At 44.5% G+C, this 576,716-nt stretch overlaps 2 protein-coding genes across 7 annotated transcripts in view; both read right to left on the bottom strand.

The window, feature by feature from the left end:
* Positions 1-20,884: 20,884 nt before the first annotated feature.
* MAP2K4 (mitogen-activated protein kinase kinase 4) lies at positions 20,885-410,206 on the bottom strand. 3 transcript variants are annotated; one of them, XR_003856494.1, is made up of 13 exons: positions 409,962-410,206; positions 347,980-348,082; positions 316,063-316,176; positions 270,050-270,224; positions 217,492-217,611; positions 199,494-199,613; positions 136,148-136,199; positions 111,415-111,542; positions 92,147-92,224; positions 73,113-73,261; positions 31,713-31,771; positions 31,219-31,264; positions 23,755-23,848 (listed from the first exon to the last, which is right to left on the bottom strand). XR_003856494.1 is itself a non-coding variant. In XM_029600228.1 (12 exons), exons 1-12 carry the CDS (start codon positions 410,059-410,061, stop codon positions 23,735-23,737), a joined length of 1,299 nt encoding a protein of 432 aa, XP_029456088.1. In that variant the 5' UTR covers positions 410,062-410,206; the 3' UTR covers positions 20,885-23,734. The 3 variants fall into 3 exon arrangements, 2 of the variants coding, with proteins under 2 accessions (XP_029456088.1, XP_029456089.1); XM_029600228.1 differs by lacking the exon at positions 31,713-31,771 and having other exon boundaries at positions 20,885-23,848; XM_029600229.1 differs by lacking the exons at positions 31,713-31,771; positions 199,494-199,613 and having other exon boundaries at positions 20,885-23,848.
* Positions 410,207-471,788: 61,582 nt separating this feature from the next.
* Positions 471,789-576,716, bottom strand: part of MYOCD (myocardin) — a 332,840-nt gene continuing 227,912 nt past the window's right edge. For 3 of the 4 annotated variants that reach the window (XM_029600231.1, XM_029600233.1, XM_029600230.1), the window contains 4 exons: positions 543,217-543,360; positions 514,973-515,101; positions 493,421-493,478; positions 471,789-476,314 (listed from right to left, as the gene is read on the bottom strand). In XM_029600231.1, the coding sequence (XP_029456091.1) occupies positions 475,788-476,314; positions 493,421-493,478; positions 514,973-515,101; positions 543,217-543,360 (858 nt within the window). In that variant the 3' untranslated portion in view covers positions 471,789-475,787. The remainder of the gene's footprint in view (positions 476,315-493,420; positions 493,479-514,972; positions 515,102-543,216; positions 543,361-576,716) is intronic. The other variant, XM_029600232.1, reaches the window with a different exon arrangement.

Here is a 576,716-nt window from a genome sequence, read left to right on the forward strand (position 1 = left end):
CCCACTGATAGGGGATCCGGGTACGATTGTAAACGAGGGAAGCGTTCAACGCATTAAACTCGTGCTGGGACATTTCCTTCACCTCCCAGGGCCACTGCTCGCCCATATTGGTGCCCCCGCACACATAGCAATTGGTGACGTTAAGAGTGAGTGCAATGTTTTCAGCAAGGTTCAGGAACATGTTTTTCGCCTGGGCTGAGACTGAGAAAGCAGAAATAATTTCCAGAATGACCTCAATCTCATCATATACTTCCTGATAGCCTAGAACAGTAGAAGGGGGCATTTCTAATGTCTGTTGAATGGTCAGGTAGGTGGAAGGATCTCATCCAGTGCCATCAATACCAAAAGACCAGGATTTAATCCACGGCTGGTTCTGATGTTTAATGCGCCACACGAGGGAAACCAAATTGCCTGTCCTGCGGGTTAGGCCAGTGATGCCTCCCGAGCAGTCATAAAACCCCTCACCCCCTCCGGTGTACATGCATACACTACTCCAGCCCCGGCCCTGGCAGGGCCACCAGGGTTGTAACTCTGCAGGGGGTTATAGATAATGCTCACACATCCACTTGTGGTTAGACTTGTATGCTTGTTTCCAGGCAGCTGAGCCACAGGTCCTTGCCATGGGATGGAGGAAGATGACAGTGAAAGCATCAAACCAGAAAGTGCAGGTGTTCGGGCCTCCCACCATTAATCGCGTGGAATTGACATAAAAGAGTTTGCCGTCCCCCTTGCACAAAGGGGCCAGCCGACGTTCGTGCCAGCCCAGCGTATATGGTGATGTTGTAGTATTTGGGGCTTGAGGGGGTGTGACAAATAAATTATTACTTACCTGCTAATTTTCGTTCCTGTAGTACCATGGATCAGTCCAGACAGTGGGTTATGTCCCCAATCCAGCAGATGGAGTCAGTCAAAGCTTCGAGGGGGCGTCACCATGAGTACTACTACCCCCTCTGCAGGAGTTCAGTATCGAGAATATCAAAGCCCGAGTAAGCAAAGAACCCCCAAATTGGATCAAGTTTAAAGTAACGGCAACCATAAGCCGCATAATATAAGCAACTAAACCGAGCCCGTCCCACCAACGGGTGGGAGGTCGGAAGGTCAGCGTGCCAACCCCAAAACGGAACTGTGACAAACAGTGAAAACTGAGAAATCGTGAGAGACAGAAGGCACTACCGTCCCATAGAGAAAAGACAGTCGAGCAGGAATAGGACCCAAATGTGATGGGCGTCTGGACTGATCCATGGTACTACAGGAACGAAAATTAGCAGGTAAGTAATAATTTTCTTTTTCCTGTACGTACCTGGATCAGTCTAGACAGTGGGATGTACCCAAGCTTCCCTAAACCGGGTGGGGTCCTGCGAGACCCGCTCGTAAGACCTGCTCCCCAAAGTGTCCGGAGACCGATGAAGCAAGGTGTAGACGATAGTGTCTCGAGAACGTGTGTAACGACTTCCAGGTGGCCGCTCTACAGATTTCTTGAGAGGAGACCGAGCGAGTCTCCGCCCAAGAGGCCGCCTGAGATCGTGTAGAATGAGCTACGATACCGGGCGGGGGAGTCCGCCCCACCCCAATGTAAGAAGCGGCAATGCCGGCCTTCAACCATCTGGCAATGGTCGTCTTCGAGGCCTGAGATCCTTTCCGAGGGCCGGACCAAAGGACGAAGAGATGGTCAGAAGTCCGAAAATCATTCATAGCCTCCAGATAGAGGCGCAGGGTGCGCTTGACGTCCAGTAGCCGGAGAGACCTCGGCTCCGAAGAGGAAAAGGAAGGAAGTTCCACCGTCTGATTCACATGGAACGCGGACACCACCTTCGGAAGAAAGGAGGGAACAGTGCGAATCGAAACCCCGGAATCCGAGAACCGGAGATAGGGCTCTCTGCACGACAGGGCCTGCAGCTCCGAGATGCGCCGAGCGGAACAGATAGCCACCAGAAACACCGCCTTAAGAGTGAGATCCTTGAGTGTCGCATTCCGCAGTGGTTCAAACGGAGGTACGGACATGGCCCGTAGCACAAGGTTGAGGCTCCAGGAGGGACAAGGATTCCGCAACGGCGGCCACAAGTGCTTGACACCCTTGAGAAAACGAAGAATGTCCGGGTGTTGTAGCAGAGAACTCCCGTCCCGCAGGAGCGACCCAAGGGCGGCCACCTGAACCCGGAGTGAGTTGTAGGCAAGCCCCTTGTCCACCCCCGCTTGCAGGAACTGAAGGATCTGAGGAACCGAAGCCTCCGTGGGACTCGTGTTCAGTCCGGCACACCACAGCTCGAACACCTTCCAGACACGCACGTAGGCCACCGACGTCGAAGTCTTTCGAGAACGCAGCAGCGTTGACACTACCGCCTCCTGGTAGCCCCGGCGGCGGAGGCGGTGCTTCTCAAAAGCCAGGCCGCAAGACAGAAGAGTTCTGCCTGGTCGAAAAATACCGGGCCTTGGTGAAGGAGGCGGGGGAGATGTCCCAGACGGATGGGTCTGTCGATCACCAGTTGAAGCAGGTCCGCAAACCAAGGTCGTCTTGGCCACTCCGGAGCGACGCAGATCACAGGTCCCTTGGTGGGCCTCTACGCGGCGGAGTAGTCTTCCTACCAGTGGCCACGGGGGAAACGTGTAAAGCAGCAGGTCGGTCGGCCATGGGAGCACGAGAGCGTCCACGCCCTCCGCCCCTCGCTCTCTCCGGCGGCTGAAGAACCGGGGCGCCTTGGTGTTTCGTGCGGACGCCATGAGATCCAGGTGGGGGGATCCCCACCGCCGGACGAGCAGCTGCATTGCCTCGTCGGAGAGGGACCATTCCCCGGGATCCAAAAGCTGACGGCTGAGGAAATCCGCCTGTACATTGTCCATGCCCGCGATGTGCGAAGCCGCCAGGCGGGCCAGATGTCGTTCCGCCCACTGCATCAACATCTCTGCCTCGAGCGCGACCTGCGGACTGCGGGTACCCCCCTGTCGGTTGATATAGGCCACCGTCGTTGCGTTGTCCAATAGGATCCTGACCTCCCGGTTCCGAAGGAGTGGCAGGAAGTGCTGGAGCGCTAGTCTGACCGCTCTGGTCTCCAGTCGATTGATGGACCACTTCGATTCCGCCGCGGACCACGTCCCCTGCGTGGTGCTGCGGTCGCAGACCGCTCCCCAGCCCAGGCGTCGGTGGTTACCACGACCCAATTTGGGAGATCGAGAGACATGCCGCGGGCCAACTTCTCCGGATCCATCCACCAGGTTAGACTGTTCCTGGCAAACTGCGGTAGAGGGAGGAGCACCTGATAGTCCTGCGAGAGCGGTTTCCACCGGGATAGCAGTGCCCTCTGTAGAGGCCTGAGGCGCGCAAAAGCCCAAGGGACCATGTCGATGGTGGAACCCATCACCCCCAGGAGCTGCAGATAGTCCCAGGAGGTGGGAACCGATAACGCAGAGAACCGTTGTATGTGTTCCCGCAGTGCCTGCGCCTTGTCCTGACGTAGGAAAACTGCGCCAAGACGGGTGTCGAAGGTCGCCCCCAGGAAATCCAAGCGCTGCGAGGGTACCAGGGAGCTCTTGGAGAAGTTCACCACCCATCCCAGGGACTGCAGAAACTCTATGGCCACAGCCGCTTGCCCCTGGCGAAAAGACTTCGCTCGGATGAGCCAATCGTCCAGGTAAGGATGAACTAGAATCCCCTCCTTCCGCAAGGCAGCCGCTACCACCACCATGATCTTGGTGAAAGTACGCGGCGCCGTTGCGAGCCCGAACGGGAGAGCCACAAACTGGAAATGTTGATCTAGGATCTTGAATCGTAGAAGACAATGATGCTCCTGGCGAATGGGGATGTGTAGGTAGGCCTCCGTCAGGTCCAAGGAGGCCAGGAATTCCCCCCGATGCACCGCCGCGAGCACCGACCGCAGCGTTTCCATGCGGAACCAAACTACCCAGAGTGATTTGTTGACTTCCTTCAAGTCCAGGATGGGGCGGTAGGATCCGTCCTTCTTTGGTACCACGAAGTAGATTGAATAATGGCCCGAGCCCACCTCTCCGAAGGGCACGGGCGCAATAGCGCCTATCTCCCAGAGCCTGTCCAGAGTCGACTGCACCGCCCTTCGCTTGGTGTCCGAGCCGCAAGGGGAGAATATGAACCGTCCCCTTGGAGCGCGGGCAAATTCCAACGCGTAACCTTGCCCGCGAAAGGAGCGAGACCAGGGTTGAGACCTGGGGGCCGAGGACCTGGCGGCCGCCGGTCTGTAGCTCCAGTAGCGCCGTTGCGCCCTGGCTCTGGTCCGAGAGGAGGAAAACGCCCTGGTGGAGCGATATCTGTCTTCCGGCAGGCGATGAACCGCGTTTTCCCCCAGCGACTTGATGATTTGATCCAGATCCTCCCCGAACAGAAACTTGCCCCTGAATGGCAGGGATCCCAGACTCGACTTGGAGGACGTGTCCGCCGCCCAGTTGCGGAGCCATAGGAGTCGGCGTGCTGCTACCACCGAGGCCATGGTGCGGGCGAGGACCCGAAACAGGTCATAGGAGGCATCAGCCCCATATGCAACCGCCGCTTCCAACCTATCCGCCTGGGCGGCCTCCCCGGCCGGTAGAACCTGGGAGGTGAGCAGCTGTTGCACCCAGAGAAGGCTGGCCCGCTGTGCCAGCGAACTACACATCACCGCCCGCAACCCTACCGCGGAGACCTCGAAGACCCGCTTGAGGAAGACTTCCAGCTTGCGATCCTGCGTGTCTCTTAAGGCCGCTCTCCCCGTCACTGGGATGGTCGTCCTCTTCGTGACCGCTGTCACCGCGGTGTCCACTTTAGGTACCTTGATGAGATCTAGGAAATCTTCCGGCAGCGGATACAGCTTCTCCATGGCTCGGCTGCCCTTAAGTGAAGCTTCCGGGGCATCCCATTCCCTGGTGAGGAGCTGAAGGAAAGACTCATGAATGGGAAAAGCCCGAGCTCTCGGTCTCAGGGCTGCCAAGACTGGATCCCCCTTCTTTGAGGAAGTGACCACAGAGGGCGCTACGGGAGCAGGCGGCTCCGGCAGTGGATCGAGGTCCAATTCCTTAATAATTTGTGGGAGTAGGTCATCCAGCTCTTCCCGCTGGAACAGACGCAGCGTGCGCGGATCATCACCCTCGGAAGTGGAGTCCCCTTGACCCGGATCCGCCGGGTCCGATCCAGGGGAACCTGGTCCTGTGGCCGCTGCCCCCGAGCCCACCGGGAGCCGGGCGCGAGCGGGGGGTAGGGGGGCCCCCACGCCCGCCGGAGCGGGGGGGGCCGGGGAAGGTAGCGAGGGCCGCGGTATCTTATTTGGAGGAGGTCCCGTGGGAGCCTCCAGGCCCTGCAGATATGCAGTGTGCATCAAAAGAATAAATTCCGGGGAAAACCCCGGTCTACCCGAGGGGACCTCTGAGGGAGGGGACCTCCGAGGGGGGGGCCCCGGGGAACCCTGCCCCCGCGTGACCGTCTCCGGGTCCGATTCCGGAAGCAAGCGTGGAGGAGAATCCTCTGCATCCCCGGCCCCCAGCGCTGCCTGTTCCCCTTCAGGGCGCATAGCATGTAAAATGGCCGCCGTTCCCGCCAGGAATGGGGGAGGGGCCGGCCCACGCCGCCCGGGCAAGCCTGCCATCCGAGGGAAATCGTTGAGGGGCCCCGAGGTGCCTTCCCCCCCGGGGAGACACCTCGCACAGATGCCCTCCCTAGAAATCCGCGAGCCGGGCTCGCCGCAGGCCGAGCAGCGCGCTGGCCGCAGCATCGGAGCCGTCAGAAAGCACAGCCCCGGCAGGCAAACGAAAAACCACCCGGCAGAGCCTCGGGGGGGGGGGGGGGCGGGGGAGGGGCCGAGAGAGAAAGCGCCGCCGCGGGGGGGCCCGGACGGCCTGCACAACCCGCCGAAAAATGGAGCGGCACCGCGGGGGGGCCTTCCTGGCCGCGTGACCCACCGACGACGATCTCCCTGCCTGCCTCTGCAGCCCACGAGGAGCCGCGAAAATGGCCGCGGGCAAGGGAGAGAACGCGGCGAGGCCGGTCCTACTGGCCTCCGCGAGTCCCTCTGTCGACGAAAAGCTGCAGGGAAAAAGCAAACCAAAAATACTGCACTTACCCCGCTCACAATAGAGAAGAAGTAGAGAGCAAACAAACACAGAGGGAAGCCACGCCTCCCAATTAGAACCCTCTAACCTCTATTTTTTTTTTTTTTTTGTCAAACAAACTTGATCCAACAAGAAGTAGGCAGAGGAAAACAAAACCAGATAAGAAGTACCAGAAATACAAGAAATGCCTAAGGTAATCGGGAGCAACCCGAATTCACTACTCGCATCTGCTGGAGTCAGAAGATACTGGACTCCTGCAGAGGGGGTAGTAGTACTCATGGTGACGCCCCCTCGAAGCTTTGACTGACTCCATCTGCTGGATTGGGGACATAACCCACTGTCTGGACTGATCCAGGTACGTACAGGGAATGGGAGCATATAAGTTACATAGAATAATCTTGACGCGATAGAGTTCCGTTACCAGAATAATATACCGTCCCAAGGGGTCTTTAAGTTCAGCATGTATTTTACATATAATAATCTTGACGCGATAGAGTTCCGTTACCAGAATAATATACCGTCCCAAGGGGTCTTTAAGTTCAGCATGTATTTTACATATAATAATCTTGACGCGATAGAGTTCCGTTACCAGAATAATATACCGTCCCAAGGGGTCTTTAAGTTCAGCATGTATTTTACATATAATAATCTTGACGCGATAGAGTTCCGTTACCAGAATAATATACCGTCCCAAGGGGTCTTTAAGTTCAGCATGTATTTTACATATAATAATCTTGACGCGATAGAGTTCCTTTACCAGAATAATATACCGTCCCAAGGGGTCTTTAAGTTCAGCATGTATTTTACATATAATAATCTTGACGCGATAGAGTTCCGTTACCAGAATAATATACCGTCCCAAGGGGTCTTTAAGTTCAGCATGTATTTTACATATAATAATCTTGACGCGATAGAGTTCCGTTACCAGAATAATATACCGTCCCAAGGGGTCTTTAAGTTCAGCATGTATTTTACATATAATAATCTTGACGCGATAGAGTTCCGTTACCGTCCCAAGGGGTCTTTAAGTTCAGCATGTATTTTACATAGAATAATCTTGACGCGATAGAGTTCCGTTACCATCCCAAGGGGTCTTTAAGTTCAGCATGTATTTTACATAGAATAATCTTGACGCGATAGAGTTCCGTTACCGTCCCAAGGGGTCTTTAAGTTCAGCATGTATTTTACATAGAATAATCTTGACGCGATAGAGTTCCGTTACCGTCCCAAGGGGTCTTTAAGTTCAGCATGTATTTTGAGCGGCAGGTCCTTGGCAACCAAGATGGCTATCCCCGCTGAATGAGTAGTAGCTGAAGCATAGTATACAACCCCTCCCCAATAGCGACGCAGTTTGTCATATTCCCTGTCATTAAGATGAATTTCTTGGAGAAACGCTATGTTCACTTTTTCTTTTCAAAAACGACAGAATTTTTGCTCTCTTAACGGGAGAATTAATCCCACAAACATTCCAAGTGATTAATCTCGTCCCAGATTTAGCCATAGAAACCAGAACATACATCAATGAGAAAGATACAATGCAGTAAATGGAGTGAGAGCCCTCCCAGCCCAGGCTTCCACCCACAAAACTGAAGACCCCGGGGAATGTCCACACCCAAATAACAGTATAGATTGGAACACAAAACATACCCTCCCCCACCCTCCTTTCGCGCCCCCCCCCCCCTTGCTATTCCTCAAATCCCCTCCCATACCTAGTAATGAGAACACTACCATGCTGGACACGCCCCCCCCCCCCCCCCCCCCCCATCCAGTCCCCATCCATACCTCAAGAACACCATGACAGTAACAAAAATCAAAATTAGGGAAATACAAACATGTTATCATCCATTTGCAGCGTCCCAGCTAACACCAGTAATGATTGGAACATGCAATCTAAGCTGTTCAGGATAGATATTATTTAGGGCAATATAACCAATCATAGTACCCAAAGCCAAAGGACCATCTGCTATAGCCAGCCATAAAAATAAAAACCCAGGACAAGCTAAGCCTCAGGACCAATAGCAATAGCCAGCCATATACAAAAAAACCATGGCTGAATACCCAGTAAGGCCGGCGGCAGTACGCGACCATAGAGCAAAAGAAACCATATCTGCAAAAAGGAACAAGCCAGTGACTGCCAATAGAAAAATCAGGCATTTGGCTCCGAGAAAAAAAAAACAAAACTCACCACAAAAAGAACCCCCCCGTGGGCCTACACCACCAATCCCTGCCAAAAATTTAAAAAAGCCGAACCGCTACAAGTAAGCAGGTTGAAGGGAAAGAACCAACTGCAAACAACCTTCAGCGGCTCAGTCTATGCAGGTAGGTATGGCAGACGTGCAGTCCCAGCCGTGGCAGAACACTAACCCGCTAGGGGAATTAAAACACGGGAGCTACCCCGGCTCTGAAACCTGGCAACATAGTTAGCCATATAAAAAAAACCCATGGCTGCGAAACCAATGGGGCCAACAACCGATCATAGTCAAATAAAAAACACCCATGACTACCAGAAGACGACTGCTTATCAGGTCTGATTAGCGCTCATGCACTGAGTTCAGGGGAGAACCCCGACCTTACACCCAGTCACAGCACTCCGAAGTCAATCAGGCATCTTGCAGACATAGAGCTCAGGGTGTCGATCCATAAGGGCGAAAGGAAGTGTAAAATAAAGAGAAAAAGAGAAACTGTCTTTGCACCCGTCAAACCGGAGAGAGATTTCAGTTACCTTACTGGAAATAAGTTTAATATCCGGGCCCAGAGCCTAGAGAACCGCAGATTTTATGTCCGCAAGGCCCGTGCCCGAGGGGGAATCAGGCAGGCTGGCTGCTGGCAGCCAACACTGTGACTTCTGAGGGTTTCTGGTGGTCCTTTCCCTTATCTTTGCGGATGATACGAGAGGACATTCCGGGCCAGATCGCCATTCTCAAGGAAGAGCAAGAAGTTGCTGAATTAGCAGTGTCCCTAATTTATCATTTAAGGTGCACATGGGGTCCAATGCAGAAGGCCTGGCGCCGGAAGAGAGAATCACATCCTCTTCCCTCACTGCATCACGTTCATTTATGAACATATTAAACAGCATAAATTCCAGTATAGACCCCGGCGAACTCCATTACTGACCTTTCTCTATTTGGAAAACTGATTATTTAGGTCTACTCTCCTTGGTTCCTGTTTTTAACCAGTTACCAATCCACATCCTATCCCATGACTTTTTAATTTTCTGAGGAGGCTCTCACAGGGAGCTTTGTCAAATGCTTTCTGAAAATCCAAATACATTATATCACTGGCTCACCTTTATCAAAATTATTTACACCTTCAAAAAAATATAATAGATTTCTAAGGCAAGATTCCCATTTTCTAAAACCATGTTGCATCTACCCATTAAACCAGATCTATCTATATGGCCAACAATTGTGTTCAATAATAGCTTTAAACATTTTACCTAGTATCAATGTCAAGCTCACCGGTCTGTAGTTTCTTGGATCAACCAGAGCCCTTTTTAAAAACTGCCATTACACTGGCCACTCTCCAGTCTACAGAAATTGTGGTTGTTTTAAATGATAGGTTACAGATTATTAGTAACAGGTCTGCAATTTCATGTTTGAGCTCTCTCAGAACTATGGGGTGAATGCCACTAGTCCCCGTGATTTGTTACATTTTAGTTTGTGAATTTGATCTATCACATCTTCCATTATCACAGAGATTTGTTTTAATTGCCATTATCATAAAAAAAATGTTTTTGGTGTAGGTATATTCCTAACCTCCTCCTCAGTAACGACTGAAGCAAAAAATTGATTCAGTTTTTCTGATATTTCTTCAGCATAACTTTGCTGAAGCACACAATAGATAATGCTGGTGTTTCATATTGTATTGGTCTATCATTGCGCAGAGACATGGCCTTAAAGACTCGAAAATGTGGTTCTGTCAATTTAAATTTGCATAGTGATGGTTTTAAAAATGAAACATCTATTATGATTTGGATTTTAGATTTAATTACTTGCCTTTTGAAACCCAAGCTCAAGGTGAGTTACATTCAGATACACTAATTATTTCCTTGCCCAGTGGGCTTACAATCTAAGGGCTTCATTTACTATGGCTTTTACCCCATTTTGTCTATGGGGAAAAAAGCTTAGTAAGTAAGGCTCCAAGGGGGAGATTTACAAAGCCATTGTTAAGGTGGCTGGCCACAAACCTCCGCGGCCGGCCTCCTCCATTGCCCGCTACGGGACTCACCCAGTGTTGCTTCTGGCCCTCCGACAACACTGCTCCTCGAGCATGTGGCAGGGAGCCGCCGCCGCTCCTCCTGACACCACCATCATCATCAACCCCGGCTGGCCCCCCTAGGCAAGCACGTATGTCCTGCCCCAATTTAAAGGGCCAGCGGCGGGGAAATGCTCCCGGCATCCCTGCCTGCCGATCTGGGCAGGGACATATTTAAACCCAGCTGTGATGCTCCCTCTTCATCTCAGCAACAGGTCCCACTCAGCCTTGAGAGAGAGTTGTACCTGGTCTTCATCCTTGCTCCAGCTCCGTGATCCTGTTCCTGGTTCCCATTCCTGCTCCAGCTGTGTTCCTGCTCTTGCCCCCTTTCCAGCTCCTTGTCTCTTGGCTTGCTTTCTGGTTTCTGACTCGGTTCGCCCCTGGATTCTGCTCCGTCCGCTGCCTGCCTTGACCTCTGGCCTGCTCACCATCTCTTTGTCCTAGCCGCCTGCCCCAACCTCCAGCCTGTTCCTGGACTCGGTTGCCGACCCTGACCTCTGGTACATCTGAATATGCCTCTGCCCTCCTCCTTCGTCTGGATACCCGCATCTAAGTCCTGCCTGCCCCGGTACCCAAGAGCTCAACCTGCGGGGAACGAGGCTGCACTTGCCTACCGACTACAAGGACTTATAGAGGGTCCACTCCCCTAAGAAGTTGCTGAGGCTATGGACCCGGTGGACCTTCCCGGATTGTAGGCCATCCCAAGCCTAACCCAAAAAATTCAGCAACAGCAGCATTGCCTAGAGATGCTGGCCAGCACTATGGAGCGTCTGGCGGCTTGGCTGGATGCCTCTACCTCCACGGCTTCTGCCAGCTCTGCTTCACTGTCGCCACTTCCCCCAGCTGCCGCACCCACGACTCTCTGTCTACTGGCTCTGCCACGTTATGCAGGAGATCCAAAGCAGTGTCGAGGCTTCCTCAACCAATGCTTTATGCATTTCTCTCTCCAGCTGGCTCAATTTCCCAGTGACATGGTCAAGACCACATTCATCCTCTTCCCTGCTCAATGGGAGGGCCTTGGCCTGGGCATCCCTTTTGTGGGAACGAGGAGACCCCCCCCCCTCCCGTTGGAAGATACACAACTCTTCGTACAGACCTTCAAGCAGGTTTTTGACGAACAGGGTCACCAAACCACTGCAGGCTCCAACTCACTTCACCTCCGGCAGGGCTCAAGGCCTTTAGCGGACTTCGCCATAGAATTCTGCACCCTTGCTACTGAACTAGGTTGGTGGGAGAATAGCCTCCGAAGCATTTTCCTTGAGGGTCTTTCTCCATGGATCAAGGATGAGTTGATAGTGCGGGAGCTCCCGGAGGACTTGGATGCCTTGATAGACCTTTCAGGCAGAATTGATCGCCGCCTGCAACAACGGCTTCGGGATACCCAAGTACCTCGCCGACGAATAGCCCTTACGCCTTCCTTTTCATGACCCTTGGCACCTAGCCCTCCTGTGGAGTCTGGGCTTCCACGTTCTGAAGAGCCCATGCAGGTGGGATATAGCCACCTTACACCCGAAGAGACACAGTGGAGATGCACGATGGGACCTTTGTCTGTACTGTGCCAGGAAGGGCCACCTACTGGTGAGGTGTCCAGAGAGGAAGGCAAACCACCCAGCCTAGGTGTCAGCGGACAGATGACCCCAGGCTGTACCACGCCAGCTCCCCAATGTACAGTTCCTGTAACCATCGTCCTACGTCAATGTACCTTCACCACCTTGGCATTCAAAGATTCCGGCGCCGGGGAAAAATTAATCCTGAAGGACCTGGTGACCCAGCTGGGCCAGTCTATGTCACCCCAAATCCTTCCTTTACTCATCTCTTCGATCCAAGGGGATCCTCTTCCGGGCTGGATCACACAAGCCACTACCCCTTTGTGCCTATGGACCGGCATCCTGCATCAAGAACTCATCAGCTTTTATGTCAGAGAAATCCGTGCATCCTTTTGTACTCGGGCTACCTTGGCTCCAGCTACACTCCCCCAGCATTGATTGGGAAACGCTGCAGATCACCTCTTGGGGACCCCATTGTCGGTCCACTTGTATCTTCCCAGTTCATCGGCCGGCAGTTCCTCTGGCTACTACCTCACTGAATCTGCCCTCTCAGTACGTAGACTTTGAGGATGTCTTCTCAAAGAAGATGGTGGAGACTCTGCCGGATCACAGACCGTTCAATTGTACTATCGACCTCTTATCTGGTACCACGCCACCCCATGGTCGTGTGTATCCACTAACCCTTCAGGAGACCAGAGCCATGTCCCAATATATTCAGGAGAACTTGGAGAGGGGCTTTATTCGGCCATCCACTTCCCCGGCAGGAGCAGTTTTTTCTTCGTGGCCAAAAAGGACAGCTCCATAAGACCCTGCATCTACTACCGAGGCCTGAATGCCATCACAAAAAGGGACTGATACCCCTTGCCCCTTATTCCGGAGCTTTTGGACAGACTGCAGGGAGCCAAAATTGTCACTAAATTGGACCTGCGGGGTGCGTACAACTTGGTCCGAATCCGTCCCGGAGACGAATGGAAGACTGCGTTCAACACCAGGGTCAGCCACTACAAATATCTGGTCATGCCTTTTGGCCTCTAATGCCCCCGCAGTGTTTCAGCACATGATGAATGAAGTCCTCTGAGATTTATTACATACAAGTGTGGTTGTGTACCTTGACGATGTTCTTATTTATTCCAAGCATCTTCCCTCTAATCGGCGGGATGTCAGACGAGTACTTAAACGGCTACGAAGCCATAAACTATATGCTAAGCTTGAAAAGTGTCTCTTCAAGCACAAATTACTGCCCTTCCTGGGCTATATTATTTCCAGTTCTGGATTTTACATGGACCCAGAGAAAGTCTCATGCATTCAAAAGTGGCCCCAGCCGTCGGGCCTCTGTTCCCTGAAGCACTTCTGGGATTCGCAAACTTTTACAGGCATTTCATCCCACACTACTCTCGTCTGGTTGCTCCTTACCGCCCTCACCAGGAAAGCAGCCAACCCCAAGAAGCAGACCCCTGAAGCAGTAACAGCCTTTAATGACCTAAAGCAGGCCTTCCTACGAGACACTTGCTTGTGCCATCCAGATCCTTCATGACCATTTATCCTAGAGATGCCTCTTCTAGTGTGGTACTGAGCCAGTGCTTTGACAAGGGGAACTTATGACCCTGCTCCTCCTCCTCCTGGAAGTTCTCCCAGGCCGAAAAACTATGGCATTGGGGACAAGGAGTTACTGGCCATCAAGATGGCATTTGAAGAGTGGCGACAGTGGCTGGAGGGCACCCAGCATACCATCACGGTATACACTGATCACAAAAACTTAGAGTACTTGCGCCACGCCCAGCTTCTGAACGCCCACCAGGCCCGCTGGTCTATTTTTCAGTTGCTTTGATTTCATCCTCTGCTACCGCCCAGCCTCCAAGAATGTTCGGGCCGACGCACTCTCATGGGCCTTTGACTCTGAAGACACGCCCAACTCCCCAGGTTACATTACTGACCCGGCGCGGATACTCCTAGCTGCAGCACTACCGGCACCCCTCAGGAAGACCGTAGTTCTCTTGCGGCATCGCCAAAAGGTTTTGAGATGGGCCCATGACTCGCGCATCGCAGGTCACCCTGGGAGGTTCCGAACTCTGGAACTCCTGTGATGATACTACTGGTGACCGCACATGGAAAGGGATGTGAAAGCCTATGTGGACTCTTGTCTGGTCTGCATCCAGCAAAAGCAGTTGATTGGATGCCCTTGGGGGTTTTTACAGCCACTGCCGGCTCCCAAGGAACCATGGACTCACCTGTCCACCGATTTTGTGGTGGACTTCCCCCTCTCTCAAGCTGCTGCCATATCATTTGGGTCGTCATCGACCATTTTTCGAAGATGGTCCACTTCACTGCTCTCCCTAGCCTACCTTTGGCCCTGGAGCTGGCGAAGCTCTTTACCACTCACATATTTCGGCTGCACGGCCTGCCACAGCACATTACCTTGGATCAGGGAATACAGTTCCAACATTAAAGTTTTGGCGCTCACTATGTCGTAAGTTCAACATTCAGTTAGATTTCTCCACGGCATACCACCTACAGGCAAATGGCCAAGCGGAGCGAACTAACCGCACCTTAAAGACATTCCTTCACTCGTTCATCAATGATCACCAGGACAAGTGGGCCTCTCTCCTCTCAGAACTCTCACCTCAACTCGGCCACAGGCTCCTCGCCATTCCTCTTAGTGTATGGGAAACAGCCCATGCCACCACAGCCAATACCACTGGTAGTACCTATCCCCGCAACTCAGTTATCTGCCCAGGCACTCCAGGACCTTTGGCTCCAAACCCAATGTATGATCCAGGAGGCGGCTTGTAGGGCGAAAGAAACAGCAGATAAGCTCCGATGAGCAGCGCCCCAATTCAACCCAGGACACACAGAGTGTGGCTTAGCACCTGCCACATCAGACTTAAGAGTACTGTCCATTAGACTGGCCCCCCACTATATTGGGCCTTTTTCAATCGTCAAGCATATCGGTCCAGTCACATATCAGCTACGGCTCCCTTTGTTGTTGAAAATTCACAATAGCTTCCACATTTCCTTGCTTAAGCCTCTGGTCCTGTCATGGCCTCGCCAGAAGCTCCTGTATCCTCAAGATTTATGATCTGAGGATCAAATTTACCAAGTAAAGGAAATCCTGGATGTCAGGTGGCATCACAAAGAATGGGAATACCTGATTTCCTGGGAGGGCTTTGGGCTTGAGGAGAACACCTGGGAACTTGCCTCCAACACTTTGGATAAACATTTGTTCAGAGACTTCCATAGCACACATCCCAGGAGACACATGCCTCCAGGAAGGGGGCGTAGAGGAGGGGTACTGTTACGGTGGCCGGCCGCAAACCGCCGTGGCTGGCCTCCTCCACTGCCTGCTTCAGGACTCACCCCTTGTTGCCTCCGGCCCTTCGATGACTCCGCTCCTCGAGTGTGTGGCAAGGAGCCGCCACCGCTCCTCCTGACACCAACACCATCAACCCCGACTGGCCCCCCCCTAGGCATGTGCTCATGTCCCGCCCCGATTTAAAGGGCCAGCGGCAGGGAAATGCTCCTGGTGTCCCTGCCTGCCGATCTGGGCAACAACATATTTAAGCCCAGCTGTGTTGTTCCCTCTTTGCTTCAGCAACAGGTCCCACTCAGCCTTGAGAGAGAGTTGCTCTTGGTTCTCTATCCTTGCTTCAGCTCTGTGATCCTGTTCCTGGTTCCCCGTTCCTGCTCCAGCTCCGTGATCCTGCTCCTGCCCCCTTTCGGCTTGCTTTCAGGTTTCTGACTCAGTTCGCCCCTGGATTCTGCTCCGTCCGCCGCCTGCCCCAACCTCCGGCCTGTTCCTGGACTCCGTTGCTGGCTGCTGACCCTGACCTCCTGGTACGTCCGACTATGCCTCTGCCCTGCTCCTTCAAGGGATTGCCTTCGTCTGGAGACCCGCACCTAAGTCCTGCCGGCCCCGGTACCCAAGGGCTCAATCTATGGGGAACGAGGGTTGGTATAGGTGAAGGTCCAGTTGGATCTCCACTTCGCCTGCACCCGCCTACAAATGACAAGGACCTATAGGGGGCTTCCTCCTATAGGTGGCACCAACCTCGTCCCTGTTCAGGGGTCCACTCCCCTAACAGCCATGATATTGTATCATGGTAGCATTCCTGTGATATTTAGCCCTTCCCTGACAAAATATCGAGGTAGGTTCCCAGTGATATTTTATCTTATGGATGGCGGCCCACTTTGCACAGGGCCGCCATCATATTAAAGGACTACATGCCCAAAATCCATCCCCTGAAATTGTCAAAAACACTCCTGGGAGGGGTCTAAGACCCCCACCCACCCTCTTGCTGCCTGTTGAGGTGGCACAGACCCTAAAAATAAATGCACAAAGTCAAGTGGTGACACTCCACCCTTCACAAACCCTTCCCCTTTGTCAGAAGCCCTTCCATCTGGCCCAACAAATTATCCCCTTCAAACCTCCCCCAGCATCTGTCTCCAACCAGTCCCCCTTCACAAAATATACACAATCCCTTGTGCCTAGTAGGGGCCCTACCCCCTCCTTACATAAAGAAGGGCCTAGAGGTCTAAGGGGACTCCTGTGGACTTCCTTACCTAAAAAAAGGGTCATTAGTGGTATAGGGTTGGCCTGGAGTGCTCCATGTCAGGGTCAGTTGATGCCATCTTCCATAATAGCCTCAGCTGACCTTTGCCCCAAGGGAAGGGGGAGGGGTATCATGCAACTGTGCCCCCCCCCCTTTTTTTTTTAATTTTGAGGGTTGTGGTGCCTCGACAGATGGTGGGGTCTTAATGGACCCCCCCCCCCCAGGGCCATTCTTACTGGTTTGTGAAGGGCGTAATTTAGGCCTTGGTGCCCTATTGGGAACCGCACTAGCATCCCGATGCTCCCATGGTAAATTATCTACACCTCCTTCAAATGCAATAATATAACAGGGCTGATTTTTTCCTGTCAGTCACATTATTTTATTTGCATAGAATTAGTTATGCATGGACTACTTTGCAGGAATTTGTAAAGCAGCCAATTGTAATAGGGGCATGTCTGGGGAAAACTATCAAACTAAAAGCTGCAAAAAGCAACTGATTTAAGTTTAATATCTCTAAATGGAAAAATCAAAGCAAAGTGATAATACTTTGAAACAATTAAGGGCTAATGCAGACAAAGAAACCGAGAGCAAAAATGAGGAGATTTGCCAAGAAGCACCAGAAAAGGCATGCCATAAGAGTCAAGGAACACCAAAATAAAGGTTCTGGAACAGTCAGATTAATTGGAGGAAGTAACGGGTGTTAATCCATTGAATGAGAATGATGAAACACATGACATTAAAAGCAATGTAAAACATACCAGGAAGTAGAATTAAGAGACAGGAATTACAGAGACCAGGCGATTGAGGAAATGGCAGTTGAGCTCCTGGTCCATGTGCAAATGGATATGTATGCTGGTGTCCAGGAGGGAAAGACTATACCCAAAGTAAAAAGCAAAAGTAAGATCAAGAAGGCCATAATCTGCATAAAGGGACCATCTATTGATATCACAGAAATCAAATATAATATTGTGCAGCGAAAATCAGACAATCCTACCAAAAAGGACACAAAAAAGGAGAAATATCTCCTTGGAACATTGGTATTTCGAGAACTTAAGATGCCAAAAATGAGAAAAATTTACAATTTCAAGCCGAAACATGATGCACTGATAGAAGATCTTAAATTCATATACTTCAAAAACAAATTTAAAATAACAGCAAAAACACAAAAGCTGTTGAGATATGAAGAAAACAGAAATGAAAGACAGAGCAAAACATTTAGCTAGATTCCATAGCAGTACTACAGGAAACTGGGAAAGAACATTGGTGCAGTAAAAACACCACCAACCAAAGCCAAAACAGAGAAGTTTTGGAGAAATTTATGCAAGGATCCCAAAGAACACAATAAAGTAGTAAAATGACAGCATACAAAAGAACATGGAAAAAGTGATTATCCAACTATGGAATGGCCCGCAACAACAAAAGAACTAGAAACCAGATTAAAGAGAGCCCCACCTAATTTTGGTTCAAACAGTTAACCTCTCTCCATTAGGCCCTAGCAAACCACAAAAATAAATTAAACAGCCAGAACACTACAATGGCTAATAAGAGGAAGAATATTTTTTCTTCCAAATAGATACCTAAGTAACATCCTCAAAAATTGACCAATAACATACCTATCTACAATCTACAAGCTGTTCACTGCACTAATAAAATCATAACATAACAGAAAGGCAACAACAGAGGAACATATGGAGCCAAAGATCAGCTGATGCTGAATAAAGGCATCATGCCTATCTGTAAGAGCCATGCATCTGCAAGGAAAGAAGAATATCCTTGCAGATAACTCACGAATGGTCTCTGGACAGGAGAATAGCAAACTGGATATTCCATGAGTGGGGTATATTCATGATGCATCTGTTTGTCTCCCCTAAACAAAAAAGTATCAGTTTTGCTCAAAGAGAGGGTCACAGGGCTAACTAGCTTTGGATGTCTTCTCCCTTTCTGTATGCATATCCTCCAATCCTGCTAGTAGCAGAAACTTTGTTAAAACTCAGAAGATATTGAGGGACTATGATCTTCATAGCTCTCTACAGGCTGAGACAAGTTTGGTTTCTGCTTCTTCTGCACTTGTCATTCAGGGAAGAACCTTGGTTGGGGAAGTCTCTAACTTTCATCGCACAGAATCAAGTAACATTACTCCATTCCAACTTCAGGTGCTTAGCCCTCGCAGCTTGGATGTTGAGAAGGCATTTAATTTCTTGAATCTGCCTAATGTCGTCTTATATTCTTCTGGCCTATAGGAAACATTTAACTTGAAGGTCATATGGTTTCAAATGGATGTGGTCTGCCTTCTGCTAAAAGGAAAAAGCCTTAAATCATTTCTCATGGCCCCTCCCCTCAAAAGCTACTTGATTACCTTCTACATCTATTGGAGTCAAATCTAAAGATTAACTCGTTAGGGTTCATTTCATGCAAGCGGTGCTTATTAACATACAGAAGATAAACCCATCTTTGTACAGCCTTTAGCTGTCAGCTTTGTGTATGGTTTGTTGCAATAGAAGTCTCCCAGTGAGTCCCCCATTGTGTCTCAGGAATTCAGCGTGGTTTTAAACCAGTTGATGAATGTTCGTTTTGAACATTAAACTTGTGAGCTAAAGTACTTGACCATGTTTTGGTGGTGGTCACTTCAGCTTGCAGGGTTAGTGACTCATCTGTAGTTTTTTTTCTTTGGTGGTTCTGTGCACACATCCCAAGTTCATGCCTAATGTGGAATCAGATTTCCACCGTAATCCATCAGTCGTCCTTCCAGCATTTTACAGACCTCATGTCCACAAAGATTAACAAGCTATACACACTGCGGATGCAAAAGAGCCTTAGCCTTCTATCTGGAGCACAATGGAGCACTTAGAAAGCCCACTCAGCTTTTTGTTTCTTTTAGCCACAATAGATCTTGCATAATTGTAGACAATGCATACTGTCTAATTGGAAAACAGACTGCATCTCTTTTTGTAATGCCCAGGCTTTGGAAGGGCATGGCAAGGCTCAGTGTCAGAGCCATGGAGGTGTCTGTGGTCCACCTAAGATCAACCTCCATGAAGGTCAGTTACATCCCATTATGATTTGGATAGTGACTCCCTATGCAATGGGCTTGGTTAACCTATCTTGTAAGGTTTTTGAGGTTTAGAATCCAAATCCATTGTAGGGCCCATTTTTCTTTTCTTTTTTTTATTTACAGGTTAATTTCTAATACATACATACATACATACACATATACACACACACAAGCAAAGTAGAAAATGGCTTGTTGTCAACAAAATCAAATTGTTTGCCTGTTGGGAATATTTTCTGGTTTACACCCCTTTTCAGTTGAAGGCAACCTGTAGCTAAAGATTCCTGTGTGTGAGGACTGCTATCTTGCTTGTCCTTAGAGAGAGGCAGAGTAACTTACCTGTAACAGGAATTCTCTGAGGAAGTAGGATATCAATCCTCACAAAACACTTCAACCACACTAAAGATTTGGATTTTCCAGAACTAAGAGGGACCCTGTATGACCACCGTGATGCGGGATGTCCTGCACATGTTAAGCAGAGCATATTAGAAAGCTTTGGAAGCTTATCAGTCACTTCTCCGGCCAGGTTCTGTCCAATGACATCACCCATGTGTGAGGACTTATATCCTGTTTTCCTCGAGGAAAGCATCTTTGCTTTACTTGACTATACTGCCCTGTAAAGATAAGCATTCTTCTTTGCTTCATGTGAAAGAAAGGATGGACAGGGTTACAGTAAGAATACAATGTCAGCTTCAGCATAATCCAGGAAAGGCTAACAAGGATAGGAAGTCCTGACTTTCAACTGTCGTAGTCCAATCAGTTTATTTAGATTACTAAAGGGCGTGCCAACTAGTCCCATTCAAATTGCCTACGTAAATGAATGGCATCTTATAGAAAAGTCCTTTCTTTGAGTTCAACTACCCATCCCATTACTCTCCCATAGACTAAAGGAGAAAGGTGAGAAGCAAAAATTGCTTGGTGGAACAAGTGAGAGCGATCTTCCTTTCTGCAATATTTAGTTTCATTTGTTTTCAAAAAGATCTTTCATTAACAAGAACAAGAAATTCTTATACCTAATTGTAATAAACTCAGTTGAATTTGTGATTCATTCAATATACCAGATACACCAATTGTGTGCACAAGTTTCATACAGATGCTTAGATCCAGAATATTGCTCAAATGATGCAATTCTATTGAGGTTTAGGTGAAGTACGTTGAAAGCGGTTTTTGCTTCAGTTCTACATAGAACATCAGGTGGTTTTGTTGTTTTATGTTATGTAGCATTAAAGAGATGTTATGTAGTTATGTAGCATTAAAGAGATGTTCCAGACTTTATATTCAGAACAGAACCATATGCAATATCAATACATGAAGAAAATTGGAAAGCTGAAAACTGGTGCACAAAATTAACACAAGTATCAATGAGGAATACCTATAAAAATCACTGAATTGAACTGGCTAGCCCATGATGTGTATGACCTTAGGAAATACACATAACAAGATCACAGTTACATCCTAGTTTTATTACAACTGACCTGCAGGCAAAAGTATAGAACCATTACATAAACACTTAGATTCCATGTATAATATCTTAAATATAGGAGAATGTCAAATCAAAATAAAAGGCTAAAATACCCTAGAGCTAAAACCCTTCCAGCCAGATGTTATGTTTCAAAGCTTCATTTTTACAGAATAAGGCAATATCCCTGCACATCAGTGGTTTTATCATTTTTATACATTCGTCTATGGTACAAGAAAAAATACTCCGCAGATCTCACACTGTACACTTCTTACACTATTTTCACAGCTTGTGAACATTATACACCTTTTTTTGTTTTTGTAGTTTTTTTTTAATAAAGATACAGTGTATTAAACACCTCATCCATAATAGTTTATAATAATCTATGATTAATATTCTATTAAATTGGCATCCTGTACAGTCATCTGCATTATGGGAAAGTCCGAGGACCATCCTTCTCTTATTTAACATTCTGTTCTGCATTAAAAGTCCCATTTCCGTTTTCCCAACTGCAGAACTCAAAAAGTCCTTAAGATGCTAAAAATATAAAGGAAAGCAAAGACTTCCTGGTCCCAGACAGTACCCCTCCCCCCAATTTTGCCCAGATCTGGTTGACAGCATGGCTTTAAATCAGTGGTTCCCAAACCTGTCCTGGAGCACCTCCAGCCAGTCCGGTTTTCAGGATATCCATAATGAATACGCATGAGATAAATTTGCATTCACTGCCTCCATAGCATGCAAATTTTACCTCATGCATATTCATTGTGGATATCCTGAAAATCGGACTGACTGGGGGACCTCCAGGACAGGTTTGGAAACCTCTGCATTGGATGATTATTTTTCTATAAATGTGCCATACCTACTCTGGGAATCACTCAATGCATAGCAAATAAACCCATACTGAGAAGAGAGAGAGGGGTAAAATGATTTTGAAAGCAAAATAAAAATGAAAGCAGCAAACCATAATGGCTCTTTTTCAGGTATTAAATAAAATCAAAAAGCGGGAAAAATGAGCAAATAGAAAAAAGCCTGTATGTGTCAGTGCAGATCATGCCTGGAGTTTCTGCATGAATACTACTTCTGCTGAGAACCCGGGATTTCAACTGTTAGGGCTGATTTGTTCTGCCATGAATTGGTGGCAGTGGCGAACAGGTTTATTCCTTCATGCAGAACTATCATAGTGTGTGTGAGAGGATGGATGCTGACTAATACTACAGTAGTGCTATGTTTGTGTTACTCAGGATGCCTATCACAGGGGAACAAGCCAGCTACTGTGGTCATGACCTGTATTCCAATATCTGGTATACTAATTAACCAGTAGGTTCTGTAGTTTTACTCTACTGGCCAAATGATGGCTAGTGCAAGCCTGGGTAGAAAGGACAGTCTATCAGGGTCTTAGATATCTTTGGCCTGAACATCTGGCAGTGAGGCAGTTATATAGATAAATTGCATCTCTCAAACTGTGATGGAAAATGGCCATGTAGGAAACTGTCAGTATTGGTGTAAGTTGTCAAACTTCATAACCTCAACATTCTGCCCTGCACATGCAGTTCCCAGTAAGACCAACACATTTGTAGGCCTTGAAAGGGGAAATAAATATGTTGGTTTTTTTTTAAATAAACTACTGGAGATGTTGAGCTGAGTATAAGTTACAGCAATGAGTGTTCAGAAAAGACCCAGGAGCACTGCGAGGCTTAGCTATTGTGGCTGGGGGAGCACTGCTTTCAGATGTGTGTGGGCAGCTGTCTGTGTATATAAGTATGTGTCTGTATCAGTCAATATGTCTGTTCTGGAGAGGGGATACACTTTTACCGCAGAAGATATTTTACTCTGTAACAAGATGTTGAGCTGCATTTGTTAAACCATCTAAAGGAGATTGTTTGGGAGGTAGGAAAGGGAAGTTAAAATCAAAACCAGACAATTACTGAAGAAATAGATATGAAATACTCTAGAAGAGTGGGTATTATTGAAAATCTGTTTCCAGGCAAATAAAATATCTGGCATTTAAAAAATATAACTGTGCACATACAACTAGCTGAAGAGTGCACAATTCCAGACCTGATCGCATAAATTCCAGGGCTGAGAATCAGAGCAGGCAGAAGGGCTCCATCTGCAGAGCCAACAGGCATTGCAAGGACTAGCTCAGCCGACAAAGGACAGGATGCATTAGGTCACATCTCTTAATAATTTAATATTAGCCTCTTTCAACTCAACATATTTTTGGTAACGGCATATTCGCTATAGTTAAGAACATGATGAAGATACTTTTCTCTAAAAAGGAAACTGAATGGAGCACATTGTCCCAGGAACACAGCGAGAGTGCAGGAAGGGGGAGTATCTATTGCACTTTGTGAAGAGAGAACACATCCTCCCGAGCCGTGCTGCACTGGTACTGGGAAGCAAAGGCAACGGGTCCATGTGCACTCCCATGCATGGGACCTGACTGATCTCTGGGAAGAGTCCGACAGCAGGAGTATTCCGGTAAATCACATGACAGCCTCTGTAATTTTCCATTTTAAAGTCTAGAAATACATTCTGGGTGCCATCCAAAATGGATGAACACACTGAGCTGTACTTACTTGTACGTTTCATGAATCTGTGCATGAAGGAGCAAGCTGTGGCCTGTTCCTCCTGACTGTTACTAACACTGTGTGATGGGGTATTAGGGATGTGCTTCCTAGATGAGAAGAGTATACAGACATGATGGGAAAGAACACCAATCTTATTGCACATGGTGTCTGGGCGAGCATTAAAAACACTGCAAGAGGTGCTGACACTTGTGTAGGTCTTGTTTTCTTCTCAGCCCTTTTCCTGGAGTTTTGTGTAGCAGCACTTAGTCCACATACATGGGGGAGCTGGGTGTTACAGGCATTTGATCGAGGATTTTGCATACGTATCCCGCGACATCTACAGCACGCTCCTCATACATCAGGATGAAGGGGTGTTTCTGCATTAGAATAACAAAACACAGCAAAGATTTCCTATTATTTATATGGTTCAATTTGTGCATAACATGAAATGTTATTTCCTTAATAAAGTAATAACCATACATTTAAAATATATGATAGCCCCTGCTGCAAGGGCTGTGGTAGAAAAGAAATATTTCCACTATCAGCACCTTGTGGCCCTGTACAATGCATACACTAATTGGCAACACACTATAATAGCAAGTATAACAGCATTTCATAGAATGCACCATCAAAGGCCTCCACTCATTGTGAAGTATAGGAAGGGCTGCCACCTAATCCAGGTCAAGCTAAAAAAAACTGAGCCATTATTAGTTTTGCCTTATTACATCTCTAGACTTATAGCTCAAATTTCTTTACGAAAAGCAGGACTATCCACAGATGTAATGGGGCAAAATGAGGGCCAGCTCAGCACTGCTGGTGTCATCCCTATATGCATGCAGGCCATTTGACGTTACCTCTGGGCCAAAGTTAAGCACTACAAGCTACTTTTGTTGACTTTTTGTAAAGTCTAATGGCAATTCAGGTCTTCAAACATCCTTGAATAACCATCAAGACATAAGAAGGGACTTAGACAAGGGCACCAGCTCTCTGATAGACCTTCTAGACTTCTCAGCAGCCTTCGACACTGTGGACCTCAACATCCTAATCTCTCGACTAGAGTTCCTTAGCATTGAATGTAACGTTAAAAATGGTTCCAGTCATTTCTCAAAGACAGATCACAATGGATATAGGTGGATACCAACTTCTCTAGGCAGGTCTCACATGCCATTTTTAAGCAGAAGACATACAGATCCCACTGCAGACTTGAGCAATGTTGTACAGAAATCCTAGACAAACAGCTAGCTGCAAGAAGATCATAGCTGGATGAGAAAAAAACAAGCTATGTCTAAACTCAGCCAAAACAGAACTACTCTGGATAACCAAACCAACTCTCAAACTCTACATTCCTGAAACTGACAGCAAGACCTTACTCATTAGCAAAGACGCTAAAATCCTAGGGGGGTCGTCAACTCATGCTTACTTAAATCTCCTTCATGGTTTAAGCATCCTTCCTGAGCTACGTAAAAGTTCCTATCTTACTGGACCTTATCAATACAAACAAACCTGATTTTTTCCTAATCACCGAATCTTGGTTAACTAACTCCGATATAGTTACAGTAAATAACCTAACTCCTACAGGATACACCACTATATCAGAACCCAGAGCAAACCGTAGGGGGTGGAGGTTTATTAGCTATCATCAAATCCTCCTTGAAACCAGTAAAAAAAAACAGATGTCACCTCTGGCTCCTTTGAAATACTATTTAGCTCCACTACAATACTAAATATAGGTATTATTTACTGCCCACCCGGATGTCTCAATTCAGAGCTTTCCAATTTCCTAGAAACCATTGCTACACTTCCTATAGACCTAAATAAAACTATTTTACTTGGCGATTTTAACATACACATTTCCAGCCCCTCTGTAATTACAAACTCTTTCCTCGATTCTATGACTGGCCTTGGGTGGGAACAACTTATCAAGACCCCTACTCACATAAAAGGCCAAATACTAGATAATATTATAGTTGGTCCGATCATTACAGAATTCATTTTTCTTTTAACATAGATCATAACAAACACACACTCATAAATAAACAACCTACAATATATAAAAGGAAATTCATTAACAGACTCATTCGTAGAGACAGTTACACCTAACCCTGCCTACTACTACATTATCCAATATTGAAGACATAGTAGTATCTTGGAATTCAGCAATTACATCTACATTAGACACTATCGCCCCTCTCAAACAATTTCAGCAAACAATAAAAAGAAACCCAGCGCTCCTTGGTACACCAAATCCCTACATACCTTTAAAACCTTCCTTAGAAAATTAGAACGAAAATGGCATAGCAATAGAACCATTGAATCAAATAATGCATATCGCTGTACACTACCCCGCTATAATAAGAAATAAGTCAAGCCAAAAAACTTTACTATGCAAACATAATCTCTAAAGCTAATGGTAATCCCAATACATTGTTTAATATAGTAAAAACATTAATCACCCCTCATAACGAAAATTTCATAGATCATGATATTAATTTCTGCAATAAAATTGCCAACCATTTTAAAACAAAAGTAACCAATATCTTCATGGAATTCTCGAACCTACCCTACCCCACATGTGAAAAAAAAAGATCCCAGTTACTTATGGTCCGAATTCACCCCTGTATTAGAAAGTTCCATCTTAACCATCATAAACAAGCATAAGCCTTCTAACTCACCCTACAACCCCTGTTCGGGAATCTTCTTTAAAGCTGCAGTCTCCGGCTGCGGGGGGAGAGGGTGAGTACCTTCACCGCCGCTCTCGAGGAGGTGCACCCGCTGCCTCTAGGCCACGCCCGAACTTGTCTCGCTCGGGGGCCAAGTCCACGCCAGGACCGAGGCTGCCTCTAGGCTGCGCCCGAGCCCTTCTCGCTCGGGGGCAGGTCCCTGCCGCGAGTTGGCCACCGGACCGAGGCACTTACCTCCGAGGGACCACGGAAGTTCCCTCGTGAAACTCAACTGGGGGAGGGACTGACTGGTATCACCGCAGGAGTGCGGGGCTCGTCTAGGAATTTAGTCGTTAGAATTTGGAAGAACGCTCAGTGAGCGTGAAGGAGCTCCAAACTGCTTTGGAGACAGAAATTACTGAATTGCTTCACTTCCTGTGGGGGTATATGTACCCGTGCTGACGTCAGATCCGTCTCCAACTGCTAGCACGAGCACACTATACCCACTTGTTTTGAGTCCATCTGCTACACGCTAGGAACTACGACTTTTAAAACACCTCCGTCCATTACTCTTTTACCGCGACCAGAGAACTATTCTTCAGTCTTTAATCTTTTCTGGTCTAGACTATTGTAATGCCCTCTATTTAGGATTACCAGACTCCTCACTCTATTCCCTACAACTGGTTCAAAACAGTGCAGCCCGGATATTATCCGGGATCTCCCCATGTAACCATATCACCCCCACCTTGCAATCTTTACACTGGTTACCCATAAAATTCAGAATAAAATATAAAATACTCTCCATTATTCATGGTTTAATTTACAATTCTTCATCCACCTGGCTTTGTTTTCTACTACGTATTTACAAACCAACTCAACACTTAAGATCACTTACTCAAAACCTTCTAGATATTCCATTACCCAAACAGGCTAGATTAGATATCACCAGAAAGAGAGCGTTCTCTGTAGCTGGACCATTACTTTGGAATTCTTTATCAAATCCTCTACGACTAATATCAAACCCTCTTCACTTTAAAAAATCGCTCAAAACCTACCTTTTTCAACTTGCCTTCAATATTCCATCTAATCAGTCTATCTCCAATACTTAATCTCCTCTCCCTCACCAATTACATTCATAATTGAATTTTAAATTTACACTCACCCCGGGTGCCCCCCCCGAATCACCAGAGGACCGTTCAAAAAGCTAGTCCCAACTTACCATCTCTCCAGGACTCAGCCAGCACTGACGATCCTCTCACCCAGCACGCTAAAGGCAAGCTCCGCAGGAGCTTCACAGAAGGCAGATCACTATCGCAGCTTTCGCTGCTGCCTGAATTGAAGGAACACGCGGGACGCCCCTCCCCCCACCTGATCACAGCAGGCGACAAGGAAATACTCAAGGCCTACCAGAAAGGCCTCTGATCGGCAACTACACCACCTGACCTGCAGCTAAGCCAGCCCTCTGACGTCACCGGAGGGGCCGGGTGAGTGAATTTGAAATTTACACTCACCCCAGGCACCGCGCGCCGAAGTTGCGAGCCCAATGGAGCAGGCCCCTTTGCGTGTCCCTTTGCGCGCAGCCCATAATTCTTACCCACCCCAAACTCCTACCTTCCTCTTCCCGCTCCTTCCAAACGCTAAAAAAATAAAAATAAAAATTTAAGATGAACAAGATCTCTTCTCCAATCAACCCTCCCACTTCTTCTAAGGAACTCTCAACACAAAAAAAACATTCTTCTTCGAAACCTCTACACAATGTAAAAAAGCCAACCTCCATCAAAAACAACACACACCTTCAACTCTCAAGCTATATGCTTCTCAATACTCGCTCAATAATTAAAAAAGTCCCTCTATTCAATGACCTACTCAGCGACTGCAAACCAGATTTCATTGCAATCACGGAAACCTGGCTAAAAAACACAGATCCCATCCTAATAAACCAACTATCCAACCAGGACTACAACATCTCATCAATTCCCAGAAAAAATAAAAAAGGAGGAGGCTTAATGCTTATATCTAAAAAAAACCTTCAACTAAAACTTCGTCCATCTACTATTCCTCCACCGTTTGAAATTGCCTTATATGACTCACCAAAACTTCAGATATGCATAGTTTACTCTCCACCAGGAACACTTGAGAAAAACTGCTCACCTCTAATTGAATTTCTCATAAACAACATCTCCCTCAACAAGCCCATCATCTTACTTGGCGACTTCAATATACACTTCAACTTACCCTTCCAATCAAAAACCTGCCAAATGATCATTGATGCACTATCAGCTCTAAATCTTGAACAAATAATCCAATCTCCAACTCACAAAGCAGGCCACACAATTGACCTCATCTTTATCAACACTGAAATTTGGAAATCAATCTCTACTCACACTACAGAAATACCATGGTCTGACCATCACCTAAACTACTCACCAACCTCAACGTAAAAACACTTCAAAGCACCCCAAAAATAATATCTTACCTTCCACCATTTAACACAGATCTCCTACAAAAAACTCTTCAATCAGAACTAAAAAACATCAACCTATCTAACGCAGATAATGCTATCTTATCATGGCTGAATATCACAAAAAAAGTAGCAGACAACATCAATCCCATCATTACAAAATATAAACAACAGTCCAAACACTGGATGAATTTCCCCATCCTAGATGGAGTAAGCATCGGCTTCATCATCCATGCGAGCTGGGTCCCTATCAGCGTGACCCGTAGTAGGTTAGACCGTACTCTGACACTTACCCACAGCATCAGGCATGTGGGAATCCACAGCCTGCAATCCTGAACAGCACTGATACAAGTTAGAGGGGATGTCAGGCTGTGATTCCTGAATATGGCAAGCAGCACAAAGGGTAAGGCGCTTAGGCTTCTTTGCAACTGGCGCCATGGATAAACACCTGGTACCACTATGCTCCCAAAAGTATCTGATAACTGTGCACAGCTGTGCGGCCACCTGGACAGGGCACCCAAAAACAAGCTCTGTCCAAATCAGCACACATTACGGATGCCCAACATGTAGGCGCCCAAATCGCAGTTCAGGTAGTTGCCCACCTGAGCATCCACTTGCGCGCACACCCAGGCGGGCAAGCGCGAACTGACATCAGACACTGATTCACAGCAGCCTTGTGCACAGAAAAAAAGAGAAGGGCAGTTAATTTTAGGGATTCCATACCCTTTTTGGTCTCTGAGCTCAGCACGATGATCTGATTTCCATTTCTGTCTCTGGGGGTGCTTCGGGAGTTGTGATAGCTTGGCGGGTTGAGCAGTCTTTTTTGCTAGGCCCTACTCTCTGTCTTTGCTTAGACTCCTTGTGGTAGGCTGTGGCAGCATTCACGTGCTTTTCTGTGCACAAGGCTGCTGTGAATCAGTGTCTGATGTCAGTTTACCTGAGCTCAGCCCGTCCTGGCCAAGAATAGAGTCGGTCTCTGGCTGCAGGGGAAGAGGGCAAAGGCCTTCACTGCTACGCTCGGCTTCCTGCAACCGCTAGCTTCTTAACTGTTTGTCTCTCTACAGCTAAGTCCACGCCGGAAAACCAGCTACCGGACTGAGGCACTCTTCTGAGGGAGGGATCCGCAGATATCACCTCAGAAAAGTCGACTGAGGGAGCAACCATAAGGTATCACCAAAGGAGAGCGGGGTGAATTAATTTCCTTCTTTTCTCCTTCTAGAAATTTTTATTTTTTAAGCAATCCCCAGTAGAGAGATGCACGACCACCATCTGCTGAAGATGGAGAATACTGGCGGGCTGTCAGTGCAGGGGTATATATACACCGTGAAGTCAGCTTTGCTCCATCTCCATCTGCTGGTAGAGGTGCATAACCCACTGGTATGAATTAACCTGTCTGAATGCTAAGAAATTGCAAGACCCCCATGAGAAGCAGCTCCTGCAGAATCAAAGCTCATGCCATAGCAGCTGAATACAGAAAGAAATTAACTATGACCTTCAGGCTCAGCAGAAAAGATAAGGGGGTCTGAATGGATGTGGTGATGTGGTTCAGGCTGTACATGCCTAATAAGGTATGTCAAGACTTTCTAGAAATTTTGAAGTAAAACATCCATGCCAGGCTCCATCTGATGATGTTACTCGTATGAGGGCTGCCATCCCTGCCTGTCCTTAGAAACATTTTGATAGGATAGCTCCTAATTTACAGGAGCTGCACTGGCTTCTGTTAAAATATAGAGCAGAGCTTAAGAATTTGGATTTGATTAATCATCTTTTCAAATTCAAACTCAAAGCGAATTACAAATTCAGGGTTTACAATCTAAATTTCTATTTGAGGCAATGGAGGGTGAAGTTAATTTACCCAAAGTCACAAGAAGTGTTTTCAGGAAAAGTGGGATTGAACTCTGGATTTCCTGGTTCTCTTCCATGATGCTCTAACCATGAGGCTGCTCCTTAAATGACACCAGACTTTTTTTTATATCAAAAATGGTCAGTGCCCTACATCCCCTTCTTGCTGTTTGTGCTCAGCCAATGAGACTTTCCTCATAGTATTCTCATTATTTACTTTCAGATTAGTGCAAATGGGGGCTAGGGCTATGTCAATAGCTATTAGTTTTTCATATTTTGTATGGTTATTTTTATTCTATAATTATCATGTTTTTGTCTTATATTGTCTTAATTTTATAATTGCATGTAATATGTTTTTTTTTTTTACTGTGTAGTTTTCTATTTTGCTATTAACATTTTTTGAGCATTTTCTCTACGGAAAAGAGAGTAAAAAAATAAGAATGATGAAAGAAGTCACAGGAAATGTTCCAATTGCGGGAGGGGGTGTTACTGGAAGAGCCAAAATTAGAATACCGAAGTTCTGGCTCTTAGCACTGGGCTCTAATCACTTGCTTGCAGTGTTGACAGGCAAAGTGTATGATTTTATCTGTAGAACTAATCAAAAGATTGCAGAGGCAGCGAGATGTAGAATGAGTTTATTCTAAAGCCATCCTTTTGTCCAAACAGTTCCTTTAAGAAGCATGCTCAAGACTGCAGAACTATTTTATATCATGCAACATACATAGCACTAGAAACCTGAGCTCCAGCACAGTAATCCAGTCTGACAGAAGCACCTCTGACTTACCAGAAGCTCCTTATACTTTGGCCTTTTGGACTCATCCTTCGTAAGGCTGAAATGCAAGAAAACAGAGGTATCAAGAAATGTTCAGTGTAAAGAGATCTTATGTAAATAGACATGCACAGTGCCAAGATACCTCATCATGCTCAGAGGGGAAAACACACTGTGCCTAGATCTCACCACTTTGGAGGGCCATACATACAGTGCCCAAATACCTCATCACCTAGGGAGGGGCACACATATATATACACATGATACCAGGATCCCTCACCACCTTTGGAGGGATATATATATATATATACACACACACACAATGCTCTGGATATCTGGTCACCTTTATAGGGAAACAAACATGGTCCAGATAACTCATCACTCTTAGAAGCATACACACTTATGGTGCCCAAATAGCTCATCACAACCAGAGGGGTGAAAACAATGTGCCTAGACACCTTGCCACCTGCAGAGGGACACACACACAGTGAGTGCTGGAATCTTGGTACCTGCGTTCAAAGAGCTACTGACATGCTGAGATCTTCAGATTGTATGTTCAGGTCACTCCCTATAAAGAGTTTTTATGTAGATGGGAATATGTTAAAAGAAATTTCAAAGGACTCACTTGATGAAATCTTAAGTAACTTCAAATTTTGCTGCTCTGAATTCTTGAAAATTTAAAGTGGCAGTGCTAACAATGTAAAGTAATTCAGTCAAGTAACGAAAATAAAATAAAAAATGTCTTTTTTTACTTTCAGATTATTTAATTCTATGGATTACAGTAGTTTTATAAAAAAAACAAAAAAAAAATCATGGCTGGTGAAACGTTTGGAAATCCTCTAGTTTATACCCAAGCCCCAGGCAGGTTCCACTGCAACTGTGTTATCCCAGACAGATGTTTGTCTACCCTGCTCTGAAAACCCAAAAAACTTCAAATGAATTATGTTAATGGCTCTGTCACTTTCAATGCTGGCAAGTCCATCTAACATGAATATCCTTCAAAATCCCTGCCTGTAGCTATCACAACTCTGTCGACACCTGGTCCTAGCATTAAAATTGTCTATTGTACTTGAAGACTGGAGAGTGGCCAATGTATTGCCAATCATTAAGAAGGATTCTAGGGTGATCCCGGAAACTACAGACCACTGAGCCTGTCAGTGCTGGGAAAAAGCGTAGAAACTGTTCTAAAGAACAAAATTACAGAACATAATGTTTTAATGGGACAGTCAACATGGATTTGCCCAAGGGAAGTCTTGCTTCACCAATCTGTTACATTTTTGAAGGAGTTAATAAAAATGTGAATAATAATAATGAGCTGGTCTAACTAGTCACTTTTCTCAATGAAGAAAGGTAAGTAGTGGAGGACCTCCAGGAATCTGTACTAGAATTGGTGCTTTTTAATATATTTATAAATAATCTGGAAAAGGGAACAGCATGCGAGGTGATCAGATTTGCAGACACAAAATTATTCTAAGTCAGGTCATACGTGGATTGTGAGAAATTGCAGGAGGATCTTTTAAGAGTGGGCATCCAAATGGCAGATAAAATTTAATGTGAAAAAGTTCAAACTGATGCACATAAGGAAAAGTAATCCAAACTGTCTTTAAACAATGTCAGGTTTAATATTAGGCATCACCACCCAGCAAAAGCATCTAGGCATCATCGTGGACAATATGTTGAAATCTTCAATTCAGTGTGCGGCGATGGTCAAAAAGGCAAACAATGTTAGAAATTATTAGAAAAGAAATGTAGAATAAAACACCACTGTATCGTTCCATCGTCTGACCACATCTAGAGTCCTGTGTGCAATTCTGGTTGCCTCGTCTCAAAAGATATAGCGGAAATGGAAAAGGTTCAGAGAAGGCAATTGAAATGACAAAAGAAATGGAATGGTTTCTCTAAGAGGAAGGCTAAAGAGGTTAAGACTCTTCAGCTTGGAGAAGAGACTGCTGATGGGAGATATGATATAGATCTATAAAATCATGAGTGGAATGGAAGGGTAAATGTAAATCAGCTGTTTACTCTTTCAAAAAGATTAAAAAAAACTAGGGTACACACCAAGGAATTAAGCAGCACATTTAAAACAAAATGAGTAAAAAAGTACTTTCTTCAAACACAATTAAGTGCTGGAATTCATTGCTGGAGGAGGTAGTAAAACAGAGTTGCTTACCTGTTCTCCTAGGACAGCAGGATGTTAGTCCTCATAGATAGGTGAAATCTTCAGATGGAGCCCTGCACGGAAAATGTTTCTCAAATGGTACACTGAGCATGCTCAGCATGCCACTATCCACGCAGCCACATGGGCAAAAGAATAAAATTACAAACCGATTGAGAATCCAACTCCGCAGGGTAGCGGGCATGTTTCCTGAGGATTAATATCCTGCTGTCCTAGGAGAACACAGATGGGTGAATACCAAGCTATTGGCGGCCCCCGGCAATAACAGAACCCACAACACTTAACCATGTGCCAACGGGCACAACAGAAGTGCTGAGGGTAAGAATGGGAGGCAGCACGAAACAGACACTGGGCTCTAGGAGGGAGAATTGGGTTCTTATGCTTAGAACAGACTACGGAGGACAGATTGACCAAAGGTACTGTCATGTTGACCATCCTTGTTCAAACAGTAACGGTCTGTGAACGTGTTCAGGAAGCTCAACGTCGCAGCCTTGCAATTCTCAGCGATGGGGACCGCACAAAAGTGTGCCAAAGCAGCTGCCATGGCCCTGAGTGCGCCTTGATGTGGCCTCCAAGCGGAAAGCCTACCTGCTCGAAGCAGAAGGATATACAGTCCACCAACCGTTGGACAGGGTCTGCTTGCCCACTGCAACCCCAAGTCTGTTCTTATCAAAGGAGACAAAGAGTTGCGTTGACTGCCTATGGGCTGCCGTGTGCTCAAGATAAAAAGCAAGAGCACGTTTGCAGTCCAGGCTGTGCAGAGCCCGCTCCCCCTAGTGAGGATGGGGCCTCAGAAAGAAGGTGGACAAAATGATAGATTGATTGAGATGGAAATCAGTCACCATCTTAGGTAGAAATTTAGGGTGAGTGCTTAGATCCACCATGTCATGAAAGAATTTCAAATAGGGTGGATACATCATTAACATCTGAAGCTCACTGACCCTACAAGCGGAGGTGACCGCTACCAGGAAAATTACTTTCCAGGTGAGATGTTTAAGCTCGCAGGAGCACATACTCATAGGCTCGAAAGGAGGCTGCATGAGCTGTGCCAAAACCACGTTGACATCCCAGGACTGCAGGAGGCTGCAGGGGGGGTTTTAGTTGCAACAGGCCCCTCATGAAGCAGCCCTCCAAGGGCTGCACAGAAAGGGATGCACCACTTATCCCCTGATGATAAGTGCTGACAGCACTCAGGTGGACTGATTGAGGTGGTCTGCAGCCCAGACTCTGAGAGGAACCACAAATAGTCCAACAGTCATGGAGTGGGGCACGAGAAAGGGTCTAGGCCCTTCGCCCCACACCAGACTGAGAACTTCCTCCACTTCAACCAGTAAGACTTCCTGGTGGAAGGCTTTCGGGAAGCTACCAGTACCTGCGACATTATCAAAGAAGGTCGAGGGACTGCAAGACTACCCTTTCAACATCCAGTGAGGGCCAGCGACTGGAGTTTCGGGTGGCGCAATCTGCCCTGATCCTGCGTGATCAGGTCGGGGGAGGTGCCCAGGTGTATGGGCTCCCGGATCGATAGGTCGCACAGGATTGGGAACCAGACTCGTCGTGGGCAGTATGGGGTAACCAGAATCATGATGCCCCTGTCTTGCTGGAGCTTCACGAGTGTCTTCCCCACCAGTGGGAGTGGAGGATATGCATACAGCAGGTCCTTGCCCCAAAATTGGGCAAAGGCATCCGGAGGCTGGTTCCCCATTCTCCCTGTACAGGGAGCAGAAGTGGGGGGGGAGGGTGGGGGAGGCAAAGAGGTCCACATCCAAAATGACCCACAGGTGGAGGATTCTGTCCACAACTGTCAGGTTGAGTGACCATTCATGGGGGTGGAATGTCTGACTCAGGCAGTCTGCCACCACATTTTCCGTCCCTGCAAGGTAAACTGCTCTCAAGAGCATGTCCTTGGGCAGGGCCCAGGCCCAAATCTGTACCACCTCCTAGCAAAGTAGGAAGGAGCCCGTGCCTCCCTGCTTGTTTATGTACCTCACCGCAACTTGATTGTCGGTCTGGATCAAAACCACTTTGTGGGCAGGTGATCCTGGAACGCTGAGTGGGTGTACTGGATTGCTCGCAGCTCCAGGAAATTTGACAACTTGCCTCCTGCTCTGACCACATGCCTTGTTTGTGGATATTGCCTATATGTGCACCCCAGCCCAAGGTGGAGGCATTGGTGGTCAGCACCACCTGAGGGGATGGCGCTTGGAAGGGAAGGCCTCTTTCCAAGTTGGCCAGACTCTCCCACCAGGAGAGGGAGGCGCGAAGTGGCAAGGTGATCTGCACCGGTGCTGAGAGTTCTTGGGTGACCTGGAGCCACTGAGAGTGGAGTGTCCACTGCGCCACCCACATAGTTAGCTGGGTAAGTGGAGTGACGAACTGATGATGCCATGTGGTCCAGCAAGCGGAGCAGTACCAGGGCAGAAACCATCCGACTCCGGCGAATAGATTGCGCCATTGACACCAGGGTCTGGGCACGGTCCTGGGGAAGAAATGCTTTGGCCAGAGTTGTGTCCAACACAGCCCCAATGAAGACTAGCTGCTTGGACAAGCTGAGATGGGATTTTATTTATTTATTTATTTATTTATTTAAGGTTTTTATATATCGGCATTCATGATACAATCACATCATGCCGGTTTACAGTTGATCAAAGGGTGCAGAAAACAAAAACTGGAACTAGTGCAGAGGAAATAGTAGTTACAAAAAACAAGGAGTATCAAACTTGGGAGAGAAGCGAAATACAAAGTGGATACAGAAGTGATTTAACATCATGTAGAGTTATTTACAGATGGCTGGAGTGGCTGCATTCTTGAAGTGGAGAGGAGGCCTTTAGGATAGGTCCGGAAAAGCTTGTTTAAATAGCCACGTCTTAAGTCTTTTTCGGAATGTTGGGAGGCAAGACTCCTGCCGGAGATTCGGTGGGATGGAGTTCCAGAGTGAAGGTCCAGCTGTTGAGAAGGACCTGTCTCTAAAACTTATATGCCGAGTGAATTTAGTGTGAGGTACCTGGAGGGATCCTCTGTATGCTGCTCTGGTCGGCCTAGAGGTGATATGTTGGCCGAGCGGGAATTGTAGGTCGAGTCTGGTAAGGTGGTGGATGGTTTTATATATAATGGTGATGGACCTGAAGATAATTCTGAAGTGAATAGGGAGCCAATGTAGGTTTTTTAGGATGGGGGATATGTGGTCTCTTCTCCTGGTATTGGTGAGGATTCTTGCTGCCGCATTTTGGACCATCTGTAGAGGTTTGGTGTACGAGGATGGGAGACCTAGTAGGATAGCGTTGCAATAATCTAACTTAGAGAAGATTATTGCTTGTAGTATCGTTCTGAAATCATGAAAGTGGAAGAGTGGTTTTGTCCTTTTCAGCACTTGGAGTTTGTAGAAACAGTCCTTGGTTGTACGGTTGACAAATGCTTTCAAATTGATCCTGTTATCTATTATAACTCCTAAGTCTCTCACTTGGGTGGAGAGTGGGTAGGCAGGAAGAGTATTGATGGTGTTGCTGTTTTCTGGGGAGATAAGTAGTAGTTCGGTTTTGGCAGCATTTAACACGAGGTTTAGGCTAGCAAGAAGGTCGTTGATTTTTTGAAGGCAGGATTCCCAGTGTTCGAGGGTTTTGGAGAAGGATTCTTTGAGCGGGATCACTATCTGGACATCGTCCGCGTAGAGAAAGTGTTTGAGTTTTAGCTTGGTTAGAAGCTGGCACAGCGGCAGGAGGTATATGTTGAAGAGGGTGGGTGATAAGGCGGATCCCTGTGGGTCTCCTACAGGTGAGTTATGGTGGGGAGATTCTTTGTTGTGGATTTAGGGAGATTGAGCATGAACCCTAGTGACTGTAGCACTTTGGTTGTCAAGCGGAGGGAGCTTAGAGCGCCTTCCTGTGTGGTGCTCCTGATGAGCCAATTGTCCAGGTAGGGGGAACAAGTGCACCCCACTGCAATGCAGGTGTGCCCCTACCACTGCCAGACATTTCGTAAAGACCTGCGGGGCTGAGGCAAGGCCGAATGGCTGCACCAGGTATTGGAAATGTTTGTGGCCAACTATGAAGTGGAGATACTTCCTGTGAGGCGGGAATATCGCTATGTGGGTGTAAGCGCCCTTCATATTGAGAGAGCACAGCCAATCTCATAAGGAGAGGAATCAGGGTGCCCAAGGAGACCATTCTTGAAACGTTCTTGCTGCAAGAACCTGTTTAAGACTCTGAGGTCAAGAATGGGCCAAAGGCCACCTATTTTCTTTGGTATCAGAAAATATCTCGAGTAGAACTCCTGGCCCTGCTGAATGCGGGGCATGAGTTCTACAACCCTGGCCCTCAACCAGGCCGAGAGCTCCAACTCAAGAGTTTCCTGATGCCCCAACCGGTCCCACATTGCGAGTGGTGGAGAATCCGCCAGGACTGTTCTGAAATTCAGGTGGTAACTGTGTTGTAAGATGGCCAGAACCCAGCAGTCGGTGGTAATAGGAGGCCAGCGGTCTGTGAACAGACACAGCCGGTCCCTGACTGGTGGGCAAGGACCCGTAGGCACCAGAAGCTGGCATCCGCTCTCTCGCCGCCAGTCAAAAGCCTGCAGCTGGGCTGTGTTGTGGCTTGGGTTGGAGGCATGCTGTTGGCGAGGCCGGCCCCTGGTCGTGGCATGTGATGCCCTGGTACATGAAGCCGGAGGGTAATATCTCCTCTGGCGATAAAAGGGCTTGCGAGGTCCCTGACACGGGGGCACAGTCGGGAGACTGTGGACCTAAGGTGTTGGCTGATATCTGCTGCAAGTTTTCATGGTGGTCCTTGAGCTGAGCAACTGCGTCTCTGACCTTGTCGCCGAAGAGATTTTCTCAGGTACAGAGCAGGTCTGCCAGCCTTTCCTGAACTTCCGGCCGAAGGTTAGAGGCCCGCAGCAGGCCATGCGTCGGTCGCTAACACCTGCAGCTGATATTCTGGCCGCCATCTCGAAGATGTCGTAGCTTGCCCTTACCTCATGCTTCCCAGCTTCCAGGCCCTTTTATACCACTGCCTCCAGTGCATCTTGCTCCTACTGAGGCAGGTACTCTGCCAACTCTTGAACCTGTTTCTACAGGTTCCTGTTGTACTGAGACATGAACAAATAGTAGGAAGCGATAGAGGCTATGAGCATTGCCCCTTGAAAGACCCTCCTTCCAAGAGCATCTAGGGCCGTGTTCTTGGCCTTGAGAGGCAGAGGAATGGGTATGAGATCTCTTGGCTTTTTTTAAGGACTCCATGACCACAGATTGGTGGGGGAGCTGTCATTTTTGGAAGCCTAGGGCTTGTTGGACTAGATAGAAGACATCTATCTTCCGGTTAATAGGGGGAATAGACCCCGGGTGCTCCCAGATCCTGTAGAGAAGGTCCAGGAGAATTTCATGGATGGGGATGGCTACCACCTCCTCCGGGACATCCACAAACTGGAGCACCTTCAGCATTTTGTGGCAGGTGTCCTCCTCTGTGAGGAGTTGAAAGGGAACGGCTTCCGCCATAGCCCTGAAAAAAGGAAAGAAGGATTGGTCTTCTGGGGGAGAACAACGCTTCTCATCTGGCGGGGAAGGCTTGGATGGCAAATTGCAAGAGTCCGCAGAAGAGGACTCCGATGAATCATCACCCCAGGGATCGTATGGGGCATCCTGCTCACTGACATCACCAGGAGGATGGTGAGGGAGGCCAGCGCCCATTCCCTTTGGTAGCGGCATTGAGGGTTGTCTGGGCAACCTTGGTGCCAAGGGCCTCAAGGGCATCTATGGAGCCAGAAGCCCAGAGGGCCCCAAGGGAACTAACAGCCCTGGCACTCCCAATGGCCCAGGAATGGGCTCGGGAAGTGCGAGCACCTTCAGGGGCCTCAGGCACGGCTGCATATCTTCCTCCTCGGAGGATCCTATAATTGGTATCACTCTGTAGGGGGACTTCGGTGGCCGATGGGGAACCGAAGCAGCCCTGGGTTGCATCAGAAGAACGCCCAACAAGACGTCGAGATGCTCAAGCAAGGGTGCTAGCAGTGCTGGCTCTGGTGTTGGTATGGGGCTGGCGCTGGGGGCGGTTCAATGCTCCGGAGGGCTCAGAGTACAGCCTGTTGCATCCTGTGGTCCAATGCCTCCTGAAAGTCGGCGATGAGAACTCGGACCATTGAAGAGGAGGAGGACGAGGCATCATCAGAGCCTCCAAGGGGGGGGGGGGGGGGGCGGCACTGCACTCGGGGAACGCCTGGGACTCCTGGGCATGGAAGAGGTTGGGGCCTCTTCACCACGGGGTCTCTTCGGGGAAGGCTTGGCATGGGCCAATGCTCCACCGGCATCAGCACCGGTGCTGTGCGACGACGACTGCCGATGCCAGTGTTGATGTTTCCTTCAGTGCTTGGCCCGGTCCTTCTCCAGCGCCAAGGAAGCTGCAGATCCAGATTGCCTTGGAACAGTCAGACGACAGAGATGGCCGATCCTACGAGCCCTTCTCTTCGTGAGGAGGGATCGGACGGGACGTAAAGGTCGATGCCGAGTTGGAGAGGTCACTGCGACCCTTCAGTGTTGAAGTCCCCAATGCCAGAGTCGATGGAGCAGACTTTTCGGTGCCAAAAAGCTGCTCCATCTTGTCCAGCCAGGAACAATGGCCCCTTGGAGGTCATCTGAGCACAGTCGGGGGAAGCCCCCAGGCAGAGGATCAAACCTCGTGCAGATCCATGAGAGACATGGTCCGCGGGCACTTACGAAAACTGGACGCCGTGAAAATAAGCCGGTGAGAGGTCGATGGCCAGCGGCCCCTGGGAGGCGACAGGCTTGGGGATCGACTGCAAGAATGAGAGCAACACCTACTGAGACGCTGGGGGAACCAATCACAAAGAGGGACCCCGCGCGGAGGAAAAAATGGAGAAGAAATACTCGATGAAGAGAAAAATTTTGAAAACTTTGGAGAGAGCCCCGAGAACCGCGAGGCAACTGATTCACGGAAAAAATGAGACTGAAGAGTGACCCTGTGTGGCCGCGCGGATAGTGGCATGCTGGGCAAGCTCAGTGCCGGGCTCATCTGATGATGTCACCCATCTGTGAGGACTACCATCCTGCTTGTCCTAGGAGAAAGGCAGTTAACACAGCTGGGTGTAAAAAAGGTATGGACAAGTTTCTGGATGTAAAGTCCATAAAATACTAATCAGGTAGACCTGAGAAAAACCATTGCTTATCCCTGGATGTAAGCAACATGGAATCATTCTTTTTGGGATCCTGCCAGGTACTTGTGACTTGGATTAGCTACTATTCAGAGGTGTACCAAGGATCTCTGGCACCTGGGGACCAATGCATTTGTGTTTCCTCACCTGTTCTCCCCTGCCCCTACCATCTTCCTTATAGAAATGCTTGTGGTCCCAGAAATTCATACTAATACAAACCCCAGAAAAGAAAACCTGACAGACTGGGCAAAAGCTCCCCTGCCTGTAAACAGGCCACCAATAGAGTTTCCTTTGCCCCTTCCCTCTGTGGTACGGCAAAAAAAAACAAAAACAGCCTCTGATAAAGAATGAGAGAGTGAGTCAAGGACGCTGATGTAAAATTTCTAAATTCTTCCAAAATTTCCAATTTTTCCACTTTGACCATCAGGGAAAAAACATTCCAAATTTACCCTTTTTCCATACCTGCACACTTCACTACAGCATGCTGTCTGTCCCTTTACCAAATACAGAATAAGTGACTACAAATTAGAAACAGAAACATAGAAACAAAAGCTGATCTGGAAACACAAAAAGCCAGATTCTGCCTGCAGTATAATACTAGAGGAATACATAAAAATTGCATTTTCCTGTATTGTAAAAAAAAAAATATATAGAAATATTCAGATGCACATTTCCTAAAAACGACACAGAGAAAATCAAATTTGTCCACTTCCCATCTCAGAGAAACAGAAGCAATAGCAGTCTCAGTCTCCTGCCCCTTCCAGTTCCCAGCAGTCTTGCTCCCTCTCTCCTTTCCCAGTCCTGGCTCCTCAGGCCTTCTCCTCACCCAGACCTCCTAGCTACTCATGCAGTGCAATAACACAAAAACAGAAACATCTCCAGTCCTTAAAACGAAATCAAGAAATATAAATCAATCATAATAGTAAACTATACTAATAACACAGTATTTGAAAACAAATAACATTAGAGCATCTAAATAAGAACAATAAGGATAAACATTTCCAAAACAACAATAAAATATTTCAAAACAATAAAACTAATAAGGAAAAAAAATTTCCCTCTCCTTATCTAGGAACTTTTGATTTTCAGTCCCCATAAGATTGTTGAGATTTAGTGGAGATGAGGTGGGGGAGGAGCAGGGAACATAAAAACCTTCTCCTCTCTCATATACACACAAGTTCATTCATACACACAAACACAAAACTCTTCTACCCTCTCTTCTTTTTATTCTCTTTTACCTCCTGACTCCTGTTTTCCCTTCCTTCTCACTCACCCCCTTCTTCCTTTCCCTCCCAGCCACTCAATCCCCTTTCCCTCATTCTCACCTCCTTTCCATCTCAGTCACTCACCCCTCCCTTCCCACTGACCCCTCTCCATCCCTCTCAGCCACTCCCTCCTTCCCCTCACTCATAAGAAATGCCATGCTGGATCAGAGCATGGTCCTTCAAGCCCTTCATCTTTGTCTCTAGCAATGCCAGTTCACAGATTCCACAAAGTAAATAATCTGGAAACACATGTAAATCTCCTCTTTCTCCCCCATCATCCCCAGAGGCCACACCCAACCTCTCTCTCTATTCTCTACTCTCCTTATTCCCAACAGTCACACACTTTCTCAATTCCCCTCATTTTCAGCACTCACAATATCTCCCACACCCCCATTACTCACTATATTGCCCTTATCCTCAGCACTGACTCTCTATCAAACCCCCTAAAGCCCAGCAGCCACTATTCTTTCAATCTCTCTCAATGCCACTCATCCCAGTAGTCACTATCTCCTTTATCCCCAGACATTCTCTCTATCCCCCTCATCCCCAGCAATCACACTATATCAATCAATCATCTCTCTATACCCACAACTCTCTAACTCTCTCCATACCCCGTCCTCAACAGTCAAGCACTCTCTTTCTTCTCCATTATCAGCAGCCACTCTCTTTCTCTCCCCCTCTGTCCTAAACGATTACTCTCTCCCAGCTCTGGCAAAAGTTTAGGAACCGTAAATCAAATATTTAAAAATGACCAGAAGAAAGCAGAGTTGCTTACCTGTAACAGGTGTTCTCTTAGGACAGCAGAATGTTAGTCCTCACATATGGGTGACATCATTGTATGGAGCCAGGCATGGAAAACTTATGTCAAGGTTTCTAGAACTTTGACTGGGTACACTGAGCATGCCCTATATCACACGTCCATGTAGGGTCCCTCTTCAGTCTTGTAACACAGAATTACGATAAAAATAAAATAATGACTCATAGGAAAAACCTACCTCTGTGGGGTGGCGGGTGGGTTTCGTGAGGACTAACATCCTGCTATTCTAGGAGAACACCTGTTAAAGGTAAGCAGCTCTGCTTTCTTCTAGGACAAGCAGGATGGTAGTCCTCACACATGGGTGAATTCCTAGTTACAGGCTGCTCCCCAACACAAAAAAAAGAGATCAACAGAGACCAACCAGGTGCCAACTGACAACAACCACAGTGCTGTTGGTAACAGATGGGGAGACAGCCTGAACCCAAACAATGGGCCCTACGCAAGGAGAGTTGTGTTCTACATGTCAAAGAGATTCCAGAGGACAGAGTGGCCGAACCTACTGTCACGTCAGTCATCCCAATCCAGAAAGTAGTGTAATGTGAATGTGTGGAGAGAACTCCATGTCGCAGTCTTGCATCTCCTCCACAGGAACTACTCGCAAGTGGGCCACCGTCGTTGCCATAGTTCTGACAGAATGAGCCTTGACATGACCCCCAAGATGCAGTCCCACCTAGGCTTAACAGCAGGAGAAGCAATGTTAGCCAACTGGCTAGTATCTGCTTGGCAATAGATTGGCAATGGCAACTGCCAATCTATTCCTGCCAAAAAAAATGAAAAATTGGGTGGACTGTCTATGGGCTTCTGTCCACTTCAGATAGAAGTCTAAGGCTCTCTTGCAATCCAAATTGTGCTGTGCTTGTTCACCTTGGTGCGAATGGGGCCTAGGAAAGAATGTTGATAGGACGATTGACTGGTTAAGATGGAAACCAGTCACGACCTTAGGATGCGTATGCCAGGACCACCCTGTCATGATAAAACTCAGTGTAAGATGGAGAAGTCATTAAGGCCTGGAGCTTGCTGACCATGTGTGCTGAGGTGACCACCACCAAAAATATGACCTTTCGAGTAAGGTACTTCAGGTCAAAGGTGCGCAGCTGAGCGAGCACCATGTTGAGGTCCCAAGACATAGCGGGAGGCCTTAGGGGAAGCTTCAATTGAAGCAGGCCCACAAGAAACATACAATTATAGGCTGTACAGAGATGGGCGAACCATCCACACTTTGGTGGTATGCACCAACTGCACTTAGATGAACTCTGACGGAGTTGGTTTTTAGGCAAGCATCTGAAAGGTATAGAAGGTAATCAAGCAGTTTTTGTGTGGGGCAGGAGAAAGTTTCTAGGGCCTTTTGCTCACACCACACGGAAAATCTCCTCCACTTCAGTCCAAAGGACTTTCGAGTGGAAGGCTTTCTAGAAGCCACTAGGACATGAGAGATCTTTGGAAAGATCAAGTGGCTGCAGGATTATCCTCTTAACATCCAGGATCTGAGCAACAGGGCCTGGAGGTTGGGATGCCACAGCCTGCCCTGATCTTGCATGATGAGATCTGGGGAAGTCCCCAGACTGATCGATTTCCAGAAGGACAATTTCCGAAGGAGTGGAAACCAAACCTGTCTCGGCCAATGGAGGGCTATGAGAATCGTAGTCCCCCTGTCCTCTCTGAGCTTCAGTAGAGTCTTCATGACTAGAGGAATCAGAGGATATGCATATAGAAGACCCTTCTCCCAATGGCAGGCAGAGGTGTGTGAGGCTGGTTTGTTGTCTGACCTATACAGGGAGCAGAAATGAGTCACCTTCCTGTTGCAGGGGGATGCAAACAAGTCCACATCTGGGCTTCCCCAGAGTTGGAAGATCAGGTTCGCCACCCCCTGGTTCAGGGACCACTCGTGAGGTCTGAAGGCTCGACTCAGTCTGTCCTCTATCACGTTCTCTTTTCTGGCCAGATACCTGGCCCAGAGCACCATTCCGTGGGACAGAGCCCAGGACCAGATCTGGACAGCTTCCTGACACAGGAGGTATGACCCCATGCCTCCCTGCTTGTTGACATACCACATTGCTACTTGGTTGTCTGTCTGGATCTGGACAACTTTGTTGGACAGCTGATTTATGAAAGCCCACAGAGCATACCTGATCGCCTGGAGCTCCAGGAAGTTGATTTGACATTGTGCTTCCTGGGAGGACCACAGACACTGAGTGTGGACCCCATTCACATAAGCACCCCACCCCAGGGTGGACACATCTGAAGTAAGGACAATTTGGGTAGGGGGAGTTTGGAAAGATTTCTCTGTTCCAAATTTGAGAGAACCCGCCACCAGGACAAGGAGTCCAATTGAGATGGAGTGATGCGGATGCGAGCCTGGATGTTCTGGGTGGCCTGGCGCCACTGCAACCTTAAGGTTCATTGGGCTTTGCTCATGTGTAAATGTGCCAAGGGAGTAACATGGATGGTTGCAGCCATGTGGCCCAACAGCCTCAACATGTGCCAAGCTGGTACCTGCTGGCTCTGTTGAATCACCTCCGCTATGGACACCAAAGTGATCGCCCTAGAGCGTGGCAGAAATGCTTTTGCCTGAGCCGTGTCTAGCAGGGCTCCTATGAAGTCCAACTGAGGTGATGAGCTGAGATGGGACTTCGGGTAGTTGATGACGAACTCTAGTGACTCCAACACCGGATGGTCAAGAGCAAGGACTGATCTGCACCCGCCTGTGAGGTGCTCTTGCCTCAGTAACTGCGAAGTGAAAGCTCCATGGAAAAAAAAGACTGAAGAGGGTTCTCGCGTGGATGTGTGGAATGGGGCATGCTCAGTGTATCCAAAGTTCTAGAAACTTTGACATAAGTTTTCCCTGCCAGGCTCCATTCGATGATGCACCCATGTGTGAGGACTACCATCCAGATTGTCAGGAGAATCACTAGATAAATCAAGTAAAAATGGAAATAGGTGACCCTCACTTATGTGAATGAAACAGATCATACCTCTCATCTAAAAATCAATTACACCTGTATTATTAAGAAGCAATCATATCTGTAATGGTGTATAAATCAGAACATGAGCCTAGTGTCACCAAAGAATATAATCAGAGTTCCCAGAGCCTTTTAAAGTCATGAAATGCTTACACAGCCGTTGCTCTCAAGCTCAAAAATGTACATATAAACAATATTTTACTGTTATCATGTTTACAAGAGTATAATGTGTGCAGACGGACACAAAAAAGATGGATCTCATAATTCAACTATGGCAATGAAAAACATACATACTGGTGACATTGCTGCAAACTTTCACTTGTGAAGTATTTTTTTTCATTGCCGCAGTTAAATTATAACAGCTTGTCTAAGCAATCACAGCAGCTGAAATGCAGCGACAGTGAGGCTTCTATAAATGTATGCATACCAAGTCTCCCATTTTGGCTATCAATTTCCCATTTACAGTCAGGAAACACCAACAAAGTACTTTAACCTCCAGACCACCAGTCTGGATCCAGATTTAAACTGTTTGCATGGCTTTTCCCTACACAAGTATAACCTGCAGACACTGCTTCATAGACTTTCTTTCAAAAAGGTGGGTGCTGATGCTCTTCCCTTCCCGCTTGATCACAACCCGCCATGAGCCATATGACTCACACTTCTCCCCTGGTGGTCCTCATCTTCTTCTTCCTGCCAGCCAGGTGCGGGAAGCCCGCCGGCAGGTCACCATCTGGTCCATTGTTAGGCACCCACAGCCGCCATGTGGGGCCTTACCTTGCTGGTAGGGGATGGGAACCCCCATCAATGCATCACCACATAGTACCACTGTGCAGGGTCTCATCTCACTTAGGAGAGGTGGGAACCCTGCCAGCTCATTACCACAGGGCGCCGCTTCACAAGGCCAGTGCTAGCTTTTCTGCTGCGCTGTGTGAACAATTACTGTGCTGGCCCCCTTCTCATTCTCATTCTCTTTTTTTTTTTTTTTTTTTTAAACATTTAATTTGTATTCTTTTTTCAAATCAGGGCCAGAGCAAGGTATTAGGCACCCTACGAGAATCTTACAGCTTTGTGCCCAGCCCTCCCCCCACCATGGCCCTTTCTCCATACATAATTTAAAATTATGCATTTATAACAAAACACTTTACATGACAAAGGATACTCAAAGTACAGACTTTTGAAGTAAAAATATCACAACAGTATGCATATTATATTTTCTTGCACTGCTGTGGCATCAACCAGAAAACCCTGCACAAAATGGAACAGCCACTGCAGGTGCCATCTCCACAGCCCTCAGGTGTGTCCATAATCAGTCAAGAAGCTGCAAGGGCTTGAGGAGTTTGAAAATCATTTCTCCCCACCATGGAAGTTCGTACCATCGGGTATGACAGCAGTGTACTTTGTAAAGCATATGAGCGAGAGGTAGCCAAATCACTCCACACTATTACCCTAAGTGAGACCAACGCAATAGAAAAATGGACTGAACCTTTGGAAACTAAGTCAGCTGGATATCCCCATTGACTGGGATCTGGCATCTGGGATCTGGCATCTGGGATCTTCTATATGCATATCCTCTGATTCCTCTAGTCATGAAGACTCTACTGAAGCTCAGAGAGGACAGGGGGACTACGATTCTCATAGCCCTCCATTGGCCGAGACAGGTTTGGTTTCCACTCCTTCGGAAATTGTCCTTCTGGAAATCGATCAGTCTGGGGACTTCCCCAGATCTCATCATGCAAGATCAGGGCAGGCTGTGGCATCCCAACCTCCAGGCCCTGTTGCTCAGATCCTGGATGTTAAGAGGATAATCCTGCAGCCACTTGATCTTTCCAAAGATCTCTCATGTCCTAGTGGCTTCTAGAAAGCCTTCCACTCGAAAGTCCTTTGGACTGAAGTGGAGGAGATTTTCCGTGTGGTGTGTATCAACTGAGGGAGACGAAGAAAACAATCAAGTTGGCAAAAAATCAAGCAGAAGAGAGGATTGCCAAGGAGATAAAAAATGGTGACAAAACATTTTTCAGATACATCAGCGAAAAGAGAAAGGTCCAAAGTGGTATAGTGAAATTGAAAGGTGGTAAGGATCAATGTGTGGAGACAGACGAAGAAATGGCAGAAATATTAAACGAATACTTCAGCTCTGTGTTCACTAAAGAAGACCCTGGAGAAGGACCATCTCTACACAACAAGAAACTGGAGGGAAGTGGAATAGATGAAAATCCTTTTACAGTAGAAAATGTGTGGGAAGAGCTAAAGAACCTGAAAGTGGACAAAGCCATGGGGCCTGATGGGATTCATCCAAGGATATTGAGGGAGCTCAGAGATGTTCTGGCGGGTCCGCTGTGTGACCTGTTCAATAGATCCCTAGAAACGGGAGTGGTGCCGAGAGACTGGAGAAGAGCGGTGGTGGTCCCGCTTCACAAGAGTGGGAACAGGGAGGAGGCTGGCAACTACAGGCCGGTTAGCCTCACTTCGGTGGTGGGAAAAGTAATGGAGTCTCTGCTGAAAGAGAGAATAGTGAACTATCTACAGTCCGGAGAATTGATGGACCAGAGGCAACATGGATTCACCAGGGGAAGATCCTGTCAGACAAATCTGATTGACTTTTTTGACTGGGTAACCAAGGAATTGGACCAAGGAAGAGCGCTCGATGTCATATACTTGGATTTCAGCAAAGCTTTTGATACGGTTCCGCACAGGAGACTGGTGAATAAAACGAGAAGCTTGGGAGTGAGTGACAAGGTGGTGACCTGGATTGCAAATTGGTTGACGGACAGAAGACAATGTGTGATGGTAAACGGAACCTTCTCTGAAGAGAGAGCGGTTTAAAGTGGTGTACCGCAAGGATCGGTGTTGGGACCGGTCCTGTTCAATATCTTTGTGAGCGACATTGCGGACGGGATAGAAGGTAAGGTTTGTCTTTTTGCGGATGACACTAAGATCTGCAACAGAGTGGACACGCCGGAAGGAGTGGAGAGAATGAGACGGGATCTAAGGAAACTGGAAGAGTGGTCGAAGATATGGCAGCTGAGATTCAATGCCAAGAAGTGCAAAGTCATGCATATGGGGAGCGGAAATCCGAATGAACTGTATTCGATGGGGGGGGGAAAGGCTGACGTGCACGGAGCAGGAGAGGGACCTTGGGTGATAGTGTCTAATGATATGAAGTCTGCGAAACAATGCGACAAGGCGATAGCAAAAGCCAGAAGAATGCTGGGCTGCATAGAGAGAGGAATATCGAGTAAGAAAAGGGAAGTGATTATTCCCTTGTACAGGTCCTTGGTGAGGCCTCACCTGGAGTACTGTGTTCAGTTCTGGAGACCGTATCTACAAAAAGACAAAGACAAGATGGAAGCGGTACAGAGAAGGGCGACCAGGAAGGTGGAGGATCTTCATCGCATGACGTACGAGGAGAGATTGAAGAATCTAAATATGTACACCCTGGAGGAAAGGAGGAGCAGAGGTGATATGATACAGACTTTCAGATACTTGAAAGGTTTTAATGATCCAAAGGCAACAACAAACCTTTACCATAAGAAAAAAATCAGCAGAACCAGGGGTCACGATTTGAAGCTCCAGGGAGGAAGATTCAGAACCCATGTCAGGAAGTATTTCTTCACGGAGAGGGTGGTGGATGCCTGGAATGCCCTTCCGGAGGAAGTGGTGAAGACCAGAACTGTGAAGGACTTCAAAGGGGCGTGGGATAAACACTGTGGATCCATAAAGTCAAGAGGCCGCCAATGAAGAGTGGGTGACTCGCCAGAATGATGGCTACTGCCTGGAGACAATACCCTTATTCAATAAACATACACATGGTTACTGTGACTCCAACATCACTCTAAGCTTCAACAGCAAGAGGAAATGTGGAAAAAAGGATTTGCACTCACAAAGACGGGAGTAGCTGGCTTGTTACGGCGGTTACTACCCCAAACCAAATATCCAAATTACTACCTCCACCTTCCTCTATTCCTGATGCCTTTCAACTAGCTTGATCACTCCATTCTTATACTTCACTTTCAATGCATATCCAGCATAGTTTCTCTGCTTCAACAGCAGGGGAAAAGAAAAACTGTTACTTCACACATCCAGCAGAGCTCTCTGCTTAAACGGCAGGGGAGAAGAAAAAAGGGTTCGCACTCACAAAGCGGGGAGTAGCTGGCTTGTTACGGCGGTTACTACCCCAAACCAAATGTACCTGATACTTCACTCTCGAAGCATATCCAGCATGGCTCTCTGCTTCAACGGCATGGGAGAAAGACTGATACATCACGAATTTCCAGCATAGCTCTCTGCTTAAACGGCAGGGGAGAAGAAAAAAGGGTTCGCACTCACAAAGCGGGGAGTAGCTGGCTTGTTACGGCGGTTACTACCCCAAACCAAATGTGCCTGATACTTCACTTTCGATGCATATCCAGCATAGCTCTCTGCTTCAACGGCAGGGGAGAAGAAAAAACTGATACCTCACGCATATCCAGCATAGCTCCCTGCTTCAACGGCAGGGGAGAAGATAAACAACCAATAAGGGCTGTATAACATAATCTGGGTAAAAACAAATAAGCATGGGTGTAGCTTGCTTATTGCGGCGGTTACTACCCCTACTACCTCTAACTAATCAAGCTAGATATTTCACTTGGATGCAGCTCCATCACCGCTCTCTACATTAATGGCGGGGGTGGAAGGGAATTAGAACCAAGAGCTAAGAGAAACAGATAAGTATGAGAGAAGAAATGAGGGAAGCTTGCTGGGCAGACTGGATGGGCCATTTGGTCTTCTTCTGCCGTCATTTCTATGTTTCTATGTTTCTATATGATGGGTATATGTGGAAGGAGCTGCCTTTCTTGCCACTGAAGCCAGACAATCTCCAGGAATATCTGCACTTGGCCAAAGAGCCTAGGTGCAGCCTTTTTTCATCTGAGGTCAGTGAAGGGAGTGGAAGCCATAGCTTCCAAGGTACCTTTTCTCCTGGAGCAGGCAGAGATAAATCAGCTTTTGGAACACCCAGTCCTGAGGTCCTTAATGAACTGTCTTCTCTGCTAGAAGTAGACTACACATCTGTGCCCGTTCCCAAGGTGTGGAGTGATGGGTACTTGGTCATCCCGGGGAACTCCCCCCGCATAATGAAAACCTCATCCGGCACTCTCAGGCTGAGCGGGTGGTCAGAAAGCAAGTGCAATGTGTCTTTTGTATCCATTACCCATATGACCCTATGAACATTATGGACTATGTGGAGCGATGGAGGGATGAGTGGGTATGGGAGCACACAAATTAAAATCCTTAAGGACAAAATGCACAAGAAGTATACTTGCACACATCCAATGTTTCAGCAGACCACTGAGAGAAAGGTGGAACAGGTGAAAAGCGGTAGAAATGTCCATAAGCATTATGTCATGTATGTGTTACCTGGGACAGGGAGAAGGTACAAATATGAAGAAAAACTTTCCTTGATGGTACCTAGTATGAATACTCCAAACTAGACATTATCTGGCATATTAAAAGAATATTCCTACTTTAAGGACTGGAATTCTAACATTTAATGCCAGTCTGATATCATGTTTACTGTGCACTGCTCTCTTCTGCTTTGTTACAGGTCCTGTATAAAGGTGATCCCTGGAGATTAATATGTCCTGAAATTTCATGTAAAGGTCCTATACAGAGGAGACTGAATTAAGAGTTGACTAAGTTTTCCACCACTGGTCTGGACAATACCTACCATATTTATGGGACTTATTGCTATGCACCTGCTGATAGGATCTCAATTACTGAGTAGAAAAATCATTGCTAAAAAGTTCTTGATTTTTTTATGCCAGTCTGTTTGGGAATGATGCGTTGAAAGAAAATTGTTTTATATGCTGAAGGGAGGTATACTGATTTTGGGAAGTGTTTGAAGGGAAAAACACTGTTGGAAAATGTTGTTGAAAAAAACCACTTTGCTATAAAAATAACATTTCCATAAAATGATTTCTGACTTTCTTACATCTCATATTAAAGTGTATATAGCCATAACTTTGTGTTCCATTGCAGGTGTATGGACTTGGCAGTGACTGGACCTGGTTTGAAGAAATATTTTGACTAGAGACAATACTAATTGATTTAATTTTTTTCCTTTTCCCTCTGTCTTCTAGTATTACTAGCCGTTAAGCCCGTAACAACGGGCTCGGTCCGTTTCCTTCCCACTCCCTCCCCCTCATTCTCCCTCCTCCTTCACTCTCTCACCCCTCCCTCTCACCTTCCCCCTCCCTCCCTCTCACCCCCTCCCCTCCTCCCTCTCGCCCCCTCCCTCCCTCCCCCTCTCCGCCCTCTCACCCTCCCCCTCCCTCTCCTCTCACCCTCTCCCCCTCACCCCCCTCTCCTCCCTCCCTCACCTCCCTTCCCCTCTCTCTCAGCTCCCTCTCTCCCTCCCTCACCTCCCTCCCTCTCTCACCTTCCCTCCCTCCCTCCCTCACCTCCCTCCTCTCTCTCTCTCTCACCTTCCCTCTCACCACCTTCTCCTCCTGCCGGCAGATCTCGGGGGGGGGGGGGGGGGGGGTGTCACTTCCACGCGCGGCGCTGCTTCTCCTGCCGCTCCTGCCGGCAGATCTCGGGGGGGGGGGGGGGTGTCGCGCGCGGCGCTGCTTCTCCTGCCGGCAGATCTTGGGGGGGGTGTCACTCGCGCGCGGCGCCTCTGCTCCTCCTCCTCCCCGCTCCTGCTTCGCGGCCCCACCGCCATGTTTTTTGTTTCGGGCACGCACGGCTCTGACCAACGTGCTGGCCCGCACATGCATGGTAGAGCTGCTCTCTACTGCGCATTTGCGGGCCGTCGGTCAGAGCCCATTTATAAGGTAGATTATTTTCTCTTGTTAAAAATACTTGGATATTGGAAGTTATGTAACTGGAAGTTGGAAATTTTAGAAACGAAGGAACAGATGGTCTGGAGTGATAGTCTCAATGAATTTAGAATTCTAAAAATTTAAAAGTGTAAAATGAGTAAAGGATATATTGTGGTGATATTTTATTGTGCACTCCTCAGTCACAGGTGTGTTCAGTGGAGTACTGAGCATGGTAAACATGAATGGATTTCTAAGGCAATGAAATTGTGCTGCAGTAAAGTGAAGTGGTGGGTTTTCTTTGTGTTTCAGAAGAGGAGTGTTTCCGTTGAATGGCCACAATGAGAGATATTCTGCAACCTGGTGTATCCTGAAGATTTAAGTAGGAGTGGACCTCTTTACAGAAAAGAGAAGCTTTATATTTCTGATGTGCTTTGTTCCATTTTCAGGTAACAGTTGGAACAAATGTGATGTGTGCATAAGTGATCTTAAGCCAAAGGATGGTGAGGAAATCCTGATGAAACTGGATTGTGGCAGAATCCATCTATAACCTAGCAGTGAGAGTGCTTCATATTAATGCATGTTTTCCAGTGTACCATGATTACTGGATGGTGATCGGAGTTCAAACTGTGCCATTAATCTGTGCAGTGGTCATCACACGTATCAATGGGACATGTTTGGAGAAGGTTATGGGGTAAACCTTTTTCCTTAAAGGAACTGACAGTAGTCCTAGATATTTATAGGTGTGACATCCTGGGACCTGTTGGTACAATTTGGGGTTTCATTGACACAGGGAGAATGTGGAAAGTTAGAGTATTCAATCTGTATCTTCATAACTAAAGCTTTACAATGTATTGGAGAAGAATCTGTGAAATAGAGTGCCTATACCAGGTGTAGAGCCTATTGTGATTGATGCGCACAATCAGGATAGAAATGATTATTATGCTCTTCATGTGTATATTACTGTGTAATATTGGTTTCTATAGTAAATTTGTGACAACTAGTAGTCCCAAATTTGAAAAAATGGAAGGAAGAGATGTAGGGAACTTTGGTTTCCCTAACTAAAAGGAGTGTACCAATTGATTGGGGAGATTCTATGTAGAAATTAGTGAGAGAGGTTTGGTTTTGCTCCCCCATGTGGGAACAGTAGATGGTGTGACTTAGCTGTTTATCATTCCAAAGCACCATCTATCCCCATTGATTTTTACAGTTTCAAGCTGAAAGGAACCCTCTGTCTCATGCTTGCTAATTTTTCCTTAATTTATGGGAAAGGAGTAAGGAAATTTCCCAATTTAGGGGTCAGCCACCCTTTGACTTGTTTATCCAGCCATTAAACTTGCTTTTGACTTTTTAAGCCAATTTTTGATAATTTCCAGTGAGAGCTAATCCCCCTTGTTGCAGTGGATTGTGGTGTCCTTGTATTCAAGGCTGGATTTGGGGTAAGGAAGACCTGCAGTTAGCTTTATCTCCTTCAGCATATAGACCTAACAGTGGCCTGATATAGAGGAAGCATATTTTGAAATAAGAAATTACTACTTTGAAATAAGAAATTACTACTACCACCCAGTTTTAGCATCCTGTTTTATTGTAACTTCAGAGTTTTTCTTCATTACACTTGTTACAGTTCTGTTTAGTTATTTATATTACACCCCCTTGTTTAATGTAAATCAGCATGATGTGATACTAATCTTGAATGCCGGTATAGAAAAACGCTTAAATAAATAAATACTTACCTGATAATTTCATTTTCTTTTTGACAGTCAGATGAATCAAGAACAAATAGTTATGCACTTCTACCAGCTGTTAGAGACAGAGCAAACTGACATCACAGTATATATATATATATATATATCCCTGCAGTGATATCAGCCTGCCGGTATTTTCTTCAAAAGCAACTGTGGACAGACTAGCAAAACTTGATTAAACAGATAACCATCTCAATACTCAGCCAACAGGCAACACTGAGCTCAGGCAAGAATGAATTAACACTAGTCTAGGGACTGGACAAATACTTACCAGTAATACCTGTAACAGGTAGCCATGGAGGAGGACGACCATAATACAACCATTTGGCAGCCAAGGAAGGGAAGCTGGATTCATTTGACTGTCCTAAAAGAAAAGAAAATTATCAGGTAAGAAGTAATTTCTCATTTCTTGGAGTCCAGTCAGATGAATCCAGAACAAGTGGGATGTACCCATTCTACTCCTGAATAGGGTGGGAGGCTACCTGTGTTCCAGTCAAAACCGCATGTGCAAAGGCAGTGTCCTCCAGGGTTTGCACATCCAGATGATAATATCTAGAAAAGGTGTGTAACGAGGACCACCCTGCAGCTTGGCAAATGTCAACGAGAGACAACAATTTCACTTCCGCCCTTGACACTGCTTGAGCTCTAGTGGAATGAGGCTTCTCCTGGGTAGGTAATGGCTTCCCAGCATGAACGTATGCCACCGTGATTACCTCCATAATCCAGTAAGTTATGGTAGCCCGCAAGATCAGCTTTCCCTGCATAGAACCGCCGTAAAGGACAAAGAGGTGATTCATCTTCCGTAAAAGCTTAGTAACCTCCAGATACCGGACAATATGTCCCTTGACATCCAAGGGTCGCAACAGACGATACTCCTCTACATCTTTCTCTCTGTCCAGAGGGAGCAAGGAGATGGACTGATTCCCGTGAAAGTCCGTGACCACCTTTGGTAGAAAAGAAGGAACAGTACTCAGCTGTACCACCCCTGGAGTCACATGGGGCAATGACTCCTGGCACCATTTTCAAGGTCAGTAACCGCAAGTTCAGGTTACGCATCGGTCTAAACGTAAGGGCCCGCTAAGAAATCCAAAACCAAATTAAGACTCCATAAGGGCACCAGTCTAAACGTAAGGGCCCGCTAAGAAATCCAAAACCAAATTAAGACTCCATAAGGGCACCAGAGACTGCAAAGGTCGAAGATGATGTTTCACCCCTTTCAGGAAATGGGTCACATCAGGATGAGCCAACAAGGATCCACCATTCACCTGACCTCAAACTGGTGAGAGCTGCTACTTGTACCTTTAAGGAATTAAGTGCCAAGCCTTCTTTCAAGTCATCCTGCAAAATTTCCAAAATGAGCGGAATCTTTACCAAATAAGGAAGAGTACCTCGATCCTCATACCAGGCCTCAAATACTCACCAAACCCACACATAGGCCAAGGAAGTGGAGAACTTTCTAGCTTTCAGCAAGGTGGAAATCACTGCCGCAGAGTATCCAAGTTTCAGCAGCAAGCCCTTTCAAGGGCCATACCGTAAGACAAAATCGAGTCGGATTTTCGTGAAGAAAAGGACCCTGCCGCAACAGATCCCTGTGTGCCAGAAGCCGAAGGGGCGATACCACCAAGAAACACTGCAGAATCGCATACCATGGTCTCCTGGGCCAATTTGGAGCAATCAAGCGCACTATCCTCCTGTGGTACTCGATTCTTCGGACTAATCTGCCCAACAGGGGTCATAGAGAAAAAGTGTACAGCAATTTGTCTTCTGGCCACTCCTGCACCAAGGAATCTGTCCCCAACAACTTTGGATCTCTCCTGCGACTGAAGTATTGCAGAACTTTCGCACTGTGAGAAGTAGCCAGCAGGTCTAGAAATGGGAGACCCCTAGCAATCAGAATCAGTTGAAATGCCTCATTTGATAGAGCCCATTCCCTGCTGAGAAAGTCTGCTCTGACATTGTCTTTTCCTGCTATATGCGAGGCTAAGATCATCTGGAGATATAGTTCAGCCGATTCCATAAGTTGATCTATCTCCTGCGACACTTGTTGGCTCTTGGTTCCTCCCTGCCGATTTTTGTAAGTCACAGTCATTGCGTTGTCCAACATTATCTGGACCGCTCGACCCTGCAGCCTGTCGCTGCACTGCAAACATGCCAGCTGGATTGCCCTGACTTCCAAACAACTGATGTTCCAGAGAGACTTTTGTATCCCAGCGCCCTTGTACTGTCAGCTCCTGATAGTGAGCTCCTCAACCATGGAGGCTCGCATGTATATTCAGTATCAGCCATTCTGGTGGTGCTAGGGAAATTCCCTTCCTTAGATGATCCAACTATAGACCTCCATTGGCAGACAGAGCCAAATTAAGAACATAAGAAGAACATGCCCATACTGGGTCAGACCAAGGGGTCCATTAAGCCCAGCATCCTGTTTCCAACAGTGGCCAATCCAGGCCAGAACCACCTAGCAAGTACCCAAAAACTAAGTCTATTCTAAGCTACTGTTGCTAGTAATAGCAGTGACTATTTTCTAAGTCAACTTAGTTAATAGCAGGTAATGGACTTCTCCTCCAAGAACTTATCCAATCCTTTTTTAAACACAGTTATACTAACTGCACTAACCACATTCTCTGGAAACAAATTCCAGAGTTTAATTGTGTGTTGAGTGAAAAAGAACTTTCTCCGATTAGTTTTAAATGTGCCACATGCTAACTTCATGGAGTGCCCCCTAGTCTTTCTATCATCCAAAAGAGTAACTGATTCACATTAACCCGTTCTAAACCTCTCCAAGCTGAAAAGTCCTAACCTCTTTAGTCTTTCCTCACAGGGGAGCTGTTCCATTCCCTTTATCATTTTGGTCGCCCTTCTCTGTACCTTCTCCATCGCAACTATATCTTTTTTGAGATGTGGCGACCAGAATTGTACACAGTATTCAAGGTGCGGACTCACCATGGAACGATATAGAGGCATTATGACATTTTCCGTTTCATTCACCATTCCCTTTTTAATAATTCCCAACATTTTGTTTGCTTTTTTGACTGCTGCAGCACACTGAACCAATGATTTCAATGTGTTATCCACTATGATGCCTAGATCTCTTTCCTGGGTGGTAGCTCCTAATATGGAACCTGATATTGTGTAACTATAGCATGGGTTATTTTTCCCTATATGCATCACCTTGCCCTTATCCACATTAAATTTCATCTGCCATTTGGATGCCCAATTTTCCAGTCTCAGAAGATCTTCCTGCAATTTATCACAATCTGCTTGTGATTTAACTACTCTGAACAATTTTGTATCATCTGCAAATTTGATTACCTCACTTGTATTTCTTTCCAGATCATTTATAAATATATTGAAAAGTATGGGTCCCAATACAGATCCCTGAGGCACTCCACTGCCCATTCACTTCCACTGAGAAAATTGACCATTTAATCCTACTCTCTGTTTCATGTCTTTTAGCCAGTTTGTAACCCACGAAAGGACATCGCCACCTATCCCATGACTTTTTACTTTTCCTAGAAGCCTCTCATGAGGAACTTTTTCAACGCCTTCTGAAAATCCAAATATACTAAATCTACCGGTTCACCTTTATCTACATGTTTATTAACTCCTTCAAAAAAGTGAAGCAGATTTGTGAGGCAAGACTTGTCCTGGGTAAAGCCATGCTGACTTTGTTCCATTAAACCATGTCTTTCTATGTGTTCTGTGATTTTGACATTTAGAACACTTTCCACTATTTTTCCTGGCACTGAAGTCAGGCTAACTGGCCTGTAGTTTCCAGGATCGCCCCTGGAGCCCTTTTTAAATATTGGAGTTACATTAGCCACCCTTCAGTCTTCAGGTACAATGGATGATTTTAATGATAGTTTACAAATGTTTACTAATAGGTCTGAAATTTCATTTTTGAGTTCCTTCAGAACCCTGGGGTGCATACCATCCGGTCCAAGTGATTTACTACTCTTCAGTTTGTCAATCAAGCCTACCACATAATCCAGAGACTGCAGGTTCCACCGAGACAACAGGGAGTGCTGAAGAGAACGCATATGTGCTCTCGCCCACAGTATCACTTCCACGGTTGCTGCCATTAAACCAATTACCTGCAGTTAGGACCATACGATAGAATGCAGAGTGTTTATCAATAAATGTAGCTGTGCCATCAACTTCTGAATACGGGCTTCTGGCAGGAAGTTCATGTTGAACCGAACTCCAAGGTATTCCAATGACTGAGCAGGCTCGAGACTGCTCTTTCCCAGGTCCACCACCCAGCCAAGCTCCATCTTGTGTATCAGCCACTCATCCAAATACGGGTGTACTAGGATCCCATCCTCTCTCAATTCTGCCACGACTACCACCATTACTTTGGAAAAGGTCCTGGGATCAGTGGCCAGACCAAAAGGCAGTGCCAAAAATTGATAATGGCATTCCAGAACTGTGAACCGCAGAAAGCGCTGATGCTCTAGTTGAATGGGAATGTGAAGATACGCTTCGGACAGGTTCAAAGAGGTCAGAAATTCCCTCGACTGCACGGCCATTATCACCGAGCGCAAGGTCTCCATGCAAAAATATGTTACTCGCAGATGACAGTTGACTCTGAGATCCAGGATGGAACGAAATGATCCCTCTTTCTTGGGCACAACAAAATAAATTGAATATCGTCCCGTATTTTCTTGAGACTTGGGCACCGGAATCACAGCCCTCAGACTGAAGAGCCTTGCCAATGTATCCTCCACTGCCTGCTTCTTCTGCGGGGAGTGACAGGGAGTGACCATGAACACGTCCTGAGGAATACTGCGAATCTCCAGCGCATATCCTTCTCTATCACCTCAAGGACCCATTGATTCGATGTGATCTTGACCCACCTCTGATAGAAGAGAGAGAGAGAGGCGTCCCCCAATCTCCTGTTCCCAAGAGTGGGTCGGCAAACCTTCATTGGGAGGCTTGAGAGGATCTGCTACCTGAGCTTGCGCCCCTTCTGGGCTGACTGGGATAAAAGGACTGAGACCTACCAAAGTTCAAGTTATCTGAAAAGTCACTCCTCTATAGGGTCAAACACACTTGGATCCCCTAGCACGAACTCTCATGCTAAAGGAGTGTGGCATCTGCTTCTTACCCTCTGGTAATCGAGGAAGCGGTGATTCACCCCACCTACTGGCCAGTTTCTCCAACTTGCTCCAAAACAAGAGCAAGCCTTTAAAGAGCAATTTTGTGAGGTTAGCATCGGCTGACCAATTTCTAAGCCATAACTGACGCTATTACCAAAGCCACCCCCTTTGGCTGAGGTGTGGACCAAATCGCAGCCTGCATCTGCCAAGAAGGTGGACGCTGGTTCCATAACTGCCCTGAAATTCACCCCAGAGTCATCAACCACTTGAGAAAGAAGTAAACAAGAGTGAGCCATCAGGGAACAAGAAGCTATTTGCAAAGTCATTGCCACTGCTTCAAATGCCTGCTTAAGGATAGTTTCAATCCTTCCATCATGTAAATCCTTCAAGGCTGCTTCTCCCTCCAGGGGGATAGTCATCCGCTTGCAGACTGTACATACAAGTGCATCCACCTTCAGAAAACGTAAACGCTCTATCACCGCCAGATCCAGAGGGTATTGGCCTTCCAAAACCCGACCTCCTTTGAAATTAGCACCTGGGGCACCCCACTCAAGATCAATCAATACTTGAATGGTCTCCATCACAGGGGGAAAAAACAAGAGGCTTTATGCAGAGAAACAAAATTGCTTTTTTTTCTTTGGCTCAGATATGGAATCTGCCCCAGATATTCCCAGCATTTTCAAGGTCTGGGAAATCAGGGCCGGCAGTTCATCTCTATGGAAGAACCGTAGCATAATCCTATACAGTTCTAATCCTGGAGGAAACTCACCATCCTCAAGAGAGTCAGGATCAGCATTATTATCTGTGCCATCGGATCTCTATCAGGTAGTCCTGCTGCTGCTCGAGGAGTACTCCGGCACTTACCAGTAGATCCAGGCAAGGTTTGCACCTGCGACTCTGCCCTGGGAGCATAGGACATGGCTGTGGACTGTGTCTAAGAAAGGATTGCAATCCTTGGAAAAATTCTACCCATGAAAATGTAGAAGTATCCAAACCAGGAGGTAACTGAGGCATCATCACTGAGCTGCCTTCCCCTGCTGAAGAACCAGTTAGGGAAGTTCCAAAATCAGGCGCCCCACCTGAAAAGTCTTTACCCAGACCTGCATCTGGATGGGAAGTACCATGCTTAGTGAAATCAGAGGAAGATAATTCTCCCTGAGTCTCCAAACAGCGCTGGCACAAGTCAGTGGGCACACCTGGTTGAGATGCCCGAACATGACAGGCAGTGCAAAGAGAAAGGCGCGAGTCCACTGGTATGGTCAGGAAGTTGAGATGGTAACCTTGAGACACTACAGAGAGTACCCACTGATCTGTAGTGATCGTGATCCAGGTGTTGGTGAAGTGGCACAAACGGCCTCCTTCGGGTACTGATGGTAGAGGAGGTTGGCAAATGTTCTCTAGCGGGAAGTCAAAATCCCGAAGCTGGGCCAGGTTGTGGAGGTGGCTGGGTCTTTTGAGGCCTGGATTGGCGGGTATGACCCGTCTGGTAAGGCCTGGATGGGCGACCATGAGTCGCAGGAGGATAATATCTACGCGGCTTGTAGGATGGCCTCTTAGATTCTCTCCTGAACGGCCACTTAGAGGTGGAAGGAAAATCTGAAGGCACAGAAGAAAGCTGACGTAATGTTTCGTGGTGATCCTTGAGCTGTGCTACAGTTTCCTGGAACTTGTCCCCGAAAAGATTATCGCTAGCACAGGGGAGGTCAGCCAACCTTTCCTGGACTTCTAGTCTCAAATCGGAGGACTTCAGCCAGGCCCACCTTTAAGCACTAATCTCCGCTGCAGACACCCTAGAGGCTGTGTCAAAAATATCATACGCAGCACGGACCTCATGCTTGCCAGCATCTAGGCCCTTCTGGACCAGAGAGTTGAGTTGGTCTTGGAATTGCTCAGGTAAGGAGTCCGAAAAATCTTGAATCTTTTTGAAAAGGTTCTGGGTGTACTGTGTCATATATAATTGATATGAAGCAATGCGGGAAATAAGCATAGAACCATGAAAAACACGACGCACAAAAGCATCCAGAAACATTTTCTCCTTCCATGGAGGTGTTGAGGAATAAGGCTTAGAACGCCTTGTCTTCTTTTGGGCCGACTCAACCACCACATATTGATGGGAAAGCTGTGTTTCCTGGAATCCAGGGGCTGTCTGTACCAGGAAGGTAGCATCTGTTTTATGATTTACTGGCGGTACAGAACCTGGATGCTCCCAGTTTATTTATTTATTTTATTTATAATTTTTATAAACCGACATTTGATCAGAGACATCACATCGGTTTACATTCAGGTACTGTAGGTATTTCCCTATCCCAGTGGTACGCTGGAGCAGGACAAGAAGGACTTCATGAACAGGTATGGACATGATCTCCTTAGGTGCGTCTACAAACTGGAGCACCTCCAGCATTTTGTGCCTGGAGTTCTCTTCTGTCTGAAGTTGGAAAGGAATAGCCTCAGACATTTCCTTAATGAAACTTATAAAGGACAGGTCCTCTGGAGGAGAACGTCTTCTCTCCTCAGGAGGAGATGGCTCTGAAGGAATATCATCTAAATCCTAAGACTAAGAGGAATCATCTGTCCAGGGCTGGGACTGGTCACCAGCTCCGATGGGATCTCCAGATGGTAGAAAAGGTGCTATTCCTGTGGGATCAGGTCGGAGCATTGAAGGCATCAATGGTGGCACTGACCAAGGATGATGCGGCATAGACGATGGATCTGGAGATCTCGGTGGATGGCTTGGTGGCAGGACTCCAAACGGCCCCAGAATCAGCTCTGGCTTCGGAGCATCTTTGCCCTCTGATAAGGAAATCAGAGTCGAAGGAGTAGGACATACCGGTGTCTTTGGTCCCACCGGTGGAAGGGCACTGATCAATGTGTCCAACCTGTCCAGCAACGGCGCGAGTACTGTGGGCATCAGGTCGGTAACTGGAGCCAGAATCGGTGCTGGAGTTGATGGAGGCTGAAGACCTTGGAGCCCTTTAATGATGGTCTCTTGAACCATCTGGTCCAATTCCTCACAGAAGCCTGGGGTTTGGAACCCGAGTCCTGGAGTAGGAGGCAGCGCTGGCATAGCCGGAGGGTCCATAGGTGACAGTGGAGTCACGGCTCCCGGCACACCAATGAAGATGGGGAATGCCTCGGTGACCCAGTCTCAGAGGAGGATGGGGGCTTCTCTGGATGGGATTTCTTCCTAGGAGCTCTATCGACACCAATGCCGAGGGCTTGCCTGGATCAGCGGACTGAGCCTTCCGATGGCGATGCCGGTGTTTCTCCCAATGCTCGGCCCGGCGCCGAGGAAGATGATGTGGACAACTTCAGAGTAGCCATGGTCGGAGGAAGTACCGGTGTCCAACTGTTGACAAGAGGTGGATGGTGCCGGCTCCGATGACATCGAGGCTTTCGATGGAGTCTGTTGCATCGCCTGGAAAAGAAACTCCATCTTTTCTGACCAAGCCTTACGGCCCTTTGGCGTCATTTGGGCACATTTGGTACATGTAAGAACGTCGTGGTCCACCCCTAAACACAAACCCGATGTGGGTCTGTGATGGATATTGTCTGGGGACAATTGGGGCATCGACAAAAACCCGATGCCAACGCTCCAAAAAAACATTTAGCTGCGGTGCAGTTGATGGCTGGTAGGCCTTGGAAAGAAAACCAATGGGAATCAACCGCAACGGGAGGTAAAACCTTACCTACACGTCCACGGGTATGGAATCGATAGGGGGACCCCGGATGGGGTATGGTTTGTCAAACTTTGAAAAGAAATTCTGTGAGGTAAATTCCTGTCAGTAATATCAAGAGAGCTCCTTAACCCGCGTGGCTATTGCTGCATGGAAAAAAAAGAGACTGAAGGGGGGTCCCTGCTGGACGTAGGGTTAACGGCATGCTGGGCATGCCCAGTGGTGCCAGTCAAAGTTCTAGAAACTTTGACAAAAGCGTTCCGTGATTGGGCTCTATTCTGATGATATCACCCATATGTGAGGAGTACCATTCTGCTTGTCCTGTGAGAAAAAATATTTCAAAACAGAATACACAACAAACAACACCAGATTAATTAAAATCAATAAGGATTCAAAAAAATCACTCGCTCTCCATACCTGGGAACTTTTGATTTAATATCACCCTGATATTGCCGAGGATTAGTGGGAGGTGAAGGGAGATGCACAAACTTCCTCCTCACATATGAACACATATTCATCCTCATGTTCACACAGACACACACAAAAGCTCTTTCAAAATTCACACATGCTCACAGACACAAGCTGGCTCCCTCCCTCTCAGAAGCACATACACCCACACTAGCTCCCTCTTTTTCAGGTATGCGCACACACACACACACACACACACAACGGTTCCCTCTCTCTCGGGTGCACACATGGGCTCCCTCTCTCAGGAATACACACATATAGGCTTCCTCTCTCTCTGGCGCACACTCACACTGGGGCTTCCTCTCAGGCACACACACACAGGCTCTCTCTCTCTCTGGCACGCATATACACGGGCTCCCTCTCTCTCTAGGGTGCACACACACATACACATGGGCTCCCTCTCTGGCACACACACACATGGGCTCCCTTTCTCTGGCACACACCACACAGGCTCCCTCTCTCTTTGGCGCACCACACACACCGGACTCCCTCTCTCTTTGGCACACACATACACACACCTGGTTCCCTCTTTTTGTACATGCATATACACACTGCCTCCCTCCTCTTCCACCAGCTGGAACGCGATCCCCCCGTGGCTTTGCAGTCTCAAGTTGGGCTGCCAGGCAGGAACGGGATATCTCTGTGGCCTCAGGCCATTCTTGAGTTGGGCCGCCGGATGGGAGGAGATCCCCTGGTGGATGTGGGTTCTCTCATCATCCTCCACAAAAAGGGTTCCAGGTGCCCCCTACAGCCAGGCGGCTTGGAATCCTTTGCCCCTTCCCTCGGTACACCACTGCCACTGTTCGAAACAGGATACTGGGGCTTGATGTACCCTTAGTCTGACCAGTATGGCAGTCCTTAAGAACATCGCAATAGAACAATGTGTGGCACAAATTATACTGAACAATAACAGTTCATCACCAAAGATTTTTTTTATTTTACATATGCACACGCTGTGCACGAAACAGATTAAATGACATGGTAAACATTAAAGTATAACCGGGGAACCCCGACATTGCCGTGTTTTGTGTCAGGGCTGCGTCAGGGGGACCGGAGGATTCACAAGTTTCTGTTCTGTAATTTGCCTGCTGTTTCCTCAAAATTTTAGATGCAGCTCAAGGTAAAGGGTAGAGAGAACAGGGCGAGAATCAAGGGCCACAAAGGTGGCCGTGACGTCAAACCAGTAGATTATCTTTCTATAAATGAAGTGTGATGAGATATTCAAAACTTTTAACCCATTGTGTAGGGCTAGACACGGAAGCTGGAGCCATCGTGGAGAAATTTTTTCAACCGGTAAAATCGGCTAACTTCTCAGCCGGGGTGCAACAGAAGCTTGACAAGGGGCTTTTTGTTGAGCTGAACCGGGTGCCGAAGTCTCAAAATGAAGAATGCTGGCTTTATTTAATTGTAAATATAGACTGAGTAGGTCTCCAAATGAGAAGGTCATTTAATCTGTTTCGTGCACAGTGACTGTGTGCATATGTCAAATAAAAAAAATCTTTGGTTATGAGCTGTTATTGTTCAGTATAATTTGTGCCACACATTGTTCTATTGCGATTTATTTATATGTGTGTGCTTTTCACTCTGCCCTTCTCTTGTGCTTTAGTCCTTAAGAACATGCCATGCTGGGTCAGACCAAGGGTCCATCAAGCCCAGCATCCTGTTTCCAACAGTGGCCAATACAGGCCATAAGAACCTGGCAAGTTCCCAAAAACTAAGTCTATTCCTTGTTACTGTTGCTAGTAATAGCAGTGGATATTTTCTAAATCAACTTAATTAATAGCAGGTAATGGATTTTTCCTCCAAAAACTTATTCAATCCTTTTTTAAACCCAGCTACACTAACTGCACTAACCACATCTCCTGGCAACAAATTCCAGAGTTTAATTGTGCGTTGAGTGAAAAAGAACTTTCTCCGATTAGTTTTAAATGTGCCACAGCCTTGCAGGTTACAGTTCTTTCTTATACCACTAGGTGGCAGCAAAGAGTCAATTTGAAGCAATCAAAACTGTTTCACTGCATTAAAGGCATTTGCATAAAACTACATTTTCAAGAGTTTGGTTAAAGGAGCAGAAGCAGAGAAACTTGTTTGAATAGAAGACCCATAGATTAATAAAGAAATGGCTTTAGTAACTTCAGGATGCCTTGAGATCTTAATTTTCAGTTATTTTATTTTTCCTGAGAATTTCAATGTTATAACAAAAAATATCAGTGGAAAAATGACAAACAGGAGAAAAATCAATAGGAAAAGATTTTTCCTACTGACTTTTGTGTTAGTACATTGCAATTCCCAGGAAAAATAAAATAAAAATTGAAAATGAAGGTTAATGTATATGCCAAGCCGGAGCTTTCCATAAAGCTATTTTAAATGGTAAATCGCGGAGTCAGGCATTCCACTCATCCAGCACTTTGGGGCTGATGCAATATCACATGCATAAAAATGTGCATCTAAACTGTCCACCCATTTTTTCAATGCGTGCATATCCACCTCTCTTGGGCGCACGACGTATATTCTAATGAGCTGCCACACTAAAAATGACGCACTAGGGATAAAGCAAGAGTTGCTTACCTGTAACAGGTGTTCTCACAGGACAGCAGGATGTTAGTTCTCACATATGGGTGACGTCAGTGGACGGAGCACTGCTACAGAAAACTTTTCTGTTAAAGTTTCTATAAAGCTTTGACTGACGCTGGCACACTGCGTGCACTGAGCATGCTCAGCCTGCAATTATCCCAGTGACCACAGGTGTCTCCCCTCAGTCTCGTCTTATTGCAAAAAGCGCAAGCGAAATTAAAATAAAACGTATGTATACCCAATTCCGCGGGGTGGTGGGTGGGTTTCGTGAGGACTAACATCCTGCTGTCCGGTGAGAACACCTGTTACAGGTAAGCAACACTTGCTTTCTCACAAGTCAAGCAGGATGGTAGTCCTCACATAGGGGTGAGTACCGAGCTGAGGATGCCCGAGAGTGTACCCAATGCACCCAAGACGTGCAAAAGGCGCAACGCCGGGGGTGAAATTTGGTAAGGAGGGCACCCTGAAACCCTTAACGGGTTGGTGGAAGGATGTTGGGTAGTTAAACCGAACAGAAGAGGAGAAGGACTGGTCAAACATGGAAGCATGCCAGCCAGTCTTATCTAAGCGATAATGGGCTGCGAAGGGATGGAGAGAGCTCCAGGTCACAGCTTTACAAATATGTACAAGCGGCACTGGCCGAAGATGAGTTATTGAGGCTGGTATGGCCCTAACAGAGTGTGGTTACACACAGTGTTGTAGTGAAATGCCTGCTTGTTAGTAGGAAAAGAAGATATAGACTGTCAATTAGGAGGAATAGGTCTGCTTGCCCACTGGAACTCGCAGCTCGGCTTTTGCCACATGAGGAAAGAGTTAGGTGTAATTCCTGTGGAGTGTAGTGCGGTCTGGATAGAATACAAGTGCACTTTCACGGAAAAAGTGGGCAGAGTATATTCTGAGTAAGGTGAGATGCTGCCTCTACCTTAAGAACGATATGTAGTTGAGTATGTAAAACCACTCGGTCACGGAGGGTCGGGTGAGTATGTAACAAGGTGTGGAACTCACTGACCCTGTTGGCAGAAGTGATGACTACGAGGGAAAGAATTTCCCATTGCAGACTGTTATGTGAGAGGAATGGCAAGGCTCGAACGGGGAACACATGAGTCTTGTAAGCACTAATATATATGCCCCATTCCGTAACCAGTAAAAATAGAGGTGGCTTAATCAGTGGATAACCCATGGTAAGCTGACTCTGAAGGGGTTGAACCGTTAATCGGGTATCCCCACTCTCAAGTGGTACGCCAATTGGAATCGAGGCGTACCCATGTAGAGGATGTCTGGGGAGCAGAATCTGAGGGAGTAAGAGAAAAGAGTGGTGTAAAAATAAAGGGGGTAAAAACACTTTTTTTTTTTTTTTTTTTTTTTTAACGACACGTGGTAAATCATGCCATTTTGAATGGTAAGATTTATGTGTAGGTGTTTTTGAGACGCTACCAGTACCTGAGAACATCAGTGAGTCATGATACGAGACTGACCTGTGAGAAGGCGAATTGGTTATTGGTGTGATAGATTGAGAAGTATGGGAAAGCATACTGGTCTCGGTCAGGACGTGGGTCTGAGAACAGTGAACCCTGTCCCAGTGCAGCATAATAAGGGTGCTGGCTATGAAAGGCATCGAAAGAGACACATATAAGAGGCCTTTGTTGCAGCAAAGGCATCCATGGGAACACATTGGAGACATGTGTAGGGAGTAGAATCTGTCCACCGTATGGTTTGATTCAGACGCAGAGGGCAAGTTTGGTTGACCTCAGCGCTAGAAGATATTCCTCGCTACACATATAATCCAAGACCATCCGAGAGGATGGAAACTTATGTGGAGAAGGTCTGCTAGTGCATTCAGTAAGTCTGTTAGTAAGTCTGATACTTCACTTTCAATGCATATCCAGCATAGCTCTCTACTTCAACGGCAAGGGAGAAAGCAGATACTTCACGCATATCCAGCATAGCTCTCTGCTTCAACGGCAGGGGGGATGAAGAAAAGTGGATCTATATACAGACAACAACCAACAAGGACTGAATTACATTGTCTGGGTAAACAAATAAGCATGGGTGTAGCTTGCTTATTGCGGCAGTTACTACCCCTAACTAATTAAGCTAGATATTTCACTTAGATGCAGTTCCAACACTGCTCTCTACATTAATGGTGGGGGTGGAAGGGAAATAGAACCAAAAGGTTACTAAGAGCCAAGAGAAACAGATAAGTATGAGAAGAAAAAAAAAAGTGCGAAGCTTGCTGGGCAGACTGGATGGGCTGTTTGGTCTTCTTCTGCCGACATTTCTATGTTTCTATGTTAGATAAGTGGCCCGGAGATGCATGGAGTGAGCAAGGGCCAAGAGTAGAGCTGCACAGCTTCCTAGCAGAGCAGCTAAGAGGTTGTGCGTGCTTGCGTGTTGGAAATACCACAATGTCACTATGCTGTCTGTTTGCACAAAGGTTTGCTGCATAGGCAGTATTGTAAGGCATAAAGGCATAACTCATGGCTCAAAATTCGTTGTGACTGTGGTGTCCAGAAGTGTGCTATATGGGATTTATGGTAGTGAACAGCAATTCCAGGTAGTAGATTTATAGTGAGTCATGAAGAAGGTAGAGCTCCTTGCTTGGGTTGACTGTTGTTATGCAGCTGTCCATGCAAAGAAAAGAGTGAATGATGTTTTACTCCGTAAAGAAACAGCAGTCACTGCTAGTGATTTAACGAAATACCCAAGTTGCCGAAGCTGGTGCAACCGGCAGAGCTTGGGATTGTAATATCGTTGACTCACCATGAAGCACACGAAAGAATAGAGGAGAGAGGCAACCTACTTACTGCGGTATGGAAGCATGGTGACGAGAGATACCATTTTACCTGCACCTTCTGAAGAAAGTTGATATTTCTGAGGTCCAGGATGAGCAGAGAGTAACTACTTTCTGTTGAAAGAAAGAATAGTGAAATTAAAACTCCCCCCCCCCTTCTGCGCTTTGTAGCATCTGGGGGACTGTACCCTGAACCTTGGTACAAAGTGGGGTGGCCGCTCTGATATCAGGCAAGTTGAGAGACCAGGAGGTGTCCAACTGGCGGGGCTGACGTAATCAGGATATCATGTAATCTCCCACGGGAGCATGAGCGGTAAAAGTCATACCCGCATTTCTGTGTGCTATACAAGAAAACGTCGAGACCTGTCGCCAGGTCTCGAGGTGGAATTGCAATTGAGACAGTGTTTGCTGAATCTTGTGTTTAGCAGATCAGCGAATGCATCTGGAATTTCGGTCCTTAATTAGGAACCAGAAACCAGAGTATTAATCAGTACAGAGTCGCGTTGCTAACAACGGGAAGATGTCCTGAAATAATCCCAACTGATTGGTAGAGAGGTTCTCTTGGTATTGTGTCCGACATAGCTGGCAACAGCGATATGCGACACTAATACGGTTCTTGGAAGGCCAGACGACCTAGAAATAGGTCTCAATGGTATTGTCGCTGAAGCGGGATTAGAGTAGAGTACTTACCATCTGTAGTGGATCGCAGAAGGACGAGCCGACGAAGATTGATGGCTCCGTGGAGTTTAGGAGTCATCGAGGGATAGCCTGAAGGTCGTACACGTCCGACTCAACTCTGTAACCTGGTATGGTAGCGCAGGTACAGAGAAGGCAGGCTGAGCGTGTCTGGCGCTACCACAGTAATTTGTGGGGGGGTCAGAACCCTGCACCGGTGTCTGTGGGGAACGCCTCGGGTACAGGGGAGCCATGACTCATGAACCCGGCTCGGGTACAGGGGAGCCATTATGACTCATGAACCCAGCCCTCTTTGCAGCGGCTCGATGTATCGTGACGCCAGTGCAGAATTCCGCGGAACTCGGTCCGGTCATTCTGGAGCACAGAGGACTGCCAGCGTTTTGTGGAACAGTGGCGGTGGTAGTAGTGATATTGCTCGGCCAGGGCATTCTCCAACACAGAGTAGGATAGCACAGATATGCTGGATGGCATCGGTGGCGGACGGTCACCATGCTGGTGACAATAAGTGCCACGGTGCTTGGCCCGGTCTTTCCCCAGCGCCGAGGTGGATGCCCTCGCTGTCCTGGATGGCGAATGACGATGGACTGTCAGCATGCCTGCACTGCTCCTGGCACTATGTAGTGTCGTAGGCTGATACGGGGCTTTAGTAAAAACCCCAAGCATGAAGCACTGTGTTTAGGCAAGGGCATTGCGTGTAGGTGCTATGTCAGTATTGATGGTATCGATGGCGGCATGGAGCGGCCTTGAGGGTATCGTCAAAATATATATGAAAAAATGTCGATGGCCGAGGCAGAGCAACGATAACAATGACGGAGGCATCGGCGACATCGGGAAATTGATACCGGCATCGACGGAATCGATGGCTGCATCGATAGGAACAATGAGGACACCGATGGAAAAAACGTGGGCGTCGATGGCCTCGTCAAGGGCACCGACCAGGGCGCTGATGGCACCGACCCGGGCATCGATGGCAGTGACTGCACTGACGACACCGAGGTATGCATCGATGGCACCGATGGAAAAATCAGCACCATGGATGAAAACATTGATGGCACTGAAAGAATCGATGCGGGGATCAATTGCATCGATGGACCGCCGGGGGAGGGGTTTCGATGGTGTCGAAAAAGGCAGGATGGCCTAGAAGGGGGTACCGACTGTAGCGATGGTCGCATCGACTGCACGAAGGTACCGAGGTATGAATTTGACAGGGGGCCCTGGCGGCAACAGTAACCGTGGAAGTCCCTATCCCACTAGCGCTAATAACCAGGCAGAGGGTCACAGGACGACACTCGCAGGCTATGTGGGGCTAACTGTGAAAACATAGGGGAGAGGGAAGGCCGCAGTTCGGTTGGTAGGCCAGGGAAATCGTAGTGAGGTGACAGGAACCGACCAAAAAACAGGGCATAGTACTCACCGAGCGTCGATTAAACGTACGCGAGGGGAGACCCGCACAGGGAAAAAGCGTTTGTGAAGTAAAAGTTTAAGTGTTTCTGTGAGGAAAAGTTGTAAGATTTTCTCACAGAGCTCCTAACCGCTATGCCTACTGCAGAGCGGAAAAAAGAAGACTGAGGGGAGACACCTGTGGTCACAGGGATAATTGCAGGCTGAGCATGCTCAGTGCACTCAGTGTGCCAGCATCAGTCAAAGCTTTGAGTGCGTTGAGTAAAAAAGAACTTTCTCCGATTACCGTATTTTTCGCTCCATAAGACGCACTTTTTTTTCCCCAAAAGTGGGGGGAAAATGTCTGTGCGTCTTATGGAGCGAATATAAAAAAAAGCAACAACTAAATAACTAACTACAACCCCCCCACCCTCCTGACCCCCCCCCCCCCCCCCCCAAGACCTGCCAAAAGTCCCTGGTGGTCCAGCGGGGGTCCGGGAGCAATCTCCTGCACTTGGGCCGTCGGCTGCCAGTAATCAAAATGGCGCCGATGGCCCCTGTGACATAGTAAGGGCAAAGGGCCATCGGCCCCATTTTGATTACTGGCAGCCGATGGCCCAAGTGCAGGAGATCGCTCCCGGACCCCCACTGGACCACCAGAGACTTTTGGCAGGTCTTGGGGGGGGGGGGGGTCAGGAGGGTGGGGGGCTGTAGTTAATTAAATGTAAAGAGTTGGGATGGAGGGGAGTGGTTCCCACAGAAAGAGAACTATAAACGTTTTCTGATCTGGGGAGTGGACCGAAATGGCCCTCCCCAGACCTTAAAACTAAATGGGGACATAAAAATTTTTAAAACCAGCTCTGAACTACATCTCTACCACCCTAGCTGTGTTACGCGTGCCGTCCGCGGCAGACCCACGGCATGGCCCTCTTACCTTTCCACAAGGACTCCAGCCTCTGGTTCCTCCTCGCTGGCGGCGGTGGGCCGCCAGCTCCATCCTCGTGCCTCCCCCAGTGCCTCTGGCCCTGCTACAGTCTCCAGCGTTCCCGGTCCTGATGCCACTACTCGTCGGGCCTCTCCGCGTGGCTTGCGGAGAGACGCCACCACTTGCGCCGTGCCCCTCCCTATGCGCACGCGCATTGCTGATCCTTATGAAGGGACAGCGGTGGGAACCTAGCCAGGGCCCCGGATGCTGACGTCAAACTATTCATAGTATTTAAGCTCAGGCTCCACTCCATAGCGTTGCCTTTGGAACAGGTCTCCTCGCTGATCGAGTACTCATTTCTACTAGAGATTCGTCTCTTCCCTGCGCTCCTGATTCCTGTTTCCTTGTTCCTGCTCAGCTTATGCTTCGGATTAACTACACAGACTTTGACTCTGCGTCGCCTGACCACGCTCCAGCCTATCTCCAGACCCAGACCCCTGCGTCGCCTGACCACGCTCCAGCCTATCTCCAGACCCAGACCCCTGCGTCGCCTGACCATGCTCCAGCCTATCTCCAGACCCAGACCCCTGCGTCGCCTGACCATGCTCCAGCCTATCTCCAGCCCAGACCTTCGCTTTGTCCGACTACGCTATTGACCATCTCCGTGCTCAGACCTCAGCTTTGCTTGACTACGCTATTGACCATCTCCGTGATCAGACCTCAGCCTTGCTTCCCATTGCCTCTGGAATGCCGCCAGCCCTGACTCAAGCTTACCATTGGATGCCTCTTCTGTCTACTTCCTGGACGTGGATTCATCAGGCTTCGGCCTACCTTTTGCTCGAGCGCCCTCTGTCTGCCTTCATTCCATTGGCGCCCAAGTTTCCAGGACATTATCCAGCCCAAAGTAGAACTGTACCTTTCCTTGCCTGTCTCTGGGCTGAATCCTCTTTTCCTACGACTATACACAGAGGCCCACCTAAGTCCTGCCGGCCCCGGCACCCAAAGACTCAACCCGCGGGGAACGAGGGCTGGTATAGGTGAAGCTCCAGCGGCCTCTGCCTTTCAGCCCATTCCACCTGCCGACGGTGGGGACCATTAGGTCTTTACCTACGGGTTGCGGCAACCCCACCTCGGCCCAAGGGTCCACCTCAGATGCAACAGTATGTGCTCCTGTATGATTCTTTTTAACAAAGACATCCAGTAATTGGCAATTCCAGTATTGGCATTTATGTTTCTTGCAGATCTCAATGAAAAATCATGTAAATATAAAAACTAGAGAGGTACATAGTAGCAAATGCTAGGCTCGAATTTGAAAGTAGTAGTATAGCAAGTTTTGGAGGTTGGATGGAGGGGGGGTGGGGTGGGGGAGTATCTCAGTACTTACCACAAGTTGACAAAGTTGATGAAGCTTGGGGAGAACTCTCTTTCCTCTGAGTTATTCAACTGGGGTGGGTCTCCTTTTACCACCTGTGTCAATTGATCAAATACACTGTTCCATTTTGGGTATGGGAATCGCCCTGTGGCCAGCTCATACTGAAAGAATATTAAAAAAAAAAGTATAGGAATTAAACACTGACAATAATAGACTTTTTCCTAGGATTGCAAAAACAGAGCTGAGTATCTCATTGTTTTACTATCATCTGACAAGTTGAGGGAGATTATAGATATGTGCACAGAAAAACATTTTGGTTGGTTGGTTCATTCATTCAGTTTGTTTGGCTCGTGAATATTTTGTTGGGTTTAGGTCCCAAAATGGGTTTACTTCATCAAAACCTTCAGAAAACATTTAAAAACATGGTTATTCAAACAGGCATACAACAAAGAGAAAGGAGAGTAGAACACTGGGGAAAAAGAAAAGCGATTGGCAGCACACCCTAAACACACTACCCAAATCAGCACGGGTACATATTCTATTTTAATCATTAATCTCAAATATCTAGAATAAGATGACATAGTTTCTCTTTTATTCCTGCTCAAAATAAAACAGATATAACATAACACATCCATTTATGAGTTTTATTACTACTTTGTTACCGTAAAGTCTTGGCACATGTATAATAGAATTCATAATCTTTTCCAATATTAATATTTGTGCCTTATTGTAAACCGTTACGATGGTACCTAACTTAGTGACGGTATAGAAAAGTTTTTTAAATAAAAAATAAAATAAAAATTCATTTGGTCATTCGTTTTTTAGAAAAGGCAATGGAGGAGGTAATGCATCCTGAGTGGGCTCTACCATAGGTGTTTTTTTATTCACGTTTAATAAAGCTTACAGACAGGCATGAGCAACAGAGGGAAGAGCACTCCAGGACACCAAGAGTTAGGTAAAGTGGCACAAATAACCCAAGGCACTGTGACAACAGCAAAGCAGCACCAGTGACAAGAACAACCCAAGGCTCCTAAGGAAGGGAAAGGTGGTAACAACACTAGTATGAACATTCTAAGGCACTGTAATGGCACCAACAATAGTGGAATGAACATTTATTTATTTATTTTATTTATTTATTTTATTTTATATACCGACAGCCGTTTGCACATCGTGCCGGTTTACAAGTAACTTACAACCATAAGATATATAGGCAGAAGCCTTTACAAATAACAGTATGTAACATAAATGCAGTAACAGAGCAAGAAACTAATGCAGAAACAGAGCAAGAAACTAAATAACTTAGGGAGGGAGGGGTAGGGGTAGTCATGACAAAGGGGGGGGCGGGGGGGAGGGTGAGGACAGACACATGGGGATAAGATATGTACAAGGGATTCAAGCAATAAATTGATATGTATAATGGTTTTATACAAAGTTGTATAGACGTGAAAACAAAAGTCATTGGGGTGAGGTGGTAAGTGTGACTTGTACTAAGTAACATGTTTTAAAAGCAGGAAGTTAAGTGAGAGGTTTGTAATTCCTTAATTAGTTTGAGGGGTAGGTGTGGGGTGTAGGTCATGATGGGGGGTGTTAGTGAGAGAAGATGAACGGGTAAGGTTATTGGAAGGTGAGGAAGCTGATTGGGGGTAAGCTTGGTGGAAGAGCCTGGTTTTGAGTTTCTTTTTGAAAGTGGATGTGGAGGTTTCGGTACGAAGGTCAAGAGGCATAGAGTTCCAAAGGGAGGGGCCTGCGAGGGAAAGGGCTCTATTGGTGGTGGAGATGAGTCTTGTGGATTTTATGGAAGGAGGAATAAGAGTTCCACGGAGGGAGGAACGGGTGGGTCTTGTGGAGGTACGAGGGAGGAAAGGTGGGTTTATCCAATTGTAATGTTCGTTAGTAATACTTTTGTGGATGAGGGTGAGGGTCTTGTAAATGATTCGTGAGTGTATGGGGAGCCAGTGAAGATCAATGAGGGTGGGAGTGATGTGGTCTTTCTTGTTGGCATTAGTGAGGATGCGTGCAGTGGCGTTTTGAAGGAGTTGTAGGGGTTTGATGTGGGTAGCAGGGAGTCCAAGTAGAAGAGCGTTACAGTAATCAATTTTTGAAAAAATTATAGATTGGAGTATAGTACGAAAATCGGAGAAGTAGAGAAGGGGTTTGAGTTTTTTGAGAGTTTGGAGTTTGAAATAGCAGCTGCTGAGGATAGATTTGATATATGGTTTGAAGGTTAGTTGATTATCAAGGATAACACCGAGGTTTCTTGTGTCAGAGAGGAAGTTGGGGGGGGTGGGGAGTGGAGGGAATGGGTATGGATGCATGTCTAGAGGAGATGAGGAGGAGTTCAGTTTTTTGCGGATTGAGGGCTAGGTGCATGTCAGTGAGGAGCTGGTTTATGGAGGTGAGAATGGTGCTCCAGTTTTGGAGTGCGGTGAGTACAGAGTTAGTGAAGGAGATGAGGATTTGCACATCATCCGCATAGATGAAGTGTGTAATCCCAAGGTTGGAGAGGAGGTTTGTAAGAGGGAGCATATAGATATTAAATAGGGTGGAAGAGAGGGAGGATCCTTGGGGAACGCCACAGTCGAGATTAACAGGGGGGGATGTAAAGTTGTCGGTGAGGACTGTGTAAGTACGGTTTTGGAGGAAGGACTTTATCCATGAAAGAGCAGTACCTGAGATTCCTATGTTAATGAGGATATTATGATTTACGGTATCAAAAGCGGCGGAAATATCTAGCATGGCAATGAGATAGGAGTTACCAGCATCCATTCCTTTGATGATGGTGTCTGTAAGGGAGAGGAGTAGGGATTCTGTACTGAGGTGTTTTCGGAAACCATATTGTGTTGGACGGAGAATGTTGGATTGTTCTAGGTGTTCAGAGAGGCGGGAGTTTACTAGTTTCTCAATGACTTTGGAGGGGAAAGGGAGATTGGAGATGGGACGGAGGTTAGATAGATTGGAGGGATCAAGGGAGGGTTTTTTTAGGATGGGTTTGACCACAGCTTGTTTCAGGGAGTTAGGGACTAGGCCGTCTTAAGGAATCATGAGAGGAGCAAAACAGCACCAATAATGGCAAGAACCCAAAGCATAGATGGAGGGATGAAGAAGTAAGAAGAGTGGCACTGCCATCCCAAGGCATTGTGGGAGGAACAAAGTAGTACAAAGAATGGCAGGACATCCTTGTGGAATCATAAGGAAAGCAGAAGCAGAATACCACTACAAGGTGTTGAACAAGTGGAGAGGCAGGGTGGGATGAGAAGGCTTATTTTTTTAAAAATCTTTTGCTTTGGGGGCTAAAACACCCCAGTATAACCAAGAAACAGGCAGGTCGGAAGGAGCAAGTGGACAGTAATAGTTGCAGAGTAACACAGAAAGGTGCTGAACCAGGAGAGAAGCAGGGTTGGACGAGTAAGCAGGGCAGCAGAAGCAAGAGTAGCAACTGACAACAATGCGGCAAGGCACTGAGGGCAAAAATGTGGGCAGCATTAGTTTACTGAAGCTGTGCCCTCAGTCCTCCTGTCACTTGCATGGAAAGGTTTATTTTAAGGAAGACCAACTTTGGTGCCAGTTATGAACAATATTAACTCATGTTTATTAGAATATCTGTTCACAAGGTAATCTGATTGGTGGCCAGGACTGGCCAGAACATGGTCTTGTGTGCCTAAGTATGCCAACAGGTCTGTGTTCATGTCCTTAATAAGCTCTGCGAGATAGTATGACTGAAATTTGTGCAAGAATCTCCAGTGCTGGGGTTGGGGGGAGATATATAGAAACATAGAAATGACGGCAGAAGAAGACCAATCGGCCCATCCAGTCTGCCCAGCAAGCTTCACACTTCTTTCCTTTCATACTTATCTGTTTCTCTTGGCTCTTAGCAACCCTTGGTTCTATTTCCCTTTCACCCCCACCATTAATGCAGAGAGTAGTGATGGAGCTGCATCCAAGTGAAATATCAAGCTTGATTAGTTAGGGGTAGTAACTGCCGCAATAAGCAAGCTACACCCAATCTTATTTGTTTACCCAGACTATGTTATTCAGCCCTTATTGGTTGTTTTTCTTCTCCCCTGCCGTTGAAGCAGAGAGCTATGCTGGATATGTATATACACTGGTCTCTGATGCCAACCACTGTAAGTATGGCTTGTAATAAAGTATGTTCAGCGATAACCATAGGGGTGGGGGGTGAGGTGCTCTTTGGCAGATAAATCTGGGGGAGTACGTAGAAACTGACAGGATGCTGTTCATTCTGAGAGAACTGTGTGGGGTGCCCACTCTTAACTCCACTGACCCTCTGCCTCTGACGCTCCTGTTCCCACAATCTACCCATCAGCTTCTCCTTCCAGTGAATCTGACTGCTGGAGTAGATACTCCCTTTTACTTGTGGATCACACAGCTTCCCCGAGGGGGGGGGGGTTTAGAGATATACTTCCCCTTTTCTCTGGCTTTTCTATGATAAACACGGTACCCAGACTACTGATGGCCTCCCCTGAAACCAATGCTAAAAGGTGTGGTTTTTGTATTACTACATACCACTGTTTGAAAGATGGCCCAGTAGCATAGTACATAATAGCAGATGAAGACCAAATGTTTTTATTCAGTCTGCCCAGCAAGGTGTTGAATGTTGTAACTACTGCTTCATTTAGGTTACCCAGATTCACAAAAATTACCTCATTTTATTCCAGTGCTTCATTTCTATCCTCTTGCCACTAGGGATCCTCTGTTTATCCTACACCCTTTTGAATTCTGTCACTATTCTTATCTTCTCCACCATCTCTGGGACAGCATTCCAGGCATCCATCACCCCTTCCATGAAAAAATATTTCCTGATGATGTTCTTGAGCCTACAACCCAAGAATTTCATGTCATGACTCCTAATTCTAGAGCTTCCTTTCTATTGGAAAAGGTTTCCTGTGCATTTTTAATAGCTTTCAGATATTTAAAAGTCTGTATCATACGTCTCTGCTGTACTTTAGAGTATATATATTTAGGTAGGTCCTCTGGTCTCCTCTCATTGACTCTGCACCATTTTACCTTTCCTCTACTGATGGCCTTCTTACAAAACGCTGGCCCTCCACAACTGTAAAGTGCTTCCACATTTCTGTCTTGCGGTTCCCCTCTCCTTCTTGGTTGCTGCTGCTGGGACTAGTATTGGGGCAGACTGGGAAGGAAAAAGCCAGGGACATCTCTTACACTCTCTATTACCTATTCTTTCTGGGGGATCCTCTTGGACCCAGCAATACCACATGCTGCCTCCTGTGGCTGTTCCCTGGTGGATATTTTGCTAGTAACTAAATTGCCCAAATCCTTCTGAGCTACAAGTTCTTCAATCTCCTTTTACTCAAAAATCCTGGACCTGATTCATCTCAATTGGTAGTTCCTCAGAAGATTTCCTGCACAGTGCTCAGGAGAAAACAGGGGTCAGTGTTCTACTTGTTTTCTTTTTCCAATGATCCCCCACTGCTGATGGCACTCTCCAATGACTCTTCTTTTGTCCCTACTCCATAAGAACATTGGGGAGGGAAGTTAGCAGCTGCTTTTGCAACTTCTTACTCAACCCTATCAGTGCCTCTCTAGCTGCTGGTTTCCTCCTCCTAAAAAAAATCTGTCTTGAACTCCTGGTCACTACTATCATCAGTAGTGCTACTTGTGTTTGCTCTAGGTCCCTGTGGAGGGAAAGCCTTGCCTCTTTTTCTGCTATTGTTCCTAGTGCTACATCTACCCATAGGTCCCAAACTGTATGATGGAATATGAAACACTCAGTCACTAATAGTGGCTAAGGATTTTTTGTGTTACATTGTACCTAAGAACATAAAATACCATGCTGGGTCACTATCTCTGATAGTGGCCAGTCTGGGTTGAAAGTACCTGTCAGATACCATAAAGTTTGATCTCTTTCCTGTTATTTATTTCCAGGGAGAGAAATTGCTTTCTTTAATGTCCCTGGCTCATACTGTTTTATGGATTACACCTAGTATGGACACACAAGGAGAACAGAACAAAATTACTTTTGTTACAAAGTGTGCTACATACTGGAGCAGATGTAATAAACTGCATAAAACCTGCCATAGGCTTTTGGGCATGTAATTGCATGGATTTTCCCGTGCTGATCTTACGTGTGTATATAACATGTTCAACAAGGAAAAACCATGCGCACAAACCCATGCAAAAAAAGCATGGCGGTATTGTGTGAGTGCATGCAAATGGCATGTAAAGGAAGCAATTATCCATTCACGGGTTATGCAGGGAGCTATGCTAGCAGAGAGAACAGTTCATGTGGGTATTTTTAAGTGGGTTTTTTAGTGCCCGAGTCAGGGCAGGAGTTAAGTGAAAGTGCCTGTCTGGAGGTGCCCAGGGCTTGCTGCTCACAATCACTTCTACCGCTGTGGTGACTTTTGGTCTCAGTCCTAGTGATGCTGTGGCTCCAGGTGAGTTGGCATTTATGTGCAGACCCTAGTGATCACCGGTCCGTTCATCTTGATTCTTGCACTCTGCTGGCAGAGCTGATCCATGCAGAGCAGCTCCGAGTGCCTGGCAAGGAAAAGGCTGCACCGACACACAACCAACTAACACCAGCAATGTGCAAATGGCCAAAGTGGTAAGAGCTGAAATTTTATTTTAAAATAGTAGCAACTTGAAATAGTTAGAAATGAGTCTGCAAACTTTTTACATTAGTTCCTATTTTAGTGCCTGTTTTTCCCACAGCTTTCTGGTATTGGTGCGTGTATTAGGTATTCTGTGGGTTTTTTTGCATGCAATCCCATTATTACATCCCACAGAAGCATTTGCTTTTGCAATGCACGCAAAAAAATAAAAAAAATTATATATATATATATATATATATATATATATATATATATATATATATATATATATATATATGTATATGTATATGCAGAAAAACTGCACCGATTTCAGGGTTTAGTGCATCGACCAGTCTGCTTGCTATGTAAACTTACACTGGTAGGTTATTAAGTGAGACAGTTTGTGGATGAGTCAAACACACATTGTACACAACACTGACTCCTTTTTTCACATACAGAGAGTCAAAGAAAAGGCGCCTGTACCTGTACTGCAATTATTCTGTCAGTCACAGAATCATTGCAGTTATATGCCACTGCTGAGAAACACAGATTTAACTGTGTTGCAGACAGACAGACCCTGTTGAATGATATAGTAACTCTGTAATAGACAACAAGGATATTACAAAGTCTCCTCTAATATAGTGACAAGAGGCAATAGCTCACCACTTTTCTCCTACATTTTCTAAACGCTTTTTTTTCCTCTTAGACAGTGGCGTAGCCAGTATTGACGTTTTGGCAGGGCCTGAGGTTAACATGTGTGGGCATTGGCCACACACCCAATGCTCACCCCATCAGCAGTCTCTTTATTTAGAGTGACACAAACAGTGGTGGGGAGAAAGGCACTGAGAGAGACTACAGGGAACAAGGTGAAGCATGGGGAGAAGACTCATAGCCATGCTCCACCCTGTCCCATGTTGCTTCTCTCTCTCAACCCCCTTATAGTTTATAGTTATAGTTTATTTGGTTTTATATACAGTTACATCAGTTGTTAGACCATCACAACGGTGTACATTAACATAATTCAATACATACAGTTAACTATATAATAAAATTAAATACATCATTTTAGATAGTTTCCTAAACTCAATGACATCTTAAAAACCTCAGAAATAATAAAACTTAAAACTTAACTACTATACTGTCAAATAACAAAAATTAAATATGCTAAACTAAAATTAACTATGAAATAAAACATCGGTATAAAACAATAATAAATCTTAAAATATTATTGTATCATGGATATAACAGTAGTATACTGTTTGGATCTCATGTTTCTGTGTATGCACACGTAAAGAGCCATGTCTTTAAGTCTGTTTTAAATTTCTTAGTGTCTGTCTGCTGTCTTAAGGTAGCTGGTAATGTGTTCTACAGTTTAGGACCCGCGATGGATATTGCTCTGTCCCGAACTGCGCTGAGTTTTGCAGATTTAACAGTTGGAATAGATAGAAGACCTTTATTACTGGAACGGAGTTCTCTATGTGGTACATGTAAACGTATTGAAGAGTTCAACCAGTCAATGTTATTTCCATATAAAATTTTATGTAAAATACATGCAACTTTGTACTGTATGCGATAAGTTATGGGTAACCAGTGTAGCGTTATCAGAACTGGGGTTATATGCTCACATTTTTTTTGTTCCTGTCAAAACGCGCGCTGCGGCATTTTGCAATACCTGTAGGGGGCGAGTGGTGCTGTTTGGGAGACCGAGTAGTAAGGCGTTACAATAATCTAAACTTGAAAAAATTAGTGATTGTAAAACAGATCTAAAATCTGATAAAGCCAGCAATGGTTTTAATTTTCTGCGAGTCAGTAATTTAAAGTATCCTTCTCTTACTTTTAATGTTATGTGTTTTTTCATTGCCAGTTCCGTATCTATTGTTACTCCAAGATCTCTAACAAAAGTGCAAGGTTGAATCTTTATGGAATTTTTGTACGAAATAGGGGATAGGTCTGCTGTTGTAGCTTTTCGTTCTAATAATACTACTTCAGTTTTGTTGGTGTTCAGAATTAGTTTCAAGGGAACTAGCAATTGATTTATCATTTCTAAGTACATAGCTACAGTTTTTTTGTTTGATCAATTGTATCATTGATAGGGACAAGAAACTGAATATCATCTGCATATATATGAAAGGTTAAGCCCAAACCTGACAAGAAATGGCAAATAGGTAAGAGATAAATATTAAATAAGGTTGCGGATAAAGTGGAGCCCTGATGTACACCCGTTTTTAAGGAGATGATGTTAGAAGATGAATTTTTTATTTTTACTTGGAAGCTTCGATTGGATAAAAAAAGAAGTAAACCAATTTAAAACTGAGTTTTTTATGCCTATTTCTCTGAGACGAGTTAATAAAATCCTATGATCAACTGTATCAAACGCAGCGGATAAATCTAATAAAACTAGAAAATAATTTTGACCAGAATCAAAGCCCCTTAAAATAGTATCGGATAGAGAGCTTAAAAGCAATTCAGTATTAAAATTTTTTCTAAATCCGAATTGATTCGGAAATAAGATATTGTTTGTTTCCAAGTAGATATCTAGTTGTCGTTGGACAACTTTTTCTAGCAGTTTTGCTATAAAAGGTAGATTAGATATCGGTCTGTAATTATTTACTTGAGTGGGGTCTAACTTGAAGTTTTTTAATATTGGTTTAATCAGGGCATTCTTAAGTGTGTCTGGGTAAAGACCTTCTGATAATGATAGGTTAATTATTTCTGCTATAGGTTTCGCTATGGTGTTTGCAATCGTTTTTAAAATGGTTATAGGAATTTGATCGAGTGGATGTTTTGCGATATTTAGCCTATTGATTAAAGATTCAATTTCTAATGAGGAAATTGCCTCAAAGGAGGACCAAATAATGTCCGCTTTTGCTGGCATCACCACATTTTGGTTGTTGTGAGCTGGGAGGGAGTTTATAAGTGTATCAATTTTATTTTGAAAGAATTGAGCAACTTCATTTGATCTATTTTCACTGAGCTCAGAAGTAATTTGACAGTTATCTTTAGTTAAATTCTTGACAATGGAAAATAAAATTTTTGGGTTGTGGTAATATTGTTCCATTCTACTTTTAAAATAATCCTTTTTTGCTTTATCTATACTTTTTTTGTATCGGTTAAGTGCTATTCTATAGTTACCTAGAGTGTGGGAATTTTTATTCCGTCTCCATGTTATTTCTAGTTTTTTTAAGGTTTTCTTTTCCTGTTTTAAATTAGTTGTGTACCATGGATTTTTTAAACTAAGTGGGTTAAGTTTCTTTGTTTTGATTGGGCATAGTTTTTCAGCTATTATTGAAGATTTTTTTAACCATGCATTAGTTGCGTCGGTACAATTTAAATTTTTTATTTCATCATGAAAGGATGAAAATTCTTTAATGAGATCGTCTACATTAGGTTGATTTTGAAAGGTGGTATATATTGGTTCTATTGGTTTTTGTTTATTAGGCAATGTGTATTCTGTTTTCACATGAATTAGTGCATGGTCTGACCAAGGTACCTGGGATATGGTCAGAGATGGATTATTATTAAAATGTGTATTCATAAAAATTAAATCTAATGCATGTCCTGCCCTATGGGTAGGTTTACTTGATATTAACTGATATCCAAGCGCTTCTAAAGAATCTATTAGAACTGAATATGGATTATCTAATGGAGTAACATCTATATGTAAGTTAAAGTCTCCTAAAACTATAGATGGTTTATCAGGATTTAATGAAATAGTAAATAATTCGATAAGAGGTGAAATATTGTGATCAAGTAGTTTTGGTGGACAGTATACTAAACAGATTTGTAATGATTCAGACTCTAACAGCATTACTTCATAAGGTGGGCAGATGGAAATTGGTAAAGGTTTAAGATTGAATTGCTTTTTTGAGATTTATAATAGCCCGCCACCCTTGCGTTGTGCACGAGGGGCTGAGAAAACATCATAGTTTGTATTACCTAGTTGATTCAGTAGAACATTATCGGTTGTCCCCAGTAGTCTGTCTCTCTCTAGTTTCAGCACCCAGCCCCTGTCTCCTGCAGTCTCTCTGATCTCCCACCCTGTCCCCAGTAGTCTTTTAGTCTCCTTCTCAAATCATCAATCTTCTCCCAAGCAATCACTCTATTAAACAACCTCCCTTCCTGTCTCTCTCTTAACTGAACATGCTGCCAGGTTCTCCCAGAAGCATTGCTAGGTAGTTAAAAGACTTAGGGCTCGGACCCATAGGCACCTACCAAAATTGTGATAACAATGGAACCACTCATGATTCCCCTTTCCCAATAATGTTCCTGTAAGTACATACAATTGGACATTATGCTTTTAAATATAAAACTTTAAAAAATTTCAAATTCTGGAGTTGCTTCAGTAACAGGAACACAAACTGCCTCCACTGTTAGGCACTCAACACGAATCCCTGCAAAAAAAGTCACTCAAGACCTAAACATCAAATCTACTGGATCAAAACAATCCTAACTCTCAGAACTCACATGCAAGGACCACCTTGCTTGACTCAGTCAGTTATAAAGGGAAATATGAAGCTCTGAAATCAAATTCAAATTACCTATGAAAAGACAGCATTGCAAATATTGCAAAAGGTCCAGAACACAATATACCTCCTATTGGGAAAACAGAATATGCTAGACTGTTTCATTTCCCTACACAGGAATTGCATGCTAGCAGAATCCCTCACCTTGGTCACATGCAGAATAAGGTACCATAAATTAGAAAAATAAATATGTAGACAACATATAAACTGGAAACCAGCAGATTCATAGGCAGTGCAACACTGGAAAAAAACCAGAAATGCATTTCTTTCTGTACTGTAGAAAATATAGATATCAGAGATGCACATTCCCAAAACTGACATTTTCCTATTGCTATGTTGAAAATAAAATGCTTTTTCTACCTCTGTCTGGGCATTTTATTGTTCTAATAGTATTCGTCCCAGTCTGTCTCATTTTCCTCTGGTCATTCTTCAAACATTTTTCACAGTCTCTCTTCCATTTTTTTCTTGCTTTCATTTCCTCTCCTCATCTTTCACACATTGATCTTTTCCTTTCATGTCTTTTCTCTTCTCTGCCTTTCTATCCATTCAGAACTAGATTTCTCACCATTTTCGTTTTTAGCTCTCACCTATCCAGCTTTCCATCACACTCTCTCACTTTCTTCTAGCCCTTCTCGCCACGCTCACCACCTACCCAGCCTTTTCATTTCCCCCACCCCCATCTCTCACTCCTTCCCTATCCTCTTATCTCCCTTGTCTTTCACCCATTCCTAATCCCAGCCTTGGTAGCCTTGCCGAGAGCTTAATCTGACATCTATCATATGTGCGTTGCCCCAGGAACAAATAACCTATCTGGAGAGGCACATCCAGGCATTTCATGATGAAAACAGAGAAGCTGGAAGTCCTCCTCTTGGGCTGAGCTTTCAAGTGCTGGTGGTCAGCAAGGCATAAGGAATGGGGAAGCCCCCAAGACAAACAAGAAGCTAGAAGCCTGGAACAGAGCAGAACATTGGAGCACTGCAGGAAACCAGGGACACGGAAGTCAAGCAGGAATGTCAAAGAAGAAACCGGAGACAAAGTCTTCTGGATTTAGACAACAAGGACAGAGCCAGAGTACAAGGACCAGGAAAGTAGGACCAAGCTCTGGCAACTGAGTCTGAGTGAAATACAGATCTAGGCAGAAAACAAAATGGCACTAGGGGGAAGTGAGGGCACAGAACTGGGAGGACTGGATAAACAGTCCAAGCAGCTGTCAGGGTCTAAACGAAAAGACAATAGCTGCGTTTTTAATTGATGTTTTAATGCAAGAAGACAAAAGATAAAAAACCCAAAACATGGCTCCCTGATTTATAGCTTGCAGGGAAACAACCAAAGTAATGCAGAAGATAAAGTCTCCCTTATAGAGTAATCCGAGGAAAGAGACCCAATTCAGCTCACTTTACTTCAGTACAGCATTGTTCAGACCCGGCAAAGAAAACTCAGGGTACATTGTGCCAGCAAAGAACTCTCTACTGGCTGTGCTTAAGAACCGCTGGATGAACATGGTGATTTTATCTATAGCAAATGGAAGCCTAGCTGAGCATAGCCCACCCCACAGTACCTAGGAAAGTAATAACTCTACAGCTTCCCCAATTCCTCACGGGTAGGATAACTTTCTCTGAAAAGCTCAAGTCTACCACTTCCATCACCAGCAGTTCAAACCCCAACCGACCAAACAGCAGCCTACAGCACAACCTGTAGGCCAGAGGTAAATTTGGCAATGGATCCTTACACTTACTGGTCTGGAGGGCATGTATAAGGATAGCTTTTCACTCAAGTAGGAAGACCCAACTCAAAGCCTTGAATACCAGTGCCAAAGTTTTGAATTTTGTTCTGTATGGCACTGGTGTAGGATGGGTGTGATGTGTTCATGTGATTTGCATTCTTCTATCGGTCATGCAATGGAGTATTATATTATCTGGAGTTTGTGGATGGCCATATCTGGTGGACGCTTGTAAAGCATATTACAGCAGTCCAGCCATGTGGTTACCTTAGAAAAAAACCACTAAGTTTGACCTCTTGATGAGTGAGCTCAAGCTTAAGTTTTGTAATTGAAAATGGCAGCTCTTTACTGCAGGCTGGATTTGTCATAGCATGGTACGTTCTGAATCCAATAGGACTCCAAGGTTTTAATGGGTTCTGAAGGGGATTTTCCAGTTGGAAACGTGCCTATGCATGTTTTGTATGCAAAGAATCTCCATTTTATTGGGATTCAGACCTGCTGACATAAAAGTCTACTTCTAAGGACATCATTCACATAGAAGTAGACTTTTATGTCAACGGTTTGGATCAGCTGTGCCAGTGGTTTGCAGCACATGCTCAAGAGCACTGGTGACAGTATGGTGCCTTGGAGGACCAGAGTGCTGTTATGGTGTCAGCAAAATGTACACATTCTTGCCTATCTGACAGAAAGGAACTGAAGCAGGTTAGGACCTTGTACTTCAGCTAACACAATATTATAATCTACAATGTTTGATGTAATTTTGATGTAAACCACATTGAACAATTATATTGTATAAGGTGGTATATAAATGATATAAAGAAATAAAATACTTTATTAACATTCCTATTTCAACTGCCTAAAAAAGAAACACTAAAGTCAGTCTTGGAATAGTGTGCAGATAAGAACCAGAGTGGAAAGTGCAGCGGTGAACATTTCCAATTACATATAATATGAGGGACAGTTGTTCACTATAATCATCTTATTGACACCTCTTATACCTGTTGAGGTTAAAAGAAAACCATCAAGTTCATCCCTTTTCTGATTGCCTAACCAGGGAAGGCACCCATTCTTGGGTAAGTACCAAAACAACTACAACTGCATGGGGTGCTCTCTTGATAAAATGTTGCCTCCTCCAATGTCCGTCATTGATTGCTTGGAGGAGGTGTCATCCAACAAGATTATGGTTTCTATACAGGAGGTGTTCTCCTAATATAAAGTGGTGCATCATGAAATCAGCAGAGCAAATGGACTAGACTTTCGGTAAGAATGCTTTTGTGTACCACATGGTGTCAGGGGTTGCCAACCCTTGGCCTAACAGCTCTTTCTGCATAGACATTCAGGGGAAGCAAAAAAAAAAAAAAAAATCCCACTAAATCTCTAGCCAATTCTGAAACAGTGAAAAAAAAAATACTTACTGTCTCCAAACAGGCAGTTGTTTTAAAATTTTAGTGTAAGTGCTTTTCCTCACTGAGCAGTTGTATCACCAAATCTATCAATATCTTTTTGTTTATAATTTTTTTTACAATTTATTGATGGCTGCAAACAGAGAACAGAACCTGAGCATCTTTCAGAGAAAAAATAAGTAAAGCCTTGGAGGCCCAATGTGTTGATTCTCTCCATATTATCACAGACTTCTGGAAGGGCTCAGCATTTGGACTTGTTTCCTCTTAAGAACATAAGATATTCCATACTGAGTCAGACCAAGGATGCATCAAGCTCAATATCCTGTTTCCATCAGTGGCAAATCCAAGTCGCAAGTACCCAAACATTAAATAGATCCCATGCTATTGTTCCTTATTGATTAATAAAAGTATATTGACTTTACCTCCAGGAACTTATACAAACCTTTTTTAAACCCAGCTACATTAAATGCCATAACCACATTCTCTAGCAATGAATTCCAGAGCTTAACTGTGCAATGAGTGTAAAAATAATTTTCTCTGATTTGTTTTAAATGTACTACTTGCTAACCCTCTTGGAGTGCCCCCTAGTCCTTGTATTATCCGAAAGGGCAAATAAGCAATTCACATTTACCCATTCAAGTCCTTTCATGATTTTGAAGACCTCTATGTGCTAACCTCTTTAGCCCTTCCTCATAGGGGAGCTGTTTCATGCCCTTTATCATTTTGGTCGCTCTTCTCTGTACTTTCTCCAGTGCAACTATGACCTTTTTGAGATGCGGCGACCAGAATTGTACACAGTATTCAAAGTGCAGTCTCACCAAGAAGTAATACAGAGGCATTATGACGACATCCGTTTTATTTGCCATTCCCGTCCTAATAATGCCTAACATTCTTTTTGCTTTTTTGATCACCACAGCATACTGAGCCAATATCAATGTAAAATAAACTATGATGCTCAGATCTTTTTCCTGGATGGTAGCTCCTAAAATGGAACCTAACACTAACTAAAGCATGGGTTATTTTTCCATATATGCATCACCATCCACATTAAATTTCTTCTGCCATTTGGACGCCCAATCGTCCAGTCTCACAAGGTACAACTACAATTTATCACAATCTGCTTATGATTTAACTATTCTGAATAATTTTGTATCATCTGCAAATTTGATCACTTCACTTGTCGTACCCCTTTCCAGATCATATCCAAATATATTAAAAATCACCGGTCCTAGTACAGATCCCTGAGCATTCCATTGTTTACCTTTTTCCACTGTGAAAACAGACCATTTAATCCTATTCTCTGTTTTCCATCTTTTAACCAGTGTGCAATCCACAAAAGGACATTGCCTCCTATCTCTTGACTTTTTATTTTTTTAGTTTTCTTAGAAACCTCTCATGAGGGACTTTTGTCGAATGCCTTCTGAAAATCCAAATATACCACATCTACCGGTTCACCTTTGTCCACATGTTTATTCACCCCTTCATAAAAATGTAGATTTGTGAGGAAAGACTTCTCATTGGGTAAATCCATGCTGGCTGTTTCCTATTAAATGTCTATCAACATGGTCAGTGATTTTATTCTTTATAATAATTTCCACAATTTTTCCCGGCACTGAAGTAAGGCTCACCGGTCTATATTTTCCTGGATCACCTCTGGAGCCCTTTTTAAATTTCAGGGTTACATTTGCCATCTTCCAGTCTTCAGGTACAATGGATGATTTTAATGATAATTTAAAAATTAATTGTAATAGCTCTGAAATTTTATTTTTGAGTTTTTCCGGAACCCTAGAGTGTATACCATCTGGTCCAGGTGATTTGCTACTCTTCAGTTTGTCAATCTGGCCTACTAAACTTTCCAGGTTCACAATGATTTGGATCAGTTCATCTGAATCAGCACCTTTGAAAAATGTCTCTGGAAGGGGTATCTCCCCAACATCTTCATTAGAAAATTGAAGCAAAGAATTCACGTAGTATTCCTGCAATGGCCTCATCTTCCCTAAGTGCCGTTTTAACCCCCTCCATCATCTAAAAGTCCAACCAAAGTACAGTTTTCAGAGATAAATATAATTTACCACATGTATATTATATTTACATGCACTGCTGTGGTGGCAGCCTGAAAACCCTGCAAAAAAGACACTTGGAACCCATTAGGCCTAATGTAAAGCACTTTGGATGTGGGCTTGGCCCTCAGAAAGTCACAAGTAAACAGAATTACCACTACAATACAGTAAACCTCCCATACTAAAACAGACCTGTCAGCATTCAAACAGTAACAATCCTATGAAAAGGAAACACTACAAATATTACACCAGGTCCTATAACACCAATACACCTCTTATTAGGGAAACAGAACAAGTCAGGCTGCCATAGATCCCTAAATAGAAACTATAAGCTAGCAGAATTCTTTACGTCAATTACACATGTGGAAAACAGACAGACCCTCGCCAAATACAGAATAAAGAAGAGCATAGTAGAAATAAAAATGTGCAGACAAAAATTAAACTGGAAATCACGACAAGCAAAACTCTGTATGCAGTGCAAAAATGCAAAAGCAGAAACATCTCCATTCCTGATAAAACAAAATCAAGAAATATAAAATATCAATCATTTCAGTAAAATTATATTAACAAAAATACATATTTCAAAACAGCTGAGGAACAGCACATCCAATAATTCTACTCATAGGCTGTATAGTGGACAAGCTATCCGGCTAAAGTTAGCCGTATACCTTATCACATATATTCAGCAGGATAAACGTCCCACTGAATATACCATCCTAAAGTTATCCTGCTACCTTTAGCCGAATAACAAAAAAACTAACCGGCTGTGGCCTCGTGTGGCTGGATAACGTGCTACTTAATCAGATGATATTAAAAGATATCCGGCTAAGTAGAGCTATCATTAAAGACAAATCAAAATACATAAATGGGCCAGTAGCCCAATCCCCTCCCTCCACCCCAAAATAACTTATAAAAGCCCTATCGGACCTTGCTCTGCTCATCACTAAAAAACATAAAATATAGACCCCCCCCCCCCCCCATCCTGGTGAATTATAAAATTATATATCAGCTTACCTCCCCCCTTCCCTCCCACCCCCCTGCAAGGATTCAAAACATTGCGGCGACCCCACTTTCTATCCGACCCTCCCAATCCCCCCCCTCCACGATACCACTTCATCCATTGCTAGCAGCAAGGGAACCTTCTTTGCCTTTCTCCCTGAGCCTCCAGTGCTGCCTCAGGCTCCCTGGCTAGAGGCAGCACTGGAAGCAAAATGTGATGTAAGCTTTCTCTCTCTTACAGCAGTGCTGGAGGTGCTGGGAGCGGAGGCGAGTCAGTCCTTCTATATTTTATGGTTTTTAGAGGTGAGCGGAGTATGACCCGATAAGGCCTTTATAAGTTATTTTTGGTGGGGAGGGGATTGAGCTGCTGGCCCATTTATGTATTTCGATATTTCTTTAATGACAGCACTACTTAGCCAGATATCTTTTAAAGATATCTGATTAACTGGCACAGTATCTGGCCACACAAGGCCAGACACCTTTAGACCTGTTCAGTAGCAGGTCTAAAGTTATCTGGTTAATATAGCTGGATATACCTGATATTCTGCTAGGTTAACTGGATAACTCAATCCCTCCCAGGAACACCCCTGAAAAGCCCTTTTTTATCCAGCTATAATTTATCTGGATAAGTGGCTGAATATGCCACATTAGCCATTTAGATGGATAACTTCTGAGTTACCCGTCTAAATGGCTTTTGAATATCTATATAATTTTTTTTTTAATTTCCCAAAAAGCAATAAAATATTTAAAAACAGCAGACACAGCAAACACCACCTAATAATTAAAACTATTAAAGGATAAAAAAAAATTCTCCACTTTCCATACCTGGGAAATTTTGATTTCCAGATGGTCAAATTGTCATGGAAGGGAGAGGAGGGGCGTAGTTACTCTCAAGCTTTCTCCTATTTTTCTCTCTCTCACAGACACACACAGAGAAACGCATGCTCAATCAAAGGAATATGCTCTCTCACACACACAGTCAATCACAAGGACATTCTCTGTCTCTCTCTCACACACATGCTCTTTCCCCCTTACACACACACTATCTCTCCCTCTTTCACACACACTCAGGTTCTCACATACATGTTCTCAAACACATACTCTTATCTCTCCAACACATATACAGGCTCTCACACACATGATCACAAATACACACACATATATACATACACTGTGTCACATATATACTCATACACATTCTCATGCATGCAAACACACACACCTATACACACAGGCTCTCACACATACCCTCTTTTCTCCCTCTCATATACACGCATAGGCTCTCACAAACACCCTAACAAACACTCCCTCACACACAGGCTCTCTCCCCCCTCCACTTACTCCTACAGGCATGCTTCTCTCACACACACACACTATCAAGGCATCTTCTTTCTTCTGGGCCTTTTGAGGGCCCGCCAAGTCTTGGGGTCTTCTCGGGTTGCAGCCCTGCCAAGCCTTGGGCTCTTCTCGGGCTGAGGCAGAATGGACTCCACTGTCTTCTTGGGCTACAGTGGGATGTTTGCCTGTGCCATAAGGGTTCTCCCTACCTAGAACTGGCTACATCACCTTATGAAGCACCCACACATCAGTTCAAACAACCAAGAAGAAATCATACTTCATGTTAAAAAGTTGTTTATCCACTTCCCTGCTTCTGCCCCACTGTTTCCTTAACAGGAGACACTGATTTTCCTGCTTTATAAAGGGGGAATGAGTCCACACTCAGTCACATAATGCCAACAAAGCATGAAAATAAGAGGGGAACTCACCAGCGTGATTCCCAAGCTCCAGACATCAGAGCGCACGTCATAACCTTGTCTTGATGCACTAGGGTCTATCCTTTCTGGCTGCAAGAAAAGGTGAAACCACTGTCAGTCACAGTACCACATTAGATTGTCAGTTTGGTTAGCAGGGTTATATTCCAGCTGTGCTGCTGGTTGTGATTGGTTCTAAGTTTATAGACCACAAGTGATCACAACTAGCAAACAATATTACACTGGTGATAGGAGACATTCACTATAGAAAGTGAAACAACTGTTTTCAAATTTAAAGGTACAGCTTAGTTCAGTCTTCAGGAAGGATTATACAAAAGAATGCTTTACAGCTGGAAACTTGCAAATAACCCTTTCAGTGTGGGGGTTTTTTCTCTCTTCTTATAGGTATTGATTACAGGATGTCTGGATCTATCATTTATAGCACCTTATTAATAGAAATAAAACTAAACATTCCTAACAATCCTTCACTGAATCAGCCCTGGAAGTAGTGCAAGGATTTTTATAATTGAATTTTTATAGTTGATTTGTAACTTTTGTCTCTACATTACTTGGGTTGATGACAATGTAGACACTGAGAAGATTGTCCTTCAGTATTTAATTAATTTATATATTCTTCAAAAGTTTGCTGAGGAGACAGTTTCAGAGCATCTAATGATTGGTGCTTTCTTTTGTTCATTTGATATCGAGTATAAGTAGGATATGCAGCTCTACAATCAAACCACTAGGTGGCTCAGATAAATTTAAACTAATTAGAACGTTTTTCATGAGATATGAGGTAAAGCCCTGCAACCCCACCTATGAGAAACCTGATTGGTCCTCCGGGCTTATAAAATACAGGGGGTGGGGGGAAACCAGATTGGTCCCCCGGGCTCATAAAGGGGCAGGGGGAGGAGCTCTGAGAATAATACTTTGTTCCCAGCAATTCAAGGGATGTTGGGTCATTTGTGGGAGGACCTGGTGGGAGATTCAAAGAAACATAGATCATGGAAGATAAAAACCATATGACCCATCCATATCTTCTATTCAGCTTAATAGTCCCTTCCTCTCCCCTTAGAAAGCCTCTGTGCTTGTCCCATGTTTTCTTCAATTGTGATATGGTCCTCCCTTCACAGGGAGGGTGTTCCTTTCTTTAAATAAATATGTCCTTATATTACTCCTGACACTACCCCCCCTTTCACCCTCATTCTATGACATTTCGTTCCAGAGCCTCCTTTCCATTGAAAGAGGCCTATCTCCTGTGCATTTATTTCTTGAAAGTATTTAAATGTCTCTATCATTATTATCCCTTTCTCTCCAGTGTACACATGTTTAACCTTTATGTCTAACCTCATTTGGTAATACCTGTTAGTTAAGTAAGTTTCTGTGTGTTGGACTGATTTCCTGGAAATCTCAACTTGGACTGAACCTGCCAACTGGACTTTTTATATGGCTGCTTAAAACTGTAACCCTTAGGGATGAATTTTCATAACTTACATGCATATAGGCACATAAGTAGCCTCTACTCACATATTCTCTTTTTTATACAAGTCAAAATTACGTTTGTATTTTCACTTTTGCGTGCACATATACAAATGTAAAAAAAGGGTAGTTGAGAAGCATTCCAGGGTGGGGCCAACACTTACGCAAGCAAGTTTTGCTAACTTACTTGCATAATTTTAACTTGCTTTTTATCTGGCATAAATTATATTTAAAGTGTTTATTGTGTAGTTCAGAGTGGGTAGGAGATCTGGGTGAACAAGGGAAAGTTCAATCTGAAGAATCAGGAGGGTCTTGATGACCTGGAGAAGTACTGGGCGAATTGGTGGACTAACTGGTAAAATTGGTAGTTTCCTTGACAAGCGCATGTTTTAAAATACACCAACTTATGCGCATAAATCCCGATTTACAAAAGTAAGCCCTACTTTATTTTCACGTGTAAAATACATGCATGTTTTTAAAATAGGTAGGAAAAGTATGCACGGTCAATGCATTGATATATGTTTTCACTGCATTGCATTTATTCGTGTGTATTACTACATAAGCATGTATGCTGTGGGGTAGAGATACGTGGATTTTATAGAATATGTTATACCATACGTACAATTTATAAAATACTAGCATAGATCTGCTCACAGTCATATACGCGTGTATATGCTGCCGCACACATTTGTTTAAAAGTTATCCTCCCTTTTTGTAAATGTCTTTGGAAGCAAAGTTACTGTCTTGTAAGCTAGGATATCATTGTTATGTTACCATTCTGAATGAAGACAAGCTTGAACTCTACAATCTTGTGGCTTGCAAATGCAGAGGCTCAACACTGGACAATTTTGCTGGGAATCCAGTACTCTGCTTACAGTTTTTGCAGCTGGCCAGAGTTGTTTTTTTAAAAACCAAGTCAGAGGATACAGAGCTGGAGAATAAAATAAATAATTATGTAAATTTGCTGGCATTTAACCTGCAGTGGTTGAAGTGTTTTTTTTTACTTCTTTTCAAAGCTAAAAGGCTTATCTTTGCCTTGTGTCAGAGAGGGAAAAGTAAACAGAGTTTCTTACCTGTAACAGATGTTCTCTGAGGACAGCATAATGTTAGTCCTCACACATGGGTGACATCATTAGATGGAGCCCCGACACGGATGTTTCTAGAACTTGGCACATTGAGCATGCCCTATACCACACATCCACGTGGGGTTCCTTTTCAATCTTATAACACAGAATTATATATAAATCAAGAAATAGGAGAAACCCAACTCTGTGGGGTGGTGGGCGGGTTTCATGAGGACGATCATCCTGCTGTCCTTGGAGAACACCTATTACAGTTAAGCAACTCTGCTTTCTCCGAGGAAAAGCAGGATGGTAGTCCTCACACATGAGTGAATTCCTAGCTACAGGCTGCTCCCCAACATAAAAGGGGACCAACAGACACCTAAACCAGGTGCCAATGGGCACAACATTGGTGCTATTGGTAATGGAAGGGGAGACAGCCTGAACCCAGGCAACGGGCCCTAGGCGAGAGAGAGATGGGCTCAACACTTCAAACAGATTCTGAAGGACAGATTTGGCCAAGCCTGCTATCACATCGGCCATCCCTATCCAAGCAATAATTAGATGTGTACATGTGGCGAGAACTCCACATCGCAACCTTGCAGATCTCCTCCATGGGAACTTCTCGCAAGTGGGCCCTTGGCTCTGACAGGATAAGCCTTGACATGACCCCCCCCCCCCAAGATGCAGCCATGCCTGGGCATAACAGAAGGAGATGCAATTTGCTAGCCAATTAGAAAGTGTCTGTTTGGCAATGGCAATACCCAACCTATTCTTATCAAAACAAAAATTTTGGTGGATTGTTTATGAGCTTCTGTCAGCTCCAGATAGAAGGCTAAGGCTCACTTGCAGTCCAAACTGTACAGTGATCATTGGTGCGAATGTAGTCTTGGGAAAGAATGTTGGCAAGCGATGGACTAGTTAAAATGGAAGTCCGTCACCACCTTTGGCAGGAACTTAGGAAGCGTGCATAAGACCACCCTGTCACAATAAAATTTAGTGTAAGGTGGATAAATCACTAAGGCCTGGAGCTTGCTGACCCTGCGTGCTGAGGTTATTGCCACCAAAAATATGACCTTCAAGATCAGGTACTTTAGGTCACAGGAGTGCAGCGGCTCAAAAGGAGCTTTCATCAGCTGAGTTAATACCATGCTGAGGTCCGAAGACACAGAGGGAGGCCTTAGGGGAGGCTTCAAATGAAGCAGGCTCTGAATGAATCATACAATGATAGGCTGTACAAAGGTGGGTGCACCATCTATACCATGGTGGTATGAGCCAATTGCACTGAGATGAACTCTAAAGGAGTTGGTTTTTAAGCCAGCTTCTGATAGGTGTAGAAGGTAATCAAGCAGTTTTTGTGTGTGGAAGGAGAACAGATTTAGGGCCTTCTGCTCACACCACACGGAAAACCTCCTCCACTTCAGTCCATTGGACTTTCTAGTGGAAGGCTTTCTAGAAGTCACCAGGACCAGAGAGACATCCTCTGACAGATCAAGCGGTTGCAGGATTAACCTTTCAACATCCAGTTTGTTAGCATCAGGGCCTGGAGATTGGGATGTGGCAACCTGCCTCAATCTTGCATGAAGAGATCTGGGAAAGTCCCTAGACTGATTGGTCTCTGCATGGACAACTACCGTAGGAGTGGAAACCAGACCTTCTCAACCAATAAGGGACTATGAGGATCATAGTTCTCTTGTCCTCGCAAAGCTTCAAGAGAGTCTTCACCACTAAGGGAATCGGAGGATATCTGTACAGAAGACCCTTGCCCTAATGATGGGCAAGGGCATCCGAGGCTGGTTTGCTGTCTGATTTGTACAGGGAGCAGAACAGAGGCATCTTCCTGTTGCAAGGGGACACGAATAGATGTATATCCACGTTGCCCCAGAGGCGGAATATACGACTTACCACCCCCAGGTTCAGGGACCACTCGTAGGGTCAGAAGGCACAACTCAGTCTATCCGTTACCATGTTCTCTGTCCCAGCCAGGTACATGGCCCTGAACACCATCCTGTAGGACAGGGCCCATGACCAGATCTGAACCACTTCCTAACACAGGAGGTATAATCGCGTACCCCCCTGCTTGCTGACATACCATATTGCTACCTAGTTGTCGGTTTGGATCAGGACAACTTTGTTGGACAGCTGATTTCTGAAAGCCCATAGTGTGTACCTGATCACACGAAGCTCCAGAAAGTTGACTTGATAACAGCTTTCCTGAGCAGACCAGAGACCCTGGGTGCTGAGCCCATCTACATGTGCTCCCCAGCCCAGGGTAGACACATCCGTGGTGAGGATAATTGGATAGGACTTCGAAAAGAGATTTCTCGTTCCAGATTTGAAAGTACCTGTCACCAGGACAATGAGATCCAGAGGGACAGGGTGATTCAGATGCAATCCTGGAGGTTCTGCGTAGCCCACTGTGACCTCAGGGTCCACTGGGCTCTGCACATGTGTAATTGTGCCAATGAGTGACATGGACGGGTGTGGCCATATGGCTCAACAGTCTCAACATGTGCCAGGCTAACACCTGCCTGCTCTGAACATTTGTCGCAATGGTCGTCAAACTGTTGGTCCTTTGATGAAGCAGGAAGGCCTTGGCCTGAGCCGTGTCTTGCAGGGTTCCTATGAAGTCCAGCTGAAATGGGACTTCAGGTAGTTGATGACGAATGCTAGCAACTCCAGCACTCGTATGGTCAAGCACATGGACCTGACGGCCCTTGCCCAAGATATGCTCTTGAGCAGCCAATTGTCCAGATAAGGGAAAACATGCACCCCCAGCCTGCGGAGATGCACTGTTACCATGGCCAGACATTTTATGAATATGCATGGCACTGACGCTAGCCCGAATGGCACCTGGTACTGGCAGTGCTGTTTTCCAACCACAAATCTGAGATGTTTCCTAAGACTGGGGAAGATCTCAATGTGAGTGCACACATCATTTAGACTGAGGGAGAATAGACAGTCCCCTTTTTGCAAAAGGGGGATCAAGGTGCCTTGGGAAACCATCTTGAACTTTTGCTTTTTGAGAAATTTGTTCAAGGCCCTTAGGTCTAGAATGGAATACAGTCCTCCTGTTTTCTTTGGAATGAGGAAGAACCTGGAATAAAATCCTCACCTCTTTGCCCTGGTGGGACAGGCTCGACCGCTCTGGCCATTAAGAGGGAAGAGAGCTCCGTTGGCAGTAACTGCTGATGTGCTACCGGCCCCCAAAATGGGCTCGGAGGGCAATATGGCGGAACACCCAATAGATTCAATTGGTACCCTTGATGGACGATGGAAAGAGCCCACTGGTCCGAGGTTATAAGACCGCTGGTTTGCGAAGAAGTACAGCCTGCCCCTACTGGAAGATCCAACATCCCGGGTACAGATGACTGGCCTATGCTCCCTACGACCCAGTCAAAACCCCATCCCTGGAGTTGACTGAGGCGCTAGCTGGTGCTTGGGGGCTCTCTGCTGCCTGGGATTGCTGCGGGAGCCTTGATGCAAGAGGGCAGAGAATAGTACTTCCTCTGGTGAAAAAGACATCCTCTGCTCTGATCTTACCGTCCTCCTAGAGGAGGAGGACAGGTCCAGAGTGCTCGCAGAGAGTTGTGGAGGGTTTCATGGTGGTCCCAGAGCTGGGCCACTGCATCTCTCACCCTATCTTCGAAGAGATTCGCCTCAGTAAAGGGCATGTCAGAGTCGTTCCAGTACCTCTGGTCAAAGATCCGAGGCCCGTGCTAATTCCCACTGCAGAGATCCTCAATGCAGTCTCAAAAACATTGTAGGTCACTCTGACCTTGTGTTTTCCGCACTCCAGGTCCTTATGCAACAGTGACATGGAGGTATCTTGCTGCTGCTAAGGCAGCTGCTTGGCCACCTCCTGCACCTGCTTCCAGATGTCCCGTGAATACTGGCTCATGTGGCTGAAATGTGTAAAGAGAGATGAATCAATTATTGTGATAGCATGTATGTTTGCATCTTTTGTTGTTGTATTGAAAGCAATTGTTCATAAAGGAAAGAAAACCCATACTCAAACTTAATTATCTGGAAAATAAATTCATAATGAAGAAAAATCAGTTATTCCCTGTTACAGGTGTTCTCTGTAGACAGCTGGACAAATTGGCCATACAAGTGGGTGATGTCATCCAAGGGCACTGAGACAGATAGCTCTGTTAGAGCCCAGAAAGATCATAAAAAGTGGCTGTTCCCATGTGAGTCTCCTCAGTCTTTACTGCAAGATGACCTTCAAATTTAAGGGGATTAAGGAGGGATTACACATTGCTGATTTGTCTTGTCTACAGAGAATACTTGTTTACAGGTGATCAATTTTTCTTCTCTATGGATAAACAGGCAAGGATCAGCCACACAGGTGGAGACTCCCAAGCTAAAGGTTGCATGAAAATAATTATTACACTTTATTCTGCCAGAGGCTGAAGGAAAGTTAAAGGAATCAATTAAATAAGTTCTTTAGAGTAGCCTGTCCAAAGCTGCTGTTTTGATGCAAAGTATTCTCTATGTATTTATTTATTTTAAGATATTTTTATACTGCCATATAACTTGTAGCTTTATGTGGCTTACAAAAGATAAAACATTCATAATCAAAACAAAAAAAATCTACAAAAAATAAAACAGAATTATACATCTAAACACAGGAACAATCTGATTAACTAACCAGAGTCAACAAATGCCAGCTGAAATACAAAGGACTTCAGCATTTTCTTAAATGTTTTTGGACAAGATGACAATCATATAAAGGTTTAAGTTGGGCACCTATTTTCAGCCAAACGTAGGATCCCAAGTTTTCAGCTGAAAATTCATATAAATTTAGGTGCCTAAAATTTAGGATTCTAAGTTTAGACCTGCTATTCATTTGTGTAGATTTAGGTTCCTAAATTAGGCACCTAGTTCTGAAAATCAGTGCTAAGCTCCTAACTTTATTTCCATGCCCTAACTCTGGCACTGTAGTCACATTCACATTTTAGGAGCCTAATGAAACTAGGAGTCTAAATTTTGATACTCAGTCCTAGTAAATTTTCAAAAGGGCCAATTCAGGAGACTAACTCCAAAAGTCTGAAAATTGCTGGCTGCTATTGAGATAGCAAATGCTGTAGATTTGCTTCTTTGGTAGTCAAAAGATTTTTTTTCCGTCTCCTGGTCATATTTACTAGGACCTTAAAGCAAATATACTTATGAATGGTATTGTTTCTGAAGAATTCTCCTTGCTGTGGAACCCAGCAGGGATATTCCCTATAGACTTTTCTTTTTAACTTTTTTTTTTTTTTTAAACTATTTTTGTAAACTTTTCTTGGCATACAATTTACTGCAACAAGTACACAACATAGTACATCAAGTACATATGGTTTGCAACACACAAATAATATTAAGGTATAATACAAACAAATTGATAATACTTCAGGTCAGTTAACAATAGCGTACAACAAGAAAGAAATGCACGTGTAGGCTTGAGGGACAGGAGGAGGAAGCTGTAAATGCAAAAACCAAAATTAATCCACATCAGTATGATAATACTGATGGTAAATTCCTCATACATTGTTAAATTTAAATCTAGGATGTCAGCTATTTCCCAAGACACCCTGCTCCAAAAGCACCTCACTCCCAGGCAGTACCACCACATATGAATATAAATACATTCTCTCTGCTCTCCCTCCAGATGCCAGGTAAATTTTTGAATAGAAGACAGGAGTGCAGTACATCCTATGTAATAGTCTGACCATCAATTATTTACAACGCATATACAGAGAGTTACAATGAGCGGTCCATATATGCACCAAGTTTTACCCTCAAGGGTTACCTCCAAATCGATATTCCATCTTTCCATCAATGATATCGGGGTCATCCGCCCAAATTTTACCGAAAGAATACCCCAATAAATAGCCTGGTTACCCTTAAAATTCAAGTCATGGTCTCCCATATAATTCGCTATCCCATTCAGAGGTCTTCCTGAGCTGGAGAGAACTGTTATATCAGATACAGCTCAACACAGCTGTACATAAGCATGCATTTGTTGCAGGAGGTCAAATTCTTCCCTAAGGGATGAAAAATGTTTATTTATTTATTTAGCATTTTTCTATACCGACCTTCATAGTTAAATACCATATCAGATCGGTTTACATCGAACGGGGATAGACAACTGTAACAAACGGAACAACATTTTTTTATAATCAGAAGGAAAAAACAAAGTTACATTAAACAAGGACTATAAACTTGGAAGCTTGGACAGCTGGAAAATAAAGGCCCGAGTAGGGCGATAACTTAAAACAGGTGAGTCATAATGGAGTCCGGGCTAGTGCAAGCTAGATTATTAGCGAAGGTACTAATGTATATGAAGTAAATAGAGGAGGAGCGCAGTTCCATAGCTCGTGAAACAGGTTGATCGTCTAATGTGTATCCGAAGGATGCGGGAAGGCTTGTCGGAACAGCCAAGTCTTAAGTTTTTTCTTAAATGTTAGGAGGCAAGCTTCCAACCTGAGATCTGCGGGGAGGTTGTTCCAGATGGCTGGGCCTGCTATTGAAAAAGCTCGGTCCCTGGTCGAGATGAGGCGAGTGGCTTTGGTTGGAGGGGCTTGTAGCGCTCCTTTGTAGATTTCTCTAATCGGTCTGTTGGAAGTATGGAGTTTGAAAGGGATTTCAAGGTCAAGATGAAGATGGTTATGGATGGACTTGTGTATCAGGGTGAGTGATTTGTGAAGGACTCTATGGTAGACTGGTAACCAGTGTAGGTTTTGGAGAATGGGAGTAATATGTTCTCTCCGGTTGGTGTTGGTTAAAATTCTGGCCGTGGTGTTTTTGTTTTCATCTGTAGTGGCTTGGTGGTTGAGCTGGGTAGGCCTATGACTAGAGCGCTACAGTAGTCTATTTTAGCAAATATTAAGGATTGAAGAACTGTCCTGAAGTCGTGGAAGTATAGGAGAGGTTTGAGTCTTTTCAACACCTGTAGTCTGTGGAAGCAACCTTTGGTTATAGTGTTGATCATATTCTTTAGATTAAGGCGGTTGTCGAGAATTACCCCCAGATCTCTTACTTGAGTGTGGGTGTGCAGGTAGTTGTGGTGGGACTGTGGAGGGTGGTTGTCTTGGTTGGAGGAGATGAATAGTAGTTCGGTCTTAGCAGCATTGAGGACCAGGTTTAGACTGTTGAGGAGACTGGTGATAGATTGTAGGCAGTTGTTCCAGAGCGATAGAGTTTTGGTGATGGATTCTGTTATGGGAATCAGAATCTGAACATCGTCAGCATAGATGTAGTGAATGAGATTGAGACTTGTTAACAGATGGCAAAGGGGGAGGAGGTAGATATTGAAAAGGGTCAGATTAAATACAATGTCTGAAAAGACCCCTCCTCCCACAACTGAGCCAGTCTCTAAAGGCCGGTGAGAACGTGTGACCCGAAATTCTAGAGTTCCATTAGACAGAGGCCAGAGGGGATAATGTCTCATCTCCCAGACCCAGGTAACTCAAGACCTGGCTCCAAAGTCTAAGTTTATATGCCAAAATAGCATTAGCCCATGTGATCTGCTGTGTAATAGGCAAAATAAATGATAGCATCAAGAGATCTACAATTTCTCCTTGAAGCCGTTCCATCTGAAGCCACGGCACATCAATATATCCAAACCAATACTTTAGACAGGTAAGACAAGTCACCCAATTCTGTGCATTTGCCTACCCATGTGAAAGCCAGTGATCTCAGGATCCTGCCTAATAATCACTGCCAGAGTCTCTATGGCTAAATCAAACAGAAGAGGGGATGGAGGTCAGCTCTGGCGGGTACCAAGTGCAATATTGAAGAATGTTGAGAGAGACCCATTAATTAAGAGATGGGCTCTCAGTGCAGCATACATAGATTTATTGCCTGGATAATAGGCCATAAATCTATCAGAATGACTCACATTAAGAAGTGCAGTAAACAAAAAAGGCCAGGAGAAGCAATCAAAGGACTTTTCCATGTCTAAGGAAAAAAAAAACATTACTTCCACAGTGCTTAGAGAAATGGATGTTATTAAAGAGTCTACACGTAGTTGATGTTGAAAACAGACACTTTACAAGTCTTAACTACAAGATCTTAGCAAATATTTTCAGATCTGAATTTAAGAAACTGGACGATAGGAACTACTGTCCAAAATATCTTTCTCCTTCTTAGGAGTCAATGAAATAGTTGCATCCCCCAGAGTCCCCAATGAGTTATCAGAAAGCCCAGCTGCATAATAGAGTGAAAGCAAAAAAAGGTGAGAAGAATTTTTTTTTTTTAAGAATGTCCACAAGATATCCATCAGGTCCCGGGCATTTCACCCCTGGAAGTTGCTTAACCTCCATTTGGATCTCTAACAAGGCCGCTAGCCTTTCATCTTGATCTCCAGGAAGACGTGGTAGGTTAAGCCAGGTAAGAAAACTCTGAATATCAGGTAAAGATGCAGGAGAGGGATCAGAGTACAGCACAGAAAAATAGTCTAGGAAAAAAACACATTTCATCTCCTCGAGATTAGCCATACAATTACCAGTGGGCACTCGGATGGATGCAGTATGAGATTTACAGGCTTTTTTTTTTTTTTTTTTAATAATTTGATTGTCCCTGGCTCAGAAGATCCAAAACTCAGACCTTTGAAAGATGATCCTAATAAAAAAAAGAGGTAGTTAAAATTAAACCTTTTGCTAATATGCTATCCCTTCTTTCAAAGCTGATAGCCTCGAGTGGGCGTGTCAAGATGGTATGCTGATCAGATGTGCGAATTCTGCCAGGAAAAATAGTGGAAAGTGTTCTAAATATCAAAATCAAAGAACATATAGAAAGACATGGTTTAATGGCACAAAGTCAGCATGGTTTTACCCAAGGCAAGTCTTACCTCACAAATCTGCTTCACTTTTTTGAAGGAGTTAATAAACATGTAGATAAAGGAGAACAGTTGATGTAGTGTACTTGGATTTTCAGAAGGCATATGACAAAGTTCCTCATGAGAGACTTCTACGAAAAGTAAAAAGTGTTATGCCTGTCGGTCGCAGACAGCTGCGACCTCTCATGCTCACCTCTTTTTTCCCCGCTACATCAAGTCTGGGAAGAATGGCAGTTTCTGTCAATCCCCGCCGACGTCTCCGGCACTCCTGGGACAGCGTGGGCGAGCCGACCGCCATCTTGGACCCGGAATTACCTAGGCGTGCGCATGCAAGGGCCTCCTTTGAACATGTCATGGCGGGAACCTCGGGGGTGTCCCCTCCCGATGACGTCAACCCGCTAGTGTATTTAATCTGACCAGCCCTTGCCTTCTTTGAGTTAGCAAGGACTTCCGTCTTGCTGAATCCTCCTCATTCAAGATGGACTTCCTGTTCCTGACTTGGTCTTGGCACCTAAACGCTCCGAGTACCCACTCCTCGGGGGATCACCTGCGTTCCCGGCTATCTGCTCCTCGGAGGGCCTACATGTCTGACTGCTACTAGACCTGCTTTCTCAGGTTTCTCTCTCTCTACTGACTTCTACTACATGAACTACACTGTGTATTCCAGGCGGTGTACCTCGAACCTCTGGCAACTACTGCCTTTCTTCAGTAGAAGCCATTCAGCTTTCCTGCACTGCAGAATATCTACACACCAACCACAGGAGCCACTTCTGGGTTCTGGCATCTCTACCAGTTCTTCAACATCTACTGTACAAACATCCTCGGCATACCCCGCTCCGCAGGCCACTACCGGATCTTCTCAGCTGTGGCCTCACTCTGGATATTCCCCATTGCTCAGGGCTGTACTACTACAACTCCAATTCTGTGGACATTACTTTTCCCTTCCTTCATAATAAAGTCTCTACTTCTAGCTGTGTTCCATGCCACTGAGACTGCACCTGCTAATGGTGAGGCTCACAGGGCTCCTCCCTGTCAGCGGAGACACCTCTCATCTCAGCCCAGAGTTCACATTCTTACATAAACATAACAGATTGCTAACTCCATGGACCCGGCTCAGCTCTCAGCCCTTCAGGCCATCCCTGGTCTGGCCCAGCATCTGGCTGAACAGCAAAGGACATTGGAGACACTGGCTAATGCCTTCAATCAGCTAAGTTCTCGACTGAACACTACATCTCTGCCTGACAAGGCTACTGCCTCTTCACCTGCTGGACCTGTAAGACTTTCTGTGCCCTCGCCTGCACCCACTCATTTTACAGGTGATCCCCTATTATGCAGAGGCTTCCTGAACCACTGCTGTATGCACTTCTCCTTACAGCCTACCTATTTCCCAGACATAGTGTCCAAAACTATGTACATCCTGTCTCTTTTAGACGGGAAAGCCCTGGCCTGGGCTTCACCTCTCAGAGTGTAATGATCCTATCCTCAGTGATTTGATGGGTTTTCTTACCCTATTTCGTTCAGTGTTTGACAATCCCGCTCGTAAGACAGTCGCTGGATCTGCATTCCTACACCTTCAACAAGGTGCCAAACCTCTGACTGACTATGTTATTGAGTTTTAAACCTTGTCTTCCGAGTTACTTTGGGACCTGGGTTGTCTGCGGACTATTTTTCTGGAAGGTCTTAACTATCGCATCAAAGACAAATTAGCAGCCTGTGAGCTCCCTGATACCTTGGACTCCCTCATTGATCTTGCAGGACGAATTGATAGTCGTCTGCGTGAGCGCTCGCAAGAGATAAAGGATCCTAATAAGATGACACCAGGAGTTCCATGCTCTTGTCCTGCTCTGGTTACACAGACCACTTCCATACCCAATATCGAGGAGGAAAACCCATGCAATTAGGCTGCAGCCACCTAACAGCCAAGGAGAGGCGTTATCGTAAAAGATTAGGCCTCTGCATATATTGTGGGCAACCTGGCCATGCAGTCCTCTCCTGTCCTATCTGTCCGGGAAACTCGCAGATCTAGGATCCGCCGGAGGACTCCTCCTAGGGTCTAACTTCTCCATCTCCTCCACTGACTCTTCCAGTCTCCATCATTTTGAATACACTCGAATTCCACACATTAGCCCTAGTGGACTCCGGAGCAGGGGGAAACTTCATACTTAGATAACTCGTAGAGCACCTACAAATTCCCACCGTCCGGACACCTATGCCACTGCTATCATCCATACCCGGCGAGCCACTTCCTGGTGAGGTCACTTATTCTACTCAACCTATTCGTCTCTGCACGGGGTCGCTCCACTCGGAGACCATCTCCTTCCTGGTCTTGGATAAAGCTATACACCCGGTAGTACTTGGAATTCCCTGGTTACAGATGCACTCACCCCACTTTGATTGGAACACTTTGTAACTATCCCAAAGGGGAAGAGACTGCCATGGGAAATGTCTACAAGTAGTCACTCCCATGCCGTGCCTAACCACTGCCACCTCCCTTCCGGGCGTACCTCAGTAATATTCATCCTACCAGGACATTATCTATTGACTGCACCATCAATTTAGTACCTAATTCTGAACCTCCCAGAGGAAGGGTGTACCCACTTTCTTTGTCAGAGGCTCAGGCTATGTCAGCCTATATTCAAGAGAACTTGGTGAAGGGCTTCATTAGGCCTTCTAAATCTCCAGCCGGGGCCGGATTCTTTTTTGTGGGTAAGAAGGATGGATCCTTTCGCCCACGTATAGACTACCACAGATTAAATGAGATCACCATGAAGGACCACTACCCATTGCCACTGACCTCTGAACTCTTTGATGGCTCCAAGGGGCCAAAATATTCACAGAGCTGGACCTCAGAGGGGCAAATAACTTGGTCCGCATACGCCAGGGTGATAAATGGAAAACAGCATTTAATACCTGCGATGGCCATTTTGAATATTTAGTCATGCCCTTCGGCCTTTGCAACGCCCCAGCTGTATTTCAAAACATGATGAATGAAATTTTCAGGGACATGTTGTACAGTTGTGTAGTAGTATATCTTGACGACATACTGGTCTTCTCCCAAAACCTACAGAGCCATCAAGTAGACATTGCCAACGTCCTCCAAAGACTCAGGGATAACCACCTATACGCCAAATTAGAGAAATGTTTTTTCCATCAGGTATCCATTCCATTTCCTGGCTATGTGGTATCCAGCCAGGGACTCCTAATGGACCCGCAAAAGACCAAAAGCATCCGGGACTGGCCCCAACCTACTGGTCTTAAGGCTTTGCGGAGATTTCTCGGATTCACGAACTACTACAGGTCCTTCATTCATCACTATTCCACCTTGACCGCGTGCCTCTTCCAACCACTGCCCGCTCCTAGTGAACCATGGAAACACACTGCCATGGACTTTATAGTTGATTTGCCTTTGTCCAACGGTAATAATACCATCTGGGTCACCATAGACCACTTTTCTAAAAGGGCACATTTTGTGGCACTGCCCGGCTTACCGTCTGCCCCGGAATTAGCAAGGTTGTTCAACCGTTACATATCCTCTCGGACAGAGAGTTTCAGTTTACGGCTAGGTTTTGGAGATCCCTGTGCAAGAAATTTGACATCTCAATGGGTCTTAACATCAGCTTACCACCCACAAGCCAACGGACAGACGGAGAGAACGAACCGCACACTAAAACAATTCCTCCGGGCTTATGTTAATTCCAGACAAAGCGACCGGTCTGAATTGCTCTCCTGGGCTGAATTTGCACTGAATTCACATCAGTCTGCTTCAACTGGGTCATCACCTTTTCAATTAGTTTACGGATGTCAGCTGTTACCTCCACTACCAATACCATTATCCGTAGCTTCTCCTGCAGCCCAGGCATCGGCGCAAGAATTACATCAGTTGTGGGAACACACAAAAGAACTTCTCCAGAAGGCTGGACAACAGGCCAAGAAGTTCTATGATGCCCATCACAGAGCCGCACCACAGTTACAACCCGGCCACAAGGTATGGCCTAGTACCCGCTTCATCCGCCTTAAACTGCCATCAGTTCGATTTGCGCAAAGGTACATAGGACCCTTTTCAGTTCTCCGGTGCCTGGGTCCAGTCACGTACAGTTTGAAGCTACCATCAGCACTCAGAATACATAATGCATTCCATATCTCCTTTCTGAAGCCACTCATCCTGTCAAAATTCTCCAGGAAAACACCGGAACACCAGCCTCTCTCTGCCGAAGAAGACATGTATTCAAGTGGAAGACATCCTTGATTTAAGAAAACACGGCAGACGATGGAAGTATCTTATTTCCTGGGAAGGATTTGGCCCTGAGGAAAATAGTTGGGAGCCTGCATGTAACATCCTCAACAAGGAGTTGATCCAACAGTTCCACAGGTCACATCCTAGGAGGCCGAAACCCCCGGGGAGGGGCCCTAAGAAGGGGGGTACTGTTACACCTGTCACCTCTCATGCTCAGATCTTTTTTTCCCGCTGCATTAAGTCTGGGAAGAGTGGTGGTCTCTGCCAATCCCTGCTGACCTCTCTGGCATTCCTGGGACAGCGTGGGCGATGCTGACCGCCATCTTGGACCCGGAATTACCTAGGCGCGCGCAAGGGCCTCCTCGGACAGGAGGCGGTAACCTCAGGGGCATCCCCTCCCGATGACGTCAACCCACTAATGTATTTAATATGACCAGCCCTTGCCTTCTAATGAGTTAGCAAGGAGTTCCGTCTTGCTGAATCCTCCTCATTCAAGGACTTCCTGTTCCTGACTTGGTCTTGGCATCTAAACGCTCTGAGTACCCGCTCCTTGGGGGGTCTCCTGCATTCCCGGCTACCATCTCCTCGGAGGGCCTACCTGCCTGACTGCTACTAGACCTGCTTCTCAGTTCTCTCTCTCTCCAGGAACCATATATTGTGAGTACCTCTACTGACTTCTACTATACAAACTGTATTGTGGATTCTACGCAGTGTATCTCGAACCTCGGGCCACTACCGCCTTTTTTCAGTAGAAGCCATTCAGCTTTCCTGCACTGCAGAATATCTACACACCAACCACAGGAGCCACTTCTAGGTTCCAGCATCTCTACCAGTTCTTTAACATCTACTGTACAGACATCCTCAGCATACCCCGCTCCACGTGCCACTACCGGATCTGTATTCCTGAGGTGCCTACACTCGTCAAAGGGGATCCCTGGCGTACCCTGCTCCACGGGCCACTACCGGATCTTCTCAGCTGTGGCCTCACTCTGGGTAGTTCCCATTGCTCAGGACTGTACTACTACATCTCCAATTCTGTAGACATTACTTTTCCCTTCCTTCATAATAAAGTCTCTGCTTCTAGCTGTGTTCCACGCCACTGAGATTGTGCCTGCTGATGGTGAGGCTCACAAGGCTCCTCTCCCTGTGGGCGGAGACACCTCTCATCTCAGCCCAGGGTCACATTCTTACATAAACATAACAAAAAGTCATGGGATAGGTGGTGATGTCCTTTCGTGGATTACAAACTGGCAAAAAGACAGGAAACAGAGAGTAGGATTAAATGGACAATTTTCTCAGTGGAAGGGAGTGGGCAGTGGAGTGCCTCAGGGATCTGTATTGGGATCTGTGCTTTTCAATATGTTTATAAATGATCTGGAAAGGAATACGACGAGGGAGGTAATCAAATTTGCAGATTTTCGTCTTGCTAGCTCACCTTCATTGTTTGGATTGGGTTTTTTCCTTCCTATAATTTTGTGGTTTTGGAGCAGGGTGCACACCAAAGATACTGGTGATATTGGGGTTGATACAATTTATTTTCCTTTGAGTACTCAAGGGTAAAAATACCCTTCAAATGTTTGTCTGCTTAACTGCTCTCCCACACATATCTCGGACTTCATATTCCAATATAATCTATTAAAGTACATTGGTTTCAGTGCCAACAATCCATTACCATTGTTGGTCTTGCATTGCTTGATTTAATAGAGGAAAACTGCAAGTTTATTGTTATGTGAAATATTACATCATTTGTTGGTATCCTATGTTCACTAATTTGTTTTTCTCTTTCACTATTCTGGCTGGATTTACTGCCTACTTACAGAATACTAATAAAGGGTTATTTACTGTTTTATTCTAGTGTGATGATTGTATCTGGTCTGTTGTGCCAAAAGTGCAAGGTTATTTGGGAAGGGCACTGGATGTGGTATCAGGGTGACAGGGACATTGTCTCTGCCTCACTCAAGTAAACAAACCCAAAGATAAATCACACTGGTAAATATATCTTTTCATGCAGTACCCCAAACCCTAAACATATGGTTAACTCATAATCTGGACAAAGGGTAGGGGAATCACATATATAATTACTATTAGCAAGAAAGTTTGCTGCTGCATCCTTGACTTGTTGCAGACTCTTTAGCTTTGTTTGAAGTAGTCTAACATATAAAGCATTGCAGTAATCTATAGGAGATACTACTAATGCCTGTATCAGGGTAGCTAAATCAATTGAGTGAAGTAGAGAGGACCCTAAATTGTGAATGGAAAGTTATAGATTAACTAGAATCTATGGTATTGCATAAAAAGCAGACTGGATGGGTCCCCACCATCATATTCTGTGTTTCTGCGTGATAGAATATTCATGATAACCATGTCTGAAAAGAGTGGCACGTACTATACCACATATGGTATTATATTTCATGTACAGTTTGAAACACTTTGGGCTTGATTTATCAAGGGTTTACTTAAAGAAACAGAATGGACGAAAACCTTTTTTCTTTTAAGTAACATTCTTCAGTTGATTAATGAACAAAAGATAAACAAAGAATCTGACAGAAAACAACAAGTACAAAGCCCATCTACTCTTTCCTTTTCTAGTACCTATTCCAAAACTGCATATCCAATTTGCTCTACAACGTTACAATCTTTCCTCCACCAGTAAGATCCTCTGTGCTTGTCCCATATTTTCTTAATTCTGATAGTGTTTTAACTTTTCTACATTTTATAAGGCTGTTCCATGCATCTTTGATCCTATGAAGAAATGCTAGTTAGTATATATCAACAAGTCGATGCACTCAAGCGGAAGTTAGTTTTCCAATGACTTCTGTTTCCAGCAAGACATCTATACATTTAGGAATAGGAATAATTCCTAATACCATGTTTGAGTTAGACGTTGTCTTTTGGCTATCTATTTTTATTTCTTCTTCCTTTATAAAGGCTATTTAAAAGTTTTATTTAAAACATTAAGACATTTAGACATTTATAACTCAGTGTATTTGTCTAATATATTTCTCTATTTAACTTTTGTTTAAAAAGTTCTATTTATCTGTTTGTTCAAAAAGTTATTTGTTATATGTAATTGCTCCCAAGCAAATCTTTCAATAGTTCTCTGTAAACCGATTTGATTTGCATATAATGTAAGAAGACCGGTATATAAAAAAAACATAAATAAAAAAAAAACATAAATATATGACTAACTATATCACTTCAACCTTATTTCATGATCCCTTGTTCTAGAATTTCCTTTCCTCTGAAAAATGTTTACATCTTATTGATTATTTAAATCAGCAGTATCTGAAAGTTTCTTATAATCGCTCAGGTTGCCCCTCTTCTCTGAAATATACATATGAAGACCCTTAACTCTCACCTCATATTAATATAACAGTAATACCATACTAAATAAGCATGAGCTTTTTCTCCCCCTGTATAGATACTGCAAGCATTTCTATACTTGCCTAAACTTATTGCTTTATCTTTTTTTTTTTTTTGAGTCCGTGAATCCTATCTTTTAATTCACTGCTTGCTAATTTTGAAAGGTCCTTCATTATCAAGACAGTTGTAAAATAAATAATCACATAAAGGTTTATTAGTGATATTTAATTGTATACCAAGCATAAATCATATTTTCCTGATGTGGTTCATCTCCAGTGTACAGTAATGTCAATTTATTTCAAGCTTTACACTTCTGACTTACAGCCATGTATGGTCTACAGCCCGCATCTCTAGTCTTGGCAATGGAATCCACCAGTTGTCCACTAATGCCAAAGTCACATAGTTTGATATTTCCATTCCTGTCCAGAAGAATATTGGAAGGTTTGATGTCTGTAAGAAAAGATGATTTGGTAGGTGTTAATAATAATAGTCCAAAATTACAATTCTATGGCACTCAGGTATGGATAGCTCAAAAATATCTTACAAAAACTCTTACTTGCTAAAGCCTTAAAATTAATCTGCTTTCAGTTTGCTAAAACTGTTACACTCCACCTTAGCTGAAATTAGGGGATTTTATTAAATATTCACCCACTTAAATTTAAGTGCTTTATATTACTTCCAAACATTCATCAGGGTGTGACCAATGAGACTTCAAATGTAATGAAGATTAGCGTGCTAGTGACTGTCAATAACAGTAATTGTTAAGTAGGGCTACAGGACACAAACACAGTTCTCGTCTGTATTTCAATGCAAGGGTTTTTATTCACTGGCATATTATTTCTATATTTAAAAGCACAGGTTTCTTTTATCTTCAACTTAAACATAGCACTAAATGTGAATACGTAGCGCTAAACATGAACAGAATTATATTTCAGTGATACTGAGTAGAATATAAAGTGGCAGGAGGTAAGGGTGTGGCTTTGAAATAGCAAGCTTTCAAGAGTAAGCTGCTGATTAATATTGATCATAAGGTCTCCAGTATAGAGATAGATATGTTATTTAGTTGACTGGGAGGTGGGGAGGTGGGGAGAGGGTAAGAATAAATGTTCTCTAATACCAGATCATTTAGAAATAAATCTCAGATCAGCCAAGATTAAATAAGTAATTCCATATCTTTAAACTGCTGCCTGGATAGGGATGCTGTTTTCCACTATACTTTAAAGATCCAAAAATTAAGGGCACTGGACTTGAAAAATCAGCATTTTCCTTTTGCAATCACTTTAAAGAAAATAGTGGTAGACTGTGGGGAAACAGCCTTACCAATAAAGATATTCAAAAGCAAGACAGTGTGAAAGCCAATCAGCATACAGTCTATAATTTTATTTTTTATCAGAAGTTTTTGGCCAATTGGAAATGGAGAATAAATGCTAAGAACAAGCATTTCCTCCAATTGGGAGGGAGATAATAGAAGGAGAGAAGAGTGTTCATCAAGCACTGGACAGAGGGAGCTGGGAGGAAAAGGGAGAATGGAACCGCATAGAAATTACAGTGTTCTAAGTGCAATAAACAGCTTCTGAGAAAGAAGCCAGCATTGCTACTCTCCAGTAACAGTATTAAAGAACCCTAAGTTCAGGAGGACCAGCTTGATAAGGCTCCCAATTGACTGGAATAAATGGTGGTGTATTTTTTTGGTTCCCCAGAAGCACAACTAAAGGAAGAATGAATGAAGTAGTGTCTAGAAAGGTCTAACTTCCCCATCAGGATTTACGGTGTCTATCTGTAAAGCTCAATTAGCTTCAATGAAGAAAGGCTCATCCTCTTTACAATATTCAGGAATTAATTCCCCATTATCACAGAAAAACCAAAAGTCAAGGATAAAGAGATTTACAGTGGGCTCAGGCAGGATAAGACCTGTGACTCACAGGTCTTATCCTGCCTGACAGCTGTGCAACTCACAAGTCTACCCCCCGCCCCCCATTCACACAGGGCATTAAGGAAATCAAACTCAATAAACAACAAGATTACAGAGGGCTCTGGTAGAATTGAACCTCTGATGCAGAGACACACACTGTATCAAGTGCAACAAGTACAAAAAGCCTTCTCTGTATTAAATACTGAAGAGGTTCTTGAGAAAAAGATTGAAGTGTTATCTGAAAAGAAAGAAGAAACCCAATGCATACAGGAATTCCAGATCAGTAACCAAAGGAAAAAGCTCATTGTGCTGGATGAATCTGTCAAAGGCACTAATCTTTTCCCTTGCACAAATGCAAAGGGAAAGGGAGAAGTGGATAACAAAACTCAAGTAAAGTCACAAAAGGAGTCAAGAACAGCAGTAACCTGAACGAGGAAAGCTGGAAAGCTATGAGCACAAATGCTCATAGTCTGGGCAATAAAATCCCAGATCTGCAAGCCCTAATGGTGGAGACGGACTTGGACACTGTTGCTGTCACGGAGACTTGGTTCACGGAATCTCATGACTGGAATACGGCAATACCGGGGTATAACTTGTTAAAGAAGGACAGAGAGGATAGGAAAGGGGGAGGAGTGGCTCTTTATATCAGAAACAATATCCAAGTATCTGAGCTGCAAGGAAGATGGGGCAATGAAGAAGCACTATTGGTCAACCCAAAAAAAGATGGGACATCTATTTTTATTGGAGTGGTTTACAGGCCTCCAAACCTAAAGGAAGAGCCTGACAGAGATCTGGTTGAAGACATCCAAAAGATGGGAAAGAAGGGAGAAGTGGTGATTGTTGGAGACTTTAATTTGCCGGATGTAGACTGGAGAATCCCATCTGCAGAATCTAACAATAGTAGAGAAACAGTGGATGCTCTGCAAGGAGCTTTGTTCAAATAAATGGTAACGGAACCCACAAGAGAGGGAGCTATACTAGATTTAGTGCTCACTAATGGAGATAATGTCTCTGATGTCCAGGTGGGCGCCCACCTCAGCACCAGTGATCATCAAACGGTATGGATTAATATCACAAAAAGGATACGGAAAAGAAGCACAGGGACCCAAGTTTTGCAGTTCAAAAACACAGACTTTGATGAAACGGGGAAGTACCTGGAGGAAGAACTAGTAGGCTAGGAGAACGAGAGAGATGTGGAACAGTGGACCAAACTAAAAGGATTGATAAAGCAACAAGGAAGGCTGTCTAACCAAGCCGTGGAGGCAACAAGCACAACAATAGTGCCAGTCAATGTGCCAGTCAATGTTGTGCTGTAGTCAGTTAACAATATTCCTTGTTATAAGTTACTTGTAAACAATATTCCTTGTTATAAGTTACTTGTAAACCGGCACGATGTGCAAACGGTTGCCGGTATATAAAATAAAATAAATAAATAAAATAAATAAATAAAATAAATATTCACGGCAATATTGTTAACTGACTACAGCACAACATTGACTGGCACTATGATCCAGAGACCATCCGATGCCTCTCATTTACATTCTATCTGAACATTCAAGAATTTTTATTTGATGAAGTTGAGCCCCTGACGCAGCCCCATTGTAAGAGGGCGAAACTCGGCCTGAGTCGGACTTTTTTTTAAAGATATTTGTTTCCACAATAAAGAATCCAAAATTTGGACATTTTGGCTTCTAATTCTCAACTTGTTGCTAAACTAAAAGGAGCAATTACCAAGGCAACTAATCTATATGTTAGAAAAGTAAAGAAACGCAAAAGAAAAATGAACCTATCTGGTTCTCCAAGGAGGTGGCTGACAAAATAAAGGCTAAAAGAACAGCATTCAAGAAATATAAAGGATCCCAAAGGGAGGAGCACAAAGAAGAATATCTGGTAGAACTGAGGAAGACAAAAAGTAATCAAGACAGCAAAAAGTCAAGCGGAAGAAAGGATTGCTAAAGAGGTAAAGAGAGGTGACAAAACATTTTTCAGATACATCAGTGAAAGGAGAAAAGTTCAAAGTGGTATAGTGAAATTGAAAGGTGAAAAGGATCAATGTGTGGAGGGAGACGAAGAAATGGCAGAAATATTAAACGAATACTTCAGTTCTGTGTTCACTAAAGACGACCCTGGAGAAGGACCGTCGCTAGTTAACAAGAAACTAGAGGGGAATGGAGTAGATGTAACTCCATTTACAGTAGAGAATGTATGGGAAGAGCTGGGGAAACTGAAAGTGGACAAAGCCATGGGGGGGCCTGATGAGGTTCATCCCAGGATACTGAGGGACCTCAGAGATGTGCTGGCGGGTCCACTGTGTGACCTGTTCAATAGATCCCTAGAAACGGGAGTGGTGCCGAGTGACTGGAGAAGAGCGGTAATGATCCCGCTTCACAAGAGTGGAAACAGAGAAGAGGCTGGTAACTACAGACCGGTTAGCCTCACCTCGGTGGTGGGAAAAGTAAGAGAGTCGCTGTTAAAAGAAGGAATAGTGAACTATCTACAGTCGGGAGAATTGCTGGACCAGAGGCAGCATGGATTCACCAGGGGAAGATCCTGTCAGACAAATCTGATAGGCTTTTTTGACTGGGTAACCAAGGAATTGGATCAAGGAAGAGCACTCAATGTCATCTACTTGGACTTCAGCAAAGCTTTTGATACGGTTCCGCACAGAAGACTGGTGAATAAAATAAGAAGCTTAGGAGTGAGTGCCAAGGTGGTGGCCTGGATTGTAAACTGGTTGACGGACAGAAGACAATGTGTGATGGTAAATGGAACTTACTTTGAAGAGAGTGGTGTTGAGCGGAGTGCCGCAAGGGTCGGTGTTGGGACAGGTCCTGTTCAATATCTTTGTGAGCAACATTGCGGACGGGATAGAAGGTAAGGTTTGTCTTTTTGCGGATGACACTAAGTTCTGCAACAGAGTGGACAAGCCGGAAGGAGTGGAGAGAATGAGACGGAATTTAAGGAAACTGGAAGAGTGGTCGAAGATATGGCAGCTGAGATTCAATGCCAAGAAGTGCAGAATCATGCATATGGGGTGTAGAAATCCGAATGAACTGTATTCGATGGGGGGGAGAAGGGCTGATGTACCCAGGGCAGGAGAGAGACCTTGGGGTAATAGTGTCTAATGATCTGAAGTCGGCGAAACAATGTGACAAGGCGATAGCTAAAGCCAGAACAATGCTGGGCTGCATAGAGAGAGGAATATAGAGTAAGAAAAGGGAAGTGATTATCCCCTTGTACAGGTCCTTGGTGAGACCTCACCTGGAGTACTGTGTTCAGTTCTGGAGACCGTATCTCTGAAGGGACAGAGACAGGATGGAGGCGGTCCAGAGAAGGGCAACCAAAAAGGTGGAGGGTCTTCATCAAATGACTTATGAGGAGAGATTGAAGAATCTAAATATGTACACCCTGGAGGAAAGAAGGGGCAGGGGTGATATGATACAGACTTTCAGATACTTGAAAGGTTTTAATGATTCAAAGAAATGACAAACCTTTTCCGTTGCAAAAAATCAGCAGAACCAGGGGTCACGATTTAAAACTCCAGGGAGGAAGACTCAGAACCAATGTCAGGAAGTATTTCTTCACGGAGAGGGTGGTGGATGCTTGGAATGCCCTTCCGGAGGAAGTGGTGAAGACCAAAACTGTGAAGGATTTCAAAGGGGCGTGGGATAAATACTGTGGATCAATAAAGTCTAGAGGATGTGAATGAAGAGAAGAGGCATGGGGGTGGCTTGCAGGAATGACGACTACTACCTGGAGATGAATATCCTTAATCAATAAACATACACACGGTTAATGTGACTCCAACATTATTCTATGCTTCAATGGCAAGAGGAAATGTGGAAAAAAGGATTTGCATCCTCATAAAAGCAGGGGAGTAGCTTGCTTGTTACGGTGGTTACTAATTCAAACCAAAAATGCATGACACTTCACTTTCAATCATATCCAGCATAGCTCTCTGCTTCAACTGCAGGGGGAATGAAGAAAAGATGTTTTATATTCAGACACCTACCAACAAGGACTGAATTACATAGTCTGCGTAAAACAAATAAGCATGGGTGTAGCTTGCTTGTTACGGCGATTACTACCCCAAATCAAGCCTGATACTTGACTTTGAATACATATCCAGCGCAGCTCACTGCTTCAATGGCAGGGGGAATGAAAGGAGGATTTATATTCAAACAACCACAAAGACTGAATTCACAGGCTGGATAAACAAGCGTAGGAGTAGCTGGCTTATTACAGCGGTTACTACCCCAAACCAATTAGCTGGATACTTCACTCAGATGCAACTCCAGCACTGCTATCTACGATGGCGGAGATGGAAGGAAAATAGAACCAAAAAAGTTATTTAAAGGGACAAGAGTAACAGAAAAGTATGAAAGAAAAAAAAGTATGAAAGCTTGCTGGGCAGACTGGATGGACCATTTGGTCTTCTTCTACCGTCATTTTTATGTTTCTATGTACTTCCCTGCCAGCTAAAATGCCCCAGGATTCATGGGACTGAAACAAACTAAAGAATTAAAACAGGATAGCTCCTAAGAGGGAGCACATATTACGTGAACTCTTTAAGACAGCTTTCACCATATATTTGAGAACTTTTAACACGCAATAAAAGAAACAAAATAACCTATAAGTGCACTACAGAAATAAATCTCCAACATTTAATTTTTTTCCATTTTTGGGTTTTGTTTTCCCACAAAGTTTTTCAACTCGTATTATTTATGATTTGAATTTTAAAAAAATATTTTCTTACCAGAGACTATTATATTTACTTAGATATTTTGCTGTATATATGAAACAGACTGCTGTTGATGGTATTGATATGACTGATACTGATTCAGTAAAGTTGTTGAGTTTTCCCACCTTTAAGAGTTCCTTGATCTTTTATTTTTGGAAAGGCAGGGAGGTGGGAGGAAATACCTGAATGCGTATATTGATTATTGGTGTGACTGGTGTAAATAAAACAGAACATATGTGAAAGGTGAATCCCTGAGGATCTGGACAGAAGGATGGACCTAACGATGTGTTTAGTTTCTTCTGACAAAGAATATATGTTGTCTGCTATACTTGCAATATATATTTTATGTAATTCATTTTTGCATCTGATCCCCCTCATATGCAGCCTTTATACCAGGAATGAGGGTTACTTTAATCTCTATATTACTGATACCTGTCTTCAGGAGGAGAGGAATTGTTAGGGTTTAACTTTGCCTCCCTGACTATCCATAAATTCAATAGATGAGGGTATATCTGGTCTGGTAAGAGGTGTGGGCATTGTTTTTCATGTGAGTCTGGCATTGAGGGATTTACATATTAGACAAGTGGGGGATTGTGAAGGTTTACATATTTAAATTGTAAATTGTAATAAGGAGTAATCGTATTGCTAATGTTCTCTGAGTTCACTTACTCTTTTATGTAATGGTTGTTGATAATGTAAACCGGAGTGAAGGCAGCTAGCTATACCTCGGTATAAAAAAAGCTTTAAATAAATAAATAAATAAATAAATAAATAAATAAATAAATAAAATAAATATGGTTTCTGATTTATTACATTTGGTTACTGTGCCCTAATTTTGGAGGTGGTGCAACATGTCTTGAGTATTAAATGAAGGTGATTTTGACTTATTTTATTTATTTGTCGTGTTTTGTATACCGTCATTTGGTTTCGTCATCAGAACGGTTTACAGCGTTTGGTTAGTGAATTAGTTAAATAACATTACAGCATATTTTTATTACATCAGTTTACAGTTTCGTGATAAGTTGTGGGTTAGTTGCTATAACATGTGCTAATACACGTAGGGTGGGGTTACAGGGTGAGGCAATTAGGTAGGAAAGTAACTGGGATAAGTCAAACAAGTAGGTTAGTGAAACAGGCTTTCAAGGTTAAGGCGTTTAAGAAAGCACTGAAGACTTGGCTCTTCGAGCAGGCCTACACAGACCATTTAGAGGAAAGAAGTAGTTAGAACGAATAAGCGATTATTCTTAAGTTGTTTTTTTTTTATTTGTCCTTTTATTAATTTTATTTTGTTTAAATATCTTATTGTATTTTAACTACCAGAATTTATTGTTGCTTTTATGATTCTATAATTCTATGATGTGAACCGTTGTGATGTTTCTTGCGAATGAAGGTATACAAAAGTTTTAAATAAATAAAATAAATGTTGTTGGATATGCGTTTTGGGTTAGTTAAAATCAATGTTTGAGGTTCGAGTGGTCGTAGGTATGTTGTTGATCATGGGATGGACGGTTGTTTCTTGATGCTGGTGTGCGTCGGTGTCTGGCAGTGCGGTTGATGGTGTGAGTTTGCGTAGGCTTGAGTTCTTATTTTGGTTGGGTGTGAGTTCCATAGTGAGGGGGTGGCAATGGATATAGCTCTCTCACGGGTTGTAATTCTCTCACGGCATGAAGATAACAGCAATGCTGGTTTGGTTAGAGAATTCGAATTTATGGAGATTTTGGTTTTAGAGCAATTAATAACTATCCCCTACTCATGCAGCAGAGCACACATTGAACTTGATTTTTGTTGGCCCAAGATCTGAACAGGTTAGGGCTATGAAACCCTCTCCTAGTCTGATCATTTTTAATTAACTTTATAATGAAGAATAACACAATCAGGAATGTGAGAGACCAGAGGGCCCGTTCTGATGCTTTAATAAAGGTGGATTATTTTTAGGGATGTGCAGGGAAAAAAAATTGTTTTTGTTTTTCGGTTAGTTTTAGGGAGGTTTTTTTCCCCACTGATTTCTGGATGTGGATTGCTTGATTTGTTTCATTTGGAAAAAACAAATCAAGCAAAAAAACAAAAAACCAAACCAAACCCACAAAACCCTCAAATGGCCAAAAAACAAAAACCCTCCCACCCTCCCAGAAAAATGCCAAAGCCAGGATTCCCCCTCACCTGCACTTACCTGGTTTGGTGGGGATCTGCAGGCTCAGACTAGGCCAAAGCCTTGGATTCACAAAACAAGATGGTAAACAGTCCAGAAAAGCCACGGAAATGGAGAAACAAATACTAGACCGATGCCTTGGAAAAGATGAATTCATTTATTGTTGAACATGCAATAAATGAATTAATCTTTTCCAAGGCATCGGTCTAGTTTTTGTTTCTCCATTTCCAAAGCCTTGGATTTGCATAAGAAAAAGTTGCAGCAAATAGATGCATAGGCTGAGGCTACAGATCGCTGTAGCCTTGGCCTACGCAAGGCCAAAGCTTTGGCCTAGTCCTAAGCTCGATGTCTGGGCCTTGGCTGGAGCCTGGACCCAAGCCCGACTCCTCAGCCTGGCCCTGGAACCTCAGCTGGACTCAGGTTCATCGCTGCAACCCGAATGAGAAGCTGGATACTGACACCAAGGCCTTGGCTGTGGACTGGACCCAGAGCGGAGACTGTGACCCAAACTGGAGGCCTGGTCATGATGCCGGGGCCTAGGTCCGGACTGAGGCCCAATGCCGTGACCTGACCCCAACACCGGGGCCTCGGCCTAAGCCAGAGTATATGCCCAGACCTGACCCGGACGCAGATTCCTGATGCCTGGGCCTCGGCCCCCAGGCCTGGGAGCTCCTCTTCACACATTCTCTTCTTTTTTTGTTCGCAAGCACAATGATGGCTGGGGTCTCCTGGGGTCATGCCGGAGTTAATTAACTCTGGTGCATTCACCCAGTGGACGTGCCATTTTGAAGTACGGCAACAATTGCTGGTGCAAACCCAGTAGACACCATTATTGTGCTTGCGAGCGAAGAAAGAAGAGGACGCATAAAGAGGAGCTCCAAGGTCTGGGCTGAAGCCTAGGCATTGGGACCCAGCCTCCAGTCGGGTCGTAGCATCAAGCCTGGGTCTGGGCCTTGGCATTGGGACCCTTGGTGTTGGGTCACTGTGTCAAGCCTGGGTCGAGGCCCTGGCTTTGGAACCTAGCCTCCGGGTTCAGTCACAGCATTGGGCCTAGGTCCAGGCCCTGGCGTTGGAGCTCGATGGATCAGGTAAGGTTTTTTTTTGTTTTGTTTTTTTTTTTAATTTTCAATGGTCTCAGCCAAGGCCCCGGCTTCGGGCTTCTGCCAAGACCCTGGTGTTGCGCTCCCATGCTCGAGTGTAACGCCTTGGCCCGAAGCCAGGGTCTTGCCTAGGGCATAAGCCGCAGCTCCTGCTTTGGGCCTAGGCCTATGCTGTAGGCAAGGCTCTGGCTTTGGGCCTAGACCTAAGCCCAACGCACGTGTTTAAAATGAAACAAATACGTTTTGTTTCATTTGGGGAGCCCCCGATTCGGTTCAGGACCGCCCAAATGAAATGAATTATTCGTTACATTTTGAACTTTCATTTTACAATAATGCATATCCCTAATGATTTTATCAAAGGGGGGAATGATTTTTTATTTTTTGGTTGCACTTTGGAATAAAATTGCAGGAAAGCATCAATAGTAGAGATGATTACCTGTAATTGGTATTCTCCGCTGACAGCAGAAAAAGTTAGTCACACAAATGGGTGGTATATCCTGACAGCGCCAGGATGGAGCACTCTCTCATATTGCTCAGAGAAACTTTAAAATTTTCTGAGCATATGCAAAATTTCCCACGCTGCCGACACCATGCAAATCTTTTAAACTCCTTTACAGCTTCAAATAAACGGGGAGCAGGGAAGAGGGACATATTGTGTGGCTGATTTGTTCTTCTGTCCATGGTATACACTCATTACAAGAAAGCAATTTCACTTTCTCCGTGGACAAGCAAACAGTTACACAAGTGGGGGCTTCCAAGCTCAGGGACACATAACAGAAAGAAAAACTAAGCAATGTAAGTTTTGTAGCCTGTTAAAGGATTGTGTGTTAGTTGAAACTATTACTTTAACAAGTTGTGTAATACTGCCATCCGAAACTACACTATGAGAATCTTCATCCAAACATTATGCAGCCATAGATACAATCTTCCAATCTTACTTTCACACCACTTGTCCTAGTCACTGGGCAGGGGAGTCTTCTGGAAAAATAATCTCTTGCCACTTGGGATAATAGTCTCAGAACTGCAGAGTCCAGTAATGGTGTTCAAATTAAAAGTTAACTTGCGCTTGAAAACAAGGATCCAAGCAAAGATAGAAAAAATTAGAAATATCAGCAGAATCAAAACAAAAAACATCATAGCCTATTTATCCATGGTAAAAGCCCTGAAAAGTCTCCTCATACCTGCACCAGCATCCACCTACAAAATTCCTTCCCCTTGGAGGGTAGGATAGTCTCTGTAGTTCCAGCATGAACAAGGGCTGTAAAAAAGGTGACAAAAACTCCTTGTTCAAAATGATATTCCAAGATAGTTCTCAAAAAGGGACAACTCAAAAATCCTTCTTCCACAGTCTCAAAGTCTTCACTAGTAGCAAAGATTAAAAAAAAAAAAATCTCAGACCCAGATACCAGAGTTAGCCCTTCCTTCAGAATCTGAAGGTCTAGAAAACAAACAAATCTTTCACCTTCTCTTCTGGTCAATCCACTCTACAAGCAGCAAAGACCACCTCGATCACTCTCTCTTGGGGAGAAACAATGACTCAGATCACATTTTCGGGGGGGGGGAGAATTTTATCCCTCAACCATATCACACAAAAAGGTGGGAATAAAGCAAGGAGAGTACACCACAAATGCAAAACTTCTCTGGAATAAAATATAGGGAAAAATATTAGTGAAGACAAAGCTGGGTCACATATACATTTTAATACTGCCTGTAATTCCTCTGAAACTTGAGATTCCTCTGAAAGTTTAATAGAAAGCATCTCTGACACTTTTTGTAAAAGAGAACATAAGAAATTGCCATGCTGGGTCAGACCAAGGATCCATCAAGCCCCGTATCCTGTTTCCAACAGAGGCCAAACCAGGCCACAAGAACCTAGCATGAACCCAAATACTAAAAAGATCCCATGCTACTGATGCCAGTAATAGCAGAGGCCATTCCCTAAGTCAACTTGATTAATAGCAGTTTATGAATTTCTCCTCCAAGAACTTATTGAAACCTTTTTTTAAACCCAGCTACACTAACTGCATTAACCACATCCTCTGGCAACAAATTCCAGAGCTTAACTGTGCGTTGAGTGAAAAAGAATTTTCTCCGATTGGTCTTAAATGTGCTACTTGCTAACTTCATGAAGTGCCCCCTAGTCCTTCTATTATCCGAAAGTGTAAAAAACTGATTCACATCTATTTGTTCAAGACCTTTCATTATTTTAAAGATCTCTATCATATCCCCCTCAGCCATCTCTTCTCCAAGCTGAACAGCCCTAATCTCTTCAGCCTTTCCTCATAGGGGAGCTGTTCCATCCCCTTTATCATTTTGGTTGCCGTTCTCTGTACCTTCTCTATCACAACTATATCTTTTTTGAGGTGCAGCGACCAAAATTGTGTTGGCTGTTGCCAGCCAAGGTGTGGACCCTTAGCCGAGGTGGGGTTAGTACTACCTGCCGGGATGTTCCACAGGCTCCTGCCATCGGTAGGCGTCACTGGTGGAGCAGGAACCTGAGTTGGACCCTCACCTGTACCACCCTCGTTCCCCACAGGTTGTGCCCTTGAGTGCAGGGGCAGGCAGGAATTAGGTGGGGTTCCTGATGAAGAAGATCCCTCGAAGTCAGACGAAGAAGAGGGTGGCCACATACTAAGTGGGTAGAGTCCAGGAACGTACCGAGGTCAGAGGTGGGCAGCAAGCAGGCAGAATCCAGGGGCGTTCCGAGGTCAGGACCAAGACAAACCGGACAGGAGAAGGGAAGCAGGGCAGGAACACAGAGGCAGACAGGCTGGTAAAGGAACACGGAGGCAGGAAGCAAGGCAGGGGCAGAAAGCAGGAACTCAGGCGTAGGCTCAATAGACAGCTGCTCACCAGGAGGAGCCTGTTGCAAGGCAAAGCAGTCTGCCTGGGTCAATCCCTAAACAAGATGCCAGTCCTGACGTCACTTCCCGAAGGTAAGGCACTCCCTGGTCCCAGGTCCCTTTAAGAGGAGGGGCGAGCACCTGGAGTCCCGCCCGCGCATGGGTCTGTTACGTCGGAGCCCTGAGCGGAGGAGGTGTACAGGGAGCGACGCCGGGGAAATCGCTGCCGAGGGACCAGTTGTGCCTGTAAGTGAAGATGGTGACGTGGCTGTGCGGCTGGCCAGCGCAACAATTGTACACAGTATTCAAGGTGCGGTCTCACCATGGAGTAATACAGAGGCATGACATTTTCCATTATGTTAATCATCCCGTCCTTAATTCCTAACATTCTGTTTGATTTTTTTGACTGCTGCAGCACACTGAGCTGACGATTTCAAAGAATTATCCACTATGATGCTTAGATCTTTTTCCTGGGTGGTAGCTCCTAATATGGAACTTAACATTGTATAACTATAGCAATGGTTATTTTTCCCTATGTGCAACACCTTGCACTTGTCCACATTAAATTTCATCTGCCATTTGGATGCCCAATCTTCCAGTCTTGCAAAATCCTCCTGCAATGTATCACAATCCGCTTGTGATTTAACTATTCTGAATAATTTTGTATCATCTGCAAATTTGTAACCTCACTCGTCATATTCCTTTCCAGATCATTTATAGATATATTGAAAAGCACCGGTCCAAGTACAGATCCCTGAGGCACTCCACTGTTTACCCTTTTCCACTGAGAAAATTTACCATTTAATCCTACTCTCTGTTTCCTGTCTTTTAGCCAGTTTGTAATCCACGAAAGGACATCACCACCTATCCCATGACTTTTTGTTATGTTTATGTAAAAATGTGAACCCTGGGCTGAGACGAGAGGTGTCTCTGCCCACAGGGAGGAGCCCTGTGAGCCTCACCATCACAGGGAGGAGCCCTGTGAGCCTCACCATCAGCAGGCGAAAGGAAGGATCAGAAGGATATGACAAAAGCATTCAAATATCTAGCAGGTTACAATAAAGTACAAGATGGTAACATTTTCCATAGGAAAAGAAACTCAAGATATGAGATCATGATATGAAGTTGGAAGGAGTCTCATAATATGATAGTGTACATAATCACAGAGCAGAACCAGATGACTGGAAGAGCCTACCAGCAGAGCTGATAGTAACCAAAGCCATGAGAGAACTCAAATAATTCAAGATAACAGAAGTGGTGGTTAGGCCAGGAGAGAGATAGGGAAAAGAAATTGGTTTAGACCTAATAGGAATGACAAAGGGTTAAACAGGAAAGAAAAAACAGCTGACTTGTCAGAGTAACATTTTGGCTTAGTTAAGCTCCAACAGTTAGGGTGGCAAGGTGGACCACCACAGAACAGTACTAAGGCTTTGATATCCTTTCAAGAATAATTGGGGGGAGGTGGGCAAGTCACTTAGTATAGATAGCAGGATGGCTTGGCTACACTTCCCCTTAAATACAAGGATACAATGTAACCACTGGCTGACAGCTGCCAGATCTCCTTAGCAGTGGTAAGGGCAAGGAAGGGTGATAACCATAAGAAATTCCATGCTGGGTCAAACCAATATCTGAGTCCAGTATCCTGTCTCTGACATGGCCAGTTCAGGTCACAAGTATGCAGTAGATCCCAAAAAGTAGAGCCTAGGGAAGAGTGATGGTTTTCCCTGGTCTTCCTGGCTATGAACTGTTTATGTACTTTTCCTCGAAGAACTTGTCCAAACCTCTTTTACACTCACTATGCTAGTCACCTTAACCATGTTCTTCAGTAATAGATTCCGAGCTTGATTGGGCATGAAGTTAAAAAATACTTTAATTAATTTAAAATGTGCTATTTATTAGCTTCAAGGCATGCTCCCTTGTTTAATTATTATTTGAAAGGGTAAATAACCATACCCCTATTTGCCCATTCCACCCCTTTCATGATTTTATAAACCCCTATTATATTTCCTCTCAGTCTTCTCTTTTCCAGGCTGAAGAGCTATAACCTGTTTAGCTTTTCTTCATAAGGGAGCCATTCCATCCTTATATTTGTTGCCCTCCTCTGTATTTTCTTGTTCTGCCATGTCTTTTTTGAGCTAGCGTAACCAGAACTGCAAAAAATACTCGAGTTGCAGTCACACCATCCATCAATACAGAGGCATGATATTCTCCATTTTGCTTTTCTTTCCTCTCTAAATCCCTAACATTGCATTTGATTTTTTGACCACCGCTAAATACAGAGCAGAGGATTTTAATGCATTGCCCATAAAGAGTCTGAAGTCCTTTTTCTGGATGGTGATTTCTAATATGGAATGTAGCATTGTGTATCTGTAGCTGGAATTATTTTTCCTTATGTTTAGCAGAAGTTGCTTACCTGTAACAGGTGTTCTCACAGTATAGCAGGATGTTAGTGGTCACATATGGGTGACATCATAGTATGGAGCCCAATCAAGGAACACTTTTGTCAAAGTTTCTAGAACTTTGACTGGCACCTACTGGGCATGCCCAGGATGGCACTAACCCTGCAACCAGCAGGGGTCCCCCTTCAGTCTTGTTTAAAAGCTATAGTAAGTGCCAAAAAATAAAATAAGAAAACGTAACGAACCCAACACCGCGGGGTGGCGGGCAGGTTTCGTGAGGACTAACATCCTGCTGTCCTGTGAGAACACCTGTTACAGGTAAGCAACTTCTGATTTCTCACAGGACAAGCAGGATGGTAGACCTCACATATGGTAGACCTCACATAACATCGCTTCTTAATAGATATTGAATTTATTGTTACATTATTTTATTTATATTTGCAAAGCTTGTTCTTAACATTTATTGTTATATTTCCTCTTTATACCCCTCCTCTTTCCTCCTCTCCTCTCTCGTTCTAATGTTAACATGTTATAACAGTTCGATATAATTATGTTAGATGTAAAACGCCTTCCCAGGCGTCTGTTTGCGTTACACTGTGAACCGATGTGATATCACTTGATGAATGTCGGTATATAAAAATTTTAAATAAATAAATAAATAAATACATATGGGTGAGTACTGAGCTGAGGATGTCCGAGAAATGCACCAAATGTACCCAAGATGTGCAATAGGCAAAAGGACTGGGGCGGAATTTGGTAGAGGGCATCCTGAACCATAACGGGAAGGCAGAAGGGTGTTGGTACATCAAGTTGCAAATAGGTTGCGCAAGCAGACTGGGCTGCAAAGGTATGGAGAGAACTCCAGGTAGCAGACCTGCAAATATCAGGAAGCGGTACCGAGCATAGGTGCGCTACTAAAGTTGCCATGGCCCTGACAGATTGATCTTTAATACGGTTTTGAAGTGGAATGCCTGTTTGCTGATAGCAAAAGGAATGCAGTCGGCTAACCAGGAGGAGAGAGTCTGCTTACCTACAGGTTGACCCAATCTGATGGGATGGAAAGAAAAACAGTTGGGTTGATTTTCTGTGGGTAGCTGTACGGTCTAGATAGAATGCTAGAGCCCGTTTACAGTCAAGGGTATACAGAGCCTGTTCTCCTGGATTGGAATGGGACCTGGGAAAGAATGTGGGTAGTATAATGGATTGATTAATGTGAAACTCAGATAATACCTTAGGCAAAAAACGTAGGGTGAGTGCGGAGTACTACCGTATCATGCAGAAGTTTAGTATAAGGTGGATAGGTGACTAAGGCCTGTAATTCACTAACTCTGCGAGCGGATGTGATTGCCAAAAGAAAAATCACTTTCCATGTGAGATAGTGAAGATCACAAGATTGGAGAGGCTCAAATGGTGGTTTCATGAGCCGACCCAAAACCAGGTTGAGGTCCCAAGAAGGGGCCGGAGGGCGCAGTGGAGGTTTCAGGAGGAGCAAGCCCTTCAGAAAACATGTTACAAGGGGTTGTACTGAAATGGGAACATCCCCAACACCTTTATATGGAAGGCAGCTACCGCACTGACATGCATCGTGATGGAAGAAGTTTTTAGACCTGATTCTGACAAGTGCCACAGATAGTCTAGAAACTTCGTGGTGGAACAAGTGAATGGATCAAGGGACAGTGAGGAACACCATGACTTAAACCTGTTCCATTTGTAATTAGATTTTCTCGTGGAAGGCTTTCGTGAAGCAATCAGGAAACTGGTTCCAAAAGGTTGAGTGGCTGAAGAATTAACCTTTCAACATCCAGGCAGTCAGGGACAAGGCCTGAAGACTGGCATGGCGTAGGCTCCCATCGTTTTGAGTGATCAGAAGAGGGTCCTTCCCCAGGGGAATGTGCCTGCGAATGGAGAGGTCCTGAAGAATCGGAAACCACACTTGGTGTGGCCAGTGAGGGGCTATCAGGATCATGCTTCCCTTGTCCTGACGTAACTTCACGAGAGTTTTTGAGAGAAGTGGAAGTGGAGGGAATGCATATAGGAGACCGGTTGCCCATGAGAGGGAGAATGCATCTCTTGGTAGTGAGTGTTGGCTGTGAGTGAGAGTGCAAACGTTCTCTACTTTGTGGTTTTGAGGTGACGCAAGACCGGTTGCCCATGAGAGGGAGAATGCATCTCTTGGTAGTGAGTGTTGGCTGTGAGTGAGAGTGCAAACATTCTCTACTTTGTGGTTTTGAGGTAACGCAAGGAGGTCTATGTGAGGGTAACCCCAATGTTGGAATATTGAGTCCACTACTGAGGGGTTGAGGGACCACTCGTGCGGCTGAAAGGTGAGACTCAGCTTGTCTGCCAACACATTGTCCACTCCCAGCAAGTAGCTGGCCTTGAGGTACATCGAGTGGGAAAGGGCCTCCGCCATATCTGTGCAGCTTCCTGACACAGGAGTTAGGAGCCCGTTCCTCCTTGTTTATTGATGTACCACATGGCCACCTGGTTGTCTGTCTGAATCAGGATGACCTGGTTGGAAAGGCAATCCTGAAACACCCTGAGAGCATATCTGATTGCTCTTAGTTCCAGGAAATTTATTTGGTGTTTGGCTTCCTCTGGAGACCAGGTGCCTTGAGTTTGCAAATTGGCAACATGTGCTCCCCAGCCGAGGTTGGAGGCATCGGTTGTAAGGGTTATTTGAGGATCTGGAGCCTGGAAAGGAAGGCCTTGGAGCAGATTGGACTGATTCTTCCACCAAGCCAGAGAAAAGCGAAGTGGGTTGGTGATGTGGACAATGGCTGACAGTGATTGAGATGATTGTATCCACTGAGACCTTAGAGTCCACTGCATGACTCTCATGGCAAGACGAGCCATTGGAGTGACGTGTACCGAGGGTGCCATGTGTCCTAGCAACACTAGGAAGTGACGTGCAGTTGAGCGTTTTCGAGACTGCAGTTGATGGGTGAGAGAAGTGAGAGTGAGAGCTCGTTCTTGAGGAAGAAATGCTTTTGCTTTGAAGGTGTCCAAGTCTACTCCTATGGGTTTGTGATGGGACTAAATTGGACTTTGGGTAATTGATGAGAAACCCTAGGGAGATCAGGGTATGCAAGGTGAGACGTAGGGACATCAGAGCAGCTTGCTGGGTGGGAGCCCTGATCAACCAGTCGTCGAGATAGGGGTAGACATGGACACCTTGAGTCCTGAGGAATGCTGCTACTACTACGAGGCACTTAATGAAGACTCGTGGTGCACATGCAAGGCCGAATGGTAGCACTTGGTATTGATAGTGCTTTGGGCCTACCAGGAATCACAGAAATTTGTGATGAGATGAAGTTATTGCGATGTGTGTGTAAGCATCCTGGAGGTCTAGAGAGCAGAGCCAGTCTTCCCTTTGCAGAAGGGGAAGGAGGGAACCCAAGGTTACCATCTTGAACTTTTCTCTTTGTAGGTACTTGTTTAAGGCACGAAGGTCTAGTATCGGGCGAACGCCACCTAACTTTTTTGGGATTAGAAAGTACCAGGAATAGAAGCAGAGGCCCTGTTGAGAGTAGGGCACTGGTTCGATTGCTCTGGATCGAAGGAGGAGGGAGCCTTCCTGATCCAGGAGTGGTGAGTGATCGGATGTTCCCCGCGTCAGCCGAGGTGAGGAGTCCGGCGGAATGGCGAGAAAGTTGAGGTGATAACCTTGAATGATTATGGCAAGAACCCACTGGTCTGAGGTGATTGTGTGCCAGGTGTTGCTGAAGTGGCACAATCGACCTCCCATTGGTATATGCAGTAGTGGAGGCTGAATGCTGCTCTCTAGGAAAGAGTCAAAAACCAGATGCTGGGCCTGGCTGAGGGGGTGTTTTTTTTTACCTGCGAGGTTGCCTGGTCTGGCCTTTCTGGTAAGGCTTAGTAGAGCGACCTTTGGACGGTGGAGGATAAGATTTCCTTTGGCGGTAGAAAGACTTTTTGGGATCCTTTCAGAATGTTTGCTTAGCAGGATATTCAGAAGGCCACAAGGAGAGTTGGCAAAGAGTCATGGTGATCTTTGAGCTGTGCCACTGCTTGTTGTATCTATTCACCAAAAAGATTGTCACCAGTGCAAGGCAAGTCAGATAGTCTGTCCTGGACCTCAGGTCGTAGGTCTGAAGTCTTTAGCCAGGCCCACCTCCTCGCAGAAATAGCTGTTGTTGATACCCTGGAAGAGGTGTCAAAAATATCATATGCTGATCTTATTTCATGCTTGCCTGCTTCTAATCCTTTTTGAGCCAGGGCATGTAATTGCTCTTGGGACTGCTGAGGCAGGGACTCAGCAAAGTCCTGTATTTGTTTAAAGAGGATCCTGTTATACTGGGTCATATAGAGTTGGTAAGAGGCAATGCGGGATTATAAGCATTGACCCCCGAAAGACAAGCCGACCTATGGCATCCAGGAACTTTTGCTCCTTCCCTGGAGGGAAAGAAGAGTGAGGCTTGGAGTGTTGGGCTTTCTTTTGGGCTGACTCAACAACCACTGAATAGTGATTCAATTGGGTTTTTTAGAAACCTGGAGTTGACTGGACTAGGTATGTGGTGTCCGCTTTTCGGTTAACTGGTGCCACCGAACCAGGATGCTCCCAATTCCTCTTCAGAAGATCCAAGAGGACATCATGGATAGGGATAGAGGTGATTTCTTTAGGAGCATCCAGAAATTGCAGAAGTTCTATCATCTGGTGCCTATCATCCTGTTCTGTGAAGTTGGAATGGTACCAATTCAGACATTTCCTTCACAAAATTAATGAAGGACAAGTCCTCTGGAGGAGAACACTTCTTGCTTTCAGTAGGAGAGGGTGGTGATGGTAAGTCATCGGTATCCTGGGATGAGTCATCGGTCCATGTATCATAGGGTTCATCACCAGCACCCCTAGGATCCTTAGAGGGATGGAATGTTGGTATTCCTGAAGGTCCTGGTTGAGGCACCGAGGGCAGCACCGAGGGCATCGATGGACGGATCGGCGGCACCGATGGTAACAAAGACGCTATCTGCGACATCGATGGCTGAGGCATCGGTAGGACTCCCGATGGAGGAAGTAACTGTGTTTCTCCTTCTTCAGTCGATGAAAGAGGAATTGGGGAGGAGGGCACCGGGCCCCTTGGTGCCCCTGGATCCATCGGAGGAAAAGCGGCGAGCAGCACTTCCATCCTCGTTAGTAGTGGTGCCAGCGCTACAGGAATGGGATCGGTAGCCGGTTGAGGAATCGGCACCGGCATCAGAGGAATCTTGACGCCTTGCATCGCTCTGCCGATGGCCTCTTGAATCATCTGATCCAATTCCTCTCGGAAACCTGGAGCCCCGATGCCGGAGGAGGAGGTGGAGGCGTAGCCGAAGGGACCACCGTTGGAGGTGGAATTGCGGCTACTATCACCGGTCCCGGTGAAGGTTGCCTCGGTGACCCGGAGCCAGATAGGGACGGTGCCTTTTCTGGACGGGCTTTCTTCGGCGGTGGCTCAGACAGTGGTGACATCGAGGGCTTGCCTGCGTCAATGGTCTGAGACCTACGGTGTCGATGTCTATGCATTTCTCGACGATCTCCTCAGTCCTTATATGCTGAGGAGGAACAGAGGGTGTCGATGGCCGTGGAGTCATCGATGCCGGTCGGACATCGGTCGGTGCACGATACTGGTGCGACGTAGATGGTGTTGGCTCAGATGACATCGAGGCTATGGACGGCGTCGGAGTTCGTGACCGAAAGAGAAATTCCATCTTCTCCATTCTAGCCTTGCGACCTCTTTTGGTGTCATAAGGGCACATTTGGTGCAAGTAAGGACACCATGCTTGCTCCCTAAACACATTACACAGATCTTGTGAGGGTCAGTAATGGACATTGTGCGAGTGCAGTTGGGGCATTGACGGAACCCCGACGCCATGGCCTCAAGAAATTTAGCCTCAGTGCGGTCGATGGCCAGTAGGCCGCGAGGGCTGAACTCGATGGGAATCGACCGGAATCGGGTAAAAAAAACAACTTACCAGAACACAGAGGAAGCAAAAATTGAATAGGGGGACCCCTGTAGGGTATTAAATTATGAAGTAATTCCGTGAGGAAAATTCCTGTCAGGAATCTCTGTAGAGCTCCATAACCCGCGTGGCTACTGCTGTGCAGAAAAAAAGAAGACTGAAGAGGACCCCTGCTGCTTGCAGGGTTAGTGCCATCCTGGGCATGCCCAATAGGTGCCAGTCAAAGTTCTAGAAACTTTGACAAAAGTGTTCCGTGACTGGGCTCCATCCTGTGATGTCACCCATATGTGAGGACTACCATCCTGCTTGTCCTGTGAGAAATCACTTTACATTTGTCCACATACAATTTAATATACTATTTGGATGCCTACTCTCCTAGTCTTGAAGAGGGATCCATATTTAAAAGCATTTAGCCGAATAACTCAGAAGGTATCCAGTTAAATGAAGATTTGGGCACTTATCCAGTTAAATTTATTTATTTATTTATTTATTTATTTAACTTTTAATATACCGACATTCATAGGGCATATCATGCCGGTTTACAAAAAACTGAAGCAGGTAGAAAATACAATGAACAAGGGTAGGGGAGAAGGGGAGCAGGCAAGAAAAAGGTGAGAGGTGGGCAGGGGAAGAGCAGCAAGAAAGAATAGGGCAGAAGGAGAGAGAGGAACAAACAACTTGATAAATATAATAAAAGGAACATAATTGTAACTGTTTTAAAATTATAAATTAAGGCGAAGTATTCATTTACAATAGATCAGTTGTATGATTAATTGATTGAAGGGGGAGGGGGGGAGAGGGAGGCGGAAGAAGAAGGAAGAGGTGGGAGGGGGAGATAGGGGGGCAGGGAGGGTGGGCTAGGGAGGTAAGGGGAGGCTGGGGGGTGAAGGGGGGGAGGACGGTGATGGAAGGGGTAGGGAGTGGGCTAGGTTTGATTGGCTTCTGGGTAGGCTTGCCTGAACAGCCAGGTCTTGATGCCTTTTTTGAAAGACTGTAAGGAGGGCTCAAGTCGAAGGTAATGGGGGAAGTGAGTTCCAAAGGGTGGGGCCAGCTATGGTAAACGCTCTTTCTCTCGTGTTGGAGAGGTGTGCGGTTTTGAGAGGTGGGGTGTGTAGGGTGCCTGCGAGGGCATTTCTAGTAGGACGGTTAGAGGTACGGAAGTGAGGCATGTTTTTAAGCCAGGCGGGGTTGTTTTTATGAAGGGCGTTGTGCAGGATGGTGAGGGTTTTATATTTAATGCGGTATGGTATGGGAAGCCAGTGCAGGTCCTTTAGGATGGGGGTTATGTGTTCAGTCTTACGGGTATTGGTGGTGATTCTTGCCATCGCATTTTGAAGGATTTGTAGGGGTTTGATCGTGGAAGTAGGGAGGCCTAACAGGAGGGAATTGCAGTAATCTAGTTTGGAGAGGATAGTGGACTGCAGAACTAAACGGAAGTCATGTGCATGAAGGAGTGGTTTCAGTTTTTTAAGAATGTGAAGTTTGTAGAAGCCTCCTTTTATTAGGGACTTGATGTGTGGCTTGAAATTAAGGTGTTGATCAAGTAGGATTCCTAGGTCTCTTACATTAGATGTAGGTGAGTGGGTTATAGTATTCTATAGTATTATAGAAATTCTAGCCGGATAAGTTATCCGGCTAGAATTTAACCAGATAAGTTAGGGTCGTTCCTGGGGCAGAACCGGGAGGAGTTGAGTTAGCTGGCTAAGATATCTGGCTAATTCCGATAAACAAGGTTGCCAGATAACTTATCCAATTAGGTTTGGTAAGGTGAAAAAGCTGTCCTAAAGTTAGCCAGCTAACTTTAAGATAGCCAGTTACACTCAATAGTGTGGCTGCATTTTTGATAAGTTTATCCGGCTAACTTTGCTGAATATGGACCTACTAATATCCTTCTGCATTTTATAACAATCTGTTGCTGCTTTAACAACTATAAATAATTTTGTATCTTCTGCAAATATGATCACCTTACTCATTGCTTCCTTTTCCATGAAATCAATGAATGTGTTAAATAGCACATGTCCTAATACAGATCCCTGGGGTATTCCATTATTAACCTTGCTTCATATGGAAAACTATCAATTTAGTCCTACTCTCTGTTTCCTGTCTTTTAACCAGTTACCAATCCATAATAGTACACTGTTTCAGACTTTTAAATTTCATGAGGAGACTCATGAGGCACTTTGCCAAATACACTATAATCAACTGGCTTACCTTTATACACGTTTATTTAAACCCTCAAAAGATATAATAGATTGGTAAAGCAAGACCTTCCTTTTACCAAAAATTGTTGACTCTTCCCCATTAAGCCTGGTCTAGCTATATGGCCAGTAAGCTTGTTTTTAAGAATAGTTTTTATCAATTCGCCCAGCAAAGACATCAGGGTCACAATATAGTTTCCCCGTATCAATCCTAGCGCCCTTTAAAAAAAAAAAAAATCAGTGTTACACTAGCCACCCTTCAGTCTTTAAGTACTGTGGCTGTTTTAAGTGACTGCTAGTATCATGTCTGCAATTTCAAATTTCAATTCTTTCAAAACTCAGAGCAAATACCATCTGGTCCTGGTGATCTTAGTTTGTCAATCTGATCAATTATATCTTTCAGTTTCACTGTGATATACTTTAGTTGATCAGAATTATCATAATCAAAGAATGTTTCTGGTATGGGCATGTCCCCAGCATCCTGCTTAGAAGAGACAGCAAAAAAAACTAAATGCATTATTATTTTCTATCTCCTTGCCTATCTTTAGCATCCCTTTTACCACTAGTCATCTAGGGGTACAACTGACCCCCTCACAGGCTTTTTGTTTTAATTGCACTTCAACTTTTTTTTTTTTTTATTAGGTTCCCAACCTCTCTTCGAATTCTTTCTAGGCATGCCTTATTACTGTTTTACATCTAACTTGACAGTACTTATGCCCTTCTCTATTTTCCTCATTTTTGTCTCCTTTCCATTTTTTTTTTTTTTAAAAGACACCATTTTAGATATGTTTCTTTCGCCTCACCATTAAACAACTCTGGCAGATATTTAGTCTTCTTTTAACCTTTTCTAATGCAAGGAATACATTTTGTCTGAGCTTCCAAGAGTGTACTCTGTCATGCCTCATGTAAATGTTTAACTTTGGAAACCACTCCTTTTATTTTTTTTTTCTAGTTAATTTCCTCATTCAATCATAGTCTTTCTACAGCAGAAATTTTACTTAATGCACTCCCTCCAGTGATTATGTCAATTTTAATTCCATTATGATCGCTAGTCCCAAGCAGATCTATACTCCTTGCCCCAAGTCCTGTGTTCCACTGAAAACTAGATCTAAAGCTGTTTCCCCCCTCATTGGTTCCAAAAAAACAATCATTTATTGAATCTAGGAATTATCTCCCTAAATTGGGTAAATGTCATGATGTGACATTTACCCAATCATTACTGGGGGTAACTGAAATCTACCATTATTATTATGTTGCCAATTTTATTAGCCTGTTCAATCCCTGTTACAATTTTACAATCTGTTTCCAAATTCTGGCCAGGCAGACGGTAACATTCCCCTACTATTGTACTCTACCCATCATACTTGGAATTTTTATTCATAAGGATTCCAGAGTGCAGTCTGCTTCCTCAGAATTTTTATCCTGTTGGACTATATGCCTTCCTTATCATAGTGCCATTCCTCCACCAGAGTTATAGTAGTGTAGGTAGGTCTAAACTGGGAACTTAGGAGGTCAAATAGTCCTTAGCTGCAAATACTGTGGCTTGCTACTATGTTTTATGTTAACAATGGTTTATCACAAATACTTGAATATTAGGAAGGGGGGGGGAAGAAGAAAACAATGGAAAGAGTATGGGAGTATGGAGGAGCAAGTGACAAAATGTAAGAAGATAGTAAGATAACGCAAAAAGAAAGTAGGCAAAGAAAAAGTATAAAAAGTAAACAATGGGAAGAGAGGCAAAGGCAAACATACCTCTGTGAATTATTTTCAAGTTTTCTTTTAAGTGGTTTAGTGCTTTCACAGTCTGAAAAAAAAGAAGCAGAAATTTCAAACAGAAAAAGTGTGACAAGTTGAATAGATCACATGTTCTGATTTTCTAAAATGGATTAAATAACAAATATCAGCATATTTTGAGATGTTCCTATTTTCATCTTTTATTCTGGGACTTGTAGTCTTCATGTTCCCAATCACAAAAAGAAATAAGAGTAACTACAGAATACTTTGGGACAGTAGTTGGATACCAATGCCACTGTATTCATGAAAAAAAAAACCCCACACACAGACACTCCTTGAAAACAATGGAAAAGGTAAAAATTGTAAGAAAAAGGACATAAGAACATGCCATACTGGGTCAGACCAAGGGTCCATCAAGACCAGCATCCTGTTTCCAACAGTGGCCAATCCAGGCCATAAGAACCTGGCAAGTACCCAAAAGCTAAGTCTATTCCATGTTACCATTGCTAGTAATAGCGGTGGTTATTATCTAAGTCAACTTAATTAATAGCAGACAGATAGTTTGATTCCAGAGAATGAATGGAAGTTTGCTTACCGTAAACAGAATTCTCTGTAGACAGCAAGATGAATTAGCAATAACACATGGGTGACATCCTCAAATAGCACTCAGACTATTCTCTCCTATTTCAGAGCTTTTTCTCTACTGAGCATGCACGAGAGTTCCTGCACATGCACTGCTTTGTGAGCCCATCAGTTAATTGTAAAGCTTAGCTTTAGTTAGGTAGTTGACTCTCCAGGGACACAGACAGGAATTAAGCATGGTTAGCTTCTCCATTGTCAAGCAGAGCTGAATTAGCCATAACACATGAGAAGTCCCAGGTTGAGGAATGCAGCAGAGCAGTTACTGAAACAGTACTCGTACACCCCTGTTGGAGAGAGGACTACTGGATGAACATGCTGTGCAAAACAGCTTGTCCAAAGTTACAATGATTTCTTGATAGATTGTACAGACAGTAATGGGACATGAAAGTGTGACATGAAGGTCTTCAATTGACATAACTCTTAGGTGAACCTCTGAGGAAGCTCTCATTTGATGAGCCTTGACAGAGTCTGTGATCTGGAAGCCAGAAAGAGCATAGCAATGAGCAATGCAGTCTGCTAGCTAGTTGTAAACATTTGCTTGGCAACTGCTATTCCCAGTCATTTAGGATTGTAAAAGACAAGCAGTTTGAGAAGTCTGACAATGTGGCCGAGTTCCCTTCAGATAATATATCAGGGCCCAGTGAATTGAGGCCTTTCTCCCTTTTATGTGGATTAGGTCTTAGAAAGAAGGTGGGCAAAACAATGGCTTGATTCAGATGAAAAGCTCAAACTTTTTTTCTGCAGAAACATGGGATATATGAGGAGTACCAATCTGTAGTGGAAAAATTGCATGTATGGTGAGTATGATTCTTCTAGCTGATGTGATGGTGATTAGGAACACAACTTTACAAGGCAGGAACTTTAAGGAAGCTGACTAATGGTTTTTAAGATTGTCATTACTTGTGCCAATATGATATCATGGCACTGGTGGCTTGATGACTGAAGGTTTTGTATGCCTCAAGCCTTTCATGAACTTCTACACTAAAGGATTTATGGATATCGGTTGAACATGGTAAAATCCAATGGCACTGTAATGCACTTTGACAGATGACGACCTGAGGCAGAGAGAGAACAACTCCTTTGGTTTGCAGGTAAACAGGTTCAGAGAGTTTGCTTGACACCAAAATGAAAATCTTTTCCTTTTAAAACCGAAAGCTCTTTTATTGAAGGCTTCCTGGCAGAAATTATAATATACTCAACTTCCTTGGGCAGTGACAGCAATTAGACTAGTAAATGTTTAACATCCATGCCGACAAGCTGAGAAATGGAAGGTTTGAATGACAGATGACGGAGTAAGCAATGTTGAATTGGATCCGAGGGTTTAGAGGGATAATTAACAATCTGACAAGGTAAGAGAACCACACTTGTCTGGGCCACACTGTAGCAATGTGGATCAGGTGCATCCAGTCCTTGAGTGCCTTCTGCACCATTCTCACCATCAATGGAAGTTGTGGAAAAGCATACAACAGATCTGCATCTCACTTGAGCAAAAAAGCATCTTGAGCAGATCTGAGCTTTTGCACAATAGAGTAGAATTTTTCTACTTTTCTGTTGACCTCTAATGCAAACAAGTTAATCAACAGGAGACACCTTAGACCGAACAACCTGTCAGCAACTGCTTGATCCAGAGACCACTGGGAAGGTAGGTTGCTGGTAGGAAGGCTCTGTGGCTGCAAGCATGCTCCCAAATTCTTAGGAATTCCTGGTAGGGGTTCCATGACCCTATGCCCCCTTGCTTCTTCACATACTTGAAGAGGTATATCTCAGAGCACCTTAAAGGGCCGGCTCCAGAGATCTGGCCCAGTCCACCTTAAACCTAGTAATATCAGGGAATTCTGGTTCTGGGGCAGTTCCCTAGGGAAGGGGAATAATTAGCCAGGGCAGAAGAGGGAAGAGAGGCCCCAGAGTAGAGAAGGAAACCTAGAAAAGGCTAGCACTGCTCAAATTTGAAGTGCACTGCGAACTTTGCTTTGATTTTTCTGTCTGTAATCAATACATTTTCTGATAATTGCCAGAGTGCAGCCTGGTCATGTCCTATAGCAGCCAAAGACTGCTCACTGTGCCACATATAGTATCAGTTCATGGATTTCTGCACTAAGCTTGGCACAGGCAGAGAACCATGCCAAAAGAGGAAAAGAGAAGACTTTTTCTGCGGCCCTAGGTGCAGTAGTGGCTGAGAAATTAATTCACAGTAGACAAAGGAGAGTAGCTTCGTCTGGAGAGAGGGACCTTTATATGAGTTAGAATCTTTTCCTAATGTAAAGGGAGAGTTTGTTGTCAAGAGTGTTCTGCAACAGGCACAGCTTCCAAAGAAAACCCTATACTACCAGAGCTCAGTAAGCTGACATGGAGTGAATAATGCAAACCCTCAAAGGGCAGCAGCAACCTCGGAGAGGGGTTCAAACCCTACTCTAAATACTGAACCAGCAACAGGGGTCGCTGACACAGTTGGTCCAACTGCTATAACACAGACAAGCCCCTTGCCTTATGTTTGTTTAAGATGAAGTCTGGTAAATTTAAATTTAAACATTTTTTGAAAGAACCAGCCTGCATGACATGCTGCCCAGAAACCACATGGGCCTGGCAAACTTACTTACTGGCAAAAGCCAAACAACCTTTCGGGCTGCCAGTCCTGATGGGAGATCCAACTATTCCAATATCAAAACTGTCATGCTGGAAAGAGTGGGTTACATGACAGAAATATAACAGCAACATTGCCAAGGAGTGCCATACAATCTGGGGAGACTCCACATAGCCTTTTTCATAGGCTTAAAGATGCTGGATGGAAATGGCTACAGCCAGAGGTGAAGACATGCCTCGTGGTGGCCAATCAGGTCCTCCTGGAGCAGTTCTTAGATGGACTAGCCTGGCCCATGCAGAATTGGGTATGTCAGAAAGCAGGGCTCACCCTAGAGAAAGCACTGGCAGTGGCATACGCCTTCCATCAGGCTCTTCTGATGCTAAAATTAGTGAAGCTAGAAATTAACCCGCGAAGACTCTGTGATGGCATGAGAGTGCAGGACCCCAACCACGGTCCTTGGAGCAGGACAGCTCTCCTTCTATACTCAGGTCCCAATCACCAGGCCCCTCAGCTATGGGTGTCTGCATCGGTGGCACCGCGGCACCAGAAACATCAAGGGAATCGGAGGGCTCACTGGCACCTTCCTCATCGGAGGAATCTGCCACCAGAACAACCTCCAGTACAGGATGCTTCAGTGCCCTGTGAGGCATCGAGGTCAGCTGGGGCACCGGGATGGGCTACATCAGCAAGGCACAGAGCAGTAAATCCAGTCATTCTAGCAACGGTGCGAGCATCTATGGAGCCGGCTCCGGTGACGGCCCCTAAGGAGCAGACGGCTCAATAACTTGTAGGGTTCTGCCAACTGCACACAGCGCTCCAACTCTTTCTCGAATGCTGATGAGAGGACAGTTTGAGAAGGAGGCGGAACTGAATCCCCGGATCCCCAAGGGGGATCAGTGACTATCACCGAAACCGGTGGATATTGCCTTAGGCCCTCAGTCTTGATGGAGAGTGGAGCCTCCTCAGACCGGGGCCGCTTCGGGGGTAAACTCTGTCAGTGCCGATGCCTTCTCAAGTCTGGACCCATGGGAAGATGGTGATCAATGGCAATGCTTATAGGGCCTAGGAAAAAAGAAAAGCAATATGATGGATTGATAGATAAGGAGAGAGCACAGACTACCCGTTGGTAAAAATTTTAGCTAAGTATAGAGAACCATCCTCTTATGGAAGAATTTCATGTAAGAAGGATAGCGGATAAGAGCTTGGAGTTTGCTGGCTCTTTTGGCTAAAGTCATTGCAACAAGGAACACCATTTTCCATGTCAAATACTTTAGAGAAACTGAATCCAATGGCTCAAAGGGAAGCTTCATTAGTTGGGAAAGGACCACATTCAGGTCAAACAGAATAGGTTGTTTTTGTACTAGGGGCTTGACCTGCCACAGATCTTTCACGCAATGAGATATCAGTGGATGAATAAAGATTGGTTTATCATCCAGTTGAGTATGGTAAGCCACTATAGCACAATGGTGTACTCGCACCAAAAAGGTGGTGAGATCCGAGTACAGGAGCAAGTATTTCAGCAGATGCGTAGGCAGACAAGAAAATGGGTCAAAAGCATTCTGTTGGCACCATTTGGAGTACCTATTCCATTTAAAGGCATAATTGCTTCTAGTTTAAGGCTTTCTAGATGAAACTGGTATGTTCACAATCTGTGGTTAAATCGAGATACATGATCACTGAGCGTTCAACATTCAAGTTGTGAGGTTGAGAGTTGAAAGGTTGGGATGATACAATATCCCGTCTTCCTTAGTTAATGACGCAGGATCTGCTCCCAGATATATGCAAGGACTGCTGGAAAGTTATACAAGATACATACCAGGTCTGTCTGGGCAATGCTGTGGCTATTATGATCAGCCATACACTGTCCTGAAGAAACTTGTGCATTGTTCTGATGATCAGCAATAATGGTGGAAAAGCGTACATGAGGTTTTGTCTCCAATCGATGAGAAAGCACCCTGGGCTAGTCTGTAATCGCTTGGCAGAAGTGAGCAAAATTGATTTAGTTTTGTGTTCAGTTGTGATCTACCAATGGTAAGTCCCATACGCTGAAGAGTTCATCGGCTGATTGCTGTAGTTGAAAAAGCTTGCTAATCAGTCTGGCAATGTTCTGGAAATACCAGGTAGATAGGTTACCTGTAGAACAGCTTGATTTCTTTCCACCCATTTCCCGTTTTTTAGGGCTTCCTGGCATAAGAATATAAGAACATAAGATATGCCATACTGGGTCAGACCAAGGGTCCATCAAGTCCAGCATCCTGTTTCCAACAGTGGCCAATCCAAGTCACAAGTACCTGGCATGTACCCAAACATTAAATAGATCTCAAGCTACTATTGCTTACTGATTAATAGCAGTTTATGGATTTTTCCTCCAGGAACTTATCCAAACCTTTCTGAAACCCAGTTACACTAAATGCCGTAACACACATCCTCTGGCAATGAATTCCAGAACTTAACTATGTGAAAAAGAATTTTCTTTGATGTGTTTTAAATGGGCTACCTGCTAACTTCATGGAGTGCCCCATAGTCCTTTTATTAACTGAGAGAGTAAATAACCGTTTACATTAACCTGTTCAAGTCCTTTCATGATTCTGTAGACCTTTATCATATCCCACCTCAGTTGTCTCTTCTCCAAATTGAACAGCCCTAACCTCTTTAGCCTTTCCTCACAGGTGAGCCGTTCCATGCCCCTTATTTTGATCGCCATTCTCTGCACTTACTCCAATGCAACCATATCTTTTTTGAGATGTGGCAACCAGAATTGCACACAGTATTCAAAGTGCAGTCTCACCAAGGAGCAATACAGAGCATTATGACATCCAATGTTTTATTTGCCATTCCTTCCTAATAATTCTTAAATTTCTGTTTGCTTTTTTGACCGCCACAGCACACTGAACAGACGATTCCAATGTATTATCCACTATGACACCTAGATCTCTTTCCTGGGTGATAATTCCTAAGCTAGAACCTAACTGTTTAACTAGAGCAAGGGTTATTTTTCCTTACATGCATCACCTTGCACTTATCTACATTAAATTTAATCTGGCATTTGGAAGTCCAACCTTCCAGTCTCACAAGGTCTCCCTGCAATTTATCACAATCTGCTTGTGATTTAACTACTCTGAATAATTTTGTAACATCTGCAAACCTGATTACTTCACTTGTATTTCTTTCCAGATCATTTATAAATATATTGAAAAGTATGGGTCCCAATACAGAGTCCAATCTTCCAGTCTCACAAGGTCCTCCTGCAATTAATCGTAATTCGCTTGAGCTTTAACTACTCTGCATAATTTTGTCCACAAATTTGATCACCTCACTTGTCATACCCTTTTTCCAGATCATTTATAAATATTAAAAAGTACCACTCGAAGTACAGATCCCTGAGGCACTCCACTGTTTATCTTTTTCTACTGTGAAAACAGACCATTTACTCCTACATGTTTCCTGTATTTTAACCAGTTTGCAATCCACAAGAGTACATTGCCTCCTATCCCCTGACTCTTTTAGTTTTCTTAGAAACCTCTCATGAGGGACTTTTATCGAATGCCTTCTGAAAATCCAAATATACCACATCTACTAGTTCACCTTTGTCCACATGTTATTCACTCCTTCAAAAAAAATGTAGGAGATTTGTGAGGCAACACTTCCCTTGGGTAAATCCATGCTGGCGGTGTCCCATTAAACCATGTCTATCTAAATGTTTAGACTCACCAGCCTCACCAGTCTATAGTGTCCCAGATCACCCCTGGATCCCTTTTTAAACATTGGAGTTACATTGGCCACCTTCCAATCTTCAGGTACAACAAATGATTTTAATGATAGCTTACAAATTAATTATAATAGGTCTGAAATTTAATTTTTTAGTTCTTTCAGAACCCTGGGGTGCATACCATCTGGTCTATACGATTTACTACTCTTCAATTTGTCAATCTGGCCTACCACATTTTCCAGGTTCATCATGATTTGGTTCAGTTCATATGAATCGTCACCTTGAAAATCAGCTCCAGATCGGGGATCTCCCCAACATCCTCTTCAGTAAACACCGAAGCAAAAAAGTTTTTTAGTCTTTCTGCGATGGTCTTATTTTCCCTAAGTGCTCCTTTAACCCCCTCAATCATCTAACGGTCCAACTGACTCCGTCGCAGGTTTTCTGTTTCGGATATATTTTTAAAAGTTTTTATTATGAGTTTTTGCCTCTATGGCCAACATCTTTTCAAATTCTCTCTTATCCTGTCTTATCAATGTCTTACGTTTAACTTGCCAAACTTTATGCTTTATCCTATTTTCTTCAGATGGATCCTTCTTCCAATTTTTGAATGAAGATCTTTTGGCTAAAATAGCCTCTTTCACCATGCCGGTAAACGTCTGACCTTCCCTTCCACCTTTCTTAATGCACGGAATAATTTTGGACTGCACTTCTAAGATTTTTTTTTTTTTTTTAAACAATGTTCACGCTTGTTGCACACAAACTTTATAGCTATACCTTTCAATTTTTTTTTTTTTAACTATTTTTCTCATTTTATCAAAGTTTCCCTTTTGAAAGTTTAGTGCTAGAGCCATTGATTTACTTACTGCCCCCCTTCCAGTCATTAATACAAATTTGATCATATTACGATCATCTGATGTTACACATATCCAGTCAATATTAGGGTAACTGAAATCTCCCATTATTACTACACTACCAATTTGGTTAGCTTCCCTAATTTCTCTTAGCATTTCATTGTCTGTCTAATCATTTTGGCCAAGTGGATGGCAGTATACTATCGCTATACTCTTCCCTAATACACAAGGGATTTCTACCCATAAAGATTAAATTGTGCATTTAGTCTCTTGCAGGATCTTTATCCTGTTGGACTCTATGCCATCCCGGACATAAAGCGCCATCCTGTCACCAAGTTGCTCCTCTCTATCATTGTGATATAATTTATTCCCTGGTATAGCACTATCCCATTGATTGTACTCTTCCCTCCATGTCTCTGAGATACCAATTAAGTCTAAATCATCATTCACCGCTATACACTCTGACTCTCCTATCTTACTTTTTAGACATCTGGCATTAGCATACAGACATTTCAAAGTGTGTTTTTGTTTGTATTAATGTTCTGCTTTTTAACTGAGAGGAATAAATTGAAATCTTTTAGTTAAGGTGAATCTTTAATTATAGGCACATGGACTACTTTTCTTATTATTGGAACCTCTCTGTTGGGATACCCTAACTCTAATGCTTCATTAGTATCCTTTGAAGATACCTCCCTCCGAACCATGTGCTGCTGAGCGACTGTCAGCTTTCCCCTTGATTTAGTTTAAAAGATGTTCTCTCTCCTTTTTAAAAGGTTAGCACCAGCAGCCAGGTTCCACCCTGGTTAAGATGGAGTCCATTCCTTCAGAAAAGACTCCCCATGTCCCCAAAAGGTTCCCCAGTGCCTTACAATACTGAATTATTCTTTCTTGCACCAGCATCTCATCCACACATTGGGCTTCTGTAGCTCTGCCTGCCTCTGGGGACCTGCATATGGAAAAGGAAGCATTTCAGAGAATACTACCCTGGGGGTTCTGGATTTCAGCTTTCTACCTAAGAGCCTATATTTGGCTTCAAGAACTTCTCTTCCACATTTGCCATGTCGTTGATGCCCACATGTACCACCACAGTTGGCTCCTCCCCAGCACTGTCTAAAATCCAATCTAGGTGATGTGTGAGATCCACTACCTTCGCACCAGGTAGGCATATTACCAGGCGATCCTCATGCCCATAAGCCACCCAGCTGTCTACATTCCTAATAATTGAATCACCAACTATGACTGCCAACCTAACCCTTCCCTCCTGGTCAGTAGCCCTGGGAGACACATCCTCGGTGCGAGAAGACAATGCATCAACTGTAGAGCAGGTCATTGTTACAGGATCATTTCCTGCTGCACCAGGTTGATGGTCTCTGACCAGGAGACCTTCCTCCTCCAGGGCAGACAATCTGACTCATTCTGAGACAGGGGTTCTTTTGCACCTGGTGCACACATACCTCTCACCAGTGAGTAAAAAAAAAATCATACTTTTGACGGTTGATGCAAAAGACTGGGAGGCCCCCTCTTGCTGCTGGACTGCTGCCTTCAGCCTAATTTTGTTCACATTCCTAGTTAAGCTTAGGTTGCTATGGGAATAAGAATGCATACAATTAGGGTCCTTTAAATGTATTAGCGTACTCACTATTTATCTGGTAGTGACCTACAAGGGGTTGATTAAACTCTTGATAAGGCATGGGGAATTTCTGAATTTAAGTTAAAAGGCTGATTTTTTTTTTTTTTTTTTTAGTGTGAAAGCGTCACCTGCCTATAAATCAAATGAGCTGGCATGGGTGGGAGAGGAGTGGGAGGGAGGAAGAGACAAACATACAAACTCCTGGTTTTTGCCTGCCCTCTGACTAGCTGTTTATTATAGACACACTAAAGAATATACCCAATAGTTTACTTCTCCCCAAAACATTTAAGTTCTAAAATTTCCCCAAGCAGTACTTACAGATTCTCTTCAGCCACCAGTAAGGTGATCCTCTGTCCTCTCAGTGCTCCCACTGGCAGAGAGGTCATGATCCCATTCCTCCATGCTTGTTGACATAAAACATGGCAACTTGGCTATCAGTTTGAATTAGGCTGCTCTTTCCCTGAAGATGATGTGCAAACATTTGATACAGCATGGCTGATTGCTCTCAAGTCCAGTAGACTGATTTGACAACAGCTCTCCTGAAGAGATCAGATGCCCTGTGTGAATGGTCCCAGTGTGTTCTCCCCACCCTTTGATGGAGGCATCTATTGCCTGTGCCACTTGATAGGGGAGCAAACGAAGAGGGGCTCCTTCCTGGAGAATTTAGGGGAGTAGCCACAAATGCAACTCCCATTTCATTGTCACTTATTTGCACTGGAGATGAAAGCAGTTGAGCTGGTTGATTCCACTGGGTACCAAAGACCTCTTTGGAGGTATCAGATATGAAGACAGATCAGCGAAACCACATGGACGGCCTCTGACATATGACCAAGGACATCGAGGAGCACTTCTGTCCTTCGAGCATAGAGAAGTCAGTGGCTTGTGGATGAGCGATGTCATGGTATGTGCTTGGTCGGGAGGCATGATCTCTTGTAGCAAATCTATCAAAGCTGCAATGAACCTGAGTCTTTGAGTGTATTCCAGGCTTGACTTCTCAAAGTTGACCAGAAAACCTAAGTGGTATGGAAAAGATACTGCTGTGCACAGGGAGCAGAGCACTTCCTTTGTGATTTCGCTGTGATGTCTTGTCTTTCTATATGTAAAAGAGAATTGTGCTGAGGAACTTCATTTAGATTTTCTCTCCGAGAATATAATTATTCAGTTGTGTCAAGACCAGAATGGGCCACAATCTTCCCATTTTCTTAGGGATAAAGAAATATCAGGAATAGAAATCCTGCATACGTTGATATGCTGGGACTGGTTCTATTGCTTGCTGTTGGAGAACCAATTGGACTTCCAGAGAAAACTGCGGCAGATGAGATGGATCCAGATGGAGAGCCAAACAAAGTGGAAGGCATGGTGGCCAGGAGAAATGCAAACAGTATCCAGACTGCATGCTTTGGAGGACCCAGGGGTCCTTGGAGATTTGACACCATTCTTCCATTAAAAGCTGTATTCTTCCCCCTGTTGAAAGAGTAGGGAATGGATTTGTTCACAGGGATCAAAAACTAAGCCCCCATTTGGGCTGGGCCTGTTGTGTGGATTTCAGCTGACAGCATTCTCTTTGTTGAGGCTGAAGTGGCTGTTAACACTGGGCTGGAAGGGGCAGCATATGGTACTGTTGAAAAATATATTCATTTGTATGGATAGAAATAGTGTCTCAATGTTGAGGACTGTTCAGGAGCTGTCATGGGAGATTGCACTGTCACAGTCTAGTCTGTGCAACCATCTTCTGGAGTTTTTTGCCAAAAAGATTGTCCCCCAGGCAATGGGAATCTGCCAGTTTCTCATGGACATCCTTGCGAATGTTTCTTGCTCAAAGCCATGCCATGTGTCTAGCTCCAATGGAGGCTGAGGAGGTAAATGAAATAGAATCAAATGTTTCTTAGACTGTTCAGAGTAGGTGGCAGATGCCCTCCTCCACATCCAGCTATGGTTGGGGATAGTAGTTGCCTTGCTCACTAGCAGCTAGGAAAGGCTTCATTTTCTGAATGCAGTCATGAATATACTGTATCATGTAGAACTGGTGGATAGATATGTGAGCAAAAAGCATTGCACTTTGAAAGGTTTTCTTGCCAAAGTTATCTAGAAGTTTGTGGTCTTTTTCTAAGGAAGAATTTGAATGAAATCATGTCTTCTTTGCCTTTTATGTTTGTTTGTTTTTTTATAGCAGACTTAACCATTATAGACTGGTGAGGCAGTTGGATGAAACCAAAGCCTGGTTATTGCTGGACTGTGTATTTGAAGTCAAGCTTTCTAGCTGTAGAAGTATCTGAAATGAGTTTCCCCACATTCTCATTTGTAGAACACTGAGGATATTGTGAACTGGTAGGGACACAGGTTCAGCTGAAATATCCAGTAGCTAAAGGCCAATGAGCTCGTCAGGGGTCTTTGTCTTTGGGGATATGGACATCCAGTGGGGAACTCCACTTTACCATGAATTTAGAATAGGTGAGCTCTTCTGGAGGCAAGGTGTGGTCCAGATGATCCAGAAGTGGGTTGGAGGGTATCCCAGTAGAATCTTCATCTTAACACGGTTCACTCCAATGACAAAGAGCAAATGACAAAGAGCAATGACAAAGAGCAAACCGGGAGGGGCTTCCGGGTGACTCGGAAGAAGAGTGGCCTGTTCTGCCACCTCTGATCTATTGGATTTCACTACAACAGACGAACCACCCCTTATTAAAGATTCTGATGATAAACTCACCCTATAGGCGAAATTGGGACTCCAGTCTGTGGTATCACCATAGCGATGGTAGAAAGGAGAGACTGGAATGTTTCTTCCGTCTCCTTGGTCAGAGAGGTAAAGAAACTAGTTATCAAATCTGTGATTTAGTCGACTGATTGGTGGTGGGACATGCTCTGAGACCAGGATAAGCTGGGAATGGTGAATAAAACGGAAAATGTCATAATGCCTCTGTATCGCTCCATGATGAGACCACACCTTGAATACTGTGTACAATTCTGGTAGCCGCATCTCAAAAAAGATATAAGATATAATTGCGATGGAAAAGGTACAGAAAAGGGCGACCAAAATAAGGGGACTGGAACAGCTCCCCTATGAGGAAAGACTAAAGAGGTTAGGACTTTTCAGCTTGGAGAAAAGATGGCTGAGGGGGGATATGATAGAGGTGTTTAAAATCATGAGAGGTCTAGAATGGGTAGATGTGAATCGGTTATTTACTCTTTCAGATAATAGAAAGACTAGGGGGCACTCCATGAAATTAGCATGTGGCACATTTAAAACTAATCGGAGAAAGTTCTTTTTCACTCAAAGCACAATTAAACTCTAGAATTTGTTGCCAGGGGATGTGGTTAGTGCAGTTGGTGTAGCTGTGTTTAAAAATGGATTAGATACGTTCTTGGAGGAGAAGTCCATTACCTGCTATTAATTAAGTTGACTTAGAAAATAACCACTGCTATTACTAGCAACAGTAGCATGGAATAGACTTAGTGTTTGGGTACTTGCAGGTTCTTATGGCCTGGATTGGCCACTGTTGGAAACAGGATGCTGGGCTTGATGGACCCTTGGTCTGACCCAGTATGGCATGTTCTTATGTTCTTATTAGAATGGGTGGTCTCTTGGAGATGAGCAGGACTATGAAGTATACCAGCTCCGTAGTCTCCAGTGAAATCTTTCTGCCACTAGTATAAGCAGAGTGAGCACCCTGGTTATTGAAGAGGGCAGCGGAAACTGGACTCCTACCCCTACAGATCTAAGATTGGCTAGGTACAGCTCTACTGACAAAGCAGCATGATAAAGCAATCTGAGGTGGATGCATTGGTAGCTTTGATGGGGTACAAAGGCAGCCGAATTGTGGGAGTGCAGCTGAGTATTTTCCATTCTTTGTCATTTAACAGGCATGAGGAAAGAAAAAGAGGCAATCCAGGCTTTGTTTTATCTCTTAGTCCTGTTATCTCTAGGACTTGGCTCTGCAGAGTTGAATTGAAACACTCCAAGTTAGATTGTCCAGTGTGTGAGCTCTCTATTTAAAAATGTTGTAAGCCGCTGATCCACAATTCTTAGTGAGTGACGGTACAATACTCATAATAAAATAAACACAACATGACATCTACTAACATGATACAAGCTACACCCAGACTATCTGTATACCGATCAAATCTCATCAACAACCCAGAGGCCAAGGAAATTACCTCTACCTAAAGGTAGATTAAATGCAGAGGAAAAAAGAAAGGCCTTTAATAATTTCCTGAAACACAGGTAATCAGTTTCTAACTTCAAGGATTCAGGAAGCTCATTCCATAAAGTTGGACCCACTACTTGAAACATTCTCTTGGGTCTCTTTTAACCAGAACTGCTTGTGTGTGGGCACAGCCAGAAGATGTTTAGAGGAAGATTGTAGCAAGCATACTGAGCTGTATCTTGGCAATCCTGGAAAAGAACGAGGCAATGAATCATGAATCGATTTTAAAACTGTCAAAATTTTGAATTTGATTCACCAGGAAATCGGGAGCCAATGTAGTTCTACCAATGCAGGTGTTATATGGTCGCATTTAGAATAACTGGAGATGAGATGAGCTGCAGAGTTTTGTATTAGCTAGTGAGTCTTTAGAGGTTTCTGGAAGCCCACATAAAGAGAGTTGAGAATAAAAGCTTGAGTGACAATCAGTCTGTACTATTCAAGAAGGGTTTTAAGGATCACAATAAGTATAGTTTGAAAAACAAGTTTGAACAACTGATTGAATCTGGGGATGGAATGATAGAAAAGCATCAATCTTGACCCCTAAATCCCAGGAGCAAGACTTAATAGGAATAAGAGAGCCTTCAAAATGTCACTGATCAGGAATGTTGCATAGCTCCTTAGGGGAGAATACCATAATCTCAGTTTTGCTTAAGTTGAGTATCAGACTGTTCTAAGTAAGCCAAGTTTTTACCCATGAAAGGATTAAAGATTTGAAAATAAGCAGAACTATAAGAGTATGCAGTAGTCTAGCTGAAAGGCAGCTGAATTTTGTTTTTATTTTCAGAACTCTGAGATTAAGTGTGCTCTGACTGACCAACCAATGGATAAGTCTGTGCTTTTTCTTAATTTGGGGGGAGGGGTGTGTGGCAAATTAAATTTTTGTACCTGTGTGCTTTTAAGGAGTATAGTATAAAATAATTAACAGAGAAAATTAGGTAAAAACTTGGGAAGAAACTTCCTGGGCCTCTGTCTTTTAGAGAAATGCTACATTTAATTCTTACCCTATGTTTTTCTGCTACAAATATCAACTATTGTATCTGCACCAACTCCCAGAGAAGGATCATAAGCCCAGAAACAAATGCATTATAGTGGGCTCTGGAAGGATTAGACCAGTGGACCAGAGGCACCCACTTTCCCCAGTTGTGTGGCATTCAAAATCTCTGCCTCCACTCCCATAGAGGATTTGGAAACCCAGGGAAAAATGGATTACAGTGGGCTCTGGAAGGGTAAGACCAGTGACAGACACCCAGTCTTCCAAATGATACCAATACAGAACACCTTTTCTGCACTGGAAAATGAAGATGCTCCAGAAATGGAAACTGAGGTGGGATCGGAAAGGAAAGAAGCCTAATGCACATGGAAACCCCTAAATACTTTCAAACATAAGAGACCCCTTCAACTGCGAGGCAATGTAAGCAGTGTTCCACAGAACCCTCAAAATACTACCAAACAGCATAATAGAAAATGCCTTCTGCTGAGAGGCAATGCAATGCTAAGAAGCATTTTGAAGGGCAATGCAAACCAGACTGTCACTTCCATTAAAGAAAGCAAGGACAATAAAATTGATGTTGTCATCCATTTTAGGACCAAAGACATAGCTAGACACAGCATCCAAGCAGAACAGAGAGATTGTCAGACTCTGGGGAAGAAGTTTGGGCACATGACAAAAACCATTGCCTTTCCAGAAGTGTTACCTGTTCACAGAAGGGGGAAGGGAAAAGCTAAGCCATATTGACAACTTCAACACATGGATTTGGATATACTGGGACTATGCATGGAATAATAAAACATTATACAGTAAAGATGACCCACATCTGTCTGGCAGGGAAAAGGATCCTAAGTGAGAAACTCAGAACATGTTTCATCATTTAAATTAGAGGATGGGAAGATCTCTCCCAACATACCCAGGAAGAAGGTGGAGAAAATAACAAATTATTATAATTTCAAGTAGAAAGAAAAAAACACTACCCATGAAGAGCAGCAAAACAAAGAAGAAAAGCTGGAAAGCTATGTGCAAAAATGCTCATAGTCTGAGCAACAGATTTATAGGCCCTAATGGTGGATGCAGACTTGGACAGACATGGCTCAACAAGCCTCATGCATGAGTTTTGGCCAACCCAGAGTATAACCTGTTGAGGAAAGATAGAGATTTCAGAAAAGGGGAATGAGTAGCTCTTTATGTCAAAAATGATATTCTGGTAACAGAAATGCAGGGAGTGTAGGGAAAGGAAAAAGCACTGCGAGCTGACTTGGAAAAAGAAAATGGCACTTCCATTTACACTGGTGTGGTCTACATGCCTCCAAACCAGACAGAAGACTTTGACAGAGACCTAGCTGAAGACTTCCAAAAGGTGGGAAGGAAGGAAGGAAGCGTTGCTTGTTTGAGATTTTAATCTACCAGATGTGGACTAGAGTTACCTGCTGCAGAATCTATAAGTAGCAAGATTGTGAATGCCCTTCAAAGTATTCTGCTTAGACAAATGGTGATGGAACCCATGAGGGGAGAAGCAATATTAGACCTGGTGCTCACAAATGGAGTTGGTATCTTTAATTTCCAGGTAGGTACCCAACTGAGCACCAGTGACCCATCAGACAGTATGGTTTGATATAACAGCCAAGATGGAGAGAAATTACATGAAGATCAAAGTCCTAGATTTCTAAAACACAGACTTTGTTGAAATGGCGAAGTACCTTGAGGAAGAACTAGAAGACCGAGTGAAAATGGATGAAGTCTAACAGCAGAGGATCAAATTAAAAAGAGCTATAATAGCAACAAACCTTTATGTAAGAAAAATGAATAAAATTAAGAGGAAAAGAAAACAGATATGGTTCTCCAAAGAGGTGGCTGAAAAAGTAAAGGCAAAAAAGAGTAGCATTCAAAAAGTACAAAGGAACTTAACAAGAGGAACATAGGAAGTGAAGTTGAAAGAGACAAGGATGGTGAAAGCTTGAGTAGAAGAAAGGATTGTCAATGAGGAAAGAGAAGTGATAAGACATTTTTCAGATATATCAGAGAAATAAGGAAGACAAGAGGTGGTAATGTAAGACTGAAAGGAGACAAAGGTTATTGTGTGGAGAAAAGACTAGGCTTGAAGACTTGAACAAGGTGAGGTTACTTGGAACTCAAACAAAACGAGGACACTTGGGACTTGGAACTCAGATGCAAGATGCTCAGACGTGGAAGGAAATCAGACGTGGACTGAGGAGAGGATTCTGGTTACTCAGACGAGGACTCTTGGAACTTAGAAGGGCTCAGACGAGGACTTGGAACTCGGATGAGACGAGGATTCTTGGAACTTGGAAGGGACAAGGACTCAGGATACTCTGAGACTTAGATAGGCACTGCCCCTCAGGATGCCCTACACAGCCGACGAGGGCTGGTCGCAGAGCACCCTGTCCCACTGCGCGCCCTACACATCCTAAAGAGGCTGGTCACGGACCATGCAGAGAGTGGGACATGCGCAGGACTGAGGCTCAGGACGAAGGAGGTATCTGGGCAGTGCTCGAAGACTGATCCAACCGGAAGAGGGCTCCAGCCACCAGACACGGACCGATGCATATTTACTCCCAGGGAAGGTCAGCTAGAGACTAGGTCCGGAGTGAGGGGAAGCTGAACCCGGAGCTAGGAACTGATGGTACTTCAGGATCGGACTGGACAAGGACATCAGGATCGAGATGTGGAACTTGGAACTCGGAACATCAAGATCAGGATTTGGAACATCAGGACTGGAACACAAGGCATCAGATACAAGAGGACACCAGTACCTCGGGACTTCAGGACATCAAGGCGTCTGGATATCTATGGCATCTGGACATCGGGGACCTCAAGAATGACTGGAACATGACGGACGAAGACATCGGAGGATGAATGCATCTGGACATGCGGAGACAAGGGGACGTCTGCACATCCGGAGACAAGGAGATGTCTGGACATCTGGAGACAAGAAGAGCTGGACATCTGAAAACACGGAGACGAAATCAGACAAGAGACCAGGACATGGAACGAAGATCAAGACGAAGGTTCAGGAACCATGGACGAAGACAAGGAACACCTTCAAGGCAATCTGTTCCTCGTTGAAGTGAAGAAGGATCACTGAGGACTCCTGGAATGAAGAGCTGGAACTGAAGATCCAGGAGTAGTCCGACTCCATGACCAACTCCTTGCGAAGGCAAAGACTAGGTGAAGGAAGGCCCTCTTTATAGAGCTGAAGAGGAAATGCCTAGAGGACATCAGCAGGAGGAGCCCAGGAAGACAGCCCACTGTTGGCTCTTTATTTATTTATTTTTATTTATAGTTTTAAGGTAACAGGATACAACAAAGAAATATCTCTGCTTAAGTGCAGTGCTATACAATAAGAACTATCAGAAAAAAGATATACAGCACTGTTAACGTTCGTACATTCACATGGAGTCTCTAATGTACAATAAAACTTCTAAGTTCCATTACTAAAACATGTTTTGTCATTTTATTAATCCCCTACTGTATCCCCTCACCTCCCTAACCCATAAGCTGTACAGTTCCTGGTTTCTGAGTTTGCCATGTTTTCCAGGGTTCCCAACGAACAGGAAAGTTCAATAGTTGGTTATGCTGACAGCAGTAAGCTTATTCAAATAACATACATTATTCAATCTCTGATGTACCCGAATAGATGGTGGCTCCACCTGTTTCCAATGCTATGCTATCTCAATTCTCGCTGCCAATATCATTTGGTGGATAAGATAGCTATGAAGGTAGGTTACCGGTACTAATGCAATATCGAGAAGAAAAAACGTTGGATCTCTACTAATTCGTACCCCTACCACATCAGATGTCAACTGTACCACAGTGTCCCAACAGTGAGCAAGTCTAGTGCACTCCCACCATATATGTAGATAAGTCCCATCTCCCCACATGCTCTCCACCATCGATCTGATATTCTTTTATAAAACCGATGGAGTTTAACCGGAGCGATATACAACCTGTAGAGCATCTTGTATCCATGCTCTATCAAGGAGGCCAAAACTGAGCAGTGCCTATCGGAGAAGAAACATTTCCTCAACTGTGCCGGAGACAAGGTTGTCCAAAGATCCTCTTCCCAATCCCTAATAAGTGGCGGTGTGATTTGTAAGCCTCCGTTTAGAAGTGTATAAATCCAGGAAATGATCCGTTAAATTTTTCAAGCATGATCACAAAACCCCTCAGAGTTCTTCACTTACTCTAATCCTCCTTAACAATCTTCTGAGAAATGTAAGACCTTATCTGACAGTAAAAGAAATATTCAGAAGATGGTAAATTATATTTCTGCATAAGTTCTGGGAATTCGTGCACCTTGCCCCTATTCCATATATGCTCTAATCTAAAACAACCCTGACCTTCCCACCTTGTTGCCCTAGTCTTAGAAACCCCCGGAGTGAAGTCAAGGTTGAAAAATATCGTACTATGATAGTATTTCCTATCACCCACCAGCATAACTTTCCAATGGTCGCATATTTTGAGAGTGAGCTCTACTGAAGGAATGCTTTTAGACGTTACCTGTCTATCCTTGCTCAATAACCAGACCTGAGAAGCTGGGGCTATCCCAAACATAAGGTCCTTTTCTAATTGAACCCACCTTTTGCTGGGATCTTTAGTATGCCAATCAATTATAGGACGCAATTGTGAAGCGACATAGTACCATTGGAGACATGGTACCCCTAAGCCTCCTCTTTCCTTATGGAGGTACATGACTGAACATCTGATTCGTGGGGGCCTTCTTTTCCAGATAAACTGAAAGTTTCCTCTGCCAGTTCTGTAGAGCCGCAACGGGATCTTGATAGACAGGGTTTGAAATAGATATCCCAGTCTGGGAAGCACATTCATTTTAATAGTGGATACTCGACCCAGCCAAGACAAGTCTGTGCGTTCCCACGTTTGAAGATCCGCTAAGATCTTTCCCTAGAGGCCCTCGTAGTTAATCCAATACAGTTCATTTAAATTAGAACTAATTATGACCCCCAAATATTTCAATGCTGTATGGACTATTTTAAAAGTATACTTCATTTTTACATAACATAGAAACATATAGTAATATAGAAGTGACGGCAGAAGAAAACTATACGGCCCAACCAGTCTGCCCAGCAAGCTTTCACAGTTATTTTTCTCATACTTATCTGTTACTTTGACCGCTGAGGTCAGGGCCCTTTATTGGTAACTTTTTGGTTCTAATTTTCCTTCCACCCCTGCCATTGATGTAGAGAGCAGTGCTGGAGCTGCATAAAAGTGAAGTATCAAGCCTAATTGGTTAGGGGTAGTAACGTGATGCAATTGAGTGGCATTAACAGTAATATTCAACAGTTCAGATTTATTCATGTTCATTTTATATCCTGCAACTGTGCTGAAATTCTGGAACTTCTCAATCAATGGCGTCAGTGAGCTATCAGGCTGTGCTATAGTAAATAAAATGTCATCTGCAAACATTGAATGTTTATATTCCTGACCACCCACCTGGACCCCTTTAATCTCCTGGATCTTTATGGCTAAAGGCTCCAAGTATGGAGCAAAAAGGAGCAGGGATAGAGGACAACCCTGCCTAGTTCCACGCTCTATTCCAAGCGATTTTGAGTAGCTCCCATTCACCTTAATACAAGTGCTTGGATTGTCGCCTAGCTTTTTAATCCATGTAAAAAAGTTCCCTCCCAATCCATGTTGTCTAAGACTGAGAATAAATAATCCCAATGGATCAGATCAAATGCTTTTTCTGCGTCTACTGTAAATAGTATCATAGGTAATTGCGATGAGTGTGCATACCAAATAATGTCTACCACCCTCCTCACACTGTCAGCGGCTAGCCGCCCAGGTACAAAGCCTGTTTGGTCTGGGTGGATCAGATGTGTAGCTACTTGGCTAAGGCGCGTTGCCAGTATTTTTGCTAAGATTTTTTTAAATCCAAATTTATTAGAGACTCATTACAGGCGCCTCCTGCAAAAACCTTTAACCATAGGACTCTCAGAGACAGGGCTTTCTCTACAGCAGGACCTACCTTGTGGAATTCTATACCACCAGAACTGAGACAGGAACCTTGCCTCCCCACTTTCAGAAAAAGACTTAAAACCTGGCTATTCTTGAAAGCCTTTCCAGACACCAACTGAACCCACTCTCAACTTAAGCAACTAAGAACTCCCGTCAGAGTAATCAACAACCTTTGACAACTCAATAATGTTCTCTCTTTTTTAATGAGGCAGGTTTATTTACCTTGGTTCTATTTACCTTGGTCATTCTTTTGTTATCTCAGTGTTAATCTCTCTTTTGCCTTCTCTTCATTCCAAGTTGCATTTTATCCCTGTTTTATTGTAACTGCTACCTTATTCTTCTATCACATGTTAATGTTTTTAAGTTATTAAGTATTTATTCTGTTGTCACACCTTGTTATTTGTAAACCGGCATGATGAGACTCCCATCGCGAATGCCGGTATATAAGAAATTTAAATAAATAAATAAATAAAATATTAGGGAAATTGGCCTATAAGATCCGCACCGAGTTATCCCTGCCTGGCTTAGCTAAGATAGTAATACCGGCTTTGTTGGTGTGGATTGTAAAGCAATCTTCACCCAGTAAGCTATTAAAGGCCTCCACCAAGGGCTGTGAAATTACCGTTCTCAATTTTTTTTTTATAGAAACCCGCAGAGAATCCTTCAATTCCGGGAGCTTTTCCCAATTTCAAGCCTTTTATAGCCTGATTTACTTCCAGCTCAGTGATTGTATGATTAAGACTTTCCATATGGGATTCTTCTAGATGCAGTAAGGGAATGTCCGCTAGATATTCATTTATCGCAGTCTGGGGAATATCCGACCTGCTAGTGTATAACTGTTGATAGAACTGTGTGAATTGATGTCGGATACCCTCATTGTCCATAACTAACTCCTCCTGGGCACTGCGTATTTTCAAGATTTGGTTGTGGGCTGCCAGAGCTTTAAGTTTCCGAGCTAATTGTTGCATGCCTTATTGCCCCCCTCGAAAAACTCTTGTTTAGCTTTATCCAACTGAAAGGCTGGTTCTTTTATAGATAATTGCTTCAATTCTCTACATAATTGTTCTAGTTGTGCACTTAAGCTAGGATCAGGTCCCCTTTTATGTTTGATTTCTAGCTTGCTGATCAGCTGGAGTAACTCTACCCTTTTTAAATTCTCTTTACTTAAGTAGGAGGCTCGCACAATCAGCTTACCTTGGGCTAGTGCCTTAAAGCATTCCCAAACCACAGTAGCAAAGACCTCCCCAGTGTTATTCTCTAGCAAATATTGAGCCATTTTTTGTTCAAAGAGTGTACAATAATCCTGATTGTTTAATAAACTCTCATTCAATCTCCAAAATTTCTCCCCCGTCTGCAGTCCTAATCCTTTTAAGATAACCCAAATGGCTGCGTGATCAGACCATGTAATTGGAGCTATCCCAACATCCTGGACTTTGTTAATCAGAGCTTTAACTAAAAAGAAGTCAATCTGTGAGTATGACTGATGTACCTCAGAATAGAAAGTATAATTGTGGGCCGTGGGATTTAGCAATCTCCAGACATCAATAAGGTTCCATTCCTGCAGAAATAGTTTTAATCCTTTCCTATTAGATCCTGAGCAACCACCACTACCACCCACTGGAATCCAAGAAGGGATATCTGGTCATATTAAAATCCCCCCCCCCCCCCCCCATGATGAGTGTCCTTTCCGCCCATTGTTTCATAGTTGTCGATAGTTTTCCCAAAAATTGTCCCTGTCCGGAATTTGACACAAACATTTACCAGAGTGTATAAAGATTTGTCCAATTTGAGGATGATATACCTCCCTTCAGTATCTTGCACAACAGAGAGTATATTAACTGTAATAGACTTCGAGAAAAGAATCCCCACCCCACCATACTTATCGTATGTAGCAGCTTAGAAATACTGAGTGGGAAAATGATTGGAAATCATCAGTTTCTCATATCTTCTCTTCAAGTGGGTTTCTCGACAGAGAAGTATGTCCACTTTGTCCTTAATAGCATCTTGTAATAGACACACTCTCTTAAAGCCTGTATTCAGCCCCTTGACATTCAAGGAGCATATTTTAAGATCACCCATTTTTATTTCTGAACACCAGTGCCATGCTCCTCCCTTTCCAGACAAAGACTAGCCTCTGATGCTCAACCCAGTATTGGGCTATAGGTAACCATCGTTGATCATACGTGCCCCCTCCCAACCATAACACAACCAGCATAACAGATGCTCTTGGTACTTCCCAGGTAAATTTCCCTTATCAATTTCCCATCCACTGCTGGCCCTTTAAATGGAGAGGAGGCGCAGCCGCGCGCCTAGGAAGAGGCAGGACCATGGAGAGTGACGTCCTACTGCAGGAAGCAAGGCCTTGATGACGGCAGCTCCCTGCCGTGAAGCAGGAAGATGATGGCGGCCTCCAGGCTGCATGAAGAGGAGCTCTGGGGCGGTCTCATGGCCACAGAAGAGGAAGTGGACGGCAGTGGCCTCCTTGCCACGTGGAGAAGAACTTCGGGGAAGAGGAAAGCTGACGGCGGCCTAGCCGCAAAGAGATGAAAGAGGCCGCAGGAAAGCAGTGGGGTCGACGGCGGTCTCCAGGCTGCAAAGAGGGTAATTGCCAGGTTCTTGTGGCCTGGTTTTTGGCCTCTGTTGGAAACAGAGGTGCTGGGCTTGATGGATCCTTGGTCTGTCCCAGCATGGCAATTTCTTATGTTCTTATGTTCTTAACTTCAGCGGCGGCCTCCTGGGCACAAAGGGATGGCGCTGGCAACAGCCTAAGGCGGCAGGAGGCCTGGTCAGCGGCAGCTCGTGCTGCCTGGGGACCATGGTGTTGGCAGCGGCCTCCAGGCCGTGGATGAACAGGGCAGTCTCCGGACCATGGGACTGGACGGTGGTCCGACCGCCGGATAGGCAGCAGAGGTGAGAGGCTGCTTGTGGGCCTATACCACAAGCAGAATCGTAACACTTCTAAGCTGTGCACGTGTATGTGTACTTGCACACAGGTTGTACACCCCATGCATAATGCAAAACATAGCACGCCACAACAAATTCTGATATTTGCATTATACTGGCTCGTAGCATACAAATTTGAATTCAACTTAAAAAAACATTATACTAAAGAAATTTTTTGCGTATGTAGCCTTTTGAAAACTAGAGGGAACATTAGTGATGGATGGCTTCTTGGTAAGACCCTTACACACTATTTCCTTGCTATCTCTACTTAATGTTTTTCTGGCATATGGCTTGAAGAAAAGTGACAACCACGGAACAGTGCATCTATCATATTTTGTGCCAATTGACACTATCTCTCTGCATCCCCTTCACTGCTTGATCCTACCATATATCTTTGCTAGTTATGAGTAGAGGCATTTGAGGGAGACCACAGAGAGATGGCAAACATATTGGGAAGACAACTTGTTAGGCCTTACTGCTGAGTATCCCTCTCACAGTGTTACCAATATGAAATATGCTTTTATTTATTTTTGTATACCAACATTCGATTCAAGATATCACATCGGTTTACATTGAAACAGATTAAATAAGACATAGGTTTCTTATTTTTACAGAGTAACTTATTGGAAAAATAAAACAGGATTTACATCATTATGTAGCTATACAAAATAACTTAATAATAAAAACGGTATATAATAGTATACGAGTTTGTAATGCATAATAGGTGGATCTTCACTACGTGGTAAGCTCTATGAAGAAGGAATTTTCAAACATATTTCAGCACAGAGCTCCCACTGCCAGGAGATTGTAGGCCCTGCTCCTTCTGATGACATCACCACTGCAGGGCCTGAAATAGAATGCAGTGATGTCAGAAAGACAATCAGCCTGACTGCCTGGCTTACCATTACCCAGTGCCTTTCACCATCAACACTGTGCCATTCCTGCCTGTCTCCCATCTGGGCTTCAGCTATCAGCCTCCTCTTTCCTTTAGCCAGGAGATTATAGCCCTGCCCCTTCTGATGACAAACCACTTCAGGGCATAAAATAGACTGCGGCAACACTGGAAATACATTAATGAGCCTGTCTGGTTTACCATCATCAAGCACCTTTCACCATCAACGCTGTGCTGTTCCTGCCTGTCTCCATCTGGGCTTCAGCTATTAGCCTCCTCCTTCCTGTGATCATAGGCCCCACCCCTTCTCATATCACCACTGCGGGGGCTGAAAGACCATGGCGACATACATCAGTGGATGTGTGACTTGTTGCATGCGCTCCTGTGGGGGCAGTAGTTTCTTTTTGCTCTAGCACGTCATTGAAAGATGGCAGCTAATTACATTGACCCTGAATGTAAGCTGATTCTTGTAATCACTGGACATGGGCATTATGGGGATCTTATGACCCTTCATCGCACTTCATGTAAATGAACTGCAGAGTTAACTGCTGTTTCCAGATCACTAAATGTTCTATAAGTTACTGTTCTGATGCCCCTTCTACTCCTTAATATCCAATCTGTTTCTAAGTTTTTTCCCGAGCTTAGACCTAATAGATGTGGGGGTGGTTTAATGATTATTAGTAAGAGTTTTCTCAATCCAACACAAATTCAGGTTGACTGTATTTCTCCTTTAGAGATAATGCTGGTCTCTATTGCAAATTGTTGTTTGGTTTATTGTCCTCCAGGCTCTTTACAACACTACATTTCCTTGTTGATTGGAATGCTATTGTCTCTCAGTGTCAACCCAGAACATACCATCATTTTGGGTGATTTCAATATACATATGGACCAAATTCCACTCCCCCTACTGCTAACTCCTTTTTAACCACCACGTCAGGCCCAGGATGGGAACAATTTGACTAGTCTACTCACAAACTTGGTCACACCTTAGACCTAATTTTTGCTAATGAGAAGATTCTTATAAATAACACCATCCAATTGAACACCAAAAACTTCCTTGGTCAGATCATTATCTGATTGCGTTTTCTGCTACACTCTACTTTTCATTCTCTACCTGTTATGCTCCCCGTCCGTGGCCGTCCCTCGCACAGGTCTGCTCAACTTCACTGTCCAATAGCAGGTCCCGGGTTTGCCTCCCTAGCGGTAGTTGCCAGCTCCTCTAGGCCCCGGTTTCCCACAGCGGTTGCCTGGCATTCCCCTGCACGTGCCACGCCTCACACCGAGGGCTCAGCGTCCTCAGCAATGTTGGCCACGCCCCCATGCACGCGCGGACTGCTCGGCCTCTTGATATAAGGAAGTTCCTGACTATATTTCCTTGCCTTGGCACGTGGCGCAGTGCCTAAGGTGAAGAGACCTGGATCCTAAGGTTGTAGGTTCAAGCCCCACTCTGGCACTGCCAAGAATTAATTCCAAGCTCGTGGGTCCTAGCCCACACATCCTTGATTCCAAGAACACTTGTTTCCAAGCTCATGGTTCAAGCTCCCACTTCAAGAATTCTAAGAACATCTACCTAGACTGGAACTGGAATATCTCTGCCTTGTTCAGCTGCTCACCCTGGACTTTGCTCCTGTCGATCGGTTCTAACCCTGTCCAGTCTTCCCACCGATGGCCGGAGACATGGCCCGGCAGGAAGAAGCACACTGCTTCGGGTCTGCTCCTTGCTAGATTGTCACTGCATTTGTACCTTGTTCCAGTCTCATTCCAGGATCCTTCTGTTCGTCTTGTTCCTGCATCCTAGTACTCCAGCGTCATTCTGTGTCTGTCCGTCTTCCCCAGGTAGTACCTCCGGACTTGTTTCTGGTACCGACCTCTGCTTGCTGCCTGCCTGTGACCTCGGGAACCTGACCTCTGCTTTGCAGACGACTCCTGGACTTTGACCTCTGCCTGCTTGACCACGTCTCTAGATTCTGGCTCTGTTCCTAGCCTTGTCATCACCTACGCTGTCTTGGTCCTCCTTGTTCCAGCTGACCTCCAGTCTCGAACCCGATCATGCTCTCCCTATGTCTGTGGGCACGCTGGATTTCTACTCTCCCAGGAGACCCTGTGAGGCCCACCTAAGTCCAAGCAGCCCGGGTCCCCCTGGGGGCAGTTGCCTTCTGTTCCCTATCAGGAGGTGTCTCTCCACTGCCCCAGGACAAGGGTCCACCTCCGAGCACAACACTACCAGTATGAAATTGTCTTCAGTTATTTCCAAGTATGGTTAAATTGCACCTGATTTTTTAAAGAAAGCTTTGCTTCCCCAAATATCTAATTTGGATAGATCAGATATTGCATCAGCTGTGAATTCATGGTTATGGAATTCATCCATAACTAACATTCTTGATCAAATTGCTCCTAAAAGGGAGACAAAATGGCCACCTGTTGAACGCCACGCGAACGCTCTGCTCTAGCTCTCAAGTTGGTTTCTTCATGGAAATATTTCCTATTTTTTGACTAAGATGCTATATACAAAAAGAAAAGCAAAGTTAAAGCTTACTTCAATTACCTCAACAGTGGATACAATGCAGAGGCGCATTACGGAGTGTTTTGCTGTGCCCCCAACTACATGTGAAGACCACTGAGGGCAGGGACCTGGAGCGAGGTCTCGACCTCCAGGTCTGAGATCTCACTAAGCCTGGGAGCGCCGGGTATGCTGTCTCCCCCCCCCCCCCGTTACTGGAGAAATGACTCCAGGGCAAGAGCCAGGGAATACTCGAAAGACTGCCATTGATTCAGTGGACCTTCGGAATGCAAGGGGAGAGGATGCCCGGAGCGTGGAGAAGGATTCTGGTTGGCAGGCAATGCTAAAGAAGCCTGCCACCGGGGCCTTTGGATTACCTCCCCTAACACCAATGGTGGCTAGTACGCCGATTTCGAAGGACACGGATCTGAAAATCTGCATGAATCCGGGGCAAACCTAAGAATACAGGTCAGTGAAACTGTAATTATCAAACCTCCAGTAATTACTTTAGAAACTCTATGGAATTTAATCGTTAGATTGGATTCTTCAATTTCCACATTGACTCATGCAGTCACAGAAACAAATTCCACCTTAAAATTAACTCAATCTTTAAAGAAGCAAGAAGGATTAACTGAGAGTTTGGATAATTGGCTATTACAAGTTGAAAAAATCCAATTTCAACAAATAAAAGCAGAGAGAGAAACTTCAAGAAAAATGGAATATTTTGAAAATATATGGGCATTAAACTTGAGAATATTAAATTTCCAATAATAAAGCAGATGAGCTCTGTGGAATTGTTCAAGAATTATATATTACAAGTTTTGAAAATGCCATCAGGATACATGCCTGTGATAAGCAAAGCCTACTATATTCCTCGGAAGAGAGAACAAATGCAAGGTGATGAAAATGAGAGAGAAGAATTACCACCATTAGATGTTTCACTGAATTTATCTGAATTCCTCCAAAACTCTCAAGATTGAGATTAAACAAAGAGGGATTCTTATTGTGAACTTTTCTTTCTTAACAGACAAAGAAAATGTATTAAGGTTTTTCTTTAGGTCTAGATCTGTTACTTTTTATGGTCAGAAAGTCTGGATCTATCCAGATCTGGCCAGAAACACCCAGCTGCGTAGTAAAACTTTTTAGTATATAAACAAGAAGAACTTGATAAAGGGGGCAATTCCTGTTTAAATACCCATGCAGATATTTAGTCAAATACAACAATGAAAAATACATTTTCACAGACCCGGATCAAATTAAAGGGCTCTTGGGTTTGTAATTAGAGCATCAGACAAATATTAAGTTGGAGTAGTTCAAGAGATACCTTGTTTGGTTTTGAATATTACCTTTTGATCGCTCATAGTTTCAATGTCTCTCCCCCCAATTTCCTTTTGCTAAATTTGGTGGCTGTATAGCTATTCTTTTTCTTTGAAATATGTTAAATGTTTTATTGTAATGAGTACTTGCTGTATGCACCAAAAATTGCTGGAACAAGGAAGTTCTTGTAGATGTTAAAATGAAATAAAAATAAAAATTGCTCCTAAGAGAATTCTTCAGACTAGGCATAGCAAATCTGCACCATGGTATTCTACAACTTTAAAATCCATGAAACAACTGTTGAGATACCATGAACAAAAATGAAAAAAAATCCATCAATTGAAAATAAGACACTATTATCAAAAATTAGCCTACTATCATGCAAAAATGTATAATGCAGGACAGCTTTTTTTTTTTTTTTTAATATAATTTTTATTAAATTTTTCCAATAACAACAACAACCAACAAAAAACAACAACTAGAACATATTATTATCTTTGCAAGGAAGTCAACCCCCCCCCCCTCCCTCCCTCCCACTCACCCACAGTTTGCCGTGTAGGGTTGAAAGCTAGGGGAAGGTACTGTTACTCATACGGAAGCGAATGACAGGACCTGCGGTGAGCATGGGCTCTACAATGCAGAGGGTACTGCGGGCAGAAACTACTGCGCCCCCCCGAGCACTTCGTCCTCCGGGACTGCGCGCCAGATAGCCGGCATAGGACCTATATGTGGCCCTAAATACTCGGTAAAAGCCACCCAGGTGTGCGAGGTCTGTATAAGCTTCTTTGGCGTGGCCGTCGTAACCAGGGCGTATTCCATAGAACAGAGGTTCACCAAACGTCTGAACCATTGCTCATAGCTAGGGCGGTGCGCTTGAAGCCACTCCGCCAAAATCAGTCTTTTGCCTATCAGGCCCGCTTTAACCACAAAAAGGCGCCGGGGGCCGGATAGGGGGACCACAGCTGAGGTGTCCGCTCCGAATAACCAAAGATGAGGGTGGAGCGGCAGCTTAACTTTCAGAACAGCAGAACAGGCGGCACAAATCTCCCTCCAAAAATGGAGTATCACCGGGCAGTCCCAAAAACAGTGAAAATAGGAGGCCGGGTCCTTAGCGCACTTGGGACATTGGGAGGAGGTGGTTATTTTCATTTGCTTCGCCCTTTGTGGCGTAATATAACATTGCCAAAGAAACTTATACTGAGACTCCTGCAATATGATATTATCAGACACATTAGATAAATCCTGGAAACATTGCTTGAATTCCGACAATGTGAGGGAGAAAAGATCCCAGGCTGCCCATTTCTCATAAAGGGAGTCTACCGTGTGAGGGTCAACTAAGCACAGGGTTTCCTTATAATAATAGGAGATAGCAGGTTTCCCCCCCGCCTCACCTGAACAACATCTCGGAGGCGTCGAGCCGCTGGTATGTCTGCGAGCAAGGCCTGTCTAGACTTAATAAAATGTGTGATTTGGTAGTATGCATAAAGGTCGGTGACCGGTAAGTCAAAACGGCTTTGAAGCGAAGCAAAGGACGAGAGGGTTCCATCCGGCCCCTCATATAAGTCATAAATGTAGGTAAGGCCTTTGCGTTTCCATCGCCCAAAAGTACTCACCGTGGATCCAGGGGGGAACATATTGTGGCCGGTGATAGTGAGAGCAGAAGTGAGGATGCCCCGCAACCCCCCACGGTTGCATAGCAGCCTCCAGGCCTCCCGACAAGTGCTCAAAATAGCCTGTGGTTTGACATGGGCGGGGAGGGCCTGTGTAGGCATTTGTAACAACGGATTTAAAGAGGGCACTGCGAACCATTCTAAGAGACAGAGGTGTGGGGAAAAAGTCGCCGTCGAAAAAAGCCAGTCCCGAACGTAACGTAAGGCGCAGGCTAAGTTGTATAAAGACAGGCTGGGGCAGCCCAACCCCCCCCACTCCCAAGGGCTGATGAGAACCGCCATAGGTATTCGAGCTTTTTTGCCACGCCACAGAAACTTTTGAAGGACCCGATTAAGTATCCTGGATCTCGTGCCTTAATCCACAGAGGGGCCATTTGGATAGTATAGAGCCACTTGGGGAGAAGAACCATTTTAAAGAGGTGGACACGGCCCATCAGCGACAACGGGAGCGAAGCCCACCCCTGTAACTTATCCGTCGTGTGCTTCAAAAGAGGGGTTATGTTAACCTTGTAAAAATCAGATAGACGCACCGGAATTCGGATGCCGAGATATTTGAGGTTATCAGACACCCACCGCAGGGGAAAATCCCCCACCCACGCGCCACGAAGAGTCCCAGTAATATCTAACGCCTCCGACTTATCATGGTTAATGCGCAAGCCCGCAATAGAGCCAAAATCTTGCATAAGCTCTAGAATCACTGGGAGCAAACGTTGCGGTTGAGTAACAAACATTAACAAGTCATCGGCAAACGCCGCAATTTTGAAGGTGTGATGGGGCCCACCAAAACCCCTCACTGGTCTACAGGCATCAATTTTCCTTAGTAAAGGGTCGATGGACAGTATATACAATAAGGGGGAGAGTGGGCATCCCTGACGAACCCCCCGCCGGATAGCCACAGATCCCGATATACTGCCATTTGTAAAAATATAGGAGGAGGGGTTGTCATATAGGAGCAAAATATAGCGTAAGAAATCCCCACCTATGCCAAAACGTTGTAACACGGAGAACAAGTAAGACCACGCCACGCGGTCAAAGGCCTTTTCCGAATCGAATCCGATGGCTAGGGCAGGGATAGCCTGAGTTTGGCAGATAGTCGCAGCGGTGAGGAGTTTGATGATGTTAACCTGAGGTTTACGGCCTCTAATAAAACCAGTTTGGTGGGGTGACACCAAATGTGGGAGAAAGACACTTAACCGCAAAGCCAGAACCTTAGCCAATATCTTTTGGTCACAATTTAATAGGGATATTGGTCTATAGGAAGAAGGGTTGGTCGGGTCTCTACCTGGTTTGGGAAGGACTATAATATGAGCGTCAGTGAATCTAGGGGAAAAGCCCTGGCTGGCTAGCCCATCTGTAAAATACCGGGTCAGTGGGGTCCCGATGGAGAGAAGAAGTATCTTGTAAAACTCATACGGAAACCCATCGGGCCCGGGAGATCGTCCAGTCGGAGCCGCTTCAATGACCTGTGTTACTTCGTAGGTTTGTAGGGGGCGATTCAGGAATTCGCGTTGGGCAGCTGTCAGCGTAGGAAGGCGTAAATCCCCAAAGAAACTGTCTTCGTCCGCCCGCCCCCCCGAGGGTTCCGCAGCATATAAATCAGTGTAAAACTGCCGGAACACCTCACAGATCTCCGATGCTGTGCTAGCCCGGCCGCCAGAAGGGGTATTCAGGGTAGGGATGGTGGATTTGGGTTTCTGCGTCCGCACTAAGTTAGCGAGGAGTCTACTAGGTTTATTCCCATATTGAAAAAGGTGTTGTTGACCTTTTTGAAGATAATGCTTAGTGCGGAGGTCCAAAAGGGTATTCAAACGGCCCAACACACTGTAATAGGTAGCCCTAGTGTCCGTCGTATTTGAGCGAGTTAGCGCTGTTTTGGCCTGTTTCAGTTGGGTATCAAGGTGTAGGATGTCCCTGTTTAAGAGTTTGGTGCGGCTATGAACATAGGCTATAATATCGCCTCGTAGCACCGCTTTACCCGCCTCCCAATATAACTGAGGGTGATCGACATGTTGGCTATTGTGGAGCGCGTAGTCTGCCCATTTGGCTTTCAAGAATTTTTTAAAATGGATATCATCTTTGAGGTAAGCAGGGAATCGCCAAAGCCTCGTTGTGCGCGAGGCCGTTGAAGTGGCCAACGTAATGGACACTGGGGCATGGTCAGATACCGCCTGGGTTTCGATAACCGCCGTGGTCACCTGGAAAAACGCCTCTTGAGATAGAAGAATGTAATCGATACGGGCCATTGACCCGTGGGCTCTCGATATATGGGTATAGTCCCGTTCAGTAGTGTGTAAGGTACGCCACACATCCAGTAACCCCAGGTGGTGGCATAAGTATGCGACCCCCTTCCGTTTCTTTCCCTGGGTCAATGTAGAGGCGGGACTTCGGTCCTGGACCGGATCGTGGACACAATTCAGGTCCCCTGCCACATACAAAGTTCCCCGGGTATATGCATGAAGTTTGTTAGTCAAATCCTCAAAAAACGAGTGCGTGTAATCGTTTGGAGCGTACACATTGCATATGGTGACTGGCTTCTGATTCCAGCTCCCCTGCAATATAATGAATCGGCCTCCCGGGTCAAGGATGGTATGGGAGACAACAAAGTCCAGTGTCTTACGAATAAGGATAGCTACTCCCGCCTTCCTGTGTACCGCCGGTGCGTACACACAAGTGCCCACCCAATCTCTACGGAGCTTTGCGCACTCAGTGTCTATGAGGTGCGTTTCCTGTATACAGGCTATGTCAGTCTTCAACCGTTGGAGATGGGACAATACTTTTTTCCATTTTATCGGTGATCCCAAGCCATTGACATTCCATGAGATAAGTTTAGCCATCCTGAATTGGCCAGGGCAATAAGGAATCGGACAGGTAGTCTCCCCAAGGGGCAGGAGGGGCCCCCCAGCTCAGCCCCCTCCCACCATACCCCCATGCTCTTCCCAAGGGATAAAGCCTCCCCCTGAAATATAGTATGCGCCTATCCAGCAAACATAGCAACCCCTGTGCAGTAAAAAGAACAACAGACCGCTTAAACCCCAACAGGCAAATCTCCTCGGCCACCCCCCTCCTCCCCCTCGTGCCAACATCTCGCCCGCTGCCCTTCCCCAAGAACTCCCCTGTTTCTATTCCCCCCCATCCCCTTGTTCCGCACCCCCCTGCCCTCCCTTTCCACCCTCACTCACTCCCCCAAATCCCCCACACATTCAACCCAACTCCCCCACTCAACACCCAGTCCACTAACAGTCCTCCTCGCTCCTGGCGAAGAGGTAGGGTCCGTCTGGAATGTACGGACACCCCGCCGCTCTTGTCGCTCTGTCTCGGCTGGCATCCGAGCTCAGACTCCTAGTCCAGAAGCACGCTCGCACCGGGCCGCTCCACCCCCTGGTCTCTCCGACGGGGGTTAAGATTAGAAGGTCCACTGGTAGGCACGCGCCACCAACGCCTAGCGCGCCTGTCCCATTCGAGCCCTTGCCAGCAACAATCGGTCGCGGTGCGCCATGACTCACTCCGGCTGAGCCAGCGACAGTCTCAACATAAATTTTTTTTTTTTTTTTTAACTTATGTAGCTCATACATGTAGAAACTTTGGGAACTGTGACCCATATCGGCCAAAAGGAAATACAGATTCCAAACCACCACTCGCACAAGAGTGCTCCGCCTACGTGTCCCAGCAAGCCCCAGGGTTACCTGTAGCCTAACAAAGGATCAGGTAGAGAAAAGTTTTTGGGCTTCCTCCGGGGTATGAAAGGTCTGAACAGTCCCGTCCATCCACACTTTCAATAGCGCCGGGAACTGGAGCGCAAACTTGATATTCCTGTCTACTAATTTGGAACAAATCGGCGAAAATTGGCGTCGCTGCTGTGTCACCCGGGCCGAGTAATCTTGGGTAAGACGTATTTTGTGGTTGTGATAAATCAGCTCTTTCTTGGCCCGGAAAGCCATCCAGATCTTCTGCTGGTGCGCCGCATTTAGTACCTTAGCGATGGCAATTCTCGGGCGCTGATCTGTGGCTCTCTTCGGCCCTATTCTATGGGCTCGTTCCACGTGAAAAATGCCCTTAAGGTCCGAGAGCCCCACCGCCTCCGGAAGCCATTCCTCAAGGAAGGGACCCAACCCCTTCTCATCGACTGCCTCGGGGAGTCCCAGAAACCTCAGGTTCGCCCTCCTTGACCTGTTTTCCAGGTCATCCAGTTTGTCGCGGAGGTCCGTGATCGCCGCCTCATGTTTCCGGATCATTGCCTGGGCCGCCGCCATTTCGTCCTCTGCCGCCGATATCCGGCTCTCCACATGATCGAGTCTCGGACTGACCTCCGATATCACCGCGCTCACCTCCGCCAATTTCGAGTGAATGCTGGCAAGTTTTTCATCTAAAGTGCCGGCAATAGTCTCCCGCAAGAGCTCGACGGTGAGTGGAAGAGGGGGGCCTGGGTCCGGGTCGCTGGTTACCGCCGCCATCTTAGGTTCCCCCGGCTTGCTCTTCTCTTTCTCTTTATCCTTCTTAGTGCTCCTGGAGGCCATCGGAAGCGGAGATCTGTGCATATAACGCACTATCGACATAAGCCGATGCTCTGTAGTGCAAATAAGTGGTGGTTCGCAACGATTAAAATCGGTTTTTACGGTGTGTGAGCAGCGGGATGGCCGGAGCTGGCGAGAAGCACGTCCCCGTCAGCACATCACCCCACGTGACCTCAGGACAGCTTTTTATACTAAAAAGATTAAGGCTCAGGAAACAACCCATTTGCACTAATTCAAACAGTCAAAACTTTGAACACAACTCGCCAAAATCTGTCTGACTTAACTGAAAATACAAGTGAACATTGTAATGAATTTTCAGTCTTTTTCCAACAAAAAAAAATAACTGAGGACATCTGAGCTAGATTTATTTTATCAGACTCACAATGGAATACTTTGATTCTGTTTCTAGGATTTCAAATGAACAAATTCTTACTAAGATGAACCCTGCTTCATGCAACCTCAACCCTTGACCAACTGGTTTGATCAAGCTTCTTAGGAAATAACTCAGTCACTTAGTTGTCGATATTGTAAATCTCTTAATTCTGGTAATCTCCCAGCTGTTTTAAAACAAGCATCAATTTGGCCTTGCATCAAAAAAGTCAACCCAGACCCTTTAATTCTCGCCAATTACAAACCTATTTCATCACTTCCAGATCTCACTAAGATAATCAAAACAGTCGTTTTGTCACAACTCAATGACTACATTTACTGAGCATGTAATCATCGGCAAATACCAATTCGGTTTTCAGAGGCTACATAGCACCAGAACATTACTATTTTCTAGCTTATACACCCTCAGAGGTTTTGATGGTGGGACTGAGTACTTATTAGTATTCCTCGACATCTCTGCGGTTTTTGACACCGTGGACCATCATTCTAACCAGACTTACATTCCTTGGAATTTAAGATATCATCCTTAAATGGTTTACTTCTTTATCTACAAAATCATAGCAAGTGAGATTGGGTGATAATTGTTTCAACTGGATTGTAATTAACAGTGGAGTTCCACAAGGTTCTATCCTGTCTGCACCCTTGTTCAATATCTACCGCGCCTCCCTTTGTAACATATTGGCATGTATAGGCATAAGCTATGTTTACGGAGACAACATCCAATTCTTCATTCTGAAATCATCATCTTGGTCTGAGGCAATAAAACTGGTCTCCCTTTGTTTGAATTCTGTAAATCACTAGTTATTTCATAACAAGTTGCTTCTCAATATTGAAAAAACAGATTGTAGTGAGTAAATTTCCATTACGTAACATTCCAACCTCACTTAAATTCGAGAACTACACAATACCCATAATTCATCAGGCATGTAATTTGAGAGTCATACTCAACTCTAGTTTGTCCTTTTCTCCACATATTAAGTCAATGGTTAAGGCATCTTTCTTTAAATTAAGAATGATGAAAAGATTGCGTCCTCTCTTTGAACCCCCATGATTTCTGTATGGTACTTCAGATCTTGGAATTGACATGGCTCGATTACTGCAATGAATTATATTACTGGTCTACCTGCAAGTACATTACACTCATTACAACTCATGCAGAATGCTGCTGCTTGCATATTTACTCAAACTTCTTTTCGAGAACATATTACACCCACTCTTTATTCAGAGTCCAATATCAATTGGCCTTCCTGATTTATCATGTCTTACATGGAGACCCTGATTGCTGGATCAGTACTGTACTACGACGGACAAACTATCACAAATTTTGAGATCTGCAAAGGCCCAATGTTATGGAACATTCTACCCATGCAGATCAGGACAGCTGATAGCCACAGTACATTTAAGAAACTGCTAAAAACATACCTTTTTAAACAGGCCAATGAGCTGGACTGACAGCCTTTTTTCATTTAATAATTCTGTTTGAAGAATGGCTTAGTTTTGGGGTTTTTATTCACATGTGTATGACATGATGTGATTTCTTTTTATGTTATATTTTCTTCCATAATTTTGTTTTCTCCTTATTACGTATGCTTTTATTACTTTATAAGCTGCCTCGAACTCTGATGTGAAAAGTGCAGAATATACATTTTTAATAAATGCTAAAAAAACCCCCAAACAACAAAATGCTAAATTTGCAATAGAGAAATGAGGAATAATACAGATATTAGAAGGCATAGGAACTTTCCATACATACAGGATAGCTTTCAAGACTACCTCACATGACACATGCAAGGTCAGGTTGAAGTCTGCATCAATCACCAATACCTACTTGTTAATGCTAGGTGTACTACATTTGACAGAGCTTTCAATATGTACTCTGTGATATATCATCTCAGTCACTATTCACTCTTGTTGGTGATTTAGTTGGGTGCCATGTCATCCCCAGGTTGCCTTATCAGCTTGATCCACCTCCAGGTTTTGCCCCATTGCAGTTCTCCTTGTCCTATGGATGTCACTTAGACAGAATTATAACTTCAGATATAAAGCAGGCGAAAACATGGAATGGGTAAACCCGGAAAGTCACTCTGGGGTGAGATTGTAAAACTATTTATTGTATGTTTGTGAACTGCTTTGGATTGGATTATGTCTAAGGAAGGCGGTATACAAATTTAACAAAATAACCCAGGTATGTAAATGAAGGCCATCTTATGGTGAGGTTTCTAGCATTTGCATGTATGAAGGTAAACTCTTCCAATCATGTAAATACAAGCCGTTAAGCCCACTAAAACGGGCTACATTAAATTTTTTTCAGTCCATTTTCGAACACAGCACCCTTCTACACTTTTTCTCCCTCACTCCCCCCCTTCCCCTCATTCACTCCCCCCCTTCCCTCCACTCAGTCTTACTCACCCCTCTGTCTCCCACTGCCTCTCTCCCCTCACTCTCACCTCCCTCTCTCAATCCCATCCCCTCTCCCTCAGCCCTCCTTCACTCCCTTTTTCTCTGCTCCACAACTTCTTACCCTTCCACTTACTCACATCCCTCTGTCTCTCACCCCCCTCATTCTCCCCCCTTCCCCCTCATTCTCCCTCTCCCCTCACTCCTCCCCACCTCTCCCACCCCCTACCTACTCCTCCCTCTCCCACCCACTCCTCCCTCTCACTCTCTCCTTCCTCGCTACTGGCCGCCGCTCGTCGCCGCCATGTTGATATCCAGCTGACACTCGCTGAGACCAACGTGCTTGCCCGTACATGCGCAGTAGAGCTGCTCTCTACTGCGCATTTGCGGCACATCAGTCAAGCTTCGTTTATTAGGTTGATGACTATGACTTACACAGAAATATTATTTTCCCTGAGTCCTACATATAGTAACATAGTAATGACAGCAGAAAAAGACCAAAATGGTCAATCTAGTTTGCCCAGCAAGCAGACCTGCCTATTAGGGGTTAAGCAAACATATCTTTGAAGGTTTGTTTGGATCTTTAACCTCTGTCCACTATGCAGTTAATGAGCTGAAACAACTGATCTCCACGTATGTAGCTTTTTCTTTTCTGTGATAATATGGCCCATGTCCATAGTAGAAACATGAGTCACAGTGGTAGCACATTGCTACACAAAGGGAGTGGATGGCTCATGGAGGGTTTTTAAGCCAGTGTTTCCCAACCATTGTGCCATGGCACACTGGTCAGCCTTCAGACCTGATCATGTGTGCCAAGGAAAAGTCACCATCTGATACTGTGATCCAGGCCAGCTTCTGGACTGTCATCTCAGCACCTCACAGCAACACGAAACACCAGGGAAGGGTCGGTGCAAGAGAATTTGGCACCCTAGGTGAACCTTTGATCAAGCAACCCCCTACCCTCTGGCAGTTCCAGCACAACACTCTCTTTGGCAGTATTGGCTTTCTTCCTCTGGGCCTCATTTGGATAATATTTTACTGCCCCGAAAATGTGTGTGTTCTAGGTGACCGTCTAGTTTGCCTAATGGAAACACTGACCCTAACACCAGAGAGGATTCTTAATCATGTAAGAGCTTCTTTCTGAGAACATGTATAGTCATGTATACCTCTCCTTCCTAGCTAAAGCATGAGTCCTGGCATGAGAGAATTAACAAGCAGCATGCAAGGTATGAATAGCAGAGCCTTATTTGTGCAGCACACAACAGTGCACATAGCACTTTCTTATCTTCCCCATCTTGATGCATTTAGATGTTTATTGAGAAGTAACAGCTCTTTCTTCTGTGAGCTCTGGGCAGCTGGAATAGTCTTCGATATAGGCCATTCTATTTCAAGTTACCCTGTCAGCTGGTCTACTGTTACCTCATTAGGAGGTTAACTATCGCTTGGATAGCTACTGCGCTGTGTGTCTATCTTCCCTTTGTTTTCTTTCCCACGTTAGTGGGGAAGGGAGCAGGGGTGTCTGTGAGAGCGAAAGCCTGCAGAATGTGCATTTTGCATAACCCATGCCTGCAGCGTCAGTGATGTGCTTGCAAGATTAGAAGTAAAAGAGAATTGACCGAAGCCAAGTTTGTCGCTGTATGGTAAGCATTTGTGGCTGTATGATAAGAATTGTGGAGGACTGAATTTGAGAATCTCGGCAAAACAAAATTTCTATTTAGGCTATAGACATGAGCCAGGGGCTATAAAGCTGATAGTCACCCCACTAACTGTGGCACAGTTAGATCCAAGAGGAAATGTTTCAGGGGACATACTCTGCTACCCTATTCCCAAAGAGAGGCAGACATCTTTAGGGCAAACTAACTTCCTCAGAAAGTAGTAGAGTGCATGGTGAAAGGACATGATTCACATGGAATGGAAGTGAGTGCAATGTTTGAGTAAAGGCAGCTAAGCAGAGACTCAGTAAAAGAGAGAATCCAAAAACCAAAAGCATGGTTAACTTGACACCTTAGCACTCAAGTTAAAAAAAAACAAAAAACCACCAGACCAGAGAATAGAGTGAAAAAATATAATCTTTTTATTGGCATCAAAATTTATTTTTTTTTATCAGACCAAATACTTTTTCATTTGTTCTTTGCAGATAAAGGACAAATGACAAAAGCCAAGATATGTATTAAGCTTTCAATTTGAAGCCATAGATAACAGGCAACCATAAGCCCACAGAGCAATTACCTAGCCAACATCTTATCTTACCCTTGATCACACAGGTGAACATAAAGAAAATAGAAAATTAAGCAGAAGTAGCATCTCCATCTAATAGAACACATGAACTATGACTAGATGATGATACTAGTCCATAGGCCAGAATATCTAAGCCCAATAAAGTCAATCTAGTCATTGTCCAGAAGTATGGGGCAGGCAGTCAAGTGCAGATGAGGCAGATGTATAGGGGAAAGCACTTGGAAAAGACGAGACCCTACAGAGACTAAGAAGCCAGATACTGGAGACCAGAGGCAGGAGATTGAAAATAGGACAGATGGGAGTTTTGTACAGAGCGCTTCCACTATCACCAGCTTGAAGGAGGCCTGTACACTCAGAAGGATAGTGGTTTGTGGCAGCTATTGCCCATCACACACACGGTATACAGTCCTTCAGTCATTATACTGTCAGCTTCTCTGTCAGTAGAAGCACAGACAGCATATGTTTGGCCAGGTCGAGCAAAATCCAGAAGGCAGCACACTGCAACCTTCTTTTGGATGCCACTGGAATGACTTAAGGACAGATATCCAAACACCCAGGCATAGGGACTTCAGACAGGGTAAGCACAGCAGGCAACCTTCCATCATCTCTGACTGAAGGAATTTTCTCTCTAAATATTTGATACCATGCAGTCATCCATGTTAAGCTAAAAGCTAGTTCATTTAAAATAAAGAAGCAATAGACAATGGTATGCTCTCCCTGACATGCACATGCATTGACGATGTAAACCTGGCTACAACAAAGTAAGGTAGCCAAAAGATTCACCAGCTAGCCATCAATGACGACAATGCCCTCAGGATCAACATGGTCATCACTGAGATTCCTGTTGCAAGTTCATGGCTGAAAAGTCCGTAAAACTTTATTAGCCATGTAAAATCAAGAATGCTCACTGCTTTTCCCTAGCTATAAACAAGAAGGATTGGATCTATTCTTTGGGATTGGCCAATGCTGGAGACAGGATGCTGGGATTAATAGAACTTTGATATGAGCCAGCACAGCATTTCTTAAGCTCATTCTTGACTTCTCCAGTGTCTGAATAAATAAGTTTATCTGATACTGCTCTGGCAGACTATAAGATGTTCCACTCAGAATGTATCCAGTACTCTAGAAGAACAGTCACATTAGTGCATAAAAGTGTGTTGCACACCATTGAGAAAGCAAAGGTTTACAACAGAAGGAGATAGGAGATAGTGTAGGGGAAGATTCAATATGGATCTACTGACACTAATTTGAGTATTGTCCCCATTCAATATAAACTTTACGCAAGAGTTGTTGGAAATGATGGATGAAATCAGCAAAGGTGTGGTTTTTATGGCTGGAGATTTTAATGTGGCCCTAAACTCTGCTAAGGGCAGGTTTCAGATCAACAAAGATAATCATGAACATATACAGTATTTAAGATGTATACTGTGATCTAGGCAAGAAAGCTAGGGGGATCTTCAATGCATTAGACAGCAGTGGAAAAGAGGGAAGACTCATGAAAGATGAAGAATGGGACAACATGTTGGCTTTAAGGAAGGACATGTTGACTTCAAGAAAGGAAATGATTATCTCTGCAAGGTATCAGTTAACACAGCTCAAGCAATTACAAACAGTATTATATACTCTGCCCTGGCAATTTAAAATCAGAATACTGCTATCTTTGATATGTGGTTGATGTAAAGGGCAAGAAGAACTCTGTTACACATGCTATGGACCTATGCAAATTATTACTGGCTAGAGATACTAGCAACATTAGCAAGATTCAATGGTAAAGACAGAAGTGGAAGCAAGAGAATTGATTGTGTATATACTGGGAATTGTACGAGAGCAGAGAAGCAGAGACAGGGATGGAGACTTATCCAACAGTACCTAAATTTGTAACTCACCTTGAGTTCAGATTTTGAAAGGCAAGTAATTAAAACTAAAATCAAAATCAACTGAGAATGGTTTATGTAACTTTACTACCAGCCAGGAAGCTAGCTGTTATTAAATGGAAGGAGTTGCCCTGAATAGAAGAGAGATATTAAAAACATATTTCCCATTGAAAAACAAAGGATGAGGAATATGAGAGAAGGTAACAGAGTGAGGGTAGTGAGCCCTTAGGCTGCTATTAAGTTGGTACTGCCTATCTTGTGCAAGCACAAGATAGGCATTAGTAGGGGGCAGCCGATACACCACAAGACAATATCTTTTGCCTGATCAGCCATCTCCCCTTTGGGTTGAGCCTGCAGGTTTTGGTGGCCAGCGGGGCTTTCCAGGATGGATAGAAGAAACAAAGTCTGTGGCCGAGCTAAGGTCGAGGCTGGCAGAGAGCAAAGTGGAGTCTAGGTTCAGGCTTAGGTCAAGGCAGGTGGAGTGCAAAGCGAAGTCAAGGTCCAGGCTAAGGTCAAGGTAACGAGAAATCAGGTCAGGGGAGAAACACAACAAGACAGACAGGAGAGGGCAAGGCTGGAACAAGGCAGGACAGGAACACACAAACCAGGAACAAAATAGGTACACAGAAATATGCTGTAGCAACTTACATGCAAAATGAACAGGAAACCTGATGTGAAGGCACTGGAAAGTTGTTCTGAGCTTCCTTTTGTACTAGGCAGAGTGTGATGTCATCTATTTGTGTCACAGGCTGTCCTGCCGGCAGGCCCTTATAAAAGGGCTCTGGAACTACAGGAAGTTTAGCCATGTTCCTGGGATGCAGCATGCCACCAGAGGCTACGCTGCAGATGCTTCAGACTAGAAATGAGGGGCATTAGACACAATTTTAAAAAATATGGTATAATTCATATTTTACATGGATATTAATTGTAATGATCGTATGAAAAATGATACACACTGTAAAGGGCATGGAAATAGAAATGTAAGTTAAGCATCCATGAGTTTTTTTTGCCACACGTTCCAGTACTTGTGGCAAAACTTAAATGTTATAACATCTGATGTTTAAGATGTTATGTAATGTTGAGGATTCTATTTTTCTCCAAGTTCTTTAGCACGTACTAACTAACTTGGTACAAGAGCCTCACCTAACCAAATTTGGTTTTCAGGTTATCCAAAATGAACATGCCATACTGGGTCGGACCAAGGGTCCATCAAGCCCAGCACCCTGTTTCCAACAGTGGCCAATCCAGGCCATAAGAACCTGGCAAGTACCCAAACACAGTCTATTCCATGCTACTGTTGCTTGTAATAGCAGTGGCTATTTTCTAAGTCAACTTAATTAATAGAAGGTAATGGACTTCTCCTCCAAGAACTTATCCAATCCTTTTTTAAACACAACTACACCAACTGCACTAACCACATCCTCTAGTAACAAATTCCAGAGTTTAATTGTGCGTTGAGTGAAAAAGAACTTTCTCCAATTAGTTTTAAACGTGCCATATGCTAACTTCATGGAGTGCCCCCTAGTCTTTCTATTATCCGAAAGAGTAAATAACTGTTTCACATAAACCCATTCTAGACCTCTCATGATTTTAAACACCTCTATCTTATCCCCCCTCATCTGTCTCTTCTTCAAGCTGAAAAGTCCTAACCTCTTTATAGTCTTTCCTCATAGGGGAGCTGTTCCATTCCCTTTATCATTTTGGTCGACCTTCTCTGTACCTTCTCCATCGCAACTATATCTTTTTTGAGATGCGGCGACCAGAACTGTACACATGTATGCATGAGATGCCTGTAAGTGTTGAAAACCCAGTGTATAAAAATCTCATATACATATTCATCATGGCTGCATCAGGCTTCCAAGAAAGCTGGGATAATCTGCAAGAAAAGACCATGGCTAAAACCCAAACATCAATAAGCATGGAGAGATTGGATGTTTTTGGAGAGCAGCCTCGCTAATTTTGGTGGCTCTATAGATGATGAATAAGTATCAGTATCCTACAGTCATCAAATAAGAAAATGGTGCTGGCTGGTCCTGAGACCAGCGCCATTTTGGTGCCACACTCAGGGCCAGTTGCCATTTTTTTTAAAATTATCTTTATTGAATTTTTAAACATAAAAGGGGCAGATTTTCAAAGGCTATGTGCATAACCCGAGAAAATTTGCCCCTGCGCGCGCTGAGCCTAATTTGCATAGGCTCGGTGGCACACGCAAGCCGTGGGACGCGCGTACGTCCCTGGGCTTGTAAAAAGGGGCGGGCCGGGGCATGGCAGCAGATCGGGGAGGTCCGGGGGCGGGGTCAAGTGCTCCAGCACAGCGGCCTATGCCGGGGCATGGCGCGCCTGCACAAGTTATGCCTTGGGTAGACGTAACTTTTTCAACAAAGGTAGGGGGGCCGGAGAAAAAGTTCCCTCCAGGGCCGCTCCGATTTTGGAGCGGCCTTGGAGGGAACAGGGAAAACCATCGGGGCTCCCTTCGGGCTCAGCGCGCGCAAGGTGCACATGTGTGCACCCCCTTGTGTGCGCCAACCCTGGAATTTATAACATGTGCACAGTAGCGCACGCATGTTATAAAATCGGGCGTAGATTTGTTTGCGCCAGGCTGCGCGAACAAATCTACGCCCGCGCATAAGTTTTAAAATCTGGCCCAAAGAGAGGATATAATAAAAAAGAAAAACATAGCATATTCACTAAGATAAAATGCATTAAGATAGTTACAAAGGCAACAGCAATCTGTCTTGAATATTGCTAAACATTAGACCATATAATGGGGAGACAATTTCAGAGCAAAATTAATATAAGAAACACAAGGATACTAAGAGACCTATCCTCTTTGAGTCAAAACCAGTTGCAGAAGTGGAAACAGATTACCTGTCCTGCAAAAACGTTTCCAAATGAAGCAGATCAGAAAATACAAACTTTTTGCCTTGATATTTAATTAGGTAACTTCAAGGGAATCTTAAAAGAAAAGTTGCACCAAGATCCAAGACTCTAAGCTTTTTCAAAAGAGAAACTTTACGTCTAGCTTGAGGTTCCCTTGTCACATCTATAACGCAATTTTCTGTCCCAAAACACAAACATTTTTAACCTGATAGAAAGTCCATTGTTTATCAGACCTATCCTTTACTACTGTTTGTGCAGCTTTCCAGAACATCTGCAAGATCTAAGCTATCAGAATCCAATTCAATCTTACTTTCATTACTCCCAGATTACTTCTATTCTTAATAGGCAAATAATAAACCTTACATAATGCTGGAATCAAGGATGCCATTAGCTGGCCTGTTCTGAGTTCAAATGTCAATGCCCTGAGTCTAAACTCCTGCTAAGGGGAAAACTGCTGAGGCTCACACGGAAAGAAAGGTGGTGCAGCTGTATCTGCAGGGACCACGCAACCCAAGGAGGCTGCAGTTCTATCAGCCAGCCTGTGTGGGGAAAGAAAGATTCCTGTATCTGCCAGGTCCACACGGACCAAGGAGATGGCTGCTGTATCTGCGGGGCTGAAGAAAGAAGATCGCTGCTGCCTACCACACCTGTATGCTCTGGGAAGACCGGGGGGGGGGGGGGGGGGGGGGGTGAGTGATAGATGCTGAGCGGGTCTAAGGAGGAAGCTCTTGTCTATATGTTCCAGAAAGAGAGAGCGAGCATGTGAAGGAGTATGTATGTGCATGAGACAGAAAGCATGAGGGTTTGCGTGTTTGTGATAATGTGCGCGAGTGAGAAAGATGCTGAGTCCAAGGAGGAGGCTGCTGTTGTCTGTATGCTCTGGAGACAGAGCATGTAAAGGAGCATATGCGCGTGTGCAGCATTAGAAAGAGTATATAAGAGAAAAAGAGCACGGGTGAATAAGTGAGTGTATGTGTGTGTGTGTGCTGGAGAATGTGTGTATGTGAGAGAGGGAGAGAAGAAAGTTTGTGCACATCCTTCCCCACTAATCCATGACAATCTAAGGGTGACTTGAAATCAAAAGTTCCCAGGTATGAGAGTGAGGAAATTTTTAAAATCCTTATTTGTTTATTATTGTTTGTTGTGTCTGCCGTTTTGAAATATTTTATTGGTGTTTGGGAAATCTTTTAAAATGTTTATGAGTTATTAATTATAGGATATTCTTCTCATCAGTTATTTTGAAATACTTATTCTTTCTATGAATATGGTTTTACTAATATGATATTTTATATTTCCTGGTTTTGTTTGTTTTATATGGATGATAATGTTTCTGTTTTTCCATCGTTGCACTGTATACAGAATCTGGCTTGTTGCGGTTCAAGTTGAGTTTGTCTGCATGTTTCTATTTATATTCTATGGTCTCTTTAGTCTGTGTTTGGTGAGGGTTTGTCTGTATTTTGCATGTGTGATCAAGATGAGGTAATCTTTTACCATGTAGTTTCTGTGTAGGGATCTATAGAAGCTTGGCTTGTTCTAGTTTCCTGATAGGATGTGTACTGGTGTTGTAGAGTCTAGAATAATATTTGCAGTGTTGCCTTTTCATAGGTAGGATTGTTATTATTTAAGTTCTGGCAGTTAGTGCTGTTTTGGTATGGAAGGTTTACTATATTGTAATTCACTTTTTTCAGAGGATTCATTGCATTTTGTTTTCAGCACCAAATTAAAGACAGCACAGTACTGTAACCCAAAGGCTGAATTTAAATGATGGCTTTGTGCTATGCTGGGTCTCTCAGCCAGTTATGAGTGCCCCTTGAAAAGAGATCAGTGAAGGATAAGGTGATTGATGCATTCATAATATTGGAAAAAATGATTAGTGCAGCCATAATACACATGTGCATACACAATTCATGGAGTGAATGCATCTATAGAGATTATACTCCATCATTCTTATGGTATTTCATTTCGATTCTTTAGTGCATCACTAATCATTTAGTCCTAGGGGAATTCTGCACTACTGCGGAGCACAGAATTTGTGCAGAATTCCCCCCTGTGCAGAATTGCCAAATTCTGCACATAAAATGGCATAGGAGACCACGGGATGCCATGTACAGCGCACACTCCATTCGTGGTGAAGATGAAGGCCCCAGCGTGCCGTGAATGGAGCGTGCGCAGTTTGCAGCGAAGATGAAGGCCCCCGTGTGCCGGGTATGCTCCGCTTACGGTGTAGATGAAGGCCCCGGTGAGAGTGAATGTGTGTAGAGAAGTGTGTGTGTCGGGGAGGGGTGTGAGGGAGCGAGAAGGGAAGAGACGGTGAGAGAGAGCAGGGGGTGAGCAGGAGGATGAGAGAGAGCAGGGGGGTGAGAGAGAAACCATGGAAGTTAAGCATGGGACTGTGAGAGAGAGAGAGGGGGGGAGGGTGTGTGTGCTTGAGTGTGAGTGCCAGAGAGGGAGTCTATATGAAGAGATTGTGAAGGAGTGTGTATGTGTGAGAGAGATTGGGAGCTGGTATATATGAAAAAGGGATCGTGTATGTGAGGGTGCTAGCCTGTGTGAAGGGATTATGTATGTGTAAGAGAGCCTATGTGAAGGGGTGTGTGAGAGAGCATAAGTAGCCTGTGTGAGGGTGTATGCATGAGAGAGAAAGGGAGCTTGTGTGGGTGTGTGTGCAAGAGAGAAAGGGACCCTGTATAAGGGAATGTGTGTGCGTGCACGAGAGAGTGAGGGAACTTGTATGAGGGTGTGTGTATATGCACTAGACAGAGGGAACATGTGTGTGTGAGAGAGAGAGGGACAGAGGGAGCCTGTGTGAGGAGCAGTACTGAGAACAGTGTCAAATTCTGAGAGTGACAATACAATGGAAGGGGTTGAGCCTAGAGGTGGAGGGGAGATACTGGCAGGTAGAGGAGCTGGGGCCTGAGAGGGCAAAGTGGCCAGGGGGGGGGTAGGGAGAGCAAGTGGAAGGGACACTCTTACAGTTAATTTCTAGGGAAATTCTGCTGAAAATATTTAAAATTCTGCATCTAAGTAATATCTTTTCTGTATTAATTTAAAATGGAGGAGATCACGTGATGCAGTGAGGGGAGCGGATGTAATTCTCCCTTCTCGGCTCCCTGTCTGGACATCCAGCCCCATCCGAAGCAGCCAACGCCACTTTTTGGGACAGTGAGGACAGGTTTTGATTTCTCCTGCGCTGCTGTTCACCCCAACAGCCGTTATGTCGACCCGCACTGCCAAAAAGGACAAAGAGAAAGACAGGGAAAGGCTGTGGCCTACAGATACGCCGTCCAATGATGACGCAGGGGCAGCAGAGCTGCATGTGCCCGTGAATTGGGCTGACATAAAAACCACCATAGTAGAAGCCCTGGAGCCAGAATTTAAAAAAATTTCCAGCCAACTAACTGATCTTACCACTTTCATCGCAGGCTATGAGAGGTGTTTTACCGACCTTGAACAGAGGGTTTCGGATGTTCAAGATGGCCTCCACATCTCGCAATCTGAGCTGGCCGCACTGAAAACTGCCATCGCCCAGCACACGGACCATCTGGAGGACCTGGAGAACAGGTCCTGACGGTCGAACCTCCGCTTTGTGGGCCTACTTGAAACACTGGATGAAAGGGAGCTCCCTAGCCTGTTGGAGGCCTGGCTTACCCAGGAACTCAATATCTCACAAACATGGTACCCTCTGCACATCGAATCAGCAGGATCGACCATGAGTTGTAATCGCCAAGATATTAAACTTCTCTCAAATCTGAAATTTTACAGGCGGTACAATCGGGGAAGTCCCTCACGTACGACAACAAAAAAATCCTTGTATTTCAAGATTTGTCCACGACTATCTGCGCAATGGCATGTGCTTTCCCCATATTGCGCCAAACTGCACACATTGGGGTAGATTTTTAAAAAATGCGCGTTCGCGTACTTTTGTTGGCGCACCAGTCGCAAACAAAAGTATGCTGGATTTTAGTAGATACGCGCGTATCAGCTAAAATCCAGGATCGGCGCGCGCAAGGCTGCCGATTTTGGGCAGCCGGCACGCGCCGCGCAGCCTGCCTCCGTTCCCTCCGAGGCCGCTCCGAAATCGGAGCGGCCTCGGAGGGAACTCTCTTTTGCCCTCCCCTCACCTTCCCCTCCCTTCCTCTACCTAACCCCCCCCCCCCCCACCTTTGTCCGCGGATTTACGCCTCCCGGAGGGAGAAGTAAATCCGCGCGCGCTAGTGGGCCGCTGGCGCGCCGAGACGCAACCCGGGGGGCGGTTCCGGAGGGCGCGGCCATGCCCCTGGACCACCCCGGGCTGAAACCACGCCCCCGGGCCCGCCTCCGAAACGCCGCGTCCCGCCCCCAAAACGCCGCGTCAATCGGCCCCGCCCCCGACAAAAAACCCCGGGACTTACACGAGTCCCGGGGCTCTGCGCGCGCCGGCAGGCCTATGGAAAATAGGCGCGCCAGCGCGCAAGGCCCTGCTCACGTAAATCCGGGCGGATTTACGCGAGCAGGGCTTTTAAAATCCGCCCCATTGAGCCTGCGTGCTATGATAGTGTACCCAGCTAGAATCCGAGTGGCGGCTCCTGGAGGCCCGGCGCTGGTTCACGGATGTAGTAGAGATCCAGAACTACACCAATACGTTGGATGGGCCATCGTTAAGCTCTTGTAAGGCAGATGGAAACCGCGGCAGATGAACGTGGGCTGGAGCCCTTGGTAAACTTGGATACACTGCAGTGGGGAGGAAGCTGCAATCCGCACAGTTTTTTTTTGTTCCCTGACAGCTGTTTTTTTTTCTGAGCCACTACACGGTTTATGGGTGCCACCACCAGATCTTGTTGTGTAGCTGGGACCATGTACTTAACTGACTGCCCCATTTCTGTGATTTTTTGAGAATGAGAGGCTAGCCTTGCGCACTGTCCGAGGGGTTCGCTTTGTGCATTGTTACTCAGTCTGGTTATGCACTAAAAAGTTGTAGTTTGGTTTTTTTTTGCATACCTGTTCCATGTTTCACTGATGGATGGGGCTGGAGGGACAGAGTGGGAGCTGGTTGCATCTTAGTGTTCTCAGTTAATGGGGTTAAGAGGGGATGGAGAGGAGGAAAGGGGGGGGGGGCGGGAGTATGGGTAGCTGTTGAGCCTTTTGTGAATGTGCTGTGTGTGTGCTCCTTATTAGTTATTGTATTGGCTGATGCTGAACAGATTCAATCTGGGGGGCGGTTTATGCTGGGAGGACCTCCACTCTTTATTATGCTTATGAACCATCGGTTAAAGCTTCCCTTGGCTGCTCCTGATGGTTAGCTGAGGTGCTCACATTTTTTCCTGGAAAGTTTGTGACATTAATTCCCCTATCAAATGATCCAAGATACTTTACACTTTTAAAAAAGTCAGTGGATCTGGCCTTCCTACAGGAACTCATCTGACAGACATAGAACATGCCAAGCTACGTCAAAATTGGGTGGGATCAGTACACTACACATCAGCCAATACTAGGTCAGCAGGGGTAGCTATTTTAATTCGAAAGCATCTACCAATCACGATTAAGACTGAAATCAAAGACCCTCATGGTCGTTATCTGATTTGGGTGGTAGAGTTTAACCATGCTACCCTGGTTTTGTGCAATCTCTAAGCCCCGAATATTTACAGTGTGAATTTCTTCCAGACCATCCACAAGTTGCTCTTCCCCTACCTAGATCGGGATGTAGTTGCTGGAGGTGATTTTAATGCGGTCCGTGACCCACAGTGGGATAAGTCCTCTGTGTCCCAGCACGATTGTGCCTACAGTAAAGGGATCCAGCTTTTGGAAAATATTTTACATTTAGTGGATGCCTGGAGAACGTTGCACCCTCTAGACAGAGATTTTACTCACTTATCCAGAACCCATGCAACACACTCTAGATTAGATTACCTTCTGGTGAGCGCCCACTATTTCTCCAAAATATCCGAAGCGGGGACAGGGCACATTGTCATTTCTGATCATGCGCCGATTTGGATAGAGTTGTCACAGTCACCTCTGGAGTCCTCATACTTTCATTGGCCCTATCCCTATTTTTTAGCAGATGATGCCCCATTCCAGGACTATCTCCGAGAGAAGTGGGAGGACTTTTACAAACTGAACGCCCAACATAGTGGGGATCCAATATTATTCTGGAATACGGCAAACAGTGTTGCGAGGAGATATCTCCTTTTTGGCGCACCAGAAGAAAGCCCTTGATAAACATTTACTATCTCTCAGCACTCAGCTCCAACGAGCCAATCGTGCTCTAGTAAGTTCTAACTCCAGGGCGAATAGGGAGTCCTACCTCACTCTGCAAACAGCGATTACAGTGGACCCTTGACTTATGAACTCAATTCGTTCCAGAGGGCTGGTTGTAACTCAAGACTATTTTTTCCATAAGAAATAATGGAAATACCCATAGGGGTAGATTTTAAAAGAAGCGCGATCAGCCTACTTTTGCTTGCGCATCAGACTCAAGCAAAAGTACGCTGGATTTTAGTAGATACGCGCGGAGCCGCGCGTATCCACTAAAATCCTGGATCGGCGCGCGCAAGGCTATCGATTTTGTATAGCCTGCGCGCGCCGACTCCCCCCATTCCCTTCAAGGCCGCTCTGAAATCGGAGCGGCCTCGGAGGGAACTTTCCTTTGCCCTCCCCTCACCTTACCCTCCCTTCCCCTACCTAACCCACCCACCCGGCCCTGTCTACACCCCCCCCTTACCTTTGTCGGGGGATTTACGCCTCCCGGAGGGAGACGTAAATCCCCGCGCGCCAGCGGGCCTGCTGCGCGCCGGGCCGCGACCTGGGGGCGGGTACGGAGGGCGCGGCCACGCCCCCGGGCCGTAGCCACGCCCCCGTACCCGCCCCCAAAACGCTCCCGACACGCCCCCGAAACGCCGCGACGACCGGGCCCGCCCCCCGACACGCCCCCGCCACGCCCCCCCTCCGAACACCCCGGGACGTACGCGAGTCCCGGGGTCTGCGCGCGCCGGTAGGCCTATGTAAAATAGACTTACCGGTGCGCAGGGCCCTGCTCGCGTAAATCCGGGCGGATTTACGCGAGCAGTGCTCTTAAAATCCGCCCCATAATGTGTTCCGAACCTCCCAAAGCCCCCCTTACCTAACATTTTCATAATAAAAAAGGGTTGTATAATGTTTGTAATTACCAGAAACACCTATAATTTTCCTAGTGTACTCTCCAAAAAGTTATAAAATGTGCCTAGCCTACCAGAAACAACAAGTTCATACTGTACTCACCATTCAAGTTGACATCTTTGGCTTGCAGGAAGGGAGGAGGGGAAGATTCCCCCCTTCCCACCCCCTCAGAGCACATCTCTGGCCCCCAAACACTCATTTCCCCCTCTCAGCATATTCATTCCTCCCCTCCTGATACCTTACTGTAGCCAGCTGAGTGCTACACTCCCTTTCTGCTGCTGCACAGAAGCTTCCTTGGTCACCAATGATGGTGTTGCTTGCTGCAATGCCGTGCCAGGTCTGCCTTTGTGCTCCTGTGAACATTTGCAGCTCTGGGTGCGCCTGAGATGGACAGGGCTCATTGGCAGCAGCCAATCACTGCAACAGCAGAGCAGAAGCCCCACCCACCAAGCCCAAAAAAACGTGATTGACAAGAAAACACGCCCAATTAGAAGCAACCGCACGCACGAGCGGATACACATGGCCTTGGCCAGCATTCAGGTTGTAACTCATGACTTTGGTTGTAACCCAAGTTGTTTGTAAGTCAAGCCTGTTTTAACTCAAGGGTCCACTGTAATTCCCTTCTGCACCAGTGGGCCAAGAAGAGTCTTTTATACTATCAGCTTAAGCTTTACAGATTTGGGAATAAAGCTGGGAAGCTGATGGCCAACTTGATTAAATCCTCTCGAGGGTCCTGATACATACCAGCTCTCCGCTTATCTGGTGCCAGTTTGTTAATGATACTCCTATTCTGAAATGTTTCCTCAAATACTACTCTGACTGCTATACCTGAAGGTTGGAACCAAGAACATTGGGACCGTTTTTGTGAAAGTCTTCACCTCCCCCATATTACCCCAGACCAGGGGAGGCATTTAAACGAGCCAATTTCAGAGGATGAGGTGCATCTGCATTCGCCACAGACTTAAGGTTCCTGGCCCAGATGGATATAGCACAGAGTTTTATAAATGTCTCATAGAACCTCTTACACAGCTCCTTCCACAAGTGTTTAATGCCCTGATACATACGGGTACTTACCCTGCACGTGGGAATGTGGCTCATATAACCTTCATACCCAAGCCGGGGAAGGATTCTTTACTCCCTGCATCCTATTGCCCAATTTCCCTGCTAAATTTGGACCATAAACTCTTGGCTAAGATACTTGCGGAACATTTAGCAGCTATTCTGCCACCCCTGATCAGACCAGGGCAGGTAGGCTGTGTTAGGAAACGTTATGCCCTCACAAACATTCGGCTGGTGGCTACTGCCATGGTGCTCTATAGTTGGATAGACACCCCATATTTGGTTGTCAGTTTTGACACGGAGAAAGCCTTCGATAGAGTAGATTGGGGATACATGTTTCACCTAATCCGATCTATGGGAACTGGAGAGTTTGTTGGGTTTTTTTTTTTTACAGTGCCATCCAGTTGCTCTATCATGACCTGACTGCCTCTATTTTAGTTAATGGTTCTCATTCCGACCCTTTCCTTGTTAACAGAGGCACTCGACAGGGATGCCCTGTCTCCTCTCCTTTTCCTTTTTACCCTAGAACCCATGTTGTTGGCTATTCAGGAGTCTGCTGCAATACGAGGCATACAATTACACTCCCTGACTCAAAGCGAGATATTCAAATATGCAGCTTTTGAGGATGATATTTTAGTTTTCCTTACGGACCCTCAGCGTTCGCTTCCTGCATTGCTCTCTCCGTTTACCTCCTTTGGTGCCTTCTCGGGGTTGCGGTTCAATTGGGACAAATCAGAAGCCCTAGTTTTCCCGGAGGCACTCAAGGAGAGGTGGGACAAAGCATTTCCGCTGCGTTGGGCTGCTGCCTCTATTAGATATTTAGGAATTAGTTTGTCTACTGACTTAGCTGCTATTTATAGTCTCAATATACCAGGTCTGCTAACGCTCACCCAGGACAAACCCCGTGCTTGGCAGGATTTACCATTGTCTCTTGAAGGCCATATTAACCTTTTTTAAATGGTAATCCTGCCTAAGTGGCTCTATATCTTACAAAAGTTTCCACTCTCGCTTAAACACCATGACATTCTGTGTTTTGACAAAGCACTTCTTTTTTTCTTGTGGCGGGGTAAGAAGGCTCGTGTTCCCTTGCTCTGGCTGAAATTGAGGTGGGGAGCGGGAGATTGGGGTGTCCCAGATCTTGTCCACTATAACGTATCAGCCAATCTTCGCCTTGTGCAAGGCTGGATATTGGGGGGGGGGGGGGGGGGGGGAGGGGGGGAGTCAAACTTTGTGAATATTCTGGCAGAGAAAACACTGGTGGACCCTCTGGACCTGCGATTTGTTCTACAAGCTCCCCTGGCAGCCCTACCCCCTTTGTTATCTCACAACACACTGATTACACCACTTTGGAGGGCTTGGATATTTTTAACTAAGCAACTGGGGGTGCCTAGAGTCTGTTCTTATCTCCTGCCCATTTTGATGAATCAGGAGTTTCTTCCAGGATCTCACACTTCCTGTTTCCGCAGTTGGGTGCAGAAGGGAATTACACAATTGGGACACTTGCTGGACGTGGAGGGTAAATTACTCCCCTTTGCCAAACTGAAAACCTTGTATGGACTAACTGATGTTCACTTTTTTGCATACCTGCAAATTCATCATTATGTCCACTCCCTTTCAGAACCTGTCAGGCAGCTGTCTGTTTTTCATACTTTGCTGTTTTTCAAACAGAAAAAAAGCATCCAAACACTCATTTTGTCCGTATACTACAAAGGGTTACTCAGGCGTCTCATAATTGATACATACCGCACCACAGTAGCGAGATGGAATCAGGATGGGTTTTTTTTGGTGACTGTAGATATTTTCTCTGTTTGTATGAAGCATATAGCAACCATTACTGGTAACATGTACTATAGGCAAATGCAATATAAATTTCTCCGGAGAGCCTATATTTCCCCCCAAGTCGCGTGTACAACTCCAAACTTACATCGACAGCTTTATGTCCATGCTGTCACACGACGACACTATCCTATTCCTTTTGGGCATGCCCTCCAATCAAAAATTTTGGAAAAAGATTGTGGGGGACCTTCTGGATATTCAAATCCCGATCTCTCCGCAATTGTTCTTATTTGATTGCATTCCCCCTTTGCTCATTCGGGGTATGGGACCTCGTTTATTTTTTTAAGAAGGCGTGTGCGGTGGGGAAAAAAGTAATTCTATTGTTTTGGAGGGAGGCGAATGTTCCTTCTTTTTGGGTTTGGCGTAATCATCTACACCATATGATGCAGATGGACAATCTGGACTCAAGAGATACACTGCAACATTGTCGTAACTTTTTATTGACCTGGGTCACCTATCGGCAAGTATTGCCACATTGTTCCAGGAGTTTGGTTCTTAATGGCTGATTTATCTGTGCTGGATGCACATCCGGAGATGTGGAATACCACTGCACCACTTATGTGAACTTCACGGACTTTTTCACAAAAGAAAGCAAAGGGGGGGGGAGGGGAGGCGGAGGGAGGTATAACGGGGAAATGGGGTGGGGGACTATCCATGCATTATTGTGTGTTCATACATTTCTTGTTGCTACTTGGAGCTGCATAAGAAACCCTGCACCTCAGGTTCAGTTTTTCTGTCCATGTGTGCTTTTCTAATAACACGTTTGCACTAAAATGGAATTCCCTAAGTACTGTTATGTAAATTGTATTCTAACCAATATAAAATATGCAGAATTTTAAGTTTTTGTGCGCAGAATTTTAATTTTTTTTTTGCGAGAATTCCCCCACGAGTAATCATTGTTAGCTGTTGGTTCTGTTGATCCATTGGTAGACTGTTCATTGTAACTGTCCTGAGGATGCTAGAATAGAAGGAATAGAGGGAAAGAAGATTCAGGGGCAGTGGTGGCACATTTATGCAAATAAGGGGTCAGATGTCTCCTCTTCCCGGTCCTCAAGGGTCTAGTCCAGATCGGTGCAAAAGATAGCAATTCTGGGGGAAAGAGAAGAAAAGGACCTATAGGCCCATGCCATGGATCTTTGAAGTACCTAGTAATACCCCTTGCTGGAAACATTTCCTTTAATGCCTTTAAAAATTCAAGACAGAAGTTCCTTAGCATGCCTAGTGGGCATTGAGGAAAATTTAGAAATTTTAAATTTAAACATAGAATAGTTCTCAATATTTTCCATCTTTAAATGGAGAAATTGGTTTACTCTACGCAAGATAGCATGAGATTCATGGAGATTAGAAATGTTTTCCCCTAAATCAGTCAGTTTTCCACCATAATCTTGATATAAACGCTCATGTTCATTCACTTGTTAATCCATGCAGAATGCTGAAAACCATGCCAATACAGGTATTACGTTTTTGCAGGTCCATAATCGCAGACCACACCAATTCTAAAGCAACCATAGCAGGCTTTAATTGCAAGGTTGATTACGATACTAAAGTTCATCTAGAAGTAAACACAGAAATATATAAATGACATCAGAAAAAGAACCAATAGTCCATCCAGTCTGCCCAGCAGACTTCTCATGGTAATATCTACCGCACCATGCAGGTTACCCCCATGTATCAGTCAGTGCTGCTTGACATGCTTTGCTTATGGACTTGGCCATAGAAGCAGTCCTTTGTTTTTTCTTTAATGTCTGCACTTCAGTACCCCAAACTGTTTAAAAAAAGTCATAGCTCGTGTTGGTTTGTCTCTGAATCCAAATTCCTCTTTCTTCAACCCCCCCCCCCCCTCCTTTGAAGCAGAGAGTGATGTTGCAGTTGCATTAAAAGCCTCAAAGCATACTGGTTAAGGGCAGTAATCTCTATGCCTTCTAAGGGTAATAACTGCCATGCCAGCACATTACCCCCCCCCCCCTGCACGCTTATCTCATTTCCATCCTCTAGCCTGTAGAGATCCACAGTGTTTATCCCATATTCTTTGAATTCTTTGTTTTCTAGGATTATATTCTCCAGAGGACAGCAAATCCCTACCACTGAGAAGATTAGAAGTGGAGGCTGTGCCAACACATTGTCAGCCTTGATGCCATTCAAAGTCAATGTATCTACTTGCAATTTGAATGGACTTTCAGGGTTCAAAGAAACAGGTAAAAGGGTTTATGAAGTGGTTTAATGCATAATGTATTTTTTTGTAAAACCCAATAAATAGATTAAGAAAAAAAAAAGATACAGGTAATACACTCTGAATGGACCCAAGTTCACTTGGCCCTAAATTACCTTAATTGGGGGGGGGGGGGGGAGTGTCAGCTGGAGTGAAGGGGGGGGGGTGTAGAAGGCATAGGTGGAGGCCTGGGACATTGTCTTTCCTCTTCTTACCAATATTATAGCTTAAGGTCTTAAAAAAATGAAGAGAATCTATCCATATCTGCACAGATGGGAGTATCTCTTAGATGTGCAGCTTTGGCGTGCCACTAGAGTAAGGGCTTAAATAAGGGCAGGACCACCAATATAATGTCATGAGGGACTCTCCGGTGTTGGGTCACATCAGGGAGCTGAGCCCCAGTTGCCATTTTTAAAGAGTTGTAATGGTAAATGAGAAAGTGGGGATTGCTACTGCTCTTTTCTTCTACTACGAACCAGACAAGAACCACCACAAACGGGGGTAAAATAGGAGCCAGGCAGCCAGTTCCAGTAAATTTCATGGGGAAAGGAGGCACTGGATTCTGAGGAGCTTGGAGAGGCTATTGGCTGGGCTTGACTTTAGTTTGTTTTTTCCCCCCTCCGGAAATACCACACGATATTTGCTAATAGCACACACTATTTCCTGAAACAAAAACACCCAAAACTTCTAGGAATTTCATGGGGACAGTGCATTCATTTCAGTGATAATCTGCAACCTTATCTTGAATACACCGTGTCCATGTACTATTTTTGGTGGGTTTTTATATGTTGAGAGAAATCAGGTGAATAGAGAAGTATCCATATGTAACATTCAACCACCTATCGCCCTAAAATAAGCAATATAAAACTAGACCATATCACAATCTGTTCTCTTGGTTGCAGCTACCTCCATTTGTTCCTCAAGCTTCAAAATATTGCCAGTTTGTTAGGAAGAGAAAAAGCACTGCAAGACGTGTTCTCCAGCTACCTCAGCATAGCTGGCTTCATTGCACCAACATCACTTCCTGATAGTTTAAAATCAGTGACGGTATCTCAAGTGAACGCTTGTTATTTAGCAGTTAAATACCAATTAAAAAACAGGCCCAAATATCACACCGAAATGTAAATATGGTTTATACTACACGCCATGAGGACAATAATCAAACTGCCTTCATTAGTGAAATTATTGAGGGTAGTTTTTACTGTGGGGTTTGCATCAAACAAATCATGTATAGTTTTGCTTTGATTATTGCTATGGGAAAATGTTACCACAGAGATTTGCTCCTGCTTTTATAACATAAGAACATACGATAGACCCTTGGCCTGACCCAGTATGGCATATCAAGCCTAGTATCTTGTCTCCAGCAGTGGCCAATCCAAGTATCTGGCTAGCAGCCAAACATTAAATAAATCCCATGCCACTAATGCCGGCAGCAATCAGTGGGTATTCCCTATTGCTTAATAGCAGTTTATGGACTTCTCCACGAGGAACTTATCCAACCCTTTTTTAAACCCAGCTACACTAGCTGCCTTAACCACATCCTCTGGCAACAAATTCCAGAGCTAAATTGTGCATTGAGTGAAAAGAATTTTCTCTGATTTGTTCAAATGTGCTACTTGCTAACTTCATGGAGTACCCTCTAGTCATTTATTATCTAAAAGCATAAATAACTATTTCACATTTACCCGTTCAAGTCCTTTTGTGATTTTTTAGACCTATTATATCCCTCTCAGCTGTCTCTTCTCCAAGCTGAACAGCTTGAAACTCTTTATCCTTTCCTCATAGGGAGCCATTCCATCCCCTTTATCATTTTGGCTGCTCTTCTCTGTACCTTCTCCAGAGCAACTATATCTTTTTTGAGTTGCAGCGACTAGAATCGCACACAGTATTCAAGGTGCAGTCTAACCATTGAGCAATAGAGGCATTATGATATTCTCTGTTATATTTGCCATTCCTTTCCTAATAATCCCTAACATTGTTTGCTTTTTTTGACCGCCACAGCAAACTGAGCAGACAATTTCAATGTAATAACTATGACGCTCAGATCTTTTTCCTGAGTGGTAACTCCTAAACTGGAACCAAACATCGTGTAGCTACAGCATGGTTTATTTTTTCCTATATGCATCATCTTGCACTTCTCCACATTAAATGTAATCTGCCATATGGATGCCTAATCTTCCAGCCTCACAAGTTCCCCTGAAATTTATCACAATCCGCTTGTGATTTAACTATTCTGAATAATTGTGTCATATGCAAATTTAATCTCACTGGTCAACCCTATTTCCAGATTATTTATAAATATATTAAAAAGCACAGGTCCAAGCAGAAATCCCTGAGACACTACAGTTTACCTTTTTCCACTGTAAGAACAGAACATTTAATACTACTCTGTTTCCTGTCTTTTAACCAGATTGCAATCCACAAAAGGACATCTCCTTCTATCCCATGACTTTTTAGTTTTTTCTCATGAGGGACTTTGTCAAATGCCTTCTGAAAATCCAAATACACCACATCTACTGGTTCACCTTTATCCACATGCTTATTCACCCCTTCAAAAAAAAAAAAATGTAGAAGATTTGTGAGGCAAGACTTCCCTTGGGTAAATCCATGTTGACAATGTCCCAGTAAATCATGTCTATCTATATGTTCTGTGATTTTATTCTTTATAATTTCCATGATTTTTCCTGGCACTGAAGTTAGGCTCACCTCTGGAGTCCTTTTTATATATTGGGTTATATTGGCCACCTTCTAGTCTTTAGGCATAACAGATGATTATAATGACAGGTTACAAATTACTTGCAATAGATCTAAAATTTCATTTTTGAGTTCGTTCAGAACCCTGGGATGTATACCATCCAGTCAAGGTGCTTTGCTAATTTTCAGATTGTCAATCTGGACTACTACATCTTCCAGGTTCACCGTGATTTGGGTCAGTTGGAAAACCGTCTCCAGAATGGGTCTCTCTCCAACATCCTCCTTGGAGAACACCAAAGCGAAGAATTAATTTAGTCTCTCCGTAATGGCCTTATCTTCCCTAAATGCCCCTTTAACCTCTCAATCATCTAACAGTCCCACTGACTCCCTCACATACTTCCTGCTTCAGATATATTAAAAAAAAGGTTTTGAGTTTTTGCATCTACAGCCAAATTCTTTTCAAATTCTTTTATCCTGTCTTAATGTTATACATTTAGGGGCGGATTTTAAAAGCCCTGCTCGCGTAAATCCGCCCGGATTTACGCGAGCAGGGCCTTGCGCGCCAGCGCGCCTATTTTCCATAGGCCCGCCGGCGCGCGCAGAGCCCCAGGACTCGCGTAAGTCCCGGGGTTTTTCGAGGGGGCGTGTCGGGGCGGGGCCGATCGGCACAGCATTTTGGGGGCGGGCCCGGGGGCGTGGTTTCAGGCCGGGGCGTGGCCGCGCCCTCTGGAACCGCCCCCGGATCGCGTCTCCGCGCGCCAGCAGCCCACTGGCGCGCGTGGATTTACGTCTCTCTCCGGGAGGCGTAAATCCAGGGATAAAGGTAGGGGGGGGGGTTTAGATAGGGCCGGGGGGGTGGGTTAGGTAGAGGAAGGGAGGGGAAGGTGAGGGGAGGGCGAAAGGGAGTTCCCTCCGAGGCCGCTCCAATTTCGGAGCGGCCTCGGAGGGAATGGAGACAGGCTGCGCGGCTCGGCGCGCGCCAGCTGCCCAAAATTGGCAGCCTTGCGCGCGCCGATCCAGGATTTTAGCGGCTACGCGCGTATCTACTAAAATCCAGCGTACTTTTGTTTGCGCCTGGTGCGCCAACAAAAGTACGCGCTCGCGCTGTTTTATAAAATCTACCCCTTAACTTGCCAATACTTACATTTTTTCCCATTTTCTTCAGATGGATCCTTCTTCCAATTTTTGAAGGAAGATCTTTTGGCTTAAATAGCCTCTTACACCTCACCTTTTAACTATACCAGCAATCGTTAGGCCTTCCTTCCACCTTTTTTAATGCATGGAATACAACTGGACTGCGCTTCTAAGATGGTATTTCTTTAGCAATGTCTACACCTTTTGTACACACGTAACCTTTGCAGCTAAATCTTTTCGTTTTTTTCTATTTTTCTCATTTTATCAAAATTTCCTTTTTGAAAGTGTAGTGCTAGAACCGTGGATTTACTTATTGACCACCTTCCAGTCACTAATTCAAATTTGATCATGTTATGATCACTATTGCCAAGCGGCCACCCCAGAGTTACCTCTCACCAAATCCTGTGCTCCACTAACAATTAGATCTAAAATAGCTCCCTCTCTCGTCAGTTCCTGAACCAATTGCTCCATAAAGCTGTCATTTATTCCATCAAGGAACTTTCTCTCTAGCATGTCCCTATGTTACATTTACCCAGTCAATATTGGGTGATTGAAATCTCCATTACTGCACTGCCAATTTGGTTAGCTTTCCTAATTTCTCTTAGCATTTCATCATCCATCTCATCATTTTGGCCAGGTGGACGGTAGTATACTCCTATCGCCATACTCTTTCCTTACAGACATGGAATTTCTACTCAAAGATTCTATTGTACATTTAGTCTCTTGTAGGATGCTTATCCTGTTGGACTCTATGCCATCCCAGACAAAGCGCCACCTCCCCATCACCACCACCAAATTGCTCCTCCTTATCATTGCAATATAATTTGTACCCTGGTATGGGACTATCCCCTTGGTTATCCTCCTTCCACCATGTCTCTGAGATGCCAATTAAGTCTCTCTCATCATTCACTGCTATACACTTTAATGTTCCCATCTTAATTCTTACACTTCTGGCACTGGCATACAGATAGTACAAACAAAAAGCACATTTTGAAATAACAGCCTGCTTTTTCAGTTGACAGGAATAATATGGAATCTTTTAGCTCAGGCGATTCTTTACTTATAGGCACATGGACTACTTTTGCTTTTATTGGAACCTCTGTTGTAATACCCTAACTCTCCTGCTTCATTAATATCTTTCAAACATACCTCCCTCTGAACCATGCACTGCTGGGTGACTGTCAGCTTTCCCCTTTGTTCTAGTTTAAAAGCTGCTCTCTCTCCTTTTTAAAGTTTAGCACCAGCAGCCTGGTTCCACCCTGGTTAAGGTGGAGCCCATCCCTTCAGAAAAGACTCCCCCTTCCCCAAAAAGTTCCCCAGTTTTTTACAAAACTGAATCCCTCTTCCCTGCACCATCATCTCATCCACGCATTGAGACTCCTGAGCTCTGCCTGCCTCTGGGGACCTGCACGTGAAATAGGAAACATTTCAGAGAATGCTAACCTGGAGTTCTGGATTTCAACTTTCTACCTAAGAGCCTAAATTTGGCTTCCAGAACCTCCTTCCCACATTTTCTTATATCATTGGTGCCCACATCTATTATGACAGCCAGCTCCTCCCCAGCACTGTCTAAAATCCTATCTAGGTGATGCATGAGGTCCTCTACCTTCTCACCAGGCAGGCATGTTACCAGGTGATTCTTAAGCCCACCAGCCACCCGGTTATCTACATTCCTAATAATGGAATCACCAATTATGTTGGTCGACCTAACACTTCCCCTTCTGGGCAGTAGCCCTGAGAGACATATACTCTGTGTAAGACGACAATGCATTACCTGGAGAGCAGGTCCTTGCTTCAGGATCACTTCCTGCTGCACCAGGTTGATGCTCTCCAACCAAGAGACCTTAATCCTCTAAGGAAGCACCAGGGCTGCCAGACTTGAATTGGGATTTGGGCTACTATGACCCTGAAGACCTCATCTATAAACCTCTGTCTGCCTCAGCTCCTCCAGGTCTGCCACTCTACTTCTGGCTCTCAGAGGAGTCTGATCTCTGGAGGCTAAACTGCGTGAAGGTTTGAAAATTCAAAACTACTGATATTTTTGCCTCCTGAATCCTGATTCTATCTGTGGGAATGTCTCCACAATATATGTGTGAAGGTGTGCACACTGTTCATGTTTTATCCATATAGAAGGCGGGACATTTTAAAAAGCACATTTTTGCAGGTAAAATACTTTTTTTTTCTCTTTTAACCACCTTCCAACAAAGAATTCAGTGATACATATATATCACTCAAAATAATACAAAATTAACATGGGAGACTAATGTTCAAATAGCCCACAGACTAGCCAGAATTTTCAAAGAGAATAAATCCACCTTGAAAATTCCCTGCTGAGCACGGAGCCGCACACAGCACGCACCCAAAGTTACACCTGCTCAAAAGCAGGTGTAACTTTCTGCGTGTGGATTTATATGCATGCTGTCATTCGAAAATAGGTATGTAAATCCTGCTCCTGCCTGAACTTCACCCAGTCTCATGCTCATTTAATATGCACATAAAAGTATTCCTGAAATTATACTCCACACATACTTTTATACACACAGCCACAGGGGCTATTTTTAAAGAGCTATTTGCATGCATAGAATCAGGTTTTGTGTGTATAAGGCCTTTGAAAATCCTCTCCAACAATTCAATCTAAAATTCTCCCTGTGAGTAGCATTTTCGTCTGTCAGAGTGCTTCTGCAAATGTCAGCATTCATACCAAAAGTAGTGCTGAAGTTTGTGATTGTGATGACTTGTTAAAGATGATCTACTGCAGCATTATATCCTGTAACTAGAGCAGTGCTCAATGTCGCATAATAAGCGGTTAGACTATTGGGCTGGGAACGAGGAGACTACAGGTCAAATCCTGCTTTTTCCACTAAAACTCCTGTTGATGTTGGGCAAATTACTTTATCTCCGATTGTCCTAGGTACCCATACAGATTATAAATTCTTTGGAAGTATTCAGCCCTATATAAAAAAACACTAATTGTCCCACCACAGAAATATTTGGTCACAGAGCACTTACTCATCATGCTGCTGCTGACAAGAGAATGAGAACCTGTATTAAAATAGGATGGGAATAAAAAAGAAAACACTTACAGCTAAAGTGATTTTTCCTAAAATTTCTTCTGGAATAACATCATCTAATACACTATATACATATTTGTAAAACTTGTCAAACGAGGTAGACATAAGTTCCATACAGATCCAGCAGTCACCCTGAAAAAGAAGAAAAATGACACTGCTCAGAAAGTAAAACAGCAGGAAGCACAGAGACCTATTTAATGGCCATGATCAAAAGAGTCATTCATATGCTTGGCAATGTTATGTCTTTGAGGAAGTTGAAGTGATGGAAAGCAGAGTTACTTACCTGTAACAGGTGCTCTCTTAGGACAACAGGATGTTAGTCCTCACAGATGAGTGACATCATCAGATGGAGCCCAGCCCGGAACACTGTCAAAGTTTCTAGAACTTTGACTGACACACTGAACATGCTCAGCATGCCACTATCCACGTGTCCACCTTCAGTCTCATAACAAGCAAAAAAAAAAAACACGCAGGAGAACCCAACCCCACGGAGTGGTGGGCAGGTTTCCTGAGGACTAATATCCTGCTGTCCTAGGAGAACATCTGTTACAGGTAAGCAACTCTGCTTTTTCCTAGTACAAGCAGGATGGTAGTCCTCACACATGGGTGAATACCTAGTTGTAGGCTTCTCCTGACAACAACCATAACCAATGGGCACCAAACCAGGTGCCAGACACAATAACTAAAGTGCTGTTGGTTAGGGAGATAGCCTGATCTCAACTAAAGGGCCTTAGGTAGGGAGAGTTGGGTTTAAGTCTAGAAGAGATTGCGAAGGACAAGCTGGCTGAAGCTACTGTCTCATCAACCATCCTTGTCTAAGCAGTAGTGGGCCACGAATATATGCAGAGAATTCCACGACACTGCCCTACAGATTTTGGCGATGGGAACCGCTCATAAGTGGGCCACAGATGCCACCATAGTCCTCACAGAGTAAGCCTAGACTCAGCCCCCAGCTGAAGGCCCAATTGCGAGTAGCAGAAAGAGATGGAATCTGCTAGCCAGTTGGACAGAGTCTGTTTACCCACCGCAACTCCCAATCTATTCTTATCACAAGAGATGAAAAGCTGAGTCAATTGCTTGTGGCCTGCTGTGCATACTAGACAGAAAGCCAGCGTTCTCTTACAATCTAATGTGTGTAGAGCCTGATCCCCGTGGTGTGAAGGGGGTCTCGGAAAAAAGGTGGGCAATGGACTGATTGATTTGAAAGTCAGTCACTACCTTGGGTAGGAACTTGGGTTGCTTAAGCAGGACCACATGATCATGAAAGAATTTCGTGTAAGGCGGGTACGTAACCAAGGCCTGAAGCTTACTAACCCTACGAGCTGAAGAAATCGCCACCAGGAACAGGAACTTCCAGGTAAGGAACTTCAGATCGCAGGAGCACATAAGGCTCAAAAGGAGGGCTATTGAGCCGTATTAACACAATGATGAGATCCCAGGACACAACAAGCGAAGTAGCCTAGTGGCTAGAGTAGGGGCTATGAAACAGGGTTCAAGTCCCACTTCGCTCCTTGTGTCCTTGGGCAAATCACTTTACCCTCCATTGTCTCAGGTACAAACAGATTGTAAGCCCTCCGAGAATAGGGAAATACCTAGAGTACCTGAATGTAATCCGCTTTGCAGTGCTGAAAAAAGTGCGAAAAGCGAAAAATAAATAAATAAATAAACAGGAGGCTGGAGGGGGGTGGCTTCAATTGAAACAGACCCTGCATAAAGCGACCCATTATGGGCTGAACAGAGATGGGTGCGCCAGCGACTCCTCAATGGTATGCACTGACTGCGCTCAAGGTGGTTTTAAGCCATGCTCCACTTCAATGGGTAAGACTTCTTGGTGGAAGGCTTCCTGGAAGCTACAAGCACCTGAGACACATTGTCAGATAGGTGTAGGTGCTGAAGGACTAGATGCTCAACATCCAGGCCATCAAGGCTAATGTCCGTAGGGTTTAGATGGCGCAGTGCGCATTGATCCACGAGAATCATTGTCCTCCGGTCCTGCTGGAGCTTCAAGAGAGTCTTCATGATTAGCGGAAGAAGAGGATACTTGTACAGGAGACCTGTGCCACAATGAAGGGCAAAGGCGTCAGAGGCTGGACGTCCATCCGTCCTGAATAGGGAGCAAATGTTGCTCACCTTGCAATTGCACGGGGAGGCAAAGAGATCCACATCCGGAATTTCTCACAGGTGGAAAACCTGGGTCGCTACTGCTGGATTCCATGACCACTTGTGCGGCTGGAAGGAATGGCTTAGGCGGTCTGCCAGCACATTCAGTGCTCCAGTCAGTTATGTCGCTCGCAGAAACATGCCCTGTGACAGAGTCCAAGACCAGATCTGCACCGCCTTTTGACAGAGGAGAAACAACCCCGTGCCTCCTTGTTTGTTGATGTACCATGTTGCTACCTGATTGTCTCTCCACAAAGCATAACGAATTGCCCGAAGCTCCAGGAGGTTGCCCACATGGGCCCCCCAACGGCCAGGGGAGGCATCGGTGTTAAGTATTATCTGAGACTAGGCAGCTTGAAATGGTATCTCCTGCACCAGGACAGGGAGACCCTCAAAGGCAGCGTGATTGACAGGCTTTGAGGTCCTGGGATGCCTGTTGCCAATGTGACCGAAATGTCAACTGCGCCCTGCACATGCAAAGGCGGGCCAATAGGGTGACATGGACAGAGGCCACCATGTGCCCCAGCAGGCGAAGCAGCAGACAAACAGGAACTTACTGACTGATGTGCACTAAGTCCGCCGGTGAGGACGGGGTGAGGCAAAAATGCTTTTGCCTGAGTTGTGGGGAGTGTGGGGGGTGGGGGGGAGACACGGGCAGAGGTGGGATTTTGGGTAGCTGACAAACCCCAGAGATGGTAGCACCTGTATGGTCAGGATTGAGGCACTTTTGACCAACCAATCGTCCAGGCAAGGGGAACACATGTACCCCCTGACGCCTGAGGTGCGCTGCCACGCACTTGGTAAAGACTAGAGGGGCTGAGGCCAAACCAAACGGCAGTACCGGGTACTGGTAGTGAGCCTGCCCAACCACAAAGCGAAGATACTTCCTGTTGCTCAGGAAGATTGCAATGTGGGCATAGGCATCCTTAAGACTGAGGGAGCACAGACAGTCTCTTCTCTTGAGGAGTAGGATCAGAGTGACCAGAAAGACCATTTTGAATTTTTCCCTTTGAAGGGATTTGTTCAAGGCCCTGAGATCAAGAATGGAACTTAGGCCCCCAGTTCTCTTTGGTATCAAGAAATACCTCAAATAGAACCCGGCCTTGCTGGCGTTGGGGAACAGGTTCTACTGCTCCTACCGTTAGAAGGAATGAGAGCTCTGTTAAAAGTATTTCCTGGGAGTGGATGAACCTCATGATGGACATGGAGGAAAGTCCGCTGGGACTTCTCTGAAATTCAGTCGATACCCCTGGCGGACAATAGCAAGACCCTGCTGGTCCGACATGACGAGCGACCAATGGTGGGTGAAGCAAAGAAGTCTGCCCCCTACCAGGGGATTATGCACCGGGGATATGGCATGCTGACTCACGCTCCCTCACCTCCAGTCAAAACCCTGTAGCAGGGATCTGCTAGGGGGCTGGCTGTATACTGGGGGTGCGCTGCCTGCGAAAGCGACCCCTGGAACCAGCACAGGTGTGCAAGCCCAGGAGGCAGGAGGGTAATACTTCTGCTGCTGATAAACGGATTTCCTCAAACTTGGTCGAGAGGACTTCCTGACAGAGGGCGGTGGATTAGAAGCACTAGCTGACAGCTGTTGAAAGGTCTCATGGTGATCTTTCAATTGGGATACTGCATCCCTGACTTTGTCCCCAAAGAGATTCTCTCCTGAACAGGGCAGGTCAGCCAGTTTCTCCTGGACTTCTGGTCGAAGATCCAAGGCACGGAGCCAGGCCATCCTACAGGCGCCACTCTAGCCGCTGTCTCAAAAACATCGTAGGTGGACCTCACCTCGTGTTTTCCCGCCTCTAGACCCTGTTGTACAACTTGCTTCCACAGGTCCTGGTTGTATTGGGTCATATATAATTGGTAGGAGGCGATACGGGCAATGAGCATAGCGTCCTGAAACATCTTCCTAAGGGCATCTAGTTCCCTGTGATCTCGGCCCAGAGGGGCAGAAGCATGGGTGCAGGAATGCTTGGCCTTTTTGAGAGCTGACTCCACTACCACCGATTGATGAGGGAGATGGAATCTCTCAAAACCCAAAGCCTGGTGCACCAAATAGATGGCATCTGCCTTCCTATTTACCAGAGGAAGAGACACTGAATGTTCCCATATCCTAAGGAGAAGCTCCTTAAAGATATTGTGGACAGGGACAGCCACTATCTCCTTTGTGGCATTAACAAACTGGAGAACTACCAGTATCTTATGTCGAGCCTGGGCACCAGCAGCACTGGTGGCCTCGACGGTGGCAAAGGCACCAATGGCCGTGAGAATCCCTATGTCCCAAGCACGGGTTCGAGGAACTGTGACCTCTGGACCAATGTACCCAATGGTGCCTGAGGCTGCTGCGTATCTTCCTCCTCCTCAAATACGATGATGGGAATCACTCCGGAGGAGGGCATTGGTGGTTGCTGGGAAACAGAGGGTCCCCCTGGGCAGTGGTTGCATCAGAAGGATACTGAGCAGGACGTCCAGATGCTCAAGCAGGGGCACCAGGAGATGGCATAGGCTCTGGCATTGGTATGGGGGCTGGTGACAGGGGCAGTTCAAAGCCCCGCAGGGCTTGGAGCACCGCACTCTGTACCCTGCGGTCCAACTCCTCCTGGAAGTACAGTGTGGACAGGACTGATGGAGGGGGACAAGGCAACAATGGAGCCTCCTCGTAGCCCTGAGGAGGCTCGATGCCCGGCCCCAATATCAGTGGGGAACCCTTGGGACTCCTGGGTCTGTCAGAGGGTGGGGCCTCCTCATTGCCGGTGCTGCACCAGAACTGGAGCTATGCGCCAACACCAACTGGTATTGGTGTTTACAGGATTTCCCATGGTGCTTGGCTCGGTCTTTCCCCAGTCCCAAGGAGGCTGAGGATCCCAATGTCTTTGAGAGTGTCGACATCGGGGAGGGCCTTTCACCGGCTCCTCGCTCCCTGGATGATTCTGTCAGGTGTGTAGAGAGGGACAGCTTATCCAGCGATTCCCCTTGACCCCCAGGCATTGATGACTGACGACGGCATGGATGGAGTAGACATTTTGGGGCCAAAAAGCTTGTCCATTTTATCGGGCCGAGCACGACTCCCTTTGAGGGTTATCTGATTGCACAGCTGACACCCTTGGATGTCATGCGATCCCCCCAGCCAGAGGATACAAACCTAATGCGGATCAGCGATGGACATGATCCGCAGGCCCTGAAAGCACTGAAGAAAGCACTGTGGTCACCAGCCTCCTCCGGTGACCACAGAGGAGCAACTCACTGGGAATCGACCGCAGAGAAGGTAGAAAATAAACTTACCGCACCATAAAGAAGGGAGAAGGGGGGACCTAATGTTAAGACGGGAAAAAAAATCTTTTATTTCCTGAAGAAAAAAAAGACTTGTAGAGCAGAGCTCCAAAACCACGAGGCAACTAACACCATAGAAAAAAAAAAAAGAGACTGAAGGGGGACCCCGCGTGGATTTGCAGATAGTGGCATGCTGGGCATGCTCAGTGTGCCAAAGTTCTAGAAACTGACAAACGTTTTCCATTCTGGGCTCCATCTGATAATGTCACTCATCTGTGACGACTACCATCCTGTTTGTCCTAGGAGAAAGATTCTGACACAAGAATATATAGAAAGGATAAAAATAATGCTTTGTGAACATTATACACAGTAACAGTTACAGCAAATGAGTCTACCCTCATCCTTAGCTAAGTTCCACTTCAAGTGGATTTTCAGAAGGCGTTTGACAAAGTCCCTCATGAGAGGCTTCTATGAAAACTAAAAAGTCATGGGATAGGAGGAGATGTCCTTTCGTGGATTACAAACTGGCTAAAAGACAGGAAACAGAGTAGGATTAAATGGTCAAGGATTAAATGGTCAATATTCTCAGTGGAAAAGGGTAAACAGTGGAGTACCTCAGGGATCTGTATTGGGACCGGTGCTTTTCAATATATTTATAAATGATCTGGAAAGGAATACGACGAGTGAGGTTATCAAATTTGCGGATGATACAAAATTATTCAGAGTAGTTAAATCACAGGCAGACTGTGATACATTACAGGAGGACCTTGCAAGACTGGAAGATTGGGCATCCAAATGGCAGATGAAATTTAATGTGGACAAGTGCAAGGTGATGCACATAGGGAAAAATAACCCTTGCTGTAGTTACACGATGTTAGGTTCCATGTTAGGAGCTACCACCCAGGAAAAAGATCTAGGCATCATAGTGGATAATACTTTAAAATCGTCGGCTCAGTGTGCTGCAGCAGTCAAAAAAGCAAATAGAATGTTAGGAATTATTAGGAAGGGAATGGTTAATAGAACGGAAAATGTCATAATGCCTCTGTATCGCTCCATGGTGAGACCGCACCTTGAATACTGTGTACAATTCTGGTCGCCGCATCTCAAAAAAGATATAGTTGCGATGGAGAAGGTACAGAGAAGGGCAACCAAAATGATAAAGGGGATGGAACAGCTCCCCTATGAGGAAAGGCTGAAGAGGTTAGGACTGTTCAGCTTGGAGAAGAGACGGCTGAGGGGGGATATGATAGAGGTCTTTAAGATCATGAGAGGTCTTGAACGAGTAGATGTGACTCTGTTATTTACACTTTCGAATAATAGAAGAACTAGGGGGCATTCCATGAAGTTAGCAAGTAGCACATTTAAGACTAATCGGAGAAAATTCTTTTTCACTCAACGCCCAATAAAGCTCTGGAATTTGTTGCCAGAGAAGGTAGTTAGTGCAGTTAGTGTAGCTGGGTTCAAAAAAGGTTTGGATAAGTTCTTGGAGAAGTCCATTAATGGCTATTAATCAATTATACTTAGGGAATAGCCACTGCTATTAATTGCATCAGTAGCATGGGTTCTTCTTAGTGTTTGGGTAATTGCCAGGTTCTTGTGGCCTGGTTTTTGGCCTCTGTTGGAAACAGGATGCTGGGCTTGATGGACCCTTGGTCTGTCCCAGCATGGCAATTTCTTATGTTGTTATGAAACCCATACTGTTTTAAATGTACTTAATGGCTAGTAGATTACTATACTTGCAGTGTTTGATCACAGAAGACAAAATGTGAATCTTCTAATTTTCTACTCTCTTACATATAGGTCTATTTACTCTGGCATGAAATCTCATTGGCACTGCTTGTTTTATTTAACATTTTCTATATACTGCATTGCTCAATGGGGGTAGATTGAAGCGGTTTCCAAAAACACATACATAATAAAAATAAAGACTTATAAAATCATTTTGCCTTCATCATTCCTTTTCTTCATTTCATTTATTTAAAATTTATTTAGTGCATACTCCCATGATTGCAGCAGTTTACAAATAAAATGTACATAAAAATCTCAGTCGTTACTGACAAGTCATTCAACAATATTATACAAAAGCTACTTGTGCAGTTTTGGCAATATATAAAAATAAAATTTTGCTCTCTTCCTCTGAGCCAATATATTGTTATGCTTGTTACTAGAAGCAAGCCCAAAACGTATTAAGATCTTGCTGTCCATATGAGAACACAGTCATCATCATCTTAAGCTGTTCCTTTCTGAGTTTGATGACAATCTGCTCTGCCATAGCAGTAATGTTCACCTTCTACACCTAAAATGTAACAATTTATTGCTTTGACTCTGGAAGCTTGTTGGAAGAGCCAAGACTTTAATGTTTTTAAAAGCACCTGACTCTCTCATTGTTCTTAATCATTCAGGCATAATATATTCCAAATGATGGAGCCCGGAAAAAAAAAAAAAAAGAGGCCCAATCCTTCACTTCTCACAAGTGAGCCTCATGTACCATTGGAACTACCAACAATCCCTTATTTGCTGAGCGAAAAATTCAAGCTGGAGTATAAACATGAAATAATGATCTTATCATTGTGCATTTGATGCATTAATTTGTGAATATCTTATATTTAATTCTCCACTGGATAGGTAACCAGTGTAGATATGATAAAACCGGTATAATATGGTCTGGTTCATATAGAGGCTGCCAAATTTTGAAGGATTTACATTGACCTCAGAATACTGTCGGAGAGCTAATCGATCCCAGAAAATGTCTGAAGGACTGTCCAAAAGTCTTCAGGCTCAAAGAAAGGACTTAATTTCCTAAGCATACACAGTTTGAAGTACCCTGTTTTTATCAGGTTCCATAGGGTTGAACTTCATCAATAATCTCAGATCAAGCATTACAAAAGGGGCAACAGATATCTGCCCACCAAATTTGAACTGTGGTGCATTTTCTGTGCTCAAATGTCTAGACAGCAACATGATTTCTGTTTTGTTGATATTTACAGATAATCTGTTATTTGACAACCATTTTTGAATTGCAATAAAATAAATGTCTAGTTGAAATGTAAACGACAACGAATTACACATTGCATATCAGTGTAAATTCAGAAATTTAAGTCCAATCCAGTTAGTTTACAAAGCAGCACTAAATAAACATTAAATAATGTTCCTTAGAGCACCAACCCTTGTGGCACACCAGTCCTTCTTTCAAACTAATCAGATGTATTATTTCCCATTTAGATCTGCTTACGGTCGGATAAGAAGGACCTGAACCACTGCAACACTACTCCTGTAATCCCAAACTCCTCAAGCCACATACTATTTTATGATCAATGATGTCAAATGTGGCTGATATATCAATTAACACTTGTGTATCATTGACCACAATCAAAGCCATGCCACACTGTGTCAAATAAGGATGGGAATAGTGTTTCAATGCTAAAATAATGCTAAATTCAAATTAGTAGGGACTTAAAGAATTAGTTGGTTAAGTACAGAATTTTCAACTTTTGCTAGAAATGACAATGATTATAATGGTCGATAACTGACCAGGAGACATGGAACGGCAGTATGGCTCTTTATTATTGGATGATCTGAGGCTTTCTTGATCAGGCCAGGATGGTATCATTCTGTCAGTAATAAATCTAATACCCCTGTTGAAATGGAATTTAAAGCACAGTACAATAGGTTCAACTTAGATATTTGGCTGGACCTCAATATTTGACACGTGCAAAATGATCCCAATTCGAAGCAGCCTTAAGAGAAACCTGAGCCCATCTACGTAAGCTCCCCATCCCAGGGTGGATGCATTCATGGTTAAGACAATTTGGGTAGGAGGACTTTGTAAAGAGATCTCCTGTTCCAAATTTGAAAGTACCTGCCACCAGGACAGAGTGTCCCAGAGAGGCAGGGTGACTTGGATGCAGTCCTGGAGGTTCTGCGTGGCCTAGCATCACTGCAACCTCAGGGTCCATTGGACTCTGCGCATGTGTAATCATGCCAAGGGATTGACATGGACGGTTGCGGCCATAAGGCCCAAGAGTCTAAACATGTGGCAGGCTGATACCTGCTGGCTTCTTCTGAATCTCTGCCATAATGGTAGTCAGATGACCCTTTGATCAGGCAGAAAAGCCTTGGCTTGAGCCTTGTCTAGTGCATGGACCCAATGGCTTCTGCATGAGATGTGCTCTTGACCAGCCAATCATCCAGAAAGGGCAAAACAGGCACCTCCAGCCATAGAGGTGCACTGCTACCACAGCCAGGCATTTTGTAAAGACTCGTGGGCATGATGGATGATGGAAAGAACCCATGGTCCAAGGTTATACTGGGCCACTGGCTCATGAAGAACTACAGCCTGCCCCCAATCAGTGGGTCCAACATCCTGGGTACTGGAGACTGGCTTTTGCTCCCTAAGACCCAGTCAAAACCTCGTCCCTGGAGTTGACTGAGATGCCAGCTAGGGCTTGGGGACTCTCTGCTGCCTGGGACAGCCACTGGAGCCCTGATGCTGTTGACGGGAGCGAGAGGGCGGAGGATAGTTCATCTGACTTCCTAGGATCTGTTCTCACTGGCCTCCTAGAAGAGGAGGACGAGTCCAGAGTGCTGATGGAGAATTGTTCGAGGGTTTCATGGTGGTCCCGGAGCTGGGCGACCACGTCACTCATTCTATCTCCAAAGAGATTCTCTCAAGTACAAGGCACACTGGCGAGTCATTCCTGTATCTCCGATCTGAGGCAAACAGCCATGACATTCTACGAGTGCCAATTCCTGCTGCAGGGACCCTCGATGCTGTCTCAAAAACATTGAAGGTTGCTTGGACCTCGTGTTTCCCACACTCCAGGCCCTTATGCACAAGTTAATGAGTGTGTCTTGCTGCTATTGAGGCAGTTGATCTGCCACCTCCTGCACCTGCTTCCAGATGTCCCCTGTAAAGCTGGTAGGAAGCAATGCAGGCAATGAGCATGGCCCCCAGAACACCTTCCTCCCAAAAGCATCCGTTGGTTCTGTGGTCCTTTCCCGGGGGCACAGAGGAATGGGTCCGAGAATGCTTGGCACACTTGAGAGTGGATTTGATCACCACCAATTGGTGAGGAAGCTGACGCTCATCGACTCCGGCAGCATTCTGGACTAGGTAGAGCCAGTCAGTCTTCTTGTTAATGGGAGGCACTGTGAGGGGGGGGGGTGTTCCCATATCCTTAGCAGCAGCTCCTTAAGGATCTCATTTACTGGGACTGCCATGACCTCCTTAGGAGCTTCCACGAACTGGAGGATCTCAAGCATTTTGTGTCTGACATCCTCCTCCTCCTCCATCAGCAATTGAAATGGGATGGCTTCCGCCATCACCCTCACAAACCCTGCGAAGGTTAAGTCTTCAGGTGGAGACTTCTTTCTCTTCTCTGGAGGAGAAGAGTCTGAGGGGAAACCCTCAGAGCCTTTGGAGGAGGTATCATATCATCCTCCCAGGGATCAGAGGACCATTCATCTTCACTGTAAGCTACAGGGAATGGGGCCCAAAGCTGGACAGGCGGCTATAGGCCTTGGCATCTCTGCCAGCATAGGTGGAGTTTAAGAACATGCCATACTAGGTCAGACCAAGGTTCCATCAAGCCCAGCATCCTGTTTCAAACAGTGGCCAATCCAAGCCATAAGAACCTGGCAAGCACCCAAAAACTAAGTCTATTCCATGTTACCATTGCTAGTAATAGCAGTGGCTATTTTCTAAGTCAACTTAATTAATAGCAGGTAATGGACTTTTCCTCCAAGAACTTATCCAATCCTTTTTTAAACACAGCTATACTAACTGCACTAACCACATCCTCTGGCAACAAATTCCAGAGTTTAATTGTGCATTGAGTAAAAAAGAACTTTCTCCGATTAGTTTAAATGTGCCACATGCTAACTTCATGGAGTGCCCCCTAGTCTTTCTATTATCCGAAAGAGCAAATAACCGATTCACATCTACCCATTCTAGACCTCTCATGATTTTAAACACCTCTATCATATTGCCCCTCAGCCATCTCTTCTCCAAGCTGAAAAGTCCTAACCTCTTTAGTCTTTCCTCATACGGGAGTTGTTCCATTCCCCTTATTTTGGTTGCCTTTCTCTGTACCTTCTCCATCGCAATTATATTTTTTTTGAGATGCGGCGACCAGAATTGTACACAGTATTCAAGGTGTGGTCTCATCATGGAGCGATAAAGAGGCATTATGACATTTTCTGTTTTATTCACCATTCCCAACATTCTGTTTGCTTTTTTGACTGCCACAGCACACTGAACAGACGATTTCAATGTGTTATCCACTAGGACGCCTAGATCTCTTTCTTGGGTTGTAGCACCTAATATGGAACCTAACATTGTGTAACTATAGCATGGGTTATTTTTCCCTATATGCATCACCTTGCACTTAGCCACATTAAATTTCATCTGCCATTTGGATGCCCAATTTTCCAGTCTCACAAGGTCTTCCGCAATTTATCACAATCTGCTTGTGTCATCTGCAAATTTGATTATCTCACTTGTCTTATTTCTTTCCAGATCATTTATAAATATATTGAAAAGTAAGGGTCCCAATACAGATCTCTGAGGCACTCCATTGCCCACTCCCTTCCACTGAGAAAATTGTCCATTTAATCATACTCTGTTTCCTGTCTTTTAGCCAGTTTGCAATCCACAAAAGGACATCGCCACCTATCCCATGACTTTTTCTTTTCCTAGAAGCCTCTCATGAGGAACTTTGTCAAACGCTTTCTGAAAATCCAAGTATACTACATCTACCGGTTCACCTTTATCCACGTTTATTAACTCCTTCAAAAAAGTGAAGCAGATTTGTGAGGCAAGTCTTGCCTTGGGTAAAGCCATGCTGACTTTGTTCCATTAAACCATGTCTTTCTATATGTTCTATGATTTTGATGTTTAGAACACTTTCCACTATTTTTCCTGGCACTGAAGTCAGGCTAACCGGTCTGTAGTTTCCCGGATCGCCTCTGGAGCCCTTTTTAAATATTGGGGTTACATTAGCTATCCTCCAGTCTTCAGGTACAATGGATGATTTAATGATAAGTTACAAACTTTTACTAATAGGTCTGAAATTTCATTTTTTAGTTACTTCAGAACTCTGGGGTGTATACCATCCGGTCCAGGTGATTTACTACTCTTCAGTTTGTCAATCAGGTCTACCACATCTTCTAGGTTCACCGCGATTTGAATCAGTCCATCTGAATCATTACCCATGAAAACCTTCTCCAGTACGGGTACCTCCCCAACATCCTCTTCAGTAAACACCAAAGCAAAAAAATCATTTAATCTTTCTGCGATGGCCTTATCTTCTCTAAATGCCCCTTTAACCTCTCGATCATCTAACGGTCCAACTGACTCTCTCACAGGCTGTTTCAGATATATTTTAAAAAGTTTTTACTGCGAGTTTTTGCCTCTACGGCCAACTTCTTTTCAAATTCTCTTAGCCTGTCTTATCAGCTAAGGGAGAATGGGATCCGCCCACTATGACATCACCACGCTCAGCGTTAGAGCCGGTAAACGACGCCGGGCCACCAGGCGTCGTGCGCCGGGCGCCGAAGGGGCGCAACAAAGGGGCTTTCCCCTTTGTGCTCCCCTTCGTGCTAACCTTTGTGCTCCTTTTAAAATAATTGTATTTGTTTTATTTGTAAATTTAACCTTTATTAATGTTGTTTAGCTTTTTGCTTTGTTTTCAATTATCTCGTTATAGATGTTCAATGTATTAGACTAAGGAATTTTATTTCCTGCTTATTCTGTTTCATTGTAAACCGGTTTGATTTGCATTTGATGCAAGAAAATGGGTATATAAAAATTATAAATAAATAAATAAATATTTAACTTGCCAACGTTTATGCATTATCCTATTTTCTTCTGTTGGATCCTTCTTCCAATTTTTGAATGAAGATCTTTTGTCTAAAATAGCTTCTTTCACCTCCCCTTTTAACCATGCTGGTAATCGTTTTGCCTTCTTTCCAATTTTCTTAATGTGTGGAATACATCTGGACTGTGCTTCTAGAATGGTATTTTTTAAGAATGACCACGCCTCTTGCACACTTTTTACTTTTGTAGCTGCTCCTTTCAGTTTTGTTTTTTTGTTTTGTTTTTTTTAACAATTTTTCTCATTTTATCAAAGTTTCTCTTTTGAAAGTTTAGCACAAGAGCCGTGGATTTGCATAATGATCCTCTTCCAGTCGTTAATTCAAATTTGATCATATTATGATCACTATTGCCAAGCGGCCCCACCACTATTGCCAAGCGGCCCCACCACCGTTACCTCTTCCTCAGAAGAACTGGCAACAACCACCGTATCAGTAAGAGGAGGCATAGGTGCCCCACTGGGCACTAATGCCATCCCGGGAACAGATGCCAGCTGGGTCGGTAATGCACTGATGAGCGCATTGAACTAGCAGCAGTTCCAGGACAGACGTTACCGGCTCCAGTGCTGTTGGTGTCAAAGGATCAATGCCCTGCAGTGCCCATTCCACTGCCAGCTGGACTCGCTGCTCCAGCTCCTCCTTGCTCACTGCCAATGCCAACACAGACTGGAAGGGAGGAAGGGTGGCCAGATCCTCTTCAGACTCGCGAAGCGGATCAGTGACAAGCATCAGGACCAGTGGAGACCATCATGGACCCCCAGTATCTATGGAGGACTGGGGCGCCTCGCCACATACCGGCTCATGCCACGATGCCTCGCCTCCAGGGGCATCGTGGCATGAGCCGGTATATCCATTGATTCTGAAGAGTTTAAGGTGGCCAGTGTAACCCCGATATTTAAAAAGGGCTCCAGGGATGATCCGGAAAACTATAGACCGGTAAACCTGACTTCAGTGCCAGGAAAAATTGTGGAAACTGTTATAAAGAATAAAATCACAAAACATTTAGATAGAAATGGTTTAATGGGACACAGCCATTTTTTTTTTGAAGGGGTGAATACACATGTGGACAAAGGTGAATATGCAGATGTGGTGTATTTGGATTTTCAGAAGGAGTTTGACAAAGTCCATCATGAAAGGCTTCTAAGAAAACTAAAAAGTCATGGGATAGGAGATATCCTTTTGTGGGTTGCAAAGCGGTTAAAAGACAGGAAAGAGTAGGATTAAATGGTCTGTTTTCACAGTGGAGAAAGTAGACAGTGGAGTGCCTCAGGGATCTGTACTTGGACGCGCACTTTTTAATATATTTATAAATATCTGGAAAGAGTTACGACAAGTGAGGTGATCAAATTTGTGGATGACAAAATTATGTAGAGTAGTTAAATCTCAAGCAGATTGTCATAAATTGCAGGAGGACCTTGTAAGACTGGGCTGCCAAATGGCAGATGAAAGTTAATGTGGACAATGCATATAGGGAAAAATAACTTTGCTGTAGTTACACAATGCTAGATTCTATCTTAGGAGTTACCAACCAGGAAAGAGATCTTGGCTTCATAGTAGAAACTACATTGAAATAGTAAAAAAAGCAAACAATTTAAGGAATTATTAGGAACGGAATGGGAAATAAAATGCTGTTTGACATAATGCCTCTATCATTCCATGATAAGACCACACCTTGAATACTGTGTGCAATTCTGGTCGCCACATCTCAAAAAAGATATAGTTGCACTGGAGAAAGTGCAGAGAAAGGTGACCAAAATGATAAGGGGCATGGAATGGCTCATCTGTGAGGAAAGGCTAAAGAGGTTAGGGCTGTTCAGTTTGAAGACGATAGAGGTCTAACAAAATCATGAAAGGACTTGAACAGGTTAATATAAATTGGCTAAGAGGTTAATGTAAATTGGCTAAGAGGCACTCCATGAAGGCACTCCATGAAGTTATCAGTAGCATTTAAAACAAATTGAAGAAAATTCATTTTCACTCAGCACGTAATTAAGCTCTGGAATTCACTGCCAGAAGATGTGGTTATGGGCGTTAGTATAACTGGGTTTAAAAAAGGTTTGGATAAGCTCCTAGAGGAAAAATCCATAAACTACTATTAATCAATAAGGAATAGTAGCTTGAGATCTATTTAATATTTGGATAATTGCCAGGTACATGTGACTTGGATTGGCCACCGTTGGAAACAGGATGCTGGGTTTGATGGACTCTTGGTCTGACCCAATATGGCATATCTTATTTTCTTATCCCTGGTGTCCAGCACCATGCATCAACGGGGACTGGTGCCGATACTTCTTCGGCTTCCCTCAATGCTCGGCCCGGTCCTTCCCCGGTGCCGAGGACCTCGATGTCCTTGGCTTGGATGAGATCAATACTGGTCTGTCTTAGGCGCCCCTATCCATCGACGGCACAGACAGTCCCGCCGATGTCGATGATATGGTGAACCTCTGAGCTGCACCGATGGACATTGATACCAATGGCTCGGTCTTCTTCAGCCCGAAGAGCTGCTCCATCTTGTCGAGCCGAAGGAGGCATCCCTTCTGGGTCATCTGTGCACATAGGGCTAGATTTTAAAAGCCCTGCACGCGTAAATCCTCCTGGATTTACGTGCGCAGGGCACTCGCGTGCCGGCGCGCCTATTTTGCATAGGCCGCCGGCACGCACAAAACCCCAGGACGCATGTAAGTCCCGGGGCTTCGTAAAAGGGGCAGGAGGGGGCGTGTCGACGGTTCGGGGGTGAGCGGTCCCGAGACCCCCGGCACTGCGGCCTGTGCCGGGGGATGCCGAGGCGGCGCGCGTAAGTTACGCCTGCTTCAAGCAGGTGTAACTTGCCCAACAAAGGGTGGGGGGGGGGATGCGTAAGGAATCTGAGCGGCCTCGGAGAGAACGGAGGCAGGCTGTGCGGCTCGGCGCGCGCACGCTACCGATTCTGCGCAGCCTTGCGCGCGCCGACCCCGGATTTTATAGGCTACGCACGTATCTTATAAAATCCGGTGGCGTGAACAAAAGTACGCGCGCGCGTATGTTTTTAAGATCTACCTCATAAGCAGCAACCCCAGAGGTCACACAAAGCCCCCAGGCAGAGGACTAATATCTCATGGGGTCCGTAATAGACATGGTCCTCAGGCACCAGGGGTATTGGCGAAAACCAGACGATCATGATGGGATGAAATAAAAGGGACGCAAAATCAAAATCTATGATGGCCGGTGTCAATGGCCAGTGGATAATCGACCACGAAAGGAAACTTACCAGATACATCAAAAACCTTGACTAGAAACACTACGAGGAAGGACAGAGGGACCCAGCGAAGGGAAAAAAGAACCCAAACCATGGCAACAAGGAATATGAGAAAAAAAAGAAGTTTTCTAAAAGGCCAAAGTGCGCTCACTCACACCAAGATGCTTACAGCTCTGAGAAAAGAGAGAGACTGGAGAGGGACCCCCTGTGGCTAGATGGTATAGAGCATGCTGGGCATGCTCAGTGTGCCAAGTCAAAGTTCTAGAAACTTTGATATAAGTTTTCCTTGTCAGGCCTCCATAGCACCTATGTGTGAGGACTACCATCCTGCTTGTTCTTGGAGAAAAAGATCAGACAGCAATCTGACATCTATTTTTTTATGAAAGTGAAAAAACTCAGGGACTGCAACAGGTTTTTATGCCAAGCAGGGCATTGAAAACCTGAAGTGATTGTGTGTGTGTGGCAGGGAAAAGTCAAATCCATAGTCCAATGGGACAAATAGTTCTACTTTTTCATTTGAAGACCATGAAAAATTCCAAAATTCTTGTCAGTTTTTTCTAGTGTTCCTATTGGTATTCAATATTATTATCCCATTAGTTATGTTAAACAGTAGGAAACATCAATGTAATCAATGTAAGAATGAAATGTGGGCAATCACCATGTCCCACCTATCTGAAGAGAGCACCGTAAAACTTAATACTAAAATTTACTTCCCTGGAAGGTTCTCTAAAGAACAATAAATGGGTAGTATAATAACTTCACTGAAGATTGCTTAATAGAACAAGAATACAAGGGCAGTTCTATGTAGAGAAGTCACTAACATAGCTAAAAAACACTCCATGGAACTAAGCAGTATACAGGGCAGTATCCAGTACTGAACAGTTTTCCATGGAATCAGATATAAAGGCAATATTCTATCATCAGGAAAAGTGCACCACAGAAAGGCACTTGGGCAGTATTTCACTATCATGAAAAGAATTCCATAGAATTGAACAATATGGGGGTAAAATTCTTTAACTGCCTGCACTGCTGCATTTAATGCCTGCTGGATTTTGTACCAGTTCTTCAAGTGAAAGTATATGCATACTCTCAATTTGAAAATTATCCCAGGAAAACTACCCGCACATATTTACAACCTGCAAAGCTGTACAGGTGTTTTTTCTGAGAAAAGTTGCGCACACACTTTTGAATTTTCAAAAGTATGCATGTAAGTGCAACCCTCCTCCTAAACCCACCCTCAGGAATCTCTCTTCATAGTAGGGGTAAAGTTACATGTTGAATGGCACTATGCACATAAGTTTATCTGCACACAGAGAAGGCAATTTTCTAAAAGCCCATTTCCATAAGTAAAGCACAACTTTACCCACAAAAATAACTTTGAAAATTATCCTCTGTAACAGCATTTCAGCTTTCTATAGAGCATTACATAGAAATGAATGAAAAAAAAAAAAAAAAAAAGAGTCATCTCACCTCTCTGAAGAGTGCTCCATAGAACTGAACAATATAAGGGCAGTCACTACTCCTCATTACCACGTCTAAGTCCATAAGAAGTTGCTTCTGTTCTTTTTCATCTACTGTTGATCTAATCCTCTGTTAAAATAAAAAATGACAATATATATCAATAAACTATCAGCAGTAAAACATTGCTTTCACTATTAAGCATCATAGAGCAAAATGTTGGACCATTAGATTAGCTGATAGGCCCATTTGCTATTTGTATCTCTTCAGAGTTGAAATTGAACTATCCCAAAATGCAACAGAAAGACTTTTTTCTATAGCATTCTTATTAAAATTAATAGAAATTACAAATCACCTAATCATGTGAGATTCAAAGGTAACATACAGCCTGGCTGCATGCCTCAGGTGTGCAGTAAGAAAACTTAAAAAGCACAGAATAAGTTTTATAACCAAACAGCCAAAAATGTGCTATATTTTTAAAATGTCCAGTTTTAATTTCTTTTTTTGGGGGGGGGGGGGGGAGCAAGGGGGGGGGCACTGAGAACAGTGCGATATCTGTCTCACAGTTTGCTCTGCTCAAACAGAACCAGTCTCTATTGAGCAATGGTGCCAACAGTCTGTATTTACAATTACTCAAGGTTTTTCCCCATTATTTTTATATTCCTCAACCAATTCAGTCCAGTTATCATAAAGCCAGTCCTCTTGAAATCAGCTAATGTTCATCCCAAATCTGGACTCTTAAGTGTTGCCACTGAGCAAAGACCAGAACTCCTTCCCCACAGAAGTTCTAAATACAACTTCTGCAGCATCCCCAACTGGTCCATAGAGCATAAGCCTAATCCAGAATTTAAACCCAGGATTTATTTATAAAATGTATAACCCGCTCATCCTTAAATCTCAGCAAGGCACAAAAGCACATGCATAATAACTATTACAATAAATCAATGAGACAGTAACATATCAAACATTAAAATAACAAAAATAAATTAAAACATTGCATAATCACTATTAGACAGTACACCTGATGCTAGACATATCTGTTCACCTCTAGGATCTACCTCCGAAAAGATTCCCATATAGCAGTGCTACCACCAAGACCCAGGGGCCAATTCTTAAATTTTTTTTTAAACTACATTTTCTCTGTCAAATAAAAATGTAATTTATTAAAATCAATAAGGCTGTGAATAGGATAATCAAGGGTTAAGATTTAAAAGCAGCCCCAATAAGGTGGGTTTTTAGACTGGATTTGAATAAGGCCAGAGTAAGAGCATGACACCAACTCAGGTAGTCTATTCCAAGCATACAGTGAAGCAAAGGGGAAAGCACAAAGTAAGGAGCTGGGAAAGAGAAGGGCATAGAAAAGAGTGACTTGCCTGTTTGGTGAAATTCACAAGGAACGTGTAAAAGGTGCTAAGCTGCAGAGAGAAGGCTCTTGCAGGTGAGTAAGAGGAGCTTGAACTGCATGCAGAAGTGAATAGGAACAAATGTAGTGACTTGATAAGAAAAGGTTATGGGATGTAGTGACTTTGGCAAAAAAAAGTCATACAGCTGAATTTTGGATAGAATATAGAGGAGAGAAAAAAGGTCCTATGTCCTCTTCACAGATACTCAAGAACTTCAAGCCCTAAAACAAGAAAGGAAATGACCAAAACACTCCTTGAAGAGGACAGACTGCAATATCAGTTACACATGATCACATATTATAAGGCCATAACAAAGGCCCAGAAGGAAAGTTTGCTATTGTAAATGGGGTTCTCCATAGGCAGCAGGATAAATTAGCCACAACATGTGAAGTGATGTTATCTGACAGCACCAAATGGACTTCTCTGTTGTAGCTTTTAAGCTTGAGCTCTACTGGGCATATGCAGGAGTTCCTGCACGAGCACTACTTCATAAGTCCCTCAGTTGGTTAAAAGCTTAGCTTTAGATTGTCAACTTTCTAGGGCGGCAGGAAGGCAGGTATTACCCATGGCTGGTTTATGCTGCTGTCTACGGAGGTAAGCAAACTTGTTTTCTCCATCGACCAGCATGGATTAATTAGCTATGGCATGGGAGGAGTCCCATCTGAGGGTTACAGCATAGCACTTACTGAAAAGTAACCTGGAACACGACCCCCCCCCCCTGTGGAGGATGGACTACTGGCTGAACAAAACCGATTGCCCAAAGTTACTGTCACTTCTTTATAGATTGTCCAGACAGTAATGGGACATGATGTGTGAACTGATGACCAAGTTGCAGCCTTGCAAATGTCTTCAATAGGCATAGCATAAAAATCATTCACTGAGGTAACCATGGCTCTTAATTGATGAGCTTTGACAAAGTCTGATCTGGAGACCAGCCAGAGAATAGCAATGTGCGATACAGTCCACCAGCCAGTTGGATAATTGCACTTTACAACTGCTATTCCAAGTCTATTAGGAACAGAAAAGATTAAAAGTTGAGAAGTCCGATGATGTGGTTAAGTTCTATTCAGATATGTCAAGGCCCTTTTGCAATTAAGAGAATGGAAATCCTCCTATTCTTCATATGCATCACATCTTGCAAACAACATGGGCAATACAATGCTTGATTCAGGTGGAAAGCTGAAACTTCTTTTGGCATAAATTTGGGATGAGTGAAGACTACCACTCTGTGGTGGAAGTGAGTAATGAACCAATACCTGAAGCTCACTGACTCTTCTAGCTAACATGATGGCAACTAGGAACACTACTTTTAGGTGAGGAACTTTAAGGAAGCTAACAATTCATGAGGTGGTTTCACTAGTTATGATAATACAACATTGAGATTCCAGGGCACCAGTGGCTTGGTGAACAAGCACAACATCACGATTGATTGATATTAGTATTGGAGATTCTGCTCATTCCTGGTTTATTTCATATTTATCAGGTCAGCAGCATCACATTTTTCTACCTTGCAACCAGATTCCCACAAAGCTCTTTCAGCTAGCCCTTTTTAATTACTATTTGGCTCTCTTGTGTTGACTCCTGTTAGCACTAGGTATAACATACAAACCGTATACTAATGACATACAGTTTTTCTTTTCAGTTACAGCATCATGGCCTTCTATGTGTAAATTTCTTTCCATTTGCATGTCTGCCAAATAGAATGATTCTTGATAAAACAAATGTTCCCTTCTTATGCACTGACAAGCCCAAAGGATCCTGCAAAGGGCTTACAGACTCTTATTCATGGCACTTCCACAGTTTGCTTGACTGACAGAACAGCAGATCTGGGAACCAGCTCCACAGTAACAGGGGCTTTAGCTGAGGAGCTCCTGCTCAACTCAGCATGGAGGAAGTTCAACGAGGCCCTGTTCTGAGAGAGGAGGAATGACTCCAGCTTTTCACTGACCTACAAAATTCCTCCTTCATCCAGGCCCTATTTCTCTGGGACTTGGCTACAATAGTAGCAGTTAATTACGTTGTGGTCTGGCCCCAGACATTTATAACAAATGCTGTGATCATTGGTTATGGACATCCTTAGGCCACATAGGGGGTCTTGGAAGGTGCTGGGTGCAGTTTTCCTGGAGCCGGACAGGACAACTTTATCCTTTATTTTTTTCTAGGGAGCACTTTAAAGTCCTGTTGAGGGTATTCAGTGGTAGTGACACAACTCAAAGGGAGTTATAGATCAAAACTTAGAAATGAGTGAGAGAGAACACATCTGAAAAAAGACTTGGGGGATCACGAGGCAACTCCCACACATGCTCTGTACAATATGTGTCATGGCCAATTCTGCCCTGCTTGTTAATGGAGAAAACGTATTTCTCCCTTTGCATTGCACAAGCCCCAAACCCAAACAAATACCCAAAATAGTAATGAGTTTGAGCAAACCACCACAATGGATTTTTAATTCTACTCTGAAATAAACAGAGAACAGAATTACCTCATCCTTTTGAGAACAAAATCAAGGATCTCTATTGCCACCAAGACATCTCTCATCAAGAGCTAAAGAAAAGATTGGCGGAGTTAAACATAGCAGAACTATGGGAAAGTCTCAGGAAGATGCTTACCATGCTACGTCCAACCACTTGATCCATATCCATCCAAATTAGTAAAGGTAGTAAGTGAGGGATTGCTCCCACACTGAAGAATTGGCTCCCTACAGATCTAAAAAAAGCTGTCGTACAGACACTAATAAAAAAAACAAACCTGGATCCAGACAAACCTGAAAACTACTACCCTGTGTCTAATAGGGGTGTGCATCCGTTTTCGACGTATTGGCGATCCGCAACGTATTTTGTCCTATCCGTTAAATACGTGGGGAGGCAAAACGCATCGCGACTCCCCACGTATTTAACGTATTTTCTGTTTAATTTGGTGTGCCCAGCGGCGCGCGCTTTTCTTCGCCCCCATTAGCTACTTACTATCTACGATTTGCACAAAATGGCAGCGCCCCTGCGGTAACCATGCCAACCTGTCTGACCCTTTCCTGTGAGTCACAGGGACTCACAGGAAAGGGTCGGACAAGTCGGCATGGATACCGGAATGCAGCGTATCCGTGCTGACATTTTCTGAGCTGCACTGAATGCAGCCAATAGCGCTGTCATTCAGTGCTCTCTGTCGATTTTACTGATGAGCCAGCACTATATAAACATCAGCACGAGGAGCCACGCACTTATTTCCAGCGATGCTGTGGGGAGGTGGGCTGGGTGGAAGAGAGAGGAGGCTGAACTAAGAGAGATAGACTACTAGTAAAGTAAAGAAAATTATTCTTTGTTTTGCTGCAGTGCCAGGGTCAGCTACAGCTAGTCCTGTTTCTTTCAAGCTGTTTATTTTGGTCATCTCTGACTGAGAAGAGAAGCTGTGCTAGGTCAGCTAGCACTGACCACCATTTAAGGGTGTTGGGCTGGCTTGGAGAGATATATTATTTTCAGTTTCATCCATTTTTCTGGAGTGACAAAAATTCCTGCTTTAATTCCAATTACTTAGTCTCTCAGTGCACTGGGCTTCACTGGGCAGTTTAACAGGCTGGGTCTGTGCAGTCAAGTGCCCAGGGAGTCTGCCTCTTTTGTGCTTACAAGCAAGCAGCTTCTGTGTGCACGCCACACACATTAGTGCACAGCCAGGCACCGTGACAGTGGGCAGTGTTACTACTCAGTCACATTAAATCCATAATGTCAGGGAAAGAGAGATGTAATCGTGTGATTGGGACTGGCAGAGGAGGCACCTCAAAAGACACTAGTGCAACACCACCAGTACAGCTAAAAAGGCAACTGTCGCACTCTAAACTCTTTGTAGGGGATGGCAGTTCCATGCCAAAAAAAAAAATGAAATCTGACCATGATACATTGCCACCACTTGTTTCTGGCCCTGTAGTTTTGGAGGTGAGGGAAGGGGAGGCAGAGTCATGCCAAACAAAATGTAGACACCCAAAAGCAGCAGAGGGACAGAAGTCTCGACTAACACTTAGGGGTAGATTTTATAATTTTGCGCAAGCGCGAACAAAAGTACGCTGGATTTTATAAGATACGCGCGTAGTCGCGCGTATCTTATAAAATCCGGGGTCGGCGCGCACAAGGGGGTGCACATTTGGCAACCTGCGCGCGCGCCGAGCCCAGCGCACGCTGCCTGTTCCCTCCGAGGCCGCTCCGATTTCAGAGCGGCCTCGGAGGGAACTTTCCTTCGCCCTCCCCCCACCTTCCCCTACCTAACCCACCCCCCCCGGCCCTATCTAAACCCCCCCTTACCTTTGTTGCACGATTTACGCCTGCTAAAAGCAGACGTAAATCTGCGTGCGCCAGCGGGCTGCTGGCGCGCCATCACCCGACCCGGGGGCTGGTCCGGAGGCCTCGACCACACCCCCGGGCCGGCACCACGCCCCCAGGCCCACCCCCGAAACGCTGTGCCCTTTTAGGACACGCCCCCGACACGCCCCTTTTACAAAGCCCCGGGGCTCTGCGCGCGCCGGCGGCCTATGCAAAATAGGCGCGCGCAGGGCATTTAAAATCCGGCCCTTAGCATTGATAAGGTAGCACAGTCACTGTTTGCTTCTGATTCAGATGAAGAATCTTCTTGTGTGGGATTCTCATCAGGAACGGAAGAAGTAATAGCTGACGAATCTTCGGTAGAATCAGTTAGTCCTGTCTTAGCCTCCACAAATGTGCAGCAGGGGAGAGATGACAGTGATAACGAGGAGGAGGAAGAGCAGTCAGTACAGGCACAGAGGGTGACTGATGCCCCCTCTGGCATTGCTTCTCAGGATGCACCCACTACCTCAACTCCAGTGCCAGCATCCACCCCCAAGGTGTTAGAGAGGGGAGGATCACGAAAGACATCTCCGATCTGGAAACACTTTAAAGTGAAGGAAGACCCGCGTTATGCTCGGTGTAATTACTGTGCCAGGGATATTAGCAGAGGCAAGCAAATGGGACATCTATCTAACTTTGGCATGAACCATCATATGAAGAGGCAACACCCAACAAGATTACTGCCATCTGGGGATGGTGGCAGTTCCAGTCGGGGGACCCCTTCCAACCAGTGTGCAGTGGTAGGAAAGCAGCAGAGTCAGCCCACGCCCTCATCCCCTTCTAGCAGTCAGGCGGCAGGCCAGCAACCCCCTGACATGTGGCGGAAGCGACAATCCACCATGGAGGAAATGGGGTGGAGTGCGGTAACGCTATCCCGGGGTAGGAGGCAGGCAGCCTCAAAAGTTGTAACCAGGACCATTGGGGAAATGATTGCCCTTGATGACCAGCCCTTGCAGCTAGTGCAGAATGTGGGTTTCAAGCATTTTTTGAAGGTCGTACTTCCAAATTACAAAATCCCGTGCAGAACCACATTTACTAGAAAGGTCATCCCCAGCCTGTACAAGCTGTGTCGCAGTCGCATGCAAGCACTGCTAGCTAAGGCAGATGGAAGAGTGCATTTCACCTGCGATATCTGGACTGCCATGAATGCTGCACACTCTTACCTCTCTCTGACAGCACACTGGTGGGACATGGCTGAGGCAGGGGCAGCCAGCAGCTCTATTACTGTAGAAGTATCAGGGTGGAGGTGGGCTTTACTGCACACCCACCTGACGGACCAGGCCCATACCGCAGCCAATATTTTAGCATGCATCAGACAGATGCTGGAGGGCTGGCAACTACACCAGCGAGATAGGAAAACGCAGGCAGGGTTCTTTGTCACAGACAATGGTGCAAACATTTATTTATTTATCTTCAATTAACAGGATTAATTATCACTACGGTTTACATTACAACCATTAAAAAAAACAACAGTGACACAGTCTCGTCTTACATAGAATAGGGTAGAGAAACCTGGATAACATAACTAGGGTGAAAGCAGGTATAGCAACATGGGTAGACATAACTTGGGCGAAAGCTGGGAACTTATGTTGGGAGAACTATGCTAATCTCCTTATGGAGACAGTAACATGATGATCTGGACTGAAACCATGGCGGAAAGGAGTGGTTATGGGAAAGCTTGGTCAAATAACAAAGTCTTAAAGTCTCTTCTTGAAGGTGATTGGACATTGTTAAAGTCTTAGTTCGGGAGGAAGCAGGTTCCATTGCTTGGGGCCCGAAGCGGACATAGCTCTTTTTCTGAAGGAAGTCTTGATGGTAGGTGCTTGCAGAGTGCCTCTCTGGGCTAGTCTTAGAGGGCGGGTGGAGGTGTGGAGTTGCAAAGGTATTGTAAGATCCAGTGGTGTGGTGTTGTGTATGGCCTTGTGAGTGACTGTTAATAGTTTGTGAAGGATTCTAAACTTAATTGGGAGCCAGGGTAATTTCTTTAAAATTGGAGTAATATGATCCCTCTTGTTGGATTTTGTGAGAATCCTAGCAGTTGCGTTCTGTAACAACTGGAGGGGCTTGAGTGAGATATCAGGCAGGCCGTGAAGAAGTGTGTTGCAATAGTCAATTTTTGAGAAAATGATGGATTGTAGGACTGACCTGAAATCGTGGAAATGGAGGAGGGGTCTTAGTCTTTTTAGAACTTGGAGTTTAAAGTAACACTCCTTTACCATGTTGTTGAAGCCTGTAAAGGTCATTTGGCTGTCCAAGATTACCCCGAGGTTCCTGACCTTAGGTGAGAATGAAGGGAACACTGAAAGTTGCAGGTTGTTTAGCGGTAAGCTACCATCTTGTGTGATAAGTAGGAACTCTGTTTTGTCTGTGTTGAGTAACAAATTGAGCTTTGAGAGGAGGTTGTTAATGTGGATAAGACAGGCGTTCCAATGGAGGATGGTTTTTTGCAGCAAGTCGGTGATTGGTATCAGGATTTGGACATCGTCTGCATATATATAGTGGGTAAGTTTCAGCTCAGAAAGAAGTTTGCAAAGAGGGAGAAGATAGATGTTGAATAGAGTGGGGGATAACGATGATCCTTGTGGAACTCCTTGGGTAGAAATGAAAGGGGGGATTCTATGCTGTTAATCTTGACTCTGTAATGCCTATTCTGAAGGAAGGATTTGAACCAGTTTAGGGCAGTATTATTGATGCCGATCTCCGCTAGCCTTTCAATGAGACACTGATGGTTCACTGTATCGAATGCAGCCGATAAGTCTAGAAGGATGAGCAGGCAGGGCTGTTTCTTTTCTAGGTTCATGGGGATGTTGTCTGAAAGAGAAATAAGGAGGGATTCCGTGTTTCTAGCTTTACGAAATCCAAGTTGAGCTGGAGAGAGGATATTGTTATAGTCCAAGAATTCGGAGAGTTGTTTGTTGACTATTCTTTCTAGGATCTTGGCAATGATGGGAAGGTTTGCAATCGGACGAAAGTTTGCTGGGTTGTCTGTGGAGAGGTTTGTTTTTTTTTTAGGAGGGGTTTTAAGATAGCCAGTTTGAGAGGGTCAGGGACATGACCTTGTGCTAAGGAGGCATTGATGATTAGCGAGATGTGCTTCTGAAGTTTCCAAACCTATGTTATAAGAAGATTCGCTGGGATCGTATCAAAAGGGCGGGAGGATGGTTTTAGTTTCCTCAGTAGTGATTCTATTTTCTAGGGAGGAAGTGGATTTGAATTCTTCCAGGCATGCCGTATAAGGCGAAGAGGCAGTGGGAGGTTGATTGGTCTTATAGCTAGAAGGCGCTGCCGCGGGGAGAGGACATGATTGGCCAGGGGAGGTTAAAGTTGTGCGGAAGGCCAGTAAGTTAGCTATTTTGTCTTTGAAATAGTTGGCGAGTTCAATGGACTTGATAGCTGCTTTGTCATCTGGGATGGCCGGAGCTGGTGGTTTGGTGAGAGAAGAGACCAGGGAGAAAAGGGCTTTTGGATCGAAGATGAAATTGTGGATTTTCTGGGAGTAGAAATCTTTTTTTTGTCTGAAGAATTGTGATCCTGTACTGGTGCATGAGCGATTTAAATGATGATAGGTTAGAGGAAGAAGGATTCCTACGCCAGATCTGTTCTCTTTTTCTGAGTTCACGTTTCATGGATTTTAATTCTGGAGAGAACCAAGGTTTTTTCTTGTCCTTGTTAGAGATGATAACCTTGGTTTTGAGGGGGCAGGTCGAGTCAGCCACTTTACTTGTGATTTTGGACTATGAGGATAAGGCCGTGTCTGCGTCAGTAAGGTCCAAGAGGTTAAGCTCTGGAGAGAGGTGAGAGATTAGGGTCTCCTGATTGCATAATTTTCTGAATTGTATTGTAGCTTTCTGTGAGGGACAAGGCGAAGAGAGTTGGTTAAGGAATGACGTGGAGATAAGTTTGTGGTCTGACCAGGGAATTGGCTGACAGACAATGTGGGATGCTTGGGTTAGGCTTTGGTTAATGAAAATTAGATCCAAGGTGTGCCCTGCTTTGTGAGTGGGTTCATTTAAGAGTTGTTTGAAACCCATGCAGGATAGAGTGTATTAAGGAAGGATTCACAGTTGGAGGGAAGAGGGGTGGTGTCCACATGAAGATTGAAGTCACCTAACAGAATGGCTGGGGCGTCAGAGTTGATGTATTTAGCTATACCTTCTATTAAAGGAGATGGGTCGGAGTCTAGGTGTCCTGGTGGGGCGTAAGTAAGGCCAATTTGAAGTTGAGCAGATTTGAAAACTGCGAATTCCACGGAATGGGTAGAAGTGGTCGAATGAAGTGTCAGCCCCAGATTTTTTTTTGCAGCAAGGAGCAGACCGCCTCCTCTTTTCTTTTGTCTGGGAATGGAGAATATGTCAAATGTGTGAAGAGGGAGTTGATTTAGAAGTACAGTGTCTTCAGGTTTGAGCCAGGTTTCTGTGACTGCACATAGGTCTGGCGATTCGTCCATAAGGTAGTCGTATAGTAGATGGGTTTTTTTTGTGAGTGATTGGGCATTTAACAGAGTTAGGGAGAACAGGGTAAGACCTAGTACTTGGTTCAATGGTGAGAGCATGATGGGGATAAGTCTTTTTTGTTGTTGATGATGTTTGGTGGTTGATAGGTCAGGATTGGTTGCAGCTGGTCTCCGGAGATATGGAATGATAGGAATGGTGTGGAAGGGCATGGTGGTTATTTGAGTTCTAAGTAGAAAGGGAGTTTGGTCAGTGTAGGAAGCAAGAGGAGAGATGAACTTTGCTGCGGAGGGAGGCTGTAAATGAGAACTATGGCTTGCTGCTGAAGGAAGATTTTGCAGACAGTTAGGACTGCAGGGTCTGGGTGCAGGAGCTGTACAAAGCGCGCGACGTTGGGGGTGAGAGCCCGAAAATTTAAAGGGCTCACCTGGCTTCCTTCACGATAGTGGTCGTAACTTCTTTTTTTTTGTTTTTAGTTTTTTTTTCTTTTGAAATTTGAAATTTGCGCGGTTTCAGGCCTCTGCCTTCTGGCTTCTGATAGGCAGGTGAGGTCCCACGTGGTCGGCCGTCGGGAGAGCAGCTTTAGCTTCAGTTTGGCGGGGCTTGGGTCCCGGTCGGGGCGGCGCCGATTTGAGAGCTTGGTGAGCGTTGGGTAAGAAGGTGATGATTGGGGGGTGGTGGTTTCCTGTTTGAAGAGGTCTGGAGCGAGGTACTCTGTGAGGAATAGTGCTTGCAGTGCCGGGATGGTGAGCGGCTTCTCTCCGGGGCTGCACGAAGGGGCGCACAAAAGGGCTGGCCCCTTTGTCGTGCACCTTCGGCGCACGACGCCTAGGGGAGCGGTTGGGATTTAAATCCCCTGCTTACCTCGTCTGCTGACGTGGATGTCGGGCCTATCCCTGATAGGCTGCTTCATTGGGGGAGGAGCGCCGGGACGAGCCGCGTGGCTGGAGCTGGAGCCCCGGAGGTGAGTGCTTTTAATTAGGCCTTGCCCCAACGGGCTTTAGCGCCAGCTGCGCAGGCCTGCAGCTGGGATCTGGGTCGTGTGGCGCGGTTTCGGCGGTCGCGGCGAAAATGGTGGACGGAGGAGCGGCTGGGATTTAAAACATGGTTAAGGCAATAACCGATGGGCGGTTTAAGAACATCCGATGTTTTGCACACACTCTGCACCTGGTAGTGAAGTCAGCTCTGGGCTTGGAGTCCAATGACAAAGAGAATGAATACCTGCATAGGTTAATACAAAAGTGAAGGAACATAGCAGCACACTTCCACAGAAGTGTCAAGGCGGGGCAGGTTCTCCGACAAAAGCAGACTGATTTGGATATGCCTCACAAGCGTCTCATTCAAGACATTGCCACCCGGTGGAATTCCATCTTTATGATGCTGGAGAGGTTACTGGAGATGCAGACACCCCTTCATGAACTTTCTGGTACAATGGACATAGGTGTGCAGAATCCCCTAGGGCATCATGATTGGTTAGTCATGAGTCAGCTGGTAAAAATCCTGCAGCCCTTCAAGGATGTCACGGACGAGCTGAGTTCCAGAAGTGCCACCTTGGCTGACATCATCCCTATAGTTAATTTCCTGCATGAACTTTGGAGGCCTTTAAACAGGAAGAGGGAATGACTGCTGAGGTGCTGCAGTGTCTGGACGTTTTGCAGCAGCAGGTGAAAGACAGATTAAGGCCTTTAACAGACGACCGCACATACATGCTCGCCTCTATCTGTGATCCCCGTGTGAAAGGTAAACTTGCCCTACAGTCCAATTGTCTGTCATTTGTGAAGGAGCTGCTGTAAGCAAAGGTCCGTGAACAGGAGCGCCATAGGTGGAGAGGGATTACGCTTGAAGCAGAGGTGGAAACAGCAGGCACGTCAGAGAGTTGTGCTGCTAGCCCAAGCAGGAGCAGCACTGTGTCAGCGACAGATAGTACCTCCTCCTCCACGTCAGAACGCCCAAGGCATGTTGCCCATAAAGATTCATCAGTTGTGCAACGGGCGAGAGAGAAAGCAGCTGGATTGAGTGACTCTGAGCCCGCCCAAGCACAGGAGACAGCAGCACAGCTGTCAGTGGCATGGCATCTCTGAGAGCCGATAGAGAAAATGCAGAAAGATCCGCTGGCATATTGGGCACACAAGTCCACTGTCTGGCCACACCTAGCCAAAGTGGCTCAGCGATATCTGTCATGTCCACCAACCAGTGTGCCCAGTGAATGTGTCTTTTCAATGACAGGGGATATCATGAGCCTCACCGCTCAAGGCTGGCACCAGAGTTGATGGAAATGCTAGTGTTTTTGAAAGTAAACCTGCCTTTGCTTGGGTTTCCAAATTTTCCCTGTGAATGGCAAGATGAATAAAAGCAATTCAAAGCCTTGCAGCAGCTCCAATTGCCTCCTATGCTCCAGATAATATAAGCAGTGCAGCACATGTACCTGACATGAAACGCTGTGCCTGACCATCAACTGTCCAGGCCTTATGTTCCTATCAGTGTTTGACCTCGACTGCTTTGCCCGTCAGTCCGGGCCTTGTGTTCCTACAAGTGTTTGACCTTGATTGCTGTGCCCGTCAGTCCAGGCCTTATGTCCCTAGGTGGGATTGACTTCTGTCCTCGACTGCTTTGCCTGTCAGTCCAGGCCTTGTGTTCCTACAAGTGTTTGACCTCGATTGCTGTGTCTGTTCATCCAGGCCTTATGACCCTAGGTGGGATTGACTTCTGTCCTCGACTGCTTTGCCTGTCATTCCAGGCCTTGTGTTCCTACAAGTGTTTGACCTCGATTGCTGTGCCTGTTCATCCAGGCCTTGTGTCCCTTCAAGTGTTTGACCTCTATTGCTGTGCCTGTTCATCCAGGCCTTGTGTCCCTAGGTGGGATTGACCTCTGTCCTCGATTGCTTTGCCCGTCAGTCCGGGCCTTGTGTTCCTTCAAGTGTTTGACCTCGATTGCTGTGCCTGTTCATCCAGGCCTTGTGTTCCTTCAAGTGTTTGACCTCGATTGCTGTGCCTGTTCATCCAGGCCTTGTGCCCCTTCAAGTGTTTGACCTCGATTGCTGTGCCTGTTCATCCAGGCCTTGTGTCCCTAGGTGGGATTGACCTCTGTCCTCAACTGCTTTGCCTGTCAGTCCAGGCCTTGTGTTCCTTCAAGTGTTTGACCTCGATTGCTGTGCCTGTTCATCCAGGCCTTATGTCCCTACCAGAGCTCAACCTCTAACGCTGTGCCTGTCTGTCCAGCTTGGAGCTAGGATATAGTTTTCATGACCTTCATAATACGGGCCAATTTCCCAAGCTGTTTCTTTGTTGCTACATTAATGTTTCTAGTACTATAGAAAACTGGTGGTAGTTGTACTCTAGTTCATCCTCTGTGTTCCCATTGTTTACAGAGGCACTGTACGGTACAAAGTCAACATAGGTTGATATTGCAGATTTGGACTTGAGTAGCAGTATTCTTATTTCTGAGAGCTCTTCAAGTTCCTTTGTCATCAGCTAAAGTGCGTAAGTACAGTCGGCATACACTAGACGCCAACGGAAACACCCCACTCTAGAGGTGAACCCGTTCTAGGGAGTCCTTTCCTGCACAAAGGAAAGGGAACTCTCTCCTGGGCCAGCCTGTCTTTCCCCTATCAAAACCACAGGGACCAGACTACCTCCACTCTGCCAGCCTGTCTTGCCCCTATCAGCTTTCTGCCACTCTGCTTTGCTGCCATACACCAGATGACTCACTTAACTCCTTGTGGTGTTCTTGCCACTCTCATGGTTCCTAGTCTATCTGCTTGCTATGTTCCCCCTTCATTGTGCTGTTGAATGTCAATGCCACTTGTTTTGCCGCTTTGCCTGTCGTGCTGCCTTTGATGGTTCATGCATCTGCTATCTGTGTTCTCTTTTGAAGCTGTGGTGTGTTTTTGACATTCTCACTGCTGCTTTGTGCCTCTGTTAAAGCACTCTTGCCACTTCTGGTACCCCTTTGCACCTTTTACAGTGCCTTAGGCTATTCATGCCACTTTGCCACAGTCTAAGTACCTTGGAGCTCTTTTATTGTTGTGATGATTGCTCCCCAGAAGTTTCATGAAAATTGATCATAAAACCCCAATTCTGCAGCCAAAAATAGGCTGGAAATCCTTTCCCCATTGACTAATGGGAACCAGAAAACAAATTCACATATCGACGTATCGGATTCTCCATACTTCCGAATGTAACGGAAATGACCCCCGATGAATACGTATCACGAATGCAACAATATTTTTTTGGCTGCACATCCCTAGTGTCTAATATCCTTTTCTAATACATCAGTAAGAGTCCAACTGAATGAATGGCTAGCAGAAAAAATACTGGCTAGATCCATGCCAATCTGGATTCAGAAAAGGCCACAGAACAAAGAAGTACCAGTCACCCTGCTAGATAATAATCTTAGATATGACAGAAGCCAAGCAGCCTTGCTATATGATTTTTCAGCAGCTTTTAACACCATAGACCACAATATCAAGTTACCTCGTCTAGAAATATTTCACCTAAATGGAAAGGTCTTTATTTATTTATTTAGAATTTTTATATACCGGCATTCTTGATAAAAAAATATCAAATCATATCGGCTTCCATTGAACAGAACAATCGCAGTTGTGGCGTTACATAGAACAAGTCGTCAAAAACATTAAAAACCTTAAAAACATTTAAAAAAACCCAAAAACATTATATAACAGGTGGAAGTAGATAAATTATAAGTAATTATAAGTAAGCAATTCAAAATACATCACTGTAACTGTTATAACTAACAGTTAATTAAAAGTAATAAAATAAAATAAACATGTCGTCTAGAAACAAATAACTATTGAGCGTGTATTACTGACTGCATATTGCTGAACGCCTATTGAGAACCATAGTGCGTGTATTGCTTCTGGCATATTGCTGAGTGCATATTGCATACATTTGGGCTGTTTTCTTGGCCGCCTATTGCTGTGAACATATTGCGCCTATTGCTGCCGCATGTTATTATTATTGTGCGCCTGTTGTATTAAGCGCCTATTGCCTCTTTAGGGAAAAACCGCCTCATGGTTCTATATGGCTCAATCCCTGGGGGAAGGTCCCCCTCGTCCGGGAGTTCGGACTCATCCGGTGAGACCTCCTGGTCTGACTGATCTGGACTGTCCAGCGGCGGGAGGACCCGCTCGCGATAAGGGCGTGAGGGTCCAGGAACGGGATCCGCAGGAGCCGCCACCGCAGCAGCCGCCGCAGCAGCCGCCACCGCAGGAACCACAGGAACAGCAGGAACCGCAGGGCCTGGATGGGAAGCCGTTTGCATCTGTACGAAGGCATGAATCCCCTTAAATAGATCCACCCAGGAAATTGAAGCAGCCTCTAAGCGCCAGGGTACAAGATCCCCCGGGATTCCAGATTGGTCGAGACTGCCCCCTAAATCCGGGGTAGCCCCTGGGGAACTGTCCACAAATCGTGGCTGAGACCGGTCCTGGCCTAAGGGTCCCACGGCCTCCTCACATTAGGCACATAGGGAGTCTGGTTCTTCACTAAGCTGGCATGCAGAGCAGAGGCCAAGGGCTTTAATGCCTGAAGCCGGCGGCGCCGTCACTGAAGATGCTGCCGCGTTCTGATCCATTGAGAAATATGCGCCGAATGCTTAATACAACAGGCGCGCAATAAGAACAATATGCGGCAGCAATAGGCGCTTAATACGACAGGCGCACAATAATAATAATATGCGGCAGCAATAGGCGCTTAATACGACAGGCGCACAATAATAATAATATGCGGCAGCAATAGGCGCTTAATACGACAGGCGCACAATAAGAATAATGGGCACAGATGGGCTCATCTAAAACTCCCATTTGAAACCTATGAACTCCCATTAAAGACACAGGTCAGAAGCTTCAGAGTCTTACTAGACTAGGAACTTACTTAGCTGCCACAAATTCAGGCAACAGTAAAGAGCTACCACTTTCAATTACAAAGAATGCACCTTTTTTTTTTTTTTTTTTTTTTTTTAAATCGAGAAGAAAATCCTACTCACAGTTGTTCATGCCATAGTAACCACTGGGCAGGATTACTACAGAATACTGTACAAGGGTTTAACAGATAAGTCCCATCACAAACTCCAGAAAACATAGAAAGTTGCTGCATGACTGATAAAAGGATGTAAACCATGTGACCATATCACACCCGCCCTACACAAATTACATTGGCTACCAAGGAAATTCAAAATTCTGACACAGATATATAAAGCCTTAAGAGGAGATGAGTCTATCTACCTAAGCAAAAGGCTATCATTATTTATTGCACTTTATGTACCGCCTATATTCATGCCATCAAGATCACTAAGATCTTCATTTGGTTGTTTAATATCAATTCCACCATCAAAAGAAATCAAAGTACCTACAACAGATCCTTTACAGAAACAGCACCTGTCCTCTGGAACTGCATCCCAGAAGAGCCTGACAAACATAACGACTTCTACTTCAGGAAGCAAATAAAAGATTAGCTCTTCCTCTAAGCTTTTAATACTCAATACGGAACAGTAAGATGTTAAATTGACTATGAGAAACTGGCTAGCATCACCTCAAATACCTTAAATGTATTGCCACAAACAGGAAGGATACCTTTGAAATATGCATGCCCATATACACGTGTATATAGACGTATAAAAATCTACTCCTGTATTTTATAATGTTTGTGTATATAATATAGGCAGGTTATAAAATACATATAAATGCACCCTGCAACATGTGCATATGTAAAAATAACATGTGAATACATATTGCACTTATTTGGATAAATTCCAATTTATCCAGCTAAGCAGCAGCAAAATTTTGAAAGTGCCACTTACCTGGACTAATTTGACTTATACTGCTAAGTAGCGACACTTATCCAGACAAGTTCCCATTTATCCAGCTAAGTAGCAGCAAACCTGCTACTTAGCCGCATAAGTCTTAAAATGCCACTTATCTAGCTAATCAGATAGCGGGATAAATCTAAAAAGCACTACTTATCCAGCTACATCAGATAGTCATATAAGTAGCGCTATTAGACTCATTTGGCTATCTGCTTAGCTAGATAATTGCATTTTAAGACTTATTCAGCTAAGTAGCAGATTTGCTGCTACTTAGCTGGATAAATGAGAACTTGTCTGGATAAGTGTTGTTACTTAGCCGTATAAGTCAAATTAGTCCAGGTAAGTGAAGTTTACAAAATTTAGCCAGATAAATTGGCATTTATCCTGGATGAGTAGCACGCAACTGCTATACTCGCATATTTTCACTTCTAGCTTTAAAAAAAATGTAAAACTTTTATATACCGCACTACTGTATAAAATGAAGCAGTTTACAAAATAAACATAACTGAAATACATAAATAGGACAAATAAAAATAAATAGAACAAAAACAAATATAATAATGAGCTGCAACGAACATTTATATGCATGGAGATTTTACTTGTGTAATTTACACAAATTTATCCCTTGTAAGACAGCTTTTACATGTGTAAGTTGGGAGATTTTCTAACATGCACGCAGCAATGAAGTTAACGTTTTTGTCAAGTAGTCTACTAGCTTGCTCAGACCATCTGCAGATCAAGATCCTCCTGGTTCTCCAGCTTGGGCTCCCCCTTTTCACCAGGACCCTTCACCCAGTCAATATTTCATTTTTAAGACATATAATCATTTATTCCAGATATAGAGCAGGTATAAATATACAAAAGTAGGCTGCCAAATTAACATTCCTAAATTGCTTATAAAATAACTACTTACTCGCGTGAATGTTGGCCCCGTTCAACAACGCCCCTGGCCTGCCCTCTTTTTTTTTTTTTTTTACATGCACAAATTTACTCACATACTTTTACTTACACATGTATTTTGAGGTTTATAAAATAGCATATATGCACATATATGCTATTTTTATGCATACATGTTAATTATAACACGCAGAGCACTTTAAAAATTCATATGTAAGGTTTCTGATACGGTGTTACTTAGAGATAGTCACCTGTATTCCTGCTGTGCCGCTGGTAGAGTTTTCTCAGTATTTTTATTTTATTTTATTTGGATTTGGCTCATGCCTTTTTGTTGGCAGATCAGGGAGAGTTACATTCATGTACAATATTTGTTGATTTAGATAAAGTTAGTCTTAAGGTTCACTTTTATATGCCAATGTTTTAAATTTATTTTTTGCTGCTCTTTTAATTTGTAATACTCTTATTGTAAAGCTGCAATAGACCTCTTTTTATATGCTATTCTAATTTGCTGTAAACCGCTCAGAGTAAATTTTGTATTCAGAAAAGCAGGCAATAAATCCAAGTAATAAATAAATAAATATAATTAAAGAAATTAGCATCAAAACTAAATGGAACAATTCACAGAATTCTACCAACTACATAAAATGACATACATGCATATTAATTTCATTAAACCTATAGTTAAAGGAGGTTTTCAAATTTGAGCTAAGAAACAATGTGACTTAGCCTCCTTTTATTGAGCACTGGCAGCTAGCTCAAGTACCTACTGCACGAATGGCCAACTCCAGTCCCCAAGAGCCACAAACGGGCCAGAGTTTCAAGATATCCATTATAAATATGCATGAGATAGATTTGCATGAATTGCCTCCATTGTATGCAAACCTCACATGTATATTCTTTGCGAATATCCTGAAAACCAGGCCTGTTTGTGGCTCTCGAGGAACAGAGTTGGCTACCCCTTACGTAGTGCAAGAGCTTTTTGATCCTACAATATATGTAAGACTTCTATTTTTAGATGTTTATAAGTTGTAAATTTAGATGTTTATTTTCCAGCTAATTTGAGAGTACAAAAATTGGTGTTTATCAGTATAATTGCAGGCAACTTTTAACAGCCAAATCAAATACATACATATATTCCATAACACAAGACAGCCATAAGAAACCAATAAGTTTCCCTGGGTAACCAGTACCAGCGCTCACTTTCCCTCAGCCACCAGCACATGCCAAACCCCCCCCAGATATATGTAGCCTCACCTATTTTTCCTCTACAGAAAACCAGCCCTACCACTCTCTCTTCTTACCAGCCTGTCCTCAACTTTCTCACCACTACATAAGAAATGCCATGCTTGGTCAAAACAGAGGTCCATCAAGCCCTGAAACCTCTGACAATAGCCAATCCAGGCCCCAAGAACCTGACAGGATCCCATAGAATAAATCCAATCTTTCTTGCTCATAACCAGGGATATGCTTCCCGAGTGGTTTTCCCAAGCCTACACAGTTTATGATGGTTTATGGACTTTTCCTCTAGGAACTTGTCTAAACCTTTTTTTGAACCCAGCTACACTGTTTTCACTGCACAAGAATATAACAACTGCCATACTGGGTCAGACCAAAGGTTTACAACAGTGACCAATCCAGGTCACAAGTACCTGGCAAGATCCCAAAGTATTGTTTGCCACTGTTAAGAATTGTGCAAGTTGGTTGAGTGGGGTGGACTGGGGGAACCAAGATGGCCGCACTGACTCGCTGCTCGTGAGATGCCAGACGGAACCCGGTTGTTTATTGCCTCAAAATGCCCCACTCTGGCAGGAAAAGAAGAGCTAGAGAGTGGGGCTTACTTTTACAATTACTGATGGTAGATACTCTGGGTCCAATGGATCCTCACGTTTGCCGTAAAGAACTTCAGCCGGGAATGAGCTCGCTGGAGCAGAGCTGGCAAGCGGAGGAAGCCGGTTTGCTCCCTGAGCTGTCAATCACCCTGTCCCCGGAGGAGCGGTGTCCCCCCTCTAACCTTGCTAAAGCACATGCTATGGGCATGCCCGAAGAAGAGCATGCCGAGAGAGACCAGGAAGACACTGCTGTGCTGCCAGACTCAGCGTTTTTACATACAACACTGGATCTGAATGCAGGAAGGGAGGAGGCTTCTTCTGCCGACGGAGAGATCAAGCAAACAGGCCGATACAGAAAAACGTGCAGGAGAGCGGGCGAGTGCCCGCTCTCCCAGCGCGCATACAGGCCACTGTCCTGGGCACGTGATTTAGGAGGGTGGCCTATGTAAATTAGGGCCCGCAGTAAAAGGAGGCGCTAGGGACACTAGCGCTTCCCTAGCGTCTCCTTTTTGACAGGAGCAGCAGCTGTCAGCGGGTTTGACAGCAGACGCTCAATTTTTCCGGCGTCTGCTCTCAAACCCGCTGACAGCCACGGGTTCGGAAAACGGATGCCGGCATACTTGAGCGTCCGTTTTCTGACCCGCAGGCCAATTTTACATTTTTTTTTTTTTTACTTTTGGGGCCTCCGACTTAATATCGCTATGATATTAAGTCGGAGGGTGTACAGAAAAGAGGTTTCTTTCTGCTTTTCTGTACACTTCCCCGGTGCCGGCCGAAATTAATGCCAGCCTTTGGGCTCTACTGGAGCGCACTGTACTGTATCAGCCTGAAAGAGAGGAATTATTGGCTCTTCAGGCCACTTGTCAGCCCATAGATTTGGTAAGACCTACTTCCATCACATTGGATGGAAGTAGGTTAATAAAACAGAAAATGTCATAATGCCTCTATATCGCTCCATGGTGAGACCACACCTTAAATACTGTGTACAATTCTGGTCGCCGTATCTCAAAAAAGATATAGTTGCGATGGAGAAGGTATAGAAAAGGGCAACCAAAATGATAAAGGGGATGGAACAGCTCCCCTATGAGGAAAGGCTGAAGAGGTTAGGGCTTTTCAGCTTGGAGAAGAGACGGCTGAGGGGGGATATGATAGAGGTCTTTAAGATCATGAGAGGTCTTGAACGAGTAGATGTGACTCTGTTATTTACACTTTCGAATAATAGAAGGACTAGGGGGCATTCCATGAAGTTAGCAAGTAGCACATTTAAGACTAATCGGAGAAAATTCTTTTTCACTCAACACACAATAAAGCTCTGGAATTTGTTGCCAGAGGATGTGGTTAGTGCAGTTAGTGTAGCTGGGTTTCAAAAAGGTTTGGATAAGTTCTTGGAAGAGAAGTCCATTAACTGCTATTAATCAAGTTTACTTAGGGAATAGCCACTGCTATTAATTGCATCAGTAGCATGGGATCTTCTTGGTGTTTGGGTAATTGCCAGGTTCTTGTGGCCTGGTTTGGCCTCTGTTGGAAACAGGGTGCTGGGCTTGATGGACCCTTGGTGTGACCCAGCATGGCAATTTCTTATGTTCTTATGACTCTTTATGGGAAGCTATTCAGGTTTTAAATCTGAATTTGGTTTCTCAGTTTAAATTTACCTCAAATACTTTCTCTACATTGGATGATCATGTTAAATCTGTGGAGACTGAAATGGTAGATATAAAGAAGAAATCTGAACTTAATGAAATTTAGACAGGAAAAGTGTTAAATTTACAAATACATTTAATGAAATAAAACCAAATGCTCGCATCTAGGTTGGAAAACAGAGAACCAACATAGGGAAAAAAAAGCTTACGTTTTATAAATTTCCACAGGGATCCAACAGTAACTTCCATAGAAATGTGGAGGAAATATTTAATTATTTAATGATACCAGAGAAAGCGGTTCCATCTGTATCAAGTATATATTATATTCCCTTTTTCAAAAAGAAGGGTATTCTAGAAATGGATGAAGTTGTGGAAATATCTCCTATTGCCAGCTCCCCGCTGGATGTAACAGCTTTGTTGGAAACTACTCAAAAAGATCTGGTAAAACCTGCCACATTACTAGTTTCCTTTCTACTGGAGTCGGATAAGGACTAGGTCCTAAGAATGTACTTCCGCCATAGACAGGAGCTCTTCCTGAGTATGAAGGTCTCGGTATTTCCAGACTTTTCAAAGCAAACCCAAAAAAGGAGAAACAAATTCCTGCTTTTGAAACCAAAGATCCTGGAAGTGGGTACCTGTTTTATACTTAAGTTTCCCTGTAAATGTATAGGGAAATTCCAGAATGCCTCTTATGTCTTCTATCAATCTCATCAATTGTCTAGTTTTCTGACGAGTAAAATAGTTTATACTCCATTGCAAGGGCAGAATGAAAGACTGCCCATAGTATAATGTCCTTTATTAAATCAGTATAACCTTAAATTAATAATAATTTACTGTTTCTGTAAGTTGTGATATTGATATCTCCTTTATAGTGGACTTGGGAGTGGCGATTTTTGTATCATATTATTCTTTGTGTAATATTTTTTCCTTTTGTGCCACAGAATTTCAAATCAAGTGTAATTGAAAATGCATAAATAAAAAATTTAAAAAAAAGAGTTGTGCAAGTTTAGAGATAGGCTTTGAGCTAATTATGTGAGTTTGTATAAATTAGTATTTGTTCACAAGTATTAGAATTGTGAGCTTGCAAAGGTCACTTACTTAATCGAAAAGGTGAGAGTAGAGGTACCTGGGCAACTAGTTGCTAGTTTTTGATGTGAAAATGTTTTTAAGGGAACTAATATTAGAAACAGGAAAGGAAATTAGCTAAGGTGGCCAATTGTTAATCTGCTTGCAGTGTGAATCCCTCAGAGGTCATTGTTGCTTGAAGTAATTGCATTAGAAGCACAGATATACAGGAAAGCAAAAACTGAGTAAATCTCAGTCCAGAAGGCATGCTGCTAGTAGTAAATTGTTCTTCCTGGGAAAGAAGGCCACCCGCTTGCTTGGAGAAGCGCCGCGCGACACCAGAAAGGCGTCCCTGGGTGGCTGAGAAAAACTCTAAGGCGTAGTCGACGTGGTTCACTTGAAGCACCCATTGAGCTGATGTGTTCTTGGCCCACTCCTCGTAATACTGGGACAGCCGTCCTCCCACCGCACTGGCTGAGGAGAGGTTGCCCCTCAATTCATTGGGAGGATTTTCTGGCTCCTCCCTGGGCAGAGCTACTCCGGGCTGTTCTGCCGGATCCTCAACCAGAATGCTGAGAATCCAGAGGCCGACTTCTTGGGACACAGGCTTTACGGAACGGTTTCCAATCGTCCTGCAGCTTGTTGTCGTTTGAGTCGCCCAGGGACTTAACCAGCTGGTCCAGCTTCTTTCCAAAAAGAGCTTCCCTCGGCAGGGTAGATTACACAAATGGGCTTTGGAGGAAGGATACGCCGACCAATTTCTGAGCCACAACAACCGTCGTGCCGCCGACAAAACCATGGATCGCAGCGAAGATCGTACAGGGCATCCGCCACATACGCCACTCCTGCCTCTATCCGGGCTGCCGGAGCCTGGGTCATTACCCCTGAGGGGGCTGGGTCTTGGGCCTGTTGGATCCAACAAAGACAGGCTCGCTAACTTGCGCGGCTGACCCAGCCATGGGAATGGTCCGTCTTTCGGGTGATGGCGGCCACCGCCGCGTCCATCTTTGGTGCTCATAGGGGCTCCAAGTGCTCCTCCAGCAGCAGATAGAGCTTGGAAATGGCCCGACCCACCTGAAGACCAGCTTCCGGGGAATCCCAATCTTGGCTAATCAGCTTCTGAATCTTCTTCGGAATAGGAAAAGCCGTGGGCGGCCCTTGAAGTCCCTCCAAAACAGGGTTGATCCCCTCTTTCAGAATCCTCCTGGGACAATTTGAGACCACACTTTGAATATTGAGTGCAATTCTGATCACCGCATCTCAAAAAAAAAAAAAATAGCTGAATTAGAAAAAATACAAAGAAAGACGACCAAAATGATAAAGAGAATGGAACGATTGCCCATGAGGAAAGGCTAGAGAGGTTAGAGCTCTTCAGCTTGAAATAGAATCACCTGAGCAGAGATATGATAGAGGTCTATAAAATAATGAGTTTAGAAGAACAGGTAAACACGAACCAGTTATTTACACTTTAAAAAAGTACAAAGACTAGGGGACACACAATAGAGTTACTATAGAGTAAATTCAAGACATAGTTGAAAATATTTTTTTACTTGATGCATAATTATACTCAAACTCATTGCCAGAGAATGTAGTAAAAGCTGTTTAGTGTAACTGGGTTCAAAAAAAAGATATAGATACGGTCCTGGAAAACAAAAAGCCTATATCTTTGATGGATTTGGGGAAATCTACTGCTTATCCCTGGGATAAACATCAAGGAATCTAACTACCTTTTGGGATCCTGCCAGATACTTGTGACCTGGACTTGCCACTGTTAAAAACAGAATACTGGGATTGATGGATCTTTGGTCTGACTCAGTATGGCAAATTTTATATTCTTATGTTCATAAGAATATAAAATTTGCCATACTGAGTCAGACCAATGCTAATATCCCCAAGCTCTCGAATATGTAACAGGAGATGACTGTGCCATGGAATGCACTGGCATGATCCACACTGATGAAATGGATAGCACCAGAATTGGGTATCTTCTGCACCAGGAAGGCCAAGGGGACCTGTGCCAAAGCTGCTTCTCTTCTAGCTATCAAGGACAGTTCTACCCAGCAGAACACCACACCATCAGCACTGACATCTTTTGTGCCAAAAGACAGGCCTCAGAGTATCATTTGCACTGTTTAGGCACACTCTTGGCACCTCTTCCAGCACCTTCTGTTTCTGTTTCACTCACAACTGAGCTGTGATGGTTCTGGGAGCTGGCATCACAAGCAAGGGAGCTTTCCCAGCAGACTTGTAGAAGTATGAGAAAGTGTCCGTGCAACTGGTGCATTTTATAGTATCAAAAATTCAAAGAGGCTTCGTTCAGAGGAGTAGCTCAGCTACCTGCTCTCACACAGAGGCTTTAGATCTTGCCTAGGAGCATCTTCTACAAGGTTTCCATCTTCCAGACACATTACAGCTGTAAACGTGGCGACATCCGACCACAACTGGAGCAACTGGGTGCATCATGATCCAGACCCAGCTGCGAAAACAAACAGCATGAGTGTTGTTCTGGACAAGCAATGCCCATACCTGCAGGCCTTAAACCCACTGACTACATGGTTTCTTAGCTTTCAATTTGTTTTGTATTTTTTTTAAACAGATTAAAAGTTCTGTTTACAGGATTGCAAAAGTAGCACTGAAAAGAAGGATTTGCAAACTTGCAAATCTAAGGCAACAAGCACATAGCCAAAAAACCTGGTAAACACATCTATGCAGTAGCTTGAAGAAAACCAAGGGGCTCAAGAGGCAGTAACTGCATGTAGGAACTCCAATGCATGCACAGAAAGACTTCTCAGCTCTGAGAGCTCTGTCCATCTTTCTGCTACTGACTGCTTTAATCCTTCTCAAGCAATTCTGCTTTCTTCATTGATAACAAATATTTCTGTTTAGTGTTCATCAGGAAAGGATTTAGAGTAGGATCAAAGAAAACTGCCATAAATAGAAATGGCCTTTGACATGGTTCAGCAAAGGCAACTCAAACTGAGTATCTTAGATATGGGCACCCTAGAGTGACAGACAGCAGTGTAAACTGGTCAAATGCGAAGCAACAAAGAGTAGTGGTAAACTGAGTTTGAACTGAGGACAGAAAGGTTACCAGTGGTGTGCTACAGGGATTGGTCTTCAATCTGGTTCTGTTCAACATTTTTGTAAGTGATACTGTGGTAGGGGTATCAGGAAAAGTTTGCCTTTTTCAGAAGATTTTAACGAGGTAAATGTCAGTAGATAAATACCAAAATGTTCCATTCAGTCTGCCCAGCAATTTTTATTTGTGCAATAACTACCGCTCCATGCAGGTTGCCCTCAAGTAGAAATGTAAACTTTAGATGTAACAGAAGTTACCCCATTTCTTCATTTTTATTCTCAAGCCAGTAGGGAGCCTCTATGTTTGAATTATGCCCTTTTGAATTCCATTACTGTTCTCGTCCTCACCACCAATTTCAGGCGGCCATTCCATGCATTTACCACATTTTTTTCATGAAAAAATATTTCCTGACATTGTTCCTAAATCTTCCCTTTGAAGTTTTATATTCTGACCCCTAGTTCTACAACTTTCTTTCCATCAGAAAATATTTGATTTTTATGCATAATTAATTCATTTCAGGTATTTGAAAGCCTTATCTTATCTCCTCTCTCTCTCCTATCCTCCAGGGTATACATATTTAGGTTCTTCAGTCTCATCTCATATGACTTTCTATGCAGACCTCACTATTTTGGTAGCCTTTTTCTGGCCTGCTTCAATTCTGTCCTTATCCTTTTTGAAATGCATTCTCCACAACTGAACATAGTATTCCAGGTGAGGTCCCACTAAGGGCCTTTACAAGGGCATTACCACATCCTTTTCTGCTGGTTATGTCTCTCTCTATGCAGCTTAACATCCCTCTGGCCTTAGCCACTGCCTTGGCATTTTGCTTCATGTCCATCAAATCATCAGACAATATCACCCTGAGGTCTCTCTTCCAGTTCATGTACATCAGTCTTTCGCCCCCAATCATGTTTAACCCCTTTGAAGTGCCATACACCAAATACATGATTCTGTACTTCTAAGCATTGAATCCCAGCTACCAAGCCTTTGACCACTACTCAAGCTTTTTTAGGTCATTTCTCATTCTCTCCACTTCTAAAGAAGATCTACAAGATCTACAAGAATTGGACATACCTGAAGGTCCAATTCTTGTAGATCTTAGTGTCATCTGCAAAAAGACACTATTTTCTTATCAATCTGCAATACTGCTATCTAAGATATTGAACAGAACCAACCCCAGAACCAATCCTTAAGGAACTCCACTTCTTCTTTCTTCAGAACAGGATTCATTTACAACTATTCACTTGATGTTTGTCACTCATTCCACTAGCTTGGGACCTACTCCCAGGTTTCTCATTTTATTCATTAACCTCCTATGCAGGACCATATCAAATGTCTTGCTGAAAACCAAATAAACCAGTGTTCTTCCTTGATCCAATTCTCTAGTCATCCAATAAAAAAAAACACAATCAAATTTGTTTGACAGGACCTTCCACTGGTAAAACGATGTTGCCTTGGAGACCTGTAACCCATTTCTTTTAGCAGTCTCTCTGTTTATTTCCTCACCATTGAGGTAAGGCTAACTGGCTTGTAGTTTCCAACCTCCTTCTTGCTACCACTTTTGTGAAGTGGGACCACAACTGCCCTTATCTGATCCTGCAACATTACTCCAAGTCTCCAAGGATCATAAGAACATAAGACTTGCCAAACTGGGTCAGACCAAAGGTACATCAAGCTCAGTATCCTGTTTCCAACAGTGGCCAATCCAGGTCACAAGTACCTGGTCTAATGAACAGATCCTTCAGCAGATCCAAGAGAACATCTCTGAGCTCCCCTCAATATAGCCTGGGATGTATCTCATCCGGCCCCATGGTCTTGTCCACTTTTAGTTTTGCTAGTTCCACTCAAACATTCCTTTCTGCAGATGGGGATATCTCTGCTCAACTCTCATCCATACTCTTGTTAACCAACAATCCTTCTCCACAATCTACCTTAAATGAAAACAACTGAAGGAGTTGTTTAATATTTCTGCTATTTTTTCATCTTTCTTCACACCTTGCTCCTTGACTGAACTGGGGAACATTGTATCAATGTCACCAGGTACTTTGATGGCACCAATCATGCTGATGGAACAGTTTGGAACTTCTTCAGCCCTGATGAGCCTCAAGATGCCAATTAGGCTCAGGAGTGCCACGCAAAGCAGCCAGGCTCTGGCACTTGACACTTCTGGAACCCGGTGCTATCGGAGCAGCACTACTCTGGGATTACGAAATGCTCCTTTTCTCCCTTTTCTTACACTATCTTCCAGGCATGGTTCCGCTGGGTTTTTGGGGACATCTGCCCATAGTCATAATAGTTCACTGAGTCATGATCAAGACCCAGGAACTTGTAGCAGATGACATGACCATCGGTAATGGACATCTTTCAGACACAGTCACAGTCCTTGAAGCCACTAGGAATGTCCCTCCTGGAACCAGACACCTTTGATCAAACTTTTTTTTTTTCTGTAGTAGCACTGAAAAATGCTGTTGAGGGGCTGCTGAAGCAGTGAGGCAACAATATAAATTTTGATATAGACCAGCAGAGGCAGAGAAAAATTAAGAAAAATGAGAAAGAGGATACATGTCTGTGCAGTAGTGTGGACAAAAGGAGACTGAGGGGCTCATGAGGCAGCCAGCATACAGGAATGCCTACACATGCTCAAACTAGAGAGCAAGAGAAGTTCGGTGCCATCACAAGACATTGCCCCTGCTTGTCGACAGACAACAGGATCTGGGGGTGACCAAACAGGTAGATAAAGTGATGGCAAAAGCCAAAAGAATGCTTGGGTGCACAGGGAAAGGAATGGCCATCAGGAAAAAAGATGTGATATTGCCTTTATACAAGTCTCTAGCGAGAATCATTTGGAGCACTGTGTACAGTTCTTAAGAACACACCTCCAAAAGGAAATAAACTGAATGGAGTCAGTCCAGAGGGCAGTTACTAAAACGTTCGATGGTCATCATAAAATGGGGACAGACTTAAAGGCTAAAAACATTTATACCCTGAAGGAAAGGAGGTATAATAGAAAAATTTTAATATCTCCAAGGAATAAATGCACAGGAAGCAGGCCTTTCTCAACAGAAAGGAGGTCCTAGAATGAGGGTGGACATTGGATGTGGTAGAGACAAGAACAGTATCAGAATTCAAGAAAGCATGGGACACACACAGAGAAAAGATTGTAGTGCTGAGCAGGTAGTGTGGATGGGCAGACTGGCCGTCTTTATATTCTGCATATCCAAAGCAGAGAAGTTCTAAGTGGATTACATCATCAAGTGCATAAAATATACACAAACAAAAAACACTACTTTAACACAAAACGTACATAACACTATAGCTAAAAAAACCAATTATGATCCCCAAACATCTGAGCAAAACAGGCTTTCACTTTCTTCCAATAAGTTTGAGTAGTTGGCCTCTAAGTGTTTGGGAGGGCATTCCAAGCTTCAGTTCTGTGTTTGAGCCAAGTGTCTTTTTAAAATAGGGAATGAACAATAATGCTTTCCAAAAGAACACAGTTGGCAAGTGATCAAATGTATCCTCAAGACTCCTTAAGGTAGCTAGGGCCCTCTTCATTGATTGCTTTGAAAACGCACACAACTACCTTAAATCTGATCCTCAAAACAAATGGAAGCAAACGAAGGCTCTGCATTGAAATCATCGGTTCAGTGTGCTGCAGCAGTCAAAAAAGCATACAATGTTAGGTATTATTAGAAAGGGAATGGTGAATAATAACAGAAAGTCATAATGCCTCTGTATTGTTCCATGATGAGACCGCACCTCGAGTACTGTGTACAATTCTGGTCGCTGCATCTCAAAAAATATATAGTTGCACTAGAGAAGGGCAACAAAAATGATAAAGCGAATGGAATGGTGCCCCTATGAGGAAGATTAAAGAGGTTAGGGCTGTTCAGCCTGGAGAAGAGATGCCTGAGGGGGTTATATGACAGAGGTCAAAAAATCATGAGAGGCCTAGAAGAGGTAAATGTAATTCGGTTATTTACTCTTTTGGATAACAGAAGGACTGGGGAACACTCCATGAAGTTAGCTAGTAGCACATTTAAAACAAATTGTAGAAAATTATTTTTCACTCAACATACAAATAAGCTCTAGAATTTGTTGCCAGAGAATGTGGTTAATGCAGTTAGTATAGCTGGGTTTAAAAAAGGTTTGGAGAAGTTCTTGGAGAAGTCTATTAACTGCTACTGATAAAGTTGACTTAGGGAATAGCCACTATTACTGGCATTAGTAACATGGGATCTACTTAATGTTTGGGTACTTGCCAGGTACTTGTAACCTGGATTGGCCACTGTTGGAAACAGGATGCTGGGCTTGATGAACCCTTGGTCTGACCCAGTATGGCAACTTATGTTCTTAGGTGTGGAATGATATGATCTCATGAGCCACATCTCATAATCAGCTGGGCTGCAGCATTCTTTTTATTTGACACTTTATCGCCTGATCTCTACTCCAAGTAATGAGTACAAATTAAAACCAAATACAAATATCAAAATAAAATAAAAATTTAAATACAAAGTAAATAAAATCATAAAATAAAAAACATTAAATTCCAACTCACAAACAGATATAATTGGAACTTCTCCCCGACTAGCACAATATAATCACTTCAAATTTTCTAAGCAAAAATATACTCAGAAAATTCTGAAAAATATTCTAATATTACAATTAAGGACAAACTGAAACAGATGCGTTTTCAAAATCTGACTGAACTAAAATGGTTTTTATAGTCACAACTCTTTAGGCAAAGAATTCCAAACAACTGGTGCAACATAAGTAAAAGCCCACATTTTTGCTAGCTTACAATCTTTAATCAACTGCCTGCCTGGAACATATCTATACAGTTTCTCAATAAGTTATGCAGGAGCCTACCTAAGATATAGAATTCTAAATTAAGATCTATGAAAAGGAGAAATCCATAGCAATTTGGTCCATATTTATTTATTTATTTATTTGAAGAGTTTTATATACCGTTATTCGGGAAGCCATCATAACGGTTTACAAAGTGAATAAAATTTATTTTTTTTTAAATTTTTTATTTATTGAATTTTTCAAATATTCAAAACATTGAAACTTTAGCAAGTAAATAGGGAGAAAACAAGTACACCATTTTCAAGTAACACATTTCCCAAAAAGCAAAAATTCCCAAATTATAAGTAAATGGGAGACCCAGGAAAATATAGCGGTGTAAAGGAAATTTCCAAATAATATAAACACACGGTTATTTGCTGAATATACTACTTCAAGCTAACACTTCGGGATATTAATCAGAGTGAGAATCTAGATATACACGTAATTGTTCCAATTCAGTAAATACATATCTATTATTATTGTGTACCAAAATACACCGACAGGGATATTTCAAAAAGAATTTTGCTCCCCTAGCCACTATTTCATTCCTCAAAAATATGAAGGCTTTCCTTTTTTCTTGAATTTTTCTAGTAACATCCGGGAATACTCTAACTTGATATCCATAAAACAACTCAGTCTGTTTCTTAAAGGATCTCCTCAAAACTTCATCTCTATCTGACATTTGTAGGAAGGTTAAAGAGCTAGTTGCACGCTCGGTAATTCTTGCTTCATAAGATTTTTCAATAAAATCTGTTAAGTTACCAGGGGAAATAATTTCTTCCGACAGGGCTTCTTGAAGTGAATAAATTTTAACAAAGAGGTTTTGAGATATCATAACATGTTGTAATTACAATAATAAACATAACCAAGTAAGTCTCTGAAGATATAAGGTTGAATGAGGAGGGAGGTTATTTAGGAAGATAATTAAGGTTATGAGTTCATTTGAGAGTTGGTCTGTGTAGAAGATTGTGGATCCATGAAGAATTTACGAAACAGTAAGGTTTTTAGGTCTTTTTTGAAGGTTTTGACATTGTGTTGAGATCTTAGATCTTCAGGTAGTGTGTTCCAAAGATTAGGGGAGGCGATGGAGAAGGCTCTCTCTCTTGTTGTTAGATGAGCATCTTTGACAGTGGGGATAGATAAGAGGTTTGAATTGCTGGATCGTAGGTTTCTTGGGGAGTTTTGAAGAGTTATGTTAAGGGTGTTAAGTCCTTGATGATCATTGTTCATATTGATCATATTGCATAGTTTCATAATAATGATGGCGAATAGGACCAAATGGTCCATCCAGTCTGCCCAACAAGTTTCTTATGGTATCATCTACTGCACAAATTACCCCCATGTTTCTCTTATGGGTAGCAACTGCTGCTCTGTGCAGTTATCTCAAGCCTTATATCATCCCAAAAAAATTTACTGCTAGCAATGTTTTTACTGGGTGATGAGTCTTCTTGAAAATTCAGACGGTGCTGCTTGCTATGCTTTGCTTTTGGACTTAGCCGTAAAAAACAGCCCTGTACTTTTTCCCTTATGTCTGTATATCACTACCCCAGACCATTAAAGTCAGGGCCGGTGTTGGTTGTCATCTGAATCCAATTCATCCATCCCCCACCATCAAAGCGGAGAGCAATGTTGAGATTACTTACCTGGTAATCTTCTTTTCCTTAGTGTAGACAGATGGACTCAGAACCAATGGGATAGTATCCGCGTGCTAGCAGTTGGAGACGGATCTGACGTCAGCACGGGGTATATAGCCCCACAGGAAGCGAAGCGATTCAGTAATCTTCCTTGCAAAAGCTGTTATGGATGTGTGTACTGACGCTCAGTGAAAAAGTGAAAAGTGAAAACAGGATTCCCCTGACCGATTGACATTGGCTGGAGACAGCCAGCATTTACAACCGGAAGGCGTTGACACTGGTAGAGTGTATGCTCGTATGTAAACAAATACCATGGCTTACCTGGAATCGGTGAAACCCATGTACACAGGCAGCTGGGCGGGATGCTGAGTCCATCTGTCTACACTAAGGAAAAGAAGATTACCAGGTAAGTAATCTCAACATTTCCTGGCGTGTAGCCAGATGGACTCAGAACCAATGGGATGTACAAAAGCTTTACTCCCTGCCTGGGCGGGAGGCTGCCTGAGGACCATGTAGGACCGCCTTCGCAAAAGCCGAGTCCTCCCTGGCCTGGACATCCAGACGGTAGAACCTGGAAAAGGTATGGAGGGAGGACCACGTCGCCGCTTTACATATTTCTGCAGGCGACAACATCCTGGATTCAGCCCAGGATGCCGCTTGTGCTCTGGTAGAATGAGCCTTAACTTGCAGAGATGGAGACTTCCCCGCCTCCACGTAAGCTGCTCTGATAACTTCTTTAATCCAGCGGGCGATGGTGGGCCGAGAGGCCGCTTCCCCTTGTCTGTTCCCGCTGTGCAGGACGAACAGGTGGTCCGTCTTTCGCAGGACTTGTGTCATGTCCAGATACCTGGGCAGCAATCTGCCGATGTCGAGATGGCGTAATAAACGGCCTTCTTCAGATTTCTTCAAACCTACCGTAGTAGGCAAAGATATGGTTTGGTTAAGATGAAACTGTGAAACCACTTTAGGGAGAAAAAAGAGAAAAAAATTAAAGTAGTCTTGGAAAGCACGCTGAACCAGTGTGCAGGCACTCCAAACTGCTTTGGAGACGGAAATTACTGAATCGCTTCGCTTCCTGTGGGGCTATATACCCCGTGCTGACATCAGATCCGTCTCCAACTGCTAGCACGTGGATACTATCCCATTGGTTCTGAGTCCATCTGGCTACACGCCAGGAAATGTTGCAGTTATGTCAAAAGCATCAAGGCTAACTGCCCAAGGGTAGTATTCTCATGTCTTCTATTAAGGGTAGTAACTGCTTCACCGTGCTGGTTACCCCCATGCTTATCAGTTCCCCAGATCATAAAAATCAGGGCCCTCGATTATTGTCTGAATTCAATTCCCCTTTTCCTCCTGCTGTTGAAACAGAGAGCAATATTGCAGTTGTATCAAAAGCATCAAAGCTTATTGGTTAAGGGTAGTAACCGCCGCACCAGCAAGTTACCCCCATGCACCCTTTTCTTTATTTCTATCCCCTAGCGATCCACAGAGTTTAGCCCATGCCCCTTTGAATTCTTTGACTGTTCAACCCATTTTTGTTTGTGGAGCTACATCTACTTTTCTCCCATCTCTACGGACCTCCCCTATCTCCAAAGAATTTGTTTTTAAAAGTGTTGCCCGCGCAAAAACACCCACATATGCATGCATGGGGGCCATACATGAGCAACATGGATTTTAAAGAGTGTGATTTATACGCATATATACCCGTGCATGTGCCAAAAAGAAGGGGGAGGAAAAGGGGCAGGCCCAACCTTTACATGCATAACTCCGTATTTTAAAACCAGAGGCTGCAGTGTGCAGTGGCTTGTTATCGGTGTAACTTACTGCTGCTTCAGATAAGGAGCAAGTCTGCAGATCTTGTGTTTTAGGGCTTACAGGACAGGGTGAGGGCTCCCGGACAACTGGGGGGGGGGGGGGAGAGACAGGGCATACAGATGAAGAACCAGAGGGGTCTGGAAGGCCTTAATATTGATTGGGCAAACTGGTGGACTAATTGGAAAAACTGGGTCCCCCAAGCAAGCATGTTTTAAAATCCGCTTACATACACGCATTAAAGCCAGCAAAGTCCTATGGAAGATATGGAATAGGTTTGTTCGAATAATCTCTTAAAATTAGGAGCATACTTACATGCAGTAGGCGTATTTTAAATCATGCACATGCAACTGCTTGCATAGTTTAAAATTCCACTGTTTCTCTGCTTATGTGCCAATACGCAAGCGTATTGGCATATGTGCGCTAATTTTAAAATTGGCCTGAAATTGATTAGGGATATGAGAGGTACAGTCGGCATCTATACAGTACACAGTATACGATGGCAAAGATTAAGCAAACATTCCAGTCTGCCTAATTATCTCCGTTTGCACTGTTAAGGTATATTCCAGATGCCAATCAGAGCCAGACTGTAAAATCTCTCTTCCTAACCAGGACAATTTTTTCTTTCTTCTTAGCATTCTGTCATCTTGGTTGGATAAGCATAGAAGATCCCCTATTTAGTTTATACCCAGTATCCCCTCACTTATGTCTTGTCAAACCACAAAGCTGTTGCCTGAAAATCCATCCTCTAAGATCCTCTGCATAGCCTGCTAGGCATACCTAGTTATGTAAATGCTTGAATTTCCACTAGCACTTCTAATTATTATTGTACTTATAGCCTGCCAGACAGATCCAGATGTTAATTTAATACTAGAAATGCAGCCTACATGTATGCTCTGTGCACAGATTTAGATACTTTCTAATCTATCCATTTTCTTTCTAATCTATCCATTTTCTTCCCGACTCCATCATTTTTATACCCTTTTCATTTTTCTATATCCTTGTCAGGATAATTGATTAATTCAAGCTTAGAGGGGCTAAAGTTGTTATCCCAGTCTTTTCCTACTATGAACTCAAATCCCTTTCAGATCACAAAGTTGTTGCTTCCTAGTTAAATCGGAATTAGATGCAGAGGGGGTGAACTTCTCCCATCTATACTAAAGCTTGTATCAAATGATCCTTCAAATTCTATGTTTCCCATCTAATGCATGTATACCCCTTTTGGTTCTACTTCTAAATGTTCTTACATCTCCTCTCTACAGATTGCTTCTTGGCTCAAAACACAGAAGTGGTTGCAGAGCCAAACGATTCACTAGCCTGCCATGTCCTGGTTAGCTTTCTGATTTTAGCAACTACCCTGTCACCATCAACCCATTATACTGAACCGGCCAATCTTTGGAGAGTATTAACCTGTAGTTCTTCCTTGAGCTGCTTCAGTATTCTATGGTGTTCTCCATCAGGTCACAATTTTATCTATTCTTAGTGGGGCATTAACCCTTTCCACCCAATAATAATGATTCTGCTATACACATTGTATCCTATTTATTTTGCTTTATTTATCTCCCTTTCAGAATAAGAAATTAACTCAAGGCATAGCACAACATTTTAGAAAGGCAATATACAATCTGAGACCAGTAGGTTATAGCAGCTTACAGTTTTAGTCTAGTCTACTTTAGTCTAGTAGGGATTAAGCTTGAATAAGTCAGCTATAGGATCAAATTGAACACATATTAGCTCACATAGCATCTCAGCAAAATACACATCTCAGTGGTTGTTGTAGCATGTTCACAGCACCCATGATGTAGGCAGTTTACAGCACTCTATTGAAATACAGTCATCAATTGCTTATGTGTTTTGTAAATCAAGAGTGTCTCAATGATATTTATCAATATTTTATTTAAGAAATTTGTACCCTGCCTATCTACCATTCTAGGCAGATAGATAACCTTTATAAAAAAAAAGGCAATTAAAACATTTTCAACATAAAACTCTGCTCTAATACAGATACAGAAGAGGATGTAAATTTATCAATGATATTTATCAAAGCACTCTGATTTTTTGGGTCCAGCAGTTTCCTCTCACTTCTTGGGTTTTCAGCTCAAAAACAATCAGCATCCTTTTGGATTACTGCATCATGAGCTTTTATTCACAGTTTTCGTGGGTTTTCACCCCCTATTTTATATCCCCACCCAACTCACTTAGTCCAACCACTGCAGTAATAGTCCTTGACCAGGGCCACAGACAGCAGGCCTCCCTTGAACACAGAAATATCAACCCAAAGTCTGGAAACTAGGTTTTTGTTGTTTAGTGATAGCTGAGAATCACTCCAGCTGCAGCATCCCCAGCCCTGATCAATCAAGGCAGCAGAGTTCTAGCCAGGTAATCAAACCCATGTGCTCATGTGGCAACACCAGGCTAGCCACAGAGCACTCTTTTTTGAACAATTGACTTAGTTGGCGTTGCAATTCTCACACTGATAGGCCAATGCAATATCAGCGCACGGAAAACAGGATGCTCATGATTGAGCGCTCGCTCTCCTAAATGCGCCGATTGCCCTCTCTGGGGCGACCGATTTAATATTTAAATCGGCTGCTGAGGTAAAAAGGAGGCGCATTTGCGCCCCTAGAACCTCCTTCAGCAGTGGGTACCCAAGGAAAGGTGGCTATCAGTGGGTTAGAAAAAGGGACACTTGAAAAACTGAGCGTCCCTTTTCCTAACCTGACTTCTTGGGTAGGCGTAATTTTGGACAGTAAAAACATGCATGTCGAGCGCATTTTTTTTTTTTTTTGCATTGGGGGCAATAGCTATTAGCTTCATCAATATGAACTTACATGCGATGAGCGCTATTAGCTTAGCGTTTTGGATGTGCTAATCCCCTTATAGCATAAGGGATTGTGGGCACATGTCCAAAATGCACATCCAATCATGGGTTAACCAGTGCGCTCAGCTGAGTGCATTGTATTGCATCGCTCATGAGAAGGCAAGTGCAACAGTACTCTTATGAATGTTAAAAACATTTTTAATACCATTACTCAAATAACGGACACAAAGTGGATGTTGCTAGTAGATACTCACATGCATAAGGAGGGCAATTTTCAAGCCATTTACCCAGGTAGATAGCTATCTGAAAACTGCCCACCCTGGGAAAGGGTAAAAGCATCATGAAGAGATCAACACATGCTTTTTAACCATAGGAAACTTATGTGGGATCAAAGTTGGGGTTAGGCCAGGGGAAGTACGAATTCACATACAAGCAGACGCAATATCCACGTGGGAAAAACAAACGCTTATGATTAAGTGCCGACATTCCTAAAGCATGCCCTTCTACCTCTCTTTCCCCAGCGCACGATGGCAGTAGGCTAATGAGCCGCTGAGTTAAAAAGGAGGCGCTAGGGGAAATTGTGTGCACTAGCGCCTCCTCGGTATCGGGTGCCCAGGGGAAGTGGCTGTGCACGGTTTATGAAAACCAATGCTCTATTTTACGAGAAATAGAGCATAAATTGAGCATCCATTTTCCTAACCTGACCGCCGGCAAGACTTTTTTCACGCTGCTGCTCTCTATGGTTCGTCCAACTTAATATTGCATAATATTAAGTCAGAGGAACCACAGAAAAACAGTATTTTCTGCTTTTCTGTAAACTTTTGAGGCTCCTCAAGACTTAATGCCAGTTCAGGGCTGGCAATTTTTGAGGATAAAAATGTGCACATCGAGTGCACATTTATTTTTTACTTAAGGGAGTAGTAGCTAATAGCCTCATCAACATGGCATTTACACATGATGAGCGCTATTAACTATGCGCTGGTTTGGACGCGCATTTTGGACGCATTAATCCCTTACTGCATAAGGGGTTATGGACGCATATCCAAAACATGTAGCCAATTGCAGGTTATGCATCAGCCTAATAGTTTCGGATTTTCAAAACTATGCACATGGTTTTCCGGAAAAGAATATCAACGAAAAAACAGCTGCACATCTCTGTGGGTGCTTTTTCCCTAGCAGTTTTAAAAAGGAAAGTATGCTTGTGCAGTCCCTTTGAGAACTGAAGCAAAGACCACAAGTAAAAGTTCCTGTGGACTTTGCAACAACCTGCAGAGTTTTGAAAATTGCCCCAAAAAATGTACTGTGAGATACAATGCTGAATGTTGAACATTCAGTCACTTGAAAAATGCTGATATCGTATTAACATGTCCACCTTAAATGACCTTATTGCTATTATAAAACGATTACTTTAAGAGTCATTTTACAGTGTTAAGATTTATCCTGTGGAATCAGCAGTCAACCATAAAAAGGCATTCTTCCTACTATTTCATAATGGAGAAATTACTTACCTGATAATTTCGTTTTCCTTCGTGTAGACAGATGGACACAGGACCAATGGGTATTGTGCTCTCCTGATAGCAGATGGGAGACTGAGTCAGATTTCAAAGCTGTCAGCCTATATGTACCCATGCAGCATGCTTAGCTCTTCTATATTATATATAAAATCAGTTGAACCTATTCAAAGTTAATCAAGTATACTCAAGTGTAATCAAGCTATATACATACACACACACACATATACATACATATATAAACTTTTTGGCACTGGAGACCACCGGTGCACTGAAACAAATGCAGACACCTAGGTAACTGCAGGTGTCTTAATATAGAAACATAGAAACATAGAAATGACGGCAGAAGAAGACCAAACGGCCCATCCAGTCTGCCCAGCAAGCTTCACACATTTTTTCTCATACTTATCTGTTTCTCTTAGCTCTTTGGTTCTATTTCCCTTCCACCCCCACCATTAATGTAGAGAGCAGTGATGGAGCTGCATCCAAGTGAAATATCAAGCTTGATTAGTTAGGGGTAGTAGGGGAAGTAACCGCCGCAATAAGCAAGCTACACCCATGCTTATTTGTTTTACCCAGACTATGTTATTCAGCCCTTATTGGTTGTTTTTCTTCTCCCCTGCCGTTGAAGCAGGGAGCTATGCTGGATATGCGTGTAGTATCAGTTTTTCTTCTCCCCTGCAGTTGAAGCAGAGAGCTATGCTGGATATGCGTGAAGTATCAGTTTTTCTTCTCCCCTGCCGTTGAAGCAGAGAGCTATGCTGGATGCGTGAAGTATCAGTTTTTCTTCTCCCCTGCCGTTGAAGCAGAGAGCTATGCTGGATATGCGTGAAGTATCAGTTTTTCTTCTCCCCTGCCGTTGAAGCAGAGAGCTATGCTGGATATGGGTTGAAAGTGAAGTATCAGGCTTATTTGGTTTGGGGTAGTAACCGCCGTAACAAGCCAGCTACTCCCCGCTTTGTGAGTGCGAATCCTTTTTTCCACATTTCCTCTTGCTGTTGTAGCTTAGAGCGATGTTGGAGTCACAGTAACCATGTGTATGTTTATTGAATAAGGGTATTATCTCCAGGCAGTAGCCGTCATTCTGGCGAGCCACCCACTCTTTATTGACGGCCTCTTGATTTTATGGATCCACCGTGTTTATCCCACGCCCCTTTGAAGTCCTTCACAGTTCTGGTCTTCACCACTTCCTCCGGAAGGGCATTCCAGGCATCCACCACTCTCTCCGTGAAGAAATACTTCCTGACATTGGTTCTGAATCTTCCTCCCTGGAGCTTCAAATCGTGACCCCTGGTTCTGCTGATTTTTTTCCTACGGAAAAGGTTTGTCGTCTTTGGATCATTAAAACCTTTCAAGTATCTGAAAGTCTGTATCATATCACCTCTGCTCCTCCTTTCCTCCAGGGTGTACATATTTAGATTCTTCAATCTCTCCTCATAAGTCATTTGATGAAGACCTTCCACCTTTTTGGTCGCCCTTCTCTGGACCGCCTCCATCTTGTCTCTACGGAGATACGGTCTCCAGAACTGAACACAATACTCCAGGTGAGGTCTCACCAAGGACCTGTACAAGGGGATAATCACTTCCCTTGTCTTACTCGATATTCCTCTCTCTATGCAGCCCAGCATTCTTCTGGCTTTAGCTATCGCCTTGTCACATTGTTTCGCCGACTTCAGATCATTAGACACCATCACCCCAAGGTCTCTCTCCTGCTCCGTGCACATCAGCCTTTCTCCCCCCATCGAATACAGTTCATTTGGATTTCCACTCCCCATATGCATGACTCTGCACTTCTTGGCATTGAATGTCAGCTGCCATATCTTCGACCACTCTTCCATCTTCCTTAAATCCCGTCTCATTCTCTCCACTCCTTCCGGCGTGTCCACTCTGTTGCAGATCTTAGTCTCATCCGCAAAAAGACATACCTTACCTTCTATCCCTTCCGCAATGTCGCTCACGAAGATATTGAAAAGGACCGGTCCCAACACCGATCCCTGCGGTACACCGCTTAAAACCGCTCTCTCTTCAGAGAGAGTTCCATTTACCATCACACATTGTCTTCTGTCCGTCAACCAGTTTGCAATCCAGGCCACCATCTTGGCACCCACTCCTAAGCTTCTCATTTTATTTACCAGTCTCCTGTGCGGGACAGTGTCAAAAGCTTTGCTGAAGTCCAACTAGATGACATCGAGCGCTCTTCCTTGATCCAATTCCTTGGTTACCCAGTCAAAAAAGTCAATCAGATTTGTCTGACAGGATCTTCCAATGGTGAATCCATGCTGCCTCTGGTCCAGCAATTCTCCCGACTGTAGATAGTTCACTATTCTCTCTTTCAACAGTGACTCCATTACTTTTCCCACCACCGAAGTGAGGCTAACCGGTCTGTAGTTACCAGCCTATTCTCTGTTCCCACTCTTGTGAAGCGGGACCACCACCGCTCTCCTCCAATCATTCGGCACCACTCCCGTTTCTAGGGATCTATTGAACAGGTCACACAGAGGACCCGCCAGCACATCTCTGAGCTCCCTCAGTATTCTGGGATGAACTTCATCAGGCCCCATGGCTTTGTCCACTTTCAGTTTCATCAGCTCTTCCCATACATTTTCTACTGTAAATGGAGTTACATCTACTCCATTCCCCTCCAGTTTCTTGTTAACTAGTGACGGCAATCCTCTCTTCCGTTTGACTTTTTGCCATCTTGATTAATTTCTTCGTCTCCCTCAGTTCTACCAGATATTCTTCTTTGTGCTCCTCCTTTTGGGATCTTTTATATTTCTTGAACGCTGTTCTTTTAGCCTTTATTTTGTCAGCCACCTCCTTTGAGAACCAGATAGGTTTCATTTTTCTTTTGCTTTTCTTTACTTTTCTAACATATAGATTAGTTGCCTTGGTAATTGCTCCTTTTAGATTGGTCCACTGTTGATCCACATCTCTCTCGTTTTCCCAGCCTTTTAGTTCTTCCTCCAGGTACTTCCCCATTTCATCAAAGTCTGTGTTTTTGAACATCAAAACTTGGGTTTTTGTGCTTCTTTTCCGTGTCCTTTTTGTGATATTAAACCATACCGTTTGATGATCACTGGTGCTGAGGTGGGCACCCACCTGGACGTCTGAGACATTATCTCCATTAGTGAGCACTAAGTCGAGTATAGCTCCTTCTCTCGTGGGTTCCATTACCATTTGTTTGAACAAAGCTACTTGCAGGGCATCTACTATTTCTCTACTATTATTAGATTCTGCAGATGGGATTCTCCAGTCTACATCTGGCATATTAAAGTCTCCAACGATCACCACTTCTCCTTTCTTTGCTATCCTGTGGATGTCTTCAACCAGATCTCTGTCCAGCTCTTCCTTTTGGTTTGGAGGCCTGTAAACCACTCCAATAAAAATGGATGCCCCATCTTTTTTTAAGTCGGCCCATAGTGCTTCTTCTTTGCCCCATCTTCCTTGCTGCTCAGATGCTTGGATATTGTTTCTAAAAAAAACCGGATATCACCTCACTACAATATTTTGGAACAATTATTGTGAACTTTATGCTGAGAAAAAATCTCTAGAACCATTCTAATGAGTACAATATAAATATATATTATCCACCATCACAGTGGAAATATTTATGGGAAGGGTGAGGAAGGTTTCATACAACTTTGTAACATCGCATCCAGCGACGTATAATGGTTTTAATCACAAACCAACCTCCACCAACCCGTGAGTTTTTTTGTATTTTTTGAGTGATCAATTTTCATGAACTAAAGTGACTTAAAAAACGAATTCTTTTTAATTTAATTGCAATTACTCAACCCCAAAGGGGTAAATGTTACGCAAGTCCCAGAACAAGTTTGTATGAACACCGAGAAGAGACTTATCAGCTGATTTAACCACTTGTACTTCTTTATGGTTCATTCGCTGTTATTCACCATAAAACTGGTTCCTTAATTTTTTAAATAGACTCCCACCAGCTGTTCATGTAACTTCATAAAATTTCCTGCATTCACCACATGCTCGTCTAGAACTTTTTATAAATATTTTTCTAAACAATTTTATATGGAAGGGATCGGAAGAACGTTTGAATTTGTTTAATGAATGGATCAATATACAGAATGTAAATTTGCGGTTCACCGCCCAATGGTCCAAGACTCACATTACATTTTTGGATGTTTTAATAACACGCGACAAAGCAGCATTAAGAACTACTGTATATCGGAAAACATCAGATCGTAACAATCTACTGAGGTTCCACAGTCATCATGCTTACTCTTTTAAATGTGGATTGCCTATCAGTCAATTCTTTCGTATACGCAGAATTTGTTCGACATCCGCGGAATTTGAAAGTCAAGCGAATCTTTTAAAGGAAAGGTTTTTGGCTCGTGGATATCCCTTGAAGATTGTGAAAAGAGCGTATAAAAGGGCAAAATATTCTGACAGACAATCACTGTTTGAATATAGACCGAAAAAGCAAGAACCAAGTCTAGTGTGTGTTTTAAAACAAACTACAGCCTTTCAGGCAATTGCTAAATCAATTAGAACACACTGGCATATTTTGGGAATTCACGATATATTCCAAGAGCCATCTTTAATTGTAACGTCCAGGGGCAATAATATTAAAGACCAATTAGTACACGCTCAGTCTATTCAACCTGTGGGTTACGATAGTACTGGTCATTTCAAATGTAAGCATTGCAGTCATTGTGACACATGTATAGAGGGACAAGAATGGCAAGACCCTGTGTCTGGCTATAAAATCAAAAGAAAAACCTTGACGAATTGTAACTCGAGTTATGTAGTATATGCTTTAACTTGCAATTGCCCTAAAATATACATTGGACATACAACTCGTAATATAAAAATCAGATTAAATGAACATAAATCTCGTATACAAATGCAAGTATTGACTGCGCCGATAGTGTCCCATTGTGTACAGCAGAATCATCTGTTTTCTCAAATAAGATGGACTATTGTGGATCAGGTTACCATCTCACCGCGTGGCGGGGACCGCAAACATTTGCTAGATCTTAGAGAAGCTTACTGGATTTTTACGTTGACGCCGCAATCCCCTGCGGGATTGAATGAAGAATTGGAATGGAACACCTTGTTGTAAGATCGGGTTCTTCCGTAGAATTGACGTAAGCACGTTACAACGGGGATCACCAGTGATTGGCTGAATTTGAAGAAGTGTGGCGCGAATATAAAGAGACGCTACCTGTGGTTGGATTATTCAACAATGGCGACCATGTATTTGGCGACTGGAAGATGGTGACAACGCCGTGAAGTTCTCAATGCAGAGGATGAAAAAGACTGTCCCCTGATGAAGAATCTTTTGATTCGAAACGAGGCCTTGTTGGGATAAGGACACGGAGTCAAGAATCTTACCGCGGAGAGATAAGTAATGGGGTGTTCCCCCTCATAACATCTTAAAGATTCAAGTATCGGCGTTTCATGGAGAATTGTGCGTTATTGGAAAGTGTGAAGTGGCGCACGTATGAAGGAAATTGTTTAGAAAAATATTTATAAAAAGTTCTAGACGAGCATGTGGTGAATGCAGGAAATTTTATGAAGTTACATGAACAGCTGGTGGGAGTCGATTTAAAAAATTAAGGAACCAGTTTTATGGTGAATAACAGCGAATGAACCATAAAGAAGTACAAGTGGTTAAATCAGCTGATAAGTCTCTTCTCGGCGTTCATACAAACTTGTTCTGGGACTTGCGTAACATTTACCCCGTTGGGGTTGAGTAATTGCAATTCAATTAAAAAGAATTCGTTTTTTAAGTCACTTTAGTTCATGAAAATTGATCATGCAAAAATACAAAAAAACTCACGGGTTGGTGGAGGTTGGTTTGTGATTAAAACCATTATACGTCGCTGGATGCGATGTTACAAAGTTGTATGAAACCTTCCTCACCCTTCCCATAAATTTTTCCACTGTGATGGTGGATAATATATATTTATATTGTACTCATTAGAATGGTTCTAGAGATTTTTTCTCAGCATAAAGTTCACAATAATTGTTCCAAAATATTGTAGTGAGGTGATATCCGGTTTTTTTGATATTCAATTTATATCCCTCAGGAAACATTGTGCTTATTGTTGTTGGTGGATATTGTTTCTGACATAAAGAGCCACTCCTCCCCCTTTCCTATCCTCTCTGTCCTTCCTTAACAAGTTATAGCCTGGTATTGGCGTATCCCAGTCATGAGATTCCGTAAACCACGTTTCCGTGACAGCAACAACGTCCAAGTCCGCCTCCACCATTAGGGCTTGCAGAACTTGGATTTTATTACCCAAACTACGAGCATTTGTGCTCATAGCTTTCCAGCTTTCTGTGTTCAGGTTACTGCTGTTCCTGGACTCCTTTTGTGACCTATTTAGTTGAGTTTTGTTATCCACTTTTCTCTTTGCATTTGTGCAAGGGAAGAGATTAATGCCTCTGATGACAGAGTCATCCATCACTGTGAGCTTTTTCCTTTGGTTTCTGATCTGGAATTTCTGTATGCATTGGGTTTTTTCTCTCTTTTCCGATAACATTTCAATCTTTTTCTCAAGGACTTCTTCAGAATTCAATACGGCATTTTGTACTTGTTGCACTTGATACAGTGTGTGTCTACGGAACACAGGTCTTATTCTACCAGAGCCCACTGTAATACTTTTTAAGTTCCTTAATGGCCTGTGTGAGTGGGGGGATAGAGTTGTGGGCTGCATAGAGTTGTGGGCTGCACAGCTTTCAGTAATGGGTGTCTGTGGGTTACAGGTCTTATCCTACCTGAGCCCACAGTAAATCTCTTTTTTCTTGAGTTTTGGTTATTCAGTGGTAAGTGGAAATTATTTCCTGAATAATGTACCGTGGCTGAGACTCTCTTTATTGAAGCTAATTCAGCTTTAAAGTCATCCAGCTCCTTTTCCAAGGTAGAGAGTTTTGAACAAAAGGGGCAAGCCTTAAGTTTCCATATGATTACCCTCAATATAAAGGCTCCACAGCAGTTGCATTGAATAGCACTCATTTAGGTAAGTTATTTGATTGGTACACCTAAGGAATAATCAATTTACTAATTTATCTGGTTGCCTATTATGAAGTTAGGATGACTACATTAGAAATACAAACCTAGGGGTGGGTGGGAGTTAAACAGTTTATACCTAGGTCAAGCTGGGTAGGGCAAGACACTTTCTGAAAGTTTACTTGTCCTTTAGCTAGTCAATGATCCCACAGAAACAGATTATAATGACAGCTATATAATTAGAGAGATACTGGGAATTTATTTATTTATTTATTTTGTGTGGGGGTTTTTTGAATTTTACAATAATCTAATATCAAGAAACCAAACAGATTAGTATACAGTATAATCAAGAAACCAAACAGATTAGTATACAGTACTGGAATAGAAAGGGATTTGAAATCACAGAGCAGTTTTCTACACAGAAGCAAACCAATAGCAAGGAACCACAGATTAATATACAATACTAGAATAAAAAGGGATTATGAAACACAGAGCAGTATTTCCAAAAACTAGTATCTTATCTGCACTGAAACAGTTGGCCCCTCTCCTGGGCTGTGCACAGTCTGTATTGTTTCTGCTGGCTCACAAGTTAGCTACCTCTAGCCACTGAGTGAGCCACACCCAAACTGGCTATACCTGGACTCTTCTGGAACTGGTCCTCTAGCTAGTAAATGTAAAAGATCCCACAGCACTTATAATCCCAAAATGAAACAGTTTATACCTAGGTCAAGCTAGGTAGGGCAAGACACTTTCTGAAAGTTTACTTGTCCTTTAGCTAAGCCTTGGCCTACCTTTAACATAAAGGTAGGCCAAGGCTTACCTGTACAGTCTCGAGATTGATATCTGAGGTTCTCTATTTCTGGAGCAGCCTTGGGCAGGATGCAGAGCCCATCTGTCTACACTAAGGAAAACGAAATCAGGTAAGAAATTTCTCCATTTCCTAGCATGTAGCCAGATGGACTCAGGACCAATGGGATGTACAAAAGCTACTCCCCTACCGGCTGCGAGACTGCCCGTGGCCCACTTAGTGCTGCCCTTGCGAAGGCTGTATCCTCCCTGGCCTGGACATCCAGGCGGTAGAATTTGGAGAAGGTGTGTAGGGAGGACCATGTCGCCGCCCGATAGATCTCAGCTGGTGAAAGCAGCCTGGTTTCAGCTCAGGAGACTGCCTGAGCCCTTGTAGAATGCGCCTTGACCTGTAAAAGTAGTGGTTTTCCTGCCTCTATGTAGGCAGCATTATTGGCTTCTATTATCCAGCGGGCTATGGTCGCCTGTGATGTCACTTCCCCTTGTTTCTTCCTGCTGTGAAGAATGAAAAGGTGATCAGCTTTGCGCAAGGATTCCGATCTCGAGATATCGGTCTAGGATTCTGCCGACATTCAGGTGGCAAAGGAGGCGTGAGTCTTCCGAATCTATGTTCATCTGATGATGGTAAGGATATGGTCTGGTTCATATGGAACAGGGAAACCACTTTCGGAAGGAAGGATGGTACCGTATGCAGCTGTATGGTGCCTGGAGTGAACCTGAGGAACGGTTCTCTACAGGATAATGCTTGAGGTTCGGAGATGCGCCAAGCTGAGCATATTGCCATCAAGAATGTAGTCTTTAAGGTCAGGAGGCATAGGGACAGGCCGCATGTTGGTCTGAAGGACTCCCCTGCTAGGAAGTCTAGTACTAGGTTGAGGTTCCATAGAGGCACCAGCCACTTTAGAGGTGGCCGGAGTTGTTTAACTCCTTTCAGGAAGCGACACACATCAGGATGAGTTGATAGTCTGATGCCGTCCACTTTGGACCTGAAAAAGGCCAGTGCAGCGACTTGAACCTTGAGGGAGTTGAGAGACAACCCCTTCTGCATGCCATCCTGTAGGAATTCTAGGATCGTGGGAATCTTGGCTGTCCTCGGAAGGAGGGCGCAGTCTTCACACCAGGCTTCAAATACTCTCCAGATCCGTATGTAAGACATAGATGTGGAAAACTTGCGTGCTCGGAGAAGGGTGTCAATCATGGCTTTTCAGTAGCTGCGCTTCTTTAGGTTAGTCCTCTCAAGGGCTATACCATAAGAGAGCATTGAGCCGGGTCTTCATGGGAGATCGGTCCCTGCTGAAGAGGATCCTTGCATGGCGGTAGACGCAGAGGATTCCCCGCCAATAGTCTTCGCATGTCCGTGTACCATGGCCTTCTTGGCCAATCCGGGGCGACTAGTAGGACTAGTCCCTTGTGGAGCTCTGTTTTGTGAATAACCCTACCCAGTAGCAGCCAGGGAGGGAAGGCATACAGGTGGTCTTCCTCTGGCCAGTTCTGGACGAGAGCATCGATTCCTTGAGACTGTGGTTCTCGTCTGTGGCTGAAGAATCTGGGGAGTTGGGCATTGTGACGAGTTTCTAGGAGGTCCATGGCTGGGGGATCCCATCGACTCACTATCTGGAAGGCTGTGTCCGCCAGTGACCATTTCCCTGGGTCTAGGCTCTCTCTTCTGAGATAACCCGCTGAGATGTCTTTTCACGTGATATGGGAGACCGAAATCCCTTGCAGGTTTGTTTCTGCCCACTCCATGAGAGGGTCTATTTCCAGAGACACCTGCTGGCTCCTGGTTCTTCCCTGGCGGCTGATGTAGGCCACGGTTGTGGCGTAGTCCGACATGACTCGGACAGACTCACCTCGGAGTCTGTGGCTGAATCGCAGGCAGGCTAGCCTGACCGCTTGAGCTTCCAGGCGGTTTATGTTCCATTTCGAATCTTCTTTGTTCCATTGTCCCTGGGCTGTTAGTTCCTGAAAGTGGGCTTCCTACCCTTGCAGACTCGCGTCCGTAGTGAGCAAGATCCACTTCAGTGCAGATAGGTTTACGACTCTGCTTAGGTGTTCTTCTTGTAGCCACCATTGAAGCTGATGCCGAACCTCTGTCGGTAGCTGGAGGCGAATTGAGTAGTTCTGGGACACTGGAATCCATCGTGACAATAGGAAGCGTTGTAGTTGTCGCATATGGGCCCTTGCCCACGGAACAACGTCCAGAGTTGAGGTCATGAGGCCAAGGACTTGAAGGTAGTCCCATACCTTGGGGCGAACAGAGTTCAACATGTTTCGTAATTGACCCATCAGTTTCCTTCTCCTTGGAGGGGGAAGGTAGACCTTGTCCAGCTTGGTATTTAACCAGACTCCCAGGTATTCTAGTGACTGGGAGGGCTGTAGGCAGCTCTTGGCTGTGTTCACGACCCACCTGAGTTCTTGACACTGGTGGTCGCGTGGCGACTCCCTTCTGGAGACTTTGCTCTGATCAGTCAATCGTCCAAGTAAGCATGTACCAGAACTCCTCCTTTCCTCAGTGCAGCCGCTACTACCACCATAATTTTGGTGAAGGTTCTTGGAGCGGTGGCTAGTCCGAAGGGTAGCACTCTTAATTGGTAATGATTGCCCAGTATCGCAAAGCACAGGAAGCATTGGTGGACCTGATGGACCGAGATGTGAAGGCTATTCGAACAAGCCTTCCAAGAGTCTTAACTAAATGATTATATACCCCCTTTATTATATATAGTTAGTTATGTATATTATCTCTGCTCTTTCTTTTCTGCATCTTTAACTAATTACATTTTTTAGTAATTCTACTATTTTGTTTTTATTAGTTTATTATGAAACTCTGTATTTACTTCTTTCATTTTAATTTTGGAAATGCAAATATTTTTAAATGAATATTTGTTAACTAATGTAAACCGGTGTGATGTGTTCTCATGAAACATCGGTATATAAAGGTAGATAGATAGATAGGCTTCGGATAGGTTCAGGGAGGTTAAGAATTCTCCAGGTTGCACTGCCATTATAACTGAGTGTAGGGTTTCCATGCGGAAGTGTGGTACCTTCAGGTAACGGTTGATGGCCTTGAGGTCCAGGATGGGTCGGAATGTTCCTTCTTTCTTGGGAACGATAAAATAGATGAAATAGTGACCAGTATTTTGTTGAGACATAGGCACCGGAGTTATTGCCTTCAGGCTGAGTAGTCTTGCTAGCGTCGTTTCCACTGTTAGTCTCTTGGAGTGGCACGTGATCTCAAATTTGTCTGGGGGGATGCTTTGGAATTCCAGGGCGTACCCCTCTCGAATGATAGTTAGGACACACTTGTTCTATGTTACTTCGACCCATCTTTGGTAGAAGAGGGTAAGTCTGCCCCCTATGTCTTCTTCCTGTGGAAGAGTCTGAGTCTTCTCATTGTGGGGCACAGCCGGAGCCTGCCCCTGAGCTTGCTCCTCTCTTAATGTGCTTGTTCTGAAAGGACTGAAACCATCCTGAATTACGAGGTGTTTGGGACTGTGTGCTCCTGTAAGGTTTAAAATGCTGCAATCCTCTACCCTTGGTTCTTCGGGGGGAGGAGTGCTGATCTGTTCTTTTGTTCCTGTCTTCAGGTAATCGGGGTACTGGGGATTCGCCCCATTTGATGGCTAACTTCTCCAGTTCACTTTCGAACAGGAGGGATCCTGTAAAAGGCATTTTTGTGAGATTCGCCTTGGAAGATGCATCAGCCAACCAGTTTTGGAGCCATAAATGTCTTCTGGCCGCCACTGCGGCGGTGACACCCCTGGATGATGTGCGCACGATGTCAGCGGTAGCATCGGTGAAGAAGAAGGTCACAGGTTCTTTCACTTCTCAGGGCGTGGTAGTGTCTCTGGAGAGGATCAAACAGGAACGTGCCACCAAGGCGCAGCAGGAGGCAATTTGTAGCGTCATTGCTGAGACAAAGGAATGCTTAAGGATGGCTTCCAGCCTTCTGTCTTGGGCGCCCTTCAGTGCCGCTCCTCCCTCCACAGGGATTGTGGTGCGTTTTGAGACACCGCAGATCACAGCATTCAATTTAGGGAAGCATAGAAAGTTCCTTGGCCGTGGGTTCCAGCGGGTATAGGGCTTCTAGTACCCATCCCCCTTTAAAACTGGCCTCTGCAGCATTCCATTCCAGGTCAGTTTCTTGATGGGCTCCAATATAGGAAAATAGCATGAGGCTTTAACGGAGGTACACCAACATGGGATTCTTTTTAGGTTCCAATGTAGGGTCCGTGCCTGGGAGACCCAGTGTCTTCATAGTTTGGGACACGAGGGCTGGTAGTTCGTCTTTGTGGAAGAATCGGAGCATGGTCCGGTACGGCTCCATCCCTGGGGGGATTTCCCCTTCTTCCAGGGAGTCTGTTTCCTCCTCTGAGGTGTCTGGCTCCCCATCTGGGATGATCTTGGATAGGAGAGGCATGTCTCTACAGCCTCGGGAGGTGCTGGGAAGTGCTTGTGCTTCCAGCAGAGTTTGAAGCAAGTGGGCAGCCGGGGCTGGTTGTGCCTGGACAAAGGTTTGCAGCCCTTACAAAAATTCCACCCAGGAGAAGGTTCCTGGGTCCATGTTGATGCCAGGAGGGATTGTAGTGGTAGCCCCGGAGGAACTTTCCTGTGGGGGCGCCAAGTTGGACATAGTTAGGTCCGGGGTGCCATCATCAGTGGTTCTGGATCCCACTCCTGGCTCTGGGAGGTCTTGATTGGGCTCTCTCTGGTTCTGTTCGCACTGCTGGCAGAGAAGGGATTCTAATTCAGGCTGCGCAGCTCTCAAGTGGCAGGCTAGGCAAAGGAAGGGTCATTTGGCCTTCTTGGATGGTGGTGCCATTGATTGTGCGCGTGTAGGGCTTAAAAATTAGTCCGTGCGAGTGTTATGCGCGCGGATGCTCTTAGTTGTGCGCGTTGGGAGCGCAGAAGTTATGTGCAGTATGTATGCACAAGTTATGTGTGCAGGTGGCGGATTTTGTGCGCGTGGCACAGTTATGCACAGTTGTGCGTGCGGCCTAGTTGTGCGCGCCGCTGTGGCGCGCACAACTAGGCCGCACGCACAACTGAAGTTAGGCGCCTCGGGCCTGTGGCCTGCTCGGCATGTACCGACGGCGAGAGAGGAAGATGGTGCCAACGACCCCGGCAACAAGATGGAGATCCCCCCGTAGGGTCTCCACGTGTGTGGACCCTCGACCAGATCGGGGCCTAGCCAGAGGAAGGCTGCTCAACCCGATTTAAACCTCGGAGGAAGGTCAGTACAGCTGTTCAAGCCTTGGAGACCGGAGACTTAGAAGAAAAGGTTTCTACCTTACCTGGTCTTGGCGCTTACCGGTCACATGCCGGGCAGTCTCCAGCTGTGAGGGGAGAGGGAAAAACCTTCACCGCCGCGCTCAAATCTGCACCCACTGCCTTTCAGCCACTCTGGGGGCAAAGTCCACGCCGGGAATCGGCAGACGGACTAAAGCTCACCTCTGAGGGATATCGAATTGACCTCAGGAAGTCTCGACTGGGGGAGGGACCGCTAGGTTTCACCGCAGGAGAAGCGGTGTTCTCTTCTTAAAGGTAAATTCTTTTTTTTGTAAATTTTACACTATTCTTTTGGATAGTGTCCGCATCTGCTATGGGAGACGGAGAAATACTGAAGAGCTAAGCATGCTGAAATCTGACTCCATCTCCCATCTACTATCAGGAGAGCACAATACCCATTGGTCCTGAGTCCATCTGGCTACACGCTAGGAAATTCATATTATACAACAGGTTCTTGTACTAAAGAATTCTAGATCAAGTATATGTACTTTATTTATGAACATTTTTATATTGTTTGCCGCCTAGAGCTGTGGATGTAGGTGGCATATACATTTGTTAAATAAATAATTAAATACAATAGATCATGTTTCAGTCTATTTTGTAGGGAACCTTTTTAGATCTTACAATGTTGCACAATTGCATCTGTGGACATCTTTGTTGATTCTTTATCGAGTATCATAATTTTTAACAGCAGTGGTTTCCAAGAAAGGACTGTAATAGCTTGCAGAGAGCAGTAGTTACGACCCAAACAGTGCCTAGACAGCATTAGGCTTCTGGAGTAACCTGCATGGAAGGACCATAGTTAAAACTAAATGTCAATGAGCATTGAGAGGCCAAATGTTTTGAATAGTGGCTTCATTAGCCTTTGTAGCTGTGTGGATTATTAGAAAACTTAGAAATAAGACATGGAAGGGGGATCTAGGTGGTGTATTTAGTGCTGATCTTTTAAGAATTATAGAGGAAAAGAACAAGGTATGAAATTCATACTAGTAGAGGAGATTCTGGGTATGCTTGGGACTGATGCAGTAGACAGTGGTAGGAAAAGGATTGAAAGATTAGGTAAAAGACATGCGTGGGTGAGAAGCTGGTGTTGGGTTGAGTATTGGAATTTATATGCTTATTTCCAAAGTGTAGGACTCTCAGCTGGGCAGACTGGCTGGACCAATTTGGTCTTTTTCTGCCATCATTTACTATGTTACTAATGCTTTGAAACATGTTTTTTGCAAGGCCTAATTTTGAGTACATAACAACCAAGTAGTATTGCTACCTTCTTACAAATAGACTCTCTATTGCATCAGAACCAATCACAAGTGCAGTCCTACTCAACACCTACTTTGACTGCCATAATTTGCCCGCTGGGTTTATGGATCATATTGTTGACAGAACCATAAGCGCCTCGTCCAATCTCCCCAAGATCCTTCAGGTCCTCAGCAGTGAAATCCCAGTGCTGTTCCGGGGAGAGCTTTAACTTTCCTGATGATTCAATGCTATGTGTTCGCAGCCTCTCTCTGTTTAAGAAAACAAGAGAGACAGAGAGCGAGAGAGAGAACAAAAAAGAAGCAGTTATTCCCAGTACTATTTTTCACCATTTGCATTAACACTTAAAGGCTATGGCTTTCTCACTGATGAAGGTGAGGAAGAATGATCTTTTGGGAGGAGAGGGAAGAGCTGAGGAGTTGCAATTGTAGGAGTGGGCATTTCAGAAAAGAGAAAACGTAAGAAAAGACATTGTGAATTAAAGAAGAGTAGCATTCTGGGGGAATATGAAGGGCAGCATTTTGCTTTAATTAAATCTGCTTCATAAACGGTTTCCCTTTAAGGCAAATCTTTTGCAATTTTACCCCTTCTACAGCTGTGCTCTAGCAATAAGACATGACAAGGCATGTATTCACGCCTCAATTCCATTTGTCATGCATGTTTTGAGGCATAACGTTATCTAAATGGAGCCTCCTGAGAAGTAACATGATCAAGTAAAGCACCTGCACCTCTGGAAACTGCCAGGATGAAAGGAGCATCTTACATATTATGAGACTCTGGATTTGAATAATAAATATTGACAGAATGTCAAACTGCATTACTGACACTGCATGGATCAACTGAATCCAGCATATCTTTGATATCGTCTGTAATATTCTTGCTAATAAGTTGCTAGACTCTGAGGAACTGTAGCATCATACTACCTTGGCCAGGCAAAAGAAGGTGGAAAACATTAAAATCATATATTTTTTTTAAATTCAGTCATTGTGAACTGCTGCCAAGATTTCAGTTCTCAAGCTTTGCTTCAAACACAGAGTCACAACTACATGACATATTACTTCAGCTGACATGATGCATTTCCATCATGTTCATAAGACGATTGAATGGTTATGTATTAAGAAATAATAAAGCTCTGATAAGTGACTGTTTAACACTTAAATAAATATAGCAAATACAGAAGCAAAGAAATGTGAGCCAAATAAATAGTTTCCAACATTAAATAAATGTCTGTGTGTCAAGGTGAGGGATTTTTTTTTTTTTTTTTTTAGTTTCTATGATACTGAACAGCTCATTTGAGATAAAGCAATTTTGCTTACTATAAATGGTGTTTTCCATAGACAGCGGAATGAATTTAACCATGACACATGGGTGACGTCATAAGACAGTACCAAACAGACTTCTCACTCTCAGTAGAGTTTTTACTACTGAGCATCTGTGGGAAGTCGTGTGCTGCCTTGTGAGCCCTTCAGTCAATTGTAGAGCTTAGCTGTAGCTAGGTAGGCAATTCTTCAAGGAATAGGGCAGATATTAAGCATAGCTAATTCATCCTGCTGTCTACGGAGAACCTTATTTTTTATGGTAAGTAAATTTGCTTTCTCCATTGACAAGCAGTGCTGAATTACGCAGGGAGTCCCAAGCAGAGGACTACAGAAGAGCACTTACTGAAAAAGCAACACAACTCCTCCCCCCCCCCCGCCCGATGGAGAGTCCAGACAATAATGGGACATGAAGGTGTGTACTGACAACCAAGTTGCAACTTTGCTGATGGCTTCAACAGACATGGTTCTTAGGTGAGCCACTGAAGTAGCCATAGATCTTACGGGATGAGTCTTGACAGAGTCTATGTTTTGAAAGACAGCCAGAGCTCAGCAATGTATGATACAGTATGGACAGCCAGTTGGACAATGTGCACTCAGCAACAGTTATTCCCAGTCTGTTAGGGTTGAAAAACAAAAAATTGAGAAGCCTGACAATATGATTGAGTTCTCTTGAGATAATAGGCCAAAGCCCTTTTACAGTTCAGTGAACAGAGGGCCTTCCTCCAGTTTATGTGCATGAGGGTTTGGAAAGAACGTGGCCAAAACAATGGCTTGATTCAAATGAAATGCCAAAACCACTTTTGCTTGAAAGTTGGGATGAGTACAGAGCACCATCTGATATGGAAAAATTGCAAATATTGAGAGTAATGAACCAATGTTTGCAACTTGCTGTCTCTTCTAGCTGAAGTGATGACGACTTTCTAGGTAAGAAACTTTAAGGAAGTTGAAGCCTCCCTCAGAGCCATTGGAGTCATCGGTTGTGCCAAGATGATACCAGGATCCCATGAAACCAGTTGCTTTGTAACTGAGGTCTCATATGCCATAAACCCTTCATGAACTTAAATACCTGAGGATAGATGGAAATTGGCTTTCTATCCACTGAGATGTACTTTGACAGACGACATACTGATCTCCAAAGAGGAGAGGAAGAACAAGTATTGAAACATCTTTTCAAGCACAGGCTAAGAGGTTCAGGGAGCCTGTCTGATACCAAGAAGAAAAGCATTTCCATTAGAAACTGTATGCTCGTCTGTAGATGGCATCCTGGCCAAAACCTCAATGTCCTAAACCTTTTTAGATAATGACACAAGGAGACTACTGAGCACACAACATCCATGTCATCATCCTGAGGTTCAGATGAAATATATGTCCTTCTCCAAGTTAGCAGGGCAGATCGGATCCCAAAGGGATCGGTGGATAGACAATCTGCAAAGGTAACTGAACCACACTTGTCTGGAAATGAACATGATTCACTGGGTAGGAACAAGGTTTGACTTGGCGAAGCTGATCACAAACCCTAGCAACAGAAAGAGCCTGTCTTCTGCTGGGAGTCTAATACTCCTGCCTGAGATGTTCCAGTCACCATCCAGGTAACATAAGAATTGCCATACTGGGTCAGACCAAGGGTCCACCGTTTCCAACAGTGGCTAATCCAGATCACAAGTACATGGCAAGATCCTAAACAGTAGGTAGATCCCATTCTGCTAACATCCAAAGATAAAAATAGTGGCTTTCTCCAAGTCTACCTAGTTAATAACAGTTTATGGCTTTCTCCTCCAGGAATTTTTAAACCCAGCTACTCTAACTGCTTTACCACATCTTCTAGCAATAAATTACACAACTTAATTATGTGTGATTTTTTTTAAATGCGCAATTTATTAACTTCATGGAGTGTCTTCTAGACTATTTTTTTTTTAACGAGGAAATAACAGATTCAAATTTACCCATTCTAGTCCACTCATGATTTCATAGACTTTTAACATAACCCTCTCAGTTATCTTTTCTTAAGCTGAACAGCCTTAACCTCTTTAGCCTTTCCTCATAGAGGAGACATTTCCTGGTGTTGAAGGAATGCCACTACTACCGCTAGTTCTTCCATGAAAATCTTTGGGGCCGTCAAGAGCCCAAATGAAAGAATTTTTTTTATTGGTAATGAAAAGAATCCACCATGAACTTGAGGTATTTCCAATAAGACTGATGGATGGGTATTGTGAGCATATGCATCTTTCAGATTCAGGGTGCACATTCAGTCTCCTGCCTGGATGAAGGGCAGGATGATGTAGAGGGAGGTCAGTTTGAACTTCTCCCATAATATGTTCTTGTTTAGACTTTGCAAATCCATGATCAATATCAATCCCAATGACTTCTTGGGGATAAGGAAATAGAGAGAGAAGAACCCCTTGCCATGGTCTTTGGTGGAAGGGATAGGTTCTATTGCCCTCTAGTTGAGAAGCGGCTCCACCTTGAGAAGGATCTGGAGTGAAGGTTAAGCATTGATGTAGCCTAGGGAGATGGGAGAAGTGCAAACAGTACCCATATTCTACAATTTTGAGGACCAAACGTTCCTTGGTGATCTTCCACCACTCTTCAAGGAACAGGTGAATTAGTCTCCCTACCAGAGGGTTCAAGGTCTGAGGATCAAGAAAAACTCTGACCAGTCTTGGGCTGGGCCTTCTGTGACACCTTAGGTGGACATCTCTCACCTTGAAGGTCACAAGCTGGAAGCTGCTGCAGCTCAGGAGGGGATCAATACTGCTGGAATTGGCAGAAAAAACATCCCTGGAAGAAGGGATAGTTATAAGAGAAGAAAGAACATCTAGATGAAGAAGGCTGCTCCTCTTCCACTGATAAGTATTGAATGGCCACATGCTGCTTCTTGATCTGGGTGATGATTTCTCTCACCCTGTCCCCAGAGAGATTGTCCTAGGAACACAGAGCAGTCAGTTTTTCATGAACCTGTGTGAGGAGGTTATTAGCTCTCAGCCAAGCCATCTAGAGTGCTCCAAATACTGCAGTAGCAGATCGTGCTATGGTGTTGAACGATTCATACCCTGACTAGAAGAGATGATGCTCACACTCTACATCCAGATGAGCCTGCTGATAGCACTCCTGACTTATGACACTAATTTAATCGATGCAGCCACAAAAACATTGTACCATATAAAGTTGGTGGGAAGCAAAAATGGTGTTGAATATTGCAGCCTGGAAGACATTTTTGCCAAAGTTGTCCATCAATCTAGGATCCTTATGGGGCAGAGGGTGGGGTGAGTGTTGGTGAAAATCCTTGATTTTTTACCTGTTTCAGCTCTGGCTCCCAACCATGGACTGGTATGGCAGTTGAACCACAGCATGGCCTGGAGATTGCTGGATCCTATATTTAAGGTCGAGTTTTCTGGCAACTGGGAGGCCGAAGGCTGGATTATCCCACAGGATTGAGTGAATTGGTATTGTTGCTATTTCAGCAGGAGTTTTCAAAATCTACAGTATCTCAAAGATCTCTGTGTGGGGATCCTTGTCTCTATGGACATTTAATTCCACTCACCTTACCCAATTTATCCAGGAATTTAGAATATAGTAAGTCTTCTAGCGGAGATGAATGCTCCAGTGTGTCACAAAGAGTCTGAGAGAATCTCTGTAGACCCTTCCTCAGAGTACTGAGGTGGAGGGACACTAGCCTATGATGAAGGCAAGGGTGGATCAAGGCAGGGTCTTTGGTTGTCTCAGAAAGGAATACTCCCAGGGCCTAATCCAGATGGTGGTGTCCCAGGTTACATCTTTGGAATGGCTAGATTCCTCCGCAGGGAGGGATGGTTGGCAAAGACAGGAAATCACCACTGGCAGTTCTAATGAGAGCTTTCATGGTGAGGCAGCATAGTACTCCCCCCACCCCCCTTGTGGGAACAAATACGATGTCTCACGGATTGGGGTGCCAGTAGGAGCAAGGCTGGATCCAGGATCAGCTTGCTTATACAGGAATAGGGCTGGACAAGCGTTAATGTGTTTTGCCTGAATTGGCCACCTCCTCCTTTCAGGTTCTGATGGTTGGCAGGACTCAGCAGAAGGTGCATTCAAAGAGGGTCAGAAGGCACCCATTAGAACAGGACTGAGCTGCAGAAAACCAAGAAAAGAAGGGTACCAACAAATAGGACAGGAGAATGCACCGCAAGACAAAACACAAGAATAAGGCAAGAACAAACAGAAACAGAGGGCCATAATACTAGGACCAAAACCAAGAAACATAGGACAGACAGGAGAACAGCAAGGCAGACCAAAACCAAACCCAGAGGGCCACACAAACTGGGGACAAACAAAGACAGACAAACAAAACATGAAAAACACAGAGCAAGAACATCGCTAAACTGGCTAAACAGAAGGCCAATTACAAAGGCTAGAGCAAGAAGGCCAAATACAAGACTAAGGCAACAGAGGGCCAAAAAACAAGGCCATGGTTAACTCCAAGCTGAGGCGAGGAATTGTGAGACAGACAGACTTTTAAGGCTATGGCAGTGCAGAGAACATGGCTGCTAGCAGGACCCGAGCAGCAGGAAACTTGGCCCACTGACAGCCCCTGCTGACAGAAAGCAAGCCCTCTACACAGGTCCTCACATTATACCCTTCTTGTCAATGAATATTCACAAGGTAATTAATCTGCACCAATTTAGCCACTTAATCTATGGGCATTTGTGCCCTTGGCCCAGAGGTGGGGAAAACATCCTCTTCTGAAACCAGTACAGGATCACCCTTTTGAGAAGCACACAGTGGACTCCATGACAGAGCCCCTTCCCAGATTAACTGCACTGTTAGCCACATGGAGAGGAGAGGCACAATGGAGCATATGAGATCCAGAGTTTCTACAAGCTCACAGGCCGACTAAAGGGAAGCAGCTCCAGAAGGCCCAGGTTCAGGACCAAAGAGGTGAGATGGAGACAAGGGCACCAGCATGGAAGATAACTGTAAGAAGTCTCCTCCAAGTCTTCCTGCACAGATTGCGCAGAGGTCTGGTGATGCATCAATGGAGCCTGCCTCGACACTGACCATATCACTGGCTTTAAGATGTGACATTTCTTTTTCTTCTGCACTAACTGGCACCGTGAGAAAGGGGCATTGCCCTAGTGTGTCAAGGCGCTTGCAGGCCCCTACTCTTGACATTTCTGCATCTTGCTCAACTCCTAAACTACAGTGGATTCGGAACTCAGTGCTGAATTTTGGGGGGAGTTTTGCCTGAAGAGCTCCTGCTTGACTCTGGATGGAAGGAATCTGAGAAGGCCTTCATTCCTGGACTTTTGACCAACCTGTGAAATTCCTCCATCTTCCAAGCCTTGTTCCTCTGGGACCTCAGTGACATTCGACCAAGATCATAAGTTAGTTATGTCGGCACCGAAGTATCAGTAAAAAAATAGTGTCCAGTGATGTACATTTTGTGGCCAAAGACAGTTCTTAAAGCCACTGAAAGTGGCCTTCTTGGGGATAGACTGTTGGTTTTCTCTTTTTGTGTAGTAGCAGGTTGGTCATTTTTTAATTATATTTTCAGTTCACAGAAAATAGTTTAAGCGTCCTGGATTTGGTTTTGCTCTGCCTTGTCCGTATGCCTATCTGTCCTGTGTTTTTTGGTTTTGGCCATAGTGCTATGGAGGGGATGCCAAAGCAGCGAGTCAACACTGAAGCAAATTAGTTAAGTAAGGATTTTCAGAAAAATGAAAAAGGTATATAAGAGGGAAAGAGAGGGTATATTGTGCATGTGGAAGCTCAGATTAAAAAAAAAAAAAATTGAGGGACCTCAAAGGCAGTGCATGCTCAGCGGCCAGGATCCTTACAAATACACGTCGTAAGGACCACATCACACCAATCCTAAAAATCCTACACTGGCTACCCATCCAATATAGAATACTCTTCAAGACTCTTACCATCATCCACAAATCTGTCTACCAGCAATCCACACTCCAACTCTCCATTCCTCTCGAACTACATGCTTCCGCAAGGCTGATTAGATCCGCATACAAAGGTTCTCTCCAGGCTCCCCCAATCAAATCCTCGGTTCACAACTCCATTCATAAACTAGCACTATCGACAGCGGGACCGCTCCATTGGAATTCACTACCCCCGGATCTACGCCAGGAACAATGCCATCTTTCCTTCAGAAAGAAACTGAAAACCTGGCTGTTCACTCAAGCATACCGCTGAAGGAGCCTCATATCAACCAGTACTGACTCTCTCACCCATCCCCCCACCTTCCTATCAGCTTCCCCATCACCTCGTCACTCCTCGCTCCGGTCCCTGCCCTCCCCTCACCCTCTCGGTTACCTCCTCTGCTCCTTTACCCACAGGAAATGTTATGCTTCTTTACCCACAGGAAATGTTATCCTAGTAACTGCTTATGATAAATTACCCACTGAATCAAGCAACTATGTTTAACTATATATGTACCACTACTTAATCTACTGTTCGACTATATTACTGTTCAACTATATTACTCTCCAGTTGTATTCGTTTGAGCTTCTTCTTCCTCTCTCCTAACGCCCAAGTTTATGCTCCCTGTTTATTGTAACTTTGTCTTCTCTATAGTTGTTAATGTGGTTTTTTCCCCTAGTTCTATTGTAAACCGCATCGGTATTTTAAAAAGAATTTAAATAAATAAAATAAAATAGTAAAATTACTGAAATAGAGATGGATCTGCTCGGCACTGTCTGATAACATCACCTGTGTGTCATGGATAGTTCAGCCCTGCTTTTTGATGGAGAAACACTGATCACTTGGAAGTGCCTCAAGAATACTGGTCTAGAACATAGGCAAAATATTTAATTTCAAATTTAAAAAAAGGTGACATCATTCAGGTTGTAATCATGTAAACTGTGAAAGGCAAACTACTTTCATACTCAAACTGAAAATATTTTCTCTTTTAGGATTTTTTCTAACAATTTAATATACAAACCAGTTAACCTGGAGAAAATCACTATTAAGTGAAATTACAGATTGTGATGCACTTAATTTTAAGTTTGTTTTAAAATAGCAGGTTGATCTATTTTATTACATTTACAGTTCACAGGAAGTTGTATGAGCAAGAATGAAGATTAAAGAACTAATTATTCTAATGGGCTTATAATAAAGTGAGATTATAATAGATGTCATTCAACGTTTTGCTATTATACTCTTCTACAACCCACATGATTTCAAAATTTGAGAACAAGACCATTCTCCTTTAGAGAGAAATTTCAACCTAACTGCCTCAACACTGAATAATGAACAGTATTAAAGGATAATATTTTAAAATATTTTCTATACAATTTGAGGTTTTGCCAGGAGAGCTGCTGGCTACTAATGTCAACACTGGGGTGAGAGCTGCATGAGTTTTGGCTCCCTCTGCACTTGACATTTTTCTTCACTTTCATGCCTGTTTGTATTTTGGAGCTGAGGGGTCATGCTCCCTCTGACATCAGCAGCACCACCCACTTCACAGTCATAAGGGCAGTCTCACAGGCCTGCTAAGAATGCTGCTGGCATCTACTGTCAGCACTGGCAGTGAGGACTTGTAACTTCCCGATTTCGGACTCCCTCTTTCCTCTCTCTCCAGCATTTTTCTTCACCTGCATGCCTCTTGCACATTGACTGAGAAGCGATGCCCCCTCTGTTACAAGCATTGCCTACTTCTCAGTTCTAAGGGCTATCCCAAATCCTCTAAGCCAGATGCTGGCTTCTGTTTTTAGACTGGTGATAAAGACTAAGAGGTTCTGGCTCCCTAAGGTATTTTTCTTCACCTGCACATCTGTTTGCACATCAATATCGTCCACTTCACCTACATAAGAGCTGTTTAGCAGGTGAGGTACTATGCCTTGGGGCATCAACAAAGAAGAATGCCCCTTCATGAAACCTTAGGGCAATTTAATGGTGCTGACCATGTCTTTAGTCATGTTGACGTCTGTTGATTGTATTTCTGATTTATAGAAACAGAAATATATAAACGTGGCAGCAGAAAAAGACCATGTGCCCTATCTTGTCTGCCCATCCATGTCTATTCTACAATCTCTACCAATTTTTTTTAGAGAACCCCTGTGCTTGTCCTATGCTTTCTTGAATTCAGATACAGTCCTAAGTCTCCACCACCTCCAGTAAAGAAATATTTCCTTAGATTACTTCATTCTAAATAATTTCACCCTCATCCTAATCTCTTAGCTATACTCTGTACCATACCTCTCTCTATACTACACAATACCACGCTCTATTCTGTACCTTATAACTTCAGTCCACATTCGCTACAGCAACTAATTGATAAATCTCCCCCTAGTGTATTATAAGCAACCTTGTAAATAATGTTAGTGCTGTGTTTATAGGTCCCTTATATCTTCTTTAGACGTTTGTCCCCCCATATATATATTCATATAGACATATATATTGTTCTTGGCATTGTACTTGTTATCCTGTTATCTGTCAAATGCCACTTAAGCGTAGTTTCTCGTTTATTGTAAGCCGATGTGATATCCCTGATTTATTTATTTATTGGTTTTTATATACCGACATTCATCCAAGATATCACATCGGTTCACAGCATAACAAAAACTTACGCATGTAGGGCGTTTTACATAGAACAGGCATGGGTAGAATGGACATCATAAACGGCAACTATAAACGACAACTGGGGGAGAGAGGAGAACTATATACAGAAGAACTATGTACAGGGATTAAATGCATTGAACTGTGGAATTATATACATAACGGACAGTACAAAGGTTGCATATGTGACAAAAGTGGAATGCTAAAGCCAAGTGTGGTATGAATTGCTGATAGTATATCCGAAGGAAAGAAAGCATATCCATAGCAAAAATAAGAAAAGGATATGGAGGGTTCGGTTGAGTAGGCTATGGAGGACTGAATTGATCGGGAAGAGAGCTATTGGGGGCGGATGCGTGACTGGGCAGAAGTGCATGCTAATTGGGGTTAGGTGTAGGCTTTTGTGAACAGCCAAGTCTTTAGTTTTTGTTTGAATGTTTTTTTGGCAGTCCTCCTGGCGTAGCTCTACTGGCATTGTGTTCCAAAGGGCAGGACCGGCTACCGAGAGCGCACGTGCTTTAGTGGAGGCTAGGCTGGTGATTTTGTGTGAGGGGGTCTGAATGGTGGCGAGGTATTGTTGTCTAGTGGGTTTGGTAGCTTGGCGGAAGCTAAGGGAGTCGTTATGTCAGTTCATCTCAGGATTGTACAGTGCTTTGTGAATGAGAGAAAGGGTCTTGTATTGAATGCAGGATGCAATTGGGAGCCAGTGTAGTTCCTTTAATACAGGCGTTATGTGTTCATTTCTGTGTGTGTTGGTGAGGATCCGGGCGGCTGTATTTTGTAGTATTTGTAAAGGACGCTTAATTTACAGAGACGGATAGACTTCCTAATTACTAGGTATCCTTTATTTATGGACACTGTACTAAGTAACTGGACACTGTACTAAGTAACTGGACAACTATCTTTGAGTTCAAAAATTCACTTTATTTCTTATATATATTTAGCATTGTTAATATTTATTTCTACTTTAAACAGTTATACTGCTTATAGTAAATAATATAATTCTTTATTTATTACCAGTTAAACTATTATTTTTATTTATTTTTCACTATGTTTAATTGTCATCCATTTATACTGTTCCATATGTTCTACGGTTCCATGTAAAGCTCCACTCTCTGTTGAGCAGTTCTTTGTTTTATGTAAACCGGAGTGATTTGTAGTCCCTACAAGAACTTCGGTATATAAAAATTAAAAATAAATAAATAAATAAATAAATGGATAGAATTTTTTTTTTTTTTTTTTTTTTTTATTTATGCATATAACATTTATAATACAAAAATTATAAATGAATACAGATAGGAAAGAAATATTAACTTCAATAATGCCATAACACCATTTATCACTTCCATTATAAATCCCATCTTGTAGACATATTTTGCAATCTAAATGAAGTAAATGAAGTATTTGTAAAGGATGGATAGAATTTTTAGGTAAACCTAGGAGGAGTGAGTTACAGTAATCAAGTTTGGAGAATATAGTCGTTTCTCTAACACAAAGAAGGGAATTGACTCCGTATGGAGAGCTCCAGTGCGGAGAGTCACTGGTATAGTTTGGCAAGTCACGTCGCCCGGTAAGGGCTCTCCATGGATGGAGGATAGAAGTAGCAGAACTTTCAAGCTGACAAGGGGAATCCTCAGATGTTCCATTAAACGAAGAATAAAGTTGCCTCCTGCCCCTGAATCCACCAGGGCAAGAGTTTGAACCGTAGACTGTCCGCAGATCAAGGAGACTGGGAGAGAGAGTGGAGGAGAGGGCGTAGTGAGGCCTAAGAACAGTCCTCCTGTAAGACTTAGGCCCGTCCATTTCCTGGACGAGTTGGGCATGTAGGGACATCATGGTCGGGCTGACCACAGTATATGTAAAGACCATGCCTCTTCCGAAATCTTCTCTCTTTGGAAGTCAAATGTCCGCGACCAACGTTGCATCGGTTCATCTTCACTGGCAGCAGGAAGTACCGGAACCATCTGAGGTGCAGGTTTAGCACTAGCCTCTCTCAGACCAGGGCCTGTAATAGGCTGGAGCTCTTTTACCTTATCACAAAGCCGGTGATCGATTCGGGTGGCCAAGGCCACTAGTTCGTCCAGCTAGTCAGGTGTTTCGCGAGCGGCCAACTCGTCTTTTAAACGAGTATCCAGGCCTCTGAAGAAGAGGGACTTCAGGCATTTGGGGTCCCAGCAGAGTTCTGTAGCAAGAGTCTTAAACTCTATCGCAAAATCAGCCAGTGGTCGGTTGCCTTGCTTCAGATCCACCAAAGCAGAACCGGCAACGGTAACTCGAGCAGGATCATCGAAAACTGATTTAAATACGTCCAGAAATCCATCTATGTCCTGCAAAATAGGATCCTTGCATTCCCACAATGTAGACGCCCAAGACAAGGCCCTTCCATCCAGATAAGAAAGGATGTAAGTAGTCTTGGAAAAAGCTGTAGGGAACTGAGAAGGCTGTAGAGCAAAATGCATGCAGTACTGTTTTAAAAAGCCCCGGGTCTTCCGAATCTCTCCCGAGAAACGAACTGGAGCCGCCAGCGGTAAAGCAGTCTTTACGGTTACAGGAAGTAACTGACCTTCATTGCTGGAAGCCGTGCCTTGGATCTTGTGTGTGCAGCTGATGAAACGCTGAAGTGAGTTTCTCCAATTGTCTTGCTGTTCAGAAATGCGCAGGGCCAGGCCGGTATGCCGTGCAGGGCATTGAGCTGTGCCGGATCCATGGAGTTAGCAATCTTATTATTTGTAAGGGTTTTGGGTGGACCCCTGGACCTGTGGCAGATGACCATGCCCACAGGTCAGGCTCAGCGTAGGACACACACACAGTTAGATCTTTTATTAGACAGTATTAGTGAACCACCAGAGGTGGCAGTAGTGAGCTGGAATATAGCCCGGCTGGGCTTGTAGTCCCTCAGGTTCTGGAACAGCGATCCCACAATGGCTGTGCTGTAGTGGAGAGAAACTGGTATCGTGAGTAGAAGCAGTATATGCAGAGTTCAGGATTAGAGCCTCTTTGGTAATATATTCACGCAGCGGTCTCTCAGTATGGAGCACAGGAGCTGAAGTAAATGCAAGCCCTCAAGGAGCGAGTACCTGGTTCCAGGGAACAGCTCTGAGAGATAGAGATGTTAACTCACAGATGGTATAGGCAGCGGTGTCTTCCAGGCAGAAGTGAAGTCCAGGGACATGGGCCTTCGAGGCGTGAGTACCTGTTCCAGACAGTGACCTGAAAGAAAAGAGAATAGAGAGAGGCCCCCGAGAAGCGGGTACCCCGATAGAGTAGTCCGGTAGCGGAGGCAGAGTAGCTAGGTACGGAGAGCAAATCCCATCCGTTAGGTGAACCTTTGCTAACTTGTAGGCTAGCAATCGCGTAGGCTTTTTGTATCCTGGATGCATGGCATCATCACAGGGGGACGCCCCTGAGGTTCGCGCCACTGAAGGTACTTGAAGCAGGGCCGTGCGGTGCGCGCGCCCTAAGGCAACTGGACAGCATGGCGGGAGGCAACGCCCAAGCTGGTCCGGGGACGCCGGAGAGGACGGCAGGCAGACGCCGCGGCAACCAAACGTCCGTCAACCGCAGGAGGAGTCGCCAGAGAGGTAAGGAGGGCGGAGTGATGTCGGGCAGCGAAAGTCGCAACAGACAGACAAATGTATATTTACCCAGTCATAGAAACAAACTTCAGAGTCAACCAGCACAAATGTTGAGATTACTTACCTGATAATCTCCTTTTCCTTAGTGTATGCAGATGGACTCAGAACAAGTGGGTATAGTGTGCTCGTGCTAGCAGTTGGAGACGGATCTGACGTCAGCACAGGTACATATACCCCCACAGGAAGTGAAGCAACTCAGTAATCTTCCTTGCAAAAGCTGTTATGGATATATGTGTACTGACCAATCAATGAATTAGTGAAACAGGATTCCCCTGACCGATTGATAGTAGCTGGAGACCGCCAGCGCTTCCAACCGGAAGGCGTCGACGCCTGGTAGAGTGGACGCTCTCGTGTAAGAAATGACATGTCTTACCTGGAAGTGGCAAAAATCCATGTATACTGGCAGCCGGGCGGGATGGTGAGTCCATCTGCATACACTAAGGAAAAGGAGATTATCAGGTAAGTAATCTCAACATTTCCTAGCGTGTAGCAGATGGACTCAGAACAAGTGGGATGTACAAAAGCTACTCCCGAACTGGGCGGGAGGCTGCCTGAGGACTGCGTAGGACTGCCCTCGCAAATGCTCTGTCCTCCCTGGCCTGGACATCCAGACGGTAAAATCTGGAAAAGGTATGGAGGGAGGACCATGTCGCCGCCTTACATATCTCCGCGGGCGACAGCATCCTAGATTCTGCCCAAGAGGCCGCTCGCGCTCTGGTGGAATGAGCCTTGACCTGCAGAGGTGGTGACTTTCTGGCCTCTACGTAGGCCGTTCTGATAACTTCTTTGATCCAGCGGGCTATGGTGGGCCGAGAGGCCGCTTCCCCTTGCTTCTTCCCGCTGTGAAGGACGAACAGATGGTCCGTCTTTTGTACTGCTTCTGTCTTTTCCAGATATCTGGGCAGCAATCTGCCGATGTCGAGATGGCGTAGCAAACGCCCTTCTTCTGATTTCTTCAAACCTGCCGTGGTTGGCAAAGATATGGTTTGGTTGAGGTGAAATTGAGAGACTATTTTAGGTAAGAAAGAGGGAACCGTGCGAAGATGGATAGCCTCTGGAGTGATTCTCAGAAAGGGATCACGGCAGGACAGCGCTTGTAACTCTGAGATGCGGCGTGCGGAACACACTGCCAGCAAGAACACCATCTTCAAAGTTAGCGACCGGAGAGACAGGCCCCGAAGGTGTCTGAAGGTGGATCCCGCGAGGAAATCCAAAACTATGCCGAGGTTCCACAGGGGCACTGACCACTTCAGTGGCGGACGAATGTGCTGGACTCCTTTCAGGAAGCGGGAAACATCTGGGTGCGTGGCAATGGTCTTGCCATCCCTCCTGGGACTGTAGCAAGACAGCGCAGCCACCTGAACCTTGATGGAGCTTAGGGAGAGACCCTTCTGAAGCCCATCCTGCAGGAAATCCAGAACAATAGGGATTGTGGTCGCATGTGGATTGGTGCCATGAGTGTCGCACCAGGCTTCAAATACTCTCCAGATCCTTATGTAGGCGAGGGATGTGGAAAACTTGCAAGCTCGGAGGAGTGTATCTATCACCGGCTCCGAGTAACCTCTTTTCTTCAGTCTAGCCCTCTCAATGGCCAGACCGTAAGAGAGAATTGAGCCGGATCCTAGTGGAGGATGGGACCTTGACGAAGCAGGTCCCTGAGAGGAGGCAGGGGAAGGAGCTCCCCTGTCAGTAGTCTTCTCATGTCCGCGTACCAGTGTCTTCTTGGCCAGTCTGGTGCTACTAGAAGAACTAGGCTTCTGTGCCTCTGAATCTTGTGTATAAGGGCGCCCACAGCAGGGGCCAAGGCGGAAAGGCGTATAGCAGGGTCCCTGGAGGCCATGGCTGAACCAGGGCGTCGATCCCGTGAGAGAACTGATCTCGCTTGCGGCTGAAGTATCTGGGTACTTGAGCATTGGACCTGTCCGCTAATAGGTCCATGTCCAGAGTCCCCCACTGATCCACAATCATCTGGAAGGCTGTGGGGGACAGCTGCCATTCTCCCGGATTTAGGCTTTCCCTGCTGAGGAAGTCTGCCGCGGTGTTGTCCCTTCCGGCAATGTGGACGGCGGAGATGTCCTGGAGATTCGCCTCTGCCCAAGCCATCAGCGGGGCTATCTCTAGGGACACCTGTTGGCTTCTGGTTCCGCCCTGTCGGTTGATGTATGCCACCGTGGTGGCGTTGTCGGACATCACTCTGACTGCTCTGTTCCTCAGTCTGTGAGCAAATCGCAGGCAGTCTAATCGGACTGCCCGTGCCTCTAGACGGTTGATGTTCCACCCCGACTCTTCTCTGTTCCACCGCCCTTGGACGGTGAGCTCTTCGCAGTGTGCTCCCCATCCGCTCAGGCTGGCATCTGAGGTGAGCAGAGTCCACGTGGGGGAGGACATCTTCGACCCCCTGCTCATGTGGTTGGACTGCAACCACCACCGTAGCTGGGTCCGCAATCTGGCTGGTAGAGGTAGATGCACGGAGTAATTCCGGAAGCGTGGGCTCCATCGAGAGAGGAGGGAGCATTGTAGTGGTCTCATATGGGCCCGCGCCCAGGGTACCATTTCCGGGGTGGATGCCATGAGACCGAGAACCTGCACATAGTCCCAAGCTATGGGCCGGCTGGCTCCCATCAAGGACCATAGACGCGTCTGGAGTTTTAACCTTCTCTTGGTGGTGAGGCTGACTTTGTCTGCCTGGGTGTTGAACTGGACTCCCAGGTATTCCAGTGATTGGGAAGGCTGTAGGCAGCTCTTGTTTAGGTTGACTACCCATCCCAGGCTTTCCAGCAGGGAGATCACTCTGTTGGTTGCCCGATGGCTCTCCTCTCGGGATTTCGCCCTGATCAGCCAATCGTCTAGGTAGGGATGGACAAGGATTCCTTCCCGTCTGAGCGCCGCTACCCAAAGGGCAAAGCCCGGAATTGGAAGTGTCGTCCCAGAACCTTGAAGCGTAGGTAGCGCTGATGATCCCGATGGATCGGGATATGCAGGTAGGCTTCTGACAAGTCTAAGGGCATGAGGAATTCCCCTGGCTGTACTGCGGTCTTGACTGAGCACAGAGTTTCCATGCGAAACCTCGGGACCCTTAAGTATCGGTTGACTGACTTGAGGTCCAATACGGGCCGGAAAGTGCCCTCTTTCTTGGGTACCATGAAATAAATGGAATAGTGCCCAGAATCCATTTCCCATGCAGGTACTGGGATTATGGCTTTCAAGGACAGGAGCCTCGCCAGGGCAGCTTCCAATGCTGCCTTCTTGTGGATTGGACACGGAGATTCCACAAACCTGTCCGGAGGGATGTGATGGAAGTCCAGATAATACCCCTCTCGGATGATGGCAAGGACCCACTGGTCCGACGTAATCTCGACCCATCTGGGGTAGAAGAGGGTTAACCTGCACCCTATGGCTTCGTCCCCCGGATGGATCGGCTGATTCTCATTGTGGGGTGCGGCCGCGACCCGAACCCGAGCTGGCTCCCCTCTTGTGCTGCTTGGTCCGAAAGGACTGGTTCCTGGCCTGAGGACGAGGTGCCTGGTAGCAACTCCTATAGGGAGTGAAGCGTTGGGAGCTTCTACCTCTGGAGGGCCTCGGAAAGGTGCGCTGGTTCCTCTTGGACCTGTCTTCCGGCAGACGAGGTACTGGAGAGGCACACCATGTGCTGGCCAGTTTATCTAGGTTGCTGCCGAACAGAAGAGAACCCCTTGAACGGCATTCTAGTGAGACGTGTCTTAGAAGGAGCGTCGGCTGACCAGTTCCGTATCCAGAGCTGCCTCCTGGCTGCTACTGAGGATGAGACCCCCTTGGCTGTCGTACGGACTAGGTCGGAGGCGGGCATCCGTAAGGAACGAGAGAGCTGACTCCATGTCTGCTGCCGGCGCATTGTTCCTGACCTGTGACAAACAGGAACGCTTTACCACTGTGCAGCAAGTTGTGATTCGCAGAGACAGAGCTGCCACCTCAAAGGTTTGTTTCAGGATGGCGTCCAGGCGTCGGTCATGAGCCTCCTTGAGGGCCGCCCCCCCCTCCACTGGAATGGTAGTGCGCTTGACCACAGCGCTAACCAAGGCGTCCACCTTAGGGCACGCCAGCATATCCTTGATTGCCGGGTCCAGGGGGTACATGCCGGACAGGGCCCGACCCCCTTTGAATGAGGCCTCCGGCGCATTCCACTCCAAATCGATCAGCTGTTGCGCCGCTTGCAGGAAGGGGAAATGGCGGGCTGTGGGACGAAGACCCTCCAGCAGGGGGTTCTGCGTAGATGCCTCCATGGTGCTGGGGCCTGGAATAGCCAACTCCGTCAGGCACTGAGAGACCAGGTCGGAGAGATGATCCTCCTTGGGAAAGAACCGCCTCGTAGTTCGATATGGCTCTATCCCCGAGGGAAGTTCCCCCTCCTCGGGGGGTTCGGACTCGTCCTCCGAGACTTCAGGGTCCGCAGGAGCCGGACTGCCCGGAGGCGGGTGCCCGCGGTAAGGGCGAGAGGGTCCGGGAGCAGGGTCAGCCGGGGCAGCAGGGCCTGGACGGGAAGCCGACTGCATCTGTACGAAGGCGTGGATCCCCTTAAATAAGTCCACCCAGGAAATGGAAGCGGTCTCCAGCCGTCGGGGTACCAGGTCCCCCGGGATTCCTGGCTGTTCGAGACGGCCTGCTAGATCCGGGGTGGCCCCTGGGGAACTGTCGGTAAACCTCGGTTGAGACTGATCCTGGCCCGAGGCTCCCAAGGCCTCCTCACATTGGGCACAAAGGGAGTCTGGCTCCTCGCTCTGCATGGCTCTAAGCTGGCACGCTGAGCACAGGTCAAGAGCTTTCACGCCGGAATCAGGAGGTGCCACCTCTGGAGACGCCGGGGCGTTTAGGTGTTCCATCGCGTCTTGCGAATGCAGGGCACCGGCGCTCATGTGTCAGCGATATGCGCGCAATAATAATATGAGCCCACTAATAATATGCGCTCAATAATATGCGTTCAGCAATATGCGCTAAATAATAAACAATATGCGCTCAATAATATGCTCAATAATATACGCTTAGCAATCTATATGCTGCGTTGTGCGCCTATCAACAGGCGCCTATCCGAGTGCGCCTATCCATGGGCGCTCAATACCTGAACAAGGCAGACAAGATGGCGACCTCCACAGCGTGCCGCATGCAGGCAACGCCGCCGATCCTCGTACCTCGGAGACCAAAAGTAAAAGATGTACGCCTTACCTGATCCTCGGCGCTTCCCGGCAGTAACCCGGGCGGTCTCCGGCTGCGGGGGGAGAGGGGAAATACCTTCACCGCCGTGCTTGAGGAAGTGCACCCGCTGCCTCTAAGCCGCCGAACTCGTCTCGCTCGGGGCTAAGTCCTTGCCGGGACAGAGGCACCTCTCAGCCAGGCCCGAGCCCTTCTCGCTCGGGGGCTAGATCCCTGCCATGGTTCGGCCACCGGACAGAGGCGTAGACCTCCGAGGGGTCGCGGAAACCACCTCGGGAAACTCAACTGGGGGAAGGACCCGAGGGTATCACCGCAGGAGTGCGGGGCTCGTCTGAGAAATTTGGAAAGTAGAAAGTAGTATTGGAAAACACGCTCAGCGAGCGTGCAGGCGCTCCAAACTGCTTTGGAGACGGAAATTACTGAGTTGCTTTACTTCCTGTGGGGGTATATGTACTCATGCTGATGTCAGGTCCGTCTCCAACTGCTAGCACGAGCACACTATACCCACTTGTTCTGAGTCCATCTGCTACACGCTAGGAAAATTCAGATTAGAAACAGCAAATATGATCCTATATCTGGAAACCATATGCTTAAAATAACTCCCATTGATGGTGTGTCTGCCACAGACATCTCTCATGAGAAGGAAAAAAAAAAACAGTGATTTTAATCCATGTTATCATAATGTAGATATGTCTATTTTGCTTTGTATCTCTGGAGCACTATTGAAATAAAAAGGTTCATTTTGATATGCATTAAGAAAGTGAATTTATATGGAATGCCGATGTTAGTTTGAAGAGATCTAAATATTTTGAAATTTTTGAGACATGAAGCCACCTCGGGTACACATTGTCATTTTGACATAAAATTGTTTTTATTGTGTTGCAGTTAGTTCATTAAAATAATGCGTATGTGTACGTGAGAATTATTTTCAGCTTGATAAGTACAATGATTGATTCTATTATTTGTCAATTATATGTCATTGCAACTGTGCATGGGTTAGAGTGTGTACATATACAAAATATATTTGCTTACTGTGGTAAATAGTTTTATTATACAGAACTATTAAAATCCTGGTTTGATTTCACATGCTAGTCCGGAGGAGTAGACTAGTGGTTAGAGCAGCGGGCTACAACCCAGGGAAACGACTGTCGCTCCTTGTGACCTTGGGCAAGTCACTTTACCCTCTATTGCCTCAGGTACAAAATTAGATTGTAAGCCCTCTGGGGATAGGGAAATAGCTTAGCTCTGTGCGGCTCCGTGCATCTTCCCGCGTGGTAGAGCGCCCTCTCCCTCAGTCTGTATCCTAGCAGAAGGAAAAAAAAAGGTCATTAGCGAGCGCTAGTAAGGCTGTCCAGGGAGGTGGGTGGGAACACATGGCTAATTCATCCTACCCATGGAAATACCTTTTACGGTAAGCAAACTTGCTTTTTCCCCATCAATAGAAGGGCTGAATTAGCCATGCTGTCATCGAAGTCCGCATCACCCGGGTTGTGCTATGAGGGGCATTGTTCTGCCAAGCCTAGATAGCGCTCTAGCTCAACCTGTCTTTACCATGGACAGCCCACATGGATTCCTCATTCACAGACTCTACTGGTCTAGGCAGTAATGGGACATGAAAGTGGGCAATGACGACCAAGTAGCGGCCTTGCAAATGTCCAAAAGCAGCACGTGTCGTAGGTGTGCCATGGAGGTAACGACTGCTCGTAGCTGGAGAACATTAGGCTTCCCTGATAATGTGGTTTTCCTCTTTGAGTAGCAGAACTGGATGCACTGTGAAATCCAGCTAGATATGGTCCATTTAGCCTCTGGGATTCCAGGGGCATTAGGGATAAAGGTGAAGAACAACCGAGACGTTCTGTTGTCCGAATGTGTCCTTCTCTTGTAATAGACCAAAGCGCTCTTATGGTCCAGTGTATGTAGGAGCCATTCTCTCTCATTCTGGTAAGGCTTGGGAAAAAAGATTGGCAAGTCAATGGCTTGATTCATATGGAAGGCAGAAATCACCTTTGGTAGAAAGGATGGGTGAGTTCTCAAGGATACTTTGTGGTGATAGAATTGCAGGTATAGCGGATAATGCACCAACGCTTGAAGTTCACTGACTCATCTGGTGAAAGTGAGAGCCATCAGGAAGACCACCTTCCAAGATAGGTATTTCATGTGTGAGGAATCCATTGGCTCAAATGGAGGTAGCATGAGTTGTTCCAAAATAAGGTTAAGATCCCATGCCACCAGGGGTTTTGAGATGCCAGTGGTTTTGAGGGCCAGAGATGCCACAGGCCTATGATGAATCAAGTGACTAATGGATGAGTCGAGATGGGATGTCCTTGGTATGGCTTGTGATAGGCCGCTATGGCACTAATGTGGACACGTACCGAGGCCTTTGCTAGACCGGCTCAGTAAAGCATGTGTAAATAGTCGAGGAGACTCTCTGGTGGCTAAGTGAACGGGTCTAGGTTATGCTCTGTACACCAGGTACACTGTGGTACCACTTAGGTACACTGTGGTACCACTTAGGTGGTACCACAGTGTACCTAAGTGGTACCACTGTGGTACCACTTAGGTACACTGTGGTACCACTTAGAGAGGTAATTGCGTCTGGTGGAAGTTTTCCGGGAGGCGACCAGTATCTCATGTGCTGGGAGGGAGATACCCTGCTCTCTCAGTAATGCCCATTCAACCTCCAGGCAGTCAGATAAAGCGAGTCTGCATGGGATGTAGAAGGGATCTCCCTTCCTGGGACAATAGGTCCACCTGCTGACCAACGGGAATGGGCAACCTGATTGACAGGCGGACTAGGTAAGCATACCAGGGCTGTCTTGGCCAAGCCAGGGCAATGAGTATCAAATCGGCTAAGTCTTGTATGCATTTCTGAATGGTAAGTGAGAGTAGCAGAACTGGAGGATATGCATACAGTAGTCCCATCAACCAAGGAACTATGAAGTATCCTGCGCTGATCTTAGTGTGCTTGGGAATACCGAACAGAATTTGGGAACTTTCTGGTTCATGCCCAGAGTTTCCCACTGGGCAAAAATGTTGTCGGCCTCTAGCTGATTGAGTGACCATTCGTGAGGGTGGAACATTCAGCTCAGCCTGTCCGCCCGTTCGTTTTCCACCCCTGGTAAATAGGTAGCCTGTAGTGTGACAGTGGAGTTCGCCCATTCCAGAATGATCACCGCTTCCCTGCAGAGCATCCAGGAACCTGACCCTAATTCTTTGTTTATATAGAACATCGCCATTTGATTGTCCGTGTGTACCATGACCCTCCTGCCTGAGAGACGTTGGGCAAAAGTTTGGAGAGAGTTTGTATCACTCATAGTTCTAGAAGATTGGTTTAGTAGAACAGTTTCAAGAGTGACCACTTGCCCTGCATTGAAAGTGGTCCAGGCGTGCTCCCCATCCCTTGTGGAAGGCATCTGTTGTGAGGAGTGTGTTGTGGGGTAGTGGGCGGAATAAGGCACCCATGGTCAGGGTTCGTGGCTTCAGCCACCATGCTAGATCTCGTTTCATGAGTGAGTGAGACAGTTCGAGTCAAAGGGTGCCAGAACTGGGACCATTGGTGTTTCAGCCCCCATTGGCGTCTGCGCATGTGCAGCTGGGTGTGGGTCACTGTGTGAATCGCCGCTGCCATGTGGCCTAATATGGTCAAGAGGGCCGAGGGTCATTGAGTGCACCAAAGTTCAGTCGCAAGCCTGCGGAATTCCAGCCCCCTGTCTCTGGGTAAGATCGCCCTCCCTTTCCAGGTGTTTATCCATGCACCAATGAACTGGATGATTTATGAAGGCCGGAGACTGGACTTCTCATAATTGATGACAAGACCAAGGTCCTGGAGGCAGGTAATCGTCATGGAGAGGTGTTCTCGGAGGGTTTGTGCATTCGAGGCCACTATCAGCCAGTTATCCAGGTAGGGGAATAATTGGATTCCTTTCTTTCTGAGGTGGGCCACCACCACACCATCAAGACCTTGGTCAATACCCTGGGGGCTGCTAAGAGTCCAAAGGGCAGCACCTTGTATTGGTAGTGCTGCCCATTGGATTGGAAGCAGAGTTATTCCCACGATGTGCAATGCATCAGGATGTGAGAATAGGCATCCTTGAGGTCCAGGGACCACATCCAGACATTGGGTTGTAGGAAGGGGAGAATTGTCTTAATAGAAACCATCTTGAAATTTTTTTCACAAGGAATTTGTTTAGGCCTCAGAGATCCAGAATAGGATGAAGTCCTCCCGACTTCATGCAAATTAGGAAGTAGGGGAAATAGAATCCCATATTTCAGCAGGTTTTGTCCAGTTTCCAAATAGCCTCCTGGGCCTGCAGAGTCGAGATCTCGGCTTCCAGCTGCCAGAGGTCACCCTGGGCTATGTGAGCAGTTGGGCGTTTTGGAAAAGGCAGTAGGGACTTGATCTTCAGTTGGTAACCGCTCCAGACGATTTCCAAATCCCAACGATCTGTTGTGATCTTTGACCAGGAGTGGTAGAAAAGCGATATCCTGCCCCCAATAGTGCATGGTGGCAGAGGCCCTGCAATGTTCAAAAACTTGGCGGGGCCTTGGGATTGGTTGGAGACTGCGGCCTCTGTTGGCGTTGGGTTCTGAGCTGTCCCTGATGCTGTTGCTATGGCTGTGATTGTTGCCTAGGCTGTGGGAGGGGTGGGAGTCTGTACTGAGTTTATGGGCGGTATAGTCTCCAATGACAGCCCTGCCTGCGGTAGTAGAACCGGCGAGTAAAAGCGGATGGTTCCAATGAGGTAGTTAGTGACTGGACCACAACACTCTGTTCTTTCAGTTGCGAAACAGTCTCCTGCAGGCGACTACTGAACAGGTTGTCCCCCTTACAGGGAAGGTTCGTGAGTTTCTCATGTATGTCCTCCCATATTGCACTAGCCGTAGCCAAGCCAAACATCTCGCCATTATTTCTAATGCACGAAAGGAGGTTTCTAAGGCTTCATATATTGTCCACAAGAGGTGGCGCAGACCTTCCTCCATGTCCTAGATGGGCTGGTGGCAGAGGGGGGGGGGGGTGCAGAAGCGTGGGAGTCAGGAAGTGGACCCTTTAACGTCTGTAGGTATTCATAGAAGTATTGAGTTATGTAGAACTGGTGGATCCTCAGTCCCAGCATTGTGGATTGAAAAGATCTGGTGAATTCGTCAAGGTACCGGTTGTCCTTGCCAGGCGGAGTGTTGAAGATGCACCTTCTTAGCCTGTTTCATGGCAGACCACCACTATGGACACGTGCGGCAGTTGCGGCGGAGTGTAGTAAGGCAACTGTAGCATCTGAAATTTGAGATTGTTTTTTCTTGAGGCCGGTGGTAATGCGAAAGGCGTTTCCCAGGACTTCTCTAGAACTGAGTCCAAGACCTGGAGTGGTAGGAGAGCCGTAAGCTCTGCAGGCATTTCGAAAATCTTTAAGATGCCTAGCATCTCCGCTCTTGGGTCGAGAAGTTTGCATGTCTTGATGTTCAGTGCAGCTCTGACCTTCTCAAATTTTGGGTAGGACAGATCTTCCAGAAGGGAATATGGCTCCGGTGGTTCTTCTGGTGAATCAGAGGGAATGCCAGTGGGCGACCCCGGTGATGAGCACGGTGTGTCCTGCAGTAGCGATGATTGTGGCGAGAATTGCGGCAAGAGGAACGTCCCGCCGACTGCTGGAATTTCCGCAGGTGGAGGCGGTTCCCCTCTCAGGGACAAATGCGGGGAGCGCGGCGATGGAGATGAGTCCTCCCCAGAAGGCAGTCGGGGGAGAGTGTGAGCTCGGAAGTGAGGGAGGGTTCACTGACTGCAGGATGGTGAACAGGCCAGTGAGAGTGGCAGATATCTGGGAGATGGCCTTTTTGGCAATGTCCAGCATGTGGGCAGGCATTGAAGGTGGTCGACCCTGCCTGCGACCATTTTTGCCCACCACCACTAGTAAGATGTCAGAGTCTGGCCCCTTGTGGCATTGAGGCTGAGGACCTTCGTCATCCACTGTTCTCATCTTCTTCTGCAGAGGGAGGTTCTTGCAAGGACAAGGAATCTAGTTTCCACTTGGAGACAGGGGAAAGGTCGGAGAAGACCTGTAGGGATGAAGAGATAGAAGAGTCAGAGTCTGGGACATTCGAATGCGAGGGGACATCCACAAAGGTCAAGTCCCTCGACTGAGTTGGAGAAGACCTGTAGAGCATCTGTGTTATCCCTGCATGACTCCCCTCCCACTGGAGTTTGCCATGGAGCCGTGTGGGCACAAGGGGATTGCACTGGATCCCTTCCAGGCTGTACTGGCACCTTAATGGAATGGGTGTCATCCTTCCAGCTCTGACAAAGCTCAGGTGCATCTGTGCGTCGATGTTAGTTTGCCTCCTTGCGCTGGTCAATACGCTGGTTTCCCGACACATACATGGGCAACGCGTGCGTTGATGGATGCATCAGCTTCGACACAGGAGTCTGTGTGTTGTGCACCGATGAGTGCATCAGTGGGTGCACTGACGACACTCGGGCGGCATCGGAGTGCTCAGGCAGTGATGCCTTTGAAGCCGAGGCACGTGCATCGGGTCAATGCTCCGGCCGATGCTTCGATACCAGAGTGCACCCTTCAGTCCGGGACTGAGCATGGCGCCCATGCTTAGGTCATGACGCCGTGGATTTCTCGGACCCTAATAGTCCCAAAGACGACACTTTTCTTTAGGCGGGTGTTCCCGATAAGGAGTGTGCCTCCGAGGGGAGGGGGGGGGGGGGGAGAGCATAGTACCCCTGGGTGGCCTGAAATCGCCTCTCAATCTTCTGGGCTCTCTGTCACTGGGCTCGGGGCGACATGTAGCCACAGTGTTTGCAAGCCGCCTGGTCATGGTCCGGGCCCAGGCAAATGTAGCAGGCAGAGTGCCTGTCTGTGATGGACATTATTTTCCCGCAGATGCAGGGTTTGAAGCCCGATGGCCTGGGCATACCTGCGGTCCTGTTGTCCGAGTCAGACTTTTTCACTTTCTTTTGCCTGTCGAACTGAGGGAGAAAAGTTGCTCCGCGTGTGTCCTGGCTCGCGGAAGAAAGACTGAGGGAGAGGGTACTCTACCGCGCAGGAAGGCACACATAGCCACACAGACCTAAGCTCTCTAACTGCTATTAGAAGCTCAGCCTCACGCCGTCCAGAGGACGTTCCCATGACAGCATGGCTAATTCAGCCCTGCTATAGACGGGAAAAGTAAATATAGAAGTCTTTATACGGTTTAAATAACTCAGGACATTAAGCGTTTTTGCTATTAACACTCTGCAAGCAAGAGAATGAATAAATATTGTGTGCTTGTATATAAAGAAAGAAAAATGTATTTGTAAAAATATATTTGAATATAATTTATAATTTATTTCAAGATGATGCCGTCACCCTAAAGGAATTCCTTTTCCTTGTTTGTCTTCTCTCCCTCTTTCACTCACAGAACTTGAAGAAAAATAATTATGCCCATTTTCCACATATTTCTACTCCTTTAACAAATTGCAGCCTACACCATAAAATAGGACGGACTTGCTAGGTACTGACACATGAACTAGTTTGGAAGTTTAGAAAAGAAACTGCTGTATAATTACTGCAGTTGAATTAATTTTGTCTTATGTCTTGGATGCCAACATGTAATAGATTTCTGCTGTATGTTTTCCACCAGTTTAATAGTTTCTATAGTGATATCAACTCCAGTTCCTGTTGCTGCTTATCTTTCTGATATCCCCTTGGAAAGGAAATTCTCAGGCTATTCTTTTTATCCTTCCCCTCCCCGCAAAAGAAGAATAATTCCAGATGTTACAGATTGGCCTCAACTAACATGAGATTTGCCCACAGCCTTCACCCCTAGGATGGGTAAGAGTTATGGCCTAATCCATTGCCCCACGGGCTTGGCCTGCATAGAACCAACCTAAGATATAGGATAGAGACCAGCAGTATTGGAGCATAATAGTGCCATGCTAAATATAACAAAGGGGGGATATAAGGGTGTTTCAAGGGGTTCTCTATGGCGGTGCAAAAGAAGAAAGATAATAGCGATAACACTGAACTGATCAGACTTGTGGAAATAGACAAGCCATGCTGAAGTATGCCAAAAGTTAGCCAGAATGCTAAAGTATGTCAAAAGTCAGTATTAAGTTTTTCTTCTGCCTTCTGGGCTCAACTTAAAAGAAATCATATGACTTACAAGAATGCAGTCTTATTAGCATGTATGAGATACTAGTACTAATCAACTGAAAAATATTATCCATACAAAGAAACTAACCTTTCAGTGTGCATGTTTGAGGGAGATGATGTATATAACATATTGCACTACAGACAAGCTCTGCATGTGCCTTACTCTGCAATGGGGTTCTGCATTGCTCTGTAAGATATCTTACTAATAAAAAGAATCTCTTTGCTGTTAGTGCTCAGTGTTTATTTGTGCAATGGGGCGTGCCTACCATCCCCCTTCCCCATGCAGAGCCCATTTATTCAGGAAAAGAGCACCATCCTTGGCGGGACTGAAACTTTGGAATTCTATTCTGATTGAGTTACAACTACAGTCAAATGACCAAACTTTTAAAAAAGAATTAAAAACCTGGTTATTTAGAAGAACATTTGGAGAGGAAGCATCATAAAGTATTTTAAACGATGTTATGGATTTTTATTAGAGCAGTCATGCTAGGAGAAAGCGAGGTTTTTATGCAAATTTCTATCTTTTATGAACTTTTATGGTAGATATTTCTTGTTTTAATTTCATTTGTATTTTGTTTTGTTTTATTTTAAATGTTTTTTTTAATTCAATGTTTTATTTGATGTTATTTATATTGATGCTGAAAATAGTTATGATTGTTATGCAGAATATTGGTATACAAAATATAAATAAAATAAATATTCCAAACAGAGTTTCACGGAATGAGAAAAAAAAACCTCATTTTGTCTGTTAGATTGGTTGAGCACTTTCCTCCTATTCAAAAAAGGAACATCCATCTACGTCATAATAAGCTCTGTTCACTTTCAGTGGAAAAATTTTATGAATGAGCATGCAAACCCCAATGCATCTAGATGAATAAGTAGTAGTATACACCTGACCCATCCGCTCTCCACGCACGTTCATTATCAGTTAAATTTGTTTCCGGCAAGAAAGCAATATTTACTTTATGATTATTCAAGTATTGCAATATTCTTTTTCTCTTTACTGAAGCTGAAATACCTCTGATTGAATGAGACTAAGTGTAGACCAGAAGCCATAGATTTGTTCCAGAACAGTGATTCTGAATAACCATGCAACCAAAAATCAGTAGTTTCCTGATCTGCATGCCCATTTTTATAAAACCTTTAAATACCACACTCATAACACCCCCAACTCCCACCCATCCCATCCTTCCAACCAGACCTCCCTCCTATCCCCTCTTGACATCACCTTTAACAAATCTCTCTGCTCTACATCCATGATTGCAGTGAATAACCATTAACAGACCTACCACATAGCCCACCCCCTTCTTCCCCTGCATGCCATCCAACTATCTCCGATTATAAAACAGCATAATAACTGAAAGAGCCATAATCTTTTGACTTATATGAAATAGCTTACTGAAGTCAATCAATCCCGGAAACTAAACTTTGACCAGGTGGAAGCTTCACGTACCAGGGCAAAAAAAGGAATAGCAAAAAATAAAGAAAAAACAAGATGTCATCATGATGCCCTGTGAGATGGTCCTTGCAATTATTCTTCTGTTTTCAGAAAGCAGGACAGTCTAACTTCTTCATTTTTGCAATTCTAGTGCCGGCACTGATGCAATCCTCAACCTAACCCAAGCTCACGGTAATGCAGGGACAAAGTGAGTTATCACAGATCATAAAGTCAAATATTCTAGCCTTAGTCAAGCCGCCTTCTGTCAAGCACTAATTCTAGTAAAACCCAATAGTAGTTTTTTTCAATTTTCAGATATTCCTGCCTATAACTGGTAGTGTTCGCCATTCCCAAAAATCTGCCACATCACCCTCCTATACATACAATTAAAAATAACCAAGGAATCAATATGAATAAGGACTGAAAGTTAAAAATAAATTAAATTCAGCATCTCTGCACCTTTTCCAGAATCACAGTCAATTTGCACCTCAATCTAAAATGATATTAACAACATCCAGTCATACACATCGAACAACAGTGATCCCCCACCCCATAACACTGGGCAACAAATTTTCACAAAAGTCATGTTACGGAAATGAAATTAGTCAATTCTTATACATTTCCATGTGCTAAACATGAATGTGACTGTGAAAATGCAAAATTGGCTCTAGTTTTTTTTGTAATATGCAATAATATAATTACATCTTGAATTGTATGCCAATAGTAGGAGACCTACGGTTAATACCGTTTGAAAAATGAAGTCATAGACTAAGTCTTAGATTTCTTTGCTTGTCTCTTGTACACCTGTTCGGGAGCATCTCTGCGGAGTGTCCAGCAGTAGTCAGCCAGCATGAATATTTCAAATGCTCACCCTTTCTGACTGGGCTTCACATAGTCCACTGCTGACGTCAGCTTACTCAGCAGCAGCATGGCAGTAGAACTGCATTGCATCAGAAAACGATGTAATAAACTCTGGATGATGTGTGCATGATGGTATTATGCAATATTACATCATTCTAGGCTTATTTACAGTCCTACTGGATAAATTTACATGACTAAACATAGAAAGTGAACTATATTAAAGATCTTCAAAACGAGAGCCAATAAAAACTTTTCATGGTCATATTCATGTTCAGCACATCAAGTTACTACAGAGTAGGACCTTTTTAGGTCAGTAACACTTTCATTGTTGCCCAGTGTAATCAGACATCATCAGATAACACTCACAGCATTCTGTAAGTGGTCCTATTTGGCAAGGCTCCACTTAAAACATGTCAGAAATCACTGTGCTGCTTCGACCAAGATGAAAACTAGGATTTTTGTTTTCTTTAGACATCTTCAACCTTGCCAGATAAAGCATGGCATACAGTATGTCACAATGATCTAAATTTAAATTGCAACCTGCTCACCTTGACCCTAATTTGTTGATCCATGATTAGGAGGCTGGTCTTGAATCTCATCTGACAGAGGTTTTTCAGTTCTAATGCAGTAAACTGTTGGCAAGATTCATTAAGTCTTTGGATAATATTGCCCCTTTGACAGTTAAGTCCATCAGAAATCAAGGAAATGTTCTAAGATTCAATTGTAATTTAAGATCTGAGAAGTGTAATCTTAGGCAAGCTGAGAGAAAGCGGAAGAATAAGCAGGACAATGATGCCTCCAACTACCTTTTTTGCCTCAGTGCTTACCAGCTTCCCATTAAAAAATATCAAATGGAATGCTTTGCCAAATAGGATTCAACCAGCCATGAATTCTTATAGTAATTATTTAATATTGTTAAGCAACTGACTCAGTCCTGAATATGACCTGTCTTAGATCACTCTGTTGTACTTTGTGAGCAAATTACGAATTCTTTTCAGTAAGATTCACCTTACCTCGTCATCTTTTTCGTCATCATTGCTCTCTTCATGGGACAGTTTTTTGTTTTTTTTTTTAGAAGTTTCCAACAGAGGTTGTGGAGTTTATCTCAAACTTGAAAAAGTCAGTATGTGTTCTGGACTGTTGGCCTACTGTTGTCTTAAAGGTCATTTGGAAAGAGATTGTGATTTCCCTGGCAAAAATCATCAATCTGTCACTTTTAGAGGGTTGTCTCCCTGCCAAAGTTGCAAAAAGCAAGCATTAGACCAGTATTAAAAAAAAAAAAATACATGATTTGGATGCTTCTGATCTATCCCACTACTACCCTATTTCATCCTTTCCTTTTTTTTTTAAACTAAAGTTTTGAAGTGTGCTGTTCTGAAGCAGCTTAGTGATTATTTAAATGACAATTCTGGATCTTTTGCAGTTTGGCTTTAAATCAGGGTAAAATACAGAAATTTTATTGGTCTCTAGTTAGGACAAATTTTATTTAGGGGTTACATAAGAAAATAAGATATGCCATACTGGGTCAGACCAAGAGTCCATCAAGCCCAGTATGGCACTGTTTCCAACAGTGGCCAATCCAAGTCACAAGTACCTGGCAAGTTTTTGGTTTGATGCAGGTAAACAATTTTTTCCTTATTTTTTGGACCTCTCTTCAGCATTTGACACCCTCAATCATGACATTTTGATATTCAGGTTAGAAGACCTAGGATTATGTTCAAATGAACTGGCTTGGTCTAAATCATTCTTGAATGAACACAATCAAACAAATGTCACCAGGGTGCAATTTCTCTTCTTGGTTTCCTTTAAGGATGGATGTGCCACAGGGATCAGCATTATCAGCATCATTTAATATCTACATAAGCTCCCTATGTACACTATCTGCTAGTCAATTTAGAATGTATGCTGATGTCCAGTTTCCACTACCATTTAATACATCGGTGGATTATTAGTGCACGGGACGCCATTAGTGAATGGCTTTTGGAAAATTAGCACTGAATACTTAAAAAAAAAAAAAAAAAAAAAAAGAAATCTTGCATCTCTCATGTACTAAAAATGAGATTATTCCTTTAAGCATTTTGTAGAAGGATTTAGTTCTCGACTGCCCAAAATATTAGGAATCTGGGAGTCATTTTTGAAGCATCTATCATTTTCACCAGACATTAAACAAGTTGCTCAGAAGGCCTTTTATAAACTGGTTTTGCATAATTTAAGACCATTGTCATCTAAGGAACATATCTGATTGATAATTCAGAATCTAGTTTTAAGCAGCCTAGATTACTGCAATGCAGTTTATTTAGGTCTCCTTATGATTACAACCAAGAGTTTGCAGTTGGTACAAAATGCCACTACACGCTTGAATGCTGACGTACCATGTAGTGAACATATTTCACCTATTCTGAAATCTTTACATTGGCTCCCAGTTATCCCAGCAAAAATTCTCACTGGAAGAAAACTTCTATTGTATATACTTTACATTAGCTGCCAAAAGAGTGGTGCATAAAGTAATCAACCATTTATAAATGTATTAATCATCAAATTGCTCCCTGGATTAGTGCTATTACACGCATTTATGTTCCATCATGCATGCTGCATTTCTCAAATTCAAGTTTACCATATTTCTGCACTGTTCATCTTTCAGAAGCCAGGGAGTGTCCTTTCATAGCGACGGGCCCTGCTTTTTGGAATATCCTGCCTGCATAGTTGAGAACCATGCAGGATCCAGTATTGGTTAAGGAAGCTTTAAAAACTTTGTTTAACAAAGCTATAGTAGAAAGAAACAGGTTCACTATTCCCTCATGCTTTCTCAGTTCTTTTAAGGTTTTGTTCCTTTGTGTCAGAGTTCTTATTCTGTTTGTTGATGTTGTCTTATCTTAATTTGTTACTTGATCATTTTATATTTTTTATGATTCTGATAAAATAAAACTGAAATATATATTTGTTTTATGTATGATTTTATGCACGTTATTTGTAATCCATCTTGAACCGTGGACTAGAAATTTTTTAAATATATTTAAATTCGGCTTGATAGTTTTTAAAGCTCTGCATGGTCTGTTGCCAACACGTCTGTCTTCTGAGATTAACATGTATGTGCCAGTTTGATCTCTTAGATCTCAGAGGTAAAGATTACTTGAAATTGCATCTCCATAAACATCCAAAGGAGCAAACGCCGCTCTCCACAATCAATAGTTAAATCACCAAGGAGATGCAGGAAAATAAAGTCAGTCCCAAAAATTCCAAAATAATTTTGAATATGCAAATATTTTTATTCATCAAATCGGCAACTCCATTGCTCAAAAGACACAGAATATTTTCAACACAGGGTCCCCCGACACGGACCCGTGTTTCGCCAAACGCGGCTGCGTCGGGGGGGGACAGTATATTCTTTGTGGCATTCAAACTTTAAATTTCAGCGTCTTTGGCGGCAAGGCGAAACACAGGTCCGTGTCGGGGGACCCTGTGTTGAAAATATTCTGTGTCTTTTGAGCAATGGAGTTGCCGATTTGATGAATAAAAATATTTGCATATTCAAAATTATTTTGGAATTTTTGGGACTGACTTTATTTTCCTGCATCTCCTTGAAATTGCATCTCACCATGATGTCAGTCTTCATGAAATAAAGGAAAGACGATAACTGTGATTCCTGTTTGTTTTTTTAGAACTCCATCCCAGCTGGTTTGAGAGATGAGACCTATATAAAAGGTTTTCAGAAAGAAGAGGTTCCTTTTTGAGCTGGTAACAAATCAGGTTCTTTCACTTGATAATATTTAACTGGCTGTGATTTGTTTTTAGGTTTACTTGCTTGTCTTGGAAAATGTGTGTGTTGCATTGTAACCCACTAGGACCAAGGACAGATAGGATATAAATGTTTTAAATAAATCTCAAAGCTTTTTTACCTCTGAGAAATGAGTGTGTTTTTTCTGAATTGCCTGAGAAAAACCCTGAAAAAAGAAAGCAGAGTTGCTTACTGGTAATAGGTGTTCTCAAAGGATAAAAGCAAGTTTGCTTACCGTAAATGGTGTTTCCGTAGATGGCAGGATGAATTAGCCATGCTGTCTGGGAAGCGTTGCGACCCGAAGTAGGCTGAGTTTCCTCAGTGAGTCACAGAGCTTTGACTGTGCGGCTGCGCAGTGGTCTTCCTGCACGATTCCCTCTTCTCAGTTTCTTTGTAGCCAAGCAAGAGGTAATAAAAGTAATGTGTCCTTTGTGGGACTGTCTAGGGAGGAGGAAGGGATCGCATGGCTAATTCAACCTGCTATCTACGGAAACACCGTTTACGGTAAGCAAACTTGCTTGTTCCCCGTCGATAGCAAGGCTGAATTAGCCATGCTGTCTGGGAATCCCAAGCTCCCGGATTGTGTCCATTTTATATGTCCTTGAAGGTTAGGACAGCAACCCATAGAGTAGTAGACAGTCTCATCCGTTTTGAAGGGTCGACAAGACTGCTGTGCCCAGCGTTTCAGAGGTCATTTGTTGCTGTAGACAATAGTATGACATAAAGGTGTGGATGGACTACCAAGTTGCCGCTTTGCAGATATCTAGTAATGGAACCTTGTTCAAGTGGGCAACTGATGCTGCTGTGGCACGTATTTGGTGCGCCTGAGGCTAGTTTTGAAGTTTGATTGATCGTTTGTTGTAACAAAATAGAATGCATTGTGATAACCAACTGGCAATGGCTCTCTTAGAGACGGGTTGACCAGAATCATTTGGATTGAAGGAAAGGAAGAGCTGAGAAGGTCTCAAAAGGAAATTAAGTCCTTTGTTTATAGTAGGCCAGAGCCCACTTACAGTCCAGCGAGTGCAGGAGTTTCTCACGATCATTATGAGGCTTTGGCATAAAAATTGGTAGAGTTATGGGTTAAGATGAAAAACAGAGACCACTTTAGGAAGGAAGGTGGGGTGAGGACGAAGGGTAACCTTGTCGTGATAGAATTCCAAATAAGGGGAGTAGGGAACTAAGGCTTGTAATTCACTTACTCTTCTAGCTGATGTGATGGCTACTAGGAAACCTGTTTTCCATGTTAGGTATTTTATGTGGCTGGTGACTAATGGTTCAAAGGGAGGTAGCATTAGCTGCTCCAAGACAATGTTCAGGTCCCATGGCATAGGTGGTTTTGTCACCGGTGGTCTGTACTTCTTTGCGAGGGGGACCTGCAGTGGAGGAGATAGCCTTTTGATGCAAGACACCGAAGAGAATAAGAATCTTCACTGATTGATGTCTGCCTTGAAGATTGAGAATCCAGGTCAGAAAGGATCTCAATATCAATTTCCTGGCTTTCACGTGGACATCTTGGTGTTCTGTGGGTGTGTTTGTCTTTCTGAGATTTTTATGTGTCGAATGAGTAGAAGTTTGAGTTGGATGCTTATGGTGCATCATAAGCTTAGGATGCTTCTCATGAGGAGTCGAGTGCATCGAAGACACACAGTGTGTTGGTGGTGCGCCGATCATCAATCTCCTTTTATGCTTCTTATGCGTCGAGTTTTTTGGCGCCGAAGAACGGGGTCAACCGGGAAAAGAGCCCAGTGACCCAATTGATGCACCTCTGACTCTTTCCTTATGAGGTACCGCTGCCAGAGCCCCAGCTTTCTTGGGAAGCTCTAAGGGTCTGTCAAACCCGGGCCTGGTATCTGAAGTGGGGCAACGCATCTCGGTGGGTCCAGGCCCTCTTTGTGGAGACTTTTCCTTTCTTCGTCGGTCCCGGCTTGTGGACATGGTTCAAATAAAATGGTCCCAGCTTGTGGGCATGGTTCATATAAAATGGGCCTTAACATGGTCAACCAGATTCAGCCCTGCCTGGGCATAACAAAAAGGAATGCAATCTGCTAGCCAATTAGATAAAGTCTGTTTGGCAAAGGCAATCCCCAGTCTGTTTATGTCAAAAGAAACAAAGTTAATGGACTTTCTATGGGCTTCAGTTCGCTCCAGGTAGAAGGTAAAGGTTCTTTTGCAGTGCAAACTGTGCAAATCTTGTTCACCTTGGTGGACACATGTGGCCTGTGAAAAAATGCTGAAAAGGCAATTGATTTAAGATGGAATTCCAACAGCACCTTAGGCAGGATGGGTACATAAGACCATCCTATCATGATGAAATCTAGTATAAGGTGGAATCGCTACTAGTGCCTGGAGCTCACTGACTGCAACTAAAAACACGACCTTTCAGGTCAGGTACTTCAGGTTATAGGAGTGCAGTAGTTCAAATGGAGCTTTCATCACTGGGACAAAGCCATGTTGAGATCCCAAGACACAGCAGAAGGCCTGATGGCAGGCTTGAAATGAAGCAGGCCCCATGTAAACTGGATAACTAAAGGCTGTACAGAGATGGGTTTATCTTCTACATGCTGATAGTAGGTGCCAACTGTACAAAAGTGAACTCTTATGAAGTTGGCCTTGAGACCAGACTTGGATAAATGAAGTTAATAAAGTAGTTTTTGTGTGGAGCAGGAGAAAGGATCTAGGGTCATCACTCAACTCAAACCTCCTCCTTGGAATCCATTCTTGAAGCTAAAAGAACTTATGACACGTTGTCACATAAAGGGTTGCAAAGTCAACCTCTCAACATCTTAGCAGTGAGTGACAGGGACTTGTCATTGGAATGGTGCCCTGCCCTGATGCTGAATAATGAGATCTGGGGAAGTCCCCAATCTGATCAGTTCCCTAATGGATATCTCCTGTAGAAGCGTGAACCAAATTAGTCTCAACCAAAAGGGGGCTATGAATATCATGGTCCCCCTGTCATCTGAGCTTCAACAGTTTTCGTAGCTAGCAGAATTGAAGGATATGTGTACAGTAATCCTTGCCCCAACCTAGGACAAAGGCATCTGAGGCTAGTTTGCCATGTGCCTTTTTTCTGGAAAAGAACAATGGGACCTTCTTGCTCCAAGAGGACACAAACAGATCCACCACTAGCATGCCCCATTGGAGGAAAATCTGAATTGCCCCAGTTCAAGGACCACTCAAGAGTTCTAATGGACTTTCTCCACAATTGCCAGGTGTATATAGCCCTGAGAACCATCCCCTGAGAGATGGCCTAGTCCCACAGTTAGATCTCCTGGCACAGGAGATACAAGCCCAGGCTATCCTGGTTACTGATATAGTGCATTACAACTTGATTGTCCATTTAGTTATCCAACAAAGATATCGTTTTCCAATCTCTGAAAGCCTTTATACCATACAGGATCGCCTTGAGCTCCAAGAAATTTGATAAACCTTTATCAGTATTGACCAAAGGCCCGGAGTGCAGAGCTCCTATGCATGAGCTCCCTAGCCCAGGGTAGATGCATCCATTGTGAGGACAATTTGGATTGGAGAAATTTAGATGGGGATTCTTCTGATCAGTTTGGAGCTGTCTTTGCCACCAGGACAGAATCTCCTGAGAGGTAATATGGTATGGATGGAATCTCATAGATCTTGAATTGCCTGCAGCCACTGACACCTTAGGGTCCAATGAGCCATCCTCATATGGAGACAAGCTATGAGAGCGACATATACAGTTGATGCCATGACGCCGAACTGCCCAACAAGTCCCATGCAATGTCTGCTGACTTATTTATATCTCTTCCACTGAGACATCAAGGTGGTAGTGTTCTGTTGTGGAAGAAAGGCTTTTGCCCAAATCATGTCTAGAGGAGATCTAAAATTCCGATTGAGATAACGAGCTCACATAAGACTTGGGGTAGTTGATAATGAACCCTAGTAACTCCAACACCAAGATGGTCATACACATCGATTCCTTGGGTCCTACCAGAGAAGTATTCTTGACCAGCCAATCATCCAGATTGATACACACATGCACCTCCAATTTTGTTGGAGGTGCATGTGTGTCACCACGGCTAGGAATTTTGTGAAGACGTGTGGCAGATGCTAGCCCAAAAGGCAAAATGTGATATTGAAGATAACATTCTCTGACAAGGAATCTGAGATATTTCCTGTGACCAGGGAAACTTTCTATCAGTGTAAGCATCATTTAGTTCAAAAGAGCATAGTTATAGACAGGGGATTAAAATGCCCAGGGAAACAATCTTGAACTTTTCTCTTTTGTTGAATTTGTTCAAAGCCCTTAAGTCTAGGAAGGGAATATGGAGTTCCGTTTTCTTTGGAATCAGGAAATACTTGGAGTAGAAGCCCTATCCTCTATGCCTTGGTGGAACAAGCTCAACTGCACTGACCAGTAAAGAGGGAGGAGAGCTGCTTTTGAAACAGTTCCTAATGCGGCAAGTGACCCTAACTGGGGTCTAGGGGTTGATCTGGCAAGATCCAACAGGTTTAATCTATACACTCTCCTGATGCTACTGAGGACCTACATGTCCAAAGTTATAATGGTACTAAATGCTGAAAAACATCATATAACAGGAAACTTTTAATATCTCAGTTTACAAAGTGAGCAGAGACCTCATAAGTATTTTTCTTAGTGAGTGGAGACCTCATATATTTAGTGGAGGTAACTTAATGTATACTCACGCTAATTAACGATAGCTCTTGCTTAGTGTATCCTGTAATTCTACAGGTACATTAATTCACCATCTTTCAATTATATATAATCATGGGTCTCACTCCCAGGGTTTACGTAAAATCAAAACCTCCCTTCGACAGGATTGCCCTCCAGCACAGGTATCAGGGATACAGAGTAGGTTCTCTGCGAATCAGGCAAAACTCCATCCCTGGTGTTGACTGGGTTGCTGGCTGGGCTTTAGGCGCCTACTGCTGCCTCAAATGGGCATGAGGAGCTTGCTGTGCATGGGACCGAGGGGTGGTGGATAGCGCTCTCTCGGCATACTCGATCTGGCTGGTTACCTCCTGGAAGAAGCAGTCAGATCAAGTGCCAGCACAGAACTGCTGGAGCATTGCACAGTGATCTCCGATCGCACAACCACTTCCATTTAATCTGCCTCTGAAGAGATTCTCTCCTGTGCCTGGCATGTCAGCAAGTTTTTCCTGCACTTCTGGACAGAGATCTGAGGCTTGCAACCAGGTAAGTCTGCAGGGTCCAATCCCTGTGGCAGACACTCTCAATGCCATCTCGAAAATGTGTTTTCCATACTCTAACCCTTTGTCCACCAATAACTAGAGGGTGTCTTGCTGCTTTGGAGAAAGCTGCTTGGCCACCCCCTGCATTTGCTTCAGCAGGTCCCACATATATTAACCCATGAAGAGCTGGTAGGAAGCTATGCGGGCATTAAGCATAGCCCCCTGAAAAACCTTCTTCCCAAAGGTTCTAGATACCTTACCAGAGGCACTTAGAAATGTGTTCTAGACCTCTTGGCTTTCTTAAGAATGGATATGACAACTAAACATTCGTGTAGTAACTGTCTCTTTTTGAATCCGGTAGCCTTTTGGACAAGACAGATTGGTCTGCCTTCTTGTTAATAGGAGGGAGGGGGAGAGAGAGAGAGAGAGAGAGAAAGAGAGATCTCTCCCAAATCCTCATCTGCACCTTCTGAAGGATTTCAGGGACTGGGACTGCCATGACTTCCCTAGGGGTCTCCACAAACTGGAGATGTCCAGCATCTTACTTCTGGTCTCATCCACCATCTGTAAAAGTAAATGGAATGGCCTTGGCCATTTTCCTAATAAACTCTGTAAAGGAGAGGTCATCGGAGGAGACTTCCCTCTCTCTAGCAAAGAGTGACTGAAGGAGAGACCCACTGACCTTTCCTCTTCACAGGTGTTTGTGGAATCATAGCCCTACCCCCAAGAGTACTCAGAGTCTGACTCAACCTGGTCTACCAGTGGTAAGGACCCCCTCAGTGCTTAACCCCCAGTCGAGGTCTCAAGGAAAGCTATACTTGACTGTTTTGACATAGAACATCAGAAACTTAAAAAGAATTGTGTGGGTCAGGTTTATTACACCTCAGTTACTACTAGATCTGCAGGAGTCGCCATTTTAGTACACAAAAATGTATCACTGATGGTCCTCCAAGAAATCAAGGACCCGCTGGGGCATTTCATCATTTTAGTTAGTAAATTAGGTGACCATAACATCACTATGTGTAACTTACATGCTCCCAATGTCTACATTCATGCCCTTTTCCAAGAAATTTCTCAAACTTTATTAGCTGTCAAACAAGGCCCATTACTAATGGGGGGAGACTTTAATTTGGTAGCAGACCCCTTACTGGATAAATCCCAACCATCCAAGGATCTGCGGGTAGGCTTAAAGAAAGGCATCCCTTTTTTTTGTTTCACAACTATAGCTGTTGGATGTCTGGTGGGTCTTTACATCCCACTGAAAAAGATTTTACACACATGTCCCACGCACATTCTACCTTGTCCCGTATAGGTGATTCTGTGAAAACAAAAAATAATCTCTCTCAGATTGTGGATGCAGGTATAGGGAATATTAAGATCTCGACCTTGTCCCTATATGGCTGGAAATCTCTGGGTTGCAAACGGTAGCATCTTCCGGGTCCTGGCGATTCCCTTATTATTTGGCTCATGACCATGTCTTTCAAATGTACAATAAACGTGCTGGGCGGATTTTGAGACCAATAATGGAATCCATAGGGAACCCTTCCTAACTCTTACATGGTACTCTGCTAAAGCAGTTTTAAGGGGTGATATCATTTTGTATGTGGCCTGGAAGAAAAAAAACATTGAACAAGCAACTACTAGAGCTAGAATCTAAGTTAACCAAGTATAGAAGAGCATTCATGGCTCAAAATACTGCAAGTGCAAAGAAAATGTTTCTAGCCATGCAGATAGCTATAAATACTTTGCTGCACCAACGGGCCAAGAAAAGTATTTTATTCTATAAATACAAATTATACCAACATGCTAACAAGAGTGGGAAGGTGTTAGCTTGGCTCATTAGGGGTGACAGAGGCCCCAAAGGCATTTCTCACATAAATGGACAAGATGGGAGGGTTCTAAGACAAAAGACATTCTCGAACAGTTTGCGGATTATTATGTCAAGTTGTAGTCCTCTGAGGCAGGGGTGGGCAATTCCAGTCCTTGAGGGCCACAAACCTGTCGAGGTTTTAGGATATCCTAATGAATATGCATGACATAGATTTGCATACAACTGAGGCAGAGTGCATGCAAATCTCTCTCATGCATATTCATTAGGGATATCCTGAAAACCAGACTGGTTTGTGGCCCTCGAGGACCGAAAGTGCCCACCCCTGCTCTGAGGGCTTTAACGTTGATATATGTAAGGATTTTCTGTCTAGGCTGGGTTTAAAGTCCTTCGAAGAAAGACATCTACAACATCTAAATAAGCCCTTAACTGTTGATGAGATTAGACAGGGAATTCAGACGGCAAAGCCCTTAAAGGCACCCAGTACGGACGGCTTTACAGCTGAGTTTTACAAGATCTTGATTGATGATATCCCTGGGGTACTGAAAGATTCTTTTATGGACCCTCCTGACAAAAGGATGCTTCCCCCCTGGTACAAATAAAGAGGTTATCACAGTACTACCCAAACCAGGCAAGGATCCCACTATAGTTTCTTCTTATAGGCCGATTTCCCTGCTCAATTTAGACTAAAAACTGTTGGCTAATATATTGGCTGATAGATTGGCCTTATTGCTTCCAGACTATATTGGGAAGGGCCAAGTGGAGTTTGTGCGGGGGAGATTATGCGATAGTTAATGTTTGTAAATTATTAACAGCCATTTCTCTCTGCTCAACCTATAATGTGCCCTTTCTGATGGTCCGTTTTGACACAGAAAAGGCATTTGACAGGGTAGAATGGCAATACTTATTTTCGGTTTTACATCAGATGGGCTTGGTAGGCCTTTATTTTTTATTTATTTATTTTTTTTACAGGGTATCCAACTGTTAAACACGGACCCGATGGTCGCTATCACTGTTAGTGGTGCATTGTCCCCAGATTTTCCTATCAAACGTGGGACTAGGCAAGGATGTCCCCTGTCACCGTTACTATTTTTGTTATCTATGGAGCCATTATTATTGGCAATCCAACAGTCTGAAGAAATTCAGGTGCTACCCATGGGCTCTGATATCTTTAAATATGCTGCTTTTGCAATGACCTTCTCGTATTTCTGTGTAACTCAAGGTCATCTCTGTTCCACATTATGCGTCTTTTTCAGATGTTGGGTGAATTCTCAGGATACAAGTTGAATATGGATAAGTCTGAGTCGTTGTCATTTCCAAGTTCTTTACAGGCACAGTGGGGAGGGGGGAAGGTTTCCCTTTAAAGTGGGCTGAGGTCTCCTTCCACTATCTAGGAATTTGGATTTCTTTACAATTAAAACAATTATATAACCTTAATATTGGCCCCTTACTCCATACGACTCAGGAAAAATTGACACACTGGCACTCTCTCTACCTTGATCCATGAGGGGTAGGGTCAATTTATTTAAGATGGTCTTATTCCCTAAATGGCTCTATGTCATACAACTTCTACCTATACGCATTTTAGGGAAAGACTTACGACGGCTAGATAGAATGCTTGGGCACTTTCTATGGTCTGGGAAAATGGCCCAAGTAGCTTTGGCGCGGCTGAAACTTCCATGGCACCGAGGGGGTATGGACCTACCTGACTTGAAGGGATACAACTTGGCAAGTATTTGCGCTTGGTGAGAGACTGACTTTATGAAGGCATGACATTTACATCGAACGACAGCGATTCTTTACTTATGAAACAACTGAACTCTAAATATGTGTAACACGCACCTTCCGGCAGTCTGCACCCATTGGTGGCTTCCAACCCCTTAGGTGGGCCTGGAATATTCTAATGAAAAGACTACAGCTATCCTCGACCTGTACACCCTATTTACCTATATGGGGAAATTACGATTTTCACCAGGCAACCACTGTAAACAGTTTCATTTCTGGGCTGACTAGGGTCTTTATCCATCTGTATTAAGTTTTATCAGGAGAGGGCACGATACTTTCTTTACAGGAACTACAACAGCAACTTGGGTTACGTAAGGTGGACCTATTTCCATATATGCAATTACAACATTATATTAGATCACTCCCAGAGTGTGCTGACTATGGAGGTAGTACACAAAATAGAGGACTTTATGCATTGTGAAAAACAGAAAATATCTACCTCACTTCTCTATAAAGAATGGCAACTATTGGAACAGCAAGCTTGGGTGACCATTATTACAGAAAAATGGTACTCTGAGGATGGTTTAGGCTCCCCACTGAACTATATCTATCGTGTTAAAGAGATTAAAGCAATATCTCCCAATAGTAACCTACAAGAAATGCAGTATAAATGTTTACATAGACATATTTTTCCCAAATTGCTGCATTTAAAGCGCAGTTAGCACCCTCAGCTTTGTGTTCTAAATGTTCTATAGAGAAGAGCACATTATCTCATGCTTTTTGGCATTGTATGATTATTTCTCAATTTGTTATGGCAAAATTCTTAAATTTATTGATCATTTAACAGGGATCTCCCTCCCAATGGCTCCGGAATTGATTTTATTCAATATTGTTCTGGTCAAATCTGTGAGGAAAGATGTACAACTCCTGGTTAGGAAATTATTAGAACAGGGTATACACTCAATATCGATAGTCTGGAAGGATTCTGGTCCACCCTCTTATTGGCAATGGCGCAATGCCATACACAAAATGTTGATGGAATCCATGGCTGCGTAGTCCTTCTTTCACAGTAAAGTGAAATTTCTATCCATTTGGGATCCATACATACAGAATCTTCCTAGTAAAGCCCGTAGTTATATTTTGAACAGTTTGTAATTATTGTAGACGAGAAAAGATTTTCTCTCTCTTTTCTGTCCCTTTCTTTTTTGCATGTCCTTTTTGATGGTAGACTGGGGGAGGGTTAGGGGGAGGGTTGGGGGTGTTTTATGTTCAGTATTTATTTGTATACTTGCAGGTGTTTGTCGTAACAGAACACGGCACCAGACTTGCGTTGCTACGGATGGGAGGGGGAAAGGGGAGGGAGGGATATGTTCATACATTGGATACTGCAATATTGTAATGTTCATATTTAGACATTGGAAACTGGAAAAATTGAAATGGAATGTATGAATGTGTGGTTATTATTGTTCAGTTAATAAACAAACATACTTTACATAAAAAAATAACCCATTTAAGTGCCATCCCTACCTTCAATCCCTGCCCCCATTGTCAAAAAAAAGTGCCTTTCATTCCAAATACCCATTCTCTATATCCTAGATCCTCCTTAGGCTTACCTTAAAATCCCTGGTGGTTTACAGGGGGTAGGAACAATTCCTACTCAATCCTGCTATGCTGGTGCCATCTTTCAAAATGGCACCTGCTGATCACAGATGCTTCTTTTCCCCTGCTTGAACTGGCTCGATATAATGCAGAAGGAGTTAGTAATAACAGTACATAGTAAAGTCATCAGGTGGATGTCAACCCTCGCATAGATATCCAAACATAGCAAATGAAGATGTGAGGAGTAGTTTTAAATCCAAACTATCAGGTTGAAATTCCAGGTACTCAAATATTAATCAAAGATCACAGTTTCCTTATTTCAGTATACATATTTATTGGTAATTCAATAAATTGTAGTTCCAACCATATTATCACTGTGTCAAATCAAAGTTTCAAAAGCTGTAGTCCCGACATGGCCATGTTTTGCCTTTCGGCTTCATCAGGAGGGACTAAGCGTAGACGACTGAACAAACTACTTTCACAGGAACAACAAGACCCTAGTGAGATTACTCACCCTGGTTCTGTTCATTATTCAGATAGTTCTCACTGTATGGTTGCTATATGTCTGAAGTTTGCCCAAGTGACCTGAAGAAAGCTTGGATTTCTGTAGCCACAACTACAAAGCAGCGATACATGGAGTTTTTCTCTTCCCAATCCACACAGGAAACCCCCATGTCTTATGGCAGTTGGGAGGCTCCTATGATCATGTTCTGCTTTACTTGTTTTGGTTTTTCTCTCTTAGGATATCACTCAGATTTGGAACTTGCATGAGTTTAAGATCAGCTTTGTTAAAATAAAAACATTAAAAAAAAAAAAAAACCCAAGTCTGAGATACCTCTGAATATTTCTGGGACCCAGAAACTGCAGAAATTGGGGTCTGTCCTAAGTAGCAGTGGCTGAAATCTGTGTATTTTCATTAAAGAAAATCTGTCTCTCTCTGAATACAGAAAAGCACAATCAAATGTCTTTGCTAATCAGAAGCAAATTCCAGTTCTCTACAGAACCATGGTATGACCTTTGAAATCAGAGATAGGCATAACGGAGTGGGAGTCTGCTGGCAGTAATAAAGACATCTGAGCTATGAGACACTAACTTCTCTCATTATAAGCCATGAAAATGAAGGAGGGAGTAAGGAGAGGCCAAAAACAGATGTGCAAAAGCACCAATTAAAATATCTTTATTGTATGTTAGTAATAGATTATTTATATGCTCAAGGTCTGAAAAGCTACTGAAAAACTCGTATTCAAGTTAATATCTATTAAATGGCACTATAGACGAAGTTGTGAGATGATTATACCATTTCCAGTCAACAGCAGATCAATGCAGTGATGTCACAGATACGGGTGTAGCTAATTTGCTACATCATAGAGATACAGTATATACATATTAACATATAAAGGAAGAAATCAATGTTCTCTCTGTACTTCTAAAATTTCAACTCTATAATATTTGCTGTAACTGAAATTTTTAACAATAAAGCACACTAATTTTTCTACAAAGACCATCTCCTTGTGACATCTACAAAAGAGATGGGGCCTTGCAGAATCAGATTTATGGATTTGCAATTTATGCTCTCTTTTACCCAAATGAAGCAGCATTCCCCCAAATGTCCATGGGACAACCTGACCCTTTCAAATCTTGTGTGTTTGACTTGGATACACACGTCCAAGAAATGGAGATACTTCCAAAAAGTCTCACTTTCTTCTCATGAAGTTGCAGCCTATGAACTGCAAAAGTCTGGAAAATTAATTTATATTTATGAAATGCCTGTCTGCAATATTTTTCAGACTTTCTTCCAGATTTACTAAACAAATTGAAAATGGATCTCCTTGTTTAAGTCTCATCTAGAAACAAAATATATTTTGATTTTGCCATTTCCTAATTCAATTTGTAGTCGCAACAAATAAGATTCCATCCAATAAGAATTTACGAAACTATAGCTAGAGAAGAATATCTGACATCGCACAAATTAATAAAAAAATATTTAAAAGAAAAAATTCCACATACCCTTGCCCCCACAAAAAAGGGAGCCTTTTGAATAACTATATACGTTTTGCAGACCGTGAATTTTTCTGAAGGGGGAAATGACTGTGCTGCTAACTTTCTCGTTTCATAGCACTTTCAAGCTGTTAAAATGAAAATAGCTGGCTAGTAACAAGACTGATGTACACTGATGAGCTGAATATATTCTCACTAGATTATATTTTCCCACTCTTATGCATTATAATAGCCATGACAGTATTTAGCTACAGCAATCCAAGCTTTGAGAAATGATTAGATGGTATATTATGATTCTAATTTGTCACTATAAGATCTGAAGCCAGTCAAACCACAACAATCTGTTTCTTGTGCTCCCCCCCCATTTCAATCGCTTTCTTGTCCCCAGTACATTCTTGCCCATATACTACTTTTCTATCACACCATGCCAATGTGTTCTGATTTGGGAGTTGGAAAATCATGCCTGGTCCACAATGATGGCATGAAACTAGTTTAACAGCAAAATCACTTTTTCATTTTCATTTCTTATGGCAGTTATTTACTGGTATCTCATTCCACGGGGTTTCAGGTTTTTCCCCAAGAGCTGAAATTCCTGCACTATGGACAATTATTTGGAAAATTATACATACTGGTGTAAAATCAATGTTATACTGTATAGCAGGATTTACCTTGAAGGTTTAATGCTTTTGTGGAAACAATTCTGATCTTGTGGCCATAGTAAATCATGTAGAAGGTTATACTTCCACCTGTCTGAAAGGGGTTATTTACTAGGAAGCTCTTCTGGCAAAGATACAGGAACAGAATTTCACTAGTATTAGAAAACCCAGAAATCAACATGGAATACAGCCTTTTGACAGCACATACAGCCTGTTTTTTGTCGCCTGTTCATTTGTGCTGTACATCTTGCCGGCGGTCATCCTCGCATCTTGTTTTTGGTAAGGTGCCTCTAGATTTCTTATTGTGTCTTGTTCCTGCATCCTTAGAATTAAAAAAAAAAATAAAAAAATAAAAAAAAAGACAACAAAGAAAGCCTTTTTATTGTGCAGAATGGAACGTACTGAGAAATTATTACTGTCCTGATAATTTCCATGTATTTAGGACAGTCAGATGAATCCAGAACAAGTGGATTATGCACCTCTACAAGCAGATGGAGACAGAGCAAACTGATGTCACAGTACATGTACCCCTGCAGTGACATCAGCCTGCCAGTATTTTCTTCAAAAGCAAACTGTGGACAAACTAGCAAAAAACTTGATAGATAACATTGTTAATACTCAAACAGGAAGCACTCAGCTCAGACAAGAAAACATTAACACTCTTCTAGGGACTGGACTAACACTTACCAGTAATCCCTGTAACACAGTCACAGAAAAGGACTATAGTATAATTATTCAGCAGCCAAGGGAGGGAAGCTGGATTCATCTGACTGTCCTAAAGAAAAGGAAATTATCAGGTAAGTACTAATTTCTCATTTCTTAGCATCCAGTCAGATGAATCCAAGCTATTCACAAATAGGGTGGGAGGCTGCCTGCGGTCCTGTCAAAACCGCAAGTGCAAAGGTTGCGTCCTCCCGGGCTTGCAAATCCAGACGATAAAACCTGGAAAAGGTGTGTAAGGAAGACCACATCGCAGCTTGGCAAATGTTGATGGGAGACAACAGTCTAGCTTCTGTCCATGACACTGCCTGAACCCTAGTGGAATGAGCCTAACCCGACTAGGTAATGGCTTCCCAGTATCCATGTATGCAGCCGTGGCTACCTCCTTAATCCAGCAAGCTATTTTAGCCCGCAAGACTGGCTCTCCCTGTCTAGTACTGCCATGAAGGACAAACAGATGATCCAACTTCCACAAGGGCTCAGTAACATTTACATACCTGACAATATGTCTCTTGACATCCAAGGGTCACAACAGATACTCCTCTACATCTCTCTCTCTGTCCAGAGATGACAGAGATGGATTGATTCAAGTGAAACTCAGTGACCATCTTTGGTAAAAAAAAAAAAAAAAAAAAAAAAAGGAAGGAACAGTACGCAGCTGTACTGCCCCTGGAGTCACCTAGAAAAACGGCTCCCAGCAAGATAAGGCTTGCAGTTCAGTAACCCTACACGCAGGACAAATTGCCACAAGGAAAACCGTTTTCACAGTCAGCAACCACAAGGACAGAGTACATAGCGGTCTAAACGTAGAGCCTGCCAAAAACTCCAAAACCAAATTAAAACTTCATAGGGGCACTGTAAACTGCAAAGGAGGATGAAGTTGTTTCACTCCTTTCAGAAAACGGGCCACATCAGGATGAGCCGACAAGGATCCACCATTTACCTGACCCATGAAACAGGCGAAATCTGCTATTTGTACCTTTAAGGAATTAAGATCCAAACCTTTAGTCAACCCATCCTACAAAAATTCCAAAATGAGTGGGATCCTGGCCAAATGAGGAGTATAACCTCAATCCTCACAACACGACTCAAAAACTCGTCAAACTCGCACGTAGAACAAGGAAATGGAGAACTTTCTAGTCCTAAGCAAATTGGAAATCACTGCCACAGAATATTCTCGTTTCAGCATTCAAGCCCTCTCAAGGGTCATACTATAAGACAAAACAGAGTCTGATCTTCGTGAAGGACCAGATCTTGACTTAGCAGGTTCCTGTGTGTTGGAAGTTGAAGGTGAGAGTCCCCTAGAAGCTGCCACAAATCCGCATACCATGGCCTCCTGGGCCAATCTGGAGCAACCAAGAGCACCATCCCTCTGTGGAACTCGATCCTACGGATTAATCTGCCCAAAATGAGCCACAGAGGAAAGGCATACTTCAACTTGTCATTCGGCGATTACTGGACTAGGCCATCAATCCCCCCCGACGACCTCAGATCTCTCCTGCAACTGAAAAATCGTGGAACTGTTGCATTGGGAGAAGTCACCAGGAGGCCTAGGAGCAGGGGACTCCAGCGATCCAGAATCAATTGAAACACCTCGTCCAACAAAGCCCATTCTCCTGGGTCCAGACTCTCCCTGCTGAGAAAGCCTGTTCTTACATTGCCTTTTCCTGTTATGTGTGAGGCTGAAATCTGGAGATGCACTTCTGCCCATTCCATTAGCTGATCTATTTCCTGCAACACTTGCTGGCTCTTAATGTAAGCCACAATGGTTGCATTGTCAGACATTATCCAGACTGATCGACCCAGCAACCTGTTGCTGAACTGTAAACATGCCAATCAGACCATCCCAGGATCCAGTCGATTGATGGTCTGGAGAGACTCCTCTGTATTCCAGCACTCTTGCGCCATCAGCTCCTGACAGTGAGCTCCCCAATCAAGGAGGCTCGCATTGTCAGTATTAGCCAGTCCAGTGGTGCTAGGGAAATTCCCTTCCTTAGATGATCGGCCTGCAGCCATCTCTGCGGTTGGGAGGAGACTTCCATCGGCAGGAAGAGCTGAATCGAATAGTCCTGAGACTTTGGGTTCCACAGAGACAGCAGGGAGCGCTGAAAAGAACACATATGTGTCCTCACCCACAGGACCACTTATAGGGTCGCCACCATTAAGCCAAGTAGTTGTAGGTAGGACCATGCAGTCGGGTGAGAGAGTGTTCAATAACAGACAGATCTGTCTCATCAACTTCTGAATGCGCGCTTCTGGCAAAAAAAAAAAACAAAAAAAAACCCTTGCCCTGCCTTGTTTCTAACCAAATCCTGAGGTATTCCAACGAATGAGGAGGCGGAAGACTGCACTTGGCCAGGGTCACCACCAGGCCAAGCTACTGCAATAGGGAGGCCACCTTGCGGGTCACTCTGTAGCTCTCTTCCAGCGACTTGGTTCGAATCAACCAGTCATCTAAATACGGATGTATAAGGATTCCCATCTTTTCTCAATTCTGCTGCCCATACCACAATTACCTTGGAAAAGGTCCTTGGGGCAGTGGCCAGACCAAAGGGCAGGGCCCAAAACTGATAATGGCGACCTAGAACTGCAAACCACAGAAAGTGTTGCTGCTCTAGTCTGATGGGAATATGAAGGTACGCGGACAGATCCAAGGAGATCAGAAATTCCCCGACTGTATGGCCATTATTACCGAGCGTAATATTTCCATGAAAAAATGCGTCACCCACAGATGACCTCAGAGATCCAGGATGGGATGAAAGGAGCCCTCCTTCTTGGGCACAATGAAATAAATGGAATATTGACCCGTATTTTCTTGAGACCTGAGCACTGGAACCACAGCCATCAGACTGAGGAGCCTTGCCAATGTAGATTCCACTATCTGCTTCTTCTGTGGCGAGTGGCAGGGGGAACACCATGGACAAGTCCCAAGGAACACCGCGAAACTCCAGCACACATCCATCCTGTATCACTTCCAGGACCCATTAATCCGATGTGATCTTGACCCGCCTTCTTTGATAGGGGAACGCCTCTCTCTCTCCTGTTCCTGGGGGTGGGTAGGCAAACCTTCTTTGGGAGGGTCAGGAGGTTCCACTACCTGAACCCGGGCCCCTTCTTGGCAGCCGGGGACAAAAAGACAGAGACCTAGCAAAAGGCAAAGTTCTCTGAAGGGTCAATCCTCTATAGGGACAAAAACACCTGGATCCTCTAGTATGACCTCTCATGGTAGAAGAGTGTGGCGTCTATTTCTTATCCTCTGGCAAATGAGGAACCGGAGATTCACCCCACTTACTGGCCAATTTTTCCAACTCACTCCCAAATAGCAGCAAGCCTTTAAAGGGCAATTTGGTAAGGTTAGCCTTGAAGGTCACATCAGCAGACTAATTCCTCAGCCATAACTGACGAGTGGCCGCAACTATGGAAGCCAATTTCTGGCTGAAGAGCGGACCAAATCACAGCCCGCATCTGCCAAGAAAGCAGCAGCTAGCTCCATAACTGCCCTGGAGTTCACCCCAGAGTCATCGACCTCCTGGGAAAGAAGCAAACAAGATCAAACCACCAGGAGCAACAAGAAGCTATCTGCAAGGTCATTGCCACTGCATCAAATGCTTGCTTAAGGATAGATTCAATCTTTCTTTCATGAGCATCCTTCAAGGCCACGCCTCCTTCCACGGGAATAATGGTCCGCTTGAAGAGCGCACACCCAAGCATATCTATCTTCGGAAAACAAATACTCTCTTGCCACTGGATCAAGAGGGTACAGGCCTTCCAAACCCGACCCCCTTTAAAATTAGCCTCTGGGGGTGCCCCACTCAAGATCAATTAATTCTTGAATGGCTTCCATCATGGCGAAAAAACAAGAGGCCTTATGCAAGGAAACCAAAATGGGATTTTTCTTCGGCTCAGTCAAAGTGTCTGCCCCAGGAACTCCTAGCATTTTAAAGGTTTGGGAAATCAGAGCTGGCAGTTCACCTTTATGAAAGAACTGTAGCATAGTTCTATATGGCTCTCATCCTGGAGGAATTTCACCATCCTCAAGGGAGTCACTATTTGTGTCATCACCCATGCCATCCAGATCTCCACTGGGAAGTGATGCTGCCATTCTACCAGTACCCCAGCGCTTAACAGTAGGTCCCCGGCAAGGTTCTTATCTGTGAGTCTGCTTTGGGAATATTAGAGAGGGCTGAAGATTGCGCCTAGAGAAAGGACTGAAATCCCTGGAAAAACTCTACTCACGAAAAGGAAGAAGCATCCAATACAGGTACTTGCCAGGTTCTTATGGCCTGGATTGGCCATTGTTGGAAACAGGATGCTGGGCTTGATGGACCCTTGGTCTGACCCAGTATGGCATATATTATGTTCTTACTTGAGGCATACTCCCTGAGCTACCGTCCCCTGCTGAGGAACCAGTTAGGGGAGTTCCAAAATCAGGCACCCCACCTGAGCCGCCTATACCCGGTTGGGAAGAGCCAGGCTTAGTGAAATCAGAGGAAGGCAATTTTACTGAGCCTCCAAACAGCACTAGCATAAGTAAGCGGGCACTGCTGGTTGAGATACTCGAATATGACAGGCAGCGCAAAGAGAAAGGCACTTAGGCTTAGGCGCCATTAGGGCTGACAGTGTGCTTGAGCAGCGGCGGAGGCATGCGTCGTGTTTTTTTTTTTATGTCAACACTTAGGCGTTTCACACATAGGCGTCTCAAAAATTAATGCGCACAATAACTTGTGCGCATAGGTAAGTGGACGGTCATTTAAGCTGCTGCTTAACTTAGATGCACATAAAACAAGGCCCGACTATGCGCACAAAAACTGGATGTACAACCTGGATGCACAGCTAGACACACCCCCCGAACCAACAATCCTGTAGAGGGCAGCCTAAGAAAGCACATGAAATGCCGTTGCGGCCTACCACACGGCATCCAGACCAGACTTAAGTGTTAATTTATCTTATAGCTGATATACTTAAAGTAGACATGACTTATCACAACCACTAAATAATATTTAATATGAAACAATGTTACAGTATTTGATGGCACCTGTTTAGTTAATATAACTCAACACATTTAAGTTTGAAATTATGTGCCTTATTGTGAACCGTTGTGACGGCAACTAGCTTAACGACGGTATAGAAAAGAATTTAAATAAAAATAAAATAAATAAATCCAGCGAAAAAGCCTCAGAGCAGGGCCTAGTCTACCGAAGCTGCTCAACCTGCCAGGCTGCCCACGTCCCTCCACCTCCCACAAAGCGGGATGAACGTTGGAATGGCACCAAGCATGGAGACCGAGGAAAAAAGGGGAGGAAGCCCTATGCTACAAAGGCCTTCCCTTATGTCTCTGTAAATATATATATATAAATTTTTTTTTTTTAAACTTACCTGAGCTCAGCCTTACCTGGCCGAGTACAGAGATGGACTCCAGCTGCGGGGGGAGAGGTCATATGCCGTCACCGCTGCAATCTGCTTCCTGCACCCACTGCCTTTCAGCTGCTTAAGCAGCTAAATCCACACCAGCTGAAAAACCAGCTACTGGACCAAGGCACTCATCTGAGGACCACAGAAATCACCTCAGGAATTCTCAACTGGGGGGATGGACCTTTTGGTATTACCCCAGGAGAGCGGGCTAGAGGTGCATAACCCACTTGTTCTGGATTCATCTGATTGGATGCTAATAAACTCCAGATTCAGGATTTAATTCTCCTTTTCTTGAAAACGAAGCAATCCCTAGTAGGGAGATGCAAGTCCACCATCTACTGGAGATGGAGAATACTGGCAGGCTGATGTCACTGCAGGGGTATATGTACTGTGATTTCAGTTTGCTCAGTCTTCATCTTCTGGTAGAGGTGCATAACCCACTTGTTCTGGATTCATCTGATTGGATGCTAATAAACTCCACGTTCAGGATTTGCCAATAAGTTTCTACATCTTTTTGAGGTAAATATTTCAACCTTATAAGGAGGTATGAACATTACAGTTCTAATATAAAATAAAGACCAGGCTTGTGACACTCATCAAGTCTGGAACAAATAACTTCCAATAAAAACACAGCAGAATATGAGAACAACAAATTAATTAGTTAAATATGCATGGTTCAAATTAAGGAAGAATACCTTATTGGGTAGAGTAGCAGCTTCTAGGATTAACTGCCTTAGCAGGACAAATAAAACATACTTAGGGTTTCAAAGTTTTTACTTTTCTAAGGGCTGGCTATATTATAGGGATCTCAATATACTTTTGAATTTATAAACTTAACATAATACTTAAGTCTTAGAAAGGGTGATAGTCTGAAAAAAAATTAGAAAGAGCTGATGCTCTTAGCAAAACAAAACACACATGAAAGAAGAAAATACCAAAGCGTGTATAAATTTAGAATACATGGCAAGGCACATGTTTCACCATTGTAATGAAATCAGTGGAGGTCTTTTAAATGGCTATGGAAATCTACAGCAGGACCATGTTTTCCGTGGACAGAAAGATAAGTCAGTCACATGAGGATGTCATTGTCTGTGTTGTTGATAATGTTATCTGCTCTAACTGTAGCTAGAAAGCTTTCTGCATAGGCTCAGTATACAGAAATGCTCACTGCAGAACTCCCTTAATCATATAGGTAAAGATTTTAAAAATGTTGAATTCCACAGGGAACTGGGAAGGTACTTGTGACTAACTTATCCTGCTGTCCACAGAGAACACCAATTACAGATAAGTAACTTTGCTTTCTCCATGTACAAGCCAACCTCAAGCTAAAGCTTGTTTTGAAATCCTCTTTCTATTCTCTCCTTAAGTTGACCTGGGTGTAAGGTGGAAAGGAGATGGAAGAAAACTTTAGTTGATTTTTAAACAGATTCTTTAGTACTGACTGTCCAAATTTACTATCCTGGTGAGAATATGAGTTCAGACACTAGTGAAAGGTAAATAGTTTTGCATTTTTAATTCCCACATTTCTATACTCATAGCCCTTTCCTCCCATCCCCAACATATGTATTGCAATTCATATCTTTCTTTGTAATCTTCCTTATGCCTTTCCTAGAAAAAGGCAGACTACCAAATGAAAATAAATAAATGTATGCACTGAGCTCCAAGTAGCAGCTTTACATTTATATTCAATAAAAGGTAGAGAAAGTGAGCTGCAGAGGCATACCCTGGCATCACTGGAGGACTCGCTCTCCTCACCACGGGGTCATCTCAGCAGCAGCTGGTACATTCCGATGCCCATAAGAACAAATTGCCATACTGTGTCAGACCGAGGGGTCCATCAAGCCCAGCATCCTGTTTCCAACAGTAGCCAATCCAGACTACAAGTACCTGGCAAGTACCCAAACACTAAGTAGATCCCATGCTACTGCTACAAGCAATAGCAGTGGCTATTCCTCAAGTCAACCCAATCAATAGCAGTCATTGGACCTCTCCTCCAAGAACTTAACCAAACCTTTTTTAAACCCAGCTACACTAACTGCACTAACCACATCCTATGGCAACAAATTCCAGAGCTTAATTATGCATTGAGTGAAAAACAATTTTCTCAAATTAGTTTTAAATGTGCTTCTTCCCAACTTCATGGAGTGCCCTCTAGTCCTATTATCCAAAAGAGTAAATAACCAATTCACATCTACCCATTTCTAGACCTCTCATGATTTTAAAGACCTCTCATATCCCCCTCAGCCGTCTCTTCTCCAGGCTGAACAGCTCTCTTTAGCCTTTCCTCATAGGAGAGCTATTCCATCCCCTTTTTCATTTTGGTCGCCCTTCGCTGTACCTTCTCCAGTGCAACTATATCTTCAAGATGCAGTGACCAGAATTGGACACAGTACTCAAGGTGTGGTCTCACCATGGAGCAATACAGAGGCATTATGACATTTTCTGTTTTATTCATCATTCCCTTCATAATACTTCCTAACATTCTGTTTGCTTTTTTGACTGCTGCAGCACACTGAGCTGACGATTTCAATGTATTATCCACTATGATGCCAAATCTTTTTCTTGGGTGCTAACTCCTAATATGGAACCTAACACTTGCAACTACAGCATGGGTTAGTTATTTTTCCTTGTATGCAACAATTTGCACTTGTCCACATTAAATTTCATCTGCCATTTGGATGCCCAATCTTCCAGTCTCACAAGGTTCTCCTGCAATTTATCACAATCCGCTTGTGATTTAACTACCCTGAATAAGTTTGCAAATTTGATTACCTCACTCATCGTATTCCTTTCCAGATCATGTATAAATAAATTGAAAAGCACCAAGTACAGATCCCTGAGGCACTCCACTGTTCACCCTTTTCCACTGAGAAAATGGACCATTTAATCCTGTTTCCTGTCTTTTAACCAGTTTGTAATCCACAAAAGGACATCACCTCCTATCTCATGACTTTTTAGTTTTCTTATAAGCCTCTCATGAGGGACTTTGTCAAAAGTCTTCTGAAAATCCAAATACACTACATCTACCAGTTCAGCTTTATCCACGTTTATTAACCCCTTCAAAAAAATGAAGCAGATTTGTGAGGCAAGATCCCTTGGGTAAATCCATGTTGACTGTGTTCCATTAAACCATGTCTTTCTATATGCTCTGTGATTTTGATCTTTAGAATACTTTCCACTATTTTTCCCAGAACTGAAGCTAGGCTTACTAGTCTATAGTTTCCCGGATCGTCCCTGGAGCCCTTTTTAAATATTGGGGTTACATTGGCCACCCTCCAGTCTTCAGGTACAATGTTGAGATTACTTACCTGATAATCTCCTTTTCCTTAGTGTAGACAGATGGACTCAGAACGAATGGGTATAGTATGCTCATGCTAGCAGTTGGAGACGGATCTGATGTCAGCACGGGTATATATACCCTCACAGGAAGCGTAGCAACTCAGTAATCTTCCTTGCAAAAGCTGTTATGGATATGTGTGTACTGACGCTCAGTGAAATAGTGAAACAGGATTCCCCTGACCGATTGATAGTAGCTAGAGACCGCCAGCATTCCCAACCGGAAGGCGTCGACCCCTGGCAAAGGGGACGCTCTTATGTAAACAAATGACATGGCTTACCTTGAATCGGTGAAACCCATGTACACTGGCAGCTGGGCGGGATGCTGAATCTATCTGTCTACACGAAGGAAAAGATTATCAGGTAAGTGATCTCAACATTTCCTGGCGTGTAGCCAGATGGACTCAAAACGAATGGGATGTACAAAAGCTTTTCTCCCAGCCTGGGCGGGAGGCTGCCTGAGGACCTTGTAGGACTGCCCTCACAAATGCTGTGTCCTCCCTGGCCTGAACATCCAGACGGGAGAACCTGGAGAAGGTATGGAGGGAGGACCATGTCGCTTTACATATTTCTGCAGGCGACAGCATCCTGGATTCTGCCCAAGATGCTGCTTGTGCTCTGGTAGAATGAGCCTTGACCTGTAGAGGCGGAGACTTCCCGGCCTCTACGTAAGCTGCTCGGATAACTTCTTTAATCCAGTGGGCGATGGTGGGCCGAGAGGCCGCTTCACCTTGTTTCTTTCCGCTGTGCAGGACGAACAGATGGTCCGTCTTTCGTACTTCTTGGGTCATTTCCAGATATCTGGGCAGCAATCTGCCTATGTCGAGATGGCGTAGTAAACGCCCTTCTTCAGATTTCTTCAAACCCGCCATGGTAGGCAGGGATATGGTTTGGTTAAGGTGAAATTGTGAGACCACTTTAGGTAGAAAGGAGGGAACCGTGCGAAGATGGATAGCCTCGGGAGTGATCCTGAGGAAGGGATCATGGCAGGACAGTGCTTGTAGCTCTGAGATGCGGCGTGCTGAACACACCACCAGTAAAAACACCATCTTCAAAGTTAGAGAACGGAGAGAAAAGCCCCGAAGGGGTCTGAAGGTGGATCCCGCGAGGAAATCCAAAACAAGGTTGAGGTTCCATAGGGGCACTGGCCACTTCAGTGGCGGACGAATATGCTTGACTCCTTGCAGGAAGCGAGACACATCTGGGTGCTTGGCAATGGTCTTGCTGTCCCTTCCTGGGACCGTAGCAAGACAGTGCAGCCACCTGAACCTTGATGGAGCTGAGGGAGAGACCCTTCTGAAGCCCATCCTGCAGGAAATCTAAAACAATCGGAATTGTGGTCACATGTGGATTGGTGCCATGAGTGACGCACCATGCTTCAAATACTCTCCAGATTCTTACGTAGGTGAGGGATGTGGAAAACTTGCGAGCTCGGAGGAGTGTATCTATCACGGGTTCCGAGTAACCTCTTCTCTTCAGTCTAGCTCTCTCAATGGCCAGACCGTAAGAGAGAATGGAGCCGGCTCCTCGTGGAGGATGGGACCTTGACGTAGAAGGTCCCGGAGAGGAGGCAGGAGAAGGGGCTCCCCTGCCAATAGTCTTCTCATGTCCGCGTACCAGGGTCTTCTTGGCCAATCTGGTGCCACTAGAAGAACTAGGCCCCGGTGTTTCTGAATCTTGTGGATGATGGCGCCCAGCAGAGGCCACGGAGGAAAAGCGTATAGCAGAGTCCCTGGAGGCCATGGCTGAACCAGGGCATCGATTCCGTGTGAGAACGGATCTCGCTTGCGGCTGAAGTATCTGGGTACCTGAGCATTGGACTTGTCCGCTAGTAAGTCCATGTCCGGAATCCCCCAGTGATCCACAATCATCTGGAAGACTGTTGGTGACAGCTGCCACTCTCCCGGATTTAGGCTTTCTCTGCTGAGGAAGTCTGCCGTGATGTTGTCCTTCCCGGCAATGTGGACGGCGGAGATGTCCTGAAGATTCGCCTCTGCCCAAGCCATCAGCAGGGCTATCTCTAGAGATACCTGTCGGCTTCTGGTTCCGCCCTAACGGTTGATGTATGCCACCGTGGGTCCGCACTCTGGCTGGTAGAGGTAGATGCACGGAGTAGTTCCGGAAGCGGGGACTCCAGCGAGAGAGCAGGGAGCGCTGTAGAGGTCTCATATGGGCCCTTGCCCAAGGAACCACTTCCAGGGTGGAGGCCATAAGGCCTAGAACCTGCAGATAATCCCAAGCTATGGGCCGACTGGCTCCCAATCAAGTACCGGAGACGCGTCTGAAGTTTTAACCTTCGCTTGGTAGTGAGACTGACTCTGTCTGCCTGGGTGTCGAACTGTACTCCCAGGTATTCCAGTGATTGGGAAGGCTGTAGGCAATTCTTGTTGAGGTTGACTACCCATCCCAGGCTTTCCAGAAGAGCGATCACTCTGTCGGTTGCCCGATGGCTCTCCTCTCGTGATATCGCCCTGATCAGCCAATCGTCTAGGTAGGGATGGACAAGGATTCCTTCCCGTCTGAGTGCCGCTGCTACCACTACGACCACCTTGGTGAAGGTCCACGGTGCTGTGGCTAACCCGAAGGGTAGAGCCCGGAACTGGAAGTGGCGTCCCAGAACCTTGAAGCGTAGGTAGCGCTGATGATCCGGATGGATCGGGATATGCAGGTAGGCTTCTGACAAGTCTAAGGCCGTGAGGAATTCTCCTGGCTGTACTGCGATCTTGACTGAGTGCAGAGTTTCCATGCAAAACCTCGGGACCCTTAAGTATCGATTGACTGACTTGAGGTCCAATACGGGCCGGAAAGTGCCTTCTTTCTTGGGTACCATGAAATAAATGGAATAGTGTCCAGAATTCATTTCCCAGGCAGGTACTGGGATGATGGCTTTTTTTTTTTTTTTTTTTACATTTTATGCATTTTTAATCAATTATAAACAAGCATCCACTTGTATGAAAATTTTTAAAGTACAGAAAAGAAAACCTAAGTAACATACAGAAATGTCAATTCACATCAATAATTAACTGTACTTTAACAAAATAAAGGAAATACGGGAGACACCTTTAAAGGAGCATATTACAAGGTAATATTAAGCATAAAAAAAAACAAGGCCAAAACATGAGAAGTCCTTCCGCTTTACTTTTAAACCTATCCAGCTGTACGTTTTATGAGGGTGGATGAGAATCTAAGAAAACCCTCAATTGCTGTGGATCAAAAAAGATGTAATTTTGCTCTTGAAAAATTATATTACATTTACAAGGAAATTGTAATTTTAACCTTGCACCTCTTTGAATCACTTCCCCCCTCATGTTAAGAAACAACTTCCTTCTTGATTGTGTCGCCCTGATCAAGTCAGGGTAACACCACATTTTTTGTCAAAAAAAATTGCTTGAGCATTTCTAAAGAAATGTTTAAATATATTGTTTCTGTCCATGAGAAATGCAAATGAAACCAATAATGGTCTTCTTGATGTTACCATCAGTTCTTGTGAAGATTCAAGAATTGTAGTTAAATCCAAAGGCATTTGTTCCCCCAAATTACCCCGTTCAGCTTCAGCATACGGAAGGTAAAAGGCTTTAGTAATCACAGGTTTTACCTCTTCTGGGATTTTCAAAATCTGTGCACAATACAACTTGAACAACTCAACCGGGGAAATATTTTTCAAAACTGGAAAATTCACAAATCTTAAATTGTGTGATCTTAAACTGTTCTCAATTTTTTCAAATCTTCTATCCATTTCTGTTTCTTTTAATATTAAATTGGATTGTATCTTTTCAACTTCTTGAAGCCGTCCCTCCATGGTTTCAGTTTTTAACTTTTGTTGGGCTAAGCCATTAGCATTCAAGAGGACTTGGTTTTTAGTATCCATTACTTCCTTAGTTAATGTTTGTATGGATTTTTCTATAGATTGCAATGCCAACCAAATTGTAGATAAAGTTATTTCTGTAGTTGGTAAAATTAACTTTTCCAGCGTCGGGGTTTTCTGAATCTCTCCCTCCCCTCCCCCTGCTGCACTGGCTCCATTATCCAGTTCTGACGATCCCAGCATTTCACCACCTTTCAACCCCTCACCTCTTTCCCTTGTGAGGGGCTGTGTTGGTGTCGATTCCTCCACGATATTTAATCCTGTAGATGTTAAACTCTGCAGTTCCACTTCTATCCCTCCTCGGGTCAAACCCGCCGGGACTGTGGCTTTCAAACTCCGTCCCTCGTCAAAAACTGGTGGAGCCGGTCTGGTAGGAGAGCCGGGGCTCAGTGATGTATCGACGGTCAGAAGGGGCGGTTCGTGCTCCACCGCCGACCCTTCAGCGACCTGCCCGCTCGGCGCTAACGGTGAGGCTGCCGCAAAGAAACTCTCAATGCGGGGTTCAGTGGCTTCTAACGGGGTCGATGTGCCTTCACCTCCCCGTACCCTCGCCTTACGCTTTGTGTGCGGCATGGAGGTAAGAAATTTTTAGGTAATAGCGGGAGCTCCTTGCAAGCGTACCTTCTCAGGTGGCCATCTTAGGGCGTCTCTCGGATGATGGCTTTCAAGGACAGGAGCCTCGCCAGGGTAGCTTCCAACGCTGCCCTCTTGTGTATGGGACACGAAGATTCCACAAACTTGTCCGGAGGGAGATGATGAAAGTCCAGATAATACCCCTCTCGGATGATGGCGAGGACCCACTGGTCCAACGTAATCTCGACCCATCTGGGGTAGAAGAGGGGTTAACCTGCCCCCTATGGCTCCGTCCCCCGGATGGATTGGCTGATTCTCATTGTGAGGCACGGCCAGGCCCTGAACCCGAGCCGGCTCCCCTCTTGCGCTGCTTGGTCCGAAAGGTCTGGTTCCTGGCCTGAGGACGAGGCGCCTGGTAGCGACTCCTATAGGGAGTGACGCGCTGGGAGCTTCTACCTCTGGAGGGCCTTGGAAAGGCGCACTGGTTCCTTCTGAACCGATCTTCCGGAAGTCGAAGTACTGGAGAGGTGCCCCATGTACTGGCCAGTTTATCAAGGTCGCTGCCAAACAGGAAAGAACCCCTAAAGGGCATTCTGGTGAGGCGTGTCTTCGAAGGAGCATCGGCTGACCAATTCCGGATCCAGAGCTGCCTCCTGGCGGCCACGGAGGATGAGACCCCCTTGGCCGTTGTACGGACTAGATCTGAGGCAGCATCCGTGAGGAACGAGAGAGCTGACTCCATGTCTGTTGCTGGAGCATTGTTCCTGACCTGTGACAAACAGAAGCGCGTCACCACTATACAGCAGGTTGCGATCCGCAAAGATAGAGCTGCCACCTCAAAGGTCTGTTTCAGAATGGCGTCCAGTCGCCGGTCATGAGGCTCCTTGAGGGCCGCCCCCCCCCTCAACTGGAATGGTAGTGCGCTTGACCACAGCGCTAATCAAGGCGTCCACCTGAGGACACGCCAGCAGCTCCTGGATAGCCGGTGCCAGGGGGTACATGCCCGTCAGGGCCCGACCCCCTCTGAATGAGGCCGCTGGTGCAGCCCATTCTAAATCTATCAGTTGCTGTGCTGCTTGCAAGAAAGGAAAATGGCGGGCTGTAGGACGAAGGCCTTCCAGCAGAGGGTTCTGCATAGAGGGTACCGTAGCGCTGGGACCTGTAATAGCCAACTCCGCCAGGCACCGAGATACCAGGTTGGAGAGATCCTCTTTAGGGAAGAACCGCCTCATGGTTCGGTATGGCTCAATCCCTGAGGGAAGCTCCCCCTCGTCCGGGGGTTTGGACTCATCCGGTGAAACATCAGGGTCCATCTGAACCGGACTGTCCGGAGGCTGGAGGTCCTGCCCACGATAAGGGCGCGAAGGTCCAGGGACAGGATCCACAGGAGCCGCAACAGCAGCAGCAGCCACAGCAGCAGCAGCCACAGCAGCAGCAGCAGGGTCTGGACGGGAAGCTGATTGCATCTGTACAAAGGCATGAATTCCCTTAAAGGGATCCACCCAGGAAATGGAAACAGTCTCTAATCGCCGGGGTACCAGGTCCCCCGGGATTCCAGGTTGGTCGAGACTGCCCGCTAGATCCGGGGTAGCCCCTGGGGAACTGTCAGCAAACCTCGGTTGAGAATGGTCCTGGCCCGAGGCTCCCACGGCCTCCTCACATTGGGCACAAAGGGAGTCTGGCTCTTCACTGTGCTGGCATGCTGAGCAGAGGCCGAGGGCTTTAATGCCGGAAACAGGAGGCGCCGCCGCTGAAGACGCTGAAGCGTTCTGTTCCATCGCGGCTTAAAATGCAATATGCGCCCAACAATATGCGGCAGCAATCTGCATTTAATACCACAGGCGCTCAATAGTATGCGGCAGCAATATGCGCTTAATACAACAGGCGCTCGATAATATGCGGCAGCAATATGCGCTTAATACAACAGGCACTCAATAATATGCGGCAGCAATAGGCGCTTAGTACGACAAGCACTCAATAATATGCGGCAGCAATATACGCTCAATGATATCCAATATGCGCTCATCAATATGTGGTCAGCAATATACACTCAATACCATCCAATATATGCACATAAACATGCGGTCAGCAATATACGCTCAATGATCTACCATATGCACTTAGTCATAGACAGGCGCCTATCATGGGCGCTCGATACCTGAACAAGGCCAACAAAATGGCGCCCTCCATGGCGTGCCGCCTACAGGCCACGCCGCCGATCCTCGTCCCTCGGAGACCAAAAAGTAAGAGATGTACGCCTTACCTGATCCTCGGCGCTTCCCGGCTGTAACCCGGGTGGTCTCCGGCTGCGTGGGGAGAGGGCAAGTACCTTCACCACTGCGCTTGAGGATTTCACCCGCTGCCTCTGAGCCGCCGAACTCGTCTCACTCGGGGCTAAGTCCACGCCAGGACCGAGGCGCCTCTCAGCCCGACCCGAGGCTGTCACACTCGGGGGCTAGATCCCTGCCGCGATTCGGCCACCAGACCGCGGCCTAGACCTCCGGGGGATCACGGAAATCACCCCGGGAAACTCAACTGGGGGAGGGACCTTAGGGTATCACTGCAGGAGTGCGGGCTCGATGTTCCTGGAGAAAGTTTAGTAAGTAGAAGAAAAAAAGTAGAAAAATAGAAAGTAGTATTGGAAAACACGCTCAGCGAGCGTGCAGGCTCTCCAAACTGCTTTGGAGACGGAAATTACTGAGTTGCTAAGCTTCCTGTGGGGGTATATATACCCGTGCTGACGTCAGATCCGTCTCCAACTGCTAGCACGAGCATACTATACCCATTCGTTCTGAGTCCATCTGGCTACACTCTAGGAAATGGATGATTTTAATGACAGGATACAAATTTTAACAGATCTGAAATTTCATTTTTTAGTTCCTTCAGAACCCTGGGATGCATACCATCTAGTCCAGGTCATTTGCTACTTTTTAGTGTGTTAATCTGGCCTATTCCATCTTCCAGGTTCATAGTGATTTGGTTCAGTTCATCCTACTTAACACCCTTGAACATAAACTTCGGAACTGCTATCTTCCCAACATCTTCATTAGTAAAAACAGCACCGTTCATTGACAGGGACAGATTGCTGATGCTTCCTAGGCTTCTGTCTATGCTTGGTTCGGTCCTTCCCTGGTGCAAAGGTCGAGGATGACAAATCTAACATCCTCAACTTGGAAGAGCCAGATGATGGCTAGTCTCCAGTATCCCTCTCAGCCAATAACCTCAACAGAACCGCTGGCCTCGTTGATGTCCAGTGCTCGGCATCCAATGTGACTGAGGTTCCTTGATGCCGATGGATCAGTCTTTTCCAGCCCAAAGAGCCGCTTCATCTTGTTGAGCCAGATCTTACATCCCAACTTAGCCCACTTGCAGCAACTTCGGACATCGTGCAATGTCCCAAGGCAGCGGATACATTTATCATTTGGATCCATGATAGCCACAGTCCTCATACACCTGGGGCACCGCTTAAAACCCGAAGTGCATATGTTACGAAATAAAAGGGACACAAAATCTAAGTCAATGGCAGGCAGGCACCGAGTGCACCGGCACACTGGGGTATCAACTACAAAAATAAAAATTACCCAAAAACATTAAAAAAAAAAAACCTGTCTAAGATGCTAACAGGAGAATCGGGGTGACCTGTGTCGACTGCGCAAGGAACACAAAGAATCTTCGCAGAAAAGATCACTTAGAAAAATAGGCCAAATATTGTGAAAAAAAGTGCAAGACAAGGCTCCGCAGAAAAGAAGAGACTGAAGGGGATCTGTAGTATATTGCAAGCTTATTGAAGTTCAGTCAAACTTCTAGAAACTTTGACATGAGTTTTCCATGACAGGCTCCATCTGATGTCACCTATGTGTGAGGACTGCCATCCTGCTTGTCCATGGAGAATACCAGAATCTTCATTTTAATTCCTTGCTCATTTACCAGCATAATGACCAGCTGTGAAGGCAAGGAATACTGCAAATGCATAGAAACAATTGGCCAAAGACAAGATTTAATAATTCTCCTTCTAGACCTCGAAAGGGACGCAAGCTGGCTATAAAGGCCATTTCCAAAAATAATCAAGATCGGAAAAAATGGTACCTTGTTTCCAGAAATTGAAGATTCAGGACAATAAAAGAGCAAGACTACATAAAAACAGAAACACAGAAATCACGGCAGAAAAGGACCAAATGGTCCATCCAGAATGCCCAGTAAGCTTATGGTAGTTTGTGCTGTGCTGGTTACCCCATGCTTATATGCTTCCCAGACCATAAAAGTCAGGGCCCTTGTTGGTTGCTGTTTGAAACCAGTACCTCATTAGTGCCCCCATGCTTATCTGTTTCCCACACTAGCCCTCATCAATTGCTGTTGAATCCAATTCCCTGTTATGCCTTGCAGTTGAAACAGAGAGCAATGTTTGAGTTGCAACAAAGTAACAAACTTATTAGTTAAGGGTAGTAACCACTGTATCAGCATGTTACCCCAATACTTGTTTCCCCAAACGGTACAAATCGGGGCCCTTGGTTGCTGAACGAATCCAAATTCCCTTTTTCTCCCCCTTTCGTTGAAGCAGAGAGAAATGATGGAGTTCCATCAACAGTATCAAGTTACTCCATGCATTCTTTTACTCATTTCCATCCTTTACCTTTTAGGGTTCCGCAGTACTTATCCCATGCTCTTTTGAATTCTTTCATTGTTTTGGTTTTCACCACCTCCTCAGGAAGGGTGTTCCAAGCATCCACCACCCTCTCCTTGAAGAAGAATACTTGCCCACAAGTATTTTCAGCTCATTCTGTTCTTATTATTTTTATTTTTTTAAGTCATATTTAAGTTGTAATTAAGTTGTATAGAAGACGTATTGAAATGTATTTAACTTGTAATTAATATTGTATCTGGGTTGTATTTAAGTGAAGATATTTTTTTAGTTATTTAGTTTCCTGCACCCAGTTATTTGTATCCCATGTTCCTTGTAACGCTCCCTTGCGACTTTCAGTTTCATTGTAAACCGGTGTGATTTGTATTTTTTACAGGAACGTCAGTATAAAAAAAAAAAGTTAAAAATAAATAAACTAGAAATATTTTCTGACATTGGTTCTGAGTTGTCCTCCTTGGAGTTTCATTTTGTGACCTCTATTTCTAGTGATTTCTTTCCAAATGAAAAGGTTTGATATTTGCATGTCATTAAAACCTTTTAAGTATCTGAAGGTCTGTATCATATCATGCCTGCGCCTCCTCTCTTCCAGGGTATACATATAAACATATCCTTTAGTCTCTCCTCATAGGTTTTCTGATACTGACCCCATACCATTTTGGTAGCCCTTCTCTGGACCGCCTCCAACCCTTTTGAGATAAGGGCTCCAAAAATGAACACAATACTCCAGGTGAGGCCTCACCAAGGACTTGTACAAGGGCATCACCACCTCCAATTTCTTACTGGTTATTTCTCTCTATGCTGCCCAGCATTCTTCTGGATTTAGTTATCGCCATGTCCATTGCATCACCATCTTCAGATTGCCAGAAACTATCACCCCAAGATCCCGCTCTTGGTCCATAAACATCTGCCTTTTCCCTCCTCCATCTCATACTGCTCTTTTGGATTATCGCGTCCCAGATGCACGACTCTGCACTTCTTGGCACTGAATCCCAGCTGCCAAATCTTCAACCACTCTTCAATCCTTCGTAAATCACTTTTCATTCTTTCTACTCCTTCTGGCGTGTCCAGTATGTTGCAGATCTTGGTATCATCTCCAAATAGACAAACTTTACCTCCTATCCCTTCCACAATGTCACTCACAAAGATATTGAACAGAACCGGTCCTTAAACCGATCCCTGTGGCTCTCCATTTAACACAACTCTCTCTTCAGAGTAGGTTCTTATTACCATTACACGATGTCTCCTATCAGTTGACCAGTTTGTAGTCCAAACTACCACCTCACTCCAAAGCTTCTCATTTTATTCACAAGCCTCCTATGTGGGATAGTATCAAAAGCTTTACTGAAATCCAAATAGATGACATTGAGCGCTGTTCCTCTTTCCAATTCTCTGCTCACCCAATCAAAAAAAAAAAAATCTGATTTGTCTGACAGTACCTTCCTCTGGTGAATCCATGTTGCCTCGGGTCCAGCAACTTACTGGATTGTAGATAGTTCAGTCTTTCAGCATCATCTCCATTAATTTTCCCACCACCGAAGTGAAGCAAACCAGCCTGCAGTTTCCAGCCTCCTCTCTGCTATCACTCTTATGAAGCAGGACCACTACCACTCTTCTCCAATCTTGCAACACTACTCCTGTTTCCAGGGATCTATTGAACAGGTCCTTTAGTGGACCAGCTAGGACATCTGAGTTTTGTAGTATCCTGGGATGTACCTCATTCTGCCTCATGAACTTGTTCACATTCAGTTTTCCTAGCTCTTCCCATACATACTCTTCTTAAAAGGAGTTGTGCGTAGCCCATTCTCTTCTATGGTCTCACAAACCAGAAACAGTCCTTCTCCAGGGACTTCTTTAGTGAACACAACTGAAGAATTTGTTTAATATTTCCACCATTTTCTTGTCTGTCTCGGCACACTGCTCCTTGTCACCTTTCAATTTCACTATAACACCTCGGGCTTTCCTTCTTTCTCTGATATATCTGAAAAATGTTGTGTCACCTCTCTAATGGGCAATCCTTTCTTCCGCTTGACCTTTTGCTTTTCTGATTTCCTTCTTCGTCTCTCTCATTTTCACTAGGTATTGATAAGAACATAAGAACATAAGAAAATGCCATACTGGGTCAGACCAAGGGTCCATCAAGCCCAGCATCCTGTTTCCAACAGTGGCCAATCCAGGCCATAAGAACCTGGCAAGTACCCAAAAACTAAGTCTATTCCATGTTACCACTGCTAATGGCAGTGGCTATTCTCTAAGTGAACTTAATAGCAGGTAATGGACTTCTCCTCCAAGAACTTATCCAATCCTTTTTTAAACACAGCTATAGTAATTGCACTAACCACATCCTCTGGCAACAAATTCCAGAGTTTAATTGTATGTTGAGTAAAAAAGAACTTTCTCCGATTAGTTTTAAATGTGCCCCATGCTAACTTCATGGAGTGCCCCCTAGTCTTTCTACTATCCGAAAGAGTAAATAACCGATTCACACCTACCCGTTCTAGACCTCTCATGATTTTAAACACCTTTATCATATCCCCCCCTCAGTCGTCTCTTCTCCAAGCTGAAAAGTCCTAACCTCTTTAGTCTTTCCTCGTAGGGGAGTTGTTCCATTCCCCTTATCATTTTGGTAGCCCTTCTCTGTACCTTCTCCATCGCAATTATATCTTTTTTGAGATGCGGCGACCAGAATTGTACACAGTATTCAAGGTGCGGTCTCACCATGGAGCGATACAGAGGCATTATGACATTTTCCGTTTTATTCACCATTCCCTTTCTAATAATCCCCAACATTGTTTGCTTTTTTGACTGCCGCAGCACACTGTACAGACGATTTCAATGTGTTATCCACTATGACACCTAGATCTCTTTCTTGGGTTGTAGCACCTAATATGGAACCCAACATTGTGTAATTATAGCATGGGTTATTTTTCCCTAAATGCATCACCTTGCACTTATCCACATTAAATTTCATCTGCCTTTTGGATGCCCAATTTTCCAGTCTCACAAGGTCTTCCTGCAATTTATCACAATCTGCTTGTGATTTAACTACTCTGAACAATTTTGTGTCACCTGCAAATTTGATTATCTCACTTGTCGTATTTTTTCCAGATCATTTATAAATATATTGAAAAGTAAGGGTCCCAATACAGATCCCTGAGGCACTCCACTGTCCACTCCCTTCCACTGAGAAAATTGCCCATTTAATCCTACTCTGTTTCCTGTCTTTTAGCCAGTTTGCAATCCACGAAAGGACATCGCCACCTATCCCATGACTTTTTACTTTTCCTAGAAGCCTCTCATGAGGAACTTTATCAAACACCTTCTGAAAATCCAAGTATACTATATCTACCGGTTCACCTTTATCCACATGTTTATTAACTCCTTCAAAAAAGTGAAGCAGATTTGTGAGGCAAGACTTGCCCTGGGTAAAGCCATGCTGACTTTGTTCCATTAAACCATGTCTTTCTATATGTTCTGTGATTTTGATGTTTAGAACACTTTCCACTATTTTTCCTGGCACTGAAGTCAGGCTAACCGGTCTGTAGTTTCCCGGATCGCCCCTGGAGCCCTTTTTAAATATTAGGGTTACATTGACTATCCTCCAGTCTTCAGGTACAATGGATGATTTTAATGATAAGTTACAAATTTTTACTAATAGGTCTGAAATTTCATTTTTTAGTTCCTTCAGAACTCTGGGGTGTATACTATCCGGTCCAGGTGATTTACTACTCTTCAGTTTGTCAATCAGGCCTACCACATCTTCTAGGTTCACCGTGATTTGATTCAGTCCATCTGACTCATTGCCCATGAAAACCTTCTCCATTACGGGTACCTCCCCCCAACATCCTCTTCAGTAAACACTGAAGCAAAGAAATCATTTAATCTTTCCACGATGGCCTTATCTTCTCTAAGTGCCCCTTTAACCCCTCAATCATCTAACGGTCCAACTGACTCCCTCACAGGCTTTCTGCTTCGGATATATTTTAAAAAGTTTTTACTGTGAGTTTTTGCCTCTACAGCTAACTTCTTTTCAAATTCTCTCTTAGCCTTAATTCTCTCTTAGCCTTAACTTGCCAATGTTTATGCTTTATCCTATTTTCTTCTGATGGATCCTTCTTCCAATTTTTGAATGAAGATCTTTTGGCTAAAATAGCTTCTTTCACCTCCCCTTTTAACCATGCCGGTAATCGTTTTGCCTTCTTTCCACCTTTCTTAATGTGTGGAATACATCTGGACTGTGCTTCTAGAATGGTATTTTTTTAACAATGACCACGCCTCTTGGACTTTTTTTTTTACTTTTGTAGCTGCTCCTTTCAGTTTTTTTCTAACAATTTTTCTCATTTTATCAAAGTTTCCCTTTTGAAAGTTTAGCACGAGAGCCTTGGATTTGCACTGTTTCTTTTTCCAGTCATTAAATCAAATTTGATCATATTATGATCACTATTGCCAAGCGGTCCCACCACCGTTACCTCTCTCACCAAGTCCTGTGCTCCACTGAGAATTAGATCTAAAAATGCTCCCTCTCTCGTCGGTTCCTGAACCAATTGCTCCTCTTTTTGGGAACCTTTATACTTCTTTTAACTGAACTTTTTGCAGCTACCTCCTTTGAGAACTAAATTGGTTTCTTTTTCCTTTAACTTTTAATTTTCTAACATAGAAATTTGTTGCCTTTGTAATAGTTCCTTTTAATTTAGCCTATTGTTCCACCTCACCCATTTTCTCCAAGTATTCTAGATCTTCCTCCAAGTATATCCCCATTTTCTCAAAGTCCATTTATTTGAAATTCAAAACTTGGGTCTTCGTGTGACTTTTGTATCTTATTCGCAATATGAAATCATGCTGTCTGATGATCACTTATACTCAGGTGGACACCTGTCCGGACATTATAGACATTATCCCCATCTATGAGCACTAGGTCCAGGATTACACCATCCTTCGTGGGATCCATTACTATTTGTTTCAACATAGCCCCTTGGAGGGCATCCCATATCTCTACTTCTCGTAGATTCCGCAAAAGGACTACTCCAGTCTACATACAGCACATTAAAATATCCAAGCAACACTTCTCCCTTCTTTCCCATCTTTTTGATGTCTCTGAACAGATCTCTGTCCAGCTCTTCTGTCTAATTTGGAGGCCTAAAGACCACACTGATTAAGAGGAAGCCTCATCTTTTTTTTTTTTTTTAGGCTAGCCCATAATGCTTCTTCCCTACCCCATGTCCCCTGCATTTCGATTGCTTGGATATTGCTTCTGATATTAACCGCTACTTCTCCCCCTTTCCTGTCCTCTCTATCCAGCCTTAATAAGTTGTAGCCTGGGATGGATATGTCCCATCATTTGACTCCATAAACTAGGTCCAGAAAATCAGGAGCAATCAACGTGCATGAAGGAACATGCACAACACAACAAAGGAGCTGCTTCTTTGTTGTGTTCCTTCGTGTGCTTGACAAAGAGCATGCCTCCTCCAACATCCACCAACTTTCTCCCCCCACCACATAAAAGACATTAGCGGAGGGGCAGGGCCAGGATAGCCCGATGTCAAGGAAATCAGCAGGATGACAGCTTCTGAAGCTGCTGCTGCTGCTATGGATTGTCAGATGTCAAGGAAGCAAATGGGATGTTGGTATCCGAAGCTGCTACTGCTATGGCCCCAGGTGGCAGTGAGCTTGATGTTCCATGCAAGTGCTTAGAAGCAGGACAGCTAGAAGAACTGATAAGTGCCGTGTCCCACTGCCAGCTTTTACACAGACACACCCTGCACAGGTGACAACAGCAGAGGGATGGGGTGGAGAGAGGGTAACCCAATGTCAAGGAGACCAGCGGGATGACAGCATCTGAAGCTGCAGCTGCTATGGCCCCAGATGGTAAGAAGTTTGACAATCCATGCAGATTTCATACATTTCAAATTCATGTTGACTTCCTTCCAGTCTATTTGCCAAGCAAAACTACTACATCCATCTGGCAAACTGTTGCATTCAACCCTCACTGACTCTTTGCCACACAATTCCCTCCTCAAACTTCCTTCGCTTTCCTCTCCTCTCCCCCCCCCCCCCCCCTTATTCTCTGCCCAACCTATGGCTGACTACTTCCATGACAAAACCCACAAAATTAGTTATAAGTTCTCAACCAGGTCACTTCTACCTCCCTATCTCTGACTTCTTTCCTCTCCATTTCCCTGGTCTCTGCCATTTTCTCATCCTTTTCTGATGTCACAGTCGAGAAAACTTCCCATCTCTTCTCCTCCAAACTCACTACTTGCTCCTTTGACTCCATTCCCACCCAGTTCCTCAGCTCTCCATCCTGTTACATCCTCAATCTATGAATCAATTTGCATTGCTACTGTTGCTGCAGCCTTCAAACATGTTACAATCTAATGGACCCTACTTGTCCTGCCAGCTATCATCCCATCTCCCTCCTTATTTTTGTTTCCAAACTACTTGAATATGCTGTTCCCTGCCATTGTCTTGACTTTTTTTTTCATATCAAGCTATTCATGATCCACTCCAGTCTGAATCTCACCCTCTACATTTTTCAGAAACAGCACTTGCCAAAGTCTCCAATGACCCGTTTATGGCTAAAACCAAAAGGTCTTTAACTCAGCCTTTATCCTCTTTGGCCTATCTTCTGCTTTTGACACTGCGAATCATTATCTACTCCTTGATATTCTGTCCTCACTTGGATTTCAAGACTCTGTCCTATCTTGGCTTTCTTCTTACCTCTCCCATCGTCCTTTTAGTGTTTCGACTGGCAGATCATTTTCTACTGTCATCTCACTATCAATTGGTGTATCTCATGGTTCTATCCTGGGCTCTCTTCTCTTTGTATATAAATTCCTTTTGGTGTCTGATTTCCTCTCATGGTTTTCAATACCATATTCATGTTGATTCCCATTTTCTTCTCTACACCAGAAAATTTAATCAGGAATCTAGTCTCAAATCTGCACCAGCTTGTCTCACATTGCTGCCTGAATATCCCATTGCTACCTTAAACTGAACATGACCAAGACAGAACTCCTTATCTTTTTGCCCAAGTCCACTTCCCCCTTTCTCTATATCTGTGAACCACACTGTAATCCTTCCAGTTACCTCATCCTGTATAACCTTGGAGTCATCAACTCCTCTCTCCTTCTCTACATATATTCAAACCACTGCAAAAATGTGCTATTTTTTTTCTCTATTTCACCATAAAAATCCATCCTTTCCATTCTGAACACACTAGAATTCTTATCTGCACTCTTATCACCTATTACTTAAACTATTGCAACCTGCTTCTCACAGGTCTACCAGTGAGCCATCTTTGTTCACTACAATCTATCCAAAATTCAGCAGCATGACTGATTTTTTGCCAAATACACCCATAAACCCACTTCTCACATCTCTACACTGGATTCCTATCCTCTTCCACAAACAGTTCAAGCTCTTCTTACTCACCTACAAGGGCTTTCACTCTGCAACTCCTCACATCTCTCTACACCAGTTGTGACGCACTCTGCTCAAAGAAGTCAGTCTTATCTATATCCTTCTCCTCTACCTCCAATTCCTGACTCCATGCTTTCCACCTGGCAGCATCACATGCTTGGAATAGACTTCCTGAGCTGGTGCGTCATACTCCCTCTCTTGCCTTATTGAAATCCTGTCTCAAAATAAAATTTTTTGGAACAGGGACTGTGTCATGTAGTTTCATAAAAGAGAAGACGACGACAAAGACGACGACCAGATGAAACTGTGCTTCAAGCGGAGGTTTGAGTATGACTTCTCCAAAACCTTTATAGTTCCTCCATTTTGTAGGCCCTTGGCTTTCCGTATACGTGGGGATATCCGTCCAGCATCATAACAATTAGCCTGGTTGTGGTCGGGACCCAGGCAAATATAGCAAAGTTCTTATCCATATATAATGGACATTTTTCTGCCGCAGTCTTTAAACCCACTTATTCTGGCTTCTTTCTTTCGTGACAATGTGAAAATATTCTCTTCCCTTTTTTTTTTTGCTTTTTAAGGTAGCAACGAAAAATGCTGTTTTGGGGGCTGCTGAAGAAGCACAGCAATTTTTAGATAGGATAAAAGTATAGATTATTAGAAAAAATGAGAGAGAGGGAAGTATACATCCATGCTGCTGTTAGAATAAAAAAAGATTGAGAAAGCTAACAAGGCAACGCCAGAGCAGGAATTCCTGCACATGCTCAGTATAGCAAAAGCTCTACTAGCTTAGACAGTTCCATTTAATGCTGTTGGATGACATCATCCTACATGGCAGTGAAGTGGAAAAGAGGTATACTAGATTTAAATAAAATTAAGAAAAAAAACCTCCTCACCTAGCAGTAGCCAGCTTGTCTTCGGGTAGGGCTGTTCCAACTTAATAGCAGACTCAGTCCTAAGCACAGCAGGGGCAAGTGCCAACTTTGGTAACTCTTTTTAAAGGGAAAACTATAGTTAAAAGCCTTCTGGGATCATCGGCCGATAGAAATGCTATTCAAATAGTCAATGCAATCAAAGAAGAAAGTAAGGACTCTCAAGTTGATGTTATCCATCTGAGAACCAACGATCTTGCTAGAAACCGCATCCAAGTGGTAGAGAGAGATTTCCAGACTCTGTCGAATCAGATTAGACACATGGCAAAGACCATTGCCTTTTCTGAAGTGTTACCGCTTCATGGAAAGGGGAAAGTGAGGCTAAGCCATATAGATAATTTCAATGCATGGCTCAAATCTTGGTGTTAAGAGCAAGGTGTTGGACATATTGGGGGCTGTGGCCATGTACGGAACAGTAAAAGGCTCTATATCAAAGATGGCATACATCTGTAAAGAACAAAAAAAAAAGAGTGAAGAAATCCCACAAAATATGCTATCACAAAAAAAAGGGAAAATAATGTGAACACTTAGAGTTGCCCACTTATAAAGTTATGAGTTTAATCATAGAATTATTGTTTTGTTTTTTTTTTTATTTTGAAGTTACTATGTTTTACATTTCAATGTGAATTTTTTTTGTGTGTATATATATATATATATATACCCGCACGGAAGAAGGGGGGTAATATGTAGAAACTCGACTCCTGTGTTTATAACTTGATAAATGGATGTAAAGAAACTACATGAAATATATGAGGGTAAACGGTGGAATATCGATGTGGGGCAACTTTGAACTTTCAAATTTGACAAGGAGAGTACCAAGAGAGTTTGGCGATTATTCTCTAGAGCAGAGCTTTCCAAACTTTTCATGTTGGTGACACACTTTTTAGACAAACATAATTTCGGGACACAGTAATTCAATCTACTAGCAAACCAGAGGTTAAAGGTTAAACGAACAAAATGTATTTCGACAATTTATGTATGTTTCCTTAAATATATACATAATAAAATGTTTCACGACACAACCTATCTTGTGAAAACCTTTCACTTATATTAAAAATATATAATATTCCAAGATTAATGTTATTGTTATAATTTATGAGTAACAATAATAAAACAAAGTTATTGTATTATTCAATTTACCTCTTTAATGACATATATGAGCTTGATGGGATGAACACAGCTTTTGAATATTTGGTGTTAATAAGAAAGTCCAAAGGTCTTCTGCGTAATTTTAAAAAGCTGGCCAGTTTCACACTATAAAATTATCTGATAGCCATATAGAATTAGCTGAATGAGGCTATGAGAGTGAAGTCTGGAATTTATAGGAAAGGACAGAAAGTCAATATAAATCCTGCACCTCCAGTTCTGTAACTCTGTGCATCCACTGAAATTCCCCCAAACAATGGAGTTTGGATGTTTCCCTTACAGCTCATCATACTAAAAGATATTTTCAAATTCTGGTGTCACCTCACAGTAACAGCAGCACAAACACCTTCCACTGCCAGGCACATTGTGAACGAAAATAAAACTTCGCAAAAAAAAAAGACACTCAAAATCTATACTGCAATCCCATTGTAACATAACAGTAATAACACCAAGGACTCAAACAACAATAACCCTACCTGTGAAAAAGCAAGGGTAAATATTATACTGGGTCCTAGAATACCAATACACCACCTACTGAGGAAACAAAACAAACCCGATTGCTATAGATCCCTATGCTAGCAAATTTCTCATCATGGTCACACACACAGAGCAGAGACAGACCCTCACCAAATACAGAATACAAAATAAAGGAGCACAAATTAGACAAAAACTGAAATGGAAACCCCAAGAAGCCAGACTCTGTGTATTAATAATGGAAAAACAGAACCACCATTCCTCATAAAACAAATAAAATCAAGAAACATAAAGCATCAGTTATAATAGTAAAACCATACTAATAAAATAATATTTTAAAACTACTGATAAATAGAATTTCTATTCATTAAAATCATATACATTTTTTACAATTTCCCAAACACCAATAAAATATTTCAAAACAGCACATATATCAAATAACCCCCAATAATTAAAACTAATAAGGATTTTAAAAAGCCCCTGCTTTTTAAAATCAAGAGCTCCCATACGTGGGAGCTCTTGATTTCCAGTCACCCTGATATTGTCAAGGATTAGGAGGTTATCCTCTCTCTCTCACACATACACTGTCACATACATACACATTCATGCTCTCATACCCACCATAACCTCTCGCTCTCACAGACACTGACACACTCTCAAGCTCTAAGACACTCTCTCCCTCCACACACACCCCCCACACAAACTCTCACTCCCCTGGATTTTCTCATACACACTCTCTCTGGCTCCCTCACATACACACAAACACACACACCCAGGCAAGTTCCCAAACATTCTCACACAAACACACACACCCAGGCAAGCTCCCAGTCATTATCACACACTGAAACTGACCCCCAGGCAGGCTTCCATTCATTTTCACACCACTCCCTCACCATCCCCCAGGCATGCACACATTCATTCTCACACACACAGACCCCCAGGCAGGCACCAATTCATTCTCACACACACATGCACCACACACAGGCCGGCACCTATTCTCACACATACAAACCCCAGGAAGACACCCATACATTCTCATACACAGACACACCCTCAGGCAGGCACACACTAAAGGCAAACCCCCTCTCTTTCTTTTGCCAGCAACCTCGGAGCCTCTCTCATTCCTCTGCTGCCACTGTCACTGATGCCGCATGGCTATTGGGGAGGCGCTGATTGCTGGCACTGAAGCCCATTCTGCTGCCGCCTCTGTGCAGGCCCCGTGGGTTTCCACTTCCTCCATGTTGATCTCGTACATTGTGAAATCAGCATAGAGAAAGTGCTACTCTTGCACATTACCAAAGATTACATGTGCCAATCAGTAAAAAGTAATTTATTTTGTTTTTTTTACCTTTGCTGTCTGATCTTAGTTTTCTAATCGATTGGTCACAGGCTTTTTTGTTCCACATCCCCTTTCTTATTTTTTTGCCAATTCCTTTCATATTGTCTTTTTTTCTATTTCTTTTCTCTCCATCTATCTTCTTCCCTCAAACATTCAGTCAGGTTCTCATTCTCACATGCTTTCTCTCTCTCACACACACTCAGGCTCTCACTCTCACAGGCTCTCTCTCATACAATCATTCATACAGTCTCTCTTGCACATGCTGTCTGACTCTCACACACCCAGGCTCTCTCTCACTCCCACATGCTGTCTTGCTCAAGCACAGGCTCTCACTGTCACATGCTGTCTCTCACACACACACAGGCTCTCTCACATGCTGTCTCTGCAAACATTCAGGTCCTCACTCCCACACACAATCTCTCAACTCACCTCATTCACGCACACAATCGCTCAACTCACCTCATATAAACGCACTCTACGGGCCCTCAGCCTCTTTCTTACCTCTGGGCCTCCTCTTCACGGGTCGCTGCAGGATGGGCTCTGCAGCGGCCCTAATCTTCTCGGGCCGATCGCGGCGACGGCAGCGGCCCTGATCTTCTCGGGCCGATCCGCGGTGGGGACCCTGCTATCCGGCCTCCTCCTCTTCTCGCCCGCTGCAACAACGCTGCTGCTCCTCTTCTGCACGCGGCTGACGCTCCTCCCCCTTTCTGCCTGTGCGGCTCCGGCAACATTTTTCTTCCGGGGCCGCATGGGCAGGAAGGAGGAGCACCTGCACGTTTCGACGTGACCTTTTTCTTCTTCGGGCCGTGGTGAGGTGAGCTCCACCACGGCCATGCCGATCTTCCTGCTGTGTGTCTCCGGCACACAGCACAGTGATATTTCACTGCTCAGCCGCCAGTGAGATGAGCTCCACCGGCGGCTGCATTGGCTCCCACTTGCCGGTGTGTCACGTGCACCGGGCTTGCGCGACACACCGGCAAACTGCAGGCGACACACACTTTGGAAAGCTCTGCCCTAATACATGGAGTCCAAGAGCATTGCATATATGATACAAAGCAAAGTACAGCACTAGACCATTAAACTGGACAGACAGATTTTGGGGGTAATCCCACTGCTTACTGAAATACATAATAGGTTGTATGTGCCCAAAACACTTTCGGTCTGTGGGAGCTTCCACTTCAAGGGTATTAATTTACCTTCTGGTCTCTACTCAGCAGTTTTCACACTTCTGCCTGCCTGTTCTTTGACTAGTCCTCAGAAGCTCCTATACTTGCTTTCCTTGTCTTCCTCTGGTCCTTTTTTTTTTTTTTTTTTTTTTAGTACTTCCTGTACTCCTTCCCCTTGCTTTTCCTTGATAGTTCCTGTACTCTTTACTCTTTTTTTCCCCTGCCTACATCTCAAACACTCCTCAGCAGTTCAGCGGTTCTCTTTTCATGATGCCGAGAACACTAGGAATTTGCATTTGTTTTAATTGAATGGGTAAAATTCAAATACGTCCATTTTTGGTTCATTACAAACAAAACAAGATGACAGACAACAGAAAATTTTCAGAAATGTTTGTGTTTCATTTTTGGGCCACAATTTTGAACCCCCCCAAAAAAAAAAAAAAAAACCTACACAAATCAAGCAAAACCGCCTCACCTGACATCCCTGGGTAAAAAAAACAAAACAAAACAAAACAAAAAAAACTTTCCTGGGCTCTAGTGACACCCCACCACCAACCCAGTACAAAAATCCCTAGGGTCTAGTGCCCCAAACCCACTCTGAGATTGACCATAGAACTCCTGGCTGGGGGCAAGAATGATCCTGATGCACTCCTGCCATGTTTGTGCCACTTTTCAAAATGATGTCGGCTGACGTCGCAAGCTACTTGACTCCATGTAGCAGGTCAAAATAGTATATGACATCAGCTGGCACCAGCCAACTAAGTGCTCCCACTGGCTGGGTTAGGGATACAATATGAAAAGAAAGAGAATTAGCTTCAGAGGAGAGAAGAGGCATTTTACAAAATGTTAATTTAATGAGAATAGCTACTGCATAACCAAAGTCAGACTCATGGAGGGGAAGACAACACAAGGCCATTTTTCCTGTCAGTTGTGTACTTAGACAGTAGAAAACCTAGTCAGACATATCCAGCAAATACTAAACCATAAAACAGCATTCATGTGCATCCAATAGCAATGTGTAAAAAATTCAGGGAAGAAACAGAACATGCTTCCACCAAAAGTTACAAGACACTAAAGTTTTGGCTTGGTGCCTGAAGACAGAATACTCACATGTGAGGGTTTTGGAAGGGGACAGCTGTGGTGTTCAGGGTAAATCTTGCTGTTGATTTGAAAGGAGGGTTGGCAAAATTCAACTTCAGTGCTTTGCGTTTACCTGAGAAATAACAATAAGTAAAAGGTAAAACAAACAGCTCTATGCAGCAGGATACAAGGAGAAAGTAGGAAAGGTCCTTGCCCTGTCAGATATAAATCTAGGAAATTCTGTAATTCAGAAGAGAGAAAGAGAAAAAAATACTCAAGAGGCATAAAAGCTCTTCATATGCTGGGTACCTCAGATTTCATATGCATATTATAAAAGTCATTTTTAAAAGGCATTTTTATGGGTAAAGCCTTCCTTTATCCACATAAATGCAGCCTTCTAAAATTGTCTACACAATATGCGGGGAAAAATACATGCACACACCTTAAATGTGCATATTTTTCTTCACATACTGGAAAGGGATTTTGAGTAAAGTCTGGATGGGGACTATACTTATGTGCATACTTTCTCATTTTAAAAAGTATGTGCATATGTTTTGCAGGGAAACATCAGCATGCATAGATAAGTGTTAAAGTATGTGAGCAGTTTTTCCGGAATAATTTTGAAAACAAAAAGGATACGTATACTTTCGCTTTGAAATTTTGTGGAAAAGTCTGTGGGCAAAAAAATAAATAAATAAAAAATGCCCACAGACTTTACACCAGCTGAAAATTACCACTATATCAAATCACTAGTTCTTCCTGCTGCTGAAGTGTATTATACTAGAATTGAAGCTAAATTCAGAGGAGCCCAGAGACAAAGTCAGTCAGCCAAAAAGCAAAAACAACACAGAACCAAAGATTGATGCTCATCTCTAATGATTCTGTCCTACAAACACTCCGTATTTTCCATTTAATCTTTAGTGAGCAGGCATACAGATTCTGCTGAGTTAATGTCCCATATTTCCCCAGTTCACAACACACCGACATGCCTTCCCATGTAACCCTAAGAACCAACTATGACAGACAAAATGTTAAAGGTTTGTGGAATGGGCATACTTCAGCTATTATAGGACCAATATACGTGTCATAAATCAAGCCATTAGCCTAGCTTCCTGCAGGGAACTATTCTTTCTATTCAGTTTAGTTGAAATCTCTCAGATGTCAGAGTACATTGTGATGTCATCAAGTATTTTGAAAGCTGCCTTACCATTGGTTAGAGGCCATGGTCACCAGCAGATTCCATATCTTGCCTAGTCTACCATATAAATGGGCTTGGACCGACGTGCCGCAAATGCGCAGTAGAGAGCAGCTCTACTGCGCATGAGTGAGAGCACGTCGGTCAGAGGGGAGCCCAGCGGACGGCTGTCTTGGAAGCGACGAGGAGGAGCAGCGGCGGCAGCACAGAAAGTCTCCGGGGGGGGGGGGGGGGGGGGGGTGTCTCTCTCTCTCTTGTGCACGGGGAGAAGCAGCGGCGGCACAGATACAGAAATGGGAGGTCGCCGGGAGTCTCTCTCTCACGCACCTCATCACCGAGCCCGGTGGAGCGGCGCATGCGAGATCCCCAGAGACCTCCCATTTCTGTGTCCGTGCCGCCGCTGCTTCTCCCCGCGCGAGAGAGACCCCCCGGAGATCTCTAATGGAGGAGCAGCGGTGGCGGTTAAAGTGTCAGGCGGGCCAGAGAGAAGAGGGAGTAGAGGAAGTGGGAGGGGAAGGAAGAGGATGTAAGTGGGGAGGGTAAAGTTGTGGAGTATGGGTTGTGGAGGAGGTGGGAGGAATAGGGAAGATGAGAAGGGATGGAAGGAAGAGGATGCAAGTGGGAAGGGTAAAGTGGCATAGAAAAAAAGAGGGAGTGGAGGAGGGCTGAGGGAGAGGGAAGGGGTTGTGGAGGAGGTGGGAGGGAAAGGAAGAGGATGTGAGTAAATGGGGAGGGTAAAGTGGAGTACAGAAAAAGAGGGAGTGGAGGAGGGCTGAGGGAGAGGGGAGAAGGGGAAGGAAAGGGAAGGTGAGTGGGGAAGGAAAAGGGAAGAGGATATGACTGAACAAGTGGGAAGGGTAAGAAGTTCTGGAGAAGAGAAAAAAGAGTGGTGGAGGAGGGCTGGGAGAGGGAAGCGGTTGTGGAGGAGGTGGGAGGGGATGGAAGGAAAAGGGAAGTTGTGGAGAACAGAGCGGGTCTAACCGTGCCGGTCTGAATGATGGAATCTCGCCCATTTTAACGGGCTTAACGGCTAGTATCCTATAAAGAAAAACTGTCTTAACATTTAATGGTGTATTTATTAGAAAGATATTTTGGATAAGCAGGGAAAGTACATTTCTGGGAGCCAGGTCCCTCAGGCACCTGGAACCTGCTTGGCTCAATGAAAGGAACTGGGCCCAATACGAGAAGCCACCCATTTCAGCGGGGCCAGGCTGACAGTAAAAGCCACCACTTTGGTGACCATGGGCCCAACAGCAGGAGCTACAACTGCTGACCGATTGTTCCCTGCTCCATGCCCTCAAAGAAGCAAGGCTGCACTGAAAACAAATTGAGAACTGGGGGGGGGGAAGAGACTTTAAGAGGGAATTGAAAGCAGTGATCCAATGAAACTTAAAAACATTTCTGGAAAAGCTACTGGAAATTTAGTTAAAGACTTTGAGCTTGAAAGAGTACAAAGAGTGCCTTCTTATTAACCAGCAAGAAAAAATACCCAAGATCAATGGCAATTTGTATCTTGAGATATCCTCAACTCTGTTGGAAATACATTAAAACAAGAAGTCAATATAGATACTTATACTGTGAAAAGGAAAGAAAATTTGTACTCAGGATGAAACAACCATATGATGTGGGAAATATCAGCCAACTGTGCCAAACAGACCCTTCTCTCAGTTTATAGAATTTTGCTCCATTGAGCATGTGTGGGAGTTTGTGCACGCTGCGCCATGAACCTCTCAATGGGTTGTAGAGCTTAGCTTTAAATATATAATAGACTCTCCAAGGAGGCAGGCGGGTATTAAGCATGGCTAACTCATCCTACTGTTAACGAAGAATCTTGCTTATGCTAAGTAAACCTGCTTTCTTCGTCAACAAGCAGGACTGAATTAGCCATGACATGTGAAGGATGTAGCGGAAAACTTACTAAAAAAGCAACCCAGATCCCCCTGAGCACAATGGACTATTGGAGGAACAGGCTGCGCAAAACTGTTTGCCCAAAGTTATTGTCACTTCTTGAGTCCAGACAGTAATGGGATGTAAAGGTGTGAACTGATGACCAAGTTGCAGCTTTGCAAATGTATTCAAAAGGCATAGTTCACAGATTAGCCACTGAAGAGCCACGGTTCTCACTTGATGAGCCTTGACAGATTCTGGAGGCCAGTCAGAGAATAGCAATATGGTCCACCAGCCAAATGGATAACGTGTGCCTATCGACCGCTATTCCTAGTCTGTCAGGATCAAGAGACTAGAAATTGAGAAGCCAATGTGGCTGAGCTTTTTTCAAAATAATAAGCTAAGGCCCTTTTGCAGTCTAATAACTGGGGCCTTTCTCCCTTCATGCACATGAGGTCGTGGAAAGAATGTGAGTAACACAATGGCTTGATCAGATGAAAAGCTAAAGCTACTTTTGGCAGAAACTTGGGGCAAGTGTGAAGCACCATCTCTTGTGGAAAAACTGCATGTGCGGTTAGTAAAGAACCAATGCCTGAAGCTTAACGACTTGTCTAGCCAACGTAATAGTGACTAGGGATGCTGCTTTCCAGGTGAGGAGTTTTAAGGAAGCCAACTCTTAATGATTCTTTAGGTGGTTTCATTAGTTCTACCAATAAAACAAAGATCCCATGGCATTGGTGACTTAGCACCGAAGATCTTACATGCCACAAGTCTTTCATAAACTTCAACATTAAAAGATGTATGGATATCTGTTTGCCATCAACTTGAATATGGTAGTCGCAATGGCACAGAGATGCACTAAGACCTGAGAAAGAGAGGGAGAATAAGTATTGCGACAAGACCTTTGACTTCCAAGAAAATAGGTCTAGGGAGCTTGCTTGACACCATGATGAAAATCTTTTCTATTTAAAACAATAAACTCCTGGAGGTGAAGACTTCCTGGCAGGTATTATATCATCCTCAACTTCCTTGGATAATGATAGCACTGAAATTAGCAAGTACTCCTTATCCATGCCATCGGCAAAGTCGGATCGGATCTCAGGAGAACGAAGGGTTGACCAATCAGAAGAGGTAAGAGAACCAAACTTATCTAGCCCATGTTGGGGCAATGAGGATCAGGTGTGCCCCATTCTCGAGTGCTTTCTGCACTGTTATCACCAATGGAGATGGTGGAACAAACAGCAAATCTGCATCCCATTTCATCAGAAAAAGAAAGTCTGGAGTGGATCTGAACTTACTTTGAAGAATGTATCGGATTTTGTCTAACTTCCTGTTGTACTCTGATGTGAATAGATCTACTGATAGGCGATCCCATAGATCAAATAACATGTCTCCCACAGTTTAAGCTAAAAGACCACTTGTGGGGACAAAACACTCCTCCTAAATCTGCGAATTTGTTGGAGATTCTGGGAAGACAGATTGCTTGCAGGAAAGTTCTGTGGCTGCAAGTCAACTCCCAAATTCTTAGGGATTACTGATAGAGGGTCCATGACCTTGCTTGTTGACACAGAACTTTGCTACTTAATTGTCAGTCTGAATCAGAAATTTCTCTGAAGGAGATGTGAAAACACAATACATGTCTGACTGCTTGTAGCTCCAGGAGATTGATGTGAAACAGATATTCTGTTGACAGCCCTTCTTGGGTTCAGACAGAGCCTGTGTGCACGCCACACTCCCTGATAAATGTGTCCATTACCAGCGTTACTTGATGAGGCAGAAGCCTAAAGAAGCTCCTGTTTCCAGGACATTTAGGCCAAGCCACCACTGGAAAGACTCCTTCATATCTGCGGTGACCCTCACTGGAAATAAGGCCAGAAGCTACTGATCCCACTGAGTGCAGAAGCCTCACTGAATAATCTGCATATTGAGGTAGGTCATGGGAACTACATGCACCACTGCCGCCATATAGGCCAGGACAACCAGAACTGCTCAGGCTGGGACTTAAACCCGCTATAGTAAGTTCAGGATCAAGGCTCGATTGTTTAGGTAGAAACAAGGTTAGACTTGGCAAATTTGAAAATGAACCTAAGCAAATGAAAGCACTGGTTCATCTTCGTTGAAGACTTCAAAACCCTTACTTGGGAAAGCTCTATCACTAACCAGTAATCCAAGTAAGCAAAAACACAAATTCCCTAGCGACAAAGGTGCACCATCTCTACCACTAAGCTTTTCATGAAGACCCCCCAGGCTGCTGAGAGGCTAAAAGGGAAAACCTTGTATTGGTAGTGAGAGGATCCACTATGAAACAAAGGTATTGCCAATGGGAGTGATACATGGGTATGTGAGAATATGCATCTTTCAGATCCAGGGCATCATCCAACCCCCCACTTGAAAGAAGTGCAGAATGGAGTGAAGAGAGATCATTTTGAAATTCTCTCACAACAGGCACTTGTTCAGACTTCTAAAGGAAACAGCGGAAAAAGAATCCCTTGCCAGGTCTTTGGGAGGGACAGGTTCTCTCACCCGCTCACTGAGAAGCAACTCCACCTTGAGTCAGAGCTGGGTTGAATAAGATGGATCTGGACTGAACATCGAACAATGGTGCAGCGCTGGAGGGCAAGAGAAGAGCAAACAGACTCCACAATTTTGAAGACCCGACAGTCCTTAGTGGTCTTCTACCACTCAAGGAAAAAGATGAATCCTCACCCTACCAGGCCTGAGGGTCAAATCCCATCAAAAACTAGACCCAGGCATGAACTGAGCTAGTTATGGCATCTTTAGCTGACGTCTCTCATGCCAATATCCACGAGCCAGAAGCTGCGGTTATAGAAGCCCAGGTGGTGCACGATACCACTGAAATAAATGGAAGGGGTATCTCTGGAAGAAGCATTTAAAAGCAAAGTATGAACACCTATAGCAAAAGATGGTTGCTCCAGTCCTATCAAGAGAGACTGGACAGTAGCTTGCTTCTCCTTAATTTGGTCAACTTTGTTTCCAAAAAGGTGGTCTCCGGAGCAGAGCACATTGGTCAACTTGACATGCACGTCCCCACGCAAACTACCAACTTGTGCTCAGATGGCTGCTGCAGAAGATCTTGCTGTGATTTCAAATGATTCATATACTGAGTGGAGATGACATTTGCACTTCTCCGTGTCAAGAAGAACCTAATAGTCTGCCCATTCTCCATCCAGCAAATCTATCGGAGGTTTCAGCTTTTTGATACAATCATGTAAATATTATACCATGTAGTATTGGTGGGCCGCAATGTGGCATTGAGCATGGAGCTCTGAAAGACCTACTTCCCCAAATTATCCAACAATCTAGAGTCTATGCCTGGTGGGATGCTGAAGAAGATCATGGTCTTCTTTGCATGTCTGAGTGTTGAGTCCACTACCACTGACTGATGTAGTTGCTGGACTACTCCAAACCCTGGGTTTTATTGTACTCAATATTTGAAATCCAGTTTCCTGTCTCCTGGGGGACAGGGTGCCATATTTTCCCACTTACTTGTTTGTAAATCTCATAGGAGTGCATCAGGATTGCTACAGGCTCAGACCAAGTTTCCAGAATCTGGAGAAGTCTGATGACTTCGGTGCAGGGGTCTTTATCCTTGCGGACTCACAATAACTTACCCACCTTGCCCAAGAATTTGGAGTACAAGATCTTATGGTAGCGAAAAGTTCTCCAGCAAATCAGGTAACGGTTTGGAGAGAATTTCCAAGGATCACTTTTCAGAAACAAAAAGGTGAAGGGACACTAACCCACAACCCCAATGATGATGAAGGCAATCAGGGTAGGGTCCTCCGTTGTCTCAGAGGGGAATATTCCTGGGTCATGCTCCAGACAGCATTGTCCCTTGCTCCCTCCACATACTGACTACATTTCTCCACAAATAGGGATGGCTGAGAGCGAAACCCTAAAACCAGGACTTCTGTTGGGAGCTCCCAATGTGTGAAGACAAGAGGGATGTGGGCACATGTCCTGTGCACCAGTTCTCCCTTTGTCTCCTTATCACTAGCTGCCAGAAGCTTGGGAAGAGACATCCTCTTATGAGACCCAGTATAGGTTCATCTTGTAGAGAAGCTGCCAATGGACTATAGGAAGGCATCCCCTCCTGGGTCAACTGAGCTGATGGATGCATGGAGACCAGAGGCACCATGAAGCATATTGGATTTGGAGTCCCAGGCAGAGACCTTGCTCGAGGAGACAATATTGAGATAAGGATGCCAAGATGGAAGCAGGTAAGTGTAGTGAATCAGCCTCAGGGCCTCTTACTGATCATTTTCGCCTTGAATGCATCGAGTTCTCTAACTGAGACAGGGCATGGAGAGTCAATGGATCTGAGGCCGAACACAGTGACAGAGCAAAAAGATGTTTCGGCCAACTAGAGGTCAGATATGTCGACAGAGACATAAGGCCCATGGTCTGGTGAACTGATGATGCCAAGGATCAGTGCATAGACTCTGCCAGGGCCTGGTATATAAGAAAATTATTCCTTACCTGCTAATTTTCGTTCCTGTAGTACCATGGATCAGTCCAGACGGTGGGTTATGTCCCCCGTCCAGCAGATGGAGTCAGACCAGAGCTTGAGGGCGTCACCATATAGACCAGTACACCCTCTGCTGGAGCTCAGTATAACGAATAGCAAAGCCCAAGTAGAGCAAAAAACATTTTGGATCAAGTACCCTTAACTATGAAGGAACAGAAAATATAACTAGAAACAGCCAACAAAGCCACAAACAGCCAACTTGTGAGGAGCTGTGAACATCAATAAGAAAAAATTGAGAAGACAGGAAAAGACAGGATGACAACTACATGTAAGAACCCGAGCAGGAGCCAAAATCCCAGAGTGGTGGGCGTCTGGACTGATCCATGGTACTACAGGAACGAAAATTAGCAGGTAAGGAATAATTTTCTTTTCCCTGTGCGTACCAGGATCAGTCCAGACTGTGGGATGTACCCAAGCTTCCCTAATTCGGGTGGGGGGTCCTGAGAGACCTGCTCGGAGTACCTGATCGCCAAAGTGTCCAGAGGCCGCAGGCGCCAGGTGTAGCCGATAATGTCTGGAGAAGGTGTGCAGCGATTTCCACGTCGCCGCATGACAAATTTCCTGTGTGGAGACGGAACGAGATTCCGCCCAGGACGCCGCCTGTGAGCGCGTAGAGTGAGCTAAGACGCCCCGAGGCGGGCTCCGACCCGCTCCAATGTAAGCCGCGGAGATGGCGTCCTTTATCCAGCGCGCAATGGTCGTCTTCGATGCCGGTGACCCTTTCTTCGGACCTGACCAGAGCACAAACAAATGATCGGATACCCGGAAGTCATTTGTAGCCTCCAGGTAGTGGAGCAGAGCACGCTTGACGTCTAAATGACGAAGAGACCTCGGTTCTTCTGGAGCGAACGCCGGGAGTTCCACCGTCTGATTCAAGTGGAAGGACGAAACCACCTTCGGGAGGAAGGACGGTACCGTACGAAGGGAGACTCCTGAGTCCGAGAATCTAAGGTATGGTTCCCTGCAGGACAAAGCTTGCAGCTCCGAGATGCGGCGAGCGGAACAGATGGCTACGAGGAAGACCATCTTGAGAGTCAGATCCTTAAGGATAGCCCCGCGGAGTGGTTCAAAAGGTGAGCCCGACAAAATCCGGAGGACCAGGTTGAGGCTCCAGGAGGGAAAAGGGTCCCTGACCAGTGGTCGTAGGTGCTTGACACCCTTGAGAAACCGTGCGATATCCGGCTGAAGAGGAAGAGAGCTGTCAGTCTGCACCAGGGCATTCAGGGCTGCCACCTGGACATGGAGTGAATTATAGGCGAGTCCCTTATCCAGGCCATCCTGCAGAAACTGGAGAATCATTGGTATCGTCGCCTCCGTGGGCTGGGCCCCTTGGTTGGAACACCAAATCTCGAAGACCTTCCAGACTCGAATTTAGGCAACGGAAGTGGAAGGTTTACGGGCCCGCAGCATAGTCGAGATCACCGCCTCCGGGTAGCCTCTGCCGCGGAGGTGGCGCCGTTCAAAAGCCATGCCGCAAGACAGAAGAGTTCTGCCTGCTCGAAAAATACCGGCCCCTGGTGCAGTAGCCGAGGAAGATGACCCAGCTGAATCGGGCCGTCCACTGTCATTTGAAGAAGATCTGCGAACCAGGGACGACGGGGCCACTCCGGAGCAATGAGAATCACGGTCCCTCGATGGTTTTCTATTCTGCGAAGAACCTTTTCCACTAAAGGCCAGGGAGGGAAGACAGAGCAGCTGATCTGCCGGCCACGGAAGCACTAGGGCATCCACCCCCTCCGCGCCGCGCTCTCTCCTGCGACTGAAGAAGCGCGGCGCCTTGGCGTTGAGGGAGGTCGCCATCAGATCCAGGCACGGGGTCCCCCAACGGCGGACCAGGAGGTGCATCGCCTCGTCGGAGAGAGCCCATTCTCCGGGGTCCAGCTGTTGACGACTCAGGTAGTCCGCCTGAATGTTGTCCACCCCGGCGATGTGAGAGGCCGCGATCCGGACGAGATGAACTTCTGCCCATGCCATCAGGAGCGTTGACTCGAGGGAGACATGCTTGCTCCTTGTCCCCCCTTGTCGATTGATGTAGGCCACGGTGGTTGCATTGTCCGAGAGAATCCTTACCTCTCTGTGCCGGACCAAGGGAAGAAAACGCTGAAGAGCTAGTCGTACTGCCCTTGTTTCCAGGCGATTGATCGGCCACTTTGCCTCCGCTGGTGTCCACGTCCCTTGCGTGGTGCTTCGTTTGCAGACGGCGCCCCATCCCACGAGGCTGGTATCGGTGGTCACCACCACCCAATTGGGCACCTCAAGCGAGACTCCGCGAGCCAGGTGCGACGGGACCAACCACCAATCTAGACTTCCCCTGGCAGTCAGTGGAAGAGGTAGAATCACCTGATACTCCTGCGTGACTGGTTTCCAACGGGAGAGGAGAGATGCCTGCAGGGGCTGCAGATGTGCAAATGCCCAGGGTACAATGTCGATGGTGGAGGCCATCACTCCCAAGAGCTGAAGATAATTCCAGGTGGTGGGTTCTGACAAGGCAGAAAACCGACATACGTGTTCCCTCAAGGATTGGGCCTTGTCCGGACGGAAGAACACCATGCCCAGCCGTGTATCGAAGTTCGCTCCCAAGAAATCCAAGTGTTGCGAGGGCACGAGGGAACTCTTGGAGAGGTTCACCACCCAGCCCAGGGAGCGGAGCACTTGTACGACCCTGGCCACTGAAGCCTGACCGTGTGAGAAAGACTTCGCGTGGATCAGCCAGTCGTCCAGATAGGGATGCACTAGGATACCCTCCTTTCGAAGGGCCGCCGCCACCACAACCATGATCTTGGTGAAGGTCCGAGGGGCGGTCGCCAAGCCAAAGGGCAGAGCCCGGAATTGGAAATGCTGACCAAGGATCTTGAAGCGGAGGTACCGCCGGTGAGCCGGAAGGATGGGAATGTGCAGGTAGGCTTCCGTCAGGTCCAGGGAGGCAAGGAACTCCCCCTTGTGCACTGCGGCAATCACCGACCGAAGAGTTTCCATGCGGAACCGGCTGACTCTCAGGGATCTGTTTACCTCCTTCAAATCCAGGATGGGCCGAAAGGAATCATCCTTCTTGGTTTTCGACGAAGTAGATGGAATAATGTCCCAAGCCCACCTTGCCGAAGGGAACGGGGACTACGGCCCCTATTTCCTGCAGCCAGTCTAGCGTTTGTTGAACCGCCATCCTCTTGAGGTCCAAACCACAGGGGGAGAAGAGGAACCTGTCCCTCGGCGGGCGGACAAACTCCAAAGCGTAGCCGTCCCTTATGGCGTCCAGTACCCACTGGTCTGTGGAGATATTTACCCACTCCTCGTAGAATTCCGTGAGTCGTCCCCCGATGTGGGGAGTGGAGGAGTGGGCTACTCTGGCATCATTGCGCGGACTTTGCGGGAGGATTCCCCTGCCCTGAACCGTCTCGCGTGGGCCTCCGCCCACGAAAGGAACGCAACCAGGTCTGGGACCTGGTAGGGGTTGGCCGAGAACCAGGCTGCCGGTAAGACCTGTATCGCCGCTGTGCCCTAGCCCTGGTTCTGGCTGAGGGAAAGGACCTGAAGGAGCGTTGTCTATCTTCGGGAAGCCGATGCACAGAATTTTCCCCCAGGGACTTGATGATTTGATCCAGATCCTCCCCAAACAGAAACTTGCCTCGGAACGGGAGGGAGCCAAGGCTCGACTTGGAGGAGGCATCCGCCGCCCAGTTACGGAGCCACAGGAGCCGCCGGGCCGCTACCACCGACACCATGGACCTCGCCATTACTCGAAAGCGATCATACAGAGCGTCCGCCCCGTACGCTATGGCAGACTCCAGGCGGTCCGCCTGGGCGGCCTCTTCGGGAGGTAAGTCCTGCGATGTGAGGAGTTGCTGAACCCAGAGCAGACTGCCCCGCTATGCAAGCGAGCTGCACATTACGGCACGCATCCCTAGGGCGGAGACTTCAAACACCCGCTTGAGGAAAGCCTCCAGTTTGCGATCCTGCGTGTCCCGCAGGGCCGTCCCGCCCGTGACCGGGATGGTCGTCCTCTTGGTCACCGCCGAAACCGCTGAATCCACCTTGGGAACCTTGATGAGATCCAAAAAATCCTCCGGCAGCGGGTACAGCTTTTCCATGGCACGGGTGACCTTCAAGGATGCTTCGGGGGTGTCCCACTTCCTGGTGAGGAGCTGAAGGAAAGACTCATGTATGGGAAAGGCCCGCGCCCTAGGTCGAAGAGCGGCAAGGACTGGGTCCCCTTTCCGCGAGGACATAGCGACGGCAGGAGCCACTGGGGCCGGAGGATCCGGTGGCGGATCAAGGTCTAGCTCCTGAATGATATGGTGAATGAGCTCATCTAGCTCTTCCTTCTGGAATATCCGCAGAGCACGTGGATCGTCTCCAACCGCCTGTCCGTCCGGGTGTGCGGGGTCCAGGAGGTCACCTCCTGCTGTTGAAGCCGCCCCCGTGGTACGCCGGGGTGGCAAGCCGGTGGCCCCCGGGCCAGAACCAAACAGGTCCTGCGAGCCAGGAGGGATAACAGAAAACTTAGGGACCTTGGGGGGAGGGGGCCCCGAGGGAGAACCCCCCGGGCCCTCCCATCCCTGCAAATAAGCACTGTGCATCAACAATATAAATTCAGAAGAGAAGAACGGCAAGCTGGCTGGAGTCCCTGAAGAGGGTACGTCCTGGGGCCCCCGGTCGGGCAAATCCCCCTCCGGGGACAAATTCGGGTGAGAAGCCTCCCGATAGATCCCTTCCCTTTCTGAAGTCCTGGCCGCATCGCGATGTACATCTAAAATGGCTGCCGATCCCGCCAATGGCGGCGACGTGGCTGGCCTGCGCCGCCCGGGCTGCGGGGAGGGGAGGTCCGAAAAAGTGTCAGGAGACCACGAGGTGCCTTCCCCCTTGGAGAGGCACCGCTCACATACCCCCTCCCGCGAAATTCGGGACCCCGGCTCGCCGCAGGCCTCACACCGACGGCCGCGGCATGAGATCGCCGGGGTAAGAGACGCCTCGGGGGGGGGGGGGGGGAGGCTGGAGGAATGGAAGAGTGCCGCGGGGGGGCCCGGAACGGCCTTCACAACCCGCCGAAGGAGGTCCCTAGACGCCGGGGAATTCCCCCTCCCGGCGGAGCAAGACCCACGAGCAAGAGCCGCCGGGCCGCGGGACCCTCAGCCGACGCATGGAGAGGTTGGCACCACCAGCATCCACGGGGCACCGTGACCGACCTGGAAAAAGAAATGCCTGTGGAGAAATAAAACCGTCCACTTACCCCGCCAAGGAAGGAGAAAGGCACGGTATAGAGAGGCAGAACAGAGAAGAGACATGCCTCCTCAAAAAATTGGAACTTTTTTTTTTTGGTTTTAAACTTTACCACGATCCAAAATGCCTAAGAAAATGACAGGAAGATACATAAGAAAGAAGAAAAATACTACGACCCTGTCACCCTGGGGAAGCCACTGGTTCCCCCAACTCTCATCTGCTGGAGTCAGAAAGATACTGAGCTCCAGCAGAGGGTGTACTGGTCTATATAGTGACGCCCTCAAGCTCTGGTCTGACTCCATCTGCTGGACGGGGTACATAACCCACCGTCTGGACTGATCCTGGTACGTACAGGGAACAATGGTTCTGGGGCCTGATGCATTGTCTGTGCTGGGTGCAACAACAAGATTGATCCTGACCTCCGCTTTGGTGACACAGACTGCCCTGCTAGCTCTAACACATGGCACTTTATCTTAGGTGCCGACAAGTCCTGCAGGGACTGCAAAGGGCTTACAGACCCTTGTTTGCCACACTTCAACACTTTGCTCAACCCTGGCAGAGCCAGAAACTGGTGCCAAAAATGGGGTGCTTTACTCTAAGAGCTCCAGCTCAACTCGACATGGAGGAAGCCTAAGAAGGTCCTGCTTCGAGAGGAGAAACAACTGCAGCTTTTTACTGACCTACGAAGTTCTTCCATCATCCAGGCTGTGTTCCTCTGGGATCTTGGTGACATCTGGCCTCATTCATAGCAGTCAGCTGAACTGAAGTCTGGCCCCAGACATTTATAACAAATTTTGGGACCATCTGTGATAGATCTCTTGCGGCCACACATGCAATGCTAGAAACTACTGGGTGCAGTCTTCTTGGAGCCAGGTATGATACTATTTTGGTAGCATGAAAAGTGTGTTGAGGGGCTGCTGAGGCAGCAAGGCAACTCAAAGCAAGTTGAGATCAATAAAGAAGATATAAAGTTTCAAACTTAGGGCCTCAATTACTAAGCATTTTTCCCATAGATACATAATGGGAGAAAAGCCTTAGTAAATCAGGCCTTTAGAGAAAAAAAGGGCACATCCATGAAGGAGCTCAGACAAAAAAAAAAAAAAAAGACTGAGGGGTAGAGGAGAGTGTGTGGGAACTCCCATGCATGCTTAGTAGAGGAAAAACTCTTAACAGCTAGAAGAGAAGGGTTCATGCAGCTCAGCTGGATGACCCACGTGTCATGGCCAGTTCAGCCCTGCTTGTCAGAGAATCACAGAACTGAAAGATGTAACAGAACAAATTGATCAACTAAAGAGTAACAAATTTTCAATTTTAGAGTGATCAAATTTTATTTTATTGATTTGTTTTATTTATTACATTGATTTTATGTAAATACATATTGTACCACACCATGAACTGTGGAGGATAGCCAATGTAATGTCCATTTTTATAAAGGGTTCTGGGGTGATCTAGGAAACCACAGGCTGACAAGCTTGATGTAGGTACCAGACAAAATGGTAGAAGTTATTCTGAAGAACAAAACTGCTTGCCATCTGGATAGACACTAACAAGGCAAAACCAACATGGATTTAGCAAATGGAAGTCTTGTCTTTCAAAGGTTACATTTTTTTTTTTTTAAAGGTTAATAAACATTGGACAAGAGTGAGTCAGCTGATATAATTTATCTAGATTTTCAGAAACTGTTTGACAAAATCCCTCATGAGAGGCTCATCAGGAAATTAAAAAGTCATGGGGTAGGAGGTAATGTCCCATTGTGGATTGGTAACTGGCTAAAAGAGAGGAAACAGGCAGTATGGCTGAATGGTCATTTCTCTCAATGGAGAAAGATAAATAGTGGAGTGCCCCAGGGATCTGTCCCAGAACCAGTGTTTTTTAATATATTTATAAATGACCTGGAAAATGGAGTGACAAGAAGGGTTATCAAATTTGAAGATGATATAAAATTATTAAAAGTCGTTAAATCACGAATCTATTGTGAGAAACTGCAAGAGGACCTTGCAAGACTGAAATATTGGGTGTCTAAATGGCAGATGACATTTAATGTGGACAAGTGCAAAGTGATGTCTGTAGGAAAGAATAATCCAAACTATAGTTACACAATGCCAGGGCCGGTGCTAGCTGCCCTGTCTGAGCAATTATTATGCTGCCCTCTCCATTCAGTCTCTGTCTCAGGCCTGCCAAAAAAAGCCCCGCTCTTTCCAGCTAAATGAACTTTAAAACCTGTCACCCCTCCACCCTCCAGGTCTTCACCCCCTCCCCTGGAACCCATTTCTGGTGCAAGAGTATTAGCTACCCTAGGCAAATCTTATACCCGTGCACCCCACTTCCTGCTCTCTCCATGTACACAGTTAAAAGTTATGCATTCATTATTCAGGTTTTACATGGAAAAGAATATTCAAAGTACTGTCTCCTGAGGTAAAAAAATATATATATCACAAGTATTTGCATGCATTTCTTTGGTGCCAAACAGAAAACCCTACCAAAAAAAAAAAGACACTTGGAACCCATATGGCTTTAGGGCTACTGTAATTGAGTGTTTGGTGTGGGCTTGACTCAAAAGCCATGAGTAAATTACAATTATAATATAATAAACCTACCACACCAAAACAGCACTTAAAAAAATAACCACCCTACCTATGAAAAGGCAACACTGCAAATATTACACTATGCCCTAAAACAATACACCTATTAAGAAAACAGAAGAAACCAAGCTGCTATAAATTCCTACACGCTAGCAGAATACCCCTCCACGGTCACACATGCAGATCACAGGTCAGATCCTCACCAAATACAGAACAGAGAGACTATAAAATAGAAATAGAAATATGCAGGCAAAAACTGAATAGGAAAACCACAACAAGTCAGGCCTTATGCAGTGCAACAGAAAACAGAAACCACCACCAATCCTCAGACATTGAACAATAAAATCAAGAAATATAATAAATACATTAACCATAATAGTATAAACATACTAATAAAAAGACTTTAAAAATAGCTGGTGAATGGAAGGTCCAATAATTAAAAACAATTTGTTTACATTTCTCAAACACCAATAAAATATTTCAAAATAGCAGACAAACAGCATTCAAAAATTAAAACTAATAAGGATAAAATAATTCACACTCTCCATACCTGAAACTTGATTTTCAGTCACAGAGTATAGTGGATTAATGAGAGGGATGCATAAACTTTCTCCTCTCTCTCTCATAAGATATATATATATATATATATATATATATATATATCTATCTATATATATATCTATATCTATATATACACATATATACATATGGTCTCTCCCTCATACGTGCACATGCTCCCACTCTCTCACATTCTCAGACATACATGCTCCCTCCTACATATACATGTTCACACACGTTCTCTTACACATACACAAAAGATCCCTCTCTTTCTTACATATACATGCTCGGGCACATGCTCACAAAACACCCATACATGTTCAGACACACAAAGAGAACACCATATGTTTCAATACCTCAACCTTTCCTAATATAAATTGCAAAATTTAGTTGGAAAAATAATTTTTCAACTATAAGACTAGTTTTTTTTCTCCATGAAACATTAAGAGCACAAAGAATGATTCTCCAGTTCATAAATACAGTAATTGTTTTCTAGGATCTATTTAACCTTTAAAACTTGCATTCTATGAGTTAGAAATTGAGGGTAGATAAATTCAAAATAAGAATAAAGGGATCACAACTGGCTTTATTGTACTTACACAGGGTTCTGTTAGCTAATGTGAATTTTATTTCTGTATTAAGTCAGATTTCGATCCCTGTATCTGTGACTGTTATATTGTTATAGTTTGATTAATAATGATATATAACCTAAAAAAAAATGTAAAAAATATTTATAAAGAGAATATTCAATAAAGAAATACATTTTCTCAATTAAATGCTTATAGGAGGAGAAACTTTCTGACCAATGATTGCACAAGCTGGAATGCTTTAGGTGTTTAGTCACATGCATACTCCATATGTCTGAAGTCTTTTCCTTCTATGCTGTAAGTCAGCTATTGTGATTAAAAACCATACATTTTGTTGGTGAAGATTATCTTTATTTTTTGTTCCTTTTATAGTGAGCCAGTGCTCTTCTGCAGATCGTGTAGAGATCTCACACCATCATGAGCATGAGGCCACAGGAAAAACAGTGGCAGGACAATCGATTTATGTGAAAAGCGAAGATTATCAGGAGGCATTTTGGATGCATGCAAAGCACCAATTTATCATGGAAAAACTGTAAATGAGGCAGGTAATGCACTAGAACCTGCAGCTCTAACTCTGTGAGCAAAGGTGACAGCGAAGTAAAAAACCACCTTCCATGTAAGGTGTTTGATGAGACCATCTTTTGAATCCTTGGACATTGCATCTGTCAAACATGTAAGTACGAGACTTAGATCTCAAGGGACGGTCAGTTTATGGATCGGCAGCCTGACATGCAATAATCCTTTCATGAACTTGGATATCAGCGGATGTATCAAGATGGATCTGTTGTCAACAGAAACATGATAGGCCACAATGGCACTCAGGTGTACTCTGACAGAAGATGTTGCTAAGCCAGAGACGGACAGATAATGGAGATAGGACAAGAGGTGCCAAAACTCACACAACAGGTCTAAGCCATGTTAGGTGCACCAATTAGAATATCTTTGCTAGTAGAAGGCTTTCTAGCAGAAAGGACAATATCTTCTAAGTGATGGACTGAAGAAACAGCAAGGGAGGCTGCTTAACAAAGCCGTGGGGGCAACAGTACAGAATTAGCAGCCAAATGTCCGATCTGGATTTCTTTATTGAACAGAGACACAAATTTGCAAACAAGCCCGACTCAGGCCGAGTTTCGCCCTCTTTCAATGGGGCTGCGTCAGGGGCTACAACATACATATCATAAAAACATAATTAAAACAAACATATAAAATAGACATATAAAGTGGTAACATGAATGTGTGTGGTGTAACATATAAAACTGAAAAATGAGTTATATTGACTGTATGTCTGATGAAGTGTCAAAATTATATATATATATATATATATATATATCCTTTACCTCAAATTTATCGTTTTGTAGTTTCTGAGTGTCCGGGTTTCAAATGTACATATACATCAAATGGTCTGTAATTTGATGAATAAAACAATTAAGAATGAAATAAATAAATATTAAAGTTATTGGATCACATAAGAAATTATATATGTACCTCAAGTCAAAAAAAAATATCCTGTGCCACAGTGTGATTAATGAGCAATACTCTCCAATGCTGTATGTAATATTGAAACATGAAAAATTAATTAATACTTGGAAAGCCACTTATTAATGTATATAATATACATGTTTGCTCAAAGAAAATTTAACCAATACTATTGGCAAACAAAAAATATAGTGCATGAAAGAAAAATAGATGAGAAAAATATATAGGAGGAAAACAGATATATGCAACAACTATGAGGATACTTTAAATTAAGAGTTGTTGTAACTTTAAGACAAATCAGCAGCATAATGAGATACTGTCTATGAAAAAATTCTGAATATATAATTGAGTTGAAAAAAACTTAACCCAATAAATGTGTTGGCTTAGAATAAATGACTTAAAACTGGTGTCTCAGAGTTGTGTCAAAAAGAGCAGTGTAAAAATGCCTGCTTACTTAAGAACTTTGAAAAATAAAGCATAACTGATAGCAGTGCTTGCAATTCGATTTGAAACCCGGACACTCAGAAACTACAAAACGATAAATTTGAGGTAAAGGCAATATATATATTTTTTTTATTGGCTTTGACACTTCAGACATACAGTCAATATAATTCATTTTTCAGTTTTATTTGTTACACCACACATTCATGTTACCATTTTATATGTTTGTTTTAATGTTTTTTATTCATTTATTAGTATGTGTTATTTATTGTATGTTGTAGCCCCTGACGCAGCCCTATTGAAAGAGGGTGAAACTCGGCCTGAGTCGGGCTTATTTGCAAATTTGTGTCTGTTCAATAAAGAAATCCAATATCTTCTAAGGCCTTAGGTAAGAATATGTCAGCTATTAATGTGCAGTCAACTTGCATGTAATCAAGCCGAGAGATGGCAGAGCTGTGTGAAGCAGAAGGCCGCCTTCTTGAGTTAGTAGGAAAGGGACTGACCTTAGGTGGATTGGAAGGCATGACGAAAATTGCACAAGATACATATATCAAAGTTGCCTTGTCCACTCCGAGGCTATGAGGATTATTTGTGTGTGGTTCCTAAGAAGTTTCTGTACTGTCCTTGCAATGAGTGTTAGTGGTGGAAAAGCATAAGAACATGCCATACTGGGTCAGACGAAGGGTCCATCAAGCCCAGCATCCTGTTTCCAACAGTGGCCAATCCAGGCTATAAGTATTTGGCAAGTACCCAAAAACTAAGTCTATCCCATGCTACTGATGCTAGTAATAGCAGTGGCGATTTTCTAAGTCAACTTGATTAACACACTCCAGGGGGAGCACTGAGAGAAGAGGATCACCTTGCTGGTGGCTGAAAGGAATCAGTAAGTTTTTGCTTGGGAAATTTTCTTTTTTAAAAGTATTGGGACGAAGTTAACTATTGGGGAATATTATTTAGAGTGTCTGTGTGTGCTTTTAATAGTCAGTAAGGCAGGAAATAAACTGAAGTTAGACTGTATTTTTAAATAGTCAGTCAGTAAGGCAGCTAATATGCAGTAGTGTGTTTATTTTTAATAGTCTGTAAGGCAGCTAATAAGCAGAAGTTAGAGTGTTTGTATATTAAAAAAAAATAATTAGCCAGAAGCTAGAAATAAGCTAGGAGCAGTGTATACCTAAGTAAAAAGTTTGAAAAGTTCAGCCCTCACCTTGGAAAAGTGTTAAGGTAGTATGATTTGGTTTGATTAGGTACCAACATTTGTTAAGAGTGCAATGAGTCACTCTGGCTGACTAAATTAAGTTAGACTGTTGGTATTTACCAACCCTCCCAGCCCTCACCCACCCACCCCTAGCTCATCCTTTAATTCAGTGGTCCCCAACCCTGTCCTGGGGGCCCACCAGCCAGTCCGGTTTTCAGGATATCCACAATGAATATGCATGAGAGAAAATTTGCATGTTATGGAGGCAGTGCATGCAAATTTTCTCTCATGCATATTCATTGTGGGTATCTTGAAAACCCGACTGGCTGGAGGGCCCCCAGGACAGGGTAGGGGACCACTGCTTTAATTTATAGGCAGGTGCCACTTTCACAAAAAAAAAAAAAAACAAAAAAAAAAAAAACCCACAACAAAAAACTTTCAGAGTTTGATCATTCCTCTGGTAGGCCACTACCAGACATATAGTGAATTCACTAATACATTTAAAGGACATTATACACATTCCTACTCTCATAGCAACCTAAAACCTAACTAGGAACTGAACAAATTTGAGATGAAGGTAGTAGTCCAGCAGCAAGAGGGGGGCTTCCCAGTCTTTTCCATCGAGTGTCACATATATGATTTTTTTAACTGCCGGTGAGAAATTGTACATGTGCATGCGATGCAAAGAGCTCCTGGCTCTCAGAGAACGAGTCCGATCTCTGGAGGCTAGAGTGGCAAGACCTGGAGGAGCTGAGGCAGACAGAGAGGTATATAGATGAGACCTTCAGGGACATAGTAGCCAAGTCCCAACTTCAGACTGGCAGCCCTGGTGCTGCCTTGGAGGAAGGTGGTCTCATGAACGGAGAGCATCAACCTGGTGCAGCAGGAAAGGATCCAGTAGCAAGGACCTGCTCTCCAGGTGGTGCATTGTCCTTTCGCATCAAGGATGCGTCTCCAAGGTCTACTGCCCAGGAGGGAAGGGTTAGGTTGGCCGTCACAGTTGGTGATTCGATTATTAGGAATGTAGACAGCTGGGTGGCTGGTGGGCATGAGGATCACCTGATAACATGCCTACCTGATGCGAAGGTGGCGGACCTCACGCGTCAGAGAGGAGCACCCAGGAGGCATTGTGGCGCTTTATGTCCGGGATGGCATAGAGTCCAACAGGAAAAACATCCTGCATGAGACTAAATACACAATCGAATCTATATGGGTAGAAATCCCTTGTGTGTTGGGGAAGCCTATAGTGACAGGAGTATACTACCGTCCAACCTGGTCAAGATGGCGAGACGGACAGTGAAATGCTAAGAAAAATTAGGGAAGCTAACCAAATTTGTAGTGCGGTAATAATGGGAGATTTCAATTACCCCATTATAGATTGGGTAAATGTATCATCGGGACATGCTAGAGAGATAAAGTTCCTGGATGGAATAAATGACAGCTTTATGGAGCAATTGGTTCAGGAACCAACAAGAGAGGGAGCAATTTTAGATCTAATTCTCAGTGGAGCACAGGATTTGGTGAGAGAGGTAACAGTGGTGGGGCCGCTTTGCAATAGTGATCATAATATGATCAGATTTGAATTAATGGCTGGAAGGGGGACAGTAAGCAAATCCACAGCTCTCGTGCTAAAGTTTCAAAAGGGAAACTTTGATAAAATGAGAAAGATAGTTAGAAAAAAACTGAAAGGAGCAGCTACAAAGGTAAAAAGTGTGCAAGAGGCGTGGTCATTGTTAAAAAATACCATTATAGAAGCACAGTCCAGATGTATTCCACACATTAAGAAAGGTGGAAAGAAGGCTAAACGATCACCAGCATGGTTAAAAGGGGAGGTGAAAGAAGCTATATTAGCCAAAAGGTCTTCATTCAAAAACTGGAAGGATCCAACAGAAGAAAATAGGATAATGCATAAGCGTTGGCAAGTTAAATGTAAGACATTGAAAAGCCAGGTTAAGAGAGAATATGAAAAAAAAGTTGGCCGTAGAGGCAAAAACTCACAGTAAACTTTTTAAAATATATCCGAAGCAGAAAGCCTGTGAGAGAGTCAGTTGGACCGTTAGATGATCGAGAGGTTAAAGGGGCAATTAGAGAAGATAAGGCCATTGCAGAAAGAATAAATTATTTTTGTGTTTACTGAAGAGGATGTTGGGGAGATACCCGTATCAGAGAAGATTTTCATGGGTAATGATTCAGATGGACTGAACCAAATCACGGTGAACCTAGAAGATGTGGTAGTCCTCATTGACAAACTGAAGCGTAGTAAATCACCTGGACCGTATGGTATACACCCCAGGGTTCTGAAGGAACTAAAAAATGAAATTTCAGACCTATTAGTAAAAATTTGTAACCTATCATTAAAATCATCCATTGTACCTGAAGATTGGAGGGTGGCTAAAGTAACCTCAGTATTTAAAAAGGGCTCCAGGGGTGATCCGGGAAACTACAGACTGGTTAGCCTGACTTCAGTGCCAGAAAATAGTGGAAAGTGTTCTAAGCATCAAAATCACGGAACATATAGAAAGACATGGTTTAATGGAACAAAGTCAGCATGGCTTTACCTAAGGCAAGTCTTGCCTCACAAATCTTCACTTTTTTGAAGGAGTTCAACAAACATGTGGATAAAGGTGAACTGGTAGATGTGGTATATTTGGATTTTCAGAAGGCTTTTGACAATATTCCTCATGAGAGGCTTCTAGGAAAAGTAAAGAGTTATGGGATAGGTGGCGATGTACTTTTGTGGATTACAAAATGGCTAAAATGCAGGCAACAGAGAGTAGGATTAAATGGACTATTTTCTCAGTGGAAGGGAGTGGACAGTGAAGTGCCTCAGGGATCTGTATTGGGACTTGTACTTTTCAATATATTTATAAATGATCTGGAAAGAAATAAGACGAGTAAAGTAATCTAATTTGCAGATGATACAAAATTGTTCAGAGTAGTTAAATCACACGCAGATTGTGATAAATTGCAGGAAGACTTAGAGACTGGAAAATTGGGCATCCAAATGGCAGATGAAATTTAATGTGGATAATTGCAAGGTGATGCATATAGGGAAAAATAGCCTATGCTATAGTTACACAATGTTGGGTTCCATATTAGGAGCTACCACCCAAGAAAGATCTGGGTGTCATAGTGGATAACACATTGAAATCATCGGTTCAGTGTGCTGTAACAGTCAAGAAAGCAAACAATGTTGGGAATTATTAGAAAGGGAATGGTGAATAAAACGGAAAATGTCATAATACCTTTGTATCGCTCCATGGTGAGACCGCATCTTGAATACTGTGTATAATTCTGGTCGCCTCATCTCAAAAAAGATATAGTTGCGATGGAGAAGGTGCAGAGAAGGGTGACCAAAATGATAAAGGGAATGGAACAGCTCCCTTCTGAGGAAAGACTAAAGAGGTTAGGACTTTTCAGCCTGGAGAAGAGACGGCTGAGGGGGGATATGATAGAGGTGTTTAAAATCATGAGAGGTCTAGAACGGGTTAATGTGAAACAGTTATTTACTCTTTCGGATAATAAAAAGACTAGGGGGCACTCCATGAAGTTAGCATGTGGAACATTTAAAACTAATCAGAGAAAGTTATTTTTCACTCAACACACAATTAAGCAATGGAATTTGTTGCCAGAGGATGAGGTTAGTGCAGATGGTGTAGCTGTGTTTAAAAAAGTACTGGATAGGTTTTTGGAGGAGAAGTCCATTACCTGCTATTAAGTTGACTTAGAAAATAGCCACTGCTATTACTAGCAAAAGTAGCATGGAATAGACTTAATGTTTGGGTACTTGCCAGGTTCTTACGGCCTGGATTGGAAAAAGGATGCTGGGCTTGATGGACCCTTGGTCTGATCCAGTATGGCATGTTCTTATCAGCAGGTAATGAACTTCTCCTCCAATAACTTATCCAAACCTTTTTTAAACCCAGCTACACTAACTGCACCAACCACATCCCCGGCAACAAATTCCAGAGTTTAATTGTGCATTGAGTGAAAAAGAACTTGTCTGATTAGTTTTAAATGTGCTACATGCTAACTTCATAGAGTGCCCCTAGTCTTATTATCCAAAAGAGTAAATTCCGATTCAGATTAACCCGTTCTAGACCTTTCATGATTTTAAACACCTCTAACATATCCCCCCACAGCCGTATAGTCCTGACCTCTTTAGTCTTGCCTCATAGGGGAGCTGTTCCATCCCCTTTATCATTTTGGTCACCCTTCTCTGTACCTTCTCCATCGCAACTATATCTTTTTTGTGATGCGGCGATCAGAACTGTGCACAGTATTCAAGGTGAGGTCTCACCATGGAGCGATACAGAGGCATTATGACATTTTCCCTTTTATTCACCATTCTCTTCCTAATAATTCCTGTTTGCTTTTTTGACTGCTGCAGCACACTGAGCCGACGATTTAAATGTATTATCCACCATGACGCCTAGATCTCTTTCCTGGGTGGTAGCTCCTAATATGGAACCTAACATCGTGTAACTATAGCAGGGGTTATTTTGCCCTATATGCATCACCTTGCACTTACCCACATTAAATTTCATCTGCCATTTGGATGCCCAATTTTCCAGTCTCACAAGGTCCTCCTGCAAGTTTATCACAATCCAATTGTGATTTAACTACTCTGAATAATTTTGTATCATCTGCAAATTGTATTATCTCTCTCATTGTATTCTTTTCCAGATCATTTATAAAAATATTGAAAAGCACGGCTCCCAGTACAGATCCCTGAGGCACACCACTGCCCACCCCCCTCCTCCACTGAGAAAATTGTCCATTTAATCCTACTCTGTTTCCTGTCTTTTAACCAGTTTGTAATCCACAAAAGGACATCGCCACCTATCCCATGACTTTTTACTTTTCCTAGAAGCCTCTCATGAGGAACTTTGTCAAATGCCTTCTGAAAATCCAAATATACTACCATCTAGCAGTTCACCTTTATCTACATGTTTATTAACTCCTTCAAAAAAGTGAAGCAGATTTGTGAGGCAAAACTTGCCTTGGATAAAGCCATGCCGATTTTGTTCCATTAAACCATGCCATTCTATATGTCCTGTAATTTTGATCTTTAGAACACTTTCCACTATATTTCCTGGCACTGAAGTCAGGCTGCCTGGTCTGTAGTTTCCTAGATCACCCCTGGAGCCCTTTTTAAATATTGGGGTTACATTAGCTGACCTCCAGTCTTCAGGTACAATGGATGATTTTAATGATAGGTTACTCATTTTTACTAATAGGTCTGAAATGTCATTTCTTAGTTCCTTCAGAACCCTGGGGTGTATACCATCCGGTCCAGGTGATTGACTACTCTTCAGTTTGTCAATCAGGCCCACCACATCATCTAGGTTTACCTTGATTTGGTTCAGTCCATCTGAATCATTACCCATGAAAACCTTCTCCAGAATGGGTCTCTCTCCACATCCTCTTCAATAAACACCGAAGCAAAGAAATAGTTTAATCTTTCCGTGATGGCCTTATCTTCTCTAATTGCCCCTTTAACCCCTTGATCATACATGAGATCTGCTCCCAATCCAAAAGAAAAGTATCTTGAGCCAATCTGAGAGGGCTCAGAAGAACAGAGTCAAATTGATCAAATTAGATTCTGTTTTGATGCAAAAAGAGACTGACTGACTGACGACCTCACAAGTGGAACAGTTTGTTGGCTATGGAACATCTAAGAAACCATTCGTGAGGACAAGACATTCTGCTGACGCGGTCTGCTAAGGTGTTGAATACTCCTAGAAGATTTATTTGGAGTGTTTTATATACCGTCATTCCATGTGAGAATCACTAGTAGTATGACCTGAAGAGTCACCTAATGGTCCATCACCCATTGTCAGATTTGTAGCATCTCTTGGCAAAGTATGCAGGATCTAATGCTGCCTTGTTTGTTGATGTAAAACATGGCAGCCTGGTTGTCCATTTGAATCAATATACCCTTCCCCCATCGTAAGTGTGTGAAGATCTTGAGTATATTTTTGATAGCTCTTCGTTCAAGAAGGTTGATTTGGAAAAAACATTCCTGGGGAAACCATGTACCATGTATCTGACAGGACTCTGTCTGAGCGCCCCAGCCCGTGAGTGAGGCACAAGTCACTATCATTTGATAAGGCAGTGGACAAAGTGGAGCCCCATCTGTATGTATGGTAGAACTGTAGCATATTCAAGCTGGCTGTGGCTACAGGAACAGTTTCAGGAATACCAGAAGACTTGACTAACTTGGTTCGGGTACATTTATTTACGGTGTGTCACAAGTGCTTAAATCAAAGCAATACTTCACCTTGTGTCAGGCACACATATCAGGTAGAGATACAGCATACAGATATCCCGTGAGGTCCTACCAGCTCCCCTAAGGCCTCCTCCCCCCCCAGCTCCCTAGATCTGGGTTCTTATGGTAGGGTGAAGGAAACCTTCTGTCTTAAGAAGGATTGCATTAGATACCTGAAACCACCTTTGGGCTCCTCAGGGAGAGCAAGCCACGAACCTTCGTTCTTCCCACCGGCTCCCTCAGACAGCCTTGCACCCCACCCCCTGATGCCAATTTGGGGGGGGGGGGGTGAAGAGCCGGAGGCACCATGCACCAGGAGTACGCGTGCATGAAGGCGCATGACAAAGGAGCTCCTTTGTGTGCTCCTTCCAACACGTCGAGTGCTGCCGAGACCTCTGCAACTGTGAATAACTGTCACAGTTCTCTCTGCTGCTATATCTCCTATCATTGGTCAAGGAAGATATGGATAATTCTTTTCTTCTCAAATTCACCAGCATTTTTGTCCACCATCTTGCCTTGTTCAGATTCCATTGTCTATACTGCATTCTGAATCTGCTCTTTCAGATGTTTCTTTATGGTTAATGTGCAATCAATCAAAAGCAAGCTGTCAATTGTTATACGATTTTATCAATAGAGACCAATTGAAGTTTTGCAGCTTTACTTAATCCTGGCTATTAGATTCTGACATTATTATTTTAAATCAAATCTGTCCTCCAGGCTATTCCTTTCTGTCACAACCTTGTCCCAAAATACGAGGTGGGGGGTTACTTATTGTTTATAAAAGCACTTTGTGCATTAAAATTATCTTAATGGCAACTCCCCCCTTAAAATGCTAGTCATTTCCTCAAATCACTTTTCTATCTGTCTAGTCTATGCCCCGCCTAAACCTTTACTTACTTATCACCATTCCTGGAGCAACTTTCATTTTCCAGATTTGATTTGAACAAAATGGTCATTCTTGGTGATTTCAATTTACATATCGATATGACTCCCATTCTTACCCACTGTGCTATGTGTTTTTACACATATCTTCTCTTGGCTGGCATCAAATCATTCAAGCTCCCACACAAGCTTGGTCACACTTTGGATGTTTAACAAATCCTCTCTATCACACTGCTCGCAAACCCTAAACATCTCACCTGTTCTATGATCTGATCATTTCCTAATCAAATTTCATATTTCTGGCCCTAGTAATTGCACTACTCTAATACCTCCTCAATGTCCTCAGCATGGCATGATCGATGCTTCTCTTTTGAATTCAACTATCAACCCTCTCCTTATTAACCTGTCATTTGATAATTTTTCTGATTCATTACTACAAAGGAACTCTACTCTAGAATCTGTGTTTAATGAGATTAAAAACCATCAATTCTAACAAAAATCTCCACCTAGGCTTAAGTTTATTTCAATCAAAACCGCTCATCAGTCTCTTAGGAAAGCTGGATGTCTTTGGAAGAAGGCTCCCTCCTCATAGCATGCACAAGCCTTCTGCTCTCTCCTAAAAAAAAAAAAAATAAATACCAATCTCTTACCAATCTTGCCCAAAAAAAAACCCAAAAAAACATTTTTCACAACAAATTCATAAAGTTGGTTACAACCCCAAAGTATTATTTGCCATTGCCAAAAGACTAAGGGACCACTAACCCATTTAAGTCTGTTCCTATTGATTCTCCTTCTGCCAAGTCTTCATTTTTTTTCAATTTAAAAATTGAAAAAAAATATACTTCTCTTTCTCTACTGTGCATAATTAGCATACCAATGCCTTTCTCCAAACTTCTTCTCTTTGGGAAACTTTTGATTTTGTTTCCTCTACAGAAGTTGAGGAATTTTTAGTAAAATCTAATGACACTCTGTATCTGCTCTTTTCAAGGTTACAAGAAACACTATCCCCTATTTTTCAAAACTCATTAATTTGTCATTTAATGAGGGCATTATCCCCTTGACCCTCAAAAGGGCAGTAGTTCGCCCACTTCAAGAAAAGTAATCTAGATCCTATTGATCCTAGTAATTACAGACCAATAACTTCTCTGCCATTACAAAAATTCTTGAAACTGCTGTTTTGTGCCAGTTAACTGAACACCTTGAGAAATTTGATTTGTTAAAGCCTCACCAATACAGTTTCAGGCTCGCCTTAAGTACAGAACTCTTACTACTTTCTCTCACAGATACACTAAGGAGAGGCATTGATTCTGGCCAACAATTTCTTCTCTTTAGACATTTCTTCTGCTTTTGACACCATTGACTATGATATTCTTGAAGACGGAATAGAAGAATGTGGCCTCTCTGGTAAAGTTCTCACCTGGTTCCATTCTTACCTCTCTAATCGGTCTCAGTCTGTCGAATTCAAAAATGAATTCTCAACTGTTGCTATCAAAACTGATTCCTCAGGGATCTGCACTCTCCTCTGTCTTTCTCAACATTTACTTAACTCCCATCTGTAAAATTCTTTCTAATCTGTTATAAACTATATGCCAAGGACATATACCGTATTTTTCGCTCCATAAGACGCACCTAGGATTCAGAGGGAAAATTAAAAAAAAAAAAAAATTGTGCTAAACCAGCTCTGTCCCCAGGCGTCTGTGCGTCTTATGGAGCAAATTAGGGGAGTGCATAACATTTTTTTTTCTTCCCATTTTGTATTCGGGTCTGGGGAGGGCCATTTCGGTCCATTCCCCAGATCAGAAAACTTTTGTCTTTCTAATTCTGAGGGAAACCACCCCCCCCCCCCAAAAAAAAAACCTCCATCCCAACACTTTAAATTAATTAACAACCCCCACCCTCCTGACCCCCCCCCAATACCTGCCAAATTAATTAAATAAACCCCCCCACCATCCTTGACCCCTCCCCAGGATCTTCCAAATTAATTTACTACAGCCCCCCACCCTCCTGACCCCCCAAGACCTGCCAAAAGTCCCTGGTGATCCAGCAGGGGTCCAGGAGCCATCTCCTGGACTTGGGCCATCGGCTGCCAGCAAGCAAAATGGCGCCGACGGCCCTTTGCCCTTACTAGGTCACAGGGGCTTCCGCTGGCATTGGTCAACCCCAGTGACATAGTAAGGGCAAAGGGCCATCAGCGCCATTTTGATTGCTGGCAGCCGATGGCCCAAGTCCAGGAGATTGCTCCCGGACCCCCGCTGGACCACCAGGGACTTATGACAGGTCTTGGGGGGGTTCAGGAGGGTGGGGAGCTGTAGTAAATTAATTTAGAAGGTCTGGTGGGGGGGGGGGGGGGGTCAGGAAGGAGTGAGGGTTTTGTTAGATTTTTAATTTTTTTTATATTCGCTCCATAAGACGCTCATTTTCCCCCACTTTTGGGGGAAAAAAAGTGTCTCTTATGGAGCGAAAAATATGGTAGTTTTGTTCTTCGTATCCATCCATCCTGACAAGATACTACTGATCATCTTAACATTTGTATTTCTACAATAAAAAAACTGGCTAAAAATACAAACTGTCATCGAACATGTCTAAAACAGAGTTCTTAGCAATTCATAGCCCACACTCATCTTTCAAAGGATTCATTACTTTTGATAATTCATCTTTTCTAATTGAAAGTCACAATAAAAGCCTCTGTGTTATCTTGGATAACTCTTTTCGGCCCCAAATCAAACAGGTCATTTCTCACGGCTTTTATAGATTCCGTGTCCTTGCAGGTCTTAAGAACCTCCTACACCTGCCGAAATTTCATACTGTTCTTCAAGCATCGATTTTTCCAATTATAGATTTTGTAATATAGTCTTTACACAGGTAGTTCTCACAACTCTTCAGCCGTTACAACTGTTGAATTCTGCTGCTCATTTGCTATCAGGACTAAAATGAAGGCACCATATCACCTCTACTTTAATCAATCTTCACTGGCTCCCCATAAACGAAAGAGTTAAATACAAAATAGGAATGCTCATTTTCAAATTACTTAATGACCAAACTTGTCCTTGGGCCAACGCCATACTAAAATTTTTATCAACCTACTCGAGACCTGCGCTCATCACAGCATGAATTGCTTGAGATTCCTTCACCTAGAGTCACACTTCTACAGGTGACACGAGAATGCACATTCTCTGTTGCTGGTCCCACTCTCTGGAATTCTTTTCCGACTGAAATTGGACAGTGTGATTTGGTAAATAATTTCAGAAAACAGGTTAAGACCTTTTTGTTTAAATTGGCTTATTTTTTAATTTGTTTCATTTATTTTTCATCTCTATTTTACTAAATATGTCTTCTATATTCATTTTATTCATATTGATCTATGTTTTATGAGTGCCCTTATATTTTATTATGTATTTACTTTTATATTGTATTAATGTTATTTGTATTTATGCTTGTATTCTTGTTCATCGCTTAGACCTATTTTTTTTGTTTAGTGTTAAGTGATTCATAAATTCCAATAAATGTAAATGAGAATGAAACTAGCTCAAGGTAGAATGAGGGTATTGTCAGTACACTCCGTCACAAGGATCCACCAAGTGAGTTCATCTCTCTGGTTTCTTTAGATTGAAAAAACTTTCCTTAGAGTCTTGTTTCATTCCCTGTGATATGCTGATTTCTCTACTCACCATTTGCAGGAGTCTGCAGTGGGGTTTATGAAGCCAATGGAGTCAGTGAATGTGGAAGCGCATCAACAGAACTACATGTATTGCTGCCATGTAGCCAAGGACCATTAGGACTTGGCGAGCCATGAGAATGGCATCATCAGGAATTTCTAGTCCAAGGTGAGGCAACCGTGATGGATCCAATGGGAACTAACACAGAGAAATGCAATCGGTACCCATTCTGGACTATCTTGAGGTTCCACTGGTTGTTAATTATTTTGCACCAAGCTTCTAGGTAGGACTGGATTCTGCCAAACAGTAGGTCAAGGTTCTCCAGGATAGTTAGGATAAACAAAATTGGAGCCAGGCTTCGCTTTAGTTTGTTGGAACATTTTCGGCTGACGTTAGTCCCTCTGGTGGGTTCTATGGGAAGTTGTTGGTGCTGCTGCCACTGTGTGCAATTCTTGGCACTGCATCTCAAAAAGACATAGTTGTACTGGAAAAGGTACAGAGAAAGGTGACCTTTTCTGATAAAGAGGATGGAATGGCTCCTCTATGAAGAAAGGCTAAAGAGGTTAGGCATGTTTAGCATGGATAAGAGATAGCTGACAGAGGTCTTCAAAATCTTGAGAGGACTAGAATGGGTAAATGTGGATCAATTTTTTACTCTTTCAGATAATACAAGGATTAGGTGGGCACTCCATGAAGTTAGCAAGTAGCACATTTAAAAGAAATTGGAGAAAATTCTCTCCCCCTCAACTCATAATTAAGCTCTAGAATTCATTGCCAGATGATGTGGTTAAGGCAGTTAGCATAGCTGGCTTTAAAAAAATGTTTGGACAGGTTCCTGGAGGAGAGGTCCATAAGCTGCTATTGACCAAGCTGACTTAGGGAAATAGCCACTACTTACTACCAGCATTGGTAGCATGGGATTTATTTACTGTTTGGATACTTACCAGGTACTTGTAACCTAGATTGGCCACTGTTGTCAACAGAATGCTGGGCTTGACGGACTCTCGGTCTGACCCAGTATAGCAATTTTTTAGGATATGTGCCAGGAAGAGTGGCATACGATAGTGATGCAGAGAACGATAAGGATGTCTAGGATAATATGGTCACTTGTTTGAGAACAAGGACCTCCTGTTAGATGCTTGAGGGTCTGGGGCAGTAGATAATGATTAAACTGTCAGGTTTGGTTTTTTTTTTTATTAGAGAGACCATTTCAGAAAGTTTTTCTCCAAAAAGGGTGACCCCCAAACAAGGTAGTCAGAGCTTGTCATGCACGTTTTCTCAAATGCTACTAAGCCTGCAGCCCAAGTCATACATCATACTCCAATGAAAGCTACTGTCGTCTCAGCAATCGTGTCAAAAGACTCATACACAGAGCGTAGAAGATGTTGCACCGCCTCTTCAAGTCCAGCAGAAGTTGGGGAGAAATGGCTCACCAGCATCAAAACGTATAAAAGTTTTCAGGTTCTGAACACAGTCATGGATATATTTAACTATATAAAACTGATGATGCACTATGCGAGCAGTTAACATGAAGCCTTCAAAAATCTTCTTTACAAAATTGTCAAGAATACAATGCTCTTTACCTTGTGGAGAGTTAGAACGTAATCTTGTTTTCTTGGCCTTTTTAAGAGCAGATTCCACCACATCTGATTGATGAGGAAGCTGAACATCCGCCGCTGATTGACGGTTTATACAGTAGTGTTCTGAGACGTGTGTAGGAAGGACCACGTGGCTGCTTTGCAAATGTCCAGGATCGGGACCTCCTTGAGACGGGCCACCAACGCAGCCATTGCCCAGACTTGGTGCGCTTTCGGTGCTCTGGCAAGAGTTTTGGATTGCTTGGCGTAGCAGAAATAAGAACATAAGAAATGCCATACTGGGTCAGACAAGGGTCCATCAAGTCCAGCATCCTGTTTTCAACAGTGGCCAATCCAGGCCATAAGAACCTGGCAAGTACCCAAAAACTAAGTCTATTCCATGTTACCGATGCTAGTAATAGCAGTGGCTAATTCATAAGTCAACTTAATTAATAGCAGGTAATGGACTTCTTCTCCAAGAACTTATCCAATCCTTTTTTAAACACAGCTATACTAACTGCCCTAACCACATCCTCTGGCAACAAATTCCAGAGTTTAATTGTGCATTGAGTGAATGAATACATTGGGAGATCCAAGTAGAAAGGGTGCGTTTGGTGAATGGTTGCCCCAGTGAATTGGGATTGAAGGAAACAAACAACTATGAAGGACAAGCTGCAGACTGTGACCTCTGTAGTATGTTAAGGCTCGTTTACAATCCAGTGTGCGGAGCCTCCTTTCACCTTCATCCCTGTGAGGTTTTGGGAAGAAGGTCGGTAAGGTGACGGTAAGGTTGATATGAAAGTTCGAGACCACCTTTGGTAAAAAGGAAGGATGGGTTCAGTGTTACCTTGTCATGGAAAAACTCTAGATATGGACAGTAGTGGACTAGTGCTTGCAACTCGTTGCCTCACCGAGTGGATGTAAAGGCCGCCAGGAACAGCACCTTCCAGGAGAGGTATCACGGATGGGCGGTGTCCAAGGATTCAAACTGGGGAAGCATCAGTTGCTCCAGAGCTATATTGATGTCCTACAGTACTGGCGGCTTGAAACGGTGCGGCTGAAGGCGAAGGATGCCCCGCATGAAGCGAGAGACAACCTGTGCGGGTGGTGGTAAGCAGCAATCGAGCTAACATGAACACTCACCAATGCGGTGGCCAGACCGGACTGGAAGAGGGAGTGAAGTTATTCCAACAGGCACTCCAGGGAACATGAAAAAGGGTCGACGTGCTGGGCTTTGCACCAAGCAGCATACTGGAACCATTTGCCCCGATAGTTACGTCTGGTGGAGGACTTCCGAAGTGAGATCAGGACATCTTGAATTGCAGCGGGCAATCTCAGGTGAGTTAACACTGTCCGTTCAATCTCCACGCCATGAGATGGAGGGAGGAGTGGAGCAGCGAGCCACCGCTCTGCGACACCAGGATCAGACTGTTTGCCCAGAGGAATGGAAGGTTCTGTGGATAGGCGTACAAAATAGGCATACCACGGTTGTCTGGGCCACGCCAGGGCCATGAGGATGAGATTCGCTGTGTCCAGTAAGCATTTCTGCACAGTTCTGGAGATGTGGGGGATTGGGGGGTATGCATAGAGGAGCCCCCTTGTCCATGGTAAGAGGAAGGCGTATGGTGCCAGGCAATAGTGGCTGGGGTAAACTGAGCAGAACGCCTGCACTTCCAGTTGCTCTCTGTTGCGAAGAGGTCCATGATGGCAGTTCCCAGTGTCTGAAGAGGGAGTCTGCAACCTCCTGGCATAATTCCCACTCGTGTGGATGGAAGATCCTAATCAGCCAATCTGCCATGGTGTTTTCTATGCTGGGCAGGTAGATGGCCTGCAGAGATCTGGAGCGTTGTTCTGCCCACTCCAGTATCCGCACCGCTTCCCTGCATAGTATCCAAGAACCAGATCCTCCTTCCTTGTTGATGTAGAACATTGTGACTTGGTTGTCTGTGTGGATCATGACGACCTCCCCCAGTAGGCAAACTTCGAAAGCGTGCAAAGCATTTCCAATTGCTCAAAGTTCCAGGAGGTTTATTTGTTGGGTCTTTTCTCATTGAGGCCAGAGGCCCTGCATGCATGTGTGGCCCCCAACCCCATAGTAGAGGCATCCGTGGTGAGAATAAATTGATGAGGTGGAGGGTGTAGCGGCATCCCTAACAATAAAGGTCACCGGTTTCAGCCACCAGTGGAGGTCAGGTCACATGCTGGGGATGATGTGAACTCGGCAAGATAGCGGCTGGGAAAACTGAATCCACTGGGTTTTCAGGCCCCATTGCTGTCTGCAGATGTGTAGATGTGAGATACCATGTAAACAGCTATTGTCATGTGGCCTAGCAAGGTCAAAAACTGGCAGGCCAATGAGCAGGATGAATCCTTCACCAGTAGGGCTAGAGTGTGGAGCGTGTTGGCCCTGTCCATTGGTAGGAACATCTGGCCCTGCACTGTGTTGATACGGCACCAATGAACTGAAGGTTCCTCGTAGGCTGAAGGCTGATTTTTTGTAGTTTAATCACCAATCCCAGACCTTCCAGACATTGTATTATAGTAAGCATGTCGTTGTTCGGGGCTGCTAGTAGCCCTCATAGAGTTATAGGAACAGTCGATTCCTTGTCTCCTATGGTGGGCCACTGCTACCGCCAGGCACTTGGTAAAAACCCTCGGGGCAGCCGAGAGTCCAAAGGGCAGAACCTTGTACAGAAAGTGTTGGTTCTTGACCTGAAAACACAGGAAGCACCAGGAGGAAGCATGTATGGGGATGTGCGAGTAGGCATCCTTGAGGTCTAGCAAGCACATCCAATCGTTGGGTTGGAGGAACAAAATGATGGACTTGAGCAAGGTCATCTTGAATTTCTCCTCGACCAGTCAGGGCCCGGTGATCCAAGATGGGGTGCAACCCTCCTCCCCCGACTTCTTGGGTATGAGGAAGTACTGAGAGTAGAATCCTCAGCCCCAGTGGAACCTGGGGATTCGGTGGATAGAACACCGATGTAGAAGTGAGGATCTCTCTTCCCGCAACTGTGTGCGATCCTCTTCAGTGGAGTGATGCAGGCTCATGCGATGTGGGAGGGTTGGCTTTGATTTGAAGCAGAGTGTATAGCCATCCTTGACAATGGAGAGAACCTAACAATCAGAGGAGGTGGTTTCCCAGGAGCTGTAGAAATGGGAAATTCCCCGTCCCCCATGTGTAGCAGTGGAAGTGGCCCCCATGCTTCTAAAAACCCTGTTGGGGTTTGGGGTTAGCGGGAGTGGTCAGTGGAAGTCGTTGCTGTCATTGTCTCCTTTGACGATTCCATGGCTGCGGCTGTGCCGGCGGCGCTGATCGGGCCGGAGGGTATGAAGGCGCCCGGTGCACCGGGTATTGGTGGTCATCAAGGAAAGAACAGCTTCCTATAGGTTGGATAATACTTTGAGCCGGACTGGTTTGATAGGGATGTTAGGGACATCACATCACAGTTCTGCTCCTTCAGCTATGCCACCATCTCTCGCAGTTTGTCTCTGAAGAGGTTGTCGGGATGGCAAGGGAGGTCTATCAGCTTCTTGTGGACATCTTCACAAATGGTGCTGGCCTGGAGACATGCAATCCTCCTGGCTGCAATGCCTCCCGCTGTCATTCTTTTGAAGGCTTCACAGATAGTCTGTAAAAGATTTTGCAGGCCTTCTTCCATATCATGGAATGGTTGAGGCATCACATCTGGTTGTGAGGTGGTGGCAACAAAGGGCTTGAGAGATTGTAGGCACTCGTACTAAGTTATGTAGAATTGATGATGTTGAATTTTAGCGTTCAGCATCCCAGATTGGAATGCCCGATATCATCCAGTACCTGGAGTCCCAGCCTGGAAGGGTGTTAGAGTGGAGACGGGACTTTTTGGCCCTCTTCATTGCTGATTCCACCACTACGGATGAATGGGGGAGCTATAGAGCACCGTAGAATGGGGACTGCCGCATACAGAACTTTTCTGGAGGTGACCAGGCCCGAGAAAGGGGATTTCCATGTTTTAGTCATGACCTCATCAAGCGCTGCATGTGATGGAAGAGTGCTGGGCTCAGCAGATGTCTCAAAAATTTTTAGACTACCCATGACTTCCGCCCGGGGTCAGGCATCTTCTTAGTCTCCACATTTAATCTGTTCCCCACAAACTTATAGTAGGCTGGTCCAGGCTGGATTCACCCCTAGGAAATGGAGGGGAAGCCCCCTGAGGGGATTTAACCAGCAAGTGGTAGCAAGGCATGGGCCTCTGCTGGTTTTCCACTGAAGAGAGGAACTTTGAGAGAATGTCCAATATCTGGGTCATCGCCTAAAACGCCAGAGTTCCTTGCTCATCCTTGCAGCATCGGGGCAGTACAGCTGCCCTGAGGATGTCAGTTAGGCCCTCGCAGGCAGACTGGAGCACACTCTTCCATTGGAGGGGGCCTGAGGTGCTTGGAGAGAGGCTCCTGAAGGTGTAGGGAGTCCTGTCGACATTTGGAGGCAGAGGAGAGGTCCGAAAACTGGCTCAGACAACTTAGTGGATCTCGAACCTGTGACTGAGATGTGGTCATCTTCAGAGAAAGTTAGGTCCAGCCTGGGAAGGATGCCTCCACCGGACTCCTGTGCCCGGCTCAGTACCCTGGGGGAGCTGTCAGTGCCGGGACGTTTGGTCCTGCGTCAAAGAGCATTGTAGCTGGGCTCCAGAATCCACTGGGATGGTGCGCCACATCTGGTTTTCGCTGTGCTTCAAAGCTTTGCGTCTGTGCATCAGGCACGGTTCGTTCTTTGCGGTCGACGCATGCAGCAGACGCTTCTTGTGGCTAGATCCAGGCAACACTTTTCTCCGGTACAACACCTCAGCCGAGTGCGTCGATCTCACAGCGGTCGGCACCGGGCGCGTCTCTCGACACTTTTGGCTTGGGAGGGTGCGGGACCTGTCATCCGTCTGGGGAGGTACCAATGGCCCGACTGAGGAAGCCTGCTTCGACGGGCAAGGCTGGTCAGAGAGGAGTGAACCGAGAGGCGCTCCAACGCCGGGGCATAGGAGCCCGAGTTATCTTTTGAGGCACACAATCTTCACGGCACGCTGCCTCTGGGCTCGTGGGGACATGCGGCCGCAGTCTTTACAGTTGGCCATGTCTTGCTCCAGGCCCAGGCACAAACTACAATTGTGCCCATCCGTCACAGACATTTTGTCACATTGGTAGAATTTGAATCCTGGCGGACTGGGAGGCATTCCGGGCGCAGAAGAAAAGCAAGTTTGCTTACCGTAAACGGTGTTTCCGTAGATAGCAGATGATTTAGCCATGCCATATGGGAGCGCGTCGCGATCCTCGTAGGCGGAGCTTCCCTCAGTGAGTCAGAGTTTGAACTCTGTGCAGCTGCGTGGTGTGTTCCCACGCGAATCAGCTATCTCCTCCTCTTTGTATCCAAGATAGAATGAAGTAGCAAACTGATTTTTTTTTTGACTGTTTAGGGAGGAGGGTGGGAACGCATGGCTAAATCATCTGCTATCTACGGAAACACCGTTTATGGTAAGCAAACTTGCTTTTTCCCTGTCAATAGCAGGCCGATTTAGCCATGCTGTATGGGAGTCCCAAGCTATGGATTGGTGTCCTGCTAGTGTTTGTGGGAAGTTCAGGACATCTATTCCTATGATGGTGACAGTCTTATCAGTGTTGGAGGCTTGACAAGACTGCTGAACCAAGTGCAGCATCTGAGGTTGACTGTTGTGGGCAGTAGTGCAACGTGAATGTGTGTAAGGAGGACCACGTTGCTGCCTTGCAAATGTCTAGTAATGGTACTTTTTTTGAGGTGTGCCACTGATGCGGTCGTGGCTCTAATTTGATGCGCTTGAGGTTTGGTATCCAACTTCAGGGAACGTTTGGTGTAACAAAATTGGATGCACTGGGACAACCAGTTGGCGATTGTTCTTTTTGAAACGGGTTGTCCCGGGGTATTGGGATTGAAGGAAAGGAAGAGCTGAGAAGGTCTAGTCTGAGAGTCCATTCTCTTTATATAGTAAGCTAGAGCCCATCTGAAATCCAGTGAATGCAACTGGCGATCTCTGTTGTGCAGTTGTGGCTTCGGTTTGAAGATTGGTAGAGTGATGATTTGATTCAAATGGAACGCAGATACCACCTTAGGTAAGAAGGTTGGATGAGGTCAAAGGGTTTCATCTCTGAGATGAGCCACCACTACTACTAGACACTTAGTGAACACTCTGTGCCGAGGAAAGGCCGAACGGTAGCACCTTGTACTGGTAATGAGTGTTCTGAACTCTGAAACACAGGAAACGCCAGGAGGACAGGTGCATGGGTATGTGAGTACGCATCCTTCAGATCGATGGAACACATCCAATCATTCCGTTGTAGAAGAGGAAGTATGTTCTTGAGAGGGGTCATTTTGAATTTCTCCTTTGGATATGTTTGTTGAGGTCTCGGAGATCGAGAATGGGCCGAAGACCACCTGATTTCTTGGGAATGAGGAAGTATTGGGAGTAGAATCCCAGATCCATCTGATGAGTTGGAAGGATCCGTGTAGAAAGAGTTCTGAGACTTCTGTTTTTAAAGATGGTATCTGATGCTCGAATCCTTGAAGAGGCGGTATATGAGGCGGGGGGGGGGGGTTAGGAAATTTAATTGGTAACCTTCCTTTATGATTTGCAGTACCCAGCGATCTGAAGTGATGGATTCCCAATTTTTGTGAAAGAACTGTAGGCATCCCTCAATTTGTATAGGTGATGGCGGCTTCGCAGACTTCAAAGAGCTGGAGGCTGCTTCTGTGGGAGCACTGAGGCTTGTCTAGCAGGTCATTGCTGTCATGGACGTTGACGAGGTAGCGAAGGTTGAGAAGATGACCATGGTTGTGTGAATGGCTGTGTTCTGAATGAGGAATAAGGCCGCAACTGACCCCTTGGGTATGATCTATGCCGATAAGAGGGGTTATACTTTTTGGACATAGAGTAGTAATCTGTAGGTGAAGTTAGAGACATTCCCGATAAGTTCTGTTCCTTTAGTTTTGAAACAGTCTCTGCAAATTGATCTCCGAAAAAGGTTTTGTGCTTTGCAGGGAATGTTGGCCAACTTTTCGTGGACATCATCCCTTATCGCGCTCGCACGCAGCCAAGCTATGCGACAAGCCGCGATTGCTGCCGATGAGGTCCTTGCAGATGTCTCAAAATTTTCATAAATTGAGCGTAATAAATGACGTAAACCTTCCTCTATATCTGAGAAGGGTTGTGGCAAGGAATTGTCTTCTGCGAGTCAGAGTTGTCGTAATTTCTGTAAGGACTCAAAGAGGTACAGAGTTATATAAAAACGGATAAGTACTTATCTTGGAAGATAGCATTGCTGCATGATAAGATTTCCGCCCGAACTTGTCAAGATATTTGTCTTTACCAGGCGGCGTGTTGGCGTGTAGTTTGGGATTCTTTGCCTTAGACAACGATTGAGTTGTGAGGAAGCTGAGCTGAGTTATATACTGGCGCGTTCCTCATACGGAATTTTAAATCCGTTTTTCTAGATGCAGAAGGGGTGGAAAAAGGCGATTCCTACATCTTTTGAAGAATGCCTTCTAGAACTGCACGTTGTGGTAAAGCAGTAGGCTCATGAGGCATGTGAATATCTTTAGTATACCAAGTGTTGCCGTATAGGGGTCAGACACTTTCCCTGTTTCCACATTGAGGAGTGACCCACTTTCTCAATGAATTTAGAGTATGTGAGGTCCTCCGGTGGAGAGTAGGGTTCTGGTAAGCTATCCGGTGGGTCAGACGGCATGCCGTGGAGGAAGTGGGAGATGAGACCAATGTGATTGGTGATTCCAGGCTATAAGGGGGGTCTGGGCCTGGAGACACAGGAATATCTTCAACTGGTGGAGTAGCAGGAGATTTTCCTTGAGGGGAAGATGTTGATGGAGAATCCTGTGGTGGATTATACGGTCCTTCCATGGATTCCAGGTCTACGAAAAAGGTAGATAATGCTTGAGATATTCGAGACATGGCCTCTGATGCCAAGGTGCCCTGTGGCGTCGTAGTTTGACGTCCAGTGGAAGGTGGGCGAGTAGGCAGAGCAGCTAAGAGAATGTTCGCCTACTTTCTGCTTTGATGGAGGAATAATAGGCGAAGGTTTTTGTTTTTTAAACAATGGTTCCTGCAAGGTAGGCAAATGGCTTATCCTTTTGGAGACTGAGGGCATATCTGAATGGAGTTGGCACTGTTGGAACTCGTCATAGAAGGAGAAGGCAGGTCGGAGAAAAACTTAACATCTACATCTGTATGTGTTGTTTGAGAGTGAGACGAGTGGCCAGAGTGCACGGATGATATTGCTGGTTTTTCCTGGTCACCATCTTTGTGTGTCACAGTTGAATGAGATGAGTGGTGACTGTGCAGCTCTGATGATGAATGTGCTGTAAGGTGCCTGGAATGATGCATCTTTTTGTGTTTTCTTGACGGTGCATGCGTTGTAAGGTCCTCATGCGTCGAAGGCGCTGGTGAGACCATGGTTTCTTCACCCAGCCAGGTGAAGACTGCACAGACTGTGTCGGGGTATAAGAGCCCGATGTTCTGAGCCAGTCCATACAATCAGCTCATTGGCGGCGCACTCGGGGGGGGGGGGGGGATGGGACATCCGTCCGCAATCATGACAAAATCCCTGGTCATGATCGGGCCCAAGGCAAATATAGCAGTCATTATATTCAATCCATGATGGACATAATTTTACCGCATTGGCAATACTTGAAATCGCAAAAAAACGCAATTTGAAAAATTTACACAAGAGAAAAAAAAAAGTCCACGTGCGTTTGGCTCGCAGAAAAAAAAAAAAAAAGAGAGACTGAGGAGGAGATGGCTGATTCGCACGGGAACACACCGCGCAGCTGCACAGAGTTCAAACTCTGACTCACTGAGGGAAGCTCCGCCCACGAGGGTCACGACACGCTCCCATACAGCATGACTATATCAGCCTGCTATCAACAGGAAATAAGCAGAAACTGTTGAAGAGAGATGAACTGAGGGAATCAAGAAGCTCCACGTATGACTCATGTACACAGAAGGCCAAGACTGGGAGAAGATGGCACCACACAGGAAAATACGCGCAGGCTCACACAAAGCAAAGCTCTATCAGCTAGAGGAAGCTCTGCCTTGGCCGTCCTGGAAGACATCCTCAGACAGCATGGCTAATTCAGCCTGCTTATCTGCGGGGAAAAAATAGTTTCAGCATTACTATCCATAGAAGAGAGACAGAACTTCCCTGTTGTATTTTTCTAGTTTTCATCCAAAACGGTTAAAGGAAAATATACCAATTGGTCAATTCTTAACCTTCGGAGATTATGTTCAACTAACATGAAATATGTTAGAAAAGCTGAAGAAACTATCTGAACGTTTCGGGAGGAGGGGACATACCAATAAAATTATAAGAAATGCATTTAAAAGAGCTCTATATGCAAACCAGGAGAACTTGTTAATTGGTCAGATTTGTATGTACAATTCCCTATTGAAACCATGAATCACATATTAAGGATACTGTATATAAACATTGGCACAAAGTCCCATTTTACATTGAGAAGGAAAAGATCTTTACGTGATCAAATGTTGATATCAGATGTATTGGTTAACAAACAGGAATTAGGACAGTTTACCTGCGGCTCATGTACAATGTGTCCCCATGTACTATGTATCTCTAGATCAAGAGCTTGACTATGGCACAGAGTTTCACTTTAAATGGACATTTTACATGTGAGACTAGCCAAGTAGTTTATGCTATTATTTGCCCGTGTCAACGAGCATACATAAGACAAGCAAAACGTAAGGTGAGAACACGGATCTGTGAACACAAACTGTATATGAACTAAAAAGCTGTAGGCACCCTTAGTGGAACATTGGCTTACAGGTGGACATACTCTTGAGGACATGAAGCTTTTTGTTGTTGTCATTAGAATAGAAATGGTTGTGGGGGGGAGATGTATCACAGTTGTTAGTGCAAGAAAGAACAGTTATTTTCTATTGGGGAACTTTGGAACCTGATGGTTTAAATAGTGAGATGGAGTAGTAAGTGGCTTTTTTTTTTTTTTTTTAATAAAAATATGAGTTTCTATAAGTATGAATATTTAGATCAGGTATAACAGAAGTGTATGGGCATGACCCCCTCTTGAGAATGTAGATTTGTGATGAGCTTTGAATCACTGGGGGTTTTTTTTTATATATCAACTAATGGAGCTTTATGCATGCTGATTTGTAAGATATGGATTCATAAAAGTTGGGCGTGATTGGATGGAGCCATGAAACTGGTCGATGCAATGATTGGTCACCTAGTGGCGACGTGGTTTAAAAATGCTTAGTGCAAATGTGGGCCTGCACGGCGTTTTTTTTGGAGTTTGGTGCAGCTTGTTCAGACTGAAGTTACAATGTAAGGTTGATGGGTCGTGTGTGTTATCTAATACAGAAAATAATATGTTTGATAGGTATAATTGTAATTTAATTGTATTTTAGGTCAATTATTTAAGTAAGCCATGTGCACTGTGAATGAAATACACAATGGAGTGTTTAATAACCAATTGTTAATATATGAGGTAATGGTTTATATTGATAAAATACAGGGGGTTTTGAGTTGATGCTTAAATTGATATATTTTTATAGAGGCGAAGTGGAAGTGGTGGACACTCGATATTTATCGAGTATGATGAAGAAATGAGAATGTGGCTGGATATTAAAGCCCGGTTACTCAAATGGTGATGTTTAATGTGGAGGATAGTTGCATGGTTAGATGAATATAGATAGAAGGAAGAGAAGTCAGGTTCCCCTGAGTAAGCCATAAAGGCAAAAGAATTCGGGCCTGTTGTGGGACACTATGCAATCAATAGAAACTTTCTATAAAGGCTACTGGAATATTGTTATGGACCAGAGGAAGTTGTATATTGACACACTGTTACTATTAAATGATTTTTTTTAATAGTATGTTTGAAAGGGTATCTATGTGAGAGTATGTGAAGAATGTATGGGGTATATATGGGGTTTTAGCATTATATTGTGAAGTGAGTTCATGGTTATAATTATGTGGAGTGTTAAAATTCTATTTTGAGAATTGAGTTTCATGTAAGACCATATAATTATTGTAAAATAAAATATAACTGATTTGAATTTATGTTATTGTATTGAAATGATTACTGTCTTAATATATAGTCAACATTACCAACAGAAAATAAAAAAAATAAAACAATTACATGCTAACATCTGAATTATATTTTTTAAAATACAAAATAAAATACCAAACAATAACAAACAACAAATAAATAGCTAGGGAATAATTGCACATGTATTCTTGGAATACATGGAGTCATCAAAAATATCCATCAGAATCCTCATGTCCCCATCAACATGTCTGAATATTTGGTATGGCTAGGACACCACATAGGAAAGCTATTAGTAGGGACAGACATACTGAAAGGCTGATCACATAAGCTTCCCTCCCTTCAGAAAGCATGCTAAAAATCTCTCTTCCAGTTCTGCCATGAAAGGGTTTCCATACTGTAGTGCCATCCTGGTGTCTACAGCAATACAAATAACCTGTAGATAGACCTTGTTGAAAGTGAAATGAGTAAGGATTCATTTTATTAAAATTTCTGATGAATTGGTGGTCCCAGGTGGATCTCTTCCCCATGTGCATGGGAAATGCTGCTGTATAATGATTTTATATCCATTGTGACGAAGACAGTGTGAGGTGGTATTTGCTTGATTTGAATTTAATTACGGTACTTGCCTTTCTAAAGACTAGCTCAAAGCGAGTTATATTCTGGCTGAGTAAGGATCTAGCAAAGCTCAAGGAATGGTCTAGGATATGTCAACTAAGATTTAATGCTAAAAATGCAGAGGACAGCATTTAGGAAGCAAAAACCTAAGGTACATACTGTATAGGGAATACAATTTTCCTAAGCAAGAAAAAGAGTATGATCGGGGGGGGGGGGCTGTGCATACAAACACGTGCATAGCTTAGAGCAGGGGTCGGGAACCCATGGCTCGCGAGCCAGATATGGCTCTTTTGAGGGCTGCATCTGGCTCGCAGACAAGTGTCGCCATACTTCGCGGTTCCCCGCTGACCCAGCTGCTCCCCGGTCCTCCGCCCCCCGGGCCTCAAATGCTGTCAGCCCGGGCGGAACGCGGCAGGACAGCTGGAGTCAGCGGCACCGGCGTGCTCTCTTTTCCTCCCCCCCCCCCCCCGCGGCCCGGAAGAGGAAGTGGAGAGCATTCGGTTGCCTGCGCGGGAAGAAGAGACCACACTAGCGTGGTCTCTTCTTCCGCGCAGGCACCCGGTGCTCACCACTTCCTCTTCGGGCCGCGGGGGGGAGGGGAAGAGAGCACGCCGACTGGAGTCATCCGGGTGCCTGCGCGGGAGTCATTCGGGTGTCAGCCGGGTGCCAGTGCTGGAGTCATCGCGCAGCACCCGATGCTCTCCACTTCCTCTTCCGGGCCGCGGGAAGAAGAGAGTACTGGCGTGCTCTCTTCTTCCCGCGGCCCGGAAGAGGAAGTGGAGAGCATCGGGTGCCTGCGCGGGAAGACCCCGCGCAGGCACGCTAGTGTCCGACGGGAAGAAGACTGCAGCGCGGCTCGGAGGAAAATGAAAATCTTCAACCGCGGCCGATGGGGACTCCGCCTTCGCGAGGGCTGAAAATGAAGGAGGTTAGCGTTGGGAGGTGGCTGCTGCTGCCGTGAGTTCCCGGGGCGGGGGGGAGAGAGAGAGTGAATGAGCGAGCAAGCATGTGTGTTTGAGATCCTGTGTGTGTGAGTGAGAGATTGCATGTATGTGAATGATTGAGAGCCTGTATATGTGAAAGAGAGTATGTCTGTGATTGAGATCCTGCCTGTGAGAGAGAGAGCATGAATGTAAGTTTACCATTGGGAACCTGTATGTATAAGTTTGTAATTGAAAACCTGTTTGTTTGAAAGAGTATGTGTGTATGATTGAGATCCTTTGTGTGTGAGAGAGATCATGTGTATGTATGATTAAGAGCCTGTGTTGTATAAGTAAGAGAGAGATCATGTGTGTCTGTGTCTGATTGACAGCTGGTTTAGGTGATGGAGCATGTGAGTATGTGATTGAGAGCCTGTGTTTAAATGAGAGAGAGAGACCATGTGTGTCTGTGTGATTGAGAGCTGATTTAGGTGAGGGAGCATGTGAGTATGTGATTGAGAGCCTGTGTTAAATGAGAGAGAGAGACCATGTGTGTCTGTGTGTGATTGAGAGCTGATTAGGTGAGGGAGCATGTGAGTATGTGATTGAGAGCCTGTGTGTAAATGAGAGAAAGAGAGGACATGTTTGTAAGCATGTGAATGAGAGTCTGTGTGTGAGAGAAAAAGAACAGCATGTATTTATGTGATTGAAAGCCTGTGTGTGTGTAAGCGTGAAAAGATAGACAGCATGTGTGTAAATGTGTAATTAAGAGCCTATATAAGTGAGAGAGAAAAAACATTTGTATATGTGAGTGACCTGAGAGCATGTGTGTATAGGTGTGTCATTGAGAGCCAGTGTGAGAGAGAGAGCGCTGGTATGTGACTGAGAGAGGAGAAAGTTCCAAGCAAACCCACCCCACCTCCTGCTAATTCAGAACAATCTCAGGACACCTGGAGATTCAAACGTCCCAGGTATGCAGAGCAAAAAAATTTTGTATCCTTATTATTTTTCATTACTGGATCTTTGTGTCTGCTATTTTGAAATATTTTGTTGGTATCTGGAAATGTTTTATATGAGTTTTTAATTATTGGATATTCCACTCATCAGCTGTTTCGAAATATGTTCTTTTTGTTAGTACAGTTTTACTGCTGATGATTTTATATTTCTTGATTTGTTTTATAAGGATGTGTGATGTTTCTTTTTTCCTTTGTTACACTGCATACAGAGACTCTGGCTTGTTGCAGTTTCCAATTCAGTTTTTGTCTGCATGCTTCTTGTTATGCGTTTTGGTCTCTTTATTCTATGTTAGGTGAGGGACAGCACGTGATTCAGGTGAGGTTTTCTGCTGGCGTGTAGTTTCTGTGTAGGACTCTATAGCAGCCTGACTTGGTCCGTTTTCCTAATAGGAGATGTATTGGTGTCTTAAGGCCTGGTGTAATATTTTCAGAGACTTCTTGTACTTTAAAAGTGTGATCTTACATAAAATGCACACATTTACTTGTATTTAGTTTTAAACATATTGTATGGCTCTCATGGAATTACATTTTAAAATATGTGGCGTTTATGGCTCTCTCAGCCAAAAAGGTTCCTGACCCCTGGCTTGGAGGAAACAGTGGGGTGGAGGATAAGGACAATATCTGATTTCAAGAAAGTATGGGTTCTCTGAGGGAGTGATGGGAATTATAAAGCTAAATTAGTTGGGCAGATGGGCAGCCAGATAGGCCATATGGTCATTTCTCTGCCCCAAAGGACTTGTACAGCCTAGCCCAGGTCACCCTTAAAGGAGCTATGTGCTAGCTGAACCAAACAAAACACTCACAGCAACAGAAAATGGACACTGCATAACTGTAGTGAGAAAATTGCTATTGCTTAAAACAAGACATTGCACAGCTAAAGTTGTCTGACATGGGACCTGATTTACAAAAGCCTTTCTGCCATTCTTTATCAGTATTTCTACACCACTCTCCACTGTAGGTCAGAGCAGTTTACATAAAAACAATCATAATAATAAAAAACTAGTAAAAGCACAAAATAAACACACTGTATCCTCAAAATAATATCAGGTAAAACATGGTAAGAAACTTAGGCCATAAAATAAGTCTAAAATGGTAAACATACACCTATTTGGAGTAGCATTTCCTTAACAGTTTTGGTATAATGAGTTAAACACAGCTTTTGGGGAAGTGAATTCCAAAAAGCAGGTGCCACAACAGAGAAAGCCCGCTCATGCATCTATGGGAAAAATGCTTAGTAAATGAGGCCCATAGCTGGAAATAAACTTGTTGAAGCTGCGATGGCTTTGACAGACTATCTATCTAAGCCAGGGGTGGGCAAGTCCGGTCCTCGAGGGCTGCAAACCAGTCGGGTTTTCAGGATACCCCTAATGAATATGCATGAAATAGATTTGCATAGAACTGAGAGTGTGTATGCAGATCTCTCTCATGCATATTCATTAAGGATATCCTGAAAACCCGACTGGTTTGCAGCCCTCGAGGACCGGAATTGCCCACCCCTGATCTAAGCCATGGGTGGGTAAACTTTTGTTTTGTTTTTAAACTGGGGCCACATTATTGGTTCTCATCTGGACCAGAGGCCAAGGGAAGGGGGCCCTTTGAAGTTGAAACCTTTTGAATATTTATTTACCCCTTTGTCCTCAACTATAGAGATGGTATATCCAGGGAGAAGCGTGAGCCTTCATCTCAGGACATTTTGGGCCTTGGCCCAATACATTTTGATCCTTTTTCCATTTTTGGAAAGATATTCTTTCAGCTATAATAGCTTCTCTCACCTCACCTTTTAACCATGCCAAAAGTCACTTAGCTTTAACCTTTTATAATGTGTGGAATATATCTAGTCTGGCCTTCTAAGATGGTATTTTTAAACAAGGTCCATGCTTGCTGTCTACTCTTAACCTTGGCAGGTGCTTCTTTCAGTTTTTTCCTATACATTTTTCTCATTTTGTCACACTTCCTATTGAAAGTTAAATGCCAGTAGATTTCTTTAGTGTTATCCTTTCAGTTATTATCCTTTCAGTCTGATCATGCTATCATCAACATTGCTAAGTGGCCCCCAAACATTACCTCTCACAAATCCTTTGTTCAACTAAGGACTAGGGTCTAAAATAGTTTCCCCTCTTGTTGGTTCTTATACCAGCTGCTCCATGAAGCAGTCATTTCATCTAAGAACGTCATCTCCTTAGGATGTATTGATGTGACATTTACCCAGTAAATACTGTGTTAATTGAAATCACTGTGCTGCTTTAGCTTCCCCAATTCTGTTAGCACTTTATTGTCTGTCTGTTCATTCTGGCCAGATGAAGAATAAATACTCGCCCAGTGCTTTTTTATCCTCCTTCTCACATGGAATTTCCATCCATAACAACTCTACAGTGCACTTTGTTTCCTGTAGACCTTTTATCCTGTTTGACTCAAAGACCTCTTTAATACATACATAAAAACACAGAAATGACGGCACAAGACGACCAAACGGTCCATCCAGTCTGCCCAGCAAGCGTTCACACTTATTTTTTTTCATACTTTTCTGTTACTCTTGTCCCTTTAAATAACTTTTTTGGTTCTATTTCCCTTCCACCCCCACCATCGTAGATAGCAGTGCTGGAGCGGCATCTAAGTGAAATATCTAGCTAATTGGTTTGGGGTAGTAACTGCCGTAAAAAGGCAAGCTACTCCCACGCTTGCACACTGCAATTCAGTCCTTGTTGGTAGTTGTCTGAATATAAATCATCTTTTCTTCATTCCCCCTGCCGTTGAAGCAGAGAGCTATGCTGGATATGCATTGAAAGTGAAGTATCAGGCTTATTTGGTTTGGGGTAGTAACCGCCGTAACAAGCAAGCTACTCCCCTGCTTTTATGTGGATGCAAATCCTTTTTTTCCACATTTACTCTTGTCATTGAAGCATAGAGCAATGTTGGAATTGCATTAACCGTGTGTATGTTTATTGAATAAGGATATTAATCTCCAGGTAATAGCCGTCATTCCCGCAAGCCAACCCCATGCCTCTTCTCTTCATTCACATCCTCTAGGCTTTATGGATCCACAGTATTTATCCCACACCCCTTTGAAATCCTTCACAGTTTTGGTCTTCACCACTTCCTCCGGAAGGGCGTTCCAGGCATCCACCACCCTCTCCGTGAAGAAATACTTCCCGACATTGGTTCTGAGTCTTCCTCCCTGGAGTTTGAAATCGTGAACCCTGGTTCTGCTGATTTTTTTGCAACGGAATAGGTTTGTCGCGTTCTTTGGATCATTAAAACCTTTCAAGTATCTGAAAGTCTGTATCATATCACCTCTGCTCCATTTTTCCTCCAGGGTGTACATATTTAGATTCTTCAATCTCTCCTCATAAGTCATTCGATGGAGACCATCCACCTTTTTGATTGCCCTTCTCTGGACCACCTCCATCCTGTCTCTGTCCCTTCGGAGATACGGTCTCCAGAACTGAACACAGTACTCCAGGTGAGGCCTCACCAAAGACCTGTACAAGGGGATAATCACTTCCCTTTTCTTACTCAATATTCCTCTCTCTATACAGCCCAGCATTCTTCTGGCTTTAACTCAAAAAAGGTCTGGAGAGACAGATCTCCACGTGCGATCAGTCGTGCGGAAAAAAAACGGACTGAGGAGCATCAGGCAAACGCGGGAAGATACAAGAGGGAGCACCTAGCTGAAAGACTTTAGACAGAGAGCTCCGTCACCTAGTGGCACAGAAGATGTACCCAGACAGCACTGCTAATTCAGCTGCTTATCTACATTATTATTATTTAGCATTTTTATACACCGAAGTTCATGTAGCAAAGTTACAAATCAGTTAGGTTTACATTGTAACATTAACAGGCATGAAAAAGCAGGCTTCCCTGTTTCTTAGCCCACTGAATTAACCACTAGGAAACTCCTCCACTTTATGTTTAACCAGTTCAGAAAGTCTGTGATTCCTTGCAAGAGTCAGATATACGTATTGGACTTTGGCCTATTATGTCTCTATGGGGAACATTTTTGTATCATCATCAAGCCATTTATACAGTTAAAAAAAAAATGGAGATGGGGGGGGGGGGGGGAGATTCAAGATGGCTCCCTGAACGATCGCATACGCTGACGCTCTTGACAATTCTCAAGTTTTCTTTGGAAATTTCTTACCTTTAGCAATACCATGCCTCACAAGAGAAAAGGGAAAGTGAGGGTATATCCACCTGAGCCCTCACTTCCCTCAGGTCAGCGGGTAATATCTCAGTATGCGACACCCATATCTAATATTGGGGTCCCGAGCCCCGCTGGCGAGTCGGGAGGAGTCCTTTCGTCGCCTAGGGAGATATCGTTGACCCCGCCAGAGCCGCGAGAACAGCCGAAAGCAGTTCCTCCAGGCAGCGTTGGGACGGCAGAGTCGCCGGTGAATGAGGTCACGAGAGCAACTCTGGCGGGTGGTCAGAGCGACGCTGCTGTGGATCGGGAGAGGCCCTCGATTTCCTCTAGATCTCCGGAGACACTGGTGTGGAGAGTCCCCAGAGTATACCGCAGAGATTGAGGTAACACGAGGTTTGAAGAGCTCCCTGGAGATAGTCAGACCGGCTGTAATAACCATGGAATCGCTCTGGGACTTGATTGCGAAGATGACTAAGGTATTTAATGAACATACCCAGGTAACAGAAGAAACCTCCCAGAAATTTGAAATGTTGGAGAATAATATCAAGCTTAAAGAGGAAGAGCAAACTCGAGCCATGACTCAGGTTGAAAGTGATTTAAAACAACTGTCTGGTCTGAATGCCGTATAAATGAAAGAACAGGCAATTTCAATGCATAGACTGGAGTTGGTAGAAAATTACTTGAGACAATTAAATATCAGAGTAATGAATTTTCCCAAGGTGACTGGTGAAATACCTATTTTAACATTCAGAAAGTATTTAAAGGAGACCCGGAAGATCAAATACCGGCATTGAAAAAGATTGCATACCTGAGACAAAGACAAAGCCAGATACAGATATCTCCCATAGGGGATATGGGAGGATTTGAGAACTAACAGAATACCTGGAAAGTTCTGGTTTTGAAGTAGTAGAGAGACCGGTCTTGTCTGTCTCACTATTTTCGGAACATGATAGAGCAAGGATAATGAGATATTAAAGATTTTTTATATACTGGGGGCAATAAATATTAAATAAATATAAAGCAATAAATATTCCCTATCTGGGAGGGTTTAATTCGTATTTTTCCAGATCTTTCCAGAGTAACGCAGTTACACCGTAAAAATTTCCTAATAATGCGCCCAGAAGTTTTAGCGATGGGTGCTAATTTCATCTTGAGATATCCTGCGAGGTGTGTAAAAGTATTCTAGAAATACTTATGCATTTTATAATCCAGCACTTAAGGGAATTCTTAAATGCCAGAATAGTTGTCCCAACAAGTCTAAGCTCGCCTATTAATTAACAAAAGATATGGTTTACAGGAGAGTATGTAATACTAATAGTTTCTTGTTTGAAAACTCATTTGTTTCTATTTCTCCCCCCACATGTTTCTTGGGAAAAAGATTGAAAGTAATTATTGCCAATGTATTTAATTTAGGATAAATATTTTTTCTTTTTTGTAACTTTCTTCTGATGTATAAGCAAAGTTATCTTTGTTTTGGATTATAAAATTGCATAAATAAATTAAAAAAAAAAAAAAAAAAAGAAACTCCATAAGACATTTTTCCCCCAAAAGTGGGAGGAAAATGTCTGTGCGTCTTATAGAGCGAATATTAAAAAAAAAAAAACCCCCACAAAAAAATGAACTAAAACCCCCCACCCTCCTGACCCCCCACCCCCAAGACTTGCCAAAAGTCCCTGGGGGTCCTGCGAGGGTCCGGGAGCGATCCCCTGCACTCGGGCCGTCGGCTGCCAGTATTCAAAATGGCGCCGATAGCCTTTGCCCTTACTATGTCTCAGGGGCTACCGGTGCCATTGGTCGGCCCTGTCACATGGTACGAGCAATGGATGGCCGGCACCACTGTGTGCACATCAGTGCTATTGCGACTTTTCATCAGTCGTACAATGAGCTTCCCATTTCTAACCACCCTCTGGTTTCCCGATTTATGCGTGGAATACTTAGTCTCAGGCCACCTATTCCCTGGGTCCTCAGTATTATCTTGGAACAACTAATGATGCCTCCATTTGAGCCTTTAGACACTTGCCACATCAAATACACTAACTGATGCTGTGGCCAGACCAGTCTGGTAGAAAGTGTGGAGGAACTATAGAAGCATTTGTAGCGGAAAAGGAGTATGAATACAGCTTTCGCGATCTGCACCACTTGGAGTAGCGGTGCCATTTGCCTTTATAAATATGCCTGGTTGAAGGTTTCCTGGAGGCAATAAGAATATCTTCCACATGGAAAAGAAGGCCTAGGTGTTTTAATACTTCCCTTTCAATCTCCATGCCGTCAGGAGGAGGGACCGATACATGGGATGAAGGACAGAGCCTCCTTCCTGTGTGAGATGATGTTGGTTGGTCCCCAGAGGAATGAATGGGGCTATGGAAAGTCGGATGAGATAAGCATACCATGGTTGTCTTGGCCAAGCTGGAGCTATGAGAATCATGTCCGCTACATCCTGAATACATTTCCGAATGGTTCTTGAAATTAGAGGTATGGGAGGATAGGCATAGAGCAAGCCCTCCGTCCATAGAATAAGGAAGGCGTCCGAAGCGTATCAAATTTTGCTGGGGTAAATGAAGCAAAAGACTTGAGTTTGCCGGTTCTGTTCTGTGGCAAAAAGATTGATTGGTGGAAAGCCCCACATTTGAAAGATGGTGAGGGCTACATCTCCGTTCAAAGTACATTCGTGTGGGTGAAAAACCCTGCTTACGCAATTGCTGTGATATTGTCTAGACCCGGCAAGTAGGTGGCCTGGAGGGATACATTGGCTGTCTCCGCACAATGGAGTATCCAAATTGCTTTTCGACAGAGTGTCCATGAACCAGACCCTCCTTCCTTGTTTAGGTAAGATATGGAGATTGGTTGTCTGTATACACCATGAGGTGTTTCCCTCTGACCTGAGCAGAGAAGGACTGTAGGGCTCTCCAGATTGCTCGGAATTCTAGGAGGTTAATTTGGTATTTGGATTCCTCGGGAGACCACAAGCCTTGTGTCTTGAGATCGGCCAGGTGGGCTCCCCAACCCTTCCTGGAGGCATCTGTCGTGAGTATTAGCTAGTGAGGAGGAACCCGAAAGAGTTCCCATGGACAGGTTGGTGGGAGAAAGCCACCATTGAATGTCGTCAATCATTGGTTTGATTAGCATTACTTTGATAGCGGTTGTAGGAATTGCCTCCATTGTTGTTTGAGGCCCCATTATAAGCAACGCATGTGTAGTCTCATGTGAGGCACAACATGAATAGCTGCTGCCATATGACCCAAAAGCTGAAGTACCTGATGTGCAGAGGAATAAAATTGGCTGCGCAAGCGTTGTGATAGGCAGGAGAGTGTCAGGAGTCTGTCTTGTGGTAGGTAAGCTCTTCTCGCTACCATATTGATCAGGGTTCCAATGAACTGTAGTGACTGGGTAGGCTGTAATTGATTAGGAAACCCAGATTATGTAGACAATTGATCGTGCATCCTGTGTGCGCTCTCAGAGTATTGGGGTCTGAGGCTAATAGCCAGTCATCCAGATAGGGGAAGATCTGGATTGACAGTTGTCTAATGAGCCACCGCCACCACTAGGCATTTTGTGAACACTCTCGGGGCTGAGGAAAGGCCAAAGGGGAGTACTCTGTATTGGTAGTGTTTGTCCTCGACTCGAAAGCAGAGTTAGCGCCAGGAGATGGGTGCATGGGTATGTGTGTGAGTATGCCTCCTTCAGATCGATGGAGCACATCTAGTTGTTGGGTTGCAGGAGAGGAAGAATGTTTTTGAGAGAGGTCATCTTGAACTGCTCATTGGATGTGTTTGTTGAGGTTTCGCAAGTACAAGATCGGGCGAAGTTCACCTGATTTCTTTGGGATGAAGAAGTATTGGGAATAGAATCCTTGACCCTGCTGTTGATGCAGTATCTCCCGGATAGAATTCTGGATTAGTAGCTATAAGATCTCCGCATTTAGAGATGGTAATTGGGTTGTCGCCACTCAAATGGGAGCACCATGAGGAAGTGGTGAGGAGGATATGAAGTTTAGTCGATAACCTTCTCGAATGATCTTGAGAACCCAACGATCTGAAGTGATGAATTCCCAAATGTTGTAGAAGTGCTTGAGACGTCCTCCTATGGACAGCGGTGGGGGTGGCTCGGTGGGTCTCAAAAATTTGGAGGCGTCTTCTGAGGAGCTGTTGGACTCTGCCCGGGTTGTCTTTGCTGACGTGGCCGTGAGCAAGGCAGTTGGGGTTGGCCTGAAGGTCTCGGCTGGGCATACTGTTGTGACCGATATGGAAGAAAAGGTCTATATTGGCTCTCTGGGTACGATCTATGCTGTTAAGAAGGGTAGTATCTTCTAGAGGTGGTGTAATGTTCAGAAGGAGATGTGAGGGACATCACTGCAATGTTTTGCTCCTTCAGATGAGAAACTGTCTCAGCAAACCTGCCTCCGAATAAAGTATCTCCCTTCCACGGTATGCCCGTTAGTTTGTCATGGACAGTCTCTAATCTCACTTGCCCGTAACCAAGCAAGGCATTGTGCTGCAATCGCCACTGAGGATATTCTAGCAGAGGTTTCGAAGGCCTCATAAATGGTTCTTAACAAATAGCATAAACCCTCCTCCATGTCAAGGAAGGGTTGTGGCAGAGATTCCTGAGTGGAGAGATAGGTAGGTCGTAAGGCCTGTAAACACTCGTACAGGTACTGTGTTATATAAAATTGATGGTTTTGTATCTTTGAGGATTAACATAGCGGCGTCATCCAAGTATCTGTGGTCTTTGCCAGATGGTACATTGCCGTGTAGCTTAGATATCTTTGCTTTTGCCATGGCCGACTCTACAATGAAAGAATTATGTGGTAACTAAGCAGAGATATAGACAGAGGAGTTTCTCATGCGAAACTTTAAGTCGGTTTTGATGAAGCAGGGAGGGTTGTAAAAGGAGATTCCCACATCTTATTAAGTACCCTGTCCAATACCGGGGGTGGTGGTGGTAAGGCTGTAGGTTCAATATGCCGAGAACCTCAGACTGTGGGTCAGGGATTCTTCCCGTTTCCACTTTAAGTAGCTGACCCACTTTTTCTATAAGTTTGGTGTAGGATAAATCCTCTGGTAGTGAATATAGTTCCGGTAGCCCTTCTGGAGGATCCGAGGGTATACCAGTAGAGGAACTTGGAGAAGAAGCTGATGATACCTGAGAGTCCCGGCTGCATGAACGGACTGAGGTTGGAGAATGAGGATGCATTGTGTCCTCAGGTCTAGGAGGGGAGGTAACTGGGGGCGAAGTAGGTGGGGGAAGTAATTGGTTGCTTATTCCCAGTCTGCATGAATTCCAAATCTTTGAAAAAAAGAGCTCAGGGCCTGAGAGATCTGGAGCATGGCTTTAGTTGCTAGATTGCCCTGCAGTGGAGGAACTTGTCCATTGTTTGCTGGTGGTGCCATAGGTAATGCGGCGACCAGAATTTTATTCACCATTCCCTTTCTAATAATGCCCAACATTCTGTTTGCTTTTTTGACTGCCGCAGCACACTGCACCGACGATTTCAATGTGTTATCCACTATGACGGCTAGATCTCTTTCTTGGGTTGTAGCACCTAATATGGAGCCCAACATTGTGTAATTATAGCATGGGTTATTTTTCCCTATATGTATCACCTTGCACTTATCCACATTAAATTTCATCTGCCATTTGGATGCCCAATTTTCCAGTCTCACAAGGTCTTCCTGCAATTTATCACAATTTGCTTGTGATTTAACTACTCTGAACAATTTTGTGTCATCTGCAAATTTGATTATCTCACTCGTCGTATTTCTTTCCAGATCATTTATAAATATATTGAAAAGTAAGGGTCCCAATATAGATCCCTGAGGCACTCCGCTGTCCACTCCCCTCCACTGAGAAAATTGTCCATTTAATCCTACTCTTTTAGCCAGTTTGCAATCCACGAAAGGACATCGCCACCTATCCCATGACTTTTTCCTTTTCCTAGAAGCCTCTCATGCCTCTCATGAGGAACTTTGTCAAACGCATCTCCGCATCTCCATGGTGAGACCGCACCTTGAATACTGTGTACAATTCTGGTTGCCGCATCTCAAAAAAGATATAATTGCAATGGAGAAGGTACAGAGAAGGGCTACCAAAATGATAAGGGGAATGGAATAGCTCCCCTCTGAGGCAAGACTAAAGAGGTTAGGACTTTTCAGCTTGGAGAAGAGATGGCTGAGGGGGGATATGATAGAGGTGTTTAAAATCATGAGAGGTCTAGAATGGGTAGATGTGAATCGGTTATTTACTCTTTCAGATAATAGAAAGACTAGGGGGCACTCCATGAAGTTAGCATGTGGCACATTTAAAACTAATCGGAGAAAGTTCTTTTTCACTCAACGCACAATTAAACTCTGGAATTTGTTGCCAGAGGATGTGGTTAGTGCAGTTAGTATAGCTGTGTTTACAAAAGGATTGGATAAGTTCTTGGAGGAGAAGTCCATTATCTGCTATTAATTAAGTTGACTTAGAAAATAGCCACTGCTATTACTAGCAACGGTAACATGGAATTAACTTAGTTTTTGGGTACTTGCCAGGTTCTTATGGCCTGGATTGGCCACTGTTGGAAACAGGATGCTGGGCTTGATGGACCCTTGGTCTGACCCAGTATGGCATTTTCTTATGTTCTTAAGATGTCCTGCGCTGCTGTCTGATGTAACTGAGGACAGGGCGCTATGGATGGAGATGGTCTGTCTTTTATTTAGAGGTTCTTGCATCTGAGGCAATAGCCTTTTCTGTCTGGAAACTGAAGACAAACCTGAGTAGACAGAATCATTTCTTTGTGAAGGACCCTTAGATGAGGATTCAAGGTCTGAGAGAAGTTCCACATCTATATATGGACTGTCCCATGGTTGTTTATGGCGCACCAAGTGCCACGTTCGGAATTCATCGATGGTGTTGCAGAAGCATGATGTTTAGGATGCTCCTGGTGTTTGGGACGTGATGAATGTTTTTTTATGGGCAGAATGCTTCAAATATGTCGCATGCATCGTTTGCGCCGGACGCTCCATCTGCATCGAATGCCTCAACGGTTTATCCGGGCAGATTCCTTGCGCCGCAGACTTCGATGCTGTGGGGCATGAAGGGCCGGGGGCAGGTCCCTGCTTTCGGCCCGATGTACCTGGTGGCTGTCCCAGATGAGGTGCCTGGTCCCTTTGTCTTCGTTGTTGGCACGGTGCTGGTTGGGCCTTGTAGGCCCAGCGAGGACACCCTCTTCTTTGTCGACGCTTTTCTTTTCATTGGACCCAGGGAGGAATGGGTCGATTGATCCAGCATCGGGACACAACAGCCCGATGTTCTCAGGCACGCTACCTCTGCTCTCGGGGGGGGGGGGGGGGGGGAAGAACGACATCCGACCACAGTCCGAGGCAAACATAGCAGTAGTTATGTCCAGTGACAGTCATAACTTTACCGCACTGGCAATATTTAAAGCCAGATGGTTTGGGAGGCACTGCGAGAAAAAAAAGTTTGAAAAATCTGAGGAGAAAAAACCCCGCATGCGGACGGTGCACGGGAAAAAAAAAAAAAGAGAGAAAGAGACTGAGGAGGTGGGCACAGAATCGCGCAGCCGCACAGAGTTTTGAACTCTGTGACTACTGAGGGAAAACTCTGCCTAGAGGGTCATGTTCACATCTCCCAGACAGCATGGCTAATTCAACCTGCTATCGACGGGAAAAATATTTTCTTAAAATTTGTTTTACAGTTTTCAAGATCAATATTTTATACAATGGAAGTACAGTGCATAGTGTATCTGGATTTTCAGATAGCATCTGACAAAGTTCCTCATGAGAGACTTATCAGGAAATGAAAGAGTCATGGGATAGGGGGCAGTGGATTGGTAACTGGCTAAAGGATAGCAAACTGAGAATAGGACTGAATAGTTATTTCTCTCAATGAAGATTGCCCCAAGGATCTAATCTGGGACAGGTGTTTTTTCCACTATATTTATAAATGATCTGAATAGGGAAGTGATGAGTGAGGTGATCAAACTTGCAGATGACAAACTTAAGAATTGCAAAAGGACCTTATGAGAGATTAGGAGACTGGGCATCTAAACAGCAAATGAAATTTAACATGGACAAGTGAAAAGTGATGCATATAGGGAATAATAATCTAAACTAAAGGTACACAATGCTGGGTTTTATATTAGGTGTCACCACTCAGGAAGAGCATCTTGGAATCACTGTGGACAATACTTTGAAATCCTCAGCCCAGTGTGCTGCATTGGTCAAAAAAGGTATTAGGAACTTGCTGGTGTGGCGGTTACAACCTTTAGCAGAAGGCATGGAAATTACTATCCTTAACCAATAAGCCTTGATGCTTTTAATGCAACTGCAACATTGCTCCCTCCTTAAATAGCTAGAGGATGAAAATGAAGGATAGCGTGGGTGTGTGTGTGTGGGGGGGGGGGGGTGTTAATTTGCTGGTGCAGCAGTTACTATCCTTAACAGATGCTCCCTGCTTAGACGGCAGCAGGGGAAAGAGGAATTGGATTCAGACGACCGAGAACCCTGACTCCTATGGTCTGGGATAGTGATACACAGACATAAGGGGAAAAAGCACAGGACTGCTTCTACAGCCAAGTCCTAAAGGAAATGAAGAAAGCATGCATGGGGGTAACTTACTGGTGCGGCAGTTACTACCCTTAGCAGAAAGCATGAAGATTACTACCCTTAACCAATAAGCCTTGATGCTTTAAATGCAACTGAAACATTGCTCTCCGCTACAACAGCAGGGGGAAAAGGGGGAATTGGATTCAGACAAAAACCAAGAGGGCCCCGACTTTACGGTCTGGGGTACTGATACACACATAAGGGGAAAAGCACAGGACCTCTTCTACAGCCAAGTCCATAAGCAAAGAACAGCAAGCAACACTGTCTGAATTTTCAAGAAAGCTCATCACCCACTAGCTGAAATTTTTATGGGTATCATAAGGTTTGGGGATAACTGCGCAGAGCAAAAGTTACTACCCTGACGAGAAATATGGGAGTAACCTGCACAGAATTTGCTAGGCAGACTGGATGGACCATTGGGTCCATCCAGTCATTAATATGTTACTATGAGGTGATGCTAAATAGATTAGGGCTCTTCAGCCTGAAAAAGAGACAAAGAGAAGATATGACAGAAGCATAAAAAATCATGAGTGGGGTAGAACAGATAAACATGAAACAATTATTTTTAACCTTTTACAATAGTACTAGGAGGTAACTTAGTGTCAGAGAAAGCATTTTTTCATTCAGTGCACAATTAAACTATGGAATCTGTTGCCAAATTTAGCATAGGTGGGTTCAAAAAGGGTTTGGACAAGTTCCAGGAGGAAACATCCATAAACAATTATTAGCCATGTAGGATTGGGAAAGCCACAGCTTGTCCCTGGTTATGATTTAAAAGAATTAGATCTATTCTTTGGGATCTTGTCAGGTACTTATAACAGAAATTGATCATGTGAGAGACAGGGTGATGGGCTTGATGTGGTCTGACCCAGTTTGGCATTTCTTCTATCAGAGAGATTGAAAAAATAAACACATAAATGTGTGTATATACTCATGACAGTCTAGACCAGTGATGGCGAACGCCAGTTCTCGAGTGCCACAAACAGGCCAAGTTTTCAGGATATCTGCAATGAATATGGCATGAGAATGATTTGCACGCATGGTCTCCCACTGTATGCAAATCTCTCGTGCATATTCATTATGGATATGCCAAAAACCTGACCTGTTTTTGGCACTCAAGGACTGGAGTTTGCCATCATGGGTCCAGGTTCAAGACCCTGACACAGAGGCATAAAATGAAGACATTTTAAGAAGTCCCTCCAATTTTTTTTTAACCATATTAAAATAAACATATTAAAAAAGTCCCAGAGGTGACCTAGGGAATCCTACCAGCTCAAAGGCCAAAGCATGATATATATATAGATCTTTAAACAAAATTATGATTAATAGTTTATTTAGTGAAACAGTCTTAAGACTGAGATATACACAGTGTTACAGAAGAGCAGAAGGAGAAGACACAGAGACTGATATTCAAAATGGCACTTCGCCAGATAAGTACTACTTATCCGGCTAAGGAGCACCACTGAATATCCGGACAAGATCAGCAGGTGCCACTTAGCCAGATAAATTACTTATTTGGCTGTTTTTAGCCAGCTAAATCAGGGGTGGGGGAATGGGAGGAGTCAAGTTGGCAGGATAAGTTAACTGGCTAATTAGATATTCAGAGTTAGCCAGCTGAATTATCCAGCAAACTCTGATCAGGCCATAGGGCTTCCCTAAAGTTTACCAGTTTAACTTTATCCAGTTAACTTTAAGATAGCCAAGTATATATTCAGCAGCACAGCTGCACCGTTAAAAATACAGTGATAGTTAACTGGATAAGTTTATCCAGCTAACTAGCACAGCTGCATGGTGGAGGACTATGGACCTCACAATGACTGCAAGCTACCATTTCTGTAATCCCATAACTGATCTTCATGAGATGAACCAATGTCATCATATGAATATCCATGAAGAAAGACTGCTCCATAAACCTCTTTGGTACCTCTTATGAGTTATAACTACTATTCTCCAAGCAAATAACTACTGAGTCAGCAACCAGAAAATGATTAAGAAGAGTTTCTGAAGCCTAAACTCTGCAGACCGGGTTTGATGCTGCAGTGAAATATGTGAGGATGAAGCAGGAAAAACAATACACCATGATAAAGAACTACATAAACCATCAAGAAAAAGAGAAAAGCTCAGCACTCTGGACCATTTGGGAAGAGTAGGGGGATGTCATAAGCATCCCCATATTTTAGAGCAAATTGAATTCCTCTTTAAACCAGGAAACCTAAAAACCAGCAAACCTCACAATCTACCACAGAACACAATGACGTGTGTAATGTCACCTATTTAAAGTACATAAGGTAAGAATTTCACAAAATCTAACAAAAAAAAAAAAAAAAAGAGGTTGATTTATTTCAGTGTCCATTTTCATTCACATTTTTTGCCAAGCACAAAGGTTTAATGCCATTTGCAAATGGAGTGCCATACTGATACATACAAGAAATAACAGGAAGGACTACATGCCTTTGAAAATTAACATGCAGAATATGTGCTTCTAAACAATAAAACTCTACAAAAATAGTATCCTATTGTCTCTCGTTAGTAATGCGGGCACAGAGAAAAAAAAAAACAGTACAGCACCTTAATTTAACAATTATTTAAAATAAAAACCTTTTTCTATCATGTTTTAAACTGATATAAAAAAAAATAAGATTATAAAGCAGAAACGGTCCTCACGCACAATTCTATATAACTAATCTATCCCAACACTGGAAAACGATGAAGATAGTATACAAAAATCATGTACTGATCATTAAGTAAGTAAAACACTGGTGTTCCTCCTACGCAGCAGTGCAAACTTCCCAGAAATTAAATGCCACCTACATGCCAGACTATTTCCCTCCACACCTCCATCATTTCTATGTTGCAAGGATCCATAGGATGACAAAGTCCACAGTTTTCCGAGCCGAAGTCGAGAGGTATGTAGTACTACAAACCTGCTGCATCCCAGAGCACGGAAGACCACAAGAATTCTCCAACACCTCTATACCCTGGATCCCTACGGGCTGCCTGAGTATCCTACCATCCCGAGACTATGCAGGATGATGTGGTCTCCAGCAGCCCTGTGCCCTGGAGCTCCACAGAACACTGCCGTATACAGAGACTCGGAAGGCTGAAGTCTTCATCATCCATCTGCCCCGCGACTTTCTAGCAACCCTACCCTCTAGGCGTCTGGATCTCCAGCATCCCCTCTCTCGCTGTTGTTCCACGGAATGTTGGAGTCCCTAGCAACCCCATCTCCTCGGCGCAGCTCATGCTGCTGGCGTCCCCCTGGTGCGTCTGCTGCAGCAGTAAGGGAGCGGGTGCCCAGCAGAAACGGTGACAGCCCAAGAGGGTAGGGAAGCACTGGGCTCGGCAACGGCTCAGAGTATAGGCCCCAGCACTGCCGCCCGTCCTCCAGAGCGGAGTAGGCGGGGACCGGCTTGTTCTCCCGACCGCGGCCCAGCTCCCTTCGAGGCCTGGCCAGGCAGACCGAGACGGCTCATGGCCCCCGCCAGCAGCAGTCTCTCGTCCCCGGAAGCAGAACCGCCAAGCCAGGCTGGTGGAGCCGGAGCCCCTGCTTACCCTGCATGCTGCTAAGCGCCGGGGCCTGCGGTGACGTTGGGAAGCCCGCACTCGGGCTACTGCCGCCGCCGGAGCTGTTGCCGGGGTTGGGAGTCGCCATTGTTGTGAGAAATTCCAGCAGCCGCAGCTACGAAGCTGCAATGCAGCAAGAGGCCAACGACAGCGGCCCTCTGCCGTCCAGGATGGGCACAGCACTGGGGAGGGGGAGGCGGGGCTAACCTTAACCCTTGCACTTCCAGTGGCGATGGGCGTGCAATAATCCCTTATCTAGAGCTTCCCCGGCCCATATAAATGACTCAACAACCAGTCAATTTTTCAGGATACCGACAAATAAATATGCATGAGATAAATTTGCATGTACTGACCTACAATGAAAAGGTGTAAGCTAAATCTAAATAAAATAAATATCTTGAAAATCTGCTTGGCTGTAGGATCTGAGCACCAGGACGGGTTTAGGAACCTGCGCCCAGCACTCGTCAGAGGAGAAGATAGTCTTTTCCATCTATATTCTAGGTAGGACCAGTGCAAGTGTAGCAGATACCTAAATCAAAATTTCTGCCCCTGGAGCATACCTGGGAAATGTTGATCTCCCCACACACTGAGATTATCACAGATTGGGATGGGGCAGCAGCAGCATGCAGACAAATACTGTATCATACATATTCACATGTTCACTTTCAAACTCTCTTTTACACACATACAAGCTCATTCTTGGACATACCCAGATCGGTCCAGACCTGTGGGTTATATACTCCCACCAGCAGATGGAGGCAGAGTGGATAACACATTGAAATCATCGGTTCAGTGTGCTGCGGCAGTCAAAATGCAAACAGAATGTTGGGAATTATTAGAAAGGGAATGGTGGATAAAAAGGAAAATGTCATAATGCCTCTGTATCGCTCCATGGTGAGACTGCACCTTGAATACTGTGTACAATTCTGCTTGCCGCGTCTCAAAAAAGATATAGTTGCGATGGAGAACATAGGATAACTGTAGCGTTTTATAGGTCATTGGAAGTCAAATATAAAATAAATGTTGCAGTGGCTGGCCGCATGATTCCGCAGCCAGCCCTACTCACCCTCCCGCTGAGGCCGTGTACTTCGCCCCACGGTTGCAGCCCGAGGAAACCGCCGCCCTCCTCCGCAGCATCCTGATGCCAACGCCGGTGCACCTTCCCCCATGGGATCCTTTAGGCGCACACACGTGGCTCGGTCCGAGCTTTAAAGGGGCCGCAGCAGGATACTCACCCACGGCCCCATCTGATGACATCAGCAGGAGGCCCTATATATGGGCAACACCAATTTCCCAGAATTGCCTCAGCAATGGCTCAGCTCCGCATGGGTAGTATGTTGCTCCTGCTTCAGTTCCTGATCCAGCTCCTGCTTCAGTTCCTGATCCTGCTCCTGATCCAGCTCCTGCTCTAGTTCCTCATCCAGCTCAGGCTCCAGCTTCCCCCTCTGCTCCTCGGACTGCTCTTCTGGCTTAAACCTCGGCTTGTCTCCTGGATTCCTCTACTCGCTGCCTGCCCCAACCTCGGCTTGTCTCCTGGATCCCTCTACTTGCTGCCTGCCCTGATCTCGGCTTGTCCCCTGGACTCCTCTGCTCGCTGTGTGCCCCGACTCTGGCCCATCTGACTCTGCCTTCATCTAACGTCCGCCTGGAACCTTCGCATGAAGACCCGCACCTAAGTCCAGCCGGCCCTGGCACCAAAGGCTCAACCCGCGGGGAATGAGGGCTGGTAGTGGTGAGGGCCAGTAGGGTCTCCGCACCACCACAGGCCGCCTGCCAATGGCAGGGACCTACAGTGGGGTTTGCCCCCTGTAGGTAGCGCTAACTCCGCCTTGGCCCAAGGGTGCACACTGCATTAATAAATCAATAAGCTAAAAGTACTTTAGCTTTACATCCTTACTCCCTTAGAAATTTAAACTCAATAACAAATTAAGAAAATTAAGATACTGTTGCGTCCGTCAGTCTCAGATGGCTTCGACCCTTGTGCCTCACCTTTTTCTCAGCTCTCCCCGCTAGCCTTGGGAAGATGGCTACCACCGCGTCTGCAAGCCGCTCTCTCCGGCATCCGCGAAATGGCTATGGTATTGCCTCCCGACATGTTTCTTCAAAGGGCCTCCTAGGGTGCGCGCACGCGCGCTACCCACGTCTTTATTCTAGCTATGGCCCGAACCTCGGGGGCGTCCCCCTCAAGTGATGTCACGCCATCCTGGTATTTAGTCTGTACTTGTTTGCTAGCTCATTGAGTTAGCAAGGATTAGTCTCGGCCGATCTAAGCTACTCTGCCGCTTCCATGCTGCGCTGGAAGCTCTCTCTCTGCCCTTCGGGGTATTGTCTAACCTGGGTACCCGCTACTTGGGGGCCATCTGCTTTATTTCAGGTGCCTTACTGGAATCAGATACAAACTCCTCGAGGGCCTGCTCTCCCTGCCTCGGTGCCTGCACCATCTACTTCAGCCTGGTGGAATCACCAACCTACAGCTACCATATAGTGAGTAATCTAACTCTCAGTCTGTCTCATCTACAGCATTGCCTTGTCTGGGAAACCTACACCGGAATCCCCTATACCAACGTGGTGAGACGGATTCCCTTTGCCGAGGGTCCCGGGACTGCTATCTCTGGATCACCTCACTACTGCCACCTCTGGGGTACACATCAAGCTGTACAATAAAAGAGCTAATTCTGTGTTTGTGCGTCCTGAGTCTAGCCCAGTACTGTGGCTCCCCACGGGGCTCCTCCTCGTGGGCGTGCTCATCTGCCACAGTACCCAAGAATCCACCCAAACACCGCTAAACCATAACAGATACTGACAGTAATCCAGCAGTGAGAGGGAAGCTATCTAGTTTTTTTGTACTGAGTGCCACATGTATGATTATCTCCCAGTTGGTAAGAGGTTGTATGAGTGCACTAGGTGCAAAGAGCTCCTCGTCCTCAGAGAACAAGTCCGATTCATGGAGACTAAAGTGGCAGAACAATGGAACAATGCCCAATTACATTCAAGAAGAGACTTAACAAGAAGAGACAGAACAATGGAACAATGCCCAATTACATTCAAGAAGAGACTTAAGACGCTACTATTCAGACAACCCTTCCCATAACACTCGTCCTTGCCTCAACCTCCACGGACCTTCTCTTCCAAAGCTCAGATGCCTAAGCACTTTTTCTTCCGCTGCCTAAGCTATTTAATATATGTATATTAGTTTCATTAAATCTATGGTAACCCTCATCTACCCTCCCCCCCACCTTCCAACCCCCCTTCCAACCCCCTTCCAATCCCTCATTCCTACCCCCTCCCTCGGAATAACTTGTTACCCCAAAAAGCCAACTCTTATCAGTTCTTACCAGTTTTGACACGTTACTCCCCATGCTTAAGCTGTATCCAAGTTTTTCTCTCCCCCTGTTCTATGTAAGACAACTTTGTCATTGTTTTTTATGGTTGCAATGTAAACCGGAGTGATAATTAATAGGGATGTGAATCGTTTTTTGACGATTTAATTCAAGATGCGGTCTCACCATGGTGCGATACAGAGGCATTATGACATTTTCCATTTTATTCACCATTCCCTTCCTAATAATGCCCAACATTCTGTTTGCTTTTTTGACTGCCGCAGCACACTGAACCAATGATTTCAATGTGTTATCCACTATGATGCCTTGATCTCTTTTTTGGGTGGTAGATCCTAATATGGAACCTAACATTGTGTAAATAAAGCATGGGTTATTTTTCCCTATATGCATCACCTTGGACTTATCCACATTAAATTTCATCTGCCATTTGGTCATCGCAATGTTGGCTGTCCCCCCGCTGCCCAGTGTCCCTGGTAAAAGCAACCAGGTGCAGGGTAGGCCTGCGGTCGGCTATGTGCAACAGTACCCCCTCCTCTAAGCCCTCTCACCGGGGGTCAGGGTTTTCTGGGATGGACTGTATGGAATGCTTTAAAGAGATCCCTATCCATGATATTTGAGGCGGGCTCCCAGATATTTCCCTCTGGGCCGTACTCCTCCCAAGAAATTAGGTATTCCCACCTCTTATTCCATCTTTGGACATCCAGGACCTCCTTCACTTGGTACATCTGATCCTCCTCTGTCGATACCTCATCATTTGCAAAAAGATGTTTTGAATTACATCACATCAATAGAGTCCCTTATCCTCTAAATATAACAACACAACTTTTTCAAGTTATATCACTACAAAAAAGGATTTTACTTAATCCTCCTCCTCCTGAATAGCATCACAACAACAGTCGTCCTTGTCTTCTCAATATATAAAAATAATTACATCTTCACTGGAGTATTGTACTCATCTTCTAAATATGAGACTATTTTGATGGACTTTTGTGCAGAGGCGTAGTGGAGCAGTCATCGAAGTGATCTGACCCGGTGGGGTTCCCCAAGGATGGAAGAGATGATCAAGGGGGAGTCCCTGGGAACCATTAGTAGCTTCAAGTGATCCACCAAGGCCATCATGATGAAGTTTCCCCCTGCACCGGAGTCCACTAGTGCAAGGATGGAGAATACGTGATCATCCGAGGTGATTTCCATGGGGAGAGTAAGTTGGGAAGCGGGAATAGTGTAGGCTAGTGATATCTCCCCACTAGCTCCTAGGCTCAGCAGTTTCCCTGTTTCATGGGGCATTGTGCCAAAAGATGCCCCTTCTCTGTGCAGTAAAAATAGAAGTCCAGGGTACGGTGACGGTGCTTCTCCTCTGATGAGATGTGGCTCTGCCCGAGCTCCATGAGTTCCTCCGGATGGATTAAAGCGGGCATTGTCCCCTGAGCTAGCGTGTGGGGGTGCGAGAATGATGGGGCCAAGGGCACCTGCCTGCGCGGGACTTACATCTCCCGAGCCTGATGTTGAAGACACCGGTCAATCCTTCCGGTCAGATCAATGAAGGCATTCCCTGGCTGCTAGCTTATCTTTGATTCGGGGGTATAGTCCTTCTAAAAAAATACTCTGGAGGTTGTCCTCCCACCAATTTAGTTCCGTGGTCATAATGCGGAACTCGATGGAGTAATCAATCAGGGGTCTGGAACCCTGTCGTAGATGCAGCAGATCCAATTCAACAGTAGCCAGACAGCCTGGATCATCAAGTACCTGTTTAAAGGCCTTGACAAATTGTTGTAGGTCCTGAAGTATTATGTCTCCATGCTCCCAGAGAAGGGAGGCCCAAGCTAAGGCCTTCCCATCAAGGAGAGAGAGAATGAAGGTGGTTTTAATAGTATCACTGAAAAACTGTGCAGGGTGAATAAAGAAGTGCATAAAGCACTGATTTAAAAATCCACAGCATTGTCTGAGATCCCCGCATACCTGGCTGGTACCGGGAAAATACAGCTGGTGGGGCTGACATGGTTAAAAGTGCCACCGGGACCAGTGGTGGTGGCATCAAGACAGGCGCTTAAACAATCCATTGGGCTTGCCAGTGCCTCCAGGAATTGTTGCTGCTGCTGGATCTTCTGGGCCAGGGCCAGAATGGCTTGGAGGCCTGAGAGATCTGCCGGATCCATAGCCTCAGCAAACTGTTGTAAGCATGGACCCTTGGACCAAGACAAGGGTGATGTTACCTGCAGGGAGGGGCCCTGCAGGTCCTTATCATCGGCAAGCAGAACTGGCTGGAGTGGAGACCCAACAGGACCTTTACCAATACCAGCCCTCGTTCCCCGCAGATTGAGCCCTTGGGTGCCAGGGCCAGCTGGACAGGTGCAGGTCTCCAATGGCGATGACTCCCATGAAGACTGAGGCCAGCAGCCGAGAGGATACCTATAGAAGTATAGTGTTACGCCCATTGGTCGCAGATGGCTGCGACCGCTGTTGCTCACCTCTTTCTTCACATCCCAGACTCCACTGGGAAGACTTGCGGCCTCAGTCAGCCATTGCCGGCCTGCCTACCACTCCCAGGCCTCCCAGGGCAGCATGGACGCCACCGACCGCCATCTTGCCTTTGGAATCACTTAGGCACGCGTGTGCGCACATCTTTGCGGGAACCTCGGTGGTGTCCCCTCCGGATGACGTCAATCCTCCTGCACATTTAAGTAGGCTGGTCCTGCCTACCTATGACTTGGCAACGAGTTCCCTCTTGTTAATTCCGCTTCACTCACTGAAGGTCCCTTCGTTCCAGCTTCTACTTCCTTGGCGTGAGACGTCCATGTTACGACTGTTGCTGCCCGACGTCTCCACTCCGCCCACCTTACCTTTTTTACGACTCCTCCCACGGTTGATGGATGTCTGGCTGCCGCAGCATCTGCCTGCCGTCCTCTCCGGCGTCCCCAGTCTGGCTTGGGCGCTGCATCCCGCCATATAGTCCAGGTACCATAGGGTGCGTGCACCGCACGGCCCTGCTTCTTATTCTTTCTTTGGCGCGAACTTCAGGGGCGTTCCCCTGTGATGACATCACGCATTCCGGATACAAAAGCCTACACTTTTTGCTAGCTAATCAAGTTAGCAAGGGAATCCTTATGGATGGGATTCGCTCTCCGTACCTAGCTACTCTGCCTCTCCAACCTTTGGATTTTATCCTAACGGGGTACCCGCTCCTCGGGGGCCTCTCTCATTTCTTGCAGGTCGCTATCAGGAACCGGTACTCGCTCCTCGAGGGCCCATGTTCCCTGACTCGCTGCCTGAACTTATCACTTCTGCTTGGAAGAAACCGCTGCCTACATCATCAGTGAGTTACCAACTTTATTTCCTCAGAGCTGTTCCCTGGAACCAGGTACTCGCTCCTCGAGGGCCTGCCTCTATTCCAGCTTCTGTGTCACCTTCCAGGAGAAACCGCTGTGTGAGTAACTTTACCATCGAGGCTCTATACCAGAACTCTGAGTATGCTCCACTGTACTCACTATCTCAGTTTTCTCCACTACAGCACAGCCATAGAGGGAACCGCTGTTCCAGTATCCTGAGGAACCCTAGCCCAGCCGGGCTTCATCTCTACTCACTACTGCCACCTCTGGTGACTTATCAACTCTGTCTAATAAAAGATATAACTCTGTGTTATGTGTCCCAAAGCTGAGCCTGACCTGTGGCCCCTCACGGGACTTCCCCCCCGTGGGCGTGGTCAGCTGCTACAGTGTCCAAAGGTCCACCCAAAACCTTACAAACAATAACAGATTGCTAACTCCATGGATCCGGCACAGTTCAATGCCCTGCAGGTCATTCTGGGCCTAGCCCTGCACGTTGCTGAACAGCAAGACGCATTGGAGAAGCTCACTTCAGCGTTCCATCAGCTGCACGCACAGAAGACTCAAGGCGCTACTTCCAATAATGAAGATCAGTTACCTGAAGTAACTTTAACGACTACTGTACCGCTGGCTGCTCCAGTTTGTTTCTCTGGAGAGATCCAGAGAACCAGGGGCTTTCTAAATCAGTGCTGCATGCATTTTGCATTACAACCTTCTCACTTCCCCACAGCTTTTGCCAAGACTACTTACATTCTATCTTATCTTGATGGAAGGGCCTTGTCTTGGGCCTGTACACTGTAGGAATGCAAGGATCCTATTTTGCAGGATATTTACGGATTTTTGGACTTATTTAAATCCTTTTTTGGTGATCCTGCCCGAGTGACCGTTGCCGGTTCTGCTTTGGTGGACCTGAAGCAAGGCAACCGACCACTGGCTGATTTTGCGATAGAGTTCAAGACTCTTGCTACAGAACTGTGCTGGGACTCCAAATGCCTGAAAACTCTCTTCTTCAGAGGCCTGGATACTCACTTGAAAGACGAGCTGGCCGCTCATGAAACACCTGACTTGCTGGATGAACTAGTGGCTTTGTCTACTAGAATCGACCACCGGCTTCGTGATAAGGTGAAAGAACTCCAGCCTAATAGAGGACCAGGTCAGAAGGAGGCTAGTGCTAAACCTGCACCTCGGATGGTTCCAGTAATTCCTGTTGCCAGTGGAGATGAACCGATTGTGTCCGTCGCTGTCCGACGTCTCTGCTCCGCCCACCTTACCTCGTTGGCGACTCCCTTTGGGGTTGATGGAAGGCTTGCTGCTGCGGCATTTCCAGGCCGTCCTCCTCTGGCATTCCCGGACCGGCTCGACGCTGCAAGCCGCCGTGTTGACCAGATGCCTAAGGGCGCGCGCACGCAGCCCAACTGATGTACAGCGTTGGCACGAACCTCAGGGGCGTCCCCCTGAGATGATGTCACCAGCTCCAGATATTTAAGGTCTCAGTTTTCGCTAACAAAACGAGTTAGCAAGGGATTCGTTTACCTAGCTTCCTCCTGGTCACTGCGGATGGGATTCGCTTTCCGCAACCCTAGCTACTCTGCCTCCTCGGACTTCACTAGAGGTACCCGCTCCTCGGGGGCCTCGCTCTCTCTTTTTCTTTTCAGGTCGCAGTCCGAAACCAGTACTCGCTCCTCGAGGGCCCACGCCCCGGACTTGCTCCTGGATACCACTTCTGCTAAGAAGTCATCACTGCTTACAATATCAGTGAGTTTCCATCTATCTCTCAGAGCTTTCCCTGGGATCAGGTACTCGCTCCTCGAGGGCCTAATGCATACCATCTCCTGGGCTGCCTCAAGAGACTATTGTGTGAGTGTTACCATCAAGGACTTGTTCCAGAACTCTGCATATACTGCCTACTCACTTTCTTAGTTTCTCTACAGCTCAGCCACCTAGGGATCGCTGTTCCAGTACCTGAGGGACTACAGCCCAGCCGGGCACTTCCAGCTCACTACTGCCACCTCTGGTGGTTTACTATATTGTCTAATAAAAGAACTAGTGTGTGTCTGTCTCCTACACTAAGTCTGACCAGTGGTCCCTCTCGGGATTTCCCCCAAGGGCATAGTCACCTGCCACTGGTCCAAGGATCCACCCACAACTATTCTAAATTACTACAGATTACTAAATACCAGCTTTAACAACAGAGCTTTCTGACAGATTGCTAACTTCCAGCTTTCACTACAGAACTTTGTTAACAGGCTTTCTGACACTGATGCAACTTGGTCGCAGTCATTTGACTTCTAAATAGAGAAGACTTCGGAAGAGGCATGGTCTGTGTATGTATTGTGGACAGACTGGTCACGATGTCCCAACATGCCCAATTTGTCAGGGAAACGGACGGGCCTAAGTCCTGCAGGAGGACTGTTCTTAGGCCTTACAACGCCCTCTCTCTCCCAGTCTCCTTGATCTGCGGACCGTCTGAGTTTCAAACTCTTGCCCTGGTGGATTCAGGGGCAGGAGGCAACTTTATTCTTCGACACCTAGTGGAACATTTGAGGATTCCCCTCATCACTTTGAAGGTTCCACTACTCCTATCTTCCATCCATGGGGAGCCCTTACCATACTTAGGGAATGGCCTCTGCTATTACTGGCATCAGTAGCATGGGATCTTCTTAGTGTTCGGGTACTTGCCAGGTTCTTGTGGCCTGGTTTGGCCTCTGTTGGAAACAGGATGCTGGGCTTGAAGGATTCTTGGTCTGACCCAGTATGGCAATTTTTATGTTCTTATGTTCTTAACATAGCAGGAGACCCAATGACTCACATTAAACCAAGATACATGTAAAATAATTGACAAAATATGCACATCCTTTGGCCAATTTATACTGTAGAATGAATGATGATTAATTATGATCTGAAGGCCATCACTGCCACTGCTGGAAGAATAGAGGTGCTGCCACCATACAAGAATGATTTAGAATGCTCTCACCATCCTTTGGAATGGAAACATTTTACAATGCAGGAACATAATATCTCCATCATCATCCCTGTGGGAAAAAGCCATCATATCTTTTCCTTTTCAATCTTTGCCCAGTAATATTAGTACATTCTCAAGAGGAGTCACCAATCAAACCTGTAATATATTTGAATATTCTATTCTCAAATATAAATTATTTCTCTCTAAATTTCTTCCCTTTAATTTCTTCTTTTTAACTCCTTCCCATCACATATATAGTGACAGGTTCTGCTTAAAGATTGGGACACAGGATTTTATTTCATTTTTCAGAGTAATTCTCCTGTAAATGAATAAAATATGAGTGTGAGATGTATAGAATCTTATTAGGAGCCTCCACTTAAAAGGGAAACCAATGTTGTGGGTCCCGGCCGCGGCAGGCCATGGCTGGTCCCCCCTACCTCCTCCAATGCGAGCCGGCGCTCCCCCCAGTTGGCGTGGCATGTCCCGCTCCGGGGCCAGTTGGCCGCAGACTCCCAAGCAGCTCTAAATGTCGCTATCCTGCTTCCTGCGGAGCTCTCCTTAGGCTCGTGTGGGAGGCTCCGCCTCTTAAAGGGACCATGGCAGGAAACTTCAGTCTGGCCCTGATGGATGACATCAAGACTGAGGGGTATTTAAACCCTGCCTCAGTCTCCAGTTCTTTGCCTTAGCAATAGGTCATCTCCTCGGGGTACTAGTTGCTGCAGCCTGACATCTGGTTCCTGCCTGCAGTTCCTGATCCTGATCCTGGTCATGATCCTGCTCTGCTCCAGTCCTTCACTCCTGAAGTCCAGTCCCGGCATTCCAGTTCCTGCTTTCCTGCCTATACCAAGTGTTCCTGACTCCGTTCCTCTCCTTGTCCTTCAGTCCCTGTGTTTCCTTCTCGGCTTGATCTCCTGGTTCTGACTTCGGCTCGTCCCTCGTTCATGCTTGTCTGCTGCCCATCTCGACCCCTGGCCTGGTTCTCTTGTTTTAGTCTGATTCAGATTGGACTCTCGTTCTGCACTTCTGCTGCCAGCCCTGACTGGACTCCTGACCACGCCTTCTGCTGCCAGCCCTGACCCGGACTCCTGACCGTGCCTTCGCTGAGGCAACCCGCACCTAAGACCTGCCAGCCCTGGCACCTAAGGGCTCAACCTGCGGGGAACGAGGGCTGGTATATGTGTCCAGCCGGGTTGACTTCACCTGCACCACCAGCCTGTGACAAGAACCATTGAGGGCTGTCCCTCCATGGTAGCACTAACCCTCGTCCCGGTCCAAGGGTCCACAACCATAACAGTTTGCTAAGGCCATGGATCCGGTGGATTTGTCCGGCCTACAGGCCATCCTCGGTATGGCCCAACGCCTGCAGCAACAACAGCAATGTTTGGATGTTTTGGCAGCTACAATTGAGCACCTGGTCAACCACCTGTAGCTTTCTGCCACGTCCGGGGGCTCTGCCTCTCCGTCGGTGATCTCCTCACCACCTTCTCTGCTCCATCTGCCTGCTCCACCTCGGTATGCCAGAGATCCAAAGCAATGCTGGGGGTTTTTAAACCATTGCTTCATGAGGTTTTCCCTCCAACCTACTCAGTTCCCTAATGATCAGGTTAAGACCATGTTCATCTTCTCCCTGCTGGATGGTAAAGCCCTGGCCTGGGCCTCCCCATTGTGGGAACTCAGGGATGCCATCCTTGGAGACCTGTCCTGGTTCATCCACACGTTCCGGCAAGTATTCGACGAGCCAGGATGTCAGTCCACTGCCGCTTCGGAGCTGCTCCATCTCTGCCAGGGCTCCCGTCCTCTGGCAGAGTACGCTATGGAATTCCGCACCCTAGCATCTGAATTGGGCTGGCAGGATGAGAGCCTAAGGAGTATCTTCCTTGAAGGGCTGGCTTCCAGAATAAAAGATGAGCTGGCTACCCAGAGTTACCTGAGGAACTGGAGGCACTCATTGACCTGGCAGGCCGAATTGATCGGTGTCTTCAGCAACATCTGCGAGAGCTGAAGCCAGGACGTTGAGCGGTTTCCTTGGCTCCATTGTTCTCTCGCCCACTGGCCTCTCCTGCCACCTCTGAGACCCCGCCGGTTCACAGCGAAGAACCTATGCAGATAGGTCGAAGCCATTTAACCACCGAAGAGAAGCAACGGCGCAGGTCTCTCGGACTCTGTTTGTACTGCAGCAATAAAGGCCACCTATTAGCCCAATGCCTAGAACATCCGAGAAACTCTCGGGCCTAGGTGTCACGGGGGAGCTGACCCTAGACTGCATCAATCCCGCTCCCCAATGCACAGACCCAGTGACCCTCCAGTTCTCTGGGGGATCTTTCACTACTCTGGCCTTTATTGACTCTGGGGCCAGAGGAAATTTCATTGTGGCTGAACTAGTTAAGCAACTGCAGCTTCCTGTGGTCCATCGCACACCACTGCTACTAGTTTCTTCCATCCAGGGGGATCCTCTACCTGGGCGAGTCACCTCCTGCATGGCTCCTGTGACTCTCTGTATTGGAGTACTCCATGAAGAGGAGATCTCCTTCGTCATCCTTGAACAGGCCATTCATCCGGTGGAGTTAGGACTCCCTTGGTTGCGTAAGCACTCTCCTACCATCAACTGGGAGACTCTACAGATTGCTGCATGGGGTTCTGATTGCTTCTCCACCTGACTAAGGAGTTTGCCTCAACCTCAACTCCTGCTTGCCACCACCATGCTACCTCTTCCACCACAATATGCTGACTACGTGGATGTATTTTCCAAGGAAAAGGCAGAGACTCTGCCGGAGCATCGCCCCTTTGATTGTGCAATCGACCTTCTACCCGACATAGTTCCGCCCCGTGGTCAGGTGTACCCTTTGTCGCTACCTGAGACCCAAGCAATGTCTCAATATATCAAAGAGAATCTTGACAGAGGTTTCATCCACTCTTCCACATTCCCAGCAGGCGCTGGATTCTTTTTTGTGGCCAAGAAGGATGGCTCATTAAGACCCTGCATTGATTATCGGGGACTCAATGCCCTTACCCGCCAGGACCACTATCCACTCCTGCTCATTCCAGAGCTCTTGAACCTTCGTGGGGCCTACAATCTGGTCTGAATCAAGCCTGGAGACAAATGAAAGATTGCCTTTAAAACGCGTGATGGTCATTACGAGTACCTAGTAATGCCTTTTGGTTTGTGTAACGTGCCGGCGGTCTTCCAAAACCTAATGAATGAAGTCTTCAGGGACATGCTCAGCATTTGTGTGATTGTCTGTCTTGATGACGTCCTAATTTATTCCAAGACCTGACTACCCATCGTGCTGAAGTTCGTCTGGTTCTTCAGCATCTAAGAAAAAATCACTTATTCGCTAAATTGGAGAAGTGTTTCTTCGAACATGAGTCTTTACCCTCCTTGGGTTTTACTGTCTCCACTTCAGGCTTCCGAATGGACCCGGACAAACTAGCCAGCATCTGGGAGAGGCCTCAACTTGTGGGACTTCGTTCGCTGCAACGGATTCTTGGCTTCGCCAACTTCTATAGGAACTTCCTTCCGTGGTACTCTCACATCGTGGCACTACTCACCGCCCTAACCAGGAAGGGTGCTGATGCCAGGCATTGGCTTCCTGCGACTGTCTTAGCCTTTGAAGAGCTGAAACGGGCTTTTCTACAAGAGCCCTGCCTCCATCACCCAGACCCTACTCGCCCATTCATTGTGGAGGTGGACGCATCTGTCGTGACCGTAGGGGCAGTATTTAGCCAACACTCCACCCAGGGAGCTCTGTTACCATGCTCATTTTTCTCCTGCAAATTCTCTCGGGCAGAGAGAAATTACGGAATCGAGGATAAAGAGCTCCTGGCCATAAAGATGGCATTCAAAGAATGGAGGCAGTGGTTGGAGGAGGCACAACACCCATCACAGGTTACACTGATCACAAACATTTGGAATACCTCAGTAAGGCACAACGTTTGAATCTGCGCCAAGCCCGCTGGTTTCTCTTCAGCTGATTCTACTTTGTTCTGCGCTATTGACCGGCTATAAAAAAAACCCAGGGCAGATGCCCTGTCTAGATTTCATGACACTGAAGACACCCTGGACAAACCCCGTTTCATCCTGGACCCTGCCAAAGTCCTATTGGCAGCCACCCACACGGTACCCCAGGGAAAGACAGTGGTTCGACTCCGCCTTCGACCGAAGGTTCTAGCCTGGGGACATGACTCCCTCACTGTCGGACACCTGGGCAGGACTCGTACCATGGAACTTGTGTCTCGCTACTACTGGTGGCCTCTCATGGCTCAAGATGTACAAGCCTATGTCAGTTCCTGTCCGACTTGTGTGCAACAGAAGCCTTTGCCCGGCCGTCCATGGGGACTCCTGCAGCCTCTTCCAGCTCTGTGCGAACCGTGGACACATATCTCCACGGACTGTGTGGTAGACTTGCCTCCCTCACATGGCAATCAGGTGTTCTGGGTAGCAGTGGACAGATTCTCAAAGATGGCGCATTTTGTTCCTCTCCCCAAGCTGCCATCAGCACTGGAATTGGCACGACTGTTCACTCAACATGTCTTCCGCCTCCAAGGACTGCCCCAACACATCACTTCTGACCGTGCACCCCAATTCACGGCTAAATACTGGTGCTCCTGGAATCCAATTAGATTTTACCACTGCATTCCACCCTCGGGAATGGCCAAGCGGAACAGGTTAATCAGGGTTTGAAGACCTTCATCGGTTCTTTTGTGGGGAGCCGCCAAGATGATTGGGCATTGCTATTACCATGGGCAGAGTTCTCGCACAATACTCATGTACACTTTGCAACTGGGGCTTCCCCCTTCCAGGTGGTCCTCGGCAAGTAACCCAGACCTCCCTTGCTCATGCCTCTGGCCGTGCCTTCCCCAGCGGCTCAGCTCACAACCCAACATTTCCACGAGCTATGGGAAACCACCAATGCCAACCTCCTAAAGGCCGCCAAGACAGCTAAGCAAGAATCAGACAAACATCACCGCCTGGCTCCATTGCTTAGCCCAGAGGACCAGGTGTGGATCAGCACCCGCCACATTCGTCTTCGGATCTCTTCTATGAGGCTAGCTCCAAGATACATCGGACCATTCTCCATCAGTGAGCGACTGTGGCCTGTGACTTATTGTTTACACCTTCCTACCAGTTTACGGATACATAACTCTTTCCACGTATCCCTACTAACCTCTCCTCTTTTCACACTACTCCACCCAAGACTCCAGAGATCGTCTCTGAAGAGGATCCAGTCTACCAAATCAAAGAGATTCTGGATGTGAGACGAAATCGTAGACATTGGGAATATTTGATTTCCTGGGAAGGATTCGGTCCTGAGGAAAACTCCTGGGAGCCATCATCAAATATCCTGGATAAGACGTTGCTTCAGCACTTTCATTGCACTCACCCCAACAAGCCAGGTCCTTCTGCGAGGGGGTGTAAGGGGGGGTACTGTTGTGGGTCCCGGCCGTGGCAGGCCACAGCCAGTCCCTCCTACCTCCTCCGACGTGAGCCGGCGGTCCCCCCCAGTCAACATGGCGTGTCCCGCTCCGGGCTGGCCGGCTGCGGCCTCCCATGCGGTTCTAAACGCCGCCATCCTGCTTCCTGTGGAGCTTTCCCTAGGCACGCACGCAGGGGAGGCTCCGCCTCTTAAAGGGACCATGGCGGGAAACTTCGGTCTGGCCCCGATGGATGACGTCAAGACTGAGTGGTATTTAAACCCTGCCTCAGTCTCCAATTCATTGCCTTAGCAACAGGTCATCTCCTTGGAGTGCTAGTTGCTGCATCCTGACGTCTTCTGGTTCTGCCTGCAGTTCCTGATCCTGTCCTGATCCTGCTCTGCTCCAGTCCTTCGCTCCTGAAGTTTGGTCCCGGCATTCCAGTTCCTGCTTTCCTGCCCGTAACAAGTGTTCCTGACTCCGTTCCTCTCCTCCTCCTTCAGTTCCTGTGTTTCCTTCTCAGCTTGATCTCCTGGTTCTGACTTCGGCTCGTCCCACGTTCATGCTTGTCTGCTGCCCATCTTGACCCCTGGCCTGGTTCTCATTTTCGTCTGCTTGCTGCCTGCCCCGTATTTTCAGATTGACTCTCGTTCTGAACTTCTGCTGCCAGGCCTGACCCAGACTCCTGACCTCGCCTTCGCCTACCATCATTCCTGTCTCACCGAGGCAACCCGCACCTAAGAGCTGCTGGCCCTGGCACCCAAGGGCTCAACCTGCAGGGAACGAGGGCTGGTATAGGTGAAGCTCCAGCCGGGTTGACCTCACCTGCACCACCAGCTGGTGACAAGAACCACTGAGGGCCATCCCTCCGAGGTAGCGCTAACCCTCTTCCTGGTCCAGGGGTCCACAACCATAACAACCAATAGTTATTAATCACAAAATTGACATAAATAAATCAAGCAGCTTTTTAATGAAGTTTTAGAACTTTATAAACTCTGAAATAGAGAAAAGCATTTAAATATGTCACATCAATAATATTGTTATCAACTTCAATCAAATTGGCATAAAGATTTCTCTGATGAGAATAAATTTATTCATAAGTCTCTTCTCCAAAGGGTGAATACCATTTATAACTGTAGAACATCTTCCTTCTTGATAGAAGAGCTGTCTCTGTTGAACAATAGTCTACCCTCTCCAGAGGGAATAAGCTCCCATGGAGGGCAAGCAAAAAATATTTGTAAAAAGTTTAGCAGGAATCATCTCTGTGGCTGAAACTGCACCCGCTGACAGGATGCCCTGCACCAAAGCAGAAGACAATACAACAGAGAGAGAGAAAAAGAAGAATTAAGTCCCTTCTGAGGAAACAGGGTCAACTGTAACAGTCTTTCATTATGTGGCTGCACCCCTCTTCATAGGGATATCAGATCCTCGCTCGGGAGGGGGCCTCCTTCTTGGGAATCCTTCTACACTTGTAATGCTCTGGGCTAGGTTTTTTAAAAGTCATTATGTTGGGCAGAAGGTAATTGAGGGAATAAGGCTTCTGCTTTCCACTCTTCAGGTGGTAGATTACTGCATTCTTGAAAATGTTGTGGCCCAGCTGCCTATCAGTATTTCGGGTACTCCCATATACCCTGAGGGCTTCTAGAGTTCTTTACAATCACTTTATCTGCATGTTCTGCTATCCAGGTGTCCATGTTCTCCTCTACAAAGTTCATCACATAAACCGGGACATGTGGTACCCGAGGCCAAAAATGCCTTGGACTCTCCAATCATCAATCTGCTGACTCTGGGAGAACTGGTAGAAATTGGACTGCTCTCCCAGAATGCTGGGTACTACCCAGGATTGGTCCTGCACCACCAAGGGCAAGGGTTGGTTGAGGAGATCCCCACCCACAGGCACATTGGGAGGTACTCAAGGATAAAGGCCCTCTGTTGCTGTCATTTTCCTGTCCGCTGAGTATGGTAACTTACTGCTGAGTACTGATGCTGCTCCACTAGAAATGCCTGAACTGAAGGGTCGGGATGGCAGCCCATTGCTATCCAGCAAAACTTTCTAAAAGTCTTTGGGAATCTAGCCATGAGATTGCACTTCGATGTCACGACCCCGTACATCTCCTTAGCTCATTGTGGGGCAATCATCATAGTCCAATCTCTCCACTCTATTTGGCGTGGTGATGATACAGGCCTCTTACAGCTTGATGATGCCAAACTAGTCGATACTGTGTCCATCGCTTTGGCATTTCCATGAGCCAACCAAGGTGGTAACGCTGGCTTAAGGTGTTGAGGGTAAATCCACATTGGGGTTCTGACTTCACTGACCACCGGCTTCACCCAATTACTGAAATGACTATTGTGGCTTCCAGCTTATGTTGCTCTTGGACCTCCATCTGATCAGCCCAGGAGAGGGTACCAGGATCTCTGCTAGCCCCACCTGCAGGGGGTTCCTCCATTATGGCTTCCATCACCACGTCTGGGCTGTCGCCACTTCCAGGGGTTGGACCCATCTGAGCCTCAGCCTTCACTGAAGGGGCTGCTTCAGACACAGATGATGTCACTGACGAAAGAGGTTTCTCGGTCGAAGGAGGTTTGTGTCACCCAGTACTGCTTCCACTGGTATCTGACCCTTCAGGGAAAACAGGGCCCTCTTGCTGGTGCAGTGCTAGGCAACATAACATGTTCAATGTGGAAGGGCCAGCCTGCCATCCCATTGAAATATCCGGGCCACTCAATGATTTCCTGAAACAGGGGTCTCTTGCAGCAGTAACAGTGGGTGAAAACATGCTGGGGATGTTGAACAGGGCTGCAGTCAACACACTCAACCGCCAGGATCACTCCAGTACTGGCAAATGGCATTCACAACCCCTATGGTACTGTACTGGTCTCGCTATTGCATGAGGCCAAAGTATTGACCTGACCCATATATAAGGATGATGGCTTCACTCACCCATTTCCCAACAGTCTGAATCATGTTGGCCTCCTCAGTGTGAGATTTGGGAGAGATGCCCTCGCTAAAGCTTGAACTTGTTGCGTCGGAGGTGGACCCTTGGGCCGCAACCCGTCAGCAGGTGGAGTGGGCTGAAGGTAGAGGTTGCTGGAGCTTCACCTATACCAGACCTCATTCCCTGCGGGTTGAGCCTTTGGTTGCCGGAGCAGGCAGGACTTAGGTGGGCCTCGAGGTTGGTTTGTGAGAGAGATTGGTTCAGCCCAGAGACAGCAGTCGATAGATGACGTAGTCCTATCCTGGACTGGGTTCGGTACTGGAACTCGGGCGCCAATGGAACGGAGAGAAGTTGGAGGCGCTCGAGCAAAGATAGGCCAAAGCCTGATAAGTCCACGTCCAAGGAGTAGGCTAGGAGAGGCTTGGATCAGGGCCGGTGGCAAGCGGAGGTCGTGGCAAGCAATGTAGAATTCTGAACACGGAGAAGGCTATAGCATAGTCAATCAAGGTGATGGTCTGATCACAGAGAAGTCAAGCATAGTCAGGCGCAGCAGACTTTTGTTTGGGGAATGTGTAGGGATCCTCTGTATGCTTCTCTGATTGGTCTGGATGAGGAGTATAGTCTGAGCGGGATTTGAAGGCTAAGAGGGGATTGAGAATAGATGGTTTTATGGATGATGGTGATGGTCTTGTGGAGGATTCTGAAGTGAATTGGGAGCCAGTGTAATTTTTTGAGAATGGGGGAGATGTGATCTCTTCTTCTGGTGTTTGTTAGAATCCTGGCAGCTGTGTTTTATAGCATCTGGAGTGGTTTTATGGAAGAAGAAGGGAGACCTAGCAAGATAGAGTTGCAGTAGTCTATCTTGGAGAAAATTATAGCTTGTAGGACAGTTTTGAAATCTTGAAAGTGAAGGAGTGGTTTTATTCTTTTCAGTACCTGTAGTTTGTAGAAGCCGTCCTTGGTGGTACGGTTGATGAATGTTTTTAAACTTAAGTGGTTGTCGATTAAGACTCCTAGGTCTTTAGCTTGGGAGACAAAGATGTTTGATGGTGTATTTTGTGTAGTGTTACTGTTTTCCGGTGAAATGAGGAGGAGTTCAGTTTTCGCTGAATTTAAAATCAGGTTTAAACTGGAGAGGAGGAGGTTGATTGTCGACAGGATTCCCAGTATTCGAGAGTTTTTGTAATTGATTCTTTGATGGGGATCAATATTTGCACGTCATCTGCATAGAGAAAGTGTTTTAGATGAAGGTTAGTTAACAGCTGGCATAGAGGAAGTAAGTAGATGTTGAAGAGGGTAGGGGAAAGAGAGGAGCCTTGTGGAACTCCTAGTGAGGAATTGCTGCAAGGTGATTCTTTATTGTTTATTTTGACTTTGTACCCTCTGTTACTAAGGAAGGTTTTGAACCAGGAGAGAGCCGTTCCTGTTATTCCGATGTCCGACAGTCGGTTAAGGAGGATGGAGTGGTTGACGGTAGACAGGTCTAGGAGAATTAGTAAAAAGGATTGTCCTTTGTCCAGGCCCATGATGATATGGTCTGTCAGCGAAATGAGGAGGGATTCGGTACTTAATGCCTTGCGGAATCCATATTGTGTGGGGTGCAGTATTTTATGATCTTCCAGGTAATCGGAAAGTTGCGAGTTGACTAGTTTTTCCATTATCTTGGCTATATAAGGAAGATTGGAAATAGGGCGGAAGTTGTTGTCGTTTGGGTCCAAATTTGGTTTCTTTAGAAGGGGTTTAAGAGATGCTAGTTTTAGGGCATCTGGGTAGATTTCCTGAGCTAAAGAACAGTTTATAATATCGGCCAGGGTTTTGGAGATGGTGTCCAGTATTAGCAGGAGAAGTTTTGTGGGGATTTGGTTGAATGGATGGGAGGAAGGTTTCAATTTCTTTAAGAAAGTTTGGATCTCTGAAGCAGTAGTGGGTTCAAACTCTTCAAGAGATATTTTTTTATTTGTTAGAAGATAGTGGCTGGTGGTAGGAGATGGGCCAAGGGGCAGCAAAGTTAAAAGGTTGGATATTTTGTTTTGGAAGAAAAGCGCCAAATCATCAGCTTTAGATTGTGCCTGATCGATGGGGATCGTTGGGGCGTTGGTTTGTGTTAGAATGGTTTATGAGAATAAAGCCTTAGCGTCGAAGATAACGTTGTGGATCTTGTGGGCATAGAAATCCCTTTTTGCTCTTAAGGTAGAGTTCCTGTAGTGGTGGAGAGCAAATTTGTATACGGATAGTGTGCTTGGACAAGGTGCTTTGTGCCATTCGCTTTCTTTCTTTCTGAGGGATTGTTTGAGTTTTTGGAGGTCATTGGTGAACCAAGGTTGTCTTTTTGGGGCGTTGGGGTTAAGTTTTTTTGATGAAATTGGACATAATTTATTTGCTACTGACTCTGTGATGTTGCTCCAGGAAAGTAGGGCAGTGTTGGGGTCTGAAAGGTCAATGTGCGGGAGTTCTTTAGCCAAGTGGCTGCTGAGGTCTTCGGAGGAGCAGGATCTTCTGTAGAGAAACGAAGATTGAGTGGGATGGGTGTTGCGGGTTTCTGTCAATTTGAAGGAGGTTGAAATTAGTGAGTGATCCGACCAGGGGACCTGAGTGCATACAGTGGGGGATGAGTGTGTAATGCCAGAGTTTATGAACATAAGGTCCAAGGTATGGCCTGCTTTATGGGTGGGCTTATCGATGATCTGTTTGAAGCCCATAGATGAAAGCGTAGTGAGAAGAGCCTCACAGCTAGATGTAAGTATGGTATTGTCAACATGGAGGTTGAAATCTCCTAGGATCATAGCAGGTGCGTCTAGGTTCAAATATTTTGCGATAATTTCTACAATGGAGGAGGGATCTGATTCAAGAAGTCCTGGCGGGGCATAAACGAGGAGGATTTGTAATTGGTTTGCTTTAAAGAGGCCTATTTCTAGTTTAGAGTCAGATTTTGCTGGGAGTTGGGAGAATCTGAGCTCTTTTTTGGCTGCTAGAAGAAGGCCCCCACCTCTTTTCTTTTGCCGGGGAAGGGAAAAGAAGTCGTAGAGCTGGATGGGGAGTTGATTTATTAGTGCTGTATCTGTTGGTTTAAGCCATGTTTCTGTTATGGCGCAGATGTCCGGTTTTGTGTCTAGAAGATAGTCGTTGAGGATCAGTGATTTCTTGGTGAGGGATTGAGCATTGAATAGTGTAAGTGAAAATAGAACGAGGCCTAGGAGTTGAGTGAGAGTTGAAATCATGATTGGGATAAGGGTCTTGGTGGTGCGAGGTTGGAGAATTATTGCTTTTCTTGTGGTGAAGAATAGGGATTGGGAGGCCCATAGGCATTGTGTTGTGTTGTGATCTTGATGTGAAGGGTAGGATGGAGTTGATTCCTGGTGGAGGATGGATGAATGCTAGAGGAGGCTAGAAGGGTGCTGGCAGAGGCTAGATGGATGATTGTAGGAGGCTGGATGTGATGAATGCTGGAAGACTAGATGACTGCAGGAGGCTGCATGTGATGAATGCTGGAAGGCTGGATGACTGCAGGAGGTTGGATGTGATGAAAGCTGGAAGGCTGGATGACTGCAGGAGGCTGGGTGTGAAGAATGCAGGAGGCTGGATGACTGTAGGAGGCTGGGTGTGATGAATGCAGGAGGCTGGATGTGATGAATGCTGGAAGGCTGGATGACTGCAGGAGGCTGGATGTGATGAATGCTGGAAGGCTGGATGACTGCAGGAGGCTGGATGAGATGAAAGCTGGAAGGCTAGATGACTGCAGGAGGCTGGGTGTGATGAAGTCAGGAGGCTGGATGACTGTAGGAGGCTGGGTGTGATGAAAGCAGGAGGCTGGATGACTGTAGTAGGCTGGGTGTGATGAATTCAGGAGGCTGGATGACTGCAGGAGGCTGGATGTGATGAATGCTGGAGGCTGGATGACTGCAGGAGGCTGGGTGTGTTGAATGCTGGAGGCTGTAAGTGTTTTGTGAGAGGCTAGATGGAGGTTGGTATTAGAACACTTGAGCAGGGCTAGAGAGAGTTTGTTAGCAGATGGAAGAGGCCCCGGTCCTGGGGCTCACATAGGGGCGCACTAAGGGGCAGGCCCCTTAGGTCGCGTTCCTTCAGGCGCGCAATGCCGCCAGCAGACGTGCCTGTTTAAAGGTCTCAGGCTGCTATCCTATTGGCCTAATGCCCTTCTGGAGGCGTGGCTGAATCACCGCGTGGGTCTTGTCTGTTGGTCTTTCCTTGCTGCTTATTTTTTCCTGCTTGGAGAATTCATCCTCAAAGGCTGCATACGGAGCAGGTTTGCCAGAGGATGTAGTAGCCACAGGTGGCGGTATCACTTTCTGGTGGCAGGCAGGACCCCGTTCCACCAGTTGCAATGAACCCCAGTTGAATTGGGGAGAATGCTTCTGTCGCCAAGGGAGTCCAAGAGTTCTCCAACACTAGTAATTTGAGTTCTTGGTGTGTAAGGCTCCAGTACGTAACTGGAAAGAGGATAGCCAATGGGACAGTGCTATACCAGGGTACAAATTATATCGCAATGACAGAGAGGAGCAGTCGGGAGGAGGTGTGGCGCTTTATGTCCGGGATGGCATAGAGTCCAACAGGATAACCATCCTGCATGAGACTAAATACAAAATTGAATCTTTATGGGTAGAAATCCCTTGTGTGTCAGGGAAGACTACAGTGATAGGGGTATACTGCCGTCCACCTGGTCAAGATGGTGAGATGGACAGTGAAATGCTAAGAGAAATTAGGGAAGCTAACCAAATTGGTAGTGCAGTAATAATGGGAGACTTCAATTACCCCAATATAGACTGGGTAAATGTATCATCGGGTCACACTAGAGAGATAACGTTCCTGGATGGAATAAATGATAGCTTTATGGAGCAATTGGTTCAGGAACCGATGAGAGAGGGAGCAATTTTAGATCTAATTCTCAGTGGAGCACAGGACTTGGTGAGAGAGGTAACGGTGGTGGGGCCGCTTGGCAATAGTGATCATAATATGATCAAATTTGATTTAATGACTGGAAAAGGAACAGTGTGCAAATCCAAGGCTCTCGTGCTAAACTTTCAAAAGGGAAACTTTGATAAAATGAGAAAAATTGTTAGAAAAAAACTGAAAGGAGCAGCTACAAAAGTAAAAAATGTCCAAGAGGCGTGGTCATTGTTAAAAAATACCATTCTAGAAGCACAGTCCAGATGTATTCCACACATTAAGAAAGGTGGAAAGAAGGCAAAACGATTACCGGCATGGTTAAAAGGGGAGGTGAAAGAAGCTATTTTAGCCAAAAGATCTTCATTCAAAAATTGGAAGAAGGATCCAACAGAAGAAAATAGGATAAAGCATAAACATTGGCAAGTTAAATGTAAGACATTGATAAGACAGGCTAAGAGAGAATTTGAAAAGAAGTTGGCTGTAGAGGCAAAAACTCACAGTAAAAACTTTTTAAAATATATCCGAAGCAGAAAGCCTGTGAGGGAGTCAGTTGGACCGTTAGATGATCGAGGGGTTAAAGGGGCACTTAGAGAAGATAAGGCCATCGCAGAAAGATTAAATGATTTCTTTGCTTCGGTGTTTACTGAAGAGGATGTTGGGGAGGTACCCGTAAAGGAGAAGGTTTTCATGGGTAATGATTCAGATGGACTGAATCAAATCACAGTGAACCTAGAAGATGTGGTAGGCCTGATTGACAAACTGAAGAGTAGTAAATCACCTGGACCGGATGGTATACACCCCAGAGTTCTGAAGGAACTAAAAAATGAAATTTCAGACCTATTAGTAAAAATTTGTAACTTATCATTAAAATCATCCATTGTACCTGAAGACTGGAGGATAGCAAATGTAACCCCAATATTTAAAAAGGGCTCCAGGGGCGATCCGGGAAACTACAGACCGGTTAGCCTGACTTCAGTGCCAGGAAAAATAGTGGAAAGTGTTCTAAACATCAAAATCACAGAACATATAGAAAGACATGGTTTAATGGAACAAAGTCAGCATGGCTTTACCCAGGGCAAGTCTTGCCTCACAAATCTGTGTGGGGGAGGAGTTTGGCTTTCCAGGCAGCTGGAAAACCACGTCATGGAAGAAAAACTCCATTGCCACGTCTGACTGTTTTCTCCTTAGGCCTATAAGAAAATGTTTGCTCCGACCGCAGCATATGAACAGCCCCCAGCTAACAGGAAGTCAGCAGGAAACATCTAGTGCAAGCTTTTCTGCAGCCCCAGAATAGCTCATGACCTACTTGCTTTTCACACCTAGATAATTTAATACAAATGCCCATGACCAGCTAATGACCTCCCCCCTCCCTGCCTGAAGACTGACCGCTTGCACCTACTGCCCACTTGCACCCACGTAGTAAAAGGTCAGCATAAACACTTGTGGTGGAAAACATTGTAGCAGGAAAATATGTGACGTATGTATCATATCAAATACTATGAGATCATTTACAATAAAAGGGCAGCCTTCCCAAAAGCCTGGGAGAGCACGCTTCACCCTGAAGACCGTCTGAGGTGTTTTCATTGCGACATGTGGTGACCCCGACGTGATGTAAGTCTTGATCCAAGGAGTGACCCGAGACGTGACAACTCCCTGCTCATTCGGCTGGACAGAAAGCCTAGATGCGCATCGTAAAACAGCAAAACTCGCTCCTGCAAACGTAAGTATTTTTTTTCTCAGCGAGTTTGCTCCCTACAACAGACCCGTCGTAAGTATTTATTCAGCGAGTTTGTTCCCAAACATTCGTGAGTATGGGAGATAGCATTTCAATTCAGCATAGAAGTCATGTGGAAGAATTGAAAATATTAGTGAAGAATCATTATTTAGTCACCAAGGGAGAAAGGGTACATATCAAATTGGGGGATATGGAAAAATTGATGAAAGAAATAGTTTGTCGTTGTCCCTGGTACCCCGAATCAGGAACTCTAAATGTAGAAGATTGGATCCAGATAGGTAATAGTCTGCATACATATCCACGAGCTCCTTTAAAGCAGTTATTGCTCTGGAAAAAATGTACAGAGACTTTAGAACACATCAGGACTAAAAATCTCAAGCCACCACTTTTAGTTCATGCGTCCTTAGACACAGACAGTAAAGAAACAGACAGACTGTCCGTCAGCACAGCTAGTACACACACTCATCCCTTACCAGATTTGCAAAAACCCTCAGGAACAGCAACTTCGCTGTATCCTCAGCTTCCCATGCCAGAACCCATGACGCAGTCCATTCAGACTTCCCAGTTTGATTCAGAAAAACAGCTCCTAGGCACAATTGAACCACAACCTGGCCAGTGTGGTCCAATTTGCAAAGAAAATCTTACAGGAGAAGAATTATTAGAAGGACTTCAAGTCTTTCTCATTAGAGAAAGGACTAATGTACTAGGGAGGACAGAATATGAATCCATAGAACATCTGGGAACACACACTCACAAGGCACAGTCCCCAACCACGGCTCCCGTGGTTTCCTCTGCGTTCATCTCAGAGAAAAAACCTCAGGAAACTAAAGACACTGAAATCAGAGAAGCTAGTCTCTCTCCGCCTTACCCTAAAGCTCTTTCACCACCCATAAATTCCCTGTATCCTGAGCTGTCACTGCCTAACTTCGCACAAGCATCAAGGAGACAGGGTTTCCCTGAGCTTCCTGAATTGTCACTGATTGAACCTCCTGACCTGTCACCTAACCCTTGCCTCCAATCCATGCCTATTTTCCTTGAGAATAATGAGGAAGGCACGGACAGTAAGGAGGAAGTTGAAAAAGTCACTGTAGCTTCAGCTGTCACTGGTCCTCCAGCAGCACAAGTTGCCAAATTAGAACGTTCATTTTTTTATGTCACCATTTGGGTTGATTCATTTCATGGATGGACGCTTGCCTTAAGCCCACAAAAAAGAGTCTGTCCTCTGGAAGGATCTCTGACAACAATTGAATTGAACACCGCCCGGAGTGCCGTACGCAGTAAAAATGCTCCCAGGTCTTCCAAGAAATTAGCCAGGTACTTGGGCCAGGTACTCCTAATATCGCAGCAGCGATATAAGCAAGAACGGTTCCAACGTGAGAGAAATGATTTAATAAGACAGTACAATGCTCTATTGGAAACCAGAATAAACAAAACATACGTATTTAAAGCACATTTCCCTACAGGAAATGATAGGGGCCCCTCGCACATCAAAAAAGATTCAATGTATGTTACAACTGTGTTGAAATTTGGCCAAGACACTGTAAATTTCATGTGAAATATTTTCCTTTTCACAAAGTTAAAATTGGACCAAATTTAAAATGACCTCGTGATTCTGAACCTTATATTTCATAGCTATTGATTACATTAATAGTGCACAGAATTAGTTTTGTTTAGGATAAAGTAGATTAGGATAGAATCTGACTATTGATTCATTGAATGGAGTTCTCTTTCCTCTGTTTATTTTTCTCTTGAGAAACACACTGTCTTTCTGTTGTTAACTCGTGTGGGGGAGGGAGAACTTTTGAAAATAAAAAACCTGAACTTAGTACTGCAGTTTATCTCTCTAATTTTGTATTTGTATATATCTGATACATTTCTTTAACTGTGCGCTGAAGCTCAGATCTTCTGCTGATCCAAATCTATTTTCCCTCAAAGCTTCAAAACTAAAACTTTTTAATGCTTTCAAACTGTGTTAATACTGAATTGAGGTTACTGACAATCTGAAAGGACATTTTAACCACAGAGTTAAACTGTCTCTTAGGGAAGCAAAAGTTGCTTTACCGTAAAAGCACTGTTCTAGGAAACTGCTTCTGTCAGTTCAGTGCTGAGCAAAGAAAAAAAAAAAAAGACAAAGAGGAAGTACGTTTTGTGGTGACAGGCACAGCACTGCTTATAGAAGTATTCTTGTCAGTGACTTGTGCGGCGAACGGAAATAAGAAAAAAACAGTTACTTTTGTTTAAATGGAGCATATTCAAGCTCTACTCATTTGATAATTAATTGATGTTTAAGTTCTAATTATTCTAATTACTTAGTATTGCACATTATGGGCCAGATTTTCAAAAGCATTTACTCAAGCAAAACTGGTTTTTGCTCGAGTAAATACACTTTACTCAAGTAAGTGGGCTTTTCAAAATTGCTACAATATATGCCATTGAATTGTCCATAGGATTTACTCAAGTAAGTGCACTTTACTCGAGTAAATAGCTTTTGAAAATTGCTACGATAGTATGTCACATTTACATGCGTAACTCCTTTGAAAATGACCCCCTATACTTCAGCTCTGAATCTTATTGCTTAAATTTATTCTAGGTTAACATCTATAAAGTGATGATAGTGCATCCACTAGGAGGCACTGTGTTATTCTACCAAATGTTACTACCAGATGTACCGTATTGTTTTTGTTATCTTAATAATTCTTTGAATACTAGTTTTATTTCAGGAAACTTCAGTTTTATTTTCTTTTTCTAAATTTTATTCAGAATTCTGAACTTTTATTTTTACTGATAGAGGTTGCTACATCTAAAGCAATCCCTCCCAAGTCTTTTCTTGCAAATCCAAATTGATTTTATTAAATGGTATAATAGAATTAATTCTCCAAGGTTCAACATGTAACAATTTCACTTTAATCATTGCCTTAATAATTTTTTGCTGAGTGCTAGATTTTAATATTTTCCGGATTGACAGTCTTCCTGTCATGAGACATGTGAAGATGAACGCTTTACTTTGCAGCTTATTTTAACATTTTTTCACACATTTCTTACACATCCTTTTGATTTTTGAGTTTTGATCTTTTGATCTAATTTTATTTCTGTTACATCTTGCTATGACACTTAAGCTGATGCTTCATTGTTTTTACTCCTAAAGTGGAAAAACATTATATAAGATTAGTAATAGTAGAATTATAGCCATAATGAAATGTCATTAATTAATCTGAATTTCAGTTTTTTCCCTATATTAGGTACCCGACGCTACAAGAAACACATATCACAATTTAAGCCTTGATGAATGAAAAATTGATACACCTTGTTGTAAGATTGACTATGACATCATTAAATTTTATTAAACTTGCTGCAGCAGTCAGCGCAAAAAGCAGAACTAGCTGCAGTCATTCTACATTTGCAATTTTTATCAATGCTAATTTAAACATTATTTCTGATAGCCAGTATGTTTGTAATGTTGCTTCTTCTCTTCCTGGAGCATACACACAAACAAACAGAAAGCGGGAAATGCCATGCCATTGGACTTTGCCATTGGTCTTCCCCCCAAAACACTTTAAATCATCTAAATATATCATATTCAAATCAGACCACAGCCATCGATAATCATTATGGGACTAAAGTTAGTCACCCACAACCGTCAGTTTTGTATTGCCTAATACTGTCTGGCATGGTCCCGTTCCCGGGCATGCTACTGTGCTTTCTTTCACAGGTCCAATTTGGGTGCCAATCCATTGTATGAAGCTGTGGAAAGATGGAAAGGTGTCCGGATCCACAAAACCCGATCCCAAACTTCTCCCTGAGCCTCCACAATCCACAGACGGTCAGAGACCGGACTCCCCGCAAAAAGCAGCCCCTGATGACCTGGAGATAGATCAAAGCCCTATCCCACCAATCTGCACAACTCCTGGAACAGCAAGGCTTTGAGAAAACTCCAGAGAACTTCTTATTAGCTGCCTTTTCTTGCCTGAATGCCAACTCATTAACAATTGTGTTCTGTATACTCATATTTAGCTTCATCTCTCCTGCCATTGCGATGTCTGAACAAGAACTATTAACAATCCAATATGTACATTACCGATGCACAGACTTTATCACAACTATTGAACAAACAGATTGCTGGGTTTGCATACACATGCCAACCCATTCCAGAGAAGGACTATTGATGCATGCAGTTCTTTTTAACCTATCAGGATGGACTACTTACCCATGGACTTACCAATGGGTCCTTTATAAATTCACCAGTCAATTACACAGTAATGTATTTGAATAGTAGGGTACAAATTAATGCTGTTTTTGTTGGAATATAATAATTACAGTATCACAGGGCTCAGGGTAAGGGAAATACTCATATTGCAATCAAACCTTCATTCTGCACCACATCATATCTAGAAAATACTCCTTCCCTAATGCAACCATCACTGACCACATGCACAATTTCACAAACATCTCCTGGCTCCAAGTCTCAGAAAGACTATTCTCATTGCTGTATATATATATATATCAGATTATAAAGCAAATCTTACACATACCATAGAGCAGATAGAGACCATGATTGCAGAAGAGCCACCCTCAGATAGTACACCAGCATCCCCCTGGGACTGGCTATAGTCCTGGCTTCCTAATATCGGTGGTATCACACGACTCCTTCCTGTTGCATTCCTAATAAAAGGCTTCCTTGTTTGGCTTGGTGCGTTCAGTACATTACCCCATCTCATATCCATTCTAAAACCTCAATTTCGGCCTGGATAAAGAGATGTTCTGTATGTTGCTTACAATTAAATAAAATTAAAAAATAGAAAAAGACGAGATGTGGGGGAGGAGTTTGGCTTTCCAGGCAGCTGGAAAACCACGTCATGGAAGAAAAACTCCATTGCCACGTCTGACTGTTTTCTCCTTAGGCCTATAAAGAAAATGTTTGCTCCGACCGCAGCATATGAACAGCCCCCAGCTAACAGGAAGTCAGCAGGAAACATCTAGTGCAAGCTTTTCTGCAGCCCCAGAATAGCTCATGACCTACTTGCTTTTCACACCTAGATAATTTAATACAAATGCCCATGACCAGCTAATGACCTCCCCCCTCCCTGCCTGAAGACTGACCGCTTGCACCTACTGCCCACTTGCACCCACGTAGTAAAAGGTCAGCATAAACACTTGTGGTGGAAAACATTGTAGCAGGAAAATATGTGACGTATGTATCATATCAAATACTATGAGATCATTTACAATAAAAGGGCAGCCTTCCCAAAAGCCTGGGAGAGCACGCTTCACCCTGAAGACCGTCTGAGGTGTTTTCATTGCGACAATCTGCTTCACTTTTTTGAAGGAGTTAATAAACATGTGGATAAAGGTGAACCGGTAGATATAGTATACTTGGATTTTCAGAAGGCGTTTGACAAAGTTCCTCATGAGAGGCTTCTAGGAAAAGTAGAAAGTCATGGGATAGGTGGCGATGTCCTTTCGTGGATTGCAAACTGGCTAAAAGACAGGAAACAGAGAGTAGGATTAAATGGGCAATTTTCTCAGTGGAAGGGAGTGGACAGTGGAGTGCCTCAGGGATCTGTATTGGGACCCTTACTGTTCAATATATTTATAAATGATCTGGAAAGAAATACGACGAGTGAGATAATCAAATTTGCAGATGACACAAAATTGTTCAGAGTAGTTAAATCACAAGCAGATTGTGATAAATTGCAGGAAGACCTTGTGAGACTGGAAAATTGGGCATCCAAATGGCAGATGAAATTTAATGTGGATAAGTGCAAGGTGATGCATATAGGGAAAAATAACCCATGCTATAATTACACAATGTTGGGTTCCATATTAGGTGCTACAACCCAAGAAAGAGATCTAGGTGTCATAGTGGATAACACATTGAAATCGTCGGTGCAGTGTGCTGCGGCAGTCAAAAAAGCAAACAGAATGTTGGGAATTATTAGAAAAGGAATGATGAATAAAACGGAAAATGTCATAATGCCTCTGTATCGCTCCATGGTGAGACCGCACCTTGAATACTGTGTACAATTCTGGTCGCCGCATCTCAAAAAAGATATAATTGCGATGGAGAAGGTACAGAGAAGGGCTACCAAAATGATAAGGGGAATGGAACAACTCCCCTATGAGGAAAGACTAAAGAGGTTAGGACTTTTCAGCTTGGAGAAGAGACAACTGAGGGGGGATATGATAGAGGTGTTTAAAATCATGAGAGGTCTAGAACGGGTAGATGTGAATCGGTTATTTACTCTTTCGGATAGTAGAAAGACTAGGGGGCACTCCATGAAGTTAGCATGGGGCACATTTAAAACTAATCGGAGAAAATTCTTTTTTACTCAACGCACAATTAAACTTTGGAAGTTGTTGCCAGAGAATGTGTTTCGTGCAGTTAGTATAGCTGTGTTTAAAAAAGGATTGGATAAGTTCTTGGAGGAGAAGTCCATTACCTGCTATTAAGTTCACTTAGAGAATAGCCACTGCGATTAGCAATGGTTATATGGAATAGACTTAGTTTTTGGGTACTTGCCAGGTTCTTATGGCCTGGATTGGCCACTGTTGGAAACAGGATGCTGGGCTTGATGGACCCTTGGTCTGACCCAGTATGGCATTTTCTTATGCTCTTATGTTCTTATGGACAGGTTCCATAGTCAAGGAAATTTGGCCGGGTAACGGCTCTCCGTATATGGAAGCTATACATAGGGACGTTTCAAGTGAGCGGGATTTAATGCCCAAAAACTGAACAAGGTCCTTGAGAATGAAATTCCCTCCTGCTCCGGAGTCTACCAGAGTAAGAACTGGGAAGGACCGGAATCCCAGATCAGGGTAACTGGTACAGATAACTGAGGGGCAGGAGAAGTTGCACCCAAGTTCAGGACCCCTACTGAACTTGGGCCAAGGAGTTTCACGGTCGGATAGGGCAAGTCTGTAGATGGTGGCCAGGTGCTCCGCAATACAGAAACAGACTGATTTGTCTCCGCCGGAGGCGCTCTTCCGGTGTCAGCCGCCAACGACCCAACTGCATAGGCTCCTCCGTCTTGACCACCCTGGTGTCACTGCTGAGAGCAGGGTTGGAAACAGGTGGTGAATGGGAACAAACCCGCGAAGGCTTTGTTGTGTTTGTAGCATTGTGGACCCTTGAGTCACAATGGAGATGACTCTGCCCATGGGGAGGGCCCCATGGGGAACCACTGCGATAGGCTGAACTCAGATAGCAGATACAGTATGGATAGAGGCTTTATTGTACTGCTGTAGATAAATGGTGACATCAGGAAGGTAAGGCACTGATCCAAGAAGTGCCAGTATGTTCAACAGGCTCAGATGAAGTCTCACCCAGATGTTATGATGGGCGGAAACCCGCAGTGTGGGTGACATCGCGGTGGATCGTAGAGGTACTCACAGGAATGATGGTGTCTTCCTGAATATGGTTGGTGGGCCCTCAAGGAGTGAGTGCCCGATGGTCCGATATCCTGAAATATAGAAGAGAGAGAAAGACCCCCGAGGAGTGGTTGTCTTAGTTAAGAGGACCCCGAAGGGTAGTTGGAAGTGAGAGACCCCCGAAGAGCGGGTATCTGGAGCTTCTACAGGAGCGAGGCCCTTAGAGTGGAAGCAGTGTCTAAGCGCGCAGCTTAGAGCGGTCAGAGTAGCTAAAACTGAAGTCCTTGCTAACTCAAGGTGGTAGCGGAAGTGGAGGCTAAATATACCCGGAGGTACTGACGTCATATGGTGGGGCCGCCCCCGAGGTTCCCACTATGACGTGTATTTGAGTGTAGGAGATGTGCATACTCATGTCCTAGGAGGCCATAGGAGTAAGCATGGTGGATGGGGATGCCCACACTGGTTTGGAAACACCGAGACCCTCGGCACTCAGCACCGGAGACAGCCATCTTGCCCAAAGAGAGTTAAAGAGGAGAAAAAGAGGTAAGGCAGAGCGGTCGCAGCCGTCTGCGACCGACGGACACAACAGGCTTCTTGGGCATTCGACTCTCCCGGTGGCGCTCTTGAAGATGATGGTCGATTCGGCCCACCAAGTCTATAAGGTCCTCCAGAGAGGAAGGGAGCTCCCTTGCAGCCAGCTCATCTTTCAGCTGTGGGGAGAGTCCATTCAGGTGGATAGCTCGAAGGCAGTCTTCCTGACAAGCGAGCTCAGTAGCCAAAGTCCAAAACTCAATGGTATAGTCGAAGAGAGTTCTTTGACCTTGATGGAGATGTAGTAAGCTGGTGCTTGCCACATCATGTCACCCAGGATCATCGAAGGTCCGTCTGAATACAGCCACAAACTGAGCCAGTTCTTTCAATCAGGAATCCAAGCATTCCCACAGGAGGGAAGCCCAGGCCAGCACTTTTCCTTCAAGGCGGGATAAGATGAAGGTGACTTTCGTCAACTTGTCCTGGAAGACGGAAGGCTGTAGAGCGAATTGCATATAACATTGGTTAATAAAACCTTTACAGAGTTTGGAGTCACCATTGAAGCGTGGGGGGCGCTGGAAGTGCCAACAAGGCTCGAGGCATTGATGGAGGTGGCTGTGGATGAATAGGAGCCGGAAGAGGAACCGGATTATTAGTAAGGGCATCAAGCCAGGCATTAAGACGATCCATGGAAGAGGCCAGTGCCTCAAGAAACTGCTGCTGTTCTTGTACCTTGGAGGCCAGGCCTGGGGTGGCTTAGAGGGCATGCAGCTCCACTGAGTCCATGGTCTTTGCAAGCTGTTGCGTTGGAGGTGGACTCTTGGGCCGAGGTGGGGTTGATGCAACCTGTAGGTGAGGACCTACAGGTCCCCACTATGAGCAGGTGGAGTGGGCTGAAGGTAGAGGCCGCTGGAAGCGGTACAGAGACTGGCAACCAGGAATGTGGAGGGTCTTCATCGGATGACATACGAGGAGAGATTGAAGAATCTAAATATGTACTCCCTGGAGGAAAGGAGGAGCAGGAGTGATATGATTCAGACTTTCAGATACTTGAAAAACTTTAATGATCCAAAGACTATGACAAACCTTTTCCATCAGAAAAAAATCAGCAGAACCAGAGGTCACGAGCTGAGGCTCCAGGGAGGAAGACTAAGAACCAATGTCAGGAAGTATTTCTTCACGGAAAGGGTGGTGGATGCCTGGAATGCCCTTCCGGAGAAAACGGTAAAGTCTAAAACTGTGAAGGACTTCAAAGGGGCGTGGGATAAACACTGTGGGTCCATCAAGTCTAGAGGACAGGAATAAAGAGAAGGCAGCAAAACACTGCACGGAGCGGCAGTAGCCACAGAGGCATTCACGGAGCGGGATGCCAGTGGCCAGTGGTTGGTGTTCCACCTTCACGGAGCGGAAGGATGGAGGGCTGCCATCTCCAAAACAAAAAAACAAAAAAAAACCAGGGGTGGGTAAGAGTATGGGGCAGGGGTGTGGCCTACTTGTTGCAGCAGTTGCTACCCCTAATTGAGCTGGATGTTCACTTGGATGCAGATCCGGCGCTGCTCTCTACATTGGTGGTGGGGTGGAGGGGAATTAGGGCTGGAGGGTACTGGAAGCCAATAGTAACAGGTGGGTGAGAGAAAAAGATAAAAAAAAAAAAAGATAAAGTGCGTAGCTTGCTGGGCAGACTGGATAGGCCGTTCGGTCTTCTTCTGCCGTCATTTCTATGTTTCTATGTCCTCCCCTCTGGTATTTGGGTGTGCCACTCTTGCCATTTGAGAGTGGCACAAGAGGGAAATGATATGTATGCCTGAGCTGGAGACCAACATGGAGAAGGCAACTGACCCAGAAGCCTCTGCTATCTTAGCCTTCCTGGCTATGTGAACTTCAAATGTCCTACTGAGCCTGACCTGGAGGAATTCCAAGGACACCTGGATAGCAGTTGAAGCTGGTGACACTTTGTGAATCCTAATTATAGGATCACAAAAGCAGAAGGAAATGGTTGGAACTTCAGGATACACTGTCATTACAGGGGCATCTGTAAACACAGCCCAAGATGTGTTAATTGCCCTCACCAGCAAGATTTTAACAGAACAAAGAACTATCTAAAGAGTGATGGTAAATGGGCCCCTCCTTGGAGAAATAATCAGGGTAGTTTAGGGATAATCTTATCATGCTGTTGACATGCTGTCTATCAGGCCGATACAGTAAGGGCGCGTAAGAAAAAGTGCGGCAGTGCTAGGCGCCCGCTCATTTACTGCGCGCACAGTTCGGATCACATACTGCTCGATACCGTATTTAAATTAGATGCAAATGCAATCCGCGTCCAAAGCGCGTCCATGAAGCGCAATCCATTTTACTGTATAGAGCGCTATACAGCGCCTATATAGTATCCTGGGTGCGCTGGTACCTGTCATTTCAAATGTCATTTGAAATGACAGGTACCAGGAAGTGGATGGTTCTCCACGTCTTTATTCTAGCTATGGCACGAACCTTGGGGGCGTTCCCCTCAAGTGACATCACGCCATCCAGGTATTTAGCCTATGCTTGTTTGCTAGCTCGTTGAGTTAGCAAGGATTGGATTTGTCCGGTCTACGCTACTCTGCCGCTTTCTGCTGCCGCTGGAAGCTCTACCTTGCCCTTCGGGGTATTCTCTAACCTGGGTACCCGCTCCTCAGGAGCCCTCTGCTTTCCTTTCAGGTGCCTTACTGGGATCAGGTACTTGCTCCTCGAGGGCCTGCTGTCCCTGCATCGGTGCCTGTTGCCATCTACTTCAGCCTGGTGGAATTGCCAACCTTACAGTTACCATCTAGTGAGTAATCTTATTCTCAGTCTATCTCACCCAAAGCTTTGCCGTGCTGGGAAACCTACACCAGAATCTCCCTATACCAACTTGGTGAGATGGGTCCCCTCTGCTGAGGGTCTCTGGACTGTTACCTCTGGATCACCTCACTACTGCCACCTCTGGTGGTATACTACAAGCTGTATAATAAATGATCTAACTCTGTGTTTGTGCATCCCGAGTCTAGCCCAGTACTGTGGCTCCCCAAGGGGCTCCTCCCCATGGGTGTGGTCATCTGCCACAGTACCCAGGAATCCACCCAAACACTGCTAAACCTCCAGATTGCTACCTCCATGGATTTGGCTCAGATCACCGCATTGCAGGCCATTCCAGGCCTGGCCCAGCGAATCTCCAAACAGCAGAACGTGCTGGAGAATTTGACTGCTGCATTTAACCAGCTGCACGCACAGATGAACTTACCAACCACCACAGGTAAAGAAGTTACACCGTCAGAAGTGACGGTCAAGACAATTGCACCATTATCTGCTCCAACATGCTTCTCAGGGGAAGTGTGGAAATGTAGAGGATTTATCAAACAAAGTTGCATGCACTTTTCCCTGCAACCCACTCATTTTCCTACATCATATGTCAAGACCACCACATCCTGTCTTATCTGGACGGAAGAACATTGGCTTGGGCCTCTTCACTGGGGGAGCACGATGATCCTATCCTACATGACTTTGCCGGGTTCTTTGAACTGTTCAGGTCAGTTTTTGATGACCCTGCCCGGCATACTAATGCAGGATCTACGTTGGTTCATCTGAAGCAAGGTAGTAAACCTTTATCAGACTTCGCCATAGAATTCAAGACACTGCGTCTGAATTACATTGGGACCCTAAATGCCTGAGGACCCTCTTCTTTGAGGGGTTGAACTATCATTTAAAGAACGAGCTGGCAGCTCATGAGATGCCTGAGACCTTGGCGGAACTGGTGAAGTTGGCAACAAGGATTGATCACCGACTTCGTGACAAGGTTCAAGAGACCAAGACTCCCAGAAGGCGCCTTCCGGGTGAAACTCGAATTAAGACTACACCCAGGCCTGTTCCCTCAGGTCCAGTTGCTGGCAAAGAAGAACCTATGCAATTAGGTCGCAGTCACCTGACGTCAAAAGAGAGAAGAGGTTGGCCTCGGAATGTATTGTGGACAAGCTGGCCATACCGTACAAATATGCCCTATATGTCCAGGAAACTGGCAGACCTAAGTCCTGTGGGAGGACTCTTCTTAGTTCTAACTGCACCCTCTCCTCCACTCTCTCTTCCTGTATCCTTCCTGTATCCTTGATCTGCGGACCATTAGAATACCAGACTCTTGCCCTAGTGGACTCAGGGGCAGGAGGCAATTTTATTTTGAAATGATTAGTGGAGCACTTGCGGATTCCCACCACCGCCATGACGACTCCACTACTCTTGTCTTCAATTCATGGGGAGCCCTTTCCGGGAGAAATCACTCAGATCACTGAACCCATGAGTTTATGGACCGGTGCTCTCCATTCAGAGACTATCTCCTTCTTTGTCCTAGAGAAGGCCATGCACCCTATAGTATTGGGGTTACTGTGGCTGCAGCAGCATATGCCTCAATTCAATTGGGCCACTCTGGAACTTTCACGTTGGGATCCAGATTGCTATGATAAATGTCTGATGGAGATCGCTCCTTTACCCTGCATGCGAACTACCCCATTGATGCCTGGGTTGCCGCCTCAGTATGTATCTTTTCAAGATGTATTTTCCAAGGAAGCTGCAGATGTACTCCCTCCACACAGATCGTACGACTGCGCCATCAATTTGAAGCCTAACACTGAACCACCCAAAGGAAGGGTCTACCCCCTCTCTGTGGTAGAAAATTAGACCATGTCAGAATACATATAGGAGAACCTTCAGAAAGGCTTTATAAGACCCTCCAAGTCTCCTGCTGGTGCAGGCTTTTTCTTTGTGGGGAAGAAAGACAGCACATTGCGTCCTTGTATTGACTATCGTGGTCTAAACGAGATCACTGTGAAAGGCCGCTATCCCTTACCACTCATCTCAGAGCTATTTCACGGACTACAGGGAGCCAAGGTATTCTCCAAGCTTGATCTCAAGGGAGCCTATAACCTAGTTCGCATCTGCTCTGGTGACGAATGGAAGACAGCCTTCAGCACTCGGGATGGGCACTTTGAATATCTAGTGATGCCCTTTGGCCTGGGCAGCGCCCCGGCTGTCTTCCAAAACATGAAGAATGACATTCTGCGTGATCTACTCTACAAATGTGTCATTGTGTATCTAGATGAAATCTTGATATTCTCCCAAGACATGAACACTCATCTGGACGATGTCAAAAGAGTGCTGCAAAGACTCTGCGAGAATTGTCTATACACCAAGTTGTCTAAGTGCGAGTTCCATAAGGAATCAGTGCCTTTCCTAGGGTACATTGTTTCCAATCAAGGTTTCCAGATGGACCCACAGAAGCTGGAGAGCATTAAGAAATGGACACAACCCACAGGTCTAAAGGCTCTTAGACGATTTCTGGGATTTACCAATTACTACAGAATATTCATCAAGAACTACTCCTCACTCACTGTTCCGCTTACAACTATGACTAAGAAAGGTGCCAACATCGCCAATTGGTCTACGGAGGCTGTATCAGCATTCCAGAAACTGAAAGACACCTTCTCAAGCAAGCCATGCCTCCGTCATCCAGATCTAACCAGGCCCTTCATCGTTGAGGTCAATGCCTCAGACGTAGGCGTAGGGGCCGTGCTAAGCTAGGTCGGTGACTCTAAGACCTTACACCCATGCTCATTTTTCTCCTGTCGCTTCTTGCCAGCAGAGAAGAACTACGTAATAGGAGATAAAGAACTCCTGGCTATCAAGATGGTATTCGAGGAGTGGCGCCCCTGACTTGAAGATGCACAACATCAGATCACAGTCTTTACAGATCATAAAAATCTGGAGTACCTCCGCCACGCACAGCGCCTAAACCATAGGCAGGCGAGATGGTCCCTGTTTTTCAACAGATTTGACTTTGTGCTGAAATATCGCCCTGGAGATAAGAATGTCAGAGCAGATGCCCTATCTCGCTCATTCCTCTCCGAGGACGTACCTGATGAACCCCAACATATCATCGACCCGAAAAGAGTTATCTTGTCAGCTACTCACCCAGTACCTGCGGGTAAGACCATTGTACCCAAGAACCTAAGAAAAAAGTTATTAGCGTGGGCTCACGAGTCTAAGCTGGCTGGACACCCTGGTCAACGCAGAACTCTGGCAAAACTTCAGAAGTACTATTGGTGGCCCACATGAAGGAAGGCACATTCTCCTATGTCGCTTCTTGCTCTAATTGTGTCAAACAGAAACCGCTGCCCAGCCGTCCTTGGGGCCTACTCCAACCTTTGCCAGTACCAGACGAGCCCTGGACACACATCGCTACAGACTCTGTGGTAGACTTACCACTCTCAGGAGGAAACAACACTATCTGGGTAACAGTGGATCGTTTCTCGAAGATGGCTCACTTAGTGGCTCTCCCTGGCTTGCCCACAGCCATGGAGCTTGCAAAGCTTTTCATCACTCACATCTTTCGCCTATATGGCATGCCATAACACATTGTCTCTGACAGAGGAACCCAGTTCACAGCTAAGTTCTGGAAGGCATTGTGCAAGAAGTTTGATATCTCTCTCGACTTCACCTCATCATAACATCCTCAGTCTAACGGGCAAATGGAGAGAATGAATAGGATACTCAAGCAGTTCATTCGTGCCTATGTGGGTACTCGCCAAAATGATTGGACTGAACTGTTGCCCTGGACTGAATTCGCCATCAACTCCCATCCAGCAACATCTACTGGATCAACACCATTTGAAGTGGTCTACGGACGACTACCATCACCACCCTTACGACTTCCACTTTCAGTGTCGTCCCCGGCAGCTCAATCTACTGCCAAAGATATTCAACAACTTTGACTAAAATTAAAGAGATGCTTCATAAAGCAGGACAACGAGCAAAGAAAGGCTATGATGCTCATCACGTCAAGGCTCCAGAATTCCAGCCTGGTGATAAAGTCTGGCTATCTACAAAACATTTAAGACTCAAGTTACCTTCAGCTCGCTTTGCTCCAAGCTACATCGGACCCTTTCCGATTCTCTGACTAGGTACTCTTACATACAGTCTGAATCTTCCACCAGCATTGAAGATTCATAATGCGTTCCATGTCTCACTATTGAAACCATTAATCCTTAGTGAGTTCTCAACCAAGACACCTGAACCTATACCTGTTGATGCAGAAGACATCGAATTCAAGGTAGACGCTATTCTTGATGTGAGAAAGAGAGGCAGAGTATGGGAATATCTCCTGTCATAGGAGGGTTATGGACCTGAAAATAACTCTTGGGAACCTCAAGAAAATATCATGGATAAAGAGATGCTTCAACAATTCCACAGAATGCATCCTTGGAAACCAAGACCAGGTAGGAGGTCTGGAGGGGGCCCTATGAAGGGGGTACTGTTGCGTCCGTTGGTCTCAGAAGGCTTCGACCCTTGTGCCTCACCTTTTTCTCAGCTCTCCCCGCTAGCCTTGGGAAGATGGCTACCGCCGCGTCTGCAAGCCGCTCTTTCCAGCATCCCCGGAATGGCTATGGTGTTGCCTCCCACCATGTTCCTCCCAAGGGCCTCCTGGAGTGCGTGCGCGCTACCCACGTCTTTGTTCCAGCTATGGCGCGAACCTCGGGGGCGTTCCCCTCAAGTGATGTCATGCCATCCGGGTATTTAGCCTATGCTTGTTTGCTAGCTCGTTGAGTTAGCAAGAATCAGATTCGTCCAGTCTATGCTACTCTACCGCTTCCTGCTGCTGCTGGAAGCTCTACCTTGCCCTTCGGGGTATTCTCTAACTTGGGTACCTGCTCCTCGGGTGCTCTCTGCTTTCCTTTCAGGTGCCTTACTGGGATCAGGTACTCGCTCCTTGAGGGCCTGCTCTCCCTGCATCGGTGCCTGTTACCATCTACTTCAGCCTGGTGGAACTGCCAACCTTACAGCTACCATCTAGTGAGTAATCTCATTCTCAGTCTATCTCACCCACAGCTTTGCTGTACTGGGAAACCTACACCGGAATCTCCCTATACCAACTTGGTGAGACAGGTCCCCTCTGCCGAGGGTCCCTGGACTGTTACCTCTGGATCACCTCACTACTGCCACCTCTGGTGGTATACTACAAGCTGTATAATAAATGATCTAACTCTGTGTTTGTGCATCCCGAGTCTAGCCCAGTACTGTGACTCCCCACGGGGCTCCTCCCCATGGGCGTGGTCATCTGCCACAGTACCCAGGAATCCACCCAAACACCGCAAAACCATAACAGTCTGTGACTGGAGTATGGAACCAGAACTATTCTGTTCTGAGAGCTGTTGCTGGGTTCTTGTACTCTCACTGCCACTCTGGGGACCCTGTACAGGATGCCTTTCTAGCTTTTGGAAATGCTCTGGCATTAATTGGGCCTGATAGAAGGCATCTGCCACCTCCCATGCAGTTTCCAGAGTGAGTCCTGGGTGCTGACACATCCACTTCTGCATAGATCAGTTCTGCCCATCCAGGAACTGCTCCAGAAGGACCTGGTTGACTACTTCAAGGCCTGTTTTTGCCTCTGGCTATAGCCACTTCCATCCGTCATTCTTTAGCTGATGAAAAAACTCCTGGAGTTGTAGGGTGCCACGCTGGAATTATTGCAGATATGTCTCTACAGTATAACCCACTCTTTCCAGGATGGTGATTTTGATTTTTACATAGCTGGCTTTCTCATCTGGATTGGCAGTTGAAAAGATGCTTGGTTTTTGCCTGTAATCAGATTTGCCAGGTACATTGTTCAGGTGGCTTCTGGCCAGCCAACCATGTGGCAGTTCTCTCAAAATTCCCTAAGAAAACATCCTAGTCTTCTCTTTAAATAGGACAGGAGGTAATGGGGTTGTCCTTGTTGTGGTGACTTACATTACTTGGGCTATCTACGACAGTGTCCCCTGTTGCTTGTTAAACCATTCATGCAGGGCTTGAACCATTCTCTGAAGTTGCTGTTTTCCTTCTGCAAGGTTCTGTACTAATTTAGATTCCATTTTTTCACACTTTTGTCAGCACTTCAAAGTGGATTACATTCAGGTACTTTTAGGTATTTCCCTATACAGAAGGCTTACAATCTAAGGGGGTCATTTATCAAAATGCGGTAAGGCGTTTTCGCATGCGTTAAGGGCTTATCGCATGCGAAAAGCCCCGTTTTCGCATGCGATAGGCCTAAACTCACTCCAAGATGAGATTTGGGCAAGGTTCTCTCAACCTAGCTTGATGTTACCCAGGTAGAGAGTCCATCAAGCTAGGTTGAGAGAACCTTGACCAAATCTCATCTTGGAGTGGGTTTCCTCACTCCGAAGGCCAGCAAATCTTCACAAGAGACCACTGCTCTGTTCGTACGTGTCATGTAGCATGTCAAAGTGGCCCCTAACTCCCTACACACTTACCTAATCCCCACCTCGAGTTACTAGGTGGGCCTACCATAGGGATACAAATACCTGCCTATGGGCCATGATATTATGGCCAGTCTCTCTCTCTCTCTCTCTCTCTCTCTCTCTCTCTCTCTCTCTCTCTCTCTCTCTCTCTCTCTCTCTCTCTCTCTCTCTCTCTCTCTCTCCCTTAAAAATGGTCCCCCAGTGGTTGGATACAGGTCTGGCACTTATTGCAGAATCTGAAATGGTATCGCACAAATTGCAATAAATACTATATTAGCATAAAACACACCCCTTTTGCTATCACATGCAGTATTTACCGCATTTTGATAAATCCAGGCCTAAATTTGTACCTGAGGCAATGGAGGGTAAAGTGATTTGCCCAAGGTCACAAGGAGTGACAGCAGGACTTGAACGCTGGTCCCCTGGTTCTAACTACTGCTCTAACTACTACGCCACTGCTCTAACTACTACGCCACTCCTCCACTTAAATAATTACTAATAATTCCATGTCAGCTAACAAGCTTTGGCCCTATAGGGGCTTCTCCTTTGGTAGTTCCTTGTCTTATTCAAAAACTAAAAAATTCTTAGCCTGTGTAGCTCTGACTGACTTCGAGTCCCTGTCTGTCCAAGCAGGGCTAACCTCCTTGGCCTGCTGTATTTTGCTTCAATGCTGCACCTGCAGCCAGGCCCCAGGAAACTTTTAACATTGTTTGTTGCTTCTGAGCTGCCATTTTAGAGCAGAACTTCTTCAGCACAGGTCTCTGCTTTGTGCCAACAGTTAGAACAGAGACAGATTTATAAAAACTTTCTTCCTTTCTTTGTTGCTAGTATAGGTCCCTATCTGTGCAGGCACTTGATGCAGAAACATCTCACTACTAGTACCATATGTAACAGAGCACAAGCAGTTTTGGCTTGCCAGAGGACAGAGCAAACTGGACTCTAGCTGTTCTTCTTTAAACTTTTATTAACTGCAATAAATTAAACAAAGAAGAGACTGCTTACCTTCAGCAGTGCTGGAAAGAAAAATGCAGTAGTTCCCAGATAAGTAGTTTTAGGTCCTGGCTTCTTAACCCTTTTCTCAGGGGAAATGCTTTGCAACCAGGATTCCCTTGTGGGCCATCTTAAGGTAGACCAGGCCAAATGCCTAGTCCTGGTCTTTGAAAGGAGTCTTAACATACACTCCTTTACAAATGACATGTGATTACTTATTTATGTATTCATTTATTTTTATTACTTATATTGTTGTGTATCAAAACCTCTGTTCTTGTAAATTGTTAGTGGAATTCATATCACCAAAGGCCTCTTACACAAACTCATGTGTATACTGTATGAATCACACTATTTGTTTCCCAAAAATTATGGCCACCAAGGGAAGGGGGCGTCACTCTAGAAAATATTTTTCTCCTGGAAATAAACATGATTTGTTAAACGTTAAGGCAAAGAACATTGTAGGTTCCAGTGCCTTTTGTTCACAATATGCTCCACAGAACCCTGTAGTCACTCCTACTTGAGCCCTTCTACCTCGGAGGAAAAAAGGACAACACACCCAATTTCAGTTCAGGAATAAGGCACATGTTTACTTAAAAAAACTCAGAAAACAGGATAAGTACAGGTTGGTTTTTTTTTTACTTAGAGTAAAAAAGTACAGGTTTTTTTTTTTACTTGTATTCATGGTTTAATTTGTAAACAAAAAGGAAGCAAAACTGCAGCACGTGGGAGGAGGGCAAGCGAAGTGGGAGGTAGCAGGGCTGGGGTCAGGAATGACTTGTGTGAGGAGGTGGGGCCAGATATGAACTCTCTGCTACACACACACACACACACACACACACTCTCACACTCACACACACACTCTCTCTACACATATATTTAAATCCAGTAGCAACAGAAGCAGTGAGATTAACAGGCATTCGCCTCTTGTCTCCTGGCCCTTTCTAATCCTCTCTCATGCCTTGCGTTTCAGTTATGCCGGGAAACTGCACAAAAACCAAGGCCATGCGGCTGCTCTTGTCGTGTGGCAAGCAGCTCCAATACTCTCAATACTCTTTGATCTGTTTTCTCTGGGCCTTGGGGGGGGGGGGGGGGCCCAGAAATAATTCTGCCACCACTGGCTTTGCTCCATTTCTGCAGGGAGCTGGAACTAATGTACACTTACCAGCTCTGCTCCATGGGGGAGCCGGAACTGATTTACACCACTCTGTCTTCTTGTGTCCTGGAAAAAAAAAAAGTGGCCGAAGGCCATTCTGCATTGTTGCACCAGAAACCAAGCTCTGGGTAACAGAACAAAAATTGTCTAAATTGTCAAAAGTTTGAAACTTGTGAGCTGTGGATGCTTTTTAAGGCCAGAAATGAAGCCTTGACAACTGGCACTACTGCACATAAGTTTCAAACTTGGGCTAATATGACCTCTTTTTATGTCTGTTTTTTGCTCTACAGCATTGGCTCCAGTATCAGCCCTTTTCTCCTCCTGTCCCCTGTAGAAAGAGGAGTGGAGGGGGAACAGAAGGGAAAGGTTGGATTAGGGAGTAGAGCAGCTGTTCTCTGTGCTGTCTGCTCCAGTCTCACCCTCTCCTTTCTCTTCCCTGCAGGCTGCCTGAAGAGGAGGGGGCTGAGCAAAATACCTCCTCCCGCAACTTATAGTATTTAATACAATGCCATTAATATAACAAAACCAGAGAGGCAAATTGTACATTGTGAGCAGGAATTCCCCCCTCCCAAGTTACCTTTTACAGTATGAATGATAAATAATTTTTCAAGGTACACGTTGTTCTGGGACATGAATAAAGCCCTGCTGGGACTGTAATACCATGAGGATTCCATATGGATTCTGAGAAAGTCTTGAAGCTAAAGGATACCTGGAACTTTCAACACTTATCTATTTTGTATATTTTGCTGGACTGTATTTTTGAAATACTAATTCTGGAAATGGTATTTGTCATTGGTGTTACTTTTTCTTTTTTTTTTTTTTGCATCCATTTTGCATTTTTGTCATCGGTAAACTGTATTGGAACAACAGCTTTGTTGTGTGCAGTATATTTTGTGAGTGAATGTAAAACTGATCTTGGTACTCGACAAAGGCTGTCTTCCCCCTAACGGAAGAACCACTGGGACTGAAATATTTGCCTGGCTCCAGCAGTGCCTGAAGGTGCACCCCTCATTCTGCTGGAAATCCAAGAAAAGGGGTTCCAGTAATAAATGGCAGAGCAGTGGCGAACTCTAAACCCTTCATGCGTCAGATAAAGAAGCAGATATTACCTCTGTGCATAGTTAATTTAGAATATAGTATACCATTTTGGCTATCTTTCAGCAGGACGGCTATGGATGAATTTTAGGGAGCTTAGGAACAGCAATACAACTCACATTTAAAATATTCAGAGGAATTTGAATGTTTCCTGCACAAGAAAGATGAAAATATTCCCTCTATCCTTTGACTTTAATAGACAAGGTAAAGTGAAAACATGCACCTCCCTGCTGCTGCTGTTGTGGTTGCCTTATTTACAAACATCTGAAAAGCTGTGACAATAAAACGATGCAATGAGGCAACAAGTTCAAGTCCTGCTAGGCTCCCTAGCAAAGACTTCTCTACTTCAAAAAAAAATTTTTTTGGGGGGGGGGGGGGTGGAGGGGGAGGAGGGGACTGGGTCACCCTACATGCCCAAACCCTAATTAAATATGAGGAACATCCCGAAGCTGGAATAAAAAAAAATGATAGAAGCTTGATTTTCAAACCTGAAATGCCTCTTTAAATTACTCTGGATTCACATGACACAAAACATTTATATGGAATGCTTTATAAAACAATCATTTGCAAGATAAAACATAACAACAGAAGGGAATGGTGACATGTTTTACTAAACATAATAGAGTATTGTGAATGTTTATATAAAAGAAAACAAAAATTGGTGAATCAAAAATAGTATTAAAAAACAATTTCCATCCTCTTTATACACCATGCAGTGCAGAAAAGCTTCTAAGCTTCTAGTACCTGTGCAGAGTAAAAATATCTATTTATTATAAAGTATCACATTAAAACTCTCAAAATCCCTGAAAGCAGTTACAAAAGCTGGTAGATATATACAGAGTGCAATGAATACACACACACACACACACACCCTTTCACACATGCAAACACATACACATGTGAGGGTGGGGAAGGGGGAAAGATCTAATTTACATCACTTAATTTCTATTTCCACAATGTTCCTATATCGAAAGCTCAAAAAATACCTGTGTACCACTTCCAGTAACACAAATATTAAATACACAGTACATTTCTTTTAAAAATATTTGTCAGAAATATTTACCTTTGCAAAAACACACAAAAATACATTGTCTCAAATATAAACATTGTTTTCCTACATCTTGTGGATTGGGGAGGGGCAATAGCCCTCAAAATATACTACAGGGAAAGTCATCATTCAGTCTAATATAGTATGAGCATGTTTCTTGCCACAAATAATTCTTATAGTGAGAATGTCAGAGACCAAGCAGGACCTGAGGAAATGGGTAGACTGCATGGCTTTTGTGGTCTTTTTCATAATATCCTCTGTTTTAGAAAAATGCTAATTTATATTTGCATGGACAAAACTGGAAAGGCACTGATTTCCCAAAGGGGCGCACTCTGCACTTATAATACTGAAAAGGTGCTGATTTATCAAAGGTATGTATGCCACACGGATAATACTGAAAAAAGCACCTTTTTACCAAAGTAGCATACTGAAAAGGCACTCATATACCAAAGGAGTAAACATTATACCTGTGGTTCTCAACCCAGTCCTCGGGACACACCCACCCAGTCTAGATTTCAGGATATTCACAATGAATATGCATGAGATTTGCATACTATGAGAAATCAGGGATGTGTGCAGGAAAAAACTTATTTTGGTTTGTTCATTCATTTCATATGCCTCCCCCCCCCCCCCAAATTGGTTTTGCTTTTTTCAAATGAAAGACATTTTTTTTTTTGTTTATTTGTTCCATTTGTTCATTCATTTCCCCTTAGTCAATGGGGGAAGCGATTTATCCTATTTTGGATTCCAAAATTGGGATTTTCTAATGAATTCTAATGAAACTTGCAAGTAAACATCATCAGAATGGAGAAGAGCACTCTAAGGCACCAAGACTGTGTTAAAGTGGCACCAAATGTTGCATGAATAGCCAAAGGCATCAAGACAGGGCAAAACAGCCCAAACAGAGGCAGCCACACCCCCAAGGCACCAAGAAAGGAGCAGAAAGAGTGGCAACAATACCGCAAGGCTCCAGAAGAGGGGTAAAGGGCACCAACAACAGTGGACTGAAGACCCCCAATGCTCTAACCGAGTTGTAAAGCAGCATCAAGAGGGGCATGAACAGCCCAAGACAACACCACGAGAAGGAGAATGAAGCACAAAAAGTGGCAGGGAACCCCCTAAAACTCCGATAGAGGGTCAAAGTAGCACATACAGTGGCATCGAGATCCCAAAGCATCATGAGAGGTGTAAAGCAGCCACACACAGTGGCAAGAACATCCTAAGGGGCAAAGGGCATCAATAAAAGTGGTAAAGGCAAAACAGCAGAGTGGCATCAAAATCCCCAAGGCACTGTGAGAAGGGCAAAAGGCACCGTCAGCGGCACGAACAACCCCAGGCACCAAAAGAGCAGCAAAGTAGCACCAACAGTGGCATGGAAAGTGGCAAAACAATACTAGCAGTGGCAAGAGTGTTCCACTTCCCAGCGCTTACTGCCCACTTCCTATGGAAAGGGGTTTGTCTTTTTACAAGCAGTGTATTAGTGTGTGTACTTCTCTTCTCACTATTCTGTACCTGATTGTAGTAGTGTTACTGGGTTATCTGCCATAGATTAAGACACAGTGTATGGAAAAACAGCACACCACAATATATACAGAGTTTACAAATCTGCAGTTTCCCCAGTCCATAGTTTAAGAATCTCAGTCTGTGTCAGCAGTAATATACTGACTTGCACCCATTACAGAGTGCTCACAGTTTTCCTTGTGCACTTTGTATTTCAGTTACTGCGAAACCAATAAGAATATAAGAACTTGCCAATATGTGTCAGACCGAGGCTCCATCAAGCTCAGTATCTACTAGTTTCCAACAGTGGCCAATCCAGGCACAAGTACCTGGCAAGATCCCAAACAATAAATAGATCCCATGATGCTATCACACAGTAATACGTAGTGGTTATTTCTTAAGTCTACTTGGTTAATAACATTTTATTGATTTCTCCTCTAGGAATTTGTCCAAATCTATTTTTAAACCCAGTTACGCTAACTGCCTTAACCACATCCACTGGTAATGAATTACAGAGCTTAATTGTCTATTGAGTGAAAAAGATGTGTCTCTGCACTACTAGTTACTGTGAAGGAATTAACATTATTTGAATGTTCATCTTCTTTCTCATGCTGCTCTTAATTATATAGGTAATTCATATTTATCTATTTATTAATTTTGTATGTATCTATGTGTTTTAAATGTATGAGATTTTTTATATATGTTTCTTATATATATTTTAATGTCATTTTTCACTGTTTGGTACTATTAATATTTGTGCATTTTTTAATTTTTAATGTTATAAATGTATATTTATGAGCTCATGTATTAATATATTTATTTGTTTGTTTGTATAGCCCCTGAAGCAGCCCACATTATATGGGCGAAACTCGGCCCGAGTCGGGCACTGGTTTTTACCTTTTCCTGACACCGATCTAATTTTGTTTTGGTTGCATTGCTGCTACGTTGGATCTGCTTCCATGTTGTTTTCTGGGTCTAATTTCTTTTGAACATGCTATTTACTGACTTCATGGAATGCCCCCTAAAATTTGCATATTTTGTGAAAGAGTAAATAACCAGTTTACATTTACTCATTCTATACCACTCATGATTGTATAGACCTCTATCATATCCCCTCAGACGTCTCTACTCCAGCTAAACAGACCCTACCACTTTAGCCTTTCCTCATAGGGGAGCCATTCCATCCCCTTTATCATTTTGGTTGCTCTTCTCTGTGCCTTTTTCAATGCAACTAAATCTTTTTTCTAACATTCTCTTTGCTGTTTTGACTAGCATCACACACTGAACCAAGAATTTCAAAGTATTGTCCACTTTGATCCCCAGGTCCTTTTCCTGGGTGGTAACTCCTAATATGGAACCTAGCATCGTGTAACTGCAATGTGGGTTACTTTTCCCCATGTGCATCACTTTGCACGTGTCTACATTAAATTTAATCTGCCATTTAAATGCCTAATCTTCAAGATCCTCCTGCATTTTTTCACATTCCACTTGTGATTTAACAACTGGAATAATTTTGTATCATCTGCAAATTTGATCACTTCACTCATTGCTCCTCTTTCCAGATCATTTATAAATATATTAAAAAGCACTGATCCCAGTACAGATCCCTTATGTACTCCACTGTTTACCATTCTCCACTGAGAAAACTGACCTCTCTGCTTGCTATCTTTTAACCATTTTGCAATCCACAACAGGACATTGTCTCCTATCCCGTGACTTTTTAATTTTCTCGGGAGTCTCTCATGGGACACTTTGTCAAATGCATTCTGAAAATCCAAATTCACTACATCCACTGGCTCATCATTATCCACATGTTTATTAACCCCTTCAATACAATATAGGATGGTGATGCAAGAGTTTGCTTGTGTAAATCCATGTTGTCTGTGTCCCATTAAACCACGTCTTTCTATATGTTCTGTGATTTTGTTGTTTAGAATAGTTTTCATGATTTTTCCAGGCACTGAAGTCAGACTCATTGGTCTATAGTTTCCTGGATGACCCCTGAGCCCTTTTTAAAGATCTGGGTTATATTAGCCACCCTCCATTTTTCAGGCATGGCTGACAATCCCAATGATAGGTTACAAATTACCACTAACAGATCCTCAATTTCATTTTTGAGTTCTCTCAGAACCCTGGGGTATATACCTTTTGGGCCGGATGATTTGCTATTTTAATTTGTCAGTCTGTTTTACATCTTACAGTTTCACAGTGATTTGTATCAGTTCTTCTGAATCATCACCATTGAAAATAATTTCCAGCATAGGTATCTCCCTAACATCCTCTTCAGTAAACTCCAAAGTAAAGAATTCATGCAGTCTTCTTTTGCGATGGCCTTATCATCTCTAAATGCCCCTATAACCTTCCTGCTTCGGATATATTTTAAAAGTGTTTATTAGGAGTTTTTTCTCTAAGGCCAGCTTTTTTTTCAAATTACTTTTAGCCCGCCTCATCAATGTTGTATCTCTAACTTGCCAATTTATATGCTTTTTCCTATTTTCCCTCAAATTGATTCTTTTCCCAATTTTTGAAAAGTTCTTTTGCCTAAAATAGCCTCTTTTACTCACCTTTAAACTATGCCGGCAGTTGTTTGGCCTTCCTTCCCCTTTTTTTAAAGCGTGGATTGTATCTGGACTGGACTTCTAAGATACACACAGTAGCAAAGTGTGTGTTTGTAGAAGATATAGCAGAGCTAGAGCCAACCTCACTTTTTAGTTCTCTTAGTACCAGTTTTTACAGTGTGTGAGCCCTTGTGCTGCTTCTCCTTTTCTCCCCCTTTCTTCACCCCAAGCAAAGACTCCAAAATATAGTGTTTCTCCCCCCTAAGCAATGACGCCTAAATTCTGTTATTAGTTTCCCCTCACCCTCCTTTAAGCCTACCCTACCATTCCCCCCCACTTCTCCCTGTCACTGCCGTCACTGGTCTGGTACCTACCAGCCCACCTGTACATAGTGTCTATTGTTAATTTTATTTTCTTCAAATGTTCCTATCAAATTTCTCTCTTTCCCTATCCTTCCTACTGCTGTCCTCTCTCCTCTTTCATTACTGCTCCCCCTTCCCCTCCCTGTTTATTGTATTTCTCTCTCTTGTTATTTTGTTATAATGTAAACCGGCATGATGTTCCGACAAATGTCAGTATATAAAAATCAACAAATAAATAAATAAATAAATAAAAATTGTGCTGTGGTGTGCTTGACACTGCCCAACTGGTAACCCGCCACAGGGTCTTTAAGTAGTGACCTCCTGCTGCAAATGCGCGCCTTTGGAAGCCTGGAGGACGGTGTAGGATGGTGACATTTGTGCTGCTTGACAGAACTGATGGCGTTTAGCGATAGTAAGGCCTGTTGCAGGGCAGTCACATGACTGGTAGAGCATTACACTGGTCTTCTGACTCTTTCACAATTTTTCTTCAGCTTTCAAAGCTAGAGGTCTATGCAATCTCTCACCCTGTCCTCCAGCCCAGAGACAAGTGAGATAAAATGGTGCCTGGTTTAAACTTTCTTTCACTGAGCTTGAAAATAAAAGAAGTCACTATCAATCCATATAGATGTCAGCTATTATAGGCAGGTTAAAAAATGCATCACCTTGTTTGGTACTGCTTCCTGCTTGTTCTCACTCCCTTGCCATCACAGCTCTGGTCAGTCTAGGGTCAAGTGTGACATTAATGGTTGCTAAGCACTTTACCAGCTAACTTGAGAAGAAAAAAAACAACCTTTGCAGTTTTGTTTGGATCAGACCAAGAGTCCATTAAGCCCAGCATCCTGTTTCCAACAGTGGCTACTCCAGGTAGACTTTAATAGTAAATGAAAAGAAATGCAAATGGACGTGTTTGTTTACTTTTGGGTCACTGGCCTTTTGTATTAATTTTCCAAAATCCAAAATGAATCTGCCTGATTCAGTTTGGACTCCTTATTTGTTTTAAATGAATGCATATCCCTAGGAGGCAGTGCGCACAAATCTATCTCATGCATACTTATTGTGGATATCCTGAAAACCAGACTGGTAGAATGTGACCAGAGAACTGGATTGAGAATTACTGCACTATACTTATTACATTGAATAAGACCTGATTTATCAAAGGTGTGCACATTGCACTGATTTCAGTGGAAATACATGGATTTACTATAGGAGCTTATACTACATTGAAAAAGTACTCATTTACCACTATTCTAGCACTGACATTTGTCCTAGGTATACTATGCAGCATGCTGCACTGACTCTATGGCAGGAAGCCTGATAACTTCATATTGCAAATGACCATTGGTTTATATGTTCAATGTATGAACGTAATGGCTGATGAAGATTGGGTATTATAAGTAGGTGACATATACCTATGTGACAAAGAATTTTCGTTTGAGGATACAGAGATTCCCTGAGGAAGCCCGTAACCACGGGCGAAACGAGATCGTCGTTGGATACATTAGACATACATTGTGAAATAATTTTTGTCATGTATGGTATTATAGCTGTATGTATAACATTGTGAGGCAACCGCACTAGGAACAAGTGGATATATAATCAGCTGTAACCGTTGAGTTGTAGATATGTATTATTGTTACATTGTGAGGTAGCATGCTACCCGTTGTATGTGAATAGATATTGAATGAAATATATTTATGGTTAGGCTATGGGTGTTTTAATATGAGGGGATGTATGGGTATGAATGTATAGTATGAATGAAGGGTAAGGAATGAATGGATATAGTTTTTATAGGTTAGGAGGCCGTTGAGATAGGTGTTTCTGTGTATTAGGAGGGGTTTAAAATTTTTTTTGTATGAATATATTTAATAAAATACTTTTCGAAGATTTTTACTTAATACATTGGTTTATATAAACATGAGTGGTGAGCCCATTTGAAAGATGCAGATGCAGACTAGCATTAAGAGGTTAGGTAATGCACATTTTGGTCTTTATTTGCAAGTGGACAGGCAGCTATAATGAATCCCCTCAGGAATTGCACTCAAGGGTGGGGGTGGGGGGTAATTTCCACAAAGCCCATGGATTGCTAAAGTCTTTAGAAAGAATTTTCAAAGTAGACTTGTGCACATAAGTCCACTTTGAATCTGCACATTGTCATGGTCTGAGGGCAGACGTACACACAGAAAGTCACACCCTGCTTGGAGCAGGTGTAATTTTCTGAATGTACATTTATGCACATTCTTTTGAAAATCAAAAGTAGGCACATAAATCTTATCCTCATCCCAGCTCCACTCACTAGAATGTTTCTTACGAATGCAGGCAAAAGTATGCATGAAATACATACCTGCACAACATCTCAGATGACTTTCAAAGTGGGACTTGGCACTGAATAAAAACTGGGGTCTGTGTAACTTGTAAACTATTCCATGCTGAAGAGAGTTTGTGCTTTGCACTACATTGTGTTTCTGATGGTACAGTGAGGGATCACTTGGGATCTAGAGATCACTGGATGATGTTTTCAATATAAAAGCACAGACAGTGGAGATTCATACAAAAGTGAGGGTCCTAGCTTCATGAAAACTAACTTTATTAAGATGGGGAGAGTTGATCTAGGAGTCATTAACTAGATGGGATAAACTAGGGTAAGCAGGAAAGTAGTGGGCAAAACTAAAGAGGCAACAAACCTTTTTATTAAAAAAGTAAATAAAAGCAAGAGGACAAAGAGGGCACTGAGATTTTCTAAACAAGTGGCTGAAAAGATTAAGGGGAAAAAGGTTATCATTTATAAATCACAAGTGATCACAGCAAGAAGATAGGCAGCAAAATCTGGAAAAGCTAAGAGAATTTGGGAAAGCAGTCAGGAAAGTAAAGACACAAATGAAAGAAAAATTAGCTTAATATATTAAAATAAGTGGATAAGACTTTTTTTTTTTAAGATATATTAGTGACAAGAAGAGATGAAAAAGTGGGATTGTAAGTCTCAAAGGTGAAATGGGGAAATATGTAGATGCTAATGAGGAGAAAGCAGAATTATTCTATTTAATGTTCACTGAGGAAGAGCTTGAATGGAATGGAAGTGAAGTAAATCTCAATCAATTCTGAGAAGACTGTGTTTGTGAGAACTATGTCCAGAAATCTTCTATATCATACACCAATGAGATCTGGAAGACATGGAGGAGGAATGGCAGTCTTATTCTATAAAACAATCAAGCTGTGCAAAATCTCTCTCCCTCATTTAGCAGAATCAGAATGCTCAGATAGGAGTAGAGAATCTGAATTGGCTCCTGGTGGTTTACTAAGCCCCTCAAAATAACATATCATTCACACATCAGCCATAGAGCTTATCACAGGTGTGTGGTGCAGATTCCTCAACCTAGTGATTCTGGGAAACTTTAACCTACATATAGAAACCCTAACATCTCACATGGCTAACTTCATTGCCAAAATCATGTCACTAGAACTCACTCACGATATAAAATTTCTAACTCATGAAAAACAATACATACTAGAACTGATCTAAATGAGGTTGAGCAAGCTAGAACATCATGAGGACAGCAAGCTAATACCACTCTTATGGACAAATCACTCACTAATCAAATACTCTTTGGGGTAGATTGTCAAAGGGTTAGGCGCATAATATACACGCGTAACCCCTGAAAACCTACCCCTGCGCGCACCAAGCCTATTTTGCATAGGCTTGGCAGGGCGTGCAAGCCCCGGGACATGCGTATGTCCCGGGGCTTTCAAAATGGGCGATCCAGGGGTGGGGTCGGGGGTGGGGCATTGGTATGGGGGCAGTCCCGAGTCCTCCGGCACAGTGGCTGTGCCGGAGGTTCGCACGCGCAGGTTACACCTGCCAGAGGCCAGAGGCAGGTGAAACAAGGTAGGGGGGGATTCAGGTAGGGCTGGGGGGTGGGTTAGATAGGGGAAGGGAGGGAAAGGTAGGGGGGAGCTAAATAAAAGTTCCCTCCAAGGTCGCTCCTATTTCGGAGTGGCCTGGAGGGAACGAGGAAAGCCATTGGGCTTCCCTTGGGCTCGGCGTGCTCAAGGTGCACAAGTGTGCATCCCCTTGTGTGCGCTGACTCCGGATTTTATAACATGTGCGCGGCAGTGCGTGCATGTTATAAAATCAGGTGTATATTTGCGCGTGCCGGGTAGCGTACACAAATGTACCCCGCGCGCATAACATTTTAAATCTGGCCCTTTAAGTACAGGGCTGCATTAAGGAGCAGGCCAACTGGACAATTGTCTGGGGCACCTACTACTAGGGCACTGAAACTCAGGTGTGTGTGTGTATGGGAGAGCATATGAGCGTGTGAGCTTGTGGGTGTGGGAGAATATGTGAGAGTGAAAGCTTGTGTGTGTGTGTATATGGAGAGTGAGAACTTGTGTGTGTATGTGAGAGTGAGAGCTTGTGTGCGTGTGTGTGTTTGTGTGTGTGTATGAACGAGCATGTGAGAGAGAACTGGTGTGTGGGTTGGACCCAATTTAGCCTTGGCACTGAAGGCCTCAAGACACAGCAAGGGCAGCCCTATAAAATCCTCCCTCAAAGGTTACTCCCCAACTCAGCATGGAGACTCTTCTTTGCCTTTGGTCCCTTGTCTGTATATTCTTTGCCTAGTATCCTTGTTCCTAGCCTGTGTATATTTTTTCTTGTTCTTGCTCTGTTTAGACCTCCCAGTGGCCTTTCTTGCCTGTATGTTCCTTGCCTTGTTTTTGCTATTTAAGCCTCTCAATGGCCTTTCTTGCTTTTGCGCTCTTTGCCTTGCTCTCGCTATGTTTAGGCCTCCTGTGACCTTTCTTGCCAGTGTGTTCCTAGCTTTCTCTTATCCTGTGTTGGGCCTCCCAATGGCCTTCCTTGCCCTCATGTTCCTAGCTGTGCACCTGTCCTGTTCTGGCCTGACTATGCTCCCCCTTGTCCATGTGTTTCCTTGTGCCATCTGTTGTTGATCCTGCATTGTCTAGTTCTTGTCTGTGGTACTACATTTACTACATTGCCCTTACCTGTCTGTCCTGTGTTGTTGGTGCACACCTCGTTTGTGCTCAGTGTGGCAAGAGCACTCTTTTGTCCCTTGCGGCTTGCTGCCTGTCAGTCCCAGTGGGTGTCCTGTCCCTGACTCTGTGCACTGCCCTCCATAAGACATGCCAGCCATCATCAAATCGGCCAGTGTAGCCGGAGGGTGTGCTTGTGGAGGGGGGGGAGGGGGGATCATGTGAGAGTGAGAGCTTGTGTGTGTGTGTCAGAATACGTGAAAGTGAGAGCTTGTATGTTCATGGGAGAGTATGTGAGGGTGAGAGCTTCTGTATGTGTGCGTGTGAGTATTTATGGGAGAACATGTGAGAGCTTGTGCATATGGGAGAGCATATGAGTAAGATCCTGTGTGTGGGAGAGCATGTGAGTGTGAGAGCTTGTGAGTGGGTATGTGTGTGTGTGCGTGTGACGGATCCTGTGAGAGAAAGCATGAGTGTGTGCGTGTGTGTGTGTGTGCTCATGTGTGTATGTGTGAGGGAGTGAGAAAGGGAAGAAGACAAGAGGAGACATAAGAAATGGAAAGAGAAGAGAGGCCCTGAAAAAGTAATTAGGAAAACAATGACAAGGGGAAGTAGAAAAATGAAGCCAGACCAATTGATTAGAAAAATAAAAACATCATGCAACAAAGGATAAAAAATATATTTTGATTTTTTTAGCAATTGGAATATGCCATCTTCAGGAATGTGCATTTCTTTTACTTTTGTATTTTACTCTTTCTTTAGAGTTTCACCATTCAGAGCTGGTTTCTCGGGCTTTCTACTTCTTTTTGTCTGCATGTTTGTATTTCTAATTTGTAGTCCCTTATTTCTGTATTAGTAGGGGTCGGATTGTGTTCTGCCTATGTGTGTGACTAAGGTGTAGTTTCTCTGTAGGGATTTGTAGCAGTCCAGGTTGTTCTGTTTGCCTAGTAGGTGGCGTGTTAGTGTTCTAGGGCCTGGTGCAATATTTGTATTGCTGCCTTTTCATAGATAAGGTTGCTGTTGTTTGAGTTCTGGGAGTTAGTACTATTATGGTATATAATATGGCAAGGTTCTAGCTGTCTTTTTTGCGGGGGTTTGTGTTATTTCACAAAGTATTCAGCGGCGGAGAGATTTAGATTTGCTGAGGTGACACCAGAATTTGACATTTTTTTTGCATGTTGGGTTGTAATGTGAACTGTCCTAGTTCTGCTCTGCACCTGTTATTATGATTATTGCTATTTTATAGTAGTTATGATGATCTCTGCCTTTCTGAAAATAATACATGGATATTTGTTTTATTACATGATTGATTTGATCTGATGTTTGTTAAGCGTTCTTTGTTTTTACATGATATTCTTCTTGTGAATTTATAAACTGCAATGAATAATAAAATATATTAATACAGATTAATAAGGAATTTTTATTGTTGATAAGTACTTAAAATAAGTGAGTTAAAATATTTTAAAGTATGACTCATGGTGCATATATAATAGCTATTGCAGACTACTTAGAAATCCATTGTAGGGTGCATGCTAAGGCATTATTTATTGATAAAAGTACAACTAGTAGGGTTCAATCATTTATGCCCACTGCCCATCCATGTTAACCTTGGGCCCCCCAATAAAACCAGTTCTGGCTATGCCACTGGTTTGAGAAAGAGAAAGAGCCGGCATGCGTGTATGAGAGAGAGAGAGCCTGCTTGTGTGTATGAGAATCTGTGCGTATGTGTGAGAGCCTACATGTGTATCAGAGATATCCAGCCTGCTTTTGTGTATGAGAGAAAGCTTGTGTGTATGTGTGTGTGTATGTGTTTGAGAGCCTGTATACATAAGAGAGCAAGCAAGCAAGCCTCCGTGTGCATGTGAAAGCCTGTATGTGATTGAGAGAGAGAGAGAGAGAGAGAGAGTGTGTTTGTGCATGCATGTGAGAGCATGTGTGATTGAGGGAGAGGAAGTGTGCATGAAAGCATGTGTGTGTGAGTGAGAGAGAAGGAGTGTATGTGTGTGAGCATGTGGGGGAATGTATGAAAGAATGAACATGGGTAGATGTGTGCATGTGAGAGAGAGAGAGAGAGAGATGAGAAGGTTTGTATGGCCCCCTCTCCCAAGCCACAACAATCTCAAGGTGACTGGAAATCAAAAGATCCCAGGGATGAAGAGTAGGAGATTTTTAAATCCTTATTAGTTTTAATTTTTGGGTGTTATTTCTTGTGTCTACTGTTTTGCAATATTTTATTGTGTATGGGAAATATTAGAACAAATTTATGTGAGGTTTAAATTATTGTAAATTATATGCATTGGCTGTTTTGACATATTTACTCTTTTTATTACTATGGCTTTAATATTATAAATTATGTTTTATATCTCTTGATTTTATTGCTTGATTTTTGTGAGGAATGATGTTTCTGTTTCACTGCATAATACAATCGGGCTTGTTGAGGTTTCCAGTTCAGTTTTTGTTGGCAAGTTTCTATTTATACATTATGATCTCTCTATTCTGTATTTGATGTGGGTCTGTCTCTGTTATGCATGTGTAAGGCGTTCTGCTATCACAGGGGTGGCAAACCGACATCTCGTGAGCTGCATGCAATGGCTGTGGTGTCAGTGAATCTCCTGGAGAGTGTGGGTGCCAGGAAGGTGTTTGAATGTGAAAGGGAGGAGGTTGTTGCGGGCTGTGGAAAGGCTGGTAGCAAGCAAGAATTTTTACATAATGCAGCAGTGATGGGGGGGGGGGGGGGGGCACTCACTGAGAGAACACATGAGCAGCATCAGTACAACAGCGGAAAATTGAATATATGTTGTATGTGTCTTTGTGTCTAAGAGAAGGTGACTGTGTGTGTGTCTTTGTGTCTGAAAGAGAGCAATTGTGTATGTGTCTCTGTATAACTGAGAGGGAGTGACTGAGTGTGCTTGTGTAAAATGTAATGTTACACTTAGTGCAAATAATAAATCCCTTATTTTGAATTTAAAGAAAGAAGTAACACTATCCTATTTGGAGTGGGTTTTTATTCTGGAGGTGGGGGGGGGGGGTGTCAAATTACTAGAATAGCCTGGGCACCAACATATCTCAGTCCGGCCCTATCTATATAGTGACTTTAAACAAGTGGGACACTACAAAATCCTTGAAAGTGATCCAAAACAAGAAATGCCAGACCCTTAAAAATCTGCTAAAAGTCCTAGAGTAGGCCCCAATGGAAAGGAAGCTATTATTTGTAACAGATCAAGTAAAAATATGGAATGTTAATCAAGCAAAAGTCCTGGAGCAGACTGGGACTGCCCCACCAAAAAAAAAAGCCCTGTGTCCTCCCACAGATGCTCCCCCTGGTACTCCCAAGAACTTCTTACTCTAAGATCACAAGGGCAAAGCCAGAAAGGAAATGGCACAAAATACTCCTTGAGGAGGACAGACTAATGCAAACTGACTTTCATTTAGAACGACAGGTTTCACAAGTACCTTGGACCATCTTTTGGAAACTTAGCCTGAACATAAGAATTGCCATGCTGGGTCAGACCGAGAGTCATTCAAGCCCAGTATCCTTTTCTAATAATGGCCAATCCAAGTCACAAGAATCTGGAAAGGTTACCAAACAGTAAATAGATCCCATGCTGCTATCATACAGTGATAAGTAGTGTCTATTGTCTCTGTCTATTTAGTTAATAACAGTTTATGGATCTCTCCTCCAGGAACTTGTCTAAATCTTTTTTAAACCCAGCTACACTAATTGCCTTAAGCACATCCTCCAGTAATGAATTCCAGAGCTTAATTGTGCATTGAGTGAAAAATAATTTTCTCTGATTTGTTTTGAATGTGCTACTTACTATTTGCATGGAGTGTCCCCTTGTCTTTGTACTTTTTGAAAGAGTAAATAAATGATTTACATTTACCCATTCTATTCCACTCATAATTTTATAGATGTCTATTCTCCAAGCTGAACAGCTGTAACCTCTTTAGCTTTTCCTCATATAGAAACTGTTCTATCTCCTAATTATGAAAGCTGCTCACCCCATGAAAATGTTGCTAGTAGAATTATTACCCTTAACATAAAGCTTAGGGGTTACCTGCACGGAATGGCAGTTACTACCATAAGAAACTTGCTGGGCAGACTGGATGGATCATTTGATCTTTTTCTGCCGTCATTGTTATGTTACTATATTGTATTCGCCCTTCTCTTTACCTTTTCCAATGCAACTATATCTTTTTTGAGATGCAGCGACCAGAACTGCACACAGTACTCCAGGTGTGGGCATCTTATACTCCTTTCCTTTCCTAATAATTTCTAACCTTCTGTCACTTTTTTGACCACTGCTGCACATTGAACTGAGGATTTCAAAGTATTGTTGACTATGATGCTGAGATTCTTTTCCTGGGCACTAACTCCTAATAGGGAAACCTAACATCATGTAACTACAATGTAGGTTACTTTTCCCCTTGTGCATCACTTTGCACTCGTTCATATTAAATTAAATTTCATCTGTAATATAAATGCTCAGTCTTCCAGTCTCGCAAGGTCCTCCTGCAATTTTTCACAATCCGCTTGTTATTTAACAATTCGTACTAATTTTGTGTCATTTGCAAATTTGATCATCTCACTTGTTGTTCCCCTTTCCAGATCAAACTTCGCCTGCTTTTGAATTTAGGTACCCTTAACTCTGCGAGTCAGGCCATTGTCATTTCTTACCTGGACTACTATAATGGCCTGTGTTTAGGCCTCCCTGAGTGGCTCAAACACAGGCTGCAGGTTGTCCAGAATGTAGCTGCTAGGATGATATCTGGTTACGATTATAGAACTTCCATCACACCTATTTTATGATGTTTGCATTGTTTGCCAATTAGGGCATGCTTACAGTTTAAGATTCAGGTCCTGGCTTTTAGGGCCTATGGGATCAGGATCCTGAATATTTATGAAACAAATTAGTTCTTTATACCTCAGGACACTAGTTGAAATTAAGTCAGAGAGTTTTGTTGGTTGTACCTTCTTTTAGGGAAATGGGACAAATTTGGTTCTGAGCTAGGGCTTCCTCAGTCATCACTTCCTGTTTGTGGAATTTATTACCAGCAGGAATTAGGTTATAAAGGAACTATTGTTCATTCAAAGAAAAGGCTAAGACCTAGTTACATTTAGCTATTGCTGGGCTTACTTTTATGATGTTATTTTAAGAGAATATTAAGACACTGATGGAGCCTTGAAGATGGTTTTATTAAGATTGTCTCCTTAAGCATAATTACTGGTGAGGTTTCTTTTATGTTAGTCTAAGAATGTTAAGATGCTGGTGAGGTTTTGAAGATAGCTTTATCAAGGTCTTTTCTGCAGGTGATGGCCTATGAGATAAAGATTAGGTCTGTGTGTTGCAACCAATTTGTTGTTTTAGTTTTAACTTATGTTGATTGTTTTATGTATTAAATTAAACTCTGGAATTTGTTGCCAGAGACTGTGGTTAGTGCAGTTAGTATAGCTGTGTTTAAAAAAGGATTGGATAAGTTCTTGGAGGAGAAGTCCATTACCTGCTATTAAGTTCACTTAGGGGTAGATTTTCAAATAGCGCGATTTGGCGTACTTTTGTTGGCACATCAGGCGCCAACAAAAGTACGCTGGATTTTAGTAGATACGCGCGTAGCTGCGCGTATCCGCTAAAATCCGGGAGCAGCGCGCGCAAGGCTATCAATTCCGTATAGCCGGCGCGCGCCGCGCCGCGCAGCCTACCTCCGTTCCCTCCAAGGCCGCTCCGAAATCGGAACGGCCTCGGAGGGAACTTTCTTTTGCCCTCCCCTCACCTTCCCCTCCCTTCCCCTACCTAACCCACCCACCCGGCCCTGTCTAAACCCCCCCCTTACCTTTGTCGGGGGATTTACGCCTCCCGGAGGGAGTCGTGAATCCCCGCGCGCCAGCGGGCCGCTAGCGCGCCGGGACGAGACCTGGGGGCGGGTCCGGAGGGCGCGGCCACGCCCCCGGACCGCCCCGGGCCGTAACCACGCCCCCCGGGCCCGCCCCCGAAACGCTACGGCCCGCCCCGAAAACGCCGAGCGGATCGGGCCTGCCCCCTCGACACGCCCCCGACACGCCCCCCTCGGAGAACCCCGGGACTTACGCGAGTCCCGGGGTCTGCGCGCACCAGTAGGCCTATTGAACATAGGCGCACCGGCGCGCAGGGCCCTGCTCGCCTAAATCCGCCCGGATTTAGGCAGATTTAGGCGAGCAGGGCTCTGAAAATCCGCCCCTTAGAGAATAGCCACTGCGATTAGCAATGGTTACATGGAATAGACTTAGTTTTTGGGTACTTGCCAGGTTCTTATGGCCTGGATTGGCCACTGTTGGAAACAGGATGCTGGGCTTGATGGACCCTTGGTCTGTCCCAGTATGGCATTTTCTTATGTTCTTATGTTCTTATATATTGTACCCTTTTGGGTCAGTTTATTAGACATTTTTAATAAAATGAACAAACATGGTTGGATTACTGCAATAAACGGGGTAAGAAACTAACAGAAAGACCCTTCATAAACTCTATTGCATGATTGATAAAGGCCATCTACCAAGTGATTAATGACAAACCCACAACTACCTCATCAATGTGCTACTACAACCTGTTTTGCTGAGAAGCTGTATATGTGTGAGAGATGTGCAAATTTGTGCTCGTTTCACTTTTAGTAATATCAGGTATTTTGGGTGGGGGAGAACCAGGATTTTCTGAATGCCTGAAGTATTAGGAAAATTATTTGACTAATTGAACTGCATTACTGCAGAGTGACCACTGGATGGCAATTGGTATGATGTCAAATTGATAGGAAGTGGTTGCTGGGATATTGTAATGCCTCCAAGTATGGTGTTCTGAGGGGTGTGGTGTCCCCTTACAAGTAATGGGGGTTATTGATTGATTGGGAGGTAGTCCCAGGAAAAGTATACATCCTTGGTCATTTTGGCAGGTGTTGCCCTTTCTAGGTTGGAGTTTGGGAGACAGGCACTCCCAGGATGTTGTTGCCCTGGAGCAGCCAGCCAATGGGCTGATGTTCTCTCTGACCAGACAAGGGAAAGTGAACTACCCTTACTATTTCTACTCGTCTCTACTTCACCAGCTGCATGATCCATAATTTGGAAACAACTAAATAAATTTGAGATTCTAGCTTCCTTCATTCAGGGACAGTACCTTTCATTTTATATACCCTGGAATTAGGGTTACATATGTTACTGAGATACGTGAGATGCTGCATATTTTTCTCAGGTTTGTCCTATTGTTAATTTATTTCAAATTTAGTCCTTACTAACTTTCTTTAGATTGTAGTTGTTAAGCTGCTATACCTACAGGTCTTTGACTGTATGTTACCATCCTACTATGTTGTATCCCTCTTTGCGTACATTTTATATTCAAAAAGTCAGGTAATAAATCCAAATAATTAAATGAATAAAACTAAAAGTAGATAAAGTAATAAGGCCAGATGGGGTATTTTGGAGGTTATTAAGGGGGCTTAGGGAAAATCTGGCAGCTTCACACTCTTACCTTTTCAATACTCTTTAGTGTCAGAGGTGGTTTCAAAGGACTGGAGTCTTGAGAATGTGGTTCTTCTTCACAAAAATGGAAGTAAGAAGTATTCTGAGAATCACAGACTGGTTAGTCTGACCTTGTTGGTCAATTAATTAATGGAATCACTGCTAAACAAAGGAACAAAGGATAGTACAGTTTCTGGAACCCAATGGATTACAGGATCCAAGGCAGCATGGTTTTACCAGAGTTAGCTCTTGTCAGATGAATCTAATCAAGTGGCAAGGAAGCTGGATCAGAGGAGAGAGCTAGATATGGTGATCTTGGACTACAGGGAGGTCTTTGACACAGTTCCACATAGGCAACTTGTAAAGAAATTGAGTGCCTTAGGTGAATGACTGGGTTATACAACTAGCTGAGTGGGAGGCAATAAATGGTAGTGGTAAATGGAGTTCACGCTAAGGAAAAGAAGTTAACCTGTGATGTGCCACTGGGATTAGACCTCAGTCCAGTTGTGTTCAATATTTTCATAAGTTATATTGCAGAAGGGCTTTCAGGCAAGGTTTGCATCTTTTGAAGATGATACCAAAATGAACATGGAAGGTGTGGAATACATGAGGAGGAATGTAGTAAGGTTTAGGAAATGATTTAGAGTCTGCAAGCTAAGATTTAATGCTAAAAATGCAGGGTCATGCATTTGGTTTGCAAAAACCCAAGGGAACACTACACTATAGGGGGTAAAGTTCTTCTGTATATAAAGCAAAAGCATGATTTGAGGGTGATCATATCTGATGATCTTAAGGTGGCCATGCAGAAAAACAAGGTGACAAAAAAGTTGGAAGGATTCTTTGGTACATAAGGAGAAGAACAGATAACAGGAAAATGGAGGGGATATTGCTTCTGTATGAGTTTCTAGTAAGACTTCATTTAGAGTAATGTACAAAATTCTGGAGATCACTCCTTTAAAAGGATATAAACCGAATAGAGTTAGTCCAAAGAGCAGATACTAAGATGATCAACAATCTTCATCATAAAGCATATGGGGTCAGACTTAAAGATCTAAACATGTATACTCCGGTGTAAAGCAGGGAAAGAGGAGATTAAATACCTTCACGGAATAAATGTATAGGAGGCAAGTTTATTTTAATGACAAAGAGGCTCTAGAATGAGGGGTCATGGGATGATGATAAAAGAAGACACACACGGAAATAATCAAGGAAATATGCCTTTTCAGAAAAGGATGGTGGATGCATGGACCAGTCTCCCTGGGGAGGGGATGGAGATGAGGACAGCATCACTATTCAAGAAAACATGGGACAAGCACACAGGATCTCTGAGAAAGAGGAAAAGACTTTATAATACGGAGCAGGAGATGTGGATGGGCTATATGGTGTTTGCCATCATGTTCTATGTTTCTGTGTAAAGTGCAATTTACGTGCCTAAAATGGGTTTTATGTACATAAAACACTCTGAAAATCAAGACCATAATGTTCAAATAGTTATAAAGTAGCAATCTCATTACTCACCAATCACATATAGTGGACATGCACTGATGGCTGCAATAACAGTATAATATATTGTCAAATATTGCACAATTTCATTACATTTGCTGGAAAATGAGATATTGGGCTCAATGTGGTATTCCTAAACATTTATGATACTGTTTTTACAAAATTTAAGTAGCTTGTAGCCTGCCCCATTTTTGCATATTTGCTAAAATATAAGAGGAAGAAAACATAGCAGGAGATGAAAGTTTGAATAGAATTAGCATTCGCTATCAAACACCCCCTGTAAAGGTACCTGGAATAAGAACAGCCATTTATGCACATCATATACTACAATATAAGGACATTTCCTGAGATTAGTACTCTACTATCTACCTATTCTCTCAGAATACAGGATACCATGGAGTATAAATTCTGGTATTGTTAGTTGTAAAATAAGGAATCTGAGAGACTTCCTTAATTAGTTCTTTGCTATAATAGATAACTCCATGGTCTCTAAAGCAGTCTCTCTGTTGGTGGTGGTCATGGGTGCATCTATGATAGGTTTTTTTTATAGCCTGATAACATTCAGGAAAGAATTTTTTTGGAGCCACTAATATAAGGACTTAATACTCCAGTGATCTAAGTATATATTTCATAGAATGTAACACCTAGATAAGATCTTTTCCCCTAGTTTCACAGATATGGACTATGGATAATGCAGAGGGGTAGGGCTGGATGTTCATATCTAATTAGATTACAGAGACATGCAGAAAAGCCTGCCTAATTTTTCATTTAGAATTAAAATTATTTAGAAAACACAATGTTGCATAAGTCAGGTTTTCCCCACTGCCACTGAAAATATGAGTTTGTGGCAGGAGGAGGTATGGCCAGTATAGTAAAGAAACAGCCTCCTTTGCATTTATTCTTATTGTCTACTGCAGAAATATATTGCAATCTAGCAGACAAGTTTTTTGTGTAATAGAGTTAAAAAGTAGTATGGGGGATTGCTTGGCTCTAACAATGAACACAAGGAAATACTGTTCACCAGTTAGGATTTAGGTATCCCAGAGATCTGGAAAAGAAACAATGAATTAACCAAGTCAGACTGTATGATGACTTCTTCATGAGCAATTAAAACAATCCTTTATATTTCATTAAGTTTATGTAATCACAATGTAATAAAGTGCTGAATGTTTCAGCTTTTCTGTAGTTCCCAAAGTAGCCCCTTATCAGTCTGCAGTATTATCAAGTTAAGTGGTATTGTTTGATAGACAAAACTCTTCTTTGCTCCTGTGTTAAAAATGCTTGCAGCTGGTTTGTCTGCTACAGTTTTTAATACATTTCATTAATGTCCTCCTTACCATTGTTCAAGGTGGAGATCCATGGCTGTGTTTAAATTGAGATCAGTAACATCCAAGAAATCTGTATTGAAGATGCTAGGACCGGTGCTGGTGAGAGAGCCAAAGCCAGTGGCTGAACTTGGAGGCGTCAGATCCAGCCATTCCATGGTTTCCCATGGAGACTCTGTGAAGCTCAAGTGTGGCAGGGCACTACCTTCCAAAGAGGGGGAGCACAGTCGAGTCTCTACTGGAGGAAGAGCAGAGTCTAAAATCTCTCTTGAAGTCAGGAGTTCCTCTGGTGCTTTAGCAGAAAATCCATCCATCACACCTTCAAAATGAGATGCATCACCTCCAATTTTAAGAAGCGTGGCATCGCTGGTCCTTCCCAGGAGATTCTGGGAATTCAGTAAAACTTCAAGATGATTGTCATTACTGCTTGGACAGTGGTCAAAAGCCCCCGAGACACTTGCACTGCTGACAGACACAGTTATATGAGGTACTTTGGGGGGACAGGAATGTTCTTCCTTGGCATTGGCTGGCATTTCTGTTTATAAAACAGAGGCACAAGGTTTAGTAAAATAAACCCCCCAAAACATTTCTTGCTGTTTATTATTTATTTAGTATAATCTATACAGTATGCCCAGAGCGACTCTGAGTAATCTGACTGGTGGGAACACAGGAATTAAATAAGAAATGACAAAAAAGGGGCATTCCCTGGCAGTAAATGCCTGGTGGAAAAGGCTGAAGGTCTGAGACAAAGTGAAGGGCCCTTAACCTACCAGAGTATCATAAACAGTAACTATCCAGCCCTGTGGGTCTTTATTATTATCAAAAAACTACCACTCTGCATTTTTAATTAACATAAAGATAGATGGTCAATAGCTGAAATTATAAATCAAAAGTGCCTGGCCATGTTTTTAGTGTTGGTTAGGATGGTGGATGGTATATGAAAATGTTAATTATATTACCACAGTATGTGTTAATCTACTATACTTTAAATCTATTCCTTAGTGAAATAAGTAGGATCTAATTGATTTTTAGCTTATGAATTGTATTTAATATTTAGTTTTGAATTGTATTTACATTTTTTATTATGAATTATGTTTATGAATTGTGTTAAATGAACTGTGTTTAAGATATTGTTTTGGGAATAAAGATTCCATTTTTACAGCTTTACTTAATTAGAGAAAATGGTCCTGCACCTATTAACTCACTTTGAGACTTCATTTTTTCCCCAATTCTCCCCAAAGGCATATTTTGTTTTGTCTGTCTCTGTCTTGAATGTATTGTAAGTTCCAAAGAGTTATATGTTCATCTTTACAGAGCTGTGTACACTTTGCAGTATAATATAAATGTTTAGTAGTAGTAGTAATAGTAGTAGTAGCAGTAATAGTAGTAGAGAGAGAGAGACAGCTGTGAAAGAGCAAGAAATAATGAAGACACAGGTAAGGAGAGAAAACTGTAAAAGAGACAGGATGTGAAAGATCTAGAGATTATGTGAGAAAAGCTTTTCACTCACTTTGCTCTGGATTTGATGGCTGTTGTTTAGTGATACAGAGTTAAAGTCTTTTGTGTGATGCACAAGTCTCTAATGATATAAGGAAAACACTGCAAAATGCTGCATGCAGAGGCTTCCAAAAACTGAAACCTTTTAAATTTGTTCATAGCAAACCAATGTATTTAAAAGATTGACCTACATCTGCTTTTTCAGTTTTTACCTGCAGGATAATGGCCTTATTTTAAAGGTAAGAAGTAAAGAATTAAGCAAGAAGAATATGCAATTCGTATCTCTTTTTTTTTTTTTTCAATTTGGACTTCTACTCCCACCTTATCAATTCCAATGGAAATGCCCAAATCATCTGACAAACAGATTTACACAATATAAAAACCTATAATACAAAAAACAGGTAATGGAGTGAATGGTAGGGAAAGAGAGAGGAATTTCAGGTAGGACCAGTGTAAGTTAATTTTTGGTTCTGTTCAACCAAACCAAATGGCCACAGTCCCCACAAAATTAATCCTTTTTGGCTCATCCAGTTTAGTCCATTAAAGTGGAATGATGGAAACAAAGTAATGCATTTTTGAAAGCTGAAGCCAAATGGAGTGAAGCCAGTAGGGCATGGGACAAAGAAGGATCAGGACCAATCATGTTTCAGCACATTTTTAACAGTCTCTCCCAGATGACAGCCTCATGTCATGAGTTCACATTTATTTTAGGTGAAAATGAAATTAAGAACACTTTGAATAGTGACCATTTTGTTCTCATCATTTTGTATCTCTGAGAGAGAAGGCAGAAATTCTGAAGCTCTTTGCTTCAAAACTTAGCATGAAAAAATATGAGAAAAAAGATCATTTCCAGGAGAAAGTAAAGTGTCACTCAATAACACTGTGAATAGCTATGGTTTGAGTTGCTGCCTAGCAGGAGAAAGTCTGCAGTCTTTGTGAGATGGATACAGCAGAGTTGCTTACCTGTAACAGGTGTTCTCCCAGGGCAGCAGGATGTAGTCCTCACATATGGGTGATGTCATTAGGCGGAGTCCTATTACGGAACACTTTTGTCATGACTGGCACACTGAGCATGCCCAGCATGCCATGATCCCTGTGTCCACAGGAGTCTCCCTTCAGTCTTGTTTGTAGCAAAAAAGTGTGAGCAAAGAATAAAATAACAAAACGTAAGTGGATCCAACTCCGCGGGGTGGAGGGTGGGTTTCTGAGGACTACATCCTGCTGTGCTGGGAGAACACCTGTTACAGGTAAGCAACTCTACTTTCTCCCAGGACAAGCAGGATGGTAGTCCTCACATATGGGTGATTAGCAAGCTACAGGCTGACTCATATTACAACAGGCCAATAGCAGACAACTTGTGCAACAGGCACAATAATTGGGGTGCTATTGGCAATGATGAGGCAGCCTGAAATCACAGCAGGTGATTGTGGAAGGAGGTGGGCATTATACTGGAAAACATTTTTTCAAGACAGATTGTCCAAAGGCAGAGTCTTGACGGCCATCCTTATCTAAGCAGTAGTGGGCTGCGAATGTGTGAAGAGAGCTCCATGTCGCAGCCTAGCAGATGTCGGCAATTGATGCTGAACGATAGTGTGCTACCGATGTTGCCATGGCCATTACACCCTTTAAGCAGATGTAATGGCTATGATGAAAATAATTTTCCATGTTAGAAGTTTTAATGTCATAGGAATGCAAAGGCTCAAACGGGGAAAGCATGAGCCTTGTGAGCACTACATTTAGGTCCCATTCTGTAACCGGTGATTGTAGAGGAGGCTTAAGTTGTAGAAAGTCCATCATAAGCCGACTCATAAGGGGTTGAGCCGTTATCAGGGCATCCCCTACTCCCTGGTAGTACGCTGAAATGGCACTGAGGTGTACCTGTGCGGAGGATGTCTGGAGACCAGAATCCGAAAGGTACCCTACATAGCCTAATAAAGATGGAGTGGGACAGGAAAAGGGGCCAATACCTTTTTGTGTACACCATTTGGTAAATCCTGTCCATTTCGAATGGTAAGATTTACGTGTGGAAGGTTTTCATGAAGCTACAAGTACCTGAAAAACATTAGTGAAAAGATTTGAAGGTATATATTGCCGTGATTGTGTGTTATGAGATTGAGCTGTGGGCAGGCGAATTGGTTCCTGGAATTGATAGGTCGAGAAGTGTGGGGAAGCATACTTGTCGAGGTCAGTACGGGGGTATGAGAATCATTAAACCCCTGTCCTGCTGTAGCTTCACGAGAGTTTTTTGGCTATGAGAGGTATTGGAGGAGACGTATCTAGGAGGCCTTTGCTCCAGGGGCGAGCAAAGGCTTCCATGGCTAACGCGTTTCATTGTCTGTGTAGGGAACAGAATCTGACTACTTTGTGGTTCAATTCGGACACAAAGAGGTCGATGGTTGGTTGACCTCAGTGCTAGAAGATTTTGCTCGCTACACATGGATTCAGAGACCACTCGTGGGGATGGAGACGTCGATTGAGATGGTCTGTTAGTACATTGGGTATGCTTGTTAGATAAGTGGCCCGGAGATGCATGGAGTGTGCAAGGGCCCAGGCCCATATCTGCGTGGCTTCCTGGCAGAGCTGATAAGACCCTGTGTGTCCCTGCTTGTTCGAGTACCACATTGCCACTATGTTGTCTGTCTGTATCCACAAAGTTTTATGTGAGAGGCAGTGTTTGAAGGCATAAAGGGCATAATATATGGCTCGAAGCTCTAGGAAGTTGATGTGAGACTGTTCATCGAGCGGAGTCTACACATCTTGGGTTTGGAGGTTGTTAATACGAGCTCCCCACCCAAGTTGGATGCGACCATGGCCAAGGTCACCTGAGGAATTGGTTACTAGATCGATGACATGGATCAGGGACGAAAGCGGTTAAACGGTTTAAAGCCACTAAAATTTTAAAGTGCACTGAGTTTTACCCATGGCTAGTCTGGCCATAGGAGTGATGTGGACCGTGGAAGCCATGTCACCCAGCAATGGGAAGAATTGATGGGCTGAGGCTATGTTTCTTGCGTGCAGAGATGTGGACAGTTTGATAGGATGTCTGCGCAGTTGTTGGGCAGGAAGGCCTTTTGGACTGTAGTGTCCAGATCTGCTCCGATGGAGGCAAGGATGTGAGACGGATCCATATGGGATTTATGGTAGCTGATCAGAAATCCCAGCAAATTTAGTAGATTTATAGTGAGAGAATTTAGAGCTCCTTGTTTGGATTGACTCATTAGGCAGTCGTTCAGGTAAGGAAACACGTGAATGCTGTTTATTCGTAGATAAGCGGCAATCATTGCTAGGCATTTGGTATAATACATGAGGTGTCGAAGCTAGTTTGAATGGCAGAACTTGGTATTGAAAATGCTGTTGACTCACTATGAAGCGTATTGAAAGTCATGAGAATAGAGTCAACCTCCTTGTTGTAGTAAGGGAAACATGGTGCCGAGAGACACCGAACTTTTCTTTCTGAAGAAATTTGTTGAGATTTCTGAGGTCCAGGATGGGCAGAGGTCACCTGTTTTCCTTGGAATTGGGAAATAGTGGGATTAAAATCTTCTGCCTTGCTGTGTCCGGGGAACGGTGTCCCGAGCTCTGGTCCTCAGTAGGATGGACTGTTCTGTTCTCTGGCAAGGTTTCAAAATCCAGAAGCCTGTCCGACTGGCAGAGCTGGTGTGATCTGGATATCAGTTGTTGACATTGGACGTTGACGGGTAGATCAAAGTCAGCCCAGAGGCAGCAACTAGTGTATGTATCAGTCTGTACTGGATGAGGTGGAGTCCCGGAGACCCGGGAGCCAATAGGAACACAGTCTGACAGAGGGCGCCTGAGCAAGAGCAGGCTGAAGCCTGAATGAACCATGTCCAGGACAAAGGCTGAAGAGGTGTCTTTAAGCAAGCTGGGTTCAGGACTGGCAGCAGTCTGGAAGCAGTGGCAAGCAAGGCTGAGGTCTGGACGAGGAGAGAGTCAAAGGATGGTCAAATAAAGCAGGGCTGGAGAGAAGCAACGGCATGGTCAGGTGATGCAGAGATCCAGGGCTGGAGAGAGGCAACGGAGTAGTCAGGCGATGCAGAGGTCCGGGGCTGGAGAGAGGCAACGCAGTAGTCAGGCGATGCAGAGATCCGGGGCTGGAGAGAGGCAACGCAGTAGTCAGGCAATGCAGAAGACAAACCAGGTTAGCAATCCGAAGGAGAGACGAAGGAACAGGAACTCAGGAACAAGGAAAATGGAATGAAGGCAATCAGGATCAGGAACCAGGAACAGAAGAAGCAACGAGCACTCGACTAGCAAGGGGACCTGTTGCAAAGGCGATTTGAGAGAGTGGAGCCCGGGCTTATATACTGGAGCTCTGCCGACATCATCATCCAGGGCCGCGGCCAGGTTTCTGCTGCGGGCCCTATGAAAGGATCAGCTGTGCGCGCACGCCTAGGGAGCAGTACGGCACTGGTCGGGATGGTGTCTCTCCGCGGGCCATGTGGAGAAGCCCGACGCGGAACATCAGGAACTGCAGCAGAGCTGGAGGCCCCAGGGGTGGCCCGAGGACGGAGCTGGCGACCCACATCTGCCAGAGACAAGGGACCAGATGCTGGATCACTTTGAAAGAGGTGAGGAGGCCGAGCTGCGGGTCTGCTGCGGCTGGCACGCGTAACAGTGCCCCCCCTACGCCCCCCCTTGGAGGTCTGGGTTTGCACGGATGGGCACGATGAAACTGGAGGAGGGGTTTCTTATCCAGGATGTTACAGTCTGGCTTCCACAAATTTTCTTCAGGGCCTTAATCCTCCCAGGAAAGGAGGTATTCCCACCGGCGGCCACTACGGCGGACATCAAAGACTTTGTAGACCTTATAAGTGGTGTTGGTCTCCGCAACTAGCAGAGGAGGTGCAGGAGACTTTCGTGAAGGCCAGGATAGGACCACAGGTTTTAGGAGTGATACGTGAAATGTATTGTGGATTCCCAATGTAGGCGGCAGCCAGAGTTGGTAGGTTACTGGTCTGACACGACGAATGATTGCAGATGATACAAAATTGTTCAGAGTAGTTAAATCACAGGCAGATTGTGATAAATTGCAGGAAGACCTTGTGAGACTGGAAAATTAGGCATCAAAATGGCAGATGAAATTTAATGTGGATAAATGCAAGGTGATGCATATAGGGAAAAATAACCCATGCTATATTTACACAATGTTAGGTTCCATATTAGGTGCTACAACCCAAGAAAAAGATCTAAGCGTCATAGTGGATAACACATTGAAATCGTCAGTTCAGTGTACTGCGGCAGTCAAAAAAGCAAACAGAATGTTGGGAATTATTAGAAAGGGAATGGTGAATAAAACAGAAAATGTCATAATGCCTCTGTATCGCTCCATGGTGAGACCGCACCTTGAATACTGTGTACAATTCTGGTCGCCGCATCTCAAAAAGGATATAATTGCGATGGAGAAGGTACAGAGAAGAGCTACCAAAATGATAAGGGGAATGGAACAGCTCCCCTATGAGGAAAGACTAAAGAGGTTAGGACTTTTCAGCTTGGAGAAGATATGGCTGAGGGGGGATATGATAGATGTGTTTAAAATCATGAGAGGTCTAGAATGGGTAGATGTGAATCGGTTATTTACTCTTTCGGATAATAGAAAGACTAGGGGGCACTCCATGAAGTTAGCATGTGGCACATTTAAAACTAATTGGAGAAAGTTCTTTTTTACTCAACGCACAATTAAACTCTGGAATTTGTTACCAGAGGATGTGGTTAGTGCAGTTAGTATAGCTGTGTTTAAAAAAGGATTGGATAAGTTCTTGGAGGAGAAGTCAATTACCTACTATTAATTAAGTTGACTTAGAAAATAGCCACTGCTATTACTAGCAACTGTAACATGAAATAGACTTAGTTTTTGGGTATTTGCCAGGTTCTTATGGCCTGGATTGGCCACTGTTGGAAACAGGATGCTGGGCTTGATGGACCTTGGTCTGACCCAGTAAGGCATGTTCTTATGTTCTAAAGGTCCAATATACCTTGGTGCAAACCTCTGAGAAGGTATCTTGAGTTGAATATAACGGGTGCTTAACCAGACTTTCTGGCCAGGAAGGAACTCAGGGGCCGAGCTTCGATGGCTGTCAGCATATCTCTTGGTCTGGGAAGCGACTTGGCGTATGCGAAGATTCGTTTGGTTCCAAAGTGCCTTGAGGGCATCGGCAGCAGCTTGCGCAGCAGGAGAAGGGATTGACAATGGTATGGGCAGCGGTGGTCGCGGTTTCCCGTTAACGATGGAAAAGGGCGATGTACCTGTGGCAGCGGAAATGTGGGAGTTGTGGATGAACTCCACCCAAGGAAGAAGTTCCGACCATTTGTCCTGACGATCCTTTATATATGCACGGAGGAAGGACTTTAAGGAGCGGTTTGTATGCTCGGCTTGTCCATTGGCTTGAGGATGGTATGCTGTTGTTAAACTGATGTTAATGCCAAATTTTACAAAGGGCGCGCCAATATCTGGCGATGAATTGTGGGCCTCTGTCAGAAACAATGTCCTTGGGTAAGCCGTGTAATTGGAAGATTTGTTGAAAGAACGGGCGCAGATGGTAGGCCTGATAGTGGAACAAAATGGGCCAATTTGGAGAATCTATCAATTGTAACCCATATGACCATGTGGCCTTTAGACAGTGGTAAGTTCACGATGAAATCCATGGAAAGATGTGTCCATGGTTCTTTGGGAGCTGGGAGTGGCTGGAGTAAACCCCAAGGTCATCCGACCGGGGGTTTCTGTTGAGCACAGGTGCTGCAGGAATTGATGTATGCTTTAGCGTCAGAGACCATAGTGGGCCACCAGAAGAACCGCTGAAGCAGCGCTTTGGTTCTCGCTCACCCTGGGTGACCGGCAAACAGAGTCATGTGCCCACCAGAGGATCTTTCATGGAGTCGACGGGGCACCACCGCTTTCCCCTTAGGAACAGGATGAGTAGCCAAAAGACAAATGCAGGCTGGGTCAATAATGTGACTGGGTTCATCGGGTTTGTCTTCAGGTTCAAATGAGCGAGACAGGGCATTTGCCCAGAGATTTTTCTCTTTCAGGTAGTAGCGAATCTCGAAGTTAAATCTGGAAAAGAACAGCCTATCAGGCTTGATGGGCATTGAGATGTTGGCCTTGGCTCAAGTGTTCCAGGTTTTTATGATGTGTGAACAATGTAAATTTATGTTGTGCGTCCTCTAGCCAAGGGCGCCATTCCTCTAAAGCCAGCTTGATGGCGAGTAACTCGAGGTCTCTAATGCTATAATTTTGTTCTGCAGCAGAGAATTTGAGCGAGTAGAAGGAACACGGGAACATGGATCTGGAAGCAGAGCTTGGTTCAGGACTGCCCCGCTCCAATCACGGAGGCATCTACCTCAACCAGGAAAGGACAATTTGGGTCCGGATGATGGAGACAGGATTCAGTTAAGAAAGCCTCTTTGAGGTGATGAACGGCGGAAATAGCCTCCGGGGTCCAGTTTCGGGTATCCTGACCCTTACGGGTTAGAACTGTAAGAGGAGCCACCAACATAGAGTAGTGTGGTATAAAGTGGCGGTAGTAATTCATTAATCCTAGAAAACGTTGAAGTGCCTTCAGGCCCACGGGTTGTGGCCAGTTTTGTATTCCCTTTAGTTTCACAGGATCCATCAAGAATCCTCGTTGGGAAATTATGTACCCCAGAAAGGGCAAGCTGGATTTTTCAAACAGGCACTTGTCCAATTTCGCGAACAGATGGTTCTCCCGAAGACGTTGAAGTATAGTACGAACATCGGTACGGTGCGTGGCCAGGTCCTTGGAGAAGATAAGAATGTCATCCAGATACGCCACAACTTTGATGTACAAGAGATCCCTGAAGATTTCATTAATCATTCACTGGAAAACTGCAGGTGCGTTACACAGGCCGATGGGCATCATTAAATATTTGTAATGTCCATCTCTGGTGTTGAAAGCTATCTTCCAGATGTCACCAGGGCGGATACGCACCAAGTTATAGGCTCCGCATAAGTCTATCTTGGTGAAGATAGAGGCTCAGTGTAGCCGATCAAACAATTCAGATATCAAGGGCAGAGGGTACTTGTCCTTGAGAGTGATTGTATTCAGACCGCGGTAGTCGATACACGGTCTAAAAGATCCGTCCTTCTTCATGACGAAAAAGAACCCTGCGCCAGCAGGGGAGATAGAGGGGCAAATGAACCCCTTTTCAAGATTTTCCCGGATGTATTCCGTCATGACCTTGGTCTCAGGAAGCGACAGCAGATAGGTATACCCTCGGGGGGGGGGGGGGGGGGGAGGGTGTGGTTCCAGGCAGAAGATTGATGGGACAATCAAATTTACGAAGAGGAGGTAGGAGGTCCTCCTTCTGCTTCGAGAACACGTCTTTGAAGTCTGCGTAGGGAGCAGGTATGCCTGAGGAAGTGATTGCCAGAGGAACCACTGGTGGGGGCGCCACTTTCTGAAGAAAAGTCTGATGACTGGCGGAGCCCCATTCTGTCAGCTGGAGAGACCCCCAATCGAATTGGGGAGAGTGACTTTGGAGCCAAGGTAGTCCCAGAACTATCGGGTGAATGGACTTCTCTAGAACCAACAGTTCAATTTCCTCGGAGTGGAGAGCACCAGTAAGAAGTCGAACTAGCTCTGTGGTTATGGAGACTTGAGCGGGTAACGATTCTCCATAGATTGAAGCAATGCACAAGGAAGTCTCGAGAGGACGAGTTTTGATACCCAAGAGTTGAACCAGGTCTCTAAGGATAAAATTACCACCTGCTCCGGAGTCCACCAGAGCAAGAACAGGAAACGATCGAGTGTCCCAGACAATAGTAACAGGCACGGACAGTTGAGGGGCTGAGGATGTTGTGCCCAAGTTCAGGACCCCAACTGAACTTAGGCCAGGAAGTTTCCCGGACGGACTGGGCAAGTCTGTAGATGATGGCTGGGTGCTCCACAATACAGACACAGGCCTGTTTGTCTCCGCCGGAGGTTCTCTTCTGAGGACAGGTGCCCACGACGCAACTGCATGGGTTCGTCGGTCTCAGCCACAGCAGAATTCCTACAGGTAGTAGGGTTGGTAGCAGGTGGCGAGTGGGAACGGACCCGAGAGGGTTTCTTGGGCATCCGATTTTCCCGGTGATGCTCTTGGAGACGGTGGTCAATTCGGCCTGTTAGATCGATAAAATCCTTGAGAGAGGAAGGGAGCTCTCGAGCTGCCAACTCATCCTTTAGTTGTGGGGAGAGCCCGTCCAGGTAGACAGCTCGCAGGCAGTCCTCCTGCCAAGCGAGTTCAGACGCTAAAGTCCGGAATTCAATGGTGTAGTTGAAGAGGCTTCTTTGGCCTTCAGGTGGCCAATCTCATGTATTTTGGCCTTTATGGGTCAAGGCTGTCAGTGGAGCAGCCAATGTAGAATTGTGTGGGATGAAGTGCCGATAATAGTTGAGGAATCCTAAGAAGCACTGGAGCGCTTTGAGTCCCACTGGCTGTGGCCAATCCCGGATTCCCTGTAATTTAGTGGGGTCCATGGAGAAGCCTTGTTGGGAGATTATGTAACCCAGGAAAGGCAAGTTGGACTTTTCAAACAGACATTTGTCCAATTTTGCAAACAGATGGTTTTCACGAAGACGCTGGAGGACAGTTCATATGTCAGCGCGATGAGTGTCGAGATCTCTGGAAAAGACGAGAATATTGTCCAGATAAGCCACGACTTTAGTGTATAATAGATCTCTAAAAATTTCGTTCATCATTCGTTGGAATATTGTGGGTGAGTTACAGAGGCCAAAAGGTATCACCAAGTATTCGTAGTGACCATCCCTGGTGTTAAAAGCAGTTTTCCATATATCATCGGGGCGAATCCTCACCAAGTTATATGCCCTGAGCAAATCCAGCTTCGTGGAGATGGAGGCACCTTGGAGATGGTCAAACAATTCTGAAATGATCGGTAAGGGATATTTATCCTTACGAGTGATGGCGTTTAGGCCACGGTAGTCAATACACAGCCTAAGTGATCCGTCTTTCTTGGTGACGAAAAAGAATCCCACCCCAGCTAGAATCCCACCCCAGCTAGACTCTTGACAGGTACTAGAAGATCTGAACATATCACCCCAATATTAAAAGAATTTCATTGGCTGCCGGTCAAATACAGGGCCCAGCATAAAATCTTATCACTGATACACAAAACCCTCTACAATGAAAACATTGAATGGCTAACCTCTTCACTTCACATCCACACCCCCTCAAGAACCACCAGATCAACCGGAACAGGGATGCTACCAATTCCTTTTCCCCAAATTGCCCACCTAAATAATGTAAGAGAAAGATCTATCTCTATTGCTGGACCCCTTCTATGGAACTCCATCCAGCAGGAATTAAGAGTAGAAGCTGACTTCAAATTATTTAAAAAGGGGATTAAAGCTTGGCTTTTTAAACAAGCCTACCAAGAGCTGTTAGCATAATTATCTTACACTTCTGATTTAATACCAAGGTAATGTATATTTTTAATTTTATTATACTATCTCTACCCTAACTATACTACTTCTCTAAGTGTTTAAATTTTGATTATTTAGCATACTATTTAATTTGCTATGTTAATTATATTATGAAATAATGTATTTACTTCTTTCTTCATTGGAAATGCAAATAATTTTAAATGATTAATTGCTAACTATTGTAAACCAATTTGATATGCTCGCAAGAAAAGTTGGTATATAAAATTTATTAAATAAATACATAAATGTAAATGGGCAAATAAATCCTTTTGCAAGATTTTCCTGAACATATTCAGTCATTGCCTTTGTCTCAGGTAATGACAAAGGATAGGTGCATCCACGGGGAGGGTGGTTCTAGGAAGGAGATCAATTGGACAGTCTAACATTCGGAGAGGTGGAAGGAGGTCAGCCTTCTACTTAGAGAACACATCCTCATATGCAGTGTATGGAGCAGGTAAGCCAGAGGACATAGTAGCCAGGGGAACCACAGCAGATGGTATCACCTTTTGGAGGCAGGACTGATGGCAAGCGGGACCCCATTCTACTAGTTGTAATGAAGCCCAGTTGAATTGGGGAGAATGCTTCTGTAGCCAGGGGAGCCCAAGGCAGTGGTCAGGGAGTGGAGAAGGCATGCATGGTCAGGCAAAGCAGTGGTCAGGGAGCAGAGAAGGCAGAGATGGTCAGATGTAGCTGAGGTCTGGGACTGGAGAGAGACTGAAGAATAGTCAGATGTTGCGGAGGTCCGGGGTTGGAGAGAGGCTGAAGAATAGTTGGGCATAGTGGAGGTCCGGGGCTGGAGAGTAGCTGAAGAGTAGTCAGGCATAGCGGAGGTCCGGGGCTGGAGAGAAGCTGAGGAGTAGTCAGGTGTAGCGGAGGACCAGGGCTGGAGAGTAGCTGGAGAGTAGTCAGGTGTAGCGAAGGTCCGGGGATGGAAAAAAGCTGAAGAGTAGTCAGGCGTAGCAAAGGCCCGGGGCTGGAGAGAAGCTGAAGAGTAGTCAGGTGTAGCAAAGGTCTGGGGCTGGAGAGAAGCTAAAGAGTAGTCAGGCATAGCGAAGGTCAAGACCGGAGACTCAATCGAACACATAGACGAACAGGAACTAGGAGAACCGGAACTGGGAACCACAGGAAGACAGGAAAGCACAATGAGACGATTCAAGGAATAGCAACGAGTACGAGGAGTACAAGGAGTACGAGGAGTACAAGGAGTACAAGGAGTACGAGGAGTACAAGGAGTGCAAGGAGACTTGTTGCAAAGGCAAATGAGGCCTGAGCTTTTATACGCTGAACGGTCTGCCATCAGCATCCGGGTCCGCGGTCAGGTTCCCGCCATGGGCCTTTTAAAAGAATCATTGCTGCGAACGCGCACGCCTAGAAAGGGGTGCGGCACTGGTGGTGGTGTCTATTCGCGGGCCATGCGCAAAGGCCCGATGAACAGGAACATCCTGGCTGGCAACACTGGGCAGTGCCGGAGGCACCGGAGGGAATCCGAGGTCAGAGGTGGTGGCCCACCGCTGCCAGCAAAGAGGAGTCAGCAGCTGGTTTCCATCTGAAGTTGTGAGAGAGCTGTGTTGCGGGGCTGCCGCAGGCTTTATAAGAACATAAGATTTGCCATGCCTGGGTCAGACCAAAGGTCCATCAAGCTCAGTATCCTGTTTCCATCATTGGCCAATCCAGGTCATAAGTACCTGGCAGGATCCCAAAAGGTTGATAGGTTCCATGCTGCTTATTCCAGGGATAAGCAGTGGATTTCCCAAAGTCCAACTTAATAATACTTTATGGACTTTTCTTCCAGGAACTTGTCCAAACCTTTTTTTTTAAACCCAGCAATACTAACAGCTTTCACCACATTCTCCGTCAACGAATGAGAAATTACTTCTTACCTGATAATTTCCTTTTCTTTAGGATAGACAGATGAATCCAGAACCATTGGGTTTTGCACCTCTACCAGCAGATGGAGACGGAGCAAAGTTGACATCATAGTATATATACCCCTGCAGTGACATTAGCCTGCCAGTATTCTCTATAAAACCAACTGTGGACAGACTAACAAAATTTGATTAATAACAGACAACCATTCTAGTACTCAGTCAACAAGAAACACTGAGCTCAGACAAAGAATGTATTAACACTAGTCTAGGGACTGGATTAACACTTACCAGTAATCCCTGGAACACATAGCCACACAAGAGGGCCACAGCACAATAATTTGGTAGCCAAGAGCCGGATTCATCTGTCTATCCTAAAGAAAAGGAAATTATCAGGTAAGTAGTAATGTTTAATTTCTTAGCGTATAGACAGATGAATCCAGAACCAGTAGGATGTACCCAAACTACTCCAGAATAAGGCAGGAGGCTGCCCGTGGTCCGGTCAAAACTGCAATTGCAAATTGTGCGTCTTCCCGGGCCTGCACATCCAGATGATAATACCTGGAAAAAGTGTGTAAGGAGGAGTACGTCGCAGCTTGGCAAATGTCGACGGGAGACAACAATCTGACTTCCGTCCATGACACTGCCTGAGCCCTAGTGGAATGAGCCCTAACCTGACTAGGCAATGGCTGTTCAGCATCCATGTATGGGCCATGACTACCTCCTTAATCCAGCGAGCTACTGTGGCTCACAAAGCTGGCTCGTTCTGTTTACTACCATCTTGGAGAGCAAACAGGCGATCAGTCTTCTTGAGAATTCTAGAAACCTTCAGATACCTCATGATATGTCTCTTATCATCCAAGAGCTGTAACAGGCGATATTCCTCCGCATCTGTCTCCCTATATAGAGAAGGCAGGGAAATGGACTGATTCAAATGAAAATCTGAGACCACTTTTGGCAAAAAGGAAGGAACAGAATGACACCTGGAGACACTCGGAGGAATGGCTCCCTCAAGACAAGGTCTGCAGCTCGGATATTCTATGCGCTGAACAAATCACCACTAGAAACACTGTTTTCAAGGCCAGTAACTGCAAGGAGAGGTTATGCATTGGATGAAATGTAGGGCCTGCTAAGAAATCCAAGACCAGATTAAGACTCCACAAGGGCACTGGTAACTGCAAGGGAGGATGAAGATGTTTCACTACTTTCAAAAAGCAGGCCACATCTGGATGAACCGACAAGAGTCCACCATTCACCTAAGCCCTGAAACAGGCAAGAGCCGCTACCTGCACCTTTAAGGAAATAAAGGCCAACCTTTTAGTCAATCCATCCTGCAAAAATTCCAAAATGAGCAGGATCTTAATCGAATGAGGAAGAACCCCTTGATCTTCACACCAAGCCTCAAACACTCACCAAACCCACATAAAGGCTAAGGAAGTGGAGAACATTTTTGCTAGTAGCAAGGAGGCAATCACAGCAGTAGAATATCCACACTTCAGCAAGTGAGCCCTGTCAAGGGCCACACCATAAGGCAAAATTGAATTGCATCTTTGTGAAGAACAGGCCCCTGCTGCAAACAGATCCCTGGGCGCCGGAAACCGGAGGGGGGAGTCTACCAGGAGCCTTTGCAGATCCACATACCATGGTCTCCTGGACCAATCTGATGCCATCAGAAACACCATCCCTCTGTGACTCTCAATCCTCTGAACCATTCTGCCCAACATGGGTCATAGGGGAAAGGCATACAGCAGCTTGTCCTCCGGCCATTCCTGCATAAGAGAAGTGATAATCAATGACTTCGGATCTCTCCTGCGACTGAAGAATTGAGGAACCTTTGCAGTGTGAGAAGTTGCTAGCAAGTCCAGAAATGGAAAGTCCCAACAATCAGTTGAAGTGCCTCGTCTGATAGCACCCATTCTCCTGGGTCCAGACTCTGCCTGGTGGGAAAGTCTGCTCTCACATTATCTTTTCCTGCAATGTGTGAGGCTGAGATCTCCTGAAGTTCCACTTCCGCCCATTCCATAAGTTAGTCTATTTCCTGTGACACTTGCTGGCTCTTGGTTCCTCCCTGCTGTTTGATGTAGGCCATTTTTATTGCGTTTTCTGACATTATCCAGACTGCTCGACCCTGCAACCTGTTGCCAGAATGCAAGCATGCCAACTGGACCGCCTGGGCTTACAGCCAATTGATTTTCCAGAGAGACTCTTCTGCATTCCAGCGTCCTTGCGCTGTCAGTTCCTGACAGTGAGCTCCCCAACCCTTGAGGCTCGCATCCTTTGTAGCCAGTCCAGTGATTTTAGGGAAACACCCTTTCTTAGATGATCCACTTGTAACCACCACAGTAGTTGAGAGCAGACCTCCATTGGCAGGTGGAGCCGAATCAAATAGTCCTGAGACTGTCGGCTCCAATGAGACAGCAGGGAGTACTGAAGAGGAAGCATATACGCCCTTGCCCATGGCACCGCTTCCAGGGTCACCGCTATCAATCCGAGCACCTTTAGCTAGGCCCACACTGTTGGGCATATTGTGTTCATCAACAGACGCTGTTGTGCCAACAACTTCTGAATACAACCCTCTGGCAGGAAAACCCTGCTCTCGTGTCAAACTGAACACATTGAAAAAAAAAATCGAAGAAAATTCTTTTTCACTCAGCGCATAGTTAAGCTCTGGAATTCATTGCCAGAGGATATGGTTACAGCAGTTAGTATAACTGAGTTTAAAAAAGGTTTGGATAAGTTCCTTGAGGAAAAATCCATAAACTGTTATTAATTATTATGAATAAGCAATAGCAGCTTGAGATTTATTTAATGTTTGGGTACTTGCCAGGTACTTGTGACTTGGATTGACCACTGTTGGAAACAGGATACTGGGCTTGATTGACCCTTGGTCTGACCCAGTATGGCACATCTTATGTTCTTATGTTCTCTAATGATTGAGATGGCTGAAGACTGCTTTTGGCTAGGTTCACCACCCAACCAATGCCTGCACTCAGGGAGGGCAATTTTCTAAATTCCCACGGGTAAACCATTGTTTTACCCAGAGAAATAGCTTTGAAAATTACCCTCGGTGGGGGTAATTTTGTAACAGCCTACAAACATTTTAAATTAAATATGTGCATAAATTGCACCATTTTTTAAAGGGAAAGTAAGCACATACTTTCCCTTTGAAAATTACTCACCAAGGCTACCCTCAACAGTTACACTTGCTAATTTGTATGCATATTTTTAGGACGATATAAATGTAAATTTTTGAATATGCAAAAGTATGTGCATAAATACAAACCCCTTTCCATCTCCACCTCTGGAACGCCTCTGCATAAAGCACTATTTTTAGATGTTCAAGTGCCTTTGAAAATTACCATCCCTATATCCTTTTAGTCCTCTAAACTCCAATAAGTTAAGAAGGCTTAAAAGTTTAATGGTAGGGAAAATCAGAAACATTATAAACAACAATAATAATAACAGTTCTATTTTATGAATGAATGCTGAAAACAAATGCTACCGCTTCCCCCACCTCCCTCCCTCGTGGTCTCTGCTGTTCCTCCTCCCCAGATAGCATGCTAGGGCAGCTCAGAGGAATCCTGCTAGCTTGAGGAATGATGGAGTGCACCTTTACCATCACTCTTTGGCTGCAAGGGCCACTTCATCAGAGCTCTTCCCCCATCCCTCCAAGCCTGAGTGCAGTACCTCTCTGCAGAGAGCCCTGGCCAGCCAGCTTCAATGAATGTGAGACCCAAACCTAGATCCCATTTGCTTCAGCACTGTGAACTATAGGTCCTGCTAGTACTTTTAGCAATGAACTTTTTCCATTTTCTGTACCTCCACTCTCAATAAGTACATCCAGGAGTTCATCCATCTGCTGGCTCCTACTGATCTGCTGCAGGATAAAAAAGTAAAGAAAGTAATGAGAGCTGTGTCCTTTAGTAAACAAAGTGCAATATACTAATGCAAATAGGCAGTTTTCCAAAGTTAATGTGTACATTTCTATACAGAGCATCACATTTTTGCTATATGGCCCATTTCAAGCATAGAGGGAGATTCATCAAGCCACATGTTAAACAGCGTACATTGCATGATAAACACTGTATATCGCGCAATATCCACAATAATTTGAATACATTTGGGCAGAGTTCTTTCTCTATTCCAATGAGCTACTTTGCGTGACATTTGCTTGTATGATTTTTGCAAATCTATGCAAAGCAGCTCATGCACAGGTAATCCTATGTAAATAAAACAAAGTGGCTGACTTAGAAAGTTGTCAGCCACATTATTTTAGCTACACCTTTCCTAAAAATGTTAATTTACAGAGGGAGTATACAGACCCTAATGCAGGACCAGATGCTCCCATGGTAGATTTAAAAGAGCCCAACTATTTAAAAAAATTTGCTGCCAGAAGTACCAAAAAGTACCTAGGGGGGTCTACCTTGACCCACCACCCCACCCCGGGTCCACCTCCATTGATGGCACCATGAACACAAGTAAAATGTTAGATGCACAAGTAAACACAATGATGCCCCCTCACCCCAAGCCCGTCCACACAGGAAAAATAGTGGGCAAAGAGTAGCTCCCCAATCCCCTTTTGCATAACAAAAAGTAAAGAGATAGGGCTCCCCATACTTCTTTCACCCCAGTCCCCAATTTTTCAAAACCCTGTTGGTGGTATAGTAGGGTACCCTCCCCACCCTGGACCCTCAAGTCCAAAAAAACATCATTGGTTTGACAGTGGACCCCTTCCCCCTTTGAAGGTAGCCATGTGCCCCCTCAATCCTGTACCTTAGCCCATCCTCTGAGCCCCGCCCCCATACCTTTCAATAGTACCCTGGTGGTCAAGTGGGGATCCCTGGTGTCTGGTGGGGCCCAGAGCACCTCTAGGCCTTGGGCCAGTCGATGCTATATTTCAAAATAATGTCAGACAGCTTTTGCCTCATCACATGCTGGGCACTCTGTGCTCCACTAGACATCAGGGATGCCTAAATCTAGGCTCTTGCTTAGGAAACTGAAATCCAAAACCTCCAGGATTGCATTCTCAGAAATGCTTCCACACACAAGACCCAGAGGAAGGCCGAGCTCCAGAGTCTCAATGAATGGATGAGACATAGTGCAGAGAAGAGAATTTTAGGTTTGTTAGGAGCTGGGGAACATTCTGGGAAAGGGGGAGCCTATTCTGTTGGAATGGACTCATCCAAAATGGAACCATTCCTGGTGCTAACTTTTAAAAAGGAGGCAGATCAGTTTTTAAACTAGAACATGGGGGAAAGCTGCATAACATCACTCCTACTCCTTCCTGTGTCATTGGTACCCACATATACCAAGACAGCCGGCTCCTCCTCAACTCTCTCTAAAATCTTATCTAGGTGGCTTCTGAGGTCCACTACATTCTCACCAGGCAGACAAGTTACCAAGTGATCCTCATGTCCACTAGACATATTGCAATAGATGTATTCAAATTTATGTCTCATTCTCTCAGAAGATGGGAATGTGTATACTCATTAGCTAAGCCAAGGTCTAGTTTATCCCAAATCAGTTCATCATTTAGTGGGCCATACTCAGATGTTGCTGCTTTCTCTCTCAAACATGTGATAAAGTTGTCAATGGTTTCACACTCCCCTTATTTGTAACAACCACATATGTATCTTTCATACATTACATTTTTTAAAAATAGGTTTCAAATGCATCAAAGCCGTTTTTTGTATCTTTTCTCTGTTCTTCTATAAGACACAAGTTGTACCTATAAATATAGCATCATACACTCAGCAGTATATGGTTTGGAGGAGATTGTCTTGAAAGTATACTAGCAAACCAACCCCTAGATTCATCAAAATGTGATAATAATGCATTGATAATGCATGTGCTAAGAAAAGGGTGTGTTTATGGAAATGTTAGAATTACTGCTCCATATGATAACATACCACTTTGCATCAGTAGTGCTGTTGCGTACAGCAAACATTTTGTGCCCTGTGATAATTACTATTTTGCATCTTGTGGAGAGAGAGAGAGACTGCACCTATCTACAAGGACTACATAGTAGTCAAGTATTTATATGTCAATAGGAGGGTCATCTAATAGCTCGAGATGAGATAGAGTGAGGAAAGTCTTACAAAAATGAAATTTCTACTATGTTCTCTCACCCTAGCTTGATGGACTCTATAACGGGGTACCATCAAGCTAGGGTGAGATAACATAGTACAAAATGTCATCTTTGTGAGAATTTCCCCACTCCAAATGAAGTCAAATCTTCACCGAGATGTACTGTGCTATTCGTACGTCTCACTCTGCATGATAAACTGGTCCCTAAACCCTAAACCACTACCAACACCTCACCTCGAGCTATAAGATGACCCTCCAATTGGTATATAAATACTTGACTACTAGGCAGTCCTTGTAGATAGGTTCTCTCTCTCTCTTTCTCTCTCTCTCACAAATGATCAAAATGCAATTCTAAAAATAAATTGCATTTCAGTAATATCACAACAGGAAAAAAAGGCATAGGTATTTCTGGTGCTAAGAGCATGCATTATGCTATAGCACAGTGCAATACACCGCTCATTTTCATAATTCCCACCCAAACTTCTCCCTAATCCCATCATAATGCATTTTGATGAATAACACTGCAAGTAAGTTAGAATGTTCCAAATAGAGAGGTGGTTGTAAAAGCTGAAACCCCCCCCCCCCCCCCCAGATGTATTTAAACACAGAGCATGCAGATAAAAATGACTACAAACTGCCTATATCACCCGATAATAAGAAGGTTGTGGGTACATAGAAAAACATAAATACAGATAAAATTACTTTGAAATGTCTGTATGCAAATACCAAAAGTCTTAAAAATAAGACTGGAGAGTTAGACTGTATGGTGTTAAAGGAAGATAAAGACAAAATAGGCATCTTGGAAACCTGATCGAAGGAGGATAACCAATGGGTCACTGCGATACCAGGTTACATATTATATCAATATGACAGGGCAGATAAAATTGGTGGAGGGTGGCATATCTGTTAAGGATGGTATAGAATCAAACAAAATAAAAATTTTGCATGAAACAAACTGCACACTGGAATCCTTATGGATAGAAATTCCTAGGTTAAAAAGGAAAAATATAATAGTGGGGATATATTACTGTTGCCTGGCTAGGATGAGAAAACAGACTGCAAAATGCTAACAGAGATTAGACTGGCTGGTAGTGGAATAACAATGGGGGGTTTAATTACCCGAGTATTGATTGGGTAAATGTTACATTAGGATATAAAGGAAGGTAAAATTTCTAGATGTCATCAATGACTGCTTCTTATAGCAGCTGATCATGGAACCAATGAGAAGGGAAACAATATTAGATTTAGTTTGAGTGGAATGCAGGAACTAGTGCAAGATATAAATGTGGTGAATCCATTTGGCAACAGTGATCATAATGTAATAACATTTGTCAAAATTATTGTAAGGCAAATACTAAGGAAAACTATTGCAGTAGCATTTAACTATAAAAAGGAAGTCTATGATAAAAAGAAGAAATTTGTTAGAAAAACTGAAAGGTTAAAAACTTCACAAGGTTAAAAACTGCCAGAAGGTATGGACACTGTTTAAATTACCAGCCTTGGTAGTGACTGGGTGATGGGTCTGGGTGAAATAAGGGGAGCTGAGGCTGAAGAGCCAGAAGAGTCTTGATGATTTACAGATGGATTGGATGAACTGGTAGACTGCTGAGTGTATGATGCTATATTTATAGGTACAACTTGTGTCTTATAGAAGAACAGAGAAAAGATAATCGGTAACACTGGTAATTTCATTGGTATGTGCATATTAGAAAATCTCCTAATTTACATGTGGAAAACTTTACTTAAGGAGGGTAAGTATATGTAAATTAAGCAGGTAAAATCTCCACGTAAATATTTTTAAAATTAGATGTAAAAATATGTGAGTTATAGCAGTTGCGCGCCACTTACCTGGATAAATTCCGATTTATTGGCTACTACTTAGCCGGATAAGTCTGAAAAGTAATAATTATCCAGCTAAGTGCCAGATTTGTATCTATGGGAAAAACCCTTAATGAATCAGGTACTAAGTTAGTCAGATAAATCTTAAAATGGTGAAACTTATCTAGATAAGCAGCTCAATTTGAGACTTATCCGTCTATCTTAGTTATCTGGAGAAGTAGCTCTACTTGAGACTTAGCCAGCTATCTTACTTATCCAGATGTCTCAAATAGAGCTACTTATCGAGATAAGTAGCCTTTTTCAGACATATCCGGCTTATTGACTTGCTGAATAAGTAGTGCTTTTTAGACATCTGGCTAAACAGCAGTGAAGCTGCTACTTAGCTGGATAAATTGGAATTTATCCAGATAAATGCAATATGTATTCGTGCATTTTTTTTACTAGCATGTGCATGTTGCAGGGTATATTTGCATGTATTTTATAACCTGTGTATATCATATACTTGCAGGTTATAAAATACAGGCGTATAAGGGGAAGAGGCTTGAAACTGTTTGAAAATTATCCTGCCTGAGAGAATTTGAAAAGAAGGTTGCCATAGAGGTAAAAACAAGGAAAAACATTTTTTCAAGTACATTTGAAGCAAAAAGCTTGTGAGGAGTCAGCTGGGCCCTAGATGACAAAGGGGTAAAAAGGTAAGGAAGTTGGGGCTGTTCAGTTTGGAGAAGAGACAATTGGGGGGGGGGGGGGGGGGAATGATAGAATTCTACAAAATCATGAAAGGACTTGAACAAATTAATGTAAATTGGTTATTTACTCTCTCAGATAATAGGACCAGGGGGCACTCCATGAAGTTAGCAAGTAGCTCATTTAAAACAAATCAAAGAAAATTATATTTAACTCAGCGCATAGTTACACTCTAGAATTCATTGCCAGAGGATGTGGTTACAGTAGTTAGTGTAACTGGGTTTAAAAAAGGTTTGGATAAGTTCCTAGTGGAAAAATCCATAAACTGCTATTAAGGTAATAAATAAGCAATAGTAGCTTGTGATTTATCTAATGTTTGGGTACTTGCTAGGTACTTGTGACTTGGATTGGCCACTGTTAGAAACAGGATACTGGGCTTGATGGACCTTTGGTCTGACCCAGTATTGCATGTCTTATGTTCTTATGTTCTTATGGGATAGTCAGGGAGGACTGAGAAGGATGTTGGGGTCATACCACACTGGAAGAATCTTTTTATGGTGGTGACTCTGAGTGACTAGATGGAATCACTGAGAAACTAGGACGTAATAAATCATATTGACATATTAAAGAATAACTGTTGCACTGCAATGGGAGGGAGCGCTAGGCGGCGTTCCCCAGTGCAGATTGAGATGTGTACCCCTACGGTGAGACGAGCCCCTACTGGGTAGACAGGAGGAATCTGGAGGCCCTGACCCTCCACCGGACCTGCACGCCCCAGTGAGACCATCAACGCAATGGTGGTCTCCGAGTGGTCATCCAATCACTCCAAGCCCTTTCGGACCTGCCACTGGGTAACGGCAAGGGCGGTAGGCCGGACAGCGGTCAAGGGCGGACAGAGACATCTGGCACAGGACGAGGACTCAGGTATTGGGGAAGATGAAGACTCAGGCTTTGAGGAAGATGAAGACTCAGGCGTGGCAAGCAAGGCAAGGCATGGCATGGCAAGGCAAGGCACCTAAAGGCATGGCATGGCAAGGCAAGGCAAGACAAGGCAAGTTAAAATCAGGTAGTTAAAAGTCCAGAACTCTCAAGACAGTGCAGGGCCTCTGCCACTCACGGACACTTGGTGAAGAGCAACACGGAGAGGAGGAAGAACGACAGCCCCTCAGGAGGATCAGGAACAGAAGAAAGGAGGATGACGAGCAAGGTCCCTCAGGTGCCCTACACAGCCCAGCCAGGCTGGTCGCGGACCTCGAGGGGAGCGGGGCATGCCCCAGGAAGGACAGACATCAGGCTTACAGACATCAGGGCATCAGGAACAAGGTAGAGGTCCGACGAGGGACGAGAAGACTCCTTGGCACTGACAGATGGAAAGACTCACCAGCACCCTACACACCCCAGTGGGGGTGGTCGCGGACCACTAGGGGAGCGGGGCCTGCCCTGGGAAGAACAGTCATCAGGCTTACGGACATCAGGACATCAGGAACAAGGTAGAGGTTTGACGAGGGACGAGAAGACTCCTTGGTGCCAACAGATGGAAAGACCCACCAGCGCCCTAAACACCCCAGTGGGGGTGGTCGTGGACCACTGGACTGCTACATGCCCTACTCAACCCAGCCAGGCTGGTCATGGACCACGAGGGATGGGTCAGAGCGGAGAAGAGGACATCTGGACAACGGAGAACATCTGGAACATGGACAAAGACATCAGGGCTGGAAGGGAACATCAGGATACTGAAGTCATCAGGACATGAAGACATCGGACAATGGAACAAGTGAAACCATCAAGACATCAGAGTGGAAACCAGAAACATGGACAACGTGGGATCCCATGACGAAGGAAGCCAAGCAAGAGCAGAAGGCAGGAAGTCCAAGTGAAGACCAGCTCAAGGAGGACTAGCTCCATGGAGGAACTTACTCCTTGTGAAGGCGAAGAAGGACTGGCTGAAGAGCCCTTTTGTAGGGCTGAAAGAAGGAGACGCCCAAGGAGGAATCAGCAGGACCACTCCCTCACTGGCCCTTTAAATCAGCAAGAGAGGTACGTGCCAGCGCCTAGGAAGTAGGAAGAGGAAGAGCAGAATCCTGGGCAGCGGCATGCTGCCGCTGTGACGCAGGAGCAGAGCCAATGTGGGAGGTGGAGCAAGGCGGCGTCCCTGCCGCTGCAGAGCAGGCCTCAGGCCTGTCGAGGATGGCGAGGGCAGTGGCTCCATGCCACGGAAGAAGAGGCCGAAGTCCACGAAGTCCACGAAGTATACTGAACACATATACAGCCCCTGAGGTGAAGAGGACATCGGGAGCGGCCTCTTGCTGTGTTGAAGAACCCCGGCACGGCTCCTGCCATGCTGGGACGATGTCGGCAAGATGGCAGCCTCGGGCCGCGGAGGTAAGCTCCTGCTCGCGGCCAGGCCCGCGGGCAGGAGTGCAACAATAACAAATCACTGGGACTGGTTAGTATTCACCCTAGAGTTCTGTAGGAACTGAAACATGAAATTTCAGACCTGTTCCTGGTGATTTGCAACCTATTTAAAACTGTCATGGTAGCAGAAGATTGAAGAGTCACCAATGGGATGCCAATTTAAAATGGCTCCACGGGTGATCTGGGAAAATATATAGACCAGTGAGCCTGACATCACTTCTGGGCAAAAAAGATGAAGCTATTCATAAAAAAACTACTGACCACATACATAGTTTATATGGTTTAATGGGGAGAGTCAACATGTATTTTGTAAAGGGAAGTATAGCCTTTTGAAGGTGTAAATAAATATGAGGACAAAGGTGAGCCAGTTGATATAGTGTATTTGGCTTTTCAGAAGGTATTTAACAAAGTCCCTTATGAAAGACTCCTCAGGAAATTGGAAGGTCATGGGATTGGAGGCAGTATCTTATTGAGGATTGTTAACTGGATAAAGGACAGGAAACAGAAGGTAGGACTAAATAGTCAGTTTTCCAAATGTAGAAAAGTCATTAGGGGAGTGCACTAGAGGTTTGTATTGGGACCTTTCCATTTAGCATATTCAGAAATGATTTGGAGAAAGGAATGAGTGCGGTGATCAGATTTGCAGATGACACATAATTGTTTCTTTTTAATAAAACAGCAGCAGATTTGAAAATTTGCAAAAGATCTTGTGAGATTAGGAGACTGGGCTTCTAAATGGCAGACACAATTTAATGTGGACAAGTGTAATGTAATGCACTAAAAGTTAGATTTTCAAAGCCGCGCATGCACGTCCTTTTGTGCGCAGTTCCCGGTACGTGCCAATTTTATGACACGCACATGTTATAAAATACGCTATCTGCGCGCACATGCATGCCAGAGTTTAACATCCCTGGGTGCATGTGTGGGCAGACCGCGACTCATGCACAAGGAGGAAATTTTATAAAGTATGCGTGGCGACACGAGTAGGCCTTCCCCAGTTCCCTCCCAGTCCGCTCCAATTAAGGAGCGGACTGGGAGGGAACTTCCCTTACCCTAACCCTACCTTTCCTACCTTTCCTGGTATCAGCAGGAGAGTGATAGGCATTTCAACCACCAGCTTATCACTCGTATGACAACAAACATATGAACATTGACGTAATTGAAGTGTTTTTATTCCGTGAGACGTGTATATTTCTTCGGCAATGATTCAAGCAGAAGTGTGATTCCATTCACTGACACAAGCCTTCACAATATACACACACTGAGTAACGCATCAGTTTCGGTCCTGGGTCACCGCATATTAAATAGTTCCACACAGGAGAATATACAGTCAGCACTAATACATACTAGCAGATTTCAAAACTAGTATCCATACGATGACCATATTTGTACACTGAACATGTATACAGCCCCTGAGGCAGCCAATGTGTGGTGAAACTTGGCCGGAGTTGGGCTACTTTTATCATTTTTTATTAATGCATTTTTAAAACGTACTTGGACATCTGGCATCTATTTTACTTTTTCCAACCTGACAGAATTGGCAGTGCCATGCAGAGACAGAACATCTCAGGATTTGCTGGGTGCAAAAGGAAAAAAAACAGATATTGCACAAATTAATCAAGCAGATTATCTGAATGTCAAGGACTAGAGACTGCATCAATCAAGAGACTGCAGGAGATGAGACCTTGCAAATATTAAAGTATGTGAGCCTGAATGGTTGGCCAGAGAAGGAGGAAGTACCAGCTACCATATGGGAATATTGGTCATTCAGGAATGAAATCAGTATACAAAATAACATTCCATACAAAGGACCAAAGATCATCACACCCATATCGCAGCAATCAGAGATGCTAAGACATACATTTCAGCCACATTGGTGGGGAAGCAGGCAAGTGCATGAAACCCTATACTGGTCAACATACTAGGTGAGATCAAAGACTTTGTCAGCAGTTTTTTTACCTGCAACAAATATGTGCACAAGCAGCAGAAGAAAACAATGATATTGCATGACATACCAACATGGCCTTGGCAGATTGTCAGCATGGACTTATTCGGTTTTGCTGGGAAAGAGTTCCTGTTGATAGCTGATTACCATTCAGACTTCTGGGAAACTGAACTGCTCCCAGACATGTCTGTGGAAACCATGATCAAGTGTTGCAAGATACAGTTTGCATGTTATGGTCAATGAGATTGAGTGATTTTGGATAATTGGCCTCAATTTGCATGCATGCACTTTAAACAGTTTGCTACTGATTGGGAGTTTGAGCATGTCACTGCATCACCATGACACCCACAAGATATGATAATAGCAAAGCTGAATCAACGTGTGAACATAATGAAAAATTTGTGCAAAAAGGCAAAAAGGAATGGCAAAGACTCATGGAAATCTATATTCCATTGGCAAAATACACCAACGTAATCCAGAGATAGCAGTCCAGCACTGCACCTGATGTCATGGCTGAAGATCTGTGAGTGACTGAGCAGCTTCATAACAGAGCTCTGGACAGATCACAGTGCAACTGAAGGGCCATGCAATCCTTCCTGTGCAACTATATGCCCAGGCATCGGTGGGAGTAGTGGATCTGTGGGGAACAGGATAGATGGAAAGCCTGATCAAGCATACAGAACTGTAGTTTGAGACCAAGCATAACAACCCACTGATGCCAGATAGGGATCAGTAACTACATTAACAGAAAAGCCCCATCTACACTCACAGTGGTCAGTACTCAAAACTTCCTAAAAGACTTAATCTGTAGGATATTTTACAGTATAAACTTGTGCATATACTGAACAAAGAAAAGGGAGATGTTAACTTACAGAATGATGCCATCTTGTGGCTGATTATTATATTTAACTGTTTCTAAATTCTGCCACTGTAGTTACTTTAACGTTGTGTGTTGCTTTCTGAGAAATACAACTTCACATCTGTTCACTAGCAACTTTCAGTTGTCTTTATTTCTATATATGAAACACAAGTTATGCCCTCGATAGAGCAGGTAACACAGCACTTACAAGTACATTTTCAAATTCATCTTCTTTATTTAAAATTTTTATGAGGTCCATATTCAGACATAGTCTGGATAGCAAAGTTAGCCAGATAAACTTATTTGGCTAACTTTAGAAGCATATTCAATAGTGCAGCCATACTATTGAAAATAGCCAGCTATCTTAAAGTTAGCAAGCTAACTTTAACTGGTTAACTTTAGAACAGCTCTTTTGCCGGAGCAGACTTAGCTGACTACATTAACAGGCTAACTGAATATTGGAGTTAGACAGCTAATTCAACTCCTCCTGGCTATGCTCCCGGAATGCCCCTAACTTAGCCTGCTAACTTATTAGCTAGCTAGAATTTAGGTGGATATGTGCCCAAATACTTCTGAAATAGCTGGCTAAATGCTTCTGCACAAAAACATGAGGTGTTACACATCGGGTGTTTTAGTGTGCCCTTGGGCCTCAGCCCGACCCCAGACTGATCCAGGACTGAACAGAGGGTTGACGGCGTGTTCCACTACGGCAGACTGTCTTACCCTCCGCCAGGCCTGCAAGCTCCCAAGGCCAACAACAGGATGATGTTGGAATGTGAATGGTCCTCCGACCATTCCGAGCCCTTTTGGACCTTGGAACGGCATGGAGCAGCAGGCCTGGCCTGAGGATGAGGGCAGACGGGCCTTGACATGAAGACGTGACACTATGACGAAGGTGAAGACGTGACACCAGGGCTCTTGAAGACATGACACCAGGACTATGGAAGACATAACACTGGGGCTGATGCGAAGACATCACGGACTGGGTGGTCGATGCAACGGCATCAGGGACAAGATTCTGAAGTGCAGACATGATGAGGAACTTGAAATCCAAACAAGACAAGACATAGGGCAGGAGGACATTGGCACTGTCTCTCAGGGCGCCCTACTCAGCCCATCTTCATGGGCGGACCCAATGAGCTGGTCGCAGACCACCCTGTCCCACTGCGTGCCCTGCACAGCCCAAGGAGACTGGTCACGGACCACGCTGAGAACGGGACGAGTACAGGGAAGGATCCAGTCGAAGTGGGACTCCGACGACGAAGCCGATGTCATCCAAAGCACCAACACGGCTGGCAGGACGAGACTGCTGAGGAGCACAGGACACCAGTCCACCTGCAGGCCTCTCCAACGCGTATCTTATTTTATAAGATACGCGTATCTTATAAAATCCGGGGTCGGCGCGCACAAGGGGGTGCACATTTGTGCAACCTGCGCGCGCCGAGCCCAGCGCACGCTGCCTCTTCCCTCCGAGGTCGCTCCGATTTCGGAGCGGCCTCGGAGGGAACTTTTCTTCGCCCTCCCCCCACCTTCCCCTCCCTTCCCCTACCTAATCCACCCCCCCGGCCCTATCTAAACCCCCCCCTTAACTTTGCGCGTGTCGCCGGCAGCCCCGCTCCGTCCTCCGGTCCCGGGGGCTGGTCCAGAGGCCTCGACCACGCCCCCGGGCCGGCACCACGCCCCCAGGCCCGCCCCCGAAATGCTGGGCCACACCCCCGAAATGCCGCATTGTTTCGGGAACGCCCCCGGACACGCCCCCTCCCTCCCCTTTTCGAAAGCCCTGGGACTTACGCACGTCCCGGGGCTTTACGCGCGCCTATGCAAAATAGGCGTGCCGGCGCGCGCGGGCCTTTTAAAATCCGCCCCTTATTGTTTATTGCTGCTAATCAGTCAAATCAGAGAAGTGTAACTATTATTCAATCATTCTGATCAAAGTATCAGTAAAGAAGTTGGAAACCACCATTCTTCTCCTGTATGTTTATTGGATGCAAAGACAATGTGAATTGGCAGTGCTGTGAAGTAAAGGATGGAGACAGAGCTAAATTACAAAGAAGCAGGGTATAAGAACTAATGTTCGTCCCTACCACTTCGAACCCCTGGACATCAGATTAAAACAATCTGATAGGAAGAAGGAATTGTATAGAGACTGAGAAGAGTTGCGCATAAAGGGGCAGATTTTAATACCTACGCGCGGGCATAGATTTGCGCGCACAAATCTATGCCTGATTTTACAACATGTTGTAAAATCCGGGGTCGGTGCACCTTGCGCGCGCCGAGCCCTAGGGGAGCCCCGATGGCTTTCCTGTTTCTTCCGAGGCCGCTCTGAAATCAGAGCGGCCTCGGAGGGAACTTTCCTTCTGCCCCCCCCCCACTTTTCCCTCCCTTCCCTTCCCCTCCCTAACCCACACCCCAGCCCTATCTAACCCCCCCCCCATACCTTTGTTTTGCAAGTTGCGCCTACCTCTGGGCAGGCATATATTGCATGCGCCTGCCAAGTGCCGGTGTGCGATCCCCCGGCCTAGAGGCCCTACGGAGGCCTCTGGCCCCGCCCCACCTGCCCACGCCCCACCCCTTTTTTCAAGCCTCGGGACATACGCACGTCCTGGGGCTTGTGCGCATCGCTGGGCCTATGCAAAATAGGCTCGGTGCGCGTAACCCCCCTACGTGCATAAATCCAGCTGGATTTACATGCATAGGGCTTTTAAAATCTGCCCCAAAGGGTCCATCTCAAATTTCTTTCTAAGTGCCCCAGTTGCCAAGTAAAGGATTCATCCCAACCAGGGGTTACACTGGCCTCATTGTTACTAGATGAGAGAGACAGAGGAAGGTGACAGACTAGGTAAGTGAGTAGGACTGTGACTGGACAAAGATTCAGGAGAAATCCTATGACATCAGCTCAGGACTCTTTTCTGTCACCCAGTATATATGATCCTGCAAAAGTCACTTTTTTCTCCCTCTGCCCAGTAAGCACATATGTCTACATTTTTTTTTCTCAACATGTAACCCCCTTCTGGATGGGCATATAAAATATGAGAAGGCCCGGACCCAGAGTGGGCTGAGTGTCAATCATTCGGCATAAGGTTCAAGATCGTGGAAATGGGTCAAGCACAAGCAGATGGTGTCGTGGACTTGGGCCCAGAGGCAGGAGGGACAGAGAAATATTCTGAGCCGGATAGGGAAACCCATCACTGGAATCTCCCCTGTTTCTTACTATCCCAGTTGTTTGTCCTGATGTTCCACATTTGTACAAAACAAGATCTACTTCAATGTGTATTCCAAACAATTAAACCTTTGTTTCTGGTGATACCAGGAATCAGTATTTAGAAAAACATTCAAGGATGATATAAGATTTAGGTAGGGTTTACAGGCTTTCACAGCCACATTGCAGCTTTAGTGATATCAAGTTCACAGTTACCTTCAACTATTACAAAAGTCAGAGGATTTTTTTTCCCATGTCTCACCAGACTTAAAGAAATTGGTCTTCAAGACACCACAATCAAATGGTTCAAATCCTACCTCTCAAACAGATCCTACATCGTCAAGACAAACTCATCTGAATCCTCTCAAGTGCCCCTCACACATGGTGTCCCACAAGGTTCTTCCCTATCCTCAACCCTCTTTAACATTTACCTCCTCCCACTATGCAAATACCTTTCAGATGCAAACCTCACCTACTTCGTCTATGCAGACGACATACAAATATTACTCCCCATAAACAAGTCCATTCAACTCACCATGGAAAAATGGAACAAACTCAGCTCAAATTTATCCCACTTGCTATCTCAATTATCACTCTGCCTCAACCAAGCCAAAACAGAAATCCTTCACATCCACGATGACCATCCCTCTTCTCCCCTCAAGTGCACCCCCTCTAACTACCCAGGAAGCTCAAACAACCCGGGAGTGCCACACATCTCACAAATCTCACTCACGCCATCCACAAGAAACCTAGGCGTAACAATCGACAGCCAACTCAACTTTAAACGACACATCTCCAATACAATTAAGGATGGATTCTTCAAGCTTCAAACACTGAAAAAACTCAAACCCCTTCTCCAAGCGCACGATTTCCGAACAGTCCTTCAATCAATTATCTTCTCAAAACTCGACTACTGCAACTCCCTTCTCCTCGGCCTACCAGAAATCCACATCAAACCCCTCCAAGTTCTACAAAATGCCGCCGCCAGGATCATCACTAACAACAAAAAATCCTCCCACATCACACCCACTCTCAAAGAACTCCACTGGCTACCCATCACACAAAGAATCCAATATAAAACCCTCACCCTCATGCACAAAAAAATAAACAACAACAAAATGAACTGGCTAAACAACGCAATACAGCCATACCCCACACAAAGAACTCTCAGATCCACCAACACTGGCCTTCTAGCCGTCCCCAATCTCAAATCTGCACACCTCAACACAACCCGCAAACGAGCCACAACAATAGCGGGCCCTACCCTTTGGAACTCCCTCCCCACCTGTCTCAGAAATGAACCTTCATTGCAAGTCTTCAAAAAACACCTCAAAACATGGCTGTTCTTAAAAGCCTTCCCACCTGACCCTTAACCTGCCCAAACGCAACACACCTCACCCCCTACACAGGCATCTCTCCCCCCTTTCATCCCTCCCTGACTCTCCCTCCCACCCACCCCTCTCTTCCCTCCCTTCCTCCCTCCTCCCAACCCACCCTCCCTCCTATCCTTAATCCTAAATTATTTTTATCAACAAGTCATTTATGTACATATGTTATATACTATAATCTATTGTTCCATGTATTTCTGTTATAATTCTGTTATAATTGTTACCATGTTATAATGTAAAATAGGGCCGATCTAGCCCTATTCTTTTAGTTATCTGGAAACCGATGTGATATCTCGATTGAATGTCGGTATATAAAAGAAATAAATAAAAAAAATAAAAAATAAATGTGCTCAAATAAGCCTAGGAAATAAGTTACTTGATTTCTTCTGTGATTCAGAGTCCTGGATTCTCATTATCTCAACTCTGTGATCAACTAGAGTACATCAATTTTTTCTTAATACCCACATCAGCTTTAGTTATGTCAGGACTCACTCAGAGGTAGATTTTAAGAGCTGCACGCAGGAGCATGTGTGTATGTTTGCTGGTGCTCGCACATAGATGCGGTGATTTTAAAACATATGCATGTATATGCACAAGTGTTTTAAAATCAGCTATTCGCACATACATGTGCACTCGATTTCATATTGACATGCGCGTGAGTGCACATGTATGTGCGAATAGCCTTGCACACGTAAGTGGGAGCATTTTACTAGACATGCGCCCCGACGCTAGAACCCATTTTCACAGTTCGTTTCAATCCGCCCACTTAACCAATCAGCCTTCCTAACCCTCGCCTCTACTTTGCCTGCTTTTTACCCTGTTAGGCCAGACTCCATTAACCTTGCTAAGTAACCTATTTTTTTTTAATTTTATGACTTATATGCTCACCCATACCCCACTCATGTCCCACCCAGATCATTCCCATGCCCTGCCCCTTCCACCCCAAATATTTGTGTGTGCTAACGGGAGATACGCGTGTTGTTGCGGGCCTTTTAAAATCCGTGTAGCGTGCTTGCATCTGAGACACGTACGTATCTCCCAGTTTTGACGCGTGCAAGCCTTTTAAAATTGACCAGTCAGGAGGTAACAGACAATACCTTATTTTAAGTCAAGTAATTCTGTATCTTTGATTTCAAGACTCTCCTCCAGGCAGTATCCAAGGACTTCCCCAGCATCTTCAGCAAACACCTCTTTTTTTTTCTGGTCCCCCGCCAGCAGTGAGGGTCATATATCTCTTCTACTACTCCTCTTAGATCCAGGTCAGAGTTTTTGGTCATTTCCCCATGGGAAGAAACGCAAGTCAGCCTTGGGTCTTTCCCCTTGAGGGAGAAAGCCCTTGCAGGGTCCTCTCCAAAAGAGGAGTGGTCCCTGGGCTCACCAGCCTTCTGGTGGCTGCCTCCATACATTGCCACTAAAAGTTGAACCAGACATTATATACTCCTATGAACCCTCACTCTCCACCCTTAAAGGAATTCACCATCCTAACCCCAATGGTAACTCCATCTAGAAACCTGCCCATTAAATAACATGGAACAGGTTCTATGGACCATTCCCTATACCATTTAGTGGTGATTCACTGGGACTGCATACATAGTCCTGGGACTCCCCACCCAAACTCTCTTCTTAGCCATAGTCCATGACAAGGACCCAATTTAGGAAGCCCGTCACAAACAGCTGAAAAACTATAAAGCAATGAGTTTAAAAAATAATTTTAATAAAACTGATAATCTATCTCTATATAATTTGATAGGTTTGTGTTTTGGTCACTTTGTCAGTCATGCTCAAAAAAGCATATCTATACTGCATTTTATGGCCATTTGGCAGTAATTTTCAAATTGTCTGCAATGATGCAAAGTACATGGTATTTTTTTGGACTTTGTGCAAGTTCTTAAAGGGAAAAGAATGACCCTTTGAAAATTTCCCTGGGTAAAATGTACCTATAAACATTTGCATCTGCATTTTCTACAGGTCATTTTTCCTTAGAAAATAAATCAAATGCCATCTACACATATTTTCCACCCCTGGGAAAGACTCCACTCTATGGGGATAATTTTCAAAAGCATTTATATGCTTAAAACTGAGTTTTACACTTGTAAATGCACTTTACCCATGTAAGTGGGTTTTTGAAAATTGTTACAATATTGTCTATTGGATTTATCCTTGTAAGTGCATTTAATACAGGTAAATGGCTTTTGAAAATTGCTACAACAGTATTTTACATTTACATGCATAACTCCTTTGAAAATTACCTCCTCCTTAGTGAGTAAAAATCTGAGTGATATGGAAGAATATTCATACTTCTAGCCATTTAGAGGACATTTTCAGAGAGCCTCATTAACTTGGACAAAACACTTGAAAATTGTTCTCTTAGGAGATCATTTTATAACTGCCCACATTAGTGCAAAGTCTGAGGGTAAATTTTTATATGTAGATGTTACATCATTTTTCCAAGTGAATATATGCATGTACCTTCACTTTGAAAATTATCCCAGGAAAACTGTCCGCATACATTTGCACCTGCCAAGTTTTGCTGATAGTTTGCCTTTTGAAAACTGAAAAGTATGCACATAAGTGCAAACTTCTCCCTACCCCCAGGAATGTCTCTTCACAGTATGGGTAAAGTTATGTGTGGAGTAGTACTGCCTGCATAAGTTTATCCGCACACAGTGAAGGCAATTTTCTGCAAGCCCCTTTCCACAGGTAAAGCAATGCTTTACCTGCAGAAGTGACTTTGAAAATTACCCTCTCAATGACAGATTTTGTTTCCTCAGGGTGTACTTTCATTGTCCTACACAAAAGTGTTCCTTAGGAATCCTAATTAAAGAAGAAATAAGAGTAAAATGCATGTTGCTTTTTCTACATTTCTTGCGGTTGTGCACACGTGTCCACTTTCTGAACACTGTCCAGAATCCATGCAGGTAAAACAGCATGCGTATTTTACCTCTTGTGACAAATGCACATGTCTGCCTATGGCAAAGAAAAGGGGCATTCCAGGGACAGGAGACGTTTGGGGGAGTGAGTGTACATCATCTTGCCCCCGTTATTTTTGATGGACCTTACACTAGTATGTTTTCTTATACTATATAAGGAAGGCTTCACCCCTTACTAGATGTTTTTATCTTTGTTCCATCTGCTGGGAAAGTTTTGCATTTTTAGATCCTCCCCAGTTGGTTGGCCATTCCCCCTTCTTTTGGGATTGGCTGAGCTTCCCTTTACAAGCTAGGTAGAGCACGAGGAAGGTGTGGTTGAATGTATTTTTTTGTTAAAAATGAAAACTGCTGTTCGGTGTGGATCCCAGTAGGCCCCCCAGTCTGCAACAGTGGGATGCACTGGGAGAGCTCTGAGGAGAAGATTTTGAATTTTGAGAGAGTTGGTGTGTTATTTTTGACCTGTTCCCAGTTCAGGAGGGAATTTGCCCGCCCGAGGGGACAGGATTGGGTGCTGTTTGCCCTGCTACCATTCTAGGTAGGGTCTGCAGTTGCCCATGGCGCTACTTTGCCCTGCATCTAGCAAAAGTGGGGACTGTAGTGATTTACAGAAGTGTCTTTGTCATCTTGTTTTCAAGAAGGGAGTTTGTTTTCTACCACCAACTCTCTGCCTTACTTTTGGAGATAAGTTTTTTCCTTTCCCATCACTGGAGAGAATCTTGGACATTGGGACACTGATTCAGAGGCTGACCTGGAATGCTTGGAGTTGCCATCCTGTTGTTTTGTTTTGTGATGATTTTACCATTTCTGTTGGAACTTTATTTGTAAGTTTCAGTAAACTATTTTTTTTTTTGCTAAACACCACACCAAGCCTCTGCCTGCTCTTTTACATTTTAAGAACAGGCCCTCTGAACTGAGAAATCTGCCTACATGAATATAAGTGGGAGACAGACTGATTGTGAGAGACTATACAAGGTACCCACCCCCGGAGATTAGGGTCCCAGAGGCTTGTCCTCCTCCTGGCTGGCTGAACCCCAATCTCCCTTGGTGGCATACTGTAGTGTTGTGAATGGTGTGAGCGAGAGGGAAGAGTACACTGGGAGATCGTGACCCCTGGGACTTCTGTTGTGTCCCCTATATTTGTGACCTCAAAACCAGAGGGGGTTACAACTATAACACAGGATGATGGTAAGTTCTCTGTAATTACTATTATTTCAGCATGGCCTGTCAGTGCCCCGAACTTCACTGGTGGACATTGAGGCCAGCTAAAATCTTATGCACATAGGGTGGATCTTAAAACGTGTACGCGCACATCCATGTGCCTGTGGTTCTCGGCACGCACACATGGATGCGGCTATTTTATAACATGCACGCATTGGCATGTTATAAAATAGGCTTCCAGCACGTGCATGTGCAGGCGAGTGGCCTCCTCCACGTGCAGGGGGATTGATTTTTTTAATTACGTGTGGCAACACAAGTAGGATTTCCCCAGTTCCCTCCTAGTCCGCTCCAATAAAGGAGCAGACTGGGAGTGAACTTCCCTACCCCTAACCCCTGCCGGTGCATGCTTCCCCAGGACAGTGTCTAATGGCGCTGTCCCGGCCTGCTCCTACCCTGCCACTCCCTGCCCAGACCCCACCTCCCGGTCTGCCCTTTTTCTATTGCCCGGCACTTCTGCGCGTACCAGGGGTTATGCGTGTGGCCGGGCCCTTTCAAAAATACGCTCAGCATGCTCAGGGCTCAGCCATGTGTGTAACCCCTGGTTTTACTGAGCGCAGGGTTTTTAAAATACGGCTGATAGACTTTATGGGCCCAACATTCAAAGATATCTGGCTACTGTTAGCTGGATATAAATTATCTGGCTAACTTAGAATGGATATTCAGTGGCATGGCTATGCCACTGAATGAATATACCTGGAAAAGTTCTATACAACTAACTTTATACCTGCTATTGAGCAGGTCTAACTTATTTGGTAAACTTAACCGGATAAGTCTGAATAGTGACATAAATCCGGCTTAACCAGATAAATAGCTCCTCCTCGATCTGCCCTCAACCCTCCAACAAGTTATCTAGCTAACTACTTAGCCGGATAAGTACTGATCCGGCTAAGAGGTGACTACTGATTGCAGCTCGATAAATAGCTGCTTATCCATGTAAGTGGCACTGAATATAAGTTTCTATGGTATTAGTAAGTGTACAACTGCAAACAAAAGCCAAAGGGGTAGATTTTCAAAGGGGTACGCGCGTAAGATACGCGCATACCCCCCGAAAACCTACCCCAAACCCCCCCTGCGCGCGCAAATGAGCGCAGGGGGGGTTTGGCGCATGCAAGCCCTGGGACGCGCGTAAGTCCCGGGGCTTGCATGGAGGGGCGTGTTGGGGGCGTGTCAGGAGTGACGCGGCGTTTTGGGGGCGTGTCCGGGGGGCTTGGTTCTGGCCTGGGGGCGTTCCGGGGGCGTGACAGCGGCCCCTGGACCAGCCCCCAGACCGGAACATGGAGCGAGGCAGCCGGCCCGGCGCGCGTAAAGTTACGCCTGCTTCCAGCAGGCGTAACTTTCAGGATAGAGGTAGGGGGGAGGTTTAGATAGGGCCAGGGGGGTGGGTTAGGTAGGGGAAGGGAGGGGAGGGGAAGGGGAGGGGAGGGTGAAGGAAAGTTCCCTCCGAGGCCGCTCCGGAGAGAACGGAAGCAGCCTGCGCGGCTCAGCACGCGCAGGCTGCCGATTTTGGGCAGCCTTGTGCGTGCCGACCCCGGATTTTAATGGATACGCGCGGCTACGCGCGTATCTATTGAAATCCCACGTACTCTTGTTCGCGCCTGATGCGCGAACAAAAGTACACGTGTGCGCAGATTTATAAAATCTGCCCCAGCGTGTATAAATTAGAACAAAGTCCAGTGCAAAAATATTATATCAGTTTGCATTTGCCCAGATGCTAATCAGGATGCAGCCTGTCATTTTAAAATAATTTTAATGAGTGGCAAAAAGAAGAGACAGAACAGGAAGTGGAACAAAACAGGCCAACAATAACAGAAGTTGTGCCATTATTGCAGGCTGGGTTTATACTAGTAAAAAATTAGAACAGAGAAGATCTTTGAGATAGTTAGCTCATTTTAATATAGACCCTTTCTAGAAAACTGAAGTTCAGTATATTTTTAAAAATTTTAGCATATCCAAAATAAATATGCAGTCAACCCAGAACAAGAATCAAATATGCAACAGTGATTAGAGTCCTTGGTAGTCTTAGTGGTAGTATAGTATATAGTAGAGTCCTAAGGGACTGTTCTGACTAAAGGCCATTCTATGGGGGACCAGTACATTTATACACGGGACGCTATGTGACAGGTAGAACTGCTGTATTAGATTTTACATATTCTTGATCCAATCATATTGAAGGAAATGAAAAACATTGGTAGAGTGCTAAGGGATTATTTTGATGAAGGGCCTTTTTATGGGGGGCTTGTATGTTTATACGTGGTAAATAATGCAAGAGGTAATATTTTATTGGATTGACTTTTATAAATTGTTGTTTCTAATTATATTGTATGAAATGGAGGCCTTTATTTATACAGGATATATGGGGGTGGTTATTGTAAATTTCATCGAATTGTTTGTAGATGAAGCAATTCATAAATTTAAATATAAAAACATACATACATGTATACATACATACATGACTTGGCAACTTCCACAGTGGGATGTAAGAGGATTTGACATGTTTCTTTAGAGCTGGACAGCCAAGGGATACAGAGCCTTTCATTCCCAGGTGACTGGATAAAATGTATCCTAGATCATTACTGCACAGTCTAGTTCCTGATGAGCGTATGCCTTCAAGTCAAAAACTTATTAGCAAACCTGACACTAACTAGTATTCTCAGAGAGTCTAATGACTGAAAGGGTAGGCAATTGACCTCCATCCCCTTAAGCAGAAATGCACATGAAGGAAAATGTGGGGCAATATGGGGAAAGATACCCCATTCTCACTTCCTAAAAATTCACCAGAAGATAAAAAGAGAATATAACAAATTTACCTGCTTCATGGCATCCTCATAGGAGGGGGGCTGCTTTATCTTTGAATGAGCTGAGCTGGAGTTACAAAAGCTTGAGGATGAAATTGAAAACTTTGGGCCTGTCTGAGAAGAGGATTGTGAACCGGCCATCTATAGAGAAATATAAAGAAACATTACAGGTTCATCACTGGAAAGTGCTCCAGTCATTGTGGATATCCTGTGTCTACACATATGTAACACCATAGGAACTATCTATACAGAGAATCTGAAAGGGTTTTTAGGCGGCAACCACTGCACTGATTTTCAGAAACGTGGTATCATTTGGAAGCCCATGGCCTCTACATTCCAGTCTGCCAGAAAGTCCTGAAATATGATCTTTGGCTAAAATTTAATAAAATATAGAATGGTTCCTGTAGCATACACAGCCATACCTGGGAAATATTGTACTGCTCTCATCCCAAGATAAGCAAATGAGTGGAAGGGGAAGTCCATCGCGCTCTCTCTCTATCCTCACACCCTGCCTCCTTTTAAAACTCTCACACCATGGCTCTTTTCACTCCTTCCACCCCACTTGAATTTTCCAGCATACATTCACTCTCTCTTGTTTGCTTATCTTTCTAGTCTTATCTTAACTCCAGCAACAAAAAGAGTTAGCTGTGTCCTACATTCTTCCAGGATATGGCTACTGCTCAATCATGGCAGTGGAAAATTAAGCATTTTTTTCACACTCTTGCACCACTGGCCCGTTTGCTTTACTCCAGCTTTGTACTAATGATGGTATTGTGTGAGCGAAAGGAAGGAATGGGATGGGATTAGTTTATCCATAATGTGGATGACAGTGGGGGGAAGAAAGAAGGTCATCAAAGTGGGATTATGAACAATGGTTTACTCTTTTTCTATCATGCCAAAAAAATGTATTTTACTGAGCAGTAATTTTGACCTGAAGAGGATCTTCCAGGTTACAGTTATTTCTTTATTTTTTATTGTTGCCTGCCCCTCTAGAAGCTGAGAACTTATCTAGAAGCTCAGGGCAAGATCATAAAACATTTTCTGTGTCAAATTCAGAGATTCTAGTTATTTGGTTATCTGGTGTGGCTGTGGAATCTTTGGTGAATAAGTGGTAAAAGGGAGCCACTATAGTCCTTGACAAACTAGAATCTTAGAATCTCTCATCTAAGAAGATAGATCATGTGGTTCCTTGATTTACAGAGGTGTGGCACTCTTTTGAGATCACCAATAAATGTCTCTAGCTCTCAAATACTGAGCCAGGAGAAGACTTTAGGCAATGGAGGGAGGGGTGAACCATTTTCAGAACAGTATTTACACTAAGGCTGCTGGAATGGTCAGTACTCCTGCCTACATAAAAGCAAGTTGCATCATAGATCTAGGTGGCAGTGAAGATTGAGTTTGGAGTTGTAAGGAAGTAGGAACTTTCTTGCTTGTAGTTTGGCCTACTCCAAGAACCAGGCCTCACACCCAGAAGAGGTGGGAGACAACCTTTCCAGTACTCATCCTATCTGATTGGGTTGTCTCCAATATTTTGTTGCGAGACCCATGGTTCTAGGCCTGGGAAGGGATTATGGGGAAAGTCCCTTTCCTGGAGTGGCCAGGATAGGACATTTGAAGATAGGAGATTTTGGAAGGTGGCGACTTTTGATTATTTTTTAAAAGTTTTATTGGCAAAGAAGAAATTTTATTCAGATACTATTGTGGAAGCAAACAATTATGCTAAGATAATTTTCAAATTGGTAGATTCCATGTTAGGAGGTAATAATCGGCAGAATTTAGTGTACGAGGACATTCTTGATTGTGATAGTAACTATGTTCATTTTTTGAAGATAGTTTTAAAACTGAGGGATTCAATTATTCAACAAATACAAGAGGGTGAAGTGAGACAGAAAGTTAGTTATTCTAGAAAGAGAGTGGGAGTCACTGATGACTTGAACATAGTTCCGTGATGACAGATACATTTAGAGAATCTGAGTCAGCTTCACTAGTTGAAATTAAGTCCTTAGTGAAAGGAGTAAAAGGTTCACGATTTTGTTGGACCCCTGCCCGTCTTATTTAATTGGAATGTTACAAGACATGGTTTTGAAAGGTCTTGAGAACTTGTTTAATTCTTCCCTGGTTGAAAGGATGGTTTCTGATATATTGAAAAAGGCTGTTCTTGTTCCATTTTTAAAGAATGAGGAAGCAGACCCAAGGATAACTCAAATTACAGACCTAAAGCTAATTTGTCATTTGTTGCATAGGTCTTAGAGAAAGTTGTGACTTTCCAAATTTCTGAGTACTTGGAAGAGATAAATGGACTGGATTCAGCTTAGGCTGGATTTAGGAAGGGTGAAGCAAGGAGTCCATCATGGTGTACATGATGGATTCTGTGCTACCCTACCTGGATAAGGGGCAAATATTTCTGATGGTTCTTCTTGATTTCACAAGTGCATTTGACTTTGTGGATCATGGTATTTTGATCTCACACTGCCAGACTTTAGGGTTAGAGGGAACCCTTTTGAAAAGTATATTGAGTTTTTTGCAGATCAGAACACAAATGATGTTTTTTCAAAGCTCCTGTTCATGTTTAAGTGAAGTGTACTGCGGGGTTCCTCAGGGATCCTCACTATCTCCCTTGCTGTTCAATGTTTATTTAGCCCCTTTGGGAGGTATTATCTGATCATTTGGCTTTACCCCTTTCATATATGCTGACAATATTCAAAGTTTGGTAACTTTGGGCTTGCACCTGCAGGTTACTTTTTGTCATTTTAAAGATTGTATGACTGCAGTTAGCACTTGGCTGGAAGAAAACCTTTTTACTTTTAAACTCCAAAAAGAGAGATAGTTTACAAGTTGGAGCTGAAATGGAGAAATATCAGCGTCCCTTTAATGGAGTATTGGTTACTACTACTGAGGAAGTGAGATGATTGGGGGCTAATTTAAATGCTAGCTGGTCTTTTGAAAGCCAAATAAACACAGTGCTGCAAACAATTTAGGAGTGTTTTAAGATTGGTGAGGCAACTGAAATTATTTCTGACTTTTGCAGCATTAAAATTGGTGACATATGCTCTAATAATAATGGTATTAGACTATTTGGCACTAGAAAAATGGCATTAAATAATCATAACAACATATGGGCTCCTTATAACATTATATATCCCAATATTTAAAAGTAAACCCCAAACATTTACAGTGATCTTCATACAAATATATACTCAGTTTTTATTACAGTTTGAATAATAAGACAAAGCATAAAAAAACATCTATTTTAACTGCACACAAGCTAACTTTAACTCAATATACATTTACACCTCATTCATACTAATGAGTTAAGTAATCTAATTAAAAATCATCTTCCTGTACATTGAATCTGACACAAACAAATTATCACATCCATAGATAAAAAGTGAATCCTTGTCAAAATGGCACAACAAATCTTTTATCATCACACAATGCGTTTCTTAAATGTTACCTACAAATAGATCCATTGAAACTGAAGGTGTAATGTAGTGACAATTCGCAATCTGTTCTTATACATTTGTATTTATAAATGCCCCAATGTCCCATCACAGGCCTCTGTTTCACCCTTGTTAGGGCTTCATCAGAGAACAAAGCTATTCATGATGGGAAGTGAATTTACAGCGGGAACCATGGCATACTCTAAGTTTCACAAACAAATCACTCTTCAATCAAATTGATTGGCACCAAAGCAAAATCAATATTTAAATCAGTGAACCATTCTTACTGTGAAGTAGTAAGCAGCATGACATAAAATCATATGTCTTTTGGAATGGCATATATCTACCATGTTTTATTAGTAAATCAGTTACTCCTTGAACTGCATGTTGTCTCTTAAGTTTCCCTCCTGAACTCGATAAATGACAGATCGGCAATGTGCTATTAGTCTATTATAATGCCATATACTCGGGTCTTCCTGGTGTTGTTACCCGTTCCATCCACGGCAGACCCGTGTCACGACCCCCTCACCTTTCCACAAGGACTCCAGTCTCTGGTTCCTCCTCGCTAGTGGCGGTGGGCCGCCAATTCCGACCTCGGGTCTCCTCCGGTGCCTCCGGCTCTGCCACAGTCCCCAGCATTCAAGGTCATGATTCTACTGCTCGTTGGGCCTCTGTGTGGCCCGCGGAAAGACGCCACTACCCATTCCGCGCCCCTCCCTAGGTGCAGGCGCGCGCATCGCTGATCCTTATGTAGGGACCGCGGCGGGAACCTGGCCGCGGCCCCGGATGATGACATCAACTTCTTCATAGTATTTAAGCTCAGGCCCTACTCCATAGCGTTGCCTTTGCAACAGGTCTCCTTGCTGGTCGAGTACTCGTTGCTGCTAAGAGATTCAATTCTATTCTACGTTCCTGATCCTCATTGTTCCCGGCTCCTGTTTCCTCGTTCCTGCCCTGCCTATGCTTCGGATTGATTACATGGACTTTGACTTCGCTTCACCTGACTATGCTACAGCCTATCTCCAGACCCTGACCTTCGCTTTGTCCGACTATGCTATTGACTTTTCCGTGATCAGACCTCAGCATTGCTTGCCACAGTGCCTGGATTGCCGCTGGCCCTGACTCAAGCCTACCATTGTACACCTCTTCTGTCTACTCCCTGGATGTGGACTTATCAGGCTTCGGCCTACCTTTGCTCGAGCGTCCTCAGTCTGCCTTTGTTTCATTGGTGCCCAAGTTTCCAGAACCTTACCCCGTCCAGAGTAGGACTACACCATCCCTCGCCTGCTGTCTCTGGGCTGAACCAACTTCTCTTGCTATTCTATCTTGAGGCCCACCTAAGTCCTGCCGGCCCTGGCACCCAAAGGCTCAACCCGTGGGGAATGAGGGCTGGTATAGGTGAAGCTCCAGTGGCCTCTGCCTTTCAGCCCACTCCACCTGCCGACGGTGGGGACCCGTAGGTCCTTACCTATGGGTTGCATCAACCCCACCATGGCCCAAGGGTCTACCTCCGACATAACAGGTTGCAAAGGCCATGGACTCGGTGGAGCCACATGCCCTCCAGGCCATCCCAGGCCTGGCATCCAAGGTACAAGAACAGCAGCAGTTTCTTGAGGCATTGGCCTCCTCCATGGATCGTCTTCATGCCTGGCTTGATGCCCTCACTAATACTCCAGCTTCTACTCTGGCTCCTCCTCATCCACAGCCATCTCCATCGATGCCTCAAGCCTTGTTAGCCCTACCAGTGCCCCCGCGCTTCAACCATGACTCCAGACTCTGCAGAGGGTTCATTAACCAATGCTATATGCAATTCGCTCTGCAGCCCTCCGTCTTCCATGATGAATTGACCATCTTATCCCATCTCTAGGTGAAGGCCCTGGCTTGGACTTCCCACCTGTGGGAACACTTGGATTCCTTGTTAAAGGAACTACCTCAGTTTGTGGCTGTGTTTTGACGGACCTTAGATGATCCCGGGCGGCATGCCATGGCAAGCACCAACCTACTACATCTCTGTCAAAATCAAAGAAGTCTCTTTGACTATACCATCGAGTTTCGGACTTTGGCTACTGAGCTTGCCTGGCAGGAAGACTGCCTACGAGCTATCTACCTGGATGGACTCTCCTCACAGCTAAAGGATGAGCTGGCTGCAAGGGAGATCCCTTCCTCTCTTGAGGACCTTATACACTTGACAGGCCGAATCGACCACCATCTCCAAGAGCGTCACCGGGAGGGTCAGATGCCCAAGAAGCCTTCTCGGGTTCGGTCCCATTTGCCACCAACTACAAACCCTACCACAAGCAGGGACGCTATGGTGGCTAAGACGGAAGAGCCCATGCATTGGGGTCGTGGGTGGCTGACACCGGAAGAGCACCTCCAGCGGAGACAAACCAGCCTGTGTCTGTATTGCAGAGCACCTGGCCACCATATACAGACTTGTCCTATCTGTCCGGGAAACTTCCCGGCCCAAGTTCAGTAGGTGTCCTGAACTTGGGCGTAACCTCTCTGGCCCCTCAGTTATCTGTACCAATTACCTTGATCTGGGATTCCCGGTCCTTTCCAGTTCTTGCTCTGGTAGATTCCGGAGCAGGAGGTAATTTCATTCTCAAGGACCTTGTCCTTGTGGAACCCTTGGACACTGTGGCAGCTGACCATGCCCACAAGGGGAAGTCCCGTGAGGGGCCACAGGTCAGGCTTAGCTCAGGACACACAAACACAGAGTTTGATCTTTTATTAGACTGTGTAAGGAAGCCACCAGAGGTGGCAGTAGTGAGCAGCTTGAATAGCCCGGCAGGGCTGGTATCCCTCAGGCGCTGGAACAGCGACTCCTCCGGTAGCAGTGCTGTAGTGGAAAGAACTGAGAGAATGAGTACAGTGGAGAATATACAAGACCCCAGTATGGAGATCCCCTTGATAGGGAGAGCAGACCCTCGAGGAGCGAGTATCTGAACCCTAAGAGCTGGGAGGCTTGCAGATGATGTACGCATGCAGTGGTTCCACGGAGATGGCACTGGGGCTGGAATGGAGGCAGGCCCTCGAGGAGCAAGTGCCTGGTTCCAGGGAACAGCTCTGAGGTGAAGATGGTAGTACTCACTGATGTTGAAGATTAGCGAATCCTTCCAGGCAGAAGAGAAGGTAGGAGTAGGCAGAGAGTCAGGGAACATGGGCCCTTGAGGAGCGCGCACCGGTTTCCTGATAGTGACCTGGAAAGCAAGTGAGGTCCCTGAGAAGCAGGTACCCCGTTAGCATTAGAGAGTCCAATAGAGATTGGAGAGGCAGACTAGATGGGTACGGAGAGCGAATCCCATCTGTAGGATTCCCGTAGGATTACCCTTGTTAACTCAAAGGCTAGCAAACATTGTAGCCTTTAAATATCTGGGCATCATGACGTCATCATGGGGGGACGCCCCGGAGGTTCGCGCCAAGTAGGAAATAAGAAGGGCTGCGCGCACCCTATGGTACAAGCGGAGCATGGCGGGAGGCAGCGCCCAAGCCGGTACGGGGACTCTGGAGAGGATGGCAGGCAGATGCCGCGGCATCCAGGTGTCCATCCGCAGCATGAGGAGGAGCAAACAAAGAGAGGTAGGCAGAGTTGAAGCTGTCGGAAAGGGACAGTTGCAACACCTATGTATCGCATCTATTTATGGAGAGTCGTTACCTGGCCGAATCTCCCTTACTACAGAACCTGTCCAGCTGCGCACTGGCGCCTTACACACTGAGGAACTCGAACTGTTAGTGTTGGAGAAATCCATCCACCCGGTAGTCCTTGGACTCCCCTGGCTACAGAAGCATTCTCCCCAATTTAATTGGGGTTCGTTGCAACTGGTGGAGTGGGGTCCCACTTGCCACCAGTCCTGTCTCCAGAAAGTGGTACCTCCATCTGTGGTTCCTTTCGCTGTCACTTCTTCTGGCATACCTGCCCCTTACGCAGACTTCGAGGATGTGTTCTCCAAGCAAAAAGAAGACCTTCTTCTGCCTCTTCGGAGGTTTGATTGTCCAATTGATCTCCTTCCAGGGACCACGCCTCCTTGAGGATGTACCTACCCTCTGTCTCTCCCCAAGATGAGGGCCATGACAGAGTATATCCAAGAAAATCTTGCGAAGGGATTCATCCGCCCCTCTACTTTTCCTGCTGGGGCGGGATTCCTTTTTGTGACCAAGAAAGATGAGTCACTTAGGCCATTTATTGACTACTGCGGCCTAAACGCCATCACCCATAAGGACAAGTATCCACTGCCACTAATCTACGAATTATTCGATCGTCTTCAGGGAGCATCTATATTTATAAAATTGGACCTATGCGGAGTGTATAACCTGGTACAAATCAGTCCCGATGACATTTGGAAGACCGCCTTTAACGCCCAAGATGGGCATTACGAATACCTGGTGATGCCCTTTGGCCTCTGTAATGCGCCCGCAGTATTCCAACGAATGACAAATGAAATTTTTAGAGATTTGCTGTATACCAAAGTCGTAGCTTACCTGGACGATATCCTTGTCTTTTCTAAAGACATCGATACCTACTGCACTGATGTCTGAACCATCCTCTAACGCCTTCACAAGAACCACCTGTTTGCAAAATTGGACAAATGCTTTTTAGAGAAAACCAACCTGCCTTTCCTCGGTTATATTATCTCCCAACAAGGGTTTTCCATAGACCCAGCCAAGTTGAAAGGAATCCGGGATTGGCCACAGCCCATTGGTCTTAAAGCTCTCCAGTGCTTCCTGGGATTCCTCAACTACTATCATCACTTATTACACATTACTCTACTCTGGCCGCTGCTTTCATGGCCTTAACTCGCAAAGGTCGATATACGCAAAATTGGACTCTGGAGGCCATTGCAGCCTTCCATCACCTCAAAGAAGCCTTCCATAAGGGGTCTTGTTTACATCATCCCGACTCGAATTGTCCATTCCTAGTAGAAGTGGATGCCTCCGCCATTGGGGCTGGGGCAGTCCTGAGTCAACGCACTGCTTCCAGCACTATAGTCCTGTGCTCCTTCTACTCCCGTAAATTTTCATCTGCGGAGTAAAATTACAGCATAATGGATCATGAGTTACTTGCCATAAAATTGGCTCTCGAAGAATGGCACCCGTGGCTAGAGGGCACGCAACACAAATTCACTGTGTTCACTGATCATAAGAATCTGGAACATCTGAGCCAAGCCCAACGTCTCAAGGCCCGTCAAGCTTGATGGGCTCTGTTCCTTTCCAGGTTCAATTTTGAGCTTCGTTACCACCCAGCCGATAAAAATCTCCAGGCAGATGCCCTATCATGATCCTTAAAGCCTGAAGACACTCTGGAAGAACCTAGCCACATAATAGACCCAGCCTGTATTTGTTTATCTGCCACTCACCCAGTTCCTGTTGGGAAGACGGTCATGCCCCGACAACTCCGAGAGAGAGTTCTCCACTGTGCACATGGTTCTAAATTCGCCGGTCATCCAGGATGAGCATGGACGTTGGCACTGCTCCAGAGGTTCTTCTGGTGGCCTACTATGGTCTCCGACGCTAAAGCATTTGTCGAATCCTGAAATATATGTTCACAGCAGAAACCCCCGGTCGGTCGACCTTGGGGTCTCCTACAACCACTTCCAGCGCCCGAGGAACCATGGACCCACCTGTCTATGGATTTCTTCGTGGATTTGCCTCCATTGAAGGGTCATACCGTAATATGGGTAACCATAGACCAGTTTTCAAAAATGGCCCATTTCGTCCCTCGACCGGGCCTACCATCTGATCCAGAGTTAGCACGCCTATTTTTCAACCATATCTTTAGATTACATGGCCTACCTAAGGACATTGTCTCAGACAGAGGTCCACAGTTTGTTGCTAGATATTGGTGCACTCTTTGCCGAAAATTCGGTATTAATATCAGCCTAACAATTGCCTATAATCCCCTAGCTAACGGACAAGCTGAGTGAATGAACCACTCCTTGAAGTCTTTCCTGCGTGCTTACAACAATGACCACCAAGACAATTGGTCCAAACTTTTATCCTGGGTGGAGTTTTCTCACAACTCCCACACTGCCACTGCTACAGTCACGTCACCGTTCTCTATTGTCTATGGAAAACAACCATGACCACCGCTGCCCATACCTCTATCAGTGCCATCCCCTGCAGCACAGGCTACTGCAGATGTCCACAAGACTTTATGGGAGCAGACAAATCTTTGCTTGCATCAGGCCGCTTCCCGGGCCAAGAGAACTGCTGACAGTCGAAGTCACTCGGCTCCTCAATTCCTCCCTGGCCAAAAAGTCTGGTTAAGGACTCGGTGTATCTGACTTCGAATACCATCCCAAAGATTCTCTCCAAGGTATATTGGACCTTTTACGGTCACCCAACACATTGGACCCGTTACATACCAGCTTCAGCTGCCTCCTACTCTGGGAATACGTAATACATTTCATGTATCGCTCTTAAAACCTGTGGTCCTATCCTGGCCTGCCCAGAAGGCTCCAGAACAACCTCCATTTGTTGCGGAAACTGATACGACATACAAGGTACATGAAGTCCTCGACGTCCGCCAAAGGGCCGCCGATGGGAATACCTCCTTTCTTGGGAGGGTTACGGACCCGAAGAAAATTCGTGGGAACCAGCTTAGAACATTCTGGACAAAACTCTACTCCTGAACTATCATCGTGTCCATCCGGGCAAACCCCGACCTCCAAGAGGAGGGCAAAAAGGGCCCCCCCCCTTTTTGCCCTCTTGCAAATGCCGTTGCACATGCCGTCCACGGCAAACCCGGGGTGCGGCCCCCTCACCTTTCCACAAGGACTCCAGCCTCTGGTTCCTCCTTGATAGCAGCGGTGGGCTGCCATCTCTGACTTAGGGTCTCCTCTGGTGCCTCTAGCTCTGCCACAGTCCCCAGCGATCCAGGTCATGGTGCTACTGCTTGTCGGACCTCTCCGCGTGGCCTGCAGAGAGATGCCACTACCCACATCATGCCCCTCCTAAGGCGTGTGCACATCACTGATCCTTATGTAGGGACCGTGGCGGGAACCTGGCCCCAGATGATGACGTCAACTTCTTCATAGTATTTAAACTCAGGTCCTGCTCCATGGCATTGCCTTTGCAACAGGTCTATTCGCTGGTCGAGTACTCGTTGCTACTAAGAGTTTTGTCACTACTCTACGTTCCTGATTCTCGTTGTTCCCAATTCCTGTTTCCTCGTTCCTGCCCTGCCTATGCTTCGGATTGATTACACAGACTTTGACTTCACTTCGCCTGACTATGCTACAGCCTATCTCCAGACCCAGACCTCCGCATCACCTGATTGTACTACAGCCTATTTCCAGACCCAGACCTCCACTTCGCCTGACTATGCTACAGCCTATCTCCAGACCCTGACATTCGCTTTGTCCGACTACGCTATTGACTTCTCCGTGATCAGACCTCAGCATTGCTTGCCACAGCCCCTGGATTGCCACCGGCCCTGATTCAAGCCTACCATTGGACGCCTCTACTGCCTACTCCCTGGACGTGGACTTATCAGGCTTCGGCCTACCTTTGCTCGAGCGCCCTCAGTCTGCCTTTGTTTCATTGGCGCCCGAGTTTCCAGAACTTTATCCAGTCCAGAGTAGGACTACACCATCCCTTGCCTGCTGTCTCTGGGCTGAACCAATTTCTCTTGCTATTCTATCTCAAGGCCCACCTAAGTCCTGCTGGCCCCGGCACCCAAAGGCTCAACCCTCGGGGAACAAGGGCTGGTATAGGTGAAGTTCCAGCGGCCTCTTCCTTTCAGCTCACTCCACCTGCCAACGGTGGGGACCCGTAGGTCCTTACCTACGGGTTGTGTCAACCCCACCTTGGCCCAAAGGTCCAGCTCCAACATAACAGTTATGACAAGGAAGCTCCAGGCTGTCCAGAATAAGGCAACAAGAATTGTTATCAGTCAGTCTAGATGGGAATCAACTGCTCCTCTTCTTTTGAGGTTGCACTGGTTACCCATGAGGTTACTGTATATGTTTAAACGTCTTGTGCTCACTTTTAAGATCTTGCATAGCATCTATCCCCATAAAATGCACATCTCAAAGATTATGTTAGAAATCATCAACTAGAAATGTGCTTTCACAATACCATCATCAGTGCCAGCTTCCCGCAGTAAAATCTTTCCAACATGTTAAGACTACAAAATAGATCATTTTCTATTATAATATCCAAATTATGGAATGATTTTCCTTTGTCAGTCAGGGAGGAGAAAGATCTAATGCAGTTTTGCCTCAAATTGAAGACCTGGCTGATGATATCTAAGTTATGAAGTATGATTATTATTGAGCTAGTACCAACACTAGAAATTTGTGCTGTTTTGCTCTTGAAAAAGTTTACTATATTGGTATTTTATGTATTTTATTGTTATTGTTCACTTTATATTTTGTTTTAATTGTTATTGTATTATGGTGTTCAGCAGTCTGCAGGTTGCACCAACTCTATCTCAGTCCAAGTGTCCATGCTCGCAATAGATTGCTGATGCCAGAGACTCGGCGGATACCATAGCTCTGCAGGCCATTCCAAGTCTTGCACACAGGCTCCAAAACAGCAGCAGTTCCTGGAACTCCTGGCAGCTTCCATGAAGCAATTCACCACACACTTGGACACAGCTGCAGCTAAGGCCGCCTCAGCATTTGCACTGCCTGCGCCATCCGTGCCTGCTGCCCAGAGTCGCCTCATTCCGCATCTGCAAGTCCCACACTGGTATGCTGGGAATCCTAAACAGTGTCGGGGATTTCTAAACCAGAGTTATATGCACTTTACACTCCAAGCGGCACTCTTCCCCAATGAAACCGTTAAGACTACTTTTATACTCTACCTCCTAGAAGGCAAGGCCTGGCTTGGGCCTCTACTCTATGGGAACATCCGGATCCTCTCGTCATGGACTTACAACTCTTCATCTCCGCCTTCAAGAAAGTTTTCGATGAGCCTAGCCAGCTGGCCCCTATAAGCTCCAACCTCTTGCATCTGCACCAGGTTACCCGGTCTCTAGCAGAGTATGCCATAGAGATCCGGACCATGGCAACCAAACTCAACTGGAGGGAGGACTGCCTCCATAGTACATTCCTCAGGATCAAGGATCAACTGGCAGCATGTGAACTACCGTAGTCTCTGGAAGGGCTCATAGACCTGACAGGAGGACAGACCATAATCTGCAACAATGGGCCAGGAAAGTCTGACCCCTTTGTAGGACCATCACTCTGGCTCCTCACTTCCAACAACTGCTGATGCTACCAAATCTTGCTCCATCCTTCTCTGCTCACTTAGATGAATCCATGCAGCTCGGTCATGGCCACCTTGCACCTGAAGAGAAGCGTCACCTCTGGCAACTAGGCTTGTGCCTATATTGTGCTGATACGAGTCACCTGCTCATCCAATTTCCAGTCAAACTGGGAAACTTCCAAAGCTAGGATCCAGTGGGAAGGTGATCCTAGGCTGTATGACACCTGATCCCCAATTGATTCTTCTGGTGACAATCACCATGGACAATCTGGATTTCTCTACCCTCGCACTAGTGGACTCAAGTGCTGAGGGAAGCTTTGTGTTGAAGGAATTGGTAGATCATCTACAAATTCCCACTGTCCAAAGGAAGCTTCCCAGCCTGCCTATCTGTTCCACCTTCCCTCGGACGTATCTCTGGTTCTGATTTTGGCTTGAACTCTGCCTGCCACTGACCACCTCACTCTCGATGATGCTTGAACTCCACCTACCACCGACCATTGCTCGACTCCTGACCATGTCTGAATGCTATCTGCCTTGACTATCACCTGCTTCTTATTACACCTGAACCCATTCTTCCTCGGACCCTGGCCTGTGACCGGACCATCTCCACAGACAAATTCCAGCTGGTCAGCAGAGGCCCCCACTTAAGGCCTTAGGGGTCAACCTAAGGGGAACAAGGGCTGGTATAGATGAAGCTGCAGTTGGGCCTCTGCCACAGCCAGCTCTGCCAGCTGATGATGGGGACCTGCAGGGCTCCTCCCTGCAGGTTGTGCAAAGGGGTCACGCCTGAAACATGTACATCACTTTGGAGATTTTATTGTAAATCTTGAAAAGCGATTTATAAATTTTACAAATAAAAATAAAATAAATCGAGAAGACTCTGCCTGACCCAGCTTGCAATCCATGGTTGGTGGCTAGTGGTGACCTATTCCAAAAGTTCCAGTTTTTGGACATTTATGTAAGGACTTTGTTTTTGTGAATCTAGGAGGCAGATTTTTACTGCCATCCTTTCAGCCCTAGAGTGAGAACAATTAAAAAAAAGTATTGTTTCTTTTGCCTGGACCTTTCATCCAAAAGATCGCCTGTGTCATCTGGAGAAAGATCTGTAAGGCCTTCTGGAACCATTTGGGAGACCCCCATTTAGTCTGTCCTTGGTACATATTTACTATGTGTAATCCAATCAGATAGGTTAACTCAGTTTTTACTCTTTTCTTAGACAGAGGAGGCTGCATCTTTAAATCCAAACTTTACTAAAAAGTAAAACAAGTAAACAAAACCTTACTGTGAATTGGAGAAAATAGCAACCAAAGCGCTCTGGGTCACAGAATAATGAAGAGAGGTAAAAAGAGGATTATTCTGCAGGGCTAGGCCAAATTAGCTACTGAAACATACAAATTGATAAAAACTAACTGGACACATGAAGAAAAATCTCTCATTTCCAAGTCAGAGGTTTACCTTTTAGAGCCAGCTGCACTGACTACAGCATAAGCAGTGAACATGCAGGCTGACTAATTGTAGGCAGTAAAACGGACAACAAAGAACTTCATGCAGAGTAAAACTATGAACAGCAGCATTAGAAAACAGAAAGGTTGCAGTAGTAGAAGGACGCTGAGAAAGCAAGATCAATAGCAAACAAATAGAAAAACACCTATGTAGAAAAGACATGTCCCGCTTGGAATTGTAAGATTCTACTATTAACTTTTTTTTTAACTAAAAACTAATAACATTGCAATCAATGTAAGGATTCCAACATGCTCGTGCTTCTCCATGAGCCATGAGAAGCACTGTTTCAGTGACGGGTCTAACAAAGTTCTTTACATTCTCTTGTCTGGCACTCCGTATTTCAATTTTACAGATCTTCCTGTCTCAACTGGGTATTGTCTTATTGATGAGGCCCATAGGCCACTCATTCTACAGGACTTCCTTGTTTTTAAATAAAACAAGAGCACCCACATACAGATGTTGTATACTGTGTTGCCACTTAGTGTGGCCCTGCAGAGTTGCTAGGTATTCACTCCTTTCATGATCTTTCGCCACTGCCCACAAAAGCATATGTAGCTCATTTGCGTATAAGTAAAGAACAGATTGAGTTAAAAGATTCCAAAATATCCCTGTCAACTGCTAAGAAAGCTGTATATACAAATAAATGTACCTTGAAAAATCTGTATGCTAATGTCAGAACTCTAAAAAGTAAGATGGGAGAATTAGAATGTATAGCACTGAATGAAGAGCTAAACCTAATTGGCATCTCAGAGACCTGGTAGAAAGAGAATAAATTAACCAGTGTGACAGTGCTATACCAAAGTACAAATTATATTGTGATGGCAGAGTAGATCAACTTGGTGGAGGTGGGGGGAGGGGGGGAAAGGAACTTTGTTACAGATGGCATAGAGTCCAAGATAAAGATCCTGCAAGAGACTAAATGCATAAAAGAATCTTTATGGATGGGAATTCCATGTTTGATGGGGAAGAGTATAGTGGTAGGGTAGACAAAATGAACAGATGAACAATGACATGCTAATGGAAATTAGGAAAGCTAACAAATTTGGCAGCACAGTAATAATAGGAGATTTCAATTACCCCAATATTGACTGAGTAAATGTCACATCAGGAAATGTTAGGGAGGTAAAGTTTCCAGATGCAATAAATGACTACTTCATGGAGCAATTGGTCCGGGAAACAAGGAGAGGAGAAGCCATTTTATAACTAATTCTTAGTGAAAAGTAGGATTTAGTGCAAGGGGTAATGGTAGTGGGGCTGCTCAGCAACAGTGATCACAATGAGATCAAATGTAAGTTAATGACTAGAGGGAAGACATTAAATACATCTATATCTCTAGCATATAACATTCAAAAGGGCGATGTTGATATAATGAGGAAATAATTATAAAAAAACTAAAAGGTGCCGCTATAAAAGTAAAAGGTTTACTATCAGGCGTAGACATTCTTTTAAAATACCATCTTCAAAGCCCAGATCAGATGTATTCCATGCATTAGAAAAAGTGGAAGGAGGGCAAAACGACTGCTAACATGGTTATAAGTTGAATTATAAGAGACTATTTTAGTCAAAAGAACTGCTTTCAAAAACTGGTAAAGGATCCAACTGAAGAAAATAGGGAAAAGCATAAGCATTGGCAAGTTAGATGTAAAACATTGATACGGCAGGGAAAAAGAGAATTTGAAAAGCTGGCTGCAGAAGCAAAAATTCATAGTAAAACTTTTTTAAAATTATATCAATAGCAGGATATTGGATGGACCGTTAGATAATTGAGGGATTAAATGGGTAGTTACTGAACACAAGGCTATAGTGGAAAGACTAAATAAAGTCTTTCCTTCAGTGTTTACTGAAGAGGATTTTGGGGAGATACCTTTGCTGGAAATCTGATGATTAAAAAGAACTGAAACAAATCACGGTAAACCTGGATGATGTAATAGGGCAATCTGACAAAGTAAAGAGTAGCAAATCTCTTGGAATGGATGGTTTAAATTCTAGAGTTCTGAAAGAATTAAAAAATGAAATTGCAGATGCATTACTAGTAATTTGTAACATATCATTAAAATTGTACCTGAAGACTGGAGGATGGCCACTGTGATGCCGATCTTTAATAAGGGCTTCAGGGGTGATCTGGGAAACCTTAGACCAGTGAGCCTGTCTTCAGTGCCAGGAAATATCACAGAAAAAACTATTCTAAAGAATTAATTCACAGAACATATTGAAAGGAATGCTGTAATGGGATACACAAGCATGGCTTTACAAAAAGGAAGTCTTGCCTCACCAATCTGCTACATTTTTTGAAGGGGTGAATAAACATGTAGATATTAGTGATTCAGTGGAAATAGTATATTTGGATTTTCACAAGACATTTGAAAAAGTTGCTTATGAGAAACTTCTGAGAAAAATAAAAAGTCATAGGATAGTATGTAATGTCTTGTTGTGGATTAGAAACTGGTTAAAAGATAGGAAACAAAGAGTAGGAATAAATGGTCAGTTTTCTCACTGGAGAAAGATAAACCATGGAGTGCTTTTTAAAGAGTGGGATTTGTGCTTTTTAATATATTTCTAATTGATCTGAAAAGGGAAATGAGTGAGAATTGTGGATGACACAAAATTATTCCAAGTAGTGAAATCACAAGTGGTTTGTGAAAAATTGCATGAATACCTTATGAGACTAGGAAATTGGACATCAAAATGGCAGATGAAATTTAATGTGGACAAGTGCAAAGTGATACACATAGGGAAATGTGACCCACAGTTATAACCCAGGAAAAGGCATCATTGTGGACAATACTTTGAAATCCTTGGCTCAATGTGTGGCAGCAGTCAATAAAGCAAACAATGTTGAAAGGAAAGGAATGGAGAATAAAACAAATAATGTCTTAATTCCTCTGTCTCGCTCCATGGTGAATCTGCAACTAGATTACTATGTGCAATTCTTGTCGCTGCATCTCTAAAAAGATGGGGCGACCAAATTGATAAAGAAGATGGAATGGCTCCCCTATGAGGAAAGTCTGTTCAGCTTGGAGAAAAGACAGCTCAGGGGGGATATGCTAGAGGTCTATAAAATAATGAGCGGAATAGAATGGGTAAATGTGAATTGGTTATTATTTCAAATAATACAAAAACTAGGGACATGTCAAGAAGTTAGTAAGTAGTACATTTAAAACAAATCGGAGGCAATTCACTTTTACTCACCACACAATTAAACTCTGGGATTCATTGCCAGAGGATGTGGTAAAGGCAGCTAGCACAGCTGAGTTTAAAATAGGTTTGGACAAGTTTTTGGAGGAGCAGTTCATAAACTATAATTAACCAGAAAGATGTGGGAAAAGCCACTACTTATCCCTGGGCATTAGCAGCATGGGATCTATCCACTGTTTGGGATCCTGTCAGGTACTTGCGATCTGGATTGGCCACTTTGGAAACAGGATACTGGGCTTGATGGATCCTTGATCTGACCCAGGATGGCAATTCTTATGTTCTTATGGATAGCCACCATTACACTAACATGTAAAATAAATAAAGAATTGTGTTGATTCTATTGAATCTTCAAGTTCTAATTCTACAGAACTATTTGTTACAATAAATAGACTGCTGGGAAAACTGATGGTTAAAGTGCTAAATGCTTCAGTTGTACTGGACAGTGAGAGCTTTGTGGTTTACCTTTTAGAGAAAATTGCTAAATTAAGCTTAGAGTTGGAAATTAAGAGGGTTGGGAGGAAAACATCAGCTTAGTCTGCCCTGTCTGTTGAATGAGTTGAGAGCTTGAGTTTTCACTTTCAGTAGTTTGAGGTAATCAGAATATAAGATCTGAATTTAAGCAAGTACTTAAGATGAGAACAAACCTACTGCTTACTGGTTCCTTGTCCATCTGCATTTTAAGCATTATCAGACTCTATTCTAGAATACATTCTACAGAACAGTAAATGGTAGAGGGTTTTTTTTTTTGCATGCATTTATATAATTAAGTTGTGACTCCCAATATTTTAAAAGTCTGCTTTAGATGCCTCAATTTGTGCTAATTATAAACCTGTTGCCAGTATTCTTTTCTGACAAAAGTGTGAAGGGTATATGTGAGAACTGAAGAACATCTTAAAAGACCGGCTCCAGAGCACTGGCCTGATCCACCTTAAACACAATACAGCAGGGAATCCTGGGCAGAGGTCCCTAGGAAAGGAGTATAGCTACCCAGTTACCCAGGGGAGAGAAGGAAGCCTAGATAAAGAGAATGCTACTGAATTGTAAGCTGTACTGCTATCTTTGGGGGTCATTTTCCATCGCTTATCGCGTGCGATAGCTTACCGGGGGCGGAGTTGGGGTGGCGAGGGGAAGAGTCAGGGAGGCGAGGAGGCGGATGCTGCAATGTCTTCGCTGGCGGCAATAAGGTAAGACATGTTATCGTCAGCAGTAGTGCGCCGAATAACTACACCTTTTATGGTGTCGCTATTCGGTGTAAAAGCCGGCAGCCGGCGCACTGCAGTGGTGCAAAGGCTGCAGGCTCTCACAGGCCCCCCCCCCCCCCGTTTTCGCTGAATTCACAATTCTGCGGTAGAATAGTGAATCCAGGCCTTTGTTTGGTGAACTGCAAAGTATAGCAGAGCTGATTTTGTTTTTATTTTATTTAGATTCTATATTCTACTTTTTGGCATTTCAAAGTGCACATCAAAGCGGATTACATACAGGTACTGTAGGTATTACTCTATCCCCAGAGGGCTTACAATCTAATTTTGAACCTGATGGAGGGTAAAGTGACTTGCCCAAGGTCACAAGGAGCAACAGTGGGATTTGAACTTTGGTTTCCCTGGCTTGTAGCCTGCTGCTCTAATCACTAGTCTACGAAAGGGGAGAAAAAGGCAGGGGGAGACTAGGAAAGAATAAAGAAGTTTATGAGAGATTTATCAGCCTAAGTCTGTTCCTTGGCTACCCAAGAGTGGTCACAGTGCCACACAGGATCATGGAAAAAATTGTCACCATTCAGTTATCATAATTTTAAAGGAAACTGAGAGGTTGGGTTATTAGGAAGCAGGCTTTCAGGTTGGTCATAGTACTGAGATCGTATTGGTTTTAGTAAGTAGTGACATTTTGTGTCGGGGTTGATGGAGGGAAAGAGGTTCTTTTGGTCCTACCCTATTATGCCTCTCATCAGTATTTGACCTAGTGGACCATGCATTTCTTTTAGACAAATATAAATCAGTTGGTTTTAAGAGGCTATTGCTGTGGATTCCTCTTTTCTGTCAGGGAGATCAGCCATGGTGTGCATTAAAGGGCTGTTTTCATCTGTCTAACAGTTATGTTGTTCCTCAGGGATCACTTTTATTCCCTTTATTTAATTTTTTATGAATTGTTTTACATTTTCTATTGAGTGTTTTTATGGACTCAAATTTTAGTCTTGAGAATCATATTTCCAGGGTAATTTGATCTGCCTTTGAAGTTGACATGTTAGTAGACTGTCTTTTTTTTTTTTTTTTTTTTTTAAATGAATGTTTTTAAGACTATGATTCATCTGTTAGTTACAACACAACTGGATTACTGTAATAAGCCTCCCTTAGAGACTCACACATAGGTTCCAAGTAGAAAATGTGGCAGCCATGAATCCATTGGCATATCCTAGACAAGCTTCCTCTTCAGTGATGCATAGCTATTTGCATGGGCTCCTGTTTATTTACTAGCTCAATTTAAGATTATGGCCTACATTTTGGATAATGAGAGGTAATAGTCCACTTTATTTGTTCAATAAATTGGACTAGTATGTTCCAGTCCACAGGCTGCAGTCTAGCCAAGGGGCTTTGCTTCCTTCCTCTTTAAGGAGGTACAGGGTGCTTAGGTGAGGGCAAGAGCTTTTACTATAGTGACTCCTGTACTGTGGAACAAGCTCTGTTTTGAAATTAGGCAGTAGCTGAATTACCTGCCATTTCATAAGAAGGTAGAATCTTGGCTTTTGCCTGAGGTGGAGAAGAGATACTTTTCAAATGAGAAGATCTTTGGGTTTAATTTCCTCTTATCCCTGGAGTGTATGTATTGATTTTAGTGGTGGACTGACATTGGTTGATTTTTGGGGAGAAGTTATGTGAGTTTATTTTGCTGTTTTACTTTATAATTTTGTTTTTATCATATATTGCACACCGCTTCGGGTGGACTTTTGAGATCATCAAAGTGGTTTAGAAGAATTTTTAAAAAAAATAAATTATATACATGCCACTTTTCTAGCTGATAAGGAACTTCTTGCAGACCAGATCCATGCACTGTATGACTGCCACAACATTTCTCCTGGATTAACCACATTAAGCAACTCAACATGGATTTCACTGCTGTTTGCTCATATGTTCTTGCAATTCAATTTCATGTCAAAGTTTATAGTATATGCCTCTGTTCTGTACATGCATATCAATAAAATGCATTCATAGACTATGGACTGTGCACAAGACTAGCATGTTGTCAACTACGTCAGTGACTCCTTCCTCATGTAATAAGGTGCATGCATGATGCCTCAAAAACAATTTTTTTATGGGGCATTTTTCAAAAGCCCTTTTAACTGATTACCCATCCTCAACCTAGCTAAAAGTATGTAAATGTGAGGGTAAAAAGAGCCAGGCCTATGTTGCAATACCGCTCGCAGGAGGGCCCCTTGAGCTGACTCACTCACTGCTGGCCGAACGCTGGCTCCACTCCTTTTGTGGCCTTGTGATGCCACCTGTGTGCCGCCACTCTCCGCGGCAGGAGTCGCTGCTGATGGCGCCTGTTCCATGTGATGGTGAGAAGTCACGATCCCACTCCTGCTTCCTATACAACCTTAAATGCCGCCAACATTCTCCGATGCAGTGCGCTGCCTTCATAGGTGCAAGCGTGTGCGCACATGCTTCTGCTCACAATTTAAAGCGACCATGGTGGGAAAAGCTCTGCGGCCCCTCCTGATGATGTCATTGCTTTGGGCCTTTAAAAGGCCACTTCCCCCATTGCTCCAGGCCTTCACAAGGATTTCTTGTGATTACCTGTCCTTAAAGGTCTCCTGTTTCTTGTAGTCATATATGTTCCTGGACTCCTGGTCCAAGTCATCTTCTCTGTGTCCAAGTCTTCAGAGTTTTGTCCAAGTCTTCGCTGGTGGTTAGTCTTCAGAGTCTCCCGAGTTTCTGATTCTGTGTTCTGAGTTCCTGAGTCTGAATTCCATGTCCCTGAGCCTGTCCCTGGTCTCTGGAGTTTTTGTTCCCACTACAAGCCTGTTCCAAATCCTGAGCCCTTGCCTTGTTCCATCCAGCCATGTTCCTGTCTCAAGCCTTGTGTCCATCTTTAAGCAATGTTCCAGTCTTCAAGCCATGTCCAAGTCTCCAGCGTCTTGTCCAAATCTCCAGAGTCATCGTCGAGTCCTCTGCCTCCATCTGTCCTCATGCTCAAACCACTTCCAAGCGGCAGTTTGAAAGGGCTTTCAGAGTGGCCAAAGAACTACCCAGAGACCAGCATGAGTTGCTGGTTCTCAGTTCCTGGTGTGTGTTAGATGTCCAAGTGTTCCTGATCCAAGTCAAGAGTGTTACTGTTTCAGCCAGCCCATGCCCGGATGCACTCATCTACCAGCTGCTTGGACCACAGCCAATTCCGGGGTTGTGTCGGTCACATTGCAGCAAAGGGGCTCACACTCTCAAGCACCCAACTGCTCACAACAGATTGTGAAGACCATGAGCTCGGTGAACGTGTCCTCATGACGGGCCTTCCACATTTTGAATCTCGTTCCTTCCTGAGTTTTTTTTAATTGCCTATGAACCACAGGAGGCACCTGCATTCAAATTCTTGTTCAAGCCTGCAGCCATGTCTTTGTCCAAGCCTGCAGCCATGTCTTCATCCAAGCCTGAAGCCATGTCTTAGTTCAGCTCATCCAGTATGGTTCCTTGCTCCATTTTCTGAACCCAAGTATCTCTGGATCCTGTGTTTGCCCCTCAAGCCCCTGATGGTAAGGGATTATCTACGTCTCCTTAAAGCCAAAGAGAGGAGGCTGGGTGGGCTTTGAGGAGGGGGTACTGTTGCGATACCACTCGGGGGAGGGTCCCACAAGCAGCCTCACTCACTACTGCCAGCCGGATGCTGGCAACACTCCTTTGCAGCTTTGTGAATCTTCCTGTTTGCTGCTGGTCTCTGCGGATGGAGTCACCGCTGCTGCCAATTCCACTCCTGCTTCCTGTGTGGCCTGAAATTCCGCCGACATTCTCCGACGAGGCGCTCTGCCTCTCTAGGCGTGCGCGCATGCGCCTCTGCTCACAATTTAAAGGGACCATGGTGGGAAAAGCCCCATGGCCCCTCCTGATGATGTCATTGTTTCTGGCCTTTAAAAATCCACTTCGACTGTTGCTCCAGGCCTTTGCAAGGATTGAATGTGCTTACCAGTCTTTCAAGGTCTCCTGTTTCTTGTAGTTATCTGTTCCTGGTCTCTTGCTTCAAGTCTTTATTTCTGTATTCTAGTCTTTGGTCTTGCATCCAAGTCTGCAGTCAGGGCCGGTGTAAGGGTATTAGGTGCCCTAGGCAAACATTCTGCCTTGCGCACCCCCCTCCGTCGCATCCCCTCCTGTTGTGCTGCCCCCTATTGGCATGAGTCAAACTAGAGAAGAGACAGCTGTTGCTGCGGTGACAGTAGCCACAGCTCAGCAGCTGCTGGCAGGATATTTCACCAATGACCGAGAAGTGACCCATCCATCCTCACCCGACCTGGTAAGGATGGGTGTGATGGATGGGTTGCTCATTGATCGCTGGTGAAATATCCTGCCGGTAGCTGCTGAGCTATTACTACCACCGCTTCAGCAGCGACTGTCTCTTCTCTCTTGCTGCTGTGGCTGCTGCCCTTGGGACCCTGGTGCCCTAGGACCCTGTCTAGTTTGCCTAGTGCTTCCACTGTCCCTGTCTGCAGTTCAAGTCTTCAGAGTCCTGTCCAAGTCTTCACCACTGGTTCAAGTCTTCAGAGTCTCCTGAGTTCCTGAGTCCAAGTTCCGAATTCTGAATTCCTGAGTCTGAGGTCCAAGTCCAAGTTCTGAGTTCCTGAATCCTGTCCCTGGTCTCTGGAGTTCTTGTTCCAGCTACCTGCCTGTTCCAAGTATCTGTGTATCAAATAAGTACAGGTGCAGGTTTAGACACCCCATAGAGCAGGTAGACTTACTGGCTAAGGGGTGGATTTTAAAAGGGTTACACGCGTAATATATGTGCGTAACCCTTTAAAACCCCTCCTGCGCACGTCGAGTCTATTTTGCATAGGCCCGGCGACACGCGCAAGCCCCGGGACGTGCATATGTCCCGGGGCTTGGAAAAAGGGGGCGGGGCATGGGCGGGGATGTCTGGGGCAGGGGCGGGCCCAGAGCCTCCAGGCACAGCGGCCATTTGCTGCTGTGCCCGGGATCACGGGCTGGCCGTCGGCTGGCGTGCGCAACGTACGCCTGCTCGGAGGCAGGCGCAACTTCTAAGTTAAAGGTAAGGGGGGGTTTAGGTAGGACTAGGGGCGGGTTAAGTAGGGGAAGGTGGAGGGGCAGAAGAAAAGGAGGAAGGCTGCGCAGCTTGGCGCGCGCAAGGTGCACAAGTGTGCATCCCCTTGCACGCACCGACCCCGGATTTTATAACATGCGCATGGCTGCGCGCGCATGTTATAAAATCAGGCATAGATTTGTGCGCGTCGGGTTGCGCACACATATCTACGCCCACGCTTAAATCTTAAAATCCGGCCCTAAATGTGCATATAGGCGCGTATATTCAGCTGCTTTGAAATAGCTGCTGAATATACATTGTTATTTAGCTGGATTGGTTCTAACTGGCTAAGCTACTTACACGACCAGCTTTGACTATCTACCCCCTTATGCCTTGAAAGTTGTATCTGTGGTGAAGTTACCATTATTGTTTTTTATTAAGAATAGAACTCCACCTTTAAACCAAGCCTAGAAACGTGACCAGTGTCCTGCCAAGCCTCAGCCTTACAGCATGGATTTCCATCATGTGTGCACTTTTATCCTGGCTAAAAAGATGCATTATTGTATGTTTAAAGTCAGGGAAACAAAACAGCATGCATATATGTATTTTCAAAAGTACACCTGCTATTTTCATCTGAAATTATCCTGCAGAAAAAGCAGTGTGTAGTTGTATTTTAGTGTACATACTTTCTACCAGTTTTCAAAGAAGGAGGTTTCTCTTGGAAAATTCACATAAAGTGCACACGATAAAAGTATCCATGTACTTTACATTAGTGTGGGCCATTTGAAAATGTACCCCTTAATTGGTAGGAAATTTATACTAGCAATAAATCCTAGCAAAGCAAAGTTATTATGGGTCAGACAAGAATATAACATATTTGAATTCTTCTTGGTCTTTAACAAACAATCACACTGCATGTTGCATTATAAGTCTTAACTCTCCTTAGCACATGCGGAGATTGACTTTGGATATGCTCTGCTATGGACAGAATGACATCTGAATGGTACAGCCTTTATTGTGGATGGGGGAGAGAAGAATCAAAGTTCAGAGTGACTTGGAGCAAAAAATGTGGAATCCAAAAGAATTTTAATTTTCTGTTTCATCTCATTAGCTTTCTTGTGATGTTGCACTTCATGGTACTGTAAAGGCCTTTAAATAACATTATAACACCTATAACTATCATGAACTACTAGATTGCCCTGTGGACAGGAAAATGAGTGTGCCTGTGTACTTTCCGGCCCCCCCTGAGATCTAAAGGAGCAGGGCTGGAAACAGGGGTAGGGTGGGGAAGGTAAAGTAAGAGTGGAGATTTTATTTTGAGATCCCTTCATGTACTTTACGGTGCATCCTTTGTACCTGCTGTGATAGGAGATGCAAAATCCGCAGGTCGTTTTGTACCTGTGACCCCACCAGCCTAATTTTCAGCAAGAAATGCTACTGGCAATTTTCTTTTGAAAATGAATTGACAGATCGGTGGGTACAGAGTTAAAAACTGCCCTCTCCAAGTCCAGACTGTAATATTAACACTGAAGAATTTATTGTCTTATTCTCTCACAGTTGTAGAGAGCTGCAAGTGGTAGCTTCTGCAGGGATACTAGGTCACGTCTGGCTTTTTAACACACCCTTCTGATACATTTTAGTACCTACAGTGATGACTGGAAATGGAAGCAGCAGCAGGACTACGAATTGTGCAAAGAGCTGGGCTGTAGGTTCAAAACCCAGGACTGGCCAAACATCTCCCTCAAGAAACCAAGTCACTTGGTAGCTCTAGTAATAACTTCTATATGGAATAACCAAAGGAAACCAGAAGGAATTGGGGGGGGGATAAAATATTAGATTTGCATTATCAGTCTCAGGCAGTAGAATAATTCATGAGTTAATGACATAGGCCAGAAAAGTTAGATTAAGGTGAAAGTCTTGTTTTCAGCTGGGTCCCCTGGATACTAACAGCAGACAAGTGAGACATAAAGAAGCAACAAGAAAGTACAACATCAGGAAAACTGTACATCATGGAAAATGTTAGGGCCTTGTCATCAATAAATAAAAATCCTACTTTATTACTGCATGTTGGGGGGAGGGGAGTTTGCAAAAGAAGTCCCTAACATCAGTCTCACACATGCTTTCTTCCTGAGAAGCAGCAGATGGGTTTTGTATGGAGCTCAATGACTGATGGTGTCTGTGCTATCTTGGTTTCTGACTGTGTTGATGAACTTATTCAGAAACAGTACAAACACCAATGCTAGTGATTGTTTCAGGGTTTTCAAATTCCATCAGAGTTTTTTTTTTCACATGCAGCTTTTTCTAATTCCCTGGGAGGGTCAGATTTCCAGAATCCTCTTTGTGATGTATTTTAAGAGAGTAGCCTGAATTTTTTCTTTTCCAGCATCAGTCTGTAGGTCCCAGTTATTTTGGGAGATTGTCATAGTGGAGGCAAGTTGACTTACATACTTGGAACACTTTTATAGCATCTTCAACTGGCAAAATCCTTGGGGGGTCCCTAGGTAAAAAATCTTGCTTCCTTGGCAGGGTGGTATGGTGAAATCCTGAGGGGCCGATGAAATACAGTGTGCTCAGCATAGTGCACAGCTTCATGTGCGGTTGGATGCGTGTTTTGGATGCACTAGAATAACTCCCGATGCAGTATTGGGAATTATGCACCCAAAATGCACATCCTAACAAGCGCATAGCTATTAGCTAATAGCGCTCCTCACATGTAAATGCCATGTAGATGAGGCTATTAGCTATTACCCCTGAAGCAAAAAATCACTGTGTGCCCGACGCACACTTTTTAACATGGAAAATTTAATGCCAGCCCTGGAGCTGGCGTTCAGTTTTGCTGTGTGTCAAGGGCTCAACTAAAAAACCAAAAATACTGCTTTTGTATGGTTCTTCCTATTTAGTATTGTCGCGATACTAAATAGGAGGAACTACAGAAGGCAGCATGATAAAAAAAAAATAAAAAGGCTTGATGGAAAAAATTTTTTGGGGTGTACAGTATACACCCACAATATACACTCTCCAGGCCATGTATATTGTGCATGTGCATTGTGCCGGTAAATTAGCTGCCATGGGATAAAACGGCACTCATGTTGAGCATCTGTTTTGGTAACCTGCACACAGCACATGTCTCCTGGGTGCCCAATGCCAAGGACGTGCTAGGGATGCACAATTTATCCATAGTTCTTCCTTTTCAGTATGGCAGCTCATTTGATTATAGCATCGGGCACACAGGAGAAGTGGATGCGTGCACGTTGAAAAAAACGGGTGACCAGTTTGGATTCACATTTTTACGCACATGATATTGCATTGGCTCCTATGTCTTGGAAAAGAGGTCTGTGTTCTCTAATGGTTACAGACTGGAGGAGAAGATTAGAATTTTATGGATTTGCTACTAACCCTGTGTTTTCCTTAAATAATATAACCTGAAAGAATAGACATCTAAGTCATTAGCTGGGAGTCAAGGGGTATTAAGCTAAACTGAATCAAATAACATTATAAACCTTTTGCCAATAATAAAAATGACTTAGGTGGCACTTAATGCTTGCTTGTTTACAGTAATAGGCATTTCCAAATACTGTGTTATCAAAAAATCATCCATCCCATTCCCTGCTAGCATATTCCCTTCAGTTTTATACTGTGAATATTACCCCCCCCCCAAAAAAAAAACCCCCCAAACAAAAAACAACCAGCACTAGCAATTTCCTTCAGAAAACATTATGTACATTACTTAAATTCTGATTTTCCCTGTGGTGCTTTGATTCACCTGCAGGGCCAGTTCTTTCAGTAGGAGGTTACTTAGGGTACCAACATTTTGGGAGATATCAAAAATCCTCCAGTTGCCATCTACTCACTTTTAAGGCACCCACAAGTGAGAAGGTAGTGGATGCTGGGTAGATGCTGTGAGTGAAGGCAGAGAGGAAGCTGGGTGAGTGGGAAAGTTATGTCTAGAGGGTTCTGAGCAAGTGAGGGTGGGATGGAGATGGAGAAGAGAGGGTTTTGTGGAAAGAGAGGATGTTAAGCACTGCAAAAAGGGAGCAAAAAAATTGGGGTGATGCTTCTCCTGTGCTGAGCTGGGAGTGAAAGGGAGAAAGAGGAGAATGCTAGGGAGTAGAAGAAGAGAGGTGAGATGCTGAATAGGGGGATAGAGAAAAGGGATGCTGGGCACTGTGAACAGGGAGCAAAGGGGGATGCAGGACTTGGCAGAGGATGCGAGGAGAGTGAGAGGTAGATGTTCAGTTGGTCGAGAGAGGGGGTTGCAGTGCCAAAGCTGCTCCCAATAGGTAGGTGCGTAAGGGGGAGGGTATGAGAATGAAGGTCCATCTCCTGGGATTTAGGCTCAGGGCCCTGCCAAACAAGCTGAGACCCACTAAACTAGGAATACAGCAATTGTCTGTGGAGCACCATTCTGCCACAGACATTCTCTGAGAAGTCTTAAGAGGTAATAGATTGTGCAAGAGTTTAAAAAGTCACATAAACATCCATAGGTGACTGTACATACTGTATGTCTCTGAAGTGCAATGAGTTTAGAGCCCTCACCCCCTCTCCTTTGCTCCCAGGTGCTAGATAAAACCACACCTGGTGAATACAATATATTGGGAATGGGAATAGGCCCGTCTCACATGTATTCTGCAAAACAGAATGCCAAAGACAGGAGGAAAGAGATGTTATAAAGCTCACCTGCTGCTGTATGTTTGGGCTGTGTGGCGAGGGGGCATCTCTGTGACTCTGTTTACTTTCCGCATTGTTACTGAGAAAGGGAGCCTGTCTGCTGGGTTGGTTTGATGAGAAACAGCCAGGGCTCCCACTTGGTACTACAGTGCTCTGTAAAACAAAATGGTCAATTTATTAACTGAAAATAGAACATTGCCACCATGCTACCAGCAGTAAAATCCAGCAGGCTTTAACTAGCAGCAGAGGCTCATTCAGTCTTGCTCTTGATGAATTGGTTTTATAAATTACATTCAACCAATAAAATATTGGCAGTAGGTTCTACCATCAAGTGATAGTTTTTACATTGGTATGAAATGCCCTTCTCCTACTTATCTAACTTTCAGCAGGGGCCAGTGTCTAAGGGCAGAGGATGCTGCCATGGAGCTATCAATTACAAACAACTAAAATAAAATTATATAGGAATATTTTTTCCTATAGACACACGAAGCCCAGATAATACTACTGCATAGATATCTCCTATGTAATATACAGGGCATCTGTTGGTCTGGTATTTATATTTTAATACATCTAACATGTTTTTTTTTTTTTTATAGTGCTGTAGATTATATTTTATTTAGAGTTAGTTATCTTGATTCCTATTGATGCATTTAAAACTGAACTAATATAAATTGCTTCAGTGGGGATTTATACTGGATGCAAACTGGAAAATGAAAAATAAACAGTTCCAGGCATTCTGTGTAAGGACAATGCAGGGGAAAAACTGATGAAACTGGGTCATTCACAAATACATTTTGCCTTCTAAGGTAGTCTTTAAACAGTGCAGTGCCACATCTTAACTAAAATAAACATTGTTTCCCTTACAAAAATGTCTGTTATCTGTGTTAGGAGAATGCAGTATGCACACAGCCCGTTTTGGGGTGATTTAGAGTGCGCTATGATTGTAACATGCTTTAGTCTAGGGGTTCCCAAACTTTTTGGAAGTGTGGACCCCTTTTCAACTTCCAAAAATTTCACAGACCCCGACATGCTTCTCTTTCATTTTTACATGCATGTATATGCCGTATATTGAAAAGTTACTAATGTAATAACAGAGATAATTATATGCACACCAGACTCATTCATAATATATAAAACTTATTAAATAATGCTTATTGATATAAATAGAATACATATAATTGCAAACCACTGCAGTAAATATGGAAGAATGTACTGATATTCAGTAACTTAGGACCTCATTTTCTAAAGTATTGCAGGCCTGCGATACTTTAGGTAATGAGGGGCGGGGGGCCAAAACGGGGGGGTGGGCCTGCGCTAGCCGGCAGCTATCGCACCGTCGCGATGCGATCGCTGCTGGTTTCGCACCCAATAGCGCCATCATAGAAGGTGTAGCTATTGGGCGCGAACTCGGACGCGAAAAGGGCCTTACCTTTTTGTCGTCCGCGGCGTCTTCGCAGAGTCAGCCCCGGTGACGCCCCAACTCCTCCTCTTCCGGGGCCGACTCCGCCCCCATTTTGGTATCGCACGTGATAAGGGACTTTTTGCGTACGAAACGTCCCTTATCGCATGTGAGCCACTTGGAAAATAAGGCCCTTATGTAGTAACTACAGGGACTACCCACAGAGGTGAACCTGGAGCCACTAGGGGGAATGGGCTGGTGGAGGAGGATAGAGAGAGAAAAAAAGAGTAACTGGCAAGGTGGGAGAGAGAAAGACAGACTGGCAGAGATGGACTAGTGGAGGGAGAGAGAGAGAGAGACTGGTGGGGTTGGACTGGTGGAGGGTGAGAGAGAGTGACTGGTAGGGATGGACTGGTGGAGGAAGAGAAGAGGACTGTTTGGGAAGGACTATGGATCAAAGACAGAGAGTGAGAGGCTGATTGGGAAGGAGGAATATTTGAGACAGGCCAACATCATTAAAAGGGAGATGTGGAGAGAGGTTTGATGCACACATTTCCCTCCAAGCCCCCACCACAACAAGGTATTTTTAAAAAAATTATTATTACTATTTTTAAAGAAAATCACCTGTGTCTAGGAAACCACCCTGTTAGTTTGTTCTTGACAGGGATCCAATGGATCTCTCCACAACCGCCTGTTATCATATTCCATATATGTAGAGACAGGACACCCCCGCTCATAAAACAAGAGGTATTGCTACAAACATTTTGTACCATTATTGCAAGGTGCTGGGCACACATCTCGGTGGCATCTCTAGAGAGAAGAACTTTCTAAGTAACAAAAAAAAACAAACCCAAAAAACAAAACTCTGGCCAGTTTCAACCATTAAGTAAAACTACTACTAAAATTATTCAAGAACATCAATCAAGAGTTCTTTTATATAGGAATGGGACAAATCCCAAAGTAAAACCTGCATCTCACGTTCTACAATACCCTACATTCACAGAAATTCCCCCTACCAAGGGTGTAGAGGAGAACAAGGACATGTCCCCTTACCACTCACTACAAAAAAATAATATTCAAATTCTGTTGTCACCTCAGTAACAGCAACACAAACTCACTCTACTACCAGTAACACATTATATAATACAAAATCCTGCAAAAAATGTACTCAGAATCTATAGGAAATCCGCCATATCCTACTTACCAAACTAAAACAGTAACCACCTTACCTATGAAAAGGCAACACTGCAAATATTACACCAGGTCCTAAAACACCGATACACCTCCTATTAGGAAAATAGAACAAGTCAGGCTGATATAGATACCTATATAAGAGGATCAGTGAACACCAGAAGTTCTTTATTCTGCACAGAACATCATAAAAAGCCCGACTCAGACCGAGTTTCACTCTTTGAGCTGCTTCAGGGGCTATTACATCTAATGCACATGGTTTGTCTCCATACAGCAGTTCAGCCTCTCTTAGTATGAGCCACGATTAAAATGTTAGCGCAGTCACTTCACAAGAGCAGCTAGCTCCGTATCAGCCGGACCACAATGTAGTGTAGAGCCACTGTGTTTTAAACGTGCTCCTAAATACCATACCAGCTCTCAATGGGTCAGCGCGATCAATGTTTTTGCCGGATGTTCTGTGCAGAATAAAGAACTCCTGGTTATCACTGATCCTCTTTTCTTGGTCGCTACTGCAATATTGGATCAGTTTCCAGTTTGTTTTTATAGATACCTATATAGAAACTACATGCTAGCAGAATACCTTACATAAGTCACACATGCAGAACACAGTCAGACCCTCGCCAAATACAGAATACAAAGACCAAAAGTATAAATAGAAACTGAACTGGAAACCACAAGAATCCAGACTCTGAATGCATTTCAAAAATGAAAAAAACAGAAACATCACTGTTCCTAATAAAACATAAAATAATACAATCAAGAAATATAAAATATCAATAACAGTAACACCATACTACTTAAAAGAATATTTCAAAATAACTGACATATAGAACATCCAATAATTTAAGTCACATAAATTATTTGTAAATTTCCCAAACAATAAAATATTTCAAAACATCAGACACATCAAATAACAGCCAATAATTAAAACTACTAAGGATTTAAAATGTCCCCATTTTCCTTATCTGGGGACTTTTTGATTTCTAGTGAGATTGCTGTGGATTAATAGACTTGGGGAGGAGGATTCACAAACTTTCTCCTCTCTCTCATAAACACTATCACACTCACTGTCTTGAACACATGCTCACACAAACATGCTCCCTCTCTCTCATAAACACATGCTTTCACACATAAACATGCTCTCATTTCCTCTTACACACATGCTCTCTCATTCTCATGGTCCATCTCTGTCTCACACTCACATGCTCTCACTCACATACACTCCCTCTCTCTCACACAAACATGCTCCCACACACACAAATGCTCCTTTCTCAGATATACACTCCCTCTTCTTTATACACACATGTTCTCTCTCTCTCTTATTTACATGCTCCCTCTTTCACACACACACACACACACACACACACATATACACCCACACACATACATGCTCACACCCACATAAACACACCCTGTCTCTCATACAATATGCTACCTCTCTCACTCAGACTCTCACAAACACAAAGGCTCCCTCTCTCTGATATACACACACTCTCACATGCACACACTCCCTCTTCATACACATATACTCACATATAAATGCTCACTCTCTCTCATACACAAATGCTCTCACACACAAATGCTCCCTCTTTCATACTAACATGCTCACACAGAAACACTCCCTCTTTCTCAAACACACAGGCTCTCTCATTCTCACACACACACACACACACACACACACACAAACTTCCTCGCTCTCATTCACATATTCTCTCTCATACATACCATACACATGCTCATACACCTTCTCTCTCTCTCGGGCTTTTCATTATCGTTTTCCTGGAATCTGCAGGGGGACAGAGGGTCTTGTGGCCTGCTCCTTACCCACGCTGCCAGTAGCCTCGCGGCCTTCTTCACTCTTTACATGCCAGTGAGATGGAGTGTACCGGCGGCTCCTCAAACTTCTTCATTCTTCAGCTTCCAGTGAGATGGGGTGCACTGCAAGTCCACGGCCTCCTTCACTTTTCAGCCATCAGCAAGATGGAGTGCACCGGTGGCCTCTCAGGTTTCCTCTTTTGCTGCCATCACAGATGGAAAGGTGGCGGCCTGCCGGATTTCTTCTTTGCGGGGACTTTTCCATTCTTCTTGTTATCGTCTGGCAGACCCCTAGGGGTCCACAGACCACAATTTGGGAGCCATTGCTTTAGCCAATAGTTAAGTACATTTTCAACAGGATGCTTAATTGGCAAAGATGTAGGAACTGATTAGACTGCACAAACCTAGGTGCTTTTTAAAGACAAGGTGCTTGCATACTTTGGGACTGATTTACTAAGCCTTTTCTCCAGTTCTGTGTCTATGGAAACGTCTTGGTGAATCAGAACCATTGTGTTTGAATATCGGCTTTCTATATTGCTCAAAGTACGCACATACACTTAAACACTAGCATAAAGTAAGCATATTAGTGGCATGCCTACTATACATGAACATTTCTGAAAATGAAGAGGGCTATATTCAGATGCTGGCTGGCTAGGAAAGTTAGTCAGATAAACTTAACTGGGATAGTCAGTGGCATGCCTGCCCCTCTGTATATATCTGGCATGTCAAAGTTAGCTGGATAATTTTGATTAACTTTAGGACTACTCTTCAGCTGTCCTAAAGTTTTCTGGCTATGTTAGTTGGCTAATGCTAAAAATTCTGTTTTTATCTAACTATCTTAGCTAGATAGCCAGCTTCACCCTGGAACGCCCCAACCTGCCCCCAGTACTGCAATCCCTTCAATGGCTCCCAATTACCTACTGTGTTCAATACAAACTTGCAACAACAATTCATACTCTCTTTGCCATGAATCACTGCCTCTTTAAAACTCTATACCCCCTGTCATTCACTGAGGTTCTCAAGTCAAGGGCTATTGAATATTCCCTCTGCGAAACTGGATTACCTGACGAAACCAGAGAATGTGCCTTCTCCACGGCTGGACTCATGCTGTGGAACTCCCTCTCTAAGGAGATAAGAACAAGCTCAGATGCTAAGTTTTTCAGGAAAGCCTTAAAGACCTATTTATTTCAGAAGGCATACAGTTCTGCTATTTGATCTAGCCAATGCTATCTTTGTGACTGATTAAGAGTTACATACTTATATCTGTGCATTTATATGATGTAGCCTGTTCTTGAGCCATTGTGGATATTTTTATTGTACCCCACCCTGAACCTTGGAAGAGCGGGTAAGAAATCTTTTAAATAATAAATAAACTAGCTGGATAACTGCTATCTGGCTATACTGGAGTTGGTCAGCATGGTGGGACAAATGGCACTGAATATGGAGCTCAAAATGTACACATGTACTTTCCAAAAACTCTGTCATCTCCCAAAATTCCTCATTTTTATGCAGCCTGAAAGTATGTGTACTTCCTGGCAGTTAAAATCCACTTACCCAGATATGCCTGATTTAGAGGGGTTAATTCTTTTTACCCATGTAAAAATGACAAAGCCTTTTAAGCTTTACTTCAGTCTCTTTCAGCATGTTTTAGAAGCACGCAGTATACTTTAGTTACACTGGTCTGCTTACAGCATATTTTAGATGCACACAGTATACTTTTCGTCCTCCGGAGTACTTACAGCATGTTTTAGAAGCACATAGTATACTTTACTAACCCCGGTCTGCTTACAGCATGTTTTAGAAGCACATAGTATACTTTACTTACCCTGGTCTGCTTACAGCGTGTTTTAGAGGCATGCAGTATACTTTACTTGCTCCAGTGTACTTACAGCATGTTTTAGAAGCATGCAGTTTACTTTACTTACCCCCGGGTTGCTTACAGCATGTTTTACAGGCACACAGTATACTTTACTTGCTCCAGTGTACTTATAGCATGTTTTAGAAGCATGCAGTTTACTTATCTTACCCCCGGGTTGCTTACAGCATGTTTTACAGGCACACAGTATACTTTACTTGCTCCAGTGTACTTATAGCATGTTTTAGAAGCATGCAGTTTACTTTACTTACCCCCGGGTTGCTTATAGCATGTTTTAGAAGCACGCAGTATACTTTACAAGTACACAGTAAGGGGGTAACTTTGTAACTACCATGATGGTGTAAAATCTCTGGATAATTTTTGCCTACTGATTTTACACCAAATTTCATGCATACTTTCCCTTTGAAAATTAGCCCACCAAACCTATCTTGCAAATATTTACACTTGCTGGTTTGTGCGAAGCATATATTTGTTTTTTGGGTGGAAATAACCTGCATACTTTTAAAAATACCAAAGTGAATCACTCAGTTTGGACATATCTTGGATGATGAAGGTAAAATCTTCACTTTTCTGGGATTGAAAGACTTATATGGGCTACAGGACACCCATTTGTTCTCATATATACAAATACAACATTATGTTCATTCCCTGTCCACAGAATCTATGCAGCTAGCCATCTTTCATTCCTTGGACATTTTTTTTTCTATTTGAAAAATCACAACACCTTTCTTTGTCTACTTATTATAAGGTTTTACAAAAGATCATGAGAATAGATACCTGTCCCATTCTAGCAGAGAGATGGAATAATGATGGAGTGTTCATGATCACTCCATCCATCCTTCAATCCTGTTTTAAACATGTGTTGGTAATATCCACTAATATGTATTATCGGGGAATACAGTACAAATTCCTTTGGAGAGCATTTGTGTCTCAGCAAATTGCATATCAGTTTAAACTAACGACCTCAGTTACTTGTGAGAAATGCCACACAGCTGTAGGTACATTATTACATTCATTCTGGGCATGCCTTCCTTTTAAACGATCCTGGGGACTCATCGTGAATTATGTTGGAGATCTTTTGGTAACCCAAGTTCCCTTATCTCTGAGGGTATTGTTATTTGACTGCATTCCCCCATCACAGGTCCAGGGCATTAGACCTCATCTGTTTCTTAAGAAAGTGATTCTCCTTTTTTGGAAAGGACATGACGCTCCCTCCTTTTGGATATGGCATAATCAACTACATCGTATGATGCAGATGGAAAATATGAGGTCCCGTGTCTTGCCTCAGCACAGGCGAACGTTTTTGTCAATATGGGCCTATTATCTCCAAAGGTTGCCACATCGATCCAGGAGTTTGATTTTGAATGATTGACTTGTCATGAATGTTTGGTTTCTATGTTAAATACTGACGCAGTACTATATTTGATCTAATGATGGGGGTTGGAAGTGAGGAAGGAAGGGGATGGGGGTTTTAAGATATACAGCGTTATTTGTACTGTTACCTTAATATGTTGATACTTGGGGATGCACCAGGAACCCTGCACCCCAAGCCTTGTTTGTTTTCTTCTCAATAAAAATGTTTTGAACTAAAAATACCAAAGTATGTCCCTAATTCAAACCCTGCCCATAAGAATGCCTCTTTCCAATTAAAAGCATACACATACAGGGCCTATGTGCTTACTTTTACGCAAATAGCATGCAGGTAAATTTTTAAAAGCCAATTTCTATGGGTAAAGCACTGCTTTATCCAAGGAAATTGCTTTGAAAATTGCCCTCTAAGAGGCTGATGTAATAGGTGCACTAGGCTGAGTGCACATGGTTACACGTAATTTTACTTCTGATTTAATAAGGATTTCAGCACACACAAGATACGTGCACAATCATGAGTCAAAAAGGGAGAACAAATTAGCACATTTCCATGTAAATTCCACATTAATGAAGGCATCAGCTATTATTCTCCAATGCAGGGAGGTGTGTAGACTTAATTCTTGTTGTTTTAAATGTTAGAAATATAGTTCCTGAGTCAGAGGTAGAATAAAAGTTAACTCACATTTCTGGGGATAATGTTGTTCTGTGCCCCATATGGTCCTGAGTCTCCCTACACTGGCACAGACCAACACTAGCATCTGAAATGTGAGTTAACTTTTACACGCCTCTTACCAAGGAGTTAAATTTCCAATGCTAAAACATACGGGTTGAGCATTAGCCCATCTGAGTTCGGGACCCAAGCACCAGAGATGCAGAATTGTTATATGTGCAACTATCACTATGTAAAACTCTTTGGAGAAGGCACTTATAGTAGCACAAATGTTACCATCGTGCAATACTCACTCTGTGTAGAACTGTTTATCATTGTTGCCTCCATGCTTTTCTGGATTCATCTTATTTCGGTACAAAAGGTACAAATATTAAGTGCACAACACTTTAATATTGATTTATTCAATCCTTCACTTATTGCCGATTGGTCCCTTCACTGTCACATGTCAGTGAAGGGACCAATCACCTTTCAAAAGGATTGGTCCTTTCACTGCAGGGGCGGATTGAGGGAAAATAGTGGCCCGGGGGATTTTTCTTCATGCTGGCCCATGGGTACCCAATTACATATACAATATAATTTACATATTAAATTTACATATATATGTACACACCCCTATATTTCAGCTTGCTACTCCCGATCAACACAGTACTATTTGCCAAAACTCAAAGAATAACAACCCCACCTATGAAAAAGAATACCACAAATATTACACCAGAATCTAAAATATCAATACACCTCCTATCAGGAAAACAGAACAGGCCAAGCTACTACAGATCCCTACAGAGAAACCACACGCTAAAAGAATGCTTCATCTCAGTCTTTGCATGCAGAACACAAACTCTCACCAAAAAAAAAGGTTATAAATGTTTAAATGTTAATTACTATGTTATCGTTATAATGATATAATGTTATTTGTTAAATGTAAGCCCCCGAGGCGACAGTTTTGTTTCATTGTACACCGGTGCGATGTGTATATTATACAGGAGCGTCAGTTTATAAAAACTAAAAATAAATAAATAAATAAATACAGAATAAAGCCACATAAAGTATAAATAGAAATGTGCAGACAAAAATTAAACTGTAAACGTATCACGCCAGACTCTATACAGTGGCAACCATGGAAAACAAAAATGTCACCCTTCTTCATGAAACAATCAATAAAATCAAGATATATAAATCATGACTCATAATTATAAAATCATAATAAAATAATTTCAAAACAGCTGATGAATAGAATATCCAATAATTAAAGACTCAAGCAAATTTTTAAACCTTTACCAAACACCAATAAAATATTTCAAACAGCAGACACATCACATACTACCCAATAATTAAAATGGTAATCAAGAAAAATGATCTTAAAAAGCCACCTTTACTTACCCTCTCCAGCAGTTCCCCTACTCCTTTCCCTTGCAGGCAACGCCAGAAGCAGCAGTAGCTGCTGAAGCTGTCCTCATGGTCCTCTTCCTTAGGGACCACAACCAATCTCTTCTCTCTCTCACTCACACACACACACCAGTCATACCCTCAAGACCAGTTTCTGTCTCTCACACACCAATCATCTCCCCAACCAGTCTCTCTCTCTCTCTCTCACACACAAGCACACACATACCAGTCATCTCCCTGATCAGTCTCACACATACACATGTCACCTCTCTGGCCAGTCTCTCTCAATCACACAATGCTCTCGTTCTCTCTTACTTACACAAAGGCTTTCAATCATACACATGCTCTCTCTATTTCACTTACACACAAGCTATCAATTACACACATGTTCTATCTCACAGCCACAAGCCAGCCAAAAACATGCTCCATATCTCTTGCACACACACACTGACACACAGAAGTACCCTCCCTGTCTCACATACACATTACACTCACAGAATCACCTTGCTTTCAGACTTGCATTTTTCACTTTTACTAAAAGTGAAAGTGATGATCCCAACCATTAAATAAGAAAACCACATTCCTATCAGAAGGCGAAATGACACCCTTCCTTCAGGTTCTGTCCTCCCAAGGGACAGCCACCCACACCGTACAGCTTCTCTTGTTTTGCGCTTTCAGGCAATAAAGCAAGAGTCTTTCTTCAAACTATCAGTCATATGATTATTCATGTGGGAGATATGGAACCGAAAAACATCCTTAGTCAACTTCCCTTTTAAATGGGAAGATTCCAGTCTTAGTCATTTAAAAATATACATTTTCTAAAGGCTTAAAAAAATAGCAAAACCATTTCAGATTGGAACTATTCTAGTCTTCATGCTTAAATTATGCTAAAAAAAGAAAAACAACCCACCTGGCATCAGAATCTTAAATTTGTGATTTTGCTGAGATGAACATTTTAAATAGTTTAATTTTTTTTTCCTTTAGTATTTGTCTCTACCTACTTTGCTACATTTTATTTTCTAGAAGAGGGATGCTTTAACATTCAGTAATTTAATCTTTCATCCAACTTTTCAAAAGTTGCACTATTCTCATACACATACACACAAGCACCGTTCCTTTCTCACATACACACAGAAGCACCCTTCCGATCCAAGGCTTAACAGCTGGTCTCCGGCGGTGGTTCACTTCTTCGGTCCCCGCCGGCCTCGATTTTAATTTCTTCCGTCCCCGCCGGCCTCGATTTTAATTTTTTCGGCCCTCTTGGTCTCCAGCGGAGGCCAAAGAAATTAAAATCGAGGCCGGTGGGGACGGAAGAAATTAAAATCGAGGCTGGCGAAGGCCGAAAAAAAGAAGATAGGCACTGCCCAGCCAGCCCCCGCTTGAGGCTGGCTGGGAGGCGCCCATCTTCTTTGCTTCAGCCTCCACCGCTGCCGGCCTCGATTTTAATTTATTTGGCCCCCGCTGGCCTTCGGAGGCCGGCTGTCTCCGGCAGGGGCTGAAGAAGTTAAAATCGAGGCCGGCGGAGGCTGAAGAAAAGAAGATGGGCGCCGCCCAGCCAGCCCCCATTTGAGGCTGGCTGGGAGGCGCCCATCTTCTTTTCTTCGGCCGCCGCCGGCCTCAATTTTAATTTCTCCGGCGGGGGCAGGCTGGGAGGTTCCCATCTTCACTTCTTCGGCCCGCGCTGGCTGATCTTCTTTTCTTCTGCCCCCGCCGGCCTCGATTTGTATTTCTTCGGCCCCTGCCGGCTTGGCCTCCAGCAGGGGCTGACTGGAAGGTGCTGAGGCTGGGCTGAGGGAAGAGGCCACGCAGGTCGAGACCACGTGACAAGGTAGACCGGCCCACCGGGGGATGCCCGATCCCCCGATAGGTCAATCCGCCCGTTTCACTGACATGCCTGACACTTTAATATTGACTTATTCACTCCTTCACTTATTGCCGATTGGTCCCTTCACTGTCACATGTCAGTGAAGGGACCAATCACCTTTCAAAAGGATTGGTCCTTTCACTGACATGCGACAGTGAAGGGACCAATCGGCAATAAGTGAAGGAGTGAATAAATTAATATTAAGTGTCCGACACTTTAATATTGATTTATTCACTCCTTCACTTATTGCCGATTGGTTCCTTCACTGTCACATGTCAGACATGGGCTCCCAGCCATGTCTCCTAGGCACCTGAGGCCCTTAGGGTGCGCTAGCGACACACATTTTTCTCTAGTGTATCCTTTTTAGCACGGCAGGTCATTTGATTAGAACATCGGGTAACCAGGAGAGGTGGTTGGGCGCATGTTATGAAAGTGGGTGCTCAGCGTTGAGAGCCTGCTTTCTACGCACCGATACTGCATCAACCTAAGAGTAAGCACTGCATAATGATGATGTTGTGTTACTATAAGTGCCTGGCTAAAAGAGAATACATAATTATAGACAGTTGCACATGCAATTCTGCACTGCATAGTGGTGACAATTGTATTAAGTAGTCCCTACCTCAAAGAAAAGATGCCTTTTCAATTCTATTAGCACAACTATTTTGGTGATAAATTAAAGGTTTATGCATGTAAAATTGGGAGTTATGGGGTAATTTTCAAAAGGATGTACATGCTTAAAATTGGGTTTTACACACATAAATTTATGCATGTAAATAGGCTTTTGAAAATTGCTACAGTATATGCCATTGAATTATAAATAGGTTTTACTTGCATAAGTGCACCTTAACGCGCATAAATGGCTTTTGAAAATTGCTATGATAATATATTACGTTTACATGCGTAACGCCTTTGAAAATTTCCTGCCCTGCATGTAAGTAGTTTGAAAATGCCTAACTAGTATGTTACAAAAGCCTGAAGTATGTGCGTATTAGCAGCGATGCACACAAATTTTAAAGAAAAGAATAGGCAGTTTATGGGCATTCTCGGGTGTGGTTTGGAAGTATGCACACAAGCTGCTATTTTGTAATCAGTATACCTGCAAATATTACCAAACTTGTCTGTATGCTTTTACACCTGGTGATTGACTCTCGCAATTAAAATCACACTTGTCTTTTGTCTGCAGTTTTTGGGTAGAAGATCTGGGTTAACTGGAAGGAATTCAGGATAAAGTGTTGGTAGATCTTGTTGGACTGGTGAAAGTCTGGGTGAACTGATGGAGATATTGGTGAGATGGTGAGTTCACCTTTGAGCACAAGTATTTTCTAAAATACCTGCTTCTGCACATAAAGGAAAATTGGTTCTTACCTGCTAATTTTCGTTCCTGTAGTACCACGGATCAGTCCAGACTCCTAGTTTTGCCTTCCCTCCAGCAGATGGAGACAGAGAAGTTTTAACAGACTCCATCCTATACCCCTGAGGTGCCACCTAGAGTCTGTCAGTATTATGCTGTACACAAGCAGAAAGATTAAACCATAACTTCCAGATAAACAACCTCCCCCCAAAGAGCAGAGGAAATGAAAAACCTGTAACTGAATGAACCGAATCATGCCCAAAAACTCTTTCCCTGAAAAGGGAGGCATTAGGTAAACTTGCAGAAAAAACTTGCTAACTACAGGCCGAGCAGACTCTCCGTTTTTTCCTATGGGTGGGACTCTGGACTGATCTGTGGTACTACAGGAACGAAAATTAGCAGGTAAGAACCAATTTTCCTTTCCCTGTACGTACCTGGATCAGTCTAGACTCCTGGGATGTACTAAAGCATCCCTAACCAGGGTGGGACTGGGAGAGTCCTGCTCGGAGAACACTGGCCCCGAAGGAACCGAGCTCTGGCGCCCGGATATCCAGATGATAATGTCTCGCAAAAGTATGTGTAGATTTCCAGGTAGCCGCCCTACAAATCTCTTGTGGGGACACCTGTTGATATTCTGCCCAAGTGGCTGCTTGCAATCGAGTAGAATGAGCTTTAAGACCAACCGGAATCGGACGACCCTGCACAAGGTATGCTGAAACAATAGCCTCCTTTAGCCAGCGTGCTATAATGGCCTTTGACGCTTTATGACCCTTCCTGGGTCCACTCCATAGGACAAACAGATGGTCCGAGAGACAGAAACTGTTCGTAACCTCCAAGTATCGCAATAACACCCTCTTTACATCCAACTTCCTTAAATCTCTAGACTCTGGAGTAGAAGAATCTAAGCCCGTGAAGGAAGGGAGTTCCACTGATTGATTCAAATGGAAAGAGGACACCACTTTCGGGAGAAAGGAGGGAACTGTTCTTAAGGAAACTCCTGCTTCAGATATCCATAAGAAAGGCTCCCCGCAAGATAAGGCTTGAATTTTGGAAACCTGCCTTGCTGCTGAAATAGCCACAAGAAAAACTACCTTCAACGTCAGATCCTTCAGGGTCACTTGTTTCAATGGCTCAAAAGGAGCATTACAAAGGGCACGGAGAACCAAATTGAGCTTTCATAAGGGACAGGGGTTCCGGACTGGAGGATGCAAATGTTTAGCTCCTCTCAGAAAATGAGCCACATCCGGATGCACCTTACCCCGAAAACAGCCAAGTGCCGCCACCTGGATTTGTAGGGAATTAAATGCCAACCCCTTGGCCAACCCCACTTGTAAAAAATCCAGAACATCCGGGATTGAAGCCCTGGATGGCTGCACTTCGTGGTCTAGACACCAGGACTCAAACACTCCCCAAACTCTAATGTATGCCATGGAGGTAGAAGTTTTATGGGAATGTAATAGCGTGGCAATAACCGCATTCGAGTAACCTTTACTGTTTAACCTCTGCCTTTCAAAAGCCATGCTGCTAGATAAAAGCGATCTACCTCTCCGACACAGACGGGACCCTGACGCAGGAGATTCAGGGATTGTCGAAATCTCAGCAGACCTTCTACTGCTAGATTCAGAAGATCTGCAAACCACGGACGCCTCGGCCACTCCGGAGCCACGAGAATCACTCTGCCCGGATGAACTTTGATTCAGCGCAGCACTTTTCTGACCAATGGCAACGGCGGAAAGACATACAACAGAATGTCCCTTGGCCAGGGAAGGACCAGAGCATCTACTCCCTCCGCTTCTGTTTCTCATCACCGACTGAAGAATCGAGGAGCTTTGGCATTGCGATACATCGCCATGAGATCCATGGAGGTCGTAGTCCAGTGCTTGCACAGAAGACGAAAGGCCTCGTCAGAGAGTTCCCACTACCCCAGGTCCAACTGGTGGCGGCTTAGAAAATTGGCTTGCACATTGTCCACCCCGGCAATGTGAGAGGCTGCAATCCTGTAGAGGTGTTGCTCTGCCCAATTGATTAACAGCTGAGCTTCCGCTGCCCCTGGATGACTCCTGGTTCCTCCCTGCCTATTGATGTAAGCCACCGTTGTCACATTGTCGGAGAGTATCCTCACTGACCATCCCTCTACTAAGGGAAGGAGGGCCTGTAGTGCCAACCGAACCGCTCGGGTTTCCAACCGATTGATCGACCAGCAGGATTCTGTCTTTGTCTATTGGCCTTGCACTGCCAACCCCTGACAAACTGCTCCCCACCCGGAGAGGCTGGCATCAGTGGTCACCACTATCCAAGAGGGAATTTCCAAATCCACCCCCCCCCCCCCCGACGCAAGTTGTCCGGACAAAGCCACCAAAGAAGACTGGAATGTGCTGAGTCTGTCAGAGGTAAGAGAAGATGAAACTGCTCGGAGAGCGGATTCCACCGGCAGAGCAAGGCTGACTGAAGAGGACACATATGCGCAAAGGCCCATGGTACCAGTTCGAGAGGTGTCACACCTGCCTGGTGACAACTCCATGCCGTGCCTGGGTCCTTGGCTTCAGCGGCCTGCCTTCCCTGTTTGACACCGCTCCCACTCTCGGACGCCGGGGCCTACCCAGCCTCGCCGGCACATAGAACACCGCCAGCTTCCGGCTATGCTCAGGGTTCCACTATGCGCGTGCGCACGGCTCCAGCCATGATTTAAAGGGCCAATGGCGGGAAACCTACGCCTGCCCTGGAGGATGATATCATCTACTCGGGCCTATTTAAGGCTCCTCCGGGCCATACCCAGACTTCTCCGCTGTGGGAGTGCAATGACCCTATCCTGCTGGGTTCCTTGAACTGTTCAGATCAGTATTAGATGACCCTGCCCGGTACACAACAGCAGGATCTACATTGGTTCATCTAAAACAAGGTAATAATCCTTTGCCAGACTTCACAATAGAATTCAAGATGTTGGCTTCAGAATTACATTGGGACCCTAGATGCCTGAAGACTCTCTTCTTTGAAGGCCTGAACTCCCGGTTAAAAGATGAGCTGGCGGCTTGAGAGATGCCTGAGACCTTAGCAGAACTAATGAAGTTGGCAACAAGAATTGATCACCAGCTTCATGACAAGGTTCAAGAGGTCAAGAGTCCCAGAAGACCACTTCAGGGAGAGACTCGAGTCAAGCCTGTACCCAGGCCTATACCCTCAGGTCCTGTTGCTAGCAAAGAATAACCAATGCAATTAGGCCGCAGTCATTTAACTTCTAAAGAGAGAAGAACACGAAAGAGGTTGGGACTATGCATGTATTGTGGACAAGCTGGTCATGCTGTACAAACATGCCCTAAATGTCCGGGAAACTGGCAGTCCTAAGTCCTATAGGAGGACTCTTCTTAGGTCTAACTGCACCCTCTCCTCCACTCTCTCTTCCTGTATCCCTGATCTGCAGACCTCTAGAATATAATATATATATATAATATAATATATATATATTATATATAATATAATATATATAATATATATATATAATATATATAGAATATAATATATAGAATATAATAACTGCATTTTCCGCACCATTGTTTTTAGTTTATGTTTACGATGCACCCCTGTTCTATGTGAACCAGCATGATGGGACTGCGTTCTCGAATGCCGGTATATAAAAACCCAAAATAAATAAATAAATAAATAATATCAGACCCTTGCCTTAGTGGACTCTGGGGCAGGGGGAAATTTCATTTTGAAACGTCTAGTGGAATATTTGCAGATCCCCACCATTACCATGATGTCTCCACTACTCCTGTCTTCTATTCATGGGGAGCTCTTACCAGGTGAAGTAACCCTACTCTCGGAACCAGTGAGCTTACGTACTGGTGCTCTTCATACAGACGTCGCCCAGGTACTTCAATGTCTCTGAAAAACTTGAAAAATACTCCTTTGAGAAGGAAAGCCTGCCCTTTCTAGGCTACATAGTCTCCTGGCATGGATTCCGGGTGGCCCCGGAGAAACTCAAGAGTATCCAGGATTGGCCACAGTCTCTGGGCCTGTGGGCCGTACAACCATTTCTTGGGTTTGCCAACTATTACCATACCTTTATCCACAATTATTCCAAGCTAGAGGCTCTGCTCAGAGCCCTGACTCTCAAAGGCGCGAACCCCAAGCAGTGGCCTCATGAAGCCATATCAGCCTTCCAACACTTAAAGGCCGCCTTTTAGTTCTGAAGGAACTAAAAAATGAAATTTCAGACCTATTAGTAAAAATTTGTAACTTATCATTAAAATCATCCATTGTACCTGAAGACTGGAGGATAGCAAATGTAACCCCAATATTTAAAAAGGGTCACCCCGGATGAGCTTGCACTCTTGCCTCTGTACAATGCTTCTATTGGTGGCCATGATGAGGGTAGATATTTGAGATTACGTAGATTTGTGTCAGGTCTGCGCCCAGCAGAAGCCCCTGGCAGGCCGACCCTGAGGCTTGTTACAACCACTACCAGCTCCCACAGAACTGTGCTCACACATCGCCACTGACTTCAGCGTGGATCTACCACCTCTGAAGGCAAGACAGTCATCTGGATAGTGGTTGACCGCTTCTCTAAGATGGCGCACTTCGTCGCCCTGCCCAGTCCTCCCTCCGCTCCGCAGTTGGCACAACATTTTGTCCAGCACATCTTCCATCTCCATGGCCTCCCGAAACATGTGGTGTCAGACCCAATTCACAGTCAAATACTGGAGGACCCTCTGCAAATAATTCAACATAACGCTAGATTTCACGACAGCGTATCATCCACAAGCCAATGGTCAAGCAGAGAGGACCAATCGGACACTAAAGCAGTTCTTCCACAGCTACATCAACATACGACAGAATGACTGGGCCTCTCTTCTTCCTTGGGCAGAATTTGCGTTGAACTCTCATTTCTCCTCTGCCACCAAATCCTTGCCCTTTCAGCTTTTCTATGGCAAGCAACCTCTCCCTCCGCTGCCCATACCTCTGATGGTACCTTCTCCAGCAGCCCAGTTGACGCGCGGGAATTGCACCTCCTATGGGGGCACACTCAACTCCTCCTCCAGGAGGCCAGTCGGAGAGCCAAGAAGACTGCTGATGCCCACCGGAGACCTGCCCCACAGTTCAAACACGGCGAGAGGGTCTGGCTCAGCACCCAATATATCTGCCTCAAACTTCCGTCCATGTGTTTAGCTCCACGCTATATTGGACCCTTCCCAGTGCTCCATCGACTAGGACCCGTCACCTATCAGCTTCGTTTACCTCCATCCTTAAGGATTCACAATTCCTTTCACAATTCCTCCCTCTTAAAACCACTGGTGCTGTCATGGCCATCTAGATCTCTAGCCAAGCCTCAACCGTTAACCGCAGAGGATGACACCACCTACCAGGTACGCAACATACTGGATGTAAGGAAAAGAGGTCAGAGGTGGGAATACCTGCTAGACCTGGAGGGCTTTGGCCCAGAAGAGAATTCCTGGGAGCCTGCTGCCAACATACTTGATAAGGATTTGATCAGGCAGTTCCATCTCTCCCATCTTAGAACGCCAAAACCCCGAGGAAGAGGCCCTAGATGAGGGGGTACTCTTGCACTCACCGTCTGCAGAACCCCTGGACCGGCTCCACCTGTCCGGCGAAACCTCACTGCCATGCCTGGGTCCTTGGCTTCAGTGGCCTGCATTCCCTGTTCAACACCGCTCGCACTCTCGGACGCTGGGGTCTCCCCGGCCTCGCCAGCTCCTTGCTCCTCGTGCCTTCTCCCCTCAGATGGATCTCTCTGGCTTCTGACCTTCGGACTGAATTTCACCTTGCCTGCTTGCTGCCTGCAATTGGACCTTGGATCGGACTTCACCTCACTTGCTTGCTGCCTGCCATTGGACTTCTGATCAGACTTCACCTTGCTTGCTAGCCGCTGGCCCTTGGACCTCGGTCTGATCTTTACCTTGCCTCCTAGTCTCCGGTCCCTGGACCTCAGTCTAGTCTTCACCTTGCCTGCTAACCGCCGGTACCTGGACCTTGGTCTGGTCCTTACCTTGCCAGCCAACCATCTGCCATCGAACCTGTCTGATGGCCACCTGCCACCGAACCTCGCTCTGGGCAACACCCTCGGACCCACTGACCATATGCCGGTGTATCTCCACAGGGGCCCAACTAAGACCAGCTGGTCCCGGTACCCAAGGGGAATGTGGGCTGGTAGTAGCGAAGCTCCAGCTGGCCCGTCTTCCTCCGACCTCGCCTCCTGACGTTGGTAACCTGTGGGGCATTTCCCCCTCAGGTAGCGTCAGCACCAACTCAGGACAAGGGTCCACAGTCTACGTCGTGGTGCCAATAATTTGTCCTTGTCCTCAGAGTCTTTTCTTGCCTTGTCCTGTCCATCTTCTCCTGTCTTGTTCCTCTGTGCTTTTTATGTCTTGGCCTGAATTACTTCATGGCTATCAGATAACTTGTTTTGAATCTTGCAAAGACATATATTATGCATATTTATAGCCAAGAGCCAGTGTCGATTCCAGAACATAAGAACATGCCATACTGGGTCAAACCAAGGGTCCGTCTAGCAAAGCATCCTGTTTCCAGCGGTGGCCAATCCAGGCTACAAGTACCTGACAAGTACCCAAAAACTTAGTATATCCCAAGCTACTGATGCTAGTAATAGCTGTGGTTATTTCTAAGTCAACTTGATTAATAGCTGGTATTGGACTTCTCTTCCAAGAACGTATCCGAAACTTTTTTAAACCCAGCTACACTAACTGCACTAACCACATCCCCTGGCAACAAATTCCAGAGTTTAATTGTGCGTCGAGTGTAAAATAACTTTCTCCGATTAGTTTTAAATGTGCTACATGCTAACTTCATGGAGTGCCCCCAGACCAATTATCCGAAAGAGTAAATAACCAATTCACATTTACCCATTCTAGACCTCTCATGATTTTAAACACCTCCATCATATCCCCCCTCTCAGCCGTCTCTCCAAGATGAACAGTCCCTACCTCTTTAATCTTTCCTCATAGTCTTTATCATTTTGGAACCTTTCTCTGTACCTTCTCCATCGCAACTACAGGGTGGCCCATGGAAAAGTAGACTGCCTAAAATGCACTGATATTGGAAGCGGGCTACTTTTGCATGGGCCACCCTGTATATCTTTTTTGAGATGCGGTGACCAGAATTGTACACAGTATTCAAGGTGTGGTCTCACCATGGAGCAATACAGTGGCATTATGACATTTTCCATTTTGTTAACCATTCCCTTCCTAATAACGCCTAACATTCTGTTTGCTTTTTTCACTGCTGCAGCACACTGAGCCGATGATTTCAATGTATTATCCACTATGATGCCTAGATCTCTTTCCTGGGTGGTAACTCTTAATAAGGAACCTAACATTATGTAACTATAGCATGGGTTATTTTTCCCTAAATGCATCACCTTGCACTTATCCACATTAAATTTCATCTGCCATTTGGATGCCCAATTTTCCAGTCTCACAAGGTCCTCCTGCAATTTATCACAATCTGCTTGTGATTTAACTACTCTGAATAATTTTGTATCATCTGCAAATTTAATTACCTCACTCATCATATTCCTTTCCAGATAATTTATAAATATATTGAAAAGCATGGTTCCCAGTACAGAAACCTGATGCACTCCACTGCCCACCCCCTCCACTGAGAAAATTGTCCATTTAATCCTACTCTCTGTTTCCTGTCTTTTAACCAGTTTGTAATCCATGAAAGGACATCGCCACCTATCCCATGACTTTTTACTTTTACTAGAAGCCTCTCATGAGGCACTTTGTCAAATGCCTTCTGAAAATCCAAATACACTATATTTAACAGTTCACCTTTATCTACATGTTTATTAACCCCTTCAAAAAAGTGAAGCAGATTTGTGAGGGAAGACTTGCCTTGGGTAAGCCATGTTGACTTTGCTCCATTAAACCATGTCTTTCTATGTGTTCTGTGATTTTTGTTTATTCATACCAACAAATCAGTTTACATTCAGGTACTGTAGGTATTTCTGGAGAGGGCTTATAGTTTAAGTTTGTACCTAAGGCAATGGAGGGTAAAGTGACTTGCCCAAGGTCACAAGGAGCAACAGCAGGACTCAAACGCTGGTCTCCTGATTCATAGCCCACTGCTTTAACCACTAGGCTACTCCTCCACTCCATGGGCTTAAGAACACTTTCCACTCTTTTTCCTCGCACTGATGTCAGGCTAACTGGTCTGTAGTTTCCCGGATCGCCACTGGAGACATTTTTAAATATTGGGGTTACATTAGCCACCCTCCAGCCTTCAGGTACAATGGATGATTTTAATGATAGGTTATACTTTTTTACTAATAGATCTGAAATTTCATTTTTTAGTTCCCGCAAAACCCTGGGATGTAAACCATCTGGTCCAGGTGATTTACTACTCTTCAGTTTGTCAATCAGGCCTACCACATCTTCTAGTTTTATCATGATTTGGTTTAGTCCATCTGAATCATTACCCATGAAAACATTTTCCAGAATGGGTATCTCCCCAACATCCTCTTCAGTAAACACCGAAGCAAAGACATTTTAATCTTTCCATGGTGGCCTTATCTTCTCTAAGTGCCCCTTTTACCCCTCAATCATCTAACGGTCCAACTGACTCCCTCATAGGCTTTCTGCTTCGGATATATTTTAAAAACTTTTTACTGTGAGTATTTGCCTGTACGGCCAACTTTTTTTCAAATTCTCTCTTAGCCTGTCTTATCAATGTCTTACATTTAACTTTGCTAATGCTTATGCTTTATCCTAATTTCTTCTGTTGGATCCTTCTTCCAATTTTTGAATGAAAATCTTTTGGCTAAAATAGTCTTTCACCTCACTTTTTAACCATGCCGGTAATTGTTTTGCTTTCCTTCCACCTTTCTTAATGTGTGGAATACATCTGGACTGTGCTTCTAGGATGGTATTTTTTTAATAATGTCCATGCTTCTTGCACACTTTTAACCTTTATAGCTGCTCCTTTCAGTTTATTTCTATTTTTCTCTTGTTATCAATGTATCCTGATACGCGCCCCGTCCGCGCTCACCCGAGCACGGGCCTGCTCACCTTAATGGTTCCTCGGCAGGTCCCGGGTCAGCCTCCCTAGTGGCAGCTGCTAGCATGTCCATGCCCCGGCGTCCCGCAGTGGCGGTCGCCGGGCCTTCCACTGCACACCAGGCCTCATGCCAGAGCTCGGCGTCTTTGGCGCTGTTGGCCATGCCCCTACGAGTGCGCGCGCAGACCACCCGGCCTCTTGTAGGGCCAAGGGTGGGTCTTAGCTCTGTGGCACGCTTTGATTGATTCTCTGTTACAAGGAAGCCCCTGCCTGCACTTTCTTGCCTTGGCAATCGGGTCGGCTTATGCTAGGTTGCCTCCGCGCTTGTACTTGCTCCTGTCTTGTTCCAAGTCTCATTCCAGGATCCTTCTGTTCCAGTTCTGTTCCTGCCTTGTTCCTGCTTCCTAGTTCCAGCGTCCTTCTATTCCTGTTCGTCTGTTCATCTCCCAGGTAGTACCTCCGGACTGACTCTCTGGTACTGACCTCGGCTTGATACTTGACCCATCTGCCTGCCTGCCTGCCTGTCTCCTGACTCCAGTCTGTTCCTCGACCTGCCGCCTGCCTTCTGACTCCAGCCTGTTCCACGACCTGCCTGCCTGCTGCCTGCCTTCTGACTCCAGTCTGTTCCTTGACTCGCCTGCCTGCTGCCTGCCTTCTGATGTCCACCTGTTACTCGACTCGCCTGCCTGCTGCCTGCTTCTTGACCTCAGCCTGCCTGTGACCTCGTCTGACCTCCGGTACCTGACCTCTGCTTTGTTGACCATTCTTCGGACTGACTCCTGGACTTTGACCTCTGCCTGCTTGACCTCATCTCTGTTCCTAGCCTTGTTATCACATAGGCTATTCTGGTCCTCCTTGTTCCACCTGACCTCCAGTCTCAAACCTGACCACGCTCGCCCTCTGTCTGTGGGCATGCTGGACTTCCACTCTTCCAGGAGACCCTGCGGCAAGGCCCACCTAAGTCCAAACGGCCCGGGTCCTTATGGCCTCCTCCTGGGGGGACCTTGGGCTTTCAGTGTGAAGCTCTTCCTAGCCTGTCTCCTTCCGTGCTCCGCTCCCTGGGGGCAGTTGCCTCCTGGTCCCTACCAGGAGGCGGATTTCCACTGCCACAGGACAAGGGTCCACCCCCGAGTGCAACATTTCCCTTTTGAAAATTTAGCACTAGAGCCATGGATTTGCTTACTGTCCCCCTTCCAGTCATTAATTCAAATTTGATTATATTATTTATTTATTTATTTATTTAAAAGTATTTATATACCGCTTTTCAAAACAGGGTATCTTGTCAAAACGGTTTACAATAAAATAAAAGTAAAAATAAATAGATGAAAGAAACTAAAAAAAAAAAAAATACTATAAAAATACATAAAACTGATATATACCTTATAGGTAAAAAATAAAAATATTTAACAAAAATGACTATTAATGGAGCTGGGCCTGAATTCAAGTTAAAATCAAGAGGGTAGCGGTTTGGGGGAGGGGGGGATATGAAGTAAAGGAAAAAATAAAAAATAAAGATATGGGAATTGAGCGATTACTAAGTTGTGGAGTGATGTTGAGTTGTTTGTGGAGAAGTATTGAATGCCAATTGGAAAAAATGTGTTTTTTAATGATTTTTTGAATTGTTGGGGGTTGGATATTAGACGAAGAGGGTTGGGTAGTGAGTTCCAGAGAAGAGGGCCTGCCACTGAGAAGGCCCTTTTCCTGGTGATGTCTAGTCTAGCCTGTCGGGGGGAAGGAGTGTCAAGTAGATTTTGGGTGAGTGATCTTAGATGTCTTACTGGTTTATAGATACGGAGTAATGAGCAAAGCCAAGTAGAAGATGGGTTATTTATTAGACCGTGAATGATAGTAAGGATTTTATATTTTATTCTGTACTTTATGGGTAACCAATGAAGAGATTGAAGGATAGGTGTAATATGATTTCGAATAGAAATACCTGATAAAATGCGAGCTGCACTGTTTTGAATAATTTGTAAGGGATGAATTATAGAGTCGGGGAGTCCTATATAGAGAGCGTTGCAGTAATCTAAGCCAGAAAAAATTAAAGATTGGAGAACAGTCCGGAAATCTTGGTGAAAAAGAAGAGGACGGAGACGTTTAAGGAGCTGTAACTTATAAAAGGATTTTTTTGTTATAGAAGAGATGTGTTGTTTCATTGATAGATCTGAATTTATGATGACACCTAGATTTGTAGCGAATTGTGTAATGGGAATAGGTGATCCGTTTATAGACCAGTATATTATGATCTCTATTGACAAGCTCCCCCACCACCGTTCTTTTAAATGGGACTAACGTACAAATTGTTACTTAAGAAAAAAGCCTTAAGTCAGTCATAAGATTAGGCTTTTATAAATTACATCTTGTACGTCCTTTAAAGAGCTTTCTTAGTCCCTGTGACTTTTGCCTGATGGTTCAAGCAATAATTATGCAAATCTTCGACTACTGTAATGTGCTCTATCTTGGTTTGCCTGCAGTGTATGTGAAGTCATCGCAGCTCTTGCAAAATGCTGCTGCTCATCTCATCTTAGCAGGTCTATTCAAGAGCATATTAAGCCAGTATTATCTGATCTCCATTGGTTGCCTATCTAATGGAGACTCAACTATAAAACAGTTACACTGGTACAGAAAATGCTTGGGCATCCTGTAATTCCATAGACTTGTCAGCTCCTTATGTTCCAAAGAGATCGCTACGCTCCTCACAAATGGCACTATTGGATGACGTGCCATCTCTTTGTGAAGCACGTTTAGTCAAGAGAAGGCTTCAATCCTTCTCAGAAGCAGCTCCTGAAGAATGTAATGACTTACCACTTGAACTATGATCTGTGAACTGCATTAAAAGTGTTGAGAAGCTTTTAAATACTTTTCTATTTGAACAAGCATATAGTGGCTCTATTGTTTAAGAAATGCTTCGCTTTCAGTATTCTTACTTTTAAACTTATTGGATCTTCTGCAGCTTTAAAAGTGCTAAAAAAACTAAAACTAGTAAAAATATAATATTATTTTATGACCCTCTCTATTTTATGTTTTGGATATTTTTATGTAATTAGTTTTGTGGTAATTACTTGTGCAGTTTTTAACAATTGTGTATGTTTGTTGTGAGCCACCAAGGGCTTTCGCATAGGTGCTAATAAATAAAGATAACCATAACCATAATTACAACAAAACTGAATTATTATGAGTAAGCCATTCTGCTATTAATAAAGCCCTTAATTTGCTTTGAAAAACCTCCCCATCCATGAAAATCTCAGATGAGGAACTTGGGCTTGGTTTTGCATTCTAATTCAAACAAGGCCAAAAATATTGCTAAAGTGGCTAACTTTGCTTCTGCCAAACTATACCTGGGCCAGTTCCATAGACTTTATTATTCTAGCAGCGATCCAAAACATGTGTATAGAGATCCTCCCAGATCTCTACCAAAATTAGATTTCTGTTAAAGGGAGTGTTCCATTGGTGTGGGGAACTGGTTGTTGTGGGTGTGTGGCTCCCTCATGTGGAGCCTAGAGTGGTGGCTCTTGGAGTATATGGACCCCTGCCATTAGCTTAGGAATGTTTAGTTCACTCTTCCAGGGACAACATGTCCATGGCTGTTTCTTGGTGGTTATTTTTAAGGAGGAAGCTTCGGGCTCTCTAGATTGAGACCTGGGTTCAGAAAGGAGACAGAGGGCTTTCTTCCTTATGAAGGATTGTGTCTTGAACAGTGCAGACCGTTTTCTGGAAACCTGTTAATGTTTTATGTTTTCTGAGATAAGAGTTTATCCCACCCTTCTCATCTCATGTTTTGATTTTCTTTTTGAGTCTTTTATTTTTCCACATGCATGAGTATTCAACCAGAGGCTCAGTGTATGTAAACCAAAGGAGTGCTGTTTTTTTCAGCCAGAGAGCACGGGTGATCTGTAAGGGCTTCTGTAGAGAAGTGGGTTCTCATCCATTACTGCATGATGGAATAAAGGGGAGAGAAGGAGTTGCCTGAACCTAGTAGTAGGTTTATTATCATCTCAAGGAAATTCAAGGAGGTATATAAAGGTGCTCATCAACAACTGTAAGCAGAGAGAAGGAGGAAGAACTTCAGGAGAGGTAGGAATGTTTGGGATTTCTCTGTATGGAATCTGACTAAATTGGACAATAAAAACTATCCTCTATCAATTGGGTTAGAGCTTAAAAAACTGCCCCAACATTGACTGAAAAGGAAGAGAATTTGGATTTATTACCTGGAATTAAATAGAACCATCTCAATAGATTTATTAAATGAAGGTCACAAATCTACTTAAACACTTTAATTTGTACCATCTAATATTGAAACAATTAAAGCTGTAAAGAATTTTCATGAAGTTCACCATTCATCAGTAAAGTTGTGTTGGAAACATCCAATGCTTCCAGCGGGATTATAGCAGCTGTGATCGTTAGTGCTTTTTACATGACCTTTACATTGGGATTTGAGTAAATGCAATGCACAGGACCTAGTAGAGAATTCTCCCTCCCCCCCCCCCCCCCCAGTCAAGGAATCATGGACACTCAGATAATATACTCTTTAAATCCCCACTGCTCTTATTCAAACCACATTAACGGCGCATTCGCTATATGACCTTCATAATAGGCGTCATTGTGAGGCAACACGTACCAATTTTCCACTCTGCCTTATTTTTAATCATTGATCAGTCCATGTTCTGAATTTTTCAATATTTTTTAAAGCTTAAAGTGTTCAAAGTGATATGTGCATATTAAAACATTTTAAATAAGGTATCGACTTTCCCCAAGTTATCAATCGTACTGTTACTTATCTTTGAGTGTCAGCATTTCTTAATATATTTTTTCTTAGTATGTTGTTTCAGCCCAAGTTTCTTAACATCCGATGGTATATAGCAATGTGTCCAATCTTCACATTGCCTTACTGTGTCCGTGCCCGACACTGTACAATGTTTCGGACATTGTCGTCCTTCCTCAAGGGCAAAGTTCTGCGCCACAAACATAAAAATATAGCCAGAATAATGTACACATTTAATATTGTCACAAAGTCTCAAAACGTGTATCGCTACTCACTCATTCTCCCAACATCATGGCTGTTCAGCGTTCTTTTGGCATTCTCTTCCAGTTTTGTATTTCCCGCCCTCAGTATTTAAACACCCATTCCATATGACGTGTACTCCACGTCACTTCTGGTGTTCATAATGAATACCACTCTATCATAGTATTCAAACCAGACGGCATGACAGACTGAGGGCGGGAAATACAAAACCGGAAGAGAAAGACAAAAGAACGCTGAACAGCCATGATGTTGGGAGAATGAGTGAGTAGCGATACACATTTTGAGACTTTGTGACAATATTAAATGTGTACATTATTCTGGCTATATTTTTATGTTTGTGGCGCAGAACTTTGCCCTTGAGGAAGGACGACAACGTCCGAAACATTGTACAGTGTCGGGCACGGACACAGTAAGGCAATGTGAAGATTGGACACATTGCTATATACCATCGGATGTGAAGAAACTTGGGCTGAAACAACATACTAAGAAAAAATATATTAAGAAATGCTGACAGTCAAAGATAAGTAACAGTATGATTGATAACTTGGGGAAAGTCGATACCTTATTTAAAAAGTTTTAATATGCACATATCACTTTGAACACTTTAAGCTTTAAAAAATATTGAAAAATTCAGAACATGGACTAACCAATGATTAAAAATAAGGCAGAGTGGAAAATTGGTACCTGTTGCCTCACAATGACGCCTATTATGAAGGTCATATAGCGAATGCTCCGTTAATGTGGTTTGAATAAGAGCAGTGGGGATTTAAAGAGTAATTACCAAGCATGGATTGATCCCCTTCTCAAACATATAGTAGATGTCGATTGAGGGTTTTTAGTTGATCACTCAGATAATATAACAGCTTGGGAAGATAGACCCGAAGAAACTGAGGTATGGTTCCTGGGGCCTTTATCCAGGATTATCAGCCCAGGAGTTACATATACTATATGCTTTAGTGCTCTCATGGTAATTCTCTGTATGTTGGATTACCTATTGTTAGGTTCCAGACCCGGAGTCCTCTCCCTCATTGGGACTAGAATTAGTTCTGGGCCTCTATCACTTCAGAGTCAAGCCAGGGCTAGTCTAGCAGTAAGGAAATGAGTTTCCCAGAAGTAGGTTGAGTCCAAATCGAAGTATCAGTCTAGAGATGTGTCATTCCAGTTTCAGAATAAACTATGCCTGGGCCTGGTAGTCTTCATGTTGCTAGGAATAGCTTCCTAGATCCCAGCTACCCCATTTGAAGGCCAAATACCTAATCAGGTTACTCATCTTTCCTTGTGTTTAAGCTTTAGCCTAGTAGTTAGAGCACCAATCTCCTTCCCTAAGTTTCTGGTTCAAATATTACCAGTTGTCAGTCCTGATTCCTATTTAGACAATGCACAGAGACAGAATATGTCAGTCCATATAGTCTCAAGATATGGTTATTATGACCATATTAGTCCTATTTTTTTTGAAACTGCACTGGTACATATTATGATGCATGCATAGTTTAAGATCCTTTACCTTACATTTATGGTATTGCATGGTTTTGGACCCTCCTACCTGTCTGATCATGTGCCAAAATATATAACTTTTTCCCCTTTGTGATATTGCTTTTAGAAGAACATAAGAAATTGCCATACTGGATCAGACCAAGGGTCCATCATGCCAGCATCCTGTTTCCAACAGTGGCCAATCCAGGATACAAGTACCTGGCAAGTATCCACACATTAAATAGATCCCATGCTACTAATGCTGGTAATAAGCAATGACTATTCCTATGTCAACTTGACTAATAGCAGCTTAGGACTTCTCCTCCAAGAACTTATCCAAACCTTTTCCAGAGCTTAATTGTGCATTGAGTGAAAAATATTTTTTTCCGATTTATTTTAAATGTGTTACTTTCTAACTTCATAGAGTGCCCCCTGTCCTTTAATTATCTGAAAGAATAAACAACCGATTCACATTTACCCATTCTAGACCTTTGAGGATTTTATAGACCTCCATCATATTCCCCCTCAATTGTCTCATCTCCAAGCTGAACAGCCCTAACCTCTTTAGCCTTTTCTCATAGGGGAGTTGTTCCATCCCATTTATTATTTTGGTTGCCCTTCTCTGTACCTTCTCCAGTGCATCTATATTTTTTCCTAGATGCCGCAACCAGAAATGAACACAGTACTCAATGTGCAGTCTCACCATGGAGTGATATAAAGGCATTAAGACATTCTCCATTTCATTCATTATTCCCTTCCTAATAATTCCTAATATTCCATTTTCTTTTTTGACTGCAGCAGTACACTGAGCCAATGATTTCAGTGTACTGTCCACTATGATGCCTAAATCTTTTTCCTGGGTGGTAACTCCTAACTTCAACATGGGTTATTTTTCCCTATATGCATCACCTTGCACTTGTCCACATTATATTTCATCGTCATTTGGAAACCCAATCTTCCAGTTTTGCAAGGTCTTCTCCAATTTATCACAAACTGCATGTGATTTAACTACTCTGAATAATTTTGAGTCATCTGCAAATTTGGTTAATTCACTCATTGTGTCCCTTTCCAGATCATTTCTAAATATATTAAAAAGCACCGGACCAAGTACAGATCCCTGACCATTTAATCCTACTCTCTGTTTTTTATCCTGTCTTTTATCCAGTTTGCAATCCACAAAAGTACATTACCTCCTATCCCATGACTTTTTAATTTTCTTAGGGGGGACTTTGCAAATGCATTCTGAAAATTCAAATATAATACATATACTGGTTCACCTTTATCCACGTTTATGAACCCCTTCAAAAAATGAAGGGGCTAATAAACATTTGTGAGGCATGACTTTCCTTGGGTAAATGTATGCTGACTGAGTCCTATTAAACCATGTCTATGTATATGTTCTGTGATTTTGTACTTTAGAATAGTTTCCACAATGTTTCCTGGCACTGAAGTCAGGATCATCAGTCTATAGTTTCCCATATAACCCCAGGACATATTTTAAATATTGGGTTTACATTGGCCACCTTCAAGTGTTCATGTACAATGGGTGATTTTAATGAGAGGTTACAAATTAATAACTCTGAAATTTCATTTTTGAGTTCTTTTAGAACCCTGGGGTATATATCATCTGGTCCAGGTGATTTGCTAGCCTACAGTTTGTCAATCTGGCTTACTACATCTTTCAGGTTCACCATGATTTGGTTCAGTTCATCTGAGTCATCACACTTGAAAGCCATCTCTGTAATGGGTATCTCCCCAACATGTTTATTTGTAAATACCAAAGCAAATAATTCAGTTAGTTTTTCCACGATAACCTTATCTTCCCTAAGTGCCCCTTTAACCCCTTGATCATCTAACAATCCAACTGATTCCCTTGCAGGCTTCCTAATTTGGATATATTTTAAAAAGATTTTATTATGAGTTTTATCTATGGCCAACTTCTTTTTTTTTAAATTTTCTCTTAGCCTGTCTTATCAATGTTTTACATTTAACTTGCCAATGCTTAGGCTTTTTTCAATTTTCTTCTGATGGATCTTTCTTCCAAGTTTTGAAGGAAGTTTTTTTTGGCTAAAATAGCCTCTATCTATTCACCTTTTAACCAGGCTGGCAGTAGTTTGGCCTTTCACTTTTCTTAATGTGTGGAATACATCTGGACTGCGCTTCTAAGATAGTATTTTTAAACAATGTTCCCACTTGTTGTACACTCTTAACCTTTGTAGCTGCACCTTTCATGTTTTTCTGTCTTGTACATTTTATCAAAATCTCCCTTTTGAAAGTTTTAGAGCTGTAGATTTACTTACTGTCCTCCTACCTGTCATTAATTCAAATTTGATCATATTACAATCACTATTTGCAAGTGGCCCTGCCACCGTTACCTCTCTCACCAAATCCTGCATTCCACTAAGAATTAGATCTAAAATAGTTCTCTCTTTTGCTGGTTTTTGAACCAATTGATCCACATAGCAGTCATTTATTCCATCCAAGAACTTTACCTCTTATAGCATGTCCTGATGATACATTTACCCAGTCAATATTGGGGTAATTGAAATCTCTATTATTTCTCTTAACATTTAATTGTCCGTCTTATGATTTTGGCCCTATAGATGGTTGTATACACCTATCACTATACTCTTCCCCAATACACATAGATTTCTACCCATAAAGATTCTACTGTGCATTTAGTCTCTTGCAGGATCTTTATCCTGTTGGACTCTATGCCATCCTGAACATAAAGAGCCACCCTGCCCCCAAGTTGATCCATCCTATCACTGCGGTATAATTTGTATCCTGGTTTAGCACTGTCCCATTCTGTATCCTCCTTCCACCAGTCTCTGGGATACCAATTATGTCTACCTCTTCATTCAGTGTTATACTCCCATCTTACTTCTTAGACTTCTGGCATTGGCATAAATACACTTCAAAGTATGTTTTTGTTTGTTTGAACAACCTGCTTATCAGTAGACAGGGGTAATTTCAAATCTTTTAACTCAGGTGGTTCTTAACTTATAGGCACATGGACTATTTTTGCTTTTTTGAAGCCTTTCTGTTGGGATTCCTTAACTCTCCTGTTTCATTAATAGGGATGTGAATCGTTTTCCATATCGTCTTAACGATAGAAATCGTGTGGCAGGGCAAGAAAATCGTCTTAGGCACGATTTTTTAGTTAAAAAATCGTTAAAAATCGTTTTTTCCGATTAGTGCGCACTAACTCGAGTTAGTGCGCACTAACGGGAGTTAGTGCGCACTAACTGGGAGTTAGTGCGCACTAACTGAAAATGATACAATTTGACACTTTTCAGGTCAGTTAAGGTCAGTTTAGGAATGAATATGTATTCCTATTGGCTGCCCTCTTATTTATTCATGTTACCAAGTTTCCTACTGACAGTATATGGGGGATGGGAAATGGAAACAGTTGGTAGCTTGACAAAACAAGTAATGTGATCAGTCAATGTGACTAGAACTTGTGCCCTAACCCTGATACCAGGGGTATTGTGATCTTCCTGCACACAGTGCCCTATCCCTATTAATACCAGGAGTGTTGTGATCTTCCTGTACACAGTGCCCTATCCCTAATACCAGGGGTGTTGTGATCTTCCTGCACACAGTGCCCTATTCCTGATACTGGGGGTATTGTGATCTTCCTGCACACAGTGCCCTATTCCTGATACCGGGGGTGTTGTGATCTTCTTGCACACATCCCGATATCAGGGATAGGGCACTGCATGCAGGAAGATCACAACACTCCTGGTATTAATAGGGATAGGGCACTGCATGCAGGAAGATCACAACACTCCTGGTATTAATAGGGATAGGGCACTGCATGCAGGAAGATCACAACACCCCTGGTATCAGGGATAGGGCACTGTGTGCAGGAAGATCACAATACCCTGGAGGAGTGAGGGTCAGGCAGCTCCCCCTGTCTGTGAAGCCAGCCTCTCACTAGTAATGCAGGGAGGGAGCTGTCTCAGACTTCACCATCCTCCCCCCCCCCTCACCCACACACCATTCACTAGCTGGGACATGGGGGAAGTCAGGAGTGAGGGTCAGGCAGCTCCCCCCTGTCTGTGAAGCCAGCCTCTCACTAGTAATGCAGGGAGGGAGCTGTCTCAGACTTCACCATCCTCCCCCCCCCCCCCTCACCCACACACCATTCACTAGCTGGGACATGGGGGAAGTCAGGAGTGAGGGTCAGGCAGCTCCCCCCTGTCTGCGAAGCCAGCCTCTCACTAGTAATGCAGGGAGGGAGCTGTCTCAGACTTCACCATCCTCCCCCCCCCCCCTCACCCACACACCATTCACTAGCTGGGACATGGGGGAAGTCAGGAGTGAGGGTCAGGCAGCTCCCCCCTGTCTGTGAAACCAGCCTCTCACTAGTAATGCAGGGAGGGAGCTGTCTCAGACTTCACCATCCTCCCCCCCCCCTCACCCACACACCATTCACTAGCTGGGACATGGGGGAAGTCAGGAGTGAGGGTCAGGCAGCTCCCCCCTGTCTGTGAAGCCAGCCTCTCACTAGTAATGCAGGGAGGGAGCTGTCTCAGACTGGTATCAGGGTTAGGGCACTGTGTGCAGGAAGATCACAACACTCCTGGTATTAATAGGGATAGGGCACTGTAAGAGATGACTGTAGTAGATTGAATAAAGATCTGATGTTTCTGCTCTCCTCACACCAAACAAAAACAACACACAAGCAGAGAAGCCCTTCTTACAAAGCTGAGCTAGTGAGTTAAGTAGGAGGAAAAGTAAACATACTGGTGCCAGTGTGGCTACTTAAAAAATACACTTACCAACAATCAATTACATATATTTGAACTGTGTACAGTTCCAGCCAGGACCACCTTTCTAAAATGCACAGTGATTGGCAAATTCAACATGCACTAGCATTTCAGGTGCCTGCTAACAAAAATAATAAACAAACAAGTTCTAGTCACGTGAGTGCTGATCATTACATTACTTTTTTTGTCAAGCTTCCAACTGTTTCCATTTCACATCCCCCCAACCATATTGGTAACATCAATAGATAAGAGCACAGCCAGCCAATAGGAATACATACATACATA

This window comes from Rhinatrema bivittatum, chromosome 4 (genome assembly GCF_901001135.1).
Source record: "Rhinatrema bivittatum chromosome 4, aRhiBiv1.1, whole genome shotgun sequence".
NCBI lineage: Eukaryota > Metazoa > Chordata > Amphibia > Gymnophiona > Rhinatrematidae > Rhinatrema > Rhinatrema bivittatum.

Coding starts and splice junctions, on each gene's coding strand:
- MAP2K4 (XM_029600228.1), bottom strand. CDS start 410,061: ATGGCGACTCCCAACCCCGGCAACAGCTCCGGCGGCGGCAGTAGCCCG. Junction 316,177..347,979: donor CCCTTCCAAAACCCTCACAT/GTGAGTATTCTG, acceptor TTTAATTCTAAG/GATGCAGGAACAAGACACAA. Junction 270,225..316,062: donor CAGGCGACAAAAAACAGGCT/GTATGTGCTGTC, acceptor TTTCTTAAACAG/AGAGAGGCTGCGAACACATA.